The sequence below is a fragment of the Astatotilapia calliptera genome, chromosome 23 (genome assembly GCF_900246225.1).
Source record: "Astatotilapia calliptera chromosome 23, fAstCal1.2, whole genome shotgun sequence".
NCBI lineage: Eukaryota > Metazoa > Chordata > Actinopteri > Cichliformes > Cichlidae > Astatotilapia > Astatotilapia calliptera.
In genome coordinates, this window is record NC_039323.1 from 36,774,672 (window position 1) to 37,351,387 (window position 576,716).

A 576,716-nucleotide genomic window follows, 5' to 3' on the forward strand; every position below is an offset into this window, starting at 1 on the left:
TCAAACGTCAAAGAAATTTTTGTTTGTGCCGCTATTATTTTAAAGATATTAACAAAAATTTCTAGAGGTCAACCAGCCCCCCCATATTAATGGAATCAAACAAAATTGATGTCAAACGTTTGTGCTGGTTTGTGCTGCAAAAATGTTTGTTTGTGCTGCTAACATTTTAAAAATTTTAATAAAATAACGTCTTGATGTGTGCTTAATCATCCAGGTAAGTAAATCCCAAAATGTTGATTCTGTTCATCTGGACATTTTCAGTTGGAGAAACGTTTCGTCACTCATCCAAGTGACTTCTTCAGTCTCAGCTGACTGCAGGTTTCCCCAACCTTATAAACACACGTGAGTGAAGTTGCCCCCCCTACCTTCTTCAAATCGAACAAAATTGATGTCAAACATTTGTCCTGCAAATTATTTTGTTTGTGCAGGTTATGTTTCCCTAATTTTATAAACAGTACATGTACAGTGAGAGAGAGATGTTACATCTGTCTTCACTTGCATCCCAGTCATAGAAGCGTTGGAGGTCGTTCATAAGAGATTACAGGATCATCCCAACCTCAGCAACAGGACCACTCTCAGCACTGATCAGTTGTGTTTGCTTTTGGAACTGTGTCTTAATTCCACCTATTTTGCATAAGGGTCAGTACAGGCAGAAATCTAGGTGTGCCATGGGTTCCCACAGGCCCCTGGTCAAAGTCACCAAACCAGTTCGTAAGCAGGTACAGGTGTGGCCAGAAGGGTCCTCAGAGGCACTGCTTTTAAACAACAGGCTGCCACACACGACAACACCACAGACTTTCAGGAATATACAGAAACTGTCACTGCCTACATCCCAAAATGCATCGATGATGTCACAGAGACCAGAACTATCACTGTCCGGGCCAATCAGAAACCATGGCTCACAGGTCAGGTTTAAATGCTCCTAAGGTTGAAAAATGCAAGCCTTCAGAGCCGGGAATTAGGTGAGTCTAAGAACAGCAAGGGCAAACCTGTCACGTGGCATCAGCTATAGCAAAGCTTCAGCGACAGCAGAAATACTTGGAGGCAGTGGCAAGGAATACAAACCATCACAGACTACAAGCCCACTCTACAGACCGTGGTGACACAATCCCCAGACAGTGTGTGGAGATCCCTTGCCAAAATCAGTACACGCAAAGCTCCAGGTCCTGATAACATCCTTGGACAAGCACTGACGGACTATGCTGTGGAACTCACAAATGTCTTCACAGACATCTTTAACACATCACTAGGGTCAGGCCGTCGTTCCCACATGCCTCAAAGCCTCCACCATCATTACTGTACCCTAGAAGTCATCTACCTCCTGCTTTAAGGACTACCGTCCTGTCAAACTCACCTCCATCATTATTAAGTTAAGTGCTTTGAACGGTTAGTCATGCATCAAATCAAATTATCGCTTTCCCCCAACCTGGATCCATTTCAGTTCGCATACCGGTCAAAACGCTCAACCGATGATGGAATTTCAACTGCCCCTCACTCAGCCCTCACACATCTGAACACTAGAGACTCATCTGTCAGAGTGCTGTTCATAGACTTCAGTTCAGCATTCAACACCATCATTCCTCAGCAACTCATTCACAAACTGGATCTGCTGGGGATCAGCACCTTGCTGTATACAACCTGTCCCTGAATGTGGAGAAGACCATCGGCGACTCTACTTCCTCTGCAAACTGAGAAGCACAAGAGATTCAACCCCCATTATGAGCACCTTTTACAGAGGCACAGTTGAGAGTATCCTCACCAGCTGCATCACTGTGTGGTATGACTCCTGCATTGGGTTCTGCAGGAAAAAATGACAATGGGTAGTGAGAGCAGCCGAGAGCATTGTGGGGACCTCTCTTGCCTCCCTCCCCAGGAGATCTACTGCACCTGCCTCATCTGGAAGGTCCTCTCCATTACAGGTGACTCCACTCATCCCTTCAACAGCGTCTTCAGTTTGCTGCCATCAGGAAGGATACTGAAGAGCCTTCGGGCCAGAACCAGTAGACTGAGAGACAGCTTCGTCCATTGGGCTGTCAGGATGCTGACCATCTCTGAATCGAGAAGGGGGGCCCAAGGGTACATCTTTTGCCATCTTACAATGCTGTGATTGTAGCCATTCCCCACTTTCTGTGAATGGTACTCATGGCCATTGATCAGTAGGCTTTGATTAGTTGTCATTGATCAATGGTCATAAGAATTTGCATACTAACAATCATGGAACTAACCCCCCAGCACATTGTTCTTTCAGTGGCACTAGTTTCCTTCACTATGCAAATGTACTGTTTATAAGGTTGGGGAAACCTGCAGTCAGCTGAGACTGAAGAAGTCACTTGGATGAGTGACTAAGCGTTTCTCCAACTGAAAATGTCCAGATGAACAGAATCAACATTTTTGGATTTACTTACCTGGATGATTAAGCACGCATCAAGACGTTATTTTATTAAAACAATTTTAAAATGTTAGCAGCACAAACAAACATTTTTGCAGCACAAACGTTTGACATCAATTTTGTTTGATTCCATTAATATGGGGGGGCTGGTTGACCTCTAGAAATTTTTGTTAATATCTTTAAAATAATAGCAGCACAAACAAAAATTTTTGCAGCACAAACCAGCACAAACGTAGCACAAAGGTTTGACATCAATTTTGTTTGATTTGGGTAATGTGGGGGGGCTGGTTGACCTTTTGACCTTTACATTTTCATTAATATCTTTAAAACAGAAGCAGCACAAACGAAAATTTTAGCAGCACAAACCAGCACAAACGTAGCACAGTTGATTGACACCAATTTTGTTTGATTTGGGTAATGTGGGGGGGCTGGTTGACCTCTGATGACCTCTAGAAATTTTTATTAATATCTTTAAAATGATAGTAGCACAAACGAAAATTTTTGCAGCACAAACGTAGCACAAATGTTTGATACCACTTTTGTTGGATTTGAAGAAGGTGGGGGGGCAACTTCACTCACATACAAGACAGGCATTTTATGCAATCCAATATGAAGAATTACCAAGATGTTCCACATGAACATAACCTTTTTAAGGTGTTCCTGAGCCCTCCTTACTCCAAACATTTGATTTCTACAATTGTACATTTGTTTGATGACAGCATTGAAGTGCAGACTACGAGGATGTCACGTTCCCCCCGAAGGGGTCTAGGCATGCGAGTGAGGGGTCCAGTAACAAATGAGTCCAGAACAGAATGAAAGGAAAACAGACTGGTGTTTTTAGTAAATAAAATAGTCTTTATAATAGACAATCATAACATAAGGAACCGGCAACGCCGTATTACCAATAACACGTCAAAGGGAAAAAAGGTCTCAACAACAAAGAACACAACAACCAAACAAAAACTCCACACCACAAGGAGGCACTTCCAGGGGCCCACAAGCTCACCCTGTCACTAACAGCAGCTGGCTTTACTGCTGCCAAGGCCCACAAGCCCACACTACTCACGTAAAGCAGCTATACTGTTTCCACAACTCCACACTTCAGGTAGGCTAACTACACACCAAGACCACAAAGCAGACGACACCAGAGAAACACCCCACCCTGCTCACAGCTCATCCCCAGCTTATATGACCTCAGAGAGGTGATTGCTGACTGGGCCCAGGTGGTAAATGAGTCCAATGAGCAGCAGCTGTGTCCTGGAGAGAGAGAAGAGCAAGAGAGAGACAGGGGTGGAGCAAGAGAGGAGGAGGCGGAGAAAAACACCACGCCCACACAAGGGTAGTATCAGGAGGCCCAGCTAGGGCCGTAACAGAGGATAAGAGACGCTTGGAGGGAGGAATTGGGCATAGAAATATCAGAATCAATGTCGGACAAATGCCTATCAAAAATTCATTCCTGCTCTGTTAACAGCAGACATCAAGTAATACAATTTAAAATTGTCCATCGGCTACATTATTCCAAGGTTCGACTACACAAAATTTATCCTTCAACTTTCCCCATATGTGACAGATGTAAAACATCAGAGAGCACATTGGCTCACGCTTTCTGGCATTGCCCCTCATTGACCAATTTTTGGTCCAAAATATTTGACTGGTACTCTAAAGCTTATGGGATTTCCATCCATCCATCCATCCATCTTCATCCGCTTTATCCACATCATCTGCAAAAATCAGAGATGAGGTGTTTTGTTTTTTTGTTTTTTTTTGTTGTTTTTTTCATATATATATATATATTTTAATTTACTTAGGAAAATTAAGAAAGGTTGATTGTATTTCGGTAACTGCAAGTACTGTTTTCTTTTTTCAATAAAAATATTTTCAAAAAAAAAAAAAAAAAATCAGAGATGAGATTCTGAGGCCACCAAAGCGAAAGCCCTTCGCCACTTGGCTGCGCCTAGAAATCCTGTCCATAAAAATTATGAACAGAACCGGAGACAAAGGGCAGCCCTGGCGGAGCCCATCACCCACCGGGATACGAGTCCGACTTATTGCCGGCAATGCGAATCAAGCTCTTGCAACGGTTGTATAGACACCCCAGACACCCCATACTCCCGCAACACCTCCCACAGGACACCCCGAGGGACACGGTCGAATGCCTTCTCCAAGTCCACAAAACACATGTAGACTGGTTGGGCAAACTCCCATGCACCCTCAAGTATCCTCGAGAGGATAAAGGGCTGGTCCAGTGTTCTGCGACCAGGACGAAAACCGCATTGTTCCTCCTGTATCCGAGGTTCGACTAGCGGACGAACTCTCCTTTCCAGCTCCCTGGCATAGACTTTCCCAGGGAGGCTGAGGAGTGTGATCCCCCTGTAGTTGGAACACACCCTCCGGTCCCCCTTCTTAAAGATGGGGACCACCACCCCGGTCTGCCAGTCCACAGGTACTGCCCCTGATCTCCACGCAACATTGCAGAGGCGTGTCAACCAGGACAGCCCTACAACGTCCAGAGCCTTCAGGAACTCGGGGCGGACCTCATCAACACCAGGGGCTCTGCCACCAAGGAGTTGTTTAACTGCCTCAGTGACCTCGCCCCCGGAAATTGGCGGGTCATTCCCCTCATCCCCAGACTCTGCTTCCTCCTCAGAAGATGTGTCAGCGGGATTAAGGAGGTCCTCGAAGTATTCCTTCCACCGCCTGACAATTTTCTGAGTCGACGTCAGCAGCGCTCCGCCAGCACTATACACAGTGCAGGTAGAGCACCACTTTCCCCTCCTGAGACGCCTGACGGTTTGCCAGAATCTCTTCGAGGCAGTCCGAAAGTCTTTTTCCATGGCCTCTCTGAACTCCTCCCACACCCGAGTTTTTGCTTTAGCCACTGCCCGAGCCGCATTCCGCTTGGCCTGTCGATACCTGTCGGCTGCCTCCGGAGTCCCACAGGCTAACCAAGCCCGATAGGACTCCGTCTTCAGCCTTGTGGCTCCCTTCACCTCTGGTGTCCACCATTTGGTTCGGGGATTACCACCACGGCAGGCACCAACCACCTTGCGGCCGCAGCTCAATGCAGCAGCTTCGGCAATGTAGACGCTGAACATGGTCCATTCGGACTCAATGTCCCCAGTCTCCCTCGGAATGCTGGTGAAGCTCTGCCGGAGGTGTGCGTTGAAGATCTCACGGACTGGGGCCTCTGCTAGACGTTCCCAGCACACCCTCACTACACGTTTAGGTGCACCAGGTCTGTCCAGCGTCCTCCCCCGCCACCTGATCCAACTCACCACCAGGTGGTGATCAGTTGACAGCTCAGCCCCTCTCTTTACCCGAGTGTCCAGAACATATGGTCGCAGGTCTGGTGATACGATTACAAAATCGATCATCGACTTACGGCCTAGAGCGTCCTGGTGCCACATGGGATTTCCATCTCACCCAATCCAGAAATTGCAGTTTTTGGCTGTGTACATTCCAGAACTATCCATGCGACTGTGCGGGTGCCAATCGACCTCGGAATGATGATCACGAAAAGACTTATTCTAAAGGAATGGAAGTCCGCTGCTCCTCCCTCCTTCAGCGTCTGGCTCAATGACATGTTATCAGTCATTCAGCTGGAAAACGTTCGATACCTGCACACCTGCAGCAAATGTTTTCTTAAAATCCTGGACTCCGTTTTTTACTCATCTTGAGAAAGCTCACGTTGTATAAACATGTACCATGGCACTGCAATTTCCCTGTTTATTACATATTCATGACATTTAATTCATTAGGGATACTGGTAGTTTCTAATTTTAATGTTTTCTTTCTTTTTTCTTTTGTCTTTCCCTATTGATTATTATTATTATTGTGCTATTTCTTGCCCTATCATCTCAGCGCCTGAGCTGTATTTGTTTGTTGATGGGGTTTTCTATGCTGAAAAAATTAAAATATTGATATAAAACAAACAAACAAATTGTCCATTTTTTTTTGTGTGTGAGACGTCTGTGATTAAATTAGAACACATTAACAGGGTTCAGGTTAAAACACAATACTGGTGTGTTTTTGTTATGACAGTTTAATGGCATTAATGCTTATGTATGTGTTTAACACATTTCTGTTTTTTCAAATATAAACAGATTTGATTTACTTATGCTATTTCTTTTGCCTTGCATTTACTTATCACAGTGAATTCATTATGTAAATCTCTAATAAACCAGGAAAAATAAATAGCATGCCACATAGTTTTTGTGTCTTTTCCTTGCTGTTATCCTTGCATATAGTCTCTGCTTTTGGGTGTCCATTGGGATGCTCCAGTCACTCAGAGGTAGTAAGTGTATACATGTACAGTTATCCCAGTGACACCAAGAGCAGATAAATGCTTGGTTTGATTAGAAAGAATAATATTAGCTCTGGATTAAAACAGTAACAAATATGTAAATGAATCACATTCAAGTCCTACATTTGAACTTTTTTTTTCTTACAAGCACAGAGTAAATCACTGGGATGTATAGTGTTTGGTTTTACAATAGATTCAATAAGTTTAAGAGTATGTTCTTGCTACCTTAATATGGCACTGAAATCTACTAATTTGTTGGAGGACAATCAACCAAAATGTTTAATATACAAGTTAAATTTGATTTGTCTGTCTTGTCAACATATACTTTTGTTTTAAAAAGAAAAACAAAAAAAGATTTTAACTTTTACAAATGCAAACTTTTTTGCTAGTTTTTCTCTGTGGTGCTGCTAGCATACGTTGCTAACTTCCAGAAACTACTGCTCAACTCCATGGTACAGCAAACAAATAAAAAATAATAATTTGGTCTTACCAAAGGAAAGAATTCTGCGATCATCCACTTCAGATGTTGCCTTTGTTCTTTCAGGCCATCTGATGTTGCTGAGCTGGCTGTTGTCCAAATAAACAATTAGTAAAGTGTTTCCTTCCTCTCTGGTAGGTTTATTTTGGTTTTCAGCCTATTGACAGCCTCCTTCACTTAAACTTTCTTTGGACCTCATTCAATGAAACTCTCAATATATGTGCCACATGCCAGTTCAATACTTGGAACTCCAGATTTTTTATCTTCTTAAACTGTCATAGAATAACAAGGGATCAGGCCTCACTGTGCCCTAAAGCTATCTGTGAGCCAGATATCCATTTATTTTTGACTATCTAAAATTGTTCAAAAGTAATGCAATATTTCTAACATTTTTAACTTTTATTATTATTATTATAAAGTGCTTAATTTAAAGCTTAAAGTAGAGTTTGCATTTCAATCACATTTGATTTAAAATTTAACTGTCATGGTGTTCAGAGGCAAACTGCAAATATCTGTTATGTGCAGAAACCTATGAGCCTTCAAAAACAGCAAGCTTTATACTATTGTAATGGTCAGCATAGGTGAAAACCTACTGAGAGTGGTCTTAGGGCACACTAACCATAAACCAGGGAGCAGCTTTTACACTTTTCCAGCATCCGTGTCTGGGGTAGTAAACATTTTTTTTTTTGACATCACAAAGATGACACACTGCATTAGATACAGTGTGGGCATAATGTTTTTGCTCAGCAGTATACATGTTTGTCTTTTCAAAACTATGATGCCTCAGTAAAACAAATATAATCTCCGTTCCCGCAGGATTTTCTGTCCACTTTAGATGGCTAGATTGTGCCAGAAAACCATTTCACCCTCTACCTTTGATCAAACCCCTATCACTAACATTTTATTGCGTGGTTGTCCTTCCCGAGAGATCCCGCAGTTGTTATTTATGAGGGCTCATAGTTCTTTTTTCCCCTACGCCAATCCATTCAAGAGTGCACTTGCCTGTTGCATCAGCCTGATCAGGATCAGGAGTTTTAATATGCAGCTTCTCCTGGTAGAAGAGGTAAATAATCAAATGAATTTTCCTCCACAGCCGGAGCAGCAAAAAAGGAAGTGGCACTGAAAGCCATAGTGCCACCTTTCTACCTTTAATCATGAGATGAATATTTTTAGTAGCCAAGTTGGAGTCACAATAAAAGTATTAGAGCAGAGGGAAAATTCATATTCATTGAAGTCCCTGTTATTAAGCGAAAGCCATGTTAGAGGTGTGCTTGGAGACAGAAATAGCACAGTGTTTGAACAATAAAATTAAAACCAAAGAGGAGGGTGTTTCATTTTGGAAAAGTTTTTTTTTTTAATCACTGATAAATGGTGACTTAAAGTGTTGCATTGAGGTATTGTAATTACTGCTTATTTAAGGAATAGTTTATATATAATTAAAATGCTGAAATAAGGTTTGCTTTATAAACAATCAACTGAAGCATAATAACCTTCCCTTATCAAGGTGAACACAAACCATGGGAGTCATGTAAATGGCATTTCAACATTTTCTTGACAAATTATTGTAACACTTGAGTAAAACGTGTGCTGCCCACACACCTTTCTGAGTAGTTTACATCAATTGTGCAGAATGTGCTAAAGGCAAAAGCAGACATATCAAATGTATTATAATTTTCAATTCTGAGAAAGCTGAATTTCGTACCTTCTCGGCATAGGAAGCTGCCCACGGATAGCGCACACTCTCTCACTCTCACTCACACACACACACACACACACACACACACACACACACACACACACACACACACACACACACACACACACACATTGAGATGTGAGCTCTGCACTGCAGCAGTTCAGACTCACATAGATAGACTTGAATATAGGTGACTGGTAGAAGAATTAGAAAGACTTTTTTTTCCTCCACTCTTCATTACATGAGACTCGGAGCTTGAACTGTTATGATCATTAGTTTTACATTTGACTAACTAGGTTTAAGGCTTCAAGCACCTCGCATTCAAAAGGTTGAATTTTAAAACAGTCCTGCCACTGGACAGCTGATTAAGTTACTGCTCAGCTCCAAAGTTAGAGTGGACAGTCGCTGCTGATTGCTGGCTTCTTGTCTTCAGGGAATCAATTATTTTCATGGGTGACAAAGTGTAGGAAAACGATGTGCAGGAGCTCTCACAGATGAGCAGATCAAACCAAAAGTTAAGAGCAGCCTAAAAGATCCAATGTGTTGCTAGCGTGATGGATGTGGAATGTGCATCTGCTAAATGAAAATCTTCCAGAGATCAGAGGAAGGGAGAGTCATTTTGGCACTAAAATGAGCCATTCTCGAAGACACCATTTTCAGCTAGTTATGCAGGGGTATCGCATTTTGAGACGGATGTGACAAAACCCTGGGGTGGCACAGTGGTCTAGTTGGCTAGTACTCAGATTCAGAAGTTTTCATGTTTTTTTTAAAGATGTGCTTTGGACATGGGCTGCTTTTTCATTCATTTTCAGATAAACTATTTTTTGTTTGTTTAGCCACTGAACGATAACCTATGACTCATTAATGGATAAAAAAAAAGGCATTAAACTCAATGAACCAATGCTGTGTTTACACAGAACAGACATGTTACGGCCCTAGCAGGGCCTCCTCGTGAAGGTGCCTGTGTGGGCGTGTCCCACCACCTCTTCTGCCTGAGGTGCCACCTTTCCCTGTTACACAGCTGACTCACATCAGTAATTAAAAGTATTTAAGCCCAGGGAAAGGTGAGCTCTGGGCCAGAGTGCCAGTAGTGTGGTTACAACTAGTGAGCTGAGTGTTTGTTGTGTTTGCAGCTAGTGAGCTGTGTTTTGGTGGTTTTCAGTAGTGATGGGCAGATGAAGCTTCATGAAGCACTGAAGCTTTTCATCCAATTGGTTCACCCCAGCGCAAAGCTTCTTGAAGCTTCATTTGCTCCAGTAGGACACCTACTGGACATAAAAAATATTAGTTGGCATGAATTTGAAGAGTGTGGCCTTTTGCACACAGCCTGTAAATGTCAACAACAAAAGGAGTGTGTAAAACATGTATATTGTAGTGATGGCATTATACTGTGTATATTTATACTGGCAGTATGGGAAATGATTATTTGGAAATGCTTAAAATGGAAATGATCATTTACTGTGAGGTGTGGTTGGAGTGTGGACAGTGGTTGTGCTTTTGTAACGTTGAGGTATGGACAGCTACACACTGAGGCTTTGAGCCTCAGTCCTGCCTGTTCACATTTTATTCTGTAAAAACTAAATTTTCACTGCTTTTATGGCCTTTTTAGTGGGGAGAACATAGCTAGGATTTAATGATTTAACAAATCGTTTGAATCCTTTGTCCTCCACAATGCTAAATGGCTGGGAGTCCTCAATCACCATGCTAACCAGGTCTTCATCTATTTGAGATTGTTCTCCTGAGGAAAGACAATAAAGACAAAGGACAAATATAAATATCACACACGTAACTTATTACAGTTGTATAATATTGTTATATCATTTAGTAACATTACTGCATGCTATATTATCATGGCATTTGATGGCTCACCTGGTCTTGCTCCACAATCGGTGTTCCCCCTATTCTCATGCAAAGCTCTGTAGTGCCTAAGCATGGATGAGGTGTTGTTGTTATATCCCAGCTCCCTGGCACATAGCAAACACTTCACCTTGTACAAAAGTAAAGACAGCTTAACATAAATTGTATTGCACCATCAGTATTATGAAAATACATCTTCTGTAGAAATTTACATACCTTGTTGGGAGGAATAAGATCAAAATTTTCCCACACAGGGGAGGACATCCTCCTCTTCTTAGCTGGCTCCATTCTCTCCTGACTTTCTCTCCTCACTCTCATAAACCTCCAAACTGTCTCCAAACTCTCACTAACAACTCTCCATCAAACACCCACATTTTTGAATGAAGTCTGAGGGGTTTATATCGCTGTCATAGCTCGCGGCAAAGTTCGAACCACTTCATGAACCAGTCACGTGGTACAGCCGGGCAGCGAGGCTTCGGACGTCATCATTTTCAGCTCCTCCCATAAATGAAGCAAGCCTCGATACGCACATCGCGGAAACGCCCCCTCAATTACTCGACACAAGCTTCGAAGCCTCGATACAGAACGTCACATCACTAGTTTTCAGCTAGTGAGCTGCTCTTTCTTTTTGGCTTACGTTTTACTTTATTGACCAACGCCTGAGTTTTCTTTGTTTTTCTTAAATGGTGATAGCGGCTTGTCCGTCTCTTTTAGTTGAGCTACTTTAATAAAACTCTTTGATTTAACCCTTTTGCCTCCTTGACTCCTTTTTCTAACCTGGTCACTTTTTGTTACTCCCCCCTCACCGCCTAGACCCCTCAGGGGAACGTAACAAGTGGGGGCTCGTCCGGGATTGTTGAAAAGGGAGTTTTGAGTTGGAATTGGTTTTTGATTATCTTGCTTTGTTCACCTTTAGAGATTCAACTTCCCAGTTAAGTTAGGTGAGTGTCCAGCTGAGCTTAAGTTCTTCCTTCGGGCACTCTTTTGTTGTTTTGCCTTTATTATTTTCGGAGTAATCCTGGGCGGGGATTAGTTCCCTGTTGGGGGTAGGCAATTCAGGGCTCCGGTCGCTGAAGTTTCGCCTTTCAAGTCGCCTCGAGCCCAGCACGTTCCAGAAGAAAGGTAGGTAAAGTTTGTTGTGCTTAGGAACTGGGTAAGTTGTGTTTGTTTAATCTGTATACTGCAAGAGGTAAGTTGGTCAGTTAAAGTAAATTGTGTAGTTTTCTGTTAATTGTTCAGTAGTCGTGAGTGAGTTGGCAGACGGGTGTGGTAGTGTCCTAATTAGGGTGTGTTTGCTGAGCCTTCTCCACCCCCAAAATGGATGACACAGCTATTAGTGCACAGGTGTCTAGAGGCTCGTTTGTGAGCAATAACATTCACCTGGTTCCAGTCTTCTGTGAATCCAGTGTTCAAAGCTTTTTCAGTGTATTCGAACGCATAGCAACTGCACTGCAGTGGTCTCAAGATGTGTGGGGGGTGATGTTCCTGTGTAAGTTGACAGGTAAGGCTCAAGAAGCTTGTTCCAGTCTGCTTATGGATGACTGCTTAGCTTATGGAAAGATTAAAACTGCTGTCCTCCAAGCCTATGAACTTGTACCTGAGGCCTATAGGCAGCATTTTCGAGGTTTGGAGCCGGCACAGGGTCAGTCCTACCTTGACTTTGCTCGGGAGAAGGCAAAGCTTTTTGGTAGGTGGTGCTCTGCAAGCCAGGTTAACAATTTTGGGTCGTTACGTGAGCTCATGCTTGTGGAGGATTTTAAAAACTCTGTTCCTGAGTGTATTGCTCTTTATTTAAGCAAACAAAGGGTTTCCACGTTACAGCAGGCTGCCATACTGGCAGATGAGTTTACCCTAACTCATAAAACAAATGCTGTAGAATGTGACATCCCTTCTCGCTATAATACATCTTGGAGAGCTAGGAGGGAGCCAGCTAACGAAGCTGAAAAAGTTGTGGTTTCGAGACCCAAAACGACGCTTTGTTTCTGCTGCCACAAACCTGGACACCTTGTTGCTAACTGTTTGAGACTGAAACTCAAACAGAAAGCACACTCAAAGCAAAAATGGCCTGCTTTGAGAAAAGCCAGTCAGGGTTCTCAAACCGACAAGGTTGCCCAGCCTAGTAAAAGGCTACACTTGGAGCATAATTGCTCAATAGTGTCATGTAGTCAGTGTAAGAGGTCAACTAACCCTGAGCTGCCGCAGGTTGACCAATTCTCCGGTCCTCAAAATGACCTGCAGGGGGACAGACTGTGTATAAAACCACCAGTAACCCTTTTGCCTCCTTGACTCCTTTTTCTAACCCAGTCACTTTTTGTTACTCCCCCCTCACCGCCTAGACCCCTCAGGGGAACGTAACAGACAACTTAGCAAAGAACCAAACTGAAATTAGATCTTTAGTCACTTTTTACTAGCATCCTGTCACAAAGAAATATCATTTGTTCCCATTTCTTTAGTTGCCTGTATGAAAAATACCAAACACAGTTTGGCAGGCATTTAGCACCAGCAAGGTGATTTTCAAAGAGCTCTTAGCTGAAAACGTGACATATCTCAACAGGATGTGCAGTGTGTCCTTAAAAAATTGAGGAAACTGAAAAAGTGAAAGACAAAAGAACATGTGGCATATGGGGATAAAACAAACAAATAAACAAAAACATCTAGAGCAGTTTAACAGTACCTCAAAGTCATGTCCTTAAGAAATTAGAAAAATCCAACAAAGACCTGACCCAGGACCTGAGAGATGATCTGAGCTAATCAAGCTAATCAAGTTCGCAGATGACACCACCGTCATTGGGCTCATCTCTGACGGGGATGAGTCTGCCTACAGGAGGGAGGTTGAACGTCTGGTGTCCTGGTGCAGCCACAACAACCTGGTGCTGAATGCCCAGAAGACAGTGGAGATTATTGTGGACTTCAGGAAGCACACAGCCCCACTCCCCCCCATCATCCTGACTGACACCCCCATCACCTCTGTGGACTCATTCCGCTTCCTGGGTACCACCATCACCCAGGACCTGAAGTGGGAGCCCACCATCACCTCCGTCATCAAGAAAGCCCAGCAGAGGATGTACTTCCTGAGGCAGCTGAAGAAATTCAACCTGCCAACACGGGCGATGATGCAATTCTACACTGCAATCATCGAGTCCATCCTCACCTCCTCCATCACCGTGTGGTACGCTGGAGCCACTATCAGGGACAAACAGAGACTGCAGCGTGTTGTGCGCTCTGCTGAGAAGGTGATTGGCTGCAGACTCCCATCTCTGCAGGACCTGTACACCTCCAGGACACTGCGGCGTGCAGCCCGGATCTCAGCTGACCCTTCTCACCCTGGACACAGTCTGTTTGACCTGCTCCCCTCAGGCAGGAGGCTCCGGTCCATTCGCACCAGAACCTCTCGCCACAAGAACAGTTTCTTCCCCTCTGCTGTTGGACACATGAACAATAACCACATGACTGTCCCCGCCACTAACACATGACCCTACGCTGTGTCACTGCATCATTTCATGTCTGGCACTGATCACCACCTGCACTCATGTATATATCTTTCTACGTAGCATTCATAATTCTTATTCTCATGTATATATCACATGTATATCTCATGCACATATCTTTCTTTCTACATAGCACTTTAATTCTTATTGTTTGCACTGAAGCACCGCAGCAAATTCCTAATGTTGTAAACCTCAACATCTGGCAATAAACCCATTCTGATCTGATCTGATCTGATGTATCTGACATTTCAGCTGCTCCATCTACTGTTCACTGAAGCCTCATCAGAAATGGTCTCAGTGGAAGGGTGGCTGTCAAGAAGTCATTTTGAAGGTAGGGAAAAAGAGAGAATGGGCTGAACTATGCCAAATTATTCAAGGACTGGACTGAATCACTGGCCATAGGTCTTATGGAGTGAATATGAAAATTATGGCTCAGATCATTGTCAATATTTATGGAGGAGGTCATGAGAGAGGTACAGCAGTGAGAAGAATAGAATAGAGTAGCTACTTTATTGTCATACGGAACATACCCGAGTTAGAGCAAAATTTTGATGCACTGACCCCCCCCCCAATTGGACTAATACAATACAAAACATATAATAAAGAACTTAAGATAAAATATAAATGTAATATATAGTATCTATATACATATAACAATGTATTGCACAGCAAAAGCCAGTATAAAGCCCTAAAATAACCATTTAAAACACGAAGAGTTTCAGAGAGTGTTTTGTGCAAATATGGAGGTAGGAGAGGGGAGAGAGGTTGCCGTGAGTCACTGAGTTCGAGAGTCTGTATACAAACATGGGTAAGCCAGCATGGAGGCACTGAGGATGACTCTGATCTTGTGTCAAAGTGTAATGTACTGATGTCCCTGAGTGACAGTCCTGTGGTTCAGAGTGAGGACTCAGATGTTTGCTAACTGTACGTTTTTCCAGCCAGCAATGAGTATGAAGACACTGCTACCACCTGGACTAAATATCTGGCAGATACCAGAGCTAAAATTAATATCACAGCACCATATTATGGTTAGCTAACACACTTACCAATAGCAAAATGCTCATTCATTGATAGATTTCTGGTGTCTAGGTTTATTTATTCCTTAATCACAATGGCAATTTACTAAAACGAACGGACAAAACAAGGTTTATTGGTCACATACATAATCATGCAGAGTACAACATACAGTGAAATGTGTCGTGTCCAAGCTGCGGACAAAGCCGCGCCATTCCAGGGCTTGGTGTTTTGGCACGAGGGGCCTAGTACTTACTGGATACTGGGAGGGAATCGAACTTGCAACTTCAGCTCTGAGGGTGTGTGGTCTCACCACTACATTATCCAGCTGCAACAAAAGGAGGCTATGCCCTAACCCTACAACAAAGCTCTGAAGTAACTTAATGTGGCTTAATGTTCTATTTACTCAGTGGTTGTGAATTCTGCATTGCACACAGAGGACAGTGGGACGGGAGCATTTGGTCTTCTGCTTTATCATTGAGCAACCTATACGATCGTATAGGTTGATTATCATGTTTTTTGCATGATAATCTAGGTTTCAATGTTTTTCTATTTAGTGACAGTGTCTTTATTAAACAAAAAAAAAGTCCAATGCGTAACCCTTGTGGACACTATGGATTCTCAACTCAGCTGTTGCAAATTCTTGTCTGTGCAGACCTGTCAGGAATGTTGGATTGGGACATAGGAGGGTAACTAGTTCTGCTCTTTAAAATTAAAGCAAAAGAGTTGTTTTCACCTCACCAGAAAGAGAAAAAATCTGGTATAAAAATGCACTTCAGCCTATACATCTATTTGATATTTTGTCTCCTTGCTAAGAATGTGGTAAATGTTACTGCTTTGGATGGAATTTCAGCATGAAGGAAATGTCATCTACTAAAGATCTCCATGACAATCTTATCACAGAAAACTTTTCACTTTTGATCTCTGGCCATTTCTGACTTAACGCTCATTTGCACAGAAAATATATGGCCTAAGGGGAAATTGCATGACAGGTGCTGTCAATTAAAGTTGATTTGAGATGTATAGATGAGCTGTGCAAGTTATAAATGGGATTCTTAGAACTTGCTTAAGCAAGTTTTTTTTTTTCATGCTCAGCATCTTTTACAAATTGAATTCAAACACCCCACTGGGATTTCTTTTAATACTCGAATAAATTTTAACACCAGGTTAAGAAATGAATATCAAGAGATGGAGACATAAAGATGTAGGGGGTAAAAAATTGCTGTCACTAAAGGAATCACATTTGAGTTATAATGTCGAATTTAAAGATTTACATAGGCAAAATGTTTATGCTAATGTTACTCTTTTGAGTCCTATGCTTGAGAGAAATTTGTTCTATTCCCACACTGGATTATAATTCCCCAAATCAAATTCTGGACTCAGGTACAACATCTTGTTTAACCGTATTAAAGGAAATGAAATGATGGCAAAATCAATGAAAAAACATGATTCTCCCAAAGAGGAATGGACTCATTTTTTCCCCTTTCTCTCTGTGATTTAGAATATCAGCTGTAAAGGGTGGCATCAGCCTTATTTCCTCAGGTATATAATTCTCCTACCTCTGTCAAAAGAGTGAACCGCCATCTATTCATCACCAGGTCAATCCATCATTCACAAACTTGTTGTACATATTGTGATAACAGATACTACTTTGGTACTAATTAATAGACTAATTAACAAACACTTGAGTAAAACTAGGACAGCAACCTCCTTGCGACTAGGAAAAATGGCTGTTTGCCTGCATTGAATCTTTTCGCTTTCGGCAACCTATTAGAAGTAGTTTCAGTGCAGCAACCACTTGCAAATGCACACATGGTAAGATGCAACCTGTCTCCAATTGCAGTGCAACCACTATTAATCACATTCATATAGGTTAGTGAAGATTTGCAAATAACTGCCATGTAATTTAGAAATGCAGACAGATTGATAGCACGTTTCAGTCAAATCCAGTCTGAGTCAGTCTGTGCCAATGTGTGGAACTCATCTGCAATCTTTGCAATAGGGGGCTTGACTCAACTGGTTGAATTTTGGTTATTTTTCTATACAAGGGCAATAGCCTATGTCAGTGGGCCCCAACCCCCGGGCCACGCACTGGTGCCGGTCCATGCGTCGTTTGGTACCGGGCCACGAGAGTTGAGGCTTGGGTGTGAAATTGATGTTTTTCAGGCTTTTAATTGGTTTTTATCTCTTTTTTTTTTTTAATCGTTTTTATTGTTAACTCAGTTTCCCTGGGTCTTTTCCCATGTGTTATGAATAAATCTTCTTTTTTTTTTGGTACTGGTTTTATTTTGCTGTATTTATCTGTTACACCTTAAAAGCCCGTCCGTGAAAATATTGTCGGACATAAACCGGTCAGTGGTGCAAAAAAGGTTGGGGACCGTTGGCCCATGTCATTTTGCAGCTAAATCGCTGTCCTGCAGCAACTATGTCACTATTTGTGGAGGAATTTCTGTTTCACATCTATGAAGTTACTGTTGTTACTGGAAGAAATTTAATGTTCACATATACGTTATTAATTTTCTTACTGAGTGGGGCTCGTTGTTATGATTACACTGAGCCACTGTTTCTGAGGTAAGTCACTTTCAATCTGTGCACAAAAGTTTAACAAAAAGAGAAAAGAGAGACACAAATTGTAGACATAATTCAGTGGGTTGGGTAAAATTTTGCAACAAAGATGATATGAGTAAAAATGTTTAATTTTTGATAACAGCCACTGTTATCTCTAATGTGAATGTAGCGTATGACTAGAATTTCAGTTAGCAAAACTAGAGCACAAACGTCATGGACTTCTTGTATTTCACAGCAGACCATATTATTATTATACCTCTTATTTTAATGCCCAAATAGGTGAGTTAAAATAAAATTTAAATCAATTTAAACAAATTGAATAAAAAAAACAAAACATGCCTTTTAACTCACCTATTTCACCTTGATTCATATCTTCACTTCCCACAAGGCATATTAGTGTTAGACCAGCTGGTAACACTGATTAGAAACCTAGTATTTAACAAGCCTGAAAGTTAATCATTGGTCAGGGTTATAGTTTGATGATTGCACACTGGCACTGAAATGCCACCAGGCATAATTCCAAAACCACAAAGCCAAAAGAAGAGATGATCGACTGAGAGGAGTACAAGCTGGATCTATTGATCAATCACATCCAGACTGTGCAAATATCACAAAGATCTGTGATATTTTTTGAGTTATCTGCAGACTTAATTTCACGTCCTGACATGATTGAATTCTGACTAAATGCAGCTTGTAGCTGACGTTTTCTTAGATCATTATCTATCAACAGTATTATTGTATTATTATACAGTATTATTATCAACAGTAACAAATGTAAGAAGCACAGTTTCTCAGTTTGACTCTTAGCTCTGGACTCTCAGGGTTGCCAGGTATGGTGCAGGAACAATGACAGCTGCTGTTTAGCTAATCTAAGTGCTTCTACTGCATTTACATGTCCTTGATTATCCCTGTCCACTGTGATGCGTACATCTTGTGATTACTGCACACCCACAGTCTGAGAGATCAGACAGATCTTTAGACTAAATTAGCAGCCCTCACTCTGTGGGAAGAGAGGAAGAGATTCAGCAGGTAACACATCTTAAGAAATAATGAGTAGGTCTTAAAAAGATAAAAAACATTTTTATATATATATATATATATATATATATATATATATATATATATATATATATATATATATATATATATATATATATATAATGTGTGCTATTTCATTGACTTTGCTCACTGTAATAAAAGCACGATAACTCATTAAACATTGAGCTTTAATCAGCAGCAGTGCTAAATTTCTCTTAAAAATGAATCTGGTGTAGTTTCATTCAATTATCATAATCATTTGTCAACAGCAGCACATTATTTTCTCCAGCATCCTTGCTTTTGACAATACCTCATTACCCAATTTCACCACCCCACGAACATAGCTGGTGACAGCTTGTAATTATTAATTGTATAAGGTTTTGGTGAAGGTTGGAGTCTGAGCAACTTTAAAAAGCTTACACCGTGTTCAAGGTCAGGACTATTGTTTATTTTACCATTGTGTTTGAAAAAGCTATTACCATTCTAGTTTGTCCAAACCTGAAAAAAAAAAAAAAAAACATTCTTAATTTTCGGCGACATTTTGCTGAAATGGTCCTCAACAGCAGTTGGGAGAAAATGCATAAAAACAGGTGGTGACAGTTGGGGGGTCTTGTCTCTGAACGCGACTGTGAGGTGGTGACACCTGGCTGGCGCGTTTAGCTCAGCATGACCAGCCAGTTCAAAGACCTCCTCCTAGGTAAAGCATCTCATTATGAGGAATGCGGATTATGAGCACAAGAGACCAAGCATTTGCAAAACATACTCAAAAAATATAGTCACAGCTGAAAACGCTCTAAAAGAGTTTAAAAATAATATGAAAACATTGCACTATAACTCAGCATTGAAGTAAGAAACTAAACTCAGCAGTTACACAGACCTTGGTATAAATTGGCAACACTGGGGAAAAATATGTATTCTTCAACCAGTTAATGAGTGGCTGCTGGAGGCTCGTGGCTATTGGTGAGATTGGTTCCAAAGATGGTGCTGAATCAGAAGGTTCCTTGTGATTGCTTTGGTTGCTAGCAGACTGCAGTGGTTATCTCTGATTTCCATGGAAGATGTCGACTTGTCGACAAACATTCAACAACTAACCACTGAGCAGTGATGAAACCTGAACTGGGAACAATGTTACTATCAAAGTAAAAGTTGCCCCTTTTGAAGCACGTTAATTTCAGCACCGAGGCACAATTTTACTTAGATGGTGAACAGCCATCCTTTGCATTTGTGTTACACTTTTTTGTTTAACATTGGCAAGTATGTGCAGACAAGTAGGCGTCATCTATGGAAACTGCAGGCAGGTGTGGCAACCAAAGGAATTGCAAGTAGGCTTTTGGTGAAGCACTGTATACCTCCTTTAATATGGACTTTTCCATAGTAACCAGTGGTTACCAAAAGGTCACCACCTGGACTCTAAGCCTGTGTAACTCGGACAACTGCTAGCAAACACTTGCAGCCAGTTGAGTTAACACTCATTTTTCCTAGCGACCGGTACTGTGGACTAGTCCACAAGGGTTTGAACCAGAGATTATTGTAGGGTATATCTTACAGTATGCAGCACCTTGAGGTGGCTGTTCTTGTGATTGGGCACAATAAAAATAACATTGAATAGAACTGATATCATTTTGCTGTGATGTAACAATGCTAACTACTGCGCCACTGTCTCACCCAAGATTAGAAAGCAAGTTGGATGATGGATGGCACGATCACACAATGCCTTTCCAGAATATGAGTTTGAGTCTTTTGAGACCATTTAGAGGATTTAATTAACTTTAATCACCTGAAGAAGACATTTAAATATGTTCTCACAGACTACCCAGCATATTGACAAACTCTGGCAAGTTGTTGCATGGTTTGGGAGTTGGAAAGATGATTATAGGAGTTGCAAACTATGGTGCTTCCTTCACTATTCTTCCATGCAGTTTTAGTATTGGTATGTAGTGTCCTTTTTCTTCTAAACACATCGCAAATTTGACATAGTGTGGAGCATCCACCTTTTAGGATTACGTATTTAGATCTTATTTTGGTCTCTGCAGGACACCCACTACTGTGTAGACAGAATGTTGATTTGTGATTTGAACACACATTTAGATATGCTTTTGTATTCTGTTACAGGTTTGTACAGTTCCATAATGCTTCTTGAAGGTGCTGTGAAAGTTATTTTGATTAAATCAATACTTCCTTGAGAATTCATGCACCGCTACAGAGGTACTACAAAGTGGTATGCCAATGAAATTGGACAGCAAGCTTAGCAAATTTCAATATTTGTTATGACAGCAGATGGAATGATTGTTCTATTGAATTCTTGCTCAACTTCTGAGAGCAGCATCAGCCACACACAAAACTGTTGTTTTTCTGTCTTTCAAAAGAAGCAGTGTCACAGTGCGCGTTCACACCATTAATAAGCATTTGGATATTTTACTACTGTGTTAATTTGATAGATTTCCTCCGTTATTCATTGGTAGTTAATAACCAATAAATTAGACACAAATGTCTTTTTTTTCCTCTTTACTTTTGTCCAACAGCAAATATTTGGACTTTTACAGAACTTTGACACCATGAGAGGAAATGTGGCAAATTAAAAGAATAAGAGATTAAAAAAATGCAATATGGCAGTGGCCTCTGAATTCCACAGCAATATCTCAGCTCACCTGGGACACTGGAGCACACAGATGATCTTACAACTTACCCCCTACACTCAGAAAACTGCTGCCCTGCGCTGCACATGCAGGTCCGATTTCTTGCCAACAATATCACCTCTTTGCGACAATCAGGTTCCACATTAAAGCATAAAAAACAGGTCCAAAAATGCATTTTTGCTAAATTTTGGGAAAACTGCAGTTAATTCTTAAGCACTGCCCCCTGGTGACCACATTGTGCAACTACACAAACCAATAAAATGAACATATTTAAGTGCACATGACATGCAGGTAACAATGTTATGGAGTAATTTAATTTTATTGCTTTTGCTATTCCCTTTGTTGACTTAACATACATACAAACAAAGAACATACACACAAAGAAACCAACATTTTAAGACCTCTTCTTTCACCTTAAACAGATATTTATTTAACTAAAGTTGAAAATATCATTATCAGTTTACCGGACGGTTACATATAAATATATAAGCATAATACATTAAATAATATATGTTCATATCAAGGTTGTTTATATATATAGATTGACTTCTTTGACCAGAAATAAGATTATTTAAATAATTTACATACAATGCCTGATTTCTTTTTTTCATTTTTGTCATACTTGAATGTTTCAGATCATTTAAAAAAATGAATATTAGACAAAGTTAACCTAAGTACAAGATGCGGTTTTTAAATGATTTCATTTATTAATCAAAAAACCTACATGCCCCTGTGTGGAAAAAGCAACTGCCCCCTAAACCAAATGATTGATTGTGCCACCCTTGACAAGAAAAACTGCAATCAACCATTTATAATAACTGACAATGAGGAATTTTTGTCCACTCTTCTTTGCAGAATTGTTTTCGTTCAGCCACACTGGATGGGTTTTGAACATTAATATTCTTTTTAAGGACTTTCTGCTGTAGGAAGTTTTTCTGGTAGAGAGCAGAATTCAGTTCCATCACTTACAGCAAGTCTTCTGTATAGCAGCAAAGTAGCCCCAGACATCACACTACCTCCACCTTGTTTGACTGTTGGTATGATGTTTTTTTTGTTTTGTTTGTTTTTTAAAGAAATGCTGTGTTAGTTTACCACAGATGTCACAGGCCACGGAATATTTTACTAAAAGTCCTTGGGGATCATCAAGAAATTTTTTTTGTAAATGTGAAACAAGCCTTTGTATTCTTTTTATTCCTTTAACTCTCTCATGGATGCCATTTTTGCCCGCTCACTGAATCACTAACTCTGACCTTAATTGAGGCAGGTGAGGTTCTTTTGTGATTAGTTGTTGATGACAGCTTGGAGTCATTTTGTCGCGAAGCTTTAGAAATGGCCTTGTAACCAGGCTAATAGACACCAATGATATAGCTTTCTCAGTCAGACTGGTTCTATTTAAGTGTTTCCTTGATTAATCAGGTGAAATGGAACTCAGCTTTCCGAATAATGGGGTTAATTACAGTTAATTCACAATTTAGCTTTTTCGCAGAAGGCCAGGTTTATTAACATTTGCTTGCTGATCTGAAACATAAGTAACTAATATAAAAGGAATATTTATATATATACTCTTTTCACAGCACTATATACTTTTTTTTTCATAATTTTTAGCGGCATGACACAAATCTTTTATTTGACATGCAAAACTGCTGATTGTAGTTGCGTAGAAAATGGCAAAAAATACTTTTCTCTATAACAAAGCGCAAAAGTTTAGTGAGTGAATGATGGTAATTCTTTTCAATCACAGTACAAACACAAACCCTTTTATGCACTGCTGTAAGTTTACATTTCATGAATGCAAATGACAGTATTAGTACTGCTCAAGTTATTCTTTATGCAAATACTTGAATTGATGGAATTCCTTAAAGCTCGCCTACAGTGAGCTGAAAGACAATAAGGGTTGACCTTTCAGTCAAAACTACTAGTGTTCCTCCTCTCTGCTTATTCCATTTTATAGATTAAGACTGTGTAATCAGCCCAGAACAGCCCGTTGCTGATCCTTTGTCATTATGGATGCTGCTTACATTTTCAGTGGGCTGTCTACAAGCTCAGTGAAGTACAAAATAATTACCAGCACAAGTAATGTGCCACCTCTCTGTGTTGGGCGCTCCACATGGACTTGCGCGGGTAATTAAATCTGCAAGTTCGAGATAAGAGAAAATAGACAAAAGACACTCAAACACATGGACAACAAAATTATGGGGGACAAATTATATTAAACAATATATGTTGTAGTTGGAACTAATCTGTGTAAATTGTCACACCTTTCACTGCCCTGGTGAATACTCAAAGCCGAGTGTGAATGGGAATTTATGCTTGGGCAGCTCAAACACAGAAAACTAAAACTACATAAAAAAAGATCATTTAATGCACTTTAATGAATAAACTATCTACAGACTAACCAGAAATTTGTTGAAAGGTCCAACTTGGAAAGTCTGCTGTTGCATCTTTGATGGAAAAGTTGAAAGGTTGCACACATTCAGGCATAATGTAGAGGAGTTCATATCTCAAACAGCTTGTTCACCCCCCAAAACATCTTTTTGCAAAATAGCATGCATACCGTCTGGGAGAATCACCTACTCTTCATTCTTCATCAATGCTGACTTTTAGTATACACTATACATATATATTGCAACTCGGTAGCATTTTTTCTTAGTTTTTCTCTCTGCCGGTTTAATGGGTTTATCTTTTAAACTATATGTCCTGTAGTAGTAAAACACAGGACTGACTTATTCCATATTAAATCAGTCAAATCTGAGAGGTATACACCCAAGTGCCTTTGAATCAGCTGATTTGTATATATAACTTTAGTGTTCTTAATGAAGCCATGGAGAATTTTACCTTTCCCTTAAAGTTTGTGAGCCATTATAACTTAAGTACAAGCACTACAGAAAATTTAGAGAACTGTAAAATATATTGATGCTCTTTTTAAAACCACATCCTAATCAATTCTATACCTCCAGTATGCATCACAATCTAAATGCAATAACAAACTTGTTAAGCTTTTTTTTTCTTTCTTCTTTCCAATCACCAGATTTGAGCATTAATATCTTGGGGTACATCATACTTTCAGTAGCTGAAGTCCACCATTTTACTGTCATTGACAGGGTGGATCAGGGGTGGGGAACTCCAGGCCTGAAGGGCCGGTGTCCTGTAGGTTTTAGATATCACCCTGGGTCAACACACCTCAGTCAAAATGACTAGTTCATTGCCAGGCCACTGGAGAACTTTAAGACATGTTGAGGAGGTAATTAAGCCATTTGAATCAGCTGTGTTGGATCAAGGACACATTGGACACAATGCAGTGCATTTGTAGAAAAATACACTGCATTGTTACTAAAGCCAATAATCGTGCAGCGCTAATCAATTGATGAAACAGATGTTGCTAGCATCATCATTAGACCGAATAACCTACATTTTAAAGGCTAAACAGCAGACCTTTGAGAACATATGGACACCCTTCATCACTTTTGTCAAGAATTTGGATATAATAAGTTGAGGGAGCGGTGAAGCTATAGCTTCAAAAGCTTCCTTTCTACCCTCATTTTAATACTTTGCTCATAGTTCAAATCATTCAAATTCTGCTTCAATGGTGTTCCGTTCTTCTGCTGACAGCCCATTTATCAGATTGTGAACAACAATGATAATGTGTAACCTTGGCATGCAACACCTGCCTGTTCTACAGGCAGAGAAAATTATTGAGCACATCCATTGGATGGATAGAACCACTAATCCCTACACAAGTGTTTTCACAGGCTATGCTGTAAATCCATAGATGTCGACTTTGCTATGACTTTACCAGGTCAGCAACCCCCTGGTAACTTCTGGTTGCTATGCAAAAATGTATTCTCTGACTTGTTGGAGTGGCTTCTGGAGGTTGCTGGCTGTCTTTGTCTTGAGTATTTTCTCATCACCTTCTGAGGGAGACTTTATCATTGTAACATGCTGATGCAGATATCTACCCGGCACCAGGCCATGAATGACCAGAGAGTGTAGAGCTGTTGAGACCTGGCTTGTATGGCCTTGTTGTTATGCCAAATAAAGGCCTAGTGCTCCACCTACCTGACTAGCCTTCGGTTAACTTCCAGGCTGCACACTCGCTAGACCTGCTAGCCCCTCCTCCCTCACCAGACCACCTTTCAAAATATAAAGCTGCAGAAAAGTCAGCATTTTTTCAGTGCAAAATACCACCAACTTTTGCAACCTGCTTGTGACCAAAACAATCACTAAGAGATTTTACTTTAGCGACTACCAACTACTTTTGCCAAATGGTTTCAGAATGCACACTTTTCCCTAGTGATCAATGGTTGTCAAACGGTCACTAACTGGTCTTTATGACCTCATGAATGGTGCTTTAGCAATTTCTCAGCAACTCTAAGCAACCACCAGTAGTCAATTGCAAATTTCTCAGAGAATACGCATTTTTTTATTTTTCCATTGTGACACTTGGTTGCCAGATGGCCGCCAGCAGGTCTGTTGGCCTGTGTGACCGAGGCCTTAGATGCTTTGATATACATTTTCCACCCGCAAGTACTAAAAGCACTCCTTTAGAAAACAATATGGACTTTCAATCCCATCAATGAAATCATGCAGGGTTAACTTTTAATGCCTTTGTTTTACTTAGTCCTCCCCCAGAAGGAAGGGGGGAAAAAACAACTTTTAATGCCTTAAACCTTTGCAGAGTACTTTTTTTTTTAACTGATTATAGGAGACAGATGGGGTTGGGTCTTTTAAAAGGGTGTTTGCTTGAAACAGAGAAGCAATGGTACAATATAATGAAATCATGCTGTATATAAAACATTAAAAATGCCAATGGGTCTGAAACGTAAAGCCAAAGATGAAAAGCTTTGAAGCTGCATTGTTTCCACTGAATAAGCAGTTGGCGACTCCTGGTTGCAAAAAGTCAGACAGTATAAAAGTCTGGAAAATGATCTTTAATCTCACTTGATATATAGCTCTCAGCTATATAGTGCTCTCAGCTGTTAGCTGTTATCTTAATATATTTCAACACAGCCTTAATTTTGTAAATTCTTGCTCCCCATCAGGTGGAGACTTCCAGTGGTGCTATGAAGCTTCCCTCTCACTATTCTGGGAATCTCCTGCATTCATAGATGCACAAACCAAAGCATCTCACAGAGCATGGAGCAGTTGTCATTTTGTACATTGTGATTGACAATTATGTACTCTATGCTGTAGCCTTTGTTTTTGGGTGACATTCATCCTTCACTTTTCACATTTGGTTTTAAATCCGTCTACAACCTGAAGGTTCAAGAAGATGTTTATTGTCATATGTAGAGTAAAAAAAAGTGCATCAGTTTAGACAATACAATGACATCCAAATTGGGACTTCACTAACCAGCTGCTGATGTTGGCCTTCTACAATTAAGTCATTAGTTTAAATTAGTTTGCTTCTTATTAGAATAAAAATGGCTTTACAAGCTTCTGTCTATGTGAAGGCATTCATTGACTTAACCTGAAGCTAACTAACCTCACCGATTCAGAATCAGACATTTCTTCAAATATCCTCACTCTCAAGATCTAAATCTCAAATTAATCTCCCCAAAATTTAATGAATATACAAACAAACACACACAGACGAACACATAATCTACACAGGTGTGTGTGCAGTGGTCTCATGGCAGATAAATTATCGATTACAGCTCTGGCTGGCCGTCATTTTGAAGAGTTCAGAAAAGAGGCGATACTGTTCCTACCCGCACAAATGTGCACACACACATGTCACATATATACTTTGAGATTAAGAATTATGAGACACTCCCCAGCAGAACCATATTTCCATAAACAGAAGGCAAATTTAAATTTCATAGTTTTTCCTGAATTACTGCTCATAAACCACTCCACCCTTACTCTGTAAAGAGGCACTCTCGGTAATAGCACAGGGGTAAATGATTGTGAATTAGGCTTTACTTGATAGTCACTCATCAGCTTGGTGTCAAGTTGAGCCAGTTCACCACCCAGACTCTTCTACTATGAAGCCATGCTGTTGTAATAGATGCAGTTTGAGTTTAGCATTGTGTTGCTGGAATACAACTTCTTCTTTGCATGCCGGAGCTTTAACCCCAAATTTGTGGATGGCACAGTGAACTCAGAGACAGTGATTTCCATTTCTGGAGGTGTTCCATGCACAATGCATTGATTTCCATGACAGAAACATGCCTGTTTTCAATTAAGTGCCGGGTGATGGTCTGAAGGTCGCAAACATGCAATATTGATTTTCAGCCTTTACTTTTTTTTTTTAAATGCCTGAGATCACATTGCTTGCTAGCCTTAGTTCACTGTACAAAAAGATCAGATTTCTATGAAAGAGTCAGTGGCACCTTTAAACCAAGATGAACCTTGAAATGAAAACAGTGTCAGATGACTCTGTAGCTGTCTGCTCAAAACAGAAATTTGTTATAGCTTTTAAACGTTTAAGGCAAGTTCAGCTTAATTTCAGCTGCTGTGTCAGAAACAGATGGCACACTGCCAAACAGAAGTTTCACTTTGACTTTATCGAATCATCAATCTGGGAGAAGAAACTATTTACATGCAGGTTGTACATTTCTGAGGTCAGTACCAATGACTTGAAGAGAATATTTGAGCTTCAACAAGGCACTGAGTTCTTTATTGTTTGCCGTATCATTCTTGTTGGATGGCAATACTGATAAACTGTTTCAGTTACAGCGCCTGTATATTAATTATAGCTTTACATGTTTGGAAGCCGTGTCTGGTTCTCTTTCAGTTTTCCCACTGGACATTTTAAGGTAATGCTTTTTCCCGGTTGTATTTTTTTCTAATTATCTAGGCCACTAAATTACATGTAAAGTAGTCCAGTGACAAAACTCTCAAGTAGCACCTAATGCCACTGATGCAGTCTGTCAAAAGCAGTTTCCAGGTGTTTTCTTGCAGATAAGAAATCTGCAATCTTGAGATTGGAGGACACCATGAAACATGGCTGCAGGGAGAGTTCAGGGTGTTTACTGAGTGCTTCATATGTGAACCACTCAGTAATACAACTCAGTTATGAATGATATTTAGTGCTGCGCTAGTATTTTTCTACCATCTTGATAACTGTGTTAATTAATTAAGAACCTTTCCAAAATAACACTGAGCAGAAGACTTAAAGGCTTACTGTGACACAGCTCTTCTATGCAGTCAGTGCCCATCTGAAAGCTGCAGGCAGGAGCAGTTTTAAAATGCAGGCTCCAGGGTGGACAGTTGCCATCTCGCCCCTGGCATTATCAGTGTTGGCATCTGACACTGACAGCAGTGCCGGAGCTCAACCCTCCATTGAAGACGAGGAGAGAGGGTCACATATTTCCACTTTGCCCTTGGACACTTCTAACAAAGACATTGTCTGGATGATAGGGGGGGGGGGGAAGGGGATTGGAAAAAATACCCGCCCTTCACGGAGGTTGCTGGGATGGGGAAAAATCTATTAAAAGAGGGGAAAAAAAGAAAAAAAACCTCTTGCTGTATTTTATACACAGTACGCTCACACTTGATTGCTCTTTTGCAGCTTGTCACAATCAATTGTGTCAGAAAAATGAATGTGATGATAAAATAAAGAAGTTAAGCGCGCTCATACATCATTGCATAAGCAGATGGAATGCATTTGGACACATTCATGGTATTATATTGAACTTTCCAAACTTCAAAGGACTCCTAAATGCTGTTTCCTACTAGTATGCTTATTTCATTTGTATTTGCTTACATTTTGCATGAGAAATGGCAGCTTGTGAATGCGTGTAGCTCACTTAAGGTATACTGAAACACCAAATCTTAGCACAAACCTAGTTTAGCTTGCTGTCAGTAAATGGCTGTATGAGTAGGACCCAAATATAGGATTCGAAAGGCAGCTTTTTTTCATACACCCTCTGCTCTATTAAAATATTGGGATTTAGGAGCTTGGCACATTAGATAGATACCCAAATCAACAACAAGAAAGGGGAAAAACTAATCACTTTCTTTTACAGGGCAAACTGTAAAACTTTACTTGATCCCCTACTCTAAAGAGAAGAAGGGAAGATGGGGGAAAATGTCAGATGTGGCTCGGGTGGAACAGCCCCCAGCTTGAGTGCGTCATGTGTTTTGAGAATTTGGTTAATCCCACCATAGTCCCAAGGATGCAAAAGAGCCACTTGAAAACCAAAAATCTCTTCTGAGTAGAAACTTGACCTACTGCAAAGGAGTGCTGGATCTGGACCACAGACGCAATGAAGGTTTGCATTGTGTAAAAGGGTCTGATACAGCTATGGAGGGATGCTATACGCTATTGGAGTGCCAGCACTCTTGTTAAAAAGCTGCTGGTGTCATGCTAGGTCCAGATGCTTCAAATTGGTCATTAATAGTGCTTTCATTCAACAGTCCAAACAGAAGATGACATAGAGGCTTTGTCTTCAAAGTAATAGCTGTTCTCTTTTAAATATGTTGGTTGCTGTGCTAAGGCGCGGCGTTTACCTTGAAGGCAAACTGTTTCTGTCTTTCATTGCACTTTCCGCTTTCAGCTCCTTTTGGCGTAGAGGAATGTTTGCAGACAACACCGTTAAATTCTTCCATGCACATTATAGCTGATCATGACAATCTTACGGTGGCCCCTAGAGACAAAGCATGTACAAACTCCAAAACACATACAAACTCCAAAAACCTCGCACAAACTGCATAGCACGTACAAACAGCAAAGCACGTGCAAACTCCGAAGCACGTACAAATTCCAAAGCACGTACAAGCTCCAAAACACAATGGAAGTGCTCCAGGATGCTAGGGGCAGTGTTGGGCTCGATTTGCAAAATAAACGGCAAGTTTGTTGCAAACACATGGAGTTGGATACCGGCGGAAAACACCTGCAAGGATAGAACAACCACACTCATTTAATCAAATAATAAAAAAAAAAAAAGTTAATTTACCTGTTACTACCACAAACCAAATCCGGTTGTTGGTACTTCCTGGCTTGTGTAGCCACAAGGTAACAAAAGCTCAACACTGCCCCTAGCGTCCTGGAGCACTTCCATTGTGTTTTGGAGTTTTGTACGTGTTTTGGATTTTGTACGTGTTTTGGAGTTTGTACATGCTTTGTCTCTAGGGGCCACTGTACAATCTGCTAGTGACTAGAACCAGTGACCTAGACTGGTAGACCAATGACCTAGAGCCAGTTGGCGAATACTAATTCTTCCCTGATGACGGGTTGTTGCTAACTGGTCTGTAGGCCTATAATAACTTTATATTTATAAAAACTTTGCTTTAATATAATTTTTGCATGGATAGTTTGGTACCAATGCAAGGAAACATCTAAGTGCTTTCAGCCTGAAATGCTACAGATTAATATTTGAAAATTCCAGAACCTTAATGGTCTAGGTCGAAACTTGGTTGAAATTTCTTTGTTTTTTCTTTTGTCTTAAATCTCTTACCGAGGAAGTACTTGTGGATTGATTTGTGTCTGATTCTGATGCCATTTCTCATTGCATATTTTTCCCTGCATAAACTGTCAAAGCTGAATTTTATTTGTCCTAGTCAAAACGTATTCATAACAGCCACATATTTATCAGAAGGCACTTAAATGTGTCACAGAGTCACTTACTGAGGCATTCCATTGCAATTGGCTGTGTGTTTTGTAAGACCCACAGAAAGAACCGTCACCCAGATTCTTTTTTTAGCACAATTTAACAAAATTGTGACAACTCTGAGTCACATGGATATTTTGTAGTGTACAAACTGTCAGCAGCAGTGTAAATACATGAAGTAATATATCCTCAATAACAACCTAGATGGTGTCACCTGCCAGATAAGTGTGTCAAATCAAACTGCATGGAAGAAAGGGTGTTTTTTTTTTCTTTTCTTAAAACAAACACATCTACATAGAAAAAAATTACAAGTCTGGGTTCACGATATTTTTTGCTAGAGTTAGTATTTCTCTTCATTTATCATAGCTACAGTCAAGCTTCTGCCCTTAAATTAAAAGGGAAAACTCCAAATAATTACAGCAATAACTTGCAAAGTGCACAGCAGATTCTCCCTAATATTCTAACACACACTCATGCCTTGTTTTATCTGCCAGGTTTCATGTTGGCTCTCATCTTGCATCACAGGGGACATCAGATGTTGATCATGGCTAAATGTGTTGAGGTTGTCTGTAAAGATGACAAGTGCTATGCGAGCAAGGTAAAAAAAATAAATCCTCATGCCTCGCACTTTGAAGTCAGCATCAAAGTGTTCCCACCTGTTGCCGAGTGTCACCCATGCATGAGTTACCAAGGATTGAGAAAGACTGCAGATGTTTGCTTCAATAACAACAATGTAGAAATTTCTTCCAATCAGCTTTTGGAATTTTAGTTCTGTATTAACAATAATTTACATCTAAATTTCAAAATTGTGAATATTTTATATGAAGGGACATGAATAAAAATATGGTAAGAAGACAAGACTTGTAGGTGGTGCAGATGCTACCAGTCTAAAGGATCATGTGTAAATCTACACAAAGCCGTGGGTATAACCGGAGATATCTGCTATTTAATCCATTTTATCTGTCTTTAGGTAGCAGTCCTCATTGTTACAAGAGCTCATTTCTGGGGATCGGTGTGATTATTTGGCTTCACTGGTGTTGTATAACATCAAAGAGCGAACATATTCTTTCACCACTTTGTACTTGGATTTTGTTTGAAAAGAAATTGGTTTTAACATGGGCTCAGGACTGGCCTTAAATTATAAAGGTGGACTTATAAAATGGTCACTCTCCCTGCATTGTGTATGTTGTGTTTTAGAGGTATAATATAGTAGGTTTGTAATTCAGTGCTCCTACATTCTCTGTCAGGATGAGCATCTCATTGATGTGTGGTATCCAGTTCATTTACGATTCAATCCTTCTTGTCTGTGGTCCCAGGTTATCAATTACTGTATTTGTTCTAGTCCATGAATTAGCTTCGATGTAACATGGGTCATAAATTGACTTTCTTCCATCAGATTAGACAGCATAGGTTGTTATTTAAAACCTTTGCTCAGTTCAGTGATCATTAAGTTTTGACATTTCTGCAGGTGGAGCAGTGTCTTTGTTTCTGTTAGAGCAGCTGTGGTTCAAAGGGTGCCACTGTCTTGGAACACTACAGAAACCCCGCACTTCAATGACCTTTCGTGCCCTGTGGACGGGATTTTCATAGAGAAGGACACTGCCATCAGGACTGAAATGTTTCTTCATAGGATTAAGGTGTTCACTCAAAGCAAAATTGTATTGATTTTCAGTGACTTTTTCCTTTTAGGTGGACAAGTGTTCCCAAGCCACCCCAGCAAAATGCCCAACACAGCAGAACAAGGTCACAATAGTATCAAGTAATTGTAGGAACCAAGGGGTTTAGGTTTTTCGTCTGATTTGTCTGATGATCACAGGTGAATGGAAATGTAATTGCCAATCTTTCCAAAACAGTTGATCTATTATGTTTATTTTTCAAATAATCTTGGTAACGAACCTCTTTCAGTCTCAATCTAAGACAAAACTAAGTGGAGGCAGAATCGCACATTCAACTGATATCTAATACATTGTCTGTCACAAAGAACCATGGCACTGTCCACTAAATCATCCCACTCAGACTGGAGCCACTGTCTCCTTCATTTCAGTATCTTCAAAATTTATTATTTTTGGCTTACTCTCCTGCACCTGAGCAAATAAGTATAAAGAAAATGATCCATACAATGAGATGTAATCTCTTTTCTCAATATCCACTGAAAATACAAAACTGAAAGATTTTTTCCTGCTTTTTCAGTCAACTGCTTTATAATTACTTTTTCGCATGAGACCATGAGAAAGGTTTAGGTAGTTCTTTTTTCCTTTTACAAATTAAGTCATCTTTAAAAAAAAAAAAAAACATTTTGTTTTTAGTCAGGTTATCTATATCGAATATTGAAATTTTTTTTAAATGATCTAAAATATAAATGTGAAAAATATGCAAAAGATGGAAATCCAATACTTTCTCACAGCTCTATATAAGAAAAACGTTCTTAGTTTTTCACAGGGCTGCACAGAAGCTGATGGGTATACGATGCATTTTGGCAAATGACTTCCATCTTCTGCTTCCCATAGGGACTGTTTACCTCTAGGGAACCAAAGTCTTCTCAAATGTGCTCGGCAAATAGAATTTGGACTAAAAGCGGGCTACAAATGAAAACCAGAAAACATCCAATATCTAAAATCGTATCCTTTAGTCATGTTTGACATACTTGTATGCCAATGGAAACACATTTTCTTTCACTTTGCATTTGACATGAATATTTAATTGTTTTTCTGCAGATACATGAGCACACAACGAATGCAAAGACAGCAGTTCAGAAAGTCAGTGGGCTTTTGGAGTTCTGGAAAATTAAGAATTTGAAACCGCAAAAATACACTTCTAAACCTCAGGGAAATCAATCTATCCACTTCTGAAACATTTAAACACTTTGGTGCAAATGATGGTGACAACAGGTGAACTTGAGAGGCAGCCATAAGACAACCCCAAAAAAAGAGAAGGATTTCACCTGCTTACCCACAGCAGGTGAAATGGATTCAACTGTACAGACAGTTTAACCGATGATGATGATTAAGTGTTCTCTTAATTTACTATGCTTGTGGGGACCAACAGCCCTGATGCGGACAAAATCCTGGTCCCCACGAGTTTGAAGGCATTTTTCAGACTCAAAATGTGGTTTTAGTGTCAGGGTTACAATTAGGTTACGGTTAGGTTTAGGCCAGGGGTGGGGAACTCCAGGCCTCAAAGGCTGGTGTCCTTCAGGTTTTAGATATCACCCTGGGTCAAAACACCTGAATCAAATGATTAGTTCACTGCCAGGCCTCTGGAAAATGTTAGAACATGTTGAGGAGGTCATTTAGCCATTTAAATCAGCTGTGTTGAATCAAGGATACATCTAAAACCTGCAGGACACCGGTTCTTGAAGTTTGGAGTTCCCCCACCCTAAGAATGAGTGGGTACAGAGGTATAAAATAATATTACTTATGGTTCTATATTGTATGTCTTGCCTGACATGGATAAATTAAGTTTATTTTGAAAGTGGAAATAGGTTAGAAAAGTTTCAAATGATAAATCATTAGAGAGCCGTCCCCCTGTGAACTCCCTGGCTGGTATTGCTTTGTAAGGAATCTTTGTTATCCGCAAATCCGGGACGATATCTGTGTACCTGTGCTGAGTTGGGAATTGTGTCAGCAAAATGACAATAAAGATAACAAAAGCTTCAGAAAGCTCTGTCCAAGAATCTGCTGAAAGTAAAATCAGTGGGCCGAACTTGGCCTCGTACCAAAACTGCGATTCTCTAAAGGCTTCCAAGGAATGTGGAATAATTTGCATTTGATCAATCTTCACTGAACCTAATAACATTTAAGATGTTATTTTGAGAAAGAAAGCTAATTAGAAGTCATATTAATAGCTTAAAAGTGTCCTCCTTGCAAAAAATTTTACAAGGCTATTTTTTACTCATCACATTACTGAACTGTCAACTCAAGAGACTTATTCACTTCTCTTTCTGTGCTGCACTGCCCATGTTACATTAAAGATTGGAGTCAGTGCCAAAGATTTAAGGTTATTATGAGGCACGTTTTGAAAAAAGTCTTTACATACATATATGTGTTTGTGTGTGCCATGAACATGTAGTAACTGAAATGTTAACATATCAAAAAAACAGGATCATGTGATTTTTTTTTTCTTTAATTTAATTTTGTTTTTTTGTTTGTTCTTGTGCAGCCTGAAGCGTTTTTGATTGTCGCCTGTTATTTAACCAATGCTTTAGCAGAAGTAATTATTCTGCTGTGCTTTAAAAAGCACAAGGCATTTACATGTGTCTGGTTTCACCAATAGAACATCATTTTTGATGGATTGCCAACTAAAAGCTTTTCTCAAAGGTTAAAAAGAGCTGCTGGAGGTACAATGGCCTTAAACACATTTGTCAAATCAGATGACGGGTTTAGTCACTTTAAAAGTCAGCACTGTGTGCCTATTCAGACATAATTTCTGTGGATACGGTTACACAAGAATATGACACAAAACTGTTTTTGAATAATGTGGGATACCCCTCTGAGTTTGGCCAGAACGATTTAGTCATTACTTTAAGCTGTTTGGAATGGGTAATCAGTAGACAGGCAGCCAGCAACATTTACAAGAAGCACTTTTATTTTATGGATGGTTGAAGAAAATGGTTTATTTATGGAACGTACAGATCAGCTTCTTTGATTTGGGTGTTATATGCAGAATGCACAGTTTGTCCCCTGTCAATTGGGCGAAAGAGAGCTGGTGATGGTAGGGGTTGAATCAAACTATATACAAGCAATCAAGTGGGGAACAAAGTTCACGTCAGACTCATCATTCCAAGTTTTAGGTAGACTTCTGACATTCATGACATTTTCCACTCAGACTTCACTCACTCAGGTTTAAAGGCCAGTCACTGACCTGTTGGCCACTTCTGTTCTCTAGGGGGAAAAAATCTACATTCCCTGACCAGTGGGCAATTAGTCAAGTGTTATCAGTCACAGAGATGCACCAGGTTCCTTTTGTCACCAGTAGATTGCCTGTAGTTTGTATGCAAGATGCCCATTTGTTTGCAACCACTCACCATCTACTTGCTAAGCCACTAAGTGATACTAAAACAGTGAACGTTTGCCTCCAAAGTAAAAGTTGTGACTTGCCACCGAACCAACACATTTCAAAATGCAGAATTTTTACCTTGAGGACAAAGTTTTTCTATTTTTTGTAGCTCTTTTTCAGATTTTACTGCTATTCAGCAAGTAGTTGGCGAGTGTTTACAGACAAGTCAACATTTTTCATATAAACTATAGGCAACCACAGCAATCTGCATGTGACCAAGCAAATGCAGGGTAGTTTTCATTGTAGCATCATATACCTCTTTGCAACCAGTTTTGCCTAGCAACAGTAAGCAATCTACCACAACCACTCAGGAACTAGCAGGGGAATATAATTTCTCCCTAGCAACCGCTGGTTACCAGGGAAATAATGACTCTGGGACCTGGGATTTAGCAGTCAATTGCACAGCAATTGCTTGCAACCTTCAGCAACCAGCTGGGGAACACTCTTTTCCCCCCATCAACTGGTTGTTAGCAAGTGACTGAGGTGTTAGTGAAAACTACATGTGTGATAAAACAAAAGTGTGATCTATTTGTGTACATGGACAGAAATGTAGCTTTTTCTTGTGACAGTCAGGTTTACCATAAAAATAAAGTTTTGACTGGAAGTTTTTTTTTGTTTTGTTTTTTTGACGTACAAGCACCACTTTGTTTTTTTCTTGGTTTGTAAGGGTGTGCCACCCAGGCAGGCCAGAGAAAGTTTTACTAGTTACTCACACCGTGAAGTTTTCCTGACAGGAGTAGCAATGAAAATGCAAGAAGTAGAGGTGGTGAAGATGGATGAGTTTAAATACCTGGGGTCAACCATCCAAAGCAACAGAAAGTGCATAAGAGAGGTGAAGAAGAGAGTGCAGGCAGGGTGGTGTGGGTGGAGCTGAATGTCAGGGGTGATTTGTGACAGAAGGATAGCAGCAAGACTAGAAAGAAGGTTTACAAGATGGTAGTGTGACCTGCTGTGATGTATAGTTGGAGACAGTGTCACTAATAAAAAGACAAGAGGCTAAGCTGGAGGTGGCAGTGTTGACAATGCTAAAATTTTCACTTGGAGAGACCAGAAGGGACAAGATTATAAATTAATAGAGGGGACAGCTCAGGTTGAGTGGTTTGGAGCCAAAGTTAAAGAGGCAAGGGTGAGATGGTTTGGACAGAGGCAGAGGAGGGATGGTGAATATACTGGACAAAAGATGATGAAGATGGAGCTGAAAGGCGTGAGGGAAATGCGAAGACCTCAGGAGTTTAATGGATGTAGTGAAGGAGGACATCCTAGGGATTGGGTGAGATGGAGGTAGATGATCCACTGTGGCGACTCCTAAAGGGGGAAGCTAAAAGGAGAAGATAAACGAGCATGGCTCTGTTCTGGGAAAGCATAGTTACCTGTATGTCTGTACAAAACAGAGCAAAATTGATGGAAATGTGAACGCAATGTACCATCAGATTTTGATCCACCATCCAATACCACCTGGAAAACAGCTTCATTTTTCAGCATGACAATGATCCCAAACACACTGCCAAGGCAGCAAAAGCGTACCTGGATAGAAAAACACACAATGGAACATTATCAGTCATGGACTCCCAAGAGCCCAGATTTCAACATTATTGAAGCAGTGTGGGATCATGTTGACAGAGAGCCAACATCTAAAGAAGAGTGTTGAGTGTCCTTCAAGAAGCCTTCAAGAAGCCTGCTTTCTAGTCATACTTAAAGAAATGACTAGAAAGCTGCCTAAGAGAGTTCAAACTGTGCTGAAGAATAAAAGTGGTCATACCAAACGTTGAGAAGTGTACAAACTCCAGTATTGAGTTTCCATGCATGCTTGCATGTTTTAATGAATCAAAACCAACAATTTCCCATTTTCCTATTGAAATATAAAGAAACGAGTGGTGACTCCAGACTTTTGCACAATACCATAGATCATGAAAACATGCATTTTTTTTTCTCTTTTTGGTACGGAGAAGATTAAAGGAACTATTATACAGACAATCAAATGTAAGTGTTCTTCACTGCAGTGACTCCACCACTGATGCACCAGTACTGTTGTGTTTCAAAGGATGGATAATACAAGAGGGTAGAGGCCTAAAGGTCTGCCCAGCTGCATATTCTGCATTGCTGATATACTTTGTATCTAATATTCCACAACTGTCAAAATGTCAATGCTTATGAAAAAAGGGAGTTTCTTTTTAAGATAAAGAAAAATAATTGCAAGCCAGCATATTTTGCAAAGTGTTGCCCCTTTTGACATGGTTAGTACAAACTGTGCAAGTGGAAAGGACTTCTGTGTGGCGATGTAGCTTGTTAAGTCGGGTAAGAAACTCTGTAGAGACATCCAGTTAAATATTTCATCTAAGTTTGTGCCAGAGTCAGATGATATTCATGCAGTGCAAGCTGTATCTTTCAGCAGAAAATATGTTGTGATCAGGACCAGATAAAATGTGCCATTTCCTTCCCTGATCTTCTATATGGGAGCCCTTAGATTTTTTATCTATGAAAACTGAGATACTTGAAATGTGAGGATTTTGTGTTGGTAATTACAGCTGAGTGACCGACAAACAGTGGTTTCCATTAATAATAGAGTAGAAGTATATCTAAGAAAAACAAAGCACAAAAACATTACATTAAATTTTTACGCTCACGGTCTCATTGCTGTAGTTAATGGGAAATCATATAGAGATGAATGATGTAATGATGTATTTGTTCAAAGCAAACTAATCTACTAAGTTTTACTTTGCTGTAAAATGAAGTAAATAAATTGTTTGTTTACCAGATTTGTGTCCCTTAAAATGTAAATGAGTGATTCAGAAAAACATTTTCATCTGTCGACTGTTTCATCCTTTTGTTTTTCTATTTGCTTTTTTAATTTATTTATTTTTTAATCAAAGGCTGGTCCCACAAATGCTGAAAGTCTGCTTCTTCAAACAGACACAACACAACCACAGTAAACACTTCAAACCATTCGCAGTGTTTCATCTGTCCCTCGGCCAGACAATCATCTTTGGAGCAAAAGGTCAGAATTGTGCTGGCTTTTATGACGACACCAACCGAAGCTTCTGTCAGCTGTAATGTTAAAAATTAAAGGGTGAGTCTTTGTCATGTTTTTAGAACGTGACATAGACGTTTTATGTAACCTGTAATCAGAGATTAGATTATTTCTGAATGTGTTGTAGACCTCTTAGTTTTTGAGCTTTTTTAGTTTTCATGATGTGGTGCAGGGAGAGGCTACCACTACCAAAGACTACAATCGATTTGAGTCATTGCTTTATCTGCAACAATGTTTAGGTGGGTGCTACTGATCATGGTCTTTTGTTCCCAACTGATAATTCAAACTTATTCTAAACCCAAGTGGTGAAACAACAAAGTTGTCACGGCTGGCGGAGGGAGCCGTGTGGTGTGGAGGAAAAGGAGGACCCAAGATGAAGCAAACTGATGATACGAGTGATGTTTTATTTACAAAGGTGGTGGTGGCAAAAACAGGCAACGAGGTATGAGTAATTTACAAACGGAAACCTAAACTGGGAGAAACTAAATATCAAACCTGAGACCATACAAAAGGGGTGCGGGGCAGAGGGACGCAGAGACAGGACACCATGGAACGCAGATGAATGCAGAGATACACAGAAATACACGGATGAATGCAGACGAGCCGACAACCAACACAGACCGACACCCACTAAATATACACACACAAGGTAATCAGGTAATCACACACAGGAGGGAAGAACAGCTGAACCTAATACACATGAGGACCGGAGGAGACAAGCTGAACACCATGACAACAGACACAGACCTTCAGAACAGAACAGGAAATCCAGAACACGAGCCTTCAAAGTAAAACAGGAAACACAGACTGATTTACAACACAACACGGGGACCAAGGACAGACACAGGTAGGGCTGACAATACACCAAACTACAGGTTCAACCCTAAACTAATACAAATCAGAATAAACACAAAACGCTGGGTCAACGACACAGGACCATGACAAAAGTGAACAAAGTAAAAGTCCAAATGGGGTTTAAACCTGTGACTTAAGCTACAGCAACCTCTCCAAACTCATAACTTAGAAATTATAGGTCTCTAAAACCGGACTATTATCTGAACACTAACTTTTAGCCAATGTTGATTTAGCTAGTGAGCCAAGAATCACCTCAATAGGATACTTTCTGCGTTACACAGAGATGAAGACAGCGACTGATGAAATGGCTAACCTAGCCAAAATTAGCCAAACTCTTAATCTTGTAACACCAGATCAGTGAAAAACATGATTTCTTTTGGCTGGACCCACACTGATGAAAAATGTAAACCTGCACAGCAAAATCTCCAGTGTTAAATTAACACTGGAGAGTGTCTATATGGGTCCACACCTCTGAGTGTTAAATACAACACTGTTGAGTGTTAAATTAACACTTTTGACAGTGTTATATGTTTAAAAGTAACCTAGTCAGTTTTGAAGATTAACAAAGACTAACACTGAGCAGTGCTGATTTTCTAACACTGGAAAATAACTCAAAATGTTAGAAATATTCCAGTGTTAGAAAACCAGCACTGCTCAGTGTTAGCCATTGTTAATCTTCAAAACTGACTAGGTTACTTTTAAACATATAACACTGTCAAAAGTGTTAATTTAACACTCAACCGTGTTGTATTTAACACTCAGAGGTGTGGACCCATATAGACACACTCTCCAGTGTTAACTCTGTAGATTTTGCTGTGTGTCTGCATTAGTAATGTGTTACACCTTACTTCTTACTTTTCTAAGTAAGTACAGTATGTTACTTACCAGAGAAAGTGATTTGTCAGACTGCATGTTAAATTACTTTCACGTCACTTTATGTAAAACGACCTGAAACACACTGTCACATAATTACCAGTCAACAACATAAACCTTGGACTAGAGTTCCACAGACCAACACAAAACCCTATCTTCACGCGAATGCACATGCAATCTTTCTTTTAATTTTATGTATGAACACAAAATTGACAACGAAAAGCAAAGTTGAAAACCAGACCAAAGAGACTTTAGAGCAATCGCCACAGTGATTCTACTGTTAAAACCTGAGCTGGTAGAGATGAAGGCTACAATGCTGGAAGCCTGACTGCTCATCACTGCCTTTGCTACCTGTTGAAGTTCAGGCTCTGGCTGCTGGGCTGGAGTTAGCATACACACAGCTTTAAGATCAGTCTGGATTTTTCGTTTTGCTAGCTTTACAACTTTCTGCACAGACGGTATGCTAATGCAAAGAGCCAAAGTTGTGTCAGCAGCCTAATGGTTTCCCCATTAAGCTCTTGTTCTTATGTGTAAGAAAGATAGAAGTAAAGTCCATATATCCAGTCCTCTTCCTCTTCCCACATAAAGTACAAACTGAAATTAGTTGGTTGTAGTGCAAGTATGACTGTAATGTAATAACTAAATTTAGCACAGTTTGTGCTAAATTTACAGTTTGACATATGTTACAACCAGTGTTACATTCCGAAAACTGTGGATAAAATTCTCTGGATGTATTATTAATAACACTTACAAGCTACACAAGTAGCTCCTAGCGGCAAAATACTTGCTGCTATGACTGTTTCTAAAAATTTCCATTTAGAGTTCAGGCTAAATACCAAAAAAGAACAAACTTGTTCTCATCCCTTAAGACTGCACCTAAGGTGTGAAAGTGTTAGGACTTTTAAGAGGCCTAAAACAGTGGAGAAAATGGGACAAAGACAAAGAGGTAGAAGAAATATTCTCTAAACGCTAAATGATGGGACGTTAATGAAACGCTCCAGATTACATTGTGCAGAGATAATGGTTGTGGCCGATCTCATTAGAGATGCCCTTATATTTTTCTACCCGACACAATAATGCGTTTTCAGTGATCACAATGCCAACATATCTGGAAACTTGGAAACATGCAACAATACAGCAGTGATGACTTCGTTTTGTCACGTCCTCATAGTCTGTGCCCCCATTAGTATCAAATGGCAATTAAACAATTAACATCACCCCCTTGATAAATAAATGCAAATAAGTACGTCTAAGTAAACTACGTTTAAAGTCTATCTTAATTCAAAAGAAATGTTAATTACTTAAGCAGGGCTCATAAATTCTGTCATTTTTCGACTGTATTCTTGTCCATCCCTTCGCTCTTTGACAGTGCTCTTGTTTCCATAATTGTGGCAAGTAATTGGAGAATTAAAATTAGAGGAACCTAATGTCCCCTGCTGAATTTCCTGCCCATATTGCTCAAAAGAAAGTTCAGACAGAGAAACTATTGCTGTGACAGCAGTGGAAATACGAGATAATTACACAGTGCATACTAAAAATATGTCAGAAATCATCAACTTCCAATGGCTAATACCAGTTGAAACAAGAAAACCATTCATCTGGAAAAGGTTCAGCATTGATGGTGAACTGTGAATACTGACCTGTATGTACTGTATGTGCTGATTTACAAGATCCACAGGTTATCGCAGTTTTGTTACCTAATCTTCCTACAAATACCCTGATTTTTGTACCGCTTAAACTATAAAAGTCTATGCTAAAGAGTCTATGCTGAGATGACGGCATGAAAACAAGCGCTAAATTAAATGAATAACCTGGGAAAACTTTGGGTCCTGGCATTTACATGGATGTTACTTTGACAAGTACCGCTCGGCTTCACATTGCTATTGAAACAACACTCTCATCAGAATATCAGTGCGCCTCCAAACAAAAACTGCTCAGGACAGAATGTGACAAAAAGCCGGCCTGTAAATTTACCAGGTCACAGAGCGACAAAGCATCCGTGGGATGCGCTGGAACAAACCTGATCCATGGAGACCCCACCCCAAAGCATCGACTGCCAACATCCTATTCCCTTGGCAACCCAAGGGAAAAGGCACCCACACAAGCCCTGTTTCCATGCTGCAAAATGTCAGAGCTGTTTTGGCAGCAGGAAATGGACTGACACAGTCTTGGGCGCTTTGTACATGGTGTACATTCCACAGGATTCATTTCATTTAAAGGTACAACTTTTATAAGCAAAATTATGACCAGTGATAATTTACATACTTACGTTTGAAGGATCCATTTCATTGTAGGTAACCTCTGTGGTTGCCTACAATAAAATGGAAAGCAAGTGAAGACGTACACCTACAGTGATTTCTTTAAATGACAAACTGACAGCAAGGTGCATTTGAAGTTCAGTATTTATATTACTGCATGTTGCACACTTATAAAGTACAAAATCCGAGGTTAGAGAAGTCAATCACTCTTCCTCACAGACAGAGCCAGACTTAAGTGTTTTGCTTTTTTTTATTAGTGCCTCTTGGTTTGTCATGAGGAATAAGGTGAGCACTCTATCATTTTCTGGAGTTCTTTTACATTTTCTCCTTTTGTTGCACATGGCATATATTAAAAAGTAGAGCAGAAAGAGCTAAATAGCCAAGACTCGAGTAAAAATGTAAGCGTTCACACGAGGTTATAATGTGCTGTTGATTTTTCCTGAAACGTTAATTTGCTTTGAGCTGCTCAAACCGTTTTCTGATAAAAGCCAGGGCCCATTGAGATGCAGCGGCGGCGGCAGCTGATGTGACAGGATCAGGCAGGACCGAGCCACTTGCGTCTTTGGCTAGCATACTGTACTTGTCTAATGATGTCACATTACATGGTCACCTAGGAAACCGACAAAAGACTTGAGGAGAAATGGTGAAGAAGGTGCAATTTCCCTGACTGACAGGGCTGTGTAATGCTGTGCAGCATGCATAATTAAAAACGTGGCACACACTCCTTCTGGCTTGTTGAGTCTGCTGTTGAGCTGAAGCAGTTTTTAATGTTGTTCTCGTGCCTTCAGTGTAGTGTACTCTGCACTGACGACTGTCCCCTGTGGATGTGTGGGAAAGAGGAGGGGATGAGGGGATGCGAGGAAACAAGTAGATGGCTGGCTTAATGCTTGTTCCCGTTTTAGTGGCTGATTTTAGATACAATCAAAATAAACACGGTACCTCAGAGGCACAAGGCTTCCTTCCAGTGGTGTTATTTTCTTTTTGTAATTTGCTCAGGGTTTTTTTGTTTTCTGTTTTTGTTGGTAGGCAGTGAGTCAAGTCCATCCCAAAAAAGCAGCTGGATAATAGAGTAGGAAGAAATGCAAAGTAAACATGGGCTGTGCCAATCAGCACTGGAAGCACCTGTTGTTCAACCTGATGTTTGTTTTATCGGTCAGAACTGGGAATTTGATGATAACTGTCAGTTGTAGCCAAAAAACAAGAACAATATCTCATCTCCAACTTTTGATTTTCCTAAAAAGAGCTCAAGTGTGATCCTTCAGTAACTTTTGGCAGGTTTAGGAGTCTCATGTGACTCAAACTAACAATTTCATCTCCAAGTCTTGGGGTTTACCTTCCTGAGATTGTTCTTTATCTAAAATGTTAAATTAGTCTGCAGAATGACATCATGCTCGGCGCACTTGTTAAATCCTTCTTCATTTCTGCTGCGGCTGAGATAATGCAATCGACCTTACAGAAAAAAAACTGGGATGCATTGTAAAATGTAAATGCAAATCTCAGAAGAATTTTTCATTCAGTTGGTAAAAAGTCTTGGACTCTCTTCCAACAAGGCCATGTTGTTGTAACAGATGCAGTGTCTAGTTATGTACAATATTCCCTATTAAAGGTGTATGAAACCTGAAAGGGTGCATATGTTGCTCTAAAACCTGGAAGGCAGTGAGTCAAATTGATCCAAAAGTCATATGTTCATCCAGGAGTTCTTTACATGATAGAGCTTTAACTTTTATTTGCTGATGACACATTAACTGTGTCTACCTGATCATTGAACCCTAATTTTCAGCCTTGATCCTTGCACACAGAGATTTCATTAATATTCCCAGAATATTTTGATGATATCGTGTAATGTAGGTGATGAGATATTCAAGGTTTTTACAATTTTACGTTGAGGAACATTATTTTGAAATTGTTGTTGACACACCTCATGTTAGTTAGTTTGAAAGTGTTCCCACGACTGTTTTTGCTTATTTGTCCTCGCAACTTTTTCAAGACGCGAACCAAAATTCTAACTTTGTTAATATTTTTCATTAATGTGAAATGTGCCATTTTAAACAGTTGATATGTTTTCCATAATCTTATCATAATTAGCTTAAGCTAGAAGACTCTGAAAAGAAACCTCAGCAAAACTGGGTTCAGCGGATGCCCACTCATTTATTTTATGTTTGTCTTCTTTTTCATTGATAGACTTGGAAATGGACTGACTTAGCACTTTTCAAGTCTAGTAATATAAGAGTAAATTAAATAAGTACTTCTTGTATTCAGTCAAATTCTGACTGATATTGCTCCTTAAAAGAACCTTTTTTCATTGAAAGAAATTGTTCAACTGTTTACCTTTTTAGTATTGAGGAGCCTGTTTTGCTTTTGAAAATGTACATGTAGTTAACACAATGTTTAGTAATTACCCTTAGGTCATTATTGTACCTACAAAAATGTACTTTTGTTGTACCCCTAATTCTGAGAGTGTGTGGTGCCTATTTTTCCCCACTCATTCACTTGTGGACAACCTCTAAGTCACCATTAACATTTGGAGAACAATACTAGAACTGAAGGTAGTTTCAACTGACTGCTTTGTTGTTCCAGTAATAGGCAGGTGCAGCAGAAAAGAAGTAAACATGGAAGTCCAGTCATTGATCCAGATCCTTTTGTCTTTCTTTGTACAATCTTGTGAAACATTCAAGTCTATGAAAGCATTTTCTCAGGAAAAAAGGACGAAAACTTGCATACTTTTAGGAGGGACACATCCAAACTCTGATTTATCTCTTTTATTTTTTCATTCTGTTCCGTACACGTTTAGCTTGGCACTCGCTCTTCTGCTTAGCCTCGCACCTCTATCCTGGGGGACAAACGTAGGGAGTCAAGAGTCGACACCAGGAAAGGGGAGTCGTCTGCAGAGAGACGGGAAGACGCAGTGATGTGACTCTGTGCCAAATGTTTACAGGCGAGCTGACATAGTTAGAAGATGGAGAGGGCTGAAATGAGCCTGTCTCTCTCTGCACTCTTAGAGGAGCGAGAGATAGGAAATCTAGGTCATCGCCACTGATGCATTGCAAAGCGAACTTCAAACAAACCTGGCCTTTAGCGCGATGGCTCTCCAAAGCTGTGCTACATGCCATCAGAGACTGATCACCATTTTCTGCCAAGAGCTGCCAAGACATGATAATATGTAAAATAAACACAATCTTTATCTGTCAATCTTTTGGTCTGTTTGTATATGAATCTGGCTTCATATACACAGAGAAGCCTTCTTGGATCAGGTTTTATAACCAATTAGTTGTCCTGTAGTTGGACCACATGCAAGGCTTCTATTTCTCATCTGCCCTTCACTTGGAATTGCCTGAGGGAAGTCTTATCCTTAATCATAGCCTTGGGAATTGTGTTAAAAAGCTTTCTTCCACCATACAAGACTCGATCTTTCTATTTCAAGGGCAGCTGTTTAAAATGATAGTGCTGCGTAGGAAAGGGTTCCATTTCCTTTAAGAGGCAGCTCCCTCAAATTGCACCTTCTGACATATTTTTTTGACAGTTTAGAGGGGGAAAAAAAATCATTTGATCATTTATCACTTTCGTTTTTAACAGATTTTACTCATTCATGCTGATGAACAGTTAATGGAGACAGAAAAATGTAACGACTCCAAATAATGGCATTCAGGATGTATCGTTTCCCCTCAAAGACAGCTGCAAAGACAAAATTTGAGTCATGAGTGATTTCAGACCACACATCAGTAGTTTGGATAACTTTTCAACAGCCTTTGCCTGTGTGGGTCTATTCTGATTTGGCTGAGATGTTGCTAGAAACATAAAACGCTGCCATTAGAAATGCATGAGTTTAAAATCCAAATGAACCGAGAGCTGCATTAAAGGGAGAACAAAAACTGCCCCGCAGTTCAGAGGAGACACTGTTTTGTGCTCATCCTTGCAGAATAATTTTAGAATAATATTTAACCTCGTGGTGCATTATGTAAGCTATAATTAATGAATACAAGTCGCAGGATGTGAGTATACTTGTTGTGTATAGGACAAAGTGTTCAATAAATGGTCTTTGCGCGTTGCTAACATGAAACACTCGAGTGAATGTGTCCGATGATTGTTTAAATGCTTTTTAAAATTTTTTTTTACATTGCAGCCCGAAAAACAGCTGCAAACAGCGAATTATATAATCTCCACTTTTAAATTCTATTGTGTCTCTTTGCTTAGCTGATTAATATTACATGTGCAAGGGGAGAAAATCTAATTGTGAGGTGACAGCAGTGGGGTTAAATTGGGTTTCCTTTTTACTTCATTGTTATAGGAAACAATTATGAATAAATTCAGTCTGAAGTTCCCAAAGATATTTAATCCTTCCTCCAAAGAAAAGGAAAGATGATTGTTTTAAATATCTTTGTAGCCAATTTTCTAAAAGTGAGGTTAAATTTTCCTTAGCTTACAATACAATTTTGTTTATGAAAAGGGCGGAAATGTTAAAAAGCTGTATAGACTACTATCGAGTAAGCTAATACTTAAGTTATATTTTGAGCCAGAAAATTTCAAACATGGTCGTAAGTGTTCATTTTATCAGGTATTCAAAAATACCTGTTGGTAATTTTCCAGGGACTGATTTTAAAGCCTTTTACTTCTCAGTAATTGTTCCCCTTTGGTGACATAAAAAGAATACATGTCATTTCTATTATCAACTATGCTGATGACTTACAGCTTTATGTGTGTATTTCTCCTGGAAGTTGGGTGTTGATTATAATAGGGATTTTAATAGATGACATTGATAATTGCCACAGATTGGGACTAAAATACATGGATTGATATATTACTTCTTCCAAAAAAAATATTCCACACAATTAAATAATTTAAATAATAATAATTTCATTGTGTTTAATTTTTAACAGTTGAGCAGTATTACAAATTCTAACAAGTGATGGTAAAGGCAGCAGCTGCAGTGAGCTGCTGGTTGACAAGTTCAGGGAACAGGCTGTGCTTCTCCTGTTCCTCAGCAAGGAAACCTTTAGTGTGACGAGCTATTCTGTGGAAAACAAACCATGTGTAGCATAAAATTAAATAATGGATACTCTTGACATTTTGGAAAAGGCTTTTTTTCAGCATGGATTTGTTTGTCTACTCTGCAAGGTCTCAACTTTTTGCACTTGTGTTGTATTCATAACATAGCAGGTTTCTGCCAAAGCTGAGATTTTTTCTTTATTAATGCGCGGTCTTTATCTTACATTACAATATAAAGTGGCTTGAGGTGGGTGATATAGAAATAAAACTGAACTGTGTTAAACTGAGTTTAAATTTGAAGCCTTATAAATTTTTACTTTTTTAAAAAACAGATCAGGTTATGACCACATTACGTCCTCCTGTTCTTTGCATTTTTTCGTGGATACAGCATAACAAATTTATTAGACCACCAAAAATGTTTTTCTGTAATGGTTGACCCACGTTTAGAAACTAAAATATAATTCTTGTTATCTGTGAATTTTCAAATTGACTGTTTTACAATAACCAACAATACTGAAGCACTGAAGACGACAAATAACAGTTATTTACTTACATTCCTGAAGAGAAAAATGAGTTTTAGGAGTTTAATATTATCCTCGATTAATTTCTGACTCTTTAAAAATATTGATGTTTTCTTGTTTTTATGAAAAATGAATTTCTAATAAATGTGTTAAGCACTGCAAACTTTGTTAAACTGGTGTTGGACTGGTGGCACATTCATTTAGAAGGCTGTTGGTAGAGTAAGTCAAAGATAATTACAGCCAAACAAGCGCCTCACTTTAGGGCTTTCCTCACAATCCCAGAAAGTTCACTAACAACATCCTTATAGGCCGGCTGCTCTCTCTTTAATCATCACTAAAATTACTGGTATGTGTTAACAGCACTTTGGTGCAGGTATTAGCAGATTATTGTCTTTGAAAACAAACCATGGGACAGGAATCTAACATCATGGAAAATATTCACAGCAAAACAGTTTTGCATCAAAGGGTAGACAAAGTAAATGCTCCAACCTTCCCACTTTGCCAACTCAAACCAGCGGCTCTTACTCATCTCTGACAGTCTCAGCGGGGCCATATTTGCCTCGCATAATATCTTAAATTGGATAATCTCATACGTCACAGTCTTCGGATGAGAGCACGGGACTCCCCCATATTGAGTCCTGCTGAGCAGTAGCAAGTTGTGTGATAAAAACCAAGCTCTCCTGCCAGCTGTGTGGGAGGCAAGAAGTGTTTTATAGGAAACAGCAGCTGAATGGTCATTTATTAGTTACATGAGATGCTCACATGATTCCACTTCTATTCTAGTAGGGCTATTATTGGAGATGTTGCCTGACTATAGTGCCACCGAATTTTACTTTGAAGTGGATTAAAGACATCAACTTCAGCAGATTGAGGTGCAGATTTTAAATATGATCTAAGGTTTGACATCAGGCACGTGTGGACCACTTGGGTCTATTTCCATTCATTAAGAGAAGGGAAATATCCGTGTGAAGGCTGGGGGCTTTTTGTTTCAGGGTACTGAATATCTTGATTAGTGCTTGTGATGCATCATTCATAAATCAAAGTGCAAGGCCTGATTCGCCTGGTTATCACTACAAAGCCAAACAGAGCTCATTGGGAATTATTTATTATTCATTCACTCAATTACGTTCTAAACAAGATTTCAGGGAAACATGTAGGACATGGTGAGTAGATCAGACCTGGTGCATTCACATTCCACAGATGCCAGAATAGGCTGGCTTTGAGCAGCATGATCCATCTAACAGAAGCAATAACGTGTGTGTCCTTTGTCAAATCCTTTTAGCCCCATTCGGTCTTAAAATTGTACATTTCTGTGCTTTTCTTGGTTTTGTTTTCTATGAACACAGTGACTCTTATTGAAATAATGTGGCATAATGTCAAGGCTCAGTGCATAATAACCAGCACTGTACTTTCTCCCCAAGCATCCATATCACACACATCCTGAATTTTAATGCAGAGATAGACGATGCTTGATGAGCTGCAATTCAGAATGCAAAGCTGTACAGCAAAAGTTGATGGACTGGAAGAATAACTAAAGTCTTTTTCATTTTAACTTAGAGAGACATCTCTGAAGAGTAATTTATATACTCCTGGTATTGCTCCTAGAGTAAAAGAAACCAAGAGTTCTTTCAAAATTAGATCATTACCTACAAACAAGTCAATAATCAAATTAACGTGAGTAAAAGTGAGCAGAATTCTCATCGTAACTCAGTTTGTAGACGTGACCAGACTGAGGCCGTTACTGAACTTGGGGTCTGTTTTGTTGGTCTGTCACTGCTCATTTGCTTCTCTGAAAATTAGACATGGACACATAAATTGCATCAAATAAGTAGCAATGTAGTCTTCAGAACAGTTACAAGTAGTCCGTTCCTCGTTGTTGACAAAGCTTATAATATAAGCGTACATATATACATGTACTAGATGTAACTCCAATTCTGAGTATGTACACTCAAGAAAAATGAAATTGGGTGGTTGTTACGTTTACAAGGTTCAAACTTGTAATTTGAACGTAATTAAATCATGTAGGATCTGCATAAAATTTACCCATAAGTGTGACTGTGAGTGCAAATGGTTGTCTGTCTCTCTGCGATAAACTGGCAACCTGTCCAGGGTGTACCCCACCTCTCACCCTATTCCATCTGGGATAGGCCCCTGCAACCCTGGTAAAGATACGAGGATGGAGTGGAAGTTGTTAGAAGTGCATTTAAATTTTATGTTAACCACACTTTAGCTTTTGTTGAACATTCCATGATTCTTTTATGTTTATTCAAAGAGTTATTTTTTTGAGCGTAAGATCCTTAATGCTCTTCAACATTGATAAATGAGGGCCGTTTGTGGCTCTGCCCCGGTAACAATAGAAAATAGTAGCGTTACTGCTTTTGCTCAGTAAATAGTTGCTGCTCAGATTATGTTGCTAGGAGTATGAATGGGTTATTTTTTTGCATAATAATTAATATCTAATATATTTTGATACATAAAGTATATAAAGTATGGATGCACAGTAGACTAGAACCAGACCGACAAAGGACTTTTAAGACTGATATCGATACCGATGTTTGGTCATTTTAAAAATCCGATATTTCAGTATATCAGCCAATCAGTTTTTTTTTCTTCTTTAGGAAACATAAAACATAAACAGATTTTTCTAATATTTGTTATGTGTATTTATTTATTAACTGGTTTATGCCAGTTAATCCGAGCCCTGCTCGGATCAGCTGGCTGTTGTGTTTATGGTGTTACAGACTAGCCTCTGTTGGAGGAAGTATGCAACATCACCACTCATAACATGATCGAAAGATGTTTCTCGTGCCTCTCCTTTGCTTTTCAAATTTGCATTTATGAGTTATTATGAATGCAGATAATTGGAATCGGCCAATAATGTCAGCCCGCTGATAAAGCCATCAGACACTACAGTGGACTGCTTCCTGAAGAGGAAGAACCATTAAAGAATGGCATCAAAGATGAAAAAAACATGGATAAAAAGCAACTCTGGTTGTACTGGACAGATTGTTTTTCTTTTTACAGCTGTTTCATTCACTAAGAGAACCTCTTTTTATATTATGACCTGTCTTCTCTAGACTAAACTTCAATGACCGAGAGCGCAAACACAAACAAGTAGGCCACATTACCAGTCGTCCTACATATTTTTGACAGTGTACAGCAACAACATGTAGATGTAGGTCTTTGAGCCATTACGCACAACCGCAGTGACTCAGTCATCATCTATTTCATTTTTCACACCAGCGTTTATTCACGAACCATAAAATTGTGCATATTTAAATGGCAGAATTTGGATTGGATTTGATTATGGAGTGCAGTCTCGTATATATACTTAACCTGTTTTTGATTTGACGAAGGCAGCACAGAAATTTGAGCTTCTCTCCTGGCTACATCTGTAGAGGATTAAACATTATGTCAAGCTGCACAAACTCTTTGAATAAGGATGTTAAGCGCACAACACTACTTGCCTCAGATATCATGCTTCTCATTCCCACTTCCCCAGTGGATACATATGCAGGGCCTAATTTTCTTCTTGAGCGGCATCATCATCAAAATATGATTGGCCCACAGAGGCCCTCAGACGTCTATGAATTCTGTTTACATGCAGCCTCTTTCTGTCTGTTTTGGAAGGTTGTAATTCATCAATACTGTAATGCTGCATGACTGTTCTTCTCAACACATACTGACATTCAATATGATTCTATTTACACGAGGTAATATAAATGAATCAACCAATGAAAAAACACTATTATTTGTTAAAAGGGTGAAACAACATCTAGGAATGCAGATGACAAAGGCGCCGCTTTTCCCTGTAGTCTTCTTAAAGGTTAGCATTTGTCTCACCCTCCTTGTCCTCTTTACCTCATTCCTTCACTCTTAAGCTAGTACACATCGTTTGGAAGCATAAAAAAACTATAGCGAGCTTCAAACACTTCCAGTCAAAGAAAATTCTTTCATCATTTCCCAGCCAAGCGCAGCACTTTCTCTCGACTGCTTCTAGACCTTTCATGCGATCATGCAGAGACTGGGGTTGAGGTGGGTGGGATATGGGTAGTGTTTGGGGGCCCAGCAGGGGTCTGCCAATGGTGCAGTTTGTTTTCTTTGGTTTGATCTGCGATGCCAGAGACTTATTTGTACTCATTTCTGTAATTGGTTTCATTAGAAAAGGGGCTAATTATAAGTTTACCACCACCTATAAACTAAAGTTGCATCGGCGTTTGCGTAACAGCTTTGGAGCGTTAAGTGTAAAGCAAATTTGTTTTAAGTGTCCAGTCCATTTCTGTGACAAAACTTTGAAGAAATGGCCAAAGACGAGACTTACACAAGTCATCCATTTCTTTTTGCACTGCAACAGTTCCTCCTCCTTAAACTGCTCTTCGTTGTTTCACTGTCACCGATCAATTCACTGCTTTTGTTCGGTTTGCTCGGCCACGTCAGACGAGGCCACTCAGACGAGCTTTATAGTACACATGCATCACGAGTAAACAGTGGCTCCCTGAAAAGAATTACCATTTTGAGCTGTCAGATGTAGGCCAGGAGGACGATAAAAATACCTGCAAACCAGACTCAACGCAACGATTTATTTTTAGAACCTGGGTTCAGTTACTTTTTTTTTTCTTACTCGCATAAGGCTGGAAAGAAATCCGTTACAGGAACCAGGTCCAAGTGGTACTGTGCTATAGGTCACTAAAAATGTGTCTTTTAACGCTATTTTTAAGACGTTTTTGTGAACACGGCTCAACACTTTTGTTAGCGAGCCAGTGTTATACAAGCCCGAACAGTCGAACGGTGCCATGCAAAAAATGGACTCCTGGGGCTGACATGACACGGAGATTTGACTGTCAGAGAACTCAACATGCGTGGTGCACAAATTGTCTGGTCCCTCTTTGTTTAGTTCAACGGGGGTTCATTGTGACTTTGCAACACCCGATGTGTTGCTTTCTCTCGCGTGCTGAAAGAGACGTACTCTTGCCTCTTTGTGCCTAAACAATACTTCAAGCTGATCTGTGTTCAACAGACTGCGAGGGAGCCAAGCTGCTGTCACATCCGAGAACTCTGTCGACTTGTAGGAATCACTCACCCATATTTGGCTGGTGGCCTTGGGGGGGAAAAAAGAAAAAGCATCTTATATTAATGTGCATTGTGCTTTACCAAAAAATAAAGCCTAAAAATAATTTCTTTAAACATTTTGGTATAGAAAATTAATGTAACTGCTCCCTTGCAAGCAGGAGCGCTGTGGATTCTGTTTATCACATTCAAACTTAACGTCAAGTCGTATCCCATTAAATCTCCTCTGGGGAGCTGGACTGAATTGGAGATGAGCGGTGAATTATGCATCGGCTGCATGGTGACATCATCTCCAAAAACACATGCCCATGCATCATCTCTGCATGAGATGATAGAGGTTATGTCCTTTTTTTTGCTGCAAACTCTGCAACTGGAGAAAGGGAAGAATGCAACTTGCTCTTTGTGAAAGTTGCACATGAAACGAGCGGTCTGTGTCATTACTCAAGCATGGGAACAAATAAAAACGGCCACTATTTGCTCAATGGGAGGGGTCACGCTTTGTTAATCTGTGTGGTAGCTTATAATAACTTTGTCATGTTGAGATGTTCTCCGCTCTGTCCTTTTTATCACTCTCCGTTTGGTAGGCAGTAATTGGAGAAGGGCTTCGAGGCTTCCTCCAGTGACCTCATTACCCCAATTAAATCTGTAGCCTTCTCTGAAAACAGTCCATCTCGCAAAGATTATCACTCCCAGTCCAAATGAGGTTGAAGCAGCTAAGGAAGCAGGGCTGGGACATATGGTCGGGCTTTTTTACATTTTCTTGCAGTGAGGTTCTTCCTTTTTTTCTGCTCATTTAGAAGGATATTCTTCTTACATTTGAAATAAAAAATTAGTTTAGGACGTTTGGAACGTCATCATTGTTCATCTAGAAGTGTTGCTTCAAAGTTCTTCCAGCGTTATTCTTCAGACCTGTACGTTGGAAATGCCGGTCAAGGCCATTGCTACCAGTGTGTTTGTCATCTAACAAACTAGCTAAATTTGTCATATAACTCTAAACCTGATGAAAAATACTGACTGGGATCTGTATTTACAGTAAAGAAATTCACTATTTAATACTTGTAATGAGTGGAAGGGGGAATGATTCCGTCTTCATTTTTTTAAACAGTTTTCACCTTATTTTCTTATGACTGTAATCAAACGCATCCGAGTAATTTTGAGTTTTATAGAAATTTCCAACACTCATCGGGGACTCTCCTCAGCTCTTTCCGGGACAGTGGCGCGGCTGCCCCTCTGTTGGTCTTCCTTGGTCTCTTGTGTTCTGGGGGCCTCTGGATGTCTGGAGTTTTGATCTCCTCCATACCTGCTTCATGCCCTGGTGGACGGGGCTGTGGCCCCCCCACACCCTCTAGCAGATCATTACATGAAGGAACCTTTTAAAAAAACAAGCGCGTCCATGCTCACAGGTGTACACACGGGTGCTCACACACACAAACTACACCCTTTTTGGCTCCTACCTCAAAGCACACTGTGTTCTGTTGATCTTATGTGCTGCACAATAATGTTTAATAATTTTCAAACTTCTTCTGCTCACCTTCAAGGCCCTTCATAACCTCGCTCCTTCTTACCTTTCTGACCTGTTAACCACCACTTGTTCTGCCCGTTCACTTCATTCTTCTTCTTCTGTCCAGCTTACTGTACCTTCCTTCCGCCTCACCACCATGGGAAGCAGAGCTTTCAGCTGCTCTGCTCCCAGGTTGTGGAATTCTCTGCCCCCTGAAATAAGAAATATTGGTTCTCTCCCCCAGTTTAAATCCCAACTCAAAACTCATCTGTTCAAATCTGCATATTCACTGTGAATCCACTGTTTGTTCATTTTATCTTGTGCTTTATTTTATTGTTCTTATTCTGCCATTGTTTTACTAGGTGTTTTATCCTATTGTAAAGTGTCCTTGGGTGACTTGAAAGGCGCTCATAAATAAAATTTATTATTATTATTATTATTAATATTTAGTATTTACTGTCATATTCCCATATATCATTGTGATGTTGTTTATTCTATTACTCTTGTTTTCTTCTGCTTGTTTTCTTTTTTCTTTCTCAACAGGTGATCCAGGTGATCGATAGATGCATTTTTTTTCTCTGCTTATTCTGTTGGTATTTGTTTTTTGCCCTTCTCCCCCGTCCCTCTTCTCAGCTGTCTCTCTTTCCCTCTTTCTTTCTCCCCTTCTTTCCCCCGGTCAAGTCTGTCCCGTATTCAGCAAGTGAAAATAAAATAAACAATAAAAGGTGAATCAAATGGACCATTACGGCAAGGCTGGGATGGTCCATTTGGTAAAGTAAATCCGTTGGGCATCTTTCTTTGCCTTTAGACAACAATTCTGATGGCAAAAGAGCCAAACGGGACAGGCAATAAAAAAAAAAAAAAAAAAAAAAAAAAAAAGAAGTTTCCAACACTCAGTACTCACTTGGGGCCACTTTTCATCGCTTCGACTGTTAATGCACAGTGTACACGTTGTCATTTTTCGAATATGCCAGGTAGAATTCCAGGATAGTATCTTCTTAGAATCATCTCCCATAAATCCTCTTCCAAGAATCACCTTCCCGGAAGACAAGAGATTGTGCAGAGAAACAATATTTATAGAACATCCTTTTACTTTTGTTTTTGACTGAGCTTTTAGCTGGAGTTTGAGCAAGTCTCAAGCTACACAGTGAGAGAAATGATGATGCTCTCAGTTAAAATAAACCCTTTTCTCTTTTAGAAAGCTTTTTCCTCTCATCAACAGTAGACTTATCTACGGAAGCTTGTTTCCAGCACTGAAAAAAAAAGTTACCATTCATATCTCAAGGCTAAAAGGGCAGGTGGCTAATGGCCAGTGTAGGGCGTCTAAAAATTTTGAGTTAACAGTTGAAATTTTCTCTGCCAGTCAGGAAGTACATACTTTCCTTGTTACCTGGAAGCAGAAGGCATCAGCTGTTCAACAGTTCAACATGAACGCAATTTATGATTCAAGGAAAGCACGTCTTTCGCAGAGCTTCCTGGATGGTAGAGCTAACTAGAAATTTTAAGTTATGGATGGTATTTTTTTTCTTCAGTGCCGGAAGCAAGCTTCCATACTTCTACATTTCAGTTGTTACTGAAGTGATAGCAGCAGAGAATGTTCGGCTACAGTCTCATGGCAACTCTTTCAGTTGTTTAGGGACTTCAGATGTCTGTCTGACTACTGATTGATCCTACGTGTGCCTTAGACTGTGTCAACCGGGGGTCTGCATAAAGGGAGATCGTCCAGAATTTCCAACAACTCTTACCTGGGAATAGGAACTACAGAAATCACTGTTCTTATGAACAATGGAAGGCAATCATCACAAGCAATTAATACATGCACAGGTTGGACCCCTTCAGAAGCCCAAAGAGCTGCTGTAATTCTAGCATAGCATAGATTCAGTAAGGTGCTGAAAAAGTTTTTCAGATATTTTAGCCTATACTGATATAATAGAATCACACAGTGATGCTACAGATTGGGTGAATACAAATTTTATTCACTTAATCTATCACACACACACCACTAGATACATCAAGGGCACCAGAGTTCAGTATCTTGCTCAAGGACACTTCAGCACGTGGACTGGAGGAGCTAGGAATCGATCCCCAACCTTCTGATTGATAGACAACTGGCTGTATAGACCCATAGCCACCCACATACAGCACCTGGTATTCCCAATTAGTCTCCCAGCTAAGTATTAACACAGCCCAACTCTACTTGGCTTTCTAGATCAGACAAGATTAGAGATTCTCAGGGTGGTATGGCCATAATCCCGCACATTCCACCACATCCCAAATGTATGCTACTGGACTGAGATCTGGTAAATGCTAACATGACCAGTCTCAATGATATGTTCAGGACTTGTCAGACGAGACAATGTTTGTTGAATCCTCTTGTTGCCTCTGTGAATGGTAACCTTAGTTTCCTGTTCTTAGCTGTGGCCGGTGTGGTTTTCTGCTGCTGAAGCCCATCTGCTTCAAGGTTCAATATGTTATTGTCATGTTTGCTGTGTAGCAGGCAGGAGATTGGACCCAAATGCAGGACTCTCAGGACACAGAGGGATGAACTAAAGGAGGCAGCTTGTGCTGTGAAAAACTCGAATACAGGACACAAAAAACAAAGCATAATGGTAAAAATGGTAAATGGCCTGTATTTATATAGCGCTTTTCTAGTCCCTAAGGACCCCAAAGCGCTTTACATATCCAGTCATCCACCCATTCACACACACATTCACACACTGGTGATGGTAAGCTACATTGTAGCCACAGCCACCCTGGGGCGCAATGACAGAGGCGAGGCTGCCGGACACTGGCGCCACCAGGCCCTCTGACCACCACCAGTAGGCAACAGGTGAAGTGTCTTGCCCAAGGACACAACGACCGAGACTGTCCAAGCTGGGGCTCGAACCGGCAACCTTCCAATTACAAGGCGAACTCCCAACTCTTGAGCCACAATAACTAGAAGCAAGCAAACTAAGGTCTAAGGAAACTATAAACTAGGAGCTATGGAAACTCGGAACACGGATCGAACACACAGCACTAAAGGAGGCACGACATGACAACTAGCATGGAAGACTGAGGACTAAAATACACGGGCAGTATAACGAGAGGATGGCGAACAGGTGGAAACACAGCTGGGACTAAACAGACATAAAGAGACAGGAGGAAGCAAAATTAGATGCCTTTACGTAGGATAAGGAGTATCAAAATAAAACAGGAAGCATGAGACATAAGCAGACTTGACACGAGACGTGGAAACATGACAGGCTCAGAACCAAGCACACAACACTAAGTGAGGAGAACGGGAAAACCAAACCTTCACTAGAGACAAGACACCAGGAATACAGGAGACAGTTATACACTCAGAGATGCTCTTCTGCAAACCTTGTTTGTAATGAGTGGCTATTTAAGTTACTGCTGCACTCCTATCAGCTCCAAGCAGCTTGACCGTTTGACCACTGGATATTTTCTCATTTTTGGACCAATTCCTATAAAGCCAGTGACATTAAAGATTGTACATGTGATCCTATAAGAAGAAACTGAACGTACTCCTTTTAAAGTATTCCGCTTCAAGATATGATTGAGATTTTGCTGCTTTTTATTTACTGGAAATATTTTACTTTGTTGAAAGGATTCACTAGTCTGAGAGTTTTTTTAATAAAGAATTTTGTTCAAAAATGCACAAAAAAACCTTCAGATTTTGACTTTAAACAAGTCTCTCAAAGTTTCGCAGCAGTTTCTGATTCCATGTTTTTGAAATAAAAGTTTTATAAACAGAGTTGTATTTTCATGTAGCTTATCATTTAATACAAACACCTGACAAGTATTTCCATCAGTAGATGTGTCATTGGAGCAGTTTAAAGCTTCATACCGATGCTATCAAGAGGAACTGTATTTTGAGAGACTTGGAAACCAGCTCTGCTTTGTGCTCTGTGAAGTTTTTGAGTTTGTGAACTGGGATTTGATCATTATCCTTAAAGCTATTTAACTTGTAGATGAGCAAAACTGAACATCCCAAACGTAGTAAGGAGAAATTTAACGAGTCTACATTACGACTCATAAGAGAGATGAAAAATATGTCCATTGAGTCTTTGGTTTATCTGCGAAATTATTGTATCACCAGTCCACTGATATTCCAGGCTCTCACCCAAATCCTCACATTGGCAGCAAACAATCAACCCTCTCTAGACACTAAGTCCTCAAAGTTGCACACTAACCGGTTGAGTTGAGGGCATTTGCGGACGCAAACCTCGAATAGAAGTTGGGTGAATCAATGCAGTGTTTGTCCACTTCTTCGCTCATTAAGGAGCCTCTATTCACATCAGGATCTGGATATGACAAAGAAAGCTCACAAGTGCACACTTTCAGTCCGAGAAGGGTGGTTTTTCTCCTCCTCAAAGCCCTCCCCTCATCGAAATTCGCCTCACAGAAGTGCAGTGCCAGAGGCCAAAGTCTTGACAGGGGTAGCCCAGTGAGGGGGAAATCAAACGAGTCCCTTTTTTTTTCTGACTGCCTGGCCGACAGGGAGGCCCGCTTACCTACAAGTCCTTAATCTGAATCCCACCCTTGCAGTTCTGGAAGGATGGCGGGGTAGCTCTACACTCTATTCATCATCTTTAGTGATTCAGGGTTTTGTCTGTTACCCGTTTGGATTGGAGTGAATCCTTGGTTATTCATAAATACCAGTAATACCTGAGCTGCACAGATGGAAATCCTTTCAGGCTTTTCAGCAGACTTGTCACATTCATCTCAGTTTACTGTTAATATTGAGCAGCAGAAAGATGGTGATAAATATTGATACAGTGGAATGAATACTGATGTCAGATGTAGATATATCACATTGTGATAAAAACTGAGACATCTCTTTATATATTTTGTTGTATTTAAAAGTGTGTTTTTAATAGTCAGTGTAATGAAAACTGGAAACATGATTGCCTACAGAAGTCTACCAGAAGCAGACCAGGAAAAAATAACTGGCTTGGTGGTAATAGGCACAGCATGTATAGCCCCTTCTGCTGGAAATGAAGATATGGTTTGTGTTAGGTCATGTGTAGCTACTCTGCATAATTATCCAAGATTTCGGCAAAGATTTCTGTCTTTAACCATTTTAAATTATTCTGCATTACCAGTCTTACAGTCGTGGATATAAATTCCCTAAAAAGGAAAAAAGAAGCAGAGGACTTTTACTTCTTCATCCTTTTGCAAAAACTGTAAAGTCAAAATCTACTTTTCAAAGTTTGAAATCATTTCCTCATGACAGGCTCTGATTTTCTGACATGCTTCTCTAAATTCACAGGAAATATACTCTCATTTTAGGTTGCAGAGAAATGAGCTGTGTTAATATTCTTTTTGCATTTTTTCTTAAATATTCATGTGGACATAATATTCACTAATTTTCCCCATATCATGGTGGTCATTTAATCAGCTACCAACGACCAATATTAGACACTAATATTACACATTTGCCCTTCAGTGACTTGCTAAAGACAGCATTTTTATAGTGCATTTCAGAGCTTTTCTGTTATTTCCATTGGGCGGCAGTGCGTCTATCCTCAAACTTGAGCTTCACTGCATTACCCGTCTGCCTGCGCACTCTACTCACAGCATAAGCCGGCGAAAAAAGTACTCTCTCCACATTTGTGTTTGTTTGTCGAAGCAGGCGCATAATGAGGATGATTATCCTCCCGTGCGTATTTTGGTGAGCTTCTGCCAGTGCGCCATGTGGAGGATGAGGACTCCAGAGGACCGCAGGTCTGAGAGAAAGCAAATGTCAAGGCAGACAAAATAAGAGAAAATAAGAGTTGTTCTTCAAAATAAAAGCAACTCTGGGGAAAGGGAAAGAGTGTCGAACTTGCTCTCGATCACAATAACGAGGAAAGAGGGGAAGAAATGGGCAGAGGGTGCAGTTCCACCGGATCTGTGCTACTTCTTATTAATGTAAATACACTGTGACACAGTGTATGGAGCTTTTAGCTACACCCCACAATTCTTACTTAGACCCACGTGGGTCATTCAGCCAGCCCTTCTTCTTTTTTTAACCGCCAGTGCGCGCTCGACTTTTATGTTGAAGGGAAATCTCGTCGTGTCCTGTGCTGCTTGGGTTCAATTGTCCTCACTTGACGCATCTGGTGTCGGTACAGCGGCACTGAGAGAGAGAGAGAGAGAGAGAGAGAGGAGGCTTCTGGTGTGCCTTTTTTCTGCACATCACTTTGGAAATTCGCTCTCGCGCAGTCGTGCTTAAAGCTGAAAGCTCACCTGCCGGGCTTCCGTGGCCGTGAGCCGCCGTGCAGCTGATTTAACAGGATAACCAGACTAATTGCCTCTCCCGATCTTGCCCTTGATTGATTTCCGTCGAACATTCTTCCAATCACTGTCATGATTTTCTTCTTTCCTGCTGTTTGAAAGCGACCGGCTGCAGGTGTTTTTGTTTTTTCTTTTCTTTTTTTGTTTTATTTTTGCGCTCCAATTTGCGCCAGCGAGGACTGGCAATATGTAATTTGGGGACAGACACTGCGTTTTTCTTTTTTTTCTTTTTGGAGAAGTGGACTATCTCTCTCCTGGAATTCCTTATTGTATTCTATTTTTTTTAAAACCCTTTCTGCTTTACTCTGTCGACCGGAGCAGATTCGGATACACCGTGATGGTGTGGGGCTATTAGAACTAACCACAAAGTGTACGCCATCATTTGGAAACTGCTTGTTGGTAAGTTAAATGCAATTGTTTCTTTGGCCAAAGTTGGACCATGCTGCCCCCCGTGGATCTGTTTAAACCCACGATTCGTTTTTGTCACTGACATTTTCATGTTCTGTGCGCGCACACGATCCTCCTGACTATCTACCACCTTTAATAAACGGAATCCCAACACGCAGCGCTTAAATGCGCATTTTTGGATAGCACGCATTTGTCCCGCTGTTACGCGTAAATCCCAGAGGCTCCTTTTTTTATTTTATTTTTTTTATCTTTAGAGCCTCCTCTGTTGTGTGGAGCTGTTCACGGCTGCAGTACGGCAGTAGAAGTGGACCGCTGAAAGTCTTCTTCTGTATCCTTCATTCAAAACGTAACTATCCGAGCGGATTAGTCCGTCAGCGCACACCAACTGTTCTTTTTACGCATTCTTCTTCTCTCTCTTTTCCCCTCCTCCTTCTCGACGTTAATTGTGTAACACTGTGCGCATTTGCACATCTCTCCGGTGCGTCAGCATGCGTGCGTGTTTTGTGTACGTGCGCCTGTGAAAGTATGAGAGCACGATCGTGTGTTGGTGGAGGGGGGAAATAACGTGTGCCAGAGTGAGGAGGGATGGGAGTAGAACCCAGCCGTAGTTATATTTCACATTATTTCTGCTGAGTGGTTGCTTGGCAAGTCAGCTCTCTCTGTGCTTCTCCTCCTTTTGCCTGCTTCCCTCCTCTGGGTGGATGGATGATGGTTTATGGTTGTCCAGATGAATGTCTGAAGCTCCAGTCTGGCTCTGACCAGAGTGGAGCTGGTCGTGGTGGTTTGGCTTTTACCCACTGAACATATTTGAGAATCAGGAAAGTGATACTGATGTAAAAGTTAGAACAGATGCTGGCGTAAAAAAAGAAATGCATAAAATCCATACTCCCTCATCACTCCCTACACATGAGTGACAGAAGGCTCTGTAGCCTTACAAGCTGTATGTCACCATTTTTTTCCCATCAAGTAACAACTGCTGCAGCCATGCTTTTTTTTCTTTTTCTTTTTCTTTTTTTGCAAAACCATAGCACGCCATAGCCCGCAGGCAGTGAAATCCTTACTTCCAGACAGCTCCTCAGTCTTGCAAAGGCATTTTCTAATTCTGTTAACAGCATCATTGCTTGCTCCAAAACCTCCTTGCATCATGATTTGTTCATAATCTTTCCCCTTCAGTTTCTCCTAAACGCTCTGGCACATGTCTTCCTTTGCCTTGTGGTATTATTTTATTATTATTATTTTTAAATCCCGACATATCGGGTTAATCTTGACCACGAGCGCAACCGGTAGCACATGAATTAATAGGTAAGTGGCAGCAGCCACTTAACAGAAGCCCTGCAGCTACATATTGAGCTGAGTCAAGTGCTTTCACACCGAAATTGATTTAGACGGAGATTATGTCATCCAGCGTTAGCACTTTTTTCTCCTTTTTTAAAAAAAATGCTGGTCAAGTTTACCCAGCAGCACTGAACTCCTCTTCTGACGAATCAAGTGTAGCTTTAAAGGATATGGTAATGAAGTGATTGAAGATGTTGTTTTCATTACTTGGAATCCTTCATCAGGGCTGAATTACCAGGTCAACCGATTCAAGGTGCACAGACAACAGCGAACATGAGTTTTTCAGTACAAATAATTGGATTTACATCCCACTGATTCATAAAAATGAACCTTTAACATGTTTAATTATCTTATCTAACATTTTTAACCCTTATCCTGCAAGTACCACCCATCTAGCAATAAAACGAGGTAAAACGAGCCCCAACATGCATTTTGAAATGCCACCTGATCCCATTTAGCTTCCCCTTCTCTCTCTGCTCGACAGGAGAATCTGAAACCATTACAACTTTTTCCCCCCTCCCCTTCCCGTCTTGATTGATACTTTTAATTTTCAAGGAGCTGTCACCGAGGCCTATTGGCCTTGGCTTTGCAATCAAGAGGCAGACAGTCAAAGGCTTTCAAATGAAAGAGTTCATTAATGCGGTGGGAAATAAGAGTTGTCTCACTGTAGAGTATTGGCTCTGTGGTAAGACTGATTGGAGCAATTGATGAGGATTTGTGAGCAGGAATGCTGGTGTGGAAGCTGAGAGTGGGCCCCCTCAATCATGGCTGCTAAATGACATTAATAGGACTCAAGGGGAAATGGAAATACTGAGAGGCGATCCAGCTTGCGTATTTATGCCCGCGTGCGACTGCGCGCATACGTTCAAATATCACAGCTGGAGCTCGAACAACCTTCCATTCCTGCTAAAGTTATTAGCTGCTGTGGAATCCAAGAAGATGTGGGCTACATGCATAACAGACGAGCCCTCGGTTAAATCTTTCTCAAAATCCAATTCCCCTCGAGATGAGATTCCTCTTTCCCCGCGCCTTGTTCCATTTTCCGTCGCAATCATTGGGCATCGATCTGATTCAGAGCTATTTATTTTTGTTGCTGCCGTCACGTCGTGAATTGACAAGTATGGTAGATCAGGTAGATAACAGAGTGTCTGGGCATGGTGCTTCGCCCATTTCAAGAAGAATCATGACTTGTGACTACAAGAGAAAATCTGCCTTTGAAGCAGTTAGATGTGGCTAATTTGGTTTGTGAACTTGAGGGACAGTAAAAACTGGTAGTATCTACTTTACATATAAAGGCCTTAAAGTATCTCTATATAATGTAATAACTCTATATGATGTCTCCTCTTTCCATAATGGAAATTATTTGGAGATACTTGATTTCCTTGTTTGGAAATTTTTTCTGAAACCATGGAGCTTTTTGCAGATTAATTCAACTAATGTGCTTAGAAAGAAATCAGCCACGAGAGCTAGTATCTGTAATTTTATTGCAGTATCGAGGCCAAATATATTGGTTTCATGCACAACGGCTTGATTAATATGTTAGTTAATTAGTATATTCGTTAAACAGAGATAAAATTAGAGCATGCAGTGACAGTCACCGGTTCTCAGCGATGAAGGTTTGCAGTGCGAATGAGGTCATAGCAGCTTGGAGATGGACTGCGGCATCATCAGAACTCCCATTGACCTTATATTGTCTTTTTAGACCTTTTATACCCCAAATAGTTGTGATTTTGACTGTGTCTGTGCTTGATAAATACAGTCACTGGAAGCCTTAAGATTTGTTCATTGCTCAGTTCTACTTGTGGGTGGGCTTCAATCAAATAAACATCTTCCTTAGAATAACAGCAGAGTGACTGGTTGAGAAAAAAACTTTTTTTTAACATGTTTTACTAATTTTGTAAATGGGAAGTTCATTAAAGGGGGCATATTATCGGTTTCCTTAACTTCTGTAATCTCAGCCAGAGGATCAGATTTCCGACTGCTCTAAATGCTCATTTTAAGACAGTTTTTAATACTCTTGGCTCTGTATGATATCAGAGAGAGTGCATCTACCTAATACACTAATCTCAGGCGCACAATTTGGGCTGTTTAAACCCTAGAGACCGTTTTTGCACTGGTGGATGGCATTGCGCACCGAAAGTGGTGTTACATCTGGTGGTGAAGTCGAGCTAAGATGTCGTTTTAGATCATAGGTGTCAAACTCTGGCCCGCGGGCCAAATTTGGTCCGCAGCCTAATTACATTTGGCCCGCGAAGCCATACCAAATTACTATCAGAGCTGGCCTACTGGTATTATACAGCTAATATATATATTGTTTAGTATTAAGCTTTGCTTGTTCGATATTCAGTTTTTCAGCAAAACGTGTTTGAGTCCATAAGAAAAGATTCATTCTTATATCTGGAGGAATAAATATGTTTCAATAAATATTAATGTTAGCCCGCGACTTTGTTTCAGTTTTGAATTTTGGCCCACTGTGTATTTGAGTTTGACACCCCTGTTTTAGATGCTCTTATGTAGATTCAACCTTTGTAACATCATGTGTATAGTTGTGTCAGTTGTTACCGCCACTGCAATGATGTATCAGCGCAGAATCTTAAATTCAACTCAAAAGGAGACTTTCTGGCGAAAACCTCCACAACAAAAAAACCTCTTCAATTTCTTTTCTTCCAGTTTTGATGTCTTCTACTCTTGTACTTGGTGACTGACACCTATCATTTGGCAGAATACTGCAGTGAGCACGTGCTCAGCGCCACTATAAATGGCAGCATGGCTGTGCAACCACCATTAAAATGGTCCCTATAAGTGGTGAGGAGTGGGAGCTACAAAGGCCTGCTATAGACAGTTAGAACTGAGGGGCGGCATCAAGGCCCAGTATTAGAGAAAGATCTAATACTTTTAAATGTTATTCATGCAGACCTGCTTGAGTGCAACCCAAGAATGAAAAATAATGAGCTGGAAATGAGGATGACAGGTTTTGATGGGTTCCAGCTTATTATGTAGTGATGTAGTTTGGTGCCCTTGGTTTGGATCATAATAGTTGATGCTGGAAAATCAGTGAGCAGAATTTCTTGGTTTTATACTTGAAATCTGCAAATCCAAATCTTTTGATTTGTGAAATTTTACAGAGTAACTGTTTACTACTTACTGTAATTTAAAAAAAAAACAAAAACACTGTCCTACGACATAATATTTGTCATCACCTGGCTGGTGGATCGCAGTTCTGCTACATCTGTTCTGGAGCACAGCAGTCCATGGTTGGCATCATTTTATACGGTTGAGTAACCGTCATCATGTAGGTTACGCGAGGCCAGATCAAAGAGTTTGACAGAAGTAGTGTGCAGTGCTCTCGTTTTTGTCTCCAAATAGTTTTCATGCAAAGAAAATCACCCTTTGAGTCCACAGTCGCATGAGGATGGCAGACCAGGCTGTATGGAAAAATAAATGGTCTTCAGAATTGGGTCCCGCATTCACTTCATGGCAGTTGAGCCCTGGGCGCGCCCTTTCCTGCTGTTACTCAGCAGAGAGGTGTCATAAACAATGGACTTGCTTGCAAATCATTTTCATGGCCACCCATTTTTTTCTTTTTTAGACCTTTATCTGAATGCCTTCATGCGTGGATGTGAATTGAGCTGAGTGTCTGCCTCTGCCATGCTAGCTTTATTTACTTTCTGCATTTCGAACAGAAAAATGCCTCAATAAAAGGATGGTAATGGCATCGTCTCTAGCTGTCTCTTTGCATTGCTCTTAAAAAAAATCCCACACATATACACATGAGGCTGTCCTGCATTTGTGTGCTTCTATCAATGGTGGTGGGGGCGGAATCAAAGAATAAAGCTGACCCGAATCAAATGAAATCTGAAAGTGTTTATTTCCCCATTTGTTACAGCAGAAAATAAAAGAACTTGGGGTCAGCCACAGTGTAGCATGCCCCCGAGCTAAAATGTTGTGCTGGTCAATTGTTACATGGGTAAAATGGAAAGGAGGCAGCGAAATAGTCGTGTTGCACTTTCTCTGATGAAACAGCCATCCGAGGCGTGATCAGTTACCTCAATATACGGTATTTTTCTTTGCTAGAGGCAACTGACGTCGAAAATGAATGTTTTTCCCCCCACTTTTTAATCAGCACTAGAATGAGAAGCCTATTGCTATAAGCAAGAGAACAGAATTATCATTTTCATCCTTTCTTTTCAGCCCCACTGTCATCGCGCCATGTCTGGAGGTGATCCTCTGAGACCCATCCAGCCTAGAAAGATGAAGTTGATGTGTTTTAGATAGCTTTTAGAGAGATGTGGATAGAGGATGGAAATTGCATGCCAAGGGAAGCAAAATGAGCAATTTTTCCTCCCATTTCCCTTCGTCTCTTCATAGGATCTGTGCTTACTCATTCATGAAGGCTTTGTTGTGACACTCCATACATTGGTGTGGCGATAAAAACAAAAAAGTCGTACAGGATGCCAGTTGGGAGGAGAAAAAAAGGAAGCCAGGCTGCATTATTTTACAGGATAAATGCATACCAGAAGAGAAATGGCTCTTTAATGTTATCAAAACACTATCACAACTAGCAATCTGTATTCACATTTTGACCTGCACTCTAAGTGGCTGGTGTCGAGATATTCAGAGCATTTTTACAAACCAATTTAGGACGGTCTCAGCAACAGCAGCAACGAAAGAAAATACTCATGCTATAATATACAGCAGCTACTCGAGTGGGAGCCGTGGCCTATTTGCATACTCCGTGTAAATGCACACATGGCTACCCCTCGGTAGGAACGCTGAGAGTGTTTGCGCCAAATTCTCCCCTCTGAGCCAGGCGGGAGCTTAAATAGAACAGCTACGTCTAGGGATTAACAGTGAGTGAAATCAAGGAGCGCTTCATTAGCAGTTCTTCATTAGCCACTTCACATGAGACCCGGGGCAACATTGTATTTACAGCTAATTTTAAACCGATATGTCAAGCTGAGGGCAACACGTGCGCGGTGAACTTTCTTCGGATCAATTCGGGTGTTTTTAGCTTTGTGTTGAGGTTATTCATTTTTAAGTGTAAAATTCCAGCGCTACAATGTTGTTACATTAAACATCATGATGTGATATTACACCTGCCGCTGAGCTCACAACATGGCATTCATACTATTAATTAAACCACTGAGTGTTTGTTATATAAAAGTAATTAAAGGATCGGGTTAAACTGGGTCAAACCCACTGGAGCTGAGTTCCTGACATGCCAGAGATCAGCTCTGTTTCCTTCATTATTTTACCATTACAAAGCCACTCGTACCACAACAAACAAATACAGAATGTCACCCGATTTTTGGGGGGATTTCTTTTTTAAAACACCTCTAGTTACTCAGATGTGTGTGACTATCAATCCAGTGCTGTGCAAACGTCTTCATTTCTTTGTATTTTGCTAGGAAAATAGGAATCAGTGTTACTGTGTTGAGGCAAAAACACAGTTTTTGTAATTGTAATGAGCTTGAACGTCAATATTTGGTATGACCACCTTTATTCCATAACACAGGTTGAACTGAAAGAAGCTTTCTTGTCATTTCTTTAAGTAGTCTTCAGGAATAGTTTTTGGGTTTCAGTCCAGTTCTTGTGTAATTTGCAATACCTCAACCTGTCCCGTTTCCCATGTTTCAGAAATGCTTTTGAATTTTCATAAGGACCCATGTACTGTGAGCAGTAAATGGATCAACTGAAGGGCTAGATGCACATCCTTGGTCCTGTCTCAGGTCTTTGCTGGATTTTGTCCTGACGCTGTCAATCCGTGTTATCGTCTTTTGCATCGTTCATAGATTCAACTAAAGTAAATGGGAACATAAGATGTGTTTTTGCAACAGGCAACTAATAACAAAGTGCATAAAGATGATATTTAAATTTAATTCTGTGCTAAGTTGTCTGTCATGTGTAGACATATCAATGATTCATTGAGTTAAGTGTCTGTTTTATGCTTGAATGAATCATAGATCTAGGTTAAGTGGCTTAACAAACAACAAACATTCCTCTGAAAATGATCAGGCACAAAGACTGAGCTGAAAGTGAGTAGAAAAGCAGCTAATGGCCAAAGAAAAACTTTGAAAGACCTTCAGAAAGCCTGGAAAACCATTTTTAAGACCACCAAAAAAGACAAGACAGTTTGGCTTCTTGGAAGCAAAATATAAAGAAATCGGGGATGACTCAAGACTCTCGTACGTTACTGTACTTCAGATTGATTATTTAAATCATCGGACTTTGTGTTGGGATCTTACAGAATTTTATCTGTCTCGATGATGTTCTGCACAGCAAACAACTGAGCTGTTAGAAATTCATGTTTTCAGTGAAAACACTGGGAACAAAGCAGTCATGCTGACGACGAATCCTGCACCAGCAGGGCTGTTTTTTTTCTCCTTCCTTTTTTTCTGGTATATTAAGTGGGTTATTACAGGGAGTTTTCCTGTTATGCTGCTTAAATGCAATATTTGCAGTACTTTCATTACTGCGAGCACAGAACTCATCTAATCACTGAAGTGAATAAAAAAATAAAGCTACAGAAAATCTGTCTAATAATGAAAACACAATTAATTACACTGAACCCATAATTTGCTGCACTGATTCTTTGTTGGGTCAGTGCAAAGATTCATTTTCTTCTACTTATGTATGACAGTATTATCAGTGTTTCCCAAACCATCAATTGTATGTAGATGTTAATTAAAAAATACGACAAAAAAAGCAAATCACGAAATATAAATGAGTAGAAATGATTGGTTTATGTAGGTTGGCCTTTTTCCTTAAAAGTAATTAAGAATACACTTACACTCAAGTAAAATATATTATCATCTGATAATTTGGCACGTCTGACTCTGAGATTTTAACGCCGTGGAATTTGTTTCTTTGTAACTTGTAAATTGGTGTTTAGAGACTGTGTCTGAAACGGCGTCTTTGTTATTCTGGACAATGCACATCCACAGAACACAATGTGTGTAATTTTTAGTGGACCTACTTTCTTTTAAAGAATTAGCCCCCACTTTCACTGTGTGCAGTGGGTCCTTGAGCATCAAGCCCACTAGACTAGGGTTCCCCTTTCTCACAAATCCCAATGTAACCCCTGCTGAAAGGGTAATTTCACACACAGCCAGAGTTAATGTTGAGTCAAAAACTGCAGTGCGCGTGCGTGCGTGCGTGCATGCGTGTGTGTGTGTGTGTGTGTGTGTGTGTGTCTTACACATACAGGTAAGAAGATGAAACTCAATCCATGAAATCCAGGTTTAGTATTATTTGAGGCTGAAGGCTTATCATATGGCTTACAGTATAAAGTGCTTTGTAACAAATGAAAGAGTTATTCAACTCTATTGTAGCTTCTATTTTTTGGCCTCCATAGTGTTATGTGTCCAGGTTCTCAGTTTCCATTCTCATGAATCCTTTGGGGGAATTTCTTAACATTTTGCATGAATGTCCCCATGAAGCCAAGGATGAACTTAGCCACTGACCACTATTAAATGATAAGGTTATAGTAACCTCCCATATCGCACATTCATATGTAAATACTGACAAAATGTGTCACATACATCTGTGACAAGAGCTGTCCAGAGAATCTTCTTCTTGTTGTGTCCACAGTGTAACCTTAGAGTGTCACCAATCATAGTAGGGACAGTTTCTTTTGTTTTCCTACAACAAACTATTCATAGCCATATGAAGTTTGATGGCCAATCTCAGAATACCTCCACGTGAGTTATTATATGCAGTGAGACTTATTGTATTTTTAAAATATTGTGCTTCTTGGTTTTGGTTGGATGTTTTGAGGGTTTTTTTCTTAACCAGTGAAAGAATTCTGCAATCTTCCAGGGTCTTTCAGGTCTTTTGGTCCTGCCTTATTTCTATGAATGCAACAGATGGTTGCATCGCTTTTTACCTCATACTGATTGCTCAAGGGAACATCTAACAGTTCAACACTTGAAACGAACTCCACATCCAGGCCTCACCGGGAGATGAAACTCGTCAGTCAGTTGTTCAGTTAATTTTGAGCTTCTCAAAACAGTGGACTGTGTATAGAAATGGTGCCAATTCCTAGTCAATGCTATAGTTTTGTTAAACCTCTTGAATGAAAGTTTGAAGTCTTTACTGAAATTGCGTATTGAATGCACGATTTTAAAATTCACTGTGACGGGCCCTAGAGGTAACATTAAAAAGGAAAAAAAAAAACCATCATTGTCTAAAAACTTATGAATCTGATTGTATAAAACTGGCAGAATTCTGATTACCTTAATTTAAGGTAATGACCTTATCTCCTTAGAATGAAAATATTTTTATTGCACACAATATGTAGCACTTAATGAAAGTTAAAGTGCTAATTAAGTCAGTTGAAATGTTGTGGGGGGTTTTTCTTCACTTTTTTAATTGAACAAAAGTTATAGAACTGTGATTAAACCAAGTCACACTGCATGCATAATAATTGGAAGTTCTGCCAAATGCCCTTCACTATTGGTGCTACAAAATTAATGGACAAGAACAACAAGTTTATCCATCTATTTGCTTCCACATTCTTTTTCAGGGTCGGGGGGCGCTGGAGCCTATCCCAGCTGTCTTGGAGTGAGAGGCAGGGTACACCCTGGGCCGGACAGGTCGCCAGTCTGTCCCAGGGCAACAAATAAAAACTGATTTGGGATTATGCTCTATGTTACGACGTCTGTTTTTAAAATATTTCTCAGCATTTTGTGACATTAATAAAATATGTATTAGTATTGACCACTTTGCATGAAATAGCAATCGTACTATCCTCAGTTTGATTGCTATGCAAATATTACACATTTTCATGACACAATAACATACCTCCAATACATGTAGTACTTTCTGGCAAAAGATGAGCCAAGCGAAGCTGCAATGTTGCACAGCTCAGCACTTTCTCCTCTAATGTTGATGTCAGCAAGGCTTAAATAATAGTTGGTGCAAGGAAGGTATACTAAGCTAATTTTCAAGTTACCTCTTATGATTTTCTCAGTGTTCTTGCATGTACTACTGTATTATGTGAGGTCTGAAATTTAAAAACAATCATTAATTGGTATTTACAGTTAAACCCAATCCAGTTGTAGCTGTGGCTGGGCAGCATCATCTATATATCTGAACAAAACAATTGCAGTAATAATCTGGTCCCCAGGTTGGCTAATGATAGTCATAATTTTATGCTGCAAAGGCATCTGTTGCATTAAAGCTGTTTGGGGGGGTGGATTACTGGAGCCAGAGCTGTGCTCTTTTTCCCGAATCCTGGACAAGACCCACAGAGACCAGCTCTCAACAGGGTTCTTGATTTATGGGCCACTTTGCAAGAAGGGCCTGGGGACGCAGCACTCCTTGTCCTCCGATATTGAATCTCGGCTGCCTAGCATGGAGATGTGGGTCGTCTGTTATGGTGTGAAAGCTTATTTGCATTGTGCCGCTCAGCTCTCAGTGGTAGCTACAGCATGTCTGCTCGCCTTAGCTCTTAAGTTTATTTTTGCTCTCGGGGCTGTTTGTTTCAGATGCGAGAGGGACATTTTTAGAGAAAGGTGCACTCAAGACAAATTGCTTTCACGTTTGGGTTTGTGTGGTTATGTATGATACGAACTTATATGAAAATAAACATTTGCTGAGCACCAGTCCCCTAAGGTGTCTGCATTGCTATACATTTAACCATTAAAGCAGACATACTGTATACTGACTATTCTAATCAAATAATTTCAAAGCCACGTGCGGTGTATCTTCACATCAATTATTATCCTTTGCACGGTGCATCCGTCAACGATGAAAGTCAAAGTACTTTCAAGCAGTACACAGCCTCTATACACAGTCAGATCAATTGGCTGTACAATTTGAAACACATTCTTTGCTAGAAGAAAGACTTTGATTATTTGTTCAAAGGCTTTGTTTTGTTTTCTTGCTGTTGGCTGGATTGTGCTCTGCTTTTGGCTCAAGTTGATTCTTCCGACTGACTGATTTGATTTAAAAAAGCTGAAAGATAAATGTTTAGCAGCCTTAATGATTATAGTTGCTGTAGGGTAGGCATTTATTAACTTGTGTTAATAGTCTGACAATCCTCTTTCATTCCCCTTTAAATAAGCCTATGGTTCTGCTGCTTAGACGAGACAATTCCACTGAAGTGATTTGGCAAACTACAGAATCTGCCGAGGCATTAGTTGCCATTTTAGTTCTTCTTTTTTACATATGTATTGGTTAAGAACACTTACGTTAGGGATCTCATTGATTGCTATTAATATTTCTCTTTAATCTGTAAAACTCTGCACCAAAGATGTGCTGTAGTAGAACTATGTAGTGGCATCGTTTTCATGATGTAAAATGTGCAGTACGTTTTCTTTTTTTCCTTTTAGCTTAAAGTCAGGGCAGCTTGAAGAACTAAGACTTTGATGCTTTCCAATGAATAGCATTAACATACTGTAGAGTTAGCTAGAGACTCATCGGTTCAGCAGCAGATCAGTCTCAGTGTCACAGATTTAAATTTAGGTGCTGAGTAAAAATGTGTGTTCAAGGTTGTGTGTGAGGGAGATAAAGAAGAAGCGTTTCAGCCTGCGAATATCTAATCGCTGCTATGGGAAGTTTCCACCTAAGCTTGAGGAATTTTCATGTTATTTAGCATTTCTCTGAAGTACACGTGTTTCTATAGTTAGACATGGCTAAAGTTAAACTTCAGATAACCCCGCAGCATAAGGTTTTCGCGGGTTGTTCGGAAGAAGCGACTGTCGCAAGCTGCCCTTTGAGGCGAATCTCAAATTTATAACTGGATTTTATTACACGTAATTCTGGCAACGAGCTAATCCAAGTCAAATGAAAGAGAGAATCTCACATAGAATCAGAATCAGAATCAGAATACTTTATTGATCCCTGGGGGAAATTATTTTTTGTTACAGTGCTCCATTTTAAACCAACATTAAGACAAGACAGACAATACGCTAACTAAGAATAGTACAATATATACATATATATACATACATACATACATAAGTCACATAAATAGTTGGAAAAGAAACATGTGTAGTTGTAGCAGCAAACAGTGTGTTAAGTGGATGCGTTGTACAGGGAGATGGCCACAGGCAGGAAAGATTTCCTGTGTCGTTCAGTGGTGCTTTTCGGTAATCTCAGTCTCTCACTGAACGAGCTCCTGTGACTGACCAACATGTCATGGAGTGGGTGGGAGGTGTTATCCAACATTGTCTTTATCTTGGACAGCATCCGCCTCTCCGACACCACCTTGAGGGAGTCCAGCTCCATCCCCACAACATTGCTGGCCTTACGGATCAGTTTATTAAGTCTGTTGGCATCTGCGACCCTCAGCCTGCTCCCCCAGCATGCAACAGCATAGAGGATCGCACTGGCCACCACAGACTCATAGAAAATCCTCAGCATTTTCTGGCAGATGTTGAAGGACCTCAGTCGCCTCAAAAAATAGAGACGACTCTGGCTCTTCCTGTAAAGTGCTGTGGTGTTTTTAGCCCAGTCCAGTTTATTGTCAATGTGTACTCCAAGGTATTTATAGTCCTCCAAAATGTCAACACTGACCCCCTGGATTGAAACAGGGGTCAAGTGTTTCCTGGTCTTCCTGAAGTCCACGATCAGTTCCTTGGTCTTTGCCACGTTGAGCTGCAGATGATTCTGCTCACACCACGTGACAAAGGAGTCGACCACAGCCCGGTACTCTGTCTCATCATCCCTGCTGATGCATCCAACCACCGCAGAGTCATCAGAAAACTTCTGAAGATGGCAGGTCTCTGTGCAGTGGCTGAAGTCTGTGGTGTAGAGGGTGAAGAGGAAGGGGGAGAGGACAGTCCCCTGTGGTGCCCCTGTGTTGCTAATCTGCTCTAAGGCTGGACTCACTTGTATGTTCTAGGCTTCACTGCTCTTGTTTCTCATTCAGTTTGAAAGGCAGTTTGTCAAGCATTGCCAGACTGAATTGCGGATCCGTTGCTTTGCTGTGCACTCTTTGTGATGAGGTGGCTAATGTTCCTTATCATGACATCAAAATGGAGAAGCTGAGAAGTGAATAATTACCTTGTTTTATATGAAGCTACCCAAACTCATGCTAGCTTGAGTAGCTGCATATATAAAACTATTGAAGCTAGCATGGATAGTTTTATATTTTAACTGAAGGTCCTTCAGCTTCTTTCGTGGCTCGGTTGTGAAGCCTTATCAAGTGATGAGTACAAGTTATTTGGTTGTTGCTCATTACTTTGTAGTTGGTTATTGTTTGCAGGGCTGTCAAAATACTTGAATTTGAACTTGATATCTCTATCAGTGAAAATCCTCAGTAAAATAGGCTGCCACTGTTTGTCTCTAGTTGCTGGAATTTGAATGAAAAGAACTGGATTAGTAGGAAAACAATGGATTTTGAACGAAAACAACAGAATTAGAATGACAACAACGGAATTTGAATGAAAACAACTCGATTAGAAGGAAAACAACGGCTTTTGAACAAAAACAACAGAATTAGAATGACAACAACGGATTTTGAACTAAATTAACAGAATTAGAATGAAAATAACAAAATTTGAATGAAAAACCAGGATTAGAATGACAAGAATGGAATTTGAATGAAAACAACGGCTTTTGAACAAAAACAACAGAATTAGAATGACAACAACGGAATTTGAACTAAATTAACAGAATTAGAATGAAAATAACAAAATTTGAATGAAAAAACAGGATTAGAATGACAAGAACGGAATTTGAATGAAAACAACGGCTTTTGAATGAAAACAACAGGATTAGAATGACAAGAACGGAATTTGAATGAAAACACAGGAATTTGAAGAAGAACAACTGAATTTGAATGAAAAAACAGGATTAGAATGACAACAATGGAATTTGAATGAAAAGAACTCGATTAGAAGGAAAACAACGGCTTTTGAACAAAAACAACAGAATTAGAATGAAAAGAACGGAATTAGAATGAAAACACCAGAATTTGAATGAAACACAGAAATTTGAAGAAGAACAACTGAATTTGAATGGAAACAACAGAATTAGAATGAAAAGAACTTAACTAGAATGAAAACAACAAAATTTCAATGAAAAAACAGGATTAGAATGAAGAGAATGGAATTTGAATGAGAACAACAGAATTAGAATGCCAAGAACGGAATTTGAACTAAATTAACAGAATTAGAATGAAAATAACAACATTTGAATGAAAACAACAGGATTAGAATGGAGAGAACAGAATTTGAATGACAAGAACGGAATTTGAATGAAAAGAACTGGATTAGTAGTAAAACAACGGCTTTCGAATGAAAACAACAGAATTAGAATGAAACACAGAAATTTGAATGGAAACAACATAATTAGAATGAACACAACTGATTTAGAATGAAAAGAATGGAATTTGAATGAAAACACTGGAAGTTGAAAGAAAACACCGGAAGTTGAAAGAAATCAACAAAATTTGAATGAAAACAACAGAATTAGAATGACAACAACGGATTTTGAACTAAATTAACAGAATTAGAATGAAAATAACAAAATTTGAATGAAAAAACAGGATTAGAATGGAGAGAACAGAATTTGAATGACAAGAACGGAATTTGAATGAAAGCACCGAAAACACTCTAGTCGATTTTTTCAGACTTTAAAATAAGCATAACCAATTCTAGACAAAACTATTGTGCTATCCTGTTAAATTAACACTGTCTATTAACATCACAGATGGGCAGGACTAATTGTCTTGCTGCCTAGCTCTCACATTCATATTACGGTTTAATTTTTAGCCTTAGCCGCTAGGAGCTAAGTTAATGATAACAAATGGCTAAAGCGGCTTTTGGAAAGTAGTTTCAGTTGCTCCCTTATTTCCCAAGGGGTCGTCACGTGTTTGGTTTGACGCAGACGTTACACCGGATACCCTTTCAGCCTGGTTCTGCTGGAGGTAAAAAGAAGTTTTTTTTCTTCCCACTGTCACCAAGTGCTTGCTCATAGGAGGGTTGTCTGATTGTTGGGGTTTTCTTTGTATTGTTATAGAATCTTTTTCTTGCAATATAAAGTGCCTTGAGGTGACTATTACTGTGACTTGGCTCTATATAAATAAAATTGAATCGAATTGGCTGTGACCCTGCCTCTCTGTAGCAGTACTGTATGAAGTTATGTGTAAGTTGGAGGAGGTGAAGATGACACTGTTTGTGCTGATACTAGTCCAGCTGTAACATTTGCTTTTGATTAATATCAGAGGATAAGTTTGATAAGTTCTAGCTGGTCGTGCCAAGTTCTAGTTTAAATAACCCTCTCACATACACTGTTCTATATCAATCAGCGGTATCCTTCCCACTTATAGTCACTCACCTCAGAGTTGGGTGAACTTAGGAGCAGCCCACTTCATGTTGCCAGTTGTCGTTACAAGTGACTTGATTTAATTGCCATTCCATGGTCTGTCACCGCATCCTTCTCTTCCTGGGGGGATGCTCATTAAGAATAAAGAATGAGCCAGATGCTAACTGGCAATTGTTCTAATAGTATAAAGGGGGCACTTTACCTTAAGCAATGTACCGCGGTAACATCTGGGAGTCCTTACAGCACGTTTACAAGAAAAGTCTGCTTTGAGGGTGGTAGCGTTGTTTCAAAGAGTGCTTAATGATCTGCAATGTAGCAAAAGAGAAGCATCATCAGTATTAATTTACCAGTCTGTGAATCATCACTGTAATATTTTGTTATAAATCAATATCCATCAGAGTTCATTTAAAACTTTTAGACAGCTTGAAAAGCAGCAACAAACAACTCTTTGACAGTCTGGACAGGTGTCTCTGTTTTGATAAATCAACATCTATTAACGCTGTAAAATTTAGTGGTGAGATGTTGTATAGAGAGTTATTGAGATAACTCAGTTAGACTGATGTTAATTACTTTCATAAACTAGGGATATTCTAAATATAAAGCCAGTGTTACCTGCCATTAACATCTCTGTTTACTGCTTGGCACCATCTCATGACGCCTCTCATGGTCGCCTTCCAAGAACCCTCAACCTCTCCTCTGCTTTCACGTCTTCTTCTCGGTAGCTCCCGAAGGATCTCGCTTTAGCCTTGCCCTGGAATATCCAAAGAGAGTTTCATTCATTTAATGTCATAGTTATTTCCTTGACAGCCAGGCGGGATAAAGAATCTAGTTAGCAGTCAGCTCAGGGACTGGGACTAAGACTTGGACATGACTGCAAAGACAGTTTGTATGTGTGCCTGTGTGTGTATGTTTGTGTGTGTCCTTAGATTCCCTTGCAACTGTTTTTCTACCTGATGGTTCACTAAAAACTCCTAAGACCAAAAACTGTATAGTGCATCAGTCACATTTGACCCATTTTGCAACCACAGCTATCCCCATCTTATACCCTTTAGATGGAATGCAGTTTTAAGGCACTTGAACTTTTCTGACCTAGAAGCTACATATACTGTCTATGCTAGGACCCTACTCATGCAGGCCTATAATCTGATCAGTGAACCTCTTGAACCTCTTGGCAACCACCAGTGGCTAGGAACAAATATGTGATATGTAAGAAATTGACAAGGGGTTGCTGGAGATTGAAAGCGCAAAATTGATTGCAACAAGCAATGACACTGTTAAAAGTACAATGCAAACTGTAAATATGGACTATAGTATTTGCCTTCAAAATAATTGTTGCACCTCTTGATATTTGAAGCTGTAAGGCAAAACCTTTAATTTGAAGGTGAACATTTTGCTGTTTGCGTTGCATTTTTGCAGGTTTCCCTACAGCTCAAGGATTAATAGTGATTGTTTGCTGACAAGTCAGTGTCTTCCACGTAAACTATGGATGACCACTGCAATTTGCTAGCAATCAAAGCAATCACAATGAAGATTTTGTGTATTTCCTGACCAATCACCAGTTGGTCGGGGAATGCAATACTTATAAAATGCTTATTGCTCTGTGGCAAAATCATGAGGTTGAAAAAGTGATAATTACAATGTGTTCCAGGAATCATAAAAGCAAATTATTCCCATCCTCAGTAATATTTCTGTAAATGTAGTCTGTCGTTTTCTACTTTAACATGCAGGCAGTAGTTCTCACGTTTTTTTGGAGTCATTTTGATATAATTTTAAGCAAAATGATGTTCCTAAAATTGTCAAAGGGGTGTTGAAACAACATGTGAACAATCCTGTAGCGAGTTAAACATTTGCATAAAATGTATTAATACTTCAATGAATCGTGCAGAGAGGTGAAATGAATGAATATGTGACAGACTTGTCCAAAATCTCTTGGGGATTGGGTATGTGCCAAGCTCTTTAAATAGGTTGCTGTGGTTTTGTCTGACTCAATGACCTCAGCATTTTTAAAATTCTCACAGCATGGCACCCTCATGAAAATAAAATGAGTTTGGCATCATATTGTAGCTAGATGGTTAACTAATAAAAAATTCCCATTTCCCAAAGCACATAGCCAGTAGCCTCAATGTGTCACTTAGCATCCATTCAAATATGCAGTTTTAAAACTGCTTTATTCTTACCACAAATGGCAGCTAATGAAAACCGTTGCATACATTTTTGCTACTCAACCACTTTTTGCTGTTTGTTATTTATTCACATGTGTGCCCTTGATCATTAAAAGCCATTTTTCTTCTGGTTCCTGCACCAAACAATGACGTTTATGGTATTAAACATGTGAATTTGAAAAACAACCGCTTCTTTCTCTTTCACTTCCTGGGTACGGTACATATCAGGAACATGGAGGCTTGCAAGGCAAGGTTATTAGATAATCTAAAATGGAAAAATTCAGTGAAGAGAGCACAGACTGTGGGTGGGAGATTGTGGGTGTGTGTGCGTCAGCCAAGGGTGTAAGGGCCTGAAAAGTGTTTTTCACAAATAGAAATGTTAATAACTCACCAAGCAGAGTAGATATCAATTTATCGAGTGGAGGTAGGGGACAGAGGGGTAACGGCTAGAGGCAGTGAGGCTGTATGTCCATAATGAGTAAGCACATGTTATGTTTGGGAATTTTTTTTCTTTTTGGCATTATGTGAATCAAATCACCCGTAGTGACCTTGGTAAGAACAAAGTTAAAATTAGATCCTGCATTTTTTTTTTTTTTACCTTTAAACGATTGTATTATTTGTAAAAAAATTTTGAGAACTACAAGAAGCCTCGGAGAGCACATCCTCTGCCAAGACCAGTGCCTTATTTTCTGCTTCTTTTGGCTTCTCCCCGTAGAGGTCACCAAAGCGGATCATCTGTCTCCATCTCACCCTATGTCTAGAGGTATTCCCCTTTTCCTCCTGCCTGGCAACTCCATGCTTAAAATCCTTTGACCAGTTTACAAATTTTGTCATTTTAAAAGAAAGAATGCACACCAAGTTATAACGAAGTATGTCTTTGCCTGTGGTCTAAATCTGCACCACATTTCATGACTTTCACTTTGGCAGTTTTAAATAAACTACCAGACAGACTTTCACTTTAAAATTGCCAGTCAGCATTCCTGTGAAAAAGAGTAATGATTGTATAATTTTGACACACATGGCCGTCAGACTGAGCCAAGGTTTGAATCCAGGATGAAACGCTCAGCAATGGATGAACAAACACAGACAAAGAGTCCAAGTTTTACACTTCAGTTCAATCAAAGCTCCAGCCCACAGATCTGAAATCTTTACCCAATAACCGGGACAAGAATTTATGTCATCCGAATTTGTCCGTAATTGCTTCTTCCTGTTAGTTCCCATTGGTTTCCCGGGTAACAGAGAAACGAACGTCATCAAGAAACATCAGATATGGCTGAGGAAGAAGGAAAGGGGACCCTCAATGTGAACTCCCAAAAGTGTGTGACAGAGCAAGAGAGATATAAAATTAGAGATCCGTATAAATCATCATCTCAAAGTCCATCTGGCGAGCTGTACTAAAGCGTTAAAGTCTCGGTCATAGATTTGCGAAACTGTTTACGCGTGACTCTGAGATGCATTCCTTGGGGCTAACTCTGAACCCCGAGAGTGTTGAGAGAGTGCCCCATCTCTCTTCCTGAACCCTCCTCAAAAATAATTGAATTTTGGATGGATCCACTGAGAAGGAAGCACTGTCAGGGTAAAGACGAAAGTGGAGGCTTGAGGAAAAAAACAATCAAGGAATGAGAGGCAGGTGACAGCACCTTTTGGATGAGCTTCTCTTTAAAGGATGATACACTGTGAAATGTTTGACAGGACAAGCTTTCACAGGGGGATTTTTGAGGGAGGATTTAAAAAACCCCAAAAAACAATTTCATATTTTTCTTGGACATCTAGTATCCATTCATTTCTTGAAGGAGGATATCTCTTCTTTCCACTCTATTGTGTTTCTGATCATATTTCTGACAGTTCGACAGCTGCACTGAATCTTTCCCTTCTCAATGGCTCATAACCATGTGCCAAGAAGTAAGACGATAGCGACAATAATACATCGAAACGCGTTTCATGGTTACTGATAACAACTTGGGTGTTTGACCTCAATAAGCCCTTGAGTATGTGGCCATCTTCTTAAACATACTCCAGCAACATCAGACCCAGAGCATGAAAGTTAGACAACACAAGTCTAACTTAATTATATTTTTTCTTGGACTTGTCGGGTATGAGTGCAGTCAAACATTCCTGCTGGCTACAAGCCCTGTCTGCCACCAGCAATCAGATCACTTTCATTGGCTTTCATGCCAGTCTACTCAATACTCGAGTAATCAGTGCAATCAATTTTGAAACTATGGACTGCTTGAACTGTGGCAAATCTATGCTTTCTATTGGACAGACCGATAAAAAAGGAGTAACCACAGAGTGTTGTTATAATTAACCGATCATGCTGGGAGGAGGAAGATGATAGGATATTTAGGGTTAGAGAGATATCTTGTTAAACAAAAAAAGCAAGCTGTTCAAAGTCGACTGCAGCCATAAAAAAAGCTTCAAACACCAACCTCAGTGAGAAATGATGGATTGCAAACACAAGAAAACCTGGCTGCCAGATGAATGCATCAGCTTGTATGCCGAATTAATATATTTTGTGCTTTTTGCATGACGTTTCACAATTGTTCACAAAACGCTCAAAAGTTTCACCTGATGCTCAAATATGCCCGAAGTGAACGGAATTCTGTTTTTCATGTTGGCACAAAATAGCAACCACTTACTCCGCAAACATTTTTTTTACAAGCTCAACTAAGGACTGCCTTCTGCAGTTGAATTCAGGACAACCACACCCACGATTGATGGGATTGACAGCCACAGGCCCACATCATACAGTCAGGTCCATGTGTTTTTGGACAGTGGCACAGCATTTGTAATTATTCCTCTGTATAACATTACAGTGGAGTTGAAATCATTGATGTGATTGAAGTGCAGACCTTCAGCTTCAATTCAAGGGGTTTCAGCAGTAACCAGAAAATTGATTGACATGCAGTTTTATGGGCTTGGATTTTTATTTTTATTTTTTTAAACTGGCAATATGTGGTCCAACGAATGAAAACTAAAGTGGGTGATCACAAATTCTTTCCTTGGTTAAGAAAATCTTCTTCACCACATCAAAGTAAGTCAAGTTAAGGCAAATTCAGTGTCTGCAATCAAGAGATATCTTCATGAATGTAGCCACAAAGGGTTTACAACAAGGTGCAAACCATTGACTACACTCACGAACAAGAATGACAAATAAGAGTTTGCCAGAAAACATCTGAAAGAGCCTGCACAGCTGTGAAAAGTATACTTTGGAGAGACCAAGACTAATTTGTACCAGACAGATGGGCAGAGAAAAGTATAGAGAGAGCTCATAAATCATATCGCATCATCGGTTAAACATGGTGGAGACAATGTTACAGCATGGGCCTGTGAAACTGGATCACTAGTGTTTATTGATGATGTGAATGCTGATTGAAGTAGCAGGATATATTCTGAAGTCTACAGGGCTGTACTCTGGATGGATAATAAGCCAAAGCATAGTGCAAAAGCAACCAAAGAGTTTTTCAAGACAAAGAAATGGGACATTCTTCGATGTCCTTAATCTGAACCCAATAGAGCACGCTTACTCTGAAGACAAAACTGAAGGCAGAAAGTCACAAACGTGTACCAACTTACGGTGGCTGCATTAAAGGCCCCACAGAGCATCTCAAGGGAGGAAACACAGTATTTACTCCATGGCTTCTAGAGTTCAAGGAGTCACTCATTCCAGAGGGTTTAAGAAAAGTACCTTATATTCCTATATTTAAATTTATGTTAGTCTTCCTATTTTCAGGGGCTAATCAGTAACTGGACACACTGTGTATAAAAATGGATGTAATATCTAAATTTCTATTTTAATACTTTTGTTAAACCCCTGGAAATAGAGCTGAAATTCTGTGCTTTAATCACATCTTGATTTTCTGACTTAAAATTCACTGTGGTAGTATACAAAAGGAAAATTACAAAGGATCTGCCATTATCCTAAATGTATGGCCCAAACTGTTAGTACAGTGTGCACAAGGTTTTTTCACAATTCAAAAACTTTGACTTGGAACAACATAAGCAAAGTTTTATCAGCACTGTATGGAGGATTCCTTACAAAACACTGGTGTTGCATCTATGTTCAGCACTGGGAAGACTCACTGCATACACAGAGCCCACAGAACAGGACATCATTTGGTCCAGACTGAGTCTGTTTACCCTGCTGCTCTTCTGGCAGGAGATGCAAGAGTCTGCTGACGGCGGGGCAGCTTCTTCTCTCAGACTGTAAGACTTTTCAACACCCCTTGAAGTTCACCATCAATAAAGGCTCAAATGTCAATAATCCAAACTAACTTTGCTCTATATAGTCCACATCACACCCTAAATAAATAAACTAGTTTTAAAATATATTTTAATGATAAAACACTGAATGCAGTGCTGAATTTATTTATTTAATTTTGGAGGATAAAGCTGGCATTGCATATCCTATTTTGTCTCTTCGCTTTTATCCATTTTTGTAATATCATACCACGATACCTTACTGTTGCATGTCTGTACACTTGGATCATATATTTCTCAAGTTCCTATGAAAAAATAGACCAGTATCTTCAACAACAGCTTTGTGAAACTTGAATTATGGAGCCAATTTCCTCCCACTACCTGATTCTTCTGTATATTTAAACCCATCATTTGTTCCTATTTTGGCAAAGCTATATTTACACCCCAAGAGAATAAGAGCATTACTGTATTTTCCTCATCAGTATAGTCAGTACCAACAAAATTAATTACAGCACATCACGAGTGCACTTTCTTAACCTTTTCAGTGGTGCTCTCTTTGATTTTTACAGTCTTGGATATCACTGTTAGCCGCAGGGACACAGAACAGAACTGGTGATTCAGTTACTTCCTCTGTGTTCAAACCAAAGAAAGGGGCCACAGGTTTTGTGCTAATGTTGCAGACTTGCACCCACCATGCAAAACTAATTAAAAAGATAAGATTTTTCTGTAGTGACGTGTAGCTTTTCTGAGGTGGCATTGGTTGCAGAAAGCAAGAGCCGATGACAATAAGCCTTTGACAAGAGGGAACGCAGCAATGTCGCCATATTTGGCTGCTGCCCAGTTTCGCATGCCTCCGAATTTCTCAAGAGTTATTGTGACTGTTCAGAGTTTCTCCAAAAAGGCTTTCTGATACAGCTTTTCAGGCTTCAATGTGAAGCATCTTTGTCCTGACTGAAATGCCATTTGAAGGACCCTTGTAGCCTATGGAGGAATTTTAGAACCAAGTGTATTGCTGAGGAATGTTTGTAGCTGCTGGCAAAGTCTGAATAAACACTATTAACTGCAGCGAACTTTGGGCCCATCTGTTTTATCTTAGATTAAATTGGCTTGAAGGTGTACTTTATCATCTCACTAATAAATCAAAGAATCCCTGTGTGTTCGTCAATCCATCATTTTCAGCATACTCCTGTGTATTGCAGGGGACCCGAGTAAGCGCAGAGATGGTTTGGGGCAGTCGTTGTCTTTAATGCAAAGATACATTTCTTTTCTTTATTAGGAAACAGACCTGTCTTGCATATTACATTAAAATATCCCATAATACATACATCATAATGACAGTTAATTGAGTGTTTAAGTTCATCATTCTAGCACACACATGGATTCAGGCAGGAATTCGTAATTGGAGTGTAATAGCTTTAAACCTACTGCGTTTGACTGGCATCGATTGAAATGCCATCTTATCCCCATTATCACCGCAATTAGTGTCACTACAAGCTACAATTTAAGGAGTTTTCAATATATTAAGCCAGATTCACTGTTATCCACTTCTCACAGAGCATTTCCGAACATTTGTGCTCACAGAGAGATACCCAGATCTGAGCAGGCGCCTGATTGTGTTATTTTGGTTGCAAGTAAAGGGGGATGAGTGTTGAAGGTAGTTGACAAAGCAGAAAAGCCTGGTTTGGCTTGATAGAGATGCATCTTGACATTTCATTAACAGCATTGCCCTGATTATACAATAAGTCCCTGAAGAGGTGCTAATATAAATAAAGCAGAAGCAGATAAACAAAATTTGCACATAGAGATGCTGATTTTTTTCCAACTGACCTTAAGGCTGATAGAAACTCTGTAATTATTGGCTCAGGACCTTTTTTTTTTTTTTTTTTTTAAGGAAACATCTTCTGCCAAAATCATTGTCTTTTATTTTTCTTGGATGGTTTCAGCACATTCACAGCTTGCCTCAGTATGGAGTTATAACACATGCTTTTCTTTCTTTGTAGGACTGATAAAAAAAAAATGAAAGCTCCCATCCCTCTTCTGATCCTGCTTCATGCTGTTGTGGTCCACTGCCTGAAAGTTGTGTCGAAGAGAGGCTCAGGTAAGTCTCATCTCTGTATGGAGTATTGTGCAAAAGTCGTGAGCCACCTCATGCTTCCAAGGACCCAGGCTCATAATTTTAAAAAAGTGGCCTTGAACAATAGTTTGAGCTTTCTGAAGGTCTTTCAAAGTTGTTCTTTGGATGTTTGCTGCTTTTACACTAATTGTCAGTTTAGTCCTGACCATTTTCACAGGAATACAACACTGTATCTACACATAAATTGCAGTGTTGGGCACTTTCTGCCTGTCACAAAACGTATAATGTTTCCCAGTTCCTTTACCTGAATCTCTGCTAAATGCCAAACATACAGTAACATTATGGCAGACATAAAATAGTCTTTTTATTCAGCAAAGCCTGGTATAGGGCCGGAGAGGTCCTGCACTTTTGCAGAAGTCTCGTCAGAAATGGTCTCAGTGGAAGGGTGGCTGTCAAGAAGCCATTCTTAAGGGAAACTGGGAGAAAAGGTTGATTTATGGCAAATTACACAAGAACTGGACTGAAAGAGAGTCAACAGATCTCATGAAATCCAAATTTGACAACAGTTTAAAACAGAAATTTCAATGTGTACAGAGGAGGTCAGGAAAGAGAGACAGCCATCTGGAAAACACGGTGGAGGCACTGTCATGGTTTGGGTCTTCAGAAAGCCAGTGGTGTTGTGGGTGGATTGGCCTCCACAGAGCCTGGACCTCAACAGTAGTGGAAGATCATCTTGAACATCAGAAAACAGAGCAAAAGGCAGCCGAAATCTAAAGAGTTTTGAATGTCCTTCAAGAAGCCTGGAGAACTGCTTTAAGAAACGACTGGAAAGCTGCCTATGAGAGTTGTGCTGAAGAATAAAAGCGGTCATACCATATATCAACTATGATTTGAATTTGATTGCTCATTGGAATTCTCCAAACTCTGATTTTGTCTTATGTGTTGTATTTCCATTTATGCTTGCACGTTTCAAAAAGTCACTATACCTAATTCACGTTTTGCTAGTAAAATATAAAGAAATGATATTGGCTCAAGACTTTTGCACAATGCTGCATATGTAAATAGTTTTAACATTACTCCATATCCAACAGTACCTACAACAACCACATTAATTTGCAGATATTTCCTTGAACCTACCAAAACTTCACCAAGGCTCAGTGTTTGCTGTAATAGAGCGAAATCACATGGTCCCACACTATGGCATTTGGAGAGTAGTCATCATACTTTGTTACCAGCTGCAAACATGTGGTATGGCTAGCTGTGTGTGTTTGTACGTCTCAATTAGAAGTGAGCAATATAGCTTCAAAAATATATCATGGTATTTCAAGAAGTCATTACAGGAAAAAAAAATACTGAACGTTTTATCGATCCTTGCAGGCTGCAAACAGCAGCATTTATAAGTAAATAAATGAGGGGCATTTTCCATCCCTCTTTTCCGATGTGTGACTGTCACTGATCTAATACTACCTAATTGGAATCTACTGAAACAAGGTGCAGGCAGCAGTTGCATTACACTGCAATAGTAGTGACACAGGATTATATCCAGCTACAACATAAACCAAATGTAGGCACAAAAGTAACCTAGGTAGTAAAAGTGTAACATAACTACTTAATTTTGTTTAAGAATCATTGAAGTTAACATAACCTTTCAACGCTTAAGGAGTATTTTCACATAATAAAACTGAAAAAAGTTTTCTACCTGTGATGTTGTAACTTGGCTTGCTTAAAGCCCTGCTTTTACCTGCTGCAACCACATCAGTAATTTCCATCTACCATTTGCTCTTCCTGTCATATGGAGCCCAACTAGCCAGTGCTAGTTTTGCATTTGTGTCTCAAATTACCAGCTACTTACTGTCTATGCCCTTGTAGCCTGGTTGTACTCTATGTTTTTCCTCAAATGGTGAAACAAGTTTGTTGTTTTCACCTTTGGTGGGAACAGCTATGTTGGAGATTGTTGAGGTAGCTCCTTTTATAGGTAGTAAATCATCACTGGAGGTAGGGCTGTGCGATATGACCAAAATCTCATATCCCGATATAAGAATTCTATCGTCCGATAACGATATAAATCACAAAAATGTAACATTTTCTGTAAATTCTGTGAATCTCGGGCAGCTCGTCTTGCGGGAAGTGTTTCCAGCTGCGTGTCGTGTACTTGGAGTCGAGTGTTTTAACTAGAGATGGACCGATCCGATATTACGTATCGGTATCGGTCCGATACTGACCTAAATTACTGGATCGGATATCGGAGAAAAATAAAAAATGTAATCCGATCCATTAAATATCACGAAAGCACCTCACAAAACTTGCAACACGCCGTAACTCGCCTCAGAACGTCGGAGCAGTATGCATCACGTGATAGAGCAGCTGTGGCATGCGGGACCTGTCGGTGGTCTGGATAGCATTTGGAGCTTCGCTAGCAACCTGGCATTTCATCTCCGACAAAGTTATCCCCGAGAGAAGTAAAGCAAGTGTGTAAGTCCATCTCTGAATGTTTGTAAAGCATTCCCACGTTAAGCTTAACGAGCGACTGCCTCTCGCTCTCCGGCTGCTACTTCAATCGTGAAACTGCTAATGATCAGCTGATCGGCTTTTCTGTCGTGAGTCTCTCTTGTTTGTTTTTGGTCCACTTTGCGCCAGAAAGAGCAAACCAGCGGCTGAACAACAGCAGCACGTTTAAGCTTGATAAGCTGTTGTTACAATTTATTTAATATTACTTTCTACACCAGGATCTTTTTCTACGTAGCTGACGGCAGGTAACTGTGCAGGGGCGGATCTAGCAAAGTTTAGCCAGGGGGGCCGATAGGGCATTAACTGGGAAAAGGGGGCACAAAGACATACTTTTCTTTCTTATTCTCATTTAAAATGTCTAGCTTTTAATAAATAATTATCTGACACCCAAAGTTTTAATTTGATGTAAAATGAATAGAAGTCAATTACTGTATATAGTGACTATTAAGTCTAATATATATACCCTAGTAAGCTATAGTACATTTTCCTTTGGGAAGGTACCATCTGTGCAGTCTGCAATTTTGTTGAAGAAAGATGTTGAATCTATTTAATATTTCTTGAAAAATAATTGATTTCTGTGCATTTTTTTTCACACTGCATCAAATTAAGGTTGATTACGTCGATTAAGCATCATGAGGTGGAGCGTGAGGGGTGGTTCCCTATTTTTTATTTATTTATTTTTGTTGTTGCTGGGAGTTGGAACCCTATTAGTTAGGTTGCTTAATATTTACACTAAGTACTCTTTAAAATACCAGAATAGGGAGGATGGTGTAGGTCTAAGTTTATTAGATTGATCAGTATTGCTGAACTATGAAATATTTTTTTTGTATACAGGTATAACAGAATAGCTTTAGTGTAGTTGTTGTTTTAAACTTGAGTATGAACTTGCAGACTTGCAAAATGCAGCAAGATATTTTAAAAAACAGTTTTGTTGATTAAAAAACACTATATCGGATTCATATCGGTATCGGCAGATATCCAAATTTATGATATCGGTATCGGTATCGGACATAAAAAAGTGGTATCGTGCCATCTCTAGTTTTAACCGATGCATGAAACGATACATTTTTAGACATAAGTTGTAACAGCCGCCGTTTTCTTTGTGAGTATTTATTACACGGCGTGCTGCGGGGAAAAGCCTGTTCTAACGTTTGAGTCTAAGGTTTATTTTTTAGCACCTGGCGGCTCTTTTTTACTTCTCATCCGTAAATAATCTGCTCTTTCATGTGATTCAGTTTATTTTGAAAGGTTTATGTGGAACATAAACAAGCGGACACGCGATGCTGTTACCGTCGTTGTTGCTAAAAACATAAAAACAGTCGCTTCTCCGTCCGTAGTGGGGTTATATAAAATATAAGAGAAAGAGAGAACTTTAAGAAATTAGTATAGCCACTACAGTGACCATCAAAACGATGAAAAAATATTGCCGTAAACAGTTTATTTTGCGACACCACGAAACAAACGATAGCGTAAAATGAAACGATAGACGTTTTTATATCGAACAGCCCTAATTGGAGGCTAACGCATGGCTCTTGCTCTCAGACATGCTTGGGCTTGTCTCGTTGTTGTGTGCAATAGAGAATGTAAATGCACTGTAGCAATGTTACAACAACAACATTCTTGTATCACATAAAAATTTATACCAGTATTATTAGGATAATATTGTGGCTGATGTAATACGGCACAGCCCTACTGTCAGCATGGCACAGTGTGCCTCTGGAAGCACATATTGTAACAGGAAATACCACCTAGGCTGGTTTTGAGATGTAGGGGGTGTTTATATATCTGTACTTTGTAGACAGATTCAGCCAGTGCAATTATTCAGTCACACATGTGTATTGGGTTCAGTAAAGGTGAACTTCAAAGATGGGTGTGGTGCAATCCATGAGTTATATAGTCAGGAAAAGCCAGAAGTAGTGCAGCCAAGGGGTCTCCTTTTTTCTCTAAATACTAAATAACCTTTAATCTTCTTTTGCTCAAAGCTGTCTTTATGATCCCTCTGTTTTGTTTTTAATAATCTAACCTAAAATCTTTACATCAAATCCCCTTTTTAACACTGCAGGCTGCAGTTTGCGTTCAGTGTGTCCTTCCGTTGCACAGCCAGTCAATGCAATGAACACTGCTTAGTTCAATAGTATGTGCTGGTGAGAGGAAGACACCCAATGTTCTTGGTTCTTTCTTTTTCTAGGCATGGGAAATGCACTATTGCTGCATCGAGCCTGTTAAAGTGATGACAGTTAACATTCCAGACAAACCCAGGATGATGACAAAATCAAGCGATGCATCATGCATCAGGTGGCATGCTGGTTACAGAGTTTTTATGTTGGCTAAATGACTGCCAGCATGTTTGATGGCAGTTTGGAAAATTACACGAACAAAGAAAATAAACCAAAAAAACTAAGGGAAACAATGTGGGCTATATACACACCAGGGAGACAGGAAACATGTTATATTATAATATTATATGAAAAGAAGTACATGCCTGAAAGTCCCACATATTAGCATTCTCACACTTAAAACAAGCCAGTTTAATAGTGAGTGAAACAATGATCGGTGAGTATTTTTTTCCTGATGGACTAATCATGGAGTTGTGGCCTTTGTAGAAAATCAGATGTTTACATGAGCGTCTCATGTCTCCATCTCAAGAGTAATTAAAAATGTAGATGCAAGCTAGAAATATCAACACTGGCATATATAAGGCAGTGTACTGCCAGTCTTTTTTTTTCTTTTTTTGCAACAGCTGCTTGCATCTAATATCTTTTTACCAATGCATATTGGACGCAGGTGCGGGGATGGCCCAAGGTTCATCAAAGTGCTTTCTGCTTTTCCAGCAGAAGTCCCCACGGGCCATCTCTTCGGATGCTTCACGAGCCATTGCCTGGGGCAAGGATTTGAAACGTGTCCACTGATAAATGAACACCCCGTTCGAGCCAGACCTCTGGCTTTTGTTCCTTTTCTTTTAGATTGCACAGCTTTATTAGAAGCCACACTGGTTGCAAGTTAAAGCTCCATTGTAAAAATGGGATTCTGGGCAATGAAAGCCAGTTTGAAATTGCATTGCTTTCATTTTTATGGAACAGAAAGAAGCAGCGGGAGTGGGCAGGTGAGTATCCCAGTGATGCAGGTGTTTTGTTTTTGTTTTTTTTAAATCGGTGTTTCTTTTGTTTCAGACAAATCTAGTGGAGGGTTTGTTTTTACATTTTTTTTGTTTGCTTTTTTATGTTGCATGTTTATTGCATAAAGTATCTGGGTTTATGTTCTCATTCAAGAGCCAAAACTTGAATCACAGCATGGCTTTTCTTTGATAGAAGTCCTGGCGTGTGGAGGACGTGTTATATACTGTCAAAATCCTGCAAACAATTCAAGTTTTGGTTGGCTTTTACAGCTGTAAAGCTTTTACTTGCCAAACGCTTTGGCTCAAATGTGGAAATACATCAATTTAAATGGCCTGGCCTGGTAAATGGTCGTTACTAGTCCCTAAGGACCCCAAAGCGCTTTACACATTCAGTCATCCACCCATTCACACACACATTCACACACTGGTGATGGCAAGCTACATTGTAGCCACAGCCACCCTGGGGCGCACTGACAGAGGCGAGGCTGCCGGACACTGGCGCCACCGGGCCCTCTGACCACCACCACCACATTTAGTGTAAACCAGAACAGTTAAAGGAAAAAGGAAAAATCAATAAGTCAAATGTTTGAATCTCTAGTAAGACAAATGCATGGGGCTTTACTGTATACTGTGAAAACTGTTTCAGCCCATTAAGTGAAATTCAACAACCTGACTGACTTCCTTAGGCACGAAGACTCCGTGATGTTGCACTTGCCTGCTGTTTTGCCGGGTCACACAATCACACAAAACCTGCAGAGCGCTGCACACGTGCACTGCTATCATCCGTACATTATTAAATTCCAAACACTCATCTCTGAGTAATGCTTTGTCTGCATTTGTACTCTGAGTGGAACGGTGCAAAAACATGCACCGCATATCTGCCATACTAATCCTCAGCATGCATGGGTAGCACAATGTATGCGTTTGTCCTCTGCTGTGGTTCCTCTTTGTTAGAATGCTGATATGGCCTGAATGGTTGGGCGAACAGAATAATTATGTGTATTTTTGCTTAATACAGCATATCAAGATAGATGTTGGAGTAAACCCCCAACCCTCCCAACTCCTGGATGCACTTCCACTGTTCGGTATTTTCAGGAGATGATGTTCAATCCATGGTGTAAACATTGAAGGTATTTTTTTGGAGTCAGGTTTCTTTAACTTGAAACATCTTGTACGGTTGTTTCTTGGAGGCTATTGTGTGTACGGACACCGGCACTAACAGGTGAAAATCACTTATTTGAGAATTGTTCATTCATTTCTCATTAAATAATGAACTATACCCAGAAGTCTTCATTTATTACTCTAGCTCTGAGAGCAATTGCTGACATTTAAAGGAGGAAAAATGCAGAAACAAATTATTTAGGAGGCCTTTTGATAAATATTTGGCACAGACAGCAAAATTATGAGTTGGAAAGTCATTTTTGGACAATTTGTGTAATCAAAGTTTCTGATCTGTGCTTGGTCATTAAAAAAGTGCCTTCTAATAATGGGTTGTGTTGCTGTTATTGTTTTAAATGCACAATCAGCTCCCTTGTTGGCCACTTTTGCTGTACTATACAATAGCTGCTCAGCAGAGCTGTGTGATGAATCCCTGAAAGTGCAGGTTTTGTTACTCGTCGGTGAGCTGAATGGAGAAGAGTCCTCTTTCGATGCAGCGCACAGCCATTTTTGATTTGATATGAAATAGAAACTTGAAAGATCACATAAGGTCTCTCTTTAGCCTCTCTGAGGTAATACCTATGCATTTATTCTTCTTCTCACCTCTGAACATGGATTACAATCAGAGTGAAAAGGAGCTTCAGAGGTCCTGAATGCAGAGCAGAATAAAAGAGCATGCACCTGGGCACTGCAAATGGAGCTAAACAAGTTGAATGCATCCTAAATACAGTAAGAGATTTCTAAAATGTTTCACTGGCAACACCACTACTGTGTTACACTCTGGCTTTTGCTGGGTCCTTTTATCTTTCTGTTGGCCTATTTGCTTGTGTATCTGTTTGAGATATTTACTGCAATGCATCTCAGCTGTTTAACATGTCTGCAAATAAAACACTGGCTGCTTTGTGAACTGGACCTGCAATCAGGCCAACAAATACAGTCTTGCATGAGCTGTCTTTTATTTTTGAAGGGAAAAAAACCCATATTATATGGAAAAGACAGGCTTAACCAACACACTGTTAACTACTGATTTGTTACCAACTGAGGTTCTAGTTTTGCTAATAAAAAAAAATGGCTTAAAAAAATCATCACTGGAAAAAATGAACAGTCAACCCATTAAAGTAGCTTTTAATGCAACCAAAGCATCAAAACAGGGACAATTTGCAATGCTGTGGTAATCAAAGACCTCAGAAAGTGATATTTAGTGACTTCAATTAACAATAGCCCAAATCCTGCAGTCTTGAGCGACCCCTCATTTAACTGAATTTACTTCTACGGAGCCAGACTGTCATGTAATTATTAAAAGTGGTCTAGAGCAATAGTCCTTCCAATCCTTTTGAGCGTCTTTCAGAGTTTTTCCATGGAAATTGTCAGCTTTTCCGCTCCTTTTCAGTCCAGTCCATGTATCTCATCATTTTAAGAAGAATGTTTTTCTTGTTTGGTTGTTTAAATCACTAAAACTGGAAAAGGAGAAGGCGAAAGAGAAAGTGTCAGGCCTAAAAACAACATCAACATCAGATGAAAATCATGTCCTAAAGAAATAGGAAAAAATCCACTTGACAGAGAACCTGAAAGATGCTTTACTTTTTACTGAAGCCTCATCAGAAATGATCTCTGAAGGGTGGCTGTCAAGAAGCCTTTCTTAAAGAAGGAAAACTTGGAGAAAAGGCTGAGGTATGCCAAATTACACAAGAACTGGACTGAAAAATGTGGTTTTAGAGAGTGATGAATCCAAATTTGAAATTTTTGGTTCAAATATTCATCATTACAGAGGAGGTCCGGAGAGGTCAACAGTGAGTATCTACCATCTATAAAATAGCGTGTAGGCTTGGTCGTGGTTTGGGGCTGTATTTCAGTCAGTGTCATTGGAGATCTTGTTGAATTTGTTAAAATTATTAATGCAGGAAAGTATGTTTAGATTTGGATCCACCATGCAGCACCTTCTGGAAAGAATCTAATTGGCAACAGCTTCATTTTTCATCATGACAATGATACTAACACTAACATGTGTTAGTATCATTGTCATTGCCAATGTCTAGGTAGAAAAACACCCAACAAATGTTCATGGATTGTCCTCCCCAGAGCACAGACGTCAACATTACTGAAGCAGTGTGAGATCGTCTTGACAGAGAACAGAACAAAAGGCAGAAACATTCGAAGAAGAGCTTTAAATGTCTTTCAATTAGCCTCGAGAACTATTCCTGAAGACTCCTTAAAGACATGACAAGAAGGCTGCCTAACAGAGTTCAGGCTGTGATGAAGAATAGAGGCGATGATACCAAATATTGACTTTAAACCTCTTTAGAAGTGTACAAACTCTGTTTTTGCTTTATACGGTATTTCCATTTATGTTTGTACGTGTTTGTCATAGCAGAAAATAGAGAAATAAAGTATGGTTGAAGACTTTCATACAGGTAGCTAGGTAACCAGGTAGATGTCCTGCTTTGTCATCTATTTTATTCTAACTGGGACCATAATTTACAAAATGGACATCATGCTGTATGAAAAAAAAAGAGACTTAAAACTAGCATGACAGACCATAACATCATTAGGGAAATGCTTAAGTCATAAATCAAGTGAGATGCAGGGGTATTTTTTTCATAGACTTCTATATAGTCCGATTACCCTTTACCACCAGAGGAGTCACACACATCTTGCCATTACAAAACAAATAAAGGAAAAAAATGCCGTATATTTACCTCAGTTTTTTGTCTTTCATACACCGTCTTGACGGGGAATAAAGCTCAAGTGCGCTATTGATGCACAAACTGTTGGGAAGCATTTTAAAAACAGACTGTCAGACTTTTTATTGTTTGTGATTTATATCTTATGAGGCAGGAGATTAACACTGTCACTGTCATTTTCCAACCTGTTTTTCTCGCTGCTGATTGGTGGTGTCATCTATTAAAGTTTACTTGTTGCAGTGCTGGAAATATTTCAATTTCACATTCTAGTTTACAGACGTCGCCACCTTGACAAAAACTGTTAGTCCCCCCCCAATGGACGCTGGTGACAGCTGTACAGTCACCATAATATTTGTTGACATTGATTGAGATAAAGTTAGCCTCTCTCCTTCCCCCTGCTGCACAGACATTAGTCCCCATTTTTTCGCCAGACATTGATGAGTCCCCTGACGAATGATGCTTACCTTTCCACCGCCTCCCAGTAATTCCAGTAATATATTACCCATAACGCTTGGCTCACTGCGAATGCATCATGTAATGCGTCGTGCATATGTAAAAAGACGGCCTCCGACATGCGTTCGTATTTGGAAATTGAATACTGACACGCTCCTCCACTTCTGCTTTCTATTTTTTTATTATTATTAAGGATAGTCGAGTCCAGCGTGTCAGTCTGAAGAGTATCTGTAAATAAAACTCAGCACCTCAACAAGGCCTTGGTTCCCATTAGATGGCGGCCGCTCATAATCTGTCTCTCCCCTTGCTGTTTATGGCGGCAGATAAATACAAGTCCATGGCACGCATTTTTCTCTCACTTTGCTCGCTTTTTGGTTCCACGCTTGGAGCAGGAAGAATCAAGGACACCCTGACAGTCAATTAAATTTACAGTCTTCACGCCACGCGCCATGCAACTCTGAGAGGACGTCAACATTAATATGTCAGTTAAAGCAGTTAAAGGATAGACTCCCCCACCCTACATTAATGGGGCTACTCACAATTTGGCCAATAACAAGGCCTCTCTTAATTGGACAAGACAGTGATTCCTAACGGGATGTTGGCGCACAGTGCAAATTCAATCATGGCGGGCGCCTCGACTTTGTAATTCATACTGCGGGATGTTAAATATGGAAAAAAGGTGCCAGCAAGATTTTTGAGGGGCACGGGTGAAGTGACCTTTGCCGTCTGTGCCCACTGTGATAATTGGCGGGAAAGCAATACGACCGGCTTCATGAAAAGAAGTTTTAGCCAAGATTGAAAACTGGAAGTCAGAATTGAGGCTGTCAGCCTCTTTGTCTCTCTGTCGTAGCGCACGTACAGAGTCGCACGCGCGCATGCTGTTCATCTTCCCTTCGGTCAATACTGCACACCTGTCACAAATGCTGAATGACTCCCTCCACTGCAGCACCCGTTCATAACGAGGAGATTGATCGCACACATGCTATTAGAAATAAACTGGTTTGCCACATGGAGTTGTTTTCCCTCCCCCGCTGCCTAGAGACCGACGCTACTCAACAAGTGTGACAGATATAGGCCTCTTGACAGCTGGGGTTACTATGGATATGTTCCAGTTTTGGGGGGGGGGGTTTGCTTTGGAAACACATGCCACAGCCTTCCCTGTGAGATGGATGAGAATCAGTCAGCTGATTTATAGGAGGAATAGTGTGTCCGTGGCCTGGTTTCTGACCTGTTACAACATCACAGCAGGGGGGAAAAAGCCAGAGAAGGGTGTAGCCTGCTGTAGCTTGGTGATGATGTGTGGCTGTAGGTTGAAGTCCTTAAAGCTGATGTGTGTGGATCAAAGATGTATCAGATTTATTTGATGAAGCCTCTGGTGTGATTGGATTCGGGTTTACCGAAAGCCAGCTTTGGGAAATGGGGCGGAAGTGTAGGTGGAGCTAATACAGTGAGACACCTGTCAGTCAGGCAGATAAAATTCACACTTTTCCTCTAAACTGTGGCACTTTTTTTTATCCATCTAGTTTCCTTTGCTGTGAGTTGCCCAGTTTGGGATTGTAGACATGTCAGCCTCTCTTCAGAATGTAACGGAAGTAAATGTCACTCACCTTGTGCAGCACTAAGAAAATACATTTGAAAAAGTTAGCATCAGTCTCTCTTTCATAAACTAGAACCCAGTCACTCCAAAATAAATAGGTACATAAATAAATCAGCAAACTGCATCCTGAGCAGGTTCATGTCGTTGCTATTTTCTTCCTGCCAAACAAACCTGCCATCTGTACAGATAGAATCACATATCTACCCCTGCTCAGCCTCATGCTCATGGCAATGTGACTGGATGTAAAGACAAATAGTCTCCCGCTCTGCTGAGCTGTAATGATAGCAAGCTCCTTGGTTGGCAGATATAGTTTGCTAGAGTTCAGATAGTTCCAATGTAAAAAAAACAACAACGTTATAATACTGCAAAAAGTGTCTAAGTTATAGACTGTGAATAAATGATGGGTATTTGAAACTATGTCATCACCAACTGGCTTTGTTTTGGGGTTGTGTTTTTTGGGGGGGATTTTAAGTCTCAAACTTGGTCTGCTAGCTGCTGCCAACAGGCTTTTAGATCAAAAGTAACCATATTTGGGTGAGATGTGGTTTGCCACCTATGGCTAACACCCTTGGTTAGCAAACTGCATCCATATCCCAGCATACCCTTTGTGACCATGTGGGGCCACACTGTGCAGACCCAAGCGGCCCTGGTGCTGGTTTGAAATATGGGCACCCTGTGGGCCCGCAGCATGCCTCACCCTAATGTGACCTATATTTCCCTCTGGTACTGGGACCCACAGTGGGTTGCCCTGGGACTCCATCTGGGCCACACATTTCACACTAGTAACAGTAAGGGAGCAAAAGAAAGAAGCAATTAAAAGAAAGAAATTTACTAAAACTGGAGCATTGCCATCTCTGAGTGGGATTTACCTCAGAGAAAACCATAATGGATATTTCCATTAAAATAAAACTGATAAAGTTGGGAAGTCCAGTTCATTGTTCAATTATTAAGGAAGGTAAGGCAACAACTGTGCGTGTCTGCACACCTGTCAATCATAACTCCACTCATAACTCTTAAGTCTTAACAAAATCCGAACCTGTGAGTCATGAAGTAAATTAGGTACATGCAATCAGAAAGCTGTCTAAATGATTGGTTTGGAAATCCTCAAATGAGTAAATGAAATGGTGAGGTTAAAAGTGAGGGATTAAAATTTTCAAATATACAATTTCCGTGTTTAACGCTTTCATTTTTCTTCCCACCTTTGTGTTGTACTTTCCTGTCTCTGTTCACTGACTTGGAACCTCAACTGTCTGCAGGCATTTGACATTAAATACAATATAATGCATTATCTTCATTTTAATATTTCTCTCTGAAAGATAATACATTCATTTCAGGCTCCCTTAGCAAATTATGCAGCCCACTTTAACAGCTGGGGCGTTTGGTACCAATTTGAGAGATTATATGTGTGGATGATAATGAGCTTTAGTCCAAAAGAGGATTTAAACATGGAGAAGGCTGGACACTACTTAATGTAAGAAAATCTGGCTTCCTGGTTTAGGAGAGAAGACTTTAGAGAAATAAAACTCCCCAAAGAAGAAAAAGAAAACAGTGAAAATAAAAAGTAAATAAAATATAGTTTGTAATCAGGTTAAGGCAATTTGGACATGAACAGCAATGGTCCCGGAAATTATATTAATTCCCCTTGACTGCTTGGCTCACACAAAGCTGTGCCACGGGGGGAAATGAAGCTGTAGTCTCTTATGCAAATGCCCCGAAGGCGGCGATGGGACGGTGCCCAAAAATATCACACGCTTAACCTGGGGCTGCTCTGCATGATTAATCCATGTAGGTACTCCCCCTCACTTGGCGTCAGTCCTTTTCTGTATCTCTATCCGGTAATCTTAACAGAATTTCATTTTCTTTTTTTCATGTTTGTGCTCATAGGTGGTCACAATTAAAAGCAGTTCTTTAGTTTCTCTCCTTCACATCAGCTGTGCTGCTTTCACTTCAACCACCGTGCCATTATTTTGCAAAGCCGCCTTCTGCCACGTCTCGCCAACCTCTACAAAGTAATGACTGTTGCTGCATTTGATTGGCGACTATCTTGCCAGACTGCATCACCGGGGAGTCACATTACAATTAAACCAATACGCTGGTGTGTAATCCTGCAATCATCATTATAGTTTGTTCACTGGTTCAGCCCAAGTACGAAAGGCTGACCTGTTTTACTCATGCAAGATTATCTTACTGCAGCAGCAGCATCTCTGATTTCTTTTTGAAGGTCTAATTGGAAAGCAGTGCCTCCTACCAGGGACAAAATTCTGTGCTTCAACCTTAAATTACACGCCTGCTGTATTGGTTTCAGAAGTGAGTGGGACCACCCCGGGTAAAAAAAAAAAATCGAATGGGTTTGTCAGATTTTTAGGCAAATCTGACAAACTACTACTTTGGCATCCACTTGTCGCAACCCTCGCAATCTTCGAGGCACTCAGTGCTTTTTCTTTCCACCGTCTTTAATTCAGTGTTGCGACACTTGGAGTGCATCTATTGATTATAGCGCTAAATTTGTTTTGGACTGATGCAACTCGCTTAAGTCAGACTTCTGAGGGGAGTTCACTGATTTGCATGGCAACACTGTCTCTTTTCATTTTCCAGCGTCAAACTTTACCTGCTGTTTTAACATTTTGTACAGTTGTTGTAGAGATTTAAACATTGATTTGAACATTGATTTGATGTTTTATTACAGAAGAAACCACATACACCTACAGATATCATATGCTTAATATTCTTCTTTTATATGTATAGAATGCATTACTTTTTGCAGTATCTTTCTGTTGGCATTCTCGGGAAATACTTGGTTTTGTTAAAGAAATGGGATGAAAGACAAGTAAATCAAGCGAAAGATTTATGGTGTGGGGGACTAAAGCTTTCCCATACACTCACTGAGACGTTGGATTATAGACCACTGTTCAGCAGAGTAATAGGTATTTGTTTCCACAATCAGTAAATGGAATTACTCTTGGAAGTGCTCATGCCTTTATTATGCAATTAAGTGTGCTGGCTCTATTTTCCTTGTGAGGATAACTTTACTTACATTACTCAGATAGCATATCAAGACCATGGGTCAATCTCTGAGGCTAAAAGAATTTGAGCTAATACAGGGCAAGGTTATCTTAAAAATTCCTTACTTACAAAAACTCTTCTGATCTCTAGAAGAGATTCCCACATTGTGACAGCTGTACTGGGTGTTGACTTTTCTCAATTAAAAAAAAATTAAATATCAATACTTAAGGCTTAATACAGCCAGACAGTTTAATAGCAAGCCAATAGGTTTAGCTGATCATAAGCAATTTGCCAATCTATTGGTATCGAATAAATTACGAATAAATTCTTTACAAAGGCTGTGGACAGGTGTCTTTTATACAGGTGATGAGTTCAAACAGGTGCCATTCATACAGGTAACGAGTGGGGGACAGAAAAGCTTCTTACAGAAGACGTTACAGGTCTGTGAGAGCCAGAGATTTTCCTTGTTTGAGGTGACCAAATACTTATTTTCCACCCTGATTTACGAATAAATTCTTTACAAATCCTACCATGTGAATTCATGGATTTTTTTTTCACATACTGTCTCTCACAGTTGAAGTGTACCTCTGGTGCAAATTACTGACCTCTGTCATCATTTTAAGTGGGGGAACTTGCACAATCGGTGGCTGACTAAATACTTTTTTGCCCCACTGTAGTTAACCTAATCCCACTAACTGCATGTCTTTTGACTTTGGAAGGAAGCCGAAGTACCGTTTCTAACTTTAGCTTAATTTTTGAGTAAAAACCTGGGATAAGCAGAAAGACTGCCTGTCTCTGTACGAGGGCGTGACTGATTTTCTGTTCCCCTTTGACCTTGTAAACCAATTATTTCCTTGTTAGGACTATCCTTAAAAAATTCAGACGGAGGATAATGTCACACGATGGGAAGTTTGTGGCCTTTTCCTGCCTTCAGTGTCTCTCCATTGTGGAAGAAACTGCATGAATGGCGATTTTTAATTAGCCCTCGCCTGCACAATGAGGCCGCGGTCGCTCGAGAGGTGATGTTTTGTGAATGCAGGAAGTCTCCCAACAACGTTGCATTTGATGAGGCTGTCAAGCTCCCTCGCGTCAGCCAGGCACTCAGCGTGTGGCCCTTTTTCAATGATTCTTTATTGCAAAGTTTCAACACATCCTCTCTCACTGCGTTCAGTCCCCGCTCAGTCTACCCTTAGCTGTGACAGCTAAGAACAAAAACACTACTCTCTTGTTCTCTTTGTACACGTTTTCTCTTTTTTTTCCCTGCAGTCTTTTTTTAGTCAAACTAGGATTGGTCAAAGCACAATCAACCCATTTCTGCAACAAGCAGAGGCACAGTGAATCCTTACAGGTCTCAAGGGAGTCCTGCCAAGTTTGGGGCTTTCAGTTTCCCCCCTTTATATAGAAAGGAGAAAGGATGCAAGCTCACTCGCCGAGGAGCATGCCTTTGTTGGTTGCAGGAGACTGACGCACTGCAGGAGTTTTGGAAACAAACCAGGCTGACTCTATTCTCCAGGCCTTGGCTGCTTTTCTCACTACTGTTCTTTACTCTGAAGATACAAGCAGGTCCCATTCATTTCCTACTGCATAGCATTTTTATTCTAATTAGCAGGGAATTACCTGGTATTCCGCCCATAGGAAAGGATGGCTCTAAGTGTTTTAATCCCACACCTATTGTTTCCGCTACTCGAATTAAGATGTAGCAAATTTGCTTTCAAAAAAATCCACTCTGTTAAAAAAAATTGAGCTCAACTCTTGCCCGTAAACATGCCTTGTAATTTCATTTGGCACGATTTACAGAGGAGTTCAGTCGCAGATTTTCCTGTCGTGTTTACTGCTCACGTTTGACGTGGCACATGCTTGAAATATTAAAAGCTTTTTATTTATGATCCTCCGGGGCCCCGAAAAATGGTAGAAGATGATTTCCCCGTAGTGCAGTGATCAATAAATTCTACATATTAATTAAGTTCCACTGTCATTTCCAAGGCTTCTCTCAGGGATAAGCCTCTCCACTCTCTTGTCAGCCAATCGCAGCAAAGCGGGGGCGCCGCACAGCCTCCCCCATGTGCTCATGAAACAAACATGCGTACAGAGGTGCTGCATCGGAAAGGTGGCGGCAGGCGTCATCGTCTATAATTTACAAGAAGTGTTTTTCGTTTAAATCCTTTTATGTGACAGAAAGGGGTAGCTCTGTAAATGTGAGAAGATCTCAGCTGTGGATCAGAAAACCATGAAATGCTTTTACAGCCCCAGCGGCCTCCCAAAACGATTAGACTCCATTAATGTGTGAAACACAAATAAAAAGGGAACATGGGAAATTTCAGTTGTGGGAATGCACACAATTTGCTCCTAATCCCTGAACTGAGAAGTCAAAGAGACGAAAGACGCGTCGAGGGAGCCTCTTAAGCCAAAAACAATACGAGACTTCTGGTTGGAGACAGTTGCTGTGCCAAAGATTTAGCCTTTATTGTCACAGCACGCAGCCCGCAGTATCCAAAGATCTCTATTAGCGTCGTCTGCTAACCGAGAATTACTACAGATGTTAGTGGGCGTTGCATCTCCATCCTGGCAGTAGCCAAGCAACACGGCACGCCGTGACCTCACAGTCCCGAGTGTTGCTGCGCTCTCAGCAAATCCTTGCACTCGGTCTCGCTCTCCGACAACAAGATTAAAAAGAGATTCTCCTCAGCTCTCTGCCTGTTTCATGCATGTGATCTTGCCGCAGGGTAATAAAACAGTTCCCGCTTCATTCAGCCTCAGATGCAAGTTTCCCCCTGTATATCATTTGACATCAAAAACACTTAAAATAAATTGCTGTAGAAAAACACAATGTTGAGGAAGCCAATTAAGTTTGATTCTTGAAGTGTTACCCTCTGAGCGTGTGTAATGAGGCCCGTAGCTTAACTGTGAAGGCTGCTAGCTGCTGTTAGACAAAAGGGGGGGTTTGGGGGGGGAGGGGGTTCATTCACATAAGTACCAGAGACGCTGTTGTTTCCCATCAGCAAAACAGATGAGGAAAGGGGAATGGATGAAATAGCTTGCTGGATGATTAACACCCCCCCCCCCTTTTAAACATGTATTAATTTTTTTTATTTGCAAGATCTTTCCGATTTCTCCACACCTGCCAAAACAATTCACTTAAAGGGACGGCGTTGGTCATTTTTAGGCAACCACTCAAGCGTCAAATTTGCTCCCAACCTGTCGTGTAATGAAAATGTAAATTAAACAAAAAAACAGCTGGGATTTTTGCGATTTTTGACAAGTCATCTGTGCCAGTTGCAGCCCCGATGCTCTGCACTTCAAAATATAAGTATCCCAACCCAATTCAAACACCTTTCACTTGCACCACATTGAAATTCAAATATGGTCTGATTATAATGTTTAATGTGGATGCCACCCTCAGCGGTTTTAAAAGCATGTGATATAGGCATGAAAAGAGCCCCTTTTTTCGCTGTTTGCATCGCTCTCTGAGGCTCTGTCGCTTTTTTTTGTTTGTTTTTTTTATTGTGCACAGAGTGCCTGGTCTTGAAAAAACACAAGGACAGCTAAGGATTATGTTTCTGCATGCATCTTGCATTGCCTTTAATATGCAAATAAAAGATTAGCTTTGAAAGGAAACTGTTTGGCATAGGAGTTATTTCTACCAGGGGGTGATACTAACCACCTTTTTTTTCCTAGTTTTTTTTTTTTCCTCTTGTCAAGATCAGACTGAACCATTCCACCAGGAAACAGCATTCAGAGAGCTTTGCTGTGACAGTGAAGGAGCGCAGTTATGGATAGCATAAAGCTGTTACGTGCGGGGCAAAATTCCAGGCTTCAATAACATGACTCAGGAATACTAATTTAAGTCAAAGGCATGTGTCAGTGTTTCATTTCAGCCACATGGTATAAGTTAAATGACGACTCTCAGCATGGCTCTGGCACATCAAACAAAATAAGAAAAAACCCGACATGTCTGCAATTCATAGCGAAAGCCGAATGCAGCCGGGTAAATGACTTTGGTATTACACTGTCAGAAAAGCATTTCAAATGTGCCATGGGAAGCAATTCTAGCATTTCTTTTGATCTCCATTGCAGAGGGGAGGAGGAAGGATTAGGAAACATTTCATATCATGGAATTGTGATCCCGGCATTAGAGCTATACAATGCGTCTGCAATGTCAACATCTATAATTGAGTGATTTAAATGACCTAATTTTTGCGTATGGGCTACCCTTGCAGTTGCATAGGCATCAGAACATTTGACCCTTTAAAATCACACTGCGGGCTTAATAATGATGGATCCACTGAAAACAAGTACAAATAGCTGATTCTCAGCCTCTCTTACTGTAGCTAAGTGACCCTAAACGCTGTAAACCCATGAATCACCACTCATTTTCTTTTAAATATTTTGCTTCCAAGGATCCAGACTTTGGCTGGTTCTTCACTCTCTAAAATGTAAAAAAAAAAGACAGTCCTATTTAACATTGACCTATGAATCATTCAAGTATTAAAACAGCATCTAACTGAAGGGATGACCCAGTGTTGTGTTTATACATAACAGACAAAGAGCCATTTTTAAAGGCACGTTGTTATTAGCGGACTGTGGAAAAAAATGCGTAATTCGTTTTCAAATTTTAGCCAAATCTATGAAAAATGTCAATGATAACACATTTACACAAGTGTTACAAAATAGTATGTTTGAAACAACAAGGTGATTCCCAAAGAGAGATTAGCTGGAAACTTGGGATTTCTCAGGATGGTGTGCAGTGTGTCCTTAAAAAAATAGAGGAACCTGGCAGTGGCATGTCTAAACTATCTGCAACTTATGAACAGCATCAGAAAGTCAGGTAACCCAAGAGTGTTCAGGCTGTGTTGGAGACAAAAATTGGTTATACCAAATATTCACTTTCAAGCTCATTAGATCTGTTTTTGCCTTAGTGCCAATGCTTTAATAAACTGCTGCACCTGTTTCCCATTTTTCTAGACAAATACAAGGAAATTAGTTTTGCCTCTAGATTTTTGCACACTACATGCTAACATACACAGAGCCTATCCGGTTGTTAAGTCTGACGTCACTAGCCGTGTCTGGGCCTGAACTCCGCTGCAGGTCAAACGATCACTATGGCATTACTGAGAGTTGAAAAACTGTCTAAAGTCTTTCATCTTTAATAAAATGATCAGCGTTCTGCTCTACCAGGTGTAACAATTGAGTTTAACATCCAGGCATCCATGAAAACGGAATTTATGACATTTAACGGAGTTAGAAGTTAGCAGGGAGTTAGCTCGCTAGCTTCCATCTAAATACAATATAGCATGTCCTGACTGCGGGGTTTTGGAAACAAATTAAAACGTACAGCTCTGTTATTACGTCCAACATAAATGAAGACAGAAAACTAAACAGCAGTGACGTTTGTAGGGTTACTGAAGTTTGGCTAGCTGGTATATAATGATGTGCCACGTGACCGCTAGCGACACAGCTATGTTAGCATAATATAAACAAGCTAACTTTTTTCCCACTCGATAAAAGTTAACGTGAGTGTTCTCGGTGGTCAGGAACAAATGTAATCGCATGGCAGGATGCTGTAAAAGGACCAAACTTCAGCCAGGAGAACAACTGAGATAATCCATCCACAATACGAGGTTAGTCATTAATATACTGCTGCATGGGCTGGGCTGTAGTTACATCCTAAGGTTTTAAAAACTGAACTTAAATAAATGATTAGCAGTAATAAAAGCCGAGGGAGGTCAACAGTGATCACTGACTGTTTTAGGAGCTTTTTGAGATTAAATAGAAGAAAATACAAAACATTAAACATGTTAACAACACAAAAGCCATATTAAACGCAGACTACTTTAGGCCCGGAAGTAGGATTCGTCACGTCATCACTTAACAACCGGATTCTAAAATAAAATCAACTGTTTGTCTACTCTGAAGCAGAGTATATTTAATTTAGATCGACAGCTCGCCACACTTATTAAATCAGCATCCAAGATGGATAGCCCGCTGTTGTTTGGCATATCGACTCTGTGTGCGCGCGCGCACACACACACGCTGAGACAGTGAGGTGCAGATTATCCAATCAAACGTCCGTGCCGGCCGTGTACAATTGATCAGAGTGCATTTGCTCTGGGCTGACAACCCAGTGGGCGCTCACAGAGTTTTTGACTGGCTCAGAGGGGGGTTAAGGATTATTGACTGTTGGATAAAGAAAATAGAGAAATCTACAGAATAGAGAGTTGCCAAATAATTGGATTAAACAAACAAATTAGTGTGCTGAATGTATAATCAAAATGATGGAGCAGCCAAAACACTTGCTGGACTTGTTTGTGCTACTCGAGGACTGTTCGGAGGTTTTAAAGCTAATTTAAATTAAATTAAATGCTCCAGTGATGACCTTGAGTCGCTTTCAGGACTTTTTATGTTTTTTTTTTTCTTGTGTCAACTTAAAAGCAAGAGATTCTGGATGCACATCTATGCACAATGACTGTAGCATAAAGGGTATTCTTGACAAGAGTACCCTTTATGCTAAAGTCTTGACTTTATTCTTGATTTTATTTCTATCAATGAATCCAAGTGTTACCAGGGTGTGTGATTTATATGTTCCTTGACCACCTTCAGGCTCCGCAGAATGGAGTCAGTGTGTGCCTGAGTAGCCTAATTGAGGTTGACAGCGCAGTGCCATGCCTCTTGCTCACACACATGACATCTCTGACAGAGCGGCGTGCCTCCGCAGTCCTTTTGGCTGTTAAAGGTGCTAGCTCTTGAGCAAATGTTTAAACAAGCCACCACAGACAATGCAATGCTGGACCCCCCCCGAACGCTTTTTGAGTGTTTGCATTTTTATTGTTGAGCTGTAAACACTTACCAACAAAACCAACAGCGGATGAAATGCGGTTCCGAGTTAATGAATAGACTTTAATGGACACTCTAGGAATGTGTTTGCTAATTTTCTGTCAGACCGCGTGCGTGCGCTTTTAATGAAGCTGAATGAATTGCGCATCAGGTTGCCGGTGCGTGCGCTGAATAGGTCCTCTCAGTCGTGTGGTGCCGACAGTTTAAACGAGGCCTCGTAGGTGGAGGAAAAGGAGGAAGGGCAAAAGGGAGGAAGGAGCAAAGTGGAGAACACACAAGGCCGGGCTTCATGAATTCATTTCCCCTCTCTCCCGTGTCAGGGGAGGGGAGGACCTCGTCTGAACCTATTACAGTGGTAACAAGGTGACAGCGAGTGGTCTTGCGATGGGTTCTGGCCTCCGGAGCTGTCTGGCTGGCCGTCTATGTTAATTACAGGGGGGGGGGGGGGGGGAGAATGAAAGTGTGAGGTGTGGGGACACTGTTAGACAAAAACGTTTTACTAGATAGCCTGAATAAGGCAGCGCTTCACTCTCTCTCTTTAAAGCAGGTTTGTAGCCTAAAGGCAGAACTAAAAGAACGGTGGTGCATTAAATCATATAGATAAGAGAGGTATACAAATCACACCCCAGGAAAATCAGCAGACCATGACTTACCGAGACCTTTGGTCAGTTTAATTCAGTTTTTTTCATTTTTTATATTGTAAGCTAAAGACCCCTTTGATTCAACAATCTCCTGTGAGCAAACACTTGGAGATAGGGAGAAAGAATCCCCTTTACCAGGAGGGGACCCTCAGCTGAAACAGGCTCAGTGAGGAGAACTAGCCCGATTTCATTTCCCTTCTTTCCCTTTACACAGTATGAAAGACCTGGTCGCTGGTAATGTCCTCAGCGTTCGACAGAATACACGTGTGTAGCATGTCCGCTCCACTGTGGGAAAAGTGCCGTCATCTTTCTGCAAGGGAAGCGGCACAGGCGAAGTTCACTGGCGAGAGCATTTTTAGTGCAATGTAAGTGGGCGATCAGGAGATGTCATCAATTCCAATGCATGCCAGTTGCCACGGAAACAGAAGTGGAGAGGCTTTTCTCAAGGATCCTGTTAAACATTTAGAGTGTGCAGAGCTCAGAGGGAGAGAGGAGGAGAGAGAAGAAAGGGAGCGGAAGAGACGTGTCGTGGACAGTTGTCCGTCTTTCCATCTGGAGTTTTGTTTTTCTGCCTGTTTTTAAGCGATTAAAATTATGCAGTTCAAAAGCCTGCTGTTTACCTAAAGGCATTTGCTAATGCTGCCATTAATGCATTAACATTTAAAATAGAAGCGATGTACAGGTCTCGCTGTTTTAGGGCAGCCTGAAAGGGTTAGACACAGCGCAGCCTTTTCAGAAACACAATGCCCCGGCCTTCTTCTGTTTGGTGCTGTCTGTTTTTTCTCAGCAAAGGGCCTCAAGGACAGCTTGGCTTATTATTGATAGTGCAGAAGCTCAACGTGTTCTCTTGTCATCAGAATTATAAACTTCAGAGGTGTATGACCACAACCACTGTAGCTTGTATGCCCGTCTCCATTATATCAGGGGTTTCCAAAGTAAAAGCATCTTCCACAGCAGATGGATCTGCATATTTTTATGCTGGACACTCTTGCGGTTGCAAGTCACCTCCTGGTCTGAAATCACGGCTCTTTTGCATGTTAGGTGAATGTGCCTGTACTTTATAGTTTATATCTGGATCCTGAAAGAGTATTTCTGCAGTGTTGAATATTGAATGGTCACATCAATTATATTTGGATATACTGTACATTCCATTAGATATTTTTTATTTTAATTTTTGAAAAACAAAAATGTTAACTAACTTTTTTCTTTTTCCTTCTATACAAACTGCAAGGCACTGGAATTCATCCCACCACCCAACCTTGTTGTTTATCTGCACAAGTTAGCAAAGCTGTGACCGACTTTGGCACAAAAGCACAAGAGTTGTGTGGCACATCCTGATCGAGGAGCTCTTCTCCTGTGGTAATCTCCCAGCAGACAGGCCCTAAATGGGGAAAGGACTCTTGTGGTATAACGACATGGGCTCAGCAGATAGGGGCTCTGTGTAATTCCTGTTAATTACTGTCCAGGAGGAGATAAGACCTGGTTGGAGAGGCTAAGAGAAGAGATAAGGAGGATCAGGGATTCGCCTGAAGGATTTTCCACCCCTTGGGCAAAAACAGTCCAGTTGTCAAGAAATAGTCTTAAGTTTGAAGCTGCCCTGAAGTAGTTGTTGTTTTTGTTCTTTACCTACTGAACTAATGGAATAATAGTGCTTGTTTTAAGAGCAGTGGCAACAGGTGAACTGGAAGGCTTATCTATAATGACATCTGAAAAGGTTCCATCGCAAAAGAGACATGCTGACTAGTGGTCCTGTCAAAATGTTTACATTCAGTATTGGATTTTTTCAGGTAAATTTTTGAAAAGCCGCCAGAGTAAAATGCAAATTCAAGTGCTTTTACATGATCTGGGTATTGCTAAAAAGGTCTACCGAGATTCAGGCTAATAAAATAGCAAATCGACAACACACTAGTTGTTTCTAAGGCCCCCTGCCTGGTATTACAGTGGATTTTTTTTGCAGTTGGGATGTCATTTTGCACCCCTGACATGCCAACCGCATTGTCTCCCATGTCCTCTTATGGTGATATCTGACAAACAAAATACGCCTGAATCTGACAGTTCTTGACACCACATCTATCCATTCTTTTATCTAGCATAGGGCTGCAGTCTGGACAGATGTCTAGTCCATCACAGAGGTAATGTAGAGAGACAAACACATGCTAACATCAGAGTCCGGATGAAATGCATGCAGGAACAGGGAGAACATAGAAAGACCCCAGCTAACCAGGAGGCACTCACTCTGAACCTTCAAGCTGTGAGGAGACTGTGCTAAAATGTAATGGAATTAGTAGAATAATCATGAAATATCACTCTTTAAATATCAGTCTTTATTGCATCTACAACCTCAAGTGCAAGATAACTCAGTTGATCAAAAGTTGGCCATTTGTTGATTGCTCTTTTTAAGGCAAAGCACACACACTCAAAAAAATTACTAATACTAATTGCAAATTTCTTTCTAATTTCTGGGGCATTTCTTTCCAAAGTCAAGAAGCACATCAAAATAGGCATATGAGAACATTCTTACCCAGCACTTGAGTAAAACCATTGATGCCACTGCAAATATTCACAGCATGACTTGAGGGATTTTCTTTTAAGAATAGTTCAAAGGAATTCTCCCAAAAAAACAAACAAAAAAAAAACACCATCCCTATGAGACCTAATTCATTTCTTTGCCACATTCCAAGTCTCCATTAGGATGCACCAGGGATGGATCTCGCAAGTTGTCAGTCACCTCTGCTCTACTGTGAAATTCGACCAAATCCCAGTTGCTATTTTGGCTGGTTTTTACAGAAGTACCTCTGACCTAATAACAAACAGCATGGTTCTTTTTGCACACAGAAAACTTATGTACTGGTATGGAAAAATGGGATGCTGATGCAAGAAGACAATGTGTGGTTCTTTGAAGGAATTAAACACTGCATGGTAAACTGCAACTGCTCCCCGGGGCTTCGAGTACGTGGATATATGAGCTCATATTGGAGAAACGAGGCTAGTTGTCTAAATGCATTACTGTAATAAAACCTGGGAGGGGAAGCGGTGCTGTGTATCTGCCTGTTGACCTTGTTCGTATTAAGTTCCTGAATTGCTCTCCGGGGTGGCCATGCTGGCAAGAGGCACCGGTGGCAAATTCCTAATTTTTTACTTTTTGGTTTAATTCTTGTCTTTGTTCCTGCTTATTAACAGCTCAGCAGAGGAACTGTGTCTTCTTTACTCAGCAGCTCATCATTAGCAGCTGAAGCATATTTTGTACTTGTAATACACAGAACACCAAGATACTAATTACCTTTCAGTCACCAATATGGCCTGCTTTTACTCCCTTCTTCTCATTGAGCAGCCGCTGCTGTAAAGAAGCAGGCATTTGCGAAGCGTCTGTATAAGTCGCATGACAGCCATTCATCAGTTTGATAAATGATTATCAAAAAGAGGCAGAATATGTAAATTTCAGTGCTTAGAGATCAGTACTCGCTTTACTCATAGTGATTAGAGAACAAACAAACTTTCTCACAAGTAAGAGTGATTAGTTTTTGATTACACCAAGGGATTTTTGTTTCTTTTTTTAAATAAACTGAAAAAGTAGCAAAAGATTGGGTAAATTTGATTCTCCAGCTGGGATAGATGTAAATGCCTGTAATTTCCTCCTCCACTGTCTTAAATGGTTTCTCATTTCATCGTGTACTGTGATTAAATTAGTCAAATCTGTGTACTGTTCTTAATGGACCTTCCATTATTCTAGATATTAGTCGACACAGAAAGTCATTTAACACGTTTGTACAGTTAAATCATTTGAATGATGAGTCCGAGGACACTTAGACGAGTTCTTGCTTTAGTTTTGGCACACACACACATAAACTTGTGATGTGTAAGGCTTCCTTAGAGCTACAGTACAGAAAATGAACATCAGGTCTGGGGATGTTTTTTCATATTTTGAGCAAGGCCTCTTAGTTGCAGTGAACTTTTCAGCAAGTTCGAAAAATGAAGCTAACATAGAAGTGAACCTGCAGTTGCTACAATGGCCACTTGAGGTTTGTTTCATAAGGCAGTCAGCCTCTATAGATTGAAGAAATAAGTTTGATTACTTTGTGACAACATTGCAGTAAGTGGTTTTTCTTTAATTATTTCAAACCTGAAGTTGTGCGTTAAGTGTAGGGCCAATACACATAAAGGATAGGTGCTAACTGTTCTGCTACTAGTCACCTTAGCTAGCACCTGAAGTCTCATTTCCTGAACTAAAGTCAAGGGTGTAATATAAGAAAATACTTATTTATTCCCGATGTTGTGGCAGTTAGTTATTGTCAGCATATTAGATATGGGATCCTCCCATCTGTGGGTAGCTGACAATGAGCCGGCTAAACTACAAGAGCTGGTTATAAGCTAATGTTACGCCAGCTAACGTTAGGCTGGAGTGGTCTAAAAATCCCACTTTATTGCTAAAAAGTAGTTTGATTACCTTTTCACATGAGAGCTGTTCACTAATTGTTAAATTGATAAGGTTAGAATTACTTCAAAGAAAGTAACTCTGGCAAAAGTAGCAGTGCTCACCATCAGAAAAGCACAGGATGTCCTCATTAAATCACCTCAGCATCACTGTTATTGGTTAGAAGTGAGCTTTACTGACTCACAACTCGTATCAAACTCCTTTCAAAAAATTTTGCTCAAGAATAGATGTTGATGCAGTGCATGTGGCCATTATGTGATATAAAGGGTCAAATACAGTTATTTGACGAATAACATGGCTAGTTCTGTGCTTAATGGTACTAATTAACAATCCAACTAGTGTGGTTTACCACTGAGGAGGAGGTGGATTCAACTGGTTAACCATGCTTGCTAACATTAGTAGAAAACTCCAGCTTCTTGGCCAAGTATGGTGACTTTTGGCTCAAAGAAACCACGCTGACTGTTATGGTCCGTAAATTTATTGCATTTAACAATAACAATAAGTAGGAATGCCTTTTTTGACTGATCAAAATGGGACTTAAACACTGTGACATCATCATCATCTATGGCTCCAACTCGCTACACCAAAGTGACATTTCAGGTATAACTTACTAAGTTTCCCTGTGATATCTTCCCAAACCCTGCTGAATACCAATGGAGGACAAGTGATGGAGAAGGCGAAGGAGAAGATAAGGAGAAAGAGAGATGGTAGTAAGTCAGCAAGGAGGAGAGATTGAGGGATATGTGCAGAGACTGGGGCGGGAAGGTCGGCAGTAGGGGGGATGGGTACATTCTGGTTGGGAAAAGGACAGTGCGATTAGGGCGGTTCAGTAACTTTCTCATCTGTATGACCCAGTTCCAATGAAGCAGCAATAAAAATAAACCTGATGTGTTCTTTCTAAAGTCTAAAATGTGCCGGTTAAATGGTTGCAAACATATTAAACGGATGATTGGTGTAGTATTTTGGTGTTGTTTGTTTTGTTTTTTTCCTTTTGCGGTACAAGCATTCAGGTAAACACAACCAGACCTGTGGCGATGGATAACACAGCAGATGCCGATGCCTGGCGAGAAAATTCCTTGTTTTTACTCTTAACACATCCATGAATGTTTCATATTTGTAATCTGACAATAACACGGGCATCAGGCTCAGCAGGAATTAGTGATGTTAGAGTGCTATATAAAGCAAAAGAGTGTGTTGTGTGCTGTGTTGCTTGGCAAACCTCGGTCTTGATTAATTATGCACGCTGTTTATTTTTCTCTCATGAAATCAGTTTTTACTGTACAGTGAAAATGTACACATAATGTATATTTATTAAGTGTACGTCTTTCAATTACCTCAAGGCTTTCGTTTTACTAATTCAATGATTCTAAGTTAGCATTGTATGACAAATCAGGAGGAACTGTATGTCTGGTGACTGAAGATATTGGAACTATTCCCATATGGAAAAGATATATATAAATCTTATAAAGTTTGTATCTGTCTTGTGTGAAACTTGTATGAAAAGCATATAAGTGTGAAAACAGATATAAGATCCCTTGAAAAATTATATAATGAAACTTGTATGTTTTGGATACTTACTAAAACAATGTATGAAAGTAATGCGAAAGTGGCCACTTTCATGAGTAAATCATGTAAGCCTTATATGATTTACTCATGAAAGTGGCCACTTTCATGAGTAAATCACATATAAGTTTTTACTATTTCTTTTCCATATGGGTTGCCTTCATGGTCTGTGGATATCAAGGCAAACGTATATGAACCATCTGTAACAGAAAAATTAGGTACTAAGAAATATTCAAGTTATATTTACTGGGTTCTTTTAACATCCACAAAAAAAATCCTCAGAAATCTAAAAATGTTTATTAATTTTGTGAATGTATTTCCAGTTTTGTTTTCTGTTCTATGCTTAGTGCTGTCCCCAAAAGCCATCTGGACTGGTCCATGAATGACTATATTTGTGTGCAGTTACTTACAATAGCCACTGTTGGCTGTAAAAGACAAGCCTCATTCAAGATTCATTCAGATGCAAACAATCGCTGGTTGCCGTTCCCATCAGCCCAGTATAGAAACGCCGTTTAATCTTTTTGGCATTTAAACAGCAGCGGTATGGGGGACCTTCCAACTGGCTTCAAAACAGAGAGGGGTTGCAAAACAATGCATGCAAGACGGAGGTGGTTAAAAAAACCAAAAAACCAAAACGTATTCTTTAACTTTCAGTGAAATAAAAAAACAAAAATTCCCTCAGAATTAGGCGGGTTTTCCTTTGTGGAGTTTTCAGTCATGCTTTCCACCTCTGCATGTCTAGACTGATGCATCACAAGTTGCAAGACAATAAATTACAAAAAGCATCATGATGACTTTGTTGTTGTCTTGTCATGGCACAAAAATGAGTGTATAATGGGCCTACACTGTTTACTCTGTAAATTTATCATAGTGACCTATAATTTTAATCAGCTTTTTAAAATGTCACGAGTTCTAGAACGGATAAAAATGTATCATTAGCGTTGTTAATAACAAGTTCTTTTCATTTAACAAGGGCTCCGTGTAACTGAAAGCAGGAAGGTTGTCGAAACTGCTTCAGTGTCACTTTAGCAAGTGTCTGATGCCAGTGTTAAGGGCTGATTATGTAGATAAGGCAGTGAGCAGGGACCTCTGTGCAGTCTGCGAGGAGATGGGTAATGGTGAGGAGTACTCATGGGTGTTTCAGACCTACTGTTGGTGATTATTTTTTTCTAACACCACCTTCTCCCAAATGAGTACCTGGTTCAATTTTTTAAATTAGAGCACAAACTTGGGAAGTGGAAGTGGGTCTGGCAGTCTACCACAGACTAAAAAAAATGCAAGGCAACTAGGACCCCTATAGTCAAAAGAAAATTGTCATTTCCATTTGCAGGAATTTATATTCAGCGCCCTTTTCTCCGAGACCTTTCGCCTCTCTTATGTATGCATCCATCAAAAGTTGAAGCAATGGAGAGCAGCAACAAGACCCTACATCGACCAGAGGAGACATTAATGACAACGCATATGAAACTGATTATGTCAGACACAGACTGAAAGGAGGAGCTGCGGAGCAGGCGGGTTGCAAAGCAGCTTATAGTTGTGCAGCAAAAGTAGACAGCTTAAATAGCATGCAATAAATGAGATTTGCGAGTTGGACATATAGAAGTGTGTGTGACGGCAGGTGAGATTGATTTCCTTTTAATTTCCAATTAATAATCCATCCATCGCTTTTCTTAACTGGTTATCAGCCTCTGGCAGCTGACATTAGATGGGAGGGAAAGTCTGAACTGGACAAGGACTAATAGTACAGTGTAGTCACACTAGGGCAAATTGTAGTTGGAGACCATAACAGCACTTATTGTGATTGTGTACATTGAACTTGTATTTCTGCAGGATTGCAATTTAACTGCAAACATAGGTACTTCACAAAATTGCCTTTATACAGAAATATATCTAGAATATAACCAGTTTGCATCTAGTTGAGTCAAATATCCTGTCATAAACAAACATATTGCAGTGCTCTTTCACAGATAGACTCCAATTGATTGTAACATGTTAACAATCTGTCTGCAATCAGTCTGCGATTGTTTGGAGACAGGTTGCCTCCTACAGACCCGTGCAGTGGAAAGTGGTTAACGTGACTGATGCTGTTGCACACTTAACTTCTGGATGACCATTTGGTCACCGCAACTACTTGCAATCAGTTGCCATATATGAACAATTTTAGAGGATTTAATGGGCAACCACCAATCTTTCCTCGTCACAAGAAGGCTGCCATCCTGTTTTCACTCTAGTGTGATTTAGCCACAACAGAGTGAAACAGACAACAGTCCTCTCACAGCAGTGAGCCAATTAGGCAACAGTGGTAACTACTGCACCGCCATCCTGTGTGAAGTCAAATTAAGATTTTAAATGATTGTGTAATTCTGTAGTGTCAATTGTCTGAGTGAGAGTTTTTAAGCCCTCTTATTACATTACACTTAAGAGAGCTCCCACTGATTTTATATCCCACTGAATTCCATATTCTCCTTTTAGCTCGTGTAAACCTTGGCTGGAGTCAATGAGTCAAGCAGGTTCATTTAACACAAGCTAGCATACCTTTCCCTTTGTTCTATTTTTAATCAGTGATCACATTTAGCTAAATGGTGTAATTCTCACCTTTGTAAACAGTCAGACTCCAGGGTAGATTGTCAGGATGCCACTGACAGCTAAAGCCTGATGTGGCAAATGATCAGCGACAGGTCTGACTAAACCAGCTGAAAGGGGAGCCAGAGAATGCGTGTTTTTTAAAAACGACTTATTGCTAAACTTTGATGAGGAAAAAAACGGGGGAAAAATCACTGATGCTGGTTGCTTGACAGTGGTATTAAGGTGCAAATCCTAACAGCTTCTAAGAACGCAACAAATTATACTAGGGCTGTTCGATATAACGATTTATATCGGATCACGATATAAAAACGTCTATTGTTTCATTTTACGCTATTGTTTGTTTTGTGGTGTTGCAAAATAAACTGTTTACGGCAATATTTTTTCATCGTTTTGATGGTCACTGTAGTGGCTATATTAATTTCTTAAAGTTCTCTCTTTCTCTTATATTTAATATAACCACGGTAAAACCATCACGTGTCCGCTTGTTTATTTTCCACATAAACCTTTCACAATAAAGCTCAAGATCCTGTTGAGACTTTTCAAAATAAACTGAATCACGTGAAATAGTATGCAGAGTATTTACCAATGAGAAGCAAAAAAGAGCCGTCAGGTGCTAAAAAATAAACCTTAGACTCAAACGTTAAAACAGGCTTTTCCCTGCAGCACGCCGCAAAGAAAACGTTAAAACATATGTCTAAAAATGTGTAGTTTCATGCATCGGTAAAACACTCGACTCCAGATACACAATGCCCAGCTGGAAACGCTTCAGCTACCCGAGATTCACAGAATTTACAGAAAATGTTAAATTTTTGTGATTCATATCGTTATCGGACGATAGATGTTTTATATCGGGATATGAGATTTTGGTCATATCGCACAGCCCTTATACTATGCAGGGTTGGCACAGCCGTGTTCTTGAAGATGTTAACTTTACATTTCTATAAGTGATAGTGTTTTTGTGTTGTTGTGTTTTGTGCCTCAGGGCTACTGTACTTTGCTTAAATGTGATCACCTGATGGTAGGAACTGTATAATGATTAGGGATGGGTACCGGTATCGGTTCTGACATAAACGGTAGTAACCAGACCGAAAGCAGCGCATATTTTGGTGCTTTATTTCGGTGCTTTTCTTCCTGAGATGTGATACACTTTAGATTCTGGCCAATCATTTTACGTTTCCAAGGATAGTAGGCGGGCCCAGGTACGTAAGTTCTTTTATAGCAGAGCTACAGATTAAAAATGCCCAAGGCGAGGCGGTCAAAGTCTGGCTGTACTTCACAGCAAAAGATGCAAACTCAGCAGCCTGCAACAAGTGCTTTAAGGCGATACTGTGCAAAGGAGGTAACACCTCGAATCTGATGAAACACCTGGCGACGTATAGCATTTTGTTAAAAGCCGAGAAATACACCGTATTTGATAGCTTGCTGCGAGACCTCACACTGTGCACATCTACTGCGGGTGGGTTGCCTGTTATCGGACACGGAGTTAGCAACATCCCCCAAAAACCCGAAGAATAGAGTCCTGGCCCCCAGCCCTGCCAGTGTAGCAGGGTGACGGATGATGATGGCAGCAGCAGCCGTTATTCTCTGGGTCAATAGCTTAATGTTGTTCGTGTGTAATTTTCGTTGAGTAGGCTAACCACGTTATTACATTAATGCATGTAAGGTGAACTAGCAAACACCGTCGTAGTTACATGCAGCTGTCTTCTTGTTTGATGGCAGATGCTCCCTTCACCCTGGCCAAAAAGGCTAAAATGACCAAAGAAAAAGTGGGAAACAGTTAAACATGAGAGGTTTTTGGACAAAGTTTGTGTTTTTTCCATTGATTAAGCACTGCTTCCAGCCAAGAGTGATACCATAAATCCCCTACAGCTGCAGAAAAGGCTAACATTGTTACCGTTTCAAAAGTACCAGTTTGGTACTGGTATCGGATAAAACCTAAACGATACCATCCCTAATAATGATACACTTATTTTTTAAAAAAGACAAAAAGTGGAAGTTTGCCTCCTCTAATTGAATAATGGGAATATATTCAACCATTTGCTCCATTGCTCTGGTGTTCACCTTTCTGCTCAGTTATTCATTTTTTTCCTCTCTTAAAAATATTCGGGGAATATTTTGAAGCTCTGCATTTGCATTACTGCAGTAAATACCCGTGAAAATAAGCTGTCATCAACTTCCTGCAGCACACAACTCAAAATGTGCCCCCCCTAAAAACAGGGCACTGTTTATATTCCCCAACGTAATGGGCGCCTCTGTTGACCGGCACCCCGAGGTGCCCTCTTATGCAAACGAGCGCATCTCGTTTCTATGATGCAAATAGCGGGGCAATAAAATAATGCAGAGAAAGACGGGGGAGAATAACTGTACACTCTGTGGCTCTCTTGCCCTAGAGTGCTCGGTGAATTATTTATGAAAGTGCTGACAGAAGAGGAGCAGGTTCAACAAGGCGCTTTTCTCTGGGGTGCAACAGCAGCCAACAGTCAGGTGGAGGCTTGGTTTGTCTTGCTGGCCCTGGATTTTAATGATGGTCCAGTGGGCTCGTTATGTGAGTCTACAGTGTAGCTTTTTCTCCTGTGTCAGCTGAAAAGAAGGGTTGCGTGCAAGTCTGTAATCTCTGCTGTGTCTTCTCTGTCCCCGTCCCCCGTTTTTTTTTCTTCACCTTTCGCTCGTCCCTTCGCTTCCTTTCTCCGTTTGGCCTCACAGAGCGCCTCTCTTTCTCACATCTCTACCTACCACTCTTTGTCGTTTCTCATCTTATTTTTATGCACTGCTCCGTCTGTTCCCAAGTTGCTCCTGTCCCCTCTGCCCCCCCCACTCGCGTCTCGTACATTTCCGTCTGTCTCCTTCCGCGCGCCCCTAACGCTATCGCCAATGATTGACGGCGCATTCCACAAAAACGTGAATCATTCCTCCGAGCTCGCATTAGCTAATTAGAAAGCTTTCTAATTTTGTCTTCGCAAGAAGAGTTTCAGGTTCAATCATAAAAGTAATCAGGTGTGGTTTGCTTTCACCGAATGCCACGTCTCCATACTGCGTGATTGGAGTGGTGCAGGAGTTTTCGGCGACAGCTTTGGCGCTGCAGTGGCACTTTTGGATAAGCGAGATTAGCCTGTGAACCCTAAGCAGCCACCCACTGGCTAGTACCAGCAGGCAATGGCTATGGCTGCTGCTGATAAAACATAAAAACACATCAATAAAACTTTTCATCCCTTTAGAACTCTCCCCCCCCCCCCCCCCACACACTGAAAAGTGCCAGGCATCCAAATAAGGTCAGCAGCAGGATCCAAAAACTTTGAAGCTCAGGAATGGGAATGAGTGATCAGTAAATTATTGATAATTTGTCTTGGAATTAGTGGTTCTGAATATCGTTTGCATTAATTATTTCTGCATCAAAGTGCTACAGTTTGTTGGTTCACAAAAGCAATTGTTTAATGGCAGTTTGTGTTCATGCTGCAAATTTCAAATGAATCACTAAAGCAAGCGCAGCTACTGTGCGCCCCAGGTCATGGTGCTGCTGACGTTTATATAACTGCAAATTCTTTACCCTTTTTTTAAGCTAGTACTTTATTATAGGCTTTACAGTATAGAGAGAGTCATGTTCAGTAACTGAAACCTATCATTCCTGCTAACATCTTTAACTGAGAAAAGCAATCCTGTGCCCCTGTTGTGTTGTCACTGCCTGTCTCTGAGCATTATCATAATGTGAATCGCGTCTATCAAAACAGATTACAGTTCACATTTTGCAGCCCTTTGACACTAAACGGAGCCTTGCTCTTCCTAACTGTGACACACTTCTTAATTAAATTTTGCATCGACCTCACTGAACTGGTGCCACCGTGCTGACAGTCCTGTTAAAATTATTGCCCGGTGCACTTACCAGTACAGATTGAGGTATTGTAAAATTTTAGTGTTGTGATGACTCACTCTGTTTTTATCCTGCTTCTACCTTTCTCTCCCTCGTACCTTCTCCTGTTGTCCTTATGTGTCCTTGTTAAACACCCGTGTGTGTGTGTGCGCGTGCACAGTCTTGTTGTGAACTTTACTACCTAAAGACTTTCTAATTAGATCTTTAAAGGAAGTGCTTTTCCGCTATATTAGTTAATGGTGCCACATCATAAATGTAAAAGAGGAAAGCCTGGCTGATCCCAGCTCCTTCGGTTTATTCCAAAGAAGCTCAAATGAAGGCCACTAGACTGAAATGTTAGCATGCTTTTGATATGAATGGGTGAGGTTCAACTTTGTGTATTCATTGCTGGAATCAAAAGTGTCCTTTTTAAAAGCAAATATCATTTTTACCTCAAAGCATTCCCTTTTTACATGTTAGGAAGGAACCAATGATCCATATGACCTATGAGATCTCTTTTGTTACTGAGCAGCTATCACAGAACACATACAGGCAAGCTCTTTTTAGAGCCCTCCTCCTCAGGGCAAGTGCATAATCTGACAGCACCTTCGCTTATAGGTCTTCTCACTGTCAGTCTCGCCTCTCGAGAGGATGGACACATCACAGGTGTCTCCAACAAGAGTCGTCGTCTCCCCCCCTCCCCACCCCACCCCACCCCGCTACCACCGACTCCCCTGGGGCTCACTTGTCAACAGAAACAGCACCTCCAATGTTTGACCTCAGAGGAGCAGGAATAGGAGAAGGCAAACACATTACTCTGATAAGTGTGGATAGACACGTGGTGAAAGGAAAAAATTTTTAAGTAGAAACTTTTATACCGTTTATTTTGATGATCTTTTTTATCAAAAGTGTCATGCTATACTTAAAAAAAAGTTACTATCACTCATACTATAGGTGGTATATTTAATAGGTTAGCATTTTAGTATGTATAATAGCTGCTGCAAAGGCATGACTATTCATTAATTGAATTTAATTATAATAGGCAAAGGACAGAATGTTTTTCTAAAACGTTTTTATGTAGCAAGTTAGCTAGCAAATTAATTAGCAGGCTAAGTTTAACTGCTTGAAGGAAACTCAAATTGACAGTCACGTTTGTATCTGTAAGCTCTAAAAAAACTAAATCAAGTTTGTATTATTTGTAGTTTGTTTGTCTAAAATTTCAGCTAGCTAGCAGGTCATGTGCTCATTCAAAGCCAGCTCAAGCTCAGAGATTTAACAGGGCTTCATTAGTACATCGGTAACCATGGCCCTGCACAAACTTGGTTCAGGTATTGGTGGATATTTTCTCAAGCAGCCACTTTGATCTTTGAGGTACCCAAAGGGGTGTAGTTTGGGCCCCTTCCTGGTTTCACAATATATGCTGCCTCTTGGGTATAAATTAAAAATATTGCTTGTTACATGGTAATAACACTCAAATATAGCTATGCTTGAACCCAGCCACTGACTCCTCAGTCAGCTCCCTAAAATACTGCTTTGTTAAAATTAAAACTTAGCTTTTGCAAGCTGTCCTCACTCCCAATTAGAATTAAACTGAAATCCTTATATTTAATGTCACTCAGCTCAGGCAGCTCAATTCATAAATGATTTTGACTCCCTGTCTTCATACTGTAACCCTCGTGTAAAGAACACTGGTGCAGTTTTTTTCGACTCTGCTCTGAAATTATATTTTTAGTTGTCAAACTAGCTTTATGATTGTTTTTAATAAACACTCCAAGCAATTCTTTTGTACACTGGATTGGGTTGGTTGCTGTCATGACGATTGCAGTAATTCATATTTTATTGAAATTACGGGATACTATGTTTTAATATCCATCCATCCATTCGCTTCCGCTTATCCTTTTCAGGGTCGCGGGGGGCGCTGGAGCCTATCCCAGCTGTCATAGGGCGAAAGGCGGGGTACACCCTGGACAGGTCGCCAGTCTGTCGCAGGGCTAACACATAGGGACAGACAACCATTCACACTCACATTCACACCTAGTGACAATTTGGATTAATCAATTAACCTATCCCCACAAGCTGCATGTCTTTGGACGGTGGGAGGAAGCCGGAGTACCCGGAGAGAACCCATGTTTTAATATATTTAATTATATTCTTTCACTGTTTTGTAATGTTGTTTTCCTGTTTCTTTTTTAATGCTTGTGGTGCTGCTACTTTAGTCAGATTCTGTTGTGCTTAAATGTGCTATAAATAAACTTGACTGGACTTAGAGGCCTTTAAGGTTGCATGGTGCAGTTAATGATGACTCAGTTCTGTTAAGAGCCCCTGGAATCCACCTTGTTTAACCAGCATGAATAAAGGCAGGACTGCCTCTAAAGTGAAATGTAGGTATCTGCCATACTACAAATAAATCTCCTGTACAATCATGAAATTAAAACAAAAAAGATACACACTTTTAGCTGATGCTAATGTTGATCATGAATATAAACTATGGCTTGATTTAAAGAATTAATTCTTCATGCAGTGTTGGCCTGTTTAGATAGGCACTGACAAAACTGGCAAAAACTCACTATTCAACCTACACACACACGTGCAGGGTCATTAATTAACTATAGCCACTGAAGCCTGAATGCATCTATGGTAATAGGTTCGCCAGTCAGCCAGTAGCTTTGCTGATGTTGCCTCATGGAGTATTAGTCGAAAATTATAAATCTTGTGTACGCATACTGGACTAGAAGGCTCCCGGCACAGTTAATGGTAGCTTTACGTAGGATTTATTTAACCTATGAAAAGTGTACTCTTTGAGACTAAGAGGGAAATAAATATTTGAATGACTTAATAACTAACAAATGATATTAAATGAGATGAGAACAACAGATTGTGTTACTTCACTGTCCAAGTTCAAAAACAGCATTCCCTATCCTGTTTTTCTGCACTTTCTTCTATAAGAGTTGCTGTTTATGTGATTTTTTGCAGCATAATAGTGCCCCACATTACACACTATGTGGCTGCGGTTGTGTTGGTTTTGTGCTTTTCTATGATTAATACTTGGAAGGCTCCACTAACGACAGCAGTTATGTATTCATATATGATAATCAGTAGTTTACACAGGCAACAAAAGGCTTGTCAACTGAGAAGAGATTTACTGTTGTTTTAGGCTCCGTGTAGCTGTAGTGATGAAGGTCTGCAAATATGTACTCACATTTGAATGCGGTTTATTTCGTGAAGGTATCCTTTTTTTTATTTTTATCATAGGGCATTATTAATATATCCCATTTAGGGGCTCTCTCCCAGTACCCTTTTAAAAAAATTGTTTTTCTATGATTACATTTTAATTGACCTACTTTTTACTTACTTTTTTTTGCACTGTTCCTATTTTCACTGGTTATATCCCAGCGTTTTTCATTTTGAGGCTTATAGCGGTTGGCTTTGGTGTTGGGTAATTCTGGTGAACTAGCAAACTAGCTCTGGTGATAGCTTCTCGTACAGTTTTTCAAAAATAAACTTGTAATCCTTTAAAATTAGTTTACATCTGTCATTATCTGTTTACAGTATCCAATGTTTTTTTGTTTTTCTTTAAGGCCTGAAAGGCTAAAAGAAACATGGGGAAAAAGTGCAGAATCAACTGTATGCTAATTCCAAAGATAATTTGGGCAACTTGTAGCCATAAACATCATATGGTGAGGTGCCCTCTGATTCCACCCCCGTTGTCCAAGTGTAGCTTGGTTAGTGTTGTGTACTTGTGTCGTTCTGTGGATTTATTGCAGACTTTCTCAGCCTCTTCGGAGACTTAATGTGCCAGAGTGTTTTCCTTGGTTGGAGCTTAATGGGCTGTTTGTATTTTGTGCCCAGAAAACACATTCTCGAATCCAGCCTGACTTTCGCTCGCTGCCGTTTCTTATCTCCTGTGTTTGGTACAAGCTCTCATACAACCCTGTTTACATGGAAGCAAATCTCTCTCTGTTCATATCCCCGCGATATTCCGCTCTAAAACGTGCCACAAATTAAAGTCACGACTTTGGTGTGAACTGCTTCATTCAGCATTACAGCCCACGTCCCTAACTGATAACAAGGAATTGTTCTTCTGTATCACATTTCTACCATTGTGGCCAAATCTCACTCCCTGCAGTGCATTTTCACAGCATACATCTATTATTTCTGCACTGCGATCAGATATGGCGCAGCCTTCCCGAAAATCCCCAACTTTAACCTTGTGAAAAAGCTTGCAGATTGAACTATCTCAGCAGTTCCCAGCATGTCTAAGCTGACAGAATGTCTTCATAGCAGTTCAGGGCTCCTCGGTACCCATGGATCTGTGCGTCATCCGATAGTTTGACAGGCAAGTGTGCAGGCGCCCACACGTTTGCGCACTGACACACACACACACACACACACACACACACGAGTGCACTCTCTAGTGAGAAGCAGGGGGCCAATTATGGGGTACTGTGACAGGGAACGGCTGTGGGGAAGTCACTGTCCCCCCAGGCAGACCACAGTGCGCCCGACATTCTGCCAGCATGTCCACTGACGGTGATAGGAACCCTGTGATAGCGCAGTATGGAAAAACAAAGGCACAATGGAAACCTTAAAGCTGTTGTGAAGGATATGTTGGCGGTGTTTTCTCAGCAGACACTATAATCAGATCATATTGAACTGTGCTGTGCTGTGTTTACTTGCCCACTCACTGTCTATATTGAGAAAAAAATTAGTCCATGTTTTCTCATGGGAACCTTATTTCTCAGGCTAAAATCAAAGCAAGGATGCATGAAGCATTTGTAACTTGTAGTAAAAAAAAAATCCAGGGATTCTTTTTCTTTTTAGGTTAAACTTTGTATAAAGAACATTTGTTTTGTCAGTGGTAAAAGAAGGCACACCCACACCCAAATGTCATGAAAAATGATCTGGTCCTTAATGTAAGACTTTCAAACTGATACCACGGGTGCTGAGAAAATCTAAATCTCATTGATCTCAACTTCAAGGTCAGAGATCAAGTTTTCTTAAAATGTTGTGAATTGATGATGCAATGTGATTTTCAGATTACCACAGATGTATGTGTGGTATGCTACCTACAATATATCTGCATCTACTAGGAGACTGAGGGGTAGCAATGGTGGTCGACAGTATTGTTTTTTTTAATTGTACTGACATTAACATTTATCAATTAACACACTAACTGAGGCCTGTAGAGTCTGACATGCAGCTCTGGGGGTTTTTTCTGCTTCTCTGAGCATTGTGCAATGTGACCTTGGAGTGAACTTGCTTGGTTGTCCAATCCTTAAATGTTTTCCACATAATATTTCCTACTGTAGAGGTTGCACTTTAAATGTCAGCTTAGTTATTACCAAAGTAATATCCAAGTAATAAGCAAATAATAAGTTGTGTCAATCTAGGTTATAGCTGAGCAGTATTAAACTGAAATGTATAAAATTGGGCATTAAGGGACCAGAAACTGGAGCTAATAATGTGAAAACAAAGATATGAGACTTTCATATCCTGCTTGGATTAAGATGCGTTTGATTAGCAGCACCTGGCTGCAACCTGTTCTCTTGTTGTGATACCTGCTATAGACCCAGTGATTTTCATTATGTAGCTTAGAAGTTAAAGACAATATACTTTCTATTCTCTACTATGATTGCATATTAATGCAGAATAAGACCATTATTTTACATTCGTCAGCAAAGGTCATCCACAGTCTTGCCATCGTTCATAGAATACATCATCAACTAGCTGGATTTGGAATTGCAATAAAACACATGTCACATTCATTTATTTGTCATGCTATGATTTATCCTGGTATTGCTATAAAAAAACATACTGGGACAAAATATTGTATGTTTTCTCTGCTATTATTTAAGTGAACTGCAAAGCGCTGCTAGAAGAAATTCTAGGCCAGTACTGATGCTTAAAGCAGGAATATGGCTCATGGGTTTGTTGGTTGTTCCCGTTTAGTACCTGAGAAAAAAAATTCTTCATAATAATAAAATTAGATAGTTAATTAAATTAAGTTTTTAGCTCTTCTCAAGGTTAGCTTTGAAGATTTTCCCAGCAAAAAATTGCTAATTTAACCAGCTGATAAACATCACTCACCGACACCTGTAAATGTCATCTTATCTACCATTAGATCAGTCAACAGAGTTGATATTGACCAGTCAGCAGATCAGATCTATCATTACCCAGTGGTAGTGAAGTGTGAATAATGGACAGTTACTGTAACTACAGCGGTTTCAAAACATGGTGTTGGAAATTAGCACAATAGGTCCCGTCTAATGTGCACAAATAGGAAAAAATTAACTGATATCTGACTAATTTCTGGCAAATAAAAATGCAAAATATCAACTTACCATCAAAGAAGAGTTTCCCTCAGTCCAGTTATACCCTACTGTTTATTGCTACTTATTATTGCAATAGGTACCATTTCATAGTTCATGGTTAACGGATATTTGCCGTGTTGTAGCGTTAACGTCATTTCAATGAGATTAACGCTGACAGCACTAGTGGGAACACAACGAATATGACTGCACATTTACGCCGACATCATCCTAGTGCAAAGACAAGTGGAAGCAGACAAAAACAACAAGCACGCATGCTACAAACTTTACCCGAGTCATTTAGACAGCCGTTAGCACATGATTCTCCTTATGGGGACCTGATATGTTTAATATGCTGCTGAGAATATAGCCCAGAAGAAGCGTATAGTATAGCTTTTATTTTGGAAAGAGACATTTCTCTGTAATAAACTCTCTCTAGATGAGTGATTTTTCGATCAAATCATATTACATTTAAAAACTGTACTTTTGAGTTAAAATATATATTTATAATTTTAATAAATGACAAATTAAAAAAGCATGAACATTTTTTGTATCGAAAAAATATCGAACCGTGACACCAAAGTATCGAACCGAACCAGACCGTGAATTTTGTGTATCGTTGCACCCCTAATAATTAGGTCTTCCTACATAAGCAGAAGGTGGTCTATTGGTTGAGCACATGTTTGTTGACTTAAAGTGTTGGGAAAGATGCCAAGACGTGAAGCAACCAATAAGTGAGCGCGTTCAAAATCCTGTCCACCCCCATGTTTAATTATCTTTACATGCCAGAGAAAATAAATTACCCTCCTCCTCAAGATTAATAATATTGCTTTGTGGGGGTTTTGGCCATAAGTTGTGGAATAATGAATTGTAAGAAGACGTGGTGGCTGGATTGATTGCATGAAATTTTGAGAAGCTACTGTAAGTTCTTCAAAGTTTTGATGAAACGATTTAATTCAGTGAACAAGAGAGCCAAATAGCTCTACTGTAACCAAGTAGCTGTTAGTGATGTGCAGTTCGTTCGTTGTGTTTCCAGTTATTTTGTATTTTTTTGCCTTTGTGTATATTTCTTCAGGTGTATAAGTTCCCAAACATAAAACCCAATATTATATTCAGACATTTCCACCACAGCTACAATAGAAGCGGCACAAAAGCTTCCAGCGTCGAATTGGAGTGCAGACGCTTCTTTCTTCTCAACATTTTGCACCAACATCCAGCAATCATTCAGTGGCAAAGATACCAATTTCTTTACCAACAGCCGTCTCAGAAAGCAGAGAATACAGCATAACTGGCTCTAACCTCTTCTTCTGCAGATAAAAAAAAAAGAAAAAAAAACCTCCTCCACTTTTTTCTGCTGCTGCTGCTTTGTCCACCCACGCTTTAAGTATAACCCACAACCGAACACCAGAGATTAAAACCAAATCTCTAGGTGTAGGCCTGCGTCATCATAAGGGAAAGTTAGCGGTAGATGCAGGTGAAGTTGGAAAACGTAAGTTCTGAGCCAATGGTAAAATGTGTTACATAACTGATATCTCACCGTGTCAACTGTGTGCTAAAGATAGACAAAAAAAATATTTGAAATGCAGAAAAAAAACAGATATGCTTCAGCTGCAGGATCAGTAGAAAATGTGATGACATGCCTCAACATTTTTGCTAAAATCAGCATAGCACAGCTCATCATATTTGGGTCTTCAGAATATGGATATAAACTTGTAAGGATCGTTGTAAATGCGGGGCAAGTCAATAAACCGAATATTTGAATACCCTAAATTATGTAAGCATAACACTGTGCATAGATGTGACTCATTGCACGCACAACTCAAATAATCCCCTCACGGTGAAAGATAATATTTGACATTTTTCCCATAAAGAAATGCCAGTGAATCTGGAGACAAAGAGGGCAATATCGCCTTGACATCTGCCAGTAAAATAAACACTAGATTGAAAGGAAAAAGCTTTGCTTTAAAAAAAGAAACCCTTTTCAGAGCTCTAATATAGTGCTTTCTGTGTGTAGTTTGTAAAATTTAAAACCGCTTGTTGCGGCGACAAATAGGCCTTTCCCAACCACACAAAGAGCTGTATGTGTGGGTGTCGGGGTGCCTGACAACTCTAGCACCCCCTGCTCCCTCATCTGTTGCTGCTGGCATGGATGCTCCTGTCACCAGAGCCACACAGATCCCAAGGACAGGGCACACATTTGTTCATTTCTAAACCAATCGCAGCCAGGCATCATCCTTTGCCTCCCCGGTTTCTGCTCTGTCCTGTATATCTTTTGGGTTCCACACATATGCTTCTTGTCCAGCTTGCGCCATCTGGACTTGTCAGTGACTCCTTTCTTACTCTCGCTCGTGCTTTTCCGTCTGACTGCGTCCCTCATCTCTCCCGTGTTCCTACAGCTTAAACATTAGAGACCACTGCGGTCATGTGCTTGCTGCCTGTTGTACATCATGCAGAGGTCTACTGTATGTTTGGCATTGCTGCACTGTGCAGACCTCTTTTGATTCAATATTCATTCCTGCTTCAGCGATTCCCCTCAAGTGTGCCCCGCTGGTCTCTCCAGTAATGGAAATGTTTCTTGAGTGGGCTTCCAAGGCCCACTGTGGATGGAGGCTTAAACTCACTGTGAATGTGCTCTCGATATGTCAGAAAATGAAGTAGGGTTGTCGACTTGCAGGCTGTCAACAACTGTTCTTTTTTTTTTTTTTATTCTATTTTGTTTTGAACCTCCTTTTGTTCTTTTTATCTGCACGAGATGACCACTGCATCAGTGTTGGTTTGTTTAGTTCTTTGAATCTGAAATATATAATTGCTTCTGAAAGACAACATCGATGTTTCAGTTTTTATGTAACCTTGTTAAGATCCACCAGGTCACCAACTACATTGTGATCTAGCTACATGCTAAACAAGCAATTATAAAAGCAGTAAATTTTTAAAATGAAGTCTCATATATCCATCTCTACCTTGCATTTTTGTCGTGAGCTTTTCCATGTTTAATATAATAGGCAAAAATGTTATTTAAATGATCCTAATGTAACCCTACCCCAAGGGTAGTGATTATATGGTGAATGGTAACAGGTTCACAGTTCTGGCGAACATACTTATGAAAAGTCAAGGAAATCCTGGGCCAACATCCACTAGTTGGAATATCCTATCAGACCGTTTCCAATTGCAGTGGTCAAACACCAAGTTATCTTTCAAACAGACTTGAAATTTGCATTGACGATCACGCCTTTCCCAACCACTTATCCCACTCACCTCTGATTTGCTCGTTATCACAAGGACATTGCCACGCAACCAGTCTTCCAGCTTTCAGTGTTGATATTTCTAACTTTGCACATAGATTTCCCGCTTAAGCATGAATCCCACTTAAAACTAACTCGCATCTTATGACATGGCTAGAAACCCCTTTAAATAGTACGCCTTAACCACGCAACCTAACATATACCAGGGGCGGATCTACAGTGGTGGGATATGCCAGCCTAGAATAATCTCTTGCCACCCCTAAGGCCACCCTAGTTTTGCATGTGACAGTATTTATTAAAATAACCTAGCATTAACACTTTGAGCCTAGCCACAATTAACACTGAATATAAATTCTAAAATTGAAAATATTGCATAATGTTGATTTTTGCCACCCCATCTGATTTCTATGCCACCCCAAGAAAATTTCTCTAGATCCGCCCCTGCGTATACCTCACTCGTCAGGTTGACACAGCCTGCAACAACTTGAATGCTGTGGAAGCTTGTGGTGTAGTGTTAAGAGGGGTTTCCGGTTATGTCGTAAGTTAGGATGTAGATTTCCCGTCTAAATCTAATTCACGCTTTACTTTCAAACACCACCTCTATGTTGGATCATTGTTTTCTAATGTTTCTTTTATTTGGTACTAATACTTACATTTTGTGTGAAGAAGTGGGAGCAGGGTGAGAGGTCTTATTGTACAAAACAAACAGGAAATAGAGGAATCCAATGGTAGGAGACATAGAATAGGGAAATTTACATAATTTAGCTTTTTTGAAATGTGATCATACATGGAGTGATCATTTAATTTTGGTTTGTAAAACTTAGTTGGTGACTTGCTGTATTACATTATTTGTTGTTATTATTTGTGTTAGTGTGTCCCCCTTTTATGTGTCTCGTAGCATGGGCTATCTTTATATGGTCTTATCTGTTAGGTTAGTTTGCCTCATTTTGACTTGGGTCCAGTTTAGTAGCTACTTTTCTCAATTCATTTATGCTATTTTGGGTTCTGTGGTTAAATTTTGTCAATTTTGTTTAATTGGAATCCAAAATGTACTACTCACACATACTGCCTGGTTCCTGACAGTCCTCTTCCTGACTCTTCCTGAAGGGTCATTGTCTAAATGCAATGGAGGTGATCCACTGCACGTGGTGCCAACTGCTCCAGAACAAGTGCTCTGGGTGTGGAGGAGTGTGAAGGTTGGTAAAACCAACTGGTAGCAAATGGCATGGTGACAGTAGTATGGTGTTTTTGGCTCCCCTGGGAGTAGTTGGAGGGGTTAATCATATTTTTCAACAGGAATTTTTTTAAAAAGAAAGTTGGCCATAGTGGATGTTTTTAGATATGACAGCTTTCTACAAAGTTCTTATTGGCAACTTGGCCTGACTGAGATAGCTGTTCATTGTCCCAACACGAGGCTGACTGATGAAGGTAACGTTTTTTTCCCCAAGTCTGAAAGGTAAATGTCATATAACATTCACACATTATATTATATGCAATGTTATATTGCATATAATATTATGTGTAGATGCATGTTTTGTGCTACAGGAGCCATTAAAAGCTCATTTTAATTGAAAGTTTTCACATGATTATGGCAGTGGTTGTATTTAAATGTCAGTAAGAGTGTTCAGGTGTTAAGGGTTGTGCATTTAAATGTTAAGTGAAACTTCAACCGAATATTCTCCAGTTTTATTGCTTGGAAGTCTTCCATCTTTAAAGCATTAACCTCTTTGGATTAAGCCAAAGGGGTCAGTTGCTCATTTATCCTTGCTGTGATTGCTTCCAAAATGGCCTTAAGTCAGAAATGTTCATTTTCTTGAACATCTCACTTTCTTAACGGCAGCGTACAGCTGCAGGTGTCAGATAATAAAGTGTATAGATGTCAGATAAGACCAGAGTAGAGAAAACACAGGCTTGTTTTGCTTGGAGCATCATGGAGGAAAAGTGTAACCTCTCCAAAACTGGCCACAATTGATTCAAAATCATAGATAGGCTCTCTTGGTTTCAATTGCTGTTTTTTGAGTGTGTATATCTATCTGTACTTGTGTGCCAATTTGTGTTGGTGCTTGGTACTCGTGTGCCAATAGATATATCTGTTTGTACATCTACATGTCCTTCTAAAAGCACATATTTGTAGTTATTTATAAGTGTGTGTCTCTCTAAGCTTTTGAGCTATCAAACAGACAGGGATCATTGCCTGTGGAAAACATTTTGCTTGAATATTTTTCTCTTTGCTTTGAGCTTTCTCATGGCTCTGCAGACATATTGGAGTGGGCGGCTGTGCAAACATCAGGACGCGGCAGGTCTCAGCTGTCCAAATGACAGTCACACATTCACTTTGCTGTGACAGTCACACGCTTAACGCATTCAGAATAACACTGATGCATCCATGCGCACAGACAGAACATGCGCAGTCACGCCGCTGCCAGTCTCACTTATCCATCTAGGCCTGATATGCTTGCACTACGCGTCTGCACTTAAGTCTCTATAGGCCACTTTACACAACCACACGGTCTTTAAACCACAACTAACCCACTTCTCTTAGTCAGGCTAACCTTTTTCACACACACATATTTCTTTAACCTCCAATTCCCAAAAAGAAGGTTGTAAGTTGGATTAACATCAGGAGAAACTGAAATTTGTCCCAAAAACATACGTGTAACCCCAGACTCCAGCTGCCCTCACAGGCTCAACATTTATTTGGCAATTCCAGAGTGAAAGCTACTGACGTTATTGTGTTTGCTGCTGTTTTCTTCTGGGAATAGTGTAATACTTTATATTTACTTACTTAAGGTGTTTTTACAAGCCAGTCAACGCAGCTATGACAGGCTAATGCGGTATGCAAAGGTCTGTTTTTATGCTGACTGACTTTATTTGTACTCTGGTCAAGCAGATCTGCAGCCTCTAATGAAATCTCTGATGTTGTAATCCATACCTTTAGGGTTTTTTGTTGTGCATGCAACATTTACACACCCAAAAAATATCAAGTAATCCTATTGCTGTTTGAAGGACAGCCCTATATAACAGAGCAGGCATTCTGGGACTAAATAATTAAGAAACACCAGTAGTAGAGGAGGGTTGCAAAGCGGCTTGCAGTGATGCTCTGGACAGGGTAAACAAAAGGTTCTTTCAACTGCTCACTTATTCACAAGGGGTCAGTAGAGCAGATGGATACACCTGTTTAAGGTGGCAGATTCTGTTTTTACCCCTTCCTGATGTAACAGTCCCACAAATTTATGTTTGCTCTTGCTAACGTGCTAACAACTACACTGTAGGGCCACAGTAAACATTAAATGGTGTAAATGCGCAGAGATAGGTTAACTGGTAATTCTCAGTTGGCTGTAGGTGTGAATGTAAACATGTGAATGGTTGTCTGTCTCTGTGTATTAGATCGACAACCTGCCCAGGCTGAATCGGATAACCAGAATCAGTTGAACCATCAGCTGCTATATGGACTGAGATGAGCTGATTGTGATTGAGCTAGCCTGACTGAACTAATGCTAAGCCTGATGATGTACATTTCCATACTTCAGCTCGTGTGTGTGTGTGTGTCTCGAGTTGCAGTTTCATAAATATGCTACATAAAGATGTCACAGGAAGTCAGCTGTGCAAGGTTGTCACATTAAATCACATGGGAAGGCATGGGAAGCGGAAATATGTTGTCTGTTAGTAACCTCTCTTTCCTTCATTTTATCGCCTGAGTAACTTTTGTTTTTAGTGGTAAATCTCAACTAATTTGCTGCTTCTTTTCTCACCGGATGAGCATTTTAGGTAGAAATGGCAACATCACCTTTTTTGTTTGCAATACTGCAACAAAGAATTTAAACCCGCCACAGAAACCTACAACATTAATTGTGAAAACACCTGTCTAAAGTTTGCTTCTGTGCCTCAGCAAGCTTTTAATTAAAGTAGGCCGGATCAGTTGATCCACCAACTCTACCTCTGAGAAATGCTTAAATAATTTCAACTCCAATCTGTCAAAAAAGTTTAGTTTCTCTCTGTTCACATGTTCATCCTTTGAGCGCCAGGCGTGCTGACAATCTGCAGTGCTGATTTAAAGTAACTCACTCTTCTTTCTCTACAAGAGATTTGTGCAGTATAGCTCAGCTGGGGAATCATTTTGTCGACGCAGCCAGCACATCCAGCTAACTCAGCATCTTGCAAACACATATACACAAAAATGTCCTTCCCGCTTCCATCTTCAGACTTATTATATTTATTTATTTAATTTTGGGTTTTTTAGGGGTTATTGTTCACTTTTTGATTTGATTGTTCTTTATAGCACCATCTTGTGTTCTCGAGTTTTTGACAGTTTCTTATCTGGCTCTGTCGCGTTTATGCTTGTTATCCTAAATTCTGTTTTTTGTTATTTGATACGAGAGATGTCTCTAAGCTGCTGACATATGCATCATACATCTATATTGGTCTCCCTTTCTTTTAGCCTTTTTATTTTTCCTTTTCAGCATTGTCTAAACTAAAGTGCATCCAAATTACTTGCTGATTTATTAAGGTATATGTCATGGCTGTGCTAAATTGTAATGGAAATGGAAAGCAGGCTTCATCTCTTAATTCTTTAGAGGGAAATGGACAACAAGTAAAGTGAATTACTCAAATTAACCATGGCTTAACTGAAGGACAGGAGGCAAGCTTTCACTACAAGGCCTTTATGATGGCTTGTGCTACAAAAAGAGCAAGCAGAAAGAGGAAATTAATTTAGCAGGTTTGACTGAATAATGCAAATGTGATTCAGTTGTCATTTTGAACCCTAACCCTTGGTTCACATTGGTAACAATTAACCCTGGGTTTACTCGATTTTCAGACAATAATCCTGTAAAAATTGAGGCCAATGTTCCTCTTGAACAAAGCTGCTCAGGTTCGAATCAGGTTTAACCTGTCTTGGATGTCTTAAATGGTTTTTAACCCAGAGGTAAAAGCTACAGTGTGGGCAAAAAGAAAAACTAAACAGAGTAAAAAGGCCAGTTTTATTCAACAGCTGAGGCCATCTTGCAGTTCTAAGAACCTTTTTACTCTTAGTTGTTATTTTTAACAAAACTGAATGGACTTTTTACATTTTCATGATTAGATATATATAGTCATGTCTGCAGCAGGGTATTATGATCATATTTGCCTTGTGTATGTACATTGTGTATTCCTCTCTTGCAAGGACACGCTATTGCAACAGCAGTATAGGAATGGAAGCACAAATAAAGGGTTGTTGAGCTGTTTGTGAGACAGAGATAGTCTGGTGCTGGCTTTGGGGAAGACTTCCTGCTTTGCAGATTGGTTCCAGTCTGCTAGAAAACCAATATGAAGTTTTAGGGCAGTGATAGCTAATGGAAAAGGAAGGCTATATGTGGTTAAAAGAGTTTTTAAATCCCCAAAGCGGGAGGGACATGCTGCACGTGAGACCTGAAAGCAACTCATAGAGCATGTTTACTTCTTAGTTCAATTATGCATCCTAACTGCTCTTGAGCGAGGCAGTTATCTTGGATACACCTATTATGAAATTCTTGGTTGATGCCCATGTTTAAAATAAGTTTGGCCTTTACCTGATGCTAGTACATTATTTTCCCTCAATTTTATTTTGTTGTTTTTACTCATTCCAGGCAAATACAGTACTGTGGAAAATTTTTAGTGCTCTTGAGCAATAGTTTCCAGGGTTTCTGAAGGTCTTTCAATGTGTTTCTTTGGACATTGACTGCTTTTTCCAGTGATTTTCAGTCCGGTTCTTGTACCTGACCGTTTTCTGAGGAATGTTTTTTGTTTGTTACGCCAATTAACACTGATCTATGAATCATTCAAGCACAAAAAGGGCACATAACGTAAGTGATAAATTGGTATTGTGTCTACTCATAACATATAGCTTAGCAAAGAACCAACGTTTTCTTTAGCCACTTACTAGCAGCATGTCACAAAGAAACATCTTTGTTCCCATTTCTGTAGTTAAATTCAAAAGATAACGCAGTGTAACAGACAGAAAATAATATTTGGCACCAAAGAGGTGATTCCCAAACAGCATGCTATGCAGTGTTTCCATAAAAAAATTGAGGAAACTAGACAGTGGAGGATAAAAGAAGTATCGAGGCTAAAAGAAATTTACAGCAGATGATCAGTAGCTGAAAGTCATGTCTTTATAAAATAAGAAAACATACAGCAAAGACCTGACACAGGGCCTGAGAGATGCATCTGGTCCTTCAATGGATCCATCTGTTCACTGAAGCCTCATCAGTAATGGACTCAGTGGAAGGCTGGCTGTCAAGAAGACATTGTTTATGGCAAAAAACAGTTAGCAAGGGCTGAGGTGTGCTAGATTACACAAGAACTGAACTGGAAATCAGTGACAACTGGTCTTATTTAGTAAGTAAACACACAGTGAACACAGACAGTCATGGATTGGCCTCCCCAGAGCCTGAACCTCAACATTAATGAAGCAGTGTGGGATCATCGAGACACAGAAAAGAACAAAAGGCAGCCAGCATCCAAAGAAGAACTTTGAATGTCCTTCAAGAAGACTGGAGAACTATTCCTGAAGTCTACTTAAAGAAATGACAAGAAATCTGTGTTCAGACTGTGTGAAAGAATAAAAGTATTCAAATACAAAATATTTGCTATAGTTACCTTATTGTATTTCCTATTATGTTTACGTGTTTCAGTAAATCGATGCACCTATTTTTCATTTTCCTAGCAAAACGTGAGGTGTGGCATAAGGTTTTTAAACAGAATAAAAGGAATTTTATGCGGAGTAGGTGAAGTCTTTTAAAGACTTCCTGTTTTTAGCCTGCACTAAATTAATATCACACAACATATAAATATCTGCCATCTTATCTGATGACTTGAGGCAACAGGGAAATATCTGCCCATACAGATATTCAGCCAATATGTGGGTGCATCCCTATGATTAACACAAGTGGCTGTGTAGGAAGGTTGTGGCTCAAGTTGCAAAAGTATATTCATGTGAGGAAAAATTACATAAATACCTCCAGGGTGAATAAATACCTTGAAAAATAAAACAAAACAACAAAAAAGTATCGGCAGCAGCCCAGAATTTCACAATTGGTGCATCCCGAGATGTTGCCTTGCTTCTTCCTCTCTCTGCAGAAACTCTGCCAGGCTGTCACTGTGGATGAAAGTGTGCTGTGAGTCAACCTGCCCGTCCAAATAAACTTTACATAATGATAGTGCACTGTCACTCTAATTTTCTTCCGTCTGAGTAGTTAGCTGTGCTAATGCATTTCTTGCTGGTAAGCTATTCTTTCCATGAATGAAAGGGGCAGCTCTCAGACAACATGGTCTATTACAATATGGTCTATTTTTTGGTGAGAAGATCTGCTGAAATGGGTTTAAAGAACTGCGACGATGACAAAGAGCTGCTTATGAATGTGTTTTTAACTCTTGTCCTTGTAATCTTTATGTGAACATAATTTCTGAGAGAGGAGAGATTTCGACAGAGAGCATTTAACAGTTATCAAGACAACTGCAGATGGAAAATAAAGACATAGTTCTAGATATTATTGATTATTGCCCACAAAAAATACTGGTGCATGGATCCTGAAATATTGATTATTGGCTGGGCCATATCTGTATTTTCATGCTTTAATACCAAGCATGAGGATTCCAAAAAACTAAATAAATAAATAAAAGCTGAGGTGCTTGTGCGAGAAGCCATGGAGCTAAGGGAGTAGTCAACTAAACCATTTAATACAGCTATTCGTGTTTTGCTCGAGAGAAATACTGGTTTGTCATTAATATCACTGCTGCATGATATTGGTTCACTGTTAGATTACGTAGCCACCGGTCACTACCAGCCTTGGCAGCCCCACTCCCCCTGTGTTAATGGACATAATGGATGCAGTAAACAAGCAGGGTGGAAAGTGGGACAGATGACATCTCATGTAATCAGTGCAGTTTGGCTGTATTTTGATGTAGAAAATAAATGGTTGTATAGACTGTGTAAGAATAAACAGACAAATAGCTATTCAGCCAAAGCAGTGTAAAAACACTTACTGCACAAGCATTGGGATGCTAACCTAAAGGAAAACAAGACTGCTGGTGCTAGCATTGCATGTATTATCCACACACCTAACGTTTTCTGACTTTTAGATTAGTGCACACATTGTGTTGCTCCCTTTAGCCATACTGTACATAGGCAAATAGTCCACGCAACTTCATCCATGTTAGCTGACTATTCAGTTAGCAGGAGTAAAATACCTAAATACTTCCTCTTATCATTTACCATTAATTAAGTATTATCAGTGTTATTTCTATTTTTAATATCTAAATCTGAAGTTCTCCTTTTATTGCTAGTGCTGTATAAGTCTTACTTTTTTAACCTTAATTTTGTCAGGAAGTAAAACTTCCTGTTAAAAGGGAGTTTTTCCTTACCACTGTCACCAAAGCGCCTACTCATAGGGTGTCATATGATTTTGGGGGTTTTTCTCTGTTTTCTTTGTAGAGTCTTTATCTTACAGTATAAAACGACTGTTGCTGTGATTTGGCGCTATATCAATAAAATTCAATTCAATTCAATTGAATACAGGCACATGCACTATCGTGTAGCACATAGCATGTACCTAACCCTCTGTAGAGCCACTTTATGAAAGATGTTAAATCTGTTAAATCTAACATCCTGAAGCTCATAGTGGTAATGAAAAAGGTTGCGGACTGCTCAGTAGTTCTCAGTAGTACTTAATGGAGAGACTGTTTGTCCAGATTTCATGATGTATGAATTTGAGAATCGAATGTCTTTTGGGGCAGATGGAACAGGGAAGAAATAGAAGTTAGAAGAGAGAATATGGAGACTATGAAATGAATCACCCTTGCTGGGTTTTCATAAAGGCTCATTGTTTTTTATAGTTTGTTTTTGAGTTCATGAAATAACTCAGTTGATGATTCATGTTGCAAATATTTAGCTCACATATCCTTTTTTTTTCCTGATGGCCAAATAAAAAAGTTTGCGAACACTATCCTTTGGCTTGAATTATCACATTGCATCCCTGACACAGGGTTTAAGATTAGTCATTGTATTCTTTAAGGGACTGACTCATAAAATATGACATTTATATTCGTGTTTTCTAGACACTGTTTAGGGTTTCTGATAATTGCTCAATCACAGACTCTCATCCATCACATCCATCACTATGGTCAGACAACTTGGACCTATTAACAAAGTCATCTAGCTCAATATACCATCTAGTTTTCCCCATCTAGTACAACCATCAGTGTCTCAGACACTGCTTCCATCCATCCAACTTGCAACCTGTCAGTCCAAAGAAGCGGGTGAGACAGAAAGCCTCGAGACTCTTAGGCATAGCGCATTAGCTGTGTTTATACCATAGTAAGGGCACAAGTTGCAGAAGGTCAAGAAAGTAAGTGGCCTGATGAAAGTGTCACTCTGGGGAAATTTCAACGATGCGTTGGTGGAGGGTCAAAAATGTCGGCTGGCAAATTCATTCTGATAGCCCTAACTCAGAGAGATAATGTGCGAGAAGTCTGGGAGATAGGGGGAAGGAGAGTTGACTACAAATGCAGAGAATCATAAATCTTTCCTTTGATCACAGATAAAGATGTGGGTGGATTTGTTGTCTCCGCCAGCATGCCTTTGGAAGTGTGTCATATCATTTGCCGCATGCCTCCCTCCTCCTGACAATCACTTCTCGGGCGGTCTTGTCTCCTCGTATTGTTATCTTCTCCTTTATGAATAAAATGGATGAGACTGACTTTAAAAAGAGTGATGTCAAAACAACATTCTTTTTATGTTACTTTTGTAGTGTTGACCTTTTGATGAGTTCGCTATCCTTTTGTTGAGATCCCGGCCAGGCCTCCGCGTTGCTGGGTGTGCTTTCCATTTTATCCTTTCTATCTGAACTCCTTTTGCACTAAGGGTTGAAGTCAAAGGCTACTCTTGTGAGGAATTCATCACAGCTGCAGCTGGAAGTAAAGCAAACGGACACCAGCCTCCATGATAAATCCTGGCTGTGGGTGAAACTTGAGGCTTCACAGTGAGGCATGCTATAATGAGCAGAGAAGTCACATGGTTTTTCCTGTTTTTCCTGGTGCCTGAGCAATTTTTGCCATTTATTTGCAGCATAGACTTCACCGGAGGCTCATGGTTCTTACAGGCAGTCAGTTGTACCAATTATCAGGGGACAAATGGTCAAATGGTACCTTACTGCAGTTTAGAAATTAAATGATATTGTAAGAGCATGTTTTTTTCTCTCCCCATATCAATTTAAAATTAATTTTCATTTTACCACATACAATCTTTTTGAATCTGTTAAAAATACAGCAGTATGTTTAAAGGGCACTCTTATTAACTACATACCCTTCTTACATCTGGTAAGGCTACGTTCACACTGCAGGCGTAACCATATGCGACCCATATCCGATCATGGTATGACAGTTTCGAAGTCCAATATTTTCAAATCCGACCTAGGTCACTTTCGTATGTGGTGCGGAATCCGATACATGTCCGATGTTTAGAAAGCGACCGCTCTTTGAATGGTCATGTCGCATTAAATCTGTCTTTTACGTCACTGACACAAGAGAGACGCCAATTTTCAGCCCCGGAGAAGACAAACAGGAAAGCATGGCGGCGGAAACTGGAGACGGGGCGAGTCAATGGACAGAAACTGAGCATATGGGGAGAAATTGATAGACTGCTGCAACATCACCTACTGGCTCTGTAGCCGCCATGTTTACTTCCGTAAACAGAGCGCGTTGTGTGTGATGTCTTCTTTTGCGCATGCGGGCCACTTTGAGGGCCGTGAACCATTCACACTAGAGCGTGTTTGCTGTCACATTTTATTTGTAGTGTGAACAACTAGACCAAAAAAATCGGATTTGATCAAAAAATCGGAATTGAGCATTAAGACCTGCAGTGTGAACGTAGCCTAAAAGACTGATTCAGCTCTAGTGCCACAAAGATAGATACAGGAAATATTTCATTCCTCATGAAACTCCTCCTCTTATTATTAGATCAAACAATTAGCCACATTAGCCACAATCATTAAAATTTACTTCCCATGCCTCAGTATTATTTGTTGTGTGATTTTAGGCCATTGTTAGGGGATTGGTAGGCAACCTGATGATGTCAGCATATATTTTGTATAATTACATTTTGTGAATATAAATGAAATATTATTGTTTGAAATATGTTTGATGCCTTTTTGAGGTGTTGTAGACACCTGTAAACACTACAAATAAATTATTTCAGCCCATTCGTAGGTGTTTGCTAGGCAACATGATAACATTATAACATCTGATGTAGATCAGGTAACTTCAAGTACCAAGGTGTGCTTGTTTGCCAGTTTTGGTTCCTCAACTCTGGATGGTTCACTAGCAGTTTGCAGGCAAACAGAGATGAACAAAATACTAGAATTTCACTCACCAAAACTGAAGCAAAAGAGTGAAATTCTAGTTTTATTAGTCCATCCCACTGATATGTGTGTTTGGGAGTTGCACCTGTACAGTTTATCTAGCTAGCATTAGCAGGCAAACTTAAAAAAACAAACAAACTAGAAACATAGTGATTGCTAACATACTAAAGGCTAATTTTTCAGGAGTTTTAGCTGAACTAATTCCTGCCACAAACTTTGGAACATTAAGCAAAAAGGACGGCATTGAACAATCTGGTGCGTGTATTTTGAAACAGTGGCAATATGCTACTTTTACCTCCCACGAGGGGTTATAACAGTAGCACCTCAAGTTTTATTTGGTAGAGGTTTTGCACACCAGATGCCCTTCCTGACACAACCCCAACGCAGATTTGTTTCTCCAGCTGGAAGCAAACCAGCAGCATTTTACTTACCAAGCATATGTTTAACCACTAGACCGTTCACAGCAACAGTAATAATATAACAAACCTGAATTGGATAAGTGGAAGAGAATGGATGGATGGATTTAATTTGTCTCTCTGTCACTTTTTAAAAGTAACCCCAACCAGTTACATCATGTTGGACTATTTATAAGATACAACTTAATGCCTTTGTTTTTTCCTCAAATATAGAAAATATGGTCTAAAACTGTACAGGACTAAGCTCAGCAGCCTGTTTCATGTTCATTTACCCCTTTAATTTGCATTCTTGTGAATACTTCCACTTTCACTGACATCCTGTTCTTGTTTTGGCTCTTTGAGCCTTTAGAGCTGCACTGCAATAAAACTGGTATTTTAATCTTTGCTTCTTTTTCCACTCTGTGATAATCGGGCAGACTTAATATATCTGTCTTGTTAGTGCGGCACTCAGTGTCACGCGTGTAAGTTGTTTTTTTTCTGTAAGAGAAAAGGACAAATGCGTGTAGTGCCATATGCTCGAGGATCACGCAGAGAAGCACAGTTATCATTTCGATCATATTAGATTCCATTATGGTTTGTCTGATGGGGCACTCGGGGCCAGAAGCCGCAATTAAACTCTAAATAAAATATTATTTTCTAGCCTCTCTGTGTGCAGTGGGAGGAATCTAAATTCTTTTAGTAATGCCTCATTTAGGAACCACAGTTTTCCCATTTGGACACTTGGACTCATTTAGGACTGCGACACCCATCCTGTAGCTGTAGTCTTTAGCAGAAAAACCTAGTGTGTCAGATCGCAGGCCTCATTTGAGATTGGACAATGGCTGGCACACATGGGTGTGTGTTTGTGTGCACACATTATAGAACAGCTTATTACTTTGTAAAGCTACCTCCCTAGTTTTTATAGCAACGTTGTGTAGACAAACAGGTGTACTAAGCAAAGATACAGGTTTGTTTCGACAGATCCCTACAGCAGAGTGATCAGTGCTCTGTTTGATGAGATCTGACCTAAAGAGTTTATCACTCTGCCTGACCTTTCCCGCACTCTGCAAGTTCCACTCCTCGCCTGTTCATTCCCATCAGGCCTTCATTTTGTTACACCTGTCCACTGCAAATGGCTGCGGAAGAACATCGCTCAAATCCAGAGCTGCACGCCACCGTCGCTCCTTGCACAGCTCGTGAGAAACTAAATTAATTTAGTCTTTAATGTCGAATGGCTTTTGTCTCCCTGTCTTTCACAGTCTTCATAATCAAATTAATCATTACAAGTTTCCTTTTTTTGTTCAAGTCTGTTCATTTAAATATTTCTCATCATCTCTTTTGAATTTTTATCAGATATTTATCAACCACCCTCTTTGTTCCCTGATAACCCTGACATTTTGAAGTCCTGAATGTGTCTCTAACATACTCTGTCCCACACTGCTATCATTAACTTTGTCCATCTCTCATCTGCGTGTGGCTCCAACGCCATTATTTGCAATCAGCGCTTCAGCTGAACAGAAATGTCAAGAGCATCCCTTAAAGCTCAGCTCAGCTGGTGCTAGAACAAAGATTGCCCAGTGTCACAATCTGGAGTTTTCTTAGCAATTTGCTCTTAATGACCGCAATCACCAATGGAAGGTAAGATATAAATGTGTGGAAAGCGTTAAGAAACACATACCCTGGGAGCCACAGTGGCTGTGGTGGATTGGAGGCCTTTTCACACCTGTGAGTGGGCACTATCATTGCATTAGAAACAGAAAAAAAAAGTTTGACGCATATGTTCAGCTATGAACAAAAATAAATTAGTTTAAACCGGGAATAATAAAATCCCAGTGCAAGTCCCTGTAGTCCCTGTAGTGAGTATCTGATTATACCCAGCGTGATTGCTTAATTGTATTTTGCATTCAATAATAGCTTAATCCCTATAAGAAGAAATTTGCATATTAATATGCAGAATCTGTAGGCAAGCTTCTGGTTTGTGTTCGTAGTCTCAGCTCAACCAAGCAATCACATTTGACCAGGCTTTCCAGAAAAATAGTCCACACGTCAACCAAAGGCAATTTTGTAACCTTTAACTGTTGTGTTAGGACATTTTCACCTTTTATTGGTTTTTGTAAATTCATATGCATTCATAAACAGTGTTGGGTTAACAGAGCAGGAGGTTGCATGTCAATCAGATATCATGACTAAGCCATGAAAAATTGGGGAATGGAAAGGAGCTACACTTTACATCCAACATATGCCTAAGGTAAGTCTACTTACAGCATGTAGTGGAGCCTCAGCTGTACCTGAACTGTACCTCAGTAGAGTTGGAATACTGCTATGTTTTAATTAGTTTGTTTTTCACCTCCCTCTGCTGTAAAGATTTGCAAACAGTCTACTTTTAGTTGAGCACAACAACTGAGCTTTCAACACCTTCACAGGTTTCCATTTAAATTAAACGCTGGCGATATGAGCGTCGGGAAGTTCCAGGGTTCTATTTTCTGATTATTTGATGTTCACTTTCTTTCTTTAATACATATTACAATATCACATTATCCTACAGTAGCACTAAGGCAAACAGTGGTTGGAGAAGGTGGCACAGCCAAAATGATCTTATGTGGTTGGACTGGGTTTGCAAACCCTCACAGCCAGATGCCACCTTCAAAGCGACTTTGGTCGTCAAAAGAACAATGAGACTGTTGCCAATGTGAGGCAACAGTGCTAACCACCATGCCACCGTGCTGCCATATACAGTAATTAATTGTATTACATCATAGAAAACTGAACATTTGTTATTGTGTCTTGCAAAGCTGTTGCTGTGTATAAAACAGAGACATTCACGTTACCTACTTATATTCAGAGTCCAGGCAGAACCTTGGTGATTTGACAAAAAAAAAATTCAAATCCCTCTACTTGTTGCTGGATGGAGATTTAACTTCAACTTGACATAGGTGCTTGCTCAGCAACCCTGCTTTCATACAGTATTATAACCAGAATGCAACCAGTTGCCAACCAGTTGGGTGAAGTTGTGAAGAGCCGCATTTGCACTCATCAGCAAAGTTGGAAGTCTGCCTTTATTATTTAGACAATTAACTTTTCCCAATGTGTTTCAGAGTGACTACAGTCAGTCCAAGTTGGACAACGATCGTTTTGAAACAGGTTGCTTCCCACCAGATTCGATGCAGTTACAGACTGACCACCAATTTTTTGAAATTACATGAAGGTTGGCTGTGCCGTGTTTGCTCTGCTGACAATGCCACTGGTTTAAAAACTAGAGCACTCGAAGAACACATGAATCCACACCAAAAATGTAATGAGCTCTTTCTCTGCTTGGAAGGTTTTAGTTAACAAGCCAAGAAAAAAGGGCAATGATGACATCCTTCAGCTATTGCTCTATGATCTATTTTGACAGGACATAAACCTTGCTTACCCTTATTTAAATTAAATGACCGACATACCCATTAATCACCCCGACTTTCTTCTTTCGCACTAGGTTTTATACTGAGTACACAGTGTGTCAGGTATTGGCACTTAATTATCCACTGCAAAATCATCCAATATGAATGATGTTCCAAGTGACTGTGTGTTGCCATTGTGTTAGATACTTTTTGTTTAAGCTGTATTGAAGGATGAGGCTCAAAATTATTCTTACATCCACAAAAGAAAATGTACTAATGACTCGCAGTCACTGGCAAATAAGGCGGTATAAGTAATCCGCCTGTCATGAGACAAATTTTGGTCCAATAAAATATCAAACCATGAAACTACCGTCATGAAACTTCAATGGATTATACATGAAATCAGAGGCAGGGTTGGGGAAGGGTGTGATCTATGTAATAACTTGTGGTATAGAACAATATTGTAATATTGTAAGCAATGATTACGTCCTCATAGGCTAGGATGTTAGGATGTCTGTGTTTTGATAGGCACAGAGGCTTCTGTTATCCCAAAGCAAAATCGTTTTTAGTGTGTCTTGTGCACACTCTTGGATCACAGTGACCTCAGTCCTTCATAGTGAATTACAATTTACAGTACATACCACCCCCAGACCCTCTCAACCCGCTCACCCACACAACCACAACAAGCACTCATTTCCTTTCTTTGTTGACTGCTCTCGCATTCAAATCGGTGTGTGGTCCGGGCTCACTCTTTTCATCGCCTGCCTCTCTCCTCTGCGCAGCGGCATCGCAGAGGTGAATCCTCTGCTGCCGGGAAACCGAGTAAAACAATGGAGTCAGTGAGACATAGCGAGGCTAATGGATTCACTGCCACCTCTTCCCCACCTTCGCTTTTCATGTGCAGAAGTATTCATCGAGTCTCGATGGCGCCGGCCATGCATGACACTGATTCATTTAAATGGCCCGGCAAAACCCCCTCCAAAAAACGACTCTTTCACACACCTGCAGAGTTAGCAGAAAACAATTCAGGAGGGCCGTATTGAATCAGCAGTTTTATCTCGAGATGGTGCAAACGTTTGTTTACCATTTAAATGTGTCCCTTTATTTCTTTGGTGGGGTTTTATATATATTTGACAGTGATAAATATATACAGTTCCTTACTGTCACCCAAAGAGTCTCTCTCTTTTTTTTACTCTAGTAGCAGCTCTCAACTAGCAACGGCTGGCAGGTTGTTTATGGACCTAAGTCGTTTTGTTTACTCCACAAAACAGAATTTTAATGACCAAGCAGAACTTTATTCAGCATTTTCAAAAATAAGGGAGGAAAAAACACCACGCCCCTGTGCTGTGTACCAATAACGCAAGTTTATACCGAGTAAGTTGTGCTCTGCATCAGCTCTTGGTTAAATTGTGGATCAGGGCCAAAATAAGTGCTGAAATACTAAACGTACTAAATGAGGAAACCAAACAGAGATTTAAGAACTGAATGCTCGTGGACTCGTGACTGACTTCATTGCTTTTTCTTTATTTACGTCTCTGTGCTGGCTTTCAGCCTCGCTTTTGGCCATTTTATTCCAGTCACTGTGTCAAAGAGTGCTATCTGTTTCAAAATAAAGGTAGTTCAGTGACTACCAGCTATATCTGAAGGGAAATTGCTTCATTGTGTTCAAGCACCAGGGGCTCGATGCCTAACCTAGAATATACATCTATTGTAGTGGAGAAGGCTGGGATGGTTGTACAGCTTTCAGAAAAAGGCCCAATGCATCAACATCCACTGTATTCAAAGAGAGTTGCTTTTATGCAGTGTGGATAAATTGCTTTTGCTTCCCTTGAGAAAAATATAAATGGACACATTATTCAATTTGCCTTTCTGTATAATATTAAGCGACTTAAAATACAGTGAGGCTGCCAAGGTAATTTGATAGCTTGCCACCTGTATCAAAACCTGATATGTTGAATATTCTATTTTGTGTAGTTAAGCAGCAAAATGTGCTTCACTGGGCTATTTTCAGCTCAGGTAGGATTGTGTGTAAATTGGTTTGATACAGATGCTGTGTGGCCTCTACGCTTCCTTGCCTTGCTTTGATGACACCTAAGATTAAATGGTTTCTGTTGGCTCAAATTAAAAGCTCTGCAGTTTTGGACTATGCAGTGCACACAGTACATTGTTTTTGCTTTTTGGCTAAAGTTCTTCTGGTTTTGTGCTCATATTATGAGACACTATCCACAGGAAAAATCAAGTGTTAGGACAGTGCTGCCATTATTTTGGTTATCTGTTCCAGATTGAATTCGTAATGAAACAATGAAAATGAGGCGAAATAGCCCACTTAGTTTTTCTGTACTTTTCAAAACCTGAATGTGCAAAAAAGGAAACCTACGGCAAGTCTCTGTTGAGACTGGACCTGTCTTTGTGCATTGAAGTTGCAAGGTAAGAATTCAATGTTAAGTTTCAGTTACTAACCTGGTCACTTTCAGTAATTTTGTTTGATTGTAACAAAAGGTGGTGTTCTTGTCACTATATTTGTGTCACATGCAAAGGAAGCGATGCATATTCTTGGGACGATTGTGTCAAGACAGCCACGGAGCTAACAGAAGAAGCTGTAAATAAACATTCGAGGACAGGGACAATACAATATACAAAATACAGTGGGGCAAAAAAGTATTTAGTCAGCCACCGATTGTGCAAGTTCCCCCACCTAAAATGATGACAGAGGTCAGTAATTTGCACCAGAGGTACACTTCAACTGTGAGAGACAGAATGTGGAAAAAAAAATCCATGAATCCACATGGTAGGATTTGTAAAGAATTTATCTGTAAATCAGGGTGGAAAATAAGTATTTGGTCAATAACAAAAATACAACTCAATACTTTGTAACATAACCTTTGTTGGCAATAACAGAGGTCAAACGTTTACTATAGGTCTTTACCAGGTTTGCACACACAGTAGCTGGTATTTTGGCCCATTCCTCCATGCAGATCTTCTCGAGAGCAGTGATGTTTTGGGGCTGTCGCCGAGCAACATGGACTTTCAACTCCCGCCACAGATTTTCTATGGGGTTGAGGTCTGGAGACTGGCTAGGCCACTCCAGGACTTTCAAATGCTTCTTACGGAGCCACTCCTTTGTTGCCCGGGCGGTGTGTTTTGGATCGTTGTCATGTTGGAAGACCCAGCCTCGTTTCATCTTCAAAGTTCTCACTGATGGAAGGAGGTTTTGGCTCAAAATCTCACGATACATGGCCCCATTCATTCTGTCCTTAATACGGATCAGTCGTCCTGTCCCCTTGGCAGAAAAACAGCCCCATAGCATGATGTTTCCAACCCCATGCTTCACAGTAGGTATGGTGTTCTTGGGATGCAACTCAGTATTCTTCTTCCTCCAAACACGACGAGTTGAGTTTATACCAAAAAGTTCTACTTTGGTTTCATCTGACCACATGACATTCTCCCAATCCTCTGCTGTATCATCCATGTGCTCTCTGGCAAACTTCAGACGGGCCTGGACATGCACTGGCTTCAGCAGCGGAACACGTCTGGCACTGCGGGATTTGATTCCCTGCCGTTGTAGTGTGTTACTGATGGTGACCTTTGTTACTTTGGTCCCAGCTCTCTGCGGGTCATTCACCAGGTCCCCCCGTGTGGTTCTGGGATCTTTGCTCACCGTTCTCATGATCATTTTGACCCCACGGGATGAGATCTTGCGTGGAGCCCCAGATCGAGGGAGATTATCAGTGGTCTTGTATGTCTTCCATTTTCTGATGATTGCTCCCACAGTTGATTTTTTCACACCAAGCTGCTTGCCTATTGTAGATTCACTCTTCCCAGTCTGGTGCCGGTCTACAATACTTTTCCTGGTGTCCTTCGAAAGCTCTTTGGTCTTGGCCATGGCGGAGTTTGGAGTCTGACTGTTTGAGGCTGTGGACAGGTGTCTTTTATACAGATGATGAGTTCAAACAGGTGCCATTCATACAGGTAACGAGTGGGGGACAGAAAAGCTTCTTACAGGAGACGTTACAGGTCTGTGAGAGCCAGAGATTTTCCATGTTTGAGGTGACCAAATACTTATTTTCCACCCTGATTTACGAATAAATTCTTTACAAATCCTACCATGTGAATTCATGGATTTTTTTTTCACATTCTGTCTCTCACAGTTAAAGTGTACCTCTGGTGCAAATTACTGACCTCTGTCATCATTTTAAGTGGGGGAACTTGCACAATCGGTGGCTGACTAAATACTTTTTTGCCCCACTGTATGTCACTGCCACACAACTCAATGACTACATTGTGTAGAAGGCGAAAAGTGTGTTGTGCTTTGTTGTATGCATTATTGTGAAAACTAGTTTGATTTGGTAGTTCTGTCAGGACCACTTAGTCAAAATAGGATTTTTATCCCAACTACTGTAATGTAATGACTCCACAGTGTGGTGGGTGCCTTATACGTGCAATTCTCGAACAGCGAAAGGGAGGCTGTTAAACTTTGTGAAAGGAGTTCAATATAAGTCGATGCGTTTGTGAAGCTCAGTTCTGTTTGATGACAGCGATACTAAGATGAGTTGTTGAGGATATCCTGAACTTTTCTCTTGGTAAACACTGCTGTTAGCCTCTGTTAGCTGCTGATAGCCTCTGTTAACTGTTGTTAGCTGTTGTAGCCTTGTTGAACTCTGACACTTGAAACTGTTCATGAAAGAGAAAGTGTGACTTTTAGGATACTCGATACTTTTAGGATACAAAGGTTTTTTCAGAGGAGATAGTTAAGTTGCTATTGTAAGCAAGAATCGCTCTTTTATATTACAAATGTTTTATATACAAATGTCAGGCAGCTGATGGCTGACAAACGGATTGGCTGGGCACACTTTCACAGCAGGCAGGATGAAAAAAGGGAGTCAAGAAGGATTAAATACAGTAGGCAATTGTGGTAATGGTAGGTTTAGAAAGAAAATAAAACCCCTTCCTTTTATGAACCTAATTTATTTGTAGTTTGAGTAATGATGAAATTACTTGACTAATCATGCAAATATGAATGTTATTAAACTGTCATATGTTTTAAACTCCTTGTTTCATTACACTTGACCACAGTACTGGTGGTATGCTAGTCCAATTTCAAAAAAAGAAGGGATTGCTGTTTATTTAAATTAACTTCAATTTAAGAGTGTTAAAAAAAATCCCCTTGAGGTCTCCCACCAGTCGGACTGAAAAACCTCCACAGCATAGCCACCGGGACGGGCTCCAGATGTCCAGGCTCTAAGGGTGATTTTGGCTGCTTGTATCATAGACAGTATGTAAAAGATGGACAAAGCCACAATCTTGTTACCCATTTAAAGCCTTGATGTTAGCATTTTGGCGGACACCATAGTTTTTCTGGGTGTCAGAAATTTTGGGACGAGAGGATACAGCAGAAGTTATGAGCTAAGGCTGTAGAGAGCTTATTTAGCAGGATTCACAGTCATTGGCAGTTTTGGCATGACTGTCAATCAGATTTATTCCTTAACAAAATCCAAACAGATAGGGTTGTTATAAAGGGGTCAAATTAGCTATAAAGGCTAAATTATTTCAGTGCCTAGTTTTAAATAATTTCAATCACTTGAAACCAACCTCAAGTGGCCACAGGAGGAATTGCATTTTATTTTTGTATTTTTGGGGGGCATTAAAGCTCTTTCAGCAGCAGAGGTGGCAATTGGCTTTTATTTGCATACTAATTGTTTTGGTCACCATCCAAAGCTCATGGCTGTAGGTCATTTAAAAAAATTTCCCTGTTATCATCCCTTTTTTGTCTGTTACAATATTAATTCCTACAATTAATTCCTACAAACAAGTGCCAGAGCAGGAGCTAAAAAAGCAGGGAAATTATTGGTATAAAGAATAAACGGACAATTGATGATTTAAATGCGTCAGTGAGCAGTGTTAGTCCTGATATGCATTCATGCATATTGTATGTCTACATCTGTTAGAGTGCAGTAAGTTGAATCTGTGGGCCAAACCAGAGGATTACAGTATGCTTTCTGATTATCATCCCCCTGTGTGACAACCCTGCCTCTCTGGTGCATTAAAAGTCACAAGAGTGGAACAAATGGCACAGTTTTCTCAATAATTCCAAATTAATGAGTCTCTCCTGCAAAGAACTGCAAATTTCCAAACACTTGATTGCTTCCTAAAACAGTACTGAGGGGAAGAGGAGCAAGAAAAAAAAAAATCCTTTCAGCCATTTTAGAAACAGGCTTAACACGCCTCGCTCTGGTATTCCCCACTTAGAGAATGCATCCCCTTCATAATGCGAGCCTTATTGGCGTTGGGGCGTCAGAGTAGCGGGTTAGTATGTGGAAAATTTTGTTGTTTGTCGCGAGTTGCAGTGCAGTGAAGTTGCACAATCTCCTGTTTGTTAAATTTTGATATCATTACAAAGTTATGCAGGACATCTAGTCTAAAACGAGCTCCAAGAAGGTCAAATATGTTGAAGTGAAAAAAATCTGAACCACATGGACTGTGGGATAATTTAGTATTTGTACTACACACAGCATAATACTACTGATATTAGTCAGCTGAAAACACTCTAAAGTCTATTTACAGTCAACATAGCCTGTATATAAAGGATGAATGTGGGCTCTATGGTGTCACCCACTATTTTTGGGATTTTTATGTTTGTAAACTTCATCCATTTGGTCATTGCCAAAATGTATTTTGGAGTCAGAAGAGATGATGTTTGGACTGCTAGGTTATCAGCTAATGCTTGCACGTTTGATTAGGATCAAAAAACAGACTCGCTAAGATGCAAAGTAAGAAGTTTCCCCGTGGAAGGTCCCTCGCCACCTCAGTTTGTTTTACACAGAATACCTTTCCAGAATCGAACCACAAAACCAAGCAGAAGCCCTTTGGTTGCTAGATGAATGTCATAACTACTACCCTAGTGACTTCCCCTTTTTAAACGGGCCCCAGCATTCATGACTTTGGGAATGCCTGCACTACACCATTGGAGATACAAATTGTTGCTAAGCAACAGACTAATAAACGTTTCCACTTGAGTGGCTTGAATTTGTGGAAGTGCCCATCATACAGTTGTTGCACACCTTTTTTGTTCCAGACTTAGTTTTTAATGCTGTTACATTATGATGGGCATTTAACGTGAGAGTCCAAAACTATGGCTCACCATTGTAGCCAGCCTCAAGTGGCCACTGCAGGAACTACAGCTGGATTAATGTCTTGTTTTTCAAACTTTCTACATTATCTTCATTTATCTTGATGGCCACATGTTCATATTTAATCCAAGAAAGGTGTGCTACATTTAATCTGAACTGTTCATGACAAGACAAGATTTTTAGACACCGCTCCCTTGCCTCAGATCTCCTCCTGCACTGTAGCTTGTTGCTAGCTTAACTGAGACATCTTCCTCCCAAAAGAGAAGGAGGACAAAAGCAGAAGCAGATGACTTTGATGCTAAACTTTTTAGAGGCCGGCCAGCCAGCGGTTCATGCTTTCGTTTCCGATTTATTACGGCGAATACTGCTGCATCAGTGTGTTCCTGCATCTGTGAGGGATGACTCTGGTGTGCTATTGGAGCGCGAGCTGCTGTCGACTCCATGTCGGGCATCCAGATCTCAACGGGACTTGGCCTGTACACCAGCGATGCATGATGGGTGAGACAGAGATGTTTGATGTAAACTGTCATATCTCCCCACTGGTGTCTACCACATAATGTGCCACCATTTGGGAAAGAAACAAGAGCAGCCCTCATTACAAGGGGAAAACCACTTTTTCTTTCCTCGTGCACTGATTAACCTTGAGCTGTTGGCCCGTCGGGGCGGCGCAGAGGGCTTTGTTCACCTTTAAGTAATGATGAAGCCACCTTGGATGGAAACCCTTCCCCTGACATGAAGCACAGCGTGTGTTTGTGTAGTTAAAAAGCACTGCACCAGGACATCGTCAGTCTGGCTGTTAAGCTGTGACCTTTTTTTTGTTTTGTGTGTTGTTGGTTTTTTTGGCGTGTTGAAATGAGCAGCAGCAGAAGCAGGAAAGGACACAGGCAGGAAGGCGACTGGAAAATGTGTCACTGGCATTTTTCCATTAGTCAACAAATCAGTGCACGGCACAGGATGGATCACTAATGCGGGATTTGTGGCCCTGCATGACACCGTGTAATCCGCCGGCACAACTGTTTTCCTCACCTGTTCAGCAGCAGAAGAGGAAGGAGGAGGAGGAGGCTCGTCGCATCGGTCTACACCTGCCTCTCGCTGCACACGTCACAGTCTCAGGCCTTCCTGACGATGATAGTCTGAGTAGTCCCGTAGTGTTTTTTGTTTTTTCCACTGTTTCTGCAGTGTTTGGCTGGTGCTCGTGCTAGCGGATTACAGCAGATTTACATACACACTGCAATAAGCAAGTCCTTCACCTCGGGACCTTTTTTAATCTTAATTAATTTCTGATAATTCCTCATTAACACTGCAGACTCAGGGGCTCCGTTGCTGACGAACAATCATGGCGGGCCACATTTGAAGCAACAGCAAGCCTTAACTCTACCCAAGAGACAGGAAAAGAAGAACCACGGACAGACAAATACTGAGAGGAGGTGGAGGATGTTGTTTTTGGGTGCGTTTTGTTGAGCTTGAATTGAAACGCTGATGCCTTGATGGGGACAAAGAAGGGGAGGAAAAATATGCAAAAATTGGTTGCCTGCTTTTCTTCTTTCCATCTTATGTGACTTGACCTCGCACGCGTTCATTAGGACCCAACCATCTTTGCAACAGCTAATCCCGGTGCGCGTCTCTACCTCGCAGCCCTGCATTGCCTAGCAGATAGTTGAGTAATGACTAATGCATTCACACGGCATTATGGGTTGTGGTTTATTTTTTTGTTTGTTTTTTTTACAGCTAGAAAGGAAGAGGGCGAAACGAGAAAGAGACACTCTGGTGGATTAATAATTCATGCTTTGCAGATGATCTGCGAATAGCAGTGGTAAACAGGCTTTTATGGCTTTTAAATCAGCTACATTACACGCCAGCAGAAAAAAAAACAACTGAAAATGACCAATGAGTCCATCATGGTGCAATTTCAATTCAACTCAACTCAAACAAAAAAGAAGAAGGAAAAAAAAGGAAAGAGAGCCCCCATGAATAAGAAGCCCAACTTTGTTATGATATTTGCTCGGGACGGCTTTCATATCCGTCGAACGAGGGGAATATTGTAAGCGGTGCACCATTAGGCAGCCGAATCCTTTCCTAGTTCCACAATATCCACCCCACCTCCCCTCTCCTTTGATGACTGATAATGTGGAAATGGGGGCACGGCATGACAGGCATCAATTTAATGGTAATTGCATTGTTTTTTCATGAGGAAACTTCCATTTGAGAAGTAATATCAGGAAGAAATGAGTTTGCGCCGCGCAACGCAGTACACATTATGTAGATGTAGTGGTGGATATGAAAAAGAATTGTGCAGCACTTTGTCTCGCCTGTACTACATTTCAGAGGCAAGTGCGAGGCGCCAAGCTTGTTGTGCGCTCGTGGCACATGTAGTTGTGTTTGCCCCCTCAACCCACCCCCATCCCCTCTTTCGCCACAGTCTTTAGCTATTTTTAATTTGAGGTTCTAGCCCCCATCCCTCTCTTCTTCTTCTCTCCATAATAAGAACATGCAAAGTGTGAATTTTTTATTACGTTATATAAGAAGCCCCCTGCACCCCAAGAGACCCATGTCCTGGTTCTGGTGTGTTCAAAACAAGCACACGAGAGGGAGAGAGCAAAAAAAAAAGAGAGAGAGAAATGGGGTGGAGGGGGGATAAAAGTTAAGAGAGTATTCAGAGAGATGGAGAGCACTAGAGAAGCGAAGGATAAGAAAAGACAGGGAGGATTGCAGAAGGAGAGAGCGGAAGGAAAAGGGAAAAGCATGTCGGAGGGGAAAAAATAAGAGGAGCAGGCGAGGGGAGAGGATTAAATGAAAGCAGGGGAGAATGCATGGGGTAGAGGAGCCTGTGGGGGGAGATCTTCCCATTAAGAGGCACAGTGCTTGGGCTCTCTGATCTCGGAGTTGTGTTGTGATGCCAGACAAGAATACTCTAGGGCGACAACCACTGCCACCAGAGTAACAGCTCCTCGGCGACTGATATGCAAATACCGTGTGCCGCTATAGCGAGGAGAGGAGGGAGGGACGCACGGGGAGTCAAAAGCGGAGAGGGATTGAAGGGGAAGGGAGTGAAAGAGGAAGAGGAGGAGAGGGGATGAGACGGGAGGCGATAAGCCAGTATCCCAGCATGCCTTTGTATGAAAAGCTCAAACTGTGACACAGAAACCTACCAAGCAGTACACAAACATTTTTCTCCCCCTTTCTTTCTTGTTTAAGATCTTTCACAGGTTGAACAAGGTAATATGCAAATGCAGCGTTTAATGTAACTCTGATTGTACGCACAGCAAGAACAGTGTGTGACGCAGGATGCATTGAGAATAGTTGGCGTATGAGACTTTGACTTTAGAGCGTTCAGGTTTAAGATCTGCTGTAGAGAAGTTTCCAGGCGAGGGATTTCGTGCTACTGTATACGCTCAAATCCCTCGCTGCTGCCGTTTACTGCGTATCCTGCTTATTCCTCTGTGCCACAGAGTTCTGTTGTTGTCCAACAGTGATTAAATGTACAACAGCGTCATGACAGCAAACAGTTGCTATTGCTGTTAAATAGTGCAACAAATATGTTAAGTTGCTGTTTCGGTAATATCCTTTCCTGTCGCATGGGATTGTAAAGGTGAGTTAGGGGTGTGGCCACTTTGATTGACAAGGCAGAGATTGTTGTCTGATAAGTCACGTATGCACTGATCAGAGTCACTGAGCCGGACTTACACACTGATTTTGTGCTGTCGGTTGCTTTTGCAGCATTTTTAATAGGATAATGTGACTCGTATTATGGTTTGATGTGTGGTACCAAACATCAAAAAGTCTGTGCTTCAGCTTTGTTGAGGAAAATTCTAGTGTTTTATTAGTCTGGTACAAAATGCACTAATTAGCAGTCTTTCGTGGCCCTGTTTGTTTTACCTGCATTCATTACTTCCATCAAAATCCCCTCGTGTATAGTCTTGTCTGACCCCCATAGACCCATTATACCTGCTACTGTTGCAGTAGCAAAGAGATGCAAAGGTGACTTGTGTCGGTTTTTAACACCATTTCTGAATGATGCAGCAGTAAAGGAACTCAAAGACATCCAAATTGCACAGAAGGAGTTTGTGCAACATCTTCAAAAGATGTGAAAGCTCACTGATATTGCATTGCAACTTCTTTTGACTTTTTATACTTCTTATACTTGTTCTGAGTTTTTTGGGATTTTTTTCTGGAGAACGGAACAGCAAGTCTGGCATGCGTTAGTTTAAATGGCGGCTCGTGACACAAACAAAGTGGCGAACATAATGGGCCCTTCTGTCTTCACTCCATTTGTTGTCCCACCTGTTTCTTCCTTCTTCATTCCACTTTTGTTTGTACGAGCTCTTCGGACTCTTTTTATAAGGTTTCATCAGGTTGATTAGAAGTTGCTTTCTCCATGTTACACCCATCCTTCATATGTCTGTATGTCCAAAGCAAAGCACTGGAAATACCTGATGTAAAAATGTTCCAATGGAAGCAAATGTGTTAACATTGCCAGTATGCAAAAAAAATGTATACAGTGTACAGGTATAGAGAGTGACAATATTGCATATGTACTCCCAAAGGAAATGAACAACATGGGAAAGATGGGAACCACAAAACATTATTTTTTTAAAATAATAATAGACACATGGTAACTATGGAAAATCAGAGTTTCCTGCCTCTTGTTCAATTTCTCATCGTGTTTTTGTATTTAAAAAAAAAACATTTTTCTTTTATTGTATTTTTTATTTTTGTTGTGGTCACCATGTTTTGGATTTTGTTGGATCAAAATGGAATAAAGGCAAGTGACGATAACAAATAAATTAAATACAATTGCATTTATGAAAAGCATAACAGGAAACAAAAAAAGTAAGTATAAAAATGTGCGACAAATTTAATAAAAGCCAAAGGTTTTAAAAACCACAAGCACAGTCTTGATTTGAGCAGAGGCTCTGCAACCCTGTTTGCTGTAAATTGTAGTGAAAAGCATCCTGTCACATTTAAATGTGTGTGAGTATAAAAGAAATGTGTACAAAAATACCACTTCTTAAGATTTCCAGACTGTGTTCTATTTTTGCCAGTCTTCAAGCTTCTCTGTCCTGCTATGCAAGTCTCCATATTGTTTTAATGTGATATTTCAGATACCATTAACGCTGTCTGAAGTGAGATATTGAATCTTCTCTGAGGATAGATGTGGGAAATATACTCTCTCTTCTTAGAATACATCCGCTTTCATGACAGAAAGATTAAGCGTCTCTGACAGCTGGGCCCCATTAACCAATATTGAGTTTTGGGCAAGAACCAAAGGTAGATAAGTCATCTGAGGAGGTGTGACACAGAGCAGTTTGCCCTTTTTTAAGGTTTGCTTCTGCAATTGCCTATCTTCTCTGAGGAATATTCAATGCACAAAAGCAGCCTCCTTTTTCCTAAAACCATCCATCCATCCTATTAGTGAAATGTGAAAAGCATAAATTTATCACTATAATTGCAGGAAGTAAGCAAAATAAGGTTTGATACCTTGGTGATAGCTTTGAATTACGGATCAGCTTGCATTATCATGGTCATTATGGCCGTGCTCCCTTCATGATCCTTACGTGATTGTCGTATTCCAGCTAATGAACCTGCCTCCATGTGCCTTGAAAACCAGCAACCCTGCCAAAGCCCTGCCTCGGCTCGATCGCCTCTGGTCCAACTAATTTATTTGTTTATTTTCATTAACAGAAACATTAGGTGTCTTTTCGTACTGGATACGGCAAATCCGTTAATGAACATGCCAGTTAAAATGAAGATGAAAGAACTAGTTAATTATCTCCTCCAACATTCTGCGAGACAGATTAATTCCAATAAAAAAAAGAAAAGTCATTACCGCCGACTCGACTTGTCAATGTGTTGATCTGAGAAGCTGTTTACAAGGTTCATAGGATAAGAAATTAAATTGAAATGTACTGCAGGACCTCATTACAGTTATCATCCCCCTGTGGGAAACTTATTTGGGGAAAAAGGTATGGTGCTAAATTTAAATTCAATAAAATTATCATGTTTCACTAGAAATCTCCCCCAACAGAGTTTGGTCTGAAAATGTGTATCTTGACCACGGGAGGTGTAGGCGGTATGATAGTAATGTTGTATAGCAGTGGTTTCTATTTAAGCACCTGCTGCTGTGCACAGAGGTAACAAATGGATCCCTGCAGCCTGCTAGTAGCCTCAAAAAGGTCAACCCGACACAGGCACCTGGGCTTAAATTTTGACAACTGCTGATTAAATACCTCTCTTGTCACTGAGACCTTTCCTTTCAGCCAATAAATGAACCTTTACCCCCTGCTGTAACATGTTCGCTGCTCCAAAATATAGAACCAAACTCTAGCAAGTAATCGATTGTTGGGAGCTTTATTTATGTATTTACTTTTTTAAAGAAATGAAAAGGATCATTAGGTCATGGTCTTTCTTCATCTATATAATCCAGTTATGCTCTCAACACCTGTAAAAAACACAACTGAGCAGTGAAATCAACAACTTTGCATGGTGTTTTGGCAAAAAGTCATTATTCTTCATCCCAATCACAAGGTCTTGAAACAATCAGGCTCTGCATAAATCCATCCATCAGTTTGGAGCCTGTCCAAGATTGGGGTTGTACTCTCTAGACCTAACCTGTCTGTCACAGGCCTAAGGCCTGATTTAGACTTCTGCAGTCGATCTTTTTTAAGCCTACGATGTAATGTACACAAGTTTTCATTGTACATTCCCACATGTCAAGCCCGATACTTTCAGCAATCTCTCTCCAGGAATTGGCTGATATTTGTGAAGCTGACATTGTAGTGCTGTGATTATTATTTGTTATATTAAGAAGGTAATCTCTCACTGATACATTTTTTTTTAAAACTATGGAAAAATAATAACTGGAAATGCAAAGAAGAAGTCAATTAAACAGGCCACTGACAGCGGTTGTTGAATTGACTGACGTTTAGTTACATTTCTATAAGCACAGGAGGGTCATGGCAACTTGGGTTATGGCAATGTAGTATACTTGCCAAAACATGTGCCTTGCCAACAAGGAAATATTAGAGTGACCACTTGTGGACAAAATGTGCAACGTCAATACTCATAACACAGTTGAAAGGTGTTTCTTATGATACCTACAGATGGAGCAATCGCTGATGGCGACCGATAATTTGATCGAGCTCTAAAAAATATTTACTCTGATGTTGTCACTAAAGCCATGATGTCAGTACTGCCATAATTTTTGTGTGATGGCAAAGAACTCCCTGTGAGAGCAGCTTTGAGGAAAATATCACTACCTCTGGAAATGAGCAATTGAGGAAAATTGGCACTATGGTAAAAATGAGATATGTTTCACATTTTAACCTGAATCGGGATCTTTTCTTAAACCTAACCAAGAAATGCTGGCGTCTCAGCCTAACCAGGTGAGTAAAAAGCAAAAGTAAATTGAAAGTGAAAGCAAACACAAAAGCAACACTTAGGGCATACTCACACCAGGCTATCAGTACTGTGCCTGAGTGCATTTGACACCAAAATTCCACTTTGTTCACAATGTGCTTCCCTGTTTGAAAAGGCGGAATTGGGCAGAAGTAGGCATTGTACTCTGATCCCTACCTGCAACCCAGCAGGGATCTGCAGTGGTTCCTGACTGACTATGGCCTCTGCAAAAAGACCTGAGTGAAGACTTGAAGAGTGGAGACAAACCAACTGTGTCTGGTGTGAGTACAATGTCAAACTCCAGGCTACTCCAGGGTACTGCTCACATATCAATATCATTAATGGATCCTCTCAGATGGTCTTTTGATTGGAATATTGTTGCAGGATCCCTGTGTAGCAAAGGAAAAGTTCTCCTGAGCCAGTATACAGGTATATATTGATACTGTGTAACTAGTTTGCCATGGGTTTTTTGTCATTTCCTGCATGATATTAACAAGATAAATAAGCCAAAAATTCACTTTGGCTTCTTTGATAAATGGTGCCATTTATCTGGGGATCTATTATTCCTGGTGGTTCCTTAAATAGTGGGTGGCAGATAAAGTGGGAGGAGGAAAGGCATTTAAAAAAGCCTACTGACAGTCTCTAATCTGCATGTTTACTGCCTTCATTAGGAGATCATCAAAGTGTGGCATCGATTGTGTAGTAGTTTCTCAGCAAGGAGCCGTATATTCAGACTCAGCAGGAAACTTTGGTTGTTAATCGAAAGGGAGTCGTGTGCCGGGGGATGTCTAAAGGAACTCTGCCGGTGTGTGTGTGTGTGTCAGAGTCATTGTGTAGCTGCAGCTTTTTTTATAGCAGCACTCCAATCACTGCATCTGGGTGTGAGTAGCTCAGCTTGGTGAGCAAGGTGCCTCCAAGTACATCTGTAACTGTGTTTCCCAAAGTCTCTTAGTAAACTCACAAAGAGGTCTGCCTGCCTGCCTCCCGTCGCCAGCAGTTTGTCCCCAGGATGCTTTACGACACACACCGTATGTGCTTCAATCTAACCTGCTAGCTCTGATGAGCGAGCACGACAAATGCTAATGTATGTATTGGCCTAAAATAGTCCATTAATGACACAGCTTGTTTAATGGAGGTGTTTTGGTGGGGGGGCAGTGTCTTTAATCCCCTTCTCCCTTTCTGTCATCCCCACCCACTCTGCTGGGAAGAGCGAGAAAAGAGAGAGAAAGGCAAGAAACTCTGTCTTGTTACATCATCGCAACCCCGAGTGTTTTGTGCACGCTGTTCAGAATTTATACATTCAGCCCGCCCTCCCACTCTCGCAGAGAAAGAGGCGACTTGTTGTTTCGTTAGCGATCGCCAGTCGGATTGAGGCCGGCAGTTGCATGGGTGAGCGCGAGGGTGAATGTAGCTGATCGTACGCTACGGCTAGGCTGATGGAAGATGAGAGGAGGATGTCTCAGTAATCATTGGCCATCCTGTTTAGTCATGGTTCTAGTAATCTCTGGTGACCTTGGCTGCTGCCTGGCTGGATTTCCGCAGTGCTGCATTAATATGCACGTAGTTTAGGAGATGGGCTGTCTTTGAGCCTTTGTACTCATCTGTGTCTCTCTCTCACACACACACACATGCTCCACCCGTCGTCTCTACCTCTCTTTCCCCTCCTTAATACATTACTGGCAACCGTCTCCCTCTCATCCATTTAGCTCACCTCTTCCCATACTGTCTATAAAGGAATCACAGACTTCAGAATTTATGATGGCATCTCAATTGGGGCCTGTGTCAGAATTTGGCAGGCTGAAGGGTTTTTAAGGTTATTTTTATGGCATTTCTGCTTTATTAGATAATGCGCAGCCTGAGGAAGACGGCCCGAGACGGAGAGAGAGGGAGAAGAGGAGGAGGGGGAATGACAGAAATGGCAGGTCTTTTTTTTGATAAATAGCAAAACTCTGATATTTGCTTTACTTTTCCTCTTACACGACATGGATCGACGTTCCATATATCACAGCAATGAAGTTCTTGGTTTGCTTCCTTCCTTTTAGAGAGGTCAGCGGTCAGGGTTGACTACTGAGCATCAGCTATGTATCTTGATCAAGGACAGGCAAGGCAGAGGCTGGGAATGGTTAGGTTGAAATACAGTAGGGGGGGGGGGGGGGGGGTTTCTTCTTTTTTTGCTCAGTTCTGCATTATGCAGCGGGAAAAGGGTGACTTTCAGACAGGTATGACAGCAGGTTTGAAAGTGTCTGGCACAGTGGAGGGAAGAAGAAGTCAGTACCTATTAAAATACCAGTGGTGCATTGCACATTGTAATTTTCTCTGCAGAACGAAAAAAGGGGAAATGACAACTTGTCTACCGCGTATCATTTGCACCGACGTAAAACTCAGACCGGGCGGGCAGAACTGACGGGAGGAAGGAACAATGAGGGTGCGACTGACACGTGAGGTAAACTTAAAGTTCAGGCCCATGCATAAAACCTGATTAGGTTTTTATCCCTTAAAGGTCCCAGAGTTCCTGAGAATCGTTCTCTCGGTTGCTTTATTTGTCGAGGCGTATTTAAGGCATGGAGGCCCTATCCAGACGCTCAACCACAGCGCAGCTTATGAGCTGATTGGTTTCTTTGTCTAACTTTGTCGTGAAAACCAAACAATGGCTGTCTCTTTTCATTACATTAGACCGTTTTAGCGTTCAAGAAAATCCAATTCATTTTCTTTACAACGACCTAATCATCTCAGGATGAATTAGAAGGGTTTTTTGGTTGTTTTTTTTCATAGCTGTTTTACAACCCAAAGTTTCTATTGTGTTTTTTTTTTCTCTTTAGTCCAACCAAGGGCACTACCTCCTTGATCTTCTTTGATTACCTTTTCATGAGAAAGCCAAGGGAGGATAAATGAGACAGAAGCTGATTCAAATAAGGAAAAAAAAGAGACTCTTGATGTTTCCAGCGCTACTCCAAAAAAATAAGGAAATGTGCAGCTCGTGCAGGCATGCTATACTGTTGATGGCTGAGCAGCAGAGCTGGTTTGGTTTGATTGATGTTCCAGGGCACCAGTCTTAGGATCTGATCAATATCAGAGCCACTGCTTTTCATCCAGTGCTGCTGCCTCACAGGATGCACTGTAGCTGGAGTTGTTTCACTCTGACCTTCTGGACCTTTCCGCCGGTATCTGCTGAAGTAGCCTGGAGGGGGCGGGGGTAATATGAGGGAGAGCTCCGGGCAGGTCTGTGCAGTAGTTTAGAATTTTTCTTTAATAGGCGCAGATGACATGTGTCTTTTTGTTTTCTTTCACTCCCACGTTGCTTTTGTAGATAGCTATGCTGCTTTGCTTAGCGAGGTCAGATGGTCGGATGTCGACGGAGCCTTTTAGTATATGGTTTTCAGTGCCAAACAGCCTTGTCATCATTGCTCGGTTTTAGCGTTTCAAAGATGTGGGAAATTTCTTCAAAAAGAAGAAAGGAAAGAAAAAAGATTGTCTGGAAAAAAAATACCTGAAGGCTTGAAATGTAACCTTTTTCAAAGTGAATGAAAAACTCCCCGCAGAGTGAAGGTAACCTTTTTTTTTATTTTTTTATTTTATAGATAAACAGCTATGTGGCTAATAGTCATTTCAATATTTAATGTCATTGTGGAGTTTTGTAAAACATGGACTGAACTAAGAACTCATCAAAGTCTTTTAAAGAATAATCATATATGTATATAATATGGAAGATGTGATTAAACACCAAAACGTCAATCATTACAAAAGCTTTGTGATAAAGGGTGGTGGTCAGTGGTCAAAAAAATGTGATTTAAATGATTTTTTAAAAGCTATTTTTATTCATAATAGCTGTATCTGTTTCATATTGATTCCGTGCTCTCATCCCATTAATATCAGCTGTCCACTGACATCATATTTGAACTTACTGGGTAACTTACTTAACCAACAGCCTGTTGGTGGACCTCAGCAGACCACAGCAAAGTACACTACACACATGAGTGAGTACAAAATCTCCATCATCTCGGTCTACCGTGGTCAGTATCTTTCAAAAGTGATCCAAGGAAGGAGCGGTGGTGAACCAGCCACAGGGTCATGGGCTGCCAAGGTTCACTGATGTATGTGGGGAGCGAAGGTTCTCCTGCATGGTTCAAATTATTGCTCATATTGCAGAAAAATCTAATGCTGGCTCTGTCAGAAAGGTGTCAGAATGCACATTGCATTACAGATTGTTGTTTATAGGGCTGCATTGCCGCAGACCAGTCAGGGTGTCCATGGTGACCACTGTCAACCGAAGAAAGCATCGGTATTGGAGCAATAGAAGAAGGTGTCCTGGTCTGATGAATCATTTTTTCTTTTATACCATGTCAATGGCCGGGTGTGTGTGCATCACTTACCTTACCTGTCACCAGGGTGCACCATGGGTAGAAGGCAACCAGCAGAGTGATGCTTTGGGCACTGATATGCTGGGAAACCTTGCGTCCTGGCGTCCATGTTGACTTTTTTTCTTTGTTGTAAATCATTTGAAGGCAGTCCATCATTTTGACAGAGTAGAACACCAGTGGCGATCTACTGTAATATTAAATAATTCACATGCAACACCTTCAACAACAGTGCTTTCGGTACTGATGGTCCGTTTTATTTAACATAACATTAAACACTATACATTTTAGAATCATCCATCATTGTCTAGATGGTCACAGGGGGGTACAGTTGTTTTTAGTACAGAATGAGTACATGCTGAAGGACTTGTTCTAGGTAAAGTAAGCACTTGCAGGATTGGGAACTTTCACTGTCAGAAGGTTTTGGAAGAAATTTTATACTGTTCTTGGAGACATGCTCCAGGGTAATAAAACCCAGAAATCTCAGAAAGAAACCGTAGAAATCTCCCTTCCAAAAGGGATGCAAACCATTGACTCTTGGCTGGCAAACCTGCAGCTTCTGCCACCACCAGCCCTCCAACAGTCCTATCGGGCCTTTATAGGACTCTAAAATGGGACTGATTCACGATGCCAGATAGCACTGCAACGTTTGAATCGCCCATGCCAAAGGACACCATGTACAGGCACAACAGGGATCTACACTATATTACTCCCTTGCGTTGAAATGCATTAGATTTGGCATGAGAAATGAATCACAGTAGGTGTCTACAGTGATGCCATAAATACATGCTGCGTTTGTGTAACAGTTGTTAATGTAAAGGTTGTTGTTTTTTTGTTTTTTTTAATGAAATGATATTAAATGCCACATTTAAAATGGTCGGAATTATTTTGGCGGGCACAGTCGGGCAGTTGATAGCGAGAGCATTCCTGGTTTAAATGTACCGGCCGACTACAACCCCTTTTCGTGGTGTTTGCATGTTTTCTTCATCTTGCTCTTTCCCCACGTGATAGCTAGGATCGGTTCCAGTCCTCCTCTTAGTGAACTGGATACCCAGTTAGTGTTGATGTATTACTAAAGTGACAATGTATTGCAATTCTGTCTATCAAAATGGCAGATACATAGGAAGTCTAATCCCAATTGGGTTGAGTGACCTATTCTGCTTTCTTACTTATAGTTTCTAGGATATTCAAAATTGAATGGGAGGCAGAGCCGTCAGCTTTCAGGCCCTCTTCTGTGGATCAGATGACCCTGAATCATCCTTTAGATATGTTGCGGTAGGTCTAGACTGCTGAGGACTTCCCCGTGATGCACTAAGCATTTATTCTTCATTCACCTTGTTTTCGCATTTAATCTCTGGCTCTCCTCCACAGCGTTTCTTTTGTCCAGTCTCCCTCCCCTCACCACCAACAGGTCAGAGCAGATGGCTGCACCTCCCTGAGCCTTGAACCTGATGAATCTTTCTTCCTTAAAAGGGAGTTTTTTCTTCCCACTGTCACCAAGTGTTTGCTCAGACCGGGTTGTCTGATTGTCTGGGTTTTCGCTGTATTATTGTAAGGTCTTTAGTTTGCAGTATAAAGCTCCTCGAGGCGACTGTTGCTGTGATTTGGCACGATATAAATAAAACTGAATTGAACTGAACATGTAAAGAGGATTTAAATTACTCATCTGGCAAAACTGTTTTCCAATATCCTGGAAAACAGTGTTCAGTAATGAACTGAACACTGTGACGAGACGGGGTCCTGACTAAGCATCAGCATATGATAGGTTGAGGTGAGATCGCGTTGCTTGTCTTGATATTTGCTTGGAAAGCAAAATGCAATAATGAATTTTACATGTATTGTAGCATGCTAGGATACGTCCTAGAGCCAAATACAAATCCCTATCCACAACGCTGTAAAAAGGTATGCAGCATTTGGAAGGAAGTATGAATAATAGTCCTTTTTATTTCTTTTGGAAGCTGGTGACACCCTCAGTGGCCTCAATTCTCAGCGTGCCCATGTTGAGCAGCTACAGTGGGAGCACTTATAAAATGAGAGAGCCAGTCTGAACAGCCCAGGAACAATTGCATTAATTTAGTCGACTCAACCACCTCTGCAGGTAATTTGTTTACCCGTTGTTAGCTAGGCCGCGTCTCACTAACAAGCCCTACTCGTTTCCTGCGGGGGTGATGCATATTACTTTTGAGTTTTTCTTTGCCATTGTAATACTAACTGAGTTGGTGGTGCTAATTGGCAATCATCCCTTTAATTTATTGGGGTTTTTTTTTCGTTTTCTTTTAACATGAAATCCACATAATATGGCATGTATCTATAAAAAATACATTAAGTCAGCTCTTGTCTTCCCTTAAATAAGAATAATCTGTCCTTTAGCCTTCCTTCAGCTTCTCTGCTTTCAGTAGCTCCCTGGTTTGGTCATCCATCTACAGCAGTGAAGCCCGGTTTAATTAATTATGTGTATGCAAATGTGGCCTCATAGTGCCAGGATCTCCATTTTCATTTTCTTGGCTTTTTTCCCACCTGTGCTGCTTCTTCTTTTTTCTTTTTTCCCTGTCTTTCTGTGGCAGCTCCAGGTGGATTGATTGTAAATTCAATTTGCATTAAGGTTCTAATTTGCTGACACTGTGCACGCATACATTTTTTAAACTGTTATGCAGCTCGGCACAGACAATTGCGTGCCCCTCCCCCCCCCCATCTCTGCCTGAACCGTGGGTACATTTGGAGGGTGGGTGGAGGCGAAGATGTAGCACGCGGTAATGGAAATCCTATACTCAGCTTCTAATTGGAAAAACAGGATGGCTTATTTTGAATCAGGAAAATGAACCACTTTTTATCAGTGGGTTAGCTGAGTAGCTGAGGGATAAGGGACTTTCAGTTTGTGTGCTGAGAGCCTTGTTTCTTGTGTGTAATGAGTACAGTGTATAGCTCCATTTGTGTGCATCTGTATGTGGCTTAAAGTACGCCTGCATGATTATATAACTAAAAAAGAAAGTAGCTCAAAATGACCAGATTGGGTTTATGTTCATCTCTTATTTAATCACTTTCACAGTTGAAAGTATTTGTGACCCAAATACAAGTATTCCTTCCCGTTCACAGCATTTCAAAACGATTTGTGTAGAATTTGCATTATTCTGTATTTATTTATCTTAGGGGGCGAAAAAACACTAAAGCTGTTCGATACTGCCGGACTTTGGGATGGTCAAATGTTTTTTGGAGCATCTTACACCTAAACCAGCCTTTTAATAATTCAATATCTGAAGGCTTGCAGCTTGAGTGGTGCAATAAATGACTCACTTGCCTTTGAAGATTTACAGTATGAATAAGTTAATGTGTGATTTGCAGACCTGCTCTCTTCCACAGTCTTCGCTATAATTGGAGTTGTAATGTCAGGAGAATCTCCTCCCAGAGGTAAAATTGATTTAAAAAGGCTTGTTTGAGACTGTTAGTCATGTTCAAGCCACAGAGAAAACGGGAAATGGACACAGTGTGGTAGTATCTGCTGATGGCCAGCATTTTCTGTCCATTAGTGGGGTTTTTTCATTCTCCGTTATTACAGATTCATTAGTCACCTTTGTCAATCGTAGCTCAGTCTTAGCCTGAGTGTAAGTGGGAGAGACAGTGTTCCTCTCTTTCCTGACATTCTGGTCAGTTCCTTAATCTTAATTATACAGTTGTTGATCAATTTGCAAAATTAAGACTAAGGAACCCATTGTTCCTTCACTGCGCTGGTTTCAGTCATTGTGCAAATGTACTGTTTATAAGTTTGGGGAAACCTGCAGTCAGCTGAGACTGAAGAAGTCACTTGGATGAGTGACGAAACGTTTCTCCCACAAAACGCTACGTCCAGATGAACAGAATCACCTTTTGGAGATTTACTTTCCTGGATGATTGAGCATGCATCAAGACATTTGGGAGTTTTATTTTAACAGACTTGAATGATTTTTTTTTTAAATGCCAAGGAGTCAAAATGATTATTTCTAGTAATAAATAAAATGAAAAATTCATTTTTTTTTCAATTTTTTTGTTTGTTTTCCCACTGTTTTTTTCTTTACATGAGTAGTTCATTTGCATTTTTTTTTTTTTAAATGGTGTCATTTTTGGTCTTTTATAGGAAAAATGTAATTCACAGTAAAATGCCTGAAGAATGCTTTTACACTATTCAGCATCAGCAGGGAACCGTGCTTGGATTCAAGTAAAGTTACCTTAGCACTTTTGATTTTTTTGGAAAACTGTGTCTCAGTAATTTCAATAACTCTGAAATTATAAAACACAGGACAGAAAAGTTGAGTTTTAAAGTCCAAAGGTTGTAAAACTATTAGTGACTGTACCATTTAATGCCAAAACCTGATCCCATTCCAGCTTTTAATGTCAAGAAAAGCGAGAAATTTTAATGCCGGCTCTGCTAATGATATAAATTTACTCACCCCCTTGGGCTGTGAGATTGTGCTGTCCTTCCCCACAAAAGTCCAATGAAAACAGTGGATGTGCCAGTTAAACAGAGCCAAAAATACCACATCAAGCACAGAAATGTGAAAGAAGAAAAAAAGAAAAAGAAAGGCATCTGCATTTTCAGGAAACATCTCCACAGCTGTCATCACATCCCTATGTCACCGGCTGAACGCTGTCAAGGCGAATGATTGCAGTGCATCATATTATCCAGTTTGTAATTGAATTGTAGCGGGAGGTAGGTTGGTAATCAGTGTACAGCAGGTAGTTTTCGTTTCAGTATTTGACAGTAATGTCCTCTAATGGGAAGCTCTGGCTCTGCTCTTGTTCCAGGCCACTAGGTTCCCCTGGATCCCCGTCTGCCTGTGCCTGTGTGTGTGTCTGTGTGTTCTTTGCTGAATGTAAGTGTGCTATCATATTTGTGTGCCTAGAAAATGTGCAGGTTGTGCACGCCTGGCACAAATTGTTCATTTGGTGCTAACCTCTGAATTCCTCTCAATATTCCCAATTTTCTTTTTTGGGGGGGGCATACACTCGACCTTGAAGTCACATCTATCAGGAAATCGAGTGACCGTCCTCTGCTGCTGAATTATTGGCGATTGCCCCAAGTGATTTTCAGCACGGATGCCCTTACTGGTGTGGCTTTTGGGAACCTTACTGTCCTGGAGCTTGAATCATCTCTCAATCATAATTTTCTTCCCTTCTCTTTGAACTGCCAGCACAACCCTCCCCTCACCCTCCCACTCTTGTGTTGAAGAATTGAATAGCTCACAGATAGAGGAAGAGTAAAACAGCGAGACAGAGGGGGAGAGAGCGAGTACAAAAGGCATAAAAAAGAGAGAAAGTGATAATGCTCTGGTAGTTAACAAAAAAAAATAAGGTCAGAGTTGACATATGAGAGGTGACACCATCGCCCATCAGGACGGTACCCGCTCGCTTGCTTTTGTTACATATTCTTGCCATCTTATCATTTCACAGACGGCTGGCGCAAGAGGCTGATGTGACAAGGCTCTCTATCCATCTGGGCACGCTCTATTTTCACCAACGCTCATTTCGCGGGGGCACCGGAGCACAACGCCCAAATGGTGTGTCGGTGTCTGTAGTGGACCAGCGAGGGTCTGAGTCACCGGCTTAGCGCACCCACACTGCCATGATACAGCATAGAATAACAGCCTGACAGGGCTGCCTGGCGGAGGCAGTGTGGATTGTGTGGCCCGTTCTTTGTGTATTTGTGTGTGTGTGTGTGTGTTCACTCTGTGTATTTTGTACCTGTGTGGGTGGGTGAGAATGTTTAGGGAAAAAAAGTCTTATCCACACTCTTGTCCTATGTGCGCAGTCATGTCTGCAATGCAGCACTAGGATTTTTTTTTTTTTCAGGAGTCAGTATTGTTTATATTGTGTTGTCTCAACACCTCCCAAGGCTGTTTTGTTAGATGAGAGGATTACTGACGCCATGGGGAGCAGAAGGATGATTTTCTGATTATATAGTGCAGACACCCCAGCCATTGCAGGATCACTTTTACATCTGCTCCTTGTCAAATGTTCCCCTGAAATAGGCACAAACTGGGAGTAAACATATGGATACAAGTCAATTTTCACAGTTCGATCGCCCAAGAGAATCAAAATGCTGTACGGGAGACATAATCACCCCTGTGAGAGCCAAAGTCAACCCCCGATTCTCGTGCTGAGATGATCTGATGGGATGATAGGACACATTTAGATCTAGATGAGCTTTGGACAGTGATGTTTTGTTTCTCTTTCTCTCTCTCTCGCTCATAAACAGATGTTTGTACTATTAAGCATGAAAGGCAAAACAGGCATAATCACCTATATATGAGTGAAACGGGCTGATTTACATACTGCTTTGAAGAGTAATGTGCCCGTTTCTATGCAGCTTAGTGCAGTTCTACTTCTTAAGGAGTTAGTGTACTGTATCCTCCAAGTGCATTTAATGAAAGAAAAGTAGTGCAATATTTATAAGCAATTTTTTTGTCATTTCACATTTAGAGGATACTTGCTACTCTGTTAAGGGATTCAACGAGCAGCAACCTCTTGGGCTGGAAAGTGAAGACAAATAGACTCCCGTGCTAAAATTGGCCAATTTAAAGCAGAAATTGACAAGTTTTTATCCTGGTACAGAGAATCGCTTTTGATTTGTATTGCTAATTTCTCATTCCCTGACAGGTGCAGTCGTGGTAATGTGATCTAAAGTGGTTCAGTCACAGTAGAGTAAAAAATATCCTTGCGACAGGGAAAAATCAGTGGTTGTCCACAGATTGTGCTGAATTTTTTTGCCTTCAGCAACTGTTTGCAAGTAGTTACGACCAACTAGATGTCCAGAGGTTGAGTGCGGAACAACTGCAATCTCTGGGCGACCACTTTCAATCCAAAGTCACCATGGGGCGATTGTGGCTCAAGATTTTGGAGTTTGTGTGTGTGAATGGGTGGATGACTGAATGTAGTGTAAAACGCTTTGGGGTCCATAGGGACTAAGTAAAGCACTAAACAAATACAGGCCATTTACCATGTGGGAGGCAACCTGTCTCCAAACAGTCGCAGCCTGACTCAAACAGACTGCAATTAGTCTCAGATAGGTTGGCGAAGGATTGCAAATAATTGTTGTATATAAACAAAGATTGTCTCAGATTTACACACAACTCGTCACTAAGAGCATCTCTGTGGAACAGGAAACTCGGCTCGTCTGGTTGCCAGCTGTTTGTATTCTGGTTATACTCCTATATACAAGCTAGGATGCTTGTGTCATTTTTTAGATCATCACTGTCCTGCAGCAACTGTGTGATTGTTTGCATTATTTTTGAATTTCTGGTTCAAATTTATTTAAAACTTAAATAAACTTTAAAACTCTAAATGCAAGTAGTTGATGTGAATTTTTGTTTCATGTGAATTTCTATAAATGTAGACAGCAACAGCAATTTTTGCCAGTGTATCACAGTTAATTGGTGTATTATAACAAACAGTTTGTCTGTAATTGACATCTCGACCCCATTCAATCTCAGGCTGCTTTAAGAAATTCCAACTTTGATATGGTTTACATTTCTACTTGGACGGTTAGCTTAAACAGTAATGGTCACCGCTCCTTCAGGAGTGCTAACTTCTTCAGCTATGATTAATGAAATTGCATAAATTGTTTTGCAGAAAGAGCACCCCCCCCCCCCCCCAAACCCACCCACCCCAAGATCTTCCTGTTAAAAAGGAGTTTTTCATTCCCATTGTTGCCAAGTGCTTTTGTGATATTGAACTGAATTGAATTGAAATCACCCTTAACTGCTTCAACCCATATGCAGAACTTTTCAGAGTTTAGTATCCGTTATCTCCATTTGAAACTGAAACTATTATTTATTTAACTTGCTCACAACCCGATGAGGCTCAGCCACGACGTCATGGTCCTTCTGTTACCTGGGAATGGACCCACGTTCTGTTGTGTTGCATGAGTGTGACATGCTGGAAGATAAGATCCAAAGCTATATATGGTACAGGTGAGGTCATATTTATTTCAGATATGAGAACCTGGATGATTTGTACCTGCTACGCTGGCTGCATAAACCATAACAGTAAGAAGGAACAGACTCTTCTCACCTACATATAAGTGTGTGTGTGTTTATTTTCCCCTGCACTCTTTCCTTATTCTCTTCACTGCAAGGGTCCGCCCTGGCAAAGTCTGCATTGTCCCGTTTCCCATCAGCTACCCCCGTGTGCTTCCTGTCCCCATCAGCGTTTAACCCGTGATTGGAGACAGCAGGCACTGCTCTCTCTGGAGGCCATGTCCAATCAGTAGAACTGAATCTGATACAGAAGGGAGAAAGCCAGGCAAGATCGTAGGCAATGTTTATTTTGTGATAGGAAGAAAAGCTTCTTTTTTTTAAAATCGCATATGAGTATTTGCATATAAATAACAGCCTGCTGGCTGTCAGGGAAGAGAGGGGTTTGAGAAGAGAGAGACAAATGAAGATGAAGTGTCAGGAGAGTAAAGTGCAGGCAAGATGGAGGGAGAGAGAACAGTTTTATCTGCTTGGGAGTAACGGGGGGAGGAGGATGGGAGGTAAATGTCACAGTAATCATTTAATAAGCTGGCCAGCTGGAGTCACCATGCAAAAATATCAATCTTTTCATCTTGATTAAATCTTATTTTTCTTGTATTTTACTAGAAAAAGTCAAAATGACATTATGTTGAATTCTGAAGGCAGACGAACTGTTTAACTTTCCGTGGATGTCATGGGAATCTTCAGGTCCTGTTTATAAAAGAGAAGCGTGGTTTTTCTTTGGAATCCACTGGACTGTCGTGGAGGTTTGATGTTACCTCAGAGTAAGAGAAGCTTACCAGAAATGTGGGATTTAGGCTGCCTCAGTTGCTTCTGTCTCCCCGTGTAATCCCGACTGACTCAGAGGTGTTAAGGTCGGGGTCCTGCGAGGCCAAACCACATGTTTGCTGAAGATGATTCTTAATTATTTTAAGCTCAGCGTTTGAGGTAAAGTTCCTGGAAAAACACCACCCAGCTTTATGCTGTAGGCTAATTGCACCCTAATTCTGTCTCCATATGTTTATCTTCAGTTTTTTGGGCCCAAATACAGGACACAATGTCAAACTGACTAAATTAGCAGGTATTAGGTAGTAAAATAGTAAAATTAAAGTATTTTAGTGATGTGAAGACGAAACATGCTATCAGGAATAAAATGTCAATAATACGAATATCTGGTAACAACCAAGGTAAGAACATATACTCTATAAAAGATGGAGGTTCACTGGTTTTAAACTCCCCATTTTGAAGCCATCAGCATTAATGTTTTGGCCACTGCCGTGTTATTTGTTTAGTTTTCTGACAGAAGTGACCACATCCATGTGCCTGCCTGTATTTTTTTGACCGCTACTTGAGCATTATACATTACACGTTACAATTGTCAACTCTGCATGTGCCCAGGCAGCAGACTTCAAAAAAGTATATCAGGAATGACGACTCTGCCATCAGGTCTCTAGCTGTCTGTGTTCCTGTGCACAACGGAGTGTATTCTAGCCTTACGGACAGCTGTAATGAGCACAGTTGACCTCAATCAGATGCAGAGTGTGGGAAGAAAACAAAGGGAGGAATTTTTTTTTTTTAAAAAAGGGAATAACCTTCAAAATAAAACAGGAAGTAACAGGACAGAATAAACGCATAAAGACGAGCCAAACGACTCATATGAGAAAAAAGGGAAAAATAAAAATACAGTAACAAGGCCCATAAAAGTGTGATTACTATAGAAACTATGGCTTCAGTTAATGTATAAAACCAATCTTTTCTTGGGAATAAATTGAGTTTTCCTGTGTGACAAAATGTTAGACAATTCCTTGAACTGTCTTGCTCCCCTGCGTCTCTCTGTGTATTTACAGACCCCTCTTCACACCCGGGTGGTTGTAGATTCTCCTTATTGTTGCCATATGGCCCATAACTGTAGTCATTGTAGCTTTTGCAGGCCCTCATTGAAGCTGTGCCATTACCTGCAGTAGACACCCTATTATTTCCCTTCTGCATTGTTGAATTCTCTTCTTTTCATACACTATTTCTGAGCCCTGCTCGCTGTTCTAGACATCCTACGGTGTGTCCATGCATATAGGTTACGTCTGAAAGGTCTCTTGCATGCAGAGGAGCAGAGCTGATTGCTTTATTGGCTGATGACTCATTCTCTTTTTTTCAACGTGCTGGAGGTACTTCAATCATGCAGGTAATCTCCCCCTGCACACTGGCAGCCGAGAGCTTACCTTTCCCACACATCAGAGCTATTTTCCTCTTAATTGAGACCCACTCTGCTGCGACAGCGTTTTCACAAGGTGGAAAATGGCAGGTCAAGATTTCAAGACATCTTTCTCCTCCACGCCTTCCTCTCTTGGCAAAAGTGGCTGTGAAGTTGATAAGTTCCTTCAGGGATCCTGGAGCCAGTACAGCTAAGACACTAGACTTCTTGAGGGCAAGTAAAGGTTTATGTCGCATCACCTCATAGATTGTATGCGCGTGTAGATTTGACTGCCGATCCTTGTGTGTTTATTCAATCAGCCCAGGCCTAATATATGCGCACTTTACTGATTGAATTACGCCAGGACTTTTATGGAGGAACATAGTCCCAAACCATCTCCTTGAGAGCTTATGAGAGAACAGACACTTCGCAGGAGTCTCTGTGGTGACCTGACTCAATCTGCATACGATTAACCCTCAGCAGACCTGTAACCCGCTTTATGAGCCCATCACCTCGTCTCCAGAAGGAGCACACTCTCACTCTCCTGTGACAGAAAACTGTGGAAGGAGCATGTGACATTTGTTTAGCTTTATTGTGTTGCCCTTTACGCAAGCTCATAGTTCTTTAATGCTTGTTTCATCTTCACATCTGTGCTAGATCTTTACAACACACAATTACGGACAAGATCTTCCATAAATATTTAGAGAGTTCATTTAGAATACATTTTCTGGTTTCTATAAAACTATTCCCACAAAAGTGGATGCTAATTCAGAAAAAGTAGTTTAGTGGAAAAATAGCTGTAGCTTGATTTGCAGCCCGATTGTTTTGAAGATGTGGGTAAAATTAAAAGAAGAATTTGTGTTTCAGTAAAAGGAAATACCTTAAATTGTGGCATGCACCGATTTAGTGCATTTATTTTAGTTTTTAAAGAAGTCTTTCTTTGACTTGAACTTGCTTTCAAACTTTACTATGCTCTTGTTTTGCCTTGAAAACTTTGCAGATGATATATCCAAGTAGAAGTGATTACCTTCAGCATCAAATTGCTTTCGAGCGAGCACCTTAATATCCACCTTAGTTCTTCATGGCATAGATTCATAAAGGTGCTGGAAACATTCCTCAGAGATTATGATAGCATCAAACATGATAGCAAGTTTGTTGGCTATACAACCATGAAACAAATCTCGTGTTCCACCACATCCCAAAGGAGCGCTATTGGATGGAGATCTGGTGACTGTAGAGGTCGTTTGAGTACAGTGAAGTCACTGTCATGGCTAAGAAACCAGTTTGACAAGATTTGTGCTTTGTGAGGAGGAACTTGGTGAACAATAATGCTCAGGTAGGCTGTTGAGTTGAACAGTTAAACTATTGAACTATGAAATTTGAGACTCGTAAGACCTTCTGTGGAGTTTTTTCATTTTTTTCCAATCTTCTAGTGTTTTGGTGAGCCTGTGTGACCTGTAGCCAGACTTTCCTGTTCTTACCTGACAGGAGCAGCAGTAAGTGTGGTCTTCTGCCACTGTCGCCCATTTGCTTGAAAATTTGAGGTGTTGTGCATTCAGAGATGCTCTTCTGCACACTCCAAAGCAGTTCAAAGCAATCTGGACATTCCCCTATGACCTTTGACCACTAAAAGGTATTTTTACCCAGACAACTCACTGGATATTTTCTCATTTCCCCAGACTATTCCATGCAAACCTCAGAGATGGTGATGTGGAAAAATCCCGGTGGATCATGCCATGCTATGTTCAAAATCCCTTAAATCACCTTTCTTCCTGATCCTGATGCTCGGTTTGCTCTTTAACATGTCATCTCAACCCACATTAAATTGCTGACCTATAATTGGCTGATTAGATTAGATTTGTCACAAGCATAAAGCATGAAGGGTAGCCTTTTTGTAAATGAGGCCTGTGTATTTTTGCACAGTTGGACAAATGAGACAAACATGGCTAACATAAAAACAAGGTGTGCTTGACAAATGGCCCTGTCTTTGCTTAATGGTGTGGTTAAGTCAGGAATGGAAGACCCTATTTCGATGTGTCATTGAATGCAGCTCTATAAAATCCTGATTTTGATGCAGAGTGAGGTTCAAACACTTGTTCTGTGATCATTTGGCAAAACGTGGCAGCTGACACTTAGCGGTGACCATTTGTCCAGCTGACAAGCAGGACCGTTGCAAGCTTGGACAGACTAAACACTCCCCCCACCCCTTTTCTTAAACGTATGCGTCATGGGAGTTTAAGGATGAGACACAGGCGCAGACATTGGTTACGAGTGTTCCAGACGCTGAAGTGCTGCTGGAGTTATTATCACTCAGCAGATTGGCCAATTCCCGCACCAATTGTGATCCAGCAGAATGGAAATCTGGTGAGCAGGGAAATGTTAATCAAGTTCAATTAGGCTTTGTACCATGTTTGTTTCCTGCCAACAGATCATGCAGAATCCCTACCCTGACTTGCCGAAATGAATGAAACTCTGTCAAAACTCTGAAACGGACAATTTGAGGATAGGTGGAAGATAAATGCAACAAGACCTTTAAAAAGCCGGGCTATAGGTCAACTTTACAGAGAAATTAATGTTTTTCTCTTTACTTCTTTCTAGAGATATTTACAAAGCCATCCAGGTTGGTCAGAACATCTTTGATCTCACAGTAATTTCACGGTTGAAATGACCTCGTGTTACATCTTTAGTGCTGTATTTCAACTACTGGACCTTTTTATCAGACACCCACGAATATGTACACAATTATTTTTCAGTCTGACGATTGTCACTTTGATTACAAATACCTTTTCTTTCTATGCAACTAAAGAAGTTTAGTCTACTGCCTCTCTCATTCTCAGAGAAATTATTTTTCTTCAATAAAATGGAAAATATGCAGCTTTAAAGAAATGACTGGACTGAATGTTTGTTTGCAGTCCTGATGGGAAAGGCAGTGACAGAGCCAGGCTGGTGGATGTTTAACAGCAAAGCGTTTACTGTGGCCTTTTTTCTTTTCTTTTTTCTTTTTGGTACCAAATCCAGTCTGCTCAGCCAAAAAGTACTTCTGAGTAAATCTATCTCTTTCTTTTCTGTCTGGGCTGCCAGAAAATGTTAGAGGGTGGAAAGACAAATTTATTGGTCAGTTAGCAGAGCTTAGAAGAGTAGTAGATTCCCCTTCATATTTCTAAGTAGTTCAGATCCCTCACTTAAAGACCCTATACAATACAGTTTCCCCATTTCATTTAAAAATAGCATTGATTTCCGTGGTATACAAAACAATTGCAACTAAGCCACATGAGGATTTCATTATAGTTAGAATTTGCCTTGGGTATATACTGGACAAATTTCTGAGAATCATCCCAAAGAAATCAAAACAATCCCTGTTTTAAAGTCCCCCCTCCTAGGTGGTCTTCAGGAGATCACCTGGTTTCCTGAAAAGCCTAGTTTTCGATTGCTCTGACCCACTTGCATTGTTAGGGTTAATGTAAGGGTTCTGTGTTGTGCAGAGCCCACTGTTACATTTAGACATTACGAACTCCTCTACTGATGACTGCTGTGTAGTCTCTAGGGGTGGGGAACTTCAGGCCTCAAGGGCTAGTGTCCTGCAGGTTTTAGATATCGCCCTGGGTCAACATACCTCAGTCAAATGATTCGTTCTTTAGCTGGCCTCTGGAGGACTTCAAGACATGTTGAGGAGGTATTTTAGCCATTTTAATCAGCTGTGTTGTATCAAGGACACATCTAAGACTTGTAGGACCCTTGAAGCCTAGAGTTCCCCCACCCCTGTTCTAGGTGGTGTTTTGGTGCAGTTCTCATCTGCAATGATCACCCTCCATATAAAAGTTGGCTCAATTTAATACAAATGTTATACACCTTAGACAGATCATGACCTCAAGGGACTGATCCAAATTTAGCAGGAGTACTGGAACACTAGCATCACTTCACAAGTTGATATCCTTGAAAGGAGACGAGCATATATTTGTCGTGAAACTGTTAGAACGGGTCTTTGCATGAGTAGGAGTGACTCCTGTCGGAGACGTTCAGGGTCTCCAGAGCAATGAGTTGCAATGACTTTCCATTGACTCATTGGGTAAGAATGTGAGTTTATCCATATCTGTGTTTTGGTCCTAACACCTGAAAGGAACAGTAGAAGAAGCCTCACAGTATCTCTGTACCATCTGTGGATGTAAGTAAAAACCTAAGAGACGTATCAGAAACATAATCTGTTACTTTGTGCATGCTTTTGCTAAATTATTTCATCTTTGTTGGAGCTGCTGCCTGCTTGTCTAACCTTTTACACTCTCCTGATGTTTTTATTAGTTGTGAGATTAAAACACTTCAGAGTCTCAATTAGGACACATGATTAGAAGCGAAACCATCTTGGCTGTGGTTGTCTTACCTTAAGCCTTCAAGTTATTATCGTCCACAAACTAATTAGCAAGTTCTCGATAAGCGAGGCTAGACCCGTTGTTGCCATAGAAACTGTTAGACTTAATAACAGTGAAAAGGATTGTGCTGTTGGGCAGCTCACGGAGCGCACCCCGCCCTCTCCATCATTTGAATTTGCTTAATTCTGTTTCTAGTTATATGCTCTTTGTACAATTTGAGGTTGTATTTTTCATTGTCTTGCTACCAGAGAGACACATTTAATTGAGGAAATCAGAGAAAGGTTTAGGGGGTCGCGTCAGAGCGTTGCATCTGAATGCGGGCTTCTCAGACTCGTTTAATGAAAGCAGCAACTTATTGTTGCTGATTTATGATCAAGTCAGATGAGGCAGATTTGGAACGGCTGCTGCCTGTAGGTGAAATGAACTGTCAGAGCTGCCTAACTGTGAAAAATAAAAGACTAATAACAGAAATTTAAAGGCATTGTTCAGCCCCAAGTTCTATAACGCTGCGTGTTGTAATTGAGCATTTTTGATTAGGTGACTTCCAGAGTTAGTTTTGTGTAAAAGTGCTTTCTTTCTTTCTTTCTTTCTTTCTTTCTTTCTTTCTTTCTTTCTTTCTTTCTTTCTCTTGTCTATACTTTTTTTTTTTTAGCCTGTCGCATCTGCTTAACTGATTTCCTGTTTCCTGTCTTATTTTAACAACTTTAGTATGACATAGATGAAGTGAACTATTGCTGAACTGAATACCAATTAAGTGACGAACAGAAAAGAATCACCTATCATGCAAGCAAATTAAGCACGGACAAATTAAATTCCTAAAGTGCTCAGGGAAGAAATGACTATTTGGGCCTGCGTCACCCCCTCACTCCTAGGCACATAGATTGGATGTGCTAAAATAAGTGCAAATAGGAGACAAATTAAAGGAAAAAGATTTGAATCCTTGAAAAAAGTAGGAAAATCAAAACTTTTGAAGATGCAAATTGACTGATCTGAAATTGTCAGTTATGTTGTCATAACATACAGAACAATATCTAACCATGTAATTTAAAACAAAAAATGACTGAAAAACATGTATGACACAAATTTTATATATATATATATATATATATATAATGTTTTTGTCTCTTTGAACATGTGTGGATGGAATCTTAAATCCATGTCTTTCTATCACAGTTCCTTATGCCACATTACTGTGCAGAAGCCTTTAGCCAGCCCTAAATTAAAGATCGCCTACGAGGTCATTCCCAAAGAGTTATTAACATCAAACTTGGCATATCTTGTCAGGGTGTGTTGTATGTCTTTGAAAAACTATGAGGAAACTGGACATGTGGAAGACAAAAGAAAAAATGACAGACTAAAAAAGAAAAATTAAAAACTATCCACAACAGTATCTGAAAGTCATGTCCTTAGGAAGTCCAGCAAATACCTGACACATGACCTGAGAGATTCATCCATCCAATCCAAATTTCAAATCTTTGGTAAAATTATGCTGTCAATATGTGCAGAGAAGGTGAGAGGAGAGAGGTACAACAGTGAGCATCTATAACCATCTGTAAAACATGATGGAACCGCTGTGATGGTTTGGGGCTGAACTTCAACCAGCAGTGTTCTATCAATCAAAACTGATAGAAAACAGAAATGTACTGGCAGATTCTGATCTGCAATGTAATGCCATTGTATACTGTATAAAAGTATACCTTGACAGAAAAGCACACAATGCTACACAGTCAGTCATGGATTGGCCTCCCAAGAGCCCAAACCTCAAAGTTAATGTAGCAGGCAGCCAATATCCAAAGAAAGTTTTGAATGTCCTTCAAGAATTCTGGAGAAATATTTCTGAAGACTACTTAAAGTAATGACAAAGCTAGCTAAGAGAGTTCAGGCATGTCTGAAGAATAAAGGTGGTAATACCAAATATTTACTGTCAGGCTTGTTAGAATTGTACCAACTCCATTTTCCCCTTATATACTGTATTTCCATGTACATTTACATATGAAGAAATGAAGGGTGACTCAACACTTTTGCGTAATACTTTATATTAAAGGTTTTTCAGGTGGAAAAGTATATATTTCATGAGACTGTCATGAGACTGACAGCAAAGTCTTCCTCTTCAAAGTCTCTGTAATTGTGATGGACTTCCACAGGTTCAGATTCAGGTTACTATTTGTTCCCACTGCAGTCATGAGTCATCCATCGTCACATGCAAACTCTCAATACGACCATAACAGACAATTACTAACATAGGATTTGCACATAGTACAAAAAGGTTCAGAAACCTTTGCCTAGAAGGAAAAAAACTGCAACGGGTGTGAGTCGTAGAGAAAAATTCAGAAATTCTGCCAGCCAACCGCTGTGACTGCCTGGTGTACATGGATGCCAGGTTCAGCTGTTCCACTGCTGATATCCTGGGAACATCTCCGTGTGCCACGATCTTGACATCTTTTTTTGTGTATTGTTCTCTTGAATTTCTTTCCCTTTTTTCTTGTTTTCTCCAACACATTAAGCACCCACAAGCACTGTTTCCTCCACGCTCAGCAGGACCCTTCCAGCCCCATACAGTACAGTACAATAACACAAATCAGCATGGTTAATGAATTCCCTGTTAACACCCCTCCCACATTTACCCCCCAATAACCGCAGCACACAGCACACCTCGCTGATTGGCGGTTGAGTTGCTTATTTGGTAAATAAAACATTTGTAGAAGCTCAATTAGCGAGGCCTGTTGAGTATGAGACAGCTGTGCTCACCAGCTGCTTTTTTAAAAAAGAGCTTTGCTGCAAGGTGAAGTGAGGAGAAAAGAGAATGTCAGGAACAGGAAGGGAAAATAGTGAAGGTAAGGTGAAGTAGTGTGAAAGCTTGTTTTTCATCAGAGTGGCCTCTTTTTGTTTCAAACATGTAAAACTGTGGCAGCACGGTAAAACTGTTTGTTCGTAGCTCACAAGCATAGGTCTTCATAAAGCTTTAGCTTTATTTAGAAAGTTGAAAACTGATCATTTTGTTGCAGCAGATTGCAGAAGAATTGGCAGTCTTGGTATGAACATGCATTTTTTGCCAATGCACCAACAAAATAATGAGTAGCTGTTGTGTCAGATATAACTGGAACTATATAAACATGATTGTTTATTCCTGATATTGTCACAATTACATATTGTCAGTAGATTAGACATGTGACCCACCCGTCTTTGGACAGCTGACAGCAAACCGGCTACAACAACAACAGCTGGTTATAAGCTGTTACAGCAGCTAACGTTAGGCTCAGGTGTCCTAAAAATCACACTTTCTCTCTTGATAAGCAGTTTGCTTACATTCTCACATCGTATAAGTGTCAGAGTCCAACACTGATAGCCAATATTAGTGAATCTTTCTTTGAACAGCTAACGGAAGCTAACAACAGCTAAACGCAGCAAGCTGTTGGCAAGCAGTTAGCAAAAGAAAAGTTTAGCATATCCTCAACAAGTCGCCTTAGTATCGTTGTCACTGGACAGACAGCCACTTCAGTGACTCATTAAGTTGTATCAGATTTCTTTCACATAGTTTTACAGCCTCTTCAGCTGGTATCCAATACACATGGGCACCAGCAGAGGTAAATAGCAGACTGACGGCCTGAACTCACTACAGATAAACAGTGGCCAGAGTTGTTTGTCCTACTGTTGCCACTGTAGCTAGGATTATGCACCTGAATCGAGAACTTAGTTGGCTGAAAACTACAATCTACTGACATCTAGTGGTTCGATTTTACACAGTGTGCCTTTAAGTCTGTTTGTTAGCAATCCTTGCCCTAATTTTGCATTTTGTTTTCAAAAACAGCTAAAGTAAATTAAAGTCCAGTTTTTAAAAAATACTATATACATGTTTTTTTTGTTTGCAGGAAAACTCTGAGCAAATGTATGAACTAGATACCTAATAGTCTGTATATGCTAAATGTCAGCTGTAGCACAAAGTACCACAAAGTTTTTTGGGGGAGTACTTTGGCAGGTCTGCGAACAGGCAAATAGAAATACCCGGTGTTGTCAACATGGTAGCAGAACAAGTATGAGAAATTCAGTACACGTGTCAAAATGAAGCCCCAGCTCGAAGACTGGTGTGGCTTTGAGAAGTCATCAGCATCGGTGTTGAGATTTTTCTCGCCAAATCCTTGGTTGTCACACTGATGAGTACTTACTGTACTTCTGTCTTTTTACATAACTCCCTGCATATTAAAATCTCAAATAGCAACTCTGCTGCTGCTTTTGTATATATGTGTGTGTGTGTGTGTGTGTGTGTGTGTGTGTGTGTGTGTGTGTGTGTGTGTGTGTGTGTGTGTGTGTGTGTGTGTGTGTGTGTGAGAGAGAGAGAGAGAGAGTTTTCACTGGTATGCAAGAGCTTGGCAAGGATTAAGTATCAATTTGATATTTGGACTTTCTCATGAATCTCATATACACCTTAAGAAGGAAAATAAGTCTGGGAATCCAAAGCACCTCAATGCTCGCTCTGCATGAATAATGCTTTTCCTATTTAATCTTCATAACTTTTTTTTGACTGACAGTTGGTGGGCTTTGTTAGATGTCTTAACAGGAAGACCCCTATTGCTCAGCACTGGTATGCGATCCGGCACAATATGAGACAAGTTACTTTTTTCCATTAAGAGGAAAGTCTGATAGCTTTCGGAAATGAATGCAGACATACAGCCGCTTCTAATTTTCTCAGGTCAAATGTAGTTTAGTGCCATCACTGCCATTTAAACATATATTGATGGTGGTTTATGCAGAGTTTATTGCTGGTAGAATCAATTCAATATGTGCGCTAGTGACACACAAGTTAAATATATAAATATGGAAATATCCGTAGGTGAAGGCAGGAACCGCTGATTGGAGCCGACAACTTGTGTTGAGGGTTATTTTTAACATTCAAAGGGGCACAGTGGAAATAAAACACTTTAATAGCACATGAATGCATTTTTTTCAGGTTATAGGACACCTTGTGTCAAAGGCATGCATATATATCCACTTGTGTTCATATTACTGTGTACTTGAAAGGCAAAAAAGGGGCTACGATTTTGTGCTGCCTGGAGGAAACAAGCATCATGATTGATTGTAATACGAGGACTGCTTGCACATGGTCCACGAGAACAAATCCCCACTTCTGTGCTTGGTGATAATGCAAATTGGTACATAAAATATCCATGTTTCAATTTCCCTTTTTTTTCCTGTGCTTCTTTTTCAGTGGAAGGCTGCACAGACTGGTCGGTGGACTACCTGAAATACAAAGTGCTTCTGGGGGAACCTGTAAGGATTAAATGCGCTTTATTCTATGGATATATTCGGGCCAACTACACCCATGCACAGAGCACAGGACTTAGCCTTATGTGGTACAAAAGCGCAGGACACGGGGACTTTGAGGAACCCATTAGTTTCGATGGCACAAGGATGAGCAAAGAAGAGGACGCTATATGGTTCCGACCAGCAGAGTTGGACGATGTTGGATACTATTCCTGTGTCTTAAGGTACGTTTTTTTAAGCAAATTGGGGATTTTTTTTTTTTTACCTTCAAAATATGGCATTCAAAGAAAACCCTCCCTGCATTTCAGGATTATTTTTCCAGCAGTGTGTCAATAAATAATGGGGTAAATAACATTTTCTGGAGCCCTGTGGGCACAAGTAAAGCTGTGTGAAAGTCCCCCCCTGTTGATTTCTAATGGAGTCTATCATCTTTGGCCAAAGGAGCACTAGTCCTTGGTCCTCGGAGTGTCATCTCACAGTACGAAGTCCCTTTGCTTCACTTTATATGTTAAATTATTTCTTTATTCTCCTCTTGGGGACTTTAAGCTATTAGGGGCAATTGTTGAATGCATAACTCTTCGACCCTCACTAGTCTTTCTTTGAGCGAGGAGAACGAACAGAAATTCAGTGCGAGCGGAAAAAGCAGTGAAGATAAAAGAAAAGAAACGTAAGGGACTCTTGCTATCTTCGTTTTACACATGCCTGATGGTGGACGCAGACAGCTGTTTGATTTATGGGTTCCATAAAGTGGTAAAAATTTCTGGCTTCCTAGACGTTTTCATTAACATGAAGGTTGTTGGTGGTCAGTCAGAAAGACACCCGTAACCATTTCTTTCCTTTTTTTCCCCTACAGAACAAGGGAAACTTTGAAACATATCAAAGATAGGAGGGTAATCTTTTAGAAGTTAGTAGAATCCACAGAAACATTCATATTTTATGAATGACAGATAATGTGCTCTTGAGCAGTTGCATTCAGCACAGGTTTCCTTGTGTTTCTCAATTCTAAGAGTATCTAGCCATTACTATTCAGCACCATTAGCACTCTCCCCTTTGCTGTGGCAGCCGCCGTGAATAGAAACGGGCAGCACCAATCCAGCCATTCTCTATTCAGTGACGTTGGCAGCATTTTCAGGAGGTAGGCAATCAGTCAGCTCTGAGTTATTGTGTAATCACGCAGAAAGTAGAGCCATGAGATTTGATTTGGACGAGTACTGTTGCTTTGTCGCCAGTCTGCACCATTCAGAACCAAATTAAAGGGCAACACTTATTTGCCCATCATGGAGAGAACTAACAATAGTTCTGAATAGCGAGCACTTTTCCATCACAGAGGATTTCTCTCGGCGGGAATTTCTTTGGACTTTTGTTGGCCGTTTTTGCTTTCTGCGGATTATTACTGTTTTGTTGTCGAGTTGGGAAACAGTTCACTTTAATATGTAATACTTTCAGCTTTAAGTTTGGCCACAGAAATGGAATATTTATAGGCCAGCTTTGGTGCTACAAGCAGCTCTGAGATCAGGTCCAGTTGGGGGAATTCAAAATTATATTGATTAGCTCTGGCCCACTACAACTCTTTCTTAATACAACTATCCCATAGATTTAGTTGTATGTAAAGGCATGATTAAATAACATCAGCAGATAGCTTAGCTGATGCCTTTATATACATCAAATTATTAAATCTCATATGAAGTGTGATATTCATGCTTAAAGTACATCCTCGTAATTGCCAAGCCACTTGGCAACCCAGTTCCACCTGTCATTTCTGTGCTTAGGTCTTACTGCTGCTCTCCTTGACTCTGGCATTCAATGTATGATTATGAAAATGTTTGAAGGCAAATCTGAAAGTTTGATTTATTGATAGATTAACGTTACAGGGAGAAACACCCTTCAGCTATGTTGTGAAGGTTGATATTTGATAGTTTGTCCACCAGAGGGCACTCTGCAACTTCCATGTTGCCAACACTCGTGTTTGAAATGCCACAAATGCAACAACCAGCCTGATCCAAGCGTTCAGGCAGAACGTAGGTGAGTATATAAACTACAGACAACTAATGTTATGGAAATCTGATTCATGTGTCTGAAAGATACAGAAAATATTGCCACATATTACTATATCAGATATTTGACTCAACACATATCGGTGTTACTCTTAAAAATCCTCTATAAGTTGGCCTCAAATCTAAATTACTACAGATGTCAGAGGCATCTGCTTTTGACTGTAATGACCTGAACTGCAATAAGGAAATACTGAAGTTTACTTTACAATGATGTAGCAAAGTAGCAAATCACCACATCAGATAAAGATTAGGATGAATTATTAGTCTGTTTGATAACTAATCATAATTCATGTTTTTATGTGGCATTTGTTTTCTGACGCCTCTGGAAAGAGCTTCACAACAAAGAATATAATCAACATTTAAATATAGTTCAGTTAAGTTTATGCGGTTGGTTATGGCTGGTTTACTCTGCTTACCAAATTATTCTGGTGTGGTCCAATGAAGTTGGAGACTTCTCACTGCCACGGATGACGTATATGACATGAACTTGACATGAGATTAGACTTTTTGCCAGGTGATAATTTCCATAACAAACTCACTGCTATTTGACCCTGTAGGCGAGATGATCTTAAAATGTTTCCCTTAGAAGGTTAGGAACGCTCTTCTGAGGTCACAGTATCAATGGTGGTGTGTTAACTTCCCTTTTGTGAAATGAATCAATAACTTTTCATTCAACTCCCCAAACATATAATACACAGAGCAACTTGTAATTTGTCACAAGGTGTTTACTGTCAGTTTTAGAACAGTCGGATTGAGGGAATAGACTGAATACTGTGCAGAGTTGCACATGCTTGATTATGTAATAATAACTTATTAACCTTGTAGGTAAAGGGCGTTTTCTCTTGACTGGCTCATTAGTCAGCTCTATACAGTGACATACGGTGGCTTTTAACTGGGGGAGGGGCCTGCTTTAAAAAGGCTTGGGAGGATTATGTTATTGGATACTGTGTGTGCTTCTTTGTGTGTGTGTGTGTGTGTGTATTTTGCATGTTGGGGTTCATGCAGTGTTCTGAGGCACATAGCAATACATCAAAATCGACCACATGGGACCATCAAATTAAGAAGATTTATAGTGTGGTGTTAGCATATGCTGTGAATTCTGGTGATTGGAGTCGCAATAATAAGCCCAGAGGACTGATAGTGGAGCAGTGGATTCTGTGGAAGAGGCTTTACATTGCTTCCTCATACTTGATTTAAACAGAGTCTGTGCAGTACATGGTAGAAAATATAGCTAATATAACAACTCAAAGATGAAGCTGATAATGTTGATTATCACATAAAAGTCTGGCACATGTATCAGCTGGATCTCATAGTTACTGCAATGGGAAACTGTACAGATGTGAGTGAGTTTGACAACAACCATATTGCTATGGCCTTGAAACTTGTGGACTGTGTTGCTAATTCCTTGCTGCCAGTTACCACAGGGCAACTTCATAGGTCTTCTAAAGTCCAGGTCTCAGCAGGTCAATTTCTTCGGGGCGGGGGGGCATCATGCTAAGGGCCCACAGGACTTGTTATGACACTGTGATTCATCAGCACACATATATCACACGGTGTGCTGCCTTCATGTCGTTTAGTGTCAGAGATTAAAGAAAGAAACCTCAAAGTGCTTCTACAGGGACAACACATGAGCAGGAACTGTTAAAGACTAAGCTGTTTACTCAGAGCTCAACAGCCTGAGGTTTTAGCCATACTTGGTTTTGTCACATTCGCATCATTTTCCACTCAAAGTTTGAAATGTTAAAATTTTCAGACATACAGTCGATGTCAACAGCAAAGTGGAAATGCAGCATTTTGCAAAGTGCATGGATGTGCGAGCCAAAAGGAAATAGTTAGAGCACTTGCAGTAAACTAACTCAACCAAGTATCTAGTGTCTTCTTTAAGTCCATTGTTATGTATTTGTGGATAGTTTTGTCCTGGGAGGGAAAAGTGTATTTTTTTAAAGGGTAAATAGAAAAACATGCAAAAAAAAAAACTGCATAGTCGATGCAGATGTTTTCATTACAGCCCTTCTTTCCTCAGATCGAGTGAAAGTTGGATGCTTGCTGTTCACACTGTGATGCCACAGTATAGCCAAAAAACACGTCCTCGTTACCGCATCACATTCCCGAAGCCAGGAGAGACACTTTAAAGTGGAGATACATTATTCAAGAGTAAATGTTGCAGCTTCGATGCAGATTGTGCTTATTTCTCCAAAATTATTAGGGAAAAACAGCCGTAGCCATATTATGTCTCGTATCACTGGAGCCTGAAATGTCTATAGGGATTTACAAGGTGCGGGAATTATTTGTTGGAGCTGATTCTGGAGCTGTCAAGATGAGCATCTCCTTTTATTAGCCTAGGAGGTTGTATGTATATAGCGTGTTTTCAGGGTTCAAAGGTATTTTATAATTTTATTTTAATATTGTGACATGCTGAAAGCATGTTTGAGAGTCATGTGATTGGCCTTTGTAAATATATAGCTGGAGTCATAGACCTGCTACCAGCGAGGTTGTTCCCAGCTCTTCCATAAAGTCAAAATGTTCTGTTTCTGAGCTATAATATATGAATCCTTAAAGGATACCTGAAACATGTTTTTCCTGTTGTTGTAAAGATATAGATTTATGAACCACGTCACAGCCTGTTGAGCTGTTCTGTCAGTGTGACTAATTTCAGTTCCCAATTACCACAGCTAAGCCAGGGGATCTGCTTCTGCTTTGTGTCAGGAGCGTGGGTCCTATAGATGATCGGCGCTTGCATATGTTTAACATATCACATTTGGTTTAGACACTTGGCAGTGTTTTTAGGTGACGTTCCTCACCGTTTGAAGCATGAGGGGTCCTAAGGAATTAGAGCACTCTGGTAGAACGAATGGATCTCAGCATAACAATAAATCATCTCTCACTGGATACAATTCATACTCGAGCACATTGCAACAATTGAATCCCCACTGCTACGGGCTCTCACCATGTTATTGTCTCAGAACAAGTATTGATAGAGACAAGTGTGTCCACGAATGATGTGCATTATTGTTCTAGAGGATCTCATGTAGACGGAATCAGAAATAATCTTTTTATGGGCTTATGTTTGCATTTAATTTATTTCTTATATGAGAATAAATGTGATTTAATGAGGTCAAGTCTACTTCAAATTAAAAATTGCTAATTTATTTAGATTTTTTTTAGATGTTTAAGTTTTTAATTGACATGAAAATTAATGAAAAGTTCGACTGATTATGAGTATCTATAATTGAAATGGCATATAGTTTAGTAAAAAAGAATGGCAATAAAATGGGTTACATGTATTGGAAAGTTAACAAGAAATGCAAACAGGAACATTCAACGATAAAAGTGCAGTTGCCTAAACGCCCACTTGTGGCGAGCTAAGAGAGCAAGTTTTTGAGTTTTATATTAAAAATGCTTTAAATTGAAGTTAGCATTTTTATAGGCTTCTACAATGCGAAGGTTTGGCCTTTATTGTTAAATAGAGGCTGATTTTTTTTCCATTTCTCACCTGTTTAAATTGCATATAGACTTGAAGTTGCATTATTAGCTGTGTGACTTCTTTTACAGGTCAACGCCTACCATGGGGGTGGCTGTAGCTCAGGTGGTAGAGCAGGTCACCTACTAATTGGAAGGTTGGTGGTTTGATCCAAGTATTGATGCCAAGTATTCTTTGACAAGATACTAACCCCATGTTGCCCTCCAATACATCCATCGAAGTAGGAAGAATGTAGAAACAGCGTAGAAAAAAGTGCTTGGGTGAATGTGCAAGTTGTGTTAAGCGCTTTGAGTGCTCAGAGTAGAAAAGCACTACATAGGAACCACTCCATTTACTCTTACTTAAACTTATGCCTCAGTCACTAGACTGAATCCATCTTACTGCTGTTAAATCGCTGTCTCCACACACCAAAGTTTATGAACTGGTCCCCGTTTTTAAAATAGCCAGTTCAAAGGCAACACAACCCAAGAACCAAATGTTCCTCTGTCTCCAGCCACTGTTTTCCCCAGCTGGACGTAGTGTTAGCCAGCTGGAGTTACTAAACTGGGTTCTTTTGGTTGTGTTTGTAGTGCTAGAACCTTTTTATGAACATTTTAATGTGATTATTTGCCAAATATTATGACTTAGTGTGTTGTTAATTGTACTAAAAAGACTGTCAAAGCAGTTCTATACATGACTCAGTTGTGTTAAGGGGAATTCTAATATTTTATTCATACATGGCACTAATTAGCAGGTATTTCTCTATTTTCATACAGTTTAAGAGTGTAGCTTCCTTGCCAAGTTTTGCCAAGCTCTTATTCTAATAAGGTTACTTCTGGCTCCTAAAAGCATTGGTTAAAAGGCGACAAACCTATACCGTGAAAATGGCAGTCAATCATTGGGTGATGTCTTAGTGCCTTTGGTAATTTTTGAGAAAAAATAAAGTGCAGCTGTGTAAAATTTTCAAAAAATGTTGTACTGATATAATTTTCATGTTGCTCAGTTCTACTAAGATGAGTGTGAAAGGCTGATATAGCTGTTAAGAGCACAGGATATTAGGAAGGATGCTTCTCAGTGTATTGCCCCTGTGAAAGAAATCCCAGGGAAGTCTTGCAGGAATATATTTCCGAGCAGCTTGGACACCATGTGGCATAATAGACACGTTGACAGAGACACATCTGTACTGGGTAAAAAAAACAAAAAAACAACCATGAACATCTTTATAAGTTTGTCAGTTTGTGAAGTTTTGAGTCTGAAAAGCAGCTGGAGAAAATGTGCTAGCAGGGTGTAGATAAACACAATTACTTCCAATCCAAATCATCAAGTTTCGACCGCGTTTTGAATCAAAGGCAGGTTGCTCACTAGTTTTGGGAAGTTTTTCATCTTCCTGTTTGTTCATGCTTTCAAGACTTGTGTGAATTCCACAAAGTGTCACAGCACAACAACTTGTCATTTGTTTGAAAAACTGGACTAAATGTTACATAAAATTGCCTGTAGGAAGGATGTTCTTGTGGCATTTTGGAGTTATTCATCATTTATTTATTTCGTTCTCTATGGTGCGCTGGCGCACAAACACGCTCTTACAAATATGCTCTTTTCACCCTCATTTCATATGCTACATTATACCCTGTGACTTCTCATTGTTGGCCTTTCTGCATCTAGCGGCGGGCCTGCGCTCGTCACATTTCTGCGTATTTGCTCAGCTGCACTTAAGGGTGTCAGAGGGCATCATCATACACCAGTGCGTGCGCACACACACACACACACACACACGCACAAAAACAACATGTCACTCCTCCAATCCCCTGAGACAAGCTGCCACTGACAGGAACTTAAAATGCCTCCGATGCGTATGTGAAAGCAGGCCAACATCAACAGATGTGCTTGCTCATATATTCGAAGCATGTACGCCTGTCTCTTTCACTCTCTTGGATTCATACTTATGTGCGTGGACATACAAATATCTACACGCATTACAGGAAATATGATGAGGCATGCTCACAACGCATACAGTGCAGGAGTGGAGGGGAGCAGACGAGTGGAGCCGTGTGTGAAACCGAGGTCAGCACTCAGCTGTTCCAGACGTAACACCCCGAGGAACTCTGTCGTGTGCGGAGCAAAAACATCTGCAGCGGCAGGGCATGCTACTTACTGTACCATGACACAAAACACAAACTCACGCACACACAAATTCATGCACATGAGCCGTCCGGGAACTTGAAGGACACAGACTCCCCAGCAAGTGCTGCAAGTCTCTTTATTATAATAATAATAATGGATTGCATTTATATAGCGCTTTTCGGGGCCCTCAAAGCGCTGTACAATTCCACTATTCATTCACTCTCACATTCACACACTGGTGGAGGCAAGCTACAGTTGTAGCCACAGCTGCCCTGGGGCAGACTGACAGAAGCGAGGCTGCCATATTGCGCCATCGGCCCCTCTGGCCATCACCAGTAGGCGGTAGGTGAAGTGTCTTGTCCAAGGACACAACGACCGAGACTGTCCGAGCCGGGGCTTGAACCGGCAACCTTCTGGTTACAAGATGAACTGCCAACTCTTTGAGCCACGATCGCCCCTTTAAGACTATTAGCGTTTCAAAGTTTGCTAATTCCTTCTGTTTTGTGCTGCTCTGACAGCTGAGAAAGTAAAAGCTTTTGTGGCTAGCATGGTGGGAAGATAGAAAAACATAGGTTGAGATCATTAGTGAACCAATGTCTACTCTGTGTTTTAGCATCGAGTGAGATCATCACATTTATGACCTAGATTTCAGCACTGGATAGATATGTTTTCCAATGATAGCGCACCAAGATAGAAGTGCCAAAGAACGCCTTTTGTTCACTTAGACACACATCAGAAGAGCAGGCTGGTGACCCCAAACAGCTGTGGCAGATGGCTGCTTTTCCCTCAGTCTAGTTCTGCTGGACGTTTCTTCCTGTTAAAAGGGAGTTTTTCCTTCTCACTGTCGCCAAGTGCTTTCTCATAAGGGGCTGTCTAGATGTTGGGGGTTTTCTCTCTAACTGCTGGGTACCTCCCAATATAAAGCATCTTGAGGTGACTGTTGTGATTTGGCACTATATAAATAGAAATGAACTGTATTGGATTGGCCTGTTATGAAACAGTATTTTTTATGCTATACAAGAGGGTGTAAACAGAAGGAACAAGGGCAATAAAGCAACTTGAAAATGGCCAAGAAAGTCCAATAGAGATGTTTGCAGTTTCCAAATTCTTCTTCTTTTTCTTCTAGTTATACATAGGTCACTCTCCAGTATGATCAGTGGTTAAAGTAGGATTTGGCATTTGGTGGATTTGGGCCTTTTTGAATTTAGCTAACTGAGTTTGACACGATATAAGCAGATGTTAGAGCTGTTATGTCATATGGCTAATTTCCAAACCCTAGACACAATAAAGTTAGTATTAAAGGTAGAATTTGGTGAGTGAATCTAGTCAGCATAATCTCCTGAAATTTAAATTGACCTCACACTGACCATGAAGACAACCCTCTGCTCTGCAACAGTCCAACTCAGTGATGCACTGTGAACTTCACCACAGTACTCCAAACTAACCCACTTATCCTGCAGTGCATCAGTTTTTTCAGGAAACCCATTAATAACAGAAAACATTTACGTCAAGTTGTTTTGCAAGATAATTCACAAAAAAATAATTCATCATTGCTATATATCCAATATCTGTTTTAAAAACTCTCAAATTAATTGGGAGATTGAAAGTAAGCTGTAAATTCCCAGTTTGTCGAATTTCACTTGGTGGGCACACCGTAAAAACAAAATCCTAAAAAAACAGTAATATTCCGGCAGCTGGGGCGCCAAAATAATACCAGAAAATAACAGAAAATAACTTTCTCATGAAAATACGGTTATTTTTTCAGTAATGACAATACAGTTTGTTGCCCTAATTTTACATGGGATTTTGCCTTTTTCAAGTGCTTTTAAACATTAAATTAGGAACATTTTAATGCGATTAAACAATGACATTACCTATAAACAAGGTCAATGAATGCTGCAATATGAATAATAATACTTAAATGTACAGAAATATACAGTTAACAGTTGGTTTAAATAATAATGCATTGCATTCATATCGTGCTTTTTGAGACCCTCAAAGTGCTTTATAATTCCACTTTATAATTCCCCTCTGGCCATCACCAGTAGGTGGTAGGTAAAGTGTCTTGCCCAAGGACACAACGACCGAGTGTCCGAGCCGGGGCGCGAACCGGCAACTTTCTGATTACAAGGCGAACTGCCAGTAAAATACTTTTATATTACAATTTTTTTTTTACAGTGCAGTCCTTGCCTTTGAATATCTCCGGTCCTCCCTTTCTTACTTCTTTCTCCTTCTCTGAGTGTCATTACACCCACAATAACATATTTATTTTCCTCCCTGGAAAGTGCAGTAACTTTGCATTAGGTACCATGGCACAGTGTGCAACAAACCTGAAAGAATAAAGGCTTGTGTTGAAAAGAGGCTATTTGAAAAGATGCATTTGAAATTACCTCGTCACTTGAAAAACTTTACCGCTGAAGTACCGTAAATGCAATATTGACACTTGCACCGTGAATACATCACAGAGTCGACATGAAAAATGGATCGCTTTAAGGGTGTAAGCGGGAATATTGGTTGTCATTTTCTTATGACTGAGCAAGCATCACCAGCATTGACTGGAAGGAACAGGAGGATTAGGCACACAACAACAAAAATGAACTCTTTTATGTATTTACCTGCCTATCAGATTTAATTACTCGTCTAGAAAAGGTCCTGATATGTAATTCCAGATTGTTCCAGCCTACTTTAACCACTGGATATAACCCAAGATGCTATCTCATTCACTTTCAGGTATCATATCTTTTTCATGACATCAAAGAAGGAAGTAACTTCTTAAATGATGTGTGGTAGTGATTGTTCACATATAAAGTTTTATACTTTTTATTAATGTAGAGTTATTCAGTTGCAGTTTTGTTTCTGTTTGTTTTTCTTCACCGGGGCATATAGTGAGGCACAGAATGTAAAACCCTACATCTCAGTCTAAATGTTTTATTATTCAAATCAGTTTACTGGAAATATTCTTCAGTGAGTCATGAAAAATGGAGAGTCAGTAAATTATATAAATTCTAAATGATAGAAATTAAAATTATATTAATTGAATCAGTTATAATTAGAGACATTATTTAGACACATACATTCTTCATGATCATGACTGATATGGGTCAGGTGTCATTTACTCTTTTCTTGTTACCAAGTTTATAAGCCAGCAAATACATTAAGGTACAGCAGATACTTAAAAGAAGGCGGTCCGATGAAAATGGTTGTGTGGGTGTAGCCTCAATGTCAAAGAAATAGGATTAAGGTTTATTGGTTTTAAATCAACACATTAGACTTGAAGATCCAAAATTATGAATTGCACGTGTCAAAATGGACACATGCAATAGTTATAGGGGGTGAAGGTGCATTTCAGTCACAGAGTTTATATTAAAATTGGACTTGGCTTAAAGGTGTCCAAAGTGAAGCCAATCTGACTTAAACTTATGTTCATTTAGAGATAAAGTCTATCTTGCATCAAAGCCTCGGCTCAGTTTTAGAAGGTGGCCAGTGTTTCACCTTTCACCCTATCCTCCAGCTCTGGCACGCTGCCACTGTGTCTGGTTTATTAATGGGTTTCCTGCATGTCCTGCAGATCTTGGGCTGTATCCAGCTAAGGGCAAATGGAGGGGAAGATAATTCCATGTGCCTGTTTAAATCTAAATTGCACATGTGAGACACACACCTAGCAACTGTGTACCTACCAACACTGTGCACATTCAAAATCTTTTCCCAACTGTCCCAGGCTGCAGCCATGTTGGCTGTATTAGTATTCGTGGGCAGGAGTGGCTGGTGATCTCTCAGGGAAGTGACAGTCAGAATGGGCCGTCTGGAACACTCTGTCATTCAGCCCCAGTCAGGGCCTGTCCAATTGATCCAGCCCAGCTGTCAAAGCCAATGAGAGACGCTAGACTAAGAAGCAGCAGGGACGGTTTGTACTGCCAGGGGTTATGGGTGATGTATAATATAAGGATGGTGTTTGTGTTATAACCTACCTGGCAGGAGTCGATCAGTTAGCTTTGGCTCTGTAGAATATCTTTGCTGAGCCGTGAACACTGATGTCCCGATGAAGCGTTATTCTTGGAATTCAATTTGAGATGGCGTACTGTCGAATGAATATATGTTCCAATTAAATCTTGCTAAAACTGTTATCAAACACTGAAAAAATACAATAATTAATGATAATTAATACCTGCTTCACCCACGGGTTGTTAGATTCAGTTTTCAAAAGATGTGTAACGGCTCTAGATTTCATTTCACAACAGGTTTTACTTCATTGGGGTTTTTTTTTTATTCAGTGGGAGCTATTTGTAGGTCAAAAATGAGAAGGTAGTGGAAAAAACTGTTATTTTTATGATAACAATAGCTGATCATGGTTTTGCCAAAGTAGAAAAGTAGAATTAGCACACATTGTCCATTTATGAAAGCTGAACTGCCCGGTGATCACCTGTTGCTAGGAAAAAAAATTATTCCCTAATAGTTGCAAATGGTTGCTGGCTGTTCCTCTAAAATCAGTTGCTAAACACCTCGTCACACAGGCCTAGAAACCAGTGATTGATCTTCCCTGGTAATTGTATCTTGTTAGAAAAAAATGTTGTCTTCCCAGACTGGTTGGCGATTGTTTTGGTTGTTAACAGACTTCCACTGTCATCTGTATTTTGAATGGAAGATGGCGAATATTACAATGCTAAGAGCTAACATAGCACAAAACACAAAATGCTCTATGGAAAAGTAATGTGGTTTGCAGGTTTATTTAAACTGCAGATGGTGTTATATGAAAGATTGCCAAAGTCATATTCCTTCTCTAAGACTGAAATTTATAAAAATCCCACCTTTAGTTGAGCTGTTTGGCAAACCATCAGACAGTTTCAGCTGCTAGCACAGTAAAAAATATATGAGAACAAGCTCTACGATAAACTTTATCAACAAATTATCCAAGAAATGCACAGTCACACCACAGCGGTGACTGATGGAAACAAACAAAAAAAAAAGCATCTTCCAAACTACAACTTTGAGAGGTTATAAGAGAGTTGGCGCCAAAACTCTGGCAGCAGTTATTCTCAGCACCCAGGTGGAGTTTTAGTTAATTGTGTGATATGGATTGGCCAAGCTGCTTCATCCACCAGCCAGGGGTTATTGATGATGCTCCCCTATATTCACTATTTTGTACACCTGTATAGAGCGAGAGAGACCGCTCTGTCGACAGTGCTTGGACAGCCTTTTAGTTGGCTCTATGTGGTTTAGTTGAGGATATTTTCCAACAGCCATTGTCTGATGATGTATGGGCTGCTGTTTGGGCTCAGGCCACCTTTCACACTGTGCTTTATTCAGCCTTGATGTGGCTGTGTGAACTTTGCCAGGTATTCACTGAGGCTGTCTGGTGATACAATGGCAGTGTCAAAGAGGAGTGTGCACTTGAAACCATTTTGGGGCCAGGGCCTGGTTAGTAATAGACTTTCATGTATGGAGAAAAGGCATTCAAAATCCCAAAACTGTTTAAAAGTTTTCGGTGTATAATTTTTCATTGCAATGATCCCTATTCAGATTCTTGCTTTAGAGATTGTTTGTTAGTAATTTTTCAGCAAATGGTTTCATCAACCCATAGGAAGACTATAGAAAAAGGAATCTGATTCATATGTACACATTATCTGACTCCAGTGATTCCAATGGCTCCAATGGCTCGAGATCTTTCTGTAAGACTAGACTTTTTCAACATATCAGGCTATTTGCTGCTGCATGTATTTAAATGTTAGTATCTTAAAATTCCGCCTCAATCATTTTACACTCTGACACAGATACTCCCCTCAAAATGCCTCCACTTATCGTTACACTCGCAGTAGCACAAGATCAGAGCGGGAGGGAGAGAGAGAGAAAGAGAGCCAGGGACAACAACGTCACATTAGAAAGGTATAGTAACTATTTTCAGTTGCGGATGATAAAGAATTCAGAAAGTTTATTCATGCAGGCCCATATGACAGAGAATGTGCATGTTCTTTTTGTTTTCATATTTTAATTTATATTCAATTGTATTGTGGTTTGCAGTGTTTTGTGTTGTTTCACTTTAAATTTGTTTAAAAGGAAAAAACTAAAAATTTAAATAGTTAAAAGCTGAAATATAAATAGTTGGTTTTTATATTATATAATTTATTTATTACATTTTATGTGGAGTGAATAAATAAAAGTATATTTACGGTGGCCCCTAGAGACAAAGCACGTACAAACTTCAAAACACGTAAAAAGTCCAAAACACGTACAAAAGACAACAGAAGTGCTCCAGGATGCTAGGCGCAGTGTAGTGGCTACACAAGCCAGGAAGTACCAACGACCGGATTTGGTGTGTGGTAGTAACAGGTAAATGAACATTTTTTTTTAAATTATTTGAATATATATGAGTGCTTGTGTATAAATACACAAACAATACACATATGCTTTCAATTGTGTAATTTAAGTGATCTAGGTAGTTCTGTTTTGGAAGTTCGGTTAACGCTAGAAATGTGTTTTGGAGTTTGCGCGTGCTTTGTCTCTAGGGGCCACCGCATATCTTTATATATAAACATATATAAATAAAACCACTTTTTTTTTTACATTAGTAATTCCTTTTGTGTATAATTTTATATTGTTGTTAATAATAAATAAATTAAAGCAACAAAACAACCTGAAGAGCCGGTTCGGAGCCGAAAGAGCCGGCTCTTTTTAGTGAGCCGAGCCGGAAATCCCATCACTACTCTCTTCCACAGCATGTCTTTTATCCTGTCTTCCTTCTCTCAGCCCAACAAATTGCAGATGGCCCCGCCCCTCCCTGAGCTTGGTTCTGCTGCAGGTTTCTTCCTGTTAAAAGGGAGTTTTTCTTTCCCACTGTCGCCAAAGTGCTTGTTCATAGGTGGTCATATGATTGTTGGGTTTTTCTCTGTATATATTATTGTAGGGTCTAACTTACAACATAAAGCACCTTAAGGTGACCGTTGTTGTAATTTGGTGATGTATAAATAAAATTGGATTGAATTCAATTGACAATTGGTCCATAATTTACATTATAGCATTGCATGCCTGCTGCAGATTTGCTCCATTATCCCCGAGTTTCTCTCTGGATTGATGTCTAGTGATTGTTACAGTGAACTCAATGTCCTGTGGTCCAAAAGGACATAGTCAGCAACAATACTCAAAAAATCTGCCAAGAAAACCTCTCCCACAGCATTACATCACTGCCAGCAGCCTGAACAATTGATACAAGTCAGGATGGATTCATGCTTTCATGAATCTGGTGAGGCCCATCTGCTTCAAGGTTTGATCTAGATTTGTGTGGGAAAATCCTAGTAGATCAACAGTTGAAATAGTCAGACCAGGCAATCTGGCACCAACAACCATGTCAAGTCACTAAAATCACCTTTCTTCTCCATTCTGATGCTCGGTTTGAACTTCAGCAGGTTGTCTTGACCATGTCTTCATGTCCAAGTTGATTTGCTGCCATGTGATTGGCTGACCAAATTTTGGGGTTATCAGTTGCATTAACAGTTGAATATTAATACCTGATGGAGTGGCTGGTAAATGGAGATTTGAGATGCCTCGTTATTTTTCTTGATGAGTGTTTTTTTTTCCTTATTTCGCTTAGCAATAAAGAAAAACTGGCGCTACATATATTTATTGGGTATGTTGAGTTTTTTTGTAAAAATTGGAATATCAGTTTAATTCACCATGTGCAAACATTTCAGTTCAAGTCAATTTCATTGCCTGCCCTTCACACGGCTTCTGATTGGACATTTGTCCCACACTCGATTGCATTTGATTAAGCTGAGCTCAAATGGCTCCTGGCTACAGAGAGCAAAACGAGAGGTTGACTGTTATATGGAAATTGTGCTGAAATAGCTTCAGAAATTATTATGCAGAATTATTACATAATCTAACCTACTACCATTTGTCTGGCAATATAGTGAGAGAAAATTGTCTTTACCGCCCTGCGTGTGAATCTCTTATTGATACACTCTCAAAGAGAGTTCCAGAGCTAAGTTTAGGAGAAAATTCTACCGTGAGAAAGTGTTACAATTTATAGAGATATGAGCAAAACAGTCAAGCTTCAAATATGCATACATCACCTTTGGTGGGTGTCTATTTTTTTAAGAGAGGGTTGAAGTTTGTGTGGTACTGTAATGGTGATGCAGCAGTGGCAGTGATTGCAGTGTTGGGTCTGGTGGTAAATGAGTTCAGTGAAGGCCAAGGAGTTCTGTTGGAGGAGGTTCCATAGTAGGAGGGCAGAGGAGACCTTTTTTTCCTTTCGGCTACAAAGGAATTCCAAATGGTGCTTTATGTGACAGACTTTTAAAGACGTCGAGAAGAAGCAGTGTGGTAGGTGGGTATTCTCCTCCAGGATGCCACGTTATTGCCTCAAATACAAACATGGAGTCAAAATCATGTGAAGCACCTGACATAACCCATAAATATAAATTATTTAGGAGTTGCATAAACGTATAAATAAAATGGGAATGTCTTACAGTTACACAGGTGGTGATATTTTTATGTTGCTTTAAATCTGTGTTACTATTGGAAGGTACGGGTTCCCTGAGACCCCCTCCAGCAGGTACAGACCTCACTGTTCTGACAGCTAGCCTGTGTTTTACATTCAGAAAGAAGGCCGGGGTCACATCTGGTGTTACTTTCTGATTCCGAGGTTAATGGAGGTCTGAAGTGTTAAGCCTTGTGTGAAAGTCTGGTAATCAAAGGGCATTCTGGAGCTGGCTGTCTCCCTTTGGTTGTTGTTTTGCATGTTCAGTGCAGCTGGATTAATCCAGCACTGTGGTAAATTTGTTGTACAAGAGCTCTACATTCAGTTGTTGCGCTTCGCAGGACTGTTCAGGGCAATCTAGGAGGATGTATATAGTGAACTGCAAAACGTGTTCAACATACTGTTAGATGTTTTATTCATTCAACTGCAGTTGAGTTTTATTCCACACCAGAATTGTACCCAAGCATCACATTTTGGGGGATTTTATGTAGTTGCATCCTCCCAGTCTGCATGTCTCCCCGTGTGCCCAGCCTCTTGGCTGTTCTGGACCACACTGAGAGGAGGAAGTCATCAAACAACATGCCAAACCATCGCCATCTGATAGCAGGGACACTGACCTTCTCTTCCTCATATCTGATGGTGGTTTTTATCTGCCAGACAAATGTCAGAAATACCATTCCCCAAGCACAGTCGCTTTGGCACCGCCGCCAACTTTTCTTCCCCACTCCCTGCCTTCTCTCCCTCCCCAACCGACTGTGAACAGCAGAGCTCCAAGCGAGACATCTGCAATACCACAGCTGTCAGTCAAACCGTGATATAGAAGAGAACTCGCACAGCTCAGCTGAATCCTAAGGGCGAGGGAATAATAGGAAAGTGGCTGGGACCTGGGACAGAAACTTCATTAAAATTTCATAAAACTGAAAGAGCTAATTGGAATTTTACTTATGCCACATATTGTGAGACATTCGACAAGATAGTATCGCAGTTGAACTGGCTTTTGTCGAAGATTCATTTATTTTTCAAAAGCAAATGTATTAATTTGGTAGGTCATGTATAGCACCAAAGGGAATATGAACTCTGCATTGACCTAAGCAACAAACTACATTAATCCTAGTAAAAGAACGTTACACCAACATTTCTGGTTTGTCTTTCCTGCTGAATATTCTTTTGATTAGTTCTAAATTTACCAGCTAACGGGCTGACTAACTAGCCATGTGTAATCCATTTTTAAATCGAATTTATTGATGTAGGATGTTGTGCTTTTTGTACAAAAAGTGGTATTTGTAGAAGAACTTCAAATTTGTTGAAGGATTGAATCGATCTGACTACAATACATGGAATCTGTGTGTTTGTTTCTTTGTCCGTGAACATTTTCTAGAATAACCAAACTTTGGGGGTCTAAAGTGTACCTGTGTGCAAACCTCCTGCAACTATGAAAAATCGTTGCATGGTAACCAACTATTGCAATTGCAAGTGATAGTGTCAACAATCAACAAGTCACCCAAAGGCTGAGGGTGTTACAATGGGCCAATATGACCCATTCTAAAAGTTTATGCACCTAGAACATTTGATACAAGCATTCTGGGATTTTAATTTCACAATAACGTCTCATTTAGATCCACAAATATATCGTATATATATACATATATACATATATATATATATATATATATATATATATATATATATATATATATATATATATATATATCGTGATGCCTTCACTAAGCTAAAATGGCCCAATTTTTTGCATTTAAACATCTACCCGCCCCTCTGTTTTAATATATATATTAATTTGCAAACAGCATAAAAAGAGCAAACAACACTATATGACGGAGATGTGCATATGGAAAGTAAGTCGTAATGTAGTCGATTACTTCTGCTGTTGCATAATTAGTAAAGCAATGTAATTACCAGCTTAAGGTAATGAGTAATTACTTAGTCCTCCGTTTTACTGCACAGAAAAAATTCCAGATCCAGTTGCATCTGGAGAGCTGTCTCACCGTGTGCCTTCCTTTGTTGCAAGTTGCAGAAAACATTTCTGGCTTACACCTCCCAAACAAAACTGCTTAGGTTGTTCAAAACCGTAATGACATTCAGCAGCTACACAGTACACACCGCTCCCTGGAAACACTAATTTGCATTTTCTCACCAATACAACCCATGCCCTCAGTAAAACAGGCCATTCTGGCAACAGCATTGCTGGTATGTGATGGTTAGTTTGCATTTGATATGCATAGCAGTATAGCTGCTCATACATTGCACCCAGAGGGTCTGGGGACCAATGAATAAGGTCATGACGGATTTAGAAGAAGAATACAACGGAGACAAATTGTTTATGCTTGTTATGAAATCAGGTTGCTAGCATAAAGATGAGTTGAGGGTGCTGTGGAATAGAAAATGAGCTCCCTAAAGGCATCGACTAGAAAATGACTGAGTAATGCGTTTGCACACAAGAAGTGCTATTGTCAGTTTAAGACATGCTTACTTAAGGAAAGGCTTGCAGGAATTCTCCGACTTGAGAAATAAGGTCTTTGGTGAATGTTGGTATCTGGGGTAAGGTGATTGTTTTTGCATGTAAATTTTTATCATATTTAGAGAATGAGTTATATTGGATGGAGCATGAAGTAGGGGAAGGAATCAGCAACCAGTTCCCCAAAATTATCAGGATCTATTGCCAACACTAGAAGCTCAAATACACAATGAAACTGAATAGATTAATTCTTCTTGATTAAATATCTTCAGTTCCTCTGACATTTTCTTCTTTTTTGAGTTAAAGTATTATTTTATTTTTAGATAACTTGAACTGGTAACAGTTATAAACATTGCTGCAGAGTGATTCTCTGTTTAGTGTGGAGGATTTTTTTTATTTTTTCTTTGAGTGAACATTACTCTCAATGAAAGCAAAACAATAATAATGAGTCATTTTCCAATTTAGCTATCAGTAATAGCGATGTTTCAGAAGGTATAGCTGCATTTGTCTAAAGTAATCGAATTGCAGTGCTGCGTGGCTTTTGTGTAATTAACTGATTTTTCAAAAAGATATTCAGAAAGCAAAGCTTTTTTTATTTAACCACAATGAGTCAGTACACATACCATGTAATGAAAATATTTAAATTCTGAATATATACTTTACACTTCATTAACTTGAACAAACTCGAGCAAAAGTTGACTTGCGTTTTTCTTTTTGTTTGTTTTTAATTTCTAAATTTTCTGGATTTACAGGGCCCAATACCAAGAGCGTCACCATACGGTGAAAAATTAAACTACAATATATCACAAAATATTTGTAAATAAATAAATTAAAATACATTTAAAAAGTCCCTCCAATGGTCAGGATTTTTCCACTGTAAACAACACTCTTTGCTCCATTTAGTTCCACTTAGTTCCAAGAAGTTTGCCTGAAAACATTCACGTGAAACTTTACTTATTAGTGGACCTTTTTTTTTTTCAATAAATCTACACTACTACATTTTCTGTAGCCAAGTTAGTACAGCTTTACTGCTAAAGATATAGAGAAAAAAGGCATTAAAAATAAGGTATCACATTTCTACTGCATAATGAGCCACATAATGTGACTAAAGCTGTGTTGAACTTCAGTGGGGTCCCTTGTAGTTAGTCTTGTAAGCACTGCGTATTGCACAGTGCAGAGATACTGCTGCTCCATGTTTTTTGTGTTTTTGGATGTGCATGCTTGTGTATGTGTGTGTGTGTGGATGCAAATGTGTAGAGGGATGCAGGCGTGTGTTTTTCACAGCGTGGCTAAACTAAATTATCCGCAGAGGTGTGCATTCCACTCTGAGAAATTGTGTACTACAAGACAGGCGAGTAAAGGGCGGCTGGGCGGGTGGATGCAAAGACAGAGACAAACCACAAGCAGAGAGGAAGAGAGAGAGAGATAAAAGGTGGATGGTTGTTATTGAGGAAGGAGTCTGTTGTTCCAGTATGGCAGACAAGTGCCACACTCTTAGACAGGGGCTAAGTAGGAGCAAGTTGGCCCACAGTCAGATTTGGGTAGCCGCGGTGCTTAATCATCCTAGGCTTGGTGCTGGATTTGACAGGTGAGTTATGAGCAGACGCTACAGGTAGGAGCCCCAGTCTTCCCACCGCTCACTGTGACCTTCGCTCTGCCCATAAATAATACAGAGACCATAAAAACCTGATTTAGAGTAACTGGGCCGACTCCATCTTTGCCTGGGTTAATCTTGGCTAGGTGTGGACAGGGTAGGTAGTGCAATACACCTGGGGGCTGACACAGATGACAGTGTGTCATGGAAACTTTTGTGTCCCTGCTACAGTTTACACCTATATCCAGATTTACAATACCAACATCTGAGTACTGCTTGGTAGCAAGTTCACCTTCTGACCTTTACTTTTCACAGTTTTGTACCTGTTGCTTTGAATCGCTATTTGATGTTTATCGGCCTTTTTTGTAAAGCCATTGCTACCTATGGCACTTATAGTCTTCCTCGCCTCTGTTATAACTGCTTATAAGCATATAGACTGTTCAGAGAGTTAAGATGCTCTATATATCTGACATCATGAATTTGTAATGTTTAATGGCGAGAGGTTAAACATTATGGTGAGACTGTGGGTTGTCTCTGAAATTCAGTGACTCGTAGCAATGATAGGTGAATAATGGTTAGGGATACAGAATGGGAAAGTATCATAACTTTCAGGCAAAGAGCACTATTACCTGATTACATTAAAGCATGGTAAATGCATTAGATGGTTACCTATGCAACCACAGCCTGGATTCTCCTCTATGGTGACCAAACATAAACCTGTCACCATCTTAGCTTTTTAAAAATCAAATGTTCCTGACACACTGAGTCATAAAGTAACCACACTGCTTTACCCTATTTGTATCTAAAAATTCTCTCTTGGCTTCCAAACGTGACATCATGCTTCATTAAATAAGATGTGAAATGAGCAAATGAGCCCATTAACTCATCAGAAAAGTTTGACTGGGGACATGGGTCAGTGGAGCCTAGGGATTTTTTTTTTCTAGAGACTTATTTCCCACTTCTTTTTTACAACCATAGGAGTTACCCCTGTTGGCCACTAGAGCAGGGCAATATGACCAAAAATATTTATCATGATATACATTTGAAAATTTGCGATAACGATATAACTGACGATATAATTGACACTAGACAAAATACTTTACAACTCCTCAGCTTTATTGGTGCAAAAAAACCCAACAAAACCCATCAATGTATTTTCACTTAAACAAGCAGCTGTTTTTTATGTGCATTAAAGTTATATAAAAACGTAACAGTGCAAATGCAAATTCCTTGCTGACAGTTTAACCAAAAGGCATTTCCAGTGGAAATTGGCCGACATATCCTCAGCATAACCATGTATAATATCCACAACACTTAAAAAGCGGTTATGCACACACAATACGGTAATATTATGTTGAAGCACAGTACGTATCACTCCGCGAGGCGCCTGCCTACTACAGCCGTAATGCTCCGACAATCCATCCAGCGGTGTGGCTTCGTAGCTTAGCAAAGTCATACTAAAACATTTGACAGATTTTCGAGCGCCGTGTACATAAAATCATTTCGAGGTCAGTAAAGACAACCAGAATTCATACATAAGACACACGGGATCATAAGGGGCACTGTCGATTTTCAGAAAAATCAAAGGATTGATTTTTGTGCCGTATTTTCAAAAAAAGTAATAACGACGGCCTGCTAGCATGCGCTACCAAAAATAGTGCTTTGTTCCACACCACTGAAGTTGCAGCATTTTTACAAACCAATTCTGGTTCATCCGTTTCATTTAACGATGCGCTTTCTCTCTTCTCATTCTGCGTCGCCGCCATGTGCGTATGTAAACAAAAGCACTGTGCATGCGCGTTTTACCCATATTCTATCGCGATATTTCATTTTCCGATCGTTGCCCAACATTGCACCGGTATTACCGTGACCGGTATGATATAGCCCAGCCCTATTGGCCACTAGAAAGAAAGAACTGGTTTCCTTTATAATGGGAAGGAGATTTGACATAGAGACAGAAACACGACTGACTTGTGAGACAGAGGGAACAAGGAGACAAGATGAGAAACGTGGAACACGGGGAAGGCAAGAAAACGGGAACCTAAAGCCTAAGAACAAATAGTATAACATAAGAATATAACATAAACATAATAATGAGAATCAAAACCATGAATAACAATAATTAAGGAATATAAATTAATCCACAACCACAAAACCGTGACTCTCTTGACTCTTTTGACTACTAGTAACCACTGGTTGCAAGGGAATAGTGTGTATTTCTTGTCCAGTTGTCAAGTGGTTACAAGAGGTTGCTACAATTGGGTAACATAGGTTGCAAAGAGGTTTGTAGCGCTGTCACAACATTCTCCTTGCAATTGCTATGGTTGCTAGCAGATTGCCATGGTTGGCGGTAGTTTGCATGAAAGTAAGTAAGTGGTAGTGGAACAATGAAGTGCAATGCAAACTGGTAAAAGAAACTACTTGGCTTTAAAGTAAAAGTTGAACCTTTTGTTAGGTGCCGGCCGGTTGCAGCAGTAAAGCGCAACCTTTGCTTTGAAATCAGACATTCTCAGTTTGTTTTCAGTTTGTTTTGCACTTAGTCAAGTTGCACTTCTACATGGTGTTTGGTTGGCTGCTAGCAACCAACAGAAACATAAAAAGGTTTTCGATACGGGACCCTTTGTGGGACCAATTATATCTAGTTACAACCTGCAAACTATGTGGGAATTCTCATTTTTCCCAGTTAGTCAGAGTTGCCAACAAGGTTTATGGCTGTGTGACTGAGACCTTAGCTTCGTAGCCTTCTTGCCTCTCTCACCAATAACAAAACAAAAAAGTAAAAAAAAAAAAGCATGGACCCTAGATTTCTCATAACTTTAAGCTTCAAGTGGCAAGCAAAGCATGTAGCAAGGCTTGTTCCTGAATCTGGTATATGGCAATGGGGTCCTAAAAAGACGTGTCAAAAATGACCTTCAGTGTTTTGGTTTTTGCTCAGACTGCTCATGCTTAATTTTCACGCAGGAGCTAAACTATTCAAGGCTGTTTTCATCCGTATGAAAGATCGCATCCTCCAATCTCATTAGGACTCTTTAAAAGGATGGTTTTGTGTTGATTTGATCATCCTTTTTCCAATTCAGACTCCTGTTTAGGGTTTTTTATCAATTTTTCAGGACTCATTCATCAGGACCCAAGTAAATTCTAATAAATTACTTTTATTAGAATTTACTCGGTTGTAAATGGTAAATGGCCTGTATTTGTATAGCGCTTTTAGTAGTAGTAACAATCCCTCTGTACAATGCACGCAGACAAACTCTGTCCTGGTTGCTGTAAGAATTCCTTTTAAAACTATTTTAAAAGAAAGAAATACAAACTGCATCGATGAAGGACGCGCATCCATCACCCTGGATGTTGGATTTAATTTTCCTTTGGATGCTAATGAGATAGTTGGAAAACTTCCAATGACAATTTTTCTAAATAGGTTGTTGCTGTTAGATTCGTTTTTTTCAGCAGCTTTGAAGCTATTGCATTTTAAAATGACTGTAAGTAGTTTCAGAGTTGTTAAGAGGCAAAAATATGAAAAGAAACCCCACTATTTTTGTGCAGCGTGTTATTTTATTGCAGCATAAATTGTTACGTAAAACATCTGTACCAAGGTAAACCTCAGACATCTCTATTTAAATGCTAATAGCAGCCTAAGGTAAGACCCTAATGTTACTGTACAGCATATCAGCTGCCTGCATTAAATCTCTTAGGGTTAATACCTGCGGTGGGTTCATTTCACTGCCAGTAATGATATTGTCTCAAGGTAACCTTTAATCAACCTTTGGACTTTATTTCTTTTTTCTGCCTCGCGGTGTCTGCTTTACACCAGGCGATTCCCTAACAACCTTATTGTTACTCGAAAGTCAGCTGTAATAAATCGTCAATTATTTCATCATGCGATTTATATTGGAGAGGAGTTATTTTAATTAAGAGATTCATTAAGTTAGTTCATTAATTTCCCCACAGGTGCCCCGGATTCTCGGGAGAATTTTCAAATCAATTCTGAGCCCTATTATTTAATATCAGATGGAAGAGTTGCTGAGCAAAAAAAAGGGGGCAGGTTCAGTGTGGTTTAATCTTCAGGTGGGTTATTCTCAGTCAATAAAAGAAATTAAAAATATATGTATCAAAGTTTATATATAGTCAGCTTTTAATTATCCCCTTATTTCAGCCACTACCATATCCCCTGAGTATTTGCCAGTATGACAGCCATAATCTTTTCTCCAGGCTGCTTAACTCCGAACTGACCATTGCACATAATTTCACTGAATTTGCCGCATATTGCATCTCAAGTCCTCTGCCTGCCCTCCAGCTGTGTACCATAGCTGTCAGCCTTACTCTACTCCGGGTTGATGTATGCAGGATGCTATCTATCATTGCCACGACATTGCATATCCTCTTCAGTCTGACACGTTTGACAGGCACTCGCGCCCATTAATGCCATGGTATCACCTAGCTTGTTATCACTGTATCCACAAGGAGTTTACATTGCATGGCGTACAGTCGAGTCCTCCACTGTGGTGCGGGAGGATAATTTCCCCTGCTCTATTCTCTGAGCGAGCTTCTTGAATATGACTGCACACATGCTGAGTGGATAGTCAAGAGATCGTCCAGCTTCTCCAGGCTCAAAAGGCGTCAGTGATGGATGTGAAATGCTGGAAAGACATCGTAGGACAGAGTGTTGGCCCGCACCATCGATCACTCATGCAGAGCAGATGACACAGTTCTCTCTCGCTCTCTATCTCTCCCTCTCTGTCTCTCCCTCTCTCTCGCTACCAGCCTGCGAGTTTATCAGCGCTGCCCAGAATATTTAACAGGGAAGAGAGCGCACCCGTGGGATCTCATTTGCACAGGTGTCCATCTGGTAGAAGTTGTCTGGGATAATCTCCACATCATGTCACATTTGCATCCGGGCTTCAGGAAAAATGGCACACTTTACAGTAAGAGGAGCGTGTGGAGCTGTCCAGTTCGAGTGTAGGGGGGGGGGGGTGGGGGGGCGTGGGATTGTTTGCAGACACTGTGGTGAAGACCAGTGTGTTTTCGCGCTAATCCACGAGGCAGCTAATGCCTCGCAATTATGTAAGGATTTAACATGTTTGTAATTGTTTGTTGGTTCAGCTCAATTTGTGTAACCAGCTTTAGTTGGAAAATTAGCTGTGAGATTTTCCTAAACACTGCCAATTTGTTGGTCTTTTAACCAGGGGGGGGATTTGCTGCAGTAGGGCTGAAGAGTACTTGTCAATTGTGACAGTCTTATTAGGCGGTTTGGGCAAAGAAAAGGTGCCCCTATTACATAAATTGATCATCAAGGACCTTTGCTTCTGTTCCCCCCCTCCTCCTTTAAATAGCACAACTTTCCCAGCGAATCAATGGCTTCATCGATTCCCCAAGTTGGGTTAAGAATTACTCGAGCAGCAGATCCGATCTCAAAATCGCTGTCACATTAATGACACAAAGAGGATTGCTGCTTGTGCTTAGCAGCTGGATCGCTTCTTCTCACGGGGCTGTCCGTGAAGCGACACCCACTCAGGCAGGCCTAGATCTCATCCAGGATACCTCGAGCTTGCCTGCATACGAGCGCTCGACTCACATTTAGACACACAAATCACTGAAGGTGCGCGCCGCAGTGCCGAGCAGTAAAATGAAATGTTTATTCCAGCGTGGATAAATACTCTGCCGTATCTGCGAAGCCAGGCGAGCATGGAGTCTCCAAACATCACGAGTAATCTCGCATTTTACGCCGTCTCTCCCTCGCGTTATAAATTCTCTTCTTTATGTGTATGACCTGAGCACTTACAGTACATCAGTTGTAGCAAGTCATTTTCTGCTAGCTCGCACTGTATCTGCGAAAACGCATGAAAACAAAAGGCAGTCTTCGAGTGCTGTTGACTGTAAGCGCTCTAGCTCTTCAATAACACCCATTGGTTTTTCATTAGGACACATGTACTGTATATATACAAATATATATATTCATATGCACAGATTAGCTGATTATGCATCATTGCTGTTCATTGTTGGAATCAGTAGTTATTCAGCATTAAAGGCAGGTTTTCCTTTAAAAGAAATCAAAGGTTTCTCTGTGTCTCCTTCTGTTGCGTTTAATGATTCACATTCAATCCCAGGAATTAGCCCAGGAATTTTTGATTGAGCGGCTCGGAGATGGACTGCTGACCGCTTCTCGGCTCAGCAGCTGGCAAGAGCTCAAAAAGTGACGCGGGTCCATTTGTTACACTGACCGATTTGTTAACGTTTTATCTTTTGCAGGAACTCCACGTATTGCATGAAGGTGTCCATGTCCCTCACGGTGGCGGAGAATGACACAGACCTCTGCTACAACTCCAAAATGAGGTTCTTTGAGAAGGCGGAGCTGAGCAAAAGCAAAGACATCATCTGCCCAGGCATTGAGGATTATGTACAGCAAGGAATGGAGCCTGAGATCGTGTGGTACAAGGTATGGTTAGAGTTTTTCATCAGCTATCACTCTATCAACAAAGGATTAGGGTCGTGTTTTGGTTAAACTTAGCTTTAAATACCACATTTTCAAGCGGTCAAACAAAAAGAGAAAAATATTGCTTGTTGTGTGGAGAGTTGGGAGGCCCACAGTGGAACCGACCTGGCAGGCCTTCTGTGTCCAACAGGCCTCTTTGCCAGAGCTCGTAGGCGCAGCTCGGGGGCCAATTTATCAAATGTGAAAGTGTGCTTGATTAGGTGGCCACTTCCATTTCCCGCGGAATCAAATTAAAATAGCAGATAATGCCAGTGGGATCCACACCCTCCAGTTATTGGCTCTCACTTTGTTGGTGGGCTGATTCAATCCTGCAAGACGCTTCCCACAGTGCCCTAGTTTTTTTTGCCTCAGGTGGCCCAAAAGTTGAAAGGCTGTTTCTAAAAGTCCATGCCTACTTCATGATCGCCACCTACGTGGCTACATGGGCTGTGGAGATAGAAAATAAGACTCGTGTTGTACTTTAGGTTGTTTTCTGTGTGTACCTGGCTCCAGTGTAGTGTTTACCAGCTATTCACAGATTTTAACTGATCAGGTAAATTATCAGTGACTGAAACTAAAAGCTAGTCTCTTCATTACAAGCTGAACTCCATTTTTAACACATGTGCGCATAGGAAAAATGTCCTTTCAAATCCAAACAAATACTGAAAACACAGTTAGAAACCAATCCTACGATACACAGTATTTTGTCAGTGCAGTTATAGAGTAGCCAGGTCTGTCATTCTGTGTTGGAATCTGCTCCCTGCTGCTTGTTGGGCACACGGAGCCCGATTTTGATGTGAAAGGAAACAACCAGTACCCAGAATGATTTTCACATTCATCACATTCTGTACAAATTTGTTATCCGTGCTGATGTTGTCATCCTCACTTTTTGCTTATGTTTAGAACTCTTCACATGTGTCGCGATGAGAACGGAGGTTTCCTTAAAGCTCCAGAACCAACATTGTGTAGCAGAGTCACCTTAATTAACCTTAATGAAAATGTCTTGTGCAAAATATATATTATAAAATGCTTGGTTTCTCTGACACACAGGCCTACAGACTGTACTGGACCCACTGGTAACCACCGGTAACTACGGAAAAGTGCATATTGCCCAGGAAACCTTGTGGTTACTTGCTAACATATTGTTATAGTTTCTGCAGAATAATATAATAACTTGGCTGCAAACACTTGCCGACTAGCAAACTCTGAAGAGTATGATGCTAACTGGAAATATAGACTGTTTACCTTTAGTGTACAAATTATTTCTTATCATATAAATCAGCACATTTAAGATAAGATACCTTTATTAGTCCCACACGTGGGAAATTTGGTCTCTGTTTCTAATTTGCATCTCACTTTTAGAAGTTCAACTACTGTTTCATAGTTAGTTAGTAAATGCAAACTACAGGCGACTGTGACAGTGTGCTAGTAATCAAAGCAACTGCAAGGAGGTTTTGTCAGCCAGCCTCTAGCCTTGTGTGACTGAACCTTCATACGCTGGATAGAGGTGGGTGGGTGGGACCCACCATCTGTTCAAATTGTCTGATTTCGAGGGGCAGCAAATCAGTGGAAAACTGACTTATAAAAGAATAAATGAAGCTAAAAAAAAGAAGCTTATTTCAGAGACTGTTACAGTGTATAACAAATAGGAATTATTTTGAACTTGGAATCATGCAAAGCTACCCTAGTAAAGTCCAAGATAAAAATATGTAGATGAAAATGAACAGAATTAGCCCCCTTTAATGAACCCATTAAGTGAATAATAGTTTTCTAATTTAAGACCTGAAACTGCAGACCATTAGGCCAATATAATGTAATGTTTCTTATTCACTCTGACTCAATATACTCTCACATAAAAAAAACATTTTTTATATGTGTATTAATATATTAAACTGGTGCTTATTTTTTCCAATTATTCCAATATATAATTTGGCCTCGGTGTGTTATTTTGGGCTCTTACAGCTCCTGATGCTGAAATAATTTCCTGTTCACACTGATTGCCTCTGATTGGCTCCAGAGATGTTACCAAGCAACCGAGCAAATACTGATGATGCAACCCAATGAAGTAAATCCTAAAATCACTAAGAGTTTAGGAAGGAACTTACAGATAAACCCAGTAATGATTTTACAAATAGGTGGTGCAGCTTAATTTGGTGCTGCAGTCCTGCCTCAGAATGATAAATGCGCAGGCACCCGGTCTCATACATCACAGTTTAAAAGAGTATTTGTGTCGGGACAACAGGAGCTCACTAAACTAATGTCTGAAATCTGGCATCAAACAAAGTTTGTGTGCTGTGTGATATGATATGAGGTCTCTCTGCTATAAAGCTGCTGGAGTATTTTATGATACGGTGTTTAGTTATAGAGGTTCTCTACAGTTTTAGTTGTTTTGTTTTTAAAATCTGATATACTTTGAAGCTGAGACTGAATCTGACAGGCATCGATGTGAAAGTACAGTAAATTCAGATATAATAATTAATACACAAAAAGCACTGAGAGCATTTGGTCATAAAACTGTGAACTGTGTTAAATTTAACACCACAAATCTAGTAGGCAAAGGAGATCAATAAATCCAAGCAATATATAGTACTGTGCAAAAATCTTGATACTTCCCTTTCATTTTGCTAAGAAAATGAGAAATATAAAAGCTGAAAACATACACGGGAATACAGTAAATAAGTCAAACAGAGCTTCCCTTTTATGCTGTTCTCTGTCAACATGATCCCACATGATTTTTGTCCACAATGAGTTCACAATAAACAAAAATATAATGAATAAAAAGTAAAATAATACATTCTGTCAATATAATCACAGTCTGCACAGTGATATACCAGAACTTTGCAAATATGTCATTTTGCACATTCATTTCTTATATGCGATTGGTTTCTAACTGTGTTTTCAGGATTTGTTTGGATTTGAAAGGCCAAACGTCGTGCTGACAGATGTCTGTCAGTTACTACAGCAGCACACTTCCTTTTCTTATATGAAATATCTGAAGGATTAAATGTGTAGTTAAAGTTCTTAACACTGTCTAGAGTTGTTCATTGGTTCGGCTCATGATGTCCAGAGTACAGATTATATGACATTTGAATGCAAGTTTGTCATCATACCACTTGATACTGTCCATCCATCCATTCGCTTCCGCTTATCCTTTTCAGGGTCGCGGGGGGCGCTGGAGCCTATCCCAGCTGTCATAGGGCGAGAGGCAGGGTACACCCTGGACAGGTCGCCAGTTTGTCGCAGGGCTAACACACAGGGACAGACAACCATTCACACTCACATTCACTCGCACATTCACACCTAGTGGCAATTTGGATTATCCAATTAACCTATCCCCACAAGTTGCATGTCTTTGGACGGTGGGAGGAAGCCGGAGTACCCGGAGAGAACCGGGTACTCTCCTAGTATCAAGTGAACTCCGTGGGTTCACTTGATACTGGAAATGTGAAAATTATTGTAGCCCCGCCCTCTTACTTTAAAGAAACCAGTGTTCATGCTTTACATTTACAAGTTGTATCTCCATCCTCTTGTTTTGTCTTTAAAAAAACAAAACAAAACAGGAGTGCAAGCCAAAGCAGTGGAGACAAACCATTGAAAGGAAGAAGGACATTCTCTCCATCAAGGAAGTACGGGAAGATGACATTGGGAATTACACGTGTGAAGTGCCGTTTGGGAACTTTGTGGTGCGAAGGACTACTGAGCTATCAGTCACAGGTAAGGAAGTATCCTGCCTTTCCTCATTTTTCTCCCTCCTGCTGCTTTTGTGAAGATTTTCACTGAAGTGAAGTAGAAACTCCAGCAAAAATAAGTGCCACGAACCGCACGCAGAAAGATCAATGGAAAATCCGTCGTCATTCAGTGAATTTCTAAACAAATGTACTTCCACAGAACATCCTTTTTGTTGCTAATGCTTCTGAGCGTACTGTCTGGTGATTATTTTCCACAGTTGCTTCGAGTCACTTAAAACCCCCCAAAATTAAGCTTTTTAAAGCTGATCACTGCACCTTTTGCCAAAGTGTGGCAGTCAATAGCGTCGCTGTGACTTCCAGGCTGCTTTAATTGCTTAGCAGTGGAATTCACCCAGAGCCACTTCAGCACTTTTTTTCTTAAGGCTGCTGAAATATTTAAGTCTGAACCTAAAGCAGGTGACAGATTTCTTGTCAGTGTCACAGCCAAGGTTGACAAGCCATGCACTATCCCACAATTTACAGCTTAATTATCTCTCTCTCTTTCTTTCCTTTTTTTTTTTAAAAGGCATATAGTATGTGAAGGGAATCAGGCTGCAGAGTTTTCCTGAGTAAAGTGTGTGATCAATAAACAGAGTCATAATTTTTTTTATTGTTGCCTGCTTTATTTATTTGAATCTTATGCTAGAACTCCTACTAAAGTTTCCTCAATACCAAGCTTTAAACATAATCAATCTTCAGGGAAATAAGGTTGCTTGCTGGATATAAAACGGCCCTGCATGGCTGATCTGAACCAGTGGAAAATGCTAATGTAAAAGTGGAGCTCGTGTTCTTTTGACTGCCTTCATACGACCACAGCTTCTCCTCTCTGTGACTCATTTGGCTCGGCGCACCTTTCCTGTGCTAGCTCATGTCTGCAAGGATACAAACAAATGCCAGATGACGCACAGCTGGGAAGAATAAAAAAACAAACAAAAAGAAAACAGGAAGAAAAAGAGGAAGAGCAGAGGGAAGCGGTTTGGGACAGGCAGAGAAACTGTTAGGATTCAGCACAGCCGTCGTCATCATCACCTCCATTGCTGTGTGACGATCAGAGGGAGCGATGGCTTTTAACTGCTACTGGATTGCACATTGTAGTGCCTTTTCTTTTCTTTTTTTAAGAGACTCCAGCGAAGGCCGAGCAAAGTCATACATCATTTTCTCACCAGCCTCAAAATGTCATCCCAACAGTCTTAATCTCTCTATCTACAGTAGAGACATTCAGCATTTCAAAACAGGTAGCAAAAGATGATTGATGATTGGGCCGTGGCAGTAAAGCAGGCATTTATGACTTTTTCAAAAGAAATACACCCTTCAAGCAGTCTGCTAGAGGTGTGGATACTTTTTTTTTTTTTTGCTTTCCCTTAAATGGTCTGGAAAAATTAATAGATGAATAGAGGAATATGCGTCTCTTTTTTTGTTGAAGTGATTAGAATGACTTTTGTCTAATTCCACAGCAGCAGTAGGTCTCTGGCTGGAACTGTTAGGATATAAACTGAACAATTTTTACCCATTCTGACCTTTGCTGTAAGTTTTAAGATGCAATTGTGTGCCTCGAGGCAAAAAAGTGTAATACAAGTTCCCATTGTTATTTCTTGAAACTTGGAGTTCTTTTTATCTTTTGGAAAGCAACGCCAATGTTCACTCTGCTTTTGGCTCAGTTGCTTTCCTTTTAGACAGAATTGCTTTCCTCAGAGTTTTGGATTTATTTATATATTTTCCCGTTTTGATTGAAGAAGTTTGGAGTTTTTGCACGGAGCGGTTTTCTTTTGTGCAGCGCTGCCATGGTGGCTATACCGATCATGCTAACTAGCCTGTAGTTTTGATGTGTCTCCTGGTTCTGTCTGCTGTCTGTGCTTCTGCACACATGAAACACATCGTGTCCTAAGGAAAAGGGTTTTGTTCTTGGAAAGAGCTCCTGTGCTTGGTGTTTAGATCAGCAATTGCACAAGCTTTCATATTCTGGCGGAATCACAGTAAATAAGCTTTGCAAAATTCCTAAAGAACGCTTAAAAATAAGCATCCACTGGCTTCATATTAAATTGGGGGTTTTTTTTGGTTTGTTTGTTTGGGCAAAACACCCAAGTTTGTCTAATTTTCTCAATTAATCATGTTAACAAGCGTTCTAGAGCTCAATTGTTTAGGAAATTGTCAGCCATTTATCCACATTATATTTCTATCTAAAAGGCCAATGTGAAAAATAAAGGATGAAATTCTACAAGTAACAAAACAGCATCGCAAACAAACTGTTCTTCCAAATTAAGACATAAGAGTTTGTAACTAACTGTGCCTTGATTTTTGGGCTACAATTCAGTTCATACATCATTTTTTAACCATGTGGCACTGGATTAAAAGCAGGATGACCACCTCCACCAGGCAACCACTAACCAAGAATGAGTGGTTGCCTGGTGATTGCATTGAATTTTTTCAGTTTCAGTCATCAATTACAACCAGTTGCCATGACCAAACTGTCGCCCAGAAGTTGAGGGCATTAAATGTTCACCTTTCGATCGTAAAGAATGTGACTTGTCTACAGACTATTGCAGTTTGACTCCAACTGCATTGACTCAGACAGATTGTTGAAGGTTTGCAAATAATTGCTGTCTCATTTATAAATCCAGATAAATTACCAACATGCTGCCATCAGTCTGAATGAGTCTTTGTTAATGAACACAACTACATGAGACTCAGCTTATCTGGCTGCCAGCTGTTTGTATTCTGGATCTGTTTTTTTTATAAAAGCAACTTTGATAAGTGTTGATGTCATTCTGCAGTTTACTAATTTTACCTGATGCAGTTGCAAACTGATAGCAGACTTGACTGCGAGTGGTTGCAGACTTGGTCGCCGTCTTTGAAGAAACCAAGTCCATTGGTCACAATCACAGTAATTGTGGTTGCGCGTTGGTCTCCAAGCACCATTTTCAATTCAATTAAAAATGTATTTCTATAGCACCTTTAAAAGCAAGAGTTTTTTCGCAATTTGACTGTTGTATCATGGCGCCTTTCACCTAACTAGCATGAGTATATGCTTAATGAGTGTTTAGTTAGATACAGAAAATATAAGATATTTCTTGATAGACATACTATTTCACCACAAATCCTGGTTGACTTGCCAAGATTTGTGGTGAATTTGGCTAAGCAAGTAGCTTATTTACAATCATCACTATGTCCTTCCATTTTTCCACATGGCTGTCAAATTATCACAACACAGGAAGTTGGAAAAATCACCAAGTAACCATGGACTTTTGGATCATTGAGTCACTTTCAGAGTTACTGTTTGTGTTGGGAGTTTGTGTGGAGTTGTATACATAACCTGAAGGCTTGAGAAAAATGTGAAACATTTATATGCGTTGGGTTCCTCCTCGTGTTTCCAGTCAAGTTTAAGAACTGCAGCATCGTGGATACACGCCAGAGAGGGAGCAGTGGGAATAGCTGTTTTTTTTAATGTGATGTTTGGTTAGGAAATCAAGTAACAGTACAATGTACGAAGGACTCTTTCTACTGCCAAAGCTGCTTGACTTGTTTTTTTTGTCAGTTGGGGGTCCAGAATCACGCTGTTGTTGCTGCTGTGTGCTTTGCAATTCTGTATTTGTAGAATTTTAGTGTTTTGCACATATCCTCCTGGACTCCTTGGCTGTTCACCAACATGAGTACGTTTTGTCCCCAATTTCTGTCAAACATGAGAAATCTAGCGGGGCCTTTTATTTCCAATCATTCAATCTAACTCACTCTAAATGGCGTCGTCTCCCAAAATACTAATGAGAGCCTGGATATCTTTTTGGTAATCAATACAGACGACGCAGTAAAATATGGGTTAGTGCTGTATTGGGTGTCGTCATTGTTGGCAACATCTACTTGACCAAATATAGCTCCTCTAAAGTGCAGCTCTTGAGTAATTCCGGGAACTTTCGTATAAGATGGTAAACAACATCGGATAATGGCAAGTCTTTACTGTTAATTGCATTCCTGCTTTGCAAAAGGGATTCAAGGACTCTAGATAGTTGTCCAGACCTGAACTTTACATCTGAATACTTTCTTTTCTAATCTGGAATAAGTATACATGAACCTTCATATAATATTATCTTCAACCTTGGACAGAAAATTACAATTCACTATTAAAACCCTTGTCACTCCCCTCTTTATCAACAGCCTACAGCCGCTCTCAAAGCAGTGCAGTGGGACAAAAGGTCAGACTCCATTTGATTATAATGAGCACAGCTAAAATCATAATGAGCTCCCTCACCGGGTGATTGGAAGCGACATTCATTTTTAAATGAAATTTGTGGTTTTATGACTTCTTTGTAAGGTGCACTGTTTGATGTCTTAGATTAAACAGCACAGAACAAAGAAACAGTGATGAAACAGAGATACAGGAGAGCAGCAACTTTGGTGTGTAAAATAGACTGTCAGTGTGGCTAATGAGCTGGGACTGATGCTGTTAACCCGCTTTTCTTCTTCTTCTTTTTGCACCGCATTGCGATGAAGTGTATTTGGTTGTGTGCGGCGCCCGTAAATAACCAAAATGCTGGTTGAAAAACAATCATGAAAATATTTCTCAACATTAAGTGTTCCTGCCTTCTTCCTTGCACCGACTCATCCCTTTCACCCCATATTTTACATGTCTTTCAAGTCTGAACATTTTGAATTGACAGATCTGACACTATGGTAGCTTTGTGGCTTAAAGCAATTTTTGATGCAACACTTCTTTAACAGTCTTTCAGTCTGGCACTTTCAAAACCAATTTCTCTTGAGTGAACAATGCTTTCTTGCTGGGTAGTGTCGCGCTATTTCAGGGCCTTGCTTACTATTGAATATTATTGCATAGCAACATGACTGGCTAGAAATGGGAGGGGGTACAGGCATTATTTTGTTTCCTGGGCCAGACCACTGCTCTTGAGTGATGGAAACCTTTCCATGTGTGTTCTCTGTGATGCATTTATAAGCTTGGGGCTGTTTTCTCCAAATGTAGACTATGAGGTCTAACACAAGCGCAGTATAACTGTAGAACATGAATTTCAGGTGGAGATCATGACTGTTTATTGCTTTCTCCCTGAGATACTTTAGAATTACTAAAGTTCCTCATGTTTAACATTTATTTTCAGAAATCATAAAGACATTGCAACAGATGATTAGAGTTCTATTGTCGTTTTCTTGAGCATATGTGAAACATTGACTTTACGGTAGCAACGTGCTCTCTACAAGTGTATATCTTATCTGTATAATGTTTATCTTATCTGGACAAGATAAACTGCCCAACAATTCCAGAGCTGCATGCATTCAAAGGCACAGCAGGACTGTGATAAGATCTCAGCCAGCCGTAAATGCAGTTTGGCTGTATTCTTTTAACCCTCAGAGGTCTAAGTCATCTTCGGCGATGGCACAACCCCCCCAATCCTAACTGTTATTCCAGGCAGCGAATATGTAATTTTTGGTTTTTATTAAATTGTTTTTCCCATTTGTTTGCAGTCACTGAGCACAGAAAAATAATCAGACTATAATAATAAAGTTTATTTCCCTTTATCCTAAATATAGCATTTAAGTTAAGGTTACATCTGTGATGCATTAAGGCTTGATTATACTTTCCATGTCCACGAGCCCACTACATTCCACTCTGTGATCGTTAGACAGTGAGAGTCCAAGCAGACAGATGCATGCATGCCTGGTTTTTGTGCACCCCCGTCTACAAAGAACCCACACGGCAATACAACAACTACACCACAACATCTCCAGCTGTCTGCATGATTAGCATTAGACCTCAGACAAACGGTAAAAGGTCATCCTTCCTTTTACATCAACCTGCCTGCCCAATAAGGTATTGCTGTTTAGGCACTTAACTCTAGAGGCTGCCACTCTCAAAGATACAAGTCATAATGGCAGCTTCCACAAACCACCTATAGGTAAGGCACTCTTAGATTAGTGGTCTCTCGTAGTAGTGGTCCTTCAAGAGTATCTATTTGGTTGTTCAACAACGCCTCATACCTGGAAAGGGTAAGTTCAGATTAAATTGGGTGTTTCGGAGGACCGTTCATATTGTTTAAGAGTTTATATCAAATTAACGCAGGATTATTCAAACATTATTCTTTGTGAGCAGCTCTTGGTTTCTTCTACTTTAAATTTATTGTAGGCGGAGCTGTGGCTCAGGAGGTGGAGCAGGTAATTTACAAGGGTTGGTAGTTCAATCCCTGGTTGCTCCAGTCTGCTGAATTGCTCCTGGTGCTTTCATAAGAAGTTAGAAAGCATATAGGTTATATGCACCTATACCGGTATATGTGAATGAAACATGTTGAATGTCTATGTTAGATTGTCTATTCTTATTTAATTCACTTATTGTACAGAATTCACCTGCTTGCTGCATGCATGCTACTACTGCACATTCACCTAATGTATATATTATATATAATGTTCTTATAATGCTCTTGTCAAGTAACAAATGTACACACCAAACACATCGCTTCTTTGCAAATAATTCAGAAAACACACCGTGAAAAAAAAGGATGTTGATATGAAGCGATGATGAGCCAGATGCTCCTAAACAAGAAAAACTGGTAACGGCCATTAGGCTGCCTCCTCCTTCCTGTTTTTGTTCTGTCCCCCCCTCACCCCCAACCGGTCAGCGCAGATGGCTACTCCTCCATGAGCTACTGGAGGTTTCTTCCTGTTAAAAGGGAGTTTTTCCTCCCTGCTGTCACTAAGCGCTTGCTGATAGGTGGTTGTGTGATTATTGGGGTTTTCTCTGTACTACTGTAGAGTCTTTAGCTTAAAATATAAAGCATCTTGAGGTAACTGTTGTTGTTATTTGGTGCTATATAAAACAAATAGAGTTGAATTGAATTCTGGTAAGCTAAATAAAACAAACTGATGAAATACCATAGTGACAATATAGCAAAGGAGTCACAGAGTAACACAACTATAACGTTCAGCTGAAACATCTGTGGCTTTAGGGAAATCTTTTTTCTTTCTTTCTTTTTTGGGGGGTTGGCGGGCATCCTTGCCCGGCACATCTTGGATGTCATTACCTATAATGTATGCAATTCTGTCACCATGATGAATGCTACAGCTGAAACATATTGACTTTCTAATACTTCGGTCAGTCTATTGTTCTTCAGGAGGAGCCAGATGACTTTATTTTATCTGAGTAAAACTAAATGTGGCATTTGTTTTGGTGGTGGCGGTGAAAGGAACATAAACAGCTTGTGGCACAAGAACAGCAGCAGCAGTAACTTCATATATCCACTCAGCATTCAGTCATTTACAGTCTAAACTAATTTTGTGGACAGTAAAATGTTAACACGGCCTCTAACCCGCTCAAACTATTTACCTCCTCAGCCCAGTATGACACGCCTACCTCTTTTCTGTTCTACCAAGTAGAGCATTTGTCCTAACCGTGCCATTTGATGGCTATTACCCAAATCTCTCCCATCCCTTAGTTGACTCATTAACATATGAAGAAGGCTGAAATATAATATGTCCTTTTATTGATGGAAGATAATTAATTTAGTCAAAGTGCCAGTGAAGAAAAGACAGAGCTGAGTGGATTTAGAAAGTAATCCTTTTGTTCTGGTGAATTGGATACACCATGTAATCAGCAGGTGCTTGATGAGGTTTATTAATTGTTGTACCTTTCTTATGTCATTACCTTTTTATATTTTGTCATTTTATTAAAGAACATACTTATGAATACAAATGAAGCTTGTCCCTGTTTTGTGAGTCTTCTGTGAAATGAATTCATTGTCTCCCGCTGTGGTCGATGGTGCGTTAACACTCTTTGAAGCCTAAAGAGTCAGTTATTTATTGTATTGCACCATTATGCTGAGTTACAAAATTAAAGTGTGTCATGTTTTTTTGTGCTTGCATAGTCAAATTTAAGTTTTTAGACCTGTTTAAAAAATAGTAATAATAGAAACAGATGGTGAATCTCAGGACTTAGTTCATTATAGGTTTTTGACCTGTTTTATGTCATGTCCTTGGCAAGAAAATAATGATCTTCACACCCTAACGCCGCTCTGAAGCAGTGGCACAAGTCCTTATGTGTGCTGTTCTCGGCACACATCACTTCACAGTAGGGATGCGGCGGATTAATTAAGATTGTCACTCAAACATCTGGTTGCTGTGGAAATGGGCTAAAAATGTATCCTTTTCCTAACTTCTGGCTTTTCCTTGGGTGCTTCGGTGCAAAGTTAATATAGCCTGGCGAATGGGTGCACAATCTGGATGTTACCTGCCCCTTGAATGACCATTATTAGTTTTTGTTAGTCATTCACATTGCCAATTATCCTTTTCCTCCACCTTCTAGGTGGTTCAGTAGCCTTTCATTATTTTTTGGAATCAATGATAAATAGTTTTTATTTATCTGGAAACTTCTATTGGTTGTGGGAAGACGTGTATTTAGCATCTTGGTGATAAATATGTTAATCTAGCTATAACATATTCTTTACAAGGTAAAAGGATGCATTTTGAAATCCTAACCATGACCTTTTTTTCCCTAAACCAAACCAAGTGTCTTTGATGCTTAACCTTAAGTGAAGGTAAAGAAAGTAATGGCTCCATCTGACTCCAACCATGGGATCTGTTTCTAATATAACATGTACACAGCACACTCCTTATTACTTCCATTCAGGTGGCCTGAATGACAATCAATTACAGTAACAAGTAGACATGATCAAGATGATGGCGTGGTTGTTGGTGTCAGTTATTTCAGAAACAGCAATCTCTAGGGTTTACAGAGAACGGTCTGAAAAAGAGAAAATATCCAGTGAGTTCTCTCGGTGACGCCAGAAGTCACAACGACAATGGCCAGATTGCTTTGAGCTGATAGGAAGGCAACCGAAATTCAAATAACCACTTGTTGCAACCGAGATATGCAGAAAAGCACCTCTGAACACGCAACACATGAAACCTTGAGGTGGACGAGCAGCAGAAGACCACAACAGGTGGCACTACTGTCAGCCAGGAACAGGAGGCTATGAGTTCCACCAGAATTAGACAATAGGCGATTAGAAGAAATGTTGCCCGGTCTGATGAGTCTCAATTTCTGCTGTGCCATTCAGAAGGTACAGTAAGGTCAGAATTTGGTGTAAACAGCACAAAAGCATGGATTCATCCTGCCTTGTAATAATAGCTCAGGCTGCTGCTGGTGTTGGTGAAACAGAGTGAGGGATATTTTCTTGGCACACTCTGGGCCTCTTAGTACCAACCGAGCTTTGTTTAAATGTCACAGCTTACCCCAGTATTGTCGATGGCCATGTCCATCTCTTTACAACGACAATGTACCGTGTTCTGATGGCTGCTTCTGGCATGATAACAATCGCAATGTTCCTAACAAAGTGTCCGATGACTGTATGGGAGAAATAACAGTATGGGACCGATTACAGCCATTTTAAAGTGCTAATAATATTTCAAATGTATGGAACGAGCAGACCCAATTAAGGGTGGGTGGTGAAACTGTTCTCAGTAATTTTCACAAAAATAACCCTTTCATTCTTACTGGCCATACTGCTAGCTGACAGCAGGTCACCCAGCTGTAAGCGCCCTGTAAGCACAGCAGTAAAATGAGGTCATCTTTGGCTTGTTTTGTTCATTGTTAGTGAAATGCAGACATTACAAATGAGTTTTATAACTCTAAAGTAATAAAGACACAGTCTCGAACGATACAGAACAGTAATTAGCAAGACAGAAAAGCTATATTTTGATTTGAAACATATTTTTTCAGGTCTGGGTAAAAGAAGGCAGAAAACAGGGCTGTAAGATGACGTTAAAGGGTTGTTTATTAAATCACAAAGATTCTTGCTTGTTTCATTAAGGTTCCATATATTTAAATAATTATTAATACAGGGACACATGGGCGACCTAGATGGAAATGGGGAAAATGTTGGGATAGGTGGTTAATGTTGTCTCCAGGCAGATTCTCTGGGAGCAGGAAGGGAGCCATATGCAGTTATGAAACGCACTTCAGGTGGAGAGAAGAGCTCTTAAAACATGATGGATGTCATTTTTATCAATTGAAATCTTTTTTTCATGGGCCCCACTGGTTATTTTCCTAACCCAAGAGGATCTCCAGAGAATCTGAATGGGAGGGGAGGGTCGCATGCACATTTATGACGTTACGAAAAAATTTCAGGATGCTTGTATTTCTGAGAAGGCTCCGCAAAGATGTATCCAAACAGCAGGGTAACTCTGAACAGAGCACCGAATCTGAGATGGCAGGCTTTTTTGTGTTATTATTGGTTTAGCATTATATGATTTACACCACCATATATATATATATATATATATATATATATATATATATATTATCACCTTCATTTTCTGCCCCAGCTATTGTCCCACTATTTGTCACGTCCCACTGCTGCCATAATCTCATACCCCCGGTCAAACCCGAAATATCAATCAGAGGCGAAAGGCAGAACCAGAGGCTTTTCTTTGCTGCCTGTAATGGAAAAGTCTGGGGGGGGGGTGTTGTTTTTTGTTTTTTTTGACAGTGGCTTTTTTCAGTTTTCTTTATCTTCTTCTTCAACTGACACCCACTAAATTGTGCAGTCAACTGCGGCACCAAATTGAGCGTCACGTTGCAAAAGGACACAGGTAACGATAACGCCATTCAGAAATCAGCGTGACGTTTTGCCCCCCGAGGTCTATCTTACGGTTCTACAGTAAACAAAATCCTGACTTACATCAGTGCAGCTTTGGAGGAAAATCTAAAACTTGAACATGGAAATATCATCAGTTTTAACCATTAAATGTGATGTTTTATGGACTAAATAGTGGATTAAAGTCTTCCATTAAAGTCTCTATCTCTGGATTTTGACCTCCTCTCACACATAGAAGTCAGGCATATAAATAAAAAAGGACTTTTACCTTGTAAGAACATTTGGAACAAGCAGTGTAAGAGATGGCGAAAGCCTTGGCGAGACATGCTGTGGGCAAATTTTGCTCGTCACTGAGCCTAAATGGCACCAAATGTTGCCTTTGAAAATGTTCAGATTCATTACCTCCAAGTCTCGCGATCAACATTTTAATTCCTTAATGACTGGAAAGGCTGGAGGTTAGGAACAAATTGTTTCCACGCTCACTCCTCTTCATCACTATTAACAAGGAAGTTTTAGATTTTGCTTGGCTTCAATTCATTACTGGCTGTGCCCCTCCGCTGACCATACCACATGTCAAAATTTAATTTGGGCTCATGACATAATTGGGTCTCATTTGTGACACAGAGTGAGCTATCTTCGCTGTTGCACTCCTTATTTGTGATTTAGGTTGATGAGATACTTTTTTTCCCTTCATCTTCCTCTTTCTTTCTCGTGCAGCTCTAATTTGCAGAAGGCATGTCAGCTGGAGAAATCTTTAACAAAATTGCTTTGAGGGCGATCAGTGAAATGTTGCCTTTCCCATGGCGGTTCATTAACTTTTGCCTTTTTGCTCAATTCACATGCAACATCATTTTTACAACATAATCACATAATAACAACATACTTAGCGACTGATTATTTTATTATGGACTGGCCTATATATCTTTCTTTTTTGCGATTGTTAGTAAACAGACGAGTGATTTATTTCGTTTTGTCTAACCAGCAGTATTGGCAGCAGGTAAAGGCAGAGTAAGGTTGAGATTAATTAGCAACAGCAGGTGCAGTCAAAAATATAATATGATGCAATATTATAGAGTGTAACGTATCCGTAATCCACGTCAACGGTGTTTTGTTGCATCTCCTGCGCTTGTTTTCTCAGTTTGCTTTTGTCCTCTCTGAGGGAGCTTGCAGGCCCACTATAGAAAAACATCATTTGAGAGGCTTGAATGAGAGCGTCATCATTTAGTATCTTTGGCTTGACAAATGACTTATGATGTAGCAGTTATGATAATGGTTGTCTTTTATTCTCCTGGTAATTGCCAGATTGATTAACTGACTTTGTTTCATTGCTATTCAGTACAATGCTTGTAGCCCCACTGAGTCATGTTCCTATTAAAGGAAGTAGATTTTTAAAGGGGCAGTTCATTCTGGAGTCAGATATACTGTTTTTCAACCATCCTGTGCAACCAGCTGACGTGTCAAAGTTGAGTTGCGCTCATCAGTGCAGACGGACTCGGATTGATTACGGACCAACGCAAACAGATTTGTTGGAAGTCTACGTTTATGCATTTCACAGAAATTATTTGCAGTCAGCTTGAGTCAGACTGCTATTGTTTGGAGGCAGGTTGCCACTCACCACGTGACCGTGTAGTCACTTCATGCAGTTGCACTGAATGTCACAATGGTTGCCTGGTGATTGCATGGGATTTTGCAGACCTCGATGTTAATGTTTTTCTTTTTGTCACTGTTCCACTCACTATATCACCATGCACATGGGTTAGCTTGCACCATGCACCATGGGCCTTAGCTTACATTACAGAATATCTAAATAGGGGAGCGCATGGGGTAGAAAGCAATCCTGGCAAATTCCCCTTTTTTATTTATATTTTTTATTACAAGTTATTAAAGAACTTTAGTATTGTTCATTGTCAATACAAGATATTTCTATGTGGTACATTGAATTTGGCCTTTATTGTTAAGAAGAATCTGTAAATTAATGATTTTGCCACTTCATAGGCAACACAATGGTGCAGTGGTTAGGACGGGCGTCTCGCAGTTCCTGGGTTTGTTTCCTTCTGCCAAGCAAACATTATTCATAATTTGAAGTTTTCCGTAGGTGTCTCTTTTTCTGGGCCCTGTGCCGTCTCTCGCCTTATGACAGCTGAGATGGGCCCCGGCCCTACCGTGACCCTGAATTTGATAAGTGGAAGAAAACAGATGGATGTCCAAAAAGGACGGTCTTGAATTGCCATCTAGATGAATTCCAGCCTGTGTTGGTACAAAAGGATGTAAAGATGCTCAGATTTCGTCACATGCTAGTGACAAGAAAAACTAAATGGATAATCAACATCAAAACAGCATAGATGGATACATAGCACTACAGGCCATGGGAAGAACATGTATTTGGTTTGGAAATGTCCCTTTAAAGAGGAAACTATTTCTTTTGTACTCGTGCTCTATTCTGTGCATTTACAACATGCAACACCTCCCCCACTCGGTGCTGTGACTCTCCGCTGTGCCCAGCTGTTTGCCGTAGCTCCCTTGTTTTGAGCAATGCCCCATCCCCCTGTGGTTTGGCAGGCAGTTTGTTATGCGTTCCCCTGCCATCAGTACTCAACCCAGCAAGTCAACTCACCCCTGCGTTCTGATCAGTCCAGCAGTGTGTGTGTGTGTATACTGTAGTGCGCACTCAGCATCCCGGTGGGTTTCCACCTGCTGGTGCCACCAAAGGAGCAGCACACAGGAGATGTGATTGCAGAGCTTACAGCAAGGGAGGATGTGGGCGAAACAGGAGAGAAAATATCAGAGCGTGAAGCATGTGCAGAGCATGCTTCATGAGCATTCTCAGAGTGGAGTGGTTACTTGGTTACTGTATATGAGTACAGGCTTTAATTTAACTGAAATACTGCAAGTGTGTAGCTGCCTGTCGCTTTTAGGATTTGCAGGCAAAAGTGGTTTTATCCTTTGAATCCCAGAGATAAAACATTCATAGATACAGAGCTTGGGGAAATCTGTCTTGCTGCATTTGTATTCCTGTATATCCTTAGGTGATCTGCTGTTTGCATTGTTTGATTCTATGAAACACTGACAGGTAATTGGCAACGTGTTTTCTGGAAGCCTGTGGTTTTTGGCTCGTCCTGGCAGATCTGAGCCCCGTGAACAAACTGGCGAGGGAGAGCTCCAGGAATTAGTTTGACTTGGCAAGCTTTCCACAAGGTGAGATGACTTTGATCAGTGTCCCCTTGTTTGTTGAGGTGGCACTTTCTGGGCATGAGCTCTGTTTTAAGCAAACAAAAGACTATCTCTCTTGGCATTTTATCAATAGACACAGGGTTACCGAGGGTGGACTGAAGTTTTTAATACATTTTTCTTCTAAATATCTTGGTGACGTACAGCGCATAGTACTACCACGCATGACTAAATGCAGTATATTCATAGAAAGGAGTTTTGGATTGTTGACAAAAACAGATTTGATCTGAGAGTGTCGTTTCTTTCCACTGTTGTTATAGGTCGTGTTATCATTTCTTAAGATTAATCAAGTGTTGCCATTATGTTGAATAAACCTTGTTAGCCATACACACAGGTTCCATTTTCCTTGTGCAGTTCTAGCTGCATGCGTAGAAAGCTTGAGGCAGGGATAACAGTAGCAAGAACCCCTCGTATAAAACACAGCAGGCATCACTGACAACTCGCGTTCAGGAAGCCAGACAAACCATGAAAAAGAGTAGCCTCAGTGGAAATGGGTTGCAGAGTTGCTTGCAGATGCAGCAGCAGCTCAAACTATATACCCTGTGAATGTGATTGAAGGCATAGAAAGGTAACGGCTTCAGGGACCGGCATTGTTTCTAGGCAGAGCTTGCACAGAGCTCTGCTGACTTCCTCATTTTGTAGCTGTATGCTGTCACCGTGGGGCTGCTTTAATGGCATGCAGAACAACGTATCCAGTTGGGCTATTCTTGGAGCCCAACTGATGTAGGATTTTTAAAAAGGATACCAATGCAGATATTTGGTGATTTAAAAATCTGACATTTTCAGACACACAATCGACTGCATGAGATTGCAAGTGAGCAAACATTAGGGATTGAGTGTGTTGGCTAGTTTGTGATTCTCTACAGCATAAAGTTGCAAACCTGAACGATATACAGTAGGACCAATACTGATGTTTTGTGACGTTTTTTGAAATAAAATATTTCTGTTGTTTTTTTCATAAGTTACATAGCAGTATAAGCATTATAAAGTATTATAAATGTTTATACTTGTGGATCAGCAGATATTGACTGATAATATTTTCCTCCCCGATAATCCAGTCAGGCTTTAGCTATTCTTTGTGTTTGTTTTGTTGTTGTCTCGGTAGCTTAGCTGCTGCCAAGGAGAAGCAGTGCAAAGAACTACTCTACAGTGGAGGCTGGTGAAATGTCATCTTCCACTGTTTCTTCCTCTGTGGTCAACACCACTGTTCTACCTATGCGTAGCACCATCCCTGGGTTTACACATAAGCCAAAATCCTTCACTCTGTGTAGGCAAACAAAGACAAATGGTACCATGAGCACCACTTTAGCCATTGGCAGATAGGCAGAATTAGCACTATGTTGGATTCTGAGATGATGTAGCATCTTCTGGTTTATAAATGTCAGCAAAACCACTGGGGCACCTTTGATGTTACATCCATTTATGAAGACATTTTCATCTGCTGCTGCTTTTGTTACTTTAGCACATAGTTAGCTGTTAATTTTTACCCCATCGTAAACAGTTAGTGCAGATTTAAAAAGGGAGTAAGACAGTCATCTGACTGGCTGAGCAGTCTTAGCTATTTATATTCCACTCTCCTCCAACTCTTCTTCACTTGGTGCTGCTGGGCAGCCTAAATGGCAATTTAAATGGCAGGTGCACCTGTTCAGAAATTATTGTTTGTCTTCTTGGCTCACTCGTGCTGCTCTTTGTTAACGTGTGATTAAATCAGCCTCTATATTGAAATCTGAACCCAGAGCTGATTTGAGCGAATGTTTACTGAAAGTTTGTTGCCCGAGAGACGAGGCCCAAGCGGAGCAGGTGAACCCGAGCAACAGATGCGATGCTGATTTGAACAGATGGCGAAAGAATGCATAAAAGGTCAGGTGATCTGTGCCTGTGCTGCTACTGCAGAACACTGATTGGGTTCTTTTTAAGAAGGAAGATAGAACAATAATCCCCCTGCATAAAAGGGGGATCAAGAGCTTATAGCCCCTAATTACTAATGGTGGGAAGCGATTTGACATATTCTTCATCTTTTGACAGGCATGATGATGCTTTACATGAACCTTGACTGAACAAGTAAGTTTAAAATAATAAATATTATCCAGCTGTTCCAACCTGCTCTCCACTACACCTATGTTTTCATTTCAATCCATCTTTGCGTCACAAATAAACATTTCTATGCAAATATTTAAACAAATGACACATGAGGGTGTGCAGTAAATGTACCCGTTGACTTAGGATCCCCTCCAAACCGACCTTCACCTTTTTCAGCGATCTTCTGTCATACATCTTGTCAATATCTATCAATTAGCTAACTGTGCTTACAAATGCTCCTCTGACACACCATACATCTGGGATTGCTAATTAAGATGATGTGTTACATAATTAATGCCTTCACTCAGCTAATTAGCGCTCACTTAGTGCTTTAGCTTTTGAGATGTGAAAATCAGCGCTAAACGAGTGTTAATGTGATTCGGCACCGCAGTGGCATGGAGCAAGAGATCAGAGCGGGAGATGCAGGGAACTAAAAGTTCCTTCCTCGAGAACCTTTAGACGCATCCGCCTCGCTTAACTGGTGAAACTCGCGGGGAGGTCTCGGGTTTTATGAGCGCTGGTGTAGGGTTGATTTTGAGTGACTTTAGATTTACGGGCCCTGCGCGAGTACATAACTCTCGAAGATCTTCTCTCCCTCTTTTGCTGCCTCCGCCATCACTGACAGTCTGCAGAAACGACCCATCAAGGACACTTCAGCAACGTGTCAATCCACCGACTCCAACCAGAGAGATAAGAAGGTGGAAAGGGACAGCGGATGGCACTCTTGCATAATTTATACTGAGCAAAAAATCAATTTTGGGGCATAAATTACTCCGATGTTAATTAGTTGCAGATTGGTCTTTTACAAAAGGTGCATTCTAAATCACCTCAGGGAGACTCACCACGCTGAGATGAGACCCGATTGTTCAGCTGCTGATAATTTCACATGATGTTATGATGGAAAATTAGACTTGTTACTTACTTGGAGCATGACCAAAATATTTTTAGAAGATGTAACAGTTTCTGTGAATACTGATTTTTTTTCTTCTCCCCCCTCCTGGTCCCTCTGCCGGTGAGAGAAGGAACTCCTGCAAAGAAAATGAGTCGGTGGAGTCAACTAAATACTCTCACGTTGCTACCGCCCCATCCTCGCTCTTTCACGCAGCGAAACACGCTCTTAATGCTGCACTTGCACACACATGCCGACACTGCTGCACAAACCACCCTCAGTCAGGGAGATTGCTTACCAGCGCTTAGTTCAGTGGCGATGCCCAGTTGGGCCTTGATGTAATGGAAATTGATTGCACTGCTCCCAGGCTACACTGTCATGACAAGTTATTTTAATGGCACTAAAGCAGGCTTATGTTGAAGTTTAAAAGGAGGGGGAGGGCTGAGTGTGGTTGGGTTGGGGGGGTGACAGTGACTCGGGGCATATTTGCAGCATTGCAAGTCATTTTATTTATTTATGAGACTGCACAATAGTTCTCGAGACAGAGAGACAGCGAGACTCCGGGTTTTTCCGCAAGAGATTGAGAGGAAAATCACGGGTAAGCGGGTGGGTGACGGCTCTAGGTTAACCACCTCTAACATATAAGATCTAATTAAAGGTTTGATTTGTGACACCTGCTGTACATTCAGGTGTCAGTTCGAAGGCACAACAGTATATAGCGCACACAAGCCATTTATCCCAGTAGTAACCTGTCACGCAGAGAGGAAGGAAATTTTCAGCCAAGATGAAATCTGTAGTTTATTGGCCTCACGCAGGTAATGGCTGCAGTATGAGAGCTGTGACAGGAAGAACTTTTCCATATTTTCTTTTTTTTTCTTTTCCACTTTTTTTGTTTCCTTCCCCCACATCTAGACTTGAAGTATAATAGAAATAATAAAGACTAACTCTCCAGCCTGCTGGCACTTCTTCAGTGAGGTCATTTCCTGTCAGCGCATTGCATTCAGGTAACTCTTGGCGGAGGTTGTGTGCGACTTGCTGACATGTGAGTTTGTGTTATTAGAGGAGACTTGGCCATTCCTCGCTATGGCCAAACTTGTGCAGACTTCTGCCGCCATCCCGCTATTTTTCTTCCTCCCCCCTGCACGCCTTTCATAGTAAGCGAAATCTTTTATACTAGAAGCAAAAGACACGCAGGCCTCAGAAATGAGCGCTTAAGAGCCTCGTAACACAATCAGTTTCTAATTTATTTTAAAGTTTAATGGCATTTTGAGTTTAATGGCATTTCAGATTGCAATGTCTCTGTAATAAATTATGATGGCTCATGCATGAGCACTTCAAGTAATGTGTTTTCCTCATGTTTTGTCCGCAGGCCAATTAAGGCTCGCTGCGTGACAGTCTGGCCGAATCAAAAGGTCCCCGCACTCCTTGACGGCTAGAGCAGCCAATTAAAATCCAGCGCCGGGGCCGAGCCTGCCATCGCCACCCACCGCGAGTGATCATTACCACATGTGTGGGTTGGACGGAGTCTTTGGCCGAAGTATTGATTACGGTGTTGCAAAACGATCTTTGGCGCTTTGGCCCGAAGGAGCGGGGCCGTCGCGGTTAACGGGGAGGAAGGTGTCAAGTCGGATTTTGAGAGCAAGCAGCAAACACGATATACATATGCACACTCGCGCGCACGCACGCCCCACCGTGCTGATTGCCTGTGCCGGTGTTACTGTCCACAGTGCACAGCAGTAAGCCTCATCACACGGGTCAGCAGAGCCAAGACCTCGCTCGCATACTGCTTGATCATCTGAACAAGTCCGGAAATTAACTTTGATGTGGAATTTCTGTGGGTGAGCTGCTTAGGTCCACGACAGGGCGGGTGGGGGGTAGAGGTGGCTGGTCAGCTGCGTATGTGGGCGAAATGTGTTCGCCACATGCAGAGATATGAAAGAGAGCATGAGAGAGGAGGAGTGGGTGTGAGAGAGGTGGCAAGAAGCCTCCCCCATATATTCAACTAGGAGTCACTCATATACTTCAAATAGGCTTAATTCGTATTCAGCTCACATGAAGTTGTGGGCTTATAGAGCTAGATTGAATACATCTCAGCTCTCTGTGTGACAGACCTGGACCATGTCTAAATTAGATTGTAATTTCAATGAACTATCTCTTAGCATACATACAGTGACAGACCTGTGATCACTGCTAAGAGCCCTCCTCTGCAGCATTTGGAAAGAGCTTTGATTTGTCTGCCTTCTTGTGTTTGTGTATTCGTGGTGTCATTGAGTGGAGCGCCACCATTTTGCACAATTACAGTGACCCACAGTGGACATGATGGCAACTGACAGCTTTTTATTCCTGCCTTATATCAAGCAAACATCATGTCAACAAGAGCACAACAAAAAAAGGAAGAAAGTTTGTTTCTTTTGTTGTTGGGGTTTCTTTGAAAAGCAGTCATTTGCATGGTTAAAGGTGTCCCAGTCCATAGTTTTTGTATCAACAGTGGATCTGCTGAAAAAAAAACAACCCTTTTTTTAAAAGCTCTAAGTCTTAAAACACCCTTCATTTCTTTAAATGTATATTTCATTATATTCTACTAGGAAAATGGGAAACGGGGGCAATGATTTATTGAAATATCTGCAAACCTATATGGACGTACCGTACCTGTTCTCGCTTTCTTGTCTTGTCTTTAAGTAGTCTTCAGGAATAGTTCTCCAGGCTTCTTGAAGGACATTCAAAGCTCTTCTTTGGATGTTTCTGCCTTTTCTTCTGTTCTCTGTCAGGATGATCGCGCACTGCTTCAAGAATGTTGAGGTCCGGACTCTGGTGAGGCTGATCCACGAATGATCGTGTTCTTATGTGTGTTGTATTGCCAGTGTGTTTGGGATCACTGTCATGCTGAATCAGGAGCTTTTCAGATGGTTTTGCATAGTGGATAAAAATCTGATTACACTTTTCTGCTTTCGAAATCCATCAATTTTGACAAGAGCTCCAACACTACTGGCTGAAATGTATCTGCAAAACATAACACAACCTCTACCCTGTTTTTCAACCCTTCTTTCACTATTATTCTAATTAGGTTTCATCTTTCCATATGACTCTGATTTTCAGACCTGCTTTTATGTAATTTGGCATACCTCACCCTTTTCTCCCTGTTTCCCCCCCTTAAGAATGGCGTCTTCAAAGCCACTCTGCAACTCCGACCATTTTTGATGAGACTTCAGTGGATCGGCTAAAGGGCCAGTTGTTTTCCCTAGGTTCTGTGTCTGGTATCTTTTCCCATTTTTTTAGGCTATGACTTTAAAATAGTGTTCATCAACTGCCACTTTTTTTAAAGATGCACTTTAAAAAAGGTGAAAAGATGTCCAATTTTACATCTTTGGGAATCACCATCTTGGTGCAAAAATACTATTTTATGCCTGTCAAAATCTGTTATGTTTGGGTTTTTTCATGGATTCCACGAAAGAAATGTGAACAACTTCTATGTTTTAGCAGCAGGCTACTAGTTCTTTGCTAAGTCTGTTCTGTGTGTAGACACACGAGTGATTCATCCATTGAGTTTTGTGTCTTTTTGATGCTTGAATCATCCATTCTTCACAAAAAATCTAAAACCGCAACAACCGCTGACGGATTTGTCCTGCTAACATACATTATACATTTCTGTGACTCGTTCTTGATGTAGCTTCTGGATTTGATTACTTATATTATCGTTATTATCAACACACAGCAAGCGCCAAGATTTCCTAACAACAGACGAGCTCTTGTTAATGAGAAAATGTAAACAGCTACATTAATTCAACACAACTGCATATTAAAAAAACAAAAACAAAGAGGCAGTAGAAATAATACAAAAAGAATGTGAGAAATTCTCTTGAGGTATTTAACATGACAAAAAAAAACTTGCATAGAAAAGATTTTCATTTCTTCTTCTTCTAATCAGAAAAATGTGTCAAAATAACAAGAAAGGCTCCCATTATTGTGATGTTATTACGAGCAAAACACAGATTTTCCTTTTGTCCTCATAATGAATAAGAATTATTATGTACTAATTGGCCTGAAGAAGTTGTTTCATAATTCCCTACATACACTCCTCTCTTGAATTCCCTCAGAGGCTATCCCTTGGGTAGGGAAGTGAAGAAATAGAATTCTCTCTGTCTGCACAATATTCTGCTGTTATATGCCACAAACATGCAATTCTTCATTTGTATTTTAACCATCATGCAGCCTTTTTTAATTTGTTTCCACAAATCTGCCTAAGTGTGATGGCTTGTTTTGACAAATGGGTCAAAAAGGTCAAATGCAGTGGCCATCGATGTCACAATGAGTAACTGTTACTCTAATATGAGGAAATATATGCACGTGTCAGTGGACTGATCTTAAAAACACTTCAGTCAGGCTCCGGGACATCCCACTGCCCTTCCAAGTACATGTCACATGGGGAGACCAGCAACAACACCCGAGCGAGAACAGCCAAGGCATCAGAGAGAACCATTAGAGAGAACCTGGCAATGATCAAGACACACGCAGCATTAAAAGGAGGAGCTAGAGGGTAAGTGGCTTGCAGAGTAGCTTGCAGAGGCACGAGAACTGCAGGCAAAAAGCTTTTCTATGCTTCCTCCCACAGTCCAAAGACATGCAATTAGTGAGGTTAGGTTATTTTATGATTTTAAATTGGTAACTAATGTGAGGGCAAATGGTCATCTATCTCGCTGAGTTAGCCCTGCGTCATACTGTTGACCTGTCCCTGCCCTTCGCCCTATGGTAGCTGCGATAGGTTCCAACCCCTCTTGAACCCTGATAAGGATAAGCAGAAGACAATGGATAGAAGAATACTATAATTCTTCAGTCCAAACATATATGACCTTTACTTTCACATTTATGAGGTGAAACAGACAGGGTTAAGTCTAGAACCTCGATGGGGGTATCAAATTAGTTTTAATTTGTTTTTGGTTTTTTTTATCACAAATCAAAAGAAAAAAGTTTTTGTCAAATTGTAGAGAGATTTCTTTTATACTCCTGAAGTAAATGGAACTGACAGTCAGATAATTACAAGGTGCAGAAACGTGTCACTCCTACTCCTGACCCGTATTGTTCTGCCACGTCTCGAAAGATTAATAATGTGGCCTTCCAAACAAAAACAGAAATAAAAAGGAAATTGCTTACTTTCAATGAGTAGCACTCTTTGCAGAATCCATGTCTCAGTTTTCCAGAGGTTTCATTCTCGCATAAATTTCTGTCACTCTGTCCTTCATGTATGTACAGCACACCTCCGCTAAATTACTGCTGTGGAACAAAGAGGTGAAATCAATAGTTGTTCACGGCTTTCATCTACACCATTGTAGGATATGGGAAAATCAGCCTGGTTTAAATGTAACATTTCCATCCCGATGTGACACATCTTTGAACTTTTTTTTAAATCCTAACAATACCACAATATGGAAACGGGGAAAAAAAGAGCATGTAATCTTGGATCTCTGAGCTCGGGGGCCAGTACAGTTTGGCCCCGGTGGCTTCCTTGGAGACAACGGATTCAGAGGGGGGTTAGCACAAGCCAGTGATGTAGGGCACCACAATGGCAAATCTACCCCTGTTGGCTCCCGGCACCGACCGCTGACCTGTTTAAACAGCTGGAACGTTTGGCAATGCCTGCCTCCGGAGATTTGCAGGGCCACTGGCAAAGGGGTTGAGAGGAAGGAAGAGGGGGAGGTGTGTGAAGAAGGGATATGTGTGTGTGGGGGGGGGGATTGCGGTGGAGCTGGGAGGAAGGATTCGTAGCTCGGCAATAGGGGACCACTGTGCGGCAATGGCACCAAGCACGAATTAAACAGGCCACTGGCAAGAAGCTAAGGAGGAGGAGGCTGGAACTGAGTTAAAGTCAAATAGGCACAGTATTTGATAGAAGGCTGGCTGGTTTGGGCACTCTCTTTGGTTGGCGAATGGATTGAGTGGTTGACCAAGACAAATAATAGCTTGACAAGCATCCGTGCCAACTTTTTTGTTTTCATTAAAAGGGGGAGGAAAAATAAGTCTGTGTGCTTTGGAGGGGTTGAGGCTGTGTGTTAAGGGCATGGGAGGTTACTGATTCACACAAAGGGAGCACTTAGAAGCTTGTGGCAAGGGTTTAACCGTTGGGGTGGAGATGGGAAGGGAGGTGTTTGGTAGGTATGCATGTTTTGGTTAAATGTTAACCGTCATCCATAGCTAAGAAAGCCCAGAGTGCACACTGAGCGGATAAACAATACAATAAAGAGCACTATAATGGATGTCCACAGTTGCTTACATTCTGACAGGATCAAGTTTTGTTCGGAAATGTTATGATGTAATGTCATATCCAGGTCTTTAAAAGCATTGCAGCAAGACAGCCTAATATTTTTTTTTCTCCCTCTGATGATCTAAAGTATCATATTTAAATGTCAGGTGCGGTGTCAGTTTGAATCAAAGAGCAAATGCTTCTTTCTAGACTTGCATTTTGCTTTGATGCTCAGCAGTCACATCGTGGTAGAAAAGCCAGAGATACTGCGGTTTATTCTTAGCAGACCAGAATGTATCAGCACATGCAGATAGTATTAAAGGCTACAATCTGCAGTAATAAAGCATGTTTTTCTTTCTTTCAGACGTACAAAGCATAAACAGATTTCCCTAACATTTGCTATGTGTAAGCATTTACTCATTTAAGCCCTTCCCGACTCCAGCTCGGATCAGCTGGCTTTTGCAACTGTTGCATTCCAAATGTGCGTGTTGCCAACGGGGAAGTTCCAGAGTGCCCTCTGGTGGGCCAACTATGCAACATCAACACTCATAACATGGCTGAAGGGTGTTTCTTCTGTCGCTTCTTAGGATAACTTTGAAATTCATACCACAGGTGAGTCTACTAAAGTATCTCGGGTGAGTTTGACTCTCATCGACCTCAACCTCAAGGTCAAGGTCAGAGGTCAAGATTTCTAAGAATCAAAATATGCGATAACTCAAGAACAAGGCAACGAGGGGTTTTGAAATCTATGAACAGAGTGGTATCACTGTTCTTTTAACATGAATCTACAACTAATCTTTTCTTACCTAAAACAAGAGATCTGAGCAGGTGGTGCTAGTTATACATGGTCATAGCCTAACTTTGTGATGTTCTTGATCATACTGAAGTTCCTTTAGGTAAACCCTGCATGGCAGCCATCTTGGTAACTGTGGTAACTTGGTAACTGTGAACTGAATTAGCCAAAACTGCTGTTTCCATTAAAGCTTAAACATGGTTGTTTTAAGAAGCCTGTCTCCCTGCAGCTTCTACAGAACAATTTTTCATGACATGCCTGCTTTCTTTAAGCGCCATGTCTCAGATAGCTGGGTCATTGATAATTGGACGTCAGTGGTTTAATCCCCGCCCCCTCCAGTCCACATGTTTAAGTGTCCTTCGACAAGATACTCAGTGGCAAATTGGCCCTGATGCATCCATTGCAGTGTGTGCATGAGAGATAAAGTGCTTAAACCATAGTGATGTATGAAAGTGAGGAACTGTGGCTTACAGTGTAAAAGGCCTTTGAAAGGTATACACTACACCTTTACTATGATAATGAGCAGATACAGCTTCAGTTGTGGAGGATCTCCATCTTTGGTGTTACAGGAAGTGTTCTGTAAGTGGGAGGCCTCTTCTTTATAGCACATCTGTCATAACCGTGTGGCTGATGGGCCACAGTGTCATTTCCAACTTGCCATGATGGTGCAAGAAAATGTCAGTGACAGCCCGATTCATGTGTTGGTCTTGAGCCAGAGGGCTCCTTGAAGGTCAGATGTGCTAGTTTGTCATGAAGGAAGGGCTGAACTAGAGAAAGGGATAGCAGTAGTAGTGAGAGACTGTAAGACACTATCTGTATAAACATCACTGCATACTTCAAAATGAATCAATCGCTTTTACTTGTCATATTGTTTCATTTCATTTCATTTATTTATTCATTTTCAGGCACAACAAATACCTATATTGAACATAAAATACACAAAACAAAAAACAAAACTTGCCTGAAAAAGGAGTGGGACGAAGAAAACTTATTAAATCCCACCCCTATACTCACTCATCAACAAAAAAAAACAATAAACTTCCCGCAGCTACGCCCATCATTGCATACAGACCCATCAACAGCCCCGGGCAGATACAAGCATCTAAGCGGCAGCTCGCAACCAACAATTAGAGCCTTCATAACTGAATACAGAATATATAAATTATAAATTGCATTACCACAGGTAACAGGCAGTAATAACTACAAGTAACAAACACACATACATATACATACATATATATCTACACACACAAGTACATATATGTACATACATACGCACACTTTATTTTATTTTATTTTTTTTGGAATCCATACCAGCAATGGTAAGAGGACAGACATTACAGAGCACACTAAAACCCATCATTGAGTATACTGTGACCAGACCAACTGTTTGTAGAGAAATTTAAATCTATGAATATTTTTGCATTGTTTCAATTGTAAACTCAGACTGTTCCAGATTTTCACACCACATACAGACACACAAAAGCCTTTACAGGTTGTTCGAGTTCTGGGTAATTTGAATTCTCCAAAGCCTCTCACATTATAAACCTTTTCTCGAATTTCAAATCTAGTTTGTAAATTTGCCGGTAAAAGTTTAGTAAAAGCTTTATACAAAATTATGGATGTATTGTAATTAACCAGATCCTGGAATTTAAGTAACTTTGCCTGAAGAAAGAATTTGTGAGTATGATCTAGATAACCAGCCTTGTGAATAATACGCAGTGCTCGTTTCTGTACTGCGACTAATGGATTAGTTGTATTTTTATATGTATTTCCCCACACTTCCACACAATATGTAAGATATGGAAGAACCAGGGTACAGTACAGAGTACGAAGTGCATCTTTATCAAGGAATTGTTTCACTTTGTTCAAAACTGCGAGGCTTCTAGAAATTTTGGTTTTTATGTGTCTGACGTGGGGTTTCCATGAAATTTTATTATCAATTACGACTCCCAAAAATTTGTTTTCACTCACATTATCAATTGGTACACCTTCAATGATAATTGGTAATTCTATATTATATTTTAAATTACCAAAAAACATTGCTTTAGTTTTATTTATATTTAATGATAATTTATTTATGTCCATCCATTTTTTTATTAATTTTAGCTCCCTGTTTACAGTCATTACAAGATCAGTATAATCATCGCTACTGAAAAATATGTTGGTGTCATCTGCGAACAGTATGAGTTTAAGTACTTGAGAAACATCAAAAATATCATTTATGTATACATTGAAAAGTTTTGGTCCCAACACTGACCCTTGGGGAACACCACATGTAATACCAAGTTTCTCTGAATGGTAATGCCCTATGCTAACATATTGTTCCCGACCTGTTAGGTAACTTTTTAACCAGTTACCAGCTTTCCCTCGAATACCATATCTTTCCAATTTATCCAGTAAAATTGAGTGATTGATTGTGTCGAAGGCCTTTTTGAGGTCAACAAAAATACCAACTGCATATTTATTTTTATCCAGTGTATCAGTAATTTCTTCTACTGCCTCAATTATCGCCATTGAAGTGGTTCTTTGCGTTCTGAAACCATACTGACCAACATTTATTATTTGATGTTTTTCAAGAAATTTTTCTCATCTTGAATTAAAAAGTTTTTCTAGAATTTTTGAGAATTGAGGCAGTAGAGAAATAGGCCTATAATTGGTAAAACTGTGTTTGTCATTACTTTTATATAGTGGTATTACTTTCGCAATTTTCATTTTTTTTGGAAAACAACCGGACTGAAATGATAAATTACAGATATATGTTAAGGGACTAGCAATATTCAGAATAACCTGTTTAACTACAGACATATTTATGTCATGATAATCCATTGAAGACTTACTTTTACATTTTAATGTGATATTTATTACTTCTTGCTCATTTGTAGCTGAGAGGAACAGTGAAAAGGGATTTGATTTTATATTACTGATATTTTCATTTTTATGACACGGGATGTCTGCTGCTAGTTCAGGGCCAACATTTATGAAGAATTTATTGAACCCATGGACAATATTACTCATGTTGTGATTTTCACCATTTGCATCAGTAAAATATTCAGGATATGATGTTCCAGAAGATCCTTGTTTAATTAAGTTGTTTAACACATCCCAAGTTCCTTTTATATTGTTTTTATTTTCATATAATCTTCTTCTATAATAAAGTTGTTTGCTCGTTCTTATAATATCAGTCAATTTATTTCTATATGCTTTATATCTTTGTTCCACTTCTTTTGTTTTTACTTTGATAAACTGTTTATACAGATTGTTTTTCTTTTTGCAAGCATTAATAATTCCTTTTGTGAGCCAAGGACTTTTTATCTTTTTTTTCTTTGTCATGTGTTCGTTTACAGGACAATGTTTATTGTACCACATAGTAAAAATATCTAGAAAATTATCATAAGCCTTGTCCACATCTGACTCTTCATACACCGAACTCCAATCTTGTTGTGCTAAATCGAAATTGAAGGCATGAATTGCTTCTTCATTTATTGTTCGCTTTGCTATCATGATCTTGGTATCTATTTTTTTTAAATCACAGTCACACAAAGTAAAAACTGGTAAGTGGTCAGTTATATCACAGACAAGCAGACCACTATTAATTTGGAAATCCATGACATTAGTAAAAATGTTGTCAATAATAGTGGCGCTATGTGAAGTTATTCTGCTTGGCTTTGTTATTGTTGGATATAGTGATAAGCTGTACATTGTGTCAGTAAAGTCATCAATGGCTTTTAACCTTGTTGGATTTAGCAAATCAATGTTAAAATCACCACAGATAAATAGTAATTTTTGGTTCACCGAAGCAAACGTTTTTTCTATCCATTCATTAAAAGTGTCAATACTTGAACTGGGTGTCCGATATATACAACTTATTATAACATTTCTCTTTTTTTCATTCATAATCTCAATAGTCAAACATTCCAAAATTCCATCAATAGCCATAGACATAGTTGTTACAACATTATATTTTATAGAGTTATGAACATATATAGCAACCCCGCCGCCCACCTTATTTAATCTATTCATGTATTTTAAATCATATCCATTCAAACAAAAATCTATTCCTGTATCGACATTGAACCAAGTTTCAGTGATGGCTATAACACTAAAGGGGCGAGAAAATTGTTGCAAATAGTCCTTAATGAAATCAAAATTAGAGTACATACTTCTGCTGTTAAAGTGAATTAATGAGAGCTTCCCGTCTAGGTTAATTTCTTTTTCATATTGTTCCTGAGTGAAATAATTACAATTTTTAACAAAAGAAGAGAGAAAGTTACTTTCAGAATCTATTTCTGGATCTATTATATTATGCTCCTTATATTCACAATCTAGATCAATTACTTTCTGTTGAAGAACTAATTTCAACGTGTCCATGTCATTTCCTGGTGTAATTGATACATTGGTGTCAGTTATACTTGTCCAGATCCTCCATGTTCCTCACTATCAGTACTTTTGCCTCTTCTGGTGTCCCGTTTAGCTTAATGAAAATCTTACAGTTTGTTACCCATGTATGTTGTATTTTACCGTTCTTCTTCAGTTGCCTTGCCTTCCTCGCGATGTCTGCGTTTTTTCGTGTCAGATGCTCATTAATGAAAACGTCCGTGCCTTTCAGTTTGCGTCCTTGTTTCAGCAGTGCGACCTTGTTCTTCCGATTGACAAATCTCATAATGATGGCCGGCAGTCTGTCACTCCTCCTGGGCAGTGAGTGACATGCTTCTATGTGCTCCAGGTCCATCTCTATCCCCTTGCTTTGGAGGAAGGACGCCACCTGTTGCTCTACCGAGCGGGTCTCCTCGTCGCTGGGCTCCCCGACGTTCCCGGCCACCGCGCGCTCGTACGCGCGCGCGGCTTGATTTTAATACCGCTGATGACCACGTCGTTCGTACGGGTGTACTGCTCCAGCTCATCCACCTGCCGCTCGAGATCCATGATCCGTCTGTCCTTCTCGGCATTTTGGAGGCGTAGCTGTTTTACCTCCTCCAGAAGCCCCAGAAGCAGCTCCTGCTGTGCCCTGACTGCGGCCACGTCTCCGCACAGCGCTCCGAGGGAGGTTTTAATGTCCTCAACCTCCTCTGGTGTTGGGCCTTTCTTGGGTGGCATACTGAAGCGAGAGCACGAGGCGGCCACCACGAGGGACCCGGAAGCGGAATTTCTGATGATGGCGCCTGGCTAGGCCTGCTGGCTGATGGTGGAGCCTGGCTGGGTTTGACAATGAAGATTAAGGTGCAGCAGCTTTTGTTCAGTTTGCTTCCTACGCAGGCCTGAAAAACAAAGCTTTTATTATATCTGTTAGTGCAGCAGGTAGTCGCAGAGGCTCTGATTGCATTGTAGATGCCACCTCTGGAATATAAGTTTCTTCATTGCTTGTCTGGCCAAGAATTTCTCTTCGCACCCATCAAACACATTAAAGACACTCATATCCTTGTTTATGTGCATAAGCCTACTGGTTTAATTACTTCTTTCTCCAAAGGTACGCTGAAGGCAGCTTTGATAAATAATGCATGGGGAACGTGTTATATTCAATGTACATTCCAAAGGATGTTTGCGTGCCGAATATAGCGCCGCAAACATCGGCTGAAATCTTTTCAGGCCCCACAGTGGTTAAAGTCAAATGCCAATATTTGATCAACCCATTTTGTTTGACTGGAACACTGGGAGGAAAACATGTTTGTACAAGTCAAGTTTGGTGGTATTTGCTTAGACTGGGCTGTAGAGAAACAGAGATTGCTACAGATCTCTGTTCAAGCTATTAGAGCAATAACATTTATGTGCATCCTGAAACTGTTGCCATCACAGTTAAGCATGCCCCGAAGCACAGTATGGATTTTATGCAGTGATCACCGACACACAAGGGGTGGATAGTTTGCTGCAGTCAAAGTCTAAACTGTGCTACAACTTTTTTTTTTTTTTTTAGATACAATACTGTCTCAATCACACAATCTGACCTTCTTTAACAAGACTATAAAACTTTTCAAAAGGTTGTCGTCGAGGCAAGGTAAAAAAAATATCGATTGTATGTTGCATCGCAGTGTCAATCAGAAGCTTTCCAGATGGTATTTCAGGGATCTCCCTGCATTCATTCAATTCCATCCATTTTGACAAGATGAACGCCACTGGTTAAAATGTAGATGCTCACTGTTGCACCTCTCTGCTGAACCTCTTGTGCATGTTATTGACAATTTGAATCAAAAATGTCAAATTTGGAATCGTCACTCCATTAGCCCTGTTGCTGCTGATTTTCACTGTAGTTCTGGCTTCCACTGGACCCAGGACGAGGCTTCAGTGAACACTGATCATGTGATGGATCAGATGCATCTCCAGTCCTGTGTCAGGGCTTTGCTAAGATACTTTCCTATTTCACTCGACTTTCAGATAGTATTCGTCTGCTGTAGATACATTTTTAGGCTTGCTACTACTTTGTCCTCCACTTGTGTAGTTTCTTCAGTTTATTTTTAAGGACACACGGCACATATCTCTTTGGGAATCACCTCGTTTGTGCAAAAATACTGTTTTAATCCTGTCCAGCTGTGCTTTGATTGGTATCTTTGTCGATTTAACTAAAGAATAGAGATATGTGTTTCTGCACCAGGCTGCTTGTAACAAAGTGGCTAAAAGGGGTTCCTTGCTAAGTTCTCTGTGTTGTGTAGACACAACACTGGGCCGTTGCACGAACTGGATTTTTAATCCTGGATAATTCTTAAATCAGTGTCTTAACAAACAAACAAACAAAAACAATCACAAGAATGTTTGGCTCCCTAAAAAGGACTGGCTAAAGACTTTTGCACTGTATTATAGCTTCCTTTTTTCATTTCTTGGTAAATGTAATGGAAATAATTGGTTTTGCTGAAAATTGCGACCAATTTAAAGCTTCCTCCTCCCTCACTGGGCTACTGGTTTCTGATTAATAATAACACACCAGTGGACTAATCTAGTTTGGGGTCACCAGGGTTGGACACTCGTTTTCCTGGGTAAGATAATCCCAATTATCCCAGATTCTTATTACAGTAATGAACAAAATATTTAAAAAATTGCATCCCAGAAGAACACGAGCTGCCAACTAAGACTAACTTGTGTGACTTCTAATTACTCTGTTGTGATTTTTTTTTTTCCAAGAGCACAATCAAACTATCATTACTCCTCATCACTTTGATTGAGCTGCGGATGAACGCAAAATTTGAGTTGGAAGTTGTTGATTAGTAATGCGTTTAGATATTTGGAATACAGTTCATTATGTTTCAAATCGGTATCGACATACTCGGTTAATTTGAAAATCAAGCTTGAGTCTCTAATCAAAGATGTGCGATTAAACCGGTAAAAACGTCACTGGAGCAATGTTCCAGTATCTGAGGCCGCCTCAATTTATCGTCGGTGTAATGTGAACTTCCTGCAGCACTAAACAAATAAAATTTAGCCCTTCCTGCAGATGAGATCTGCGAGATGAGTGATCTGCTAAGCTAAACAAAGATGTTATAATTTGTCCTTGGGAACTGCGCTGTAGCACTGAAAAAAAAAAAGAAAGGAAAAAAACATTTTTTTGAGCTGCAGGAAGCAACTTGTAAAATCTTAATTAAAAGATTGTATCAGACATGGCTTTGCTTATGGAAAATAGGGAAATAATGGACTTAAAAGACACATTTTTACAGACGGCGCCGAGAAATAATTCACTACGCGAGGATAGCTGGAACGAGAGAGAACTTATTTGCCGCGGGGAGAGAATTGGCATTTTTAATATCCACAGCAATGAAATCTCAATATAGCTACTGCAAGGCTGCAGAGTGTCATTTGGCATAAGATCCTTCATCTTCGATATTTTCCTCTGCTGTTTGTCTCTTTTTAGTTGTCATTATGGGGAAAAAACAAAGTGTAATTAACACAATCATGATTAATTACAGCACACAGCCCTGGTTTACACATCTGCCTAATTGCAAGTTTCTTTCACTTTATTTCAAATGTTTAAGTTAGCAGAACTCGTCACATTAGCGGTGCTTCTTCTCTTTTCCCCTTCTCTCTCTGGTGTGTTCCTGCCCAGGCAGATGCTAGAAGTCAATTTTTTGCCCTTTTGTTCCTTTCAAGTTTTTACTCCAGCATTTTCTAAATAAAATCCCAGCTACGCAGCCCTTTGCTCAAACACTCGCCCACATACGTTACTCCCACTGTCCCCTAAACAGCAGCCGAGCCCTCCTATAGAACTGGAGATGGACGCTTTGGAGGATAAACATGGGCCAAAAAAGCGAGAAGTGTAGCACAGCCAAAGGCAACCTGCCAAGCTGATTCCCACTGCGATATATACATAGTAATACCCTTATTGATCGCTCTGAATATATTTATTGAGGGGAACCAGAAAGCAGACTGGGGGAAATAATGGGAAAATTTATGACAGGCAGTGCTCAAGATTAATTCACTTTTTAATTACAGGCAAGTACATAGGTATTGCCTGTCAAGTAGTTAGATTTAAAGCAAAGACAAACAGCGAGCAATGCTTGCTGAGAATGCAGTATATGGTAGAAAGTGTATGAATCAATAGTACATTTTTCCTCAAATATGCCTCGTGGAAATTGCTGTCATCCGTATTAGGCCCTTAAACCCATTCTGAGATCTGCGTTCCGCCTGTTGTTTAACTCCATTATTTCTTTCTTTGCCTTGCCTAAATTTGTCTTTTCAAGTGTCATGCTGACTTTACTGTACGTCAGCCACTTCCTTTCTCTGTCCATTTCTTTCTTGTTTTTTCATTTTGTAGAATAGCAAATCACCTGCAGGGAAGAAAAAAAGGTTAATGCGTTCAGGAGGCAGTGTAAGAGCAGAATCCAGCACTTTAATGCAGTTTAAGCTCCTGAGTGTCAACTGACTAACTCTTGAGTCCGTTGTTTCACACCAGAAATGCTCTAAATATGAGCTTTAGGGGTCTTTGAAAGGCTGAGATGGCAAAAAGAGAAGTTTCGAATTAGGGACAGTGTGTCACTATTCTGACTATCACATTTTCTTTCTTTGTCACTTCAAAGTGAAAATGGATTTTTCTCAGTGTGTCACGCGTGTGCAACTCGGCCCCTTTATCGCCAAATGTGATGTATGTCATGCGGAAATGTTGGATTTTATCTAAAAGACATTAATCATCTGGAATGTTTGATAACCTGCGTGTAAAGTTCAACATCACACCTGTGGCCTTGTCATCAACCGCGAAGGCCAGATGGCATTTACGCCTCAGTCAAAAGTCACATGTTCTCACAATTTACATCTGACGGTGTACAGCGCATCACTCAGCCAGGTGCGGTGTAATTGTATGAGATCGACGACCCCTGAAAGGACCCGAATCCATTTCTTATCTCTCAATCCCCCCCACCACCCCCAACCGGTGACACTCAGGTATGACACATAGGCATGTTTGGAGTAACGGTGAGCATCTGTTGCCATGCAACAATTCAAAGCCATGTGCACCACATGCAAACGCACAAGTAACCTCTAATTTGGGTTATTTGGGTCCTGGTCGTGGGGACAGCAGGCGTAGCAGATACATCGACACAACAGTTTTTCATAATACTTAGAAACAATTATTGGGCAAAATATTTTACACAAATGAAAAGACCAAGATCTTTAAGATAGAAGTATAAAATCATAGTGCTGATACTAATGGGAATGTAAAAGGTGAAGTAAAATCATCATTTTAGAAGATGTTTGATGGTTATTGCAATTATTTTAGTGTACCTGAGATTTCTATAAAGACTAATCCAATCGAACCAGTATTGAGTGGGAAGTAAAAAACTTGTTTCCTGTTAAAAGGGCGTTTTTCCTTCCCACTGTCGCCAAGTGTTTGCTCATAGGACGTCATTTGATTGTTGGGAGGGTTTCTCGATGTATTATTGTCAGGACTACCTTACAACATAAAGCGCCTTAAGGCGACTGTTGTTGTTATTTGGTGCTGTATAAATAAAATGAAATTGAGCTGAATTGAATTTAGCGCTACAGCAGCATTCCCATAACCATGCAGTGACAAAGCTCGACTTTGTGTGATTCACAAAAGACATTTCAGGTTGCACGGGTGAATTCATGCATGTATATGTTAGTTATAACCTGTTCATGGAGATTACAGTGGGAACACTAAGTAAGAGGATTATGGCAGCTAAACAGCTGGCAGTATTATATTTAAACCTGGTATTCTTATACTGCACAGCCATTATCAGTTACAGTATGGTGATGTAAAAAAGTAGTTTAATGCCTGCAAGTATAGCCACCAGCACTTGACTCAGTGTGGTTTTTTTTCTCCACACTGATAATTAATTAAGCAATATATTTTGCTAGTGTATAATTAATAGCTCTATGTAATTACTTTTCAGTGACTAACCAATTACCATTTTCAGGTATTTTAAGCACAAAAATCTATTATAAATACAAAAACTTTTAAAAATCTTGTTTGTGTGTTATACATAACCCTTAGACTGACTATGTATAGTGCTGTGGAAAACTCTTGAGCCTCACCTTATTTATATGTATTTTGGTTCCAAGAAGCCGGACTGTGTTAGCATTTTTAATAGTTCTTTAGACTTTCTGACTGTTTTACATTCAGAACTTTTCTGAACTTTCTCAACTGCATTTCTGAACTTTTCATTGCTGCTTTTCTACTCATTTTCAGTCAAGCTTTTGTACCTGATCATTTCATTTTCTTTTGGCAAGTGGCAAAATGATAACAAAGTATTGGAAGCAAAATATAAATGCGGTGTGGCTCAAGGCCTGAGAGAAGTCAGGTCCTTAAAAAACACGAACAAAGTCAACCAAAGACCTGACACAGGACCTGAGAGGTTCAGTTGATCATCCACTGTTGACTGAAGCCTCATCAAAAATGGTCTCAGTCGAAGGGTGGCTGTCAAGAAGCCATTCTTGAAGGGAAACGGGGAGAAAATGCTGAGGTATGAAAAATTACACAAGAACTTCACTGAAAATCATTGGCAAGTAATGAATCCAAATTTAAAAGTTTTGGCTCTTCAGTATATGCAGAAGAGGTCAGAAAAGGGTACAACAGTGAGTTACTACAGCCATCTGTAAAACACATGAATTGATTGATTGAAAAAAAGGCAAGAAAGTAATATTAGATTTTGATCCAACATGAAGTATCATCTGGAAGGTATCTGATTGGCAGCAGCTTCATTATTGACATTATTGAAGCAGTGTGGGATCATCTTGATTTGAGAACAGAACAAAAGGCAACAACATCCAAAGAAGAGCTTTGAATGTCCTGCAAGAAACCTGGAGAACTATTCCTGAAGACGGCATAAAGACAAGACAAGAAAGCTAAGAGAGTTCAGTCTGTGTTGAAGAATTGGGTGTTGGGTGGTCATACCCAGTATATTGACTTTCCAGGTCATCAGAATTATACAAACTCTGTATTTCTAATTTTTTGAACAGAGTGTAAAGAAACAAGAGGTGGCTCAAGACTTTCGCACAGTACTGTATGTGTGTCATAACCAGTGTTGGTCAAGTTACTTGAAAAAAGTAATCAGTAACTAATTACTGATTACTTCCCCCAAAAAGTAATCCTGTTAATTTACTGATTACTTATTTTCAAAAGTAATTAATTACTTAGTTACTTAGTTACTTTTTAAAAACACGATTTACAACCTGAATAGGTGATAAAGCGATAGATCTTTCAGCCCAATTCTACTTTTTCTGCATAATCCATCATACAAAATGTAATCAAATGGAAAAGTATCTTTTTAAAACTTGTTTTATTAGTTTTAATCTTCTAACTTTATGCATCAAGCAAAAATGTAATTACATGCAACATTCTCTGACTGGAAGAAATTTTTTTTAGTATTTAAACCTATTTTCTACACATTCCAGCACATAAAATATCTTTTTTGTGTGTGTTTACACTCAGTCTTTCAAATAGATGCAAGTAAAACACAGCAGAAAATAAATAAAGTCAAAGACTAGCGGTCCTTTTGCTCTATTTTCACCTGTAAAGCAGGAGTTGGGTAGGCGGAGGTATACCCTGGTGCAGGTGTGCCGCAGCGGTCAGTGGAAGAATCCGCGAGTTTCTCTGTGAGTTTCCCATTATGTCGCACTCGGTGCTTGCTTGGAAGTTTAGGGGTTTTTCGCTGTAAAAAGAAGTTTTCTTCCCACACACAATGGACACTAATGTTTTTGTCACTTTTTATGGAATCAAACTTAAAGTAAGGTCAGTACTTCCACGCTTTAAACGCTGCACGCTCATACTCTCTCCCGCACTCGATATATGATCCACTGTTGATCTGCACACAGCTGTTGTCACGACCGTCGCACTCACTTACGTCACTGTCATGAGACATTCTCGCAAAAAAATCTCGGTTTTAGTAACGCAGTAACGCAGCGTTCCTACGGGGTAATCTAAATACCGTTTTTGCAATAGTAATCCCTTACTTTACTCGTTACCTGAAAAAAGTAATCAGATTACAGTAACGCGGTACTGCCCATCTCTGGTCATAACTAGGGATGGGTACCGGTGTCCAACGGTAGTAACCAGACCGAAAAGCAGCGCACATTTCGGTGCTTTATTTCGGTGCTTTTTTTTTCCTGAGCTGTGATACACTTTAGATTCTAGCCAATCATTTTACGTTTCCCAGGATAGTAGGCGGGGCCAGGTACGTACGTTCTTTTAGAGCAGAGCTACAGATTAAAAATGTCCAAGGCGAAGCGGTCAAAAGTCTGGTTGTACTTCACAGCAAAATATGCAAACTCAGCAGCAACAAGTGCTTTAAGCTGATACTGTGATACTGTCAAAGGAGGTAACACCTCGAATCCGATGTAACACCTGGCGACGCATAGCATTTTTTTTTAAAAGCCGAGAAATGCGCCGTATTTGATAGCTTGCTGCGAGACCTCACACTGTGCACGTTGGGTGGGTTGCCAGTTATCGGACCCGGAGCAACATCCCCCAAAAACCCGAAGAATAGAGTCCTGGTCCCTAGCCCTGCCAGTGTAGCAGAAATGATGAGGATGATGATGCAGCAGCAGCAGCCGTTCTTCTCTGCGTGAGTCGCTTAATGTTGTTCGAGTGTAATTTACGTTGAGTAGGCTAACCACGTTATTACATTAATGCATGTAAGGTGAACTAGCAAACATCATCATAGTTACATGCGGCTGTCCTCTTGTTTGATGGCAGATACTCCCTTCACCCTGGACAAAAAGGCTAAAATGACCAAAGAAAAAGAGGGAAACAGTTAAACATGAGAGGTTTTTGGACAAAGTTTGTGTTTTTTTTCCATTGTTTAAGCACTGCTTCCAGCCAAGAGTGATACCATATATGCCCCATAGCTGCAGAAAAGGCTAACATTGTTATCTTTTTACAAAAAAAAAAAAACAGCTGAACATGAGAGGTTTTTGGACAAAGTTTGTGTTCTCCATTCTTTAAGCACCGGTTCGAGCACCGTTTAAGCACCGGCACCGTTTCAAAAGTACCGATTTGGCACCGGTATCGGATAAAACCTAAACGATACCCATCCCTAGTCATAACAGCTCCAGACATACTGTATAATATTTTTACCTTGTTTGGCTTGACAAATCACAATGAACAGCATTGGAAGAGGCTCTTTCTGGATTGCCAGTTGAATAGCTTTATAGTCTTATTACAGAACATCAGATTGTCTGATCCAGTGCTGCAGAATTATTTTCAGGAAATCATTTTAAAAGCATGAAACCTTGTAGATTCCTCACATTTATCTTATTGTATGCCCTGCTAGCTTCATGAACAGTGCTTCCCTGTATCAGTTCGGTTTTTAATAAAGAATAATCAGTGTTTTGTACAACTTTTCACTGCAAATATAAAATGTCTCCAAATATTTGTCAGAGTTTGGATTTGATATTGCAGAATCAAGCCAACTGCATCAAACTGACTGTAACTAGTTAACTGTCATCTCTACTCAACCTACTAAGACATTTTGAGATTTAGGGTAAGCGGGTTGATCAGCTACGAAGCTGTCAGCAAGCTAGACGCAGGTTCACATGTTAACCCCACCTGCCTTCCTCCATCAGCCTCCATCGCTAAGCATCTTCACCCAAAGTGCTCTCTGCACACAAACGCACGCCTCGCCGTTGGCGAAACAGCAAGGCGTCTTTGCATGCTTAGTTTGGATTTTTCTAGCTTTCTTCCAACTCTTGCTTTCCCACTACCACTTCTCCTTCCTCTCTGACTCACCTTCAACTCCTCCCCTCTGGGATATTTTAGGCCAGGCGGCCTGCAGCATCACCTCCTCCTGTCTTCCTTCCTCTCCCACCTCCCACTCTTATCCTTATCATCAAATGAATAACACATATCTGAAGCTGGTGGCCCCTGCTGAGGAAACAGGTGAGCGATGAGTACAGGCTTTGCTAATTAACAGTCAAATCTGTTTTTTAGTTTGCATGTGATCAGTCACACGTGATCTGTGTGCGCACAGTTTCTCATCTTCGGCATTGCAGATGTCTACCATCAGCCCGAATCAGATTCAAGCAGAGGTTTCATTATTGCAAAGCTCTCAGTGTGTAACATATATGGCCATTGTGAGTAATTATGTGGAGTGTCCTTCCTTTTTCAGAGCGTTCACCGGAGAGTGAATTCACTCCAGCTATTCCCAATGCCTGCAGTTATGTGATTTATGTGATTTCCCCTGAATGTATTGTCCCATCCTGTGAGCCCTCTCATATTCAATTGTTTTGATGGATCTTCTAAAACAACACCTTTTTCAATAAGGAAATATACCCTTATTATATTCTGTTCCTGCAGGGTTGTTATATTGGTATTTTTCAACAAGTACCCTTGGAGAGTATGGCAGTGTCATTTCTTTAGAGCTCTTTTTTCTCCCCCCTCTCTCGAATGGTTTATTTTATTTTTCACTGCTTTCAGAGATCACCATTTCAGCTCGGGGACTCTCCCGGAGCATCTAGCTTATTTTTAACAAGCAGCATCTTCTTTCAGATAGGAGATTTATCTTCTGCACCTCAAAAATATCCATCATAACAAGTGGCTGCAACTCGACAAGGAACGCCGAGGTTCAGCTACTTTTCAAACTGCATATTAAGAATGAGCGAGTCACCATCTGATCTGCGCGATATGATTTGTCGGCGGCAGAAGTTGCGGGTGCACGACTGCCTGTGTGATGCTTTCCATCAATAAAACGTATAGGACTTTACTATGTGATATTAATGAACAAAGTCAGAGGCGAAAGCCGGACATGAAAACATGAAAGCACAGCGAGGGAGTGATGTGCTGAAGAACATCGATCGGCCGATAAGAACAGGAACACCTGTCAGCTAAGAACAGTAATTTGAAGCCACAGTGAGAACACCATCGCCACAATTTGATAGGTGAGGAGTCGAAAACACGGTGCTGAGGTGTATTTGTAATTGGACAGAGTAGCAACAAAACCATGGCTGCATCCTGCCTTGTTTACAGGCACATGTTAGGAGTGCAGTATTACTGAGAGGCTTCTATGTTAAAACTCCCAAATATATAGCACAAATAAACAGATTTGCAGAAGGGTGCAGTTAACAACAACTCAATGCCTACCTCAGTTCAGGTACTCACAGATACTGTTAGCTATTTTTATTGAGGCTTAGCGATTGTATTACAAGGGGCATTACTAACTATACAGACAGCTTTAGGTTGTCATTATCTGCTAAGCTTTGGAGTTAGAGTTAGACTAGACCCTGGCTAGTAGAGGTTAGGCTAACCCTAAGTCGAAACTAATTTAATTCGTCAAACTGGACCTCAATGTCATGGTTGTGGTCTTTGTACAATTATCTGATGCATAGCATGCCATTAATTATACTAAAAGCCCATTCAAGAACCAGTTTTGGCGAGTAATAGTCTGTTCCTTATAACTAATTCGCTGATATCCGTATCTGGATGGATGCATTGGGGCGGCTCAGGGTGTCTCGGTCAAGGACATTTCGACCTGCGGATTAGGCGAGCTGGGGATCAAGCCACCTACTTTCCAATTAGTAGCGATCCCACAACTACACTGGTCATTTAAATGATTACTGTAGAGAGCCGCAAAAGAGAGGTAGAATTTGGCATCATCGTGGTCTCAGTAGAAAACTGACTCCTTAAATTCTACCAACTCATGTTATTCAAAGATGTCTTTACTAATATATCCACTCCCTGCAATACTTTTTGTCATTTCTAATTTTGCAGTCCAGATCGATTTGTACAACTTGTCAGTCCTTGTCACTTTTTGTAAAGCTGATTGCGATAAAGTTCATTGTATTGTAGTTCAGAAATTGTCCACTTTTGCTCATCAATCTGTCAAATAGCCCGTCGTAAACAAAATAAAACGATTTTGAACCTACAAATTCATCCAGTTACTGCTTATCCATTTCAGGCCATTATGAGATAAACTGGATAAGCGTGCAGTGTGTCCTAGCTGCTATTGGCTGAGAGATGGGGCACACGCTGCACAGGTCTATCTAAAGGTTCCTGCTCTGTTATTGAAACTACAGTTTTTGATTGAAGACAGAAGCAGATATCTTTTGTTAGAAAGTCTCAATTCACAGTTTTGTAATTCTATAAAATAATGCCACTTAATTTTCATAAAGTTGCAAATTGTGGCTGTGAAGATCAATTGTTCTAATATATTAGTCATAGTTCGTTGTTTTCCTCTTGTTGCGGTTAAACATAATCGTCAGTAAGTGCATCCATCCTGACTCTGCTCTATTAAACCTGCAGCCCTGAGCCAGATGTTTCAGGGCAACAGCTGCTAAGTCCTCCCGTTAAAATAAAAAATCATTTTGCCTGAACTATATAATCTGACTCCCACACAACAACATCACAGGCAACGCACCGTCTTCACTCCCGCTGAGCACCGTACACTATATCTGACGAGTCACATTTTGTACCGTCAGCGCTTTTCGTGAAATCTCTGTGATGAAGGAAAATTGTAGCAGTTTTTTTTGTTCTTTTGTGTGGTGATGGAAACACCTTTCCTTCAGTTGAGCTCACAGTAAGAATTTACAGTAGCCTTTTCTAGTCTATTAACCTGTTTATTCATCCATGAAAATGAAAACTACACAATTAAACCTACCAAGTACTTGATGACAGCCAATGAAATTCCCACACGCTGGACACTTAATAAGATTCACCTTGTTAGTACTGGGTTGGTTTTGGTTATGCTTAAGAAACCAGTTAAATATTGGAGCTTCGTGACATGGTGTGTTGTCTTGCTGGAAGCAGCCATCAGAAGGTGGTCATAAAGGGACGGACATGGTCAGCAACAACACTTATGTAGTCTATGGGATTTAAATGAGTCCAAAGTGTGCCAAGGAAATATGCTCCACACCATTACACCACCAGCAGTAACTGGAACAGTTTTCATTTGTTGTTTATACCGAATTCTGACCCTACCCTCCTAACACCGCAAATGAAATCAACTCCTCAGACCAGTTAATGTTCTATTGTCTAACTTTGGTGAGCCCATGTGAATTATAGCGTTTATTTTCTGTTAATCTCTGGCTCTCTTTCACAGCATGTCTTTTATCCTGTCTTCCTTCTCTCACCCCAAAATGTTGCAGTAGATGGCTCCGCCCCTCCCTGAGCCCGGTTCTGCTGGAGGTTTCTTCCTGTTAAAAGGGAGTTTTCCCTTCCCACTGTCGCCAAAGGGCTTGCTCATAGGAGGTCATTAGATTTTGGGGTTTTTCCCTGTATGTATTATTCTAGGGTCTACTTTACAGTATAAAGCGCCTTGAGGTAACTGTTGTTGTGATTTGGTGCTGTATAAATAAAATTGATTGCCACCTGATGTGGCCATCTGCTGCTGTAGCCCACCTGCTTTAACATTCAATATTATTGTGCAATCACCTCAACTTCTACAGTTTGTTGTGACCAAGTCTACATCTCTAAGTGCGTTTAGATGCTGCCATGTGATTGGCTGATTAGATATTTGCTTTGAGCAGTTCTACCTAGCAAGGTGGCCAATGTGCAATAAGTACTGTTTAAGTCCAGCAGTTTACAAGCAAATACTGTTTTCATGTTTGATATCATTTACTAGCATAAACAATTTTTGACAAAGTGACTTAGGGAGACTTCTCTCTCATGGTTGTCTAGAATCTCGCACCATGCATGCCATCTGCCCTGAGGTAGTCAGTTACCTTTTCAAAGCTTTAACAGCCGCTGACAACTGCTGACAAATTTATTCTCCTTCCCAGTGCTGCAGAGTTCCCTTCGGCTTCAGTCCAGTTTGAAGACGTTCTTGCCAACCTATCCAACACTTTAAATTCCATCAGTCTGCACTTTAATGACATATCTGCTAATGTATCAGTGTCAGCTGAGCTGGTTCACACATTGATTTTGAAATGTCAGATTCTGTTTAAAAAAAGGACATACTTTGACGCTCGGCCTGCTGCTGTCATCTTTTAATATAGCGATGATTTGGCAGTAAGTAAATCATTTAATGTCATTAATCTATTAAGTTATAAAAAGTCCTTCAATTTGATTTAGTAGTCAAATGGCCAATTTAGCATTTACGCAGCCGCTCTTATCATGGTAGCATCATAGTGTTGGCAGCTTGTCAAGTGGCGGGTTAAAAATAAAAACTGTCCAGCAACTTCTATCATTACCAAAAATGTGTGCAGGTAATAATAATTATTAAAACTCAGCATAATTCACAATAATTAAAATATCTTAATGCATAAATACATTAGCATTTCATTACCCTACTGTCTTTTGAAGTCAGCGATTGTTATTGACATTAAAAATGCCTCCATGCACCATCTTTGCATCAGTCTAGTTGTGTCTGATCTGAAGAAACCTGAGAGGAAACATGAGAGGCTTCGAGCTTACGATATATAAAGACTCCAAGATAGCGAAGCTTTTTTTCTTCTTCTTTTCTACATGTGTGACTAACAAGGTTTTCCTCTCAAGTTGCTTTTTCATTTATTTTCTCATGTGGAACTCGCGCTGCATCTTTTCTTTAACGATCTCAAGCTAACAAACAAACACACACACAGATGCACACACATACACGCTTCTCCTCTTAATCTATGTCTGCTGAAGTGGTCTTTAATGAGGTGTGAACAGAGGACCACAACCCTCTGCCTTCCTCCCTCCTCCTCTCCCACTATTTCATCTTCCCTCTCTCTCATCACTGAGAGTGACTACAACAGACAGACAGAGCTACAAAGACATAGAGCGAGCGACGCATGGACGGGTGGAGGGAGAAAGGTGATGCTGGAGTTAATGGGAGAGAACGAGGTCTTTTTTTCTGTTTCATTACTTCATCCCTCCATCCATCATCATGTGATCATAGCGAGAGCAGATCACAAGGCCTCTGAGGCATTTTCTTTTTCTTTTTGGTAACCCAACATACCCTATAAATACATGATAATTTGTAGTATATTAGGTAATTACCGGTGGTAATAAGCAAGTAATATGTAGCTAAGTACATAGAATACTACTGGGTACTTTCTAGGAAAATAGGCAACCAATTCTTTAAAAAGAATTATGGATGGTTCTGTTATCCATCAAGCACAACTGTAGTTAACCAAGGTTGATGGCATTTGGCTTGTTCCACAACTCTTGAGGAGCCAAACAAACATATTTGTTTAAAAATCACCTCTTTAAGGTTTATTTTATGAATCTGCTGTGCAAAAGTCTAGTTCATTGGTGTCGAACTCCAGGCGTTGAGGGCCGGTGTCCTGCAGGTTTTAGATATTACCCTGGGTCATCAAATGATTAGTTTATTGCCAGGCCTCTAGAGAACTTCAAGATATGTTGAGGAGGTAATTTAGCCATTTGAATAAGCTGTGTTGGATCAAGGACACATCTAAAACCTGCAGGACACCGGCCCTCGAGGCCTGGAGTTCGACACGTGTGGTCTAATGCTACCCCTCATTTTTTGTATTTTGCTAGGTAAATGAGTAATAAGCACAGAGATTTATTGAAGCAATTCTAAGGAGCTTGAAAGTCAATATTTGATGTGACCACCTTTATTCTTCAACACAGTCTAAACGCTCTTTGGCAAGTTTTCTTGTCATTTCTTTAAGTAGTCTTCAGAAATAGTTCTCCAGGTTTCTTGAAGGACATTCAAAGATCTTCTCTAGATGTTCGACTCCCTTTTCTTTTGTTCTCCGTCAAGATGATCCCGCACTGCTTCAATAATGTTGAGGTCTGAGCTCTGGGGAGGCCGATCCATGACTGACAGTGTTCACTGTGTGGTTTTCATATGTTTTTACTACATTGTCATGCTGAAAAAGTTTTTACCTAAGATACACTTTGCATGGTGGATACCAATCTGTTGGTACCTTTCTGGGTTTATTATTAAATCAATTTTGACAGGATTTCCGACACCACTGGCTGAAATGGAGCCCAGAATCATAACAACCTGACCTCCTTTATACATATTGATCATGATTTTAACCAAACATCCATGAGACCTGTTGCTGCTGATTGTCAGTCCAGTGCTTGTGTAATTTGGCCTGAACTCTTTCTGCCTGATGTCCTCGCTTCTAATCAGACTATTTCTAATTAGATTTTGGTAAACAGTAGATGGATCAACTCAGATAAATTTCTCAGGTCCGTGTCAGTTCTTTGTTAGATTTTTTTTTTTTTTTACTTCAGACAGAGATTTTTAGTCCTGTCATTTCATCTTTTATCCTCCATTTGTCCAGTTTCCAGTTGTTGGTGTGAAAATATTATTTTAAGTCTGTCAAACTGTGTTATTTTTGGTTTTTTTCATAGATTCATCTAAAGAAACAAGAAGATATGATGTGTTATGTGTAGATGGTTGTTCATTCCTTAAGTTAAGTTTATTTTTTATGCTTAAATAACCCATAAGTCAGTGTGCAGTTGTTTAACAAACAAACAAAAACATTTCTCTGGTTCTCTGGACCTTCAGAATGCCTGTTGCTCAAGACCACTTTTAAAATATGAAGTCTCCTCTTTGGCTTAAGACTTGCATAGTACTGTAATGTGAGACAGTTGGATAATATGCTCCAATAAATTACTTATTTTTGTGCAGTTTGTGGCCATATTCTCCCATAAAGGGTATTTCAGGTGTAGTTTTTCTGCACTCACCTGCTTTTTCTACCTCACAAAACACTATAATTTACTTTATATGAACATGATAAGTCTTTGTATTTAGGGGACTGTAAAAGGAAGGGTTACCCATTTTCTCCTCAGCTAATGCCAGCATCAAGCTTTTTAGTGTCGATGTGTGCACGGATGGCTGTGTGCGACTGTGTGTAATGTGCTTATAATATATCTGTGTTTGTGTGCAGGGAAACAGGTCAGCCTGGATGTGTTTCTAGCCCCCCGGTGAAAAGCCTGCCCACTCCCACTCATAATAACCCACCACAGAATTATGGTTTTGTATTTGAAGACCAGCCAGCTTCACTAATGCATCTCAACTTTGTGTGTCTGTGTGTGAATGCGCGTTTGCATGCCTTCCAGCATGTTGGGATCCCACTGACGAACAGCATATCAGTAGCAGCGTGCCCTTGATTTCAGTGAAGGGCAGTATTTCTACTACAGTTAAAGAGCCTTCTCCTACTTTGTTAACTTTAGCTTCGAAATGGTTCCGCTTTTGCCAAGAATCAACCCCGTGTTCTCTGAGCTTGTTAAAAATTACATCGGCACTTTGATTGCCTTCCAGGTTTGGGATTTCACCTTGAACTCGTTCGGTGCAAACAGCAAATCAAAACTAGCCTTCACATTTGAATTTAAGCATGACTTTTCTGCGTTTAAAAAAAAAAAAGAAAAAAAGTCAAACCACTTAAGTGCAAGTTGAGTGAGTGAACAACGTGTCATGCCCCTTTAACTGAGACTGAGTGGACTAATCCTGTTTGCCCAGTAATCATGAAGTTCAAAGCTGCAAAGGTCAAAGGAAACTTCCTCGGCTAAAAAGTAGTGAAATGGTAAAATTACATACAAAATGAAAGTGTTAATAAGTCTGTAATCTGGCATATCTCGTTTCCCTTCCTTAAAAATGGCTTCTTGACAGCCACCCTTCCACTGAAACCATTTCCGATGAGGCTTCAGTGAACAGTAGATCAAATGAAGGTGTATCTCTCAGGTCCTGCGTCAGGTCTTTGCTGGATCTTATTTCTGAAGGATGTTACTTTCAGACACTGTTCATCTCTTGTAGATAATTTTATAGGCCTCTAACCTTTTGGGTTTTTTATTAAGGATATACTGCATGCTGTCAAAATGTGTTGTCTTTTGCATTTTTCATAGATTCAGATAAAGAAATGGAAAAAGTTGTATCTGTCGACACACGCTGGTTTATCTTTGAGTTAGGTACTGTTTGTATTCATGAATGATTCAGTGTTAAGTGACTTTGAAACCAAACAAAGAACAACAATATTCCTCTGAAAATGGTCAGGTGCAAGGAAGAGAAGCCAGTGTCCAAAAAAAGTTTCCTCGAGACCATCTGAATTCCTTGGAAACCAAATGTAAAGAAAAGAGTGGTGGCCAAGGTGCACAATACTGTACAGTAATATTCGAAGATTGATATGATCTTTCAAATAAAATCAAGTTTTGAGTTTGGTCCCTAGTTAGAAAACCCCAAGTCAGTATATACGCAGATATTTCCAGAAGTATGTAGACCTTGAGAATATTTGAACAAACATATTCAGAAGCTAATTGGCTGTAGAGAGCACATTTTCTTGACTTTAAAATAATGATTAGAAATTAATTCTCGCACTTTTTTTGCTGTGTACAGCTGTATGAACGCCACAGGGCAAACATTTTTGGTATTCCTGGTGCTGGTGCCAGCAGGACTCTTAAAGCTTTCAGATTTTTCCAACCCTGTGCTACATTTTCAATTTTCGCATCCTGGCAATCGATTGTGTAACTTCAGTAGCTATCATGGTTTCCTACCTCCAGGTGTTACTGGAGGCAGTAGCGAGGATTGCTTCTCCATAATGCAAAGCTCGGCCAATGAAATTTCCAGCAGCTGAAAAGAAGAAGTGCTTGCAATATTAATTTGACACAAAATTGCTCATGCAGCAGCGCAACAGAACAGGTCTTTGGGTTTGATTGGATCTTATAGATTTGAGTAATTATGACAAAGTATTGTTTTGGTTTTAATATACAAACTACAGTGTACAACTGAAGTTACACAACAAATGCACCTTACAGTAACAGCATATGCAGTGAGCTGTGGCTCCATGTTTGATGTTTGTATCCTCGGCTCAGTTCTCTTTTCATGTTTCTATAAATACATTCCTATGCACCATCTCCTCTCCTCAGAATCAGCATTGTCTTACAGAAGACAAACCATCGGAGTGGAAAAAACTCACTTCTCTTTTCATGTCATAATGAAACAAAATAATCTAAGCATATTTCATCAAGAAAAAGGTAATTAAGGTAATGAGGTTTTTTTAATTTTTTTATACAGCATTGAAATATGCCTGGCACAGGCATAATTTGCTGCGGACCTTTTTTTTTTTTACAGTAATTAATGACCTCCGAGGCATTTTCCTGCTTTCATATTGCTACTCATTGCATGAGCGTTTCTTTTTTTTAAGGCCACAGTATGGTTTTGTCGGTCAGTTGTTGTGACATTGGAACTCTTATTCCTTTTTTTCCTTCTAAAATGATGCTTTCAAAATGTTTTTCTCCCGAGAGTCCAGCCATCCTCTTCAGATTAAATCGACTATATAAAAAATAAAATGAGTCAATCAAGTCATTTTTGCTTTTTCGTTGAAAGTGCACACTTTACTGGGCAAGAACATCTACTATCCTTGTAGATGCTTTTCTAAGTAGTGTATTTATTTTCTAGAGCTGAAAAACCTCTTAGGGAGGAGGCAGGGATGGATGAATAGGGCAACAAGTTATGAGGCTTCAGCACAGGAGACATTTTATAACCAACCCAACTTAACCCGATAAACTCGGTGAGGCGTCAGTCACTACAGGCTTAGAGGATCAGTTAGTGACCCACAATATCTGGTCACCAGGGGAAAATGTTTATTGCCAACCTTTCGGCAATAAACAGGAAACTGGACAAGTGGTTACTGGAGCTTGCTAGTATTGGTTACGTGAAATCGATGAAAGATGGTGCTGCATCACAAACTGTGTTATGATTACTTAGGTCATGAGGAGATGGCTACAATCAATAATAGTTTGCATGGAAGACACTTGCCTCTGACACCTGAGCGGTAGTGAAATTTAAAAAAGAGCGGCAAACACTAGAGAATGTTTTCCTTCAAAAAGAAAAGTCGTCCTACCCTGAAAAGGGCAACTTTTGCTTTGAAGGCAAATTGTCTCGGTTTCCACTTCCTAACTAGTTGGCCAGTGTTTGCAGACAAGTTGGAGTCTTCTATACATACTGTGGCGACAGCGGCAATCTACTAGTGACCAAAGCAATAAGATATTTTTGCAGTATCTCATAATATTTTTCATCCAGCCACTGTCTGCAACCTCCAGCAACCACTCATCAACTTGTCAGGGAATACATATTTTTCCGTAACAGCTGCGGGGTCTCTGGGCCTGTGTTAGTAAGGCCTAAACAAACAAATCCATAGATGTGGCAGAACAGGAGGCAACATTTTGTAATTATTTGAGTGACCTTTGTAACTTTCACTGCAACTGTAAATCTGCATATTGTCTGCTGACATTTTATATTATTGTGCACATGTTCACTATTAGAAATAATGGCTTACGTAATAGCATGAATCATCACAGAACATTATCTCTTTTTTGGTCATTATAAGCCACTTATTCTATTCTGCTTCACCAAGCTACTACACTACACAGCCACCTAGAGTTTGGGGTCAATGACTTCCTAATTCCTTTTTTATTGATGTAATAGCTTGAGACAAAAAAAAAAACAATCATTGTGCAGGTGCTGGACAGTGACCAATCCAAAATCTAAAACTTTAAATCCAGACTTTGGTTATGCAGACAGAAGCTATCCAAACTAGGTTAGCATGTGGTAGAAAATAAAACTGACAGAGTCTTTCATGAAGAAAAAATGGAAAAGAAATGGAAACTAGGAAGAGAAAAGAATCACTAGGACCACAAGAGATTGCTGTAAAGGTTAACATTAGGAGATTATAGATGATCTGGTAATAGTAAAGTCATTAACTGAACACATGTAGTAAATTAGAGGAAAAACAAACAAATGGAGAAAGTAGATGTGAGTGTTATAGAAAATGTCAAAATCATGACATTTGATAGTGTTAGCATATACAGCAAGGCTGCGTAGCACAGACCTGTTAAATTAGTCCAAAGTAACAGAAATTAAGTAGTTAAACCTCACTCACCAAAACCAGAGTGCAGACTTATTCAAGGGTCAGTTTGTTCACATAAAATTCATGTTATTTGTCAGATTACACAGAAAAACACGTAGTGACGCAGACAGCTGCCAGCTACAGCCCCTGTGTCAGGGTCAATCTAACGTTAAGCCTTAATAAAATTAAAATCTGTTACTTAATAACAGAATAAGGCAGAAATTACAAATAAGTACTTCATAGTGACAGCCAAAGGAGGAATGCGCTACCACTGTGGATGCTAATTAGCAACAACTGTTGACCACAAGCTCCTTAAAATAAAGTGTAAGCACTATTTGTTACAAAGCTATAGATACTAATAAGAAACTTCCATGTACCAAGTGATATAAGTACCAGTTACATCACCTGCTAAAATGGGTGATGTAAAACTATCCTTTTCTTGAAAAACGAGCCAAATACTTCGACCAAAATAGTATAATTTTTATAATGTGTTTTACTGGCCTCGTCAAGACAGAATCTTGCCTGCAGCATCAGTGAGAAATCATTTTCAAAGGGTTTTGAGTTGCATCATAAAGCTCCCAGCTGCTATTTGCTGCTCTACACAGAGGCCAAATGAAGATCTGAGTGCCCACGAAGGATCGGTTGTTGGGATAACACATTTTATGATACCATCTCGCGTTGTGCTGAATTATATTACGTGGGATTTCAGCTCAGTTTAAATTTCCAAAAAACTCGCCTCCATCTTGTCGATCGACTCTCTAAACCCAGGCTCATTTTTCCCAGGTTCACCTCAACGATCGCTGCTGCAGTCAAACCGCAACTCATTTGTATGGAAAAAGAAAAAAAAGCCTCAACCCTCCGAGTATTTCCAAGCGTGCAAAGATAGAAAACCTCTCCGATGCCACTTTGAAGACTAGAACCAATTAGGGAATCATTATAATGAGGAGCCTCTAAGTGCACGTCTTTTGTTACTCAGCAGCTGTCTAATTGGAGTTGGTGCATTTCGAAGGGAGTTGGGACCGAAGGCTGTTCTCGTGTCAAATGTGATAGGCTTTTAAATCAGCAACGTGCTCGTGGCTGACATATTGATCATTTATATCTCATTGCTGGTCTCGGGCGGTTTTGTTTTTCTTAGGTTAATTTTAATATTACCGCTGTTGCTGTACTGTAAGCATTTGTGAAACTCCCGTGTTGCAGTCATTATGAGCTGTACACAGCTGAAAGGACAGCATCTCTTCCTGCAGCTCTCGACCTTCCCGTGCCCACTGCAGCTGCAAATGTTTTTGTTTTGTTTTTTTACCTGACATTACACGGTGTTTTTGGAAATGGTTGAGTAGCTGCACAGCCCCTGTATATACAAAACAGCTTGTAATGTATTCCGTGTTGGCACCGTATCGTGACTTACTCAAAGAATGAGTGGCATTAGTACTGAAGTAGCTTCTGCTTTGAAAGCATGCACACTGATATTTAAAGCTTTGACTGGGTAATTCATCCTTCTTCTCCTTCTTCTTCTGTCCACTATTTAAATATATATATTTCCATGTGTTTGCTCCCATTTAAAGGACGCTTTTATTGTGGCCTTTAATGAATAAATCATACTCCCACAGTCCACCGAGGAGAAAAGATGTGGAATTTAATGCGCTCTCTCTTTCTTTCTGTTTGTGTTTTCACAGCTCCCCTGACAGACAAGCCGCCAAAAATCCTTTTCCCTTCAGAGAGCCAAATGAGCATCATAGAAATGGCAATAGGTAAGAAATCTCGTTTCATTCCCTACAGTGATCGCTTGTTTTATGAGGATACAGTGTCGCACTAGCTTGCGCTACACAATGGCATTGCTTCAGATTTCTAGATTAGCCAGTTGGCGCTTCAAAGTAGGTCCTGTTCTACTTTACTTTAGCTTTGGTTTTTTGGAGTGATGTGCTTATTTTGTCCATGTAGGATGAAAGTTTTAGAGTCAGATATTATTAGGTAACAACCCCAATGGTAGTTTCTTAATTTGTAGTGTAATACTTGGTAAATGTCGCCTTGCTGTTGCTGGGGATATTCTGCTCTTCCTCTATGAATATGCACCACATTGTTTCTCTTGGATACAATATTTTTTATTGAGGAGTTACTTCTACGTATTACCACTTTGCTTTTGCTCTGTTCTTTTTTTCTTCAGTATCTATCAGGCAATTAATGTTAAATATAATTAGCTTTTTTCATGTTCTACATTAAGGTTTTGAGTTGGCAGTATGATCATAGCTGATAAAATAGTTGTTAAGTTTGTTGTTATTGACCGCCACTGTTTTTGTCTAGTTGCTCTTACAGACCATAACACATTTCTGCCTGTTAAATTAACGCTGTCCGTTATCATTTCAGATGGGCAGGACTGCCTAGCTCCAACAATAATGTTAACACTAGCCATAGCTGCTAGCCCCTATCCTGATCATGACTTGCCAGAGAGCTAATAGTTAAATGGTAATGTTAACACCAGCTTGGTCAATATTAATGATAACAGTTTCGTCGTTGCTGAAACAGGAGATTTACAGGCCCCTAGAAATTTCTCACAAAGACAGGGGTGTCGGTCTTTAAGTTGCTTTAGCAAGTTTGTTCTGCTGCTGTTCAAGAGTTCAGCTGCTGGTGGTGGGAGGGGCTAGGGATAAGAGGGACTGTGTGCCTGTCTGTCTGTAGCTGCTGTGTGAAGTCGTGTGTCTGCAGGAGGAGGAGGGAAAGATGTCATTGTTGGTATAAACAGCTTTGCAAATGAATATCTAATTTTTAGTACCAATTATTATTATCTTAGTAAAAATCCCACTCTGTATAATTGCCTCCTATATTACCCATGGTATCAGGAAAGTGCCCTCTTGTTTTCAGAATTGTGGTATAGAAAGCTACTGGAAATATCAGTTCTGGTGACATCCCTACCAAGCACTGTTCAATATGCAATATTTCAATTAGGTCTTTTTACTTTCCTGGCCCTTTTGTGAATGGACCTTGAGTTTTTATCAGGAAGGATAGAAGATAGAAAAGGATGAGTCATTTATCACATCTGTATATGAAAAAGAAAGTGATTCACTTGGTATAAAAGCCGTGTCCGCTGTGTTTCTTTCTCCTCCAATCCTATGCCTTTTCATTGTATTCACACTCATCACATCTATCTTGGTTATTTTGTGCAACACTGATGCAGCTTGTGTTTGTTCATCTTTAATGAGTCAGTACATAATCTCTCTTCGTATCATCTTCAGTGTATTATGTTAGCAGCACTCCAAGTGATTGCCTCCAATTCCGCCTCATGTGGCCGCCTCGGTACCTTTCGTTCGCCTTACCAGCTTTGGATGCAAGGGGGGCTCATGGGAAAATTCCCGCTTTGTGCCTTATTGGGCAAAAGCTCGGCTGTTGGTGGAAGAGAAAATGGGTCACGATGGAGGCTTCCTTTGAAGTAAATTTGTCATGGGCGATGAACAAAACGGTCTCGCAGAGGTAAAACGTGGCAATGGGAAAATAGGTGCAAGTCATTGTAGCCTTAAATTGATGATGGATAAAAGTCTCCCTGGTTTTCTTCATCTGATTAAGTTTTCTTAGTGGATAATGATGGTTTGCAAAATCCATTACCTGATAGCTTTGAGAACAGGCAATAAAGGTAGAAAAGATATGTTTTTACTAAACTGTACTTTTACTGTATTTTTCATCAAAAGAATATTTTGAGCCCTTCATTTTCACTGCTAATTGTACCAGGCTGCATTTAAAGGGCACCTATTATGCACATTTTTGAGCACATGCCTGTAATAAAGTAGCATTGCATTATTCAGAATTATCTATCTTTTTTATTATCTGTACAGCAATTCATGTTTAAGCTCCATGAACTATCCCTTTAAGGTAACTCTCTTCTGATTGGCTGCCCCTCATAAAAGATGGTTTGTGGGTGTGGCTTCCGTTCCGTGTCTGTGCCATATTAGGCATGTATGCGCTCAGTGATGTCATACAGAGCCAAAAGTGGAATAAACAGTATGAAATTTGAGCTTTTGGCTTATATAATTATAATAATAATAATAATAATAATAATAATAATAATAATGGATGCATTTATATAGCGCTTTTCGGGGCCCTCAAAGCGCTTTACAATTCCTCTCACATTCACACACTGGTGGAGGCAAGCTACAGTTTAGCCACATCGGCAACCTTCCGGTTACAAGACAAACTGCCAACTCTTTGAGCCATGATCGCCCCACATATATATTACTTATTCATACTCTGACTTCATGATTTGAATCTTTCCATGTTTCATATGAGAATCCTGCCACTGTAACAGCATGAAAGATCCCCTTTAAATTTGCATTTTAGTTTTAACTGGTTAAGGATTAGCCAGAATTCTGTAGGGTTTTTTTAATGCTCCTCACCCACCTCTGCACCCTTTGATATTCTACACAGAGTCAGCAGCACTGTGTACATAATATATGAACACCTATTTGATTCTCTGCCAGTACAAGCTCCTATCACTTCTTCTCAGTGTTGGCCTAGTGCGCTTTTATCATCCACAGAGAGCCCAGTCAAACCCAGCATATCCTTTCAGGGTTTATGGCAGCTCGGGTGGAATTTTATTTATTTATTTTTATTCTTTCTTCCATAAAATATAGAAGAACAAATGGCTTCAGCTGACAGTTAATTAGGCAGGTGAGACGGGGAGAGCGACGAGAGTGTGAAAAGGCAAATGCGGAGATACACTTTTCAAGCGCTCGCTGCGGAACTCGAGGGAAGAACGGAGAGAGCAGAGGGATCTGTGGAGTGGGGGTCCCAATTAATCAGCATGCACTTTCCGTCCACTTCTCTGTCTCCTAATGGATGTGCTTCCTCAGTTATAACTGATTAAATTTAAAATGCTTGATTAAAACATGTTGTGTAAATGCTCTTCTCATGCAGGCCCTCAGTGGGCATGTCTCTCCGCTGCTTTCTCTGTGGGACAGATCAGATACAGTTCGCGTCTGTAATTCAGTCTGACATGTCACTGCACACTGCTTTCACTCTGTCTTGTACACATAATCGACTGGAGTACAGCTAAGCAGACTTACTGCAGGACAAGTGTTTCTACTGTACTGCTAATCTATACGCTTTGTAAATAGTTTAACAATTTAGGGTTGGGGGGAGGTTCGTTTCCTTTATGCATGAATATGTTTTTGGTAATCTTACTAAATTCGTTCGTTTTTCATCTATGTTCGTAAAGCGGACTCAACCATGGATTGAACCCTAACCAACCAGCTTTTTTGGGCCTTTATTCTGCTGCTGCGTCTTCCAGATTTGATTTGTTATAATCCTATTTTCTATGCAGAGCTAACATGTCACTCCCGGCCTACCTATCCTGACATTTTACTTCAGCTTAGATTGAATTTACGACCACTGTGGCACGCCGCCTGTGATGTTCATTCAGGGAAAACCCAGAAAGATCCCCTGTGATCTTGATTGGCTGTTGAAACTTCAATCCCTTCACCTCAATCCTCGGGATATCACACTTCATCCCCTGCCACTTGACATTATCGTTCGACAGCGAGTTTTCTGAAATTGCAGCAGAGGAAAAAAACCAAACTTTTTTATTTTCTTTTTTATTGAGCCTCCTGTTCAAATTCTACCTAATCTTTCAAGATTAAAAACAAGTGCTTCACTTTAAGAAGCTGTTCTACATCACCAGTCTCTAATATTTTGCAAATCTCAAGAGTTGTTTTCTGTTTCAGTGATTAAATTGATTATTTTGGTGTGTTCGCTTTTTCATCCCAAACTTCTTTGTTTTGGATTTTGTTTGTTTCCCAAAGTGTATTCTGATAGTCTCTGGGCGGATGGAAGTGAATTTATGGTTTTCAGTTAACAATGTGGGGTAGCGCAACAACAAATTGTGAACACAGGAAAGGGTCAAAGGTCAAGAATACACCCTGGTAAAAGTAGATCCCTGTACTCCATTTAGGATGCTCCAGAAACCAGTTGATATGTCTGCAACATTTTGAATGGCTTTCTCTCTGTGTACAGGACATCTTTTTACACTCTCGGATTGCACTAAATTGTGGCCAAAGGAAGGTAGACGCAACTATTGAGTGGCTTTAGTCTTGGACTGTGTTTTCATTGTTTGGTTTGGCACCATTCATGTGCATTTGCTCAAACTAACATTTTGCAAAACAGGAGCAATTTGCATCTTTTCACGCCCACTTGTGTTTTTTTCCACTGACCTTACAAGCCATCATGCCACATCTAGCATTTGCTTCCCATTCTGTCTGAACACACTTTTACTTCCAATTAACAGTACACAAAGCCAGGTCTACAAAGAAATGTTTTCTCACTTTGCTGTGGAAGAACTTGACGAGTCTGCACAAAACACCCACAATGAGCAACCAAACATCACAGCATTGAATTGAAGTACCGATGCCAGGCGTAGGTTCCAGTATAATTAAACCTTCATGTGTGCTTATCTTTTCTTCAATGTAGCATCATTCCACTTTGTGTTTATAGATGTAGAATACGTATAGATGATGAGTGGTAGCCTATTGCAGGTTTTTATTGCTGGTACATGCCCATGCTATGGTGTTTTTTTTTGTCCTGTTTGTACTGACCAGCATTTTTCTGATGTAATATATATACAACTGGAAAAAAAATAGTCCTGGAAATCTATACTGATACAGACGTCAGTCGACGGAAATGAAAATTATCAACCTACAGAGGCCTGAATTCAGACACCCTGAAAATCACAGACGAAAAATGATGCAGCAGGCTAGTTTTTTTTGCCAAACTTTTATTGCAGCTACTCAAAATGGTACATCTAGGCCCCCATGTTCTTGTGTGCATGCCTGACATAAGGGCACGCTCCTTATGAGACAATGGATGGTGTCCTGGGGGATCTCCTCCCAGATCTAGACCAGGGCATCACTGGGCTCCTAGACAGTCAGAGGTGCAAACTGGTTTGGATGGACCAAAAACATAATGTGCCAGAGGTGTTCTGTTAGATGTATGTCAGGCCAGTGTGGGGCCAGTCAATGGTATCAATTCCTTCATCCTAAAGGATCTTCCTGCACACTCAATGGGCATTATCAAGCACCAGGAGGGGCCCACTGCACCCGTGTAGGGTCTGGCAATGGATCTAAGGCAACTAACCAACTAATGGCAATCTAGGTCCTGTTGGCTAGCCTCTAGAGATCTGTGCCTCCTCAGACCCACCCCCAAACCAGCCATGCTGAACAGGGATACAGGCAGAATAACGTTCTCCACAGCTTCTCCAGACCAGTGTTGGTCAAGTTACTTGAAAAAAGTAATCAGTAACTAATTACTGATTACTTCCCCCTAAAAGTAATCCTGTTAATTTACTGATTACTTATTTTCAAAAGTAATTAATTACTTAGTTACTTAGTTACTTTTTAAAAACACGATTTACAACCTGAATAGGTAATAAAGCGATAGATCTTTCAGCCCAATTCTACTTTTTCTGCATAATCCATCATATAAAATGTAATCAAATGGAAAAGTCTCTTTTTAAAACTTTTATAGTTTTATTAGTTTTAATCTTTTAACTTTATGCATCAAGCAAAAATGTAATTACATGCAACATTCTCTGACTGGAAGAAATGTGTTTAATATTTAAACCTATTTTCTACACATTCCAGCACATAAATTTTTTTTTTTTTGTGTGTTTACACTCAGTCTTTCAAATAGATGCAAGTAAAACACAGCAGAAAATAAATAAAATCAAAGACTAGCGGTCTTTTTGCTCTATTTTCACCTGTAAAGCAGGAGTTGGGTAGGCGGAGGTATACCCTGGTGCAGGTGTGCCGCAGCAGTCAGTGGAAGGATACGGCAGTTTCTCTGTGAGTTTCCCATTATGTCGCACTCGGTGCTTGCTTGGAAGTTTAGGGGTTTTTTTTGCTTTAAAAAGAAGTTTTCTTCCCACACACAATGGACACTAATGTTTTTGTCACTTTTTATGGAATCAAACTTAAAGTAAGGTCAGTACTTCCATGCTTTAAACTAGAGCTGGGCGATATAAGATTTTTTCATATCACGATATGTTTTTTTCATTTCAGGCGATAACGATATCTATCACGATATAAGCCAAATAACTATATTTGTAAGATTTAAATGTGCCGTTGCTCACAAGTAAAATGTGAAATAATCAGCAGCTTGTTTTTATTTAAATATTTATTTCCCATAATAAGTTCAACAGGGTAGATGTACTTAAGGAACATGAGACTTTTTCAGATAAATAAAGGCAAATATTGCAAACTACACAAAAGGCAGCCGCTAAAGCGTTTAAGTTTCAAAATAGAACAAACGAAACAGACGACTAAATTGTCAATTCCACTTAGAAACAAAATATTAATTCTAAAAATAAATCTTAGTTTGTTTTACAGAAGAACAGACAAAATTGACTAACTTTTGTCAATATCAAATAAACTGAGAACTAAAAGGAAATTCTCAATCTCTCCTTGTTGTATAGCTGAGCTTTTCAAACAGTTTTAACAGTTACTTTAGTCTGACAAAAGCCGAATGACGAATTAGCGCTTCCAGTCAGAGACTGAGGCTACGTCCACACGTACACGGGTATTTTTGAAAATGGAGATTTTCCGTTTTCGTTTTAAAAAATAATCCCGTCCACACATAAAGGCAGAAATGAAGGAAAACGCTGCTATGAACATGCCAAAGCAGCAGGTGGCGCTAGATTCCTAACCGTGCAGAAATGTTGGCCAATCAGAAGTCTAGAAGCCTTGGTGGGAAAAAGTAAACAAAGCTGGGGCATAGAAGCAGAACCGAGTCATATGTGTGGAGGGACAGTAACTGTGTGTATATGTAAGCATTTAAACACTGCAGAGAGTAGAATTAACAGTAACAGTATTGTAGAAATTCATTTCACCGAAACAATAACGTGGCGCACAGTGTGACGTCAAAAAATGCGCACACCTTTGACACTGCGTTTTCTCCGTTTTTCTAGTCCACATGTAAATGCAAAAACGGAGTTTTCAAAAATATCCACCCTGGCCGGAGTTTTTAAAAATCTTCGTTTTCAGTGACCAAAAACGCCGTTTACGTGTGGACGAAAGGTGCAAACGCATAGAAAAATCTGCGTTTTCAAAAATACCCGGGTACCTGTTGGACGTAGCGCACGCACCAGTTTATTGTATTTCCAGACTTGCTTTCGGCACAATTTACTACAAAATTTACTACTACCACTCTGTTTTTTGTCAGACTTGAAATAGCCGAAATACCTTCACACTACGGAACTTCTATGGCTCTTCCGTTTGACAATCTCTCCGGCATTGGAACCATCATCTGTTTTCTCTTCGGTCACGCTCGGTTGATTTTTCTAGTCGGCACACTCATTTCCTTCATTACCCGGGCGGTACGGTGGCTGGCTGCTTCCCAAACAAATACACATGTGCGGCTTGGCACTTGTGCTGTACGTAACAAGTCACGTGACGTGACGCTGCGGCTGTGATTGGTTCGGCTCTGCGCTACTTAATTTGGATTGGCTGTTTTTTTGTTTTTGTTTTGTTTTTTTAAGAGGACAAGAGCGGCGAGGTCTATCGCGATAGGTTAATTTTTCTATCGAGAAAAAGTTATATCGCGATACATATCGTTATCGTTCTATCGCCCAGCTCTACTTTAAACGCTGCACGCTCATACTCTCTCCCGTACTCGATATATGATCCACTGTTGATCTGCACACAGCTGTTGTCACGACCGTTACTCTTATGTCACTGTCATGCGACATTCTCACAAAAATGTCACGGTTTTAGTAAAGCAGTAACGCAGCGTTCCTGTGGGAAAGTAAAGGTAATCTAATTACCGTTTTTGCAATAGTAATCCCTTACTTTACTCGTTACTTGAAAAAAGTAATCTGATTACAGTAACGCGTTACAAGTAACGCGTTACTGTAATCAGATTACTTTTTTCTGGAGCCCATCTCTGCTCCAGACCCTTTCTCATCTGTCACATGTGTTCAGGGAAAACCTGCTCCCAGTTGTGAAAAGCAGAGGGTGCCAGTGGTGGACCTGCAGTTTCTGGTGTCCTATGGCAAATGCCAGTAAGGCTCCATAATGCTGCACAATGAGCACAGGGCCCACCAGAGGAGGTTAGAAGATCCATGCATTATTCAGAAATCTGATATCAAAAAGAAAGCGATAATCACCTGTTACAGCAAGTACAACCATCCATGTTCTGAATTTTATCGTTCTACAAAGAGTTTTGTTTATATGAGAAAACAATTTAATAGAAACCAGAAGATATGTAGCTAGGCTATACTTGAGGTCTCCACAATCCCAGGTATCACCTCACTACCAGTTATGACACTGACCATAGCTAAATACAAAACAGTCAGAAAAGATGATGAGAGAACAAATGTCAAAAAAAAAAAAGTAAAACCATTCCTGTTTTGGGGGGTCCACCTGTTGTTAATTTCATTAACATCAAAGCAACTGGAACCGATCAACAACCCCCTCTGCTATTTAACTGACCAGATCAATTTCCCAGCAGTTTAACTGACTTGACGCTATATTCTGATTGAAAAGTGTTCCTTTAATTTTTTGAGTAATAGATTTCTAACCACTAATGTGTGCACTGCAAAAGTTAAAACCTTATCACATCATCTCAGAAAGACTGATTGTGAAAATCCATTTGTTTTAGTCTCTATTGCAATCTGCGGGTCTGCACTGCTCTCAGAGGCTGAACTTTCTAATCTATTCATTGGTGTGTACATAATAACAACTTCAACTGGAAATTGGTCCTCAGTCACTCACAGGATGGAGTTACATAGTCCACTGACATAAACAGAGGGTACCTCAGTCAGAACAAAACCATTATTTTCCTGAATTAACTTATAAGTCAGTAGCCACATCAAATTAGATTTTGTAATCATTTGGTAATGATGAGGTTGGGCTGTTATTCCTGTGCAGGTCAGGTTGCTGTGAGACTCCCATTTCCTCTAAGCTGACTTACCCTCGCATTAAATCTAAAATCTAAACTGAGAGATATAATGAATTTGTGGGTTGTTGCATCCTCTGTCAAAACAAAGCATCATTAGGAAGAAATGATTAACTGCACCTAGCAGCAGACAAAATGTCAACTTTCACCACGCTGGCAGAATGCAGTTGAAAGTCGGAGCTACAGCAGATGCTTTTGAAATGTAAAGTCGTTGCTCGACGATCAGTCTATGATCATGAGTCCTCATCCCATTATTCTAAAACAGGTTTCTTCCTTTAGTTGTATGGATTTGAAATCCTAATGGTGGGCTGTTGGAATCACCTCCCATTGATTAAGGTATCATTTTCAATATTTTAATGATTAGTATTGATGTCTTGGGTTTTCTACTGGTAGTCCACAGTGGAATGAAGGTAAACCATGCAACAGATAGAGAGACATGTGTAGTAGATCATTTTAAAGGTAAATACCAAAGGTCCTAGAGAACGGATGTGAATGCTGAAGGGTCAGGTAGATATAATGATCACCCCAATTTGAAATCTATAAATTATGCTGTGAAATTGACTTTTTTTTAAGACCAGGTTCTCTGAATGCAAAATTGATCTTTTAGGAAATGTGAAGCCTCCAATAAAGATGCATGTGTTATTCCAAAATCTGATATCAAAAAGAGTGCTAAGGACCTGTTACAGAAGGTACAACCATTCCTGTTCTGAATTTAATCCGTCCACAAAGAGTTTTGTTTATATGAACAAGAATTCCTTCCGAACAAGACGACATGTAGCTAGACTCTGCTTGAGGTCTCCCCAAAGGCTGAACAGAAGATGACAACCAGGAGACATTCATGTTATCATGCTCTAAAAAAAAGCAAGATGGCCTAAAGGAAAGGGCATGGGTGTCTGCTGGACCTACACAGAGCCTACAGGGGTCAGTGTCACGATTATGTGAATCAGCCTTAAACCAGCAATCTATCTGAAGGCCAGGAAACGGGTTTCTTTCTTGACCTTTGTAAAAACTTTCCTGGCAGGCTTATGGTCTCAGTTGCTCATCTTGGGTCTGTATTTATGAATCTTGGTCATACAATGCTTCAAAAATGAGGACTATCCCTGGTACGCTCATTGGCTAACGACTTACTAATCACAAGTCGTTTAGCAATGACTGTGATGTTTCTTTTTTTTTTTTTTTTTTTTTTTGTCCCGTTTGGATCTTTAGCCATCAGAATTGTTGTCTTAAGGCCAAGAAAGATGCCAAGCGGATTTATTTTACCAAGTGGATCATCATGGCCTTGCCATATTGGTCCATTTGATTGACCTTTATTATAATTATGAATTTATTTTATTTTCAGTTCCTACAAACGGGACAGACATGACTGGGGGATTGGACAGGGAGAAAGAATGAAAGAAAGAGAGGGAGAGAAAGAAAACCAAAGGGGAGAAGAGACGGTGAGAAGGGGGGGGGGGAAGAAAGAAAAAAAAAAAACCAAACAACAAAAAAACCCCAAAACACCCAGGTCACCTGTATGGAGGAAAAAAAACAGAAGAGAAAGCAAACAACAAAGAGCAACATAATAAAAAAAACCGGCACCATCACAATAAACTAGCTAGCAGTAAATATCAGTAGATACTAAGTAATAAACGATATTGTGCAGCACGCAAGATAGACAGCGCACAATGTGCTTTGAGGCAGCAGCCAAGAAAGCTGTAGTCCGCGTCTGTGAACACCTGTGTGTACACCTGTGTGCACACCTGTGTGGATCAGCATGCTTGCATTCCAAAGGTTTCTCCATGTAACGATCTGCTAGGGAGTGTGGGGAGCCACAGCCCCGTCCTCCAGGGTATGAAGCAGGTATGGAGGAGATCAAAACTCCAGACATCCAGAGTGTGATGTTTCACATCCAGACCCACCCTTGCTGGTCACATCCGTGTTTTTTTTTAAACCAAGATTGGGACAGAAATGCCCCGTCTCAAGGTGTCAAAAAGAGATTCGAGAAACCAATGGACGGTGTCAGAAGAGCCCATAGTAGTCCATGTTTGATACTGTCTATGGTCACAGCATGTAAAACAGCTGGGTCATTGGTTTCTTAGAGGACTGCAGAGAAGCATATAAGCTTTGAACGATTTTGGATATCCAGTCTGTCTGCTTAGCCAATTACGTACAAAAACTAACACATGAATTCTGTTAGTCCTTCTCAATTAATCTATCATCTCAGCAAACATTTTCCCTTCAAGATTATGGTTCCAAGAACTAGTTCCAAGTTTTATTTATCATAGCATGATGTTCATTTGGTGAATTATGGTCGAATTAAGAGTGAATTTTTTTAAAAAGCATTATTTTATACGGTGGAGCAGCTCAGTGTTGTGTTCAGTACATTCTCAGGTGGGAAAACATCATCCTTGCACTTCTACCTTACACTAGGGTTATCATTTGAGGCAGGAAGTTCTCAACACACCACAAGACACATTTTTAGTTTCACAAAGAAAAAAAAAGTCTCTCTGGCTGTACAACACCTATTCCCAATATCACATACATTCACACTCACGTACACACCAGCCATCCCTCTAAATGTCACGGGCTCGGCAGAACGCTCCGTCGATGCCAAAGGTTCAGAGGCCCTGGGATCAATATTACATCATTTCTCTCAATTAGGGCATATTTATTCCCCTCAAGTTATTGTACATCTGTGAGTGATCCTATCTGCATTCCTGGCAAGTCTCCAGATGAGTCGAGGGCCCGAGAGGAGAGGAAGACAGAGTGAGATAAAGATAAAGGGAGAGAGGAGGATAGAGAATGGGAGAGAAATGAAGGTAGGGGGAGTTTGGGCAAAGCATCAGAGGAAGGGGGGAAAAGTGAGCAGGTTCATTTAAGATTCACAGAGGGGATGAAATATGATGGTGTCTTACCTTGGGTTATTACAGATGAAAGTGGTTACAAAACGGCACACTGTCCCAAATGGTTAATATGCCCTGCAGTGTGGAGGTATAAATCTTTACTGTCATATTAGAAAGGGGTGGGGGTCGCTGGTGGTGATTGGTAGGGATACTTGGCGGTGGGATGCTCCCATTAGTGTTTTACATAAGTACAGTAATGACAGGGACAGTCACGAGATGATAGGCTCTATCGACCAAAGATGGCTAATTTTCGTCAACAGATCCAGCGGAGCAGCAGTGAGTGCAGCACTGATACCAGCCATGTTTCAGATCATGGCTTGACCTTAGAAGACGAGCTATTTTACCACAGTGACCATGTGCTGCTCTGCTTCTCCTCCCACCCACAACATCATATCTGCCTCAGCAAACAGGAAAAATGGCTCAAGGCGTTTGTCCCCCTTAGCAGAAAATAGCATCACGAACTGGCCAGAGCACTTGAGTATTAAGATATACTGCCTCTTGCCTGTGCCAGCAATACTTTCCATCTCTGGGTAGACCTATTAATCATAAATTGAGCTTTAGCATCTATTTTCTAGACAGTCTGGTTTGATGATGTTTTCTATTTTTATGCTTAATGGCTTAAGTGTTCTTGCATTGCACCTGCATGTAGGTACTCACGAAGGTCAGAAAACCTCTACCTTTGTCAGGCTTGATTATATCAGCAGATAAGAGGCACTGACCCAATGGGACAATCACTGGGTCTCTCATTTCAAGCACATTTTAAAACACAATGTAAAGCAATGCAGGTAAGAAAAAAAAGTCTTGATGAATACTAGAATGTGGTCCTGTTTTAACTTATAACTAATCCGACAGTTGATTTGTTTATTTATGCCACCGTTGCTGCAGTAAATGCAGTTTTAATGACTTTCTTCTGATAGATGAAGGTAGCAAATGTAGATGACGACACACGTATGTGAAATTGATTAAAGATGAAAAGATTTTTCACCCACGGGGGGACGTTTAAGTGCTGTGTAATATCGATCAACAGACTTCAAATGCAGAGTTTCCTGACTTGTAATCAGAGGGGAAAAGTCATTGAATATAAATAGTGAGATTTCCTGTGCTGTTGCAGCATGTGTGATTCTAGATGCTGCTCTGGAACGAGATGAGATGAATTAGGAAAAGATTTGGTGGAGCAGAACTGGGCTGCTGTTTTGGTGGTTCTGCAAATCCCAACTGATTTTCTATTTCTACTGCCAAAAGGTTTTTTTTATTGCTTTCTTTACTATATAGTAAGGATTGCATTCAGTTATACTCTCTGAATACATGAAAAAATAGGTCTTTTTTTCTCAACATGTTGGTACAAAGTGTCTTTAAGTTAGAAACATCCATGCGACCCGGAAAAATTGGTGGTTGCTCTGTGATTATACTGAATTTTTTTCAGTTTAGGTGACAGATGCAAGGAGTTGCGGCGACCACTGGAAATCTGTCTCCAGACTGTCACAAACTGACTTGGATTGACTGCACTCACTCTCAGGCAGGTTGATAAAGGTCTTCAAATAATTTCTATCTAATGAAATAAATGCAGACAGATTGCCAACACTTTGCAGTCTGAGATCTGTGATGTGTTTCTTTGCTGTAGGGGACTTAGGAATATAACCAGCATAGCCTACAACCATTCGTCAACCAGCTGTCAGAATGGTTGTTTTGCGCCAATGTCATTTTGCAGTTAAATTGCCATCCTGCAGCACTACTTTTGTTGTGGAGGAATTTCTGTTTCAAATCTATGAAGTTTTGGCTAGACTCTGAATATAAGTATTTTGTGTAGTTGGCAAGAGATTTGCAACAGACGGCAACAGATTTGCCTTTTCACTGATTTAGCACAGTTAATTGTCATATTATCACAAACAGATTGCGTATAATTGACCCTACTTAACTCTAAACTGATAGTAGCCTGACTCTAAAGTGAGGTGCAGAACAGGTCTACAACCGCTCGCACTCTAAAATGACTCTACAAAGAGTAGAGTCATTTTAGAAACAACCAGATTGCACGCAGTTGCAATAATTTTGGTCGTGATGTGGTCACCGAGTACTGTTTTCCTTAGTGTCACTTCAATATTAGCCTATTGCCTAAGCAACCACTACCATACCATACCATCATCATTCATTGGTAGGTATGTAACAGTGTGATGGCAAATGGTACATTTTTGCATGCGGTGTCAAGCCAGAAGTGGCATGAAATGATTAGTTATATATATCATGTCATTACTGATTATGTCATCATAAAGCTGATGGTGGAAGAAGATAGTACAGGTCCTGAAGGAGGTAATTTCTTAAACCATGGACAGTTGTGTGCCAGAGAAGTTAAGTTTAGCTAGCAACTTGCTGCTATGTTTGAGGCTACTGTGGTCATAAGAGGTGCCTGGTCAGTGCTGATATTTAGTATATGTGCAACACTCCCAAAACATACGTAGGATTTGATACTCATGGCTCCTTAGGACAAATTGAGATTTCACCCATAGACCAAAGAGGGATGTAGACACTGACTTCTGCCATTGGTTTCTGCTATCCTGAAGTGTGACTAAGAGCATTTTGGCTGCCATCATATAGGCTTTTTTCAAACCTAGCACTGATGAGAAGATGAAAGGGTATGGGCAAAGAGCACCGGTGTCAGATAATGTAGATAATTTTGGATCACATTAGATAAAATAAAATAAAAATTAAGCCTTCTTTTTGTACATTGAAATTATATGTGGTCTTCTAACTGGCGGACACAAAGCAATTCACAATTCGGTGAAGAACTGCAGTTTTTGGCACTTGATTTTTCAGTTCAAGTGGTTTCCCTTTGATCTCATCATAGATTCTGGGCACATTCACAGTGACATTAATCGCAAATCCTTACATTGGTGAATAAAAGTATTTCTTCATCCAATTTCTTTGAGTAGATGATTTCTACAGGAACACCATGATTTATAACCTCAAACCATGGATAAAATGTTCGGGTTTTTTTTTTAAACTGTATTTGTGTTGTTGTTTCATGAAGTAGCATTGATCAAGATCCTTCAAACACTTCTTGGCAAAAAGCTGCACAAAGGACTTAGAAGGTAAAATACTTAGTCAGCAGGTTTATAGGCAAGGTAGCACTGCGGTCATTGGATTAAACTATCAGTATCATGTAACAGCTGTGGTCTTGCTATTCTGGCAGGCATCTTGTTTTGGGGTTATCCCTGGATTTAGTTTTTAGTTAGTCTTCCTCTGACTCGTGTTTCCAGTTCCACAGAGCGTAGACTGACAAAGTGCCGTCGGTACAGTTACCGCCCAGCTGTTGTTCCATCAACAGCTGTGTTCTTCATATCCAAGCTAGAATTTAATTTTCAAAAGCTTCTCCTCCTCCTCTTCCTCCTCCTTGCTGCTGCCTTCTTCATTCTCCTTCCAGTACTATCATGTATCACTAGCTTCAATAGTCAGCCCCATTCAAGCACCAGCAGCGAGCGGCAAGACTCGCTCAGCAACTCGGTGCCCTTCTTATATTTAAACACACCTTTTAGTGTTGCAGTTAAGCGCAGTAATTTTTTTTTCTTTTAACAGCCATTAGATTAGCCCTCAGTTTAACCTCGGCACGGCAGCTCACTTTGCTCTCTTGTACTCTGCTATTCAAGAACTTCAATTGCTAGCAGTAGGAGGAGACATTAATTTTCTTTGGTGACTTGAAGAAAAGCGTTTTCCATTAAATTTCTTAGGTTGTTCGAAGCCATTTTTTCTGTAATATTTTACTTCATCCACAGTTTTTGTTGATCTATTTCCCCCCCCTCTTTGTCAGCAAAGAAAACCAAAGCCAAAATGCTATCCATGCAAACTCTTCCCTCATCATCATTGCCTCGGCAGTGCATTTGTGTGTGTTGCCTGGTTGAACTAATTGGCCTTGCTGTATTTCCTGCCAAACAGGTGGCCGTATTGGTTTCCTTCTGGCTGCATTTATGTGGCTGTGTGTCCAGGTTGGACAGAGATGACAGCGTCTCCTCTCTGCCCGGAGCGTGACCTTGGTTGGGCGATGCTCTCGCTGCACTCTCTTTGGTCTCACATTGGCCTTTTGGGCCAACTTCTGATTGTGTGCGTGTGTGTGAGAGACAGATAGAAAAAGAGAGAGCGTCCTCTGGTGACCAGCCAGAGAGCTACAGGGCCAGGATGGCAATGGCAGCAAACTTTACACAATATATGATGTCATGGCAAAACTGCTCTGAAGCACAATATTCTTCAGAGCTAATGATGCACACATTCACGCTCACGCACGGAAAGGTCTCACGCTGTCACCTCCGGGGATTTGCATGTGCTAAGCAATCTGATATGGCCAGATTTGTCCTTCTCATACAGTATTCGCCTGCTTTGTGTTGCTCTATTACATCGACAAGTGTGGTCCTCTGTTTGGTCCGTGGGCGGCCCTGCTCTGGGGGAATAAGAATGTGTCAGATGAAATGTTGTGGATATTTGTCTCATAACTGCGATGAGTCAGGCAACACCTTGCTTCTGTACATTGGGTAAAGAAACAATATTTTTTCTTCAGCTGTAGGAGGGATTATGAGATGCTCAGATAGCCCCTGACCTCTGCGCAGACCAGAATAGAATAGAATAAAATAGAACAGAAATTTACACAACAGAGAGTTACTGTCCTCTTACCACAGCGTGTCTAAAGCTTCCCGATATGGAGCATAACAACATTTCTTGGGCGCTTTGTTTTATTAGCAAGTATTGTGTTTCTCCTTTAAAAAGCGTGGGGAATGTGTTGCTATATTTAACCCTGTCCTTATCACCTTTTAACCACATTTGTTTTCGATATCAATATACATTTCCTCATCTTATTAGAATGTTAGTTAAGCTTTTCAGTAGAAATTAATGTGGTTTCCTTTTTTTCCCTCCCATCCTCCACTAGATTATTCTCTATGATGAGTCATAGCAGTGAGCTGGTAACAGTGTATAAAGGATAGATACACAGCGATTAGAAAAAACGGCCTTTAATTGGTTTTTCTGACAGGGAGAGATGCTTTAGCTAATGAGTTATGCTGTGTTTTGCTATAAAATCCTAATTTGTAGCAATTTTAGAAACAGAGTAGTTACATACTTGTTTTTATTTGCAAAATGTGGCGGGCCTGCCATTGTTGTCATCCATTATCAGAGCTGGTAGGTTTAAAGTTGGCATTTCCCCAAATTGAGTTGAAATGTTAAAACAGCTGTGATGTTACCCTTTAAAACATCTGCCCTTGCAATCCCACTCTGATTGTCATTCAATTTAAAAAAAGGATCTTTGGGGGAAGGATCATTTTAAATCAACCAGTAAAATCTTGTTGGGTTTTTTTGTGTTATGATGGTCAGTTTTGATATTTTTTTGCCATTTTGATTTCATATTGTCTTATTTCAGACCAGTTGGTCTGCAGTACACATTTCTTGACTTATAAGTACATCTAATACTGTAATAAAAAAAACTATAAAATTGCCCTAATGTAAGTGACCAACCTGGTTACATGGTTAGTTACCTATTTAGTATATTATTAGTAAAACTTTAGATAGTTAATGCTGAATTTGAAAAGAACGACAAAACTTCAAAAACAAAAAAATAAGACACTGTTTATGTTGATGTTTCAGTCAATATTTCAGTTATGTTGATATGTCAGTTTCTGATATGCAGTGTTGCTTTGAAAGAGTAATTAATTATAGTTACTAGTTACTTCTTCAAAAAAGTAACCGAGTTAGTAACTGAGTTACAATATTCTAAAAGTAATTAATTACTTGAAAAGTAACTATTGCGTTACTTTAAAAAAAAAACCCTGGGGTCCAGGGTATAATTGGCCATTTTTAACTACTTTTGATTTTCCCTCCACATTTCACCTTTAAAAACTATTTATTTGCCTTGTTTGGTATCATCCTTTTCAGCACAACCTCACGTGTCTGAATTTATAGTCATGTTCTTATTTTGACATACTGTATTAACACAATTGATCTAAAATCAGACAAAAAACATAAAATCTGAGTATAAAAAGTTATATTTTTTTACTATTTCAACCACAAACATGTTTAATGAATCATATTTCATAACTTTAAATGCAAATATAAATTGTCAATTTTAAAATCATATGCACAAGTTTTGCAAACAACAAAGTTATTTGCTTCCATTTACCTTTTACCTTGATTTTTTTAAATAACCATTTCAAATGATTTACAGAACAATCAGCTGCATTCAATAAGATGCCACACAAATTATTTGTGCCACTGCAAAAAAATAATTTCTGTCCACTATAAAGGAGAACATCACAGCCTGATACCTGCAGGTCTGACAGCAGCAGGTGTATCACTCCTGTTTCTACCTGGAGACCGCAGTCGCCTCATTGTTCTGACACACAACACAAAACTATCCACAACACTACACACTAACTACACAAGACAACGCATTAACTAAACACTCCAAACACGCTAAACGTCACAAATCTCTCACATCTCAAAACTCGCTCTCTCTCTCTTTTTCTGCTGTCTTTCTCTCTCTCTCTCCCTCTCTCTCTCTCTCGCCGTCACTCCTAAAACTTCCCGTTTTTTAGTCATAAGCAGAGAGTGCACGCGTATATATTGTTTATCGTGAATCTGGTTTTATGTGGCCTATCAACACAATTTAAAAACTGGTATATATCACCTTGTTGCTTTGTCTTTAAGTGGTCGTGTGACTGGCTTACCACGACTACTTTACTCTTCCTCAGTCAAACAGCAGCACTCATGCGATTGTTTTGCCCCATTAGCTCCAGGTGTTGTGCTAGACAGTGATCGTGATTACCGTCCGCGGGAGCGCGCGCAGCTGCTTAAAGCTGTAGCGCGCAGATTACTTACGTAATCAGCTACTTCCGTGCAACTGATATAAGATGCGGTAAACTGAACACAGCTTCAACCGTCTGTTTGCTGAAAAATAGTAACGGACCACATTTTCTTGTTAGTAACTGTAACGGCATTGTAACGATAGGAATAGTAATGGCCGTTAGTAACGCCGTTACTTGTAACGGCGTTACTCCCATCACTGCTGATATGTCAGGGTTTTTTTTTTACGTAATTCGTGATATACAGAAAAAAAGTTTAGTTTGAGCGTTTGAAGTCACAAAATCTGGGCAACCGATTAACACCGATACCAATATTTGGTGATTTTTAATCCAATATTCCAATACATCGACTGATATTTTTTGGCTTTTAAGCACAGAAAACATGAACAGATGTGCTTAATATTTGTTACATGTAGTTATTTATTTAGTTGCTTAAGCTATTCTTGGATCAGTTTGTTACTACAAGCATGCGTTGCCAACATGGGAGTTACAGACTGCCCTCTGGTGGACATACTGACATCAACACTTGCAGCATGGCTAAAGGGTGTTTCTCCTCTCTTTTCTTTAGTTTTTTTAGTTAGATCGGCCTGCCAATAAACTGGAAGGAGTCTGATCTGACCAGTAGAACAGAAGAAGCAGATATTCTTATGAAAATGGAAATATGGCCTTGATCTTGACTTTAAGTGTAGAGCCATTAGAAAATTATTGTTTCTGACTCAAACTGTAGGAGTAGCAGAAATCCTTGTTAATAGCGGAGGATCCGGTGGAACAATGAGTGACAGACACCTCCCCATTGCATAAACTAATCTGTGTTTTGGCCGGCTGATATAAAATTTATTTGAAGTAAAAGTACATGTAGGCAGAGGAAATATATTCCATTTAGTTCAACACTGCAATTATTTTATTTTTCCAGTAGAAGTTTGGAAATGACAAGTCACTTACATTTTTGGCATCTCCTAGCTGGCAACAATTGATGTTATTTTTTTCCCCTCTGTGAATGCACAATCTCACCAGATCAGTTCATACAGTAGTGTACATTTGGGACATAGCTTTATGAGTGGGCAGTTACTTTCCCTAGTACTGTGGGTGAGAGCCACGAGCTGCTTCTGCCAGTGTAAAAATCCAGAATCGTTACTTCGCTGTTCAATGTCTTGCTTTTGGAATGTACCAAAATGTTCACAACAATAAAACCAAAGTGCCCAGAAAATGTTTTATTGTCAAAAGATTCCATTTCTTTTCTTGGATGCTAGTGAGAGAAACCACAGCCGATGTGCCAGCTGCCTTGGCAGCACTCGGGTATAATCTCTGAGACTCAGGCTAACCATAGCACACGGGCCTGTCTCTGTTCTTCAGCAGGCATACACACACCAGACTATTCACTCTCCCTGGCAACCGCAAGGCAGATACAAGATATTGAGCATCCTTCCGTGCAATGACATGGTATTGATATTGATTTCAATTATGACAGCCACGTCATTAGACAAAGTGTTTTTTAGAAGACTTGTGCTCCATCGAGTCCGTGGTCCATTAGTTGCCAGATGCTGGTTTAATGAGTTGAAAAGGCATCAGCAAAAGATTCTCTAGGATCTTCTTTTTAATTTATTTATTTTGAGCTTAATTGTCCCTAACTGGACTCATCTGGAGTTTTTCTTCTTTCTTCTTTTTTTAATAGCTACTGTAAAGTCATGAATTGTACAGAAGGAAGACAAAGACTAACCAATGAGAGTGGCCTTCTAAGCTCCCCTTAAGGCGGTATGGGTAAGATTAGGCAAATAAAACTACTCGCATAAGGTTAGGCAAAAAGGTCGTTGTCGTGGCAACGGTTCCATGGTAATGGCTCCATTTGATTTGCTTGAGTATTTGTTCCCCCTCATGGAGAAAGCTGCCAATGCTCCGTCATGATTGACTGCTTTAAACAGTGCGCCGTAAAGGATTCATTTACATTCCTTGCACCCTGTTTGGCACACTTTGCTGATCAGATCTGTGCTTTTTTATGGAAGGTTCACTTCCTTGCACACAGGCAAACAGAATAGCAATAACACGATACACAAGATAACCAAGGATAGGCATCCAAACAGATACAACTGGAAGACGTTCTGTCTCACTGATACCTCTCTCTTCACTGTTACTGGTTTTTGTTTCATTTTCAATAATCAGACAAATAAAAGACGAGGAGAACACTTCAATTTTTCAGAAATTATCAGTGAGATCCAGTCTGTTGGCTGTGTGCGGTTTTTTGGGGGGCTTGTTGTTTTTTTCTTGACTTGAAACATTTGTTTTTCTTGGTTCAGGTAAAAATATGCCGGTCTTTATCAGCATAAGCACAGATTAAGTATATTTTCTTTAACTGCGTATTTGGCTCCGTGTTCAGCTGTGGAGTATGATCCCTGTGCACCCTCAATTTGACAGATTAAAACTTTGATTTCTTTCAGACTGACAGTGGGGTGGAGTTTGGGTCTTGCTTCAAACTCAGTCCAAACCATGACTCACTGTGCTGCCAAACACAAAAAGCACACATAGGTTTCAGGAGTCTGTGTCTTCCTAACATTTTGTGTGTGGGGGTTTTTTGGGGGGCTTTTTTCTGTCCATCCAAAAAAGATTGCGGTGTTTGCTGTGTGGGGCTGTCAAAGTGCAAAAGTGTTCAGTGCAGTTTTACCAAAAACGCATGAAAGCTGGCGCTTAAACTCCCCAACAAACATCTTGAGTTTAGTTTATTTGGCAAGCAGAGACACAGCTTGGCCGGGCTGTCTTCTTGTGGTCTCGCTTTTGTACAGACAAACATATTATAATTTCAAAGTGGCATCAAATTATCATAAATAAATCAATTCTCCAGGAGAAGCATCACTGGCTGAGGCAAAATTGGGATTGTATTGATGCCGCTGGGGAAATTTATTTTTTTGCATGACATTTATACTTAAATGGAAAGGACCACTTCTAACGCCGAGTCTATTTGCCCAATTGATAATTTGACTGCAGTCACTCGTAGGTAGGGTAGATAAGTGAGGTTTTCCCAGGATAAACTTAATTAGCCCATTTCATGGTAGAAGCAGGTGGCACTGATATTCAGCAGACTATGTTTTTGGATGTGTGAAAGAAAAACAGCACTAACCTATCAACACCAGGCAGCTCCAGAGTCCCCAGGCTGTGGAGTGGGGTGCTGCCAAATTGCAACTGTGTGCGTGTGTCTGTGTGTGTACTTGGGAGAGTATTCTATGAGTTTGCGTAGGTGTGTCTCAGGTGCTCTGTTGTATAAGGTGTGTGTGACTGTGTGTGTGTTGAGAGTGGGGATTGTCCCATTTTAGAAGAGCCACGCTATGACTCATCAACTAATAACAGGGAGAAAGAGTCAGAGGGAACGAACCATGTCTGCTCGACTCTGTGTGTGTCTGTGCTTTCTGTAAGCGTGTGTGTGTGTGTGTGTGGTGTGTATTTAAAGAAGAATGAGCGGTTGTGAACCATGGGGGGTTTGTGTTAATGCTTTCACTACTGTATCTGATGCGCTTGCAGAAACCTACACTTCTTCTTAAGCTTCCTTTTTAATGCAGCCACTCGTGATTTCCTCTGTCACAGCTGTAAATTGAGTGCATGTGTCACACACTGGCAGGGAACCTGAACAGGGGAGTAATGCATCACTCGTGGCAGTGACGGTTAATGTCGCTGTTAAATTGTACTGTTTTTGAGATTTTCTCAACTGATACATTTTCAAGTTGTGCTTTTACTTCAGAGCGCTAAAACTGATCCATTTTCTGACACTTATCCTGGGGCATCTGACTAGGGTGCCTCCTAGATGCCTAGGAGGCTCTTGCTCGGACCCAGGACCGGCTGAGGAGAGTATATCACTTGGGTCAGGGGTCCCCAACCCCCGGGCCTTGGACCGGTACCGGTCCGTGAGTCGTTTGGTACCGGGCTGCGAGAGTTGAGGCTCAGGTGTGAAATGTATGGTTTTCAGGGTTTTTATCAGTTTTCAGCATTATTTTGTTAGTGTTTTTATCGTTAACTCGGTTTTCCCGGGTCTTTTCACGTGTGTTATGAATAAATCTTCTTTTTTTCGGTACCGGTACTAGTTTTATTTTGTTGTATTTATCTGCGACACCTTAAAGGCCGGTCCGTGAAAATAATGTCGGGTATAAACTGGTCCGTGGCGCAAAAAAGGTTGGGGACCGCTGACTTAGGTGGCTTGGGAGCAATTCAGTGTCCCCACAGATGAGCTGGAAGAGGTGGCAGAGGTGAGGGAAGTGTTGGTTTCTTAGCTCAGACCCAAACCTGGATACCCAGTAGAAGATGGATATCAGTATAAGCAGAGACACCTTGGCTGCCACTTCCGACTTTTGGTGAGGGACACTGAGGCTTTCCCAAACCAGCCAAGATATCCAATCTCACCAGGGTTTCTCCCAGGTCTCTGCAGGACCTCCCTTTAGTATGACATGCCTGAACCCCCACACCACGGATGCAAAAACAGGAGGCATCTTTATCAAATGGCCAATGTGCAGGAGCAGTTGCACTAATCTGAGTCTGAGAGCCCAGACACCCTGTGGAGAAGCTCATTTCCTTGGCTTGTATCTCATTCTCTCGGTTGCTAACCCACAGCCCATTGCCATATATAAGTGTCAGATTGTAGATCAACTTGAAAATCAGCAGCTTCGCTTCCATGTCATGCTCTCGCTTCATCATGTAAGGCCTGTACAGCATCTGTCAATCTGTCCTCAGAGAATCCAAGATTCCTGAATCTTCCACTTGGAGGCAGTGACTTGATTCCAGCCCATCGTGGAGGCCAGCCCTTATCCTCAAGATCAACGTGGTCTTAAATCTTTTTACTTATTCAGTTTTTGCTTTTTATCTTAACTTTAGGGTTATATGCAGTGCCACAAAGTGCAAATGGACAAAAGAAAAAAGACATAGCTACTAAGATGGGGACTGGGAAGTTTAAAAACAAGCTTGCCACCACAAGAAACCATTTAACTATTCAAACCTGTGAACAGGAATCATGTGAGATCAGAAAAACAATGCTAATGGAGCCCTGCGTGTCTGCTGCTGCTACATCAACAGCTCCTGTTGGGCCACCTGCTAGTAATGTGGACATGACAATAACAGCAGTGAGGGTTTTGTTGGATTGGGCACAAAACAACTCATCTCTTGTGCAAGAGGATACAACAGCAGCATCCATGCAGTCCTCAAGGTCAAGACACCTGTGAGAGAAACAAAACAGCATTTAGACATTGCTACATTTGGTATTAAATGAGAAAAAAGGTGTTAGTTTGCTTTAAAAATGTGCAGCAACACTGTCTAATATGTAAAAGCCTACTTTCTACAGAACCTGACAGTTGGTTATGGCTTTTGCTGTATTGACTTTTTCTTGTCAGACAGGATGTCCACAAGACACATTCTGACGGCTTCTCATGATTGTTGCCATCTGGACTTGGCCTTTACCAGCGTGTGTTAGTGCTCATTTTCCAAAGGTGGGTAATAATGTCAGCTAAACGTCAGTCATGCTGAATAAAATGGCTGGCATTAAAGGAGGAAAGTTTTGCTGCAGTGAAGGCATGACTCTCAATAGCTCGCTGCACACACATCCTTGAAATTAAAACGCCAGACCTATCCGCGAGTGCTATAAAACCGCATGAAAAAAAGTTATCTCTGCAGCAGTTCAGTAGCTGTGAATCATCAGCCTCATGCAAATTTGACACAGGCACAGGATCTCCAATGTTTGGCCTTGGGTGACTGCTAGTTCCATTCATTAATACGATTCGGTTTTAAGCTGGACTTTGGGCACAGCTCAAGGCAGGTTGCATCACAATCAAGGTTACCGTAATATTAACATGCAACTGTAGGGAGGTGAAGTTTTTTAGCGGGTAAAACACCAACCGAGGAGAGATCAATGCAGATCAATGGCAACGCTCCCGCACATGCTCGAGATACGAGGCTATACGAGCCCAAAGGCACCTAGTGTAAACACTGCATCGGATTGGATCGGAGGGTTCTGCGTAATTGAGGCGGCTGCGTTCTAACGCGGTGTGATTGCGTCTTCATAGTTCCGTGTCGTTTTTCGCCGGGGAGCATAATGCAGTGCATCTACAATCATCAAACAGCTGTCAATCTGCCAGCTGGTCTGCTCTCATCCCACGTCTGGTGGAGAGTACCAGTGAATGTTATCCTCTTGGGGCGCTTTGTATCTGTGTGTGTGCACGTGTGTGCGCGCATGAGAAAACTGGGTTAGAGATTGAATCAGAGCACGCACATAGGCCACAAGAAGAGGCACGGGGTCTCCATTTATTGTATATCAGCCATGGGGGTTGGTCTCGTAGTATAATGTAATAGTATTGGTTCAACCCCGTTAACGAGACACATCATTTCCTACTTTTAAGTGCACTTCTCACATATGAGGGGACTGTTGAATTAATGACCAGCTCTTACTGTATATTGCTGTTGCCCCCAGCATCAGAGAAAAGAACTCTGTCTTTACCGGCTAAATGAATAAAGGTGTAGGGTAGGCGAGGTTAGAGCACAGCTCCGAAGGCAAAAGGGTTTCTCACAACGGCAACTTTGTGGCATTTTCTCCAATCTTTCACTATATACAGTGTGTGCTATAGCTCCACTTTTTACATACATATTAATGAAAGTGCCTCATTTAGTAGACTTGATTTGCATCAGGAAAGTCCCTGTTTTTCATTTCCAGCCCTGCATAACTGAATTTGCATAGATTACCATTAAGATTTCAGCTCCCCTTTGTGTCCATCCTCAGGTAGATTATGACTCCTAAAGAGTGGATGGTGCTGTTTCGACTGACCATCTAGCATAGCTCCCAGGCCTGAGTGGTTTATTCTCCTTTGGGCTATTTTTGGGTCTTATATTTTGGAATGTAAGTTTTGCCTGTCCTACTTACTGCATTCCCCAAAGTGAACTCGAGGCCTTTTTCAGCCTGATCCAGATTTTCCCTCCCCTTCTCCCTCCCTCTCTCCCTCTCTATCTGCCTCACTCACTATCTCACTCTTTTCCAGTCTCTTCGCAGCCATCTGTTCATGCTTGTGGCATCTCTCTATCTGTCTTCCCTCACTTGCCATATTTCACTCCCTCTCATCTCGGCTCTCCCAACATTTTATCCATTCTCCCTCTATTGTGTAGCTTTCCTTTTGCTGCCGTGCCTGTGTTTGTATCACAGCATTGAAGGACTTTGTGGCTCCTTTCTCACAGGAATTCATAGTTTATATTTTACCCCTTGGTCACATTTCACCATCATTTCATTGACACCGAAAGGACCTGTGGTTCCCTTCGGTGTCACTGTCGCACTCGTAAGTCATTTTTGCCAAGTTAAAAGGATTTGTATGTGTAGTTAACGTCTTGACAGCACTATAAATTACTTGAACCAGCTTCAAGCGTATTTTACAAGAAATGCAAATAGAAAATGGCTTGCAATGATATTGACTATTTTTGAGCCTTATCGACCCCTCGGAGCACTTTACACTACAAGTCATTATTTTCACCCATACATCCACAGAGTGTTTTCTAGAATACCCACGCAGCAACTTCACCATCATCACGCTAGAAGTGGACTGGAGATGCTGCAGATCGAACTACGACCCTCTGATTAGTAGACGGGAAATCGTCAATGATAACAAGGCCAATTACCAGTCTGCGCAAACAACCTGAGGAAGCTGTTAGAGAACAACGTGTTCTATTGACATATTAAGCAAAAATCGACCGAAATTATAGAGCAACTAAAGTGAAGAGACAAACAACAGCTTCTGAACCCAAAGCATAGCACTTCTTGCTTGAGCATGTATGCCCACAAGTGGAACCAGCACAGTGGCACCTTTTAATGATTTCATGGCTGACTGAAGCAGCAGGATGAACGCAGGGCTGTGCCGGAACATGTGTGTGCTCAGAATTTGATCAGTTTACTGGGCAAACATGTACGCGTGCCAGAACCAAAAACCTTTTTGCGGATGGAGGCATGAATTCACCTGACTGAGCATGACCAGGCTGAAAGCAGAGAGACTCTACAAGGAGTAAAATATGCTTTCACTGCTTTCTATGAATTGAACACTTCGGGTAGCCATTGATTGCCCCAGTTTCAAGTCAGTATGTGTTTTTAAGGGGTTATGGTTGAGTGCACTGAAGCACGGAGCTTGAACAGTGAACAATATGTGTGACTTCAAGTCTGGACTTCATATATTATGTGATAGTTTCAACAAATCACAAGTTTTTGATACTTAGTTAAACATTTGAGATGAATAATATGTTGGCTTAGTGTGAAATACTTAAATGTAAATTGTTGTTCATTGTGAAATTGAAGACTAAGAGAGTAGTCGCACAGACCCCGGCATAGGGGAGAGGATGCATCAGTAAAGCAGATATGACATTAAGTCAGGTAAAGCATGAAAGAAGGAGTTGTAGGGGGAGGTGGGTTACACAGCAGCTTGCACACAAGTTTTGGTCAGGCTAAAGCCTAAATGTCACAGGCATACATGACATATCGGATTCTTTTACAATCGTTTTCCCCGCACACAGAGATTTCTCCAGATTCTCAGAATCTTTTGATTTTCTTTAGTTAGGTTCTGTAGATGATGAGAGTCATTGCAATAGTTGCAATTTTACATTGAGGAACATTAATCAAAAACTTTGAACTTTGTTTTTGGTAGACTGGAGAACGTCTGCCCAGCTTTCTTCTGAGAAACTCTGGGTATAAAAAAAAAAAGTCATGTTACTGACCTGTTGCCAATTACCTTAATTTGAATTAATGAAATTACTTGCAAACATTTTCCTTCAGCTGTTTCTTAGTACCGTTTACTTTTCTACACTTTTGCTGCCCCCAACTTTTTACAACTGTTTGTCATCAACCCAGATGACAGGCAACATGGACATCCCACGTTTGTGAATGCTCGAAAACAAGGCGGTGTAGGATATTCACGTTGATATTTACTAAAAATCCAGACAAGTTCATATCTCAGTGACCTTGACCTCAAGGTCAGAGGTCGAGTTTTCTGAAAATCTCGTGAATGCGATAACTTGCGACGTAGGATTTCATCAAATTCAAAATGTAGCAGTAAAATGTCTCAGTTTAAGTGTCTGATATGTTTCTCTGTATTATTCGGACTAAAACATGGATTTCTGAGATTTTTTTCTTACACTAATAAGAAAGAATTTTTACATGTATTTGATCAAATGCCTTATCGGCATATTAATTTCTGAATGTGCCGAGTACAACTACACAGGGCTGATATCTCATTTTCAGCTGGACTTGTTTTTTTCTTTTTTCTCAAAGCTGGAAATTTTGACTGACAGGTAAAGGGGATATGCATCAGCGGGTACCTCTGATCAGTGGTGCTGGATGATGTCATCACACATATTAGAACCTACAAACTGCAAAAGCTGTTGCCATGGAGATCCTTTTCTTTCTTTCATTCTTTCTTTTTTTCCAGTAGTGAAACGCGGTCAACGCCTGGAGCAACAAAACGAGTGTGTCAACCTGCATAAAGGGAAAGAGCAGCACAGTACGCAGCTCAAGCATCTTTGGCTTCGTATAGTGTACTGCGCGTGCGTGTGCACTTTAGCTGTAATCGTGCATTCAACCCCTTTTTTTTTTCATTAGCTGAGAATTCAGGAACCCAGTTGTCTAATTTCTGCTTTGTGACACAGTTTTAACCCCGAAGATTCTGAAGGCTGTGAAATTTGCCTGTCTGCCAGATGTGTTTGAGTCATGTGGGATCATTTGAGCATCATGTTCTGTAATCTCTGTGCGTTGTGTATGTTGATGCACATGTAGCCGTGTGCCTATATGCACGTGTGCTCATGCGTGCACCTGTGCAACCTAAATTGGGATGATTGACTTATGGATGGTCGTTGCAGTACTCCTCAGAAAGTGTCAGCGAGTGAAGGAGGAGAATCCTTCAGCAGCCGAGAGAGCTGTATCCTTTAAATAATAAAATTCATTCATTCACGGAGAACAAAACTTATCATTTTACTTGAATTCTAGCTTGGACCTTGCTTGCACTTAACCTTCCATTTGCTCCCTTTCCCTGGCTCTTTATCCGGCCTTGCACACTCTTACACTCCTTCTTCTTTTTCTTCCTCCTCCTTTGTTGTTGCCATCTGCAGCAACATTAAGTCTCTTTTGATCAGCAAGGGGTAATCATCAATTAAGTGCAAATGCACATGTGCATACAACTTAATGGACCACACGTCTTCTTTTTTTTTTTTTTGCTGCATTTAGACGTGTTGTCTTCTGAAAACGGTTGCTAGTAATTACAGCTCCATTTTGTCACACAGTGTGAAAGATAATGGGGCCCGGTGTTTGTCCTCAACTCGTTGCCGCAATTATAGCCCAATGTTAATCAATTTCACCGCAGAAGCAAACAATGGAGAACAAGCCTCTTATACAACCGAGGTCACCAAACAATAGAGCTGGAGATAAAAGAAACTTAGCCAGGAGTAGTTTGGCACTGCAGCGAGGGAAACACACGGAGCTTTCATGAATAGTTAAATGTACATTTTAACCAGGGTGTGTGTGTGTGTGTGTGTGTGTGCACTAAAAGGATCCTCTGTTCTGCTTAACAAATAGGCTAAAGCTAATTAACGCTCTGGTATTATTCAAAGATGCAGTGTTCCCACTTACATAACAGGCTGCAAAAGATGTGCCTTATATGTGTGAACATGGCCTCCCTCAGGTGTTTGGAGCCACTGCTTGACCCTGACGTGTCACCCGCACCGTACCCGAGGTCTCCATCACCTTAATGGGCTGTTAAGCATCATTACAGCCTCCATGACTTTAGCTTAAACACAGCCAAGGTTATCGATTCAAGGTGTTTCAGGCGGGTGCGTGCGTCACAGGACACAATGGCAACTGATATAGACAGTAATTGGGGGGGGGTAACACATTAATCGAGAGGCAACACAGGATATTCCAGATTAAAGTTTTCCTTTGAAGTTGAATGAAGGCGGTGAATAAATGAGAGGACTTTAAGGAGGCTAATTATGTGTATTGATTCAGATCGATTTGGTCATCAGCGTTATTATGAAACTTACCAGGACCTCTTGGTACATATGCAGGATCTATTTCACGTTGCATGGTCAAGATTTCCGCTGTCAGTTCCTGGTATGAATGGAAAATCAACCACCCACTTGGGATGAATAGCTCTAGCTATTCCTATATAAAGGAGAAAGAAACGTTCTCATGTTTCCACGCCATCGCACAAAGGCCATTTCGTCCTCTTTGCTTTCTTTGTTTTGTGTGTTTTGGGTTTTATTTTTCATAGATGCATCTGATGCACAGACTTCATCCTCTCTATACTTCGCCTCATGTCATGGCTCACTTGCTATAATGTACAGAGCAAACACTCAGTGGCTGTTTCATTAAGATACACCGAGCTCTCCAAAACTGGTGGCAGTGAAAGATCAGCGCAATGATCTTGCTGTGAAACATAAACAGTGACAACCAGTTTACTTTGCAGTAAACTATTTAAGAGATATTGTCTTGCCACACTTTGAGCTCTTTTTGCATCAACTGAACATCATACCTGAGTATTGTTGGTAACTACGTCTGCTATGGTCACTGTGAATCTACGTTTAAATGGATGCTTTCAGTCGAATAGCCTACTCTGGCATAAAGCTCGCTTTACTCAGATGATCCTCAGTTCCAGCACCTTTGGCATGTAGTTGGATGGGAGACTGACATCATGAATCTGGGGCAACCACGAGATATTAGCATATCAACACAACCCGAAATATCATTTTCACACCATTGTTTAATGTCTGTCACAAACAAACTAATGCAGTTCTGAAGGCAGAAGATGGTCAGTCAGTGTCAATGTCAATTTTATTTCTGTAGCACGTTTAAAAGCAACAAAGTTGTCCAAAGTGCTTGACAAGCACAAAACAAAAAACCTGATGGTACTCAAACTGAGCTCAAATTAAAAGCCAACGTAAAGAAGTGAGTTTTTAGACGAGATTAAAAAGACTGTATAGACTCTGAAGTACGAATATCAAGTGGCAAGTTATTCCAGAGTCTAAGGGCTCTGGAATAACTGCAAAGGCCCGATCCCCTCTGTGCTTCAGGTGAGACCTTGGCTGTACTAAGAGCATCTGGCTAGACGATCTCAGTGCTCTTTTGGGGTTATATATGTTGAGGAGTTTGATTAGCGGTGAACAGTGATTTTAAACTACAAGGGGTACATTCAACAAAGACCTTGAAGAGTTGGAGAAAAGTGTCAGTTAACTCATACAGTAAGTCCTGTACACAGATGGCAAGTAATGTTGAAGCAAATACACTTAAAGGGCCGTTTATCAATATGGCAAAAGCTAAAGCTAGCCAGAGCTCAAAGCAATGGCCTCAGTATGAGCAGTGAGAGTTATTTCAGTGACAGAAGATCCTGTAACTTAGGAATATTGGAATTGTTGAATATTCTTTATGGCTGTGAAAGTTTTGTTTGAATGTGATACAATTAGGCGATCATTTTCAGTCATTGTTAAGTGCAGTGGTCAGTTTCGAATAATTATCTTCTAATGTCTGTTATTATTAATATTTTCCAGGCAAATCAATTTTCATTGCTATAAATCTTGCATACATCAAAGTGCATATGTTAGCAAGACGAAATACTTGTTTCCTTCAATATTTTTTGCTGCTGGAAGGCAAAAAATGAGAAAATTACAATTTCTAAGGTTGTTACTACTGTCAAACTAGCAAACAAAAGTCAAATATTGATTGTTCAACAACTCAGGAATGAAATGTGACAGTGTTCAACATGCTAAATACCCTTTTGTTCTAACAACAGTTATAGAATGTGGCAAAAAAAACCAACAAGCTCTTAAATCATTTTCCCCTTGTTCCGTGTATTTGAATTGAAAGTAGAACTTTCTTTCCATCAAACCTCAACATGAGAAACACTGCTGCCTCTGTGTGGTTCAGAGGCAGCAGTTATGGTGGGCTGTGATAACTCTGTTGACTTATCCGTAGCCACAGGTAAAGACTGAGAGAATTTGAAGGACTTTTCTGTCTGGCGTAGTACACCCAAGGACAGAAAACTCCTATTATCCCTGGGTTTAGCAGCAGGGTTATAATCTTGTAGCCCAGGGGGCTATGCTTCCTCCGTGGCTTCCCATTCTAATGCTTTCTACACTTTAGAGCAGCATTACAGTATAACAACACAGTAATTCATCGTGATAGGGGGCAGCCATGCCTGAGGTTGGATAGTGTGTAATTTGATCTTACACTCTGGGCTCTACTTGTGAAGTGAAAGTAAAGATTCCCTCAAATAAAGTCACATTTTGACACTTATCACATCACAAGTGCAATAAGCCAAAAAAATAAATAAATAAATATATTTTTTAACTATCCAGTTCCACCTGATAACTTCTCATTCACCAGTGTTTGTTCAGGTTTGGCAAATCGATGGCAAGACTCTGGTTCTTTCTGGTCCCTTGTATCACCAGCAGAAAGGACGGGACTGTTTCTTTTTGAAAGCTTTTCCTCTGTACTCTTATTATTTCTTATATCCCTTTGAATAGCAAGGCCAAACGTGTGTCATTGATTCTTGAGGCCAGCTTGTACCTGACCATTGAGCCTGTCCTTTCTTTAGCAACTTCTCGATTCGCATTCATTGTGATACACTTTCACACCTCAGAGCTGACTTTTACAAGACTTCTACATTGTTTGCCACTGAAAACAGCTCCAATATAGCAGCTGAGGGACATGGCAGGCGGTTAAAAGACCCTGTGCTTGTGGTCCTAAGTGAATACAGTAGATGTTTCGGGCCATTATTATTTCTGAAATCTATACTATGAAAGGCCCAGTGTTTCCACAAGTTCCTTTGTTAAATATTGTATGGAATATCACACTGAATCTTTTGGCTCCTGAATTTGTTTTACTTTTGTCTCCTGGTTGAAGGTCCTCCTCTGTACATTTTTGATTTCCTCTCTCACTTTAAGATATGAAGTGTTTGAAGAAAATCCATATTGATGCGAGCACATTTGACCAAAGCTGTTCACTGTCGGGCACTGGCAAAAGAGAAACTTTAATATCCACCACTGTAGTTGGGGGGAAATGTTGTGAAGTTATGGTCTAAGTAGATTGTTAGTGCTTTAGAAATGTGAAACATCAAAGTGACCTAGTTACTCAGATACCCCCATTTTTTGACTTCTTCATAAACGCTGCAGCAGCATAGTGGAATTGGACCAAAGTCCTTATTATGTGGCGCAGATAAAAAGAAAATGAATGTATCTGCACAGCAGCTGATTACAGAGTGCTTTCTCAAACAAAAAAGCTGTGCAAAGGGTTCACTGAGTTCCACCAGTTCAATAATTTAGCCTGCACTTGTTGTAATAACTCTCTTTGGAGATGGTGAGCAAACAAAAGCTTTTTCCAATTAACAGAAAATAGGTGTTGCTATAGTCTTGAGAAGGCACTTGTGAGGATAGGAGTTTGTTTGAAAACCTCATATGAGGACACACTGAGGACATTACTTCAGCTGTAAACACATAATGACAGACTACTGTAAACTATCAGCAAAAATGGACAAATTGGGAGACTGTAGTAGAATCGGGAGAACAAATATCCAAAGATATTTATTGCTTACGAGGAATAATTCTGTGCAAGTACGGGTCTCTTTCACTTTTACATATACACAATAAAAGATTCTTCACCCTCATAAACATGAAGCAATACTTTAGAGCAAAGTGCAACAGAAATATCTAAAATCATAGGTTTATTTATTTAAAGCTGCACTCAGTCATTTTTATTTACTAGAAAAAAGAATATTGTACTCAAATATACCTAGATTAGTGTGTAATTATGTCTTCCAACAAATTCATGCATTTTTATAAACTTATAATAAATCAGTTCTAAGTATATATGAGCAGGTTTGCAGTTTTGTTCCCCCACCATGTTTGACTATATCGGCTGGGAAGGACGTCTCCCTTTCGACTAATCGCATTTTAAGTAGGAACTCAGTTGCACTCTGCATTTTACTGGGGTGAAAATTTTACACACTCTATATTTCAAAAATGAATCATTAATGACAATATGCTTTGAAGAAATTTAGGCTTAAATACATAATTGGTACAATAAAGTCAGAGTTAGATGAATGCATTTAGCGGTTTGATAGCTCATGTTAGCTTAACTTACAGTAACTAGAACATTGTGTGGCTGAAACTTATGTATGTTGTTTCATATAGCCTTAGTCTAAGTCACTACATTAAAACTACATTTCCAATGTACTGCGAGATGTTAGCTACACCTGTTCAAATGCTTGTTAATGCAAATATTTAATCAGACAATCACATGGCAGCAATTGAGTGCATTTAGGCATGTGGACTGGTCAAGACCATGTCTGCATGGCCAAACTGAGCATCAGAATGGGAAGGAAAGTGAAAATGGTTGTTGGAGCCGTGAAGGCTGGAAAACTCAAGTCGGCACTGTTTAATACCAAGGAAGAACATCTTTGAATGGACACATCAAATGTTCAAGTAGATAAGCTACAGCAGCAGACGACCACACCGGGTGCAACTCCTGTCAGCTAAGAACAGGAAATTGAGGCTGCAAAGGGAAGGAATTCAGATTAAACACCATGAAAGCATGGATTCGTCCTGCCTTATGTCAATGGTTTGGGCTTCTGCTGGTGGTGTAACGGTGTAGAGGACAGCTTCTTGGCACATTCTGAGCCCCATCTACAGTTCAGCATGACTCAATCGTTATAATATAGAGGACTCCTCTGCCATCTGGAGAACAGGAGGACCTATGTAAAATATAGTGGGGATGCACTATGTGGATTACCGCTCAGCTTTCAACACCATAACCTTGGACATACTCACCACCTTCAGATCTCCCCTGCCACCTGCTCCTGGATCAAAGACTCCGTCACCAACCGGCAACAATCAGTCCAACTCGGCTTCCACCTCCTCCCCCACTGTCACTCAGCACCGGATCCCCAGAGGGCTGCATACTCAGCCCCCTACTGAACACCCTGTACACCTGTGACTGCTCACCCAGTGTATGCCAATGACACCAGTGTACAGGGTGTTGGTAGAGAACTTATCCCACTGATGCTCAGAAAATAGCTGAACATCTTTAAAACAAAAAACACTCGTAATGGTCTTCAATAAGTACTGGCAAGCCCACTCCCTCTCATTATAAATGGAGAACGGGTGGAATCTGTTTCTGGGCACCCACATCTCCGCTGATCTCACCTGGACCCACGACACAACCCCCCTGGTAAAGTAGACCCAGCCCTGGCTGCACTTCCTCTGTGTCCCGAGGAAGAATCACCTGGATAAGAAGCTGCAGCTGGCCTTCTGTTACTCCTCAGTGGAGAGCGTGCTCTCCTACTGCCTGGGTTTTTGGTACGCAGGGGCCGAAACTAAGAACAGGAAGGGTGTGCCTTAACCCCACCCCAATAACTCATTGGCTGCTCTCTGTCACCCCTGCAGGCCATTGGCAGCTCCTCCTGTCTCAGGAAAACCAGTGCAATCATCTTCTTGCACCCCGCTGACCCACTTCCCCCTGGTCAGCGCCTCAAGTCAGTCAGGTCCCTCACCTCCAGACTTACAAAGAGCTGGACCATTCGAACTGTTAACAAACACTATCCCCCCACACCTCACCACACCATCACTGCCCACCCACCACACCAATCTGAGCCATGGTAGAGTAACTCTCATTACTCTGGCACTTCACACATGGAAATCAGCATCTTATAAATGCCACAGCCTACCTGAAAATTGTGGCTGCACATAATTGTCCATCCATTTATGATCACAGCGGAGGCTGTCTGAGTACAGTGAGCTTATTCTCTCTGTACTCCACAGATCTGTAGCATGGTCATCTCAGGCACATAGTTCCGTTTGTGAGCACTCCACCCACCTGCTGTTCAAACCATCTAATTGCAAGGTACAGCCAGTCAAATGAAGGTTGGCTTAAAGGAAGGGAGAACTTGGTTAAAACAGCTTATTCCAGCAGTGGAAATGAAAGTTGAATCAAGCAAAGCTGCTCTAGTAGACTGGAAATGAGTATTTTAGATTTTTGATAAAGTAGGTAATCTTTCTAACTTTGCTAAGGGGCGAGGACTGAGGTGTGTTGAGTAGGAAAATATTGGATTTATTGCCGCAAACTCATGGTCCATCAGTTTTTTATGAGAACATATTCAGCCTGACTGTATTTCAGCAGCATTAAAAACTGATCAAGTTCTCATTTAGGGATGCTTTGTCTTGAATACCAACCTCAAGTTCTTCAGTCGAATGTTTATTGGCTGCTTAGGCCACAGCTATAACAGGACTTCTTTTCTTTTTAGAGAAGAGAATCTGAATAATCTTGTCAGCCTGTATGATAGAGCATTTTTGTTATTTTCTTCACAATTTAATACCAGCCTGCGACTTCAATGTCATTGCCAGTGCTTTGCCAGTGTATTCCTCTTTAGCTATGTTTCATTTGAAAATGAAAATCTCTATATCCCTGACTTTTTTTTTTTTTTTTGCTTTAAGTACCATGAGCGGATACACAATTAAAGGTAACCATCAGCAAAACAAAAATTCACCCCATTGAGTACTAATTGTGTGTTTCTTTTTTTATTTGCCCCATGGCGAATTGAATGAATAGTGCCTGATGAGTGGAGAGGCAGGTGGTGAGGCAAAGGATAAACAAACATTAGTGATTATTGGAAAAATCCACATGAATTGAGAGGACAGGTAAATAGCAAACCATTGCACAGCAGGATGCAGGCCTGCGTCCACTGTTTAATCAGCGTGAACGCCACTGAAAGCTGTCTCGTGTGCTAAGTGAGATGGCAGCTTAGGCTTTTGGTCAGAACTGCTTGGATTTGAATGGACGCGTTACGGCAAATGGGAAACATGATTTTTTATTTTTAGAATTTTCCATTTTTTTCGTCCAAGCCTACTCTAGAGATTTTAACAGCTGCTCGTTGCTTCATTTGAAACATGATCAAATGTTCATGTCGCACTACTCAGCAAATGTTGCTTGGCAAGTGGGCTGCGAGACAAGTGTTTAACTGTTTACCAAAGAGTCGTGTGTTATGCATCCAGCTAAAATTGTTCTAAAGCCAGACATCATTAAATCCTTTAAACTCACCGTGAGCCTTTAAGCGCACTCGTCTGGAACTCTTAGGTCCACTTGTCTGGCTGATAAGACCTTTATGAGTCTATATTTCATGTTTTACCAGAGCACCGTTGAGTGTTAGGGGTGATGCAGGGTGGCATTGATATAGGAGTCTGGTTTACAGAGATTAAAACGCAGCCAAAAAAAATAAAGTTGCACATCAGAAAGCTGATCATTGTAATGCCAATGTTTGCTGGGAGATGTGAGGCAAAGCACAGCAGCAGGTCAGCAGTTACTATAAGGTGGAAGTACTGATGTGAGTGACCGTACTTAAATAAAAGGGCAAATATGGCATCTTAAACTCAGACAAATATAAAACTATTTTACTATTTGCACTGTTCAGGTTCTTAACAACCTTAACATCACCCCGATACAATAGTTAATGAACACTAAACTCGAGTAGATCTCTCTGGAATCAAAACCTGGGTGGCATCAGATAATTTACAGCGACAGCTTATGACAGTCACAGGCATAAAAATTTAGGATTGGGATTGTGGTATCTGTATCTCGTGACTTATGAAAAAGGTGAAGCTTGGAGTAGTCTGTCTGTGCTTGTCATCAACCCCTTCTTTGATATTTACCCTTTTCCATTAATCTGACAGCATCAAAGGATTTTGGCTTTATAGTTGAATGACACCCAGGCCACTTTCCGTGAAAGATGAGAAAGCGGTTGTACTATGTAACATCTCTTTACATGTAAATATACTGTAACATGGTAAAAGTGGTGTTTAAACATAAAACTCAATTGGTACTAAGGGACCCAAAGTGTGCCAAGAAAATAGCTCTTCTGCTGCTGTAGCACATCTGCTGCAAGGTTTCAACACACCGTGCATTCAGGGACACTCTTCTGCATACCTTAGTTAGAATAAATGATTATTTGACTTACTATTTATTACCTTCCTATCAGGAAGGCATTTTCACCTAAAGAACTCCTAGTCAACGCTATTTTGGTCCATTCTCTGTTAACTCTGAACTAGACCAGAACATCTGATACCAACAACCATGCCACATTCAGAGTCACTTTCTTCCCCGTTCTGATGCTCAGTTTGAACTTCAGCAGGTCATCTTGGCCATGTCTGCATGCTCCTAATCCTTAGAGTTCCTGCCATGTAATTAATTAATTAGAAATGTATTCTGACAACCAGTTGACTGGTGAATGTATGCTGAATTTAGTTTGGTGGTTAGTTTGGTTGTTCTCTGAATGACAGCTTCATAGTATTACAGAGTGAAATATTGTACAAAATACTTCCCAGTAAAGTCTTAACTGTAACCAAGAACCAAGGCAGTCTGTGACAGGTTAGGTTACCAAGACACACCATAAAAATCTAATTTCTTGAAAACTTGGCAACAAGAATTGAAGTTAGTTTGTTACCTCAAGCTATTTGTAGAAGTCTTTCTTCTTAGTTTTTGGAAATATTTCCATTACAGCTTATGAGATGTGGTCTGTATCCTGATAACTTTTAAAGAATTGTGACTCAAACACTAAGTCCAACACTTTATTTTCTTACTGTTTTCTTACTTGTCATACATTTTTTTAAAAAGGTCACACGGGTATATTTTCTGCTTGCCAGTGAAGCGTCTAGCAAATTTTACTTAAACAGAAGTGGAGAGTGCATATGTTCAGGGCTGTTTAGAGCTAAGACTTTTGTGAACAGCAGGACAGCATGTTTGACATTTTCACTGTAATGATGGGTTATGCTACCGAGTGCACAAAAGAGCGACTTGCTGATTTGTTTATGGCACAAAGACATTCAGCATTTTTCATTTCGGTCTTTGAATGTGAGAGCGCGACAAGGAAAAGACTGAATCCCCACAAGACTTATCTGTCGACCCTTTTAGTCAGGTTTTAAAAAGAGTTTCGTTTGCACGTTGGGACTCACTTGTAATGGACATTTTCCAGCTGCATCTGCAGCAGAAACCTGTGCAAGCGGAGACACTAGACAGAGCTACTAAATTACTCTTGAGATCATATATGTATGATTGTTGTCTATTTTGCATCAGAAATAAAAGGTAAGCATTGGCTTCCATGTGTTGTTATTGACACCTTGTGACACTCGTTAAAATACGTCTTTGGAAAGTGGGAGGACGAGGAGTTTAAGTTTATACTCATCAATCTATGACAGCTAATAAAGACATCATATACGTGCTCTTTGCAACTAAAGTGTGAGAACAGGGCAGGCATACTGTCATGCTGTTTGCTGTATTTATACCGTTTCACACCCACAAACAGCACCCAGCTCTCTGTTCTCCTCTCCTCCTTTTGAGGGAGGATGTGGGCTGAATCTTGACCTTTCGGTGCACACCCCTCCCACATAAACATTCACTCATGCACCAATATGCATGCGCAGCCCTAAGCTTTGGAGCCAGGGGACTCGGAGCAGGCTTTAGCCCTGACTCGATGCCCCCTACTTGAAAGTCAACCTGCGCCGGCCCCAGCGGTACCAGTGTGAGGGATACTCTCGCTGTCGAGAGGCAGATTCTTGTGTCAGCAAGAAGAAGGGACGAGCAATCGTTATCATGTCATTCAGAGAAGTTTTGTTTTCGTTTTTTCAAAAACCGCTGCGTTACATGCAAACTTGCTCGTTATTAGGCTTCCAGTAAAACTTTTTTTTTTTCTCTTTGCAATCACTCAAATCAAGGCACATTTTGCATAAATTGCTAGAACAGTATCATTAGCATGCAAATTATAGGAGAACAAATGTTTTCTGTGCCTTAAAAAGAGCTGTATATACTGTATTTCCTTTGCTGCTTTCCTTTCGGGAGCACTCTTACCTTTGCACTTAACAACTTCACCAGGGGAATACTATTAAGTATATTTTTCACACAACTGTTTTTCCCCAACAAGCTAAACAAATTATCCTTCAGATTTTTTTTTCTTGCCCAAACTTCCAGAGTCTAACTCTCCCTCATTAATTTGGGACTCACCACAGCTGAGAGCAATAATTGCTTTTTAGTATTCTTGGTGCAGTATGCTATGGGCTTCATTTTCCATAAGTAGATAAGACTAACCACTGTGATGGGATCTGCATTATTAATGTTAGTGCTCACTTGATGTTGTGTTCGGGGGTGTGAGCCTGTGCTCCTGTGGAATTCAGTTTATTAACGTTTAAAAATAGGCCGCTTCAAATATGCACGCATGTGCAATCATGTATGTCACTTGAGAAAGAAAGGATTAAAAAAATAAAAGGGGGTGCCCGTGTTTGTGTATTTGTTGGTGCGTGTTTGTGTGTTTTGATGAATGGTGGGGTATGTCTTTGTATTTTCTGCTAGGTTGCCTGTTTTGCAGGTTGCTTTGCTCACACGAGGAGCGGCCACTTCACGGCAATGAAAAGCGACAGAGGAGAGAATACTGCTCTCGCCTGTGGCTATGCTTGGCTGGATCTGTGAGGCCCGCGCCTCCCCGCTGACAGAGTCCTTATTTCTGGGAAGATGGGCCCGTAATCGGACTCGTACACTTCACACCCTTTTTCGTGTAATTGGACTCTGGGTCAGAGAGTTAAAAAGAGCTGCCAATCACTGCACTAGGACAGGATGTGGACAGAAAAAAAGTGGGGAAATGGATGGGGGTCTCTTTTTGCTTTGACTGTGATACTGCCAGTCTGGAGATGCTGAATGTGAATAGTTCCTTTTTTTATCACTTTTGATTGCAGCATTAAAAGATTACCCTAGTAACCATGTAGATCAAGCCAAAAACAGATGGGTTATGCCTGAAGCTGTATTTAGATTTGCAAATGTTCTGATAGCTGTTATGGAATATATAGCATAGAGACTTTGGGTGCATTTGTTTAATGTTTAAATTTAATTAAATTATTAAAATACCCCCAAATATGTTTTTCTCGCTTTTTCCACTCAATTAATCAAGAATAACTTTGCATTTTAATCGAATTCCAAATATCAAAAATTCACACTTCACTATTTCATTGACATTAAGGGCTGTGTAAAGACAATCTTACTACCAAAAAGGACAAATCCTTGATTTTGACAGTTTCAAATCTCACGTTTCAGTGACGTGACCCTTAACTTGATACGTTGTTCCACAGACAGAAAAACGAGGATCAATTGGCTTCTTTAATTAGGCTAATCTGAGCAAACTCTTTTACCTCTGCGGCTAATGAAAAATGAGCAGCAGCACGCAGCTGTTTGTGTATGCTAATTGTGGTTGTTGTATCAATGCAACGTTGAGTCTCCTTGTCTGCCTGCACGAGGCGGATGCCTCTGGAGTCCTGTGCAGGAGGGGATCAGCCATACGTTCTACTCTGTCTGGGTATCTAATCACCGTAGCGCAATGATTACAGTGCACTAATTACTGTGGCACATATTTGTTGTTTCAATAATAACAGGAATTAATAGCACTTTGAAATGGCCGCATGTGCAATGAAAGTGGACTGGAACTTAGACATTAGAAGTTTTTCAGCTACGTACAATATAATGCAGATGAAAGTTTTGTTTAATTTGAGACTGGAAGTGCTCTAACAAGTGTGACAGTGTTGGCATCCATGCACACTAATTATACAGAATATAAATAATCCCTGCTCTCCCTGGCATCGCCATAAACATACATATACAGAAAAAAAAAACAATTGCCACACTGGGAAGCTTCAGCACATGAGCACAGTGTAAATTATCTGCCCAGATTGCTTTTCTGGAGTTAATCATCTCCTTTTATGTTATTCATTTGTCAGTGGTTATTGTTTGTCAAAGTAATGCAGTCGCCCCACGATATGAAGTGGATAGTAAATTTTGTTTGGGCAACTCATCTTTATGCACAAAAAGAGGGTGGCCACGCAGCAGGATTTACATTTACAATTACAGTCATGATACAATCATCTCTCATCATAATTCCTCTGCCCAGGATGTCAGCGCAGATAGAGAACAGGCTTTCCACGCTGCATACCAAACAGCTGTTTGGCAAGCCTGACACCATACTTCAAGCATCGTGATTTGCACCATGCAAAGCGTCTCTCCCCCCCCCCCCCTTCTCTCTGTTTCTGTCTTGTTCAGCTTCTGTATACATCTAATTCTTAACGTCTGCCCCTTTTAGTCTCCGCCACTGTTTTTGCTTTGCTTTTCTGAAACAAAAAGGCTGAAAAGGCTTTATAAAGGGGAATAGTTTGAGTCTCTGGTAACCTGCAGGATGTCAAAGGCTTGTGTAAACAATAAAGTTATCCTATTTTAGGACAAACAGAAATTTGCTGGATTTGAGAAACCTACACATGTCGACACCTATGAAAGCACGCATATACAATGAACTACTTAAAAAAAAGTGGTTTAATTATTTTTAAATGCTTTAAACAGGAAATAAAAATATCATTTTTCAGTAGCAAACAGGCATAAGCCCTTATAGTTAGTTATATTATAATTAAATTAGGACGAGAGATGGACCAATCTGATATTACGTATCGGTATCGGTCCGATACTGAGGTAAATTACTGGATCGGATATCAGAGAGAAATAAAAAATGTAATCCGATCCATTAAATATCAAAAAAGCATCTCACAAAACTTGCAACACAGCATAACTCTGCTCATAACAGTAGCACGTAGGAGCAGTGTGCTCACGTGATAGAGCGGCTGTGTGTATTTGTAGCCTTGCTACCAAACCAGCATTTCATCTCCGATGAAGTGATCCCATAGAGAAGTAAAGCAAGTGTGTAAGTCCATCTCTGAATGTTTGTAAAGCATTCCCACGTTAAGCATAACAGCCGATATAAGGAGCGACTGCCTTTTCTCTCTCCCTCCCTCTCCTGCTGCCACTTCAATCATGAAACTGCTTAATGATCAGCTGATCGGCTTTTCTGTCGCGAGTCCGTCTCTCTTGTTTGCTTTTGGCCCACTTTGCACCAGAAAGAGGAAACCAGCGGCTGAACAACAGCAGCACGTTTAACCTTGATAAGCTGTTGTTAGAATTTATTTAATATTACTTTCTACTCCAGGATCTTTTTCTCGCAGCTGACGGCTGGTAACTGCAGGGGCGGATCTAGCAAAGTTTAGCCAGGGGGGCCGATAGGGCATGAACAGGGAAAAGGGGGCACAAAGACATACTTTTCTTTCTTATTCTCATTTAAAATGTCTAGCTTTTAATAAATAATTATCTGAATCTTACACCCAAAGTTTTAATCTGATGTAAAATGTATAGAAGTCCATTACTGTATATAGTAACCGTTAAGTCTAATATACCCTAGTAAGCTATAGTACTTTTTCCTTTGGGAAGATATCATCTGTGCAGTCTGCAATTCTGTTGAGGAAAGATGTTGAATCTATTTAATTATTCTTGAAAAATAATTTATTTCTGTGCATTTTTTTTCCAACACTGCATCAAATTAAAGTTGATTACGTCGATTAAGCATCATGAGGCGGAGGGTGGTTCCCGATTTTTTTTGCTGGGAGCTTGATATTTCTGCTAAGTACTCTCTAAAATACCAGAATAGGAAGGATGGAGTAGGTTTAAGTTTATTAGATTGATCAGTATTGCTGAACTATGAAATATTTTGGGTGCAGTGTATTTTTTACATACAGGTACAACAGAATAGCTTTAGTGTTGTTGTTTATTTAAACTTGAGTATGAACTTATACAAAATGCAGCAAGATATTAAAAAAAACTGTTTTATTGATTAAAAAACACTATATTGGATTCATATCGGTATCGGCAGATATCCAAATTTATGCTATCGGTATCAGACATAAAAAAGTGGTATCGTGCCATCTCTAGTATAAACAGTTACAGGCTTATAGCTGCAGGTGCCGCTGTTCAGTCGATTAAAAAGAGCTCCATCATTGCTGCATTCAGTACATACAATTACAGATGAATCCTTCTATCAATAATGGGTTTTTTGTGATCTCTTTTACCTGCTTAATATGTGAAACCAGGTCACAACTTCATGGCCTGAAGAGTGAAGACCGCTTGATTTTCAGTGAACCGAGGTTATCTTTGTAACCAAACGTTTCTTCAATGGCCACCTGAAGTGTTCTTTAAAAACAAATCTATCTACATGACTCGCATGTCTCTTCTAAGTTCATGGCAACTACTTGGGGACTGGACTAGGTGGGCTGAGCCTTGACCTCATCCAACCAGAGCTTTTTATTTGTCGTGTAGTGTAAATACTATATTATGCAATGGCATTATAAGGCAATTGTCTGGAACACAACATAGATTGCTTTTAGGTTAAAGGCTTTTGTTTCGGTGAGTGAAATTCTTGCATTTTATATGGCACAAATTAGCATACGTGAGCAAATGAGCTTGTCTTGCTAATTTGTTTTGCTAGCATTAGCACATAACACTACAGAAGTGGGGCAAAACAAGTTGGCGGCGTCACAGTGGCTATGTCCATCTTTTTATATAGTCTGTTGTTCATTTGCACTAAAAGACACTGTAAGATCTTGGCTGTTCTCATTTTTGTTGAAATTTTTGTTTTAATTCCCATTTTTGCAAGTCAAAAGAAGCATTTTCCTTAATATCGCAATGAATCATAGATGCTAGCCAGGCTAACTAGCCAGTGTGAGTGCTAGCTGAAAAACTAAGACGAAAATGGCCAAAATGGAGAACTCAAGACATGAAAATAGTAGTCCACAAAACAGTTGTTATTAGATTTGTCTTTTTTAAAGGGTTTATGATTGAATCAGTTGTCGCTCAGCTCTCTGTTGTTCATTTAATATAAGGGTAGAGAATGCATACATACCTTATAGCATTGTCTGCTCCATTGTAGCTAAATCTAACAAACAAAGTAATTTTATATCTACTTTGGTATCAGCTGGGGGGCTTTTCCATTACTGAAAGCTTGATAAAGGTGACATTTTAAAAATATGAAGGTTGTATCCAACAGAAATCTTTTACATGTGTTGGTAGACATCATGACCCTCCTGATATAGTGCTTAAGCATGCCTCAGGAAATCTCAAGTTTAAAGAAATATTTAACCAGTGTCTCTCACCACTTCAGCTAGAGCCTCAGGGCTTTAAATGAATAAGGTACTATTATTCTCCAATCAACCCAGGTTTATGAATTATTATGTTTGAACCCATCAATCAGGAAACCCATCCATAGTGTACCCTGACTCTTGACCCTTTGATAGCTGCAATGGAGGCATGGATGGAAGTTCAACTGCACCAGGACACGTCTGTGTTATTTACCCAGACATCTAACAGACTTCTGGGTAAATAACACAGATGCTTGTGTGTGAATTTGTGGATAATACATGGCAGGTAATCAACTGAAATGTTGTTCTATTTTTCAGATGCATTTCTCTTTATGAACTCAATTACCTACACCATAAAAGAAGCTTTGCAGGCAGCCACAGTGAGTAAAAATAAACTGTTCTCCGTGTGGCGTGGAAGCAGTAGGATGCGGCTCCACGTGAGCACCGAGTGTTTCAGAGCATACAAAACGGACACATAAACCTCTATGGGCTTCCCTGTGTCTTTCATTATTTTTATTCACCAGCTATCACTCGGGTTTAGCGAGAAGACACATGCCACAGCGTGCTTGTTAAATCGGAGAAATCTGACAGTTACATCTTTGATATCTTCTTCCCGATTTCCTGCTGATTTGCACTTTTCAACTGCGACCAGGGAATTGTTGGGCTTCGCTTTAAAATATATCATCAGAATAACTAGGAAAATACTCAAACTCAGCAGCTATCATGTAAAACATTCACACACCAAAAACCTGCGGATTATTAAAAAGTCTCTCACTGAGCATGACACAGAGTGATCTAACAGTTACTGGATGCAATATGTGAGGCTTTGTACCCCGGAGGATCGGTTGTGTGATGAGTCATGATTCTTGCGTTAGTCAACTTGTGCATTTGTGTTCATACTCCTGTGCCTCATTGCTTTGTGGGAAAGCTAGCGAGTGTTTTATTTTACCTCTCATAGCACAAAATCCTAGTAATCAGTCCTTCTATTCAAGATGTTTACATGGATTTTATGCCCAAAATTGTGTGTTCGAGGGGACCGGGTGTCTAGTCTCACTTTCATGTGGATTTGAAGTGCACTCACAGGCAATTTTTCTTTGTCAGTATTCAAGTGTTGCCTTGCCCTGTTGATCTTATCTGGGAAGCTAGAGCGCAAATCCAGCGAAAGCAGCTTTATTTTAATGTCACAGGTATTAGATTTGCTGAAGAGCGAATATTGAAATGGGCTTGAACTTGGCACTTTTAAGGGGCTCCGAATCCGTTCTGCTTGTGGTGCAGATCTGGGTTGTGGAAATGAGTTTTTCGTCGCTAGACCTGATGCTAGTTTAGCATTCTTTCCTTTTCACTTTTTTTTTTTTCCTTTTGGGAGGGGCGGGGGTGTTTCGCCGTCTCTTCCTCCAGTCTTACTTCTGCTGAGTCCCCCACACTTTCTGACAAGAGTTTTATGCTAATGCAAGCAGTTTGGAAGGGTAGGGATGGAGGGGATGGGGGAAGGCAGTGACAAGGGACTGCGATTCGTCCAACAGACATCTTGTACTGGTAGCATGTAGAACAGAGCTCCTCACGTCATTTGAGCTTTAAGCTATTTCCTTTTATGTCCAATGCACTTCTCTTAATGCCTAATTATGCACGAGCTGCCAGAGACTAACTGTGTAACATACAAGCGGTTGAAGAAATTGTAAGAAATGTTCTCTCTGGTATCTTGGTGAAATTTACATAGATTAAGTGCAAAGGAGGGTCCAATTACCATAAGTACCAATTAATATAACAAATTAGTCAAGGCAGGTATGTTATTTAAACGGGATTTTTGAACAAAAGCAGCATCTCCTCTGAGGCCTACATGACAGGCATACCGGAAAAGAAGCATTCTGACATCCTTGTCTGTTTAATGTTGTATTTTTGTGAAGATGAATCATTATTTCTCTGCCGAGTTGATTATGCGTTTTTTCTCCTCCGTAGCCTTCTTGCTTCTAGAATGCGGGACGCATAGATCAGCTGTGAGGAAACCAAAAGAAAAAGTAATTAATTTCTTGCCCTAGTTCTGGTCCAAACCCCGCATCGTCATGAGGCCTGAAGGTTTAGACACGTTTTACAGGGAAATTATCTCAGCAGTTTTGCACAAGTATCAAGGGGGTGTCACGAGGAAGTGTTCCTGTGTAAACAAGGCATTTGTATCAAAGATCCCATGAGTGATTCATCAGGCCCTATTGTTAAGCTTGATTAATCCTTTCACCTAACGTTGTAGCTCTGAGACTGCTACCCCACCTTCCGAGGCGGGTTTAGAAAAATAAAAAAATTACATAAAGCTTCTGGGGCTATTCACGTGGGTCTGAGTGGGATGGCTTTAAGAGAACTCGGCGGATCACAAGGTCGAGTTCATTAAATGAGAGCAAACTCGTGGGAGAGGGTGCGTAAAAGTACACCCGGTGACAGTATGAAAGAAAAGCCATCAGGTGACCCAATCTCTGCCCAGCAGCTGGCCACTCGCTCCCCGGCCAATTAGCCCGGAGAGTTGAGATGCTTTCACTCGGTGTGATAAGCCCCTGCCTCTTTCTCATCGTTCCCCTTTAATCAGCCTCTTCCTGAGCATCAGTCTTCAGATTAAGGCTCTATCAGCGCCGCGCAGAGGAAGGGCATGCTCACTCGCAGCGGTCCCGCCTCTTAACAGGAGAGGCAGCGGTGTGTGAGCGAGGGAGGCATGGGTCGACACAGATAAGATGCACCGAGTGTCAGTGAAGGAAGGATGAAGCAAAAGAGGGGAGGAGAGGCGGGGGACGGGAACAATCGAATGCGGTCTGTGGGTTGTAGGTGTGTGCAGCTTCTCTGTGCGCGCAGTGCTGATCGGTGTCTTGTTTGTTCATTGTAAATCAAAGACTACATCCGTTTTTCAGGCCTAAGCAAAAAAAAAGAATCTTTGTTCCATAGACGATTGCTCTTCAGTCTGAAAACATAATAGTGTTATATCCAGAGTGAACGCCTTCCAAATTAATCAGCTGCATCTATCTTTAAAAAGTGTATTTGGAGGACTTCCACATTCAAAGAGATTTGTAAAGGTACATCGCGTTTAATCCCGACATAGATTTGGTTGCCCTCTGAACAGTGGATATCCGAAAGGATATCTGTGTAATTCCTTTCCAAATGCAAGTCTATTCCTCTCGGTTCACTTCCCTCCATTCGGCAAACCTCTAACAAGAGCACTTCATGAGAGAGGGAGGGGACGTGAGAGTTGTTTAAGGTCCAACATAGTCTTGATATACCCTCTTGTTGTTACAAACAGAGGGATTATGGCCCATTGCCTTTTGAAAAAGCCTCTCGCTGTCCCCTTAGTAATGTTCCCATCATCAAGCTATTACACCAGCATGCACTTTCAACAGACTGACAGAGCACTTAGACCACTGTGGGTAGCATGAGAGAGAAGAAAGACGGGGGAGTTTGTGCTACCTGCAGAGACTTGCGTCCTTGTGTTTCACAGGATGTCAGCTTGATCCATCTGGGCCCTTCGGTGGCACAGAATCACAAGGCTCAAGGTCCCCTGCCGAGACATTGAAAGTATTTGATGAAGAACGGTTAGGAGAAAGCTGTTAAACATTTGCTTTTGTTCAGAGAGTGAAACTCTGAGTCGGCGGAGGGTTGTAGGTGAAACATACTGTCCTTTCTTTTTAGACGATATGATTTGGTCCAGATTTCTGTGACTTTTCCTGTATTGGACTTCAAAGTCACATTTTCATTATGCGGCAGCTGAGCACTGCCTGTTGGTTTAGTGGAACTGATTGTTTTTTGATGACAGTTGAGAAGGTGACTTACATATTTAGTTGATGCTTGATGGTGTAAAGTAAAGGGCACTGGAATGTTTTGGAGCGTGTGCACAAAATTACAATGCTGGACCCGAGCTGGCCCCTGAAAGCACCATAAGCGCTGAATGCTTATAAAGAGACGGCTTGGATTAAAAGTTCTTTCCTGTTCCCTCCGATAGTAACTATCTGTGATTTAAGTATAAGCTACCTTTCTTTGCATTTTTACTGCAAAAACATGTATATTGATAACATCACTTTCTGTAACACCAAGGGCAAATAATTATATTCACTGTTTTGTTGTTTTGATAATTTCTTTGAACTGTCCTTTTTCCATAGTGGAGGATGTACAGTATACATCTTTAGAAATATCTTTGAATGTTTAATATATCTTTAAAAATGGCGATGTGCAAAGAGTCAAAGTATACCTACAGGCTCGAACATTTATACATATACCCCCCAGTAATATTTGGGTAAGTGCCCCTTAGCAGGTTGCACCTCAATTGCACCTCAATCAGACACTTTTGGTAACCAACAGCAAACGTCTGTTGGTTTGACACAAATCAAGTTTTTAAGTGTAGTCCACACATTTCAATACGTTTTGAGGTCTTGGCTTTCAGTAGGCTATTCCAGAAGCTTAATGTTAGGCTGCTTTATCCATTCTAAAGCCAGTTTTGATGTATGCTTGTGATCCTTGTCCTGCTGGACACTGATCCAATTGTGTCCAAGTTTCAGTCGGCTGGTGATTTCAAATCAAGTGGAGGAATTTGAAAGTAGTCCTCCTTTACTATTCCATCCAATGTGTGCAGTGTATCAGTACCACAGGCCACACAACAGCCACAGTGCATGATGCTTCCGTCACCATGCTTGACAGCTGGTACACTGTCATTATGTGCTCAATCTTTGTCTCGTCTAACCATAAAACTTTTCTCCAGAAGCTCAGGTTCGCCCGGAACATACAGCATCATTTTATTGTGTAATGCCATTGTTACCAGGGGAAAAAAAATTGGAAACTGCAACAGGGCCAAAATTACTGCGACTGTGTGGAATAAAGTTTTGATCTTGTTGCCTTTGAAATTGTTGCTTTGGTTCTGGTCTGCAAACACTTGCAGTTGCTGTCTTCCAAGGTACTTCGGTGCATCAGGATGGTCATAAAACAGTAATGAGTCAGTCTGTTATCTGTCTACCTGAATGGCGTCAGGTTTGCATTTGTCTGTGATAATAAAACAGTTAACTGTAAACTCTGTGAATCAGTGAATATTGCAAATCTGCTGCAGTCCAGATGCACAGAAATTCACCGTAATTACTTGCATTTAGAGTCCAGCCAAAAATTTCATAGATTTGAAAGCAAAAGTAGGCACTTTCTCCCAAAACAGTGATTTAGTTGCTGCAGGCAAGCAATTTAACTGCAAACTGACATGGGCACTCTGGAATATGGAATATAACGAGAATGCAACCAGGTGAGTTGATCCCCCTGTTGCACAGAGATGTGTTGCAGATGCCCATATTGGGGAGGACTGACTCTGATGATGTGCAACATGTTTTTGCAATAGTCTTTCTAGGTTTATGAAATTAGACAGAAATTATTTGTGAACCTTTGCTAATCTGTCTGAGAGTGGTTGCAGTCACTCAGAGTCTGGTTGCCTCCCACCTTGCAACCTGTGCAATCACCTTGCCATCAAAGTGGTCATTAAGAGGTCGATGGTTCACACTCAACATGTGGTTGCAAGCACTGAATGTGACTCAGTGTGACTGAGCCATAAGGTGATCTCATGTTGCATTTTGAAAAGAAATATTTTAACTATATTATTTTCCACTTTTGCTCAGTTAAATGTTTTAAGCAACATCAGTCTGGAGTATAATTACTAAAAAATAATGGTTGTGGTTTATATATGTTACAGAGTATAGCATGGTGGAAAAGGATGGAGAGAATCCCCCACTAAGCTTTTGGGTTGGCATTACTTTAGATTTTGTTTTGTATTAATTGCATGCTTTGGTGTTTCTTTGTGTTTGATGTGAGGTGTGGGCCACACCCATGTGGGAGTGGAGATTCTACTCTAGTCCAGCTGCCAGCTATTTGGAGTTGAATACAGGGAGCAGCTGATTGGGGAGGATTGGAGCCCTTCTCTATAAAGGGGAGAGGAAACAGGAAGTAGATGTTGTCGTTGTTTTTTTTTAGTAGGACACTGGTGTAGCAGGGAAGCCTCGAAGATCCAGGATGACGTGTGCACATTTTAACGGAAAAGATTTTTAACCTGGCCTGGTTTTGCTTTTAAAATAATCTGAGGATGTTGGAGGGAGGACTCATTTTTATTGGGATGTGAGTGGATGTGCTGGGAGGCAGGAAAACAAACACTGGACTGGAGACTCTCTGTGCCCCTGACAAGGAAACTGGACCAGTTTTGGGGAAGTTCCAGCTCCCAGGATGTGATGTGGAGACCCAGCCTCGAACGAAGTCAGGCCTGAAAAGGTGGGTGGCAAGCCTTTTTGAGGAAGATGCAGGATTGATACGTTTTGGCTGCTTGTTCTTCCAAGTGACCACCTTTCCCCTGTTTGTAACCAGGCTAACAACCCTGACCGCGGTGGCTTTGGGCCTTGGATTCCTGGCCAGAGTTGTGTCTTCAGCCAGTAGTTTTACCCGGAGAAAGAACAAATAAATTTTGTGTAACCCATTGCAGTGTGCGTGTGGTGGTTCGTTACTGGTCAATATTAGAGCTACTACTTGCTTGTACGGAGGCCATTTTGGGCCTTACGTAACATATATATATATATAAAAAATAGAGTCTTAAAAATATTCTACACAGTCAAGAACGTTAACAGAGCAAAATCTTTGTTTTGCATCCATAATCAGCACCGTTGCTCCTAGTGCGTTTTATTGTCTAAATGTATGTTTTCAGTAGATACCGTGGTAAAAATGGCATTTAAACACCATCACAAGCCTTGTTAAAAGTAAGCCTGCCCCTGCAGATAAAGCCAACTGTAGGCAGGCAGAACATCTGTCTTCAGAACTAAAGCGCCATTCATACCTGTGAGAAAATGTATGAAATGAGCAAGTTGAATTCGTGTAGAATTTGCCTTTCCAACCTAGTTTTATGTGGCCAAACCCCAGGGACCAGACCCAGGCTTGCAGACAAGAACAGCGACTTGGCAGAGTGGTTATCCATCATGCTTCAGCTTCATCTCCACAGGGGGAAACGGTCAGAGAAACACACACACACTCTCACTGTTTGTTTGCTACGATTACCACCTCTGAGAATATCCTTGCCAGTGACTAAATTGGCCGCAGGAAACATGTTTTGGAGGCAGTGCGAGGGTGCCCATTAGCAAGGAAACCAGGTGCGCTGTTTTTCCCAAATCCCAGGATTTATTCCGCGGTCATCAGGCCCAGAGGAATAGATGTTATTTGGCCTTGTTTTATTTTGAACAGAATAAATCATATGGGGATCGAGGAGGAGGGTTAAGCTAACTATGACTTTGCAAAGTCATCCCCTCTCAGTCATTTGTTTGTATCCACTGAGGTTTGAATCCTGACATAAAGAAGCCATTTGAGTGGAGGAGCTCATTTTTATTGAGTGTCAACATTTAGTTTACCATGCGTCTTCTCCGAGGGTGCGTACATCTACATTTCTCCGGGGTCGCCCTGAGCGGCCTGTCAACCGAATGAGGTGGTTATTAATGTAGACACTTGGCGGTGTGCTTACTGCTTCCATGTGGCTGTGACAGAAAGGCTTTTACGTGCGCCGTGACAATGCACACATACAATGAATGGAGGAAAAGCACCAATTATGGACGCAATGCCCCGAAGTGGCTTTTAGAGAAGTTATCTTGAAACTGCCGCTGACACACATCCGCACACACCGCTGCATCTACATGCACAGTGTGTTTCCTTTTCAACTCTTTGATTACTCCGTGGATGCAGTGATTGTGAGGCCACCCTTGATTAGCTCAATTTATTCCCCAGCCATGCCAGAGGGCCATTTAGGGAAGTTTTTGCAGACTCTTTCCATTTATCAAGATGGGAGGCAGACATGATTGGAATCTTAAAATGTTGTTGCAGCTTGGTACAAACAACTGCAAGGAGCCTAACTTTGTTTGGTCTATAAGATGAGAGCGAGAGCATGAAGTTTTCCTTATAAGATGTTCAATGCATGCGCTTGGATCCTTGTGCTATAGATGTAAAATCGAATGCTCCTTGACTCCTACTCTGCGCAAGCCAGGGCTGGTAAATTTATGGTGATTCAGCGAGAGGAGCAGTGGGAAAGGTTATTCTTGGATAACACTTTATAAAATGCCGCTTACTAACCATTGCTGACTAACAAAAAATGATTCATGCAGCCATGACACTGTGTCAGATCACACCACACCTCAACCACCACTACAAACCAACAGGTGTCTACAATAACTGGGAAGAACTGCAGCGTAGATTTTGGGGGGGGGGGTTGTTCGATTTTCCTAAAAATTACTGCAGTAATTGTGGTTATCATATCAGTAAGGCAACTATAATCGAAAGATGATTCTTATTTCTGTCTGCACTCATTTATATTTGGCAGGATGGATCTTTAGCAAGCACCAAGAACGCCACAAGAAGTGAAAATTGTTAAGTGATTGAATGAGGTACATCATTGAAAGATGTGGTGGGGTTTAGGTGGGTTGCAAAGTGGTTTGCTGATGCCCCATGGAGACTTCCAGCAACTATTGAACTCTGTAGGAAAACTGCTTTCAGTCTTGACCTCTGTAAACACTTTTCTGCTGAGTTTAAAAGCTATGATACTGTGTTATCAAACCAGACGCACATTTGGCTAGTGACTATCAATCACAAGTCATTAGCCAAAGAGCTCTGTACTGACCAGCCCCTCCTTATCACATCACATCTTGTTGCAACCAAGGTGCTCATCTTGAGGCTTCAAAATGAGACCATTGGGTGACATCACGGTAGTTAAGTCCATCTATTATAATTGCAAAGCATTGATCTAGCACATTTATTTACTGATGAATGAAGTAGAAATTTCCAACATTCTAACACGGTCCTGCCCCTTATCACCACTTGTCACTCATGTGGGCGACTGACCTGGGGAGTGCCTGTGTCTTGTTCGGTCAAGCTTTTGAGTTGTTTGGAATGCCCGAGTGGTTTTTGGACAAGACACTTGAACCCTAAGTTGCCTCTGGATGAGAGGCAGGCAGCTCTGACACCACTGGTGTGTGTCTGAATGAGTAAATGAATGTAAACACATTAAAAAAATACTTTGTGGAAGTTCTTGAGGTTAAAAAGCAGAATGTTAGTGCAGACTAGTGTGTTTCATCCTGGTTTTTGCCTTTGCTTTTTGGGTGAAAAATTAGTTTGTGATTCTATATTATTATTTACAATAAACATGTTAACAATCTTCTGAAATTCTGCTAAATCAAGTATCCAAACTAAAGATGGAACTATATCATTATAAGCATTGCATGTCTTATTTTCGTACAGTCTCCATCTTTGACAGTGTAATTTTTTAATTTTTTTTATTTCAGTGATATGACAGTCGTGTTTATAGGAGCTTATTTGCTTTTAAATTAAGGCAGCTTTACAGTTATTAATTTCAAATTCACAGTATACTTACATATATTTAAATTCTAAAAGAAAAAACCTGATGGACATTTTTCTCTAAAGCTGAGGAGTGGTTCACATTGGCGATGATGGCAAGGCTTATGGAAAGCATCAGTCAAACTGTGCAAGGTTGCCTTGGCAACAACCTTTTATAGCCCGGGTAATACCTTGCCAACAACTTTATAGCCAGGTATTGTAGGAAGTGTTTGGAGGAGGGGTTGGCTCGCGTGCTTTGTTTCAGCAGATCCTGGACCAGTTTATCCTCTCAAATCTTGTCATTATCTGAGGGATCAGCCTGAAACTGCTCCCCACAACCTGGTGTTGGACAACCAAATGGAGGTCAGGTAACAAACAACCAGTTGAGGATTTAAGGGGCTTTAAAAGGGTGAAACAGTAGATTATCTCTCGTTTTTCTGGTAGCCAAACCGAGGTTTAATAGCCTCTTTCCAGCTCGGGCGTGTGACGGCTATCCACTACTGTCTCCAGTAGGCATAATCAGTTTACACTGACGTCATTGGTTTGACAATGAAGGAAGAAGAAATGGATAGCGAGGTGGACATTAATTCTCTGTTAAGGTCTTATCTCTAGAGGCAGAAAAAAGCTTCCAAATTCATCTTAGTCACTTCTGGATTGATGCGAGGGGAATTCTTTAACCTGACGTGATGAGAACTCACATCAGCTTCGTATGTTGTCCAATCACACTCTCCTTTATAGAGCTGCCTCCCGGGAAATCATGTGTATCTCAACAAATGTGATCAACTTAACCTGCATCTACCCAAATGTATTAACTCATGCAGCGTATACCTAATGTCAATCCTCTTTGCATCAATCCCCACACCCACCCTGGAAAAAAAAACAACCCTTTTGCAACTCTCTGCGCTTTTCAGTCCCAAAATAGCCGAATCACGGGAATGTGGCAGGATTGAATCTGTGCTGGCTGATTGCATTGTCTTTTGCTCCTTCTCAGGCTACATTAAGCGGCAGAAGCTTTGGACGTATAAAAAAGTGATGGATGCCTCCTTCTTATGTCTGAACCCGCCTGTAGCTGACCTCAGCAGAAGACAGGAAAGGCAACAAAAAAAAAGAAAGACACGGTGATTTACTGACCAGGCCAGTGAAAGTAGAGGGGAGGATGAATGCCACTCGACTTTCACTGACAGTCAGAGATGTAAAAGGAGAGCTCTGACTGCTTCTGCTTCATCTTTTCTGATCTTCAGAAGGAGCATGTGGATTGGCAGAATTGCGGAGGGTAATTATCGCTTGCTGGGAATCACACAATTTTGTGATTAGCTATCAAATCTATTTCGTTCCTCGTCTTCAGTTTACGGTTTACTCATTCTCTCCTCACTAATTAGTCTGCACGGTCAGAATGTTATCTGCTCCCCTCTCCCTTCAGCCATATTATTCAGTGCTGTCAGTCTCATTTCATCTCTCTAAGGGATTTAGCATTACAAGAACATCAAGATCAAGTGGTGCAGCGGTGTTTTTAGTACTAAGTGGGTGCATCTGCTGTGACCCTGCCATCCATCTGTCAGTAATAATTAGGCTGGTAGACAGATTTTCCTTTGTGTGCTAAGCAAACGATGGGTGAACCCAGGATTCTTTCACATACGTGGAAGTTTGTTCAGCTGTTTGGAAAGGCACAGATTACTCAGGCAAATGCCAGAGAGCCCATTATCCCACATACGGTAACACAAGTCAGGGTCAGTTCTGATAGATCGATATGTGCGGCAGGGACGGGCAGGACACGGAGTTCAAGGGTCATTCCTCACACTCAAATGATAGACACTCAGTGTAATATGAAAGTAGGCATTACAAGGGGAGAGAACAGAGAGGGAGAATGACAGATGGATTGGGGCGGCGGCTGCAGTGATGCGGACACTGCACCGGTACGTCGTGGTGGAGAGAGCTGAGACTAAATGCGAAGTTGTCGATTTACTGGTTGATTTACGTCCCCACCCTCGCCTACGGTCACGAGTTCTGGGGTAGTGACCGAAAGAGCGAGATTACAGATGCAAACAGTGGAAATGAGCTTTCTCTGAAGGGTGGCTGGCCTCTCCTTAGAGGTGAGGTAAAGAATTCAGTAATTCGAGAGGGGATCAGAGTAGAGGTGCTGCTCCCTAACGTTGAAAGGAGCCAGTTGAAGTGGTTCAGGTACCTGACTAGGATGGATCCCGGATGATGTGTCCTTCTGTCCTACCAGAATGATGCCTTGGAGCAAGCTCAGGACATGCTGGAAAGGTTATCTCTGTGTTCCCTTGGAAGTCTATACTTAAGTTGCTGCCCCCTTCACCTGACTCAAGATAAACTATAGAAAATGGGTAGATGGATCAATGAATGGATCGCATTCTGTGAAGTTGAATCCATTTATATAATTTCAACATCAATTATTTTATTGGCTATTTCCTCACAAACAATTCAATTAAGCCAATCTCAAACTGGGAACCCATCAGCTTTAGTCTGATGAGTTGGCCTTCTGTGATGCTGGACAATATTTTCAGGCTTCTGATACAGCCAGCAGATATCCATTTCCTATTCCATGTGTCACTGTTTACGAGTGTAGAACAAATTTGAGAAGTCTTCTCACTGTCAGGCAATAACCGATGGTTCCAAGATTGAATTTTGGCAAAAACTTGCTCTTTGGAGGCTGTTAACCAAAGCAAAGTTTGACAAACCCAGCCTGTCTTTCAGTTAGGTGGCAAAAACTAACTAAAACTAAAACCGTGGTCAGAAACTATTCACTTGCACTGTCACACCCTCCTTCCACATAATATGAACCAATCAAGCGCTGCCGCCTTCCATCAGGAGGGGCAGGTCACGTGGAGATATGAAGAGTATGAGAAATATTTATGTAACAGCAAATAGCAACAGCAACGGGGCTGTTAAGATTGCTCCGAACCCAGTGAGGGAATATGGTTAGTGCACTCTCGGTGGTGCCATTTATATTTATAAGTGACAGCTCCATAAACTTAAACTTTAAACTTGATCCACTTAATACTCGAGAAGTGCATTCAGCTTTGACACTGTGATATGATGACAGAGGAGTGGAAAGCGCTTTAGTTTTTGGCCAAATCAAAGAGAAAATAGTTTTCATGATAAAAGATTCTCTGTGATGTTCTAATATCTTCTTTTAGCTTCAATGCCAGCAGAATAACACAGACTTCAGCAAATCAGTAGCAGATTTTCTGCACAGATTCGCTTGATGGCTTTACTAATGTGTGGCTCAACAGGTCTGAATTTATCAGCTCCTGCAGCTCATAGTTAGCATCGTCAAGGAGTGTTGTCGGGGAATTACTGTCAGTGTGGTTACGGCTGATTTTTAAACTGATCATCCATCTATCCATCCATTTTCTTCCACTTATCTGGAGCCAGGTCATGGGGGGCAGCAACCTAAGCAAACAAACTCAGACCTCCCTCTCCCCAGCGGCTTCTTTATAGTGTAGTATATATAATGTCCCCATCGTATCCTGGTTATACCACCAATGCCTCCTTCTGGTAGGATATGCATAGGACACCTAACCCAGGGGCATCTTAGTCAGATTCCTCTCACAGCAAAAGGCCAGCCACCTTTTTTTCAGTCGTGCAACCGTTTTGGGGATCGGCATGAGTTTCTCCTTAATCGTGTGTTGTGCATTGTGTCGTATACATGGGGCAACAAGAAGCGATTAACACCTCACGACCAGCTCCCGATCATCAATCGTATAGTCGCAAGAAAATCAAACCTGTCTGAAATCCTGTCGCCCCTCTTGAGGGTATCAACGAAGCCTCTCACACTGCGCACGCGCAAACACAGAAGTTGGCATGAAAAGGACGGAGTAACCTGGCAGTGCAGCGTGTGATCTGGACACAAGCGACAGAGGCCCAACTTGTAGAACTTTGGCAAGATCATCCTTTTCGATGTGGCCTCACAAAATTATCATGACCACAAAAACCGTGGAAAGAGTTGGATGCACATGCCTGGTCAATGTTTTTATTTAGCAATTTAGCAAAGTTGATGGTAGTGGTGTGTGTGTCTGTGCGAGTGAAAGACAGAGAGGGAGAGCGAGAGACAGATTTTGTGTTATAAGCTTCATGTTATGGACGCACAGTGTGAGCACTCAGGTCGCATCAGGGCATCGGGCCGTGTGAGAACATGCATTGTGACTTACAAACTTCTAACCCCTGCGATTCAGTCGTACAGTTTGAGCAGAAGCTGAATAATATAGACAAGATCCTGAGATATTTACTCCTTGACTTGGGGCAGCAACTTGTCCCCTGGCCATAGCACATAAACTGAACCAATGAGTATAACCTGCTCTGGATCAAGCTGTGGGTTTTAGTGAAGTTAGAAGTGCTCAACATGGCTTTCTAAACCTATAATTTTACTTTGCAGTACACCCAGGTGTCCTTACCCTAAAGTCATTGATTAGCTCAGGGTTGGGACTTGTGTTTGGGTTGCTTCTAGACATTAACTTCATAAGAACTCAAAAAATAGATAAAGGAATGTCTTCACTCCGACTCCCAAAAGAATCAGGCATTTGGAAACTCTTATGGATCGTCATTGGTAACCCATTCAGTGGACATATTTGTGCTTCATGTACTTCATAATAAGGCTATCCTGACTGGGGAAAATGAAGTGAAAGCCAGTGACCAATAGCAAATTGTGCAGCACTTAACGGCATCTTATTGCTTCATTTATCTTCACTTGTGCCACGAGGACCTCACAAAGAAAAAGACTAATGCGCAAATTATAAATAAAGACTCTGTCTCTCCTTTATTTGTCTTCATTTTCATCTCCAGTGGATGGAAGCAGATGTTTCGATGATGTGCTTGGGATGGTAGCTTTCTGTTAGTGGCGCACCTTCACTGCAGTTTTATTTGATTTGGTTTCTGCTGAAAGTTCTACGTAGTTCATGAGAACAGAGTCTAAAAATAAGTGGAAATTTTCACCTTAGGATCACTGGAGTTAATGGAAAAGGAAGGGAAATCACATATTATCTATTTATGTGAGAAGAGAGACTGAATCCATCAAATAAAATATATATTACATAAGAGATTGACTGGTAAGGAGGTGGCAAATGCATTATATCTATTTAAAGGCAGAAGCCCAAAAGGGAAACGTGGCGGAGGAAAACCTGGGTATTGTTTTTTAACATCATTTATCACTGCAGAAATGAAAATTGCATCTTCGTGTTACAGTTATTAAGCGTGTTTTATATATCTCATGACTTGCAGTTTAGTTTTTCATTACTTGCAATCAGCCTCCTGGCAAGTTCTCTGCAACGTCTTCACTTCTGCCCCATTTTTACAAAGAGTGTTTGCTGTTCCAGATATCTTTTTAGTTTTGCTCTGTCTGTCAGGACACGGTGGAAAATTCTCCGGCAGAATCACACTTGCTGACACAAAGGGAAATTTAAACTCTGTGTGCACAGAGATGAGATATAAAGTTCTTTTTTTTGTGGGGGGGGGGGGGGGGGGTTGTGATGGTTAGAGACGGAGACACGGCCAACGTAAAGAAGAAACCTAACAGAATTGTTGCCAATTGAAACCTTTTATTTTACACTTTTAAATATTTATGCTCTTCAGCATCTCTTGAATCTGTGTACAGTCAAGTTAGGCTGTTTGATCCTCTCACTGATAGGCTCTATGAATGAGAATATTTCATGAGATTGCAGAATCAATACTCGCCGCAAGCAGAAGCATTTTTCTATAATATTCCTATTCTGCAAAATGTATGGATTAAATTTTGGGGGGGTAAAAAAACAAACATGAATGTTTGCTGCCACAATAAGGCTGCACAGTCTGAGAATGCACTGTCCTGTGCAGCACTATTCCCCCAACAGACTTATATACCTGTAATAGAAGGAAAACATTAGCATGAGGAGCAGGTGGAGTATGAAGATATATGAGGTATCGGTCCGTTGCTGGCCGGCTGCTGGCACTTCTGCCCCAGTTTTACAGCCTTTTGACTGTTTTATCAGCTCACTTCGGTGTAGGTGTGTGCGGGCGCAAGAAATATATTCAGTTTATGTGCACATGTGTGTCTGCATGTATACACTAAAGAGAGCAAAGGCTTTTCAATTGCCTCATGGCCCACCAGGCTGCCCTGGCACAGCTGGGGAGGAGGCCAGAGACATTACTCAGCTATTAAACTGTTATTTGCAGGTGTCACCCTCAGCAGGGCTTGTGTTGATAGAGGTAGAAACGCCCTCAAGGTCCAAAGCTATACACACACACACATATCCTTCAGGCAGGGGTGTTCGAGGCCTAGCCTCGTGGCTGCGGCTCCCCGGCTTGATGGGGCGTAACAAGGGCTAGGAAGGGAACAGACTGGTGAGCCACATCGGGGTGGGAGGAGGGCAGCGGGACACCAGAGGACAGTGGGACTGGGCCAGTAGGGAGGGCCACCTGCCACTCCATTTCACTCGTGATGAATCGGTCTGTGTTTCTTTTGTTTTTGTGTGGTTTTTTTTTTTCCACTTTCTATGCTTTCTGTCCGGAACTCCAAGCTCGAATTTGACAGTTGTTGACAGCTGTTAGGAAGCAGAACCTTTACTTAGGAAAGTAAAGTGTCCACTGAACACACAGAAACAGTGTGTGTGTGCGTGCGTGTGCGTGTGTGTGTGTGTGTGTGTATTTGTATTGCTGTCTAAAAAGTGGTCATCTTTCTGGTGATTTTTTTTCCAGCACATAAGAATGAATAATATGATGTCTTCTGTGGCACTTCAGGGGCTTTTCTAAGTCTCACAAAACAACACTGGTGATAATCTAGAGGATGTTTTCACCATGTCAGAAGCAGTTGTTCATTCACATAATCTGTTCTTATAACTGGAAGTACTCCCTTTGGTTTGGCCAGTAGTGCTGCTTGAATTAAGTGTGTAGAAAAAAGTAGGAAGAACACAGTACTCACTATCTGTGAATGCATCCAACTATTATCTTAATGAATCTAGAGTTGTTTGTTATTAGCTATTTGCTGATATATCGATAATGACATGTATAGCAGCCAAAAAGCAAAGACCTTAGAAACACCCTTCAACCATGTTATAAATGTTGGTGTTGCAGAGTCTGTCCACCAGGGCACGCTACAGCTTACTTGTCGACACAAACATAGCAACTAGCTGATTGGAAAAGAGATGGGCAAAGCGAAAACAAGCAATACACATGACATTAAAACATTATTTTTTTAAACTACATTGGTACTAAATTATATATAATAAAATGTTCTTTATATCGTGCCAAATCACACTAACGGTTGCCTCCAGTGGCTTTGTATTGTAAGGTAAGACATTACACTTGGCAACAGTGGGAAGGAAAAACTCCCTTTTAACAGGAAGAAATCTCCAGCATGACCAGGCTCAGGAAGGAGAGGGACGCCATGTATCACAACCGATTGGGCAGTGAGGGGACACATAAAAAGTACACATTATAAATATTGTAGATGTGTTTGTTTCATGAATCTGAGAGAAAAAAACATATCGGCCTATATATCGTATTTGTATTTTTACCAAATATCGGAATCAGTCTAAAAAATACGGAATGAAGATTTAACAAAAGTCGCTGTTAAGTTGAATTATGAAAAGTGTAGGATCAGCCATCCTAGGATAAGTCTAGAACTCCGCTCCTGGTTCATCTGTAAATCTGCCACTTACACGCCCGTCCAAATGTAAATAAAACGTAAAATAAATATTCAGTCATTAGTATTCAGTCATTATTGTCATCAAATCTCAAGAATTAAATCTGCTTAAATCTTGCTGAGGAGGAAGTCAACCGTCAGCGAACACGTATTAACCCAAGCGGCTAATAAGATCTTAATGGAGTGTAAGGAGGCACAACTCTTTCATTGAACATCACTGCAGCATCCTGAAAAGCTCTGTAAACCTGTAGGCCTCTATTAATCAAAGAGTTACTTTGGTCTTCTTTGATAATGAGTTGGACATTAATAGTTTCTGGTATTTTACGCCAACAACACCGGTGGGTTAGACGCGGCTTAGCTGATAAGTGACTCATTTGTTGTTGCAGTCCATTATGCTCCAGCTGTGCTAGCTGATGTTTTAGGAAGAGGCTTCATTCATTACCCGCTTCATTAATTCTGTACCTAAAGGTATACCACCTTTGTGCGATTTTCTATCTTTCCTCTGACGCTACATTTTCCGTGGCATTACTTTGACCATGGAAAGCCAGACAGACAGTTTTCTGTGTAATGGCTCTCAGGGACTTTAGCCCTGAATAAGAAATGCTATCCATTAGGAGGAGTGAACTACTGGATCCGCTTGACTGAGAGTCAAATATGTTTCCTTTATATAACTACAGACTTTTTTTTCTTTCCTGTTTTTTTTCTCGCAATTTTATCCCCTGCATCTATAGCTTGACTCAGAAATAACAGCAAAATTTATTTTATTCTAACAAATTCCTTGTCTGCAAAGGAAAAAGGAAAAAGTAGGATTCACTCACACAGTCGTGCATATTTCAGTCTGCTAGATTCCTGTTTGCTTTCTCTTATAATTCACAGTGTGCAGAAACAAATGTTTGTGAAACACACAAAAAAAAGCATCACAGTGGGAAACATTATCTCAGCAACTGCAGCCTGTTCACATTCAGTTGTTTACTTCTTTTCATGCAGTCACCATTTTCTTTCCTCTCACAGTAAAATGATCACAGAAAATCATATTCTAGCTATTCAATAATTGTTTCCAGTGACGCTTTGAAGATGGTTTTAGATAGCTGACATCTTGCCTTTGATTGTATTTACCCCCCATTGCTCCCTTAATTGGTTCCCTCTAATTTAGACAACTTGCTTGTTGAATGTTTTGTTCAGAGTGCCAAATATGTGAGGTTTGCACATATCTGGCACCCTAGGGAGAAGCAGAGACTCATAAAAACCCAGACTTGGGCGAGATGCATGCGAATGCAGCTCCACAGACACACATCACGAGGCGCTGGAAGGGTCCGCATGAACTCAGCCCAGAGCTGCTGCGCTAAGGCCTGAATGCCGTAGCTGCAGGACAATGTTGGGTGCCAGTTATGATTTTGGCACTTCAAGTTGACTCTATCACCAACTCACACATTGGGCTTGTTGCATTGTTATGTTGCCTCCTCCAAAAGCGCTAGTTTTGTGGTTCCACATCCACTGTTATGATAGTCAGAGCTCATTTAAACGTAATAAAAAATAGCATAAATGAGTGAAACACAGAATTGAAATGCTAATTTGGTGGAAAACAGTTTCAAAACAAAGACATTTTTTAAAGAAAAACTGAGCAAACAACTCCTGAAGATGTCTTATTGTGTAGCTGTAAAGATGTAGAAGTAGCCGGCCTGTTGGGCATTTTTAGACAACGTATGATCAAAAAGTTGTCTAAAAATCAACAACCTGATTTTAACTTTGGACGATCTCACATTCAGGTCATCTTCTCAGACGTGTCCCGACAGCTTCCACTGCTGCTGCTGTTTGTAGATTGCTCTCTGAAATTCCTGAAATTCCTCACACCATGCAAATTTTGGTATCAGTCAGAAACTTGAACTTAAAAAAGGACTTCCCTTTTGATAACATAAAGACGATCCGGCAGACATCATACAGACAAAGAGTACAAGGAAACACAACAGGACTTACACTTAGAGGACTTAGAGATAGAAATAGCTACCAAATTTAAATCATGTTTTTTTTTAATGATTTCAGAAACAGAAAACTTTAATGTCCATTGCAAAGCAGTGTAAATGTGTCTTAAAAGTAGCTCTCAGTGTAAACAACAGGAATAAAAGCATAAAAGCTCATCCACACATACATACATGCATATATCCCTACATGTAAACTTCATTGTGAACTGTTAATCATGCTAGCATCAGTTGAGATGAGTGATTTCTTGACAATATTATTTCTGACTGCAGGGACTCTATAGTGCCTGCCTGATGGGAGGAGTTTGAATGAGTTGGTTAAGGGGTCTGAGGAATTCACGAGTGATAGTCCTAGCTTTACATCCAACTGGCTGAATATAAAGATCTGATAGTGACGACTGTGTGGCGCTGGTTATTTTGTTTGCCTGTGTAATGACCCGTGACAGTTTGGATTTGTTTTTGACAGAAAGAAAGGCGTACCAGGATGTGACTGTTTAAGTAAGAACCAATTCAATGAGACTTTTTGCTTACGTTAAAACGTCCAAGTTTTCTCAGGAGAAAGAGAAGCTGCCTTTTTGGTAACATAGTCACAATGCAAGGAAAAGGATAGTGTTGTGTCTGTCTCAAGGCCCAGGTACCTAAAGGCATCTGCTCCTCCACCTGCCCTTTGATCTCTAGTGGTTGAAACCACACGTGAGTCGCATCATCAGGTTATACTCTCTGATAGCAGCACAGCTCCTTGGTTTTTGAAACATTCTGCTCTAAGGAGGTCTGACCAATGAGAGTGATGAGTAAATTTACTTCCTGACAATATGATGCCAGGCTGTTAGAGTTCGTCCGAAACTCACCAAGACCACTTAGTCTGCGAAGTGTCATAATGTCCATATTACAGGTTGTATTATTTCTGTAAATAGAAGATAAAATGGGAGATATAACACAACCCTGTAGGACCCCTGTGTTTAGAACAAGGATTGGCTATTTATTGTCGTTGACTGTTGAGAAACCTCGGATCCATCTGTAGTTCAGCAAAATGTTTTTGTTGACAGTGTTGAAAGCCGAGTTAAAGTCCAGTCTTTCAGTGGTTGTTGTAAGTTTTTAAATCTGCTATATGTTTAACTGTTCAGCAAATTTGTAGAATCACCTCATTTGCTGAGCTCTCTAAACTTTTTGATCACACCACATAGTTGACCAAATTATCCAAAAACAGCCTCATATTGTAACAGTTGCGCATGTTTTGTAGCTTCCTGAACGTCCACGAAGAGAGAATACAAATACACGATTCACCTAAAAATGTCATCCTTATTGCTCATCGTTTTTCTCCCTTAACTTACTTACACAGACCAGCTGAGGATCAGAACCCAAAGCTGCTCTTGATTGAAATGCCGCAATGCTATAAGCTCCTCTTCCTCCCACCTTCACTCCCACTTGTCTTGGCACAGCTCCTGCACATTATCCTTCAAGTTCTGGCTGAGCCTTCGGTTTCCCTGCAGTGCTTCTCACAGTGTAGTTTCCCTTTGTAATAATACGAGGGGTGTCTTTTTTTGTAGAAAATGAAACGTTGTTGTTGTTTATCGGCTGGTCTAATGAGACTCAAGGATGTATGAGAAAGCTCCTTTTCTTCAGTGATGGCAGTCAGAACAAAGACTCCGCACATGCACTCCCTGCATTTGAATCTTTGCACGTAACTAATAATTCACTGCACTTGGTGTCTAATTTGCTTTGAATGAAACAAACTTGAATCCAAGTGCTCAGCAAGACACAATAGTAAGTAATTAAGATCCAGCGTGGTTCTCTATCTGAAACTATTGACTTTCCTACCAAGTACTGTTTTAACATATCAGCAGGTCCTAAATGTAATTTCTGAAACATTCATACCAGGATACCTAGATTCCAGTCTTCCATGCTTTTTTCTTTACCTGCATTTTGACCACAGTCCTTTGCAATTAGCTGGACCACTTCTCCATCGACCATATTCAGTTTGTCATCTTTTTATCTGTCACAGAGTCTCACACAGTCATAGTGTGAGAACAAGATACGCAATATGTGCTTACGTATATGTGCAGCCTGTTGCTATGGGGTGATCCTTGCAACTAGGTTAAAACAGTGGTTACCCAGAGTTTGATTGTGCAACATCCTCAATCTCTGGGCAACCACTCTTAATCAAGGTGATTTTCCAGGTTGCCTGGTGGGAGCCAATCTGCCTCCAAGCAATTGTGGTCCAATTCAGACTATCTGCAATGGCTCTCAGACCAGTTGGAGACCATTTGCAAATATTATAGATTGCCAAAACATTCCAATCAATCAGTCGGCACCAATGTGGACAACTTATCTGTGACTCAACTCTTTGCGACAGTGGACATTAGACTCGACCCTGGCTGTATTCTGCTTATATGCAAGGTTGCAGTTAAATCACTGTCCTCAAGCAACTACGTCATTTTCTGTTTCTTAGTTTTTGTTTCAAATCTGTAAAGTTCTATCTGGACTGTGAATGCAGGTATAGTTATTTTGAGTTTCGGTTTATATGAATTTCTGAGTTATCAAAGTTAATCGCCATATTAACACAGATCACATGTCATTACTAACTTGAACCCATTCAATTGCAAATTGATAGCAAACTGATTGCAGACTGATATCACCTTGCTTTTAGGGCAGCAGCTGACAGAGAGTGGTCACAGACCTTGTCCTCACCTCTAACGCAGCCATATAAAAGGACACCACAAGTTAATTGCGCACAGTTGCAATAATTTTGGTTGTGCTATGGCCTCTAACCACTGTTTTCCCTAGTGTGGCTGTAGCATGAGGGAGAATGTGGGTGTTGTCGGTACAGATATGGGTTGAAACTACACACACATACACAGCAGCAGGGCAGCCTAGAAACAAAGAAGGGAGACTTTCTTTTGACCACACAAAACAAGTTAAAGATTTCACTCTGGTAATGTGCTCTTAAGAGAGACGCTTAACCCCAGTAGCCTTTGTTCATAACCCTTGACCCCTTTTTGAGGAGGCTAGGGAAATGAGTAACTGCTCTATGAGGGCAAGTACAGTATCGTATTGTATTGTATTGTATTATCTAACAAACGCATAGTGACATAAATTCTTTTCTCACTCTGCTGAGCGCTGAGATAAAGAGAGGGGGGTAAAAACACAAGCAAGACGTAGCCTGTCATATTAAAACAGCCAGCGGCAAATTGCACATCTAGGCTAATAAAAGCGACAGGGAAATTGCTGCCAGCAGATTTCCTCCAAATCTCCTCAGTAATTCCCCATGAGCCTTGGCATTACTGCCTCACTACCCAGGCTCAGATTAACCCCAAGCCAACCGCTCCCCATCCCCGGCCTTCATAACAATGCAGCTCGTGGCTTCATTATGCTACTTTCACGCCCTTTCATTTCATTTCTTATATGTATACATTGTCCTTTTGATCTCTGGAAACGTGCTTCCAATGTGATTTATTAGCTAGAGGCCACTATACAGGGCTGGTATAGTAACATGATGGGTGTTGGCTTTTCTTTGTTATCATGGTTAGCTTTGGGCAAATAATTCAAATTTTAGGACTTTTTAACACATTTGTGCTGCTTTATAGACAAAGTAATTCATCCAAAAAATGTATCCCCACATTTATTATTGATTTAAAAAAATGGTTGTGGCTCACAGTGTTATCAACCTCTGAAGACTACATGACTCATAATCTCTCTGGATGCTACACTGTTTCTAAGTTCTGCAGTACGCCTCTTAAAAAAAGCTCTACATACTTTTCTCCTCTGACTGTCTCCACTTCCCCCAGACTGCAGGTCAGTCAAACCTGCTGCGCCTCACCTCTTTAAGTATTTGACCTGGACCTGGTGTCCAGCCCCACACCAAGTCGATCAGCATTCAGGGCACCATTTTCTCCGGTCAGTACCCAGCGTCCATACCAATCTCCTGGTATCCCAGGTCACAGTGCAGGAAAAGACTCTGTGGGATTTCTGTATTAGACTGGTTAAGGAAGCCTAATCTGTGTTTTATGGATTCTCTTTCTTCTCTCACCTTCTGTCTCTGTCGATCGTTTTTTTTTACCTCACTCTCACCTGCACCATCCCTCTGTGCTTCACCTCTATTTTGGAATAACATTACAGCAAAGAGCAGAGGCTATATTTTAGCAACACTGGTCCCAGTGATGGAATTGCAGGTTGGTCGGTCAATAAGTCAGTCCCTCAGTCTCTTTGATTCAAACAAAAAATATCCCCTAAATTACTTGATGGAATTCCACAATCGCCTAACTTTTCATCTCCTGCCACCAGCAGATCAAAGTTTTTATCTAGCCAGAGAAATATTTCATCATTTACAAGATGGATTGGCTCCAATATTCATTTGTGGCTGAGAGAATCTTAGTCTTTCTTTTTCGCTTCCTCTCTTGCTTCTTCTTCCTCTATCCTACTCTCGCTTAAAGTTTTGATATATATTATCTCTGAGTCAATTTGTCTAAGTGATATAAGTGAGCTGTGCCAGTGGCACTAACAGCAGGGCTATAAAGCATATTCTCCTGCAGACTCAGTGAGACAGAAGGGTCGCTTTCAACAACATAAACATATACTGCGTCTGTTAACTTTACCAAAAGGACATTTTCTCTAGATTTAAAGCATTGTCTTTGATTTATTCAAATAAATTCATTATTTAATCATGCCTTAATTATTTGATATTCATCACCAGATAGCAGATGGCTGCCTCTCCCTGAGCCACGCACTCCCTGAGGTTTCTTCCTGTTAAAAGGGAGTTCTTCTTCCCTGCTAGTCATAGTATTTCTGTGCTCATAGATGGTATAATAAACTAATAACAACAACATGTACTGCCATGTTTCCTAAATTAACTTCAGTGTTTCATCTAGTTCAAATTAATATTCCCATAAAATCTCTATCAACTGAACACGCTATAATTTTTAATAAGTAACATTTTTATTTAATATAACACTTGTGTTGATGTTTCCAGACTCATAAAGTCAGATTAACTCAAGTCCCTGGTGAAAACTTCCAGTGTGTATTTAGGCAAATGAAGGTCTGCCAGGGGAATATGCAGGAGCATCTGATAGGTATCCTCTCATCAAAGCACGGCGCTCAGGCCATCAGAAATTCTACGCATCCCTCTGTGGAATAACTGGTTGTTTACCTGCAGAGAGAGTAAAGGCGGGGCAGCAGCCAAGACTGACTGAAAGTGAAGAGAAAGAAAGAGAGTAGGTTGTGTAATTTGATCTGCCCATGCTGGGAACTCATCAGTATGCTGCTCATATACACCCCCACCCGTGCTACGTGCACACAGACGAATATAAGCACGCAAGTATGGCAGTCAGGATAGACGATGATAAGACTAATGCAGTCATGTAAACACTGCATCACACTTACTGTGCCGCAGATTCATCATTTCCAGTCCATACAAAAACACGCATGTGCACTAACCTCAGTTCTGCTCGTGTCCCCTTGCTTTTTACTCATATTTAAGGCTATGTGGTTGCTGTTCACTTTTTTCTAAAACAATAGCTTTACTTATTTGTCGGTTAACCAGTTTTAGGTCTAAATGTAAAACCCTATTTAACATTTAAACATCATGTATTCAAAGAGTTGTGTATTAAGCACATTATTCAGGTATTTAAAAGTGAAATGCACCACATGAGGGCTAAGGGCTAGGCCTCTGTGACTGAGGCCTAAGCTCAATAAAACCATGCCTATTACATCAAAAAGGGAAATATCCAGATCTCATTACAAATGAACTGTATGAAAATATACAGGTAGAGTCGCTTTGATGTCCTACATTGGTCTACAGACTACTGTTTTGGATCCTTGAGTTTGGCATTTTGGCTCGGCATCTTGGGTGTTTGAAGACATGAAAATAATTGGATTAGAAGGCAGACCAGGGGAGCCGTCAGCTGATGCTAGTTTAGCCCTCCGTAATATACCGACGATTTGTCACGTCCTGAGGCGTTCCACGGGAACGCGGAAGGTCACCTTTCGCGTCCCTATGCTACGCACCGGGTTGTGGATGAAATCCAGTAGAACGACTGTCCCGTGGTAATAGACATTCCAATGATGTATTCCAGCCCTAACCATAACCTTATCCCTAACCTTAACCACCACTTTAATGACGTTAGTGTTTTCCAAAGCGATTTAAGTCAAATAAACGTACATGTGTAGATTCATGCCAAACGGTTCTCATGTCTCCTCATCTTTCCGATCTCGTAATACAGGGATGTATTGGGTGCCCGGAAGCATAACATACCGACGATTTGTAAAATGTTACGCTTTGGGAGTGAGAACGTGTTGGATAGCTAGCTTGGTTAGCACAATCTTTCCAATGCTAAAAGCAATATTAACTTTTGCTAGTAAAAAAGAGGTTTAACAAAGAACCTAACAAAGATGTGAAAGCAGGATTCTGTTTACACGACAGTGCAGTAAAAACAATAATTTCAAAATTAACGTATAACCTGACAAATAATTGTGTCTTTACCAGAATCGTGCAGCCCCATCCTGGGTTTTTATCAACGTCTGTGGATTAATGCTGCAAAAACCAATTCTCATGTCTTTAATATTTATATATAACCGCAGCAGAAAAGTGACTCTGGAAGTTAGTGATATCTATGTATATGATTTCTAAATTTACCTTGACATATAAAATAGTTATCTTCAGTCCCACTAGCAAAACCACTCACTCCTGAAACACAAATATCTGACATTCTTTCTATTTTGCTCTCTATGCCTCATCTGAACTGATTATTTGGGATTGAGCAGAGCTTGTCATGTGCTGTATTGCTTCTAATTTTATTGGAAATCCTGCTGATACAGTATTTGAGATATTTTTGTGGATTATCAGTGATGACACGGTGGATTATACAAGCACTGCTTAGATCTTTACAGTACAGAAGCTACTAGTCTGATAGTGGATGAGGCGAATAAGCCCAAATGCGCCTGCTTGTTTACAGATTATAGCAGATGTTTGTCAGTATTTTTTTTTTTTTTTTGTGAAACTTGGTGGCTGCAAACGTTGATAAAGGCGTTTTTGGTGACAAGTCTGGATCACAAAACTGTGGTGTTGGATAAGACTGCCAAACAGAAATGCTTTTGCCATCTTTTGCACTGCAGGGGTAATATTCCTGTCACATCTGCATCTTTGTCATTATTCTGTACCATCACTGCATCAAGTAAAGGGTCAGCAGATGCTATGACTGTGAAATACGCCACTATTCCAGACCACACGTGTTGAGATGATTTTCTCATCCATCATACATGCAGATATTTGCATTTCTGTGGTATTTACAGCATGAAATATGCATCTATTTGAGGGTCACAGAGCAGACTGGCAGATCAGCACTCGCACCCTTAAATTTATGCACACATTATGATATCCCTCTTTAAAATGTTTTCCGACTTAAGGTCATAATTTACCTTGCTTCCACCTACTTCCTCTTCTCTCTCTCCCACATCTTGATAGGGTTGCTTGTAATTTATTGCATTGTTTTTAATTAAATGGATGGCAAGAAGCTTTAAGTGCCCGGCAGTTCCAAGATGTGCCATTTCTTATCTGAATTCTAAATTCTGGGCACACCTACTGTAAAGCGGGACTATAAAGCTGAATAGGTCCCAAACTGCGTCTTAGAGGGACTGAACAGTTAGACAAATGTCACCTTTAGAAGGGAAGAGCGGGGATAATAAAGCGACGCCTGGGTAGTGGTGAATACAAACTTCACAGACATCGGGACACCACAGATTCATGGTTTCAGCAGTCAGCCGGGAACCAGTCTGGCACAGAGGATCAGAGAGGAAACAGCTTTGGATTACAGAGATGCTTGCCTTGATAAAGAAGAAACTTAAATTAAATGGAGTCACAGCAAACTCCGTCCGACACTGCTTCTCTCAGCAAAGAAAATAGCACTTATCCGCATGTTCTGCGGTGTCCTATGAAGCAACATTGCAGTAAAATGAAAGGGAATTTAGGGTCATTTTGTTGAGTAAATTTGTTTTTAAATACATTTTTTTAATTAGTTCATTTAGCTGTTTTTTGTTGGGTTTTTTGTAGTCCACATCATAGCGCTGACCCGTATGTGCACTTCTCAAAGCAGTGACTCTGAATGAGTGCTACAAGTATTTTAGACTTCCTCTGCAGTAGCCATGGTTAGTATGGCCAGGTTAGCTAAAGTACATCAACTAACAATTATAGTTTCTCTTAAGATTCATGAGAAGCTGAAAAGGTTTGGACAGACAATACTAACTTAAAGCAGTGGTTCCCACACTTTTTTTTCTGGGCCCCCCTTTGTTTTAGAAGAAAAATGTTCCCCCAGCACAAACGCATCCTCCAACCACACACACACCCATATTTTGTTTTCAAACTCCATTGCGGTTTATTTCACACCTCAAACATTTAGTAAACAAGTAAGCAAATACAAGTAATCTGCAATAAATTACAGGTAGTAATAAAATAAATTACTAACTCTTTTACGCTACGCACACCTGCACGGGTATTTTTGAAATCGCAGCTGTTTCTGTGCGTTTGGACCTTTGGTATTTGATTTGACTTTTTAAAACTCCTTTTTTGCGTTTATGCATGGACAAGGAATACAGAGTTCGTCACGCAACGTCAATGGTATGTGCCTTTTTTCATGTCACGCTGTGCGCCACATTATTGTTTACATGAGATGAATTGCAGGATGGCAGATAGACAAAATACTGTTAATCTGACTATCTGCAGGTTTTACATGCTTACACACGCAGTTACTGTCCCTCCATTTACAAAGGCAGAGGCGTCATGGTGTGATTATTTTACTTGTAGTTTTATTTTTTCTCTGTGTAATAATATTCAACATTGCTATCAATACATTTTTCAAAAAATGCCTCTCTGTGCAAAATGGGTTTAAAAACAACGACGCAGGGAAAACCAATAATGCAGGGGAGACCTACCTCCGCACTTGTGCAGGTGAAGCCAAAGGGAAGATATGCTTCACCATATCTTCTAGTCTTTGGCTTAGAATGAAGTTGGTTTGGAAACATATTCAGCGATGCTTCATCTCCTGCTTTGCGTTTGTGTGGGCCCCCCATGCTAGCAGTGTCCAAGGATTCTTTTTTTTTTTTTCCCCTTTTCATACCGATGGTTATTGTTGGTGGGCATTTATACAAGTAAAACTGAAAACCAACAAAGAAATCCAGTTTGAATTGAGTACAGACAGACACAGTTTCTCACTCTGACAGGTAATGTTTGAGCCCCACTGCCTTACAGTATAATACTAGCTAAAGCATGGTCATGTCTTTATAAAGAAAATATTCAGCAGCAAGAGTCCTGGGTGACAAAAAGCAAGTCAATTTGACTATCCACCGTGGGAGCTCAGATGTGTGTCTGAATCACCAGCACTATGGACTGTATGAGGCTATTCTGTATGAATAGCATTAAAAGTTATTTTCCATGTAGACCAGGTCATTGGAGAGTGCTCCTCAAAGGTTATTTGTTTGAGCGATTCACAAGACTGATTTTATTCCAGTGGTGATCTGACATTCAGCAATCACGGCTAGATGACCTAGATGACCCTAAAACATTAGAATCCTTGATTTTGCAAATGCATCACTCAACCAGACGCACCAGCGCCCCCAGGGAGAACTTTCGTCGCCTTTTTTCATGGCACATTTGTACCATCGTACTGACATTTTGTCGTCCCCAGATGCTCGCGCCAATCTTTTGGAAATGCACACAGATGGATCCGCAGAGGCTTTTTAATACACATTATCAGCTTTACATTGTTTCAAGCATGACAGTTGTGGCCATGCAGCCCAGAATCCCAACATGCCCTTTTTGAACAAGGTGAACATGAATTTGTTTCCTTCCATATGTTCATGCAAATAGGGAGGATAGCAACATGGCAACATACAAGTAATACAAAATGTGCACAGAGCTCTTTTTTTGTGAACATGATGGACGGGGAGAAAACAGCAGGATGCTGTGTAGATGATGCCCGCTCTCAGCAGAGCTTTAACCTTTCCTTCAACATTCTTCCTGCAGAGTATATTAAGAAAATACTTTTTCTTGCTTATTTGCTGTGTATTTTGTTTTATGCATTTAATAACAGGCCAGTATATTAAAGGCCACCTTTGACTTATAAACTCTGTCATAGGTTATTAGATTGTTCTTCCTGCTCACTCAGTCAGTCATATTTTTCTCCTGATTCTTCACTCATGAGTGAAATGTGCTTATTTCTAAGACATACCACAAGATGCAAGAAAAAGAATAAAGGTCAGATGGTAGACAAAGGTGACTAAATGGTTAGGAAAAAAATAAAATTAAAAACCTCAAATCTTTTATCTGCTCAACTTTATGGGCTAACAGGGGAACAGGCGTCACGTAGGCGTGAGACTATTTTAGTCAGTCGTCCAATCCAGCTCTTCAGATCCCTTAAATTAAAGCTGAAAGTCTGCACTTTAATGACATATTGTTTGATTTCAGCAAGATTACTAAGTACAAATACAAGGCAATATCAAATTACTTAACGAGTTGACTCTATTATTTTCATTATTGCCGACATAACGATTTCATTGTTAACAATGAAATAGCGGGTGGCTGAAGTTTAATTAGCAATGCATTTCCAATTTATTAACAATGGCTTTTAAAACTTCTAAACATACGAGTAAATAAATTTCTGATAAATATTATTGTTAGTAATGATTTGCGCCGCTTTAATGAACTGTAAAAATATTCCTTTGAAATGAAGGCTTCTGGCGTGAAAGAAAACAAAATGTTCTCCTTTTGTCTAAGAATAGGTGATAAAACTGAAGAAAAGTGCACTGCAGTACCGACATCTCATTTCCACATGTATATTTGCTGGAACATCTCAGTACATGCATTCCTACCACTTTAACGCAACACTCCCACCGTGTAAACCCGCTCCTCTACTTTTCCCACCTCTCCCCTGAGAAGTGTGATGCAATGATTTCCAAACCCACCAACACTGTCTCCACCCCTTTGCAGCTCGATTTAGGACGATAAGTTAACAGCTGCTTCCCCGTCTGATGATTTTTTTTTTTTCTTTTTTAAAAATGTTCCACTCTTTCGCTTCACGTTGGCCCTTAGTTAAGTTGCTGCATGGACTTCCTTGCTCATTCAGCGCACGTGTGCTGCAGATATCCAATGCAGTTCATCCTGTAACACTAGGAAAATCACCTGCAGTCCCAACCACTCTGCTGTGTCCTGTTCTCATTACATGGACACCCAGGAGAGGGTATGGATATAGCTATGTTCCCTTGCTCTCCACTCACTACTCTTTCTCTCTCTCTGTCTCAGTCTCTCTCCTGCTCACTGAGCACAGTAAGCTGTCTTGATCTTGCTGGTGAGTTTGCTCCACTGGACCATTTAGGGACTAGATTCTTCTTTTTTTTACTGATGGTTTAGGAGACAAGGACTATGCTGCAATAAGGTCTAACCAATAAATGCTTTGGTGAACCCCCAACATGCAGTAAAAAGGGCAAATTTTCCCTGGTTTTGATTTAGGAAAATCTTCATCCAGCACACAGTTACATACCATTCTTTGAATTACACAAGCTCATCCAAAATTTGTTAAATGAACTAGAAATCCAACTGCCAGCCAGGTCTTATCACCCAACACCAGTTCCTTCCCTCACTAATGCTCTTGTGGTTGGATGGGAACAAATCCCTGAAGCCTTGTTCCAAAATCTTGTTGAAAGCTTCCCCACAGGAGATGGACACTGTTACTGCAGTTAATACCCATCCTTTTTGGTCAAAGAAAAATTGTGGCTGGTGTATCTACTGCTGGAGTCAGTTTGTTGATCTGTCTGCTGAACGTCAACCTTAGAGATTTTTTAACATAGTATCTTAAAAATCATGTTAGAAAAAATGGTTGTAATTCATAAGTAGTTAATGCAAAAATATCTTTATTACAGTCACTGAATTAAAGCTCAGAGTCTGTGTTTCAGTTGCGTATTGATTCTGTTTCACTTCACGTCTGTTGTGGTGGCATGAAGAGCCAGAATTGTAACTATGATCTTAAACTTTATTTCCAAGATTATAAATGTCAGATGAGGATGGATGGACTAAACATGTTGTAACTCTAGTGATAACTCACTGTAAATTTAAAAAATAAAATAACAGCCCATGAAAACTAAGAAAACAGGCAACCTAAATAAGTTTCAAACTGCATTATAGTTGTGAATGTTATCCTTACGCTCTGTTGCTTAAGATTCAAGTTGAACCTTTCTAGCAGTGTAACAATCATCCTTCACATTGTCATGCCTGCTACTCATTTTCATATCATCTGGACATTTCTAGAGTGATACTGTTTATTCCGATTGCACCCCAGGAGCATGATATTGGCAGTGCTAAAGACGCCTGCAGCACAAGGAATGCAAGCTGAAGTTTGGAGGTTTATTTACATGGAGAGACTCCTTTCACTGGGAGTGTCACTGGCTTGTTTAAGAGTGTGTAGGTGTGAGTAACACCATGCTACACTGTAATTTGTCAGGAATGAGCCAGACCGGGGCTAGAAATAGTATTTGATAAATTCAGCAGCTCCTGAAAGTCAGCCATGCAACTGCCATGAGTCATAACATTTATTAACAAGCAAATTCAAGTGAACATAAGCAAGGCTGGATGGAGGCTGGCTGAGACTTTTTCAGCAGAGACCCTCTCTTCAGCAGGAGTAGATTTGGTTTGCAGTCAGGAAAGGCTCCATGCCGACTGCAGGCAGAGAACATACTGGGTGCCGGGGACAATAGTTAAGGAAAGAAAAGAAAATCATTGAAAGCACTGCTTTTGGTAAAAGTGGATTCAGCCTGAGCATCGAACCACGGGGAGCTCCACTGATGAAATGGGAATGCTTGGGGTATGGGCATGCTTGAAAGGTGACCCAGCAAGGTCTTGAGGAACATTCAGTTCAGTGCTATCACTCTATGTTCCATTGTGTATCTGTGTCTTTCACTTCCATCCCAACCACACTTTCTACTTTTTTTATTCCTCTCTTTAGCCATAAATACATGAAGCCACTGAGGGTTCCTCTAGATGTCCCTCTTTGGTCTGCGTAGCCCTGTACTAAACCCCAGTGACCATCGAGGTCCTGTTGTTATCCAGTCGCTGCTGTGTCACCATGAGATAAGCGTTTTTGTTTTTTGTTTTTAAATCTCAGGACTTCAAATTATCACCAGAACCAATTATGTTACGTTTCAATAACATCAATTCTAAAGTGCTATGATATTTCAGTAGATAGCTATCATACAAATGCACTGAGTAGGGCTGTCGGTAAAAGATGATCCTCAGATACAAAGTGACACAAAAAATTTCTATTACTCATTTGCAACAGCACTCATACGACGGTGCTGTTTCCCCCCTGACACAGCCCCTCCTCTCACTAGCAGCTGAACACCAAAACAATACCACAACTGCCTTAAAAGAAACTTGGACAACCCTGTTGCCAACACACTCGTATTTATTGTACGGGGTTAGGAAAGCTCCCGTTCAGACATTATTGAAGTATTATCAAACAGTTACAAATGTTAACATAGCTAGCACACAGGTTAACATTAGCGTCTGTTGAGTTATTACTAAGCCTGGATTATACACTCAACAAAAATATAAACGCAACACCTTTGTTACTGCTCCCATTCCCCATGGGATGGACGTAGAGACCTAAAATTCATTCCAGATACACAATATAACCATCCCTCCCAAACAGTGGTCACAAATCAGTCCAAATGTGTGGTAGTGGGCACATCTGCTATATTGAGATAATCCATCCCACCTCACAGGTGTGCCACATCAGGATGCTGATCTGGATGAGGTGCACAGGTGTACCTCAGACTGCCCACAACAAAAGGCCACCCTGGAATGTGCAGTTTTTTGCGCTATTGGAGGTCTGGGGACCCAGAACCGGTCAGTATCTGGTGTGACCACCATTTGCCTCATGCAGTGCAACACATCGTCGCATGGAGTCTATCAGATTGTCAATTGTGGCCTGTGGAATGTTGGTCCGCTCCACTTCAATGGCTGTGCGAGGTTGTTGGATATTCGTGGGAACTGGTACACGCTGTCGTATACGCCGGTCAAGCATATCCCGAACATGCTCAATGGGTGACATGTCCGGTGAGTATGCTGGCCATGCAAGAACTGGGACATTCTCAGCTGCCATCTGCCCTGAACAATGTGAACCATGATTCATCCGTGAAGCGCACACCTCTCCAACGTGCCAGACGCCATCGAATGTGACCATTTGCCCACACAAGTCTGTTACGGCGGCGAGCTGGAGTCAGGTCAAGACCCTGATGAGGACGTCAAGACCCTGATGAGGACGACGGGCATGCAGTTGAGCGTCCCTGAGACAGTTTCTGACAGTTTGTGCAGAAATTGTTTGGTTGTGCAAACCAATTGTTCCAGCAGCTGTCTGGGTGGCTGGTCTCAGACGATCTTGGAGGTGAACCTGCTGGATGTGGAGGTCCTGGGCTGGTGTGGTTACACGAGGTCTGCGGTTGTGAGGCCGGTTGGATGTGCTGCCATATTCTCTGAAACGCCTGTGGAGACGGCTTATGGTTGAGAAATGAACATTCAATGCACGGGCGACAGATCTGGTTGACATTCCTGCTGTCAGCATGCCAATTGCACGCTCCCTCATTGCTTGTGGCATCTGTGGCATTTTGCTGTGAGACAAAACTGCACATTCCAGGGTGGCCTTTTGTTGTGGGCAGTCTGAGGTACACCTGTGCACTACTCATGATGTCAGATCAGCATCCTGATGTGGCACACCTGTGAGGTGGGATGGATTATCTCAATATAGCAGATGTGCCCACTACCACACATTTGGACTGATTTGTGACCACTGTTTGGGAGGGATGGTTATATTGTGTATCTGGAATGAATTTTAGGTCTCTACGTCCATCCCATGGGGAATGGGAGCAGTAACAAAGGTGTTGCGTTTATATTTTTGTTGAGTGTATTTGTCATGTCTTCAAGTCCACTGGGGTCCACTCAGGCACAGGTGGCTTAAGTTTCTAACTGCGAAGAGTCATTGGTGAATAATTTACTTTATTGTGAAGCAATTACTATTAATATAACTATTAATTGCCAAGGACTTAAGGCAAACAAAGAAACATATAAGAAATGACTGCTCAGCTCGGGTCTCATGTTGTGTCCAAGTGTAATCTGGTGTTCAAGGTAGCAGCTACTGGCTATGGCAAATTACAAAATGATAAATGTAATGCTGGAGGAAAACAAAAGTATTTGTATTAAAAAGTGTTATTTTTCTCTTAAAATCCCAAAATGAAGCTGAAAAAAAGTCCACAAAAAGTTTTTTGGACCACCGAGAAAATATGGCGCCAAGTCACCAGAAACAAAGGAAATAAACAAAACGTATAGCTGAATACATTTGCACCAACCGGTAATTTTGTCATCTTAATTTTGAGAAATCTCTTCCTGTGAAAATGATATTGTACATTGAGCATTTACCCAAATGTTGGTACTGAGTTTGAAAATCTATTTTGACAACCAAAAATCATGATGGGCAAGAAGACGTGGGTTTTAACTAATGTTTCTGTGCTTTGTTTTGGTTTTTTTCTTTTGGATTAAAGAGATGTATTTGAGTCAGCAGCAAAGCGGGTGCATCCCAACTCAGAAACCTAAGTGGCGTTTAGGAAAGAAACAACAGCACTAACTGATGCAAAGCAAAGAAAAACCATTACGCCTCAAAGAAAACACTTCACAATGCCTCACATAACCATTAGCAAAAATAGCATCTGCTTCATAGTTGACATGGCAACTGCTGTCAACATCTGATGCTTTTCTAATTGTTGTAAAACCTCACTTCCTCCATTCAATATGGCATTTCTCTAATGTTTTGTGAAGTACCCTTTAAGTGTTTCATTAATGTCTAATGAGCTTTTCATTAAGAGAATTCAACTGTGACTTCTCCACAAGATTATAAGCAACGCAGGGTTTAACGTTGGTAATGATTCTGCTGGACTGGGCGGCAATAATAGGTGCTGCTTTTGTGCTAAAGTACGTTGTATTATGAGAACATCAATGCAGAGAGTGGGTGTTGAACTTTGCAAATGTCATGCTGTGTTCCACAAGGCTTGAATTGGACTTGTTATTAACCCAACCCCCAGCCTGTTTGTTTCCCACTCCCCGGTAATATTCAGCCATATTACCTTATTTAATTTCCAGACACGGCTCGTCCCCGCCAAAAGTAACACCGATCCAAGAAAATTGTAATTTCACAACACATCACCGAGCATTTCCTATTACGATTGCCACATGTTAACATGCTTATAAAGTTCAGGAAAACAGCGCAAACATTGTATTATGTCTCTTGATATCTGCTTCACCTGCATTAATTAGTGGAAACGGCAGCGGCAGTTTGCCTGCTTAGTGATAATGAGGTGCAGTGCTAAGTATGAATAACAAGAGATTGACCATACGCGAGGGGGAACATAACTAAATGACTACTGAATAAAGCACAGTCAATGGCTGCCTTAAAATGCATGATTGGAGAGGCTTAGGCTGTAATAAGCAAAGCAAAGTGAATGCTGAACAGAGAGACAATTAAACCGCCACATCTGGCAACGCTGATGTGAGTGGGTACCCAGCCGCCGCAATTACAGGCCTCTGTCACTACTGTAACCCTTTACTGCCTGAACACAGCACTCGAGCAGATGATGAAGGCAATGCTTAAAGTTTTCAGAGCTTCTACTCCCGACTGGCCACAAATGGATGTTTGACCAGGACCACTTGGCGTCCTAATTTTAACACACTATGTCCCTTTCATGGTTTCCCCTCCACAACAAACTTCTCCATTTTTTCGGTAGCCACATACTCAAGTCCTACCCAGTGTCATGGTATAGTGCTTCTATTGAAGTCAGACTAGCCTGGACCATAACGGGTACCCAGTGTGTTTAAAAAAATGATGCCGGGAACGCTAGAATGTGGAAGTTCGGTGAAAGATCATTCTCATGAACATAGGCCTGCTGAATCTGGGAAAACCCCATTAAACCATCAATTATCAGCTTATTCAATTTCTGGCCTTTTTCTCAGTCAAGATAACTGTCCTTCTATCCTTCTCCTCCGCGGGGCAATCTTCAAGTTATTTTATGTTGAGTTGCATTGAAGGTGAATTCATCAGAGCAGAGAGAACAAGTCAGCAACCAGAGAAACTGGGGAGAAAAGAAATTTCCACTAAAGTCAAAATAACACCCTGACATTTTGCAAAGATGTTGTTGGTGATGTTATGTGCTTCCAGTCATTTAGTGCTTTTCTAGTCTGTCTTAGGCTTAACTTCTGAGTCATATTTTACATTCGAGCAGCACTTTTGTGTTTTCACTTCAAGCACGTTTTTCTAACTCACGTCCATGGCCAGTTTAGAGTCAGCAGTTTGCCTAACATGCATGTCTTTGGACTGTGGGAGTGCCCACTCAGGCACAGAGGGCACATGTAAACTCTGCACAGGAAGGCCCCACTTTACGACCATCAACCTGCTGAGCACACTTTGCAAGAAGTTGTTGTTATTGTTGCCACTCAGAATTCATGAATTAGCTTCAAATCTTGAAGCAGTCTTTCCTACTGCAGCTGATTTCTTTTAACATAAATATTGCATTAAAGCAATTTTGCCAAGATCTAAAACCTGTGTGTATTAGCAGTAATTTGAAAATTTGCTGTTTATGTATAATGTTGTCTTAAATTGCAAGCTTCCAAATGGCTTTTCATCTCGCCACAAACATTAAACCTTCTGTATGCCGTACGCGTCTTCAGTGCTGTTCAGATCACGAGTACTGAAAAGCTTAGCCTCTTCCTTCTGAAGTATTTTACCGCTAGCTGCAATTTATTCAAGGCTGTTAAAAGCGAAGGAATAAAGAAAACAAAGGCTTCCCTACTCAAGAGCTTGATTGTTAGGATCTGAATGGGAAACGCTGGTAGATTAAGTCGACATGGATGGTGCACGCACTGCATGCAGATGTAGTGATGTGTAATCGTCAGCACACAAGGGCAGTACAATGCTCTATTCACTCAGTGTAGGAAGTCTTTCAGTTCTCCCATGTGTGGGATTCCTCTTTCAAACTTTTTCTAGCTGTCTTTTTTCCTCATATTTCCACTTTCTTTAATGTCAGAGATGTAGAAATGCATACATCCCCGCTCCTTTTCCCTGTATTCTTCTTTGGCGACTCACGCTTCCACAGCTTCAAGTCTGTCTCCTTTGCCACGGGAATCTTTGCTGACGTCTCCGTCCTGCAGCCACAGCGACTGAGAGAGATGCTCTGGAGGCTCAGAGAGATAAGAGAGGAGAGACAATCGCATTAAGACTCACTTTACCCCCCTGACCAAGACCAGAGGTTGGGATTTGAATGTTAAAATCAGTAAGCTTAAATCCCTGCATGGCCATTTGTGCATTTCCCAGACTGAGCACATTACTTCCTTCTCTGCAGCCTTTAGCTGCTCGCAACTACACCGGCACAAATTAGCACGGCATCGTTAAGGGAATAACACGCAGCCATATGCACGAGGAGCTCCCTTGGAGTGAGTCTTAGAGAATGACACTGTGACTGGTGTCTGCACAGCAGTCTAGCTGTCGACGCTACAACACAATATGCTGTTCGAATCTATGGGTGAAGCCTCTTGACATCAAAGGTGGCAAAAAAAAGAAAGAGAGGAACCGTGTTTCCTTTTACTGTTCTCTGCACCTGTCAAAATGGTGTGTTTAGGGTCTTTTTTTTCTTGTTTTTGTTGTTTTATTTGCTGCTACTGCACACACCAGCCCGCCTCCTTTGTAACACCACAGAGACCCCTAGTGGAATTGAGAAGTGTTGCAATGTGTCTGAAAGTGTGTGCGTGTGTGTGTCTGTGTGGTCCAGGACAGATCCCACCATCCCCAAAACTCATTTTCTCTGTCTCTTTCATTTTCGCACTCTCTCTCACACACACGCACACACAAGCCTTATCTTTCAGCTGTGGACAACTTTTCTTTTTTTTTTTTTTCCTTTTTTTGAGCCGTGAGACAAAATGCAAAACTGCCTCCTCCCAGCCTCCACACACGCACACACACACACCTCAAATTCAGGGCCTTTTCTGCATCTCCAAGCCAGATTTTCCCTGTTAACGCTTTAGCTATCATCTCAGTGCACTAGACTGCACTAGAGGGCCAAATTAGAGCAGGCCTTGGTAAAATAAAATCCCTTTATCTTTGAACTAGCAAGTACCCAATTATACGCCACAGTTATCTCCCATCTCACAGACTTCTGAGTACTCGCCACAGGCCAATGAGCACGGAGAGCTAATGAAGAGATGCTGAATCACCTTTTTGCCTTCCTGGACACACAACTGGTGGAGCCTCCTTGATCAGCTGCCACTTTTTTATGCATTAGAGTCATTCTCCAACTTTGATGAGGTGGTTCTTCTCCCCCCGGCAGCACAGGGCACTGATTCACGGATATGCCGTCGGTTGCGGCATACATATGATTAGCGTGAAAGAAGAGTGAGAGGTCTCTAATCCCGAGCAGAGAAGAGAAAACGGGTTTTAAAGTGGTTTATCTGCTTCCAGTCACAGAGGATGTAGAAAATGAAGCGATGCAGAGAGAGGAACTCCTGCTGATGTGAAAGACGGGGCTTGATATGGGTCTTCTGTGCATGACCCTGATCATCCCAGGTAGTCGATCTGTATATCACGCTGCCTGTTTGTACAGAAAAATTACCTGAGGTGTTGGAAGCTTTTTCTCTTCCTGTTTTCAGCCTTGTTAAACTTTTACATGTGCTTCAATTTTTGTGCTTTCTACAGCTTTGGTTCTTATGGATATGGATTTATTTCATTTCCCAGTTGGTCAGCATTTTAAGATATTTAACTCCTTAAGCTCTAAGCCGTTATGTTAGAATACCCATGTAAGAAAGAGGGTTTTTTTAATGTAGCACCAAATCACAAGAAGAGTATATTGTAATAAAAAGACCCTACAACAATAAGAAGGAAACCCCAACAATACAATGACCCCCTAAGATGACCCCCGCAGCACCCAGCTAATCAACACCACCAATGGTGGTCAGTGTTAACTCAGGCCTTCGTGACACAACCCTGCTCCATTTATCTTGCAACCAGCAGTAGGAGTGAAATGGCTTGTGGTCCTCTGTGGTCAAAAATACCCTTTTTATCGATAAGATTGCATACTGGAAAGAAGATGCTTAAGAGTACCCAATGCGTTTCAGTGTAATGACAAGGTGTCTCATCCAAGCATTCATATGGAGCTGGAAGTGAGGCAGGTTTCAGTGTTATCACCACTTCTTTGAGATGCCAGCAGCTTTGGCTAAGCATCTGATGCCCTTGGAATGACAGCGGGCTCACTGACAGCCCTCATAATGAGATTATTGTTCCTAGGTGATAAAAGTAAGGCCACTTCCACTTCATGCATTAATTTGTATGTAAAGCTTTATCTCTAAACTTATGTGCAGGCCCCATTAAATATTCGTTCTGTCAGTCGGTGCTTTTGCTCTTTCAAAGTTGATTTTTGGCATCTTTTAAAGCACAAGTTTGTTTTTGTTTTTTTGACCATGGTATCTAACAGGGCCAACCTCTTCCAGTCTTGATAGGTTAGGTTGTCTGGCAGTAATTCACAGGTTTTCACTTCTTGGAAGTTGCTTGCACCCAAATGGTGATAATGGTTATGAAACAACCACCATTACCGTGCACTGCTGAGCACTTAAAAAGGAATTTGGGTGCAATCAAGCCACTGCGCTGTAGCACGGATTTTTGCCAGAGAGAATAAACACCTTTTATTTTCTGATTCACACCGAAAGCTGCATGTTAGTTGTATGAAGTATGAATGAAGGCTGACTTAGGCACAGTCTGCTTCCACAGACCCATAAGGGCATATCCTCTTATCGCAGCAATACAAGTATAATTAAGTCGATAATGTGCAATTTGAACTCCTGCTTAGGCTGTGCGGTTTGAATTGTGAGTTTTGCATTCATTACCAGCACAAGCCACCTCCTCCTTAACAGCCGTACCGCACTGTGGTGTTTAAACATTTCCAAAATACTTCCTGCAAAATACAGCGATGTAAATGTAAAAGTGGGATCTGACAGAGAAGGGAGCTTTGGAGGAGGGTAAAGAGCTTTTGTGAAGGTACAGTGGTGTTACAAAGTTGGCATGAAAGAGGGTTCAAGAGCGCGTTTATAAGTTTAAGAGGGTGTCGGGGAATTTAAAAACGGTTGAGTGTGGTTTAAGATGGCACCTCAGGAGAGTGAGGAACAGTTTAGGAACTGATGGGATAGCAAGGCTGTCGTGGAGTGTTTCGGAGGGTGAAAAGGAGAGAATAGGTTCTGTAAGTCAGGCATCAGATATCATATCTTGTGGCTATTTCTATCCACCATATTTGGAAAGGAACACTCTGATCTCTTATTTTTATTTATTTATGTACTTATTTACTTATTTAGAGGACACTGTCTAGGGCAGACCCTTCGACAGTCATCAGTATCTCAGGGCTAACATTTGTAACATTTTTATCAGGTGACTCCTTCTCTCGTCTCCCACAGGAAGTCCGGTTAACTTGACGTGCAGAGCGTTCTTTGGATACAGCGGAGACGTCAGTCCACTCATCTATTGGATGAAGGGGGAGAAGTTTATCGAAGACCTGGATGAGGAGAGGATTCAGGAGAGCGAAGTCAAGTAAGAACTTCAGAGCTTCAATTTTATGAATGGGGAATATTTTGGGAAATGAAGGTGTAAACTGTAAAATACAGATATTTATTATCTTATTATCTGTATATCCACTTCCATTTTATTTGTATATATTGTCAAATAACAACAGTTGCCTTAAGGGGCTTTATATTGTAAGTTAAAGACCCTACAATAATAATAGAGAAAAAGACAGCAACAATCAGACGACACCTTGGCAACAGTAGGGAGGAAAGACTTCCTTTAACAGGAGGAACCTACCAGAACAGGGAGGGGCAGCCATTTCCAGAGACAAGTTTATTGTAAGGGATTTTTCTTAACACTCCCTCCTACCTTTTCTCTCCCCACTCGACAGGTGAATACCATGAGGTTTTGCACTCTCTCACATACTAGACCAGGCAACAACTTCCAGGGCAGCTAAATGAAGCCAGAGTGGCCAAAATGACAGTTCATCTGTGGCCACTCAAGGCTGGTTTCAAAAGCGAGTCAGTTCCCAGACACTCTCACGTCAAAATACCCAACTATAGCCTTTAGATTAGCTTGCGTACAGTCTTGTATGAATAACAGTTTTGGTTTCTATAGCTAATTTGCTGGTTGTATGGGGGTGGTTGTTTTTCACAAGTCACCAGGCTGGACACTGTTAAAGCTTATATTTAAGGCTGTGGCTGCTTTAATAGACTCTGCTTGCTATCTCCAGCCTCCGTTCTGTTAATTCCCATCATAGAGCTCGACCTCTCAACTGTGTTTGTGCCTTTTTGGAACATCCATTCATTTTCATCTGCTTATCCAATTCACCATAGGATGGAGCCTATCCCGGCTAGGTCAAGAGGCAGGGTTCACCAGTCTGCCGCATGGCTAACACAGAGAGACTATAATTCACACTCATATGTACATCTGTGGTCACTTTAGAATCACCAGCTAACCTAACTTTGTGCATGTTTTTGGACTGTGGGAGTATCCAGGGAGAACCCATGAAGGCAGAACATGCAAACTCCACACAGAGGTGGATTCAAACCAGAACCTTCTTACTGTGAGGCAACAATTCTAGCCACCAGATGTGCTGCCAGCTGTTTGAAATATTCTTTTTTCAAACAGCTTTTGTTAAAATATTCTATTCTCCAGAATATTCTGCTCTCCAGTTTTTCGTTTTTGTTTTAGTTTGGTAGTTGGCACTAAATAGCAGGTTTCTGTGTTTGCACTTGGCACCAGTGCAATTTATGGATGCAGTTTGCTAACCAAGCCTGCTAGCATTAGTTGATAAGCAGCCACTCTACCCTGTGGTACAGCAGCCAAAACAAAAATGTTAAGGTATAAAAATGTAGAGTCCGGAAACCAATTAGTGATCTCACATTGCCTACTTTCAGTCAGGCCATATTGAGACCTCTGCAAAGGCAAAATGGAAAACAGAAGACAGTTAGGTTATTGCACACCACCAAGCATGAGCCGGAGGCGTCCCCAAAACAGTGAGATCTCATGAAATTTGAGCTTTCCAATCCAAATAGCATATAATAAAAATTGTGTCCAGATTGGGCAAAAAAAGATACAAATCTAAGAAAAATATGCACATATGACCGTTATTAAACCGGTTATAGCGACAGAAATAATCTGCCGCTATCACTTAGTCAGAAGTGACTAATATATTCATGAGTCACTTCTGATCTCTTCAAAAGCAGCACAGGACCCCTCGGCTGAACTGGTAAACACCTATTTAAACTCAATTTGCCACAACTCTGTGACCACCCATCAACACACCAAACAATGAAGGGAACCGTTCACTACCAAGCTACCATCTAAATATTCATATTGAGCATTTGATATTCATGAATGCCTTATGTGGCTGTTTAATAATGCAGGTAGCTATGCATTCTTTATCAGCATCTACTGTATATGCGCAGTTCAGGAACTGCTCCATCAGTTAAACAAAAGTGCAGCAGCAGCAGCACAACAGATGGAAACTCTAACTGAATAGCCTCCTTTTCCATTTGAGTGACCACCATGTTTTTGGCTCATTAATGAAAACAGAAGTCTGTTTACTCTGATATCAGCATCAGCCGAGGCTGGTTGACCATCCAAAAATGAAGCCTAGACGCAACTCTTCTTCCTTTAGTTTTGACAAGTCATGTGAGGTAAACAATGGAGCTTTAGGAACTGTCGCACATTTAAAGTTTCACCTTGCAGAAAATGAGATTTTCTTTTTATTATATGCCTATAATAAGTAGGCGTCTAATACTGTCAATCATAAATGTTCAGCCATGATTGACAGCAATGCAGTTATACAGGGAGAGAAAGAAAGGTTCACTGGGGGAAGCTGGATTTCCAGCATGTTTAAACGATGAACCTGGACCCATGGTGAAAAGTGTTGTTTTAGCTTGACGGCACTGACATATGGAACTCGTCCAGAATCATTTTTATTGATTCACTTTGGATCAGCCATAAAAAACAAAGCAGACATTTCGTGCCATTGCTAAAGTGTAGCTGATGGTATCGCTTCTGCTTTAGGCCTATTTTTCACCTGTGATTGGAAATTTGATAGATTTGCTGCTACATTTACAACATTACAGGAGTAAGATGGGATCCGTTTACTTTAGCTGCAGGGTCACTTTATTACATATACCTACACATACACATACACCTTGCTTTTGTTGAATAGAAACCCCTTTTCTAGCTTAATAACTGTCCTAATGCTGTAGATTTATGGGCAGCACTGCCATCATGCAAATCCGCTATTCTACTTATAGACTGTATATAAAAGATAGATTTAGGTAATATACCATCACATATAGGTTAAGGAAACCCCTTAAACTCAAAGCTATTTGGCCACCACCGTATTGGGTTTTTGGAGCTAGAAATGACCGTATTTAGATGCGCTTGCCCATTTCTTCATCACATCAACTTTGAGGACAGAATGTTCATTTGCTCCCTGATTTATTCCACCCACTAACAGGTGCCACGATGAAGAGATAATCAGTGTTATTGCCAGTGATCATAATGTTATGGCTGATCGGTGTACGATATGAGCTTTGTGAGATGGTATCCTTCTGAAAAGGGGATAGATATGGTCAACACTGATACACAGGAAGCTTTGGCATATTAATGCCTCACGGCTGGTACAAGGGTGCCCACAGGGTGCCTGGAAATACTGCTTTCTGTGCCAGCACCCTAAATTGCTACAGGACAGGATGGATCCATCTTGCTTCTAGGTTTGATAAACTAAGATGCTCTTTTGTCATACCTTGCTGGTAAAGAGTTGACTTTTTTTTACTGATCTATTACCTCAAAACAAGTCTGACCACGCTTCTCTGCTCTCGCCCATCTGCAATTTATTTTGCTCCTAAATTTTCACTCAGTGGGTATTTTCTTTTTTGGCACTCTCCCTTTAAAACCTAGACATGAATGTTTTGAATGTCTTAGCAGATGAGCAGTTTCTACTCAAGCAGCCTGTCTGCCACTAACACATGTCACATTCAAAGTCACCAGTCAGCACACCCTCGTGACCATGTCTACATGCCTAAATATTTTTAGTTTGTGGCTCATGTTTGGCTAATTAGATATTTGCTTTAATGAGCAGTTGAACGAGTGTACATAATGAAGTGGCCAGTTAACCAGTGGGTTGATGTCGTGCAGTTAAATCAGTTTATAATTGGCACGTAAAATACTGTCAGCTGGGTGGATTACAGCCTCAGATGGCTCATATTGTCTGTGATGTTGCCAAAATTGCAGGATGGTTGATCTTTGCTTAATCACAGGCCTGAGAAAAGGTCACAGTTTCCTTGTTTGATGGACTAACAAGGGCAGAACATTACACCAATGCTGTACTTTTGTTCAAGATTATGCACTGATCTTCAAGCGGTGAAGGTCAATCGAAATCCAGAGCAAAGTGCTCACCCTTCTTAAATGAATAATCAATCCTCATCATCAATACACGGCCGCCGAGACTATTAAAAGATAACGTGTGAAACAGTGGAAACCATCAAGTTAGTAGAACGTAGTAGAACGTAGCAACAGTTTAATCCATCCAGAACAGTTAAATCCTTCCCAAATCAAAAACCCTGGATTAACGGAGATGTTCGCGCGGCACTGGCGGCACGGAACACCGCCTTTGCCTCCGCGAACACATCGGACTACAAACACGCACATTACCAACTCCGGAAGACGATCAAAGCAGCCAAACGTGAGTACAGGGACAGGGTGGAGCAACAGTTTGACAACCCTCGGAGTATGTGGCAGGGACTAAACACGATCACAGACTTTAGAGGGAAAACCAGCACACCGCAGACCACGGCCTCTCTGTGTGAGGATCTAAACGTATTCTACGCTAGATTCGACACAGCGAACACCATGAGACCGGACAGTGTGCGCACTGACGTCATCCGCGGTGCGCACACTGTGTCTGAGGAGGATGTGCGGAAGTGCTTCAGGAAGGTGAACGCACGCAAAGCTACTGGTCCGGACGGGATTCCCGGCCGCGTCCTCAGGTCATGCGCGGCTCAGCTGGCTGGAGTGTTCACGCACATCTTCAACCTTTCCCTCTCTCTGTCTGTAGTCCCAGCCTGCTTCAAAATGGCCACCATCGTCCCTGTACCCAAATCCTCCACCATCTCCTCATTGAACGACTGGCGACCTGTAGCCCTGACCCCCATCGTAAGCAAATGCTTCGAGAAGCTGGTCAGGGACTTCATCTGCTCTGCACTACCCGACTCACTGGACCCTCTACAGTTTGCATACCGCCACAACAGGTCCACTGATGATGCCATAGCCCTGACACTACACACTGCCCTGTCACACCTGGAGAAGAGAGACACGTATGTGAGAATGCTGTTTGTAGATTACAGCTCAGCATTCAATACCTTCGTTCCCTCGAAGCTGGACAGGAAACTGCAGGATCTAGGACTGAGCAGCTCCCTCTGCAGCTGGATCCTTAGCTTCCTGTCTGACAGACGCCAAGTGGTCAGACTGGGCAGCATCACCTCATCCCCCATCACACTGAACACTGGTGCTCCACAGGGGTGTGTACTGAGCCCTCTCCTGTACTCACTCTACACCTACGACTGCACGGCCACTAACAACTCCAACACCATTGTGAAGTTTGCGGACGACACTACAGTGGTGGGTCTTATCACCAATGGTGATGAGACGGCTTACAGGGAGGAGGTCAGCGCCCTGACCCACTGGTGTCAAGACAACCATCTCACCCTCAACGTCGCAAAGACAAAGGAGTTGATAGTGGACTTCCGGAGGTGCAGAGAAGTACACACCCCCATCACCATCAACGGCGCTGCTGTGGAGAGAGTGAGCAGCTTCCGGTTCCTTGGTGTACATCTGGCTGAGGATCTTACGTGGTCAGTACACATAAACAAAACAGTGAAGAAGGCGCAGCAGCGCCTCTTCTTTCTCAGGAGACTGAAAAGATTCGGCATGAGCCCCCGCATCCTCAGGACCTTCTATCACTGTGCCATTGAGAGCATCCTCACTGGATGCATCACCACCTGGTATGGCAACAGCACCGCCTACAACTGCAAAGCTCTCCAGCGAGTAGTGCGGTGCTCTGAACGGATAATTGGAGGTGAGCTTCCCTCCCTCCAAGACATCTACAGGAAGCGGTGCCTGAGGAAAGCGGGGAGGATCATCAAGGACTCCAGTCACCCCAGCCATAAACTGTTCAGACTACTTCCATCAGGAAGGAGGTTCTGCAGCATCCGGTCCCGTACCAGCAGACTGAGAGACAGCTTTTTCCATCAGGCCATCAGACTGCTGAACACTTCATAGACACCTCAGCTTCACTACTGGAACTTTAACATTATGCACTCCATACTGTACAGTAATGCCACTGTTTTGCACATGTCTCAACTCTGTATATTTTATTTTTTTTATATATTTTATTTATTGTTTACTCTATTTAACTTGTAAAATATGTGTACACACACACACACACACACACACACACACACACACACGTAGAAAAATATTTAGTATACACATCCAGAAATGCATATACTATTATATATTGTACATATATTTATTAGTTTCAGATGTAGCCATTCTTGTATTTTGCTTGTTTACATTATTGTATTTTGCACAACTCTGTTGCTTGTGAAGCTCGCACACAAGAATTTCACTCACATGTGCTGTACCAATGTACCTGCACATGTGATGTGACAATAAAAGTGATTTGATTTGATTTGATTTGATTAAACATCTCAGATCAATATAAAGATAGAGCACAGGATATATAGTGCTGTGCAAAAGTCATGAGCCAACCTTTATTTCTTTATATTATGCTTCCAAGGAGCCAGACTTTCTTGTAATTTAAAAAAAAAAATGGTCTTGTGCAATAGTTCTCCAGGCTTTCTTTGGACACTGGCTGCTTTTCCACTCACTTACAGTCTAGTCCTTATACCTGACCATTTTCAGAGGAATGTTTGTGTTGTTTCTTTGTTGCAACTTGACCTAGGAATCATTCAAGCTTGGCAAAGGAAGCTAACTCAGGAGCTAAACCAGTGGTTTGTCTACACATAACAGACAACTGCAGAACCAATTGTATCTTTAGGTACTTGCTAAACAGCCTGTCACAAAAACACATTAAAAACAATCCATTTCTTCAGTTGAACCCATGAAAAGTACCAAAGATAAAACAGTTTGAAGCAGTTTCACCAGCAAGGTGATTCCCAAAGAGCTATTACCTAAAATCCTGACATATCTCAGTATGGTGTGCAGTGTGTCCTTAAAAAAAAAAAGGAAACTGCAGAAACCTGACACACAATCTGAAAGATGCATTTGATACTTCAGATGATCCATCCACTGCTCACTGAAACCTTATCAGAAACTGTATGAATGGAAAGGTTTCTGACAAGAAGTTCTCCCTTCTCTTAAGAAGGGAAACTGTGACAACAGTGCGAACGTTGTTCCTCTCACACGCTCCTGCACACCAAATCTGGAACTACTGTCCATCATGTGTCGTCCTTTTATCTACCTCGGGAATTTACATCGGTCATTGTAAGTGCCGTTTATATTCCACCACAAGCGGACACGGTCACCGCCTTATGCGAGCTGCATGAGGCACTCACACAGCACCAGACACAACACCGGGACGCTGCGCTTATTGTGACGGGGGACTTTAATAGCGCCAACCTCAAACGCGCAGCGCCGAACTTTTATCAACACATCACCTGCCCCACCAGGGGTGAAAGGACACTGGACCACTGCTACACTACAGTCAAGGACGGCTACAAGGCACAATCCCGCCCCCCGTTTGGCAAATCTGATCACGCCGCCATCTTCCTCATGCCAAAATACAAACAAAGGCTGAAACAGGAAGTTCCGGTTCAGAGGAAGGTCGCGCGCTGGACGGATCAATCGGTGGCCGCGTTACAGGACGCACTCGATGACGCAGACTGGGGCATGTTCAGAAACAGCTCCGACGATGACGTCAACGTGTTTACGGAAGCGGTTGTGGGATTCATCGGGAAACTAGCGGATGATACCGTGGAGACAAAGACTATCACAACGTTTCCCAACCAGAAGCCATGGGTGGATAAAACCATCCGCGACGCTCTGAGATCCCGCACCGCTGCCTACAACACGGGACTCATGACGGGGGACATGGACCCGTACAAAGCCGCGTCATATAACGTGCGGAGGGCGGTGAAAGAGGCGAAGCAGCGCTACGGGAGGAAACTAGAGTCACAACTCCAACAGAGTGACTCTAGGAGCCTGTGGCGGGGACTAAGGACAATAACGGACTATAAAGCACCAACAACCGGTATGACGAACGCGGCCGTGACTCTGGCAGACGAGCTGAACACTTTCTATGCTCGCTTCGAGGCTGCAGCTAAGGTCTCCAACAATGCTAGTGTTAGCGGCGCTAACGGCTGCAGACAGGAAGATACTGCCAGCACCGGAAACGTGCTCGTCATCTCCGAGCATGAAGTAAGGAGAGCCTTCAAGAGAGTGAACACCAGGAAAGCAGCAGGACCAGACGGCATCCCAGGTCGTATCCTAAGAGACTGCGCATACAAGCTAGCTCCTGTGTTCACTGAGATATTCAACATCTCTTTATCTCAGTCGGTGATCCCCACATGCTTCAAAGAGTCCATCATTGTTCCTGTCCCGAAGAAACCCCACCCTGCTTCTCTCAATGACTATCGCCCTGTAGCCCTCACCTCAGTAGTGATGAAGTGCTTTGAACGCCTGGTCAGAGACTTCATCATTTCTTCACTACCAGACACACTGGACCCACTACAGTTCGCTTACCGTCCAAATCGTTCCACAGACGATGCCATCTCTCATCTCCTCCACACATCACTCACTCACTTGGACACTAGAAGGGGGAATTATGTTAAAATGCTCTTCATAGACTACAGCTCTGCATTTAACACCATAATTCCCTCCACACTCACCACCAAGCTGGAGCATCTGGGACTCAGCTCATCTATGTGTCAGTGGATCTCCAACTTCCTAACTGGCAGACCACAGGCAGTAAGGATGGGCGGACATGTCTCAGCCTCCACCACTCTCAGCACTGGAGCCCCCCAGGGGTGTGTTCTGAGCCCCCTGCTGTACTCTTTGTACACATATGACTGTGTGGCCACTACCAGCTCCACCACCATCATCAAGTTTGCTGACGACACCGTCGTGGTGGGCCTGATCTCTGATAACAACGAGACGGCCTACCTGAAGGAGATTAGGAATCTGGAGAACTGGTGCCAGAGGAACAACCTCCTTCTAAACGTCAGTAAGACAAAGGAGCTGATAGTGGACTTCAGCACTAAGCAGGAGAGGAACTACCAGACCCCCGTCATCAACGAGTGCCCAGTGGAGAGAGTGGACAGCTTCAAATACCTCGGAGTTCACATCACGCAGGACCTGTCATGGTCCTGTCACATCAACACCGTGGTGAAAAAGGCCCGACAGCGTCTCTACCACCTCAGACGCTTGAGAGACTTCCAACTGCCCTCCAAGGTGCTCAGGAACTTTTACTCGTGCACCATAGAGAGCATCCTGGCGGGAAACATCTTAACCTGGTTCGGGAACAGCACCATGCAGGACAGACGAGCTCTACAGAGGGTTGTGCGGTCAGCTGAGCGCACCATCCGCTCCGAGCTCCCTGACCTGCACTCAATCTACAGCAGGCGGTGCTGGACCAAGGCCAGGAAGATCGTGAAGGACCTCAGCCACCCCAACAACGGACTGTTCTCTCTGTTGAGGTCAGGAAAGCGATTCCGCTCCCTGAAGACCAACACAGAGAGACTGAGGAGGAGCTTCTTCCCGCAGGCGATACGGTCTCTCAATCACACCACCACACAGTACTGACCCACACATATGGTTCTTACACACACACTGGACATTCTGGACATTGTTTTTGCACAACACTGGTCACTATATTCTTCATTTCCGGTTAATACTTGTACAGCTGCTGTTATTGTGTATATATTTATTTATATTTAGATTTCTTCATACATTCTTATATAGTTCTATATTGTGTATTGTGTATTTTGTTGTACAGTTATTTTATTTTCAACTTTAATTTATATATTTATCTTTATCTTATTCTTCCCAGTTAAATTTACCCTTCATTCTAATTTGTGTTGTACAGTTATTTCATTTTTAACCTTAATTTATATTTTATTCCTTCCTAGTTAAATTTACCCTTTTTAATTTTTCATATTTATTTCCTATCTTATTCATAGCCTTTTCCTTTTTTGTTCTCTTTAGGTCACGAGCAGTTGTCCAAGCATTTCACTACATATCGTACTGTGTATGACTGTGTACGTGACAAATAAAATTTGAATTTGAATTTGAATTAAACTAGAAATTCATTGAAAATCAGTGTCAACTGATTGACATTAAAACAAACAATGGAACATTATCATTGATGTATTGGCCTCCTTAGAGCGCAGACCTAAACATTATTAAAGAACTGTGGGATCATCTTAACAGAGAACAGAGCAAAAGGCAGCCAACGCTTTGAATGTCCTTCAAGAAGCCTGGAGAACTATTCCTGAAGACTGCTTAAAGAAAGCGAGTTTAGACTGTGATGAAGAATAAAGGTGGCCATACCAAATATTGACTTTCAAGCTTGTACAATTGTAATAAGTAGTGATTGCAGCAAGAAATGAGGGATTACTCAAGACAGTACTACACCGATTTTGTGAAGAGGATTATAAAACCTTAAAAAAAATCAAATATACATAGTAAATATGTTGAAAGAAGAAAAGAGCTCTTCTAAGTTAATGCACGCTGAGTATAATGTATTTGTGCTGTGACTGTGGTCACAGTCGAGTGTGGTTAAAAAAATTGCAGGCAAGAAGTAATTGTAGCTGTGAAGAGGAAATGCTTAATCCTTAAGAATGGGTTTCTTTGCTTTGCTGTCATCACAGGGGAATTCAGATAAGGGTAACAAGAAGACACAGTATAAATACACTGAATTCCCTTAGCTGTAATTCAATTACAGATTGAAAACTAGTGTCAAAAACATGGATTGATTTAATTAAATAAATGGTTTTGAATCAATAAAAGCGAAGAGATAGTTCACTCTTTTTATTTGTCAAACTTATATTTGTCGTTCTTGCTCGTGTCTGTATTGCAAAAACCACATAGCATCTGTGTTTGGTATCCTGCCCCGATGCACCCCTTTCACGGACCACACGTATGACTAGAAAAATTCTTGTTGTCGACAAATGCTATGTAAAGAAAAGGTTAACCATAAGCAGCGTGACAAGGCTGGGAGGAGAGTTAGCGGCCCAGTCAGTGACCTGGCATTTCGAGATGTCTCTATTAGCCTGCTAGCATGCTCCGTCCAGCTCTCAGCACCACTCTCTGTCGTGAAGGACACCGGGCCAATTAGAGCCTACAGGATTTAAGGGGACTGTGGAGGTGGAGGGGGGTTGGCAGGTGGCGACACTGCGTAGGTGGTATAATAAAGATGAGAAGATGGAATAGTGAGTGGCTCACCGCATGCAGTTAGAAACCTGCTTTCATACGATAGTCAAATGAGGTAACAAGGCAAGAAATCAAAACCGTGACCGGAAGGTGTGTGTGTGTGTGTGTGTGCAGGCTCAGACGTGAGGAGTATACACGCATTCAAGTTTTTAAAAACACATATTTTTGTTGTGTGCCACTGTGAGATGCTGTCTCCCTCTGAGCGTTATTATTTATTTCATTTTTTTTGTTCCCATTTGAGTTTGCACCACTTCAAACCCACTCGCTGACATCATTCCATGAGCTTTTAGCTTTGAAATGGAAATTAATCACACAGGAGTATTCCCTTAAGGGCCGCCTGTAATACATAAAATGGAGCTTTTGGCACAATGTTTCACCACTGAGATTCAGGGTTGATAAAAAAAAAAATTGTGGCTGCAGAACATGACTTCATGGATTTGTGAGAAGACGCAGCACAGATTGCAGACTTAAAGACCGTGCTGCCGAAGTTTGAAACCAGAAGAAGTTTCAGTCCCCCGGTGTAAGGGCATACAGCACCCTTTTGAGTAGCAGTTCAAGTGTAAAATTTCATTTCATTTTCTAACTATAATTAACTTTCTTGGATATATCATGGGAAATCAGGGTACTTACACCGTCCAGGGTCTCTGCTTATTAGTGCTGCAAACTCAGCACTGCTCAGTACCGTCTGAAAATAAAAGCCTAATAATACAAACCTTTGTTGAAGTGTATACAGTGCATATGTGATTTAGTACTTTAATATATGTAGAATTATTAAATTCTCCATATGAAGGTTGAACTAGTTGCTTAGAAAGACCCAAAGTATAGTATGTGTTAGCTTAGCAAAAGCTAAACAGATGTCTTAGCTTTGCTAAGTTAATCAGTGAGTATAGTCAGGGTATTTACAATGTAGAGTGGCACTTGGTGTGGTCTTCAGCTGCTGTAGCCCCTCTGCTACAAGGTTCAGCATGTTGTGCATTCAGAGATGCTCTTCTTCATGCCCTGGTTTTAAAGAGTGGTTTTTTGAGGTACTTTCAGTACCGATCAGTACATCAGTATCAGCTCAAAGCAGGCTGGTCATTCTCCTTTGACCTCTGGCATCAACACAGCAATATCACCCAGAGAACTGCTGCTCACTGGATATTTTCTGTTTTCCAGCCCATTCTCTGTAACCTTAGAGATTGTTGTGTTGTGTGGGAAAATCCCAGTAAAACAACCTCTGACACCAACCACCATGCCAGGTTAAAAGTCCCCTAAATCACCTTTCTCCTCCATTCTGATATTTCTTTTAAACTTCAGTACGTCATTATGACCATGTCCACATGCCTGATTTGATATATTTGCATTAACAAATAGTTAATTGACTTGTTTAATGGGGAATTTAGGGTTGGAACCACCAGCTTAGCTTAACAGAAAGACAAGAATCACACATAATAATAATGGATACTTTATTGATCCCCATGGGGAAATTACTTGTTTTTCTCTGCATTTGACCCATTCACTCAGTGAAGCAGTGGGCAGCCCACTAAGCAGGCGCCCGGGGAGCAGTGTGTAGGGACGGTACCTTGCTCAGGGGTACCTCAGGGTAGCCGTTAAGTGGATTCGAACCGCCGACCTTCCGATCATGGGGCGACCACTTTACCTACTGAGCTATCCCTGCCCATATGGTAGTTTACTTCTCCTGAGATAAGCTAGCCAAGTGCAGAAGAAATTATTTTCATCTAAGCACAATATAAAATTATTCCTTCCAAAAATACCCCATAAAACAGTACGGCAAAAACAAAATGATAGTTATTATAGTTATTATATGCTTGGTTCCCCGGCCAGATGTTGAGAGGAAGCGTGGAATTAAACATGTCTCTTGATTTACTGTAAAATCTGTTTCAACACCTGTGCACTTCTACCACCTACCAGTTGACCTTTACCTTGACAAACACAAATAATTCTCACCATGCTTGTCACTAAGCAACAGTATCGGTACAGCAGCCCTGATTTCCATCCGAAATTACTTCTCCAGCCTCTCTGGGAAATGTTCACGCGTTCAAAGAGAAAACAGGCAGACATATTCTCTCCAGTCTTTTCAGATACCAGGTAGGGTACATGGCTCGAGTTGTTTTAACTCTACTAGATATGCCGACGTCAGAAATCTTAGTTACAACTTTAAAACTGAACCATCTGGTCTTGTGTGGGCATGTCCTTTAGTGTTATGCACATTGTATGTGGATGGGGAAAGCTACATTGACAGAGAAGGGATGAAATGCAACAAATACACAAGGGTGGACTCAAACTTGCACAATCTACCAGCTGAGCTATCGGGGTGCCCTTAAACCAGTACATTGGTAGGGGATCCTTGGTATTCTGTAGGTTGCGTGGTGGTGGATCAGGTTTCTTCCAGCTTCTGGGGACTTTGGAGACCTTTTGGAGTCCTTGAGCCATTCCTGAACTCATAGTAGCTTCTTCTTGGGGGAGACCTTTCCCATCAATTTCGGGTATATTCTTAAAAAGTAACCTAATTTGTATCAAGGTTCTCAGATTTTGGTTAAATGAATTTTTAAACATCCATATGTACATTTTCAAGTGTGCACATCAATGTATATATTCCCAAATCTTGCTCTGCACATAAGAATATCCAGTCTCACAGCTGTGCAGAGTAGAAATAACAGTCCTTTGCCAACATTATTTGACAGTTTGAAAAGTGGAGCACTCCTACCGCTTACTGATGCAACAGCGCTGCACATGCATGCCAGCACAAATCGTATGCACATTGGATGATCTGTCATTGTATAAAATATTACATTTCAGATCAGCTCTGATCTACAGTAATTCAAATCAACCTTTCAGATATAGTGTTTCAGGCTAATATGTGATGTTTACTCATATTTGAGATGAATAATGATGCAATATTTTGCCTCCCAGCCACCGTGGTGTGGGCTTTCACTTCTGCTGTAGTTTTCCATCACATAGGCTACAGACCCTTGCCCTTGTTTTCAGGCAAACTCGATTTACCGAAGTGTACCTGAGTTAGAAAACAGTTTGTGGTTTTTGTGGGGGTTTTATTTTTACTCCAAACATTTTACATTGAAACTGATGTCAGGTCTTTGGTAGATTTAAGTCACAAAACACCAAGATGTTTTTTTGACCCCGAGATATGTGCCAGGGACCTGGCAGATGTATGTGTGGGTGTGTTCACACTTCACGGTTCCTGTTTTCCAGGAACTCACTTAGACCTCCACTTAAGACTTTCAGTAACAAGTATGATGGGTATGAGTGTTTTTTGTAAACAAAGATGAATTTTTTTCCTTTGCCGACGCCTTAAGTGTTTCAATCTGTGTCGAGTTACACATGGGTGCCGCCTCTTTAAAAAACCATCAGCATGGATCTATATCTCAGCCTTGTGATCCCCTGTCATATCTGCCCGACTGGCCTCTCAATGGAGAACGATGAGCTAACAGGCACTGTGAGAAAACCCTAAAAGAATTACCTTATATACTCACATAACCTTTACCCCAGGAGCTAACCTTTCTGCTATATTTGCTGGAGACCAGCATAAAAAGTAAAACTTCATTATTAGGTTTTATGAAGCTGCTATAAGTCCACGTAGCTGCAAAATGATTACTTCTAATAGTTCTTCTCTGTGCATGGTCAATAAAAGAAGTTTCACTGCAGAGTGATAATTTCTATGTGGGACACCAATTATTAGCAGCACTTTGTAAAGCTAATGTAAGATATTGCCATGGCAGCAGTGGGTGTATTATAGTTATTCTTTATCCTCCCAGCACTTCCCAGTCTGCTTTGTTTGGCTTGTTCATTGATCAACAAGAATTAGATGAGTTTTCATATTCAAATACCCTGCAGCAGGCAGCAGACAAATGCTCAAGTGGCACTCACACCTTTTTGTGCTATTAGCCCCATGCGTCATTAAACAGGGGCTAGAAATAGCTGTAATTTTGGTAACCTTAAAAAGATTATCTGCTCGTATATCATGCCTGTTTTTTCACAACAGCACAGCAGGACAGATTTTGCTTTTTTAACGAGCATTGTTTTCTTGTTGTTTTTTCGTTTGTAACAGTTGTTCCGAAACAGGCTTTATAAGTAGACATTGATCTTTATTTTCCAATGTTTTGTTTAGTACCTGTTTTATGCTAATTCTGGTTAACTGTGAAATGGACTGACTGGAGGTCAGGTATCCTGCTATGGAAAACACTCATTTTTTATGTTCTCAATCCATTTGAATGGTTTTTATCATCTGTAATCACTTCCATAGATATTACCAGTAGGCATTCTTTTTACCTACTAGCCCCTGCCATCTCACATCATCATATCATACCTCATGTAGCTGAGGTTGTGCCTTCTTGGAGAACAGAAATAATGGGAAATAATGTCTCTGCTCTGTCTGGTTACAGCTAGGCTTGGTGTATGTTTTGCTTTTTATCTTCTGTATATAGTGAGATGTGATAAAGAAACACCAAAAGAATGACAATAAAAACATTGATTTTCTTTATATTTATATTCATTGTGTAAGACAAAGTAATCAGTTATGGGCACAATTAGTGTCACATTCTAGTCACCCTAAAGTGTCACTGCAGTAAAAATTGTTTGGCAAAATGTATTTGCGAACAATAACGTACACATAGCGCAGTGTCTCCCATCCTTTTGGAGCCACGGCACGTTTCACATTAGAAAAAGCCCTGTGTACCAGACATAGTGGAATTTGCCTGACTTGTCCCAAGTATACCTTTTTTTGTCTTTCCTCTGACCACTGCTTATGCTAGGACCTTCATCTGGCTCGGAATTCTAGGACCAAGATCAGACTGAATACTTTTACTTTTTAAATATTTACCTATTACTATTGCGCGCTGCGTTGTCTCACTCGTAGCATGACTATGTAATTTCTTCTTCTGTTTTACTGGCAGTTGGCAACCCATTTAATTGGAGCAAGAAGTGGTACTGCCCTCTAGTGTAAGAGAATGTAATTGTTCTGCCTGTTTCTCACGCCGGTCGCTTAGAGCAGCGGTCCCCAACCCCCGAGCCGCGAGAGTTGAGGCTCAGGTATGAAATGTATGGTTTTCAGGGTTTTTATCGGTTTTCAGCATTATTTTGTTATCGTTTTTATCGTTTACTCGGTTTTCCTGGGTCTTTTCACGTGTGTTATGAATAAATCTTTTTTCGGTACCGGTACTAGTTTTATTTTGTTGTATTTATCCGCGATACCTTAAAGGCCGGTCCGTGAAAATAATGTCGGGCATAAACCGGTCCGTGGCGCAAAAAAGGTTGGGGACCGCTGGCTTAGAGTACCAATCAGGTGAAACTAGATAATCTTCTATGGCACACCTGATCATTTCTCACGGCACACCTATGTGCCGCAACACAGTGGTTGGGAAGCACTGACATAGCGTACATGTAACATATTAACAGCATACCAGTACATGTAACATAGGCGTAATGTCGCCATAAATTACTATGCCTGATATATCCAACTTGTAAATGTTCACTGACATTAACAGAACAGACATACACGCACTGCTTTTCAGTTGCTTTTTTATGTCTATCACATTGAAAATATGCTTGATGACTGATGAGCTGTAGAATTTTTTTAATTCAACAGTTCTTAAACTTTAGAATCAATTAAACTTGATATTTTGATATTTCTTCTACCATTTCACTTTCGTTTTATTTCTTCTCCACCAACAAAGTGCCTCATTTATAACCATTTTGATGCATTAACACCAAAGAAATATACCAATAAATAAATAAACTGTTTAGCACTGGTTTACTATTAAAGTGCTGGTGCTCAAAGTGGGAACCTGACTTTAGTGGAATTGGAGAGGAAGGAATTTACCAGTGCCTGGGAGAGGCAGCCTAGCCTTTGTCCACCATGATTATCTGACGGTATTATTATCTCATACTGTGCTCGTACAAACTTTTTGAAATATGAGTTGGTCCTCAAAAAGCTCAAACGCTCTTCACCAATACCGGCACCATGTCCATGGTGGAGGTGGAATTTTTCCACTGACATAGTGAGATAGTGAGATGTTACGAAATGACTCTAGTGATCCGTGGAAGTCTCCTATGAGGCCGTCATGTGAGACTGTTTCTCTTGGTGACTGATGTTAAACTTTAGGTTATTTTTATTTTTCACCCTTAAATATAGACCCACGCATTAATAGTGTTATTTTCTTTCACTTTCTGAAACTTTGAATTTTTCTGAGAAAAGCCACATGGTCTGATTTCTAAGCTGAAAAGGGATTTACCTCTTACCGGAGATTATTAAATAGGAGCCAGGCTCTTGTACAGAACAGCTTAGTTGGAAAAAGTGCTTACTTTGTTCAAATTTATGAGAATATACCTCGACACTTTGAGGGTTTTGGTGTCAACTCTTCTCATTGAAGCCACTTAGCTACAGTATGACACCATTCTTTCTCCTCTCTTAAACAAGGGAGACAATGATAATGAAGAGAAGGCTGTGAAAATCCATTTTATGCTAATGAGCACAATATCCTGCCAAGAGAAAAAGAAAATAAGCTTTCAAGTATCAGAGTGTTTCTCCAGTACACCAACTGTGATCAAATAGTCGAAGCAATGGATTCTACTCTTTGCACACGCTGTTTGTAATGTGGGAGAGTATATAGATTTCTAGAAAAGGGAGTACTTTGTAACAGAAACATCATCTCGCTAAACCTTCTGGCAAAATGTGTGTGATAGGTCGGTGCTGTAGTGCATCGTGACAGTCACACTATTATCCCCATACCAATGTGTCACAAGCAATCAACGTCAAGAGCCTCAGCGAGTCAACAGAGCAGTAATTTTCATGGGGGAAATGTGTCATGACTCATATGGTGTTTGCTTATCGGCAGTCACGGACGGGCAGCTCCTACCTTCTTGTAGTTTTGTTCCACTGATGCGCTAAAATGGTACCATCTAAAAAAGTTGCTAGCACATACTTTATGTCAGGAAAAAGTAGAGCTTGGAACTGAGCTGAGGTTGTGTCTATTGTAGATGCCTGGTCTTTAGAACTCGGGAAAAATAGTTGCAGATATGCACTGTATAGGTATAAAGTGCATAGTTTATCTCAGACAGTGTCTCAGAATTGCACTCTTCCCAGACAGAAGTAATTCCAAGGTCATGATTTATGGATTTTAAGATGCACACTGTAGACAGAATTCAGATTTACTTGGGGTGAACCTTTTGGTAAGATATTTTATTAAAGAGTCAATATTCTCTCTTATGACTTTTTGACTTTAATTTTGTTTTGTTTTTTTCTGATCTAGCGTTTGTATTTGGAGTCTGTGTTTTCAGAGCTGCAAACACTGGAATAAGAACACGTGTACCCTTTCAGCCCTGCACGTTCTGAGTCAGAATTCTTTCTGTTCCTTTTGTTTCATTGTCTCAAACAAACTTGTTAAAAGCTTTCAGACGCTACTTTTATGTACACCTCAGTAATGAGGCAGCTAGAATCCCTGCTCAAAAGCGTGTTTGAAGTTATGATGTTGCCAAATTTTACCAAACAATCTGTATCTTAGCTTCATTTTACCAACCAAAAGTCCAAAAGCTTTTGACAGCAAAGCATTAGCCGATCTCTCCTGATTAATTGATAGAATCTGTCCACCATCAGACATTTCATGTTCAACACTTGCCTTTGGCTCAAACAGCAAATCAGCCTTTCATCATCACGATGGCACCTCAAAAGTCCAATGCTGTCTTATGTGTTTGGGTCCAAAGCAGAGAGGAGAGACTTTGGAGTGAGTTAGCTCCAAAAGTCTACAATATCTGCCTCGCCGCACCAGGCAAACACTTTTTGCAGCAGTTCCTTAAAATGTAAGAAAAATGAAGGAAGCAGGCAATTATTCATGACACTGCCACTTGGCCAAAGCTGGAGTCTGACTGTACCATCTGCTGCATTAGAATTCAAGCGTCATCAGACCCGGCTAAGTTTTTCCAAATTGTAGGCTCAGTTTCCTGTTCTTAGTTGACTGGGAATGAGATTCAATTCAATTCAATTCAATTTTATTTATATAGCGCCAAATCACAACATAAGTCGCCTCAAGGCGCTTCATAGATACAGAGAAAAACCCAACAATCATATGACCCCCTATGAGCAAGCACTTTGGCAACAGTGGGAAGGAAAAACTCCCTTTTAACAGGAAGAAACCTCCGGCAGAACCAGGCTCAGGGAGGGGCGGTCATCTGCTGCGACCGGTTGGGGTGAGAGAAGGAAGACAGGATAAAAGACATGCTGTGGAAGAGAGACAGAGGTTAATAACAGATATGATTCAATGCAGAGAGGTCTATTAATACATAGTGGTCTTCTGCTGCTGTAGCCCATCTACATGAAAGCACAGAGATGCTCTTCTGCATATATTGGTTGTAATGCGTTGCTATTTGAGTTATTGAGCGTTCCCACCATCTTGAAGCAATCTGGTCTTGTTGAACTTTAACGGGCCGTCTTGACCATACCCACTCGATTAAATGCACTGAGTTGCTGCCCTGTGATTGGTTGGTTGGTTAGATATTTGCATGAGCGAGCAGTTTTTGTACATAACAAAGTGGCTTTATCACTGGTCTAGTAAAAAAGTTGTTAGTAAGCCTTGAAGTTCTTTATTCTTTTTAGCTTTAGACAGACAAAGTTATCAAAACAGTAATTACACAAGTTAGAAGCTGACTTTTAAGGACACTTGAACATTAGGCAGCTACGCAGTCAAGTGTTTTCCTGCTAACATGTAGGAGTCAAACAAACAATAAAGACAGGACTTAATCATTATTGAACTCTCCCAGCTTTTTTCTTTTCAACGTGCTGCTGTCATCCAATTCAAAATGCAATTATATTTAATAAAATCATGAATTATTTTAATTTGAATGAATATTTCAATTTAAATCTTTTAATGAAGTTGTGCATGTGAACGGGGATTTTGCTGTTGATTATTGCTGCTGTTCTTTGTCTGCTGGATGAAGCATGCTGAGGTTAGGTCTCTTAACAGCTAATCTTACTCGTTATACAAAGAACCACCATGAACCAGCCAACTACACAGCTGAGGTTACAGCAACAAATTAATAAAGTTGATGAAAACAAACCTCGAAGCCATACTTCATCCGCACATCTCTTCGCCAACATTTTCCCAGCGCATTTTTAACTTGTTATATTGTCTCCAAGAGACCAAGTAATTAAACAGTCCACATTTAAAGCTTCAATAACTGATGCTTTTGATCAGCTTGGGTCAGTGCAACATCTTATAACCCCATTGCAATACCAGTTTATGCATCTAGCATAGAGCAATGCTGCTAGTTGGGTTCTAGGACACTGCGTTGCTTCTGTTTTGGTCTGTACCACATCCTGCAGCAAAATACTCCAATAACACACTATTTTATGCCATTTTATTGCAGGCCAGAAAGAGCATAGCGGGTTTATTATTGCTTTTACAGAAGTAATGACTAAAGTGGAGTTGATAAGAGTGTTGAGAGTGAACCGAAATATTAAAGATATGGCCAATAAAAGCCAAAACAGGGAGTTATCTACATTTACTCAATAAAGCACCTAAATAAACTAACCAATTACTTTGACTGCTTTATAATCAAACCCTGCGTTTAGATGTTTTTTGTGGGAATAATTCAAGGACATTAAACAAATAGCGTCCTGCTCAGGTAATAAAGTGTCTGGTCTTCAGCAGAAGTCCCCATTAGCTAGCTTTTTGGGTCATTAAACTAATGACTATATTAACATTTGTTTACCTGGCCCCCGCCCTGCTCTGTTACTCACTGCGAAGCACGCTACCAGCCTAAGGAGATTCATTTTCACCAACTTGCACATGCTTATTGTTCATTTGCTCTTTGCTCCCCCCTGTAGGACAATCCGGGAGCACCTGGGAGAGCAGGAGGTTTCGATCTCTCTGACCATCGAGTCTCTGGAGGAGGCCGACCTGGGCAACTACTCCTGCTACGTGGAGAATGGCAACGGGCGGCGACAGGCCAACGTCCAACTCGTCAAGAAAGGTGAGCCAAGCTCACAGATTCACGTGCAAGCTGGAAAAAGACAAATCGGTATTTAAATCAGGAAGTGCATTTCAACATAAATCTAGCAGATGAATAGAGTAGCCTTTATATTTAATAATAGGATGTTACAGCTTTCCAGGACAAAAGCACCATTTAATACCACAGGCCTCCACTCTGACAGTGGAGAGAATCTCCTGCAGCAGTTCACCAAGTAATAAGAAGAACTACTGGCGGGATCCTGGGAGTTGACCAGTTGTTTCCTGCCTCGGGCGGGGAAAGAAAATAGGACAGTTTGGTGGATTGTGCATAAAGCCTATTCATCCACCTCAGCCTGAGGAAGCATTAGTTTGCGTGGGGGAGAGAGAGAAAGAGAAATTACTTACTGAGAGAGGCAGCCTTCGGTGTTGTGATGCCAGACAAGCTGTTTGAGTGTCTGGCAGTGACCTCTCCCAACACACAAATCCTCCTTTGATCGCTGAACTCTCACTCATTTTCTCATCTTTCATCACTGGCGACTGTCTCCTCCGTCCCTTCCCCACTTCCAGGGTTTTTATCCAAGCAAACTTTTTTTTAAATTTCCCTATGATTTCGCCTCACTGAGGATCGACTGTTTGAAAGTTGATTCCATGATGATTTTTTTAGAGAGATGCACATCTTCAGTGTGGTTATGTAAGTCTTTTTTTTTTCATATTTTTTTATTAGGCAAGGCCAGAGGAAGCGAGGGGGGGAGGTGTCTTTGCATCCTTAAAGTTGTCAGCATTGAATACATTAACATAGTAAGATATTTCTCTTCTCTTTTAAGCCTACTGCTTTGGATCCAGCTTTGATGCCAGCCCAGTTCCCCTCCATTTGCTATATTAAAGGGGCTTATGCTGCAAAGTCGAATCTCAGAATAAACAGGGGAAGATTAGCCCTGTCCTCTCACAGGATAGCGAGACCACGTGAAATTGACTCAATTCAGTGTTGTTTGGGGTTTTGTGCTGCGTCCGTAGAGCGCAGGTTCCATGCAGGACTAGTTAGTGATAACACTGCTTTTCTAAAATGTGTCTCCTCACTTGTGTCGTGGAGCTGAAAACAGCACTCGGAATGACTTTACTCTTTCCCCTCGTTGTAGATAATCATGGCGTATCAGTCAGAATATGCATAGCATGAAGTCTTAGCATCCTTTTTTCCACTTCTTCTTCTTGCTATCGAGAAGTTGGAATTCTCCCAGCACTAACAACACCAGCAGCACTGACAGTAAATTGCTCCCAGCACTGGAAGTTCAGCGTAGATTCTCCATTTGTGAACGCGAAGAGCAGCAGGTTCAGGTTTCCAAATTTTATTTTACTACTGAATGAGTGCTTCGCCTTTTCATCATCCCTCTTTTCATCCACATCCCTAGACGATGAGAGATGCAGAAATGGGGGCAAGAGAACGAGATGATGAATTGCCCGATGCCATGTGGCTCCATCAAATCCAGCCTTCTAGTCGTCAGGAGCTAATTTGTCTTAATCTGTCCCTCTGCAGCGCTGCTACAATATGGATGCCAGGCAGAGAAGAATTGGCCTCCTCTGCTGTAATCTCTGCTGCTTGAGAAGCAGCTGGCTCGTTATTCTGTCCAGATATCTGAGCGGAGAAGCGGTGAGCGCTACGGCAGGACGGCAGAGTGAGAGGGTGGCGGGGGAAAGGACGGTAAAGAAGAAGCGAGGGATCCGGGTTCTCGTGGTGCTTGTTAGCTGAGGCACCTCTCTCAGAGAAAACTAAGTCGGGATGATACTTGGTGGCCAAAGTGACAGAAACTGAGGCAAAGCGAGAAAGTCTGAGGCTCAGTGGGGTAAAGCTGTGTTTATGCTTCCCTACGTTTGTTTTGAGTATTTTTTTTTTCCCGTTCGCGCATATGTTCGTCCGTGAGTTTGGCTGAAGGTCGACGCGGGACAGGCGTGATGAAGCGGCACGCGCCGTGCTCGTTAGCTCTCCAGAACATCATCCTTCATCACGCGAGCTGTCAGCCTGATGGCCGCTGCAGTGGGACGGGCATCGCGCAGTCCAGCGGGGTTAAACGTGCGTCCGTGATGGATGGTGATGCACACGAGGCCTCTCTGTCCGTGTTTATGTGTATGCGCAGCTTTGCAGTCAGTCCAGGTTTTTTACTGTTGTCCATTAGTCAGCCAATGAAGGGTGACCACCCAGATTTTGTGAGGCGTAGCCAAAAAGGAAACTGCAAAAGATGGACAGAAAACACTGTAACAAAGAAAAAGCCTTGAAAATGAGACAAGAGCACGAAAAGACAAAGCAAACGACCTGAATTTCAAGGCAACTTACTAGACCATGCAGCCTAATGGTTGAGTCCATTGTCCAGTAGTGTGACATATCACCTTCAATTTGCCCGAGGCAAACTCTGACTGAATAATGTCATTGTATGGACCTTTTTTAAGATACCATGAGTAGATAAACACTCTGTGCAATAGTTTTAAGGCTCATTTATTTACCCCCAAGGAGCCAGACTTCAGCAGTAGTTCTCCAGGCTTTCAGAAGCTCTTTCATTGTTTTTCTTTGAACATTAGCTGCTTTTTTCTTTGTAGTGCAGTCCTTGTACCTGACCATTTTTAGTTAGCTGAGCCACTTAGCACTGACATATAAGTCAAGGGATGAGCCGTGTTGTCTACACATGACAGACAATTTGCAAAGATCCAATTTTAAATAGTGTTTTTTATTTGTACTGGCATAAAATTGCATTTTTGCACCAACAGAGTGATTCCGAAAGAGTTATTTGTAGAAAACGTGCCATATCTCAACACGGTGTGCAGTGTGTCCTTAAAAAGTTTGAGGAAATTTGACAAGTAGAGGATAAAAGTGGCAGGCCTTAAAAACTACCTACAGCAAATACACAATGTCTGAGTCAAGTCAGGTTCTTAAGAAACAGGACAAAAATTCCAGTAAAGACCTGACACAGGACATGAGAGATGTATCTGACCCTTTAGTTGAGTCAAGTTTGCTGAAGCCTCAAAAATGGAAGTGTGGCTGTGAAGAAGGCATTTTTATGGAACGGAAACAGTGAAAAAGACTGAGGTATGCCATATTGCACAAGAACTGGACTGAAACAAGTGGAAACAAGTCTGATGAAGTGATGAAATGAAAAGTCTATGAGGAGGTACAACAGCGAGTGTCCATAGTCATCTGTGAAACACAGTGGAGGCTATGTCATGGTTTGAGGAGCACTTTAAACAGTGGTGTTGGAGATTCTATAAAAACTGATGGAGTCTGATTTTGGTTCACCATGAAATACCATCTGGAAATCATCCGATTGGTAACATCTTCATTTTTCAGCATGACCATAATACCAATTATGGATTGGCCTCCCCAGAGCTCGAACCTCAACATTACTGAAGCAGTGTGGGATCATCTTGTCAGAGAACAGAAGAAAAGGCAGCCAACATCCAAAGAAGAGCCCTGAATGTCCTTTAACAAGCCTGGAGAACTATTCCTGAAGATTAACTAAAGAAATGACGAGAAAGCTGCCTATGAATGTTCAGGCTGTGATAAAGAATAAACGGGTCATACCAAATATTCACTTTCAAGCTTGTTAGAATTGTATAACAAGTGTTTTTGCCTGTGTTTCCATGCATGTTCGTTCACATCACAGTAAATCACTGCACATATTTCTCATTTTCTTGGCAAAATATGAAGAAATGAGGCGTGACTCAAGACTTTTGCACATCACTGTAAAACTGAATTATCACCAGTGAAGTTCCTAGAATTTAGCGTCCGCTGATCCTTCATGTTTTCATGAGATAATGGCGGGCTGCAGTGATGACAGATGGCAGGAAGCGCAGGCTGCTTCGATCTGTTTGTGTGCCGGGCAGTTCAGCTAACAGCCAGGAGCTTCACCTCTCAGCAGCCGCTCTCATGTAACTGATCTTCATAAGCGCGGTGCTCAGATCTGTCACATGCTATTGTTGCACTAGTTGCCTCAGTGTGAGTTTTCTTTTTTTTATTATTGTTATCCAGTCAAGCCAGGAGGCGTTTAATGACAGGTATAGAACTGGCTGTACTTTCATTCCGCTTTGAGTTATGTGTCATCTGGATCCGGTCCAGCCACAATAAGCGACACGCAAAAGATGGAGAGGAAAAGCGAGAAAAAGTGACACAAACACACGCTGAATGAATGCAGCCACGGGAGACTCATAAAGCCTTTTTTGCAAACAAATGTGGAGGTGCAACAAAGCCATTTCATTAATAATAAATAGCTTTTTTTTAACCATCGTGACCGCGTCACGCATTACTTCTTGATTGATTATTTACTGCTGTTCCGTTACTGGATACAAACCTGCTCCAGTGCACCACAGTGTAAAAGAAAAGAAATACAAGGGAATTAGAAAAGCAAAGGACTAAGAATTTGTGATAAAATAAAGGTAGTCTTGCAGAGTCAAATGTCTGCAGTAAAAAAGATTTTTTTTTTTGTTTTTTTTTAAGGGAAACAAAACCTCGAAATGACTATTGTGATTACAAAATCCTCAAATCTTAAAAACCTGTTTAACTTTTTTCTGAAAATTTCAAAAAGCTTGAAATCAGCCACAGATTATAAAAGGAGGAGGATGGTTAATTGATGGTTGGAAACAAGTCGGTCTAAGCAGTCGCTTTCTGGAGAAATAAGGGAAATTGATTGCACCGCGGATCAATTTGCAAAGGAGGGAAGGCATGAAAAATGCTAATGAGAAGCACCCATGTTATCCACATTTACTGGAAATCAGAGAAATTTTTCAGCTTGCAGGGTGTGATTTTTGGCACTTTTTGGAAGACTGGATATCCTGCTTGTTTTTTCCTCTCACTCCTCTCTGTTTTTTACCCCCCATCCCTACTCCACCCTATGTTTTGGCTTACTAGCGGAGCTGATGTACACTGTGGAGCTTGCCGGAGGTCTGGGAGCCATCCTGATGCTGCTCATCTGCCTCGTGACGCTGTACAAGTGCTACCGGATCGAGCTCATGCTCTTCTACAGGAACCACTTCGGCAGCGAGGATATAGATGGAGGTAAGATGTTGTTATTCATTTTAATAATATTTGGCGACGAGTCCTTTCCCTCAGTGTGAATCAAATCTCCAGACCTGAACCGATATCACCTAAGAAAACACCGGAGCCATTTTTCATATCTTAAAGCTGCACGTGGCACAGTTTTATGTAAATGTATGCATCTTTTCTAAGTATAAATAACACAGAGAGGAGCAAACGATAGTTTCTCATTCACAAATCTTTTCAATCCATATGCAGTAGACTGTCCCCGAAACAGCATCACCATCCTTGATGTGGCTCCTTTTCTTGTCGTCTTTGTTAACAAAAAAAAAAGGTTCACGCTGAGAGTGCTGTTTCCTTATATAACAAAGCACAACCTCTGGGTAACGGAGACTGGATTGTTCAAACAGTTTTCACTGGTTGCGTTTCAGAGCCTCCAACAGGCAAAGCTGCACAGTTTAGCTTTAAAGGGGACAGTGCGGCCTTGATCACTTAAGCGCTGCGAGCGCGGCGGCAGCAGCTGCTGCTGATGTGCTTTCTATTTTAGGGGACATTTAGTCACTGTGTGTATTTTTTTCCCATTATTATTCTGTTGCAGATGGGGTAACTAACACCCACTCACCCAGTAATGTGAACGCTTGTAGTTCACATATGCTGCTTTCACCATGTTACCCAACATGTCACTGTCACTTTATTCAGAGCTGCTTATCTTGTAAACTTTTTTTTTGGTTATACTGAAGCAGCTGCTGTTTTGTGGGATTATACGGCATCGATCTATTCACAGTTCTCAACGGCTCACAAGAGTAAAATATAGAACAATAACCACTTTGTCACGAGGAATAAACAGCAGTTGATTGCACTGAATTTTTTCACCAATCACAAGTAGTTGCTGCTCAACCTCTGGGCGCCCACTTTCAACATTTAAACATTAAATGTAGACATTTTTGTGTTTCATAAAGCATATTAGCTCAGGTTGAACTTTTCATTTCATGACACTCCAGATGTTTTCAGTTGGTGAAAAGTCTGGACTGCAGACAGCCCATTTAAATCGTTGGAGTCTACTCTTATGCCATCACTGACGCAGGCTTTCAAACTGAGCGTCGATGGTTCCTCTCTTCTTTAGTCTGAAAGATGTGGCGTCCATGTTTATCACAAAGACCTTCAAATTATGAATCATCTGATCAAAGAACAGTTTTCCACTTTGCCTCATTCCATTTTGAACAAGCTTCAGCTAAGAGAAGATGCTGTTATTTCTGGATTATGCTCATATGGGATTCCTGAGTCAATGCAGTGATTTCCACTGCTTTCATTGTAGTGCAGACTGACGGCTCAAAGATCACTGGCATCCAAAACAGATTTTTAGCCTTGTCTCTTGCACACAAAGATTTGTCCAGATTCTCTGAATTATTTGATTACATTATGATCTGTAGATGATGAGATATTCAAAGTCTTTGCATTGGGTTTTGTAAATGTCAGAAAAGGCAATGGAGTAAGGAACCTGACAAACTGACAACATCTAAGGAAAGCACACAGATAAATATATACAGAGATGTCACAATCATACAATAATGAAACTGAAAGAACAAAGTCAGAAAGTAAAAACCACAGCAAGCCAAACAAAGAAAATAAATACATGTCAAAATAAAGCAGCAAGAGGCCAGTTCTAGATCAGAAAATGAAGTCAATGAAAAGTGCAATTCCTTATGCGGCCACTTGAGGCCGCCTCTAAAATTAGTCAGTCCTCACAAACGCCCATATTAAAATGCTCAACAAAGAAACTGTTTTGGTTCTATAGCAATTAAGAAGTTAAGTAGCTTTTCTTTCCAAGCTCCTTAGAATACCATGACCCTGATGACTGAGAACTTACACGCTTATAGCAAATTAATACATTTTTTAACAGCTAACTATAAGCTGGCTATAAACAGGCTAAATGTTCATTGAATCAACATTTGTGAACTATGTTAAGCCTCAAAGTTGAGCTTTACTAGGAGGGTGGTCACACCTAATTTAAGTCAATGAATTAAACCTCTCATACATCTTTATGACTTTTCTCCCTTTTGAAGCATTTTAAACTCAGTTAAGTGCCAAACAGTAGCTTACTAACCTAGCATTAGCATTAGCCAATGACATCCCGGCTAGCTTCAGAAATCCAATTCAATTCAACTATATTAATATTGAAGTGTCAAATCATAACAACAGTTATCTCAAGGTGCTTTATATTGTAAGGTAAAGACCCAACATGGGGTTGAACAAAATGCTAAAATCCAAATTTGAAAACCAGTGGAGAAAGTCATGGTGGCTGTATCTATTTAAAAGCTAGGTTTTGTTTTCCTGACATTCACAAAGGGATGACATGGAAGCCACAGGCAGAAGGTTAGAGTACAATAGAAACCGAGAGAAACTGCAAAGATCACAACAGCCTCTCTAACTGCAGCCACAGTAGCTTCAGTCACAATAGAGAAGTCCATTACCTTTTGATTTTCTGGTGACAACAGTCTTATTTAACCGTCTAAAAGTTTATCAGACACACAGCAGCTTAAACGCAACAGGATTTTGCAGCCTGATTCTCACAACAGCAGCAATTTGTTCTTTCAGTAGATGACCAAGTGGGAAAAATAAACTTAGGCCACGTTTATTTTTTAATGCAATGCATTTTAGTCAGTTAGCATTTCAGCCCAAGTGCAAATTGTTGCCGCAGTTTGATGATATTAGCACAACATGCATTTTTTTAATTTCTAAGGCAATAGAGTCTTGTGATTTCTGATGTCCATTTCTATTCCTCATGAATGCAAACCACATGTGAGAAAGCGTGTGAGCTAAAGGGTAATATATTCAGCCGCACATTCGCCATAAAGCGAATCAAAACACATCGCCCGGCGTGCCAGACAAAAACATAAACTCTGAGGCCCCATTACCAATAGTACACAGGGAAAAAAACAGGAAAAAAATCAGGCCTGGTAGATGAGTCTTGGCTTGAGAATGCATCAAACTGAGACAAGGAGCAAGTTTTAATTTGATTCCCCTGTAATGAGTCTCTGAAGTACCAGCCCGGCAATGAATTCAGGGAGAATGAGATTACTTCAGAGAGGCTGAGGGACTGCACGCGGTGGAAACAGAGTCAGCAAGAGACAGAGTTATGTGCGGTAAAGGTAAAAAAAGGAGGGATTCTGTAGCCCGCTGCTCTCCTCGTACCCTCCCGGCTCTGCTAAACTGTGATGGTTGCTACATCAGACGTTTCAATGAAAGCCATTACCTCTGGCTATGTCAGGCTTCCGGCCATGGATCTTTGCCGTAATGGATGGCCCAGAGGCGTTTGTGTTGGGGGGAGAAAAAAGCAAAAAACAAAAAAGAAAGGGTGGCGGGAGGGGAAAAAAAGGCGCGCCTTGAACTTAATGCCAAACAGCAATTGTCTCGTTTAATTGCGCCACCTGAGTGAATGCTGGGAGAGAGAAACAGATTTTCAATTTGCTCTTCACTAGAAGGGGATCAGGTTCAATAAGACACAGCACTCTGCCTCTGGAGCTCTCAGGAGACCCCCCTCACCCCACCCCCGATACTTCCCAGCACGCCGCGGTCTATTAGATCTCTTCACCGCCACCTCTTGGCATTCAATCGCATCTGCATCTAACAAGGCGCGTACGTAAAATAGGGGGTAAGGCATTAAACGGGCTGGAAATGAAGAAAAACAGTCAGAAGGTGGTTAACCGAGATCTCATCACTATGGTAACTGCTGCACTGACAGGGCGATATAGCTGCACTTTTCATCAATAAAGCGCTTAAGCCAGTGTCTCCAATGCACAGATAAATATTTATATATCTATTTTATGTTTCCCCCGGCGTAGCTGCACACGCTGCCAAGAACTTGTATGTGTTTCTCGGCGGCCACTCGAAGCACTAATTGAACGCCTGGCTCCCTCTTCTGCCAGATGCAAAATTGTAAGCTTTACGCAACAATAGGAGGGACCGTCGGCTATTTGTCAGCGGCGCAATTTAGTTAAAGACCACTCGCTTGTCACATTGTGTGGGTGTCAGTGGAATCAATAATAGGCTTCATGATGACAACAGCCGAGCGGGCTTGACAAAGAGGTGGGAGCTCATCAACACTCTGCCATAAATACCAATGTCAGCGTTGTCAGCGTGCCGCAGAATTATGAGTCTCCGTCTGCGTTCGGCGCGGTTTGGCGTTGCTGAATATCAGGGGTTTTTCCACAGGGGGCTGTAATGCATCCTGTTTGAAGTAGTGTGTCTAACAGAGGTCAGCATTAAGTAGCTCATCTGTGATGACAAAGTCAAGTAGAAATGAGAGAGCTTTGTAATAAATACTCTATGTATGAGGAGTTTGTGTTAAGAAATGGCAGTTTGTAATGCTTAAACAGTTACTATTGTTTCCTTCTTCTCAAAGAGGGAAATTGCGAGAAACTAAGAACAAACAGAACAGTCGGTAAGAGGATTTCCCCTTTGGCCTTCAAGGTGTCAATACTGATCCTCTGATTCAAAAGGAGCCCGTTAGGATGTTCGGGCATCTGTTTAGGATGCTTTGTGGGTCAGAAGGTGAGTTGGCTGCACCCCTCTCCCCTTCTCCACTCTGACGGAAGGCACTAAATATGAGGAAAGGGGGTGAAATGAGGATTTAAGGATGCACAAACCCATAAAATGGCTGGCTGGGTTAGAGGTGGAGGCCGTGGCAGGGGAGGAGGAGGTCTGGCCAGCTTCTGCTAAGACTGTAGCTCCTGTGAGCTGAAGTGGAAGAATGGATGGATTCATTTATTATTGCAATGTTAGATCTCCAACTATGAGACTTTTTTCATTACGTTTTTCTTTTCAAATAGAAAAATTTCCTGTGATTTTCAAATGACCCATAGTTCCCATTGTGGCAGTAAAGTTACGTACAGCTGTTGGTTGTAATTTGTTGATTTGACTTAAAACTTCAGATTTTTCTTTATTCAATAAACAGAAAAAAAATACATCTGACAGAGAGAGAGAGTTAATGCCAGCAGATGGCCAACAGTTAATTATCAAATGTAAGAGTTTCTCTGATTAGAGGCTTTTTTTTTGTGTGTCCACCGTTGTACATACATACATATATTGTACTGACTCACCTTATTATCTGAATGAGAGCAGACTCTGTACACTCTTAAGAAAAGGGAAGATTTCATAGGACCTATTATTCAGTACCTTGTAGAAGAGGCTTCATCATCAATTACTTGAGGTAATCATTTTCTGAATGACTGTATCAGTCTCTTATGCACAGCTCTCTTAAGGTCTCCCCACAGCATTTTAATTAAGTTGAGGTCTGGACTTCAGCTGGCCCATTGCAATGCCTTGATTTTTTTCTTTTATTCTATTTCCAGCCGTTCTGTTGTACATTTGCTCATCGGCCAAAACTTAGTGATACAAAAAGAACAAACTTTAGCTGTCAGATAGATGTCCACACATTTGACTCTAGAATACTTTGGTATTCAGAGGAGTTCAGGGTCGACTGCAAGGTGCCCAGGTCCTGTGACTGCAAAACAAGCCCAAATCATCACCCCACCACCACCGTGCTTCACAGTTAGTGTGAGATGTTTGTGCTGCATTTGGTTTTTATCAAACATTGTGCTGTGCATCATGGCCAAACATCTCTACTTTGGTCTCTTAAGTCCAAAGGAGATCAGATTGTTCAGATGCTGTTGTGAACTTTAACATACAAAATGCTAACCGAGACCATCAGAGTCTGAGATGTAGCTCTTGGGGTTTTTTTGCAGTGTGTTAGGGTTACATGGTCTCGTCACTGTGGAACGTCCACTCCTGGGAAGATTGTGACATTGTGTTAACACACACCCACACACTCCAAACCAGCAAACTACCAAAACTTTTATAGAGGCGCTCACAAGTGTTGACGCTTCTATTCATCAACTGCATTTGATTAGCAGGACTCCATAGAGTCTATTGAAACTCTATTTTTTATGTGACTACATGATAAAATGTGTGAGTATGATCAAGACCCAGAATATGGCAATGCATGCAAGCCAAACACCAAGGGCAAAGGCATATTTTTGAGAAAAATTGAATTGCAGTATTTCAGTGAATACTGAATTATGAAAAACAAAGCATTACTTAAAAACAAAGAGTCATCTTCTCATTAGCAGTCCAGGCCATGTGTCTCCTCAAGCACAGAGTTAAGTGTGTGTGTGTTACGTTCCAATCTACTCTCCATTAAATGTAATGGAGCCAAAAGATATCCCAGAGATTACGCCTCCAACTCTCTTGGCACTCTCCATGGCGAGTTCAAGAGTTCACTGTGAGCCCCCGTGCCCGTACGCACCCCCCCGACTCCACGCACACAGAGAGCACACGTGCCGAAGTTAGTCAGCATGTGGGACAAGGAAGCAAAGACTCGGATGCGTTTTTTTGTTTGTTTGTTTGATGATATATATTTTAAAAATATGTTGCACACCTCAGATGAACAGCACTAGCCTCCTATAAGCGAGCTATCGAAACGCAAGCGAACAGGGGATCAGTGCACCTCCTAGATTCACCCCGTGCTTTCGTCCTTCCCCTGCTTTCTCTTTCTCACAACAGATGCATGAATCATCTCCACTAAAATAGCCCTTGATCTGCCTACACAGCTTTCATTTAAAAGCTACTAGAGAAAAACAAGCAGATTTATGTCTCTGTGAAGCAGAACATAAACCTCAGAGTTAGTTATACTGAGTGATTATGAGGTTACATTTCAATTATTTTTACATGTCCCTGACGCTGTGAAATGAATTGCATGTTATAAAAAAACAAAAAAAACAAGTTGGATTAATTACGAGGCGTCACCTAAGAGTTGTGCGCGCCAGCCCAAATATCGAGATTACCCGCTGGGATGCAAGTGAATCTTGTTGACAGTCTCTCAGTCCAGAGAGAAGCAGGAGTGTGGGATGGAGAGGATATTAAAGGATAAAAAAATGTGATGCTCTGCTGAGAACTGATCCCAAACTGCCTCCTCTTGAACCCTCTCGTTCTCTGCTCCTGTCTTCTCCAACACACTAAACATCATCGCCACATGGCTGCTACGCTGCAGGTGGCCACTATAAAGCAGAGGGAGCCGAGTCATAATTAAGACAGGAACTCGCAGTTCCAAAAACTCTGAGCCGCAGCGTGAACGCAGCCTTTGAGGTAAACTCATTAGAGATGCAAGCAGAGTGTCCCAGTTATGGTGCTTTCCTCCTATTGTGGTGCGGATGTGATGCTTTTTAGTGAATAAAAAAGCATATAGAATCTGATGATTTTATTTTCATAAGCCCAAAAATATGGCGTGCACTGGAGCTGATCTTTATCAGAGTAAACACCAAAGGTCACAAAAGTTCACCAGTCAAAACTTGTTGGGGGTCAGATGGTTTCTATTTTATACCCAGAGGATTTAAGAGAGGTGGAGTTGGGATAATATGAAGCGCACATAGGTGCTCAGACACCAGTACCTTGTGAATAGTTCAAAGGAACCCCGACTATTATGACAAGTTACTCTAAATATGTTACAAATGATCTCCACTACATAAAAACATGCTTGAGGAGTTTTCCGTTATTCATTAATTCATTTTTGGAGCCGTGGGAGCGGCCATGTTTTTGTGCACACAATGTATTCTGGGACGATGACGTGTATTGGTTGTCGGCAGTATAGGCGCTTTTGTTCAGCTAACCCGTTTTGTTTTCTATAGTGTAGCAGCCGTATTAATTAACTTGCCTATTAGTGACCTGGTTATGACTTGGTAGACCAGCACTATACTGGTCATGGAGACTAACAAGGGCTGCCCAAAGAACATCTGGATTAAGACATATGGCTTCAAAGTTTTGGTACATTGTGTTGCATGGAATATCTGTAAAAATAACGATATTGTAATTTCACTGTATAATAAAAATTAGAATTCTATTAATGTTTTTATCATGCTGTTATGTGATACTATGGATAGCTGCTGCCATAAAATTGAGCTCTTTACAACAAAAGCTCTCAGTAGCCGCATAGACACCAGTAGTTTTCCCCCACTCTCGCGTCCTCGTGTGACCGATTGTTTTCATCTTCATGTAAACTAAGTACTGGAAAGGTTGAACAGAAGCCATTTCCAGTGCGTCGCTAACTGTGAACTCAATGCGATGCAACCGTATGACGTCACTACCCAGAGTGCATTGAGAAGAAAATAACAATGGCGGCCTACTGGTAAATCGCTTTTATATAAAATGTGCTTAAAAGGAAAACATTTGGCATATTTTAACACCACATATATATTATTGAAAGCACAGTGCATATTTTAGCGCAAACATGTCTAAAAAGCCGGGGTTCCTTTTAAATAAACCAAATATCCCAAACCCAACTTTAAAGTTTTACCCTGTGTCAAACAGTCATTTGGCATCATTTATTTCTGCTCTAAAGTTGGTCATTTTAATACGCGAGTCTATGAGGAGTGGTGCATTTTTGCACCCTCAAGTGGTCATTAGAGGAACTGCATTCTCTGATGTTTTCTCTTACGTTTTCGTCCCCAAAGGCTGTGGATAAAATGAGAAGGACTTTACTCCGACCTGCACAAAAACATTTAATTTCTACATTTGAACTGTGAAATTGTCTATTATAGATATAAATCTATTATAAAATGTTGGGAAGGAGACAGAGCGTGGTCTGTCTTGCACAAAACTCGGGTCGCTGAAGTTCTTCCGTACTAAACAGGCTTTCATTTCCACGTGTAGCACAGTGGGAGTGGAAGCAAAAAAGATTATTGTCAAACCATTGCCACAAAGTTGCAAATATCAGTGTATCTCGGCTATGATTAAGTTCACCAGCTCAAACCGGCTCATGTGTTTTTGCTAACTGCAAAGTACATAAAAAGCTATTATGTTTTCATACTTAATGGTTAAAAACCTGTTGACCTCTTTTGAAATGACTGATCAGGTTCAGAGTAAAAAAGTGGCTGACATGTCCTTCATTCTCCTGACTCACCGTACAGTACTGCTCCTGTTTAAGAAGATTAAGCGTTAAGTCTTTCCTCCTCTCAGTCCTTTCAAATCCGTCATCAATCAGAGCTTTCATGTAGGTGATGGATCCGTGCCATGTGCCGGCCTAGCAGGCCGCGTCGGGCATTTAGCTCAGGCTGGAGTCTAATTTGTTTTGCCTGCAGTGGGCAAAGTAGCTATCAAGGCAACATTATTCGTCAGTGGGGACGGAGCAGTAATGAAAAGCACTCAGATGGGCAGAGGTGCCCAGAGGTCAGTGTAATGGAGGCGTCCTGTCTCGGTGAAGTCTCTCAGTGAATGAATAGCTCCCCTGCATACCAGTGTGAAAATAGATTTTGAGCATCTGGGGGTATAACAGCGCATAATTTTGCTGACCACAGTAGGAAACATTATGTTGAAATCATAAAATGTATACACATTTAATTGAAGCAAAGTGGTTTTGGGAGCTTTTTATTGCAAGTATTCATTGTGCTGAGACCAAGGCTTCATTTTTCTGTCTCTGCTTCTGCTTGATTGCAGGTTTTATTAAACTAAATGACAGGTTCTAGTTTAAAGGATCTGAAGGCAACGAATGCATCACTGATTAGCCAGGTGTAACACGAGCCGGCACGTTTCACCCATGTCAGTGTCTGCCCCCCCCCCCCAAACCCCCTGCTCTACCTGCAGATAACAAGGACTACGACGCCTACTTGTCCTACACCAAAGTGGACCCGGACCAGTGGAGCCAGGAGACCCGAGAGGAGGAGCGCTTTGCCCTGGAGATCCTCCCCGACGTGCTGGAGAAGCATTATGGGTATAAACTCTTCATTCCAGACAGGGACTTGATCCCCACAGGAAGTAAGCTCTCTCTCTCACGGCGATGTCACGTTGTGTCGAATGTTTTCTTGTCGCTTGGTGTTGCTCGTGTTGCTGTTGTCGCTGCAGTGGTGATGCCTTGTTTGTTGTTATTTTCTGTTATGCGTTTGTGTTGTGGCATAACAAAGACTAGCGAGGCCGTCATTGCTTCATATGATCTTTATAAACTTAGCTTTTATAACCAAAGGCTGAGCAAAAGTTGATGAGTATGCTAAAAGTGTTATAGCTTAGAGTTTGTTTAGTGTTATTTATTCATTTAATTTCAGTTTTAGTCTTTAGTTTCCTTTAAAGGCAACATTTATAAGAGAGAATATATGGCTAAGTATTAAATCATGGGACATAGCTAGCCCAACCTCACGTAAGCAAGAAACGAATTATGCTAGTACCAGTTCAGTTCTGAACAACCTCTTTAAGTATTATACTCCTAAAAGAAACCACTTCCTCGTGTAACGTCTAAGCACTACATGTAGTCAATAAAAGGGCACCAAAGATGGGGATATGAAATGGATTGCTAATGGAATAGATGGATAAAATAGTGAATCAAGATTGTGACATATGAAAATTAAGGGATAAAAGGTTGACTATTTAACTGCTTCTACCTGAAGGGAAACTCAACCAAACCCACTTTAAAAACCTGCTGGATCAAAATTTTATTACAAGAATTCTAAAATAATACTATTTTTTTTATTATTTATAAGGGGACCATGAATTAAGTTATCTTCAAAATATTTCGCTCATAGTCAGAAAATTGTGTTCCAGTATTAAAAGCTGTATCTAAGGCAGCGACCACTTGCACTATTTATAAAAAATAAAAAAGGCATTTAATTGTATCCATTAATCCTGTGTGCAGTAACTTTGGGTTGCATATATGATACAATATGAAAGGATGTGCAATATTTGATACGATGCGATGTGATTATTTTAGGGGGTGATCTTGGAAAGGCACCTTAGAACGAGGGTTCGACTTACGAGGATTTTTAAGCACAATTCCGTGAACCTTTTAAAGTTTGCCAGCAATGTTACAAGTGCCTCTGAAAAAACGACTGCAGTTTAGCTTGGCTAGCCTGAGGGGTCCACCCCTGTTAAACATTTTCATAACATTTTAATGAATCAAATACAAAAACTGATCAGTGAAAAACTGGTTGTACAGTTGTTGATTATTTAAACAGAAAAACGAATTCTTATTTATCTCAACTTTTATTTATTTATCGTAAACTTAACCTTTATTCCACATTTCAATCCAAAACAAGCTGTGTCTTCTGATAGGCTGCCCCTCGACTGGCTTCCGCAGTCAGTGCTTGTAAGCTCTGCCTTGTTATACAGACCTGTCTGTTACAACGGAACAAAGCAAGACCAAACCTTTGAAATCATGTGTTTAACGTTGTCTGAAGCCCGAGTTTTTGGCTCACATAAATTGTTTTGAGACACTTTGAGGCATAATTATTTGAAACTTTAGCCACTTTTAATGTGAGTATCCAACCAGTTGTCAACAGGATATATGAAAGTACATGTACTTTACTTCAATTTTATTCCACTTCATATTTCTACTTTATGTATATTCTTGATTTAATAAGTAGATTAAGGTACAGTATATAAATTATAACTTCAAGTAGGCAACATAAAACATTGAAATGCTAGGCAAGGGCTGTACATACTGGTTAATTATTTATCTGCTTTAGCATTTAAAGTGCATGATCTGCACCATTTTAAGCCTGTGGGAGGCATAATAACCTATATCACATATGCAACATAATTATCAGGAGGAGTCAACCCTGTTATTACGGTCCATGTTTCTAATCCAGCTCAATACAAAGTGTGCCTCTGCATGCTGCTATGTAACGATGTCAGCCGTACAATCAAAAATCTCTTTATGCATGGATATTAATGCATGCTTTACCACAGTATATTTCTAATGGAGCCTCTCACCGTGCCCTGTGCTTATCTTTGATTAACTGATCGCAAAGATGAGCTCGGTATCATGATGTTATTAGCATCCGTTTGAATACTTGCAACTGCCTGTCTTTCCTGCACATAGCACCATTACTAATTATGCTCCTCCTCAGTGGAATTGTGCAAAGGTTGTAAACCAAATCCCTTGCTGTGATTACATGCTCCATACAAGGGGGACTGTTGTAATATGGGAAAAATGGCATAAAAATGCAAGGATGGAGAGAAATCTGAAGTACATCTGCCACAGTTGCAGCTCGGTGGCACAGCTTGCTGGTTTATCATGTCTATGTATAAACATTTAGCTCCCATTGGGAATGTATTAGCATCTCAACAGCTGATATAATAAAGTGTAATCCACAGCTATAGATAAACACAGTTTGGCCATTTGGGACGCCAGCGTGTGTCAACAATCTTTCTCCTGAGCTGCTGATTGTAACATGTAATGCCACAGTATGCTGGGTGAACGTATTATACCACTGTTATACGTTTCTGACACACTCATCTAGTGCACACTGAGTATTTTTTTAACATATACCAGAAGTAACAAGTCTTGGCTGAACTATGTCCAAGTCCTTTGCTTTTTTATGCTACGTGTCCCATATTAAACTGGAATAAACTGATCAGCGTGCTTATCGTTTCACAATCGCTACCAGCGCATCAGTGGAGAAACACAGTTTATGCCAGAGCCATGTCCCCGCATTCACACAATTGTTTTTAATGTAAACAAATGTTCTGCGAATCTTTTAATCGACCTTTGAATGTAAATATCTATGTTTAGGTTTCACCAATGATCATTTCCAGGATGACACAAGACTACTTAGAGGTACTTCTTCCCCAGATCTTTAACGCTCGTGCCGACACACTCCGACAAAGACTTTCTGATCAGATCAGTAATGTAGAAAGTGATTGTGGCTGCACTTTGTATTAAAAGGCTTTGACATGATTGTTCTGACTGAAAAAAATGTTTGTTTTTAGATAAATCTTTGATCTTTGAGAGCATTTAAAAGTTATGTAGTAGCCATTGAGTGCAGCTTATACAGTCTTTGGTAACACTTTACAATAAAGGATATAAACATGAGGAATCAGTAGCCTGACATCTTGTTAATCATTAATTAGTATTTTTCAAAGTTTTTATAATCACTATGGTCCAGAATTTCACTATAGATAATAAGCATTGAGCTGAGAAATACTACATGTTAGCGCGTCATCTGTTGAGCTGACCAATTTATTAACAGGCCGATATTATTGGTTGATATTGGCTATCTTTCAGTCTATCAGTATCTGTGTTTATAGCGACTGGCAACAATTATAAAATGAAAGAAGATGTTAGAAACACCCTACATCCTTCTCAGGAGTGCTGACATTGCATAGTTTGTCCACCGCTCTGTAAATTTCCTGTAACTAATGTGTGTTTGTAACACCACAAACACAGCAGCCAACTAATCAGAGCCAAGTTGGGTATGAATGAGAAAATAAATAATCTGTTTATGTTATATGTGTCTCAGAGAGAAAAAAAAATCTTCCAATAGCAGCGTTTCAAATTTCTAAGTCATCAAATATCGGTAACGGCACCGTTCATATCCTTATTATTCCCTCTTACTTATTGTTTCATTTTTAAGTTCTGGATCAGTACTTATTCTGGAACAGCTGATAAACGTATTAGTAACTGTGTAAGTTACTGTGTCCATTAGTATAAAGCGTTACCAATGCATAAGAATAAACACAGCTCATTTCCTCTGCATGTTTCTTTATTGTGTTTTTTTAAATTAGATGGGCTGGACTGAGGTTGTCAGTCACAAAATGTTTTCAAAAATTGTATTCAAGCTCAAAATATCCGACTGCAGTAAAAAGAAGTGAAATTGAGGTGTAATTTTCTACAGAAATTGTGTATTTTGGTTAGGGGGCAGTGGGAGGGGCATCTGCTGCAAAACACTCAAAGTAGGAAGACATTTATTTCCCACATAGCTAATCTTATTGATCTGGGCTATTTGCACTTTAGACTTTTTTTTAACATTATTATTGTTTTCTTTCAGAGACAAACAATCGAGAGCAGAGCCACTGTGATTTCCTGCCCCGTGTAATTTAGGTTTTATGCAGATGTGAATCAATTATTGCTCATGCAACAGTTTGATTGTAAAGCTTGTAAAATCTCTGAAAGGGGGGATTTAATCTATAAAGCTATAAAGTTTTATCACGCCGCAACCCTCGAGAGGGCAGATTTACTTTCACTTTAATCAATTCAAAACATTAAAATGAATCTTCTACTCATTAGCTAATGATACTGTATCCATTTATTTATCCCTTCATGTTTGTTTTAGTCACGATAAGATGGAAAAACTTAGTTTAACCTAAACTGAATAAACCCAAAGTGAAGACTTTAAGCTTCAGGGACACATTGTGGCAAATTAGCCCATGAGGACCAATTACCAAACAGTAAAGAGACCAACTTGTTGTGTCGATGAAAAGAGCGACTTCAAATCTAAGTTTACTCTAATCAGATCGCTCTCATCGCAAAGCCTCGGGCAGAGCGACTTGAAAGAAGCAGCTCATTCTCATGTCTGCTGGTCTCTTAAAGACCAGCAGACATGCCGAGATACTCTCTCTCCCACACACACACACACACACACACAAGGGTCATGGGCTTTGATTGGGAGGTAAAGCCCAGTTAATCCCGTCTAACTTCCAGTGAGGAGACACTTGGTCTTTGTCTCGGCCAAGAAAGGCTAAAAGGAAGCATTAGCTGCACACACATAGAGGACAGGTCTGTGGAAACACTTCTTCCCATTCATCACAACACAAGCAGCTGATTAAACACAATACTGTATTTACTGTATATGATAGATATGAGTCGAAGCTGACAGTGGTGTCTCGCTAAGCTCTGAATCTAAAGCCTCTTGTTACTACAAGTACATCTTCTTATTAAATGCGGCATAGACTATAGCTGTTTATTTAAGTGAGGATCTATAATCACAAATCTATTTTATCTTCACTTTATGCCTCAGTATCCTGACGCCAGATGGTGGAATAATTTAGCAGCGATACATTTTAGAATCTGTCAGATGTGTGATGTTTGTTTCACGTCCTCAGCTTTCGGTCTTTTTTGTTTTTCCCCCCTAAACGTCACACTTTTTCGTCTGGTAATTGGACTTGTTTGTTTGAAATTTTGATAAAAAGGAAGCTGTTGGGTAAGAAGCCGCTATGAGGCCAAGAGAGTTCTTCAAATAGCCTGTGTAATGTGTTTCAGCATATTTTCATCACATATTAGCTCTCTGTAGTTTCATGTACAATTACAGTTTGTTTTGATTGAACAAATGAGCACAATTAAAAATAGAAATGGATTTAATGTTTGGACTGTGTGTAAAAGATGGATGTAGCCACTGCTGGATAGCAAAAGCTGCAGTTGACCGCTTTGGGTGTCGCTGTGTTGTTATTTCAATCAAATCAAATCAATTAAATAAGAGCAGTGCCTGAGACCATAAAAATATGTTTATTTTATTATTGTATTTTGTCGAAACCTCTGGCACATCATACCTGACTGGTATTTGCCACAGAATAGCAGAATTGGCAGGTCCATCATTGGCAATTTGTGCTTTTCACAGATGTCAGCAGGTTCACCCTGAGAAGATGTGAGAGACGTGAAAGGGTCTACAGAAGCCTTTGAGAATGTTATGCTGCCTGTAACATCATCCAGATAGACTGTTTTGGTAGTGGGTCAGTACTGCGTCATGCACTGACCTCTACAGGTGAGGTAACGGCACTCTGATTGCCATTAGTCAACGGGATGAAATCTTTGGATCCATTGTCAGACCCTACGCTGGTAGAGTGACTGTAGCTCAGGTGGTAGAGCAGGTTTGAGCACTCAGAGTAGAAAAGCGCGAAATAAGAACCAGTTCATTTACTGTTTACAGTGGGCCCTGGGTTCCTCCCAGTGCATGACAATGCCCGGACACATGTGGCAAGAGTAATAAGGCAGTTCCTGGAGTATGAAGGAATTGATTCCATTGACTGGTCTCCATGCTCACATCCAATAGCCGAAACCTCTGGCACATTATGGCTACGTTCACTCTGCAGGTCTTAATGCTCAATTCCGATTTTTTGATCAAATCCGATTCTTTTGTCTGCTCGTTCACACTACAAATAAAATGCGACAGCAAACGCGCTCTAGTGTGAACCCTCAAAGCGGCCCGCATGCGCAAAACAAGACGTCACACACAACAATATTGTTTGACTGATGGTCCTTAATATAAAGACTTCGGACTTTACGTTTCCCAATTTTTACTTTAAGTTATTTTGTTATTCACGTAATAATGTAAATAACCTAATAATTATCCTTATTGCTGTTTTAGAGAGGAGCGGTGCTTCAAAGGATGATTGCAGACTTCTGTCAGAATCTGCAGATTATACAGTACAAATAAAATGTTCACGTTTCTCCAACGTTGTCTTCCCAACAGTTTCACTGACATCTACACTGGATGGCCAGGAAGCGTTCACGATGTCTTCTCGGGTGCTTCTCTGGAGCTGATAATTGGCGTCTGTCTTGTGTCGGTGACGTAAAAGACGGATTTAATGCGACCTGACCGTTCAAACAGCAGTTGCTTTCTGAAACATCGGATATGTATCAGATTCAGTACCAGATCGGATTTGAAAATATCGGATTTGTGCCGTTCACACTGTCATACCATGATCGGATATGGATCGCATAGGGTCAAAAAAGTTGGATTTGATGCACTTTCGCCTGCAGTGTGAACGTAGCCTATGTTTTGGTCCATCCCACGCTACTAGTTTGTACCTCAGACTGTCCAGGAGTTTAGTGATGCCCTGGTCCAGATCTGAGAGGAGATCCCCAGGACACTGTTTGGTCTCATTAGGGTGCATGCCCCAGTGTTGTCAGCCATGCATTCAAGCACATGGGTGTCATAAAAACTACTGAGTACAATTTTGTGTACTAGACTTAGGGATAATTTTTTCCCTTTCATTTTCAAGCTGTCTTTGAATTCTGCCCTCTGTAGGTTGACTGAGATCTAATTTGATTTCAAAATGTTCCTTAAACTGAACAGTGTATGAATGTATATAATCTGTAGGCAAGGAATGAGATTTTTAGTGTCAGAGGTATCCTCATTTCCAGTTGTCCACATGCAGGCCGCGTTCTATTGACCAATCATGTTTTAGCAAAGATTTGAGGTCTGTGTGGAAAATAGAACAGTTTTGTTGAGATGGAATCTAGAAATGAAAGGCTAGAATTTGAAAATAACTCAGGTCTTTAAATCATTTATATTTACTTGCATTTATAAATTATGCCTGTTGCATAAAGTAGAAGAATGAGCCATTATCTGCTACACTGTAAGCACCAAAAACCAAAAGCTCTAGACTAGCTGATGAGTTTGCAGATGACTTGTGCACAGGCTTCAGTTTTTAGAGCAGGAGGTTACATTCATCTTTTATATACAGTCTCTGGCTAACAGAAACAAATAATGTCTATATATGATCGTGCTGATTCATCAAAAGATATACTTTTCTGTCTCTCTGTCTGTGAATCCAGCCTACATCGAGGACGTAGCGCGCTGCGTGGACCAGAGCAAGCGGCTCATCATCGTCATGACCCCCAGCTATGTGGTGCGGAGGGGGTGGAGCATCTTTGAGCTGGAGACGCGGCTGCGCAACATGCTGGTGACCGGCGAGATCAAAGTAATCCTGATCGAGTGTGCCGAGCTGCGCGGCATCATGAACTACCAGGAAGTGGAGGCCCTCAAACACACCATCAAGATGCTCACGGTCATCAAGTGGCGCGGACCGTCCAGCAACAAGCTCACCTCCAAGTTCTGGAAGCAGCTGCTGTATGAAATGCCCTTCAAGCGCATGGAGCCCCTGAGCATCTCCCACGAGCAGGTGCTGGACGTCAGCGAGCAGGGCCCCTTCGGGGAGCTCCAGACCGTCTCGGCCATCTCCATGGCGGCGGCCACCTCCACCGCCATGGCGACGGCGCACCCGGACTTACGCTCGACCTTTCACAACTCTTGCCACACCCAGATGAGGCAGAAACACTATTACCGTAGCTACGACTACGACCTGCCACAAGGCGGCACGCTCCCGCCGCTGTCCTCGCTAGGCAACCAGCACACCTACTGCAACATCCCCATGACGCTCATCAACGGACAGCGGCCGCAGTCCAAGTCACCCCGGCAGCAGAGCCTGGAGGAGGCCCACGGCAACAACGCCATGCTGCCGCTGCTTCCCAGAGAGACCAGTATATCTAGCGTTATATGGTGACAGCGCCGGGCGGGGTAGACTGTGGATCTTTATGATGTCTGTCACAGGGAGGACTAACCACTGGCACTCAGACCCTGAAAGGAGCCAGGTGAACCTAAATGGCACTAAGCTACTTGCTGCTGTTGAATTTTGCACCAGGAAACAACCGAAGGAGGGGAGGGGCTTCAAACTGCTGGAGAAGGTGGTGGCAATGTTTTCTTTTTTGTTTGTTTGTTTTTTGTCCAATTCGAGCTTTTATTGAAACTGAACATCAACAAAAAAAGAAGAAGAAGAAGCAAGGAGAACTTTTTTTGTATGCCTGTATAAACACTCACGTAACACAAGCCAACACCTATGATCATTTACCCCGAGAGTCGAGGAATACAGGGTCCTGTACATACGTTTTTCTAATTCTTTGTAGCAACAGTGTTTTGGGACTTGTTTCTTCTTTCTTTGGGACTCATTTTTATTATTTTATGTTTTTTATTCTTTTCTTTCAGTTTGTACAAAAAGTGAAGCAGTGAAGGCCTGTGAGACGTGTCGGTTAAACCGTTGTTACCTTTATTTTTTTCATTTGTTTTGCTGGTGTAGTTTCTAAAGTTTTTTTTTTTTGGGGGGGGCGGTTAATTCTTTTTATTTTTAATGGGGTTGGGAATACAAGTCACAGCCTTCGGGAGACGAGTAAGATTTGGATTTGAGTTTCAGGGTTGAGAATCTGGCCTCAACCAGAATATGCAAAACTTAGAGTCCAGAAAACACATGGGGAGGGTGGGGGGTAGTGGGTTTCCCCTAATTCATCGAATGCTTTCGGAGGAGTCGTACCTGTGCAGGTGGGGGGGTTGTGGGGAGGGGGGGGGGGGTTGAGGAATATGGTGCTAGGCTTCACATCTCTGTTTCTCTCACAATATTTACTTTTAAAACAGCCTTGCTATTTACCTTAACAAAAAGATTATATCACTGAGAAGTAATTATGTGTATTATTTTATGAAAAAAGAAAAGTCTATTTTTGTAACTGAGGGATATTTGCTTAGAGAAGTTATGACATTTCTGACAGAAGGAGTTGGGGAAATATCTAGTAAAAGAAAAAAAATAAGAAAAACGTTTACGTGGAACTGCATAGCTCACGAAAATCAATAGGTCGTTCACTAAATGTCTTACCCTTATATTAAAAAACAGAAGACGTTTGTGTTTTCGTCGTTACAAAGGGGGGGAGAGGGGAGTTTCGGCATTTCAAACGCACCGCTCACAGCAGCGCGGCAGACTTGTTACGTTACATCTGTCGATCTCATCTCGGCGCTTCACAGTGGAAGTAGCTATCGATGATGTCAGCGCGGACGGAGGAGGCAAGCCATGACATCCACGGTCACCTGAAGCATTAAGTCCACCTGCTTTCCTCTGTAGGACCAAACAAGGCTGTCCAGGGCTAATCTCACTTATTCATTTGCTCTCAGATGACAGCTGTTATTCGTTTGCCGTCCACCATGTCAGTGGAAGTGAGTTGAGGCGCGCTCTCTGATAAATAAAAACAGGCCTTGCACATCTCACTCAGAGGGCAGCGGCGGTAAGCCTTTCATTTCAAAATGAGTCGGAAGATACCGTGCAGAAACGTGCTAACTTATGAGATGTGTAGTTCTTAGTATGAAAGTAACATTTAGAGGATTATATTTTTTGAGCTAATGACCAATAACCACCTGAAAACCAATAGCCTTTTAGAATCAATCCCTTCCAAACGATATAATTAATGCTTAACAGTGACAAGAATTTATTTTAAAAAATGCTAATTCAGTCTCAGTTTATATATAACTACAGTAGAGATGCTACATTAGATCAAAGCAAGCTAAAGCCTACCATTCTCAGTCACGAAACTGGTACAGTGTCATGCAGTTCAGATCTGTTCTCGCATAGTAAGATTTGAAATGTCGGTATTTTGATGTTGCGAACCTTTGCAAGTCAAGCCAGCGATGGATCTGAAACTGAGGAACGTGAACGCTCACACTGCCAGAGGTTTCTTCCTGTTAAAAGGGAGTTTTTCCTTCCCACCGTCACCGAGTGTGTGCTCACGAGAGGCGACAGGAAGCTTTCCATTTTCCGGGGGGTTTCTCCCAAATTTGGGTCTGCACCTCGCAGTAAAAAGCGCCTTGAGATGACTGTTGTTGTAATTTGGCACTTTTTCACCCACATTCCATTTAATCATCTTGACACAGCGATCGAGACCATAAAGGTTTCCTGAGAGTGCAGCTCATGCGACAGGTACGGTCATTTTTTCCTGAGTTCTTTTCACAGCCAGAGGAGTCGTCTCCACCTGGCCATTAGCAGGAATGCTTTTCTGCACTGGCACTTACGTTTGAGACGCAAAGGCTTTGTCCATCTTCTATATGCAGCCTGTGACTCAGACCCATGAAGGCAGCCTGTGCACTTACTCCTCCTGCAGCTGTGCCATAATATTTGATCTCTTTAAAAAAAACACACACGCACACACACAAACTAACCTCATACTAAAATACCTGCAGCATCTCATAGATGTTTAACTTAGTGCCATAAAATATGCAATGTTATGAATCTTTAAACAATAAATTACATTTGTGTTCTGCCCCCCCCCCCCCGCCATCTATTTTCAAAAACTATATTTCAGATGATTCCTGGATTTTTTCTGTAAACTGAGAATTTTGCATTTTGACTCTTTTTTTTTTTTTTTTTTTTTTCTTTCAGTCACCCTACAAATCATTGAGAGCCAGGCCTGCTTTTATCCACTCCACCTGTCCCTCCTGCCAAAAGTAACACGGATTAGAGTGTATTGTGCTCTTTGATGTGGCATTGTGTAAATATGATCAAGACAATAACACGATTAAGATGAAGACAATCTAGCCATATTCATGAAAACCGGTGGTCATTATTCACAACGCCTCTCAAAGTAGAAATGCTACGCGTCCAATCCAAGAGAGATTTCGACTGGAGTCCGATGCTCAGCGCTCCAGCTTTTGGGAAGCCGTGGGAATGCAAACTTTTTCTTAGCGGGGGGGGGGGGTGATACGCACTATTGTTTCACAACGACGAATTGGGAGCTTTTCTGGTGGCTGGCGTGGTTTTGACGAGTGACACGGTGACAAACGGTGATGAATAACAACGACAATATATAGCACAGAATTATTCCAGGCACTTTCACGACTCGTGAGACGACGTCTTTCCTGTTTTCTGATTTATTTTCTATTATGTATCTGCAATGTTCATTAAAAGAGATACTGTTATTATTAATAAAACCACATTTATGGTAATGTTACTTCTCAGTTGTTGTGTATGCTGTGTGTGCAGAGTGGGTTTTGTTTGCTGAAAGAAGAAAGAAAGAGAAAAATGCCACCCAGCTCACTTTGTTTATGGAGCGCCGGCATAGTTTGCTGACGGCGCCCGGATCCCTTTTCTTGGCAGAGAGCCGATAACGGCCCCGACCGCCATAACTCTCGCGTCTGCCGTAAAACCTTGAAACAACAATCAATAAGTCTCCTTATTCCACTCAGAGACTGAATCAGAACCGGCCTCATTTTAGAATAAGACTAAATCAAGTCACTGCATTGAGGAACACTTTAATCCCCCCTCCACAGCCTGATTGTTGTTTGACCTTAATGCACTTTTGGCAGCAGACACGCAGAGCAGGAAATGGATTTGTTGCTCAAGTACTAGACGCATTTATCAAGCACCTTTTGAACACGTCTCAGGATTTTTGTTTCGACTCAAAGTGCGATTTTTGCAGCGAGAATAATATATGTCACTGTGTCAGGCTGTTTGTAGGAACGATTCAAAGGTGCAGCTTCATTTATGTAAGTGGATCTTTTTTTCCAGTGGGAATTAGTCCACTGGAAACTACAAGCAAGTTTGCTCAGTGAAACTGTCACATTTAATGTCTCTAAGAAAACTGGATGCTTTGTCTTTCGGCATGCTTCGAGGCAGGCAGACACTATTTTATTCTTCTTCTCCCACTCTCCTCTGCCTCAGAGCGTTGTGCCCGTAGTGCAGCCATTTACTTGTTTGCTGTGATCAAAGCAACAGCGGAGGAGAGAAGGAGAAAAACCCAAAAGCACATGGGGCGGGGGGAGAATCACGAAGATTCTGCCAGACAGCGTTACTCAGCCCCGGCTACTCGTCTTCAATGAAAAGAAGCTGGTTCGGGTTGAGCAGTTGTAAGCCAAATGAAATAGAAAGACTTATGTTATAGTGAAGTTGAGCTGTTATTTATTAGGAATATCTCCAGCTTCTGTCGGAGTAGGAAGCTAGCACCTCTGGAGCACTCTAAAGCTGTTATAGCGCAAGTGGAGCATTTACTCCTCAGAGCATTATGTGAAGGAGGCGCAAATGTCAGGCTCATTCAGACAGGATATTTAACCAACCAGCTCTTTGGTGCAATTTACATTTCTTGTTAGGAAAACAGTGATTTGTTGAAATATCTGAAAATGTATATGGAAATACAGTGTATAAAAATAACTGTACAGATTTAATGAGCCTGAAAGTCAATATTTGGTATGATGACATTTATTCTCCAGCACAGTCACACTTGTCATGTCTTTAAGGAGTCTTCAGGAATAGTTCTCCAGACTTCCTGAAGGACATTCAAAGCTCTGCCTTTTCTTCTGTTCTCTGTCAACATGATCCCACACTGCTTCAGTAATGTTGAGGTCCGAGCTCTGCAGAGGCCAATCCATGACTGATAATGTAACACTAGGTGCTTTTCTACTCAGGTACCGTTTGCAATAATGCTGAAAAATGAAGCTGTTGAGGTGCTGTCCAGGTGGAATTGCATTGTGGGTCTCCAACACCACTGGCTGAAATGCAGCCACAAACCATGGCACAGCCTCCACCGTGTGTTACAGAGGGCTGCAGATACTCTATCCTGACCTGAACCACATTAGGGTTCATCACTCCACCAGACCTAATAAATTCACTCAATTTCTGGAATAATCTGGGATACCTCAGCCTTTTCTCCCTGTTTGCCTTCATTAAGAATGGATTTTTGACCCTTGCACTGAGAATATTTTTGATGAGACTTCAATGAACAGCAGATGTGAAAGGTTTTCAGTTAATAGCTCTTTGGGATTCATCTTAATAGTGCAAAAATACCATTTTATGTTTGTCAGACTGTTTTATCCTTGATATTTTTCATAAATTCAACTAAAGAAATTAGAACAAATAACGTGTTTTTGACAAGCTGCTAGAAGCAAAGTGTTCTTTGCTAAATTATCTGTTAAGTATAGACAACACTGGTTCATCCCTCGACTTAGGTGTTGTTGTTGTGTTTGAATGATTGATCAGTGAACCAAAACTTAAAACAAATCCCTCGAAAATGATGCAGTGAAACAAGTGAAAAAGCAGCCAATGTACAAAGCAAGCCTGGCAAAATATAAAGAATTAAGTGGTTGTTCAAATCTTTTGCACAGGACTGGAACCAGACTGTCTGCTGTTATGTTCAACATACGAGAGAGAGAGAATGACAGACACTGGGGACCTAGAGGGTTGGGTTATGTCTCGTCCAATCGACTTCAGTGATTAAAGCAGATGCCCGAAATTGAACCACAGATGTTTTCAGATGGTGCTGCTGCACCTTGTGCTGTTTTGTGACACCACTCACCGTCTCCCGTGTCTCTAAAACGCAGGCGTCTTAGCTCTGCTGCTAAATCCCACCACAGTTCTGTGTGGAGGCGGAAACCTTTGTCTGACTTTAACCTAAAGCACAACATCACTTAACATTTAAAAAAAAACTGAAATGACATCAGTGTGCGCCTAAATCATCGAAACACATCAATCTCCAGCCTTAAACACAACCACTTTCAGGATTGATGGTTGAATCGAATCTTTTTCTCTGACAGATCGGCTGTGTGAACTTCTTTTTTTCCCAGAATGGAAAAGAAAAGCTGGAGAAGATGGAGAAGAAGAAGGTGAGAGTAGCTGGACTGGATGAGTCAGTGCCTTTTTTCCCCCCCGTGTGGAGCCAGCTGCATCCTGCATCCTGCGTCATGCACTCACACACACAGACTCACACACACAGACTCACACAGACACACGCACACAGAGCTGGTGCCAAACTAGAGAAATAATACGTTCCCCGTGGCCTTCACGTCTATAGCATTGAACCACACTCTAATCATCTGTGCATATGTGAACACCGAAAGGCGCCAGATGTTTTTATCCGAGCTGACATGTTGCCATATGGTGTGTGTCTGTGGGAAAAAAAGGGGGTGGGGGGGCCTCACACCCCCAAACACAAGCACAAATAAAATCATTTTCACTTCGTTACAGTGTCACAGCAATAACAGGATCCCTGAACAAAACATGGTCGGGATAGAGAGCAGATCATGTACATACTGTTCATGCACAGATGTTTTGTTTCCTCCTCTCCACACACACACACCCTGGTGAAGAGTATTACTCACTCTGGCAGGTATACCAACCCCCCCTCGTGTCCCACAGGGCCTTGTTACTCCGAGCTTGGTGCTCTGTGCCCTGTGTGACATACCTTCCACTCGAAGAACCGGGCCAATTGTCTGTGCGGAAAGGTGGCGGTGGAGGCTGTGTGTGTGTGTGTGTGTGTGTGTGTGTGTGTGTGTGTGTGTTTGAGAGAGAGAGACGGAGCTGAAAGCATTGGGAGAGTACATACAGGCAGCTGTTAACCCAGTTTTGGAGTCATACTGAACTCACCATGGTTCAGGATGGCACATGTGAGTGACTGTGTGTGTGTGTGTGTAGGATGCCAGTCATGGATCACTGATGGCTTCAGTTCACTGCTGCTTCCTGCAACAGTGGCTCTTTCTTTAATTATTTATTACTTTTGCAGCAGTGTGGATGTCTGCGCTGCGAGGTGAGTGCTGGGTATCGATCAGCTCTGGATGCGGCTGGCTTATCAAAGGAAGCTGTTGTTTTCATGTCTTAAAGGAAGGCAGCAGAAATAGTATGTGAAACCATGCCCACTTATAAGAATCATAAATATATATACATATATATATAAATACAAATGTTGCACTGATTTTGAGCCAATTTCTATCCATCTGTTTCACAATTAGCAGCTGCAGGCAGCAAAGCGGCCACCTTAGGACATTCAAAGTGAAACGCTGCCATCTGCTGGTGGTTTGTCGCTCTGCACCCTTAGCAGAGACCCATCCTCGCAAGGCATGCCGGGAGCAAAGGAACCAATTTGAGCCATTATGAGGGAAAAGTGGAGTGATGGGTTAGATCATTGAGTCATGATAAAAATCGCACACATCTTCAGTAAATTGCTCCAGCTGAAATCTTTTCGCCGTTTGGAAGCTATAATTGTGGTGAATGGAGGGCTGCACATTTCCCTGTGAGGCAGCGCGCTGCTGTTAGATAAACTACTGCGGTTACATGCGAGGGGGGGGGGGGAAACGCCCATTTAATTTGTCCCAAACGAGAAATGATTTTTATTATGGGGATGATCCGCATAACAGACCCGGCACCGGGTCAATTCATCACGAAGGATGGGCTGCGTCAGCTTTATTTGTGCTGCATCAAATTACCTGAATTAAAGCATGAATTAAGACAGATGATACTTTGTGAGCAAAGCTAAAATCAGATAATGTGACAGCATGGAAGTAGACCATACATATATTTAAATAAATAAAAAATTAAAATAATTACGTTTTTTTTTTGGGGGGGGGGGGGTCATTGGATTTAAGAAAATATAATCTAAACAGGGAAGCACCTGAAAATGAACCAAATATTTTAGAAAAAAAAATACCAAACTAAAAATAAATAAATATGAAATAAATAAAACTACAAAAAACAACGTATAACTTTTTTATTATTATTTTTAATTTAAATCACGGTAGAAAGAAGCTAACAATCATTATGCTAATTATGCGCATTAAGCTCCGTTAAGCGTGTTAAAGACGAACTTACGTAATCAGGAGAAGAGCGTCAGGGTTGCTGTCTTCTATGAGCTGACAAATGGCGGATGGCAGCAGGTATTTGAGCTTCTAATATCTCTTTTTGTTTTTATTTGAAGTTAGTCGAAGTTTGGAAACGGAGAGCAGAGAGGCTGCTCTGCAGTTATGTAGCACTGTTATTCAGACTCAAAACCATATTTTGGCAAACAAATAAACTGAATTAACACAGCTGGTTATGTATAGTATTATCAGCAGGTTTAACTTACACATATTTAAAAAACAAACAAAAAGAAACAGCAGTTTTTTTTAGTTTTTTCACTCTGACATTTAAATTATGGAAAGCACTGAGATGTATACACCCCCCCCCCCCCCCCCGCCGTAAAGTTCTCTGCAGGAAACCAGTGAGAACAAACTGTGACAGCATAATAATTTTGGAAAAAAGCTTAAAAATGCAGAAGGTTACATAGTTGACAAACTGAATAGAAACATGATGCACATTGAAATATGCAAAAATCTAAGGATCTACTAAAGGACCACTACTGTCACCACAGTGAATCATCTGCAACCCTCTGCGTGTCCTCCTTCACTACATTCAGCATCCTTTTGTTCCTCTGCTACACATCACAGCCTCGCCTCTCTAACGTGCTTGCTCAACCTTAGCTGTGCCTCTGATGTACTCCTTTTGAGGGCGCACTGTAGTTCATCACTGAAAACGTTGGTGTGCCTAAGAAGAAGGACCTCTGTTGGAATCTAGATAATCAGCAGTTTGGACACATTCAGTGCGTCCATGTATTTTATTCCTTGCCCCGGCTGTCGTACTGTAGGATGAGAGGCGGGGTGTATTCATGTATTCTTTATATTGTCTTCTTAGGACCTTAAAAAATGTGATACTATATTATCAGAACCACTAGGACTTCTACAGCTAACTTTTTACATAAACCTGTCTTTTCTTCCAAAAACAAAAGATGTTCAGCGAGCTCCTAAAACCACGATAAGATATGCATCTGTATTTAATAAGTTTCACGAGATGGATTTGTAGATTTGATTAATATCACACTAATTTCTGAGTTTCCCTCAATCAGATCATTGATTTGTAAGTTACGTGTGTCAGGAAAGTCTAATCTGTGTGGAGTCCACATGCGTCGGCTTATTATCTGTGACAGTGGTTTGTTTTTCTGAGGCTTAACGCTGACGCCCACAGGCTGTGTTGTTTCTGGTGTGAGATCGTGCATCGAAAGGAGAGCGCAGTGATCTCAGGCGAGCTTAGTCGGTGTTAGACTCGGTAGCTGAGAGGAGAAAAGGCTGTTGATGCAAATGCTTGGAACAATGTGGTGCTGATACTCAGGGCCAGGCTTAAAATGTCTATTGCTGCCTTGAAAGGATGTATCTGAAGGAAAGAAAAGACCCGGGAGAACACGCTCAGAAGCGCGTGCTCAGCATACGCTCATTGTCGTGGGAGCTGAAATGTGAAGTTGGTAGCTTGTAGACTTTGATACCTGACTCTTAATAATGCAGAGCCGGCAGCCTTGAAGATTGAAAAGCTTCTAGTCATGAACTCCCTGAAATGTCAAACGATCACTGTGGTCAAAATAAGGGGGAGTAGTTCAAGAGGCTCTTTAGTTTCATAAAGTGCAGATATACAGATCTGTTTTTCTAAGGACTGTCTGCATCTTGTGTAACTCAAACTGTATTCATTTAACCGCAAGAGCCTGGCTCTTACTTTTTTTGGAGTTGCCAATACCTGGACAAGGTCAAGCCAATATTTTGACATCTTGCTCTCTAACCAAAAAAAAGAAAAAGTTTTTAAAAGCCCCTTTCTGAAGTTTATCTCAAAACAGAATTTTCAGCTAGGGGTTGAATGATATATCACTATCAGCTAATATCAGGCTTACTGATCAGCGGATTACCAATCCCGTGGCCAATATTTATCTGCCCTTGGAGATTTGACAGTGTCGTGATGAAGAGCTTTGGTTTATAGGCCACAAAAATAGGAATAAATGCCAACAAAAATAAGCTTTAGAAAAATGTGCAAGTATCGGCATCGGCTATCAGTCAAGTTATCGTCCTAAACATCAAAGTTTTTTTTTTCTTTGATCCCTGGATATGGTGACGAGTGGCTCTGACTGTGAGATGAATCCACAATGAAAATAACTGCTAGCTACAGCCCCAAAAATAGCCCATTAGGAAACTTCTATGCATCGTAGCCAGCTTAAGCTATCACATCAAGTTGGATCGATAACCTTCTCCCCCTCCAGTTTTACAATGTGACACGGTAGCCGGCTGGTTCAGTACAGATCGTCGTGTCATAATCACACCCAGTCCTGGGATTTGAAATAACACAGAACTCATCTTCCAGCTGAGGCAAAAATGGGAATTAAGTGCGCACCGGGGGAGATGATTCAACAGGAAATGTTAATTCACATTATGAACACAGAGTGTGCAGTGCCTCAGGAGGGAGAATCTGCAGCATCATTATGTGCGCTTTAATTCCAGCTGGGTTTTTTCTCAGGTAGCAGCATCCCGTGACACCTGGGAGCAGGAGGGAGACGAGAAGCCGCTCGGCGCCGGTTCCTATTAATAAAAACGAGGCATCAAGCGGCTTCTCGCTGAGCCGAGACGTGTTTACCAAAGCTGTCGGAGGAGAGAGATGGAGCCCAAACCACCGGTGTGTTACTTTCTAAGCTGACAGCTGTTTTAATTGACACCCGTACCTTTTGTTGATGATGGGCCGCGTATGTGTGAATTCGGATATGATAAAAGGAGTTCATGAGTTTGGGAAAAACTCTGTAATTCTAATTATAGATACACTTTGGTTTACGTAGACAATCTTTAAATAGTGAAATATTTATGTCAGAAAGTCATGGGTGATTATTAGTGCTGTTCAATACTGTAAATGATGCTATAGGTCTGATACCAAGTAAATATAGGGCCAGTATTACTGATGCCGATACGAATACTACTAACTTATAAATGCAGCTTGTAGGGACGATCACGATTTATGACATGAATCGTCATCAATTGCAAACTCCAAACACATTTTAATAACTACTAAATCACTGTCATTTTTACTTTCCACAATAAAATGCACATTTCAGCTTTTATTTTGAAACTGGATGTGTTTTGGAGACCTGGAATATAAAAGCACTTCTGTTGTTTAAATGTGCTACAGGGCATTAAAAAAATGGTGTGATGGTCGTGTATTTTTTAGAAAATTTTTTTTTTTCATTTAGTATAGTAGCATATTCAGTAGGGCTGTTCGATATAACGATATATATCGTTTCATTTTACGCTATCGTTTGTTTCGTGGTGTCGCAAAATAAACTGTTTACGGCAATATTTTTTTCATCGTTTTGATGGTCACTGTAGTGGCTATATTAATTTCTTAAAGTTCTCTCTTTCTCTTATATGTAATATAACCACAGACGGACAAGCGCCTGTTTTTATGTGTTGGGTTGTGGTTAGCAACAACGACGACGGTAACACCATCGCGCGTCCGCTTGTTTATGTTCCACATAAAACTTTCACAATAAAGCTCAAGATCCTGTTGAGACCTTTCAAAATAAACTGAATCACGTGAAAGAGCAGATTATTTACGGATGAGAACTAAAAAAAGAGCCGCCAGGTGTTAAAAAATAAACTTTAGACTCAAACGTTAGAACAGGCGTGTAATAAATACTCACAAAGAAAATGGCGGCCTTAACAACTTATGTCTAAAAATGTATAGTTTCATGCATCAGTTAAAACACTCGACTCCAGCTACATGACGCGCAGCTGGAAACACTTCCCGCAAGACGAGCTGCCCGAGATTCATAGAATTTACAGAAAATGTTACATTTTTGTGATTTATATCGTTATCGGACAATAGATGTCTTATATCGGGATATGAGATTTTGGTCATATCGCACAGCCCTAATATTCAGTATTTTTTTTTTCATTCCAAGAAAATAACTTAACACAATTCAGTGGGCTACATGCCAGACTTGGAGGATAGAAACATTGATCCTATCCTTTTGCTGTAACTTTGTGTCTGAAGCAGTGAGTGAAGCAGCTATATGTTCTAAAAACAGTTATGTGATTAGGCTGCCTCTTTCAGTTACTCTAAAAAGATACTGACAGATCTGCATGAAGATTTTGCCGAAATGAAATTAAAATAGGAACATTTGGGAGCCATCATGTTGGTGTTCTCAAGGAACAGGAAGCAATTCAGAAAACCACCTTGAGGTGGAGTGAACTGTCAGCTGTGGCAGAGCAGTGTTTGTCTGCTGTCGTTAGTTGTTTCTCTCTCGTTGGATCTGATTTTCATGAATGCTTTAATATCACTGATTTCAAGCCGCAGATGATTTTTAGGGTCTGACCTGGATGTTTTTGATGTGTATGTCAAGCTGAAGGTGGAGGGAAAAGCTTGACTGCAGTATGTTCTTACTGAGGGTGTCTGCTGTCTCATTGTGGAGTCTCTTTAGAACCATTAGGAGATTTGTTTGCTCCTGTCTGAATAATACTGCCTCCTAATGTAGCAAGCAAAAACAACGAGGAGATCCTAGAAGGTAATCACTGTCATTTATTAAGGTCACTGTATGTGCTGTTGTCCTCAGTGTCCACACACAAACATAAAAATCATGATGTGCAGCAGAGCAGTGCATTAGACGTTCTGACGGTGAAAGTGTAGCAGTCTATAACATGGTTGCATGAAATATTCAGTCCCACTGTTTACCTCTCACAAAACATAGCAAGCACGTGTTCGTCGATGCTGCTAGTCCCAGTCAGCGGTCTCAGGAACAGTCCCGCCACCGCGTCCGGGTCCACGGCGCGCAGGGTGCTCAGGACCACGCGAAGCTTGCCGGACCGGTTCGCGTTCCCCCGGTTCCCCACGTGCTCATAAAGCGCGCGCTCAGCCTCCCTCTGAAGCGCGTGGATGTACTCCTGACACTCCAGCTCAGGCACTTTAACAAGGCGGACACAGACAGGGAGACATGTTGGGCTGTTTAAATAATCACTGTTCACCCACCCTGAACCCACAGCTGTATAAATGCGTTGGTGTGTAATGCTGTTAGAGGTGTGTGTGTGTGTGTGTGTGTGTGTGTGTGTGTGTGTGTGTGTGTGTGTGTGTGTGTGTGTGTCTTGTAGTAAGAGGAAGATTTAGGTCTAGTTCAACCCTGTATATTTATCAGAGCAGGGTTATGACACAAAGCCGTGTGGGTCACTCGTGCCTGAGTGCGGGTGTAATCTTACCCGGGGTGAACAGTATCGCTCCTTTCAGAAACGCGTGTTCTTTGACGGTGATAGTGAGTCCTCGGCACTTCACCAGAAACATCTGGATACTCTGCACATCACAGAGAGGCACCCCAGGGTGTTGAGCGGCGCCGGCAGTGCGCTCTCGTCGGCCCGCGTCGTGCGTCAGAATCTCGTGTAACAGACTGGGCTTCTGCGTCTCCACGGTGTCGAAGTCCACGGAGTCCTGCACCAAGCCCAAGAGCAGCAGGGGCGCCCAGCTGTTGCGCACGAGTCGGAGCTGGTCATCGGCTGGCAAACCCCGAAAACACGGCACGTTTTTCACGAACCTGAAAGTTTTGAGAAGCACCTCGCAGGCTGCTCTGATCACGGACTGTGGAGCCCGAATGGCCACCAGCTTCCTCATGGACGCGCAGGAGCAACACCGGTGCGCAGCGGTCGTGTCCTCGCGCGCCTGCGGGCACAGAGCGTCTCTGTTGAGGATGCTATAGAGGATGCTGCCCTGCCCCGTGTCCTGCGTGACTTTACACTCACAACACGACATGTCGCCCCACGCTGATTATGAGCTCTTCATGGCGAGTATCATCTTTTTTATAGACTTGGAGCACAACACCCCCCCCCCCCCCAAAAAAAACTATACCAAAAACATACTTCCGGTTAGCAGTTTTCAAATTAAAATGACGACAAAATGATAGCAGACAAATGAATAGCTACATCAACAGTAACGCTTACTTTAAAGAAAGAAAATAAACATTGGAATGGGGGAAATGGTTTCTCCTTATGCTTTTTGATTTTATAGGCTTCAGTCCCGAGTCTGTAATAATCTGCACATTATAATCTGCTAATAAATTGGACAGAATGGTGGGGTTTTTCAGGCATCATTTATGAGTCATTGCTAAAATAATGAGTGCAATTTAAAAATGATGATGTTCTATTGTCAGGCCAAGTGGTTTATAATCTTCCTGATGCTGGAAACAACAGCCAGCTGATTGGAGCAAAGACCTGTTGCCTACAGAGATGTTGCACAGTGCCCTCTGGTGGTAAAATGATGTAAAACACTCATGATATGGTTGAAGAGTGTTTCTCCAGTCACTGCTTTAAGTTTTCATTCATCAGCATATTAACAAGTGTATCAGCAAATGGCTAATGTTGTTTGGGCTCTAACCAATTCAAAAACGTTCTCAGATCTTGGAGGGAATAAAGACACGATGCAGAAAGATGGTTTATTCATAAAGAAATCAGGGATAAAATACATTAAGTTTTACTTTGCAGCATTTTCTTGGATGCTTTAGCTGAGTTTCCAAGTGACAGCTGAGGTTTTCATAATAATGTGAAATGATTCACACGTATGAACACTAAATAAGATAATTGAGCACAATTTTCTATTAGTGTTAATCAAAATAGACTCAGTTCAATAGTTTTATGCTGTAACAGGGGTTAGAATAGTTTTGTGTAAATCACCACATTCAGTTTAGTCTGACTGTGAAGATGTGTCATTTCCACATGTCATAAATGGCACTGATATGCAGTGGAGTTTATTTAATACAAGCAGAGTCTATTTATCTGAGGTTTAGGTTAAACCCTGGACCCTGGGGAAAAGAGTATGTACAGATAAACATGGTGTGAAGGTGACAGTCGACCCTTGGAGGAGGAAAATTAGAAAGGAGACAAGTGGTTAGTGACTGTTTTATGGTATGGATGGTTTGTTCTATCATGCACTGTACATTGTTGTTGTGTGGTCACTGCAGGATAAATATGTGTAAATATGATTTGTCATGAAATCAGACTGAAGAAAAACATTGCTTTGACAAACAGCAGGCCTCCCCAGAAAAAAAGGCTCAGGTACAAAAAGCATCGTCTGTCAGTGAAAACACGAAAGACGACATCACTTCTACACTTTTACTGTCACTGACACGAGAACGGACTTTGAAAACACGAGTTAAAACGAACTGCAGTTTTCCTTTTTGCTGCGTGTAGAAGATGCATGCAACTTTTAAAATGTTCAACAAATATAATAAAGCAACTTGGTAAACTTGGACACTCACGTGCCATTTTTATAATTTTAGTATTAGGAAAGCAGAAAAATGAAGCTTTTATTTTGAAAGCAAGTCCAAGTTTCAGCCTCACTGTGGCTGCATGTAGCTGGCTTGATGGAAGACTGAGTTGAAGCCCATTTGTAGGAGTGAAATGGGTTCACATAAAACACTAAGCAGGGGCCTCTGGCAGCAATTGATCTGAAGCTCACATGTGCTTATTTGTAACGGTCCAAACACGACGCTGTGTGTTGTGCATTCAGTGTTTTAAGGTTAACGTATCCTGCTCACTCTCTGAGGCTTAATTTGTTTTTGAATGAGTGTACCATGCTGCATATTAAGCTCCATTTGTCTATGCAAAGACCTGCAGATGGCCTTAGAGGACAGAATACAGCAAAACCAAAACATGTAAATAACCACCTCGTACCACAGGGTGTACTCGATGTCTGCGCCGGGTCTGCTTTGTGGTTAGCTGTAAGATCTTGCTACAAATTCAGAAATACTACACACTTCTGATAAAGACAGGGAATTTGGCACATCTGAGCAAGTGACTGACTGAAATGAGTCAGAATCTGCGTCAGGCTCTTTGTGTTTGTCTTTCAGTTTGACTTGAGCTCTAAAATCAGTGATGATCTCTCGCTTGAAAGGTCCTGACATTTAGGACTTTGTGGTGGAATGTTCGGGAAAGTTTTCACCGCAGAAGGTGACAGAGTGCTGGCTGGCTTAATTCAGCTTGTTTACAATCTGCGGAGCAGACACGGAAGTGACGGACACGGCATAAGTGAAGGCTGTTTACTTAAACTTTTTTTTTTTTTTTAAAGTTGTTTTATTTTTTGCTTTTACTTTGAAGAAAAATCTGCAAACCTTTCAAGCAGTTTTTATGAGATGAGCCGGCGATTCTGTACATGCAGTTTTTATATTATTAGAGAATTAATGCAGAAAAGGCTTAGAGTAAGTGTCCTGAGGCCTCTCACAGTAGCTGTCAGGTTGCCTGGTTTGCTTCTTGAAGGACGCGTGAAGTTTTATTCATAGCGAGACTGAAACGCATAAAGCCAAACAGCTAGTTCTTTGAGTCTGACAGTCTGCAGCCCTGCAAGTAATAAAAGAAATTCTGTACTCAACTTAAGCCAAAACAGAATAAATATGATGTTTTTGGAGTTTGTTTTGATGGAAGTCGTGCGGCTAAATTGTCTGTCCATCACTGCGTGAAGGATGCTGCCGTTTTCCGAAGCTGAGTCTAATCTGATCAGGTGTTTTTGGGCGGAGGCGTGCAGCCATTAGAGTTTGATTCCATTTCCTCAGCTGTGAGGGTTTGAAGCAGCAGGCTGATGGAGGCATAAAAGGAAAGCTGCCCTCAGTGTGTAATTACCTGACAAGGCCAGACATTTCTCCTTGTGCGAGAATCTGTTTCTATAGTAACAAAGTGTAGCAGCAAACATACGTCTGAATTCAAACCAAGAACACAGTGTTGATTATACAAAGGTCATTGAGGGATGTTAAGTGGGATGAATATTATGCAGAATTCTGAAGGTCGCTGACGCCTTTCATCAAACTTGTTTCTAATGATCCTTTTTCTGTTTCTCAGGGTTGTTTGTGAAGAATTTCATTCATCATCAGGGCCTTACACAACTTTTCAGCATCGCACTTTAACAAGTTCCAATGTCGACAAGCCTTGAGTCAGAGAGCACGCAGTTCTCCCTTTGTTTCACTTTTGTCTTCGTGTGAGAAGACCCCCTGCAACATTAATGCTGCGCCTCTTTGTGAAACACCAGAACTGGTCGGTCTGTTCAGTTATTGTGTTACCAGCCAGAATTCGAGGTGCTGTAAACAGACGCTGTGGCGTTTCTTTTATTCAGAAGCAAATCATTGCATTGTGTTGCTCTGATGCTATCAGCCGAGAAACCGTACAAGGTGATTTAAAAAATTAGACATTTTGAAAAGTCTTTTGATTTCCTCTAATTATAAGAATTTGAAATACTTGATTTATTAGAGCAGTTGGAGCACCCTGATATTCATAATAATGTTAGTAACTGTAGTAATAATAATGGCAACAACAGCAAAAAAACCAAAAAACATGTTTTTGAGCAAAATGAAAATGATTTGATGGGTTTTATCTGCAGCTCGTCTACGTCGTGCCGAGAAATGTGATACCTGCTTCTGCTTTGTAAAGGTGCCTGAAAATATCTTAAATCTAAACTAGTGCCAGGTGGCGGCTGCTAACCTCATCATAGCACAGGATTTCCTGCGTTGTCGGCTCAAATCAGCTATTTCGTAAGCAAGCAAAAAATGCCATTGCAGTAAACGTTCTCTGTGGAGGAGAAAGAGCAGAGGAGGCAAATTCCCCCAGTCCATTTAGCACAAGTTCTTCCCTCTGTGTGTCTGTGACTTAGGGGGGGAGAAATTCATCATCAGCTCAGTGTCTCACAGTACTGATAAAGGTCAGCCTTAGACTGAAGGCAGACAGACAGGCACAGTGTCACTCTTGTCGCTCTTTGACTTGTAACTTTGGGCTTTTCAGAAATCTGCAAAGAAATGGTCAGTATTTTAACTTCTTTTTAAACTGGCTGGATAAACCTAAGGCTTAGAGAAAGACTATTTCTGTGGTTCAAAGTTGGACAAAGATGGAGCTGCAATTTCTTTAGTGTTTACTTGCAACTTTGGGGCGAACTGAGGCTATGATTGGTTTATTTTTCTGCAGCTTGTGGCGTTGCAGTGCTTTGACATGAGCTTTTGCTTCCTGTCCTGTTTTAACCACACTGTTGAAGCCTCCCTTGCTGCACAGTTCATATTTATGCACAATCTTCCATCTCGCGGTGGATTGAGGCTGTAGCCTGCAGGTAGACACTCAGCATGTCCTTCATGACCAAAGCTCCGTTGCTGCTTTGATATTCATTATCCTGAACTCGATGTGAACTCAGGAATTTTTTTTTTTAATCGCTGCGTGTGTGTGAAACTGAAATATTCTGATGGAGCAGCTGTTCAAAGAAGTTGAGCGCACAGTACTTTGAGAGGTTGTTTCTCAGTAGCACTGATAGATTAGAACATGTCATTTGTTCATATAACAAACACAATGGTAACACTGTAAGCCGCAATATGCTTAAGCTAACCACAACATGACATTTCTAGATCAGACATGATTTGAAACTAGAGCAGAGAACATTTTTATCTGATCTGCTGAAGCAGCTGAATCGGATGAAATGAGGTTTTAATGACCTCGCATGTTCAGTATCTGTTACATCTGTCACCTCTGAGGCCGTGCGGTCTGCTGTTATTGACCAGGCGTTTTTCTCCCCTTGAAAACTGAGCTGTTAATCAATACAGACGTGGAAAGATTCATTTTTAATAACTCTTTGGTTAATGTTATGCCCACAAGGAAAATATTATAAAGTGTAGATTTGTGTCTTTTAAAGCCTGAATATATTAATATGTCACTGAATGCATAAAAAATTACAATGTAACTTGCTGCATTTCTTAGATTTAGTGTGCATGTTATTTATTGATCCCATTTTCACTACAGTTCACTAGAATTTTTAGTTTTATTTTTTACTAACTTAATTTTTTATTTAATTAAAAATTTTGCACTACTTTGTTTTACGGCCTTCAGTGTGGGAGTGTGGTTCTTTTAAGTGTAATGATGCTATTTTCACTTTGAGTCTTTATGCTGCTGCTGTAACCGTAAATAACTGTCAACATGTGAATATCTCACATGAATTCTGTAAGTTATGTCATATTGATTTATTATTTTTAAGTTATTTATTTTTGTCCCTTGAATGTCACCCAACCGAAGAAATGTAACAGAGCGTCGGCTCATCTCAGCCTCAGTCGAGCTGTAAATTATATTTAATGATTTACTATTTCATATGTGTGAGCAGGATTAGTGTAAGTTAGATTTGATTTCTTTTGGATTTTCATACATTTGATAATTTCACGTTTACAGCTCGGAATTGTTGAATTTTGTTGCTCATGAATTTCAGTCTAACACTTCCAATCTGAAAGCTTATTAACAAACTTTATTTTATGGCACTTCAAATGCAAACCCACTCATATGCATAAAGAAGTAGTGAATAAATGTTTAAAAAATTGATGAGATAAAGAATATATAAAATATGACTTGAAAATAATAAAATGTAAGAAGAAAGCATATTAATAGTTATTTATATTGTACAACAAATGTAAATACAGAAAAAGCAAATTTGAGCCTACATTTTATTTTGAATATTTTTTTATTGGATATTAATTTGAGTAATTTTTTAAAAGCACTTTGGTCTATTATATATTTATCCTCTAATTATTTGTTTTGCTCTCCTTTAAAAAAAGTTAAAAATTTTGATTAAAAAAACAAAATCTAAGTACACCCACACAGCAACCTGCACCCACGCTCACTTTCACATCTGAAATAAGACGCAAGACGCTGCGGTTTACTTTAAACACGTAAAAGGAAATATATTTTTTTTAAAAATGAAATAACAAAAAAGAACAACATTTCATACAGAAGAGCTGCTTTTCTCATTTGCAGAGGTAATTTACACAGGACTTGAAATGAAGACACTTTACTCAAAGTGGCACAACGGCAGCCAAACCACAGCTTGAAATATTGACTTTTTTTATTATTACTATTATATTATTATTGTTTTCCACTCCTCGAGCCTTCAACTGATGTGCCATACATGTGTGTGTTGTGCCACTTGTGGTAAAGCATGAGGTTATGTCACATACTGAGCTTCTTTTAAGGGTTAATATACACTGGCTCTTGGTAATTCACTCATGACGTACGCACCATTGAAACATTTACACACAAAATTTTAATCTTCTCTTCCCCCAGAAAAACAAGAATTCTCCTTTATTTTTTTAAATATTTTTGAAGACAACAGTTAACAGTTCCAAAAATGGTGGCTCTACGATTGGACCGATCCCACCTACGTGAAGCCCTGTCCTTCCACACAAACATTTCAACAAGCATGGCTCACTGAGTGTTAGGAGAGAAGAAATGGTTGTCATGGCGCCGGTCTGCCTGGCAGAAAGCAGGGGTGTGCATAGGTGTTAGCCACTTCTTCCCCAAGGCTCTGATAAGGCAGTTTTTCCTTTTATTTTTTTTTACCGTTGTTGTTTTTGCTTCCACTTCAGGAGCCGTGTTTAGTGGTGAATGTCAGTGCTTTTATTTCTTTATTTTTTTTCATAGCTGGTAATGTCTCAAAAACGAACTTCCAGGTCCACCGATTCGCATTTTGTGTACAAGGGAGCAGAGTAAAGACAGCCAGAGAAGAGTAGGCGAGACGTCGTGAAAACCGAGATGAGAGAATGCAGCACGCGTTTTCTTCATTGTCCATTTTGTGCAAACTGAGATGTAAACAAAGACCATCGAAGGCTGGGGAAGGAAGCATAGGACGTCAGGCTACAGCAACACGGGGAGAGACGACATAGAGGGGTGCAAGTGTGCTCGTTCAACAAACTGAAAGGCACAGAGGGCCGGTGAAATAAATAAGAGCTGAGGGAGAAAGAAAATGCCAAGTTTCCCGTGCTTTTTGTGTCACTCTAACTTGGACGTGGAGCTGAGGGAGTCGGTTGTCGCCACTATAGCAGCTTCTAATGTGCTTCAGAGTTCGGCCTGCTTGTCACAGGAGCCGAGGAGATTAGAGGGGAGAACGGAGTACCACAAGGAGTGCATTAAAAGGTCAACACGCACACAGGCAACCCCATAAGACTGCTTTATGGTCATGCTTGCTATTGTCTTTCCAATATTACCATCCATCATCAATTACAAAAGAAAAAGTACAAAATATCTACTACACTGCCCCACCACTCCCCACCATTCAACTATATTAGGACAGAACCATATTCACTTAGTTTTTTAGTCATTTATATATATATATGTATATATTTACACAACAATATGCCTTTCAGGCTGTTGAGAAAAGGGGCGAGGAGGAGGATGAAGAAGTCTCGGTAATGAGACATCAGTCATTAGTTTCTTCGTTTCTCTCTTCTTCAATAACAGTTTATCTACAGAAATGCGATTCTGATGAGAGATGTGATTCAGAGTTTAGATTCCACGTTGAATCGGAGATGGATCGTCGAGGGCAATGAGCGAGTTGCCGTTGAGTGTATGTCAGTAGACCCAGGAGACGGGAACCCACTGAGGAGTGGTGGACACCAGGTCCACGGCCTCCTCCAGTAGGCGGATGGTGTCGTCGATCTCGTTGTTGATGATGGTCTGGTCAAAGTAGTGAGCGTAGGTTTGCTGCAGCATCTCAGACTCCTTCTGTAGCCGCTGAAGAGATTCGTCCTGGTGGAGTGAGGGGGGGAGAGAGAGTGACATCAGTGCCCGGCTTTGGCTGAAGTACAGAGGTGATGTGCTTCGAAAACGCTGAACTCTGCACGTGTTCATAAACTGACCGTCAAGGTTTTAGATAATGTTGCACCCACATTTTCTGCTTCAATTATTTAATGATGTGTTAATATTACACAAAGCAGGTAAGATAAGAGTCCCAGGATGTGGCTTTTGTAATAGTTTGAACTGGAAAAAGGAAGAACTGAGTCTGAATATATGACCCAATCATCTAATTAAAAGATGGCTCTTAAATAACTGCAGTATTTCTAGGAGTTAAATTGAACTAATTAGTTGTCTTTTAAATAAGTCTTATATATTAGGAAATGATGGAGTTAATATCTATAAGAATAAAGATGTAGCCTCATTTGTAATGGAGCTCAGCTCAGTGTTAGGGCTCAGGCCCTTGCCCTGTTCACTATAACTATATAACTATTTACCCCAGTAACAGTTCTGAATATGAGGAAGGGAAAATGGAAGAGAGAGGTGGAAGCCTGATGAAATAACAAGGCGTGAAGTCGCATCACAAATGAAAAGGCACCCAAACATTGGAGGGATTAGAGGAATTAGAAGGAATCAAAAGGTAGAGTAGTGAACGAAGCTAGACTGCTGCTATTTAAACAAACACAGAGGGGCACAGATGCTTTTCTACAGTCTCCAAACAACAAGTGAACTCGCACCATTTAATTTGTACTTACTGGCAGTTTCCTGCACCACTTTGGGACCTTGAGTGCACGTGAAAATAGGCATGCCAAAGGAAACACAAACATGCTTAAAGCAAACTGAGCACGTGCAGTGAGAGGAACGCACAGGACGACAGAAATGGAAATTAGGATGCTCTTTTAGGCTGGGCTGTCCAGTTTGAATTCAGTGTGTGGTCCTTTGACCCCTAACAGCAATTACGCTAAAGCAGCACCCTCTTGATTTACATATGTAATGATGCTCTCATCTGTTTTCCTTCAACAACACACCATCGTAATTCAGACTAGAAAGCCAGCGTAACTGTGCCATTAGTATGAACTCGGTTAGTGCGTGCAGCGAAACATAACTGCTCAAGACGGGAAGAGCAAGTATAACAGAGAAGACCGTACCTCAGTCATGCCGGGGGTGATGGTGGGAGCCGCGATGAAGACGACGTATGGAGCAAACTCAGCTGTCCTGAGGATCTTTAGCGCCTGATGAGGAAAGAAAATCTTAAACTGTGTAGTTCACAAAGTGGCACATGAGACTGTTCTATCAGTGGAGAGGTTTTTTATACTGCCCAGACCTCCTATGTGAATTACTGCAAGTTCCAACATAAGGGTACTTTCACTTGAACTTATACTTGGCTTCTAGAGGAGATGGCTAATTTTGGGGGGCTTCTGGTTGTAGCAAGAAAATGTCCGAGCCGAGATGACTCGCCTGTGGCTCCACGTCTAGGATGGAGATCATGCCCTGGGCATGGATCTGCCTGATAGTCTCCAGCCTGGTTCCATACATGGCATCCTCGTGGCTGCCATACTCCAGGTAGTCGTTGTTGCTGATGTCCTGCATCATCTGCTCGTGAGAAACAAAGTAGTAGTTCTTTCCGTTCTCCTCGTCTTTCTTGGGAGGCCGAGTTGTGTCTGAGACAGAAGAGATGAATATAGAAGTTACACTCCCGATGATGACATTGTGGTGTTGCAACGGGTCAAACAAGAGAATCCACTTTGAAATTTAAATGTTTGAGTCATTCGTTTGCTGTCCAATCGTAACAAGAGCTTGTTGTGGAAGTATTTAGATCTTGCTCTTACGAGGAATAGGGTAGGCAAAGCGGTCGGGATGTTTGGTGATCAGCGTGTTCTTGATGTGCCTCCGACCGACTCCGTGTGCACCTGAATCAAAGTAGAAAGAAGAAATTAAACGCATTAGTGCAGTAACTCCACACAGATCAATCAGTTAGCTTTAAGTCTACGTTTAGTAAGTTGCAGCGTGCTGACAGGAGTCCTCCTTGCCAGTCTACGCTATGATGAAGCGTTTATTCTCACGTCCTCCACAGCTGTTGTCTGGTGTCCAGTATTTGCAGAAAAAAACTAATGTATATGTTTCCGAATTGATCTTTATAGCTGGTGCTTCCATTTGCACTCCCTTGTAATTTTAGAAAATCAAAACTGATTATTAATCATGCAGCCCAGCACAGTAGCACCTGGTTTAATGTGATCAATGAGCATCATCAGTGTTCCCACTCCATTACTCTCTTGTAATTATGAGAGTTTTCTAATAATTACAAGATCCTGTAATTGCAGCTGGTAATGGCTGATTCAGAATAATACTTTCTGTATGTGCTCTTCACAGGCTGTCTGAATCACTGGGCTTTTTTCTGACTAGTTTTTGGTACATCTTAAGTACAAAACAAGAAAGGCTAATTTTGGTTGTTTGGAATGGAAATAAAACAAGCCAGACGGACAGGCTTACTTTGCAGTGTAGAGTTATTACACTAAGGTGGCAGCATCTCACCTGCCCACAAATATAACACTTGCTGATAAATGACGTCTCTGCTCCGAGTTTGTCTCTAGTTAACATTTAAAGAATATAAATGTGTATTTGTTTCCTGTTTTAAATGCACTGGAGATGTTACTTAGATGATCCTTTTTGATATTCAAGCATTAGCTTTGCCTTTTTAACTATGATGGTTAACTAAGCACACACACAAGTTGAAAACATAAATCAGAGCAACAAAAGTACATTTTTTTGTCACACCCGAATGATATTCAAGTACACGTGCAGACTTCAGGAAAGTGTAAGGAAGGCACTGCAGGTTTTCTAATCATTAGATGGTTTGATGTTCAGTCCCCAAGTGAAAGATGGATGTGCTTCAGTGCCCAAAAACACGATCTTCTGCCATTTATCTGGTTTTGAGGGCAGCGCCTCTTGCCCCCGGTCTACTCCCAATCAGAAACCCAAACACCTAACTGGCTCCTCTCAGGCAGCAGCAGTAGTTCTACTCTTAGTCCCTCCAAAATGACCTAACCTGCAGCCTTTGGTCAAAGGTTAGGATGGAGATGTAGCTGTAATTTGAGCTCTCTTCACCGCAACAGACCAGTGCAGCATCTGCATAACTGCAGACACTGCACTAATCCCACCGTCAGCCTCTAGCCCCTTTCTTGCCTCACTTGTGAACAAGTTAGCTATACTTAAACTCCTCCACCTGGGACACCAACTTACAGTGGATTTATACTCTGTTAAATCTACACCGTAGGCACGCTGTAACCACAAACCCCTCGGAAAGCCTTACGGCACAACCTGATGTGCAACTATCTTGAAAAGCAGAAGAGCTACTGAACGGGCCAGTCGTGCAGGCTGCACGGTTTGTAGTTGTAGTCATTTGCTTTTCTGTGTTTACTTACCAAGTAAAACCAGCGTTTTTCTCTTAAATGACGGCAGTTTAACCACCTCCTCATATGTCACCAGATCTAGTTGATCAAACACTGCAACAGAGAATAAACAGGATTAGCTATAAGTATGAAGAGGGCATGCGTTACATGCTAATTATAATGGACAGTATGAACTACTTAAACATGTTTTAGCGTATAAAATGAACTCCATAGATGAATTTTGAAGTGTGTGCTTAACAAATGAATGCCTTGTTCTCTCTGGTAGGCATGACAAAACACAGCAGCCCTCCAATAAATCCTGCTTCATCAAACCTCATGTTGCCACTGTACAAGGGTATGTTGTTGCTCCTAACTTTATATGAAGCAACACCTTTTGTAAAACTCCAGCCTTCATGAAGCAGAATGTATCACAGGGCTCTTTTCAGATCACTGTGCTGTCAGATGGGTGTGCCTAATAAGGTGTCTAAGGGAACACATGCAATGCTGATGCTAATGAGATTAACATTCATTCAAATGTTTTGTCCCTGTGGCATAAATCAAACCTGGGATTCTCAGTCAGGCGGGTTTGAATTATTCAAATGCCGCCATAATGTACACCAACTGCTCATTCAAACAGGCACACCCGATGAAGGTCGAATGCCTCGAGAAAGCATTAAAACCTACTTATTTGCACTAACCTTGGTAAAACAGAAAAACTGAATCAAGCTGACTAACATCTCTTTAATCTGAATTACAAACCAGAGCAGCTCATAACAAGTCTGACAAAGCCGCTGTCATTCAAAAGGAAGAGGACGAGGCATGAAAGCAGAGAGAAGGAAGAAATACGTAGAAGCTGGATGCCAGCTCTCTGGAGTTACTTACATGCAGCCATGTCATTGGGTAAGAGACAGCATGAAATATGGACAAAGGGTGGGAGCGGAAGGGTTAATAAAAAGACACCATAAAAGAAGACAAATCAAACAAAAACCACCATAACAAAACTTGTTAACAGAGCTGTTAGTCACTGAAAATGAGGTCAAATTGAGACGGCAGCAGAAGAGGTCTGTCAGAGGGAAAAGGCAACAGACATGCAACAGTTACACATACAGGATCATCTACAGTCACTACAACAGGGGCAACAGTGCCGTTACAAGGTTAGCAATAGTCTTCATCACTTCAGTTGAAAGGACATGTGTCACAGCCCTTCCTTTTTATTGCCCAAACAAGATATTAAGATTGTGACTGCACATTTATTCATCTACTGCACATTATCAAGGAGATATAGGAAAACAGTTCAGACAATGTAGCTTAGTTATATAAATGAATGAATAAGAACAGGTACTTGAGTACAGCAATACTTGATAGCTATTAAACCTTTGCTTATGAATCAAAGATCTCAGAAAATATTCTTGTTTTAGTGAAAAGGCTTCACTGCCAGGCTGCCTGACAGGACTTGACAATATCTGGGACTAGTTCCTGTCACCATCACCACTGCAACCCCTACTTAGGGTCATATTACAGTTCTGCATTAGTGAGCGGTCAAGTTACCTGCTTACAGTGAGTGAGTGTTAGTGTGACTTGTTGGCTTACCTGCGTTGTGCTTGGCCAGGTATTTGTCTTTGTACTGTTTCTTCTTCTTGCCAAACCAGGTACAGCTGGCCTGCTGTTCCTGTTTGGTCTTCTCCATTGCTATACATGCCACACGCCTGAAAGCAACACATGCACTGTTGAATGGCCACATGTGACCAAAGGTAAATGTCAGTATGTGAGTGTAGAAGGAATTTAGCATTTTACAATAATGCAGAGGGGAATCATTCAAAATAACTTTTACCCTGCTTTACATTTATTTATGCACACTGACACAAGCACCAGCATTATGGTGGAGGGACTAATGTTGTGAAGCTACCTCCATCCCCCTCTAGGATACTGGTTAGTTCCAGGCTTGAATCCTGGCAGGGGTGCCTGGCTTCACAAAGACTTCATGGCCAACATAATAAGGTGTGTTTTAAAATAAAAAGCTTCAGTCACTGATATGCATTTTTATTTTAAACTACAAACTTGTATTTTGAGCTTTGTGATCGACAGCGTGCATATTTGTGAACTTGTGTGGTGACTGCCTACCGTGCCCTGGCTACTTGACAAGTGTGGTTCAGATGAACTCGGGCATGTAATGCCATCACTAACCACAGCAAACACAACAGGAAGCAAGACACTGAAATTTACTCAGGCCCAGGTTGTAAAATGTAGGTCAGTGGAAGAAGGACCAATCATTCTTATTGTTAGTACAATGTTAATACCACTCACAGCGCACATTTAACATATAAAGGCTGTCAGATTTACATTTTAATGTTCTCGTCAATGCAGTCTGGGATTCACACAAACACACTCCTTATTTTCAAAGGCTAATCGCTGCTAACCGGCCAGCCCGTCTCTTCCTGCCTGTTTTCCTTCTGTGTGGCCAGCTCACTGTGGCATTCTGCATCCACACAGGAGCGCAGAGGCCAGGCTGAATCCAGCAGGTGCAGAACTGGCTCATGTGCTGCTGCAGGGGAGTAGTAAACTAAGCTCTCTGTCCCCAGATAACAGGATTTCTGTTCCCGAGTTTGTCTTTAAATAACAAGAACATTACAAAGATAGAGTGCCTAGTTTTCCATAGTTGTACTACACAGCATGAGTACAGCAAGAACAGTAGTCTAAGTACATTTGTACTGTACGCGCATCTGTGAGGTCATCCTTCAGAACCATGTTTCTTCTACACAATCACCAGCTGTCATGTTATTAGAGGTGCATCTGTAATCACTCAGGATAGTCTGGATATTTTTACTATTTAGCAGCCCTCCACTAACTTCATCAGAAAACTCCATAACAGCTAAGACTTGCTACAGTTTTAGCTTCAAACTGGCGTTGAATGTTTGCTGCACTCACCATTCCTGCAGTTCAGGTGAGGGGATGAGTCCGGCTGTGCCATTCTTGGTGTTCTCCAGCTTTCCTTGCCACCAGTTGTGGTCATCCTTGGAGATGATCTGAATGATGTCACCTACGCGGAAGCGGATGCCGGCTTCCTTGCATGGGATGAGGTCGTCTTTTGCCGGGTCGTACTCAAATTGAGCGCGTACATAAATCTGTAGGTGCAGAACAGTGAGAAAAGCCTACATTAGGTGAGGAGAGGACGACAAGGCAAGCTGCCCTTATGAAGAGACCGGCTGCTACACTGGCAAGTAGTCAGAAATAAGACAGCAGTACAAAAGCCAGAGCAGGAAAAAGCACAAACACTCAGACTGATGAACAGCGGGACTAACGTGATCGAACAAAGAGCTTTGCTGCGTCTCTGCCTGCGGCTGGATTCGTTGGCTTGTGCACATACATCCATATTCTCTCTACTGATGAACTATTATGAAGCCTAAGCTTTGACAGCAAACATGGGATCTAAGCACCATTACGATGAGGAACCAAACTTTGCGGGGCAGGGAGGGGAGGGCTGAGAGGAGTCTACTTCTACGGAGGGTCCACCAAGCTCCATCTTACCTTGATGGACAATTTGTCCTTGATAGCAGGTCTGCAGATCTATGGGGTTGAGAGCATCACACACACACATACAGTATATCATGCAGTAGAAAATGTCGGGGGGAGTCAAGAAAAAGGTTATGAGGAACCCATACAAAAATACAAAGTTTGTGCTGCATTTTATATACATGTGTGTGTGTGTGATGATGGACTTTATCATGCAGAGGATATAAATGACAACTTTTGTTCTATAGTATGTGCTCTCTCTCTCGGATGGAGGCCCTACAGTGAAGACCAAGACTGTAATCAGAACAGGTGGAATGCGAAGGGGGGAAACACGAGTGATGTAGGTACATACATGCTGTGTAAGCACACCGTTGCATCGGGGGAGTGCACGTGTGGTGTAAACAGTTAGGAAATCTTACCTGACGGCCTTTAGGCTGAATAGTCGATGGCAGGTCCTATTTGGCAACACACAAAGAGACTTTTAGTATTTTAAGAGAACGATCTTAATCCAGATCCATTATCAAGACGATTTGTTGCTATGAGCTTTCACTTTTGGTCACCGTTACGCTGAACGTACCAGGATGGAGCTGGTCACACTAGCATGACCATTTGCAGGTGACTGTCGAGATAAATCCGGAGACTCTTTCTGCAACGGGATATAGAAACCTAAGGATTTAATTCCCCACAATGCACGTGAAACAAAATGTGTGCACTGATAGTTTTGTACCTCACAAGACATTGACTGGGATCGGTAACTGGGCACAATCTTGAAGGTGATGCTTCCCCTCATCTCTCTCTGTGGAGACGAAGAGCATTTTTTAAAAATCTTGAACCATTACAATAGTTCAATCACAGAGGGACCACTGTTGCTTTTATTCACCCCCTATTTCTAGTGTCCCCTAGTAGTTTTTTGGACATTAGAAGTAAACAGTTTTAAATGTTATTAATATTCAGGCACTAATAATGATGCTACTTGATGCCATCTTTTGGTACAATACATCACTAACATTACATCTTTAACGTGCTGAATAAATTCAAACAAATGCAGTGATATCAGCTGAAAAACTGCCTGCTCAGAGCTGGTGTGACCTACCAGCATCTTCTGGAGCTGTTCTACCGTCTGATTAGCAACGCTGATGCCATTAATCTCCCGGATCTCATCTCCTACATGCAGAGTCCCTGAAGTGCAGAAAGAATGAATTAATAAAGGTTACAAACGAGGCTCGTGGGTGTTGAGACATCAGTATTTCACAAAGCAGAGACTAGGAACACCCCGAGAGCCCAGCCAACGTAGAGTCGCGTTGTGTCGTGTCACATTACCAGAAGTCACTCCAATGTGAGAGTACAACATAAGAACTATCACACTTTGTTACTCACAACCCTTACTAGATGAATGAGAACATTTTAAATGTCATCACATATGACATGATTTACCTTGTCGATGGATCATCCCACCATGCATGATGCGGGCCACAATGCAGTGGTTGAGGTCGTTCATTTTCAGAGTAATGCCCTGGAACAGACACAGGGTCAGCGCATAACTATTCAGTTTTTTCAATTCAAGTTTATTTACATAGCGCCAAATCGCAAGAACAGCTGACTCAAAGCACTTTATATTGTAAGGTAAAGACCTTACGATACTACAAAGAAAACCAACAATTATAGGAGGAAGTGCTTTGACGACAGTGGAAAGGAAAAACTCCCTTTTAACAGCAAGGAACCTCCAGGGCGGCTATCTGCCGCGGCCAGTTGGGGGTGAGGGGAAGAAGACAGGACAAAGACGCTGCTAATGTCCAGATGACAGCGTTTTCATTAGCCTCTGTGCCACACCCACCATTATACTCTTCTATTAGAAATAATGCTGAACCACATAATCACAGTAGCTGTAGCTAATTTAGTTCCACTGTTGTTGACATAAAAAAGGTTTTAACTGTAGGTTTCTGAAATGTGAGCTTCCTGCACACACCATGGGCTCATCTGTGTTCTTCTGAAACTGAACCAGCCGAACCCTGGTGACATTTTCCAAGTCCATGTCTCCGTTGGTGCTGTCTGGGGAGTCTCCGTTCAGGTACGGTGAAGTAGGCGGGGGAGTCACCCTCAACGCCTCGTCGCTGTACACCTCGTGTGCCACCACATCGTGGGTCTGCAGCAGAGCCTGGACACAAACACTCAGTGTTAAGACTTGCAGACGATGACAGCTCTTCCCTGTTTTGGATGGTGGTGTGTATTGGTCTGCCTTGTTTATTTGTATATTTTCTCTTTCACCCTGCAAGGGGGTTAACCGAGAGTGAAAATAAAGAGAAGCTTTATTTTCAGCAGCATGTTTTTGAGCTGTCTGCTCGCCTCGCTCTGTGAAAGTTTCATTTTCAGGTATTTTCTGTGAAACACTTTGGTACTCCTGTCTGCGACGGGCACTTTATAAATACATGTTGCTCATTTGTGTTCTTTATGACATCAAAACCTTTAAGGGAATTTCTACATGTGACAAATACTGAACTCAAGGATGAACTAATTACAGTAAGGTGGTTAAAAAAAAAAAAGGTCATTGTGGCCTCAACAAAAAGCTAATCTAAAAATATAACATTTGCAAATCATGACATTTTACAAATCTGTCTCATAGGTCAAAGATTAACTTCACTGCATCAGCGTGCCCTTTAAAAACATCACCTTAACTAAGAGGTGGAGAAGCTGACTCTCTGGTATCCACCTATTAAATTACTTCACAAATCTTTCATATATTAGATTCATCAAGACCACAGGTGTCAAACATGAGGCCCAGTAGCCAGAATTGGCCCAGCAGAGACTCTAATGCTGGACAGCAATGGAAAAAGTGAAGGAAGTCGTACATTTTGGACTTTTAACAGCTTTACCTTCACTCATAAAGATAAAGCCATTAATGCTACACCAGAGTAAAGGGCCAATGAAAATTCAAATGAAATGATGTAAAAGTTCCTGTTTTTAAACACGTTTGTTTCCATTTAAGATTCATGCTGACAGATTTCTTCCATTAACTACAGCATTTCTTTACCATGTTGAAAATCTGAGATAAAAATCGCACTTCTTTTTCTCATATTAAGACATCTCTGGGATTAAATGTGTAATTAAAGTTCCTTACACTGACAGGGGTTTCACTGGTCTGCCCACTTAGGCATCTGGCCCACGATATAAAATGAGTTTGATGTCCCTGATCTAGACAGACAAACTGAGACTGATGTGCAGAAGCACAACAACAAGACAGCAATTCTCCTTTTTCTTTAAAGGTGTGTGTGGGCCCTATAGATACGTGGCTAATAATGCCATGCTGTTTTAGGGTTATTCTTTCTGGGTGCAGTTTTTGTGTCAGTGCTGAGGCAGAAAATATTGGTTCAAGCTGGCCAACAAAACATGCTGCAAATCCCTGTCAAGAGAAGGTACGTGTGAGCACGCACAGTGTTTTTGTACGAGTGTGAAGAGAGTGTGGCTTACACTAATCCTCTTTGGGCACTAATCATGTCACTGACACACAGGGGGTTTTTTGGGTTGTTTTTTTTTTTAAACATCCACCAGCCCAGCTTGCCAAATGATCACAGCTGCTCATCAGAGCGACGGCATGTACACTGATGATGCATGACAGTCAGGGAGCTTTGGAACAGCTGGCACTAAAGGCTTTTGACTTGCAGCAAAGAGAGCAGCTGAAAAGAACAACTAATAACAAAGACGTTAGTGCGCATTTACAGGACACGTCAACAATGGACTAAATGTTTGATGCCGAATCCCCCTGAATCCTCACCGCTTAAGTCCATAATTAAAGGGAACAAAACATGTCCTTCCATCACTACTTCATAACTGAAGTGATTACTAAAATCATACAGCTCAGAGGAAAAAACTCAAAGGCGTTTTCTGCCCCATGTGCTGCCACACTAAGCCCCTTCACACCATTTCTGCTAGCAGCACAGTTAAATGTCTGTGGCAGGATTAACCAGGCAGTCAGGTCAGGGTGCAGGACAGGCTAATTGGATTGAACCAAACTTAAAGCATGACAGCTGCAGTTAAGTGTCACATACCGATTCAGCAGAGAGACACACAAACAGCTCGGCTTCTTATGTTTCTAACCCAGATACAGAACAGCAGTACCATCCTACAGCTAGCTGCTGTGGATAGCAATACACACACACACACACACACGCACACACGCACACACAGTAAAAACAACCCTATTCTGACTTAAATACTTTGTTTAATACAAAGCTACTCTCGACTAGAACCTCAGTACCTTTACATGAACGCCACCACTAACTTCTTCTAGCTCAGTTTCTATCTTCCAGGTCTTTCATCGGTATCCTCGGCATCCCTTCATCTCTGGTTTGTACTGGCCGCTAGAATCATCTGACGATAGTCTAGCTGATGCAAAGCCAAAGTATCGCCACTGCATGCAGGTGGAAGCCCTTTAGTACATGCTCTCTTCAGCTCTGCTGTCTGTGCCTTTCCTGTGCGAGCGCTCACCAAAAGCTCAGGTGCTAAGCAGATTTGGAGTCCAGGGAGTTATGTGGGCTGACAAAAGGACTCAACTTCTGACACAGAAGGCTGTAATCCCAATTCCTAGATTAAGAATGTGTGTGCTGCCGTATATCCCACCATGAAGTGTGGCTGTGTGAGGATCCTCCTGAGCTCCTTGGCCTCCATATTCTCTGGGTAACAGGAGATGGTTTCCAGTACCTGCAGAGGAAAATAAACTTTTAGAGGCGAGCTCGTGAAGACGATCTATAAGCTACACTTCAGAGAATTTAGAAGACATTTTTATTTTTAGATTTCCTCACCTCTTTGGCTCTCTGCACTCCGTCACTTGGAGGATTTCTGATCTGAGGGGACGACCTGGTGTTGATTTTGTCATAAAGCTGAAATAACAGCAACAGCAAACAGCTCATGACATTCAGGAGATAATGCAAGCAAAGATGGAAAGCCCAAGGAGCCGTGTGGAGCATACATGTGGTTTACAGTGGTCCCTCGCTATAACGCGGTTCACATTTCACAGCCTCGCTATTTCATGGATTTTTTTTGTGCTTTTTTCTTTTTTTATTACAGCGCATTGTGTTCAGCATCCTGATTGGCTGTAGGCCATTGTCAATCAATCTCCTCCGTGCTGTGTCTCCCGTACAGTACAGAATGCGTTCAGCTTGTCAAATTTACATAAATCTTCGATCGCTAGCAGCGTGACTCTGAAATGCTGTACTGTATGTTTGTAAGTTTTCCCCAACAAACACAACAATGTCAATGAAACGTTTTGCAGCATCAAAAGCAATCGCTGGACTTATTCTTCTACGAAGGTTTGAACTTTGAGAGTGTTTAAACAAGAGAGAAAAGTGTCAAAATGCTCATGCCTCTCTGAGAAAAGTGTATAAAGTGTGTAGTGAGGGGTTTTACAGCCTTAAAACATCTATAATAGTTGGAAAAAAATAAAGCTGGCTACTTCGCAGATTTCACCTATCGCGGGTTATTTTTAGAACGTAATTTCTGCGATAAACGAGGGAACAATGTATTGTTGATTTGTCATGGCACCTACTGGATACTTTAGATACTGCAGACGAAGCGTTTACTCACATCTAACAGAGTGTGGAGGTGCTGGTCCTGGAAGACACTGTGCAGGAAGTCCATATCTTTCTCACTGCAGTCTGTCAATGCATGGATCTCCTCTAGACTGTCCAAAACCTGTGATACTGCCCCTGTACACACACACACACACACACACACACACACACACACACACTTACGTTACACACTCCAAATATACACTCACTCATAATTACACAAACATTCACAAGTACACAAAGCAGTCTCTTCAACACTACACAAAATGCAAACACTGAACATGACACACTACCAGAAACAGGCAAAAACACAAACAAAATAAAAACAACAAATTCCACAAATAACCCAAAAAAAAAAGAAGAAAGAAAGAAAAAAGAAAATCACAAACAGTACAAGTGAAAACACTGGAATACACACACACACACACATACACACAAACACTCAGAACTATTGAACCCCAAGTACCTGCTGCATCGCCCACACATGCAGCAAAACCAGAGAAACAGCGGTACATGGCATCAATACATCAGAAGAAAGTCAGTTCAAAAAGTCACAGTGTGGATGACGAGGAGCAGCACTCCCAAGGAAAACAAAAAAAACAAAAACGCAGCAGGGAGAGAATTACAATCTGACACACAACGTTATTAAAATTCTTCTCAGGCCGTGTGTGTGTGTGTGTGTGTGAGAGAGAGAAACAAAGTTTAAAAAGGCTCAGAAAGATCACGCCTTAAGTGAAACCACAAAAGTGTCACCAATTTAACTCAGTAACACTTCAGCTCACAGTTTGACAAAGCCTGCGAGGCTAAGACACGACTTCTGTCCTTTATAAAGATAAAGATTACATAAAGATTAAAATTACAACTTAATTTAATAAACAGTTAATTATTCAGACTTGCAGACTTGAGGCGGTTTACTATAAGTGAAGCTTTGTTTTAGAGGAGCTTGAGCCTGTTTTGCTCAGTTATGAAGGAAACCTACAAAAATAAGCCTAAAAAACTAAAGCTGAGCTGAAGAAAATACGCGAAAGACTTTGTTCTAAATATGTGCAATAACTGACGAACAGAGGGATAATCGGGAGTTCTGTGATGTATGAAAGATCCAGCAGAGGAGAGTTTAAGCTGTTAAAAACTTCCTCTTTTTTAGCACATTTTAGTGAGAGCTCTTTCTTCAACTTGAAAGAGCTCTCACTATATTATATAAAAATAACCGGTGAGTCATAATGTTATAAAAAGGCTAAAGATTTAAAGAAGAGAATACAACACTTCAAAACGTGAGGCCTTTACACACCGGACGTGGTGGACTGGTGTGAATATCGCATGTGTTTTAAAAAGTTTTTTTTGGACTCGTATGTTCTCGTTGCAGCTGTTCACACTAATCGCACAATTATGCTCAACAATCTGCAGATCGAGTTCTTTTTTTTCCTGGTTTTTCAAATGTGAACAGACCGATCTGACCAAGCAGAACTTCGAATTTGAACTTTGATTCGAACTCAAATATCGATTGTTTCGATACCAAGTCGGTATCGGATTGATACCAACCGGGTGAGATCGATTCTTTACTTTAAGTTCCGCTCTTGTTTGCAGTGCTGTGGTTTTGGCAAAGACGAAACAGCCAGGTCGCCAGATTCGCCACTCCTGTGTGAGCGCAGAGCAGGCACCTGTTGCTGACTTAGACGCTTGTTAAGTTGTTTACATATTATTTATATTTTCACCAGTTGTTGTTTTTGTTGTTGAGAATTTTAATTGTCATTTTTGTATTATAGTTTCTCAACAGCACTTGTTTTAATTGGTTTACTGGTTTGCGAGCACTTTTTATTTAAGATTTTTCAAAAAATAAATAAATAAATAAAAAATTGATAATATTCATTTTCTATTTAATTATAAACTATGTCCTAATTATGTCCTGGGTTTAAACTATTTAATAATAAAAAAGGAAACATCACAAAAACACTTAAGGTCATGAAAATTAATTGAAATTTAGCGATTCAATGACGCATCCACCTTATTTATCGAAAAGTATCGCTATAGGCGACACTGGCCCGTATTTACTTGTTGTCGGATCGATACCAAAATATTCAGTATCGCACACCACTACTTCCTTTCCTTGTTTAGAAACATCCATACAAGCTCATCACTGCTTGATGTGGATTTCTTTTCTTTTCTTTTTTTTTCCACAAGCTCACGCATGCAAAAGAATTCTGAATTTCATGTTGTTTTTATCAAAACACGCTCGGTGCGTAAAGGCCTGTACACAGCAATTAAAGGCTGATTTATTAGTGCATGAAGACAATGATGTTTAGTTTACAAATGCAGCTAGAAGTAGTCAAAAATGCTATGATAGTGTAATGAGTAATCATATAAATGGGAACTAGTTTATTCATTTCATATTTTTATTCTTGACCTCTATCAGAGCAGCATCTAAGTTCAAGAATGACCTTTGTGTAAAAAAGATAAATAAATCTGTCTATCTAGAGCACAATAAGTGCCCTTTAGTTACCAGCATAAATTTGGGAGACAAATTGGTTTACAGGAAGCTGTGAGCACCAGTAAAAAGCAGCTCGCTCTGAAAAGTGGAGATAAAAGATCTTATTGTTAGTCAGGACACTGAGGATGCAAGCATCTTATCGTCTTTACTTTTGTTTTTGCTCACTGTACTCATCAGCACGTCTTAATCTGGTTGTCAAAGCTTCACGTTGCCACAATAATGGAGATGCATGTGTTTCATCTTCACAAGTCAAAAGGAAGCAGTCAGAATAAACACACACCAGAGCAAAATAAGTTCTTTAAAGAGGGGACAGCAGAGGAGACAGAGGGGGCAGAGGCATGGAGGGTTAATACCCACATCATTCAACACATGGGAGAAATGCAACTACAGAGCAAGTGATGTCATGGTGATATCACATCCACAATCTATGAGTGTGGAGGGGGTAAGAGGAGGGGGTATACGTACTTTCAGCAGCTAGCAGTCCTAGAGACAGCACAGCAGAAGGAGAAAACAACACCAAAGAAAGAGAAGCTGAGATTAGAGGAGGTTTAAAAGCAACTGCGGCTGCAGAGAAGAACAAAAAACAAAACGCAGCTACGGCAGACAGAGAGAATCAGCAAAAGCAGCTAAATCTGGACAAAGTCTGCCGAGCTGCTGCAGGGATCTACAACGCAACACGTCTAGTCGAGCAACATGTCTGAAGCAACACAGCTGCAAAAATAAAACAGTCACCAGGAAGCATGACTGCAGCAGACTGCCAGCCTCAGCACAACGGACATACGAGTCCACGCGGCTGCAGCAGCTGCTTTTACAGCACAAATTCGGGGGAAAAATAAATAATTAAATAAATGAATAAATAAACAAAACAGGTTAATTAGGCTGATCCCGCTGATTAGCTGACACTGAAACACACTCTGTTTCTATCGTTTAGAACTGGGTCGGGTTTCGTTGTGTTGCTCAGCTCTGGCCGGCACGGCCTGCAGTCTTCTCAACAGCAGAAGTGAAAGTGTAACGCTGAGACAGGGAAGTGAGGCTGCTGTTGGGAAATGTGTTCATTAAACAGGGAAGCTGTGCACCGACAGCTGCTTTTCACAAAGACACCAGAATAGAAACCACGTGAGCACAAACAGAGCTAGAAAGCAATTGTGATCATCTTCTGTTGCGCAACATGCACACACTGAACACTTTTAAAGAGGGTTTCAATAATTTAATCCATCCATTAAAATAACCTTACTGTAATCAACACCATTTCGCTGTCCTTCAGGTTATATTTGAATTAATGCAGCATGCTTTTCACTTCTTTTAGGCTCTTTGTCATGCACACAAACAATCTAATACCTGCGTCTCCCTGTTGCAAACACATTTAGAGGAAAAAGTCTGCCTGACAGTTACCTGAGGAGGTGGGATCGTCTGAGAAATCATGGAGCTCCTCAGGGGGGTCACCATAGTAGGAATTAAACTTGTGGCTGGAAACAGCAGCCAGCACTGCACCCTGGGACAGAGAGTAGGGGGTAACATGGATATTAAGTGAAATATACGTATATAAATAGATGTTATATATAAGAGTTTAAAGTGTTTAAAAGGTTGAGATGAGAGTAAAAATTCTGCCAGCAGCTTAATCTGGGTCATTAGAAACATCTGCACAGAGGATGTGGAGAGACTTCCTCTCACACCGAAACCTTTCCTCTTGGAGTCTAATAACACTGCGCTAACCTTCAGCTTCCTCCTGGCGTTGAACTTTCTCAGCTGCTCAACTGTTTCGGGCAGGTGGATCTTGTAGGCATACCTGTCCCTCTCCTGCATTTATTGGGAATCACAGACATAAAGATGAAGGACATTAGCGCTCGCACAGAGACAGTGAACGGATGTGAAAGCAGAGCTGTGGTTCTGAGCAAAAGGAAGTGTGCTTGAGTTAACATCAGTCAGGCCAGTGGTGTAAAGGTGAATTTGAGCTTGCGAAAACATTTACAGCAGGCAACAAATATTCACGCCCGTTTCTGGGTTTTTAAAATAGTAAAGACGATTATGAAAAAAAAAAGAGGAAATCAAACAACAATAACCTCCTACAGCTGCAGAGATGTGAAGTGGGAGTATTTTTATTTGCATTCAGTTAATTTGAATGCTAGCAGTATGTGCATGTGTGTGTGAGTGTGTGTCCTGTGATCTTGCCTTCAGCCAGGGGTGGTTGAGAGCCTCATAGACAGTGATTCTCTCAGCAGGGTCAAGCATCAGCATGCGCCTCACCAGGTCCTTGGCGCTCTCAGAGATGTGAGCCCACTGGCGGGGGTTCATCTGAAACCCAGAGAAATATTCAGAAACGCGTGAAGTAGCCAGGATGGCAGCCGAATCTGGCAGTAATTAAAGATCCAAGGACAAATTACACACCATTTAATGCTTCATAAATAAACCCACATCATTTTTCTCCCCACTGTTGTGCAAAATGTTTCGGTGGTTTGCTTCATTGTTTTACAGTTTGGTTTTTTTGGCAGCAGCTTGATGGAAGATAGCAACGGTGTTGTCCATCACTCTGCACACTGCGACTGCATCTGCTACAGATTAGTGCACCAAACAGGAAACTCATACTGTGCTGAAAGCAGATAATTCATCAGACCTTTATCTTAGTTTTTTTCTGCTGATACAGTCACTTTATTCATCACCTCTCACATTCTTGTTGTGTGAGAGGAAAAGCTGAAGACACCAGGGGGGGAGAGGAAAGGCAGGCCGCAATTTGAAGTTCTGAAGTGATGTGGTAAAAGCACTGCATTCAGTTCCTGTAATCCAAGACCTCAACTTTGTATCTAACATGCACAACAGCACGGTTCAGTCTGAGCCTCAGGGCCAAAGCACAGGCCGTTTTGGCATTTAGCGCCTACCTTGTATTTTCCTTTGATGATAGCCTCAAACAAGCGCTCCTTGGTGCCGTAGAAAGGCAGGCAGCCGGACAGCAGAATGAAGAGGATCACTCCACATCCCCACACATCTACCGGTTTGCCATAAGGCTCCCTTTTCACCACCTCTGGGGCCATGAAGTGGGGCGTGCCCACTCGACCTGAGGAAAGAGATAAATTTCATACACTACGCTGATACACTTTCATGATGAACTTTTTATTATTATTTAAAAAACACATTTAAACAAGCCCGTCCCGTGCTCTTTTTTTTAGAGCGCTGCTGCTTGGAGAATATCTCACAATCCAATATGAGAGAGTCAGCGAGGATAGCTCAGACAGTTACATGTTGTGATTCATCTAATGAGCATGTCTTTGGACTGTGGGAACAGACTAGGGCTGCTCGAGGAGACCCACATAGACCTGCTTACTCATATCCAAAATACTGCCTGGTCATTTCACTCAATCCAGCCTAAACCACAACCAGTGAAAACCTGTTTCTAATAACGTGGCAGTTTTTATTAAGTAGGATATTTTTATTGAAACATTACAAAGAAACAAACAAATCTATTACATTTCATTATTATTAAGGTTGTGGACAGAATGTAAGCATGAGTGAGACGTACAGTAAGGGGGGAAAAACCTGACCTTTAAAAGAGACTATGGAGGTGACTGCATACGTAAGCATTAGTCTGCGTGAAGTCTGTTACCTCATTAACAAGTCGGTGCACTTTGCTGTCATTTCTGCATAAATGGTAACCACAGGTGTGGGGGAAGACCTACACTTGTTTTGTGGGCCACCTGTAATCACGGAATGCAAGAAAACCCTTGAAAAGTGTTTCACTGTACCTCCGGCTACTAAACCAGACTCTCCCAGCTGGATCGCCACTCCGAAGCCTCCGAGTTTCACTGGAGCAGAGTTCTCCTTTGAGGCCAGGAGCACACAGTGAGGCTGCACAGGAATGAAAGACACGTGTCAGCACAGTGCAAATGACGACAAGCTAATACTTGGTACAATTAGGGCCCGACTGATGCGGGACAGTCCCAGCAGACTTTAAAAATCACACTGACTTTTTTTAAAATAAAAGAGGCACAAGCACAGACACTGCAGAGCATTGCTTTGCTCTCTGTGCAAGAGTGCAAGATTCCATTATGTTCAAATGGTGGTTAGTGTACCCTGGTTTCACTTGAGCTTGCACAAATCTGACAGTGCGTTCAAAAGGAGATGCACATTTTTTGTCTCACACTTTGTGTGCTACAGAGCTCGGTGTTGACTGACTCCAGCAGTGAGCAATGGAGAACTCTGGAGGTAATTCACAAAGCTGAAGAGACCTTTTTTAACCCTCCAGTATGCTTTTTAGATTCTGGTTAATTCATTTATTTTAGAAACTTGGCAGGATACAGACAGACACGTACAGCAGGAATCAATAGCAAACATTAATATATATACAAAAACAACAGAAACACACACATTAGAGAACAAGTTGAAAAGTGCCTGGAAGTAGCACAAAGAAAGAGACTGTATGTACTTAGACTAGTGTGAAAAAGGTGACACCGAAGCTTCACCATGTAGTCACACAGGACTAGTACTGCAGGTCAGAGGCAGGTAAGAAAATATTTGCCAAGTGCCGTGATAGCTGCTGCTAAATTACAACGGCTAGTTTATTAAGGAGAAGGACATTAAGCCAACCGCGTTCACCGGTAGACTTGTAAAAACTGCTTAATCAAAATTGTTATGACATTTTACTTAATATCTAATTCACTGGACAAATAGTGCGGCGACTCGCCATGACCCAAAGCTTTCTGCGAGGAAAACTAATCAGCTGATGTCAGCGGCTGATGAGCAGCGAGGACGGTGTTGCGTGGCATGTTTTCCATCACGGGTTCTGTGTCAGTGGTAATAAAACTGCTTCCCATCACAGTTTCACATATTTGTTCTTTTATAATAGTAAATCCAAGTTGCACACCTAATTTTTTTAAAAGACAACAAATGAAATGATGGGTTTCAGAGATGTGGATGCAAATTGGAAATAAAATTTGTTTAAAATGTTATCAAATGTTTGTTAAATGCAGTATTCCTCTCAGGTACATTCATCTTACTGTCCCTTTTTGTGACAGTAAGAAGACATGCACAACCATAGTGAGTGTGAAAAGTGGTGGGCTCACTTCCTGTCTTCTTATTCTTTGCAAATTTTGTAGGGGGGGTGGAGAGAGAGAGAGTACGAGAGAGACAGCGAGAGAGAGACAGCGAGAGAGAGACAGCGAGAGAGAGACAGCGAGAGAGAGAGAGAGAGAGGGGGCCGTCTCACATCTATGAGAGAGGAGAGGCTATGAAAGAGCTTTCCAGTAAAGACTGAAGACAAGCTGAGCAGAGCAGAAGCGGTGACACAGACAAGCCTGCAGGATAAATTACTTCAGAGGTGAAAACGGCAAAAAGGCGGTGCTCAGCCAGGACTAGTTTATTTTAACATAAAACAATTAAACTCACCTTTATTCATTTAACAAAAGCTTTAAGAGACTGATAATGGAGCAGCATTAGATGGACGGAGGAAAATACATGCAGGACTACTGTGAGCTCACACTCCTACACATTCACAGCTGTGTTGGATCTTCTATGGAAGGATTATTGATGGTGAGTGTTGCACCTTAATCCAAACATCTGTGTGTACGAGTCAGAGTGACTGTGAGCGCTTTTGCATCTGCAGCGTGCACCCCTTGGCTCCGCTCTAACACCGTGGGACTGGAATTTATGCGTTAAACAGGCATAAAACTTCTGATTAGTCATGACTCCTGCTCCCACCCGTGAAAGCTAAATCACAGTGGAACTTTGAAAAAGCTGCACAGTGTACAGAGCTTTAATTTTGTAAGGTGCCGCACCTTTTTTCAACACAAATTACTATAATTTCCACTTGATGGTGGAAAACTCACAGATCATTACTTGTGTGTGACCTTAATCTACAACCTACGTATTACTCACCTCACTGTGTATTACTCATAAAACACACAATTGCAGTTTCAGTCCGTGCACCTTGTTTTGCTGCACAGCAAGAGCTTCTTTGTATGTCTATTCAGTGAAAATAAGCTGATTTCCCCCCTTTTTTCCCCTTAGGTCCTGATGTTTAAAACTTCTGAGCCACAATGAATACGACTTTCAGGCCGGTACTCCCAACCTCTGCAGTGTTCGACACCTCTCTCCCTATATCCACGTCATCCCTCCCAGGCTACATGTCACCGTCTTCTCTTTCTCCTTTCTCCACCTCAAACTACGCAGCTGTCACTTCAACCCCGATGCCTTGCTCATTTAATAATGAAAGCCTCCGTGTTCTGCAGGCGGTGGTCTATTCTCTTTTCTTCATCTTTGGACTCGTGGGTAACCTCTTTGCTTTGTGGGTCTTCCTGTTCCTGCATTCGGGCCGAAACTCAGTGCGGGTGTTCCTCATCAACTGTGCAGTGGCTGATCTGGTCTTCCTGGCATGCCTGCCCTTCAGGGTCTTCTTCCATATTAATGGAAACAAATGGGTACTGGGACCTGTGGCCTGCAAGATGGTGGGAAACCTATTTTACATGAACATGTACATGAGCATATTTCTACTCGGATTCATCAGCCTGGACAGGTACTTGAGGCTGAAGGGGAAGGGCAGAGCACGGAGAGGCCTAAGGCTGAGGCTGTGGGGGCAAAGCAAGCCGTGGAGCTGGGTGGCATGTGGAGTTCTGTGGATTGCATTCCTGGTGGGTACGATTCCCATGATTGCTGCACCAGAGGATAAGGAACACAGCGATAAGTGCTTCCAGTACAAATTGCGACAAAAAGCCTACTGGAAAGCCTACATCAACGCAGGGCTGGTGGTGATGTTCTGGTTCATCTTCATCATCCTCGTGGTTTCCTATGCCAAGATTGCCTCACGGCTGCAGCAGGTGTCACGGGACAAGCCGGACCTACCTAACGCACAGAGATACAGGAGAACCGCAAAGAAGTCCTTCTTTGTCCTCTTTCTCTTCACCATCTGCTTCGGGCCCTACCACGCCTTTCGCCCCTTCTACATCTCCTCCCAATTGAGCTCAAGCCTATCCTGTAATTACATGCAAATCATGGACTGGACCAATGAGGTGATGTTGTTATTCTCAGCCTTTAACAGTTGCTTGGATCCTGTCATGTACTTTCTGTTATCGGGCTCGGTGCGCAAAGCTGCCCTCCAAGCACTCGGACGCAGACTCGGCCACCGGCTTCTCTTCCTGAATGACGTGACATCCAACAGCTCCACCATGGATTTCAGACGGCCGTCTGTCCCTGTGGTTGTACCCAACCTCGGTGTAAACACTCAGTCACTCACCCCCAGAACCAGTATGTGTGTCATCAACTCTAACCTCCGCTGCACAAGAGTGACTACGCTTCCACCTACTGGCCAACAGTGATCACAGGAGGAAAAAAAAATCGGAGTAAAGCATTTCCATTGACAGCTTCGGTTCTAACAAATTATGCCCCCGTACATGAACCACTGTCAGAGATGGATTTTGAACCAATTTCCATTATTGGTTAAAGACAACAGATTTATGTCTGAAGACGTACTACAGCATCAGCCATGTCTTTAAAAATTTACATTTACAAGACTAATGATGATATGAAATGTGTGTGTGTGAGTGAATGTCAAGAATTTTCAGTATTAAAAAAAAAAGTTTTATGGAGAAAAAATAAATTGCTGTAGACTTTCATAGAGAACTAACTTTTCTCTTTTCACACTCTTTCAGCACAGAGCACATTATATTGGCATACCTATACTGTTACAGTGGTGGATCCTCTAACAACAACCAGTGTTTCAAACAATGAGGTCAGAGTATGTAGGAGCTCAGGTTTCCTATTGCGTTAAATGCTTTGACTGTGGATCTTAACTCTGGATCCAGTGAAAGAAAAACTAATATAATTTTATTTATTAAGTGTGAATCATGCAGATTAATCGCAGTGAGTCTGCTCATGTAAGATAATCGTTTATTTACCCCAAATTTGTTTTAATTTTGAAGAAAAAAAAAGTGGCTGGAATGGACAATAACCTATTTCGTCCTTTAAGCCTTTTGCTTTGCTTGAGCTCAATAGTCTGCTCTTACAAGAAGCAAACGAAAGCCAGCTTTGACCCACCATGATGATCAGCGCTTGCACTGGTTCTGCTGCTGACAGCTTTGAGCCCTGTGTGGTCAAATGGCTCAGATGGGATCAAGGGCCTGGTTCAGCACTGCTCCATATGGTCTAGTAGTGTCGGACACCTGTGTTTGAGGGTTAATCCTGTTGGAAATACTGGGGGATTCTGATTTTGCTCTAGGAATGCCTAATAAATCCACACAGTTGATTTATTTACAGCCGTAGATCCCCAAGTATTTACGTAAATATATTTCTAAAGGTGACATCTGGTCAAAACTTCATATTAATAGCACATTTAGAAATGTATTTACTCACAACTTTACTAAAATTGGTGTTCAATATTTATTTTACCGCTGTATGCTACAGCTAACACTGACGCTTGCTGAGGTGTTGGTTTGCCTAAAGGAAAAAAAAAGAGACCTCATGGTGGTTTATTCTAAAAACCACAGAGTAACTAAACTTAATATTAAAAGCGGATATCAAGGGAAACTTTCGGGTAAAGCGTGGGTCGCTTTTAGCATTTGCCTTCCCACAAGCAGTGAAGACAGCGTCTTCACAGGAAGGCAGTAACACTGTGCAGTATACACTTCTGGTGTGATAAATATATTTAATAGGTTGTCCTTTGCGAGTCATGGAACATGTTCTGTGGTTTCACTAGCTTGACTGCACGAAAGCTCACCTTTACATCACGGTGAATCACATTGTTGTCATGGCAGTATCGAAGCGCCTCCAGAATCTGCCTCATGTAGTGGCTGGAGGGACAGAAAGCAGAAACAGAAGGGGGGGGGGCATCATTTAGAGCGTGCACAGAGATGTTGTGTATTTCAGGCTTTAATAATATTTGAAAATGTGAAGCCCACACTTCACAGACTGTGTCCCCTACCTGGCCACTGCTTCGCTGTACACAAACCCAGCATCAGCTCGCTTCACGATTTCAAAACACAGGTCTGCACCGTCCATACTAGAAAAAAGGAAGAAAGGTTTAGGGTGGGTATGAAATGATCTGTTTAGTAATGAGTCAGCTGAGAACTCTTTATTAGTATAGATTTAGATTTGGTTTAGATTCAGGCTACATTTGAATCATTTCAATAATCAGATGAAAGACAAAAAAAATAACAGCCGATACAATAAATTATTTTTCCTTCAAACACTTCTCATGTATAGTGCTGTAAAAAGTATTTGCCTTCTTTTTTGCATATTTGTCACACTTGAATGTTTCAGCTCATCAAACAAATTTTAATATTAGCCAAAGATAACCCAAGTAAATCCAGAATGCAGTTGGCCCTGTGTGAGAAAGGAAAGGAATTTTGGCCCACTCTTCTTTATAGAAGTGTTTTAATTCAGCCACACTGGAGGGTTTTCAAGCATGAACAGGCTGTTTAAGGTCATGCCATCAGATTTAAGTCTGGACTTTGCCAAGGCCACTCCAAAACCTTTGTTTTTTATCTTCAAATAAGCTAATCAGAGGTGGACTAGCTGCTGTGTTTTGGATCTTTTTCATCATAATTAAAAGCGCTCGAGCTTCACGACATGAACTGATGGTCGTACGTTCTCCTTCAGGATTTTGCAGTAGAGAGCAGAATTCATGGTTCCATCAATCACAGCAGCAAAACAGCCCGAGAGCATCACACTACCACCACCATGTTTGCCTGTTGCTATGATGATCTTTTTATAAAATGTTGTTAGTTGTACATCAGATGTAACAGGACTCAAACCTTGTGTTTTTTAGATGTTATTCTGGGGTCTTTAGTGACCTCCTTGATGAGTGGTGCACTCTTGGAGTCATTCTGGTAGGCTAGCGTCTCATTCCATTTATGGATAATGGCTGTCATTGTGGTTCGCTGGAGGCCCAAAGCCTAAGAAGTGGCTTTTGTAACCCTTTCCAGATTGATAAATGTCAGTGACTTTGTGTCTCAGCCGTGTCTTTAGATCGTTGAATGATGCTCTTTGAGAGATTTTTTTAAACCCTACTTCATTTTGTCAGACAAGTTCTATTTAAGTGATTTCTGGCAGTAATCAGGTCTTGGTGTGAGTACTGAAACTGAATTACAAAAACATAGTTAATCACAGTTAATTCATGATTTAACAAGGAAGGAAATTACTTTTCCACAGGGGCCCAAGTAGGTTTACATAGCTTTTCTTCCCCCCCCCCCTTTAAATTAAATTATTTGTTTGAAACATGCAAGTGTTAAAAGATGCAAAAATGTAAGAAATCAGGAACTGTACACTATTATACTTATGATTACATATTGCGCTGGCCTAGCGATATCTTCAAATATCACACTTTTTTTTTTCCTTTTTCTCGTCAAAGAGACCAAGAAGTCTGAAACCACAAAAACAAGGGGGTGTGAAATTACCAGTAACAGCCATCTGCCTAGTGCTGATAAAATTAGTTGGTAACTGTTTGCCTAGTGCGGTGGTGACGGTAGTTTATAAGAGAAAAGCTGCCATACATAAAACATACAAAATCCAAACCTAAAATTGGATGGGAATGTGAACTGTGTGCGCGACACACTTACAATTCAAAGACCATGTAGAGCATGCCATCGGAGCTGTAAGTCTCCAGCAGCTCCACGATGTGGGGGTGTTTCAGCATGTGGCAGATGCTCGCCTCTCGCTTCAGATCTGTGAGAAAGAAATTCAACATGGGCTATGGTGAGACAAATCGAACACTTTGGATTTCATCCAGTCTAATTATACTTCCAGGTTGTGAGGTAAAGTGCTAATATTTAAATGTATGCCAAGAGTCGTGTTACTGCTTCGTAGACTTTAAAGTACACCTAAAATGCTTTTCCTTATTTTCTGACATCTATTTACAGCTCCAGTGCTGGATGTCTATACTTAAAATGGAAAAAGTTTCAAATGAAGCTGACAGCATATATGCAAGTGAGTCTTCAGACTGCTCTAAAAGGTCTTTTCCCCCCGGCTCTTAGCTCTAGGTGATGTCAGTGGGAGTGGATTGGATCCCCAATATCATCATCTCATGCACAAGGTTCAGCTTGTGAGCACGGCAGCCCGCCCACAGACCTTCTGTTTGTGAGACGCATCCAATTAAAGGGAGGAGAGGAAAGCTAAAAGAGCTAAAACAGGTTGACTGAGGAGCTGCAGGATAAAAGGAAAAAAAGTTTATTTTCAACTGAATCAGGCGAAGCTGCCCTGTTAAGAGTCCAACAATTTAAACACAGAGTTGGAAATGAGCATACAAAGTTTGCTTATACAAAAACTGAAGCTTTTCATTCAGGTATTGCAAACTTTCAATATCAGATTAGCTTTTATTGTGTCCTGGGAGAAATTTACCTTGGACAAGCGAGAGAAACACATCATGTAAGATAACAGACAGATGCAAACATTAGTTTACAATTTTACCAATTATGGCACTAAATAAATTATACCTATTTCATTTACAATTTGGTATCCTGAACCTTTTTCATGAGGGCATTATAAAGCATGTGATTTTTGGTCCTAGTAACGTTCAAGTCCTGCTTTATCAGTGATATCTGAAGGGAAGATGAGGGGAGTATCCCGACTACCTTTCCGCCTACTGATGGACTTTATGCACTCAGTACTATAGGATAAATTTTCCTTCAACCTAAAGGTTTGCATTGTGAAACACATCTCCCTCTATACTATACTCACCCTATAAAACATTTAGATCCTTTATGTTTAAATGCAGTAAACGACAGAGAAACATAGAAATACCTGACTGCTCTTTTCATACCTCAGCAGACTGCCTGCCACATGACTAACTCAACACTAGGGGGAGCTGCAGAGCATTTAATTTGCCAGGCATCCTCTTCTTGATATATAGACTACAGACTAACTGATCAACAAGCTGGTCTCTACCAGAAAGAATGCACATCTGGATCACTGTCATCAACATCATGACTAATACAGATCTGCAGAAACAATTGCAACATGACTGTGGGGATTTCTTATGTTTTGACTGCCTGGATGGAAAACACGCCTACGATTAGAGGACAGACTTCTCTCTTGTGAGAAGAGCAAAGACACGTTGTCTAATAGACTGACAGACAACTGGCAGGACATGAGGTAACGACAGAGATGCAGACTGCTGAGGCGAGCTGACAGACATAATGTGCTCCTGTTGGGCTTCTCAGTCCATAAAAAGCTCATTTACACACTCCGCTCCCCATCTGTAAGTCTACTGATCTTTGTGTGTGTGAGTGTGTGCTCTCTTTGTGTCGTGACCACTATCATTATGCAATACAGAGAACCGACAGAGTCCCCACTACAGAGCCCCCTATTCTGCTCTCCCTTTGCTTCCATCATTTCCTCCTTCTCGCCCTTTTCACACCGATCTCTTGCCCGTCTCATCGAGTAGCAATTCTTGAACTTAACAATGCTGCCCACTGTCCAACGAGGAAACGGCTGATGGAGCCAGAGAGGCCTGGAACGCTCTGAATGAAGCTGATGCCGTCCACTGGGCCTTTTCCAAAGCAGGCCTCGCTTAGCCTTTGTCATGTCATGCTAATAAATTGCACTTTGAAGACTGCAGGACCATGTTGCCACACCATCTCCTGATATTCTAACTATCATATAAAACTAATGTACAGAAATCACACTAAGAAGTCATTTAGGCTTGCCCATTCGCCAAGTGTTACTTTGTCTTCACTTCTGATAAATGACTTTTTCAATATTTAACATGTCTAACAAATAATACTGCAAATTGAACTACTGTATTTCCCCCCCAACAATTCAATACCTGTAAGTTTTTATGGTCATTGCGAGCCATCTACATCTGTCTTTTACTCAATACTCCAGACTCTTAATTATCGTATTCATCTTTTATTCATTCCACCTCTCTCACGTGTTTCGCACAGAAATACATTTGTATAGAAATCCAAATATTTGTTGCGTTAGCTCGAAGCTCAGCCCAGCCTGCAGCTCTGTCTCCTTTTCACTCGGATTTATGCTGACACGGAGTATTTCTTAATAAGCTAAGGTATGTGGTCTCATGAAATCACTCTGGCTGCACTCCAGTTTTTCACATTGCCACTCCGAGTGGCCGACTTGCAGATTAAAAAAAGTTTTTAAAAAATGCTTAGGTTTACCAAATTTAAGGTGAAACTTTTACTGTGATCGACTCTTTGGGGGCTCACCTTAGCCTGACTGGTTTTCTTGTAGGGCGCTTGGTCCCATGATCCAAACAAATGTTTATGTAATTTGTTTTATATGGTAACCCACATAGACAAACAGGCAAATGTATAACCCTCATCCTCACACTGATAACAACTGATAATCACCAGGTCTGTAAAAGCCTGAACATTTATAGCAACGCAATGATCAATTAACTAATTAACTGAGTGACAAAATTACTCTGCAAAGCTTGAATAATGAATTAACAGTTCAAGTCTAATTAAGCAAAAACACCAGAAAACTCTGGAATTGTATAACATTTGACAGACTGCATGATTTAAAAAAAAAAAAAAAAAAAAAAAAGTTAGTATGTGCGCCCATGAAAAACATCAAATCTTTTCTATCAGTGCTTTATACCTGATTCTGCTACTGTGTTGTTTGCTGCCATTTATTGCAAACAAGGTATGTTGGCATTTTAACAATTTCTTTATTTAACAATATTATTTTTATTTATTTTTATGCTGGTCCTCCGCTCACACACTGCTGTGGGACGCATACCATTCTCCAACAGTCAAACATCAGGACTGCAGGCAGGCCTTTCCATCCTCTCCACTCCCAAATCCCAAATCCTGGAAGCAATCTCTGATAAACCCCGCTCTGTGAGGGTGAGCGTTGTCATCTTGGAGGAAAGACCAGATTTGTTTTTTTTCATGGGCGCAACCCACAAACTCAACTCTGCTGCTCAACCCACAAATGTGTTTTTCTTACAGATGCAGCACCATTTAAGGCCAAACAAACAGGCTTTCCAATGGTACGGCACCTTTTAACAGAATAAAAAAAGGACAATTATCACGCAGCCTTCTGAATGTGCTTTAAATGATTTTATACTCTGAAGCTGTTTTAAATTGTTATTGATACCGACGTCTATCTAACAGTATTAACCACCCACAGCCCTTAAAACCCTCCCCTCAATATCTGCTACGGATTCGATCTCTTGCTGCCTAGCACAGTAAATCCCCACATTTGTGAAATGAGCTGCTCTCTGTTTATCGCAATATGAAAAAGCATACAATGTAATATTGTTGGCATTCCTAGAAATGCATCATGTGACACGAGAGCCTCTGTAACAAGTCATGCGCCAAAGCCCCAACCTTTAACGTATTGGAAGAATTCGACATCCCTATCATCACATTTGGAAGTCTGTTCATTTTTGTGCCATTCCTGGTGAAAGCGACCACATGGTGAAGCATGTGTGAAGTGACTCAAGAGATTTAAAAAATAAAAAAGATGCTTTGAAATATTTCTGAGGTAAGAGAAACTCTTAAATGTGGGTGGTTTATGTTTTCAGATGAATACAATTAGCACAAAAATAACCTGGGTGTAAGTTCTGGTTTGGGAAACCTTGGTGTAACACTCCGATTTTTCCTCTGTCTCCTCCCTCGGGTCATTTCCTTTTCCTGCTGTTATTGGCTGCCAGAATAATCTCTGGCTGGGGCATCACAGATGGCCCATAGTGAATGCCAATACTACCACCAACACACACACACCTGTGATTTTTGTCTCAATCCCTCACTCCCCACCCTGACACACACACACACACACACACACACACACACACACACACACACACACACACACACCATGACAAAACCCAAACCCACATGGTGAGACAAGGCATGCATGGAGTATCTCACAAAATGTGAGCCTATCACACCCTAAACCAACACACGACACATGCAGTTCCAAGATATTACTCATCTGGGTGCAGTGTATGCAACATTATGGCCTGTTTATTTATGTGTGAGAGGCCATTATGCATTCTGTGAGTGCCACAGTGTTTGATGTGTGAGCCAACCTCCATTTGCAGTTTAATCCCAATATTTGTTTTAACCCACAAGAACATGGGGGGTCCCATAACACAGAACACAGCTCTTCTAGGTCTGTTAAAGAGTGCGGTTCCTTGAATAATCTCTATAGCGACGCTCTCTTGCCCTGGTTATGTTAACCCCTTCCATCTGGTGCCTTAAGTGAAAAACCAGCACACGTGACCTGCCAGCCCCAGATCAATCCAGGTCTGCTGTGCTTCTCACCTTCTGTGCTGAGGCCAGGGCTGGAGGTAAAGCTGGCCACATCAACAATCTTTACAGCAAACTGCTGGCCGGTGTCCCTGTTGATGCAGCGCCTCACCACGCTGAAGGGACCCCTGCAATACAAAAAGGTTTAAAGTTAGTCACAGATACCTACAGACACAAACACAAGCGTCTGCATGCGTTTCTTTCATTCACTTCATGACTCCTGAGTTCAGTGAGCGCCTGCCATAAACCTATGTACACATAATGATGGGCACACACTAGTCTTGGGCAGTGGGCAGACATAGTGTTGTTTCTGGGAATATTCTGGATTTACAGTGGGTGGTTAGCTACGCTTCGTAGTCTCCATGCTCGTGCCAGTGGGAATTACAGAGCGGTGTGGTGCAGCGCAGCTGTAAAAGCTAAAATAAAAGCTTTATTATAGAGACCTGTGCTAGGGAGACCTACCCTACACAGTTTATTTTGGGGGAAAGGAGGTGGCAGATATTGCAAATTTGTGTTTCCTCTTATAGCTGCTTTGGAGCTTGACATGTGCAGTAAGACAAGATTTCCTGATTTGAACAGCATTTCTTGAGATTTTCAATTTAATATGAAAAAAGCAGTCAAATAAATAAATAATATGCGGGGCAAAATTTAGATTTCAAATGACAAATTTGTTCACTCAACAATCTGCCTACATACGCGTTAAGCCTCTACAGAATTATCAGCAAACTAATGCTGAGAAATTCATATCCTGCATGACCTTTCTAGTGGTATGCGTGGTAGCACACAAGTTAAAGTGTACACCTGATAACTTCTCAGTCAAAAGTGCTCAAATTAATCAAGTACTGATATAGCGAGGACAAGAACGAGAAGGAGAAACAAAACACACTTTTTCAAGGGGTTTAAATAGCTTATTAAGAGGAACCTGTATAAAGAGCCTACTCTTCTTTCTCATGGTTTAATCACAATATAAAATAAATATAAGATTATAATGAACCAACAGTTTGAAAGAATTTGAAAATACATGCATGCCACATACAGCTGCCTCTAATAAGTAAGCATAACACAAGCAGCTCTCCAAATGCTGCAAGTTCTGCTCAAAGTGGCCTCTTCAGCAAGCAGCGGCTCTCAAAGAAACGACACTGCTAGCTCCTGCCACGCTGTGAAGTTTATTTGATGTTTAATTGAGAGTGGAAGAAGAGAAGGATCACTAAATGATATCCAAAACTATCCCAACAGCAGACCACCCTGACTAAAGGGAGACATGAGACAGGAACTTTCAAAGTAAAAGCACGTTAATTTACCAGTTGTGAAATGAATCACAGCATTGCTGGACGGAACAAACAAACTGCTCAATGTACTTGGCTGGCCAGGTTTTCTTTTTTGTTTTGTTTTTTAATAAGATGCTATGTAAACAACAAAACATAGATAATCTATTACTTTTGCAATCCAGATTACAACCTGTCTTAAGGAAAAGAAGAAAAAAAAAATCTTTGCTGTAGGAATGTACTCGAGATGTTGCAGTTCATTTCGAGATAAGCTACTTCACATTTATAGAAATTGTAAGGATTTGAATATTATAAAAATGATTCCCAAAGCTATACATATGCTGATAATCCTGGTACCCTAGGCAGCTTATATAGTAATTTCATCCACATTGATCAACACATGTAGGAGAAGTTGGGGAACAGATCATTATAATAATAGGTTTTAAAAAAATAATTAAAAATTAAAACCTTAAGTATTTGAACAATTACATCATTTCTGTCATTTTGCTTCCACCATCACAACACACACTGCTTTTATAGTGTGTACACATTGGTGTAACCCTAGACACCTGTCGGCTTTCCTGATGAGATCATACGAGCAGCAGGTTACGTTCGTGTAGGAACTGGAACATTTTGTGTAAAAACAGACACTGAAAGTAAAGACATGCATATTTTCTGTCTCCGGGCCCACTGAGAGTTACAGACGCACACATACCCCCGCTGTGGTACAGCTGTCTCTACATCTTCCGGGTCTGCAATCCTCAGTGGTGGAAACAGTTCTGCTCACTCACACACTCTTACACACACATCCACAGCAACACCTATCTGATGAAGCCCTGATTGGTAGCTGTTACCAGGTACTGCTTTAGCTGAATCAGTGAATGAAGTTGCCCGATGATGCCCTTCCTGTGCAGAGCATGGCAGCTGCACCTGTATTTGCTCTCACGTTAGTTTGTAAAGACCAACCCGTACAAATGCAGGCAGCATGTGCACACTGTGAGCCAAGAGAACTCTTAAAACACTCTTCTCATCAGGGTGCGCAGGAATCCAGTTGATGATCTGACAGTCTCAGCGACCTTTGCCCTTGGGTTGATGTGCTGAAACAGCTGTGTTTACCCATTAGGAAGTGGGAGGTGTGGGTTGCTGCTTGAGTGCTTGATGGGACTTCTGACACCCCTGTTCCAACCCTGCAATCTTAACCAGCTGTGAAAGCGAGATGGGTATCGTTTTTACTTTGAGTGTCTGTCTGTCTGCTGCAGCAATTCTCTCTGTGATTATTCTCCATGAATGATCACATGATTGGCTCATTATTCATATCCAGCTTAGTCTTTAAAGCAAGCTTTCACCTGAAATTAATGTCAGACAATAGCCCCACATGACTAATGAGGATAAACAAGCAAGCCATACAAGCACATGGCTAATTAACATACTACAATAGCCATTTCTCAATCCATTCAAACGCTTGCTGTTTACACCAGCACAAAAATCAGTTTTTATTTATATAGCGTCAAATAAAAACTTCCGTTGTCTCAAGGCGCTTTAAAGACCTGCAGTAACACAGAGAAAACAACAATCAGATGACTCATTATGAGTAGGCAATCGGCAACAGTGGGAAAGAAAACTCCCTGCACTTCCTGTATCCCCCATGTAGCCTTAATTTTTCAGATGCATAGGTTGGTATTTTAGTAAAAAGCTTGGCACTAAACGCATTGTCATTTGCTAAGGGACAATGCCCTTCCCAAAGCCCCAATCTCCACCCCATTGAAATGTATGCATGTAATTTATCTATGCTTATAAGCCAGGAATTCAACCAATTTAAATAAACTCTACTAACTCTGTCAAGAAGAGTGGTCAAATATCCAGCCAGAATTATGCTAGAAGTTTGTTGACTGTCACTGAAAGCATCTGTTCGATGTGTAACTTGTTAAGAGGCATTTAAGCAAATACTAGTGGGGGTTTCTGTATCCTGTATTTATACTTTTGACACTGGATTTTCTCTAATCCACACACAAAGTAAATTCTAACTTGTGCATCCAACTCTTGTGTTTTTGAAGTCATTAAAGATGTATGCTGAACAATCAATCAAGACTAGAAAAGGAACAGTTCAAAGAAATTACTATAAGCCCCAAATTACCACGACATTCATGCCCATGGCATGTGTTTTTAAACTTCTGACCACCATTGTAGCTTCAACCCACAGGGTAATTTTGTATTGAGTCACTACTTCATCAGGCACAACTCTTCATGGTTTAAGACTTTCTGTAGAAACAGCAGGCCGTAGAGTCTGCCTTTGTTGTGGTTTACGTGTTGTCTCTTTGACATTGTGTTAGAGAGGTGTTACCTAGAGCTGCTTGATTTAGGTAAACACCAAAGGGTTATTTTGCTCATTAACTGTAATCTTCATTGTTTAATGCAATTATTCAAATTATTGTTAACAAATACATCATGCATTTGCCAGATTTATTGGTATGCCAGTCTTAATTTCATGCATGATATCAGTTTTACAACTGCCATTACATTGATGATAGATTGGCCAATGTGAAAAAAGCACTGCTGTGAAGAAAAAGGCGTGTGCTCTATTTATAACACACCAAATCTTCCTAAGAGAAATGACTGCAAACAAACTATTAATTTTTACCACACTAGCGTGATTCTGAAGCGTGGAAAAGTCAAAATTGTAATTAAAATCTGTTTAATCATCTAGGCCTCTTTAGTGATTTCGGAAACTGGTTGTATTTAAGATGCCATTCTTAGTATTAAGTTTCCTTCTGTTTGTAAATGGGATTGTGGAGACAGCTGTTCACACGGAAAACTCAGGGTTCAAGTTCCAACACCAGCAAACATGCCCAAACTTACCATGACATACATGCCCATGCCGTAGCACCCTTGAATTTAGCTACTATGGTGGAAAAAAAAAAAAAAATCCCATTTTTTCTCCACAATGGTTGTAACCTAATCAGGTGGTCTCTGGTTCCAGATCTGCAACTGACTGATGAAGGTTTAGGCAACTTCAGTGAGAGACTATAACCACAGGGGCACAAATGATTCAGTGAGGGTAAGGCTATTTTGGCACTGGTCTAGTGTATTTCAATAACAGTCATTACCACCATTAAGCAATGATGTGGGATAGGGTGAATCGGCCCCATTTTATGCATCAACCTCATTTGTAATCTTGGCTTTAAATGCAAGAATCTGCATGGAGAATTAGCCCCTGAATTAGGCCATTTTTACATGTTGTGTGAGAGAGGGGGCTGGGACTGCCAATTAATTTGATAAATTAGAATGTAATTCATCTCATTTGGCATGAAGAAAAAATTAAATGACCATTCAACCATATTCATGAGCCATTACAGAGGCATTATAAGAGCCCAAGTAACTATAAAAGACATAAATTGCATATGTACTTATAAATTCATCTTTGTGAGGACCATTTCGAGTTTTAGATCTCCTCTGTGAGGACATTATGGCTGGTACCTGCTTTCCAACACACCAAAAAAGCTACTCAGAGGCTCAGATTTGACCTAACATTTAAGATCAGGATTAGATTCAAGGATAGAATTTGGTGGCGCTCAGTGTTACTGTGGGTTTACTCTGTGTCCTCACAAAGACAGAAACACAGACGTGTGTATGCTGGGAAGCGGTGAGGCCGCATGCCATACTGACATCACCGCAGCTGTGCTAAGTGGGCTCATACAAAACTCCCACACATGGCTCACATCCGACAGCAGCAGTCATCAAACATTAGCTCGAAGTGGCAGTCTTTGCAGACTGCTCTTTGGCTCATTTCAACTCTCTGCTTTGTGTAAATCCAAGAAACGATGTTAGGAGCATTTTTAACATTCATACTGGCCATGAGTGAAATATCTTCTCAGATGATTCTCTTTCCTCTCTCTAAAGCAGAGGCAGGACACATCTGTAAGCTGCAGACTCCACATGACCACTACTGCTTAGAACAGCATTTTGACTTTTTACCTGTGGTAAGAAGCTAGCATAAGTCTCAGTCTCAGAGTTTATCAGATGGGTGCTAACTGGTGCTGGACAGTGTTGACTTTTAACATAATAGACACTTAAACTTATCATCATCTGCTCTCGTCCTAGTAAACATTATTAGAGACACACAGCTTAGCCATTTTCTAAACATCCACTGCATGCATGGAATCTCACCATCACCCCATAACCTTCTTTAATGATTCACAATGGTTAGCTCAACAGTGATAGCAGAAACATAATTGGAAGCTCAAAAACGTGGAATCAAATACAAAATATATTGTGATTCTCTGCATTGACTCCTACGCATGCACAGAACTCTATTCATAATTTCTAAACAGATGTGCACTTGAAAGTGAGAAAACGCAAGTTCATTATAGTGATTCCACAAAACTAATTCTTCAACAACTATTTGCCCTACTGCCCAAACTGAGCTTAAATCCAAAGCTTTTAATTTAAAAAGTTCAACAAAGTTCAGAGCTCTGTCAAGGATAGTCTGTGTACGTCTGAGGAGCAGTAATCCAGAGCTGCTTCTTTATGCAAATCAGGAAAACAACCCTTTGAATATGTGCAGGGAAATTAGCAACCCGGTTGCAAACTGAAATTCAGAGCGCACATACCCTCAGGAGGCTTGAAAGCTTTGGCAGAAAATCCTCTCTTTTACATAAGCCAGAAGAGGATCCAAGATTGTTTAAACCTCCCTGTAGAGTCTGGTCTTGTAGTCTGAAAGAAAGCTTCAACTTCGCACCATCCATTCACAACTATTGATCTGTGTGTGGGCATATACTACACATGGAAAGGAAAGTTGAGACCACAAGTGCCCTAGTGAATGAAAACAACATACTGTGTATAGTGTGGTAAAGTTTATGTGCCGTGCTACAATCTAGCAAAAATATCCCATTATGCAGATTGCAGAAAAGATTTTGTAATGGCAAACAAAAACAAACAAACAAACACACAAAAAAAAAACTCTCTAGAAATGTTTCCTCCACAAAAGCAAGATGACGCTGTAATGTGATGCCTTATTGATCCCAGCAGGAACTGCAGCAAAGTCTTGCATAGGCCGCTGCAGTGCATGGTTGCCAGTGTCGGCACTTGAACCCTGAGTTTTCCATGTGAATAGGCAGTCTCCATTATCCCATTTACAAACAGAAGGAAACATAATATCAAGAATAGCATCTTAAATACAACCTAATTGTGCAGACAATGCTAACCAGTTTCCAAAAATCACTAGAAGCCTAGGTGATTAAACAGATATTAATTATAAGTCTGGCTTTTCAATGCCACAGAATCCAGATAGTATGGTCAAAATTATTAGTTTGTTTGCAGTCATTTTTCTTTGGAAGATTTTCTGTGTTATAAATAGAGCACACACCTTTTCCTTTACAGCCAATCTATCATCAGTGTGATGGTAACTGAAATAAAACTGATATTATGCATGAAATTAAGACCGGCATACCAATAAATCAGGCAAATGTATGATGTATTTCTTAACAATAATTTTTATAATTGTGTTAAACAATGAAGATTACAGTTAATGAGCAAAGTAACACTTTGGTGTTTACCTAAATCAAGCAGCTCTAGGTAACACCTCTCTAAAGCTTCATTTCCATTACTACCTACTCATCTCACCAAGGCTCGACTCGGATCAAGCGGTTTTCCATTAAATTCATGTACCACCTACAGTTGGTGGGACACTCCGTCATCATAGCAACACAGCAGAGTGTCCCATGGCATAATTAGTATGCGACACGACAATAATGGTGTACGTCGAGGCGATGATATACCTGCTGCTCTGTCTGTGGCTTTTCGTCAGACTCTGGGACCACAGTGTTTTTGTAGCCATTTCCCTCATTGCCCGGGTGTCAAAAATGACAGTTTTGATTTTCATGAATGAGATACTCTCATGACTCATTCAGTGATGCCACTGACCATATAATTGGTTAGCTGCAGTCTGGAACTCCGGCCAACAGGTACTAAAATAGTACCTGGTACCAGGTACCATGACCTAAGGGAAAACCTTTAAAACCGTGGTGAACCATGGCGAGTCGACCTGAGCAGGTAGTAATGGAAAAGGGGCTTAATATGAGTGTCAAAAAGACAAAACGTAGGGCGTGGGTTTAGCTCAGTGTGTTAAGCAGGCGACTACAGGCCATATAGCTGAGAGCGGCCGGCCCAGGTTCGTGTCTGACTCGTGGCCCTTTGATCACGTCTTCCCCTCTCTCTCACTGTATCTATGAAATAAGGCCAGAAAAGAAAAGAAAAGAAAAGAAAGACAACACGTAATCCACAACAAAGACACGTTCTGCCAGTGCAACAGAAAGTCTTCAGACATGCATGGACCAGGTAGCGATCAACAAATGTCTGGAACATCTCCTCCTCCTTACATCTTTACTGAGTTTCTTGGCCTCTCTCAAAATCAGCCCAGTGCTGGCAAACAGATGCTGGCAAAGAGAAACTACTAGCTGTCATGATCATGATCACCAACAAGAAGTTAACAGGCCTTGGCCTTATCAATTTAAGATCTTGCACAACCTTCAGCACCACTTATTAAAAGACTTAAGCGTGTATATACATTTGAGCCTACATGTATATTTGTGACTGTGTGGATCAGAGAAGATCATTAAAGGTGTATGGTATTCAATTATTCCACAATAAAAAATGAAATCATTAAAAGTAGGGATTCTTTGGTTGATCACCTGCATGTCTTTAAACTTAAAAGCTAACTTTAATTCAATTTTCCCAGTTTCCCACTTCTTTGTGTGTTATTTGAGGTCTTGATTTCAGTATGTGTTTCACAGGAGATCTCTCAGTCATGTCCCTGAACAAAATCAGGGCACAGGCATCAAACAGTAGGGCAATAGCATGTTTTAGAATGACAGCTGCATGTCAGCCTCCAATGACAATTTAGTATCTAGGATCTACTTCAACAACTGAGCACAATGCTTAGCAGGAACAGTTTTCTTGCATATTGCAAACGGTGAAAACAACAAACTTGTTTCACCACAAAGAAACAGACTGTCAAGTATAACCAGGAGGAGTTAACACAGTGAACCAAAAGTTATCGAATGACTCAGCCAAGCATCGCTGGAGCTCTCAGTAGTTACACTGCATATAACAGGAAGAGCAAATGGTGGATGGAAATTGCTGATGCAGTTACACTGTGGTAAAGAAGGGCTTTAAATAGCCGTTTAGAAAACCTGAACCGAGGTACAAAACTGCCAGTAGAACATATTTTTGAGTTGCAATTTTAATGTTAATGTAACACTAAATATATAATGACTAATTTACACCAACTGACATATAATTAACTCTGAGTTATTGGTTCTGTTACTAGTTAGTTAAACTAAACGAATCACGAATCGATTGACAGCAACCAACCAACCAACCCGGTGGCATAACGTTCCCTACTGACACATGATGCTTTTAAAAAAAACGTAAGCACTTATTTCTTAAATTCTGCTACACAGACGGTGTTAAATCTACGTCAGTTTTAGAAAGCAGGGCTCAGTGGTGTAAATTAGCCATATTCACTTTAAGATTAAATTCCGTATACTGCATTATACTTAATATACATACATTTGGCTTGTGCTGCGTCACTGCATATATAGATGAGTCATTACTTTTGCATAATATTGCTACTGCTGCTATCTTGTGGCAATAAAGTCACATTTCAAATCAGCAGTAGTCTGTCATCGGTGAACGGCAGCTCAATTGGCAACAACTTCGGAAAATTCCCTTCATTTTTGTTTGTTTTAATAAACAATGCAACTTGCAAGATGCAATCACAAATAAAACATTAGTGATTCCAATTTTTTTATTTTAACTCTATATGATCACAAGTGTCATTTTCACAAATTTCCTTGAACTGTCGAGATATAACTTTGAGGCTATCCGGTCTTTAAGTGATGACGTGCTGAATCCTGCTTCCAGGTCCAAACTACCCTGCGTTTAATAGGGCTATTGTGCTTTAAACGTGTTTTAATACTTTGTAACTTGTTCTATTTTCTCTCAACAAGCCCCTAAAAACAGTCAGTGATCACTGTCAGCCTCTCTCGGTTTTATTACCGCTAATAATTTTAAAGCTCAGTTTTTAAAACCTTAGGATGCAACTACAGCCCAGCCCATGCAGCAGTACATTAATGACCAACCTCGTATTGTGGATGGATTATCTTACTTGTTCTCCTGACTGACGTTTGGTCCATTTACAGCATCCTGCCATGTGATTACATTTGTTCCTAACCATCGGGAACCCTCACGTCCGCTTTTATCGAGTGGGAAAAAAGTTTGTTCGTCCTCCAGCTTCACTGTGCTGTTATGCTAACATAGCTGTGTCGCTAGCGATCATGTAGCACATATATATACATATATATACACCAGCTAGTCCAACTTCAGTAACCCTACAAACGTCGCTGCTGTTTACGTTACTATCTTAATTTATGTTAGAAGTGATAGCAGAGCTGTACGTTTAATTTTTTTCAGAAATCTCTGTCAGAACATGGTATGTATCTATCTATCTATATATATATATATATATATATATATGGCGGCGCGCACGGGTGCAGCGGCTCTTAGCTCTCCAGTTTGGTGCTCGTTTAATGCAGATATTTTTGAATGTTTGCAACGCCGGACGCTGCAGTCGAGTTAGCAGGCCGCACGCTACACCAGCATGACAGAAACAGCAACTCAGGTAAAAGCAGGGGGGGGGGGGCTATGTGTTTACGTGCATGTGCACGTACGTGGTGTTGTAACCGCAGGATCATTCACACACACTGTTCTCCTGATTTGGAGGTTCTGGCAGTCTCGTGCAGACCTTTTTACATCCCGAGGGAGTTTATAGTAGTTAATGTGATAGCTGTTTATATACCGCCGGATACTAACGTTAGCACGGCTCTCAGCCTCTTGATCAACACCATAAACAAACAACAGCTTGCCCACCCCGATGGGGTTTTATTGTCGCGCGACTTAACAAAGCGTGCCTAAAGACTGTGCTTCCTAAATTTGTCCAGTTTGTGGACTTTGCTACGAGAGGAGAACACACTTTGGACCATGTCTATTCAAAGATCAGGCATGCTTTCAGAGCGACACCCCTCTCCCACCTGGCTGGATCTGACCACCTCTGCATGTCCCTCACCCCCACCTACACCCCCCTGCTGAGAAAAACAAAGCCCCAGACAAAGAAAATAAAAACCTGGCCTGAAGGAGCCCTTTCTGAACTGCAGGACTGCTTCTCAACAACTGTATGGGATTTATTCTCCAGCCACAACCTCCAGGAGTACACGGACACTGTACTCTCGTACATCAGGAACTGTGTTGACGATGTCACCGTCAACAAAAGGGTCAGGGTGTTTCCAAATCAAAAACCCTGGATGAATAGCGAAGTGCAATCCCTCCTAAAAAGCCACAACACTGCCTTCAAGTCAGGGGACAGGGCTGCGTATAGGGCGGCCAGGGCAGACCTGAGTAGAGGCATCAGGAAAGCTAAGGCTGCCTATAGGAGGAGGATTGAAGATCACTTTGCTGACAACGACCCCAGAAAAATGTGGCAGGGGATCAATCACATTACCAACTACAGAAGCAATAACCAGGCAACATCTAGGACTGATGCCTCGCTGGCTGAGGATCTAAACAGTTTCTTCGCCCGCTTTGAGACGACCAGGCCCTCAGCTGCCACACCACTTCCACCCGCCCCCAGCACTGGCACACTAACACTCAGGGAGCATCAAGTGAGGTGTGTTCCAAGGTCAGCGAATCCCAGGAAGGTGGCAGGTCCTGATGGAATACATGGAAAGGTTCTCAGAGCATGTGCTGACGAACTGACCGGAGTCTTCACTAAAATCTTCAACCTTTCCTTGTCATCAAACACCGTCCCGCCCTGCCTCAAAACCTCCACCATCATCCCCATCGCCAAGAAGACAGCTGTGGCCAGCCCAAATGACTATAGGCCTGTTGCACTTACGCCTGTAGTGATGAAGTGCTTTGAGAGACTGGTCTGTCAGCACATCAGGGCCGGTCTGCCTCCCACTCTGGACCCCCACCAATTTGCCTACAGGACAAATCGTTCCACCGAGGACGCTATCACCATAGCGCTCCACACTGCGCTGAGTCACCTGGAGCACCGAGGAAGCTATGTGAGAATGCTCTTTCTGGACTTCAGCTCAGCATTCAATCATATCATCCCGGAGATCCTGGTCCAGAAACTGTCTCACCTGGGACTCTCCACCCCCATCTGCCTCTGGATCAAGGACTTCCTGACAAATAGACCACAGTCTGTCAGACTCGGCCCCCACCGGTCCAGCACCATCACACTCAGCACCGGGTCTCCACAAGGATGTGTTTTGAGTCCCCTCCTGTTTACGCTCTACACATCCGACTGCTCCCCTACCCATCTCTCAAACACCATCATAAAGTTCGCGGATGACACCACAGTGGTTGGACTCATCTCAAGGGGGGATGAGTCGGACTACAGAGATGAGGTCAACAGACTGACTGAGTGGTGTTCAGTTAACAACCTCCAACTGAACACCACGGAAACTAAAGAACTTATCTCGGACTTCAGGAAGGGCAGAGCAGACCTGGCCCCACTTTACATTCACGGGAACTGTGTGGAGAGGGTACACTCCATGAGGTTTCTGGGCGTGCAGATATCTGATGACCTCTCCTGGACTGCAAATACTACAGCGGTGGTTAAAAAGGCCCAGCAGCGTCTCCACTTTCTGAGAGTGCTCAGGAGGAACAACCTGGAGGAGAGGCTGCTGGTGACATTTTACAGAGCCACCATCGAGAGCATCCTAACGTACGGCATAACAACATGGTATGCAGGGTGCTCAGCTGCGGACAGGAAAGTACTGCAGAGGGTCATCAACACAGCCCAGAAGATCACTAGCTGCTCTCTGCCCAGCCTGGAGGTCACTGCAAACTCTCGGTACCTCAGCAGAGCTGGCAATATCATCAAAGACTACTCTCACCCCAGCAACCAACTGTTTGAACTATTACCGTCAGGCCGACGGTACAGGTCACATAAAACCAGGACAAACAGATTCAGGGATAGCTTCTTTCCCAGAGCTACCACCGTAGTAAATAAGCACAAAAACAATTGAACCTATTCCATACCGTCACTGTCATTATATTATGCTGCTATTCATACTGTCATTATATTAATTCTGCTATCCTGTATATATTGTACATACTATTGTTTGAGTACTTACGATTGTTTTTTTGTACTTTTTATATTTTACATTTATATTTATTATTGAAACTTGCACCAAGGGAGTGGCACTCCAATTTTGTTGTACTCTGTACGATGACAATAAAGGCTATTCTATTCTATATTATATTTAGATGGAAGCTAGCGAGCTAACACCCTGCTAACTTCTAACTCCATTAAATTTAATAAATTTAAATTTAATAAAATTCTGTTTTCATGGATGCCTGAATGTTAAACTTAATCGCTGCACCTGGTAAAGTAGCAACACTGCTCTTTTTCATTAAAGATGAAGGAATTTAGACAGTTTTTCAACTCCCAGTAATGCTTTAGTGATCGTTTGACTTTGGGACCTGCAGCGGAGTTTGGGCCCGGACGCAGCTAATGACCTCAGACTTAAAGACCGGATTATCACCCACTCTGTGCAAGAGCATTAGAAATTAACTGCAAAAACAACTTTCATGGTAAGTCATGTACACGTCCCAATTCTCAATAAATCTCCACCAAAACCTCATCATAAAGGCTGTAATTTACAATTTTTTTAGCATTTTGACAGACTGATTGAAACTAATATATATTCATGTTTTTGATTTTAGTTTTATTAGAGCACAAAATTAATTCAGTTGCTTTACTCCTCTTTTTTTTTTGTGCAACTCAAAGTGCACGTTTATTATCACATCACTGCCAGCTTTGCTCGTAAATATAAATGTTGTTGCTGCACAAGTAGCAGCACTGGTGGTGGCTACTATATCATTTATATGGCTTTCTTATGCTTTAGTAGCCAGTTGTTATATCCATGTCTGTCTTACATTTTGTGCATGTTTTCCTACACGATTACTTGACTGCAGACAAATTTTAGACTTTTCTTAAAGTAGTCTGCTTGTTTTTATGGACAAATACCATTCAGAAAAACATGTACAAGCAATGTATATATTACAGCATATTATTTACACAACACAAGTGTACAAAGGCAAACAAAAAAGAACAATCACACGCTTATTTGCTATTATAATGTGCACATTATGACATAATACCAATATTTCACCTTTAAATATTGTCGTTATCATGACACCTAATGTACAGTCCCAAATGTTTTAAATTATTTTCTGATACGTCTTCTTGAGGGATGGACTGGTTAAAACACACACATTTGACACAAATGAGTTACAGTGATTTCTGATTGAAAGTGGATTAATGTTACCTGTGTCTGATCAGTTTTGTTAGTTAAACCTGACTGAAGCTATTAAACACTCACCCAGGTGACAGCCCATTTTACGTACTTCAAACCAAAGCAAATCCTAATAACGAAACAATTTGGCATTCCAGCAGCAAAGCATCTTGTCTAACATTTGTATGCCAAATGTTGCATCTATCTGGGGAGAAAGCAACATTACACCACAAAAAAATGATAAAACAATCAATGAAAATGGAAGATCTAAATGTCGCCCAAGCAATTTAATTATCTCACTCAGAATAAGCCAGAGGACTGATCACTTCATTGGTTCAGAGTGAGTCGCACATCCCAATATCCTTGGCCCTAATGAGCACCCCAGGGCTGAAATAAAGAGCACTGTGACTCCAATAGTGCTTCAACAACTTCAGTCCTATTCAAACAGAATCATTACAGACAGAAAGGGATTAAATTGCCTCAGTTCATTGCTGATGCTTCAGCTATGTGAAAAGCAGGCCTGCTGTTACTGCAATATGCTCATAGCATGTTTACTATGTAAATTACAAATAAAGAGCACATAAAAAGCAGGGTCGAACTGCCTGTGCCGGGTCAACACGCTGTGTCACCTTTCACTTAATGTAATCTGAAGTGCAGCTGACACCTGACCTGTCTGGCCTCGCTCTACTGAAATAAGGCTAGAACAACCACCGAGGAGGTGAATGAACACGCATGCAGGAATTGTAAAAATCAATCATAGCTTCTCTTTATAGCAATGCTACACCAGCATATTCATCTCTTTTTTTTGTTTCCATGCATCTACAAATCCAATAAATCAGGACTCTGGTTTGTTCAAATATTTTGAGTTCATGTGCTTTGGTTCGCAGTTTTAAACCCTTGTGAAGCTCTCAGTGTTGTAGAAAAGAAAAAGCACACCATTCCATCCAAAATAATGAGAAGCAGGAGGAAGGTAGAGCATCCCGGTGGAAAAGGAGTTTATTTTAGTAGTTTTGTGTGCAATCACACACGGCAACAACACACAAAAGTCCAGGTTACAACTTAGCCCAGCTACACTACCATCAGGAATATTATGATACAAGGTCAGCTGCTCGATTATGGAAAACATCACGATCGCAATCCTTTTTCATCAACTGTATTTAAAATTATTATTTATTGTTAGGTTAAAAATTATAATTTTTTCTGAAGTAATGGGTGTGGTGGGGGACACAGTGTTAGATCAGGAATTAGGCCCAGATTGGCCAATGATTTTCAATGTATAGCCCACACATGGACAAAATACAGCAAGAGGGCCAGAACTAGCCTAGGAAGAAGGGTTTTTTTTTTTTGTGTGTGTCCACCCCTGCTATGGCCTTTCTTTCCCAAGGGCAAAGACTGGTCCCTGCAGCTTCCACAGTGGTATGTCTGTTGTTGCAGACAGGGGCAACGAGAGGCCAAGGTGGCATCAGACTAGCACACTTCAGTGGGCCTGCAAAGAGAACGATGGCACTGAGCACAAAGGGGAGAGCGTAACACAAATCAAGCTGCAGTCAACTTTTAATTAACCTTCCATGGGTTGGAATACATAAACATTTTACGACTTCTACTTCTTTTGGATAGACTGTGCTGGCCAAAGGCTCTCTCTTTCTCTCCACCATCTTGCCTAGAGCGGAACTAAACTGTGGTTTGCAGGGAGGGGTGAAAACACCACTTTCTTTATAACGACACTAAATGAGAGCAGACTAAAAAAATTAATACAAAAGACTGACTGCTTTCTCCAGATTCTCTCATCTTTTCTGTTGCTAAAAGCCAAAAATTTGAAATTAAATTAAGATCTGATTAACAGCCCAGAATTTTTATCAACAGCTTTACACAGAACCTTCCTCTCCGGGAACTAACCAACCGTCTTTCAGGAGAACTAACCTGCAACAAGACCTTACAATCTGAATTTAGAGGAGATTATTATAGAACGGTTAAGCTATCCCAGTGCTCCAAATGCTACCCATTCAAATTCTTTAAGATTTCAACAACAACGATATTAGTTTGAAAGGTGTCAGGCCAGATCTAAGGGTTTATCTACGTATCTTGAAAAGACATGTGTCTATACAGCACAGCAAATATCACTAAATGAGACAAATCACCATCCCAGCTCTTCTGTTACATGGCAGGAAGCAGAAGACAAACTAATTACTGATAATTCACTGGAAAATATTCCATTACTCCATCATTCCATCACAGTACTTTCCACTCGTGTGACCTGATGTGTTATTCCAAAGAACTTCGCCTACGATTGTCTCACTGATGAACAGATAAGTCGGACATCCACTCAAAGCAAAAATAGACTTCCTGGAATTTTAATCTGAGGTGAAAAAACAGGGGGGGAAAAACAGAGGCTAGAGGAGTCCTTCACTGACAGGGTGCTGTCATTCTATTGAACCTAATGAAATGCCAACAAAAAGAAAAATGGATAGTGTGGAAAAGGCAAGTGACATGCATTGGGAATCAAACCCGGGACTTTCTGCGCAGGGCACTGGTTATGAGGTCACCTCGTTTTGTTATGACAGCTGTCTTTTTCAAAAACTGAAATTGTAATTAGCATCCTCGAGTCTTGGCCGTTTGCCACGTGCTCGGCTACCGATCGCAATGTGGGCAATAAAACATAAGGTTAAAAAAGAGAGTGGAAGAAGGCAGCGAGCTGCAATGTCTGCTGGCATTATTTATATCCTTAGCCTCAGGGCCATCACATTCCCAGCTCCACTTGTCTCCATTGATCAGCTTCAGCACCCCCCGCTCCCCCTTGCTCTAAGCTGAGGAAAAATGATTCCCCCCCCCGCAACACATCCCAAGATGCCAGGACTCAACACACTTGATCTATCAACCGCAGTTTCACAAAAGAGCTCGCTGGATAAGTGGGATTTCATGGTCTTCTTGGTGCCAATACACTTTTTCCTCCTAAAGCTTAAAATATACCTTGACTATTGCTGCTCTTTGTATAAGCTGTCTGCGCTTTGTGACCATACCTGTACAACAGCTCGGCGCACTCCCTCAGTGTTTGCTTTTGGCTGCAGGGAGTCACACCCCAGTTATGAAGATAACGTGCACATATACATTTACCTCTGAAAATGAGGCACTCTGTGCAGGCTGTGCTGTAACTGTGACAGGTAGGTTGACAGCTGTAGTGTGAGGCAAGTCAGTAACAATCTATAGAAGACACAAAATGATTGATCTAGGTCTGATCAAGTCAAGTTTTCTCAATTTCCCATATTTATTTCCCTCATCCATTCAAGTACATCAAATGCACTGTTCGCCACATTGTCCATTATTGAGCCTTAAAAGGCAGTAGTCCTGAAGCACCCACCAATTAGTGACCAAGGCAACAAGAACTTTCAGGATTAAAACCAAAGGCCTGAGGGTCTGTGCCTCCCCTCCCCTCCCCTCAACAGCCGTAATGGACCCTCAGATCTCCACAGAGTGGAGGCCTGCAGGGGGGAGGGGACTGACTGGTAGGCAGGGCTGTCAATCCCGTCCCCACCCCCCAAACTTTTCACCACATTGTTTTTTTTAATGTGCCCCTTCCACTGAAAACTGAACATGACAAATTCTTAAAGTGTCCGGCCAATCAGTCTATGAGCTCACATTCCAGGTGTGGCGATCATCCAATTAGGAATTCCCAATCCCCAGCCAGCTGGAATAAATGCATTAGTGCACGCACAGAGCAAAAACACCGAGCACATTCCCAGCCATACTGTTAACAGCTGCGACCAGTATCACTTTAGTTTATTCACTTCTATTAGGACTTTAACAAAACTGTATGTCAAGCTTGTATGGCTCTACACATAGAAGACTAACTCTCCCACCCCCTTCTCTCAGTGGACTGCCACCTTAAAAATGTGCGGGTCAGCATATAAAAACAGACCCCAGCCAAATTACTGCAGCTGCGTTGTACCTGTGTGGGTAAATGAGAGGCCAGTGCGCGAGGTACTTACTTGCCAATCACCTCGCACAACTCGTACACATCCTCGAACAGCACGTCGTCGTCCGCCATGGTCATTCAGGTAAACGAGGATGCTCTCCTCAAGATATCCCACCCACACCACGGGCTCCAAAGGGATCAATGACAACGTAATTTCTTGCTGAACGGGCTTACACCTGTGCCAGTCCACACACACACTTTGTATTCTTTAAACCCCACAAACACGCACACACGGGCACAATGTGATAAACGGGGAAAAACGAACGTGTGCCCAACTTAGCCGGCTAGCCACATTAGCTGGCGTCCAAGGCTGTCACTCCGCGGCCCCACCTTCTCCTGAGCTACTCTCCTGTAGAAGGGCTAGCCAGCGAGCTAGCTAAACAGTAGCCACTGAGCAGACCCTGGGGCGTGGAGATTTCCTCGCTCGTGTGCAGAAAAACATCCCTCTTTGCATGCCTCAGGTTTGTATCTTTACTGGTGCTTGTCGCCGGGGCACAGGAGTCCCCCCTCAGCAGCATCCGACGGATACCTCCCCTTATCCACCAAGATGCTCCCCTTCGCCGCAAGCTAACGAGACTCTCGGGGGAAAAAAAAGAACGGTTTGCTAGCTGGGTTTAAATGTGAGCTTAGTCGTCGCTGAAATCACAGGTTGGCTCCCTCCGTTATTGCGCTGTGCACGCCCAGTGGTATCACAGACAGCTTATCCCAGCGAGGAAGGGGGGGAAAAAAACCGTAACGTGAGCGGGATACAATACGCTTCAGCTTCCCGAGCCCAAATGGAAGACCTTCACATTCATGTCCACGACTGCTCCTGCTGCTACACGCGCCGTCTGTGCTCGAGGGTGTTCAATTAATGTCGTCTTCCAGCACAGCCGAGCCGACGTCCGCCGCTGCTCCAGTTCTTTCGCTGGATCAGATGCAGGCTGGCTGGCTTTGACTGGTTGTTTCTCCGACTTCCAGAAATGCCCGGCTCCTCCCTCCCTGTCTATCGCCCGGGAAACTGTTCCGACCGGAGCCGAAATGGCCAGGGAAAGCGGGCCCCGGATTCCCGTCTTTTTCCTTGCGTCGCTCGAGCCAAGATGGCGTTTTGTGGGGTCCGATTTAGGCGCAGTTTCCTTAATCTCTTCTCCAACCGTTGCATTCAGTGTATCCCGCGCAGGCGTCGACCGTCCAAACCTCATCACCTTACGTCAGCCCCCCCTCCCTTTTCCCCTTCTTCTTCTCTCCATCATTTCGAACAGTTTATTTCTCCATAAATCTCATCTGCCACTAAGGACTCACGCCCCACACCCTGGCTGCCAGCGACGGGATTAAAACCGTATACTTCACAAATGCTGTCTAAGCGTGGGTGACTGCTGTCCTCAGTGTTTCCCAAATTCCCATGGGTCTTTCGGGAGGTTTCTCAGCAAAACTGATGGACAGCATAGCGTTTGCATTATCTCATTAATCTGACAGTGACCGCTAGATTGTGCCACTGATGTGTACTCTAATTCTCCTCTGTGGAATTTAGATAACTAGCGAAAATAAAGGCTTTTTTCAGTTCAAATGGGCATCCTCAGCACTGTAGTTCAAGTATTAACGCGTAATTATCTACTTTCGCGTAAGCTTTTTGCAGGTGCGGGTTCCCCCGGTGCAGACACGCAGGTAAGGTCTCCTCAGGTGTGGAAAGACGGGCGGAGAAGCCCCCTACACTCAAAAAAATCTGTTGTTGGATGAACACAATTTAATCATGGCACCCTTTTTGCACACAATTTAACCAAGTACAATAAACCCTTTTCGATCATGTCAAACCAACACATTTAGCATTTGGTGGTTTAATGTAATCAGATTACGTTGGATCAACATACTATACTTACATTGATTTGAAGTGATTTATTTAAGTATGTAGAGTGAAATTTGTTTTAATTCATTCTACACAATTTAAAAAGTTTAGGAAAACAGAATTAAATCTTGTTGTTTCAACAACTACTTTGTTAATCAAGGCAATGATTTCACTCATTTCAACCAAATTATTTCAATTAGATTTGTTTACATTTGTTACACATTTAGAAACCCACTACTTTACAAAAAAAGTCACAATCAGATTATGATAACATTATCTTTATTAACTGGATTTAGTGGACAATATAAAAGCTTACCATTTTTGTACACCTGCAAGCATTATGCCACTTCAAAAGGTAAAATGTTAGAATACTTATTTACATAGGTAATATGTTGGAACCAAAGCTTCCACAACTAAAAACAGATGCAAAATTTGCTCAATATATCGACTGCATTTTAAAAAATTAAACTAAAAGATAAAAATACATCTCCCACTTGGCAAGTTAAAACATGTGACAAAATCGAATTGTGTGAATTTGGAAAAATAAAATAAAATAATTAGAAATATTTTGGGGGCAATACAACAACAACAAAAAATTCCATAGGTGATGAAAATCTATATTTGTTTGGTGTATCTCATTGAAATAATTATTAGTTTGACCAATTTTTATATTTCTGTATTTGTTTTTTTAATTTTGGTTGCAGTCCTCCACAGCTAGCAATATAGTTTTGCTGTGTTTTAAAACATGTTAGCAAGCAAAATGGAAACAATAATACAGTGAACTTAACAGGTGGCAGTGGTCTTAAACTTTACAGGACCTTGATACATAAACACAACATAGTACTTCTGTCAGTACTTCTGATCCATTTTGAGCCATCTATATAAGGACAAACAAAAATCATCTGCAGTGCTGTATAAAAGGTGAATTGCCCAACAGAGAGAATCCAAAAACTTAAAAAAAATGTTTTAAATGAAAGAAAAAAAATATAAACAACTCAAATATTAACATTATATATTGGAAATCACCATTGCACCAATGAACCATTCAAGACCTATCAGGCATTTTCAAGTGCTCTCACCCCATAAGCTTGTTTTTCAGAAACTGTACCTTTGAAGACAGCTTTTGTCCATCAAGATTTAAAAGTATCTTCTGGAGGACTTCAAAGGTGCATTTAAGTTCTGGTGGGTAGCTCAGGTTCAAACGGTATATGAGTCCAAACAACAGAGCACATGCTTGTGCAATGTTACCCAAATCAGTGTTAGCCTCCACACCCTCAATCACGACACCAACGTCCTCTGGGTCATCTTCAGGTTCAGCACCCTCCTTCTGGATGACGTACACCCCCATCACAGTTTGCTCCATGCAGCTTTTTGCCTCGCTGTCCGTATCCTACATGAAAAAGTATAAGACAACAAAGTAAAATTTAAGAGATTGTTTAAACAACTGTTTCTATGCTGTTCATAAAATCCAAGTAGTCAAAGTAATAAACAGAAAATTACACCACTAAAGTAGTTGTTAGTAATTACTCCAATACATAAATTATAAAATACACCTGGCATAATTGACCTCTCACCGGCCCCTCCCCCGAAAGGGCCATTGTCCAATTACACATTATAGCAACCGTTACTGTGTCTGACAAACATTAACCTCAAGCAAGATGGAGAAGCGGTGTGCCCACCGATACGCCGAGAGATTGTGTCTGGAGGAGTTGTGTTCTTTCCATTCACAAAGTCAAAAACAACGTGAATGGATTAAACAGTGTGTATGGCCCCATTCCCAGGTAAATGTACCGAACATTATGAAGCATGTCTGCTCGCACATTCGGGTACCCATTGGTGCGCAGAGGAAACCATTTGTTTGTCGGACGTAGCAAGAGTAACTTAGGGGGACAGGACTCGAGAAAAGGCTAACTCAGCTGCTAAAATAAAACAGGTATAGAAGTGTTAGTACTAAACAGCTCAAAGTTCATAGACATTTCTATTTACAAATACTGATGACCATAACAATGAAAAAACAACAGGACTTGTTTTAATCCAAGTACAGATTCAAAAGCAATATAGTCTTGATGCATGTTAAATGCATTGTATGTTTGTGTATCAAGTTTAAGTAGGCATAAATTTCTTTCCTTCCAATACCAAATTCCAGAAATTCTTTATTGCAACGCTTAATACTGTTTGGTATTCAAGACATCCTTTCCCCAATACCAGGTGTCTTGTTGCTAATCTCAAAATTTTAATTTTAATGATTTGCATTTGAGGCAACGTCACAATTTGTATGAGAATGTTACAGACAACATGCTGTCACAATGGCTCACCAAGTACTCCTTTATTAACTTCTCATAGTCTTCGTTTAGGTGGATGCACAAAGACTTCAAGATGCATGCTCGTCTGGTATGGATGTTGTCATGCTGGAGAGGAGGAGGAGATAATATGAGCCAAAACCAGTCTGTTTTTCTTAAAGCTAGGGTAATCAGTTAACTTGCATAATTATTCTTTAGGTTAGAACCTGGCATGTACCACTTGTTAAGCCGAAACAAAATTGACAACTTCATCTCCAAATAAAAGTTATTTTTGCTGCCTATGACAAAGTCTACTCAATCCTAATACAAACCTTGGAGATGGCAAGCATGAGACCTCTTATTTTCTTTCCACGTGTCCCTCCTTTGGTCAGAAAGATTTCCATTAAGCGTGGCGCGTATTGGTCAAGCTCGGCAAAGAAAGTAGATAGCAGAGGCTTTGTGGTGATTCGCAGAAACTCCTTCTCAATCTGCAATAGAGAACAAATACATTGATTAAAAACGCAACTGTATATTTCACTCACTTCACATCTAAGCTGACTAAAGCTGCTTTTAGAAGACCATGCAGACATCAGTGCTGTCTGTGTAGGACATGAATCAGTCTGTGTCAGATACTGAATTTGAAATTTCCACTAAAGTCACAAGTAAGAGGCAAGTGGAACCAAGATCTAGGCCATTTGCTTTTTGAAGTTTGCAAAGACTGCTAAATTGCACCAGTGGTAGTTCACTCTTTGCAACACAGTATGCTGTTCTAAACAGATTTTTCAGGTTTATTTTTAGTATATTATTCGCAATTGGTGTTTGTTCTGGGAAAGATATTGCAGACTGAGCAATAATCCATTTCTAATGGGGGCCTTTCTTAAAATGACTGGTCCCAGTAACAAAGGCGCTTGTCGACTCAGAAATCGAGGGAAAACCAACAACACACCCGGCAGAACATTATGTTATTTACACGGGTGCACATAAGTGGTCCGCATGTGCGCATTCGCTGTCAAAATAAAAGACGCGCAACAGATAAGAAGTTGCAACGCACGTTTGCATCCATATAAAAGGCACTGTTTTTGTCCGCTAGAGTGGGATTTTCACGGCACATTCTGCACCACATCTGTGTGTTCATCATTTGTTTGAAGCCAGCTCACCTCCTGCAACCACTTTTGCGAGAATACGCGCTTCTTTTGTGGTTCGGACTCCTTCTGACATTTCTTTGGAGGTGGAGGAAAACCAAAGTAATTGCTTAAAGGAGCTTCTTCGACATATTTAAGAGTTCTAAACAAATATGTCCTCCTCCAGAAAATCTTATGTATGCAAACACGCGTTGCAACTTCTTATCTTGTGCGCGTTTTTTATTTTGACAGCAAATACGCACTTGCGGACCACTTATGTGCAGCCCCGGTTATATAGCTCGTCATGTTGCAGCCACAGAAATTCTTTTGTCCATGAAACCATAAAGCTGCACTTTCTTTTTGCCTTATAGTCTGATTTGTCATAACTTTTCCGTTTTGTGGCAAGCTTTTCTTTGGCTGTCACTTCTTCACCCTGACCTGTCTTATTTGGCTAAGCAGAACTACAATTAATATCCTGCTGCTTTTACACACGCACTCACATAACACTCAGCGATTGTCTGCGCGATCAACCTCTCACATGTTTAAGCTGCGGGAGATTTCACTTGTCATGTTTGCATAGTAAGCTAACGATTGATAAGACGATGTCAGAGGAATTGGTGCACAAATTATCATCACTCACAGATCAGTGCTGTCGCTCTCTATACACAGGTCGCGCGATTGCAAAGTGAAAGCAAAAAACAAGCGCAAATTCAAACGCGATTTCAATATGTCACATATTGACAGTGGCTCACCGATGCCAATGACATAATTACCCAGCTACATTTCCGAAAGAATGCAGAAGCATTGACATATATTTTTCCTTCTTATGACAGCCCGACGGGCAGGGCAGAGATAGATTTTGGTAGCCCGACTGGAAAAATCGCTAGCCCTGGGACGTCGGGCTAGCCATTTTGCGAGCCCTGTACAGTGTTTCAATAATTGTACCTACTACTCTCCCTGATGGAACAACGCTTGCACTGCCACATACAAGTCACTGAAAGAAAAAAAGAAAAGCAGTTTTAAGGATAGTTTTATTGGCACCTTTTTTTCACTTTGATTAAATCATAAAACTATCATAAAAAATATATGATGGTAAAAGGCTTACCATGTATTAAAGAGGAGGCACAAACAATCAGAAAAAGGGGTCAGCTTTCTTTGTGGTGTTACTATGGTAAAGAAAACAGAAAAAATTATTTTATAAAAATTCCACAGTGGATTTTTTTTTACTTTGTTGCAAATGTATAAAAAAATACAAATACATATAAATACCTCTTGCAATAAAAAATTCACAGATAAATATCCAATCTGTTGCCAAATGTAATAGCAGTGTTTCACACTATGCAATAAAGATGCTGGTAGTTGCGGTATAGGTCCGACAGGCAATTTTCATAACTATCCGCCATTGCCCTTTCCTCTGACCTCGTGTTTATGCTCTTTTTCCCATGCACTAGCATCAAGTCAATTCGAAGGATGCAGCCCCTGAATTTGGACACAGCTAATATTTAGCAAATCGCGCATGCTAGTTTAACTTGCATTACTGTGAGAGGCTGAATGCTTAAAATAAAAGGAGAGAGAAAGAAAGAAAAAATGCAAATGATAATAAAAAAAGTGAACAAAGACCATGTCTTGCAATAACCGTCATTTAAAACCAAAGTGAATGCTAACAGAGCTAGGTAGAAGTTCAATGAGACAACCATACTAGCTTTAGCTAACTTCATTTACTTTGAAAGTGAATTACAAACGTGTTAAATATTGAATTAAACATATCAATAACCGCTAAAAACACTATAAGACTAACTGCAAAAACGGGTAAAAAAAAAAAAAGAAAAACAATGAAGTGGAAATGCTAATAATAGTATAAATATACCCAGAGCGGATTATAAATCTGGTATTAGACGGTGCCAATCGGTACCGTCTAATACCTGATTTTCACTGTATTTGCTCCACTCCCGCTGTCTAATGACAACTTACACATTTGGAATTAAAAACATTGTTAAACAATTAATGGACAAAACAACTTCGTTTGACTAAGATATTTTGAGTTATTTATTACTTACCTGTATTGTGGAAGATTCCGCAGAGGGAAATGGCAGTCCACTGAACACATATAACTTCTCCGCGTTCCCGCCTCTTCACTTTTGGGAAGTTTGAGCATGCGCACTAGGCATCGGTTTTAGAGTTGTTGATTTAAAATAATTACATTTAATTGAACTGAAGAATGCAAATCTAGTTCATTAAACTTTTTGTTATTTTATGTTAAACCAACAACTGATAATGATTTAAAAACCTAAACTCAATATGTTCATGTTAAATAGACAAATGTCTATTGAATTAATCAAACAACTGCCTTAGTTGACTTTTTTGAGTGTAGAGGTGATGGTAAAAGGCCTGTCTCCCACTGCTCCATTTTGAATACCCTAAATAGACATCGTTCCAAGGAGAAAATGAGGGGGAAAGTGGAATAAATTAATAAATAATTGACAAAATCCAATTTCACTTTTATTGTAAAACAAATCAAAGATGCAAAAAAGGCATCAAATCCCGTTTATTAAAGACGTCCATCTTAATTCACCCTATTTGCACTGGATTTTATATGACGTAGAGAACTGCAAAAATCTTGAATCATTTGGAAAATGTATGCAGTCATTTACTACATGTGTAAGTATATGAGGCAAAGTTAGTACAATAGTAACGAGCTTGTCTATGACGCCTTTTTGCCATTTCCTTTGTTCTCCACTAGTCCAGTTTCCAAAAAAGCAAACAAAAAAACAGGGACACAGCTGAGATGTGGCAAGTTTTCAGCTAAGAGCCTTTTGGAAACCTCCAGATTGCAAAAACACTATTATTAAGAGGCATGTGCTATTTCTCATACATTCAACTGAAGAAATTGGAACAAACTGCTTATCAAACCAACAAACAAAAGACATTCCTGTGAAAATAGTCCGGTACAGGGACTAGACTGAAAATGACAGACAAGGTCCAAAAGAAAAAGCCTGGAGAACTATTATTTAAGACCATTTTTAAAGTCTGGCTCCTTGGAAATGTAAAGAAGTTTTATATTTAACTTTATCTTTAAAACATATATCTGAGAGATATGTCTTTTTTTTTGTTTGTTTTTTTAGAGGGGGTTCCTTCTGTGGAATCAGTTAAAAAGCGAATTTTCTCTTATTTATTCTCCCGTTTTATTTTGTTGTGTTTTTTTGTTTTTTGTTTTGTTTTATATATTGCAGAGCTATGTTTTCTAATTACAAATTACCTTTGCATGAAAGTGGTTACAACTGAGGGTTGAAAAGAAAAAAATAAAAGCGTTTGGGTGAGGTACTTCACTAAAGCAAAATAATGAACTCAGACGGCCAGCCCCCCTCTAGAGGGCGCTGTTCTCACAGGGCACCCTCTGCGGTTTCCATGCCGCTGCATCCTTTCTCCTCGAGCATCACCTGCCAGCTTCCCCCATTGGCTTAAGCCCACCAGCAGCTACCGATAATCCGATTGGCTGCTGATGTGGTCATCATACTGTCTGCTTCTGAACAACCCTCCATTTGATGCACACACACACACACACAGCTCGGGGAAAAAAGTGAGACTGGAAGGAAAGTATGCAATGAAAGGAGAGAGATGAATAGGAAAATGATAAAGGAAAGGGAAAACGGCACACATGACAAAAAGACAAGAGCTCTGTTTCCATAGTAACAAGGAAGGGGATATTTTTTTTATGGTGGTTGCATGTGAAACTGGCAGTTCATGAAAAATGCACATACGCTTATACACTATACATCTGGTTGCACTGACATGCATGAATTCCCTGAAACCATCACTACATACGCAGAGAGACAGCCCTGCACTTAATAGCTTTGACAGAAAAATAACCTTCACCTTTAAATTTCATGTGTACCTGGCACACATTATTTTCAGTCCTGCTGGTTAAACCGTTTTGACTAGCTGTGCTTTTCAGAGAACCTTTTGTTTCTCTCCAGGCTGACATAGATTTATCATCAATAATTTAGACCAAATCAGCTGTATAACATTGTATTACAATCCTGCTCGGTCCTCATGGCATAGAGGTGTAATGTAGAGAATAACGTGCCAAAAAAGATACGAAGGAGGATGCTTCAGCGCAGAAAAAGTGGGACATCAGTCAGCTGAATTAGTGCAAGGGGAAACAGGGAAAACAAGGTTTGGACTGCTTAGACTGCTACATGCTTCCAGCTCCATATTCTTCCCTAGGGAGCAATAACCAGCAAAAGGAGAGGAGTCACTTCAACACAAAGTGCCTTAGAAGTGTTTCCTCCTATAACAGAAACTCAATGGGAAATGGGAAAAGTATAAGAATTCAGGTTTTTCAACTAAGTAAGCTGATATATTTAAAAATATTAATAACAGAATATTTTTCAACATTGCAAAATTACCAGTTTGGCAGAAATTGACATTATAAAGTCACAATATTTCTTCTGTCTTTTCACCTCCTGGTTTTATTTGATCATATTGTGATTCTGAGCTAAATTTCAATGTATTTCCAGATTGTTATCTAATAAATAATTAGATTAGGCCATAAACTGCAAATTCACTGAATCAATATGGCTGCTTCGTGAAAACAATACAAAACAAAATGAAAAAAAAAATGTATATATATATAGTTTTTCCACTGCAGCAAATTTTTTAATCTCAAAGAATATATTTTTTCATGTTGTATGTATGTATATATGTATGTATTATACGAATTTAAAATATGTTATGTCTAATATTTTTCTCATCAATATTCAAATAAAAAAAATTGGCTTTTTCCTCAAAGACTGTAAAAATTGCTTTTTTTCCCCTCAGAATATCAGTCACAGCAAGTATTTCGGTAATAAGCCATCAAAGGCTAAATGTAAAAATAAAAAAATATACAATTAAAATAATAATAAAATATATAAATATATAAATTATATGTGTGTGTGTAAATTAAATAAAGTAAAAAAAATTAAAACGTTTTAGATTTCGATAAATTGTGAAAGGGGGAAAAAAACTACAAATCCCACTTCTTGTTTGGGTAGATGTGATTGGCTGAGTCTGACCGCGCAGGCTCCTGTGAAAGCGCGATGTTCAAATTTGTTTCCGGTTTTACTTTTAGCCTTTGTCGCTAAGCCAGAGACATGGAGCGACCTCAAAACAGGTAGAAATTTTACCTTTGTCGTTATTACACTATACAAATGCTATTTTCTACAAAGCATTTGCTTTTGCGGCAAGGAAAAATGGCAACAATGTGTCCAACGACGCATTTTGGTTAATTTAACGGCATTTTCCGTCGTTGTCTGTACAACGGAGACCCCACCACCATTCAACATTCAGCAATTAGGTGGTTTAATGTTGTTTTGCATTTAATGAAATGCACGGGCTTGATACAACGTTAAACTTGTCATTTTAGGATTTTTTCACTTCTACTTTTCAGTTCGGCTTCTCTCCTACACATCAAAGAACTGGAATAAATCAAATTTTTACGTTTTGCAGTCGTAGCTCCTTTTTTCATCCTTCAAAATGAAACAAGTGGCAGGGAGTGGGCACTGAAGCTTTTGTGTGTTTAGTTAAGCGCAGTCTGTGTAATGTTTAACTTTAAATGTCACTCCATGGTTTCTAAAAACATGAATGGATTGCCCAAACAGGATCGGGACGATAGTTTGCCTTTTTTTTAATGCTAGCATTAGCCCGCTAGCTCTGCCTCGGTCTTTTTTGACATGTTGCTGCTGTTTTAAAACAGGGGAGCATCTGACCTTTAAAATAAGTCCACATCCGTACAGTCTGTTGAGTATAAATACGTTGTTGACACAGTGGCTATAATGCGTCTATAGTATATTTAGAAATGGTGTTTGTGTATGAAATGAATGGTAATTTGTTTTATGAGTCCAATAAATTGGGTATTTAAGCACATGAGAAGTGCAGGTTTTGCAAAAGCCTTACTTGTGTTCCTAGTTCAAAGCACAAGTTTAACTGGAGATTGTTGCTTTATGTTTGATTTATTTTTTTAAATTCATGTATTGATTGACTAATTTTTCTTTTCAGTGTGGTGAGGACTCCCATCGAAAGCATTGTGGCCCAGAGGAGGAGCAAAAATAAAAGCTACAGACAGTCATACCGCAGCTGCCTAGGCGCTGCTTCAAGGCTCGGCCACGCCCCAGGATGGACAGCGCGGAGGCTCAACACCAGCAGAAGAACAAAGTCACACAATATCACTGTGAGTCAATGCAAGTTTCTCTTCTAAATATATTAATTATCTGGAGAACAGAACATGGAATCGCCATCCTTTGCATTCTGCTCTTTCCCTGGTAAAGGAGAAGGTGAATCCAGAGGATCTGGCCTTACTGGTGAAGACAGAGTGGCAGCTATCGTACGTTACACCGCTCTACCAGTTCAGACACACCCAGCTCAGGAGCTACTCGAGGCAGCTTTCGGCATTTATTACTGCAGAGAAGCAGCAGGGTTTGGCAGTGGAGGTTGAGGGAGCGCAGACCAGCTTCAGAGTTTCCTTCTCTGTGGTGCAGGGGCTGGGAGAGACGGACGATGATGCTGAGACGGTCCTCGTACAGGTAAGCACAGGAGTTTGTAGAGGCAGGGAGAAGGTTTTCAGGCACAGTATGAGCTGGCTTTACTCTGTCTTCTTTCCCGTCACAGATCCATTCAAAGCCAGTGTTTGCAGGGAAGGATGAGGCGCAGAAGTTGGTGTGGAGCGGCTGGCTGACCTGCATCAATGGCAATCCTGAATATCTTCACTCGCTTCCGAAGGACTTCACCTGTCTGCCGCTCTTTGGCAGCCGTGGGGCTGAGAATCTCACCTCGTTGGTCAAATCCTGGTTTCAGCAGACCTTTGACTGCTGCTTTGGCCCTCTGGAAATCAACCAGACCTTCCTGCAGTGGCTAACGGCATTATGGACTAACTGCCACATAGAGTCCAGCATCCAGCATCTCAAAATGATTTGGACTCTTCCGGTTGAGCCACCGTTGCAGATCACCTACACAGTTAACCCTCAAGATGCGTGGGAGCTGTGGAACAGTGTGAGGACCCCTTCACTGGAGAGCAGGGAGGAGGAGGAGACGGCGAGAAGCATTGACATCGAGGAGGTGACGAGGTTCATGCAGGGCCTAATGAGCCACTTCTACAGGCATTTCAGATTGGACCTGTCAGCAGGACGCCTGAGTCAGGTCTCATCTGCACTGGGATCAGCCAAGTTCAGCGGCAGGGTCAAGGTACTGCCCTCAGAGCTTTATTTATTTTATTTTTTTAATGAAAGAAGAACCTGCTAATAATATTGGTTTACTTTTGTTTCAGATGTCCAACAGCAGATATGTCCTCACAACCCTATCACTGCTGACAGAGTGTGCCCTTCTCAAAATGCCCATCTGAGCACAAAATAATGACTTTGCAGCAAGAGGAAATGCAAATTCTGCAATATCAGTTTGCAAAACCTGTTATGGAATAACAAATATGGCTTTTATTCTTTTCTTTTTTTTTTTCTTTTATGAGCAAAAACAAACAGTGTAGCCTCTTTACATGAATTCACCACAGGCTAGTGGCTTCTGGCTTTTTTATATTAATTTTTTTCCCCCTTTTCATACTACAGATCTGGGACGTTACAGGAGCTCAGCACAGGGAGGATTGTGCTTGTAATTATGAAAAATTGAGGATAAAATCTGAATGTTTCTTGTCCGCTCACTCAGCTCTTCTTGTAAATACATTGTATGTTTATTCATGTTCATTCACCTCTTTGTATATTTTTGTCATTTATAGTTATAAATAAAAACCAAACAAGTGATATTAAAAAAAAAAAAAGGAAGCAAATTGTCACAACGGAACTAAGCAGATGTTAGATTTCTGTGTGACTGAGAGCTTTGGCTTTTATTGTTAGTAAAGTAACTTTAGGTCAGGGGCTTTGATGTAGCCCCTGACCTAAAGGAGTCAACGCCATTGTCCTGCCCTTTAATCCAACTTAAATCTGCTTGGCTGCTCTTTATAACAGAAAGTTTAAACACCAGGTGGGTGGGGCTTCAGTGCTCACCCGTGATCGTTTTTTAGGAGTTTAAAGTGAATCAAATGTATGAAACTAAATGTAGGAGCAAACAGAGACCTCATTATTTTAAAATGACCATATTTTATCTAAGGACATCATTATTATCCATCTCTGCAGTGCACATATTACACATGCAGGTAAATTAGATATGGCAGAATCTGGCTCCTTTAGAAGGTTAATGAATTTCTTATCAATTATCTTATTTAGTTTAACACCATCAACAATTGCAGTGGGGTGGAGGTGTATTGCGAAGTAGGATTTTATGTAAGTTCTCATGTTTGAACAACTACAAGTGGCACATGGTGAGCAGGACCTTAATAACACCACTGAATAACGCTACAGTCTGCATGCTTGGTCTTAACTAGCTGCCATGTCTGATTTACTCTGCTAATGTTGCTTTATAAAATAATAAAGATTTATCTATATGTTGGCTGTTAATCACCAAGAATATTCAATCTCTAAATTATTTCGCTTTGATATGCCTCTGTACTCTCAGTGGTTCTGTGAATGAAAAAGTGCTAAAATAAATATATTAATGGTAAATTCATAAGATTGTTGCAGCATTCATTACCAGTTCTGATCATCTCTCTTACTGAAGTAGGAAGGTAACAATTTGATGCAAGGCTACAGCAGAGAGCCCGGGTGATAGTGAAAACCACCAACTTGATAAATGCAGTCAAATCTGAGGTTTAAGATTTTATCAATCCAGCTACTGCAAAGACAGAAAGCCAGACTGTTGAGATTGCTTAAAAACAACAAAGGCTAAATGAAAAGCATCCTTTTTTTAATGTTACTATCATTTAAAACAGCATAGGGCAACTTTACTTCAAAGGAGACATAAAACCAGGAAATAAGAGTTATCAAAATCATATTAAATACAAACACAAGCATACAAAATACCAGCTGGATGCAAAAACAAAAAACCAGCTAAAACATTACAGTATATTGCACCAGTAGAAAGGGCAAAAAAAACCAAAACACAATAAGCAACGTGTGATAACTGGACTCCCCTATAGCTGATTAACATGATGAAGCACAACACAGCAGCATCGCTGTTTGTTAATGCTACACACACCATCAAATGCATGACGACAATAGCGGGGGCGTAGGAGTCAAAATTGCAGCTCCATTATGCTATGTAACCACTGGACCAGTGTCTCTTTGGGCATATGGCTTGTGATGGTGGTAATTAGGGCACAGCAGATGCTCGAACCTTCATTTAAGGGCATTGTGGAGCTGGGAATTAGGGAACAAACTGTGGGGGTGGGGGGGTTAATACTTCACAAATTAAACTTACTAATGACGTGTTCTTTATCAGCATGGACTCCAGTTCAGAGTGGAAAATTACCTTTTTACTTTACCCCCCCAGTCAGTGTGACCAACATAACTGGGTTTGCCAGCATGCTTTGAAAGGCATGCGACCCCGACAAACTGTACAGCTATACTAATAATAATTTAAAAAAAACAACAACTAGGCACCAGACTGGGGGCTGGTGTTACCTTCCCACTCTGCCGCCTTCCATACTGTTTATATAATATTTACTTGTGTGTATGTGCTTGTGTGCGTGTCTGTTTACAGCTCTGAAAAAGGGGCTTGGCTATATATTTACAATGGCGCCCACATATGCCACAGAATCCACCTGGCAAACACTTGGGACAGTCTCATTTGCACGAGCAAACACAAAAGACACTCCAAGTTTTGTTTGTAGCAGCTTGATGCTTTCGGAAGCATTGTTCACAGTACAATCCGACGGCCCACGATCCTCTTACCAACCCACCACCTCACACACATCCTCTGAAATGAGCACTCGAATGATAATAGCAAGCTAGGATTGATTCAGAACAGGTGGTTTAGTGTTCAACATAATTCCCCATGATCACTTTTGATCAAAACACACATGGAGCAGAGAGGTAAGCGAAGGAAAGTGATGATTCACAGTAAATGGAGATTGTAGTGTGTGCGGCGGCCTTTAGGAAGCCAATCCCAAAAAGAAGCCGCCGACAAACCCGCTGGACAGGACGATGTTCCTCTTTATGAAATCTGTCGCCTGCAGAGGAGAGACGAGGGAAAAGTCAAATCAGAACTAACAAACAAAACAGACCCCAGCACCTCGAAACATCTGATTTGGTTTGCCTTGAGCCTGCAGTGTCACAGCTACTTGGTGTAGTAGCTCGACAAGTACACTAGAGGGCACTGCTGGCTTGGGAATGGACCCCAATACATGCCCCCCCCCAATATTGAAATAATACAAATTAAAGGAAGATTGCATTTAGCTTGAGCAGAAAAACAAGCAAGAAATAAAGAAAGAGCAAGCTTTGTTCCAGGTACCTTTACCTCCTCAATGAATGTGTTGATTTCTGGGGCTGCTTTGTTTGCCTTCTTCTTCAGATGCTTCTTTGCTTTGTTCACATCCTTCTCCACCTTCTTCCAGTCCACCTGCACGTAGCCACTGTGATTGGCAATCTGCAGAAACAGACAACAAAACAAAACTGATGAGCGTTACTTTGTCCTTCTTCATATTTGCCTCAGCTCTGCACTCTGAAGGACAGAATCCCTTTCTGGAAGCATGTGTCCACAGTAGGCCTCTGATATCATCTTAAAAAATTATTTTGTGTTCAGCCTGATAATCAAGTCATCTGGGTGTCTAACTTTACGGGTGTTTAATCTACTTGCAAAATGAAGAATGCTTTTAAGCGACAAAATAATGCTACTGACTGAGCTGAAGCACCCTGTAAGTGTCCAGATGGCCTGTGTCCATTTAGTGCCAGCTGACACACAATGCTCGCCTTTCTGTGGTGGAGAGGGGGGACCAGCTGAGTGTCATGTCGTACAGCTGGCGTCTTCACTTGTCAATGGAGTTATGTTAATCTTACAAAGCACGTACTTCTCTATGACTCTTGATGGAGAATTGCTAAATATTTAACGACTAAGCCTAAACAATCACAGCATTACGGTGCTCTTACCTGTAAAAGAAGGAACCCGCCACCAATAGCAGTAGCTGCTATCTTCCCAACTCTCTGGAAGACATAACCTGCACACCTGTAAGTGTTAAGAGAAAGGGTGGGTTACTTCCTTTAAAATATTTAAAGGGGAATCAATTATGTCAGTTTTCCCTGGGCCTGATTCATACTTGAAAACAGTCATTATGTGTCTTTTCCTCATAGTAGCCATCCCTCAATACTTTCTCCATTTGAAGGAATGCATTATCAGGGACTGCAACATCTAGTCCTTTTACTGAATCATTACTAAGGCTTTGCAGTTCATCTATTGCCTATTTAAGCTTTTCACCCTTCATTTAAATCGAGCTACTTTTGACTGGCTACCCCATGTAAACAGAAAGGCGGCCAGGGCTCCTGTTCTCACAGATGACCATTATTATTATTGTTATTATTATTCGGGATGTCTGCTGTCACCAGTGGGCTTAAACTAGTAGTTGGAGGCTGGAACTTTTGGCTCACAGGCACTGCTTATACAACGACCTCATTATCTCATTATGAATCTTTAACCGCAATTCTTCTTCTGCCACAGCGGATCAACTCTCTCCATCTCACCCTATCCCAAGCATCCTCGTTTGTCACACTAACCTTCTGCATGTCCTCCTTCACTACATCCATGAATCTCATTGTTCATGATCCACATGATCTAACTTGACAACCCAGCTCTTGGGAGCACATTGGCTTGTGGCTCCCACCACTCTTCAGTGTGAAAAAAGGGATACTGGACTTCTTAAGGCTTGTTATAATGTTTCACCACTCATCAAGTTCGAAAAACAAACTGTGGAGAGTCCCGGGTGTTTATGGTGCGTTCCAGGAACCTGAATTCAAGATGGTGCATCCCAGCGTGGGGGGGGGAAAACAAAACAGATACACGATTACACAACGGGGCAGCACAGATTAAAAGTTTTATTACTCTTCAGTTCGGTGCTTCCATCTTGGATTGTTAACTCGGGTTTGGTGCGGCTGCTCTGAGTTCAGGGGGCGTCCCAGGTGAAAATGCCAACTAGGAACTTGGAAATCCCAACTTCCGGCTTAATCTGGAACGCTCCATTAAACCCCAGTGGGGGGTTGTCCCCTTTGGAGGTGGACATTAAGGTCGTTGCCCCACTATCGATCACACGAGTTATCAATTGTGGATCAACGACATCCGACTCCAGCCAAAGTGTAAAAAAAAAAGGCACAGGTCAGTACAATGAAGGGTGAAACCACTATGAGACCTCATGTGGGGTCAAATACCCAGCTCTTTCCACCATTTGCCTTCTTATTTCCAAGCTCTAGAAAACTATGGCAAAGACGATTAAGAATCTACACAGTACCTGCCACTCTAACAGCATAAGTACATATTGTTTGGAAGTAAAGGCATACAGAGTTTCCTTTAATGTATACACTGAATCATTTTATTGGTTTAGCAATGGCAGCTCTACAAGTAAGCGGTGTGTTCTCACATTAATTATTTCTCTGCATATTAATGTCCCAAGTTCAAAATAGCCCAACATTTGCTACTGTGTTAAACACCAATTGGATCCACATATGTCCCAGTGAGAACACAGACCCTGAGTCCTTACCATCCAGTCACTCCTCCCATCATGAGCTGAGTGGCCACGGAGTACTTCTCAGCAATGGGGCCGGAATTGTTCCCAAACACTCTACTCCACCACTGGTGCCTCCGGGCATACTCAGTCAGGTCCACAACCTCATAAACCTCATCTTCGCTCTCTGGGTCGTCCTGGCCCGCTATGAAATTGGAGTGAAATACAAAGTTAAAGGGCTACAATGTGCATATGCTACACCTCGCTTACATTCGGGGTGTATTTTCTAACAGCTCAGGAACTGTTTGCACCCTGTGTGGTCCTATTAACAAAGCTTAATCTTCAAGTCCTCCTAACTGCAAAAGCACTCCAGCCTCCACAGGCTCCGAGGGTGCTTATTCTATGTAAATGAGTTTGGAAGCTAACATTAGCTGGCTAGCGTCAAATGGCTTCCAGCCTGGACGCGAAGGTTCTGCTACCGGAGACCAAAAAGCACGTATGAGCCACGATAAAGCCCTTGTACCTTTTCGATTATTGCTCATGGAGGAAAAAATAAACGAATTTAAATGCGAATTGTGATCGCACAACGGTAATTTCTAACAAACAAAACACCAACCTTCTCTCTCATCCGCCGTCGCCATTTTGGAGAAACTAGTTATGTCATCAGGATGTTGACAAAGATAAACCACGCCCACATTATGATGCCGCTGCCACGTCAGTTGAAATGCTTTCATTTTGCTTGATTGGGCTTCAAGCAGTTTAACAACTTTATTTGATAAAATGCAGCAACTCTGCAAGTCTGACTGTGAAGACGTCATAAAAATAAAGGTTGGGTGCATAAAGAGTCGCGTGGTTTGACAGGATTGGAAAAAGTTATGCTTCGCAGTCACTTTTTGAATAATCTATGAGCGAAAACTGACACCCATGTGTCAATATGTATTACTGAATATGCGATGATGTCTTAGCGTGTGAAAATTAGAGCATTTGTCGGGAAAATAGTGCTATGGTTCATGCACAAGAGAACCACGTAAAAAAATATGTATTTATTTTTTTAAAATATTTTATCAGGGAGGATTTTTTTTTTTTAATTAGTGGTTTTGCAGAGCGAACACGAATATTTCAGATAAAAGAATAGTATAGCAGGGAAGTCATATGGTGGTATACACGCGCTCCCATTGGCTGGAGAGGGGCGGAGAGGGCGTGGCCAGAGCGGCGCGTGGGTTCGCTTGGGTGACACAATTATAACAACTTTATCTTCGCGGCCGAAACGCGTTTTATTTGTCAAATACTCACATCTTGGATATTGTACTCAGTTATTTGCATTCAAATAGCTGCACGATACCACTTTGTGATGAAAAATGTGACGTTTGAGGAGCTACCCGGAGAGCGCTTCTGTCCCCCCCGAAAGGATTTACTACATCGAATCGCATCTTTTCATCCCGGAGAAAAGTTTTTGATCGTTTCGCTCCCTTCAGTTTTCCTTCTTTGATTTGGCGGAGCGATCCGTTCGTCCCCGCGTCGCGATTTTCCATGCAATCGTGCGGTGTGTCTCTCGCCGCTGCTGCCTGCGCTGCTGCTCGGAGTCTCGGCTCGGCTTCTTCTAGTGGTGATGAGGGAAAGAAAATGGCGGCGGGAAAAGCGAGTGAAACAGAGGAGGACTTTCCGACACTGACAGCCGAGGAGAGGGATAGTTTGGCTGGGATCGACAGGTCGGAACAGTAAACCCATGCACTCACACGAACGCACACTTTGAAAATTGATTGTTTTATTTTGCCTTGCATGTCGATATTGTCCTCGAGCCGCTCTGCAAGTGATACTGAGCTGCCTGTGTTGTCTTCTGCTTGCAGCTCACTGTTTGGATTTCAGAAGCTTCATGAAGATGGCGCCAGAACGAAGGCCCTGTTGATGAAGGTAGTGAATCTAACTGGATGTATTTTGCAACCGAGCAGCACCCGGGTTTACGGGACTCTCTTGAATCTGTCATTAGTCGTGCATGGCGGTGAATTTGCTTTCAAGTGGCAAGCCAGTCTGAGTGGCCCTCTCGCTACGGAGACCAAGGCCAGCTAGCCGCAGCCCCTCTTAGCCAGGCAGCTAGCTCGCTAGTTAGCTACCCTCTTCCGATGAACAGCGACCCTGCACCTGCGGCTAACGCCGTCTCGCTGGCCCGCCCGTGTATCCGGCTAGCTACTGCTCCCTTCATTTGCCCGTAAAGTTAGCATATGTTAATGTTTTCCTTTTTCTTTTTTTTTTTTCGGAAACCGCCCTTCCCCTTTAGCTGAATAGCTATCCCATACAGCCCCGTGTACTTGTACCACTACCAAGACAACGTCGTCACGGATTTGTGTAACACATACTGGAAACGGTGCTGCACTATAATGAGTAAAGTTTTGTCACATTGAAATTGTGTAATTGTAGCTGCTAAGATATCCCTCCCACCCAACCTCAAACACATTGGTACTCGTATGTCGCGAAAACATCGGTGGGAGTAACGGAAAGGCTGTAGCTTTCTTCGGGGTGCACCACTGACGTTATTTGGTAAGGTTAGCTGGTGCCCGTAGCAATTGCATTTCGTCTCGTCTTTGGCACAGTCTGGAGTGTTTTATGGCATTACGTTGGCCCATTTAAAACACTTTCGGGGGGCCTGCTGCGCTCATTTGTGTGTGTGTGTGTTTGGTGTCCGCGTGAACGAGTTGACAAACGTTACAAGTAACGTTAATGGCTGGCTTGCCTGTCCAAGATGGCGGGACATGGCGGAGTGACACTGGTAGCTATATAACCTATTTGCCGTGAATATTTTTCGGACCCGTTCGTGTGCTCGCTAAAGCGTGGCTCGGGTTTTCTCACGGGTCTCGGCCCTCCGTAAAAACGTGTCCCTCTCGCTGACCTAGGTGGTGTCACGGTCCTTTGTTTACAGTTTCCATTGGCCCTGGCTTGGACTCTGCATGTGCTCTCGAAGCTGCGTGTTGAACAGGCACAGTCTACCTGTGTGCCTAACATGTCGCTTGGCTAACAAAGAGCAAAGCCCTCTCTTCTGAATGCATCGCAGAACTGTGGAAGATGGGGAGAAAGACAGTGCTGCTGACAGCTCGTGATATATTTTTTGTTGTTTTTTTTGTTGTTTTTTTTAGGGGTGGGTGGGGGATCCGTGAATCTTGTTCACTAGGTGGTGTGGGATGCCTGGGAAGTGTTCCTTTCGCGTTAGCAGCAGAACGCAAGAGAAGTCTGCCCTGCTTCCAAGCTGAAGGCAATTAATGCACAATGCTTGAACTCTCTTTCTTTGTAGTGCTGACAGACTGCCCTGTATCCATAGGCAGCTTCCCAGTCCAGCTAACTTAAAGTGTTAGCTGTGTCTTTGTTGCTGTCTACAACCAACAGACATGATTCAGAAACATTTTATATAAGCTAGAAGGGACCCTTAATGCAGGGTCCTTTCTAGCATACTGTTAGTTTCCAGTACTTGTGGATCTGTTAACCTTTCCCATGTGGATTTAAGGTTTGACAGCACTGCATTTGATTTAAGCCGGTTTATAGCTGTAATGCACAGCAAATTTTTACCAGATTGAGAGTTTCATGTGGGATACCGTTGTTGTCCATGCAGAAAATATGTACAAGTTTTGGGGTTACCTTATAGTTCTCTCAACTCCCCTCAAAAATAATCATCAAACAAACACATATGTGGTGGGCTCACGAGCCACTCACTTTAGCAATGTTCACTCATTTTGTTGCTTTCTGCGTTGAATACATGCGAATGATTTGGTGGGTTTCACATCTCCATTCCCACTTGCAGCTTATTAGTTCAGAACAGTAGCCCTGTCTGGCACTTTGTACTGGTCGTGTCGCTCGCGCTGTTGGTAGGTCTACTTGTGGATGGGAGTGGGTTTAACGTTGCTTGACAGAACTAGGTCATTGTATCACAACCCGTTATCGGACAGCAATGACGTAAATTTAGACTAACTAGGTGGAAGAGAAACTTTCAGCTTTGGTGTGTGCTTTTTTTTTTCTGTGTCTTAAGTGCGACGGTTGGCAAGATGCTTACAGCAAGGAGGGTCTTCGAGTGGGGTGTGGCTGATGGCTTTTTGGGTGGAGTTCATGTGCTCTCCTCAGTCCACACACACTCACGTGAAAGCTAGATATTTGGACGCTTCTTCTGTTGCATCTGAGGCGCTGGCTGTGCTGCGGCTCTGAAATGGTTAAGGTCATTTACAGAGGACAGCTCTTTCCCACAGGGATTAACTTAAATAATGCTAGTTGCAGACATTTAACATGCTGTTTGACTGTTACATACTGGTTGAGTCATTAGCATGGACGCAGGATAGAAAGCAGCCACCATTCATGCTACACTTGGAAGCTGAATCCCACACTTCTGCCACTAAGTCTTTGTAGGACATTTGTTTAGATAACTGTAGACCTGAACTGAGATATTGGCCATGGAAGCTCATTGTTGCCTCGCATTAAGGTTGCTCTAGCGTCAAATCACTCAGTACCCACAGCTACTAAAAAGACCATGCGTTATCAGTCAGTAATTCCAGTCCCATCTTTCACAGCCATGTAATCAGTGATTGTCTCTATTAGAGCTTTTTGTATTTCCACTGAGTGAGTAAAAATGTGTCCACAAACTACTTGGTCTTATGATGAATAATGCCAAAAGTGGGTCTGTTATGCTCATTCCAGTTCCATATGTTTGTTCTTGGGCTGTAAGAGGTAGCTTTGCCTATATCGCAGGTCATGATCGTCCTTATTTATCTTATCTTGAGAATTGTTTAGTCTGAAACAAGTAATAGTACCTCCAACCTAACCCTCCCTTTAAGGGAACTTTCTTCTGACTGGCTTGCAGAATGTTAGAACAACAGGTTTGGCTATGATAGCCATATTAAGGAATATCCCCCGTTCTGACACATCGGCAGCAGCAAGACTGTGACAAAAATCTTTAAAATTGAGCATGTAGAACAGTCCGAAGCCTGAGCTCTAGGATCACTTTCATAAAGGCTGGTGATATTATTTAAAACAGAATATAAATGACAGAAATATTGTATTGCTGTATTGTAAAAACCATTCAAGAATTTTTCTTCCCGCCCTCCCTCCAGTAAATTAAATGTACTGCAAGTACAGGTACTTCACAAGAATGTCCGAATGCTATAAAAATGTTAATAATATTAACATATTAATACTGTTTTGAGCAACTGCAGGTCAGTTCAGTTGTTGGCAAGGTTGTGTGCAATGATGTCATACGCCCCTGCATGAATGAGGTACTCTAAATACCATGGTATTAAGAGTATGCCAATATCTTGACAATAGAGAAGTGGCCAACTTGTGGCTATCTGTGCAGGGCGGAGCCACACTCCATAGTCCTTAACATGTTCAGGTTCTTCCATAGTACTGCTTTGGTAGGTTATCTGGGTATTTGACCATAGGGCTGTTCGATATAACGATATATATTGTTTGACGATATAAAAACGTCTATCATTTCATTTTACACTATCGTTTGTTTCGTGGTGTCGCAAAATAAACTGTTTACGGCAATATTTTTTCATCGTTTTGATGGTCACTGTAGTGGCTATATTAATTTTTTAAGTTCTCTCTTTCTCTTATATTTTATATAACAACAATACGGACGGACAAGCGCCTGTTTTTATGCGTTGTTGTTAGCAACAATGACGGTAACAGCATCGCGTGTCCGCTTGTTTATGTTCCACATAAACCTTTCACAATAAAGCTCAATATCCTGTTGAGACTTTTCAAAATAAACTGAATCACATGAAAGAACAGATTATTTACGGATGAGAACTAAAAAAGAGCCGCCAGGTGCTAAAAAATAAACCTTAGACTCAAACGTTAGAACAGGCTTTTCCCCGCAGCACCATGTGTAATAAATACTCACAAAGAAAACGGTGGCCTTTACAACTTATGTCTAAAAATGTATAGTTTCATGCATCGGTTAAAACACTCGACTCCAGCTACATGACGCGCAGCTGGAAACACTTCCCGCAAGACGAGCTGCCAGAGATTCACAGAATTTACAGAAAATGTTACATTTTTGTGATTTATATCATTATTGGGACGATAGAATTCTTATATCGGGATATGAGATTTTGATCATATCGCACAGCCCTATTTGACCAAGTTCTCACATTATATTAAGTCGTGCACTAGCTGAAAATAGAAGTTTGTTTTGGATATTTTTGTATGTGATGGCTTGGCGCTTATTTCAAGCTGATGGCACATTTAGTGCAGATTAAAATACAGCTGTGTTTATTCAATTCAATTCAATTTTTATTTATATAGCGCCAAATCACAACATAAGTCGCCTCAAGGCGCTTCATAGATACAGAGAAAAACCCAACAATCATATGACCCCCTATGAGCAAGCACTTTGGCAACAGTGGGAAGGAAAAACTCCCTTTTAACAGGAAGAAACCTCCGGCAGAACCAGGCTCAGGGAGGGGCGGCCATCTGCTGCGACCGGTTGGGGTGAGAGAAGGAAGACAGGATAAAAGACATGCTGTGGAAGTGAGACAGAGGTTAATAACAGATAAATAACAGATTTATCTGTGCACATGTTTTATGGAATCAAGCTGCATTAGTCTGAGCTGACGGAGGTGTTCAGTTAAAGACCATGTCTGTGTTGTGAGTTCAACTACATATGTAGGTTAAATAATCAATGTATTTATTTTTTTTAACCATCAGGTAGTACACAGCTTCTATATGGGTAACACTATGCATGTGCACAGGGCTCATTCACAAGTACTACTGCAGACAGTTGAGTATGCTCTACTTCGTTTTAGGCGCTAAAGGGGGAATGAAAAGTTGTTAATTTTGCAACAGTGCTGCTGTTTTTGACCAGGCAATCATAGTTGTTCCAGATATGGGTGGTTTTAACCTGGCTGCTCTAGCACAAATGTTTGTACCACTCATATAAAACCAATAATAAATTAAAATGTAACTAAATCGGAAAATGTTTTTATTTATGTGCATGCTGCTTTTGTTCTTTTTGTTGGGCTGCTGGTTTAGCTTACTGAGTTTTGCAGGTGACCCATGTGCCATAAGGCCCAAGTTCAAATCCGCCCTCAGGCCGTTTACTGTGCGTCTTGCCTACTATCCTGTTAAAGAAAGTCTGTAAGCCCAAATAGTATAGTTAAAAAAAAAAAAAAGAAGAAAAAGACTTTGACCATGTTTTTTTGAGGGGGGGGTGATTGTGGTCAAATGTTCAAACAGCAAGTTGCTACACGTTTGATTTAGCAGATCTGTTTATTTGTATTATTAAATATAATAATAAAATAAATATTTTAAACACCAGATGCTGTTTTTGACACAATCCTTAAGGATTTGTGTCTCCTCCTGGGATTGAAAAGAGGATCTTCTGCTTGTTGGGCAAATGTGTAAACCACCATACTATGTCTGATGTCTGCTTTCCAAAATGCGTTCACACGGAGTCATGTGAAATCACAGGTTATGGTATTTTATTTATTTATTTATTTTAAGAGGACAGTATGTGAATACAATGTGGGGAAGTATTAACAGAAGTTTAAAAAAATAAATAAATGCAAGTGCAAAATTATGTCAGATTGTGACTGTGATTTTTGTTCATTTTTAATTAACTGCCTAGCTCTTATAGATACACTGTACTAAACTCTTGAGCCACCCCTCATTTGTTTTTATTTAGCTTTGATTGAGCCAGGCTAAAATGTTTGCAGTGGTTAATGTGATATATAAATGCTATATTAGCTGTAAAGCTAACACATTGTACCTAACATTATTCCTCATGGTCAGGCTGCTCCACAACCATTCTAACATTCTGTCAACGAAATATAATGTTGACATTAGAAATAAATGGCTATCATCATGTCTGTGACTTATACCCACTTTTTTTAATAGAGACGTTTATTTACATGGGATGATCAAACAATAGTACAGGTGCTGGTGCCCACTACTGAATTTTTTAAATTTGTCTGCAGTGTAAATGGTAAATGGCCTGTATTTGTATAGCGCTTTTACTAGTCCCGCCTAGGGACCCCAAAGCGCTTTACACACCCAGTCATCCACCCATTCACACACTGGTGGAGGCAAGCTACAGTTGTAGCCACAGCTGCCCTGGGGCAGACTGACAGAAGCAAGGCTGCCATATCGCGCCATCGGCCTTTCTGGCCAACACCAGTAGGCGGTAGGTAGGTGAAGTGTCTTGCCCAAGGACACAACGACCGAGACTGTCTGAGCCAGGGCTCGAACCGGCAACCTTCCGATTACTAGGCGAACTCCCAACTCCCAACTTGGGCCTCGGCTGTAGTCTTGAATCTCTGTAGATTGAATAATTACACCAAATATTATTGTTCTTACTGTTTAATATTATTGTAGCAGTAGTGTTCCCTCATTTATCGCGGGAGTTGCGTTCTAAAAATAACCCACGATAGGTGAAATCCGCAAAGTATACAACTTTATCATTTACAGCTATTATAGATGTTTTAAGGCTGTAAAACCCCTCACTACACAGTTTTCTCACAGGCACAAACATTTTTACACTTTTCTCTCTTGTTTAAACACTCTCAAAGTTCAAACCTTGGTCGAAAAATCAGCCCAGTATTATAGAATGAAACCAAAGGCATCCACAGGTGCCTTTTACGGTGCAAGACGTTTCGTCGACATTGTTGTGTTTGTTGGGGAGAAAACGTACAAATATACACTACAGCACTTCAGAGTCACAATGCTTGATTTGTGTAAATTTGACAAGCTGAAACTAGAGCAGGGAGATATGACCAAAAACATTTATCACGATATACATTTGAAAATTTGCAATAACGATATGACTGAATATATAATTGACATTAGACAAAATACAACTCCACAACTTTATTAGTGCAAAAAACACAACAGTGTGTTTTCAGTTAAACAAGCAGCTGTTTTTTTTTTAATGTGCATTAAAGTTATATAAAAAATTAACAGTGAAAATGCAAATTCCTTGCTGACAGTTTAACCAAAAGGCATTTCCAGTGGAAATTGGCCGACATATCCTCAGCATAACCATGTATAATATCCACAAAACTTAAAAAGAGGTTATACACACACAATACGTTAATATTATGTTGAAGCACAGTACTTATCACTCCGCGAGGCGCCTGCCTACGATAGCTGTAATGCTCCGACAATCCATCAAGCGGCGCGAGTTGGTAGCTTAGCAAAGTCGTACTAAAACATTTGACAGATTTTCGAGCGCCGTGTACATAAAATCGTTTCGAGGTCAGTAAACAACCAGAATTCATACATAAGGCACACGGGATTATAAGGGACACTGTCGATTTTCAGAAAAATCAAAGTATTGATTTTAAGTGTGCCATATTTTCCAAACAACACAATAATAACGACGGCCCACTAGCATGCTCTACCAGAAATAGTGCTTTGTTGTGTATCTGACAGACGAAAGCTAAACCAGTTCCACACCACTGAAGTTGCAGCATTTTTGTAAACCAATTCTGGTTCATCTGCTTCATTCAACGATCTGCTTTCGCCCTTCTCATTCTCTGTCGCCGCCATGCTTTTTCTGCCATGTGTGTATGAAAACAAAGGCACTGCGCATGCGCGTTTTACCCATATTCTATCGCGATATTTCATTTTCTTATCGTTACCCAACATTATACCGGTATTACTGTGAACGGTATGATATGGCCCAGCCCTAGGTGAAACCATTCTGTACTGTACAGGAGACACGGCACGGAGGAGACTGACAATGGTCTACAGCCAATCAGGACGCAGAACACAATGCACTGTAAAAAAAACAAAAACAAAAAACCAACCAAACCAAAACAAACAGCATGCAAAATTGCACAAAAAATCTGCAAAAACAGCGAGGCTGCAAAAGGTGAACCATGTTATAGCGAGGGACCACTGTAACCATAAAAAGGTAAGGTTGTGGAATATGAAGGGACTAGACTATCCATTGATCAGGTAATGCTTTTAAATAGAGGTCTTGTTTTTTTTGTAGCGTTAATGTTGTAACAGTTAGCGAGTGTTTTCAGACTGTTTTCAAAAGTGCTCAAATAGCCCAGTTTAACCTGCAACATGTTCTGCTGCCATGGCGGGGATAAATTCATGATGAAAAGCAGAAAATCGGCTGTCACAGATGATAACTTCAAAAAGTCTGAAGATGCTAATGCATTCCCTCCTTGCAGCGCCTTAGCCCTCCAGAAACCTAGGGTAGACCCTAAATATTCATTCAAAATAAATGAATGAAAGGAAAAAAAAAATCCAGGACATTCAAAACCACCATAATTCAGCATAATATTCTTATTACCGTCATAGCTCACAGGACCATATCACTTTTTTTCTCCATCTCTGTTGAAATAACCATGGCCAGTCATTTCTGAAGAACTGAACTCTGAAATGTGCATTGATCTCTGTGATGAGTGGTTATAAATGTCGTCAGAGATTCTCTGAGATTGACATGTTTTTCTGTTGTTTTGTTTTTCCTCACATATCACCCTAGAGCTCAAGGATCAAGTTCATCGGGTGTCCACTGTTAAAAACAATTTTAAACCATGTTTACTCACTTATTTATGATCAAAATGCCGATGTGACTCTAGCTGCTGTGTAGAAAAACGATCCGATGTATGACGGCAGCTGAACCCTCCTGCCATTCATGCTCCAACAGTCAGCCTTTTTTGAAAGTCTTGCCTTCAGTGATCCCAAATCAGATGATCGTGTTACAAAGTATGATTAGGTTTTACTTCCTTAACTTTGGCCTGCAATAAACGTGCATCGCAGCACTTGCATTTTCTGTTTCTCTACTTATTCACTTGAGATTTTCCTCTACTTTTTCACCCACACATTTATACATTTAAATTTTGTCCCACAGCAACAACACAAATGTTGACCGTACATTTCTGGTACAGAAGTCCAATTGAGATGAGCAATGGTTTTTTTTTGCTTCTATCGTTTTATTTTTGAGTTTTTTTGTAGCAGTTTGGTATCAATTGTAAAATGGAAGAAAATGAATATCCACGTTTCAATCTATTGTGCAAATATTTGATATTCAGTATTTCTGTCCATTATCTTCATCTTATCCAATTGTGGGTTGTGGGGAGGCTGTTATAGGGCAAAAGGCAGAAAACACCCTAGACAAGATTGCTAATCTGTTGCAAGGCCAACACATAGAGATGGTAACCACTGGCATTTACAGGCAATTTTAGAATGACTAATTTGTCTAGCTCCACGCATGTTGTTAAGACTGTAGGAGTGAGCCACAGTAGCTGGACAGAACACATAGACTACAAAAAGATCCCAGGTTGGATTTGAGGTTGCTGGAAGGTAACAGTGCTAACCACCACACCGTGAGACTTCTGCCACTCCTCTTTAAGCAAACATGCATAGAAATACAGTAAATAAGTTTGTACAATTCTAACAAACTTGAAAGTCAATATTTGGTGTGACCACTTTTATTCTTCAACACAGTCTGAACTCTCTTAGGCAGTTTTTCTTGTAGTTCTTTAAGCAGTCTTTAGGAACAGTTCTCCAAGCTCCTTGAAGGACATTCAAAGGTCGTCTTTGGATGTTGCGGTTCAGACTCTGGGGAGGCCAGTCCATGATTGATAGTGTTCACTGTGTGCTTTTCTGTCCTGGTATGCTTTTAATGCATTGGCAGCGTGTTTCGGATCAAGTCATGCTGAAAAATGTCAAATTTGGGTTCATCGCTCCATGAGACCCGTTGCCACTGATATTCAGTCCAGTTGTTGTGTAATTTGGCGTACTTTCTTTTTCTCCCTGTTTCCCTTCCTTCCACTGAGACCACTTGTGATTAGGATTGAGTGAACAGTAGATGATCTACTAAAGGGCTAGATGCAACTCTCAGGTCTTGTGTCAGGTCTTTCCTGGATGTTTTTCCTGTTTCTTAAGGACATGACTTTCAGATACTGTTAATCTGCTGTAAATAGATTTTTAGGCCTGTCACTTCTTCTTTTGGCTGTCACTTGTCTGGTTTTCTCAACGTTTTTAAGGACACACTGAAGATCATGATAAGATATGTGAAGTATTTGTTTTATAGCTCAAAACAAACAAAAAAACTCAGCTTTATGTTTGTCAAACTGTTATCTTTGGCATTTTTCTTAGAGTCAAAGGAAGCTGAACAAGTGATGTTTTTGGAACAATTTGCTAGAAACAAAGTGCATAAAGATGAAATGTAATATTGGTTCTTTACAAAGTTATGTGTAGACAAAACACTGGCTAATCTCTTGAGTTAGGCATCTGAAAAATGAATGAAAAACTCAATGGAAAAATTTTGATAGAGCTTCAGAAAGCTTGGAGAATTATTACCCAAACCCAAGACTTAGTTGGTCTTGTTCTTGAGCAAGATCAAGCCAACTGACCAGCCAGGAACTGCAATCGGCAGATTTCCAGCATTCTTGGCCCTGACTGATGACCAGCTCATCATTCTCCCATCGGTGCTTCTAGTTAATTGGAAGTTTTTCCTCCCTGGTCTGGAAAGCACGATAGCGTTGTTCGCATAATGCCTTATGCGAATCACTTACCACCAGACTCTTAATGTTTTTCTTGTCAATAAGTTGTGGCGATGCAATTGGAACAGCTGCACTAGTGTCCATCTTCCATTTTAATTTTTTTCCTCTGCTTGTGGGCATCTTTCTTCAGTATATAAGGGTAGACTCGCACTTGTATGTGTATGCTTCTGGAAGACTTGTAGCTTCAGTATGTGCACTCCCCGGACTGCTTACAGTACTGACAAGAACAAGTCCTGATGCATTTTCAGAATTTTGGTTTTCAAAGGAATTGCTAATATGAGTTCTGATGACATCTCCTCATTTTGAAGAAAAGACAGCAAGTAATTTATCTGCAAGGCTGAGATTTAGAAAACCTCATGCTTACATTTAAACTACAAAAATAAGAAGTCTTCAGATGTAGCCAAACGTGCTCAAGTATTATTGCTGTAAATCTGTCCTCGGCTGTTGTCACTCTTCACATTTTGCTCTGTTTTTCTTTCCCTAATGGTGTTTGCTGCTGCATTTTCTCCTTCGGTCTTTCATCACAATGATAACCGTGTAAAATAAAAGCTTTTGATTACATAACTGCTTCTTGGAAATGGCAGCGCTACCCAACAAAGGCAAACAGAGGTCCTTTTTCAGTGTGTTTGGTAGTTATTTCTCCATTTAATAGCTGTGGTTGAACTGGCCTGTCCACAAAGACGAGAGATAAAACATTCCCTCCTTCTGCATGTGCTTGGAAGTGCAATCTTAGTTTCTCTTACTTGAGCAGCTGGCTCTCCTCAGCTCGGAGTGGCAGAACTGCTGCCACGCTCGGTGTCGAGCACCAGCTGGGCCATCTTTGATGCGATCTCAGTGTGGCACCAAAGAAACGATGTGCAAGGCGAGGTCACGGGTTGTGTTTGTTTGCCCTGGTGCAGCAGGGGAAATGGACAACATGTGCTTGATTTTTTTTCATGGCTCGGACTTCCTTCATGGTCACAGTTAAACGGATGGATAACTGGAGAGCAATAACAGCGAATAGCCCGTTTCTGACACAATATCAGTGCATAAATTGTTATAATTACCTCCATGGGTACAGCGTGGGCAGATAGGTGGAGAATTTTTAAAATTTATTTATTTAATTTCACAGAAGTGGCTGATAAATCTTTTATTTTGTGAAACTTTTGCGGTCAGTCAACTCCAAACACAGTGTTGAATCATTTGCTGCTGGAGCTGCTTTACTAATTTGCTTTCAGTTTTCCAGTAGTGTATTAATAATAGGGCTGTGCGATATGACCAAAATCTCATATCCCGATATAAGACATCTATCGTCCCGATAACAGTATATATATATATCACAAAATTTTAACATTTTCTGTAAATTCTGTGACTCTCGGGCAGCTTGACTTGCGTGAATTGTTTCAAGCTGGGCGTCGTGTACCTGGAGTCAAGTGTTTTAACAGATGCATAAAATAAAACATGAATGTTTGTTATCATCTTATCTTATCTTTCTAATCTTATCTAATCTAATTCTTTTCATGTCAGTTGATGTCTATGATGATATAAATCGAGTCGTCATTTATGCCAGTTTTTAAGGTCCCTGTTTTCTCCTGAGATGCAAAGTTGTAATTTAATTTTTGGTTAAAATATTTGATTTAATTTTTAATTCTGACCAGTCAGAAGCTTCAGGTGTTATAGAAGAACACAAACTAAATGAAAAACTGAATTCTTTGGTCAGTTCCAAATAAATAATGTAGATAAAACTAGAAGTTAGAATTACTAGACACCCTGCGATATGATGAAGTTGTCATTTTTACATTTTGCGATATGATGACTACTCTTGGTTGCTGGGGATCAGTCCGCCAGGGCCTTCTGTTCCTGGTCACCGCCCGGAACACATTGCACCCGACCCCTACGGCGCCTCCTGTGGGTAGTGGGCCTGCAGGAGGATGTGCCCATGTCCCTTTTTCAGGCTGTGCCCGGCCGCCCTCGGGCACCCTTCCCAGGCCTGGCTCAAGGGCAGGCCCCTGGTAACCCTGTCCCAGGCAGGGTGAACTGTTCCCTGGATCTTTCACTCATAGGGGTCTGAACCTGAGTCTGAACTCCTCACCCTCAGAGATGGGGTGAGGAGTTCAGCCATCCGAGAGCGGCTCAGAGTAGAGCCGCTGCTCCTTCACATCGAAAGGAGCAGTTGTGTTTTTGGGTTGGTTTTTTTTTCTTGTTTTTTTTTATGTAGATGTAAGGAGGCTTCTGTTTTTACTCGTGTGATCGAGCCGTTAGCTTGCTCTAAATTACGAGGTACAGTTGACAAGCTAAGTGTGTCCAGTGTTGGATGATTTGTTTGTTTTTTGGGTTGAACTGATTTAATGCAAGTTTGGTCAGCTGACTTAGGTGCATGAGATTAGCTCTCTTGTTCATAGCATTCCCAAAGTGTTTTCATTTATTTAATAAAATATCAGTATTTGGTGTCCAGGACTGCAAAGTCTTGTTTGATGTGTACAGTAATACTGTTGCTCGGGTTGTCATTAGCATTGTCCATTGTTATTTGGTCTTTTTCTCACTCACACTCCTAACATTCTGGTGTGTACGGCATCAGCAACCCAAACATTAGCTGCCAGCCTATCCTGACGTGGCTTTATTCTATTCCAAAAGCACGATTGGCTCGGCTCGGTTCAGCGCTGTTCTTATTGCCATTGGCCTTTCCAGATGTCTGCCAAAACAAGGATGGACTTAGTTCTATTGACTTTATATTGACCATGCCTGATTGTTATCATTTTATCTGGTTTCCAGCCCTAATGTACATATGCAGTAAATGTAAGGGCTAAAGACCTCCGGCAGATGCGGAGCTCAGAGTCGGCGGCCTCTGTACTCCCACAGGCCGGAGAGATCTCTACGAGATATACTACAAAAGCTTTCTTCTGCAGCAAGCTGAAATCCTAACATGATATTTATCTGCAGAAGAGATTTTGGAAGCTGACGTCAGCCATGCTGTGACTTTGTAAAGTTCTTACACCACGCTTCTTTTCTTTGCGGATGTGGATGTTTGCATGCGACACACAGAATTGAGCCGGTGTTATTTTTGTGTTCCCTCCAGGCTGTTCGGTGCTACGATTCACTCATCCTTAAGGCAGAGGGCAAAGTGGACCCTGAGTTATTCTGCCAGCTGGGCCACTTCAACCTCCTCTTGGAGGATTATCCGAAAGGTGAGTCATCTCTTCACCTGCACTCAAGTGGGTTATACGCTCTTTGTTTTTTTCCTGCCACTGTTTTGGTCGAATAAATGATTTCTATTTCAGCTGTCATGCCTTTTGAGTACGTTTCACATTTTTAAGCACAGTAGTTATTATTCCTCTAAGAACAAACCTCTACAGCTTGCTGCTTGGTCATTTCCTTTCGTAAATCTTTGTTTGCATCTCCTTACAGCATTATCAGCATACCAGAGGTACTACAGTTTACAGTCAGACTACTGGAAGGTAAGACACGCAGGCCTACACGTTCACTTTCCCTTATTGTTTGTGATATTCTCACCTTCTTTCACTCTCACTCTAACACACACACACACACATTTCCCACACATATACCGGAAGCACGTTTGGTCTCAGCTGGGTTAGATGTTGGCGTAAGATGCGGTTTCAGGTTTCATGTCAGTCATTTTCACTGTTTCCTGCAAAGTTGACACTTGGCGGTGAGCCTAAATTCTAGTTTTGTTTTTTGTTTTTGTTCTTTTTTATCAAATTCTATCAGGTGCTGCAGTGTTATATAATCAGTTAGCCACCAGTTTCTTTTTTCACCCCACTGACATCTGATTTATTCTGTCCATTTTAGTAGCACATTAGCAAATCTTCACATAAGTTTAGTACCTTTTGGGTTGCTGTAATTTGGTAGGTTGATTTGCTATAGTTAAAAAAAAAAAACCCAAAACACTGCATTGTTTGGTAGCTAAATAATTGCTCACCTTTCTGTCTTTACTCCCAGAATGCCGCCTTTCTGTATGGCCTTGGAATGGTCTACTTCCACTATAATGCCTTTCAGTGGTGAGTGGCAACTTCTTTTTTTCATTATTATGAATATTATTTCTTCATTTGGATAGACACAGGGAGAGTCTGCTGAGATCATTATTATTTATGTAATAAATGCACTGTGAATCTCTTCTGGGGCTGTTCTGGATTAAAGAGAAAATCACATCGGGCTGTGGCAGAATGGTGGTAGATGGGGAAAATGTTACAATGTCACACTACATTATGCTGAGCATAAGTGGATGGATATCAGCTAAACAAGAAAAAATACTGTTGTTTCTTAATGTTTGCCTTTAAAAAAAAATTTACACTTTTTAAAAACAGATTTCATGTGGCTTATTGGACTAGTAGGCTGATAAGATACAGTAGTTACCTTGATGGTAGGTTTTGTTGTTTGCTATTGTGGGTGATATAACCTCAAAATTATGTCAAAATATTTCAAGGCAATTTGCAATAATCATATTTATTAAAAAAAAGCAAAAAGAAAATGAAGAACTAAACGAGGTTTCACAGGTGATTGTAGCATACGGGCAGCAGTTTGTATTAGTGCAAATAAAAAAAGAGGGGTGTTTTCCATCTTTGTTTTATAGTGAGCTGAACTTGTTAACACTAGATTCAGGCAGCAGCTTCAGAGTGCAGTAGATATCGGTCAAGCTGCGTTCATTTGCACATAAGTACATATGTAAACCAAAATAGTCACCATCAAAATAAAAGCAACAAAGTTTTTGTGATTTTGAGGATAAATCGCAAAAACCAGTAATCCATTCTCTGTTGGGGAGTTTATCAAAGTGTGTTTGGTGCCTGATGTAAACTTATTTACATTTGAATCCTAATTTCCCATTGCCCGCATGTGGGCCGTTCAGGGACCCGTTAGATGAGACAATCAATGCCATTTTCATGCCTAGATTATGGATATGCTTGTTAGCTGGATTTAGATAAAGAATGGTTTGCACCAATTTGTGAATCTATCAGCTACTCTGCTAACTCAGCCTCTGTGGACAATTTGTAAGTGTTTTAGGACATTTGAGGGGTGTACCACGAAGCCAGGTTAACGGGTTGACAAGCTGGGTTGAGCTTAAAGTCTGGGTTTTCTGAGTGAATAGTCATGTGATGCGTGGAACGTGCCTTTTTACATGAGCACACACAGAGCCTATAGCAGACAGCCTCGCTTAACAGAGGAAGCCGATAACCACCTCATGATAACGGCATCATAAAACAACATCACCAGACAGCAGCCACTGCTTTTAAGATGTATCTCAGGAAATAAATCCCTCCTTTGTTCTCCACATGGACTGTTGACCTGCATGAAGCCGAAGAATGCCCATATGTGATTGGTCACTTAGTAATACTCTGTCTACAAGCAGGCTACAAATACTGCTCAAAAGTGATCCAATCCACCGACTGCTCATTTATTAAACCCACACCAAATCCGTGAAGTCTTTGGCAGCAGCACACCTATGATCAGTGTCAAGTATTTGAGCAATTTCAAATATTAAAATTAAAAATATTGGTGTGCTCTACTGATGCAAGACAGAAGTTGCATGCCTCAGAAGATGGCACTTTCAAACAGCAACAACGGTGAGCGCAACGATTCAAGGGAGTTATCCAAAGAAGCGTGCCTCTGTGATTACACAGCTCAGTTGTAGTCTGTATATGTTTACCAGCTGAAAATCTGCCTTTGATGGTGAGCTGTCCTATCTTGTTTCCATAGCAACGCCACGGCCAGCAAGAGAGACTCTGTTCTGGCTGAGTTGCCAATAAGAATCAGCTAAATTAGATTCTTCGAGATGCAGACATCAGCAAATCCAGCTGTTACCAGCTGCAGGCAAATTCCACTGAGGCGTTGTTTTCAACACGTGATTGTTTTCAGAGACATTTTTCAGATGTCAGGACATTTTTACCACTTGCTTCTTTTGTTGTTTCCAGTGGTACATCTAATGCACGTTTATCTACCATTTGAATTTATTTACCATCACAAATCATCATTATCTGACTCTCACTGGTGCCATTGAATGAAGCGGCCAGTTGAGAGCTGGAGAGCTAACTCAGAGATAATGGTCTTCTTGCACAGATCTGCATCTGCTCTGTTTACAGCCACTTTGGGCGGTTCTGTGAAGGGAGTAGTATGGTCTGTTGTAAGAAATCTTCAGTCTTTGGTCGGTTTTCTATTTGAAACGGTCTTTACTGCTTATTGAAGAGGACTCAGGGTGCTTTATATTGTAAGGTAGAGAGCCTACAATAGTAGAGAGAGAATCTGAACACTCAGGTGACCCCCATGAGCAAGCACTTGGTGACAGTGGGAAGGAAAAACTCCCTATAAACAGGAAGAAACCTCTGACAGAACCAGGAGATGAGACAAAGACGCACTGTGGAAGTGGTGAATGTGTGATGATGTAACCTGCGGCGCACGAAACGACCAATGTGGCGGGTATTGTGGCGGCTTAAAGGGTGTCCACACAGGAAGTAATGTGTCATTTAGGTCGCAAGCTGACATACTATTCGCATAGAAATGACTAATGAATTTGTTGATCATGAAATGTCATTTAACACATTTCCGGTCAGTTTGGAGCTAGATAGAAACCCTCAAAAAGCGTTAAATAAAAGCTTAGATTGCTTAAACTTTTTATTGTGTGTAACAAACAGGGTGCGTTCTCAGTTTCCAGGGAAGAAGCATCTTTAGTGTTGAGTAGAAGATGGCACGCCGGCAGCATGACTGGAACAAGCAGCTGCTGTCGGAGATCAGCTTTTGCTAATACCTCGAGTTTTTCTCTGAATCTAAATGTTTCTATTAATCACCCTTCTCTTTTTTTCTCCCCCTCCCCGCCCACCACCGCTTCCTTTTAATTCTCCCACAGGGCGATCAAAGCATTCCAGGAGGTGCTGTACATTGACCCGGGGTTCTCCCGGGCTAAGGAGATCCACCTGCGCCTAGGTCTCATGTTCAAGGTCAACACAGACTACGAGTCAAGCCTAAAGGTACGTGCAGCTTAAAGAGTCGCGCATCACTCTTGAACGAATCCCGAGAACCGGCGATGAAGCGAACAAAAGCAAAGGTGGATTTTGTCAACAGCAGCGGTTTCACACTTCAAGCTGACCTTGAAGCGTGAAACGAGCGAGCAGAGCACGACACAAAAAGGATGGGAGCTCCCATTCAGTGCCTGAATAAGCTGGCAGCTAGTGACAAATATAAGAGTGAATAAGTGATTGATTCTGTCTACTCATTTCTCTCTTACAGCATTTTCAGCTGGCTTTGATTGACTCCAACCCCTGCACTTTGTCCAAAGCTGAAAGTAAGCACCTTTTCTATTTATTTGAGTGTTATGTTATTAATTGTATCTAACCGCTTTTGTGAATATGCATCATTACTTTTTATTCTTTCAGCTCTCCCCTTCATCTTTTCTCCTTTCACCATCCTTCTGTACGCAGCGTTAGACTGGTGGTTTCGCTTCAGTCTACTTAGAGCACTGGAATTATTTGATATGCTGCTCCCATCTCATCTCGCCCGCCGTGCTACCTGTTACCTTGGTGATAGCAATATCCATTTTTGCCCAGGCTCCCGCTGTTTGCCTTTGCTTCTTTGTGTCCCCCCTCACTGCTTTTCTAACTCGCTCACATACGTAGCAAGGGCAGCCCCCATCTTACTCCCCACCCCCCTCCCTCTCTCTTTCTCTCGCTTGTTCGTGCTCTCTCTCTCCCTCCTCTCCTCTCCACTCTCTCTCTCTCCCTCTCCATCTGCTGAGAGTCACTCAGGCAGCTTAGATCAGACACTGCAGCGCTCCAGACAAAGGAAGGTGCTGCCAGGAGCACAGCTTACCTACCTGCTCTGTTCATGTAGACTGGGCCAGCCTCGGGTTTCTGACACCTCTTTTTTATTGACAGCTCAGCACTACTTTCCAAAGACTTTTGGAAACACACTGAGGAGGGACTCAGTTTTTCTTGAAATGTTGAGTAACCTCTAACACGCTTGTGTTCTTGTCTCTCTCTCTCTCTTTTTTTTTTTTGTAGTTCAGTTCCACATTGCTCATCTGTATGAGATTCAGGTAAGTGTTTGATGCTTGATTCGACCTGCACTTGAGCTCTGCTTGCTCTCAAGGGTACAAGACTAGATTTGCCCCCACCCCCCCATCTATGCTGAGTAATTGAGAAGGAGGGGGGGGTGTAAGTGCTGCATGTCGATTGAATGTGGAACAGCGAGGCGAATAGCTTTGACTTAGCGGTGTAAAAAAATAGCAGGGCGTCTGAATGCCGGGGATTGCCCTGTTTCCTATTTTCTCTTTTCTTTTTTTTTTTAAATTTGAACTACGTGCTGACAAATTGAGGACGGAGCAGGGTGCTTGAGTGGGTGGCGCGCGGGAGGGGATAGGAGATTACTCTCGGCCGATCGACAGGGTTGCCACGGAAACAAGAAAGTCTGTCTCCCCCTCTTTTGTATGCTGGTGGTCTCTCTCTCTCTGTCTTTATGTGGGTTTCATTGGCGAGGTACAGTAGCTCTCGGCAGCTCAGGGATGCGTTTATCTTTTTTTTTTTTTTTTTTTAAATTATTTATTTTATTGTATTTTATTTTTTTTAATTGTGCTGTGTCAGAACACGCCGCTGCAGTGAAAGACCCCCGGCTAAATTAAGAAGGGTGGGAAGTGCAGTCAGCATGATTACTACATTCCTGTCTCCTGCTGCAGGTTAACAGAGATGGAAAGACGGCCAAAATAGCAACTATAAAAAAAACTATAACTATAAACTAAAAGCTATAGGTCTACACTATTGTTGGTTTTTGTTTTGTGTTTTTTTTTTTTTTTACTTTTTTAATCCTTGTTACATTTCCTTTTATCCTTTTCCCATATCCAGAAGAAATACCGGGCTTCCAAGGAGGCTTACGAGAGCCTTCTGCAGACAGAGGATCTTCCTGCGCAGGTGAAGGCCACTACCCTGCAGCAGTTAGGTAAGGTTTTCTAAGGATATATCATAGTTTTGATATTTCTTAAAAACAAACACACAGTTGGGTAATTGGATATATTCCCAGGCTGGATGCATCACACGGTGGAGCAGCTCGGGGACAGAGGAAGCAGGGACAGCTATGCCATCCAGTGTCTGCAGAAGTCTCTGGAGGCCGACCCTAACTCTGGACAGTCCTGGTACTTCCTTGGCAGGTATGCTGCACACTGGAAAAACAGCCTACAGAGGATTGTAGCGTTTGATACTAGTGTGCTCCTTACCTCTGCTTTCCTGAAATAAAGCAATAAAATAATGGATTGTGAGGCTCTAAAAGCAGTGTGTGGGCTGTTTGTGTGTCCTGGACAGCTGAGCTGGACAAGCCCCAATTCCTTTCTGATTAGCTATTAGGTCTATGCATTAGTGGCTAATGCTGCTGGCTAGCTGCTCCTAGGCATGTATTTCCAGCTCCATATTTTTATTTTTCAACTTCATTAGAGTGGCTTTGCATGATTAGCAGTTAAAAATAACCCCCATTAACTTTGGGCTCCTTGTTCATACTCTGTCTGAAACAAGCAGTTCTAGCTCACTTTACTCTCCTTTTAAGCTACTTTTAATCTAATTGGCTCCCCCCTCGCAGACTGAAGAGCTTCCTTCTTTCCACTTCTTTTATTTTTCTCTTTTTGTTTTGTTTGTTTGTTGGTGACCACACACTACTCCACTGAGAATTTAGATTCCAGTTCAGCATCTATGCATGCACCCCGGGCAGCAGACTTGAAGCGAACGTCAGGACTAGAACAGGAGTAGCTACTTAAGAATTGGGTTTTCAGCTGTCAGTGTCCTCAGTGGAATAAAATCAAGGCTTAAGAAAAAGCATGGGAATTTGGGCTGTGTTGTAAAAGGTTTATTGAAGGTGAAATTTAAATCCATAGCTTGGCAATATCAGCACTGTGTTCTCTTTGGTGGTTGATCAGGGAGGTACATTCTTTTGGCGCATCATTTTGTGTATTGGTTGTCACTTTTTGGCTGAAAGCAGATTAGTAATGGAGGTGAGGAGAATCAGAAATTGCCACCACCACTTTACACTGAGGGCTTCATTTTCCGATCCTCCTCATGTTTTAATTTCCTTAATGACTCTGTGGGTGAGCCTTCTCTATTGCCATTGTCTAGTTGATTGAAAGTATTTGTTCTGTTATGGATCTGGTAACACCAGGTGTCAGCTGGTGTTACCCTTTAAGCATGTCAAAGGGTGGAATTTGTAAAGAGGAATGTATTTTTGGAATATTATTTCCATATCGTGACAGCCTTCGTCTTTCCACAGGTGCTACTCCAGTATTGGGAAAGTCCAGGATGCCTTCATGTCTTATCGGCAATCCATAGACAAATCAGAGGCCAATGCAGACACCTGGTGCTCAATAGGGTAACTTTTGTATTTAAAAGTAATCTATTACTTGTTTTCACAAAGAAAAATATTTAAAACCATTTTTTTCTGCATCATCATTATAATTTTTCTTCCCCCTTCTATCGTCATCCTCCCCTCCCTCTTCCCCCCTCTGCCCCTGTCCTCAGGGTGTTGTACCAGCAGCAGAACCAGCCCATGGACGCTCTGCAGGCGTACATCTGCGCCGTGCAGCTGGACCACAGCCACGCCGCTGCCTGGATGGACCTGGGCACGCTGTACGAGTCCTGCAACCAGCCGCACGACGCCATCAAGTGCTACATCAATGCCACTCGCAGCAAGGGCTGCACCAACACTGTTGCGCTAACCCACCGCATCAAATGCCTGCAGGTGGGTGGTGAGGAGGATATCATAGAAGAAGCAGCCATGCAAAGGCTGTTTGGATGGGTATATGGCGTCAGCTGGATTATTTTGTTTGAAGAAAATTTAACAGAAGTGCAAAGATATTTGTCTAACAGCAACAGTGAGGTTTTCATAAACGGTTTTTCCCCAGGTTAGGCAGTCGAGTAGCTTTAATTGTAGCATGTTGAGATGAGAACGCTTACTGAAACTGCTGGTTGCGATTTCCTTCTTACAATTGCAGGATAAAGTTAGCGTTTTTACATTTTAGGGTCAAATCTGTGTTTCTGCATTGTGACATAAATATGATTTGATTTTCACACAATGCCTTTAAAGCAGATAAGCACATCCCAGTTTGCATATCTGTGAGGGGAGGGTGTCAAGTAACCTCGTGATTTCAGTCAGTGAGGTGGCAGTCAGGTGAGGTGGGGTGGCCTGATTTTATTTTCAAAACAGGAATCTGATCTTTACAACACGTCTTTGAGGAAGACAACTGTTGCACGAGGAACCAAGTTTTCTGAGAACCTTGCAAAAAGAGCTGTGGATGTTCAGCAGGCCAGAGGAGATTACATAACCATCTGAGAAGAGTTTGGATTCGACTGATCTGCAGTCAGACTGCTGTTGCCAGTAAAGAAGAATTATCCTCTATACTTCATAGTGTGGTTCCTGTGCAACCTGAATTATGTTCCCAGACTAACTTCTAAACAGGTTGAGCCTCCCATATTGGCTCATGTTCCTGAGTCCACTAACAGCAGAGCGCTGATTAACAGTAATATTAATGGCTGGCCTACAAGGAGAAAGCCACCGTTCTCCATAAAGCATACTGCTACCCATATGCAGTTTACTGATGATCACATGGGTGAGCCAGACAGCTGCTGGAACAATGTTTTGTGGACATAGGAGACTAAAATAAATTGTTTTGGTCAAAGAAAGGGAAACGGTGCATAAGACAGTGTGAAGCACAGCGGTGGTAGTATCATGATTTGATTCTGTTGTGATGTATATCGGCCAAGATGGCTTGTTCTTCCTGACACATCCATCCCATTTATCCAAGCTTGGGGCCGGCTTGTGACCTCCTGAGGCTGGGTTTGTCTTCCTGTCTTATGCAAAGTCAAATAGAAATGCTGTAGAAGGGCCTGAGGAAGCTCACCAGCATCTTGATTACATTCTTTTTAATGAAATAGTTTAAATTTCCTCCAAGCTAAGCCAGACTGATCAAAAGGCGAAACCGTTAGCTGCAGTTATTGCTGTAAAAGTGGCTCACAGGCTGTTAAGAGCTAAGGCTCAGTGTTTCCCTCCTCACAGATATGCAATACTGGATCATCTGTATCGAGAAATGAATGGATGTCCAAGTTGAATGTTTTCACTTTTAAGGTATTTATGTGGAAATGAGGAGAATCTTTTTCCTGTAATTGTAAGTGCTCTGTGAATAAGCATCATTGGGCTTTATGTTTTTTTTCAACCAATCAAAAGACGTGTAACCTACTTTATCCCTGATTGAAGTTTGCTTTAATTTGTTGGAGCTGCTCTGGGGTTCACCGGAGTTGTTTGGCGTGGCTCATGCAGATAACGGGCAGAAAACAGTGCAGTGAACGCCACAGACACAAAATGATACCAGTGCAGGCTTCGTAGTAGGCTCCCTTTAGCATTAGTAGCCTCTCCCTTTTTCTGAACCTTCCTAATCCTAAAACTCCCTTGCACTTGGATAGCAACGCATGTGGTTTCTAAAGGGCTCTTCTCCAGTACCTTAATCTTCTTCTCTGCCTTTTGCTGTTCTTTACCATCCCTTTGAGGTTTAAATGAAATCATTCCTAAGGGATGCGATTAGACAAGCACAACAGAGACTTCGGAGGTCAAAGAATAAACCTGCTACACCCTTTGAGAAATAATTAGGTCTCCTTTTTACGGATTTCGAGAACGATTGGCGCTAACGACAGCTGATGTTAGCTGAGCGAAGTGGCCCTCAGCCCTCCCGCAGATTTAAAACCTGGGCGACCCCACATCTCATGCGTTAATTTATTCATCTATGCTGTCATTTTTTCCTTTACATATGCATGAAGGAATGTTACATTACCACCCAGTTTACTATAGCATAATTTCATGGCATTAAGACAAGCTCCACTGGCTTGTTTTAATGGACACTGTGACTGTGTTTGGGATCACTGTTGCTGAATGTACCTCCTCATGTTGTTAATGACATGACTGTAGGGTTGAGTTAGCCAGACCAGTGCAAGTTGGCATAATCACTGTCAGATTCTCAACTTGGCTTCACTTGTTGTTTTATTTATTTATTTATTTTTAACCTCTGCCAACTTACCATTGCTAATCATTTCTTTGTTTTGAGGTCATCGTTTTCAAAAAAAAAAGTAAAAAAAGAAAAAGCCTTGTATTTTATTATTTTTTTTATTTTTATTTTTTTCACGTCGTTCTCCATTCCCCTAGGCTCAGTTGAGTAACCCCCAGCTCAGTAGCCTACAGAGTAAAAGTAAAATGCTCCCTCTTATTGAGGAGGCATGGAGTCTGCCAATCCCAGCTGAGCTAACCTCCAGGCAGGGAGGCCTGAGCAGTGCACCACAGCAGGTGAGAGACCAGATAGAGCAACTTACCCCACCCACTCCTCCTTCCTCCCCTCTTCTTGCCTCCCCCCGCCTCCTACCTCCCCTCCCTTCCTCTGAGTCCAAACTCAGACACTTAGGCTCTCGAAACACACACGCACACACCCGCAGGGCAGCACACACGCATGCACTGTCGTACATAACGATGGGTAACGCTTGAGCTCAATAACAAGGCGACCCCTCAAAATAAAAACGCCTTTATTTCTCTGCTGCCCTCACGATTGGAGACCTCGACTGCATTCCGAGTCTTCTTTTGTCGCAGCTTATCGCAATTGGCTACTGCTAGAAGCTCACGGGGTCACGGCCGCTTCACAGCAAAACCGAGCCAAGTGCTATCCATCCGCTGCACTCCCTTCTCCTTTTTTTCTTTTTTCTTTTCTTTGTTTTTTTTGGCCTCCAGCAGTCACATGGCTTCACCCATCACACTCAGTTTGATTCAAAAACCGAAAAAATCCGATAAATGATTTTTTTTCTCATTATTTTTCCTTTTCGATTTCTTCTTTTAATCCTTTTTTTTCCTAAATCTAACCTGGTATTCGGGATTACACCCCACCCCTAGTCTCCTCCACCCCCCCTCCCTCGTCATGATCAGATTAAAGGGCTCTAATTAAAAGTAAAGTGGCTGTGTTTCTACTTCTCACACACACTTTGCCTCTTTCTTTTTTGTTTGATGCGTTCTCTTTTTTTGTTTTGTTTTTTCCCTGGTGGGGGCTTTTCTTCACCCTGCCTCGGTGTGATCGGTGAGGTCGTGCTGCCGTAGACTGTCCCCAGGCTTCCTATTGGCTCTGTTCGTCTTCCTCCTCCCCACCCGCCTCCCTTTCCTCCCCTTCCCTCTTCATTAGCTGACCTAGGCACCTTGCAGTGTTTCACCTCCACTTCATTTAAACACGTCGGTCATGCAGTAGATAGCCGTAGCTCTGCTATGTCCGTGTTTGCGTGTGGTCGTCGTTGTCGGAATGTGTTGATCTCTTAGCAGCCGACGTGGCGACACTCGACTCGAGCGCGAATGAATTTGTTCGAAATTCTTCAGATGAGCCGATTTCATTGGGTCAGGTGTGACTTTATAGCCTGACGCTCAGTAATAGTGATGATAATGATATTAATAATAAACCGAAGCTGCGTTTTTGTCATCTGGCTTTGTTTTTAACGCAGCACGCTAAAACGATGGCTTGTTCCGCAGGCCGTACAGTCACATCTGGCTCATGAGCTTTCTCCAAACTAATATTAAAGGCTGTCAGTGTGTGAATGCTTTGTAACCTTTGGCTTCCAAGGTCGAGTTATGCCACTGTGTCCCTAAACAGCTGCTACTGCCTTGCAATGTCTCGCCAAACTTGGGAACATACTAAGTCTTTCCCATGAGGACAGTTGGAGCGCTGTAGATGCTGTTTGGTTGTAGCCTCTGTACGTGTTTTCCCAGCTTTCCTTTAAACAGGAAAGATAACCTGGAGGGTGTTGCTGTGATTTGACGCAACGCTTTTAGACACACAGGAATGTTTTGTTTTTTTTGTTTTGTTTTGTTTTTTTGCTTTCTGTCATTGAAGCTTTAACGCAGAATCACATTATTGCTCTCCCTTGTTTCTCTCTTTCCACAATCCCCATCTCCATGTCTCCATAACCACCTCTTTCCCTCTTCCTGTTCTTCCTGTTCCTCACGTACCCTTAACTTTTTTTCTTTTTCCACCATCTTCTTTCATGACTTTCTTTTCGTCTGGCTCTGCTCCAATCCTCTTTGTTTTACCCATCCATTTATATATCTTTTTTTTTCTTCTCCTTTGATTTGTTTCCCTTTTGCCTGCGCCTCTCCCTCCATTATCCCCCTCCCCACAGGCTTGTAAGCCCAATCACAGTGCAGAGGGCGGGGGCTCGGGTCAGTCTCTGCCTCCTCACGTGGGCTCGCTTGGCCAAGCGGACGACCAGTCCTGCCCAGCCAAGAGGAGGAAAGCCTCCGGTCCTGCCAAGGTAAATATGGCAGTTGTTTCCCTCGTAGTAAGCAGAGTTTACTCAGAACTGAACTGGGGTGGCAGAGGCGGTAATTCCAGTTTCATTCACCTTAATACAGCTTCTTTTTGTTTTTTCACCTCAGGGTGATTCATGGGCCAGTAATCCAGCACAGCCAGTCCCCAACTGGTACCTCTCACCACAGAAATTACAGGTTAGCAACATTTTCATCTATTTATCTTAAAAAAAAAGGTCATCATTATTTTTAGGTGTCACATGGTTCTCACTCTTTCTGTCTGTCTTCAGATGTTGGAACAGTTACGGAGTAATCGGGCCAACTTGAAGCCGCCGCAGCTCCAGATGTTGGAGCAGCTGGAGGCTCAGCTCGCCATAATGCAGCAGCACCAGCACCAGGTATTGAACAACTTCTAGCATATTCAAAGTGATGAACAGCATCGCTTTTCCCTTTTTGTCTTGAATTTATCCTATTAGTTTACAAGAACGCTGCAGAATAAACGTGAGAAATTCACAGCGAGGGTCGGGTGAATGTTTTGGGTTTAGATCAGCACTGACTCTGGTGCTTCTATAAACACGGTAGTTAAAGGCTTTAAACTGTGATGGCAGAGTAAATAAACTCACTAATCCAGAGTGGGTAAACACTGCCTGATCTCCAGCCCCACAGCATTATTCTTAAATCACTCTAACGGTGAGCTGTGGCATGTTGAGGCATTAACCCGTCGCATCTTGTGCCAAACCACGCATCAGTGGTGGAAGGTTTCAACACTCAGAGGTGAATGTTTTTGTTTGTTTTTGTTTTCTCCTGGCTGCTTCCATGTTTGTCTCAGCTCACCCATCTGGTTTTTCAGATGTGATAAATCACTCGCCGGCGATTATGATTGACAGTTTCAAAGTATTGTTTTATTTTTCTTTCACAGATGAGACAGAGCGCCTCAGGAGGTCAGGTGCGCCCATCTCTCCCCAACGGCCCCACTACCAACTCCCTCCCCTCCCCCAACCCCAGCCTGCACCCCATGCGGCCCCACCTGGGACCCCACCGGCCACCGTGTCCGCCTCAGCCACTGGCCAACGGGCCCGTGGGCTCCGCGCCGCACGGACACTTGGACCCGCTCCCCGCGGGTGACAGTAGTAACAGTAGTAGTAATAGTAGTAGTAGTAATAATAATCAGCCAGGGCCCGCGCCCACAGGACCCAACGGAGACGTGCCTTACCTGCAACCTGCCGGCAGCGGCGGTGCAGCACTGCTACCTCACACCTGCACAAACACGCAAACACAGGACGCCATGCCGCGCCAGGCCCTGCACCTAAACTCCTCTCAGGTGAGACGCCTCACTGATGGGCTTTGTTCTCTTTTGTTTTTTATTCCAGCGCTGGTGACGGTGCCTGCTCTGCTCTCAGCTGCCGTGTTAAGTAATAGATAAAAGCGTGATTTAATCCACAGAGCTACGTTCATAAAAGCTGTCAGAAACCATTGACATTACTTACATTTTTATTCATTTTAATTTGTATTTTTATTGAATTCATTTTTTCTACGTCTGTTTTCTATTATTATTTTAGACACATGTGACTGTGCATCCACATGGGCACATTTCTGGCTCTGACACAGAGCCTGTATAAAAGCCCAGCTTACACATCATAATTACAGCCACACGTGTCCATGGTTACTGCCTACGAGTGCACTTCCTAACAGCTGTGCTCTTTTTCCTTCAGGGGCTTCAGAAGGGGTCTGTTCCACATGGCTCCAGCAGTGAGGGGACCCTCTCTCACCCCGAGACCCCCAACTCCACCACCCTCGCGCACCCCAACAATCAGGTTGGACATTCCACTAATGCCCCGTCGCCACGGCCTCATAACCACCTCCCATCCCCGCCCTCCCTCCCCCACTCCTCTACCTCAGGTGGAGCAGGACCCAGTGTGTCCGCTACCAAAGATGGCAACGCCACAGCCGCGTCCCTCGGCAACGGCAACTCTGTGGTCAAGACACCGTCGCCGCTGCCATCAGCTGATGGCAAAGCAGCGCAGGGGGACGGCCTAGCCAATCACATCCACTCGGATGGCAGCAAAGTGGTAGAAGGCGGCGACAAGCCGAGCCTTAGCGCAGACAATCCTAGGCTATCTGCCCTGCTGGCAGGGGGGAAGGGTCCAGAGGAGAGCGAGGGGCCGTCAGAAGGGACTGCGCCTGCGGCATCCACCACCTCGGATCCCCACAAGAAAATCAACAACATCCACCCGGCCGTCCTGCCCTCCACCCCCCACGCACAGGGCAGCTCAGCTGCCTCCTCGCCCATCTCTGCCATATCCACCGCCACACCTTCGCCCAAATCCTCAGAGCACACCCAGGCATGTGGCCACAGTCCTGCTGGCACCGCAGCCACTGCACCCGCCGTCAACGGCAACAGCAAAGGAGGTATTTCCGAGGACTCCCAGAGCCCGCTGAAGGCTGAGCCGCCTGCCGTCACCAGTCTCAAAGCTACGCCTCCGCACGGACACAGCTCCTCGTCGTCGTCATCGTCGTCTTCAATATCCATCTACCCCAGCTCCACAGACGTGCTGAAGGCCTGCAGGTGAGAAGCCTCATTGTTTTTCTTTCACATTATGGAGTCTTGCGGATGCACTCAGACAGCACGCTTCTTTCCTCTCGTCAGGAACGATCGCATTGGCGTTGTTGTTGTTGTTGTTTTTTGGCGCATGCACAAAGAACACGCAGTCAGGCTGCGACAGGGGCTTTAAGTGCATTAGCAAAACACCAGTTTTCTGGCATCTTACAAACTGAGAGTGACTTAGAGCTGAGTATGTTCTGGCAAGAACAGCACTGAGTTAAGTGTGTTTGAGGTACTAATGGAAATGTGCAGCTGCTCCCGTGTAAATGAGAGAAAATGCGTGTGCCTCACTCAGCTAATTTAGTGCTGAAATGTAGCGTTTAAGGGTTTTCAATTATGTAACCTAATGTTTGGAACATGTCTGGAATGTTCTCCAAAGTCGTAGCAAAGTTTAAGACCATTTTTTTATTTGCTGCCTGTGCAGAATGAGAGCAGGATGGCCGGGCTGTGTGGGTTGTTTTGAGCATGTCTCCTCCCTGTGGAATTACAGTGTAACTGCAGTACTAACAGCAAATTATTATGTAACTGTCAACAACACCGAAGAAGGCTACTGGGCAGTCTTGTTGCCATGCAGATATTATTCAGTTAAACGGAGCCCTTCATGTGATTACAGACCTTCCATCAAGTGGAAATAAATGGTTTGAGGTTTTGTTTTTTGTTTTTTTTAGTTTACATTTTTTGTATTAAAATGTGCCATCACACCTTGCAAGGTTCTAATGATACCACTGATATTGCTGAGAAGGAATTTGAGAGAAGTGTTTGCATCACTGCTGTGGCTGAGGAGGTTTTGTGTGCTATGCATGTGCAGAAACCTGGGGAAGAACGGTCTGTCCAACAGCAGCATCCTCCTCGATAAGTGCCCCCCGCCACGCCTGCCACCTCCACCCTCACCAGCCCTGCCCAAAGACAAGCTCAACCCTCCCACACCTAGCATCTACGTGAGTATTAGCCATCAGCAAAATAAGTACATTTTAAATTTCTTCAGTTTTTAGCGCCCGAATTAAAAAAATAATTACTTTCTGTTTCCTGTGGCTGGACCAGCTGGAGAACAAGAGAGATGCTTTCTTCCCCCCGCTGCACCAGTTCTGCACAAACCCCTCCAACCCCGTCACTGTCATTCGAGGACTGGCTGGAGCTCTCAAACTGGGTAAATGGCTCCGTTACAAACGTGTGTGTGTGTGTGTGTGTTTGCCGTCACAGAGATGATCGGAGCTTCATCTGTGTGCGGGTGTGTTTCTTCACGCAGACTTGGGTCTGTTTTCCACAAAGACGTTGGTCGAGGCCAATCCAGAGCACCTGGTGGAGGTCTGGACTCAGCTCTCCCAGCCCGCCGATGAGAACTGGGATCCGACCGGCACCAAGAAAATGTGGCGCTGTGAGAGCGCCCGCTCCCAAACCACCATCGCCAAATACGCCCAGTATCAGGCCGCCTCCTTCCAAGAGTCCCTGCGGGTCAGTTCCACTTTGCCTGTCACTTCAGAGACTGTAGAGAAAGATTCAGCTCGACTATAATCCTGAACTCACACTTTTTTGGTTTGTTTGCAGGAAGAGAATGAAAAGAAGGCACTAAAGGAGCCCTCAGACACAGAGCCAGCGTCAGCAGAGAGGTACCTATCAGCGTTCTTTAATAAAGACCCAGGTTTAATTATTTTGGCCCTGTTACAAAATCTCCAGGCTCTGATTTTTGTTCAGCTTTTCTCTGGTTTTCTGCAGAAACATAATGCAGAACATACTGAACATATTTTCTGCGAGTGATTATGGTCGTACTCTGTGTGTGGCTTATTGGGAATTCTCTGTGTGTCTTAAGTGCTGCCCGCAAAAGAAGGGGACCTTTGAAATACATCAAGTTTGGAACCAACATCGACGTGTCGGACGAACGGAAGTGAGTCTCATCTCAAAGTCTCATCTGCCTTTCATAGCTTGTCTCTCGAGAGTGTAACCCAGAAAAAACAGAGCTGCCTGTGTGAGAATCTGTTTGATTTCTTTGCTGTCCCTGAGTTAAAGTCTGAACTATTTGAGCAAATTTCAACCAAAAATAAGAGAACTGCTCATCTGAACCATGTTAAACTTGGCACTGTGGACACGTACGCAGCAGTACATCTGCCTTATTATTGTTGTTGTTATTAATACGATACTTTAAACAGTTTGAGTTAAGCACCGCTCTCGTCTCACCTGCCAGGTGGAAACAGCAGCTCCAGGAGCTCAGCAAACTCCCAGCCTTCGCTCGAGTGGTTTCTGCCGGCAACCTGCTCAGTCACGTGGGTCACACCATCATGGGTATGAACACAGTCCAGCTCTACATGAAGGTGCCTGGGAGCCGGATACCAGGTCAGCACACTAACAAGAAATTATGTCTAAAGTATTCATTTAGTTATTTATTTTTGAAGTGGTCAAAGAACATTTGTTCCCTCCCCCACCCCCCCACCCAGGTCATCAGGAACACAATAACTTCTGTGCCGTCAACATCAACATTGGACCAGGAGACTGTGAATGGTTTGCAGTACCGGAGCCCTACTGGGGAGTGATGAGCAACTTCTGTGAAAAGTAAGGAGCTCTTTATCTTTCTCCTCTCGTTCTCTCAGCTTATACGCACACGCCTCCCAACCTCTCTTCTCAAACTCCTCCTTCCTCCAGGAACAACATCAACTTCCTGATGGGCTCGTGGTGGCCTAACCTGGAGGACTTGTACGAGGCCGACGTGCCCGTCTATCGCTTCATTCAGCGCCCGGGCGACTTGGTGTGGCTTAACACTGGCACAGTGCACTGGGTGCAGGCTATTGGCTGGTGCAATAACATCGCCTGGAACGTGGGACCTCTTACCGGTATGAAGTCATAGAGAGCATATTTTCTCTTAATAATAATAATAGTAGTAGTAATAAACCTTTTTCACCCACAGTTATAGCTCAGAAGCACTGAGGTGTGATTGAAGGGTTCTGATCCACAGCCGGGTTGATTTTATTTTCGCCGCCAGAAGGAAAATCTAAAGCAGCCGTTACACTCCGCCAGAGTCTGCTGACAGAAAACGAGCAATTTTACCTCCAAAGCTGGAGTTTATGTACTCGTGTTTCTCCTATGAGATTAAAAATATAGAGGCTGGCGGCTTTGAAAACAGCTTTTAACCACTTTTAAACCCGTCGTTACCCTTGACTGAGGCAGGCCTCGTATTTCAGGCCATCTCTCTGCTAAACATCTGTTACTGGAAAAGTCTCTATTTGCTCATCAGCTGGGAGCCAAAGTTGAGAAGCATTCAGAATATGAATACATTTGTGATGCTCTGACCTTTCTCCGTAATGTTTCCCTGCTGATTTTTGCCCTTTTCAGCTGATTAACGAGCTGACTGCAGCGCAGTTTTAAATCCACGTAGTCTGTGTGACTGTTTATGCTTACGCTGACTGATGAAGGGCTCCTGGCTGTCGGCATCCCGTGCGTGTCTATGTCCAATAAAGTCCAGAATGTTCTCCTAAATCTTTAAACTGCTCTTTCAGCTCACCAGTACAAGCTGGCTGTGGAGCGATACGAGTGGAATAAGCTCCAGAGCGTCAAGTCCATGGTTCCCATGGTGCACCTCTCCTGGAACATGGCGCGCAACATTAAAGTGTCCGACCACAAGCTGTTCGAGATGATCAAGTAAGTCGCGGGGGCTTCTGCGGCTTCTTTTTTTCCTTTCTTTTCCACCCATCGCTGACGCCTCTGTTCCCGTCACAGGTACTGCTTGCTGCGGACGCTGAAGCAGTGCCAGTGGGTGAAGGAAGCCTTGGCGGCAGCCGGCAAGGAAACGGTGCTGAGGCCGAGGACCAGGGACGAGCCGGCCCACTACTGCACCATCTGTGAGGTCAGTGAACAACACCGGGAACATTGCAGCACCAGGGGTGTGAATTTTAACAGGATGTCACATTTTTCTGGCTTTGCAGCTTTTTCGAGTGAAAGATAATAGTCGTCGGCGCAATCGTTCCCACTCACATCCTGAATATTACTCTGCACCCTGGATTGTTAGATTAGAGAAGTTTAGTCCCTTAACTGCGTGTTTCACGTGTGAATTATAAGCATGTGGCTCAGGTAGGTAGAGCAGGTCGTCTGCTAATCAAAAGGATGATAGAAGAGGATCATACTTTCAGCTGCTTTTTTAGAAAAGCTTTCCATTAAGCGTCTTTTGTCAATTGCTGTGATAATCGCAGACAGTTGCAAGAGAAACTCAGCCTGTGGATTTAGTTTTGTAATGCGTGTTTTTGTGTGTGTGATCCACAGGTGGAAGTGTTCAACCTGCTGTTTGTGCGCCGCGAGCTCCTGTCCAAGAAGCAGTGCGTGGTCCACTGCCAGGATTGTGCCCGAAAAGGCAGCGCCGCACTGGACGACTTCGTGGTGCTGGAGCAGTACAGGATGGAGGACATGATGCAGGTCTACGACCAGTTCACATTAGTAAGTCGTTAGATTTGTCAGTGCCCCAAAGCTCATATCACTACTATTTACACACAACCGATAAGTGCCATCTTATTTGCCGATAGCTGGCCAGCAGGGCCGATATTAGCCCATATGAAACATCAGCAGTGGCGGGAACTCACTGCAGAGGATTTGAACTTGAGGAATAATCGCTCTGTACCATCTCTCCTTCTCTCTCTGCGCAGGCCCCTCCTCTTCATTCATCTTCGTCTTGACATTAGGCGACTCTTCTTCTGCTGTGGAGCCATGAAGCCCATTTACAGGAACTTGTACTGAGATCTAAAAAAACTGAAAGAACAAACATACACGGACCATTTCTGATATTCAGGAAAGCCAAGGCCGACTCTACCCGACCCCCTCATCACCACCACCACCACCCACCCTCTCTGCCGCCCCTTCTGTATGGCTGGTCTCCATAGCGACGGCTGGAGGCTGAGGCGGCGGAGCGTGTCTGTCTATGCAACCCCTGTACAAAGAGCCCGGCGGAGGGCCTTCCACAAGAGGGCGCCACACCGAGCTCCATAACGGGACTCTTGTTTTCTCTCTTTCCCTCCTCCTCCTGTTCTCCGCCTTGCCAGGCCACCCACCCACCTCTCCTCCCTCCCCACTCCTCCTCTAGAGACAATGGCTCAGCCCTGTTTTAATTGAGGACTTAATCAGATGATCGGGAACAGGGAGGGGAAGGTGGGGTGGGGGGCGGGGACAAGGGGCAGGGGTGTTTTGTAGATACTTGTTAACTCTCCCAACTGGCAACACCACCCGTAAAAGACTACTGACTTGACAACCCGTCTTTCTCTCTCTTTGTTTCTTTCTCCTTGTTTTCTATTCCGATGACTGGGTGATTTTTTTTTTTTCTTTTTTTTCTTTTTGTGGAGGGGGGTAGAACTTCCCCCTCCAAAAAAAAATTTTCTTCAGTCCACCCTCCTCCTTCTTCTCCCCCTTTAAGGAGCACTAGCCTAACTGGTCTTTTTCTATGGTAGATAGTAACTTTAAGAGTTTGGAAAAGCAGAATCCTCCCTACCTGACCCCCACCCACCAAAAAAATAAAATTAAAAAAATTTGTAATGTGAAGAATTTAGGTGAATTTAGGTTCTCCCCCCCCCCCCCCCCCCCTTTTTTTTTTCTTTTGTTCACAGCTTTTATGTATTTTATCTTCGTCTCGTTCTTTTCAAAGCTTTGATGTTTTTGTTTCTTAGGTTTAACAAAAAAATAAACAAAAAAAATAGGGAAAAAAACTTACTAGCCAAGTCACAAAGAAAATGGGTTGCACATAGACTTATGGAATTAAGTTTAATTTGTGATTTTGTTTTGTTTGTTTTTTTGTTTTATGTTTCTAATCTTGATGTAAATTTACACTATTTATAAATACATATTTATTGCTTGAAAATATTTGTTGATGGAATGCTGTTATTTTTTCCAGAGTACCTGCCATTAAATTTGAAGGAGTTTTGTCATTTTAACACGACTCCTTTTACATTTTATATATATATAAATATAAATATATATATATATAAATAAATTGCTTAGCAAGCGTTGTACAGAAACGGACATTTAAAATTGTTTTATTGTTTGAAGAATGTTTTATGATGAGTCAATAAACACAAAGTTGACAAATTATCTGCAGTTTTCTTGTTTTGTTTTTTTTTTGTTGTTGTTTTTTGGCTTCCTGGAACATACAAAGCACATTCGTATACATTCAGTAGGAGTAAAAATACATGAAACAATGCAGGTGTTGGGTGGAGGCCTGAAACCCAGCAGACAATGTAGCTGTAGACTGACACACACAGATTCCTACACTGTATGCCAGGTTCAGAACTTAACCAGGTTCTCAGAATTTCTCTTACTTTTATTCGAGAAACAAACTCTACAGTCCCCGCATGGCCTCGGATCAACTCCGCCTGAGGCTTTTTTCCACCCAGTGGGTGGTTATTCGAGACACTTCTTAGAAATTTAAAAGGTGCGTAGTAGAGGAGATCACAGGAAAAGGGTGTAAGCTACACAGAAAACAAACAGGAAATAATACACTAATCCTGCTGATAAGGAATTTCAAATGCCAGTGGGGAAAAAAAAGAAGAAGAGCAAAATATATTAAAAATCACCTAAAGATTGTATTCAGAATAAGGCGGCTGTCAGCAGAGACCCAGTAGCCAGATGTAGCTGCTGCCAGCCCCACAGGATCTACACTGACTACTGAGCAACCGCTGGGTGCCCTGCGGCTTTGCAGCTCCGTCTGGAGCCAAAACTGGAGCCACTGTTCAGCCGAGATAGGAAATGATGAGGAGGGGAAACGACTTCAAGCTGCTTCAGACTGCTGCGGATGTAATGCAGGTGAGGATGTGGATACAGTTTGTAATGACATAGTCACACGCCAATAAATTAAAAAAACAAGAGAAAACACTTTTTTTTTTTTTTTTTTAACATAGTGCTCCAACACAAAGTCCTTGAAAATGAGAGGTACATACACTTGAACATGCTCATTTTACATAGAAGCAGAGCCACTAACAATGCTGCAACAGGCAGACACCCTTTTCCCGCTTGCACCTTCACCCTGCCAATTTCCTCTGTTGACAACGTGCAAAAAGGTTGTTTGCAGGAGTCTATTTTCCACATAAGATCCTTTGGTAGTGCAACAACCCTTTTTACACTCCCTGCAACAGCGAGGAAGTCGTTTTTGGTGTTCGTGTCTTCCGATGTGTTTTAATTTAACCGAGCCACTGTGGGTAAATCACTGAAAACGTCCCAGACCACTTAGTCTCTTTTCTCCTGTACAGACTTGTTTCATTGTCTAATCTTTTTTTTTTTTTCTTAATTACTTGATCATATTGGATGTTATATAACCACCAGTGACATGGAAAAATGTGTATTCCCTGGCTGATTGGCAGTGGTTCCTGGAGGTTGCTGGCTATTGCTGGGCAATATTGGTTGCAAAGAAGGTGCTGCACCAAAAACCTCCCAGTGATAGCCACGGTCACTGGAGTTTTTCCGACTTTTGTCTGCACATACTGGCTAACTATTAGCCTGAGCGGTAGAAAAACTCAAAAAAGCAAGATGCAAACTGAAAATGCAGAAGGTCTGCCAACTTTTACTTTGAAGGCAGACGGTCTTCATTTAAGGTTTTTGTTGCACTTTTTTTTTCACACTTCTGCTACAGGTTGGAGAGCAGCTGGCCAGTGTTTGTAAGTCCATCACTTCCATTCAAACTATAACTGCCTTAATGTGCTAGGGGCCAGAGCAGTCACAAGCTTTTGCCAAACAGCTGGGGAATACACATTGTTTTCTAGCGACCGTTGGTCTGTAGGCCTGCGTTACTGGGGACTTTAGCAATCAATTTCCCAGCGACTGCTGTAAAGTTTGCTTTGCAACTGTAGGTTGCCAGATGGTCACTGACTGGTCTCTAGACCTGAGTGACCGGGGCCTGATTCACTATATTCTAAAGTGAGTATTGACTGTCAAACGTGCAAACTGTCTAGCGCAAAAATTCATAGTTCCCTTTAGGATGAATCCTATAGATTTGACATTTCATCAAGCAGCAGCATTTCCTATTTAGCAAGTTCTACTTTACATGGTAAATTATTGACATCTGTATAACGTCCTTCATGTTGAAATCTACTAAAGGAAGTCAGTACCTATTGACTTCTATTTTACAATGCCCAACTGTACAGAAGAAATTAACGTGTTTATACCTTGGGACAAAAGCACTTTTGGAAGTTTTTGCTCATTTTTGACTGACAGGTGGAAGCCGGTGATAGATAGTATAAAAGATGGATGTAGCCACTGTGATGCCAAGTACTGGTTTCTAAAGTCCCGCGTTGAAGCCTCAAGATGAGTATTTTTACCGTCTCCATCTTGTGGCGAAACGGGATGGGACTCGCTGTGAAACTGCTTGCTTATTGGCTAACAAATCTCAATCTCTTAGCAAATGAGCACAGCCTGAATAAAACTCAATTCTGAAATGCAAAATACGATCTAAGCATCAAAGTGTTTAGAGGTCACATCAGCAGAAATTAATTGCTACATGTAGCTGTAGCTGCTAGTTCTATGCTAGGCTTCACTTTAGTTAATCTGCATCAAAACTGGGCCTCTTAACCTGTTTGGGCCGTTGATGCTTTTTTATATATTGTTAAATTCTGCTAACAGACCATCCACGAAGCTGGCTCTAGTGTTGGTGGGTGAAATTCTAGCTCTTTATTAGTCTGTTACTTAGTACTGATTAGCAGTTTTATAGATATATTTTGCTAACTTAGCACTCCATCTTCTTATCTTATTTTCATTACTGCTAGGTACACAAAAATGAAATGGTGTCAGCCTTGAAGCTAAAGTTGAACCTTCGAAAAGGGGTTTCACAAACCAGTGAATGACATCACAGCAGATACGTCTGTATTTTAAATATTGAACGTATGTTAGCATTTGGCTATAGGGGTTGCTGTGTCTGAAAGAACAATGGTTCAGGTACATGTGGGAAAAGAGTTAAAGTTCCTTCTTTGTCTCGCTTTTTTTTTTTTTTTTTTTTTGCTTTTTAAGCATCACACAGTTCCTCTGCACCCACGCTGAAAACAAGATGGCCGACTGAGCCCGCTCAGACTGGTTGTCGGTGTCCATCTTGACTGCCACAGATGGACACTGGAAGACTTCACGCCTCCTTTTCTCTGGAGAGTCGACTCTTCTGTTTGACAGTCTGACAGGAGGCCTGGAAAAAAAAAAAGATGTCTGGGTGAGAACGGCAACCGTGGCAAGAGGACAGTTTTATACTATTGTTTGTTTCATACTCAAACAACGGCAAATATTTAAAGCAGCAGCAGGCAAAAAGTGGTGCTTATACGTGCTGTATGTATTTTGGACAGTGTAGTACAGTGTGCCTCTCTGAAACATTTTCACTCGACACCCACAAACTATTATTCTGGCGGAGGCGCACAGGAACAAAACCAAGTGTGGGCTGAAATTCGTGATTCTAGGAAACAAGATGCCAGCTGTAATGTCAGTTAAGAAGACGGAGACTTCCTGTTGGCTGTTTGACACGACGAGGGAGGAAATGTCAGTTTTGTGCTACAAGGTTAAAATTAAAAAGTGTAGGGGGAGGAAAGGGTGTGGGGGGCTGAGGGTTTTTCTTTTTTACTCTACTTCGCCTCCATTCATCCTTCTGCTCCCCCCCCCCCCCCCCCCCCCCCCCACACACACTTTTCCTTAACATATGGTATGGTTAAGTACACTAAACTGTAACTATTCGCTCTCATTTCCCTATATATACTACCCTACAGGAATTCCACATAGCCTGGACCACCAACCAACCCCCTCAACCCACCCCCTGCTAGTGGTCCTCAAATCCTGCCTACCTAACAATGTCTCCCTGTGTCACAGCAGGGGATAAAGAAAGCGGGAGAGATTTAAATTAGCGGAGTGATCGATATCCCCTCCGTCCCTACCCCTTCCCACTCCCACCCTGTTTTACCTTCCTCTCTGCCCTCTCTGGCATTTCCGCTTTAGTGAGAAACAGACAGGTGGCCCTGACTGCTAATTTTAAACAGGCCGATTGTCTGCTTGTGTTTCCCACAGCTATGTATAGATGCCAGCAATAAACCAAGTAGGTCAGTGTGTGACACACACACACACACACACACACACACACACACACACACACAAACAGGGCCCCGACCTCTAAAAATGTGTGACTTGTCCATTCATCCACTCCCACTTCTGTTGCAAAATTATCCTTCCTGATTGGCTGTCGTTGTCAGCCAATGGCAGAGCTTCCTGCTGCCCATTCATAAAACCCAGGGTCATTGAAGATAATGTGGTATGAAGGCATGTGCGAAGGAGGAGAAGCAAGCCCACTTTTTCTTTTTTTTTGAACTTTAGCGTCATGGAGTGCAACCACGTTTTTGATGTGAGAGCTTGACGTTACTTAAATGCAGATTACAGAAAAACAACAAAGCAGGTTTAGTAAATGCGAGCTCGATCTGGAAACAGTGCAAGCGGCGAGTAGATTTGAAATTTGTGCAGCTCTGTGTCAAATTCAGACCTTTAAATGAAAAATGGCCGACTGCAGCCTTGACACAAAAGCATCACATTCCTTTCTGTTTAATAAGTAATGAATGGTGGGCCTCTCAGACACCGATACCCCCCCCCCCCCCCCCTTGTTTTCTCAGGTTCTCACTCTCTCAATCCCCTTCCATGCCTCATATTTTACTCAAAAGCTTTTTTTTCACTTTACTTCTTTTCCTTGCTCCTCCTGTTTTTCTGACTTGTTTCATAGTAACCATCCCCTTACCCCCCTCCTGAGAGCTGCACATATATATATAGAAAAGTGTGACTGTGTCAAAGTGACTCACTTTGCGCGCAGCTTAATGTGTGACATCCAAGGCTCATAGCTGTGAGGGGTGAGGGAGCCAGATGAAACATTCCCATTCAATTAAGAGCACCTCATGTTTTAGGCTAATCAGCTGGTAATACTGACTGGAAACTGTTGCTTTTGATATTTGTTTTTTTAAGATCAGGACACTGAGATTTCCTCGCTAAACATTATGAAGATTAATCTCTTTGATTTGTGTCCTGTCTGCCGGAGGTTTCTTCCTGTTAAAAGGGAGTTTTTCCTTCCCTCTGTCGCCAAAGTGCTTGCTCTAAGGGAGTTGTCTGATTATTGGGGTTTACTCTGTTTTATTGTAGGGTCCCTGCAATATAAGCGACTTGAGGCGACTGGTGTTGTGATTTGTGGTTATATTAAAAAAACTGAAATGAAGTGAACTGCAAGAACCCACAAGAACTGCAAAAATCTGTATAGACCTCAGAGTTTCACGACTGCCCATGAATCTGTTTGCACACAAAACCCCCCCAAATATTTGCAGGAATATTGGGTTACCATAGTGAGTTGGCACTTGGAAGTAGCAGGTTTGCAGGTCCTGTTTAAAGGGATCTTTTTGGGGGTGAACGTCACGCCAAATGGCACTCAAAGCACTGTAAGAAATCCGGTGTGTATTTCCAGAAATATGGACGTAGTGATTCAAACAAATTTAGCTTGGTGTGAGCAGTTTCATCCCCCAACCAAAAGTAGCAGCTAGCTGACATTGCAGCTCAGCTGAGAAGGGAAGTGGGGGACGCCATTCATGTTTCTTTCCGGTTAGGATCCCTGGTTTGAGACTGGGAGGAGATCGTTAGTGTCCCCTTATTCAACTTATCCCGAGCCCAGCTAAACGGGAGGGTTGTGTCAGTGAGTGTATCCTGTGTAAAACAAAACAAAACAAAAATCTGTGCCAAGCCAAACACGCAGATCCATCTGCTGTGAAAGTGAGCAGCTGAAAGTACCCCACATTCATAAGGCATCTTACATCAACACTTTCTATATGGATAAACTCATTTTGTGGTGAAATGTCCCTTTAGCACTATTTCAAATTAAACTGCCTGCAGATAAATAGCAGCCATGTACATGATTACTCTTAACTCTTATATCTACTTGATCAAATGTAAAATCAGTGCATGTCAGTGACGACAGACTGATACTGTTATAAAACGCAAGCATGAAAAAAACATAAAATCTTTATGTTCGAAGCCACCGAGATGAAACGTAAACCGTGGCCTCCATCAAATGAAGAGATGCGAGGCATGTTTGTGACGGGCTATCCAAGATAACAAAAAATACCAGGAAAAAAAATCGAGGTGCTACCCATTGCCATGGAAACGGAGAGTAATTAGCACAGAGTGCTGTTCAGAGAAAAGCGGAGAGGAAGAGGGAGCATGATTTTGTCTGTGTGGGATGTTGGCCTGTTTTCAAGAGATGGGGAATGAGAGGAGGATGAGGAGGACATGAAGCAGCCTCCGCGCTGCAGGTTTCAGGTGTCCTTGCAGGCCGGAAAGGGGGGGGGGGGGCAAACTTTCACTGCTTAATTTGATTAAGAAATCATCAGTTGGCGTTTTTGGAGGAAAGATCTGGGCAGATTTTCTCACTGCTGCTCTATCCAGCACCCCCCACACCCCCTCCTCCCTTCCTTTCCTGAAGCCTCGCTGCATGTTTATACAGAGACTGCGAGTGGAAAGCTGGGTTCAGCTGTTGATCTGGCTCATGCTGCTTACAGTCCCCCATGTACTACGGATGTGTCTGTCCATCTGTTGGTCACGTGACGTTCAGTCTCACTAATGTGATTTCTGACAAAGAGGGAGCGCGACTTTGTTTCCCAGCGCTGGATATCAAAGGCTGAGCCACCAAAGTCAGCGCACTCCTTGGGCTGGCTGTGTTGACTTTTCAAAGCATGAGTAATGTTTGATATTTAACGTCGACGTCACTGAAACGGCAGGACGTTTTGATGTAGAAAACCATTCTTTTGCATCGAATTTTGAACGTATGTTTAATAGTCGCTTTTAAATCAAGAGTCAGAAATGATGGATTTGAAGTGTGGGAAAGTCTTGGAACGACCCCACTGATAATCCAGGAGCGGTGACGCGTCCTGTCACCGATTGGCCCTGGGCTTCCTCACATCAATCATACCACATGACACATTTCCTTGCATAACCTTCATTACTGAACTTTTATTTATAAAGTTGACTCAGGACGCTGCTGTTTATCCCAAATGTCCCTCAGATTCATGCATTTTCACTCAGTGGCCTGCATTTTCTAGGTTTAGTGCCTTGCTCAAGGACCGTGAGTTGACCCCTTGGGGTTGCAACAGGATTGCCCCCCATGCAGAGCAGCTCTACCAGCCAGCAGCAGCTCTAATCTAAATCTGATCTTTAACTAGACGATGCTTTATAAGTGCATTTCTCATCCAGGTTGGAAAAACACCCACACAGTTGGTACACAATTTACTGCCGTTCTTCAACAACTCCTCAATCACCCTCCTCTCTGCAGCAGCTAATGGCAGCCAGGAGCCCACGAGCGCGTATATGCTAAGAACAATTATGCAGATGTGTGCTAAAACCACTTTGGTGGTATAATCCAACAATCAGTCCATTATAGTAATTGTCGTTAGCGAGTGGGCGATTATGGCTTCGACAGAGACGCTGAAGAACAGCCAGCCAGAGCTCTGCTGGTTTTATGCAAATTTGGCAGGCTCCATTTAATATGTCAGATGTAATGTGGCTGTATTTCTAAAATTCTGACGTTTGAGCCGGCCTCGGAGAGAGTCTGTGTGTGTGTGTGCGAGACCACCTGTGGGTTCGTAGGCAGACGTTAACGGTAAAAGGAAAATTGATTGAAATAATGAACCAGGCCGCTTTTCAAAGGGACCGTGTTCGAATTATCAGAAAGGGGAGGGGTCAGATTGGAGGACGGTTATGGATTTTTATTATTTTTATTTTTAAGGAGCAAAAGGTCTTTAAACTTCCCAAGTACTGCAGCACAAGTGTAGCTGCTGGAAAACAGTTACATCACATGCTTTTTGTCTACGTCATGACCCGCTACGATGCATGAAGCAGGCAAAAAGCTTGTGATGTAACCCTGCTCATGTCCTGCCCTGCAACTAAATGCAATTTCAAGGTGTTTTATTTGAAATTACAATGTCATTACATTTACCTAAAAATCCTTAAAGGTAGGTCCAATAGAATAAGGTGTTAACAAGCAAAGTTTTTACAAGAAACAAAGTAAGTAGTGTGTAAGTAATTTGAATTTGTACGTAATTTTCTGGTAATTTAGCGGAAAACAAAAAAGTATTTTCCCTCATTTTATATTGTAAATATGCTGTACTTTTTGGGGCACGGGCTGTATGGTAGGGTGACTTGACCATGCCCATCTTTCTTTTTCTTCGTTATTTAATAATCATTACATTGATGTGCATGAATGATTTTCTATTATTCAGTCGGCCTTTTTATTTCACTCACGCTGTACATTACTTACCTAATTTTCTGTAAAATACCCAGAAGTTGGGCAAGGTTATGACACTTCATAATACGGCCGTCGCCTCCAACAGTACAGCATGCTTGAGATGTTGTTTGTTTTTCTGCTAACTTATGAGGAAATTACGCATTACTTAAAATGACTTAAAGTATAATTACTTGTTTCCTGTAAAAACCTGATTTGTTACCCTACTAACTCTAAGTATTTTAAATAAGTAAATTACATTGTAATTTCAAACAAAATACACTGAAATTCCATTTAATTACAGGTGAATTACACCCTAAGTCATTGGCTGTTTTATGAATTGTTACCTTGTGTCTTTGTGACAGGCTTTCCTATCCAGAAAAGCTACACTGTATCACCAATGTATCCTTTAAGAGGAAACCCTTAAATAAGGCTTGTTACAGCTAGCAAGAACTGAATACGATTTCTCTAAGTGGTCATTTTAAGCCAGGAATTCCCCATAATTTTAAACATATCAGACATTTATCAAACAGAGTTTACCTTAAAGTTAACAAGTTCTCAATGCAATTCTACAAATAAAATCAGGTTTTGTCTTATTAAAAATCTCCAAAGGAGTCATTTTTACACGTTCTCTAAATCATTTGACTCAGCTAAACATCTGAGGTAAACTCATTAACATTATTATTATTATTATTATTATTATTATTATTATTATTATTATTATTATTATTATTATTATCGACATTTGTAGTTCTCCTGCACTCATACGTGCTGAGGTCATCTGACTCGCTTTGTCCAGTTGTAACGCATCAGCTGGGAGCTTAGGGGTGTCATGTGAGGAGGCAGCATGTCAGCAGCAGCAATAATGTGGTTACCGTAAAAAGGAAGGCAAGGAATGTATCCTAAATTCAACCCCGGTCCTCCTCCTCCCTTTCAGTCATGGGTTCTCCGCTGGGTAATCGCATACCAAAAACACAAGAATTTCCCCCTCTCTCCTCTCCAGGCAGGGGCTACCCCCCTCCCTTCCCTCTTTAGTGTAAAGCGTGATGAATTTCACCCGGAACAAACCGGGAACTTTATGTGTTTAAGAGTTTTTTCTTTCTTTTTTGTTTTCTTTCGTTTTTTGTGGTTTGAAATAAACTAAATATAGAGACGAGCATACTTAGTAATAGGAAATGAATAATATGATATATATTTAGTAATACCAAAAATAACTGCAGTCCAAACATGTCATTATTCATATTAACTCAATAGGCGACTTGATTAATTGATAGTAGAATGGCTGAATTATTTTATTTATTAATTAAGCTGTAAAGTAATTTCAAAGCAAACATATAGAATTAACTATATTATAATCTTATTTATAAGCATAAATACGGTATATATAATGTACTGACAGCCAATATGGGAAAGGAAAAAAAATGATATGATATGATATGGGTAAATATTGCGAGTTTGTGCGGCTCTTATTCTGAAACTCGCAACCGGATTTGCGTGCCTTGGTGTCAGAGTTTTGACAGCGGTGGCATCGGTTCTGAGAGCGGCTTTGAGAGCGGTTTCCAAACTGCACTTAATGTGAAAAATAGAGAGAAAACGCCGGGCGCATTCCTGAGACTCAGAGACATCCATGCCCGACCGACACAGACACAACTTGTAGTCTGTGTGTGTGCATGTGCAGGCGTGTGCGCCCGCGCACGAACCGTGCGTCTCTGCGTGGGTGGAGAGCTTGGAGACCACACACTTTGCGCATTGCCCCCCCCCATCCCCCCCAACACACACACACTCGCAGGACCGAGTACCACACTTGGCACTCAAAGTAACTAAACATTCAAGTTGACAAAAAGAAAAACACAACTTGAATGTTGAGCAGCACTTAAGATATGTCTTTGGGTTTTTTAAAAAAGTGCGTAAAAATGCCCCTCTGTTTTTTTTTTGTTAACCAAGTGGTGAGACTGAAATGTGCTCCATGGAGAAGCCCCGCATGGCCAAAAGCAGAGCACAGCCGAGGTGATGAGGTGGGCTTTGGTCAGCGTGAGCGTTCACTTGAGGAAACCGGTGTTAAATAATAACAATAAATAACATTAATAACAATAACAACAACAAGAGCACGGTATTGTTTTCACGGTTTCCCGTCCGATCACACTCCGCGTTGCGCAATCTGCATGGATAAAGCTGTGAACGGAATGGTGCCGACAAACGAGAGAGAGAGTGAAAGAAAGTCTATTAAAGTTGCTTTTCTCCAGCACGGGCTGAGGCAGCAGCAGCAACACTAACGGCCGGCGAAAGTTGTTGTGCCTTCCCCGGAGATAGAAAGCGTCGTTATGAAAAGTGGCTCCACTTACCGTGGCTGGCTCTGCTGGCCGCATGTCCCCATGAGAACACTGTGCGTGTGTGCACAAGACGCATGCCGATACTAGCGGTCGGAAGCGCAGCGCGACACGTCAACGCGTGCTGCTTCCCATATCATAAAAGAGGAGGAGGGGTAGTGGTGGTGCTGGGGGGGGGGGGTCTTCAGCTGCTGCCTTGGTGGTGCACTAACTGGGGTCCGGGGAAGTCTGGGTTTGGGGTCCGATGTAGAAGAATATATATATATATATATATATATATATATATATATATATATATATATATATATATATATTGCGCAACAAGCCACAAGTGGCTGTGGATTAAAGAGTTGCCTTAAATCAATGTCCTTGCCTTAAAGGTTGGTCTCTACATCCACCAGGCTGTTATTGAAGCCGAGCCAGGACTTCTTATGAGAATTTCTGAATTTCAGAGGGGGGGGGGGGGGGGGGGCTGGAAAGCATGTGACTACCAAGAACTCCAAAGCAGAGTCTTTAGGGAAAAAATTTGTGCATTTACCTCGCACAAGTTGTACAATAAACTAATTTGAAGCCTTCATGAGTGCAGATCTCTGGTGCGTGGTTCTATTATTTTATTTAATTAATTATTTCAATTTCAATTATTGGCCACTTAACAATAGTTCAGCCCATCAGCGGTCAAGAAGCAGACCTAGTGCTTCAGAAATACATATTCACTGACATCCTGTTTTTTACTACGTTTTTCTATTGAACATTTTGGATTAACCCCGCCCCCCCAAAAAAATAAAATCTCAGAATCGTAGATGCAGGTGTGAATGGTGTTCTGTCACCTGATGATTCACTGCTTAATCTCTCATTTTACAAGACTGCAGGCATTGCTAGATCACTTATCCTTCTTATGGGGGAAAAAAAGAGGATCCCTTGTAGACACACATGGGTGACATGTCTCGGGACTGAGTTGCTACAGGACTCGTGGCTCATCCCTTTTGTTTCATGGATAATGTGCCACATGGGCATTTAAGTAACCAGTGCATGCATTTTCAGTCTTTCCTACTGTATGCAGCAGTATATCATTTCATTAACCCCCCTCCCCCCAGCAGAACTCATCTTTACCAAGCCTGTTGGTGATGTTCCCACCCTGCACTCAGCCTGAATGAATCCTGCAGCAGTGATGCCAGTCCGGTGGCACGCTGCTGTTTTTAATTGAAGAGCTAACAAGAGTGAATGGTGTCATCTGCAGAGGAAGGAAGCCTGGGAGATTTGTACTCCTGCTGCTGCTGCTGCTGCTGCACTGTGAAGCCAAACGACTGGCATCTCTCATCTCACACACACACTCTCACTCTCTCTGCAGCAGCGACTCCACACCGAAGCACGGGCAGCGCGAGACACACACAGGCATACAAATGGGCACCCAGGCTGTATGCGCACGTACATCACACTGAGGAACACAGAAACATCAAGCGCTTACCTATGAGCTCCATCCAGACTGTTAAAGCCCGGGGCAACCCCCACCACCCCTCCCCTTCGCTCAGACGCAGTCATCTGCCTCTGTTAGTCTTCTTCTCCTCCTCATCTCTACCTCTTCACTCACTTTCTTCTTCTCCTTCCTATCTATCTCTCTCTCGCTCTCGAGGTGTTCCCCCTGTGCAGCTCTCCTTGGCTGTTTCTCTCTGTCTCTGCTCGCTGCATCCTTCCCTCTCTCTCTCTGCTCTCCACCAGTCTCTACACGGATCTTTTAAGTCTACCAACCTCTTCACTGATCAATGGACAGCCAGCGAAGCAAGCCCTGCTGCCTCCACCTCCCCCAGCTTTGTGCGTGCATGCATGTGTGTGTGTGTTTGTGTGTGCGTTTCGCTGCAAGGAGAGGAGGCTTCCAACCCACACACCACTCTCCAGAGCTCTCAGCCTCCACACTGCCTCATCAGTTGACCACTCTACACCCCTACGCATCAATTGCGTGCATGTGCGTGTGCACGCCTACACACAGCAGGACCATTAAAAGCTTACATTTTAGTGTCACCTGAAGTAGATTTTTGGTGGTGGCGGTGGGGGAGTGTGTATGTCTTAAGAAGGGCAGTAAGGTATCCTCAGCAAAGAGCTCCGAACACTTGTGACTCATCTCGATTCCCACAGAGCAGCCTTTAATGGGTGCAGATACATCCATCGCTTCCAGAAACCAGGTGGATTTTCAGTTCAAAAGGTACCTGCAGGCCATCTGGGCAATTCTGGTGAGCGGCTAATCTTGTTAGGATGTTCTCAGTGTAATTAAACACAACAGAAATACCCTCATTTGCTCATTTTTTTGAGGAGGGGGTTTGAAAATTTACCCAAGATGCGCAGAGAAAAAAAATCGAAATGTTCCCAATTTCGAAGAGTTTCTAGAATAAAAAAAAAAAAAAAAAAGTCTGATTTAGGGGGGGAAAGGAAGGCGGCTCAAGCCATTTTTTGATATTAAGAGAATCTGAGCAACCTGCACTGCAACAGGGTTATAAATAGTGATCTAAATTCATCCTGCGCTGACTGCCATGTGAGGCGGAGAAGCCATCGGATGAGAATAAATGCAAGTGATCCAGTGGCGGCCTCACGAGGGGGTTAAATCTAATAACAGCAGAGCAATGGCCGGTCAGAGGCCTCAGACTGCTACGCTGTGACCAAGCTCGGAGAAACAGCTGTTCAGAGCTTTAAAAATGATAAAAGAAATATTTGCCTTCTATTACATTTTTGATGTTTCCTGCAACTGCAGCTGCAAATATCAGAACTCTGTAATGAGCAATGATTACATCGTGGCTGAACGAGCAAGGAATGCTGACTGACAGGTGACAGGTACTATTCAAAATTGCAATGATAATGAGTGCTTAGCGGGAAAGATGGAGGTAAAAATTAGCATGGAGCATAAATTCAGAGCCCTTTTTGGTGTAATTACAGTCACGTGTACATTTGCCAGTGCAAAAATGGCCTCCAAAAAGAGGCCGAAGGCCATACTGTACTAATACTAAGAAAGGTGGATGAAGCCTGGAGCATCACCTCAAAAAAAGGCATGTTTGGTAGGAAAATAAGCCAAAATATGACAATAAACTTTCAGTTTTTTTGCCCTACTGTCTTACTAGTCAACAGAAAACTGACTGGATGACATCGGGTTGAATTCAAGGCTTCTTTTTTTAATGGTCGTCTTTCAGGTCAGGAATACTTTCAATTTTTCACTTTTTAATCAGGGAAGTCTTTTTATGGCAGTGACTGACCTACCAGATTTACCCCTGGAAACAACATCCACAGACATCTTTTTGTTTGTTTGCTGGCTTATCAGAGCCTTTTCATTAATAAATAATCGTCACAAAAATGACGAAGATGAGCTGTGGACAAATCAACTCAGGCTGTGTTTTGGGAGGGATTTTCTGAGGGAGGGGGCAGAGCTGTGGAGATCGGTTCAGGTCCTGCGTGGTGTTGACAGGAAGGAGTGTGGTGATGGAACAGTTTGTTTAGGTGGGTAAGTGTGTGGGGGGGGGGCTGTGAGTAAAGAGAAGGACTTTGAAATCGATCCACTGCGGGGCAGGAAGACAGTAATACCAGAGGGCAGGGGTGATGTGATCAGGAACTGGTGAGCAGGCGTACTGTACCGTTCTCAATATACTGGAGTTTATTTAGGAGCTTGGATGAAGCTGCAGTAGTGACTTGTGGACGAACTAAAGCATAGGATCACATTTTTGGCTAGAGAGAATGATGGAGTGATGGAGCGAGGCAAATGATGTATGAAAAAATGCAATCCTCTCTTTGACTGACATGGTGTTTAATGATTTGGGATTAATGATAATTATGTGTGATTCAGTTTAATTGAATTTAAGGAAATCTTACGTGCAAACTACAGGAGACCATGTCTGTGAAGGTTCTCAGTCATCCAGGTCATCGTAGTCAAAGGAGCTTGCCAAGAAAAGCGTCTGGACTTCTTTAAGTTGCTTGAAGACGTTTCACCTCTCATCCGAGAAGCTTCTTCAGTTCTAAGGTCAAATGGTGGAGAGTCCCAGATACAACCTAGTGGGAGTAACCCCCCACAGAGGGACAAAAGGACCCCCTGATGATCCTCTAATCGCCTGAGCCAAGGTGTGAAACTGGGTGTGGGTCCCAATTAGCCAGAGTTTTGGGTGAGTTCATTGTGAAACCTGGCCCCACCTTATCATGCGAATTCCTGAGGTCAGATGGCCCAGGATGTGAGTGGGCGTTAAGGCGTCTGGGAAGGGATCTCAAAACTGGATTATAGATGGCAGAGAGTTGGTGTGGTAAACCACCGCCTCTGTTCAAAGATGGTCGCTCAAAGTGGACATAGATGACTTCTTTCACTCCTCTTTCAAACCATCTGTCCTCTCTGTCCAAAATGTGAACATTGGCATCCTCGAAAGAGTGTCCTTTATCCTTAAGATGCAGATGGACTGCTGAGTCTTGTCCTGTGGAGGTGGCTCTTCTATGTTGTGCCATGCGCTTGTGAAGTGGCTGTTTGGTCTCTCCAATGTAGAGGTCTGGGCATTCCTCGCTGCACTGTACAGCATACACCACATTGTTAAGTCTGTGTTTTGGCGTTTTGTCTTTCGGGTGAACCAGTTTTTGTCTGAGCGTGTTGCTGGGTCTGAAATGCACCGGGATGTCATGCTTGGAGAAAACTCTCCTGAGTTTCTCTGATACACCGGCTACATAGGGGATGACAATGTTGTTGCGTCTGTCTTTCTTATCCTCCTTCGCTGGTGTCTGATCTTCTTTTCTGTGCCTCTTTGCTGACTTTAAGAACGCCCATTTAGGATAGCCACACGTTTTGAGTGCTTCCTTTACATGTGTGTGTTCCTTCTTTTTTCCTTCAGGCTTAGAGGGAACATGTTCTGCCCGGTGGTGTAGGGTCCTAATTACTCCAAGTTTGTGTTCCAGAGGGTGATGGGAGTCAAAGAGGAGGTACTGGTCCGTGTGTGTGGGCTTCCGGTAAACTTCGATGTTGAGTTTGCCGTTCTCTTCAATGTGCACGGCGCAGTCCAGGAAAGGCAAACAGTCGTCCTTTGTGTCTTCCCTGGTGAACTTGATGTTTTTATCCACAGCGTTAATGTGTGCAGTGAAGGATTCCACTTCTTGTGTCTTGATTTTGACCCAGGTGTCGTCTACATATCTGTACCAGTGGCTGGGTACTCTTCCTTTGAAAGAGCCGAGAGCCTTCCTTTCCACTTCCTCCATGTAAAGGTTGGCTACAATAGGTGACACGGGGGAGCCCATGGCACAGCCATGTTTTTGTCTGTAAAAGCCTTCGTTGTATTTGAAATATGTAGTGGTGAGGCAGAGGTCTAACAGTGTGCAGATCTGATCGGGTGTGAAGTTGGTCCTGTCCTCCAAGGAGCTGTCTTCTTGTAGTCGTTTTCTGACAGTCTCCCCGGCCTCTGTGGTGGGTATGCAAGTGAAGAGAGAGACTACATCAAAGGACACCATGGTTTCATCTGGATCCAGGGTAAGTTTCTGGACCTTGTCGGTGAAGTCGGTGGAGTTCTTGATATGGTGTGGGGTGTTCCCCACGAGAGGAGCAAGGATGGTAGCAAGGTGTTTTGCAATGTTATAAGTGGCTGAGTTTATGCTACTGACTATGGGTCTGAGTGGGACAGCTTCCTTGCGGATTTTAGGAAGTCCGTAAATGCAGGGTATGGCATCCCCTGGGTAAAGGCGGTGATATGTAAGGCGGTCAATGATTTTGTCCTTTTCAAAGTCTTGAAGGCAAGCTATAACTTTCTTTTTGTAGCTGCTTGTGGGGTCTCGCTTTAAGGCTTCGTAGGTATTGTTGTCACTGAGGAGAGTAGTGATCTTTGTATGGTAATCTGTAGTGTTTAGGACCACGGTGCATCTTCCCTTATCAGCTGGTAAAACAGTGATGTTGTGATCTTTGCTCAGGGAAGCGACGGCCTTCTTTTCCTGTATTGTGAGGTTGGACGGAGGGACTTTGGCACTGGAGAGGGTGGCTTTTGACCTTAGAACTGAAGAAGCTTCTTGGATGAGAGGTGAAACGTCTTCAAGTAACTTAAAGAAGTCCAGACGCTTTTCTTTGCAAGCTCCTTTGACTACAGGAGACCATGGCAGTTTGCTAGCAACCAAAACAATGGCAAGGTTTTTGGTGCAGCACCTTCTTTGTGATAGCCAGCAAAACTCCAGCAACCAGATGCCAACCAGTCTGAGAGTACACAGTTTTACCTAGCAACTGGTGGTTTCCAACCAGTCTGTGTGACTGGTTAGAACTCGTTACCTGAAATACACATTTTAAGGGTTTAAGGATCTTTTACTTAAAGTTGCCTTGAGATAGAAAGTGAAAGAGGGCAAAGCCTAAGATCGCCTGGTGGAGGACAGTGATGGCAGAGAGGGTGGAGCAAGCACTCAAGACTACGTCAGCTCTGTCAGGTCCTTCTTGCTGTGAGGCAACAGTGCTAACCACCGCAGCAAACCAAACTTATTTAATACATATAAAAATACAGAACGTGTATGATAAAACTTGCACCCTTAGCTGTAAATGCACTACTATGTTTTAAGATGAGGAAGAGGATTAACATGTGTTTCTTTTAAACCAATCATCTTACTAGCTGCGGCATAGGACGGATATGACCGCTCATTTAGTTTCATGCTTTATTGAAGGCAACAAGGCCAAAACGTTAGCATGTTTGTTGGCACGGCCGAATAAGTTGGTGTCCCCAAGACCCCGTAGTGAAACTTACAATACAAAACTGAAGGACTTTTAGCTTTCTAGACCTGTAGAAAGCTAAAAACAAAAGATAAAATCATCTAAATATATGAGCGTGTGATGAGATTAGTCTCTCTTTTTGGGATTTTGGTAGAATTTATTAGAGTTTAATATGAGATGACCAGGACAGCTGCAGCCATGATTTCTGCAGATGAACACAAGCTTTCCAAACTGAAATCTTTGGCAGGTGGTGAAGGTTTTCTTTCTCGCTCCATCTACTCTAATTTTAATTTATTGAAACGGTTGATTAGTTTATGCAACGGAGACGACACTGATGTCAGTTTTGTTTAATTATAGAGTAAATCTGTCCTGCCATCCTAATGGAAACCTTTCGACTGCAGCAAAGACAAAGGTAGCAGGTGGACTTGCCTGCCAGCGTGCATTTAATCGCCGTTTGTGTGAATAAAAAGCGAGAACATTTTGAAAAGCAGATATTCTGCAGGTAGTTGTCGATGCTTGGATGATTTTACAAGCTGAAAACAATTTTAATCTCCTGGAGATCGTGGATAAAAAAGACAAAAAACAAAACAAAAAGCAGACTACTGCGGCTTCCATGATGCTGCGCTACCAGGTGTTACTCTGATGTATTTCTGTGATAATAGTACTAGGATAGTTTGTCCAATTCATCACATGCCATGGCAGTGAAAATCACAATATCCAGCTTAAAGGGAAGCTCCCAACAGGCTTCATATAATAATATGCTTGGCCAAATATGAGTGAATGTGCTGATTAGAATCACACCCAGGCTCTCAGAGAGGTCCAGGTGCTGTTAGGTGCCCAATTATAATGCCTAGTGTTTTTTTAAAAGTGCGGACACTTGTAATAATATTAGCCCGAGCGCTGCCCTGACCTACCCACAGGGCTAACCCAGGACCTGTTTCATTAGTCCACTAGCAGCACTACCAGTTATGGAACTCAGTTTTTGCATTGAAAAAGTTAAAGGATAGCTTCAGAAGGGAGAATTTGCTGGGCAGTACATTTAAAGAAGAGTAAGTCAGGCTATATGTCACTTATAATGACCACTTATCTCCTCCAACGCTAAAATTTCAGCATTGCCAGTATTTACTCTGAAAAACTTAGAGGTGAAACATTGTGATTTTCCTCAAAGTGAGAGGCAGGCTGGTGTGCTCTTTTATCATCTCTCTATTCTTGTATTGTTACCAACTTTCTCCTCCCGCTATGTGTGCAGGAAACTGTGATGTGACAATAGAAAGCCAGCTACACAGTAGTGTCCCATTTACCGGCATGGGACAGCGTGGGTTGAGAAACATCATTACACCTGCATTTATTTTCCAAAAAAAGAAAGGATGAACCAGAGCCCTCAAATTTATCACAACTTGAAGCCCAGAGTTTAAAGCACTACTCCGGCCATTTAGTCCTGACATTCCATTAAATTAGGTGACAGATGAGACAGTTTGAAAACATAATGGCTGAATTTGAAGCAGAAGAAGCTGAGATATCTGAGCTTTGGTCACAGCCCTGATACCACATTTATGTGAAAATACATGCACTTCCTGTCACGGTGATGCTTCACTACTGCTCTTTTTTAAAAAGAAAAATGCTTGAAAAAGAAATATTGCAAAAAACAATGTTACCAGCACCGTGGTCAAGCCCAGCCTTCACTGGTTTCATTACTTTGGCTGATTACTCAACAGAGCAAGATTCAAATCGAAAACAAAAAATTTTCGTCGAGCTGTTGACTGTCGTATTCTAAGCGTCCCTGCTGGCGTACCCCAACAAACAATTCAGTTTTTTATAGTCATTGTTTAAATAAATGCATAAACTCTAACTGGCCAGTTTGTTAGCTTAACGCTTCATTAATGCAAATATCTAATGAGCCAATCACATGGCAGCAAGTCAAAGCATCACTACTGAAGTTCAAATTGACCATTGGAAAGGAAGGGAATGGAAAGGAAAGGAAAGGTGATTTAAGTGACTTTGAAGTTGGTTGTTGGTGCCAGATGGGCTGATCTGAGTATTTCAGAAACTGGTCTGCTGGGCTTTTCCCCGCACAGCCATGTCTAGGGTTTCCAGAGGATGGACGCAACATGAATGAATTTACAATACATCAAAACCTTGAAGCAGATTAGCATAGCATGCGCTACTCCTGTTAGCTAAGAACAGGAAACTGATGCTGCAATTCACTCCAGTAAACAGAAGGCTGAACAAACATTGCCTCGTCTGATGAGCCTTTCTGCTGTGACATTTGGATGGTAGGTTCAGTGTTTGATGTAAACAAACCATGAATCAATTCATCCAAGTATCGGTGGATCAGGCTGTTGGTAATGCTGGTGTAATGGTTCAGCTCAGATCATTTGCAATTGGTTTCTTAGACATGACAGTAAGTTCCCTGTACTCAAAAGGCCTCCACGGTCACCAGATGTCAATTTAGCAGAGCGCCTTTGGGATTTGGGGTAAAACTCATGGATGTACAGCTGACCAATCTGAGACAACAGCTGCCATGTAGAAATGGACCAAAATATCTGCAAAATGTTTTTAGTACCTGGTTGGATCTATGCCATGAAGAATTATGGCAAGTTTGAGAGCAAAGGGGGGCCAACCCAGTGCCAAACAGGTATACCTAATGAAGTGTGTACCTTAGTGCAAAGCTCTTGTTTTTCTTTCAGAATGACATTTACAACACTTCAGAATGTTGTACATGTAGTTTCAGACTACATGTTCATGGAGCTTTAAGCTGCATTTGCGGATAGCACAGTGAGCTGTGGTCACAGACAGTGGGCCTATGCAGTGATTTTCATGGCAGAATCATGTGTGTCTTTTGTTCCTTGCGCACAGAAATTTCTCCAGATTTCTGAAATCATTTGACCACACACTGTTCTGTAGATGATTAGATAGTCTTTTTTTTTTAATGCCCAGTCATGTTAGTGACTGTTTACCAGTTAACCCAATTAGCTACAAAATGCTCCTCCAGCTGTTTTTTTTGTAGTACCCTTTACTTTTTCAGCCTTTTGTTGCCCTTGTCCCAACTTCTTTCAGATGTGCTGCTGATTTGTTTTCTATGCTCTGTTGTGAATAAAATCTGGGCTTAAGAGATTTGCAAATCATTGCATTCTGGGTTTTTTTTTACATCTCAACTTTTTTGGGATTGGGTTGATATATGTGTAGGACTTTTATTGTGCAAGGTAAGCAGAGGAAGTAGTGGCATTTGTGCACAATTTGGGTTAGTGGTACAAATCAGGACATAAAGGGAACCCAGAAAATGACAAAACACACAAAAGTTCTCATGATGCAACATAGCAGCAGTTTTTTTTCCTCTTAAGCCCAAGCTCCGATGAGCTAAAATATCCAGATGACATCATTGTGATGTCATTAGGTTAGGTGTAACTTATTCAAATAGCCATATATTTCAAAGGAAAATGTTAACAACTGATTTGCGAACAGTGACAAAGCATATATGACCGAGGCGAGCATATTAATGTTGTATCAATCTGAGCCATGCAAAAATGTCACACATCACAGTTACATGGACATTTGCAGATCCTAAACAGATTTTCCTGATCACAACCAGCCACAAAAAGCACTCATTTAGTCATAGTGTAGGAGAGGTGGTTCTGTAAACTGCCTGTCTGAGCCCGAGTCATTTACATAGGTAATGGTAGGGGTAGTGCTCAAAAATGTGTGGGGGTGGAAAATATACAATCCTCCACCAGCATACAAAAACAGCCAGGAAGAGAGGGAGAAAGAGCGAGACATGGAAGAAAGACAGAGAGGCAGAGAGGGAGATGTAGGTGTCAGGCTCCTGACGCACTCTGAAATGATGGGTAATTACATTTCAAATTACCGATGGGAACAAGAGCGAACTCCCTGACATTGGTGCGCAGGGAAATGCATTAAGAGTGTTGAAATCAGTGCGCAATAGGTAATTTCTAGAATTCCTGTGTTTAGGCAGATTTGCATAGCTGAAAATACCAGCTTAAAGGGCCACTTCACCGAACAACAAATCAGATTTACTTTGCATACTTACTCATTTTGGATGCTTCCCCGAACTGTACACCTTGTTTCAGGTTGGAGTTTGAGTTTTGTGAGAATTAGCAAATTTGTCTACCAGAAACAAAACCTCAGGATGCTGATTGTTTCAAGTGCATTAATTTTGAAGCTGCTGCAGGACAGATTTTGCGTGAAAACCCAATCGTGTCATCTGCCTAGTTTTAATAGAACAGAGAAATATTCCCCAGGTGGGACTGCAGGATTAGTTGTGGTGGTGTAGTGTAATAGAAACATAGTTGCAGCAGAGACTTTCTTGTTTACATCAGGCATTTCTTATTAAACGCAGTGAGTGAGTTAAATTAGCTTCTTTCTCATGAAACATAGTACTTTATAAGGTTACCATGCTAACATGTGGTTAGTAAACAACAGACTGTATATAAAAGATGGAGGTATCCACTGTGACGTTACTTTTTGATTTTTGAGTATGGATCTGAACAGTGTTGGGCAAGTTACTTGAAAATGGTAATTAGTTAGTAATTACTGATTACTTTTCCAAGAAAGTAATCCTGTTACTTCACTGATTACTTATTTTCAAAAGTCATTAGTTACTTTATTACTTAGTTACTTTTAAAAACCTGATACACAACCTGAATACATATTAAAGCAGCAGACCTTTCAGCCCAATTCTATTTTTTCTGCATTATCCATCATATAAGATTGAATCAAATGAAAACGTCTCTGTTTAAAAATTGTTTTATTAGTTTTAATCGTTTAAATTTGTGCACATTGCATCACTCACTCTTTCAAATAGATGTAGGTAAAACACAGCAAAAAATAAATAAAATTAAAGATTCAGCAGCACTAAGTTCTGTCGCTCTTAAGTCTATTTCCACCTGTTTAGCAGGAGTGGGGCCAGTGGAGGTTTGCCTGGTGCCGCAGCGGTCATGTAGGTGGGGGGGATCTGGGGGTTTCTCTGTGAATGTCACATTCCCGTGGCAGCGTGCTAGGTGCTCGCTCAGATTTGAAGTTTAATTTCTCACTGTAGAAAGAAGTTTTCTTCCCACGTGTACAGCAGACGCTAATGTTTTTGTCACTTTTTACAGAATCAAAGCTGCATGGTCGTACTCTCTCCTACACTCCATATTATCCATTGTTGATCTGCACATGTCTGTTACCACGGATGTTGTATGCTCATGCGTCATTGTCAAGAGACACTCTCACAAACAAAATCACGGTTTAGTAACGCAGTAACGCACCTTGCTTACGGGAAAGTAACAGTAATGTAATTACAGATTACAGCACTGCCCATCTCTGGATCTAAAGCCTTAAAAATCGCCATCTTGGGATAAGCCTCCTGGGGAGGCTGATCCATGACTGATAGTGTTCCTTTGTGTTTTTCTATCCAAGTATGCTTTTACTGGGCTGGCAGTGTCTTTGACAGGCTCTTGCCTTCTAGACACTTATCAGATGGTGTTGGATCCAAATCTGATGATACTTCTATATGTTTATAATTTCATCAGTTTTTAAAGATGTGTTTGATTTCTTCCTATTTATTAACAAAATGAATTTCAGACACTGTTCATCTGTTATGGATAGTTTTTAGCCCAGACACTTCTACCTTCTACCTACACTTGTCCAAGGACACACCGTTCACCATGCTGATATGCATCAAGTTGTCAGGTCATAACTCTTTGGGAATCATCTTGTTGGTGCAAAAATAAAATTTTATGTCTGTCAAACGGTGTTATCTTTGGATTCATAAAGAATTGATAAAGAAAGCTAAAGAAATGGAAACAAATTAGGTTTTTCGTGACAGGTTGCTAGTAAAAAAAGTATCTAAAGATCCATCCATCCATTCGCTTCCACTTATCCTTTTCAGGATCTCGCGGGGGGCGCTGGAGCCTATCCCAGCTGTCATAGGGCAAAAGGCAGGGTACACCCTGGACAGGTCGCTAGTCTGTCGCAGGGCCAACACACAGGGACAGACAACCATTCGCACTCACATTCACACCATTCACACAATGGCAATTTGGATTTTCCAATTAACCTATCCCCTCAAGCTGCATGTCTTTGGACGGTGGGAGGAAGCCGGAGTACCCGGAGGGAACCCACGCAAACATGGGGAGAACATGCAAACTCCACACAGAAAGACCCCGGCCTGATGTTGGAATTGAACTCAGGACCTTCTTGCTGTGCGGCAACAGTGCTAACCACCGTGCCACCGTGCTGCCCTATCTAAAGATACAATTTAAAATGGATTATTTGCTAAGGCAGACATTTTTTGTGTTAAAATGATTCATGGGTCAGTGTAAAGTGGCTTAACAAAAAAAAAGCATTCCTCTGAAAATGGTCAGGTACAAGGATTAAACTGAATATCAGTGAAAAAGGAACCAAAATAAACATTAAAACAAACTTCAGAGAGAGCAGTGATTGTACTCAGGTACTGTATCTATACAACTTTACCACATACAACCCCAAAATATTATCATTCAGTAATGAAAACGGTTACATTTCAGAAGACTGGAGGTCGTTTGCTGTGGAATCTTGGATTTGCAATGATTTCTGGGATGAGTAGTTCCTTTAATGTTAAAAATAACTTTGTACACATTCTTGTAATTTTGAAATTTTCTCCTGCCTGTTTTTATTTTTTTAAATCCAAATTATTCACCAAATGTTTTTATGGTGATTATTAGCTTGGCCCAAGGCTTAAAACTCCTGGTTTTAAATGGGGGTAGCAGGATGTTTTCATATTTTGAGTTACTTAAAAAAAAGGATTTTTTTAAGTAACTCATTCTGTGTAGAGAATTCTGATGCTGAGATAATTGATCTGAGAAGAGAAACTGTTAACCTCAATTTGGCACCAATCCTGGCGTCTACACAAAATGGCACGACAATCCATCCAATAGCTGCTGAGCTATTCTACTCGGCACCAAAGTGGCATTGATAATGTAGTTGCCAGCAGTCTCTGGAGGGTTTTCCATGAGTGTGTTGTGAGTCCTAATGATAGCACTTAATATGATTTTGGTTTCAAATATTGGTGTTGGATGTGCATTAAAGTGCCTACAGTATTTTTAATAATTACGCCAATTTGAGAGCATTAAACACAATTATATAAATTAAGCTCATCGATGATTAAAGTTTATTAGAGTTTCCGTACAGCTAAGAGCTCATTTGTAACTGCAGTCACCAAAGCTTCACCCCCACCTGAGGGGGGAAAAATACATATACAACAGCTGCAAAGTCTGTAAATTATTTTGCTACTAGTAGTGAACAGTGAACGTCAGGTGAAAATGAATTTTTTTAAGGCACCAGGAGATCGCAAATAATTTATGAGATTCAAAATCTCAATACCACTGAAGCAAGTCAAATAAATATTGAATAATGCTTCTGGCCTTTTTGGGGATGGCTAAAACCAGATATTGTGCTGCAGGATAACTCCTCAGCACATGTTTGTACACCAGTCTGAGGTGGGCTGACAGATTTTTCAGTCCTCTATATTTCTTTTCATTTTTTTTAAGCTCCCTGGCTCACTGGTCAGATTCTTGCTATGGAATGTGGTGTGGGACAAAAGGAGTGGAGATCCAGAAACTCAGTGACCTCCTGGAGAGGTCTCTTTCTCCCTCTTCCGTTACTCTATTTGTGTCCCAGTCTGTCTACTCTGTTCATAGCTTGTTTTCCCTCCCTGCGTTTCTTGCTCTCGATCTGTCCATCACTTACTTGTTCACTCTGTCAGGCTGCTGCACTTTGATGTGGCGCTGGCACAGGTACTCTTTGCTTGGCCTCTTTCTTCATTCTTTCTGTTTCCTCACACACATACAACATGGCTATATTCTACAACAACACACACTGGTGCATGCACAAAATCACACAAACCTTAAGCACAAGCTTTTGCAGGCAGGAATGTGTGGGAATCTCCCTCTGGCTACCTCTGTAACCTGCATCTGAAGCTGGTGAGGGGCCAAGAAGGCAACAGACCCAGGAGACTAAATGCAAATAGCGGAGAAGTTGGTAGGCTGCCTGGCTGAGATCAAAGATCCTCTCCGCATAGCTCAACTCTACTAGACATGCATGAACAACATTTGCTTCCACACACAGTCTGCAAGTGCGTGTTTTTGTAGGTGTGCGAGCGTGCATGTGCAGCGAGTGCGCACGTGCAAGCATGCTTGCATGTGTGCGTGTGTGTGCATGTGTGTGTGTGGGCAAGCAGCATTGTGGGGGTGCAAGTGTGAGAGCAGTAACGTTGGTTTTAAGAGGAGTTCATACTTTCAAGGAATTTGTGCTTTTGGCAAATGAGTCACGCTGAATAAATGATTGCTGACCTCGGAGGAAGCAGTTTCAAACACAAGCGCTCAGGTAAATAAACAAGATCAGTCAAACATTTTGTGTCTCTGCATAGAAATATGTCTCTAATTATGCCCCGAAGCTTTAAAATCTTTCATCATCACCTGTGTCTTTCGACAGGACTGTGGGAATCGATAACAGAGCGCAGATCTTGCTGGTGTGCGTCCACCAAAATGAAGCTCGCCGGGTCTGCGAATCACATGGATGTTTTTAGCTGGTGTTCAGAGGATGAAGCTGCAGGATAGCTATAGAGACACCGAAATATGAAGGCAAAAACCACAGAGTGAAAGAAGGAGCAGCTCTGATATTTCAGAGCATAATACACAATCACTGCAAAACTGTGAAAAATGATAAAAGCCTAAAAATACACACCCAGCCTCAAACTTACATTTAAATTACTCATTTGTGCTGATGTTCTACTCTGTCTGTGTGATGGACTGAAATGTAAAAAACATGAGGAAACAGACCAGCATACCATCAATAATAATGGTGTGTTTTTATTTAAGAGCAAACCTTTACTGTGCAAACCAGTGAAAAGACCTCAAAAAACAAATATATAAAGAATGTCTTCTACATGTAAAAAAATAACCTTTGTAAAGCTCTCTCTTGTTCAGCTGTAGCCTCAGGTTATTCTGACACAGAGCAACTGCATGCTGTAATAAAAGTGTTTGTACCTCTGAAGAAAAGTGCAAAAGAAGGTTTTTTAAAAGCTTTCTGACCATCAAAGAAGCTCTTTTCACAAAAATCTTGGAGAATCAACATTCAAAACATTTTATATTGTAAAGTAATATCAGATAGTACATAAAGAATACAGTACCATTACAATAAGTATCACAATACAAGTATTTTTCAGTAAAAAAAGAAAGAAAAACAGCAACATTAAAATACAGGCTCCCTTTAATGTGCTGAAGTAATGTTCAGTTACAGGACAAGAATATCAGTAAAATACTGTAAAGCAACAGCAAGTTTGTCGTATTTACCTTAGAGTTCACTTAATCCAACAAAGTCCTTAGAAGGGCTCGCTAATTAACTGTAATTCTTTTTATGGGAACTTACAGTAAAAATAAAGGTCTGTCTGGAATACAGTGAAATATGTAAGTGAGGTCATTTAATATACTGTAATTAAACAATACTTTACTACAACCTTCTGCCCATTGTTAGGATTAAGACTTAGCACCTCTTTACAAATATCCCAGTAAAGGTAGAAAGACAGGTTTATTAAGTCCCCCGTGGTCCACTGTGGCACTTATATTGAAATGCATTCATTTCTTACGAATGAGATTTCCCATAAGATTTGAATTCCAGCATAAGTTTTGTTTTGACTCTTTCCCTATAGCAGGGCACCCGCTGCTCATAGCTCATATAATCATGGATTAGCAATTCGGTGAGATGATAGCATCAAAGTGGGTGTGCAGCAGTCAAAAATATTGTATTAAAGACAAACAAACAAACAAAAAACATATCCAAAAGACCTGATTCAAAATAAATGTAGGTTTAAGGCACTTCCGCTATTAATTATCATTATTTATGATATATTTTGTGTTCGCTGCTCTGAAGTCCTTTTTAAAATAAAACTTTATTAGGAATTAGACTGTAAAGCAACATTGTGAGAGAAGTTTTCTAGGCTTGAATCATTTGAAAGTAAAAACTAGAGAATATCAGGGTATGAAAAGCAGGTTTTACGTAAATAAAACCTGACATAAAAAACATTGTATATTTTTGTATCGCTCATCGTCATTTTTACAAAGTACCATCTGTTAGTGCATGAGGTCGGTAAACAAATAAAACACTGCCTGTTTCCCAGTGTTTTTACTGAAAATATATTTATATATATATTTTAAAAAAAGTTTATTTCTTTTTTTTTTTAGTTTATTGGGACTTGGTCTGTTATATAACGAGTAGAATCAGTTGTTCTTCATTAATATGCGAACAATGCAGCAGAATCATTTACTGGTGATAGCAAACCATATGGTGTGATTATTAAGCATATCTCAGGGTGTTGTCTTTTCACTGTTACTGTCAGAGCATTAAACTAGAATGAGCAACAGCGTAAAACCCAAATGTGGATGCTAGAGGCTCAGCGAGAAATGAGAAAACAATCAAGCTTTTCATAATGTAGGCATGAATAAATTAACCTTTGCTGTTTCAAAGGTGGCTTTGCTGTTTTAGAACAGTCAGACTGTGCACACACATATTGGAATTTGTTTGCCACCTTAGGCAAAATAAGCCACTTAGAATGAACACGTGTGATGAGATTTCTGCTTTTAATTGTATTTGAGTGCCAGACATGAAAAATGTGTTTAAAAGCAGAAATGTTGGTTAATTGAAAAGCAGCAAACAATTTAGATTTGCGGTGATAATAGCCTTCGAGGACTGGGGTACTTGAACATGAATAATAATGCATTAAAAAACAGCTTTAATGCAGAGAGACTGAAAACCTTATTTTTGAACTACACACACTGTGTGTTTTTTGGACAGCACAACATCACCAGTTGTTCACTGCAAATGTAAAGGATCTTTTTTTTTAGATATCTGGTAGATTCACAGTTAAATTCCCATGTAAGTTAACAAAAAAAAGTCAAAATAGTTGTTATCAAGCTGTTTAAACAATGTATGAAAAAATATACCTGCAGAGATGTCAGCGATTGGTTTGTAAACTCCCATTCGGAAGCCTCGAGTTGAGCTTTTTGGGTGCTCTATAATCCATTTCTTTTCTAAATGGGACCACAACTTTACAAAATGAGCTTCTGTTGTGTTTAAACAAGAACTGAAACTAGAGATTTAGACCATGACTTCAAAAGGAACATGTTTACTGAGCTCATAAATCAAATGAGCTGCAGGATCATTTTTCCATAGACTTCAATACAATCACAATGTTTATTGCAACCGAAGAAGTTGCCACCTACTGGCCAGTAGTGAGAATGCAGGTTTGAGGCATTCAAGCAATGACTTGAGAAACTTCTCAGAACCAGTTTTATATGTAGAGTATCCTCTGTTCTTTTTGGAGCAAAGACATTTCAGATGGTGTCCAACCATCTGACGAACATTTAATCTGAACATACTAGTAAACTGCCATTTTGTCACGGTCTGCGGTGGGCGGACCGAGTGTGGGAGTGTGAGGTTCCAGGTGCAGACACAGACGAGGAGACAGTACCGAACTTGAAACGAAAAGCGAGCCTTTATTTGGGCTGATTAACATGGCAAACAACAGAAAGCACTGAGGCGAAACTAAACTAGAAGCTGAACTGGGAAAACTAAGAACTGACACTTAACTCAGACAGCAGGGAAGGCTAAGACAGGGTGACAATGATGCACATGACTGAGGCAACTGTGAACAGGACTCTGTGCTGGAACAACAAGGAACTATGAAACGTATATACGTAAGTAACATGGACATGACCAGCAAAGACTCCTGAAACCTGGCGTAACATGGGGGAAGTTGAACAGACAACGCGGCGACGAACAAGGGAAGAGTGAGGACTTAAATACACACATGAGGTGATCAGGGGAAGTGGAGACACATGAGAACACAGCTGACTAGAAGGAAACATAATGACAATACAGTAACACTAACTACAATGAACAAAGAACACAATACTCTTTCAAAATAAAACAGGAAACACAGAGACATTGACATGGAGATAGAACATGAACTAACCAGAGACATGAAACATGACAGGTAGACACACGGACCAGGGAGAGATGACAAAAGGGACTAAGAAACCAAGGACTAAACTGCAAACTAGAAAACAACTAGATGCGTTAAACTACACATGTGGATGCAAAAATATGCATTAGAACTTAAACCCTGGGCCTCATGGCCCAGTACCGTGACACATTTACCTTTTGCACACTAGACTACGAAGCATAAAATGACATGCAATATCCACAAAATTCTTAAGGATTTTTGGCTGCGATGCAAAACTTGATGGATGTTTTTGGTTGTATTTGATATAAACATGGTCATAAAATCAGGTATAAAACAAAATGGAATCAAAATTTCACAAAGAACGCATGCTCATGGATAGATAGATATTTTACTGCATACTTTTATCATCACCTCCCACTGTGCCGAGAGATTCGCAGAGGATAAATTTTATGTATATTGAGGCATTAATGTGTGCCTGTGTGCCTTGTGTACAAGAGGAGCGAACAACAACACATGGGCTGCGTGGGCGTCTTCTGGCAAAGAATAACCACGGCGCCTCCTTTACAACAAAAGCAAGAAACACTACATTTGATATATGCCAGCAAGACTTTAAGCACGAAACTGAGAATGTCATGAGTCTGACATCGAGTCAGGCTGATTTCTGACGGACTTGTTTGTGATGAAACAGGAAATTCTTCGACCTACCCAAATCTTAAAATGGTCGACTTGCAAAGACTTGAGTCAGAGCGAAGTCTTCGTTTCCCAGACATATGTGCCACAGGGTGACGTATTGAGTGCTAGCCCTATTGAACGGTAGGAAATGCAGAACTTCAAAGGTCAAATCTTTGGCCGGTCCTCTTTTATTGGAGCTCCCGCCTGAGGAATACTTTCTGTTAAACTTTCATATACTTGTTTCCCTTGATAGAAGTGGACAAACACAAATTCAGACAGTCTGAATTCTGACACACACGCACACATACACAAGCAGCGATACACAAAAATCGTGGCTATTGAGTACAAAGTGAATCATCATTGCAGACAATATCTTTGTCAAACACTCCGGCCTTGACGGGTAGACATCGGCAGATTCGCAGAGCCATGGCAACAGTCAAGTGTGAATCCCATTGATGAGAAGAGTGTGTTTGTGCTGTACAGAAATTGCTCGGTTAATTCCTACACGGAGTCTGCTGCAATTATTGAGAAAAAGCTCTCAACGCAATGCAGATAAAGAGATTTAGCAGCAATAAAGAGGCAATCCATTGTTGGCTTTTGCAGAGGACGTGCGTTTCGGTCAATATAATAAAAACCTAAAAACTCTGTCTCAGATTAAATTTGTGCTGATAATCCAAAGAAACCGCAGGAATCTGGAGAAATTTAATATTTTGCTTTTCTCATTTTCATATGCCCGTCAGCAACATGTAATGGATTACAATTTAAACCCTGCCAACTTCTCTTCTGTTTCTGCAGACAGGCAGAGGAAAGCTACACCCACTCCTAATATATATTTGCATCAAAATCACATATATTTAAAGGATGGTGAACCAAATCTAAGAAGGATGATAATTAACATATTTGGTCTCTTTCCCTTCTGCTGGCAGAATATAAAGTGATATCAAGTCTCTACACCTGGGTAGCTCCCAGATTGTGACTCTACGAAGCTTTTTCCCCCTTTTTATACAGCAAAGACTGTGAAACCTCCAACACATTTACAGCAAAATATGTCAAAAGGATCTGCAGAGGGAAAAAAACATAAAAAAGAAGGGGGGGGGATGTCATAATAAAATAGCACACAAACACGCGCTCAGACGCACACTCACTTAGGACAAGAGTCCACAAAAGCTGAGCGTGGGTGGAAGTGGTAAAGAGGAGGAGTAGGCGGCAGAGGAGGAGGAGGAGGTGGAGGCAGGTGATGAAGAAGAAAGGCTGCTTTCAGATCAGGTTCGATGCTGGGGCGTTCAGGCTGTGGCACATTACCTAACAATCAGGGTGAGTCTGCGGCATCAGACGCATGAATGGCTGACTTTGTTATGTAAATGACCGAAGATGAATAAGTCAGAGAGTTGGCAAAATGTCGGGAAGCCGGCTGAATTTACAGGATCAACACTGATGGAGTACTTGAGAAAGTCTGACTTTGTGAAGTGTTTTTTGTGCAGAACGCGTGCAGACCGGCACATTTCACATTGCTCCAGTGACATCTCGGTTCCTAATTGTATTTTTTAGCATATTTTAGCCCGTTCACTTTGCAGCAGAGCTCAGCATTTTGTGAAGCATTTAAACTGAGTTTTCAGATTTATGATTCTTTTGTTCCAGACAATCGTCAGCTAAACGAAGCATCTTGGAACCACTCTGGTGTGTACGCTGACGCTTAAATACAAGTGTGGCCTTTTACCTCATGTGGACTGCATTTCCTATAATCTCTTCTTTCTGCACCTTTGAACTTCACTTGAATGCACTGTTATTGAAAAGGACAGAAATATCATGTTATTAAGAGCAATGTTAGAACAGCACTGGCTTCATAAAGTAGAGAGAAACCACATAATAATGATCCAAATTGCTGTATCGCCTGTAATCACCACTTTAGATGTAGCAGTCCGGGTTCATGTAAGAGTGCATTTAGTTGTCTTGCAAAGTCAACTCTTAACTAGTCACGACTCACTTTTAAAATCTGTGTGTGTGTGTGTGTGTAGGCTCTGTAAAACTCGCCCTCCTATTGAGCTACCCACACCTGTATGCGTGTGTGAGAGAGAGTGAAAGCAGCAGTCAAAAAGTGTTTGAGAGACGAGAAAACCAGAGATTATACTTGGTCACTTTGACTGTAGCTGAGCAATAGAGTGAAATAAAAGGACCTGATATGATAATAATAATGATGATGATCACAGGAATAAAAAGGATAGAGGGAGAAAGAGACAGAAAGGGAGAAATGGGAGACGAGAGCAAATGGTAGCTAAACCTGTGAAGAGATCAGCAGTGCTATGAATAAACATGAACAGCTCAGCCCACGCCGATCTCTCTTCTTTACCTCTCTTTATTACACATAAACATTTAAGACAGCCTTTCCCTCTATCTCTATTTGTCTCTCTAAAACATACAGAAGAGAAAAATATGCAAACTTTACTAGCAAATTGAAACATGCACTCATGTTTCCTCCTCTTGAAAACACCAAAATTGCCACGTTTTTACCCCCAAAGTTCCGTTAACATTGTTTCCAAATGAGGATACGTGATCGATAAGGTTTTCAGGCTAGTGGAGATTATCCATTCTCCAACTTTACCTAACCTAGAGGTTATCACGTGTGCGTCTCCGGCCTTTGTTAGGTCTCAAGGTCAGCGGTGAGGAGTTTTGCACATACACTTCTCTTTTAGAAAATCAGGATCTTCTCTCATCAAGCGCTGCTGTTGCCAAGGCAACGACTGGAGAGCAGTCATAGGTGGGTGGCGATCCCCAGCAGCGATCTGTCTAGAGGGCTCTCATTGGCCACTCCACTGTTTCCCACAATCCTGTGCTGCTACAGAAGCCTCCCCCCCCGACCAATCCCTGTGTTACCCCCACGAGGAGGTTGGAGAGTAGGTCAAAGAGTAGGTGGGGGTGCTTGATGAATGTAACAGCCGTGTTTACTCCATAGGTTAACATAGTGTGATAGCCTAATTTTCAATGAGGTTACATTGTGTGACAGGAAGAGACACGTGTTGAGCAAATTTAGAAAGGAAGCTTACTGTCGCAAGAAGTCATAATTACAGAGAAAACTGTGAGAGAGGCGTGGAGAAAAGCAGCCTTCACGCACGTGAGCAAGCTGAGAACACCAACTGTGAATCGAGAGGAGAAAAACTAAAGTGCAAGAAATCTCAAATGCATGTGAGGCTTGAAAATCAAGCCACTACAAGGCACTCCTGTCTTATATATAAGACTTGATATGCATTTGTTCTCCAATAAAGTGTCAAGAATTACCCAGAGAAGTCCCCGTTTTGGTTCCCTGAGTCAGGGAGCAAAAAAAAAAATTCTCCTTTGAGGTTATATTCGACCAATAGATGTAGGTGTTAACATACGCCAATGACAGGCTTTATACAGTCATCTCATGAGTCAGACTGCTGTTAGCTTAACGAAAAAGATTAGTTTTAAAACATATCTGAAACATCGGATGGATTTCTTTGAAAGCTTTTACAGACATTTATATTCCACAGATCCTACAAAAGAGGTCGACCGTAATTATATTTTGTGTAAAATAGCTTGACAAATATTGGGTGGAGTACCTTTTAGTACAGGGAGTGCAGAATTATTAGGCAAATGAGTATTTTGTCCACATCATCCTCTTCATGCATGTTGTCTTACTCCAAGCTGTATAGGCTCGAAAGCCTACTACCAATTAAGCATATTAGGTGATGTGCATCTCTGTAATGAGAAGGGGTGTGGTCTAATGACATCAACACCCTATATCAGGTGTGCATAATTATTAGGCAACGTCCTTTCCTTTGGCAAAATGGGTCAAAAGAAGGACTTGACAGGCTCAGAAAAGTCAAAAATAGTGAGATATCTTGCAGAGGGATGCAGCAGTCTCAAAACTGCAAAGCTTCTGAAGCGTGATCATCGAACAATCAAGCGTTTCATTCAAAATAGTCAACAGGGTCACAAGAAGCGTGTGGAAAAACCAAGGCGCAAAATAACTGCCCATGAATTGAGAAAAGTCAAGCGTGCAGCTGCCAAGATGCCACTTGCCACCAGTTTGGCCATATTTCAGAGCTGCAACATCACTGGAGTGCCCAAAAGCACAAGGTGTGCAATACTCAGAGACATGGCCAAGGTAAGAAAGGCTGAAAGACGACCACCACTGAACAAGACACACAAGCTGAAACGTCAAGACTGGGCCAAGAAATATCTCAAGACTGGTTTTTCTAAGGTTTTATGGACTGATGAAATGAGAGTGAGTCTTGATGGGCCAGATGGATGGGCCCGTGGCTGGATTGGTAAAGGGCAGAGAGCTCCAGTCCGACTCAGACGCCAGCAAGGTGGAGGTGGAGTACTGGTTTGGGCTGGTATCATCAAAGATGAGCTTGTGGGGCCTTTTCGGGTTGAGGATGGAGTCAAGCTCAACTCCCAGTCCTACTGCCAGTTTCTGGAAGACACCTTCTTCAAGCAGTGGTACAGGAAGAAGTCTGCATCCTTCAAGAAAAACATGCAGGACAATGCTCCATCACACGCGTCCAAGTACTCCACAGCGTGGCTGGCAAGAAAGGGTATAAAAGAAGAAGAACTAATGACATGGCCTCCTTGTTCACCTGATCTGAACCCCATTGAGAACCTGTGGTCCATCATCAAATGTGAGATTTACAAGGAGGGAAAACAGTACACCTCTCTGAACAGTGTCTGGGAGGCTGTGGTTGCTGCTGCACGCAATGTTGATGGTGAACAGATCAAAACACTGACAGAATCCATGGATGGCAGGCTTTTGAGTGTCCTTGCAAAGAAAGGTGGCTATATTGGTCGCTGATTTGTTTTTGTTTTGTTTTTGAATGTCAGAAATGTATATTTGTGAATGTGGAGATGTTATATTGGTTTCACTGGTAAAAAGAAATAATTGAAATGGGTATATATTTGTTTTTTGTTAAGTTGCCTAATATTTATGCACAGTAATAGTCACCTGCACACACAGAGATATCCCCCTAAAATAGCTCAAACTAAAAACAAACTAAAAACTACTTCCAAAAACATTCAGCTTTGATATTAATGAGTTTTTTGGGTTCATTGAGAACATGGTTGTTGTTCAATAATAAAATTATTCCTCAAAAATACAACTTGCCTTATAATTCTGCACTCCCTGTAATTTCCCCTGACATGTAGAAAAGAAAACAGTCTCTTACAAAGAGACCAATATACTGGCAGACCAACATTATCAGCCAACATTAGCTATTTGCAGACATATTGATGTTGGCATGTTTAACAACCAATAAATAAAAAACCAAAAAAGTAAGGAAGAAATGAGAGAAACACCCTTCAACTACTTTATCAACATTGATGTCACATGATTTGTCCACCAGGGGGCACTCTGCAACTTCTCCATTGGCAACACTAATGCTGCAAACACCATAAGTGGAGTGTAAATCAGCCATCTATGATTTGTGACAATAAAACAAATTTCCATTTAAATTGCATTGTCATATTGACTCGTAAATACCGTTTACCGTTACTAACAAGAAAATGCGGTGCAGTCGCGTTACTATTTTTCAACAAACAGACGGTTGAAGGTGTGTTCAGCTTACCACAGCTTATATCAGTTGCACGGAAGGAGCTGTAAGTAATCTGGGTGCTACAGCTTTAAGCAGCTGCGCGCGGGCGGCAATCACTTTCTGCCCAACGATCACTTTTTGGCACAACACCTGGAGCTAAGGGGGCAAAATAATCGCATGAGTGCTGTTGTTTGACTGAGGAAGAATAAAGTAGTTGTGGTAAGCCAATCACATGACCAGAGTCATGATAAACAATATATACGCTGCATTTTTTCCTGAATAGTTTCGTCACGTTTACTGTCTAAGGACAGTGCTAGCAAGTACTCTCTGCTTATGACCAAAAAAACCCCAAACAAAAAACAGCCCGTTGGTGTTGGTGGAAAAATGCACCATGTCGACCAATCAAAAATGATATGGCAACATGACATTTGGTTGTTTAGGAAGAGAGGGAAGTTTAAGGAGTGACTGTGAGAGAGAAAGAGAGAGAAAGAGAGAGAGCGAGTTTTGAGATGTGAGAGATTTGTGACGTTTAGCGTGTTTGGAGTGTGTAGTTCATGTGTTGTCTTGTGTAGTTAGTGTGTAGTGTTGTGGATAGTTTTGTGTTGTGTGTCAGAACAATGAGGCGACTGCGGTCTCCAGGTAGAAACAGGAGTGATACACCTGCTGCTGTCAGACCTGCAGGTATCAGGTTGTGATGTTCTCCTTTATAGTGGACAGAAATTATTTTTTTGGGAGTGGCAAAAATAATTTGTGTGGCATCTGATTGTTCTGTAAACACTTTGAAATGGTTATAAAAAAAGAGTAAAAGGTAAATGGCTGCAAATAACTTTGTTGTTTGCAAAACTTGTGGATATGATTTTAAAATTGACAATTTATATTTGCTTTTAAAGTTATGAAATATGATTCATTAAACATGTTTGTGGTTGTTACAGTAAAAAATATAACTTTTTCTACTCGGATTTTATGTTTTTTGTCTGATTTTAGATCAATTGTGTTAATACAGTATGTCAAAATGAAAACATAACTGTAAATTCAAACACATTAGGTTGCGCTGAAAAGGATGATACCAAAAAGCATCATAAATCCATGGATTCATGGGTGGATTATACAGCGCCAAATCACTAAAACAGTTGTATATTGTAAGGTAAAAACCCTATAGTACTAGAGAAATAACCTCAACAATCAAACGAACCCCTATGAGCAAGCACTTGGTGAAAGTGGGAAGGAAAAAGTTCCTTTTGACAGGAAGTAACCTCCAGCAGAATCAGGCTCAGGGAGGGGCAGCCATCTGCCACGGCCAGTTGGGAGTGATGGGAGATGGAGGCAGCTAGTTAAGTGTGAAACTGACTACAAAATATAAGATCAAGATACAGAGTTATGTCCTTAGGTTATTAATTCTGGAACAAAAACTTTCTCTTGCTAGCCTAACAAGGATGTCCAGGTTACGTTCGAGAAGTACCTTGGACAGACGAGGTAATATCCATAACATTCAATTTACAACAAATTTCATTAACTCACTTTCATCCTACTGGTAGATTGGTAGGCCTGAAACCCCGCAACACAAGTTATGTTTTTACTTGATGTGGATGTCCCTAGAAATGTAACTGTCACATCCATGCAGTCTGGAACTACTGGGATTGCCTTTTCAGTACTGTTGATTCTTAATATGCATTTCCGGCTACTTTTTCGCTAAAGTTTTTGACTTTTTAAGTAAGAAGACAACAATCTCCTCTTCCATATAAGGACTCGGAAATGCCAGCAAATTTCTGGAGGAAGAACGCTGAAACTCTCAGAATAGAGCGATGTCACCCAGAATGTCAGCGAATGTACAAAGACGTGGAAAAACTTTAGAGTAAATTTGTTTGCCTTTGAAAAAACTGACAGCAAAGAGTCGGGATCGAGGTGGGAAAAAAATCTCAGCATTTTATTTATTTCTATTACGGCTGGCACCGCATATAAAACACCAGATGCAACCAATGCACAACACATAAATGCTGGCAACAAGGTTGGCCCCTTATGTAGATTATATTGTACAAAGATTCACAGCAGAAGTCCAATAAATCAGTTTTAAGGCTAGCAAACTTGGTTAGCAAGCTGTGTCCATAAACTGTATGGGAGCTTCACACAAATACCAGCTTATTAGGGTTAACAGCTTACTGTAATGATCGTAGCGTATGCATGTTCATGTATCTGTGTGGCATAGATTGGAACAAACACTGTCACAGCAGTTATTAGCATCTATATGTTCTTATTTTAGATCCCAGTTTTTTTGATTTTCCTATATTTTATGTTCATTTCATCACAGCTCTGCAACGCTGCGACGTTCTCTGTTTGTGTTTCTTTCATGTGTCACATTCAGTGTATGTCACTCATACGTACCTTAACAGCCACTAAAACATATATGTTTAATGGAAATTTCTTCTAAACACCACTAAATGTGGAAATATGGAAGACTTTGAAAAAGCACCACAACCGCTAGTATTGACTAAATACTGGAATATCACTCACTGAAACTGGAACACAGTTTGTTTTTGGTGTGTTAGCTTAGACATGTTAGCTTTATTTTTCAGCGTTAGCGGTTGCAACATATGGATCTGAATGCTACATTTTCACCTGGCGCCTCCTTTAGCTCATCATTTTTATCTGGTCGTTCATACAAAACACTTGTAACATTAACAAAATAGCTTTAATTCACAGCTGTGTTTAATGGTTAGCATGCTAACGTGACAGTGGGGATTCAAGAAGTGTATCTTGTCTCACCGGGAAGCTTTGAATGGTCCATATAGTTTTAGCATTGTCCATCTTGGTTTACTCCATCTGCTTTTCAGGAACACGGTGTATGTTAAAATACTAAAAACCTTATAAAGTGAACCTAATAAAGCCTTATTAGAATTGATTTCAGTCCAGCTATTACTTCAGTAATTTACAGTGATTGCCAGCCCATCTTCAAACTATTTTTTGGGTCATTATTCAGGCTAATCAGGGATAATTCAGTGCTTCTAACTAGCGTGCAACCGTTTTCCATTGTGTTGACCTTAGATTACATTACCGCATAGTGCTGCAGGAATAATATGGCGTCCAGTTTTCATCATCTGTGGCTTTGTGTCCAACTTAAGTGTTTTTGTTTTATTCAGTAGCGGGTGGGTGGTTGTTCCCCGAAGTAATTTCGTTCCTGGTTTGTTATTAGTCTGGAGAGTTTAAAAAACTATGCCACAGGCAACATATATGGCTAAGAAACACATGCTTTAGCTTACCGCATCGTGCTTTTAGAGCCTGCTTATTGTGTTTCTCAGGTGAGGATGCCAGAAAATAAATTCTGAGTTATTCTTTATTCAATATTGTCAGTATACTTTATTCAGTATCGTCGGCACAGTGAATTCCTTGGTGAGCCTGGTGATATTTGCGCTTTTAGTCGCTACAAATGTTCTGTGATCTTAAGCTTTCCACAAGTAAGGCTGGAAAGCTGCTAGAGACATTTTCTTGAATGTATTTTCGTTCTGCTCTCTTTCCCACGGTGGGGTGGTCAATCGGTGTCTAGTTTCAGGTAGCGTCTGCCGTTCCCAGAACGTGAGCGGGCAGGAGCCATACCGGGATACTTTGGGATCAGTAGAATTCCTGGAATTCTTCACATAGTCCCTTTGAGGGGAAAGCAAATAGAGAGGGTTTAACGACCCCCCTCTCACACCCTCACACAGGCTGAGGAGGGGAAACACAGTGCCTGTATCAGAGCTTATCACAAGATAACAGCAGTACCACGCAGGGCTGGGGTCAATTCCCTTCAATTCGCTTACAGCACTTCAGGAGGAGGAATTTCTTTGAGAAGTTTTGCACATATAAACAATAAAGACTCTGTTATCATGTGAACTGCAATTGCAAGTTTCAGTGAGCTGACAGGAAGCTGTAATGCCGTGGCATATCAGAAGAGGTGACTTCTGGAATTCCAGATTCCTCTGTCACATATAAGGGTGATTTAGTTGGTTGGAGATAATATTGATTTGTTCCCATGAGGAACACTCTTCAACTTCAAAACATCCTTAGGGGAAAATATGTGGCCTAATACAATTAGTTATAGCTGTGACCCTGCAAAGGCACTGCAGGCAACACAATAAAACTCACCAGGAGTCCATTCTTGTCCCGTAGAGCCGAGTGACCAGGGAAACTGATGTGTGGGTGGTCAGCAAGCTCGAGAAGAAAACGTGGCCACTGCTGAAACAGCTGCAGTCATGAAAAGTTCAAATTCTGAGTTCTAAATATATTCGTCCCATAGTTTTTACATAGAAGGATACAGGAATAAACACAGAAGATGCTTGCATCCATCGTAAAACTAATTACATCCTCCAGGGCAACATTGTTGGTTTTGTTTTTAGCAGTAGTTTAGAAGTAGGAGCTAATCATGGGCAAGGGGGATTTATCAGTGTGCATCTTGGTGCCTCGTGCAGAACCAGTTATGGCTCCTGTAAATGCTTCAACCGTGTTCAGTGATTTTCATATATACTGATACTGTGGTGGACACTTGTGTCCAACATTGCCAAAATGTGCAAGTAATCGTTATGATCCTTATCATAGGCTTCAATGCCTTCTCTTCCTGGATCTGCAAGCATGTTGCATCGTTACGGCCATCGTGTCTAGTTTCTTTTTTAATTTCAGTGTTCACTAGAAATTTGATGTATAAACTCACAATATCGAGCCTTTATTTAAAAAAATGATATACTCTGGGAATACTACGAAGAAGAGGGCACCATCCTGGGATAATGCTAGCTGTTAGTCGGATCAGGTGAAAAACCATCCAACGCTGGACACACTTAGCTCGACAAAGCTACCTCCTAATTCAGAGCAAGCTTATGGCTGAGTGACACGAGTAAAAGTATGACATCAATCCCCTTGCAGATAAGCAACATGTTGCTGAATAAGTCTTTGTCAACGTGCACAACTAGAGCAAACTCGATTTAACTTGTTGCCACCCGGCTATTATCCGGTTATATTCCTGTAGAACGGAAAGGTTTCTGAGTACAAATGATAATAGCAGTAGTGAAATGTGAATTTCTGTCCATGTAGATGGTAACAGATATGTGATTTTCGATGATTTATTACAGTTAATTGCTGAATTATCAGAAACAGATTGCATGCAATTGCAATCATAACCCCATTCAATCACAGACTGACTGTTTTATAGCAACATTTATGCTAGGTTTTAGTGACAGTTTTGAGATTTCATCTGGTTTTGCAACTGAAGTAGGAGAACCTATCTTACCAGATAAAACAGATACTGACGACTTAACTTTGAGGATATAATTTGCAGTTTAATAAATGTGATTAATCGCTATACAGGCAATAGAAGGTCACTAAATGTTAAAAACTGCAATAATATCATATTGTGGGTGAATTACTGTAAAAATATTGCATTGTGGGATGTGGGGTGGGGCGCACAGTTATCACCACTTTTCTGTCCCAGGGAAAATCCTTGATATTGTCATCTTAGCCCCTCAGCTCTGGTTGCAAGTAGAAACCTATTCAAACCCTCTGTTTGAGAGTGGCAGACGATCAGGAGAAAGCCAGCTTAAAGAGAAACAGGACCTAGAAGCAGTTCATTTCAGACGGAGGATTAAACACTGATTTTTTGTTGTATCTGTGAATTTTGAAGGCCAAGGCCAGCGTAAGATAAATAAAGATTATTCTGAATTGTGACAGTAGTAGAGTCCAAGATAAAAACTACAGAGAGCCTGAAACGACCACACCTGACACTGTGCTGTATTTTACCTTAGACTACAACAGCAGTGACGTCACTGTGTGATGCATCACTGCACCAAGAGGAGAAGTTAAACCATGATGAGTGTTTAGATGCTCTTTAAATGCTCTAATGGGAATATAGTTCACCTTGAAACTCTTATTTCTTGCATCAAATCTACTCTCCATCTCTGCAGATGATAGTCCTGACCACACTGTGTATCTTCAGGCTGTTAAGACTAGTGCAGCTTTTCTTGCTTGTAGGTGAAAAGATTAAATTTGAGCAGCTATATCAGATGAAAAGGGTTCTCTTTGTGTGGTTTCGGTAGGTCACATTAATCTAAACGAGGCAGCGCAAACACCGCTTGCCGACTGTAAAAACACCCCCAAAAAACCCAAAATACTACGTTATGCAAAGCAAACAGAGCACAAAAAAGGAAAAAGTACATGACTAACTTAAAGTGTTCAAAACAGTGTAGCTGCTGCTGATTACATAGATGCAATCAGAACCTATTGTACTGCCCACAGGCAGTAAGAAGAGGAGGACTCATCAGCTGAGTTAGTCACAATGGGCATGCGGGGCTGCTGACTAATAGGCTATTTGACTGGTGAATTTAAAGTGGCTTAGTTTGGATGACAAGTATTCTCACATAGGAAATACTAGAAAAATGCACTACTTTAAAGGTTTGAATAGAAGCAACCCAAGTGAGCAGAAGCTACAAGATTAAACCTCCTGCTATGTGCAAGACAAAGCAAACTGATGATGGAGTGACTACATTTTAAATAGAGGGAAGGTTCGTATTTGTTAAAGGTGCTTGACTTATTCACGACGAATGAATAGGTACAAAAAGTCATCGGCCGGAACTTCATCAGCTTTGCGATTGACAAGTGATCAACGGGAAGTGCAAAGCAAACACCCGGGAATGGATGAGCCCCGAGTGCCAGACAGAGCAAACACGCAGAATAAACAAAAAATGAGGGCGGGAAAGTTTACCGCTTTAAAGGAGGGTTACACCAATAAGACTTTTAACCTGGGTTGGAATAGCAATCAATACGTTCAGCTGCCCGAGCCAACAAAGCTGAAGTATGAGGTGACCATTCCTCCTGCATGTATTTAGTGGGAAAAGTCGGTCTAGTTTAAATTTATCATTTTGCGGTTTTGTTTTAACTCTAACTTGATGAAGGCCATTTCTGGATGGTGGGAAATCGATTCATTCACTTCCCCCTGCAAAGTTTTCCCCAGATGGCATCATTACTGTCACATGCTGCTTGTGACAGCACATGAGATGACTGGTGCAGCGACAGGAATGTGCATGTTAACAATTCAGACACAACATCTGTGTGTCTGTCTGCGTGTGTGAAAGAGCACGCCACATACCAATTACAAATGCAGGACGCAGCGAAAACTTCTCGACACATAAATCTGAGAGCTCACTTCTACATCTGTCGCCCAGTCTGCTGTCTTCTGCAATATGTTAATTCTGTTTGGGTTGAAAACTTGAACATTTCTGCAGTGAGTGTAATGGAAAGTTACCAGAATAAGCTTAATAAATACTCATGAAAAATCAGACAAATGAGGACTTGGAGATTTCAGTCCTGGCTTTTCTTGCATGTTTTCTTCTCTCCCACCCACTAGTGGAGACCACACTAAATTACAGCAGGTCCTGCCAAGGTTGTTACTGTGCAGCTTGAAGACTGCAGCGCAGCACACAGACTGAGAGCAAACACTATGCACAAATAATTAGAAGTGTTTGCTCTGCTGCTCTTGTGGCACCGGCTGGGAGGCGTCTGCTTGAGCGATCAGGGATCTCAGATACCTACTTAAAAGCCGGGCTACAGCGTCTCATCGGCAACCTGTCATAATGCAGAGGACACCACCTAGCAACTATTAAATGTGTATTCAGCATTCAGGCAGGTGAGGTGGCCTTCAGTCCGATAAATATACTAGCTGAAATAGTTTGGAGCACAGTTTAACAGCCATGAGGATCCAAGGGGTATGCCTCCCTCTAGTGTTCAGAGAGCACAGGGAAGAATGATTAGGGAGAAATGATGAAGGCAGACAAAAAGACACACACAAGTGCGCAGATGCACACAAAAAAGATGACCCCCAAAGCATTAGATCTTCTATTTGTGACTGTACTACTCCACACCCCCCACCTCACCCCCCCCAAAAAAAATAACCCCCCAAAACCCAAAATAAAACACAGAATAGAATCACTGCACAAATTCAATAAAAAGGCTTCAGAGGTTTGAAGACTTTGCCTCAAAAGAAGGGTTCAAAGTACCCACAGCATACACTTCTATGACAGGAACACACAAGAGGACTGAACAAATATGGATACAGGAATCAGAGTCAAGGTACACAGGTACACTTACCGATATCACCACTACAATAATAAGCGGAGATATGCCTCCACCTACACAGGCAAAGATTTTGGCTGTTCAGATAATAAGTGCCCATTATCCTCACCAGTGTCACGCATGTGAACGGGGCTGTATGCCAAAAGTGTTGTCACATCTGCAGGTGCAGGTCACGCTTTGGTGTCGTTACAGCCAATCGTGCACCTCTTGCATATGGGTGCTGTAGCTGCTGTGACCAGGTTGAAGACACAAGTGCATGATGTTGTCATTGTTTACCCGCCATTTGAATCATATATCGGTGCAGAAGCTCAGTGACTCCCAAATTATACACAAGCAACAGCTTGAAAGAGTTTCTGGAGAAAACTTGGTGATTTCTTTGCTTCCATTTTCAACTTCTTCCACTGTTATATCAGTGCTTGAGTGGAGGCTTTGTCTGAGTGGTGACACCTATTGTTTGCAGCGGGTAACTGCATACTAAGCACTGCTTTAAATGGTGACAGGGCTGTAGTGATGTTGATGATCAATGCGGCAACTGTACAAGAGCCATTAAACTTCTACTGTGTGCAACAACGGTTAATGTTTTCCATGTCAGCATCATCAGGAGCTGTCAGTCTGATAGATATTGCCAGGTGGTGGCCTCTCTTGCCTTCTCAGAGGCTGATAGCGATGTTTTTAATCAACTAAACAGATGTGGTAATAATCAGTGTGATGACATTTACAATTACAGGCAAAGGGACCTAAACCCAGGCTCACAGGTGGGCAAATTAAACACAAAGTGAACCTCGATTCAAGCTGAGGATGGTGTACCGAATAAAAAAAGTCCATGAAATAGAGACTCAAACTAAATTCACAGGACTTAAAGTGCAAGAAAGTAACACACAGGGAAGAAAACAGATGCTGAGTCAATGACAGAGGGGAAGAAAGCACCATGTATACACTAAAGGTTAATCAAGGACGTGCCTGGGTAAAACTAGACAAAGCTGAAACGAATCAACATAATGTCAAAGGAGGAAGTAAAACTAAACATATAGCACAGGAGTGGATGACTGGAGCACTAGGCATAAAATAACTTGACACAGGAAACTTAGGAAACTAATTATTCATAGAGGACAAACTGAGCCTGACCCAAAACCTAACACACAAATAAATCCCTAAACAGTAAACAAACCAACAAACCAACCAAGCTCTGTTAGAGTCTAAGTTTTGGTATAGAAAAGAAACATAAGATTTCACAAGCATTTCTTTGTATTACTGATGGATGTCTACATAATGTACAATTTGTTTGATTAGATTACAATGATTGATAACATCCAGCATGTGATATTCATACCTCTCTTTATTACTAGGCCAAAATGAGAAACTTCACAAATGATCAACCTTACCAGATAAGATGCAAAAGATATCAAGCATAATAAATGCTTTATCCATTTTGGTCAAAGTCGTCCTAGACAGACTCATCAGTGTCTTTGCCAACATTGATAACTCTCCATAAAGCGGCACACTCAGAATCGAAGGATAAAAATAGCCATTGTGCTGCTCAGGTAAACTAAAAACCCATGTTTCACTCAAAACATTGAGATATCAAAGTAATAAGTATCTAAAGTCAGGCTAATGGGTCAGGTGATCAGGGGGGAATGTTATTCAGATTATAGAATACAAAATATAAGGGCTGACCAACAAGTAGTCTGACTGAATACTTTTCAATTCTTTCTTCCTAGCAAGGACCCTAACACCAAGAGCTGATGACAAATGTTTATTGAAAATGAAGCAACAAGCTAGGCCGGAGACTGTGGTTTGTCAGCAAGGCTGAGAGCCTGAGAAAAAAAGAGGAAGGGATGGATGGTGGGGCATGGAAATGAGAAGAAATGGGTGTGGGGTGCATGTAGGTATTTATAGAAGTGGGACAGGAAAGAGTGTGTTATCTCCATTTAAAAATGTACCATTGCTTGACACCCCATGGCAAAAACCTGAGGATTAAAAAGGTTAACTTAAAACAAAGTTAAGTATATTAAAGTTCATGTACATGCACAAAACTGATTGCACTATAAATAGATGGACCCTTTTTCTATAAATGCTATATATTGATATGTAGATTCTGTGGAGCAGTAGATAGACGCAGTGTTACTAAGAATAAGAGTCACATCAATACATCGGTTGTACTTACTGGTGAGGGCAGGATACATCAACTACTCCAGTCACTGGGAAAAGTTTGAGTGCCCCTAAAGGCCTGTCTGCACCCATGTGACTACTGCACAGTCAAAAATCGCTGCCTCGTTCAGCCACTAAGTGTTGTATAACAGACAGCAGTCTACTCAAAAAATAGACTTTTTCTTTTAAATTTAGCTTTGCATTGAAGCTGCATTATCATTTCATTTATGGCTGTGAAATAGCTCTGTAGTTGTAATGCACTGGAATGTGTAACAAGCCTAAATACTATGGTAGGGAACATTTGGCTTCAGTGTTTTCAGCCAGACCATCCCTACAAGATATGGATTCAAATTCAAACCAAATAGTTTGCTACCAGTCTGTGACTGAATGGGGTCAAGTTGGCATTTACTTGCAATCTTTTTCTGATAATTCAACAATTACCTGTGATAAATGATCAAAAATCACATTTTGTTGCTTTCTACATAGACAGAAAGAAAGGAAAAAAAGCTGCGCTCATTGACAAAGACTCATTCAGACTGATGGCAACATGTTGGCAATTTGTCTGTATTTATAAATTAGACAGCAATTAATTTCAATAATCATTTTCAATAACAATAATATGACATCTTTGAGAGTGATTGCAGTCAGTCCAAGTCAGATTGTAACTGTTTGCAGAAAGGTTGCTTCCTATCAGGTGTCCTGTGCAATCACCTTCAGATCAAAAGTGGTCGTAAGTGTGCAACACCATAAAGCTCTGGGCAACCATTCATGCACCACACGTTACAATTGATCACAGACTGTGAAAAAATGCAATAAAATCACCAGGCAGCAGCTGATTTTTTTCCTTTCTGTTTCTGGTTTCTGTCCTATGTTTGCTTGTGTTACGCTTGTGTTACTGAACCACTATTCTTCTTTTGCTGCTGAAGCTTCAAAAGGCAGTTTTTCGTTGGTGTGAACAAACTAAGATACTTTCCACTGTATTTGGGAGAGAGACGGATATAAAACCTAATCAAAGGAGACCAAACCTATCTACTAAACTGGACACAGGCCACCATTGTCTATAAACTGCACACAGTCATTTCAAAGAATCTCTGATGCTCATAATTTTATCTACTTCCACTGGAGGGCAGTGTACATCTTTACAACCATTCTTTTTTAGATCCCCTCTCCCTGTTCCTCTGTCACATATTCATCTTTGATCACATTAGGCCTTCTTCTGCTCTTCACACACCGATAATCACTCATTACAGTGTTTTCTAGAACAAGCATGTGTAGCTGCTACCCACCGACTACAACAATGTTAACATCAGACCACAAACCCACAGACCCTGCTTTGCATACTGGACCACCTCAGTCACATGCAGACCCTACTCCATTTCTTGTGGTGATCACAGGTCACACTGTTTGCTTTGTCATTTGTAATTTGCGCTAGCAGCGAGATCAGTCATTTTAATTCACACCAGGCATACGAGCTCCCGAGCCAGGAGGATTTGCAAAAGCTTTGCTTGTGAGACTTTCTCTCCAGAGCTGACGCTAATAGAGACCGATGGTACTGGGATGTTAAGTTCCTCGTCTCCCCTTTAATTGCCTTTCTCAGATGTCTGAGTGGCATCTTTATGGGTGATGATTATCAAGACCAAAGCAACTGGCAAGTCAGCATCTGATTTTATCACCGCGAGCGCAGCAAAAAACATGAAAAGGCCACAGCTAATCTGCTGCGGGGACAGTACATTTAATTTTGCTCTGATTTGCCGTGTTTTTGCTTCCCATTGGAAGATTTTGTCAGTTTGCATTATGGTTGCAATGTGTCACCATTTGCAGGCGGGAGTTTTAATCCCGGCATAGATTTAAAATGTGTGTTTACTTAGCTGTATGTGTGCTTGTTCACTTTATTTAGGCTGGGCAGTTTACCTGAGAGCGCACTCATATTTACTGGAACAACATGTGGGAGAAGGGTGCGCACACACATCCACATTGGCACATTGAAGCTGCCGAGTACAACCACAGTCTCATACTGTCAGCTACTGGGCAGCTTCACCGGAGACTGCTATCCATTTACTTCCACTCTTTGAGACCACAAGGTACTGGTGCTGCCTCAACACAGATGCATGTGGGATTAAGCTAATGTAATTAAAAAAGAAAAACACTTTGAGTCACATTTTGTTACAGGCTGCTGTTTTTCTCAAGAAGCCCATACACCAGAGTATAATCTGCACGGCTGACATTAGATCCGTCTATTTACCAGCACTGAAGTACGCACTGAAGAAGAAAAGCGTATAGCCGCATGCAAATCTTTTGCAACACAAACTTTGTCATTTAAAGTATTTATTTACGAACTTTCGAGATAGGATATGAAAACATGGTTATGGCGTGTAAAGTTTTGTATCATTACCTTCTATTAGCAGTAGGAAATGATTATTTGATTCTCTGCTGAATTGGTATGCTTGCTCACTTACAAAGAAATAAACAGTCTCTAATTATTATGGTATTTTCGTTTTAATTGAGAGAGACAGAATATCAACCAAGAAAACCCAATTAAAAGTTAGACATTTATTTGCATTTTGTTGAGTGAAATAAGTATTTGATCCCCTACAACCCTGCCAAAATTCTGGCTCCCACAGATTGGCTGTGTCAATCAATCAATCAATCAATCAATCAATCAATCAATCAATCAATCAATCAATCAAGAGATCAACTGACCAACCAACCAACAGACCAACCGACCAGCAGACCAACCAACCAACTGACCAACAGACCAACCAACCAACTGACCAACAAACCAACCAACCAACTGACCAACCAACCGACCAACAGACCAACCAACCAACTGACCAACCAACCAACCGACCAACCAACCAACCAACCAACAAAACCAACCAACCACCAACCAACCAACTGACCAACAAACCAACCGACCAACTGGCCAACCAACCAGTCAATCTCTCACATCTAATTGCAGATACTCCTGATCTTAATGCTTATCGGGTATAAAGCAGAATCAGACCTGAATCAGACCTGTCAAAAGGTATTAGAGACAACACTGTAGACCTGCATGAGGTTATAATGAACTACAAGACCATTAGCAAGAACTTTGGTGAGAAAGTGAAAACTGTTGGTGCGATTATCCAGAAATAAAATGACCATTTATTGTCCTCAGTCTGGAGCTCCATGCAAGATATTCTCATGGGTTTAGGATGATCCTAAGAAAGGTGGGGGATCAACCTAGAACTACACAGGAGGAGCTTGTTAATGAAGGTAGTTGGGATTAGTCACAGAACATGCCACTTGTGACATGCTGTGCTGTAAGGTGCCCCTGGTCATAGAGGAAAATGCACAGGCCCATCTTAAATTTGCCAGTAAACATTTAAATAATTCAGAGAAGGCTTGGGGGAATGTGCTGCGGTCAGATGAAGCCAAAATTGAGCACTTTGGGATCAATTTGAACTGTCGTCTTTGGAGGAAGAGAAATGGTGCGTATGACTCAAAGAACACCATCCACACAGTCGAGCACAGAAGTGGAAACATCGTACTTAAGAACCTCCTTCTGTCAGCCAGAACACTGAAGATGTATCGTGGATGAGCCTTCCAACACGGCAAGGACCCAAAACCTTCCACCAAGGCAACAAAGGATTGGCTAAAGAAGGTGGTCATGAGGGAGCTGGAGCTTTGAGTTTCCAAGCAGCAGCCAACAAACCTAAAGGACTTCGAGAGTTTCTGTAAAGAGGAGCAAACCTGGTGATCAACTACAGGAAACGTCTTACTGTTGTGCTCGCCACCAAGGGTTTCTCCAGTATACTGGAGTATAGTATAGGTTTTTCCTTAGGGATCAAATACTTCTTTCCCTCAACTACATGCAAATTAATTCATAACTTTGACACAATGTGTTTTTTGTAGATTTTCGATTTATATTCTGTGTCTCTGGATTTGAATGAAGCTACCATAAAAACTAGCTACTGTTCATTTCTTTATACCGTAAGTGAGCAAACTTAGATATTCAGCAGGGGATCAAATAATTATTTCTCCCCAATCTAGACTAAGTTTCTAGGGGTAACTGTAGGGTTCGGGTGAGCTGACATCCACAGTTCTACATTAAGGTTTCACTGATACAGTATACTGTACTGACCATGTGTTCTGAATAGGTTTTAATGTGCTTAACCTGAATGCACATCAGACACACTGACATATCCTTTACTGTTTCTGGCTGGTTTCCTTTAGGAAAATATAACCAATCCCAGACACTATGATAGCCTCAGAAAAGTATGCAAACCTTTATTAACAACTGTCTTAATGTGGCAAGCTCCACCCGTATGCTGCTCAAAGTAGATTAAATCAAACACCAGGAATTTTCTGCAGTTACTATTTCCTCCAGGCCGGCTGAAGAGCAGACCACACAGCCCTGTCATGGTGTCAGATTGTGGGCAGTTAGCGTCCCGGGACAATCCAATAAGCCTCCTATAAAAGTCAAACATGAAAACAGGCGACCGAGCGAGAGCCTCAGCGTTTTAGGCCCTCCGAACTCAACTTGACTGAAGCAATCATAAAAGTAAGGCTTCTCATATAATCTGCCTTACTGAAAGTAAACAAAAGCAAAGATGAAACAGGTTTTAATCAAAAGAGCAGCAGCTCTTAATCCTCAGCATTTTGCTTTTATTGTGAAAAAGCCACGACGCAGATCTCTGGGCCGATGCAGTCAGAGCAGTGTAAGTGGCATGCTGCTTTGTGATCTGATTCGTCCCAGCATAGATTTAAAATGTTATGTTAGTCAGCATGTTGGCTGACTTTATTGATTTTGATGCGATTTATGTTAATTTGACCTGATCATAGTCAAATTAATGATTTCAGCAAGCTGTGCAAGTAAGGAAAAAATGCCAGTATGGCAAAATAAGACATAGGCTGATTCCTTACAAAATGTTCCAATCCTAGCACTTTTTCCATCTCCTGTTTGATACGACCTCCACACTATGGAGGGAGGGAATTCAGTTTTCCCTAAACAATTTCCAGAAGCCCACATATCCACCTGAATCTGGCAGTTTTAAGTCAACAGTGTAATGATAAATAGTTAAGCATGTTCCTTCATTTGTCGTCCAGTAGCCACGTCTGCTGATTAGCTTGGCTGTCACAAAATGCATGCAGGTTATTGGAGAGATTATAAAGCAAATGAATGAAATGACTGTAAGCATGATTTTCCTCTCTATATATATGTCTTTTTGTGTACATGTGTGTCTATTTTGACCTGTGTGTGTGTGTGTGTGTGTGTGTGTGTGTGTGTGTGTGTGTGTGTGTGATCTTCACGTGAGCCTCATCCTTCTGTTTGTGCTCACAGGGTCAAACAGCTGTAGAGTATTAGAAGCTGCCTTGCTTTAGTAGTCTCAGACACAGACCGTGTGTTTGTGTGTGTCTGTGTGTGTCTGTGTGTGACTGGATCTTACGAGGTACTTGGCCTACATTTAGCGGAGCACCAATAAAACCAACAGCAGCTTCCTGATCTCAAGGTACTTGGCATAAACACACAGTCGTTGCTCCATTATCACCTTTGTCACAATGACGTTAAAGCCTCCGTGAAAGGCGTCTTTTGGCTGTGACTAATTGCTGGTCTGCGGTTAATCTCATGCAGATAAAGTGCCTCAATAGCACATTTCATTCCTTTTCCCAGTAAAGGCAGAGATGAGTTTCAAACTTGCAGAACATCGTGAAAAACAAAATTAAATGTGAGAGTGCATCCAGTTGGGATTTGTTGTGTGTAACCAGGGAGGATGGGGGTGTCTTTGTGACCGGATAAAGAAGACGGGGGAACCCGTGAGCAGTGTTGGTCAAGTTACTTGAAAAAAGTAATCAGTTACTAATTACTGATTACTTCCCCAAAAAAGTAATCCCGTTACTTTACTGATTACTTATTTTCAAAAGTAATTAATTACTTAGTTACTTAGTTACTTTTTAAAAACACGATTTACAACCTGAATAGGTGATAAAGCGATAGATCTTTCAGCCCAATTCTACTTTTTCTGCATAATCCATCATACAAAATGTAATCAAATGGAAAAGTCTCTTTTTAAAACTTGTTTTATCAGTTTTAATCTTTTAACTTTATGCATCAAGCAAAAATTAAATTATATGCAACATTCTCTGACTGGAAGAAATTTGTTTTAAACCCATTTAAACCTATTTTCTGCACATTCCAGCACATAAAATATATTTTTTGTGTGTGTTTACACTCACTCTTTCAAATAGATGCAAGTAAAACACAGCAGAAAATAAATAAAGTCAAAGACTAGCGGTCCTTTTGCTCTATTTTCACCTGTAAAGCAGGAGTTGGGTAGGCGGAGGTTTACCCTGGTGCAGGTGTGCCGCAGCGGTCAGTGGAAGAATCCGCGAGTTTCTCTGTGAATTTCCCATTACGTCGTAGCGCACTCGGTGCTTGCTTGGAAGTTTAGGGGGGGTTTTTTCGCTGTAAAAAGAAGTTTTCGTCCCACGCACAACGGACGCTAATGTTTTTGTCACTTTTTATGGAATCAAACTCAAAGTAAGGTCAGTACTTCCAAGCTTTAAACGCTGCACACTCATACTCTCTCCCGCACTCGATATATATGATCCATTGTTGATCTGCACACAGCTGTTGCCACAAACGTCGCACTCACTTACGTCACTGTCATGAGACATTCTCGCAAAAAAATCACGGTTTTAGTAACGCAGTAACGCAGCGTTCCTACGGGAAAGTAACGGTAATCTAATTACCGTTTTTGCAATAGTAATCCCTTACTTTACTCGTTACTTGAAAAAAGTAATCGGATTACAGTAACGCGTTACTGCCCATCTCTGCCCGTGAGTGTCTGCAGCTGTTTGGGTGCACGTACAGCTAAGTTAAACCGACTGGGGGAAAATCTTTCCTGTCACTTTGAGTTTTGCAGCATCCATCTGCTACTCCAACTGGCTCGAAACAAAGAGATCACTTTGCTTCTGCTGCTGTTCTTTCTCTTTTTTCCTCCTTTTTTTTGAGGAGGACAGGACCAGCAAATGTTTGCTTTGAGGTCAAAAGCAGTCAGCATGTGCTGTTCTGTTCTCTAAAACACAAAACTAGGTCAGATTAACTTGTCCTGCTCATTTTCTACACCCCTTCAAGGAACACTTGATGCGGAAAGAGATAAAGTTGAACCATATAGTGCTGTCTACTGTTACGGAGCAGCTGCACTTTAATTAGTGTGAACAGTACACTTAGGTTTTTTTTCCCCTCCTCCATTCTAGCTGTCTTTCACTTCAATTGCAATCATGTTGTCAGTTTTCTGAAGCACTTCATGGAGACTAGACTGTATACAGGTATGACCAAGTAACACAATCACTGTGACTTTATAGGATTTAAGACCCACAGCTGTAGCTTGTTTCTGTTTCCTGCTGCTGGGGGACATTTTCTATCCTTCTAGAGTTTCTTTTGACATTTTTAATCACAGTGATTTCTTTTATGTTCGTGGTTGTGAATTTTCCCAAATTTGAAAGCATGACGACCAGTTTTGTGGATGGTACTGACCTTTGGAATAGCTTCTTTTTCAACCTGCAGAACTCTTGTCTACATTGCATGCAAAATATATCATGAAGAAATGGCAACGCCATGCTTCCAGGGATTTGTTTCAGTCAGTCAGATAGATATAACTGTTAAAGGTTCTAGGCGCTCATGAAACTGAATTTCTGTAGGTATATAAACAAGATACAACCACTTGCCAACCAGCTGAGTTGACTTCCTTTATGCAAAGAGAAGAGGTGTTCATATTGCCAGCATGTTGGAGTCAACATACTGGCAATCTGTCTGTGTTTATAAATGAAAACATTGATGAATGCAAACCTTTGACTTTGACGCTGTCTGAGGTGGACTGTAGTCAGTCTGAGTCAGACCGTGATTGCTTGTAGATAGATTGCATCTCATCAGTTGACCTTTGGAGTTACCTTGTGATCAAGCATAGACGAAGGTATAGGATGCAATAAGCCCAACTTTGCAACAACTGCTTGTTGCTTTCCTTCTTTTATTTTTCCTCTTTTATCTTCTCCGTCCTCGGCATTTTCTGCTTTGCCCTTATTTTTGTCCACCTGTTCCCTATTAGCTTTGTGTGTGAGTGTATAAACAGGTCTGTGGCTCTATCTTCAGTTTTTGGTTTGTCTTTCCTTCTACGCTCATGGTTGCCTTTTGAATTCCAGCCTTCTGTTTCTTTCTTCTCTCCTGGAATTAAATCTGTTTCTTATTAAAGCTCACTAAACCTACTTCTCATGTCTGCATTTGGGTCCTCATTTTAATTCCTCATTCTGGAGCAAATATTTGGCAGACAAGCTGAAAGTGGCATTGCCCTTAATAATGTATGGATCTAAACTTTATAACAGGTAAGAAATGATGATGATGAATATAAAATGACACCCCTTCAGAAATTGTAAGCTGACCATTTTAACAGAAGGGTCTGCAGAGATTGGCTTGGTTTTAGAACCTGCATAAGAGTCCATTCAAGGAACTACTGGACTTCTTCGGCCCTGGAAGCTGACACTTGGCTCTGGGAGAGAGTTTTTCCTTTTCGCTGTCACAAAAGGGCGGCTCAAAGTAAATCTTTGGGCTTCTCTTCTAGGTCTTAACTTTGCCTGGAGGTAACTCAATTTGTGATTAAATACTCTATTAACAAAATAAAGTGGCTAATTTAAAATGAAATTGCCACCATTGATCCCATATGGTGGTAACATAGTCACATAGACTAACCACAAGTATTTCGTGTTACTGTTGATGATCTATCCGGTCGTTAAGTCTGACGTCACTAGCCGTGTCTGGGCATAAACTCCGCTGCAGGTCCATATATCAAACGATCACTATGGCATTACTGAGAGTTGAAAAACTGTTTAAAGTCTTTCATCTTTAATAAAATGATCAGCGTTCTGCTCTACCAGGTGTAACAATTGAGTTTAAGATCCAGGCATCCATGAAAACGGAATTTATGACATTTAACGGAGTTAGAAGTTAGCAGGAAGTTAGCTCGCTAGCTTCTATCTAAATACAATATAGCATGTCCTGGCTGCTGGGTTTTGTAAACAAATTAAAACGTACAGCTCTGTTATTACTTCCAACATAAATGAAGACAGAAAACTAAACAGCAGTGACGTTTGTAGGGTTACTGAAGTTTGGCTAGCTGGTATATAATGATGTGCTACGTGACCGCTAGCGACACAGCTATGTTAGCATAGCATATAAACAAGCTAACTTTTTTTCCACTCGATAAAAGTTAACGTGAGTGTTCTCGGTGGTCAGGAACAAATGTAATCGCATGGCAGGATGCTGTAAAAGGACCAAACTTCAGCCAGGAGAACAACTGAGATAATCCATCCACAATACGAGGTTAGTCATTCATATACTGCTGCATGGGCTGGGCTGTAGTTACATCCTAAGGTTTTAAAAACTGAGGTTAAATAAATGATTAGCGGTAATAAAAGCAGAGGGAGGTCAACAGTGATCACTGACTGTTTTAGGAGCCTTTTGAGATTAAATAGAAGAAAATACATAACATTAAACATGTTAACAACACAAAAGCCATATTAAACACAGACTACTTTAGACCCGGAAGTAGCTACTTCCGGGCCTAAAGTGATGACATGACGAATCACGTCATCACTTAACGACCGGATAAGAGCTGCTGATGCTTAATTAGCTAAAGTTGTGTGTAGTTAATGTCAGAGGCTCAGTGTTCCTTAAATAATTATCTTAACAATGCTTTGGATCTTTAATCCTTATTGGCTCACGTGTAACAACCCAAACCAGCCCCACTGTCATAACGGCCCTCTCATTTATCTACCTCAGCTGGGCTAAAGTTTGGTGTCACAGTGGTTTGCGGTTTGTTTCGATGAGTCTGGGTTTTTCTCGTCTGTGTGCCGTTGCCTTCAGTTTGAAAGTGAGAGACAGAACAAGTCAGACTACTGCGTGAGTTATTGATACAAGGTTAAATGATTGTGTGTTGCTTTCCAGCACAAGCAGACTCAGAAAACCAAACGAGGTGCAAATCCTCCTTAAATCCAAGAAAAAACAATCTCAACCAGCATCACATGAGTTGAGGGCTTATGGGAAACTGAGAAGCGCTAGCACCAGCAATGTTGCTGGCATACAAGAAAGGCTACAAATTTCATCTATTAATGGAAATTTCACCAAGGCTTTACTGTTAATTTCACAATGATACACTGCTGCTTAAAAATTGCCATGGGTTGCACTTTTTAAGTGGGGTTAAGTCTAATATTTTCAGTAATTGTGACCCCATTTCAGGTGAAGAATGAGTCAAAGCAAAGGCCGCACTAATGCCTCACTGTACATCCTCCGTGGAAAGTTGAAGCTGGGAGTTTCCAGTCAGGATGATGTGGTTTGACTACAAGATTGGCACATGGCTTCCTTGTGTGTTCTCTTTTCCTCCTTTTTGCACCCACATAACTAACGTATAAATGTGTGTGAAATTTACGCATGCTGTGAGCGTCACCTACTGTAAGAGATGGAAATTTGGGCCTTGCCATGAATAATTTACTATATTAGTTTAGTCAGGACTACTATAGTCAAAAGAACATTGTTATTTCCATGTATAAGTATGGCTCTGTTGTTGGAGAGCAGGAAAACCCCGAAACAGAACAGGCATCACTAACGACAGATATGTTATGTAGAAGACTTTAGTCATACAGGCCTGGAAAATGGTTGATGCAACCTCCAGTAATGAGGAAAAAACGTGGTATTCCTTGAGTGGTTAGAGAGTGGTCTGTCACTGGGTGAAACCAGACGCTAAGAAGGTGCTGCACCAAAAACCTCCTTGCAGTTGATTTGGTAAATAGAGTGGGTCTCATATAGCTCTTCATATAACTTGCATCATTCACATGAGCACCTTTTTCCTACAAAAGTGCTTTCAACATACACACTTTGATGAATGCATTGTAGAGCAACGTGAAGTTAGTATCTTGGGATGCAGACTGGAGCAGCCAGGGATCAAACCACCAAGCTTCTAATTAGTAGATGATCTGCTTTACCTACTGAACTACAGCCACGACGCTTGGCTCTCACCCACAGATTGCATGAAAGACGCCTTGTCCACCATTTACTTGTCTTTGGGTCTCGTAACTGTAGCAAATTTTAAAAAAATGTGACACAAACTGGAAACGGAGACTATTTGCCTTTGAGGTAAAAGTTGCACCTTTTGAAATGTGTTGATTGCAGCCGTAAAACAGACAACTTTTACTTTCATTTCCAGTTTGGTCCAATGTGAAAAACCTTTTCACGTTATCTACAGCTGGGAGAGTAAAAGGCAAAAAATGGCATCTTCCATGCAGACTAGTGTTGTTCTCTTTTTTCTTACAGTTGCCTAGCAACCAAGGCAACTATTAGAAAGTTTTTCATTCTGCAGCCTCTTTGTGACCAGTCTCCCTTAGCAACTGCCAGCAACCACTCCCCAACTGGTTGTAGGGTGCACACTTTTCCCTTGTGTGGAGGTCAGAATTAAAAGTGGAGGTTGGTTGCAAAGTGGCTTGCAGGCACATAGCAATTGTAGGCAGGAAAAGCCATTTTAAAAAGGCCACTCTATACGGGATTCGCTAATTAGATTCACAGAAAGGTATTAGTTGAGCCATCAGCTGATGTAGCTGGTACTGAGATCACCTGATCTGCTAAGATTGTAGCGAAACTTGACTTTCTGAACTAAAGCTATATTTGATACAGGTGGTACAAGTGGGTACTTTTTAATGATCACGAACGGGAATTAGTCTTTACAGAAATGTAAACATCTTTTATCAGTGTCACAAAAGAATTCTGCCCTTTTGCTAGTTAGTGTCTTATTCTTAAAATCTTTCTTTGTTTTTGTGCCACAGGGCACATTCAGTACTAATTATAAATATTGAAAATTACTAGAGATACACAAGTAATTGGAAACAGACCTAAACACTGTTTAGGTCTGTGTATATCAACTCTGATTAGTAAATCACAGCAAACCAAAGTTATGAGCTTTGGAGTTCTTGCAAATTGAACAAGTCTTTAAAGACAACTTTAGTTTGCCGCATCATAGGATGAAATTCAAATGCCCCCGCTGACTTACAGAAGAACAGTGGTGGCCTCAGTGAAGGGTTGGGTTTGAGTAACCTAGGTCTGGGTGTTTGGCAGCAGGAGAGGAAGATGGGAGTGACTTTCCACCCTGAAGTGAGCGTGAATTAGGCTTTGCGCGCCCGCTGTGCGACAGCGTCAGTCTGACCAAAGTCAACAAAGGCCGCTGTGTGAATGTAACTAAAGGAGGAACAGGGAGTCCAGTGGTGGACAGCAACTCCCGTGTGGATACACAACGCCCATATTGGAGCATCATACACATAAAGGATTCATTCATTCATTCATCCTCACACACGCTCTTCCTCTTGCTTTATTTGACCTGATTCATGAGCCAGATTTGTGGCATTCTCGCATCAGGAAAATACAGACAGAAAAGTTTCCTAAAATGACTTGCAAATACTTTTTCTTGTTGCAATTGTCGAAAGTTCTCTGGCTCTCGTTGTGTTATTCTTTGAGAAAAAGTTCCCCAATGTGGCAGTTAACCAGAAAAAAAACAACCTCCTAAGCCCACACGCACATATGTGCACACAGGTACTTCAGTATTTCCTTTGAGGCCTGATAATTTGCACAGAGAGAGTTGAAGTGACAGGCAAAAACACTTTCTCCTGCTCTGCACCTCGTAGAAATAGATTTATCACAGTTTGGCACAGCGCAGGTCTCGGTGTGCATGCTCGCACGTGCATATGTATGTTTGTATGCTTACGTCCAGTGATGATGTATCGTTCCCCCTTCTTGAAGCATATGGCAAGTCACTGCAATTAGGCCAACATCCCGCTATGAGCGCCTATGCATAGCCAGAGGGAAAAGTTATAAGTCAGTCGTCGAGCCCTCCAGAAGACGAGTTCACCCGAAAGTGCCTACATTGATCATTTTCAGGCACATTTGCATTCCTGCAAGGCGAGCTGGCTTCTGGCTGTGCGCTGTGGCAGGATGGTTTTGCTGGGCAGCGATTTGCCCGTTTTGGGAGATTTTGATGAATTCCTCTCCACCGCGTGTGCTCTTCTTGTTTCTGCTCTTTTCCAGTTCATTTCACACACTGACAGGCTGCCCTGTGGTTTAGATGAGAGGGTGAGCGGGCCCTGGCAGCCCAGCGGTTAAGCTTTCAGAGTGTGTGTGTATGTCGACACGCGCATGTCTCCACTCATGTATTGGTTTATGCATGTGCATTTGTATATCTAGTTAGTGTCAGTGTCTGTCTACTCAACCAAGTGGTTCTTCATATGTTTGTGTGTCTAGACAAGATTAGAACGAGTCTGTGTGAATGAGAGTGTGCTTAAATGAGTGGATTGTGGTTTTTCAGATCTTCAGGCACTCAAAATAAAACCTCAAAACTACATTTCAAGGCCGTTTATTTAAAAAGACTGGAGAACAGACTTTGTTAAAATATAGATTAATTGTATTATTGCATGCATCTGTCACTTGTAAACAGGCTGATCAGAAAGGTGCTCACATCTATAGATAAATTCTA

At 41.0% G+C, this 576,716-nt stretch overlaps 7 protein-coding genes and 3 long non-coding RNA genes across 32 annotated transcripts; 5 read left to right on the top strand and 5 right to left on the bottom strand.

The window, feature by feature from the left end:
• The first annotated feature begins 61,241 nt into the window (after positions 1–61,241).
• Positions 61,242–394,802, top strand: LOC113015675 (interleukin-1 receptor accessory protein-like 1-B). 4 transcript variants are annotated; one of them, XM_026157786.1, is made up of 13 exons: positions 61,242–61,843; positions 62,107–62,198; positions 85,824–85,921; positions 183,621–183,900; positions 210,095–210,281; positions 213,878–214,031; positions 264,690–264,764; positions 350,124–350,256; positions 371,039–371,184; positions 376,051–376,197; positions 385,810–385,980; positions 388,727–388,771; positions 393,488–394,802. In XM_026157786.1, the coding sequence occupies exons 3-13, from the start codon at positions 85,840–85,842 to the stop codon at positions 394,213–394,215; spliced, it is 2,148 nt and encodes a 715-aa protein (XP_026013571.1). In that variant the 5' UTR covers positions 61,242–61,843; positions 62,107–62,198; positions 85,824–85,839; the 3' UTR covers positions 394,216–394,802. The 4 variants fall into 4 exon arrangements, with proteins under 4 accessions (XP_026013571.1, XP_026013570.1, XP_026013572.1 ...); XM_026157785.1 differs by lacking the exon at positions 62,107–62,198; XM_026157787.1 differs by lacking the exons at positions 62,107–62,198; positions 388,727–388,771.
• LOC113015676 (uncharacterized) lies at positions 315,602–316,117 on the top strand. The gene is made up of 2 exons (XR_003271142.1): positions 315,602–315,913; positions 316,007–316,117. It is a non-coding gene; the product is annotated as an uncharacterized LOC113015676 (long non-coding RNA).
• Positions 394,803–406,637: 11,835 nt separating the features above from the next.
• LOC113016481 (nuclear receptor subfamily 0 group B member 1-like) lies at positions 406,638–407,911 on the bottom strand. The gene is made up of 2 exons (XM_026159331.1): positions 407,310–407,911; positions 406,638–407,020 (listed from the first exon to the last, which is right to left on the bottom strand). Exons 1-2 carry the CDS (start codon positions 407,851–407,853, stop codon positions 406,788–406,790), a joined length of 777 nt encoding a protein of 258 aa, XP_026015116.1. The 5' UTR covers positions 407,854–407,911; the 3' UTR covers positions 406,638–406,787.
• Positions 407,912–414,125: 6,214 nt separating this feature from the next.
• On the bottom strand, positions 414,126–464,545 carry LOC113015779 (peripheral plasma membrane protein CASK-like). 17 transcript variants are annotated; one of them, XM_026158044.1, is made up of 29 exons: positions 463,354–464,545; positions 445,762–445,874; positions 441,094–441,199; positions 439,458–439,535; positions 439,254–439,326; positions 434,293–434,395; positions 433,432–433,607; positions 432,728–432,850; positions 432,272–432,355; positions 431,951–432,050; positions 431,025–431,041; positions 428,087–428,212; positions 427,306–427,383; positions 427,124–427,204; positions 424,476–424,664; positions 423,944–424,022; positions 423,603–423,688; positions 423,237–423,305; positions 423,087–423,155; positions 422,929–422,964; positions 422,525–422,563; positions 421,925–422,121; positions 420,590–420,723; positions 419,033–419,098; positions 417,440–417,520; positions 417,069–417,271; positions 416,759–416,842; positions 416,366–416,392; positions 414,126–415,625 (listed from the first exon to the last, which is right to left on the bottom strand). In XM_026158044.1, the coding sequence occupies exons 1-29, from the start codon at positions 463,416–463,418 to the stop codon at positions 415,449–415,451; spliced, it is 2,859 nt and encodes a 952-aa protein (XP_026013829.1). In that variant the 5' UTR covers positions 463,419–464,545; the 3' UTR covers positions 414,126–415,448. The 17 variants fall into 17 exon arrangements, with proteins under 17 accessions (XP_026013829.1, XP_026013827.1, XP_026013828.1 ...); XM_026158042.1 differs by having other exon boundaries at positions 419,033–419,113; positions 463,354–464,544; XM_026158043.1 differs by having other exon boundaries at positions 419,033–419,113; positions 428,087–428,208; positions 431,024–431,041; positions 463,354–464,544.
• On the top strand, positions 435,692–438,078 carry LOC113015780 (probable G-protein coupled receptor 34). Its single transcript, XM_026158061.1, has 2 exons — positions 435,692–436,075; positions 436,553–438,078. Exon 2 carries the CDS (start codon positions 436,582–436,584, stop codon positions 437,854–437,856), a length of 1,275 nt encoding a protein of 424 aa, XP_026013846.1. The 5' UTR covers positions 435,692–436,075; positions 436,553–436,581; the 3' UTR covers positions 437,857–438,078.
• Positions 464,546–473,623: 9,078 nt separating the features above from the next.
• cenpl (centromere protein L) lies at positions 473,624–477,151 on the top strand. Its single transcript, XM_026158062.1, has 5 exons — positions 473,624–473,714; positions 474,599–474,770; positions 474,868–475,122; positions 475,208–475,780; positions 475,863–477,151. The coding sequence occupies exons 1-5, from the start codon at positions 473,695–473,697 to the stop codon at positions 475,935–475,937; spliced, it is 1,095 nt and encodes a 364-aa protein (XP_026013847.1). The 5' UTR covers positions 473,624–473,694; the 3' UTR covers positions 475,938–477,151.
• Positions 477,152–477,364: 213 nt separating this feature from the next.
• On the bottom strand, positions 477,365–482,042 carry LOC113015782 (FUN14 domain-containing protein 1). 3 transcript variants are annotated; one of them, XM_026158064.1, is made up of 5 exons: positions 481,744–482,042; positions 481,164–481,332; positions 479,566–479,641; positions 478,937–479,065; positions 477,365–478,649 (listed from the first exon to the last, which is right to left on the bottom strand). In XM_026158064.1, the coding sequence occupies exons 1-5, from the start codon at positions 481,964–481,966 to the stop codon at positions 478,572–478,574; spliced, it is 675 nt and encodes a 224-aa protein (XP_026013849.1). In that variant the 5' UTR covers positions 481,967–482,042; the 3' UTR covers positions 477,365–478,571. The 3 variants fall into 3 exon arrangements, with proteins under 3 accessions (XP_026013849.1, XP_026013848.1, XP_026013850.1); XM_026158063.1 differs by having other exon boundaries at positions 478,931–479,065; XM_026158065.1 differs by lacking the exon at positions 481,744–482,042 and adding an exon at positions 481,651–481,729 and having other exon boundaries at positions 478,931–479,065.
• A 182-nt stretch (positions 482,043–482,224) lies between these two features.
• LOC113015778 (histone demethylase UTY-like) lies at positions 482,225–516,733 on the top strand. 2 transcript variants are annotated; one of them, XM_026158040.1, is made up of 30 exons: positions 482,225–482,836; positions 482,975–483,038; positions 496,680–496,788; positions 497,009–497,058; positions 497,561–497,619; positions 500,457–500,577; positions 500,837–500,891; positions 501,607–501,641; positions 502,444–502,537; positions 502,619–502,745; positions 503,849–503,947; positions 504,097–504,316; positions 506,768–506,905; positions 508,768–508,899; positions 509,024–509,092; positions 509,185–509,292; positions 509,814–510,215; positions 510,607–511,460; positions 512,305–512,434; positions 512,538–512,643; positions 512,743–512,948; positions 513,042–513,103; positions 513,304–513,378; positions 513,676–513,824; positions 513,926–514,040; positions 514,131–514,318; positions 514,982–515,123; positions 515,202–515,328; positions 515,742–515,912; positions 516,119–516,733. In XM_026158040.1, the coding sequence occupies exons 1-30, from the start codon at positions 482,658–482,660 to the stop codon at positions 516,146–516,148; spliced, it is 4,416 nt and encodes a 1,471-aa protein (XP_026013825.1). In that variant the 5' UTR covers positions 482,225–482,657; the 3' UTR covers positions 516,149–516,733. The 2 variants fall into 2 exon arrangements, with proteins under 2 accessions (XP_026013825.1, XP_026013826.1); XM_026158041.1 differs by lacking the exon at positions 506,768–506,905.
• A 746-nt stretch (positions 516,734–517,479) lies between these two features.
• On the bottom strand, positions 517,480–529,935 carry LOC113015783 (uncharacterized). The gene is made up of 2 exons (XR_003271157.1): positions 529,507–529,935; positions 517,480–520,620 (listed from the first exon to the last, which is right to left on the bottom strand). It is a non-coding gene; the product is annotated as an uncharacterized LOC113015783 (long non-coding RNA).
• A 26,368-nt stretch (positions 529,936–556,303) lies between these two features.
• On the bottom strand, positions 556,304–561,425 carry LOC113016772 (uncharacterized). Its single transcript, XR_003271297.1, has 3 exons — positions 561,134–561,425; positions 557,056–557,154; positions 556,304–556,575 (listed from the first exon to the last, which is right to left on the bottom strand). It is a non-coding gene; the product is annotated as an uncharacterized LOC113016772 (long non-coding RNA).
• Between the last annotated feature and the right edge of the window lie 15,291 nt (positions 561,426–576,716).

What these genes read in the sequence shown, in the direction of transcription:
- LOC113015675 (XM_026157786.1), top strand. Translation starts at nt 85,840, where the DNA reads ATGAAAGCTCCCATCCCTCTTCTGATCCTGCTTCATGCTGTTGTGGTC. An exon ending in CAGCGAGGATATAGATGGAG is followed by an intron (nt 376,198 to 385,809) that starts GTAAGATGTTGT and finishes CTCTACCTGCAG; the next exon opens with ATAACAAGGACTACGACGCC. An exon ending in TGACACAAGACTACTTAGAG is followed by an intron (nt 388,772 to 393,487) that starts GTACTTCTTCCC and finishes CTGTGAATCCAG; the next exon opens with CCTACATCGAGGACGTAGCG.
- LOC113016481 (XM_026159331.1), bottom strand. Translation starts at nt 407,853, where the DNA reads ATGTCGTGTTGTGAGTGTAAAGTCACGCAGGACACGGGGCAGGGCAGC. An exon ending in AGCGATACTGTTCACCCCGG is followed by an intron (nt 407,021 to 407,309) that starts GTAAGATTACAC and finishes GCCTTGTTAAAG; the next exon opens with TGCCTGAGCTGGAGTGTCAG.
- LOC113015780 (XM_026158061.1), top strand. Translation starts at nt 436,582, where the DNA reads ATGAATACGACTTTCAGGCCGGTACTCCCAACCTCTGCAGTGTTCGAC.
- LOC113015779 (XM_026158042.1), bottom strand. Translation starts at nt 463,418, where the DNA reads ATGACCATGGCGGACGACGACGTGCTGTTCGAGGATGTGTACGAGTTG. An exon ending in TGATTCACCGTGATGTAAAG is followed by an intron (nt 434,396 to 439,253) that starts GTGAGCTTTCGT and finishes ATTCCTGTGCAG; the next exon opens with CCTCACTGTGTGCTCCTGGC. An exon ending in GTCTGGTTTAGTAGCCGGAG is followed by an intron (nt 433,608 to 434,292) that starts GTACAGTGAAAC and finishes CTCTTTCCTCAG; the next exon opens with GTCGAGTGGGCACGCCCCAC.
- cenpl (XM_026158062.1), top strand. Translation starts at nt 473,695, where the DNA reads ATGGAGCGACCTCAAAACAG. An exon ending in CAAAGTCACACAATATCACT is followed by an intron (nt 474,771 to 474,867) that starts GTGAGTCAATGC and finishes TCCCTGGTAAAG; the next exon opens with GAGAAGGTGAATCCAGAGGA. An exon ending in CTGAGACGGTCCTCGTACAG is followed by an intron (nt 475,123 to 475,207) that starts GTAAGCACAGGA and finishes TTCCCGTCACAG; the next exon opens with ATCCATTCAAAGCCAGTGTT.
- LOC113015782 (XM_026158063.1), bottom strand. Translation starts at nt 481,966, where the DNA reads ATGCACCCAACCTTTATTTTTATGACGTCTTCACAGTCAGACTTGCAG. An exon ending in ATGGGAGGAGTGACTGGATG is followed by an intron (nt 479,642 to 481,163) that starts GTAAGGACTCAG and finishes TAACACTTACAG; the next exon opens with GTGTGCAGGTTATGTCTTCC. An exon ending in CATTCATTGAGGAGGTAAAG is followed by an intron (nt 478,650 to 478,930) that starts GTACCTGGAACA and finishes TCTCCTCTGCAG; the next exon opens with GCGACAGATTTCATAAAGAG.
- LOC113015778 (XM_026158040.1), top strand. Translation starts at nt 482,658, where the DNA reads ATGCAATCGTGCGGTGTGTCTCTCGCCGCTGCTGCCTGCGCTGCTGCT. An exon ending in GACGTGCTGAAGGCCTGCAG is followed by an intron (nt 511,461 to 512,304) that starts GTGAGAAGCCTC and finishes ATGCATGTGCAG; the next exon opens with AAACCTGGGGAAGAACGGTC. An exon ending in CCTTCCAAGAGTCCCTGCGG is followed by an intron (nt 512,949 to 513,041) that starts GTCAGTTCCACT and finishes GTTTGTTTGCAG; the next exon opens with GAAGAGAATGAAAAGAAGGC.